The 576,716-nt window shown below is 45.2% G+C and overlaps 4 protein-coding genes across 5 annotated transcripts in view; 3 read left to right on the forward strand and 1 right to left on the reverse strand.

Moving 5' to 3' along the window:
- Window positions 1-61,154, forward strand: part of DIS3L2 (DIS3 like 3'-5' exoribonuclease 2) — a 714,887-nt gene extending 653,733 nt beyond the window's left edge. For both annotated transcript variants that reach the window (XM_069212876.1, XM_069212877.1), the window contains 5 exons: window positions 45,441-45,588; window positions 47,733-47,863; window positions 50,083-50,187; window positions 54,443-54,544; window positions 59,564-61,154. In XM_069212876.1, the coding sequence (XP_069068977.1) occupies window positions 45,441-45,588; window positions 47,733-47,863; window positions 50,083-50,187; window positions 54,443-54,544; window positions 59,564-59,671 (594 nt within the window). In that variant the 3' untranslated portion in view covers window positions 59,672-61,154. The remainder of the gene's footprint in view (window positions 1-45,440; window positions 45,589-47,732; window positions 47,864-50,082; window positions 50,188-54,442; window positions 54,545-59,563) is intronic.
- Window positions 61,155-84,199: 23,045 nt separating this feature from the next.
- LOC138265277 (alkaline phosphatase-like) lies at window positions 84,200-140,446 on the forward strand. Its single transcript, XM_069212878.1, has 11 exons — window positions 84,200-84,403; window positions 109,249-109,365; window positions 113,571-113,686; window positions 114,641-114,815; window positions 116,173-116,345; window positions 125,598-125,732; window positions 127,397-127,466; window positions 128,211-128,345; window positions 132,382-132,573; window positions 134,099-134,215; window positions 139,464-140,446. Exons 1-11 carry the CDS (start codon window positions 84,331-84,333, stop codon window positions 139,730-139,732), a joined length of 1,572 nt encoding a protein of 523 aa, XP_069068979.1. The 5' UTR covers window positions 84,200-84,330; the 3' UTR covers window positions 139,733-140,446.
- A 25,312-nt stretch (window positions 140,447-165,758) lies between these two features.
- On the forward strand, window positions 165,759-226,078 carry LOC138266543 (intestinal-type alkaline phosphatase-like). Its single transcript, XM_069215399.1, has 11 exons — window positions 165,759-165,981; window positions 173,030-173,146; window positions 189,473-189,588; window positions 194,884-195,058; window positions 196,110-196,282; window positions 203,071-203,205; window positions 211,353-211,422; window positions 212,878-213,012; window positions 218,429-218,620; window positions 222,089-222,205; window positions 225,501-226,078. The coding sequence occupies exons 1-11, from the start codon at window positions 165,762-165,764 to the stop codon at window positions 225,758-225,760; spliced, it is 1,710 nt and encodes a 569-aa protein (XP_069071500.1). The 5' UTR covers window positions 165,759-165,761; the 3' UTR covers window positions 225,761-226,078.
- Window positions 226,079-234,857: 8,779 nt separating this feature from the next.
- ECEL1 (endothelin converting enzyme like 1) lies at window positions 234,858-486,660 on the reverse strand. Its single transcript, XM_069212879.1, has 18 exons — window positions 485,151-486,660; window positions 436,575-437,585; window positions 367,864-367,932; window positions 362,263-362,373; window positions 352,507-352,599; window positions 330,637-330,761; window positions 302,365-302,587; window positions 285,898-285,996; window positions 281,002-281,076; window positions 280,801-280,904; window positions 278,213-278,271; window positions 274,741-274,792; window positions 273,912-273,979; window positions 268,268-268,392; window positions 259,669-259,734; window positions 252,834-252,929; window positions 249,777-249,853; window positions 234,858-237,772 (listed from the first exon to the last, which is right to left on the reverse strand). The coding sequence occupies exons 2-18, from the start codon at window positions 437,367-437,369 to the stop codon at window positions 237,673-237,675; spliced, it is 2,337 nt and encodes a 778-aa protein (XP_069068980.1). The 5' UTR covers window positions 437,370-437,585; window positions 485,151-486,660; the 3' UTR covers window positions 234,858-237,672.
- Window positions 486,661-576,716: the final 90,056 nt, after the last annotated feature.

Raw genomic sequence — 576,716 nt, forward strand, 5'->3', positions numbered from 1 at the left:
AGTGCAGGTTTCTCAGGTGGTCTGTGATGTGGCAGTGGCGGGGGATGTCCAGGATGAGGCGTGCGGAGGTGTTCTGGATGCGTTGCAGCCTCTTCTGGAGTTTGGCCGTGGTTCCTGCGTAGAGGGCATTGCCGTAGTCAAGTTTGCTGCTCACGAGGGCTTGGGTGACTGTTCTTCTGGTTTCGGTGGTTTTCCATTTGTAGATCTTTCGGAGCATGGGGAGGGTGTTGAAGCAGAAGGAGGAGATGGCGTTGACTTGCTGGGTCAGGGATAATGAGGAGTCCAAGATGAATCCTAGGCTGCGTGCGTGGTCGGTGGGAGTCGGAGCGGCTCCGAGAGTGGCAGGCACCAGGAGTCATCCCATGCGGAGGGGGTGGAGCCGAAGATGAGGACTTCCGTCTTGCGTGTGACTGCGTAGTCATTGTTCATACTTGATAAACTCAGCCAGTTCTCCGCTGTAATACTCTCCTTGGATTGGTTGCTGCTAATGAACGGAGAAGCAGCACAAGTTTAAGAATTTTGGGAACAACAGAGAGGGATGGAGAAATAGTTGATTCAAGCTTGATCACCAGTAGGTACTTTCCGTTGCTTTTTTTGCTAAGGTGCTTCAGACGGGGAGTAACCGTATTCAGTCAGTCTTTACTCTGCCCGAGAAGAGACAGAATACCTGCCAATGCTTGTTTCTTTTGAGGGAACTGGCAGCTCTAGATAGTTGGACATTTGTGGACCTCATGATTGCGATACAGCTCAGTCGTGAGGCTCAGTTAGCTCCAGGACCTGCGTCTGGTCCTATCCGAGACTTAGGATGATGTGTTCAGAAAAACCAAAAGCGATGGACGCTGTGCTGAATTACTCCTCCAGTGCAGTGTGTTTTTGGTTCACCGTGCCACTTCTGATGGACCAGTCATATGCAAATGAGCCTTTGTACTTTTCATGGAAATAGATGACATTCCTCAGAAACAAACTTCCCCTCCTGGGCTTTGAGATCATCCTCAACTCTCCAATGATGGTCCTTTGTCAGATGTGTACTGCGGCCGGGGGGGGAAGGGGGGTTAGAGGGGTAGGCACTTTCACCCCGGCAGCACAAACACAGAGTTTGCTTCACGCTGACACGCGCAATGAAACAAAATGCATGAATGTGAGTCTCTCTGGTGTTGCACTACTAGCCTCGCTCAGGGGAAGGCAGGTTGGAAAGCCCCTCCCTCCCTTGTCCCTTTCTACAGAGCACATTTTACCAGGGACACGTTGTGACAGACCATCAGTCACACGCTCAGCCGAAGCCCCAAGCTGTCAACAAGGCCACAACAGCTTTGTGTAGTTCCAGGCAATTACCCCGCTTCCTTCTCGCTGCGTCGCCTGGAAAGTGAAGCTTCTGGTTGAAAGTCACTTTAGACTCTAACCACTTCTCTCCGGGCTCGTGTCTTCACTTTGTGGGTCAGTGTGGAGTTCCCGGTGAATCACGATTAGAGCGCTTTTTGGTACAGCTCAGTCGTATAATAACTGCAGATTCCTTTGCGCACTCTGCAATGGCACCCTGAGCTATCAGGGCTCTCTGCTGCTATTGAAAGCGTCAGGGACAAAGCCATTTGTTGAACATGGCATTGCCAAGGGGAAATTGGCATCACGTGCAAGAGTTCTGGATCCATGCAGTACCTTGGAGAGCTGATGTAGATAGAATTTGGTTAGCCCATGCAAATGCCACCTAGAAACCTCTATGCCAGGTGCCTGAAGGTGAAAAAATCCCCTTGCTGTAGGCAGAGCAGGGATGTTAGAAGTTGTCGCTTATGGCTCTGCTCAGACCAACTCTTTTCAAACCTGCATGGTCTTGTAGGTATGGGAAGTCCCAGGTCCCCTGATGGCGACTGTCAGTAGCAGTAAGGAGGTTTTCAAGGATGAGTCATCCTCCTCGGAGCCCAAAGAAGACCACAAGGAGAGGGCTTGGGCAGCCCGGCCATTGAAATAATCAACTAGGGCTGTAGCTCTTGTTATCACCTCCCATTCCTCAGTACCAATGGAATCTTCCTGGGATGTTTGGTTCTGGATATCAGGTACAAGCAGATTCATATCCCAGAAAAGGGCACAGGATTCTACTCCCTTTCTCTCTTGGCTCCCAAGAGAGTTGGATATTTGAAGCACATCTTTAAACTCAGCATCTTATACTTGTTTATTCTGCAAGAAAAGTTCAAGATGATGTCCTTCAGTCAAGTACAGCTTGATCCTCAGTGTGGTGTCATTATCATGCGGACTTACAAACCACTCCCTCATTCTGGATCCCCTTGTGTGCTGGTCTTGGTTTCATGGGGAGGTGATTTGGTCAAGTGGCGAAGATGCAGACGTTGGCACTTAGGGTTGGGATGTTGGCACTTAGGGTTGGGATGTTGGCACTTAGGGTTGTGATGTTGGCACTTGACTCAAAACTGTGTGATTGTGGGTCACTTACTTCAACTCCCTCGGCCTAAAATATACATTTGAAATAATGGACTATATAGAATCTAATTTTGTAGTCCAAATATGTAAATATTCACTTGAAGTAATTACTCTTCTATCCTCTCCACCATTGCCATAGTGTACAAGGCACAATTGGTCTCCAGTTAGGTTCATTCTGCCCAAAGTCTAAGAGGTATATGTACATGAATGATCACCTGTCTACAAATGACGCTGAATTGCAGGAGCTACTAGCCAGTGGCAGAGTATTACCAGTGGCCAACTTGCACTGAATGCGTTTTGGGGTGCAGTTGTGATGTGCAGTTTATTCCGTAAAACTATTACAATAAAAGAGTTTAAAAAAGAAAATGACGAGCTAATTTTTGCGTATCACAAATGTTATTACTAAAAATAAAAATCAGGTATTTTGGGACAAAATACAGTTTTGCCACGAAAATGTCAATCGAATCTTTGCGGAGACTAAAGCTTATTCATCCAAAATGACAAATATGTTACACGATGTTGCGGTGTCTAAGAGTGACATGACGATGTTTTATCCAAAATGGTTGCATTTATAAAATGTATTTCTACCTGGTACTTGAGGGGTCTGTTTTAGGGCCACTTCTGAACGGTTGTTGCTAAATTTTGTTGTGATTACTTGGTGTCAGAGGTCACAACCTGCTAGCCACGCACCCTCTAAAGAAAGTTGGGCTCACATTATCCATTTTTCTGTCCTATTCGGTGGAGGTATTTATAACTTATCACTTTCAGAGCTCATCAGCTACCTTTTCTCTGGATCCCCTCTCAGTGAAAGTGTGTTTGCGGACCTCCCTTCCTTATTGTTTGAAGCCCCTACACCCACCCTAACTGGTCGGTTGACTTGTTCTCCTGCTGCTGTGCCGGGCTATATTGAGATAATCCATTCGGGGGCTCTAGGCGTGAACCTTTTCACATGCACACTTATGTGTAAAGTGTTGTGGCTCTTACTAGTGCTTGGTACTACTTGTCCATGACATTACAGAGCCCATAACGGGTACCAAAGGGCCTCAGACATGGGGGCCGATTGAGATGTGGAAGATGAGTTACTCCGACACAACTGTGACGGATATCCTGTCCGTCAAAATCTAAATCCCTTAGGGAGTAACGGGATTTAGATTCCAGCGGCTGGGATATCAGTCACCACTGTGATGGAGTAACCCGTCCCCCAATATCTAAATCAGACCGCCTATGGGTTCGTTAGTACGGTCAGTAGGTGGGGCCATGTCCGAGGAGGATCTCTGGGCGGTGTCTCGGAGACTGATAACCTTCTCCATCCCTAGAGTACTGATGCTGGCTTATAGCTTGTTTAGAGCTTACAGCCTTCTTATTTGTTTTTTAAAACATATTTCATTGGCATTTTACCTGAGAAATAATAGCTAATGGTACAGTCACGTATTTTACATCCTAACCACAGCAGAGGAACCAATTTAACAGTAATACTAACCAATAAAGTCTTTACACTCTGCGGTCAGGCAAGCTACGGAGCTGTACAATGTCCGTGTTCCAGTGTTCTCCCATTTCGCAGCTTTCTAAGTCATCCATCTAATCTGCAAGGGCTAGGTCTTAGCCTTCCTCTCTGACCCATTGGACCACCCCCCTTTTAAAAGAACATGCACTCCAACATGCGATCCATCTATTGACCTATAGTACGCATCGAAGTCGGGAGCCGCCAAACCACTGAACTGCACTGGATGCTGGAGCTTTACTAAGCCCACTCTGCACCCACCCCCACCCAAAGGAGAGCAGTAAGCAAGGTGTGCATCTCCCAAAATATACCCTGGCGTATTCTGATGGGGAGGGTGGTGAAATAATACAGTAACCTGGGTAAGGCTGTCATTTTGGCAATCTCCAACCGTTTACCCACTTAAAAGGGAAACCTTTCCAGAAACGTATCCTATTGCGGAGAACCGTAAGGGCTCTACCCAGATTACTCTCCAGCAGATCTCCATCCTATAAAACTGCCCCCCCCCCCCAAATATTGAAAAGTGGTCGTCTCCCATTTAACCACTGCATGGGGAGGTGGTCCCCCATGCCCCAGACCTAGAGGGAACACACTAGTCTTCTGCCAATTAATGTGTAGACCTGAAAGTGATCCAAAGTCCTCCAAGATGCAAGAGGCCCCGGGGACATTCACCCAATGGTCATGAAGGAAGAACAGCAAGTTGTCCGCATACCGTGCAATGTGGTGCACAACCCCTTGGAGCGTAATACCCCCATAATATGGGCTGTCCCGTGCTTTTCCTGCCAGGGCTCCACCGCATTAGCAAACAGTGGGGATAAAGGGCAGCCCTGCCTCGTGCCCCGTTCCACTCTGTAGGCCTACGATATTACCCCCGCCCTGTCTTAACTATTGCAGTAGGGTCTGCATTAGGTAGCCTGATCCAGGCAATAAATCCCTCCCCAGTGCCCATGCGGCTCATCACTGCATACAGATATTCAAAGTCTAAGCTGTCGAGGACCTTCTCAATATCACCCCTGCCTCCCTGTGTACAGCTGATGCAGCAAGCAGCAGCGCTGTCACCCGCCTCCTGTTCATCGCCGTGTTCCTCTCTGGTGTAAAGCCTGTCTGATCACTATGTATAAGCTGACATATATGGGGCAGCAACTGCATAGCCAACCCCCTTTTCAGTACCTTATGTTTGATGTTTAACATCATCAGTGGCCTGTAGAACGCTAACTCCTGGGGAAGGTGCTGGCCTGGCTTAAGTAGGGAGTTCATCAACGCCTCTGTGGTAGGAGATAGGACCCAGTCACCTGACGCCTCCCGATAGACCTCCACAAGGTGGGTGCCGGGCGAGTTATATAAGTGGCATAAGACTCCACCAGGAGCCCGTCTGACCCCCCGCACCTTATCCCTGGCCATGGCCTTGATCGCAGCAATATTCTCTGCCAATGAAACTTTTGTTCCCAGAGTCTCCGCAATGTCAATACAGCCTCCTTAGCTGACCCAGATGCCCGAGCAAATGTATCCAGCTTTTTGGGTAGGTCTGATGCAGTAAGCAACAACAACAAACCCAGTAACTGCTGTTGCCCTCTGCCTCATTAAACGTTTTCAGATTCCTTCCTTAAGCCACCATCTTAATGAGGTGGGGGGAGGGTACATTTTGCAAGTTTCTACACCTTCCAGCTAATCTGTAAGGGCTAGGTTTTAACCTTCCTCTCTCACCCTTTGTCCCACCCTCCTTTCCAAAGAATGTTCACTGCATCATGCACTTTTATTTTGAAGGCAGGTGTTTTTGCCCTGCTGAACAAAGAAGCCATAAAAGTGATGGCTTTAGAAGAAAGGGTCATACGATTCTACTCCCCTTCTCTATTGGTTCCCAAGAGAGGGGAAAGTTTGAGACTCATCCTTAAATTCAGCCCCTTAAACTTGTTCATTCTGCAAGAAAAGTGCTAGATGGTGTCCTTCACCCAAGTCCTGCTTAATATTCATCATAGACCCACAGGACGACTGTCTTCATCTGAGGATCATTGTGAGGTTCCTAGCACTATCAGTTGAATGGATACCATTTGGCCACATGACCATGCCCTGTGGTTTATCTTCTATGCAGGCAGTTGTGACGGGTTCTCTCTGGAGGCCGTGAGATCCAGTGTTTCTGTACTTGGATGACTGGTTAGTGAAAGCAGTGCCTCCAGCACTGGGCTTTATAGTCGATGCCCAGAAGACTCTTCTTCCGCAACACAGCAGTTGATCTCCATAGAGACGGTACTGAACATCATCTGCAAGAAGCCCTTTCCTCCTCGGAGAACTCTGGCTATTTGAGAGATTATTTCAATATTTCTCAGATACAGATCACTGTTCTGTAAACCCTAGACTTGCTGGATCCAATGGCTTCATCATTCCTGTTGATGCCTCATGCAGGATGGCAAAACAGACCCGGAGAAGACAGTAGTTCCAACATCAAGGGAGCATTTTAGGTCATGTGCAGGTCTTAAGGTCAGTCCATTGGTGGCACTTGAAGGTGTATCCCTCCAACGTGTTGGTGGGATTTTCCTTTATCCATCCACAGGTCCATGCTACTGTAGTCAAATGCCACTTTGATTTGCTGGGGCACACACCTGGATGGCACGATGATACAAGGCCCTTGGTCCACATCAAAGCAGCGTGTGTATATAAACATGCAGAAGCTGTGGTCAATCTGCGTTGCTATGAAGGCCTTCATCCCTTCAATCTCAAGAGCATCATGCAGATCTCGTCCAAAAGCATCACTCTGGCCACAATAACAGCATACTGGGCAGAGTGGAGCTGTGCACCCATTGTAGTCAGATGATTCGCCTGTGCCAGTGGACTCACCAAACAAGGAGTTTCCCAGTGGCTGCACAATTTGAAGGACTTGCAGTAGGAACTGTACCCTGAAGTGACATACGTGACCTTCTGCCAATTGGAATGACTGTACGTGGATCTTTTCGGCACGGGCCAAAACAGGAATTAGAACATTGGAATGTTGGGAGCTCCATTGCAGACAATGGAGTGCTCCGGGCTTTCACTCGCTGGTAAAAGCCTGGTGTGTCAACATTCCAATGTTCTCATTGTTCACAGCAATAGCTGTGAACAAAGCCTCACTGAGCCTGAGGGGATTTTAGTCCCCTCCAGCATCCTGAAGAATTTGTTTTATTTGATAGAACATTCTGCCCTTTAGTGGTAGAATGTTCTAATAGCCTTAGAACCTGCCATAGCGGGCTGTACCAGCCATCAAAGGGCCTCTCCCTTGCTAAAGGCCCTTGCCTTCGGATCGGGCCTTTAACGCGGGAGCGGGCCTTTAATGGCAGGTAGAGCCTGCTACGGCAGGTTCTAAGGCTATATTAGAACATTGAACTGTTGAGTGCTCCATTAGAAAAAATGGAATAGCTGTGGGCTCCAACATTCCAATATTCGTCTTTCATAGCAACAGCTGTCAACAAAGGCATCATGGAGCCCAAGGGGATTTCAACCCCCTAGGGCTCTGTGAGGCCTTTGATTTACTGATTAGAACATTCTGCCCTTTAGGCGCGGAATGTTCCGATAGCCTTATAAACCTCTGTAAAGGGCTATACTGCCCATCACAGGCCTGCTGCCTTGTTAAAGACCCTTGCCTTCGACTTGGGCCTTTAACGCTGGAGTGGGCCTTTAATGGCCGGTATAGCCCGCTACAGCAGGCTATAAGGCTATAGTGTCTGCAGTTTGTGCCTTACACTTCCCTCCAGGCAGGCCAATGCCTAATTTGTGCCTGTGGGTGGCACCAGCACTTATTTTTGAGGGCCAGCACTTAATTCTCCACATCAGCCATTTCCTGAAACCAACAGAGGGAAAAACAAACAAAGCCACAGGATGGAATAAAAGAAATACAGAAAATCTGTCACCACTGGAGAAAGCAGAACTCGTTAGAGTGAGATAACGGGGTAGGAAGGGCCGGGCAGTGAATTAAAGAGGCCTGAGGTGGATTGAGGACTGCGCACCCTTGGCATTCAGCACGCTGACATTTAATAGCGCCAGCTGCGGTTGTCTGAGCAGCACTTTAAGCATCGACACCTATTATTTTACAAATAAAGCACTGCTCCAGACGGGGGATGCCTTCAGGGCAGTGGGGCTCTGGATCTGCTATACACATTTCTGTTGAGTCTTTAGGGGGTTTCGAAAATGACAGAAGACAAGGAAAGAGATGCGTCCCTGAAGGCTATTTTTCAGTTACGAGAATATCCTGAGTCATGGATGACTCTCTGTACACCATGAACCTTCAAAGATTGAGTGATTGTTGTCAAGATATGCTGATGAGGAGCGTTGTATGTTGTGCCAGTGGCGGCCCGTCCTTTAGGGTGGAGGGGCCACGCCCCCCCACCTTTTGCCCCCCATGAAAAGTGTCTGTCAGGCTGAACAAAGGTCAGCCTGACAGACACTCTTCATGTTCAGGTCAGGCAGCCAGGAGTGAGCCATTTGCGATTTGCGCAGACTCCTGGCTGCCAGAGCTGAACTTTGCTGGGCTGAGGAGATCACAGCTCCTATGGGCGTGACCTCCTCGGCCCAGCAAAGGTGCCTCGAGGCCCTCCCCTGGGTGATGAGGAAAGCGTCACCCATTGACACTCTCCCTGGGCGCTTCAGTTTAAGCACTGTTGTGCACACTCTTTTGAAGATGATTCTTGCTGCCAGATGGAGACAATGAAGAGAAAGTTGTATGGTTGACAGGATCCATTTTTTCGCCTCCAAAAATGCATTTTGCAGCGGAGTGTCCAGTCACTTTTAAATAGTGAGAGAAATTGCCAGTAAAGGCGGTGAAGTTCAGAAATCGTCTTGTAGTATCCGTGACTTTATTTATAATGGGCCAGTTTCATAATATCTGCAACATGTGAGTTGAAGGCGAGGTATAGGCCCAGATGAAGCCTGGGCACTTTCCAAAGGTGAGACACCAAAAAGGGAAAGTGGTGATACTGGTGAAAGGACATCTCCATGTTTGCTAGAATTGATCCCGTGGCTCTCCGTGGATATTCAACTTTGAAGCGGTCAGAAAGGGACCTGGGGTACCCCACAGTTGGTGGAATGGACCAATGCGGATGACTCAATCTTAAACTGTGATTTACAGAAGAGAAGGGCCAATCCAGGCCGGAAACTCCAGGGATGGCTTGAAGAAAAAGAAACCCAGTTGGGTTCAGGAGAGCTAGACCACGGAAGGCTTTTACGATGTTAAAGAGTTAAGAATCGGATATGAGCAAAGATAGTCATTAACATTGTAACTGATGCAGGAAGGAAGTCGAGAAGGCAGCACCGAGCTGGACCACACTAACTTCAGGAAGGTGGGGCTTTCAAGGCCGCGTCAAAACTACGATGACAGGGCGAGATAGTGATGTAAACTGCACTATGGTTAGTGCCTACCCACAAGTCCCTAGTAGGGCTTTAAGTGGACCGGGTCCCTTAGGGTCTCAGAATCAATAGTAATTGAAAATGAACATTGAAACAGGTACCTGTCGGGCCCTGTGTTCATCTGCTTAACTTTTCATGCAAAACACTGATCGATTTTTGGACAAGGGGTGTAAAACCCATTAAACTGGTCCATGTTGTTTGTGGCTATATTTCACATTCTTTACTTAATCCTGCATTCTCTACAATGGTTTGCTTTCTTGAACGATGTTGTCTGCGTTTCTTTTTTTAGGCAGCATACATACTCTTGCCTAGTGCATAATTTGAATTGAGTCGCCTCCAGGTGTTTATAACAGGCCACAATTGATGTCGTGGCTGGAGCCGGTGCGAGTTTCTCACAGTGCCAGTCAGGGACAAAAGTGCGTTCAGCATTCGTGGTCATCCAATCCTTGGCCTCTCTGCAAAGCGCACAGAGCAGTGGTCACACGTGCCAGTTGCAGTTGTGATTCTATGCAAATGTGTGAGTAGAGTGGCATTCTATTATAGTCATATGTTTAAACCACGCCCTTAGTTATATAGACCCCACCCATTTCAGGGACACCCCACACAACTTTTTTCATCCCGCTAAAAGCCCTGGGCCCGGGCGTGTTAGAGAAATATCTGGGCCCAGAACTACAAATCAGGAAAAACGAGCGACCAGATCGATGGACAATGGATGTGTCTTCAAAATGGATCATGCGGTTTGTATGGATGAGAAGATAACAGTAATCCAGTCCTGAACTTTCATCTCACCAACTAGTGCATCCTGGGGGTTGTGTTCTTGGTTTAAGGGGTACAGTTCACGTGGTACATAGTGCCTATATACAAGGGAAATAAAAATCGAATATATTTTTTCAGTCATTTCTCTTTCACTGTTTACCTTTCTATGTCTTTCAGAGTAATTGCATTTGTAATTCCCTTTATATAGCGCTTACTACCCCTGGCGAGGCATTGAAGTGATTACATACACATCTTTAATGGTTCAACTTTTGTTTAAATAACATCTATTTACAACAAATGCACAATACTCCGAAGTAGCATTCAGGAACACAAAAAAGGACACAGGTAGATACATTTGCAGTGTAAAGGTTTTTTTAGGGTGGAGATTTCGGGACACGCTGGCCTGGCTGGGGTGTCTGACTACACTTTTCAGAGTTAATGATGCTTTTTCCTAAGCATTCCCTCACCTGCTCAGAAGGTGCACAGGGCTAATTGCCTGTTAATGTGCACCATACATCACTCTGGATGGAGTCTGCTTGAGGGCGGCAGCTTAATGTCCCCCATAATGTCACCTATAAAGATGCTGTGTGGAGGTATCACTAAGGACCAGTACAGGACTGTGTTTCAGGCAGTTTAAATACCTACACATAGTGTATTTTAGATACATCATTCACAAGAAGCTCTTTTGGGTGAGCTGTGGGTGTAGTAGGGCTTACCTACTCCACATGGTCTGCTCCTGGCTGGTGGGCGCAGGATCTGGAAGATGTTTTACTCTCTAAGTCAGTGGTTCCCAGTGTGGACCCCAATGTATCATCACTGGAACCCGGGGACCCGGACTGAATCATTTTTGGAACCGGTGATTCTCCACCCCTGACCCCCCTCCCCACCCCCAAGTCTTTACTAGAAGCCAGAAAACCAGGCCCAAACATTGTTGATGAACTGCAAAACAATACAAAAAAAAATACAGTAACAAGCATTCCATCAAACACATACACGTTATAACACATTTTATTTAATTTGCAAACAAAATAAAAATAAAAAAAATTAATAGGAAGGTTGGAGCTTTTCCAGTTCAATTGAATATCGTCCATAGTATATTCTGTCTGATGTACCTGCACAGCTCCCACGAATCAATCTGAGGATACTAATTAAATTTTTAATTGTTAATATTAGTTCATTTTCTAAGCAATCACGAACCTCCGGAGGAGGCCCCTGGGGTCCCCAGACCACAAGTTCATTCAGGATTGATTAAGAGATGTAAGCAACTTAAGTATGGGTGGTTTGACTCTGACATCCAAAACCAGAAATAGAACATAAGTAAACTTAATAGAACTATTGATAAAACTGAGGTGTGATTCGCATTATAGCAGATCACTAACAAAGCCTTGGTGTACTTGCATCTCGATCTGGTTGATGCACCTCACACAGTCACTCAGCAGACCTTTAGTCGATGGCCTTGCTAGACCTCACGGACCCCTCATAGTTCATATATGTCAAGAGCTTGGCCTCCTGTCCGAGGGATGCAAATGGCCTGTCAAATGTCCTGAAATGGAACTGATTGTGATGGGCTAGGATCTTAACCCAGAAGTTCTAAGGAATTCTATGTACTCATACCGCCCCCAACGGGTGAAGGATTTCCTTGTTAGTTCCAGTTTTCAAAAAGAAAAAACATTAGTACTCTGTAATATAGTATGCCTGCCTACTAAAACTTTTCTCCAAAATTGTTGTGAATAAACTTCTCCGCTGGCATGAGACCAAAGTTGCCCACCACTCAGCTTAAACTGGGTTTAAAAAATGGATGGCCATTATCTGCTCTATACAAACAAATCATAAGCTGCCTATACATTGCCAAAACTTTGCTGCTGCCGAGGACTTTATTATTCAGTTGACTTGGTGATATTTGTGAGGACTCCAGTAGTCTGATAGCTATCACCAGACACCAATGGTTCCTGGGTTTCAAGGAAACACCTTTAGATCAGCCTACTAAAACCCAATCCCTGACCTTTGGAGCTAAAAAAAATACATTGTCTCTCTAACCATCTCTCAGACCCCCTGACACAAACCCTGGAACAAAGTGAAAACAGCTCAAAGACCATATTTGCCAGTGGCAATAAATCCTGGTTACAAAAGACCGTGGGGCAGGATGGGCGGTGGATCTCTCTACCGCCCCATTTCACTTACCTGAGAGCGGCCCTCAGGAGAGTGTTTTTGCCCAACCAGCGTTGACCAACCCTATAATCGAAAGTCTGGCACACATAGCTCAAGGACTCAGTATTTAGTTCAACCTTGTACAAGGTACCAATTTTCATGACCATGTTAACAAGCATTTGCAATGCAATGGGTCTCGTGTTTGCTGGAGTTAGAGCTATTAGTGTTAATTCCTAACTGGACTTTTCTTGCCACTTAAATTGAAAATGAAAAGTAAAACAGTTGACATAAGAGAGCCAATTGAAAGCGCCATGAGCACGAGTGCACAGGGGAGACACAAAAGAAAAAAAAGTTTGCTCGCAGTCAAACGTATCGACAAACATGCAATTATCCATGTAATAGAGTTGATGGCCAAGGCGGTAACAAAACTGCCCCAAGAAGGAACAAATGTACAGCATTTACCAATGATGATAAAGGATTTTTGAAAGGCAAGCCCATAAACTAGTGATAGTGATGGATGTGCGGTGGGCGTGGTTAAAAGCGCAAAGTTAGATTACAACAGGCCAGAGCACTTGCGCACTCAACCTAAAAAGCAGAGAGACTTGATCAGCCGGAAAAAACAGTGGTCTCAGTCTCAGAAAGGAAGTGCATAGAGTTATCTGTGTCACAGAGACCCTTCAGATGTCTGCATAGGAGGCCGTAGCTGGAGGACCAGGTTACGAGTACAAAGCATGGAATGGTCTGATATGGTAAATAGGCTTTCAGATCTGAATAAAAGAATCGTAAAATAATCGGGAGACCTTGGACCAGAAGTCAAACCCTAAAAGAACCAACATGCTTAAACCCCAATGTCTGATTTTTGTGCCCCAGAGTTCATTAGACAATAAATACATTTCCCATAGGCAAAGCCTGAGCATAATCTAAAGACGCCTAAATTGATTCAGTTTCAGCCCTTAATGCCTTTCAGGACAGAAAAGTGTCCTGGAGAAATCAAGAGAAACGGTTGAGAGGCACCTCTCGGGTAGATCTCCTGAGGATGACTTGTGGTGTAACTAAACTTAAAGGGAAGACCTTGCAAGATCCAGTCTACAAGAGAACTGTTCTTATGATGAATAGAACAAAATTATGGGTGAAAGAAATCTCAATAGCTTTAGGAACATCTGGATTATGCAGAAACGTGGACCACTGGTGGTCAAGACCCGATAAATACATTTTCTCATGAGCCTTTTCTCTCCAGGAGTGGTCAGCCTTGAAAAACTACTCGATCGTGGGCACTGGAAAAAGAAATCTTTCCAAACCTTGTAATGTTTTCGGGAGTTAGGGGTAAATATATCATCAGTGAAGACAGTGGTCAGCGCCTTGACCACAGTGAAGTTTGTGAAGTGCTGCAATGACTGCTGGATGCCGAAGCTTGCCAGAAAGACACAGGGGAAGCAAGAGCCTGGATGAAAATGTTTGGTGGCTCCAATTGGTTGCAAAGATATCTGATGCAAACCACATGGAAAAGAGTTCCATCGGCGGAGCCTCATTGGTGCTGAGATCGGCCCCTATAATAGGATTCTCCACCGAGAGGCTGAGGAGCTACTGGCACCCTTGGAGTAGCTCTCGGAGGTGAAGCCAAGCGCAGTACCTCATTCAGAGAGTCTGGGCCTATTAAAGAAGGCAGCACTGCTCAACTCAAGGCCCTTAGAGTGACATCCAGCCAAAGCAATGTCTGGGCTTCAGAACACTCAAACACATGCTTTGGTGGTCTGTGGGTTTGCCACTTAACCATCTGTCTGTGCACTCATTCTAGATAAGTCACACAGAGCTTGGCTATGTTGTATGCCCCGCTCTGTCATTCACACCATGTGTGCGAACAATGGTCCTTTTCCAAGTTAAACGTGCATCGCGGCAAACAAGTGAGAGTAGGAACCCCTTCAGTGGCTTCGGTAACATTTCCGCGATTGGAAACGCCGTGGCGCGACCATAGCGCGTCCGGCTTCCAGCACGCGTCGTTCCCTCTGCGTCAGTGGCTAGCCGCGGAGCATGATGGGAGCTCATACGCGGCCTGCGTTCTTTTGAAGCAGTGACTCTTTATGGTTGTGTGAACAATGGGCCAAGAAATTAGATGCCTGCAGTAGCTTTAGGAGAATCCAGTGCTGACCTCCTGAAGTGTGGTACTGCAGAAGCCAGAGTGAAAATGTGTAAGGCGGGTGCATGATCAGCGCCTTGAGGACAGCAGGGTATTGATCCAAAGCAAAAACTAGAATTTCATGTGTGACATTCTGGTCATACCTGGATTACCTTCTAAACTATCTACCCTTTAGGGCAATCTGCAGCAGCCGTGTGCGGAAGCCTCATGTACCAGGCAAAAAGCTTTAAATTCAGTTTATTGTTTGATTGGCAGCAAGTGATGCAATCAGAAACTTTCAAACTAAGGATGAGTCAAAGTAAAGTTTTGTGTGCTGTGTTGTTTACGCCAACGATAGACTGGCGTAGACCCCATTGTAGTGATAGAGTTTTGAAAAGGCCAGTGCAGAATAAAGGTGAGACTAGGATTAGGTCTACTTGCTAGCCCACCAAACCACCAGCAGTCACATCTCATCTCACGGATGAAGCAAGTGGACTTAAGAGGGTTAATCTTCCTGGATACCGTCCTCTCCTTGCGAGACATTCTTGGAACTTAGAAACTGCCATGGCACATACAACTTTCCAAAGCTCACTCGTCAGCCTAACTCTTTTTTTTTAAGTTTGTCCTTTCCCTGAACTGCTTTCTCATTTCGCGTTCTCTCTTTCTCATGTTCACTGTTGGTGTGTGATTCCATCCCTGGTGATGTGCCTGCTGCAGTTTGTTTTATTTTCATTCTGGGCGCCAGTGCTTGAAGGCCGAGATGTGTTCATAAGTGTGACCTTGCCTCATCCAGGTGTTCTGAGACACTGGTCCTGCCTGGCTGTGAGTGTGATGTTTGTGTGAGTCCAGCTGGGCCGAGGACGGATGAGGGTTGTGTTCAAGGGCTTTTGTGGTCTGGGAGTGAGCCTGTAGCTTTGATAGTGCTATAGCCCCCAAGTAGACCACCAGTGGGTCTGTGGAGAGGACCCCAGGGTGCCACCCCTGACAGGAACATCCTCCAGCGAGAGTGAAGCTACATGGTGTGGTAACCAGACCCACATTTGCACAGGTTTTTCTAAAGAAGAAGATATGACCTTGATTAACAGAGCTCCTTGCCCTCAGTGGCTGACATGCGCATGGAGAAGTCGTAACTGGCATGCAGAGATGTGATTTTACTAATGCGAGTGCTGTGCATTGATCTGAGCTCGTGACACCTAGAGACGTACATGTACGTGACACCTCGATGCGTACAAGTGCATGTTCCTATTGTGGTTTAAAGCAGTGGTTTCCCAACCTGTGGTCCGGGGACCCCTTGGGGTGCGCAAAGCCTCTGCGACTGCTTAGAAAATTAAATGATATTAACATATTAGGTCCCCAGCTTTCAGTAATGACTCAGTGGGGGGAGTCCCTGGATTCCAATAATGATTCAGTTGGGGTCCCCGGGTTCCAGTAATGATAAAATGGGGGTCCACAAAAGTCAAAAGGTTGGGAACTACTGGTTTAACGGACTTGTTAGAGAAAAGTACGGCCGATCAAGATAAAGCAGAAACTGCAGTAACTTTAGGGGGGTAGTACTAAAGATTCACAGACCCTCTGCACTTCCAAGCTTTTTCTTGAATGATCCAGAGTGTGTAAGTTGTACAGAAATTAGGAAATGCATGAATTTTCCATTTTTTCAAAGTGTGGTGGAAACAAAGGCATATCATGGCAAATAAAAGGAAAGGTATTCAAAATGTATATATACTTTTTTATTTTTATAAAGTCATACAGCTACTCTTACAGAAGTTCCGCAGAGCAAGAGCTCTCCGCATGCAGGGTAAGGTAAACGATGTCTTGAAGTATGATGCGAGTGCTGTATGCTTCAGTGCGTAAGTGACTGAACACGTTGGTAACTTGTGTGCACTCCTGGGATTTTTGTGAATAAAGGAAACTCTTAGAAGACCCTGCAGCACAAAGGCGTATCGGGCCTAGAAAATCTGAAAAATGTTACCATACCTGCAGGTCTAGTGACTTGAATATTGTACTCAACCTTAAAGTAATGCGCTTGACCCACAAGCGTGTCTCAAATACTGTGATCCTAGGCAAATATTTTAATTCACAGTTGGCTTTTTCTTTGTCACATACAAGAGCACTACTTTAAATGTGAGTTCAGCATGTCCGCTGTTAAAAAAAAAAAAATATATATATATATCTTTTGATCTAATAGACTAAACTTTTACTCATGTATAATAAAATATCTAGCCCACATATAGGATACACGTGATCCCAAACCTGCGTTTTAGTTCAAAAATAGCAGTATCATTAGGGCAGGTACAGGAATGTTTATCAGTTCATATTTAAAAACACTCACTGTTAATAAATAAATTACTAAAGCTTGATGTGGTAGCACACTGTTGTGTACAGACAGACATTTTCAATTCAGTGGGCACAAACCTTCCCACTTTAATGCAGTTTTACTAATAAAACTATACAGCTTAGAAACGATAATATTTACAAATCGGGTTTCAGCAAATATTTATCATTTGATTATCACCAAGAAAAGTTTCATTTGTTGTGATTATACTCAAAATCTTTGTTTCCATCTCACTTCAAAATTACAAAAAATGCTTTCCAAAGCATATATATTTCCAAATATAGTTTTGAATGTTTGTACAGTTAATTTACAAGTTAATTAAATTTTGTGTGCCCAGCAAGATTGTCAGACAGTTCAGTTTAAAAACAAAATCCTTTAACTTTGCAGCCAGAAAAAGAAAAGTAAACACCAGTCTACAGAGTAAAAAAGCAGCATTTCTTGTAGAACACACAAGCTGGCATTTGACCTCTGTCTTTGAATGCACAACAATTGTGACAAAATAAAAACAAGATTAAAACTCGTTTTTCGTGCCCATTCACTTCCGAACACCTTTTCTTTGCTAGATCGAACTCTCTCGCCAGACCGGGCCAGTTGGCCCTAGAAATAGCTCGCCTTCATACAAACTCCCTTGCCTTAGGGAGCGGACGGGTAGATTTCCTGTGGCCTGCATATACCTACCATCAGTGGGCTTGAAATTTTCTTTCTGAATTAAGTCCTGAGTAAAAGGGATCCGGGAATTTGGTTAACTGTGCATGTTAATTAAGATATTTATTACCTGATGAAGCATGTTTACAGACACATTATTCACTTTCACAATACATGTTTCACTATAGGAACCGCAGGTGTAATTGAATTTGTGATTTAGTGAGGGGGCAGCAAGTTTTACCTTAACTCTTGGCAGTGGCTAGCACTGCTGCTTAGTAGTCTGTGCGCTGACTTTTTAGGGTCTCTGAAGGTCATGCAGGGGTCACTGTGCCTCACTTGCATTAATTGAGGTTGTTATTGATAGTGCACAAGGGTCTCAAATGGAAAACTGAGCAAAACTCATCAGGACATGGGTGATATGGGTTAGAAAGACAGAACTTAGTATTGCACATAATAACGCTCAATAAATGAATGTCCAGTTTGCAATTAATGTTTTTACTTTTAAAATAGAAAAGTACTTTAATGTACACAAAGCTGAATATTGTGCATAAAATTGCAAATACATATATCTGATATATATATATATATATTTTCAAGCTTTTGCATATTTTGTGTATGGTTGGAATTTTATGCACACAGGTAGCACACACCTGTGTGAATAAAAGGAAGCAGGGAACCCTCGGTAGTTTCCAAGTGTAGGCGGAGAGCCATTCTTTCACATGGCACACTTTACAAGAGCACCGACACTCTGAATCTGCTCACTTCAAATGTCTGCTTATCTAGCAGAGATTTAAAGCGTAGAATTAGCATAGTGCCATTCATGCCAAGCTAAAAAAAAAAAAGGACAGTCATTTGCCATTTTAGCAGTAAAGTCTTTAAGCATAGGATTAGCATACTGCCATCCACGCCGAGCAGAAAAATGGCAAAAACTTTTTGGAAATGCTCTTTCAAATGTACCAAGTGCAAAATACAATTTGGTAACTTGTTACAGAATCACATTTTGCATTTGGTATTTGAAAGGGGCATGTTTGGGGTGTCCTTTTCAAATAATGAATTAGTATACTAAGTATTACTATTTTTTAACCGTATTCCACTTGGAAATCAGTAATACCATACCACCAGTTTAAAACAGACCACTGCTTACTCTTAAATTATTTTTTTTTTAAATCATTTTTTCTTTTTGAAGGCATCCCATTTTCCTTTAACCCCTCAGGTGCCTGGGACTAGGTGGTTACATCCTCGGCCCTGGCACTCAGGCGCCACGGACGTAACCACCTTGTCCTGAACCCAGCCCATGGGGGGAGCGCTGAGGTCCTCACACCTCCCTCCCATGGGCAGGGATGGAAGGGGAATCACTTCCCCTTCCACCCCCTGCCCCCCACCCCCCTACCCACCCAGTGACATCTGATGACGTCAGTGTGCGATCATCAGAGGTCGTCCCCATCGTGCTTGAAGCTCAGCTTTTTTTCAGCACAAAAAATAGTAAAAATGGGGTATGTCCTAGCAAAATGCCAAAATTGTGTTGAAAAATTGGGTTTTCTGATTCAAGTCTGCCGGTTCCTGAAAGCTGGGAAGATGGTGATTTTAGCACCGCAAACCCTTTGTTGATGTCATTTTCAGGGGGAAAAAACACAAGCCTTCTTCTGCAGCCCTTTTCCCCATTTTTTTTTTTTTTTTTTTTTAACTACATTTTTGCTGTATTTTGGTTAATTTATTGTTCTCCTCCAGGGGAACCCACAAACTCTGGGTATCTCTAGAATCCCTGGGATGTTGGGAAAAACAGGATGCACATTTGGCTAGCTTATGTGGACAAAAAGTTATGAAGATGTAAGCGCGGACTGCCCCAAATAGCCAAAAAAAGGCCTGGCACAGGAAGGGGAAAAGGCCTGGCAACGAAGGGGTTAAAGAAAACAGAATGCATTAAAAAAAAAAAAAAAATGAAATTGCTTTATTAAAAAGCAATCACAGACATGGAGGACTACAGACCCCAGCAGGCCACCATCCCTGTGATGGCTGCGATTCCTAATGCGTTACAAATCATGACCTCCCTCATTAATGTGCATGATGTAGGTCTATGCGACCCACTAGTTCATGCTAATGAAACTCGAGAGTTTTGCACATTAGGAATTCTGATTTCCTAAGTTAGTACATATGGCCCAAGGTCTCCTGCACAGCTCTTTGTCAGCAGGCAGTTAGACTCATGCATCCACAAGGCAGGCTTTTCCTGTGTGAGATGCAGGCCACAGAGCCCCTTTCTTCAGGTCCTCTTTTTCACCCTGCAGTCTTCAACTCTTCTAGCACACGTCTTGCCCAAGATGGCCATACCTGAAAGGAAGCCAGAAATCATAAGTCCTGGCACCGGGGCTTGATTGATTCCAAACTACTGTCCTCTGTGGATCCTGCAACTGGTCACCGAGAATATGAACACCTGAGCTTCTACTAAGTATTTTTCAGAATTTTGCAGACAAGAGAGTGATTCCCCCAGATCACCACTGGGCCCAGTTCCGGCCAGCCATAGTCTTTGCCACCTAGTAACAATAGGAAGGAGGGGTGAGGCTAGCCGGCCTTTGCCGGCCTTTGCTTTGGGTCTTCGTGGCAGGGAGAGGATTCCTCACTCAGCTGCCTCTCAACCTGCTGGCACCAAAACCCCTGGAGGGACAATGAAGCAGAAGCAGGAAAGGGGCGAGGAACTGTCCCTGTACTCCAGAGGGACTCCGTCTCTCCTGCCGCAACCTAGAGTTTGGTCCACTTCAAAAGGTCTCAAGAGTGTATTGATGAGCTCTGCAGTTTACATTACTGTTCGGTGGACTCTCCCAACTCCAAAGTCTGTGCTCCTCAAACAAAGGGTATCTAAATGGACTCCTAACCTGAACACGCCACATGTACAGTGCCATGCACTCTCCATACGTGCCCCCTACATCCTACCCGAGCCCCTTACCTTAGCTGTCCACAGGGATTCCAGCTTACAATGTAACGGTAAGCACTACAGAGTGCATTTTTCAAGCTCCCGCCCGCTCGGGGTGGACTTCGTGCTAGCTATTGCTCCGGCTAAACGAGAGCAAGCACAGGTTTCCCTGCCCATCCCTTGTAGACACTCTGGTACAAAGCATATGACTTGGCCCTGGGGGATGGAGTCCCCAGAGCTGTTAATGGCTCAGGGAGGATGGCCCTGTGGACCCCCTCCCCTTTGCAAATATGGCCATGTCCTGGGGGACATGGTTCCTGAGGCTGAAAACGTCCCAAGAGAGGGTCTGCACGACACCCTCTATCCCTTTCCACATTCGGCCGGGCCCTGGGGGGAATGGAGTCCCCATGGCTGAAATTGATTCAGAGAGAGGGACTGTGTGACCCGTTCCCCCTCTATTACATGGAGATGATATCTCCCAGGAGATGAGGTCCGCAGGACTAAAAACAGTCGGGGAGAAGGGCCGTGTGCCACCCTTCCCTTTTAACTACACGGCTCAGCCCGAGGAATGTGGTCCCTGGAGCCGAAATTGGCCTGGGGAGGGTGCCACGCACACCCCGTCCCCCAAACTATGAATCTTAGTCCTACGATGGTTGCCCCCACGTCCTGGTTGAAGTGATGGTGGCCAGTCATATCTCAGCTTGACATCTGTTGGTGTCCATGGAGCCTCCGCGTCCCCAGTTATACAAAGTTGTTTTAGCATTAATAGTTCAAAACTACTCAATGGTTTTACACAAGGCACAAAAAGCCCTCTATCTGGGCCTAAATCTAGCTTCCTTCCTAGTTTGGTGTAAACCTGTTCAGTAGTTCAGGCTGTAGCTGTTTCTAAAGTTTCTGTCGGGACACTCTGGTACATAGCATATGACTTGGCCCTGGGGGATGGAGTCCCCAGAGCCGTTAATGGCTCAGGGAGGATGGCCCCCCCCCCCCACCTTTTTTCTTGGACCCCGTTTGACAGATCACCCTGAAACTTTCCCTGCACAAACTAGGCAAAAAGGGGCACTTTTGGGAACGTGTTTGTGGAGATTCCTAACATGGTGCCAAAGTTATTAGCAACCCAAAAAATGCATTTCCTACGGAAACACAATCCTAACTATAACTACCCAGTGGCGATGGCGACTGGGCACATATTTGTGTGTATAGTCACTGAAAAAAAACAAAGGTTACAGGAATGTTATAGTTAGGTTTACAAGTTTAAGCACACAAAACCATAGAGATTCAGCAGTTATAGGTATAGTTACAGTTATACTTATGTTAAGAAACTATAAAGCGTTACCCTAAGTTAGTTATTGGCACGAGTCGTAGTTTCTTCCGATAAGTATGACTATAACTGCTGAATTTCCATGGTTTTGTGTGGGTAAAACATCAACCTAACTGGAACGCCCCTGTAACCTTTGGTTGTCTCAGTGAATTTCTGTTATTTTTTTAACGTAAAGTAATGTATAAATGCAGTATGTTAATAAAACCGCCGCAGTGCAAAGCCTTTGGCCGTGCGTGGCAGGGGTTAGCTTAACCCCTCTGCATGCACCCAACCCACATTAGTCACTGCCTTTGTCCATGTGTGGCAATGGTTTTGTATATGAATGGGTGTATTTTTTTTTTTTTTTTTTAAGACTGCTTTTAATTTACAGATCCATTGCAGACTTACACTGGGGGTCGCGCTGAGAACCGTAGTTCAGCCCAAAAAAGGCAATTTTATGCCCCTGACAGGTTCCTGAGGGGTCTGATCCCTTATCTCCTGACCCTTTATCAGTTTTTTCAATTTTTTCCCCCGTCTGGCCAAAGCAAGAGAACAAATGGCGGCTGCAACTTTCCTATCCGGTTGCAGTCAGCCAATCAGAGCCTTACTTTTCCCCGGGATCTGCGGATTCCCCCCACGGGTGGATCCGCATCTCTAGATATACAAATTTATTTTACCTTTTTTTTTTTTTAACTCCAAATCTACAGAACAGATTTACACCAAATTATAAAAAACACTCTTTTTGCCAAATTTGTTGTAATTCCATCCAGCAGTTCGGGCTGTTGTCATGTCTAAGATCCGTATGGGAAATTTCATGGGGAAAACATGTTTTGGGACCCTCCACTCCTTAATTTTCTCAGTGCCGCTTAACGAATCACTTCAAAACTTTCAGAACAGCAGCAAAAGTGGATGGCAAACTAGTTTTGAAAACTTTGTGAAGATTCGTCAAACTGTGCCAAAGTTATAGGAAAACAAAAAGTACTTTTCCTATGGAAACTAGACCGTAAGTATGACTACCTACTTGCTATCACTAGTAGGTAAATATAATGTGTGCAGTGTATTAAACTATTACCACTGTTGTGTGGGTAGGTACCATGACTTGTGAGAGGTCAGGTTTCAATTGGGTAATAATGAACTTCCCTCAACACTGGTAATAGCATGTTATACTCTGCCCGTTTGCTTGTGAGGTGCTTTCTCCGGCATTTTTCATGTACATTTGTCTGAACCAAACATATATAACCAAACCAGCATGTGTAGAAAGTTAAAATTGCATTGAAGAGGCCTCTTGATTATTGAGAGAATCTTTTTACTGGTCTGTGTGACTTAATTGATATATGTAATGTCTGAGGCAGCAACCTGTATGCCTTTTCGTGTCAGTGTTGCTGTACTGTGGTAATAACTGGATTTGACCTTTGCACGTCGGTAATGAGTTATTTATTGGTACTTTTGCTCTAAGCAAACATTTTCACTGCCTGGACTCATAGATTTATTTATTTTTAAACCTGGTGGCACTCGGGTGGCCTGCACAACTTACTTACAATGTGACTGTACCTAGGCATTGTTAACTCATTAGGTTGTAGTCATGTTATCAATCTTGGGAGGATGATAGGCGTTCTCGGCCCTACCAAGCCTCAAAACTAACTTGCAGGCCGCTCCTTGACTCATCCCCTAGATATGTTGCATGTTGACTCATAGTAATTGATCCGAACATTGTAGCTCCCCTGGTGTCAGGCACCACCCTCCACAGTACATCCCTGGTCAGCACGTCCCGCGTGGGCGCCTCCTACTCACAGCAGGCACAGTCTGTCCTGCAAACGGGGAAGTTGTGGTTGGAAACGCTGCTGTTCGCGTTGACCGTGGACTCGAAGATCCCATTTTTCACGATTGTTTTGACACCTTTAAGGTAGCTCGTTTCAGGCCATCCGACCCAGTGCATGCTTTGGGTGAGATGTTTTTTTGGGCTCACACTGCCCCCTAGTGGCACCCTGTGGTCACTGCACCGCAGACAAACATTAGAGCTTTGAGGGGAACAGGCAGATATTCTGCCTTACGGTTCATGTGCTGTCAGCACCATCACCTCGGTCTTTGTTAAGCCAGGCCCCTGCTGTGCACAGCTGCGGATCACAGGGCAGGACTGTGCTTCTGGGTTCCCAGCTCCTCACATGGATGTTGGCGCTTTCGACGGGTGGGCCTCGAACCCTTGATGCTGATGTGCCCAAAAGGAGTGAGCTTGTACGTGGCTTAGTTTAGGAAAGAGCTGATTGCAATAACTCTAGACTAATATCCAGTGCATACATGCGAACCCTTCCGATTCAGGCGGGAGACAACCGATTTCAAGGCTAGCCTCACGCCTCCAGATTCCTGCATTCGAAACCCGAGTCAGACTTTTGTAAAACTGAGAAAAATGAAAAGTTGATGCTTACGCACCCCCAGTCTCCTCCTCCAAGAATTACCACCGACATCCAAGGTTAACGGGTTGTCCTTAATTCTTGGAGGGGGAGATAGGAGCACGTGGCAGGCTTCAACACATTATTTTTGGCGGTTTTACGTAGCACATACAAAAAGAGTTTCCAACTCCGCTTTTGTTTGCACTGTTATTAAACTGCCAAAAAACATGAAAGGTCGATTGTCTGTCACCGTACAGACCAACAGACCCGATTCAGGCAGGTTGCCTCGGCTTCAATATAAGCCCATGGGGAAAATACATTCTCCTATTATTTTTTTTTACATTTCCCACTTGCCTGCTCTAAAATGTTGTCATGTATGTGAATGTGCCTGTAGATTCACAACTTCAGTGTGAGGTGCTTATTTTCAGAAATTGTTAATATGTTACTTGGCACCCTGGCTGACACTCCCAGTGACTGCGTAGTTTCAGACAGTTTAAAATTTTACTTTTTTCATATAGTCAGTGAGTACCCCTGCGGAGGCTGTCACGCTCGCAGGATGCCTCCGCGTGACACACGGTTTCTGCAGCGTCACGCTTTCACCCGGTGAAGAGGAGCCGTCACACGGTCTGACAAGGGAGACGTGTTTGACTCTCGCATTGAGGAGATTACCTGCTCGTGGTAACCCCCCCACCCCCCAGACTTGCTGAGCGGCCCCAGGTGGGGCTTTGCTTTTGCTTTGGGTAGCGAGGTTGTGGCAGCTCAGGGGGAGGCAGGCCCTCACCTCCCAACTCTCCCCTGCCCACCTTTAGGGCCCTTTTATCTCCTTCCCTTTGTTATCACAAACTGTACATTGTTCCACCAGTGCCAAGTCGGGCTCGGGCTCTTTGAGACAAGAAGTCCAAATGGCTATGGTTACCTGAGCTGGTGGTCTAGTCACATGTGACAGCTTTGATGTTTTCCAATTCTTTAATATATTGTGACAGCAGCAGAAAGTGTGTTTGTCCACAACTCACCTGTATTTTTATTGTAGGACTAACCCTAGGTATGTTAGTAATTCGGTCGGCTGTAATATTATCCTGGGACAGAAGCTGCATGTCTGCAGGCCGGCTGTAATATACTGGAATAGAAGCTGCATGTCTGCAGGCCGGCTGTAATATTATCCTGGGATAAAAGCTGCATGTCTGCAGGCCGGCTGTAATATTATCCTGGGACGGAAGCTGCATGTCTGCAGGCCGGCTGTGATATTATACTGGGATAGAAGCTGCATGTCTGCAGGTCGGCTGTGATATTATCCTGGGACAGAAGCTGCATGTCTACAGGCCGGCTGTGATATTATACTGGGATAGAAGCTGCATGTCTGCAGGCCGGCTGTAATTTTATACTGGGATAGAAGTTACATGTCTGCAGGCCGGCTGTAATATTATACTGGGATAGAAGCTGCATGTCTGCAGGCCGGCTGTGAAATTATACTGGGATAGAAGCTGCATGTCTGCAGGCCGGCTGTGATATTATACTGGAATAGAAGCTGCATGTCTGCAGGTCGGCTGTGATATTATACTGGGATAGAAGCTGCATGCCTGCAGGTTGGCTGTGATATTATACTGGGATAGAAGCTGCATGTCTGCAGGCCGGCTGTAATATTATACTGGGATAGAAGCTGCATGTCTGCAGGTCGGCTGTAATATACTGGGATAGAAGCTGCATGTCTGCAGGCCGGCTGTAATATTGTATGGGACAGAAGCTGCATGTCTGCAGGTCGGCTGTAATATACTGGGATAGAAGCTGCATGACTGCAGGCCGGCTGTAATATTATCCTGGAATAGAAGCTGCATGTCTGCAGGCCAGCTGTAATTTTATACTGGGATAGACGCTGCATGTCTACAGGCCGGCTGTAATATTATCCTGGGATAGACGCTGAATGTCTACAGGCCGGCTGTAATATTATCCTGGGATAGAAGCTGCCTGTCTGCAGGCCGGCTGTAATATTATATGGGATAGAAGCTGCATGTCTGCAGGCCAGCTGTCATATTATCCTGGGATAGAAGCTGTCTGTCTGCAGGCCGGCTGTAATATTATCCTGGGATAGAAGCTGCATGTCTGCAGGCCGGCTGCAATATTATCCTGGGATAGACGCTGCATGTCTACAGGCTGGCTGTAATATTATAGTGGGATAGAAGCTGCGTGTCTGCAGGTCGGCTGTAATATACTGGGATAGAAGCTGCATGTCTGCAGGCCGGCTGTAATATTATCCTGGGATAAAAGCTGCATGTCTGCAGGCCGGCTGTAATATTATCCTGGGATAGAAGCTGCATGTCTGCAGGTCGGCTGTAATATTATACTGGGATTGAAGCTGCATGTCTGCAGGCCGGCTGTGATATTATACTGGAATAGAAGCTGCATGTCTGCAGGGCGGCTTTAATATTATACTGGGATAGAAGCTGCATGTCTGCAGGCCGGCTGTAACATTATACTGGGATAGAGCTGCCTGTCTGCAGGCCGGCTGTAACATTATACTGGGATAGAGCTGCCTGTCTGCAGGCCGGCTGTAACATTATACTGGATAGAAGCTGCATGTCTGCAGGTTGGCTGTAATATTATATTGGGATAGAAGCTGCATGTCTGCAGGTCAGCTGTAATATTATACTGGGATAGAAGCTGCAAATGTCTGCTGATCAGTTGCAGTTTTATGCTGGGCCAGAAGATGCATATTTCCGAAGTTTGCAATAGTTTTATAACTGGATAGAAGCTGCATATATCTGAAGGTTATAATAGTTTTATATTGGGGCAGAAGTTCCATACGTCCGCAGTTGAGCTGTAGTTTGGTACTAGGATAGAAGCTGCATACATCCGCAGTTCAGCTATAGTTTTGTATATAACAGATATTGCATATGTCTGTGGTTCAGCTGTAGTTTACACTATGACAGAAATAATATATGTCTGGAGTTGAGCTGTAGTTTTGCACTAGGACAGGAGCTGCGCACGTCCAGAGTTGAGCTGTAGTTTTGTACTAGGACAGGAGCTGCATAAATCCATAGTTCTGCTGTAGTTTTGCACTAGGACAAGAGCTGCATACATCCATAGTTTAACTGTAGTTGTGCACTAGGACAGAAGCTGCATATCTCCAAGGCTCAGCTGTAGTTTTGCACTAGGACAGGAGCTGCGTACATCCATAGTTGAGATGCAGTTTTGGGCTAGGACAGAAGCTGCATACGTCCATAGTTCAGCTGTAGTTTTGCCCTAGGATAGAAGCTGCATACGTCCATATTTGAGCTGTAGTTTTGCGCTAGGACAGAAGCTGCGTACATTCATAGTTGAGCTGTAGTTTTGCACTAGGACAGGAGCTGCATCCATCCATGGTTGAGCTGTAGTTTTGTACTAGGCAGGAGCTGCATACGTCTTCAGTTCAGCTGTAGTTTTGCCCTAGAACAGAAGCTGCATACGTCCATATTTGAGCTGTAGTTTTGCACTAGGACAGAAGCTGCGTACGTCCATCGTTGAGCTGTAGTTTTGCACTAGGACAGAAGCTGCATTCGTCCATCGTTGAGCTGTAGTTTTGCACTAGGACAGAAGCTGCATTCGTCCATCGTTGAGCTGTAGTTTTGTACTAGGACAGAAGCTGCATACATCCATAATTGAGCTGTAGTTTTGCACTAGGACAGAAGCTGCGTACATCCATAGTTCTGCTGTAGTTTTGCACTAGGACAGGAGCTGCATATCTCCAAGGTTGAGCTGTAGTTTTGGCTAGGACAGAAGCTGCGTACGTCCATCTTTGAGCTGTAGTTTTGCACTAGGACAGGAGCTGCGTACATCCATAGTTGAGCTGTAGTTTTGCACTAGGACAGAAGCTGCATATCTCCAAGGTTGAGCTGTAGTTTTGTACTAGGACAGGAGCTGCATATCTCAAAGGTTCTGATGTAGTTTTCACTAGGACAGGAGCTGCATATCTCCAAGGTTGAGCTGTAGTTTTGCACTAGGACAGAAGCTGCGTACGTCCATCATTGAGCTGTAGTTTTGCACTAGGACATGAGCTGCGTACATCCATAGTTAAGCTGTAGTTTTGCACCAGGACAGAAGCTGCATATCTCCAAGCTCGAGCTGTAGTTTTGTACTAGAATAGGAGCTGCATATCTCAAAGGCTCTGCTGTATTTTTCACTAGGACAGGAGCTGCGTACGTCCATATGTGAGCTGTAGTTTTGCACTAGGACAGGAGCTGCGTACATCCATAGTTCTGCTGTAGTTTTGCACTAGGACAGGAGCTGCATATCTCCAAGGTCGAGCTGTAGTTTTATACTAGGACAGAAGCTGCGTACATCCATAGTTGAGTTGTAGTTTTGTACTAGAACAGAGCTTCATATCTCCAAGGCTCAGCTGTAGTTTTGTACTGGGACAGGAGCTGCATATCTCCAAGGTCGAGCTGTAGTTTTGTACTAGCACAGGAGCTGCATATCTCAAAGGGTCTGCTGTAGTTTTGCTCTAGGACAGGAGCTGCATATCTCCAAGGCTCTGCTGTAGTTTTGCACTAGGACCGGAGCTGCGTACATCCATAGTTGATCTGTAGTTTTGTACTAGGACAGGAGCTGCATATCTCCAAGGTTCTGCTGTAGTTTTGCACTAGGACAGGAGCCGCATACTTCCAAGGTGCTGCTGTAGTTTTGCACTAGGACAGGAGCTGCGTACGTCGATATTTGAGCTGTAGTTTTGCACTAGGACAGAAGCTGCATTTCTCGAAGGTCAAGCTGTAGCTTTGCACTAGGACAGGAGCTGTGTACGTCCATAGTTGAGCTGTAGTTTTGCACTAGGACAGGAGCTGCATAGCTCCAAGGCTCAGCTGTAGTTTTGCACTAGGACAGGAGCTGCATATCTCCAAGGTTCTGCTGTAGTTTTGTACTAGGACAGGAGCTGCGTACATCCATAGTTGAGCTGTAGTTTTGCGCTAGGACAGAAGCTGTGTACATCCATAGTTGAGCTGTAGTTTTGCGCTAGGACAGGAGCTGCGTACATCCATAGTTGAGCTGTAGTTTTGCGCTAGGACAGAAGCTGTGTACATCCATAGTTGAGCTGTAGTTTTGCGCTAGGACAGGAGCTGCGTACATCCATAGTTGAGCTGTAGTTTTGCACTAGGACAGGAGCTTCATACATCCATAGTTGAGCTGTCGTTTTGCGCTAGGACAGAAGCTGCATACGTCTATAGTTGAGCTGTAGTTTTGTGCTAGGACAGGAGCTGCGTACATCCATAGTTGAGCTGTAGTTTTGCACTTAGACCGAAGCTGCATACGTCCGCAGTTGAGCTGTAGTTTTGTACTAGGAAAGGAGCTGCGTACGTCCATAGTTGAGCTGTAGTTTTGCACTAGGACAGGAGCTGCATATCTCCACGGCTCAACTGTAGTTTTGCACTAGGACAGAAGCTGCATACGTCCATAGTTGAGCTGTAGTTTTGCACTAGGACAGAAGCTGCATACGTCCGCAGTTGAGCTGTAGTTTTGTACTAGGACAGGAGCTGCATACGTTCATAGTTGAGCTGTAGTTTTGCACTAGGACAGGAGCTGCATATCTCCACGGCTCAACTGTAGTTTTGCACTAGGACAGGAGCTGCATACGTTCATAGTTGAGCTGTAGTTTTGCACTAGGACAGGAGCTGCATACGTTCATAGTTGAGCTGTAGTTTTGCCCTAGGACAGGAGCTGCATATCTCCACGGCTCAACTGTAGTTTTGCACTAGGACAGAAGCTGCATACGTCCGCAGTTGAGCTGTAGTTTTGTACTAGGACAGGAGCTGCATACGTTCATAGTTGAGCAGTAGTTTTGCACTAGGACAGGAGCTGCATATCTCCACGGCTCAACTGTAGTTTTGCACTAGGACAGAAGCTGCATACGTCCGCAGTTGAGCTGTAGTTTTGTACTAGGACAGGAGCTGCATATCTCCACGGCTCAGCTGTAGTTTTGCACTAGGACAGAAGCTGCATACGTCCATAGTTGAGCTGTAGTTTTGTACTCCAGCAGGACACACCGTTGTGACAGATCCCTGCACACCGGCTTCTTGTGCACTTCAACATGGATTCAACGCTACACTAGCATCGTCCTCCTCGTGTTCACCAGATTTGCAGATCAGTGTACAGAGGGCTGATAAAGGAATCTTGTAGAAGTCCTTCCATTTCTCCAGTTCTCCGGATGTCCTTTCAAGCAGCTCCCGGTCTAGTTCTGGGCACTCTTGGACTCTGGTCTGGCAGCTGAGCTGTTCTCTCTGGAGTATGGGAACGGCAATGGATTTAATCCTGTTTACGCCATCATGCACGCGACATCTGTGGGCGCCTCGTTCATCACATTGTCGTGTGGTATTCTAGGGATTTATATAGGCAGGGCCACTAGAATTATCTGATTATTCGGCCGTGTCGATTTCGCATAATTATAAATTTGCCACATTTGTCACATAATCCATCATTTGCAGCATAATCTGCAGATTTTAACAAAAAAATTTTGTTTCTAGCTCAAATGGTTCAAAAGCTACTGATTACGCTGCAGCACGTGTTGCCGCGCAGTGAAGGCCCTTTACAAAGATGGAGTGATCACCTTTATTTTGCTTATTGCTACACATGGGTATTGAACTGGTACCAATGGAGGTACAACCTGTGCCCAGACAGTGCTAGTAGGTTCAAATAGGACACACTAACGAAGTAAGAATATCGCAAAATGTGCCACGTTACGCTACATAATTTGTTTTTTCTTGCCTCATTATTTGGTCAACCCTGCCGCATAATTTGGCCCTCCCCTGCCGCATAATTTGGCCCTCCCCTGCCGCATAATTCCAGTGGCCTTCTATAGAGGACACAGTTGGCCACATACATATGGAGCTGGACAAGACCTGCCTCTCTTCCCGTCCTGGAATAAATCGGTTTGTTCGACAAGCACATGAAGGTAGTCTGGACTTAAGTCCTGAGATCTCCAGTTTGCTATTGTAGAAAGGTAACCTTTGCAGCGTAACGTACCCAGTGACCCTGGTCGCCATTCTCTTCAACCCACATAGTCCTCTCTGGTCCACTTTGAGTGATAGTCGAGTGAGGCACATGGACTCACACCTTAAATGAGCCTGGTCCCATTTCTGAACTTCGGCATACTCAGTTTGAAGAAGTTGGCTTACTTTTTAGGGTCGAGTCTGCGTTGCATGCGCTCGCGCATGCGTATCGCAGCGAGACGCTTTAGGATTTAGAAAAGGGCTCGGAGCCCTGTCGACGTCACGTCAGTGTTTTTCATTGGCTCGTGGGCTTTCCTAATAAAATCTGCTTGCTTTCATTAGTCGAAGTCATGCATACGTCATGCCTTTTCGAGTGGCTAGGCCTACTCGAGCGCATCAACCAAGTACAGAAAACATGCGAGGCTCGCTGTTTTCTGTCCGGCTTGTGGACTAATTTTTCTCAATTTACTAGCGCAATTTCGCTTGGCAGAAGTCGAGCGCTTTACATAGTTAATTGCACTTTTTCGGGTTACATACATAAATGCACTTTTGCCGACAGGTGAAAAGTCGGGTTAGGAGTTTACAACGCTATCAGCTCTAACATGAGCAAACGCGAGACCCCTTGCATTGCAAATGCTTGTTAGATCTTATGGCCAAGTTGACGCAGACCACACGTGGCTCCACTTTGCATTTAAGTTGTGACTTTGGAGAAGGGGTGCAGAAGGGGTGAGGCAAGTGGCATGAGATGTGGTACTGAGTCCAGGTTAGACAACCTAGGTTGTAGCCTGAGTTCTCCCCACAGGCTTCATCCACTGGATGGTGTTACCATGGATACAGGTTGAACAGAAGTGGACCAGGAGATAGGAGATGTGAGATGGGCAGGCCCCAGAGTGGGAACATTTCCCTCAGCTTAAAAAGACTCTTTAAAGGAGTTGCGGGTCGTGGTACACGGAGTGTGGAGAGTGGTGGGGGTCAGGCACTTCGCAGTGGTCTTTCCTCCATTTACTTAACTTAGTCTTAATAGCGCCTAGATTTTGTGAAGCCCAACGCATGAGCTAGGCCCTAGGACTGTCTGTCAGGCCTCACGATTGGCATCCGGACTGTATACTCAATATCTGCATTTCATTCTTTTGAAAAGCGCTTCAAAATGTCCGAAGACGCACGTTGGCGCTTTATGAAACGTATAAATAAGTATGATTAGAGTATGGAGGCTCCCACCCTATCACCTCTCCGAGAGTAGTCCATGTGGCATTAAGTCATTGGTTCTGTCACCAAGCCACTGTGGTCAAAGGAGGAACCCTGGGGCGCAGCGCCTTGAAGCCTTTACTGGCAGCAGACTTCTACAACCCGATCTTCTGGCCGAGGTGGACTTGTAACTCTGGGAGACAGGCGGCCGTCCAGAGCCTTCCCGGGACAAGAATAGAAAACATGATTTCCAGCACCTCCTGATCACTCCATGCTGCAGCCGAAATAATACTAATTCAGTATTAATTTGTGGGGATTGGCAGGCGCTGCGCCCAGCCCGCGGAGCTCAGGCCGCCCCTGATGGGGAACTGACCGATTATATCCGTCTTGTTGACTTGCCCGGCGCAGCGCACCGCGTCTCAGCAAGCGCTAGGAAGCCAGAGGCAGGGGAGGTGGGCGCGCCAGACACGGCGGGGACCCAAGTGCCCTTTTCAACTCGTCATCGCGCCCCCTCCCGCTGTAAGAAGAGGAAACATGTGGGCAGCTGCCTGGGACCTTCATCACACCCTGCCCGTAAGCAGTGTTTTCACAGCCCTGGGGGGCTGGTTTTCCACAGAAGTCAGCAGACGCATCTCATCACGTGGAGTAACAGCAGCAGGGGCGCCTTGAGGGCCCGCCCCATCCGTGCTTTGTGCCTTGAGCGCGTAGTGTGTGCAGGGCTGGACTTTAACATGGACGAGCTGGGACCAGGCACAGGGCACCAATATTCTGAGGGGCACATGGAGCTGTGTGAACAGAGCTGGCCTTTAGCATGTGCGAGCTGGATCCAGGCCTGGGGCGCCAGTAATCTGAGGGGGGACATGGAGCTGTGTGCACAGGGCTGGCCTTTAGCATGGGTGAGCTGGACCCAGGGCGCCAATATTCTGAGGGGCACATGGAGCTGTGTGAACAGGGCTGGCCTTTAGCATGTGCTGGCTGGACCCAGGCCGCCAATATTCTGAGGGGCACATGGAGCTGTGTGAACAGGGCTGGCCTTTAGCATGGGCGAGCTGGACCCAGGCCGCCAATATTCTGAGGGGCACATGGAGCTGTGTGAACAGGGCTGGCCTTTAGCATGTGCTGGCTGGACCCAGGCCGCCAATATTCTGAGGGGCACATGGAGCTGTGTGAACAGGGCTGGCCTTTAGCATGGGCGAGCTGGACCCAGGCAGCCAATATTCTGAGGGGCACATGGAGCTGTGTGAACAGGGCTGGCCTTTAGCATGGGCGAGCTGGACCCAGGCCCAGGGCGTCAATATTCCAAGGGGCGTGTGGAGCTGTGTGCAGAGGGCTGGCCTTTAGCATGTGCGAGCTGGGCCCAGGCCACCAGTATTCTGAGGGGCACATGCAGCTGTGTGCACAGGGCTGGCCTTTAGCATGTGTGAGCTGGGCCCAGGCCCAGGGCGCCAGTATTCTGGGGGGCACATGCAACTGTGTGCACAGGGCTGGCCTTTAGCATGTGTGAGCTGGGCCCAGGCCCAGGGAGCCAGTATTCTGAGGGGCTGCCTCATTTAATTCACTACCATCAGCAAGGGCGCCAGATTTCTCTTCGTCCACACCCAGGACGCGATCTTAGCAAAGGCCGGCTCTGAGTGTGTGGTCTCCTCACAGGATGAGTAGGGTGGTAGGGATACTGGTTTGTAACCTAGCCTGTTTGAACCACGGGTGGGCTTGTCGACTCAATGAGTACCCAAATGCTCAAAAGGTGATGGGACGCATGCTTTTGCAATAAGTCTAACCACTGGCACTCATTCCAACCCATCTTCTGTTTGTTCACCATGCCACCAAATGTTAGACGCACCATATGCGATTTAGATTTGACCCTGCTCCAATAGGAACAGTCCGGCCCAAACTGCCAAGCCAGGTCCTTTCTGAACTAAAATGGAAGCATCCCAAGATTGGTTTCGACAGTGGGATGGAATGCTACCATGAGCGATTGCCTGTGGTTAGACTTATTTAAGCATCGGCCCATTACCCTTTGTGTTTTGATGTAACACCCTAAGTGGCCCAGGGTTCGCCCAGACACAGGTCCCTTGCTTTGTGCCAGAAGATCCAGGCTGTACCTCACGCATGAGGCCTGACAAGGCTGAAACCTCTCTGGGGTTGTTTGTGTTCACGTCTGGAGGGGAGTTAGGGATGGACTCTTCCATGAAGCAGGGTCACTACTGATTTGCATAAGGCGGACCATTGTCTGGAGCGGCACAGTGGGCGAAAAAACATCGGTTGGAATACTTGCCTGGAGTATTTGCAAGCGGTCGTCCCATTCCCCTTGTGTGTCATGCATGTAATGCGCCAGGTGACCGAGGGTGTGCCCAGACATAGATCCTTCGCTCTCCAGGGGATACTGCAGACATAAGGCCTAACAAGGTCGGAACCGTTCTCTGGTTGCTTTTATTCCCTTCTGGGGTGGGACTCGCCTGGCAGATCAGGGTGACACTTTCCCATGAGGAGCAGGGTCAGTACTGATTTGCATACGGCGTGTCTCTGTCTAGAGTGGCACAGTAGGTGATAATCGATGGGTGGGAATCACTCACTGAGCGATTGCCAGTGTTCGGACTATTTGCAGGCATTCCCCCATCACCTTTTGTCTCATTGCCCCGAAGAATACTGACACATGCTCAGGTTTTTAGGACAGTAAAAATGTGACATAAATGTCTATTTAATTGATTCTGTTGCATTGAATGTTCATTCATATTGGTAATTCCGTCAGCTACAATGGATTTTTGCTATTTGATAGGTGCACAAGTCTAGACTATATCGAACGGGAATGGTGGAAAGATATAGCTGACGGTTGCCAAATGGATGAAAAAATGATGGGGAATGATTTAGAGACAGCCTAGTAGAGGGGTGAAACTTGTGCTAGTAAATGTCTGATGCAGGCATCTGCAACACCAAGGAGTTAAATCGCCGAAATCCTCCTGAGTTGTGAAAGACAACGAAACGGGGAGAGATGCTGGAGCCCGGAAGACTTCAGAACAGCAAAACGAGGCATTTTCAGTGTTGAAGGCCAGGTTTATATATATCTCGTTTTCATGTTATCCACATAAAATACATTTGCATGCAATTAATTTCAATAGAGCTCATCGAATAGCAAGTGATTATGTGGAAAGCCTGGCAGGAGCCAGCCGTCCCAGACCTGCGCAGAACAGCCCTGTTAAACTGGAGAGCGAAACCACTGGGTGACAAGAGTTCACGATGCTCGGAATATATGTAATTGCCCGATGCGCAGGACGAAAAAAAAACCCTGCCTATTGGTGCGGCTTGTCTCTTGTATTGAGATCACAGGGGTCCAGCTTTGGAAGTTTGTTTTCTCTGTACTAAAAGTTTGCAAATGGGTGCTTTAGGCATGAATTTTTCCACGTTTTCCCAATTAAATACCTGAAGTAAAAAAAAATCTGCATTTGAATCCGCTGCGTATAGATTACAACCTTAGAATTCCTACCATCAAAGCATCTCCAAAAACCAGGAGGATCGCGTGATCAAGTGTCTCCCCTTCAGTCGTGTTTAATCCTCGCCGCTATCCCTTCATGGAGGACATCTCGAGCACTGGATAGCGCTTAGAGTCCAGTGCTTGGCACTTTGGCCGCTCGTTGGGTCTCATCTGAGTCCTGTGTGTGCCTGGTAGTCCTGCAGTTTCTGACTGAGTTTTCCAGTCAAAGCAAAGTATAACATTTCCTCACTCAGTTTGAATAAACTGTTGGCAGACTTCAGCCTGCACACTTGCAGTGCGGTGTAAGTATACATATATTTTTGTAACTATATTCCAGTTACTGTCAGAATTACTGTTGCGCCACCTCACTACCCCTGTGAACTTGCGCCAGAACACCCCCCCCCCCCGTTAGGGTACCTTAGTAACGGAATTGTGCCGATCTCCGGGAGTAAAGAGACATTGAAAATTGACAGCATTGTTTAAAGTCTCCCTCATTCCCCAAGGGCTTAGAGTAGAAGTTGCTCCTTTCCTGTTGGTAGCGCGCCACCTCGTGGCAGTTTGGCATATATCACCTTGCTCTTGCTTCGTCGAAAGAGTGTGGCATTATCTTTTTAGGGGGTGCATTACCTACCGTTTCTCCTCATGTTATTTCCCTACATTTCAACGTTAAAGGTAACTCACACACACACACTCGCTCTCTCGTTTTATTTATATATATATAAACACACACACACATTTTTTTTCTCACTGCAAAAACCAAAGGTTACAGGGACGTTCTAGTTAGGGAATAGAATTAAAAAAAAACAAAACAAAAAAAAACTTAGAAATTCACAAAAAAAAAACACAGGTTATAAGGGCGTTATAATTAGGTTCATGTTTTAAGTGCACAAAACCATTGAAGGTCAACACTTATGTTTATACTTATCTCAAGAGACTCTAACTTGTGCTCAAGAGTTAGTCTTTTGAGATAAAGGTAACTATAACTGGCCTCTCTGGGTTGATTTTAGCCCCAGGGACCCTATCCCCTAGCACCTGTCAGTTTATGAAATGGGAGGGGTGCCCCTTTCTGGCCAATTTTGGCCCCCGGTATACCATTGCCCAGGACCCAGCCAATTATTATAAGGAGAGGGGGCCACAAGACCCCCTTCCATCGGGCAAATTTTGCTCCAAGGGCCTGGACAATTTCATAAAGAAAGAGAAGGGGCCACATGGCCCCCCCTTCTCGGGCTGATTTGGGCCTCCGGTACCCATCACCCAGGGCACAGCCAATTATTGGTAGGGGAGCTGCATGCCCTCCCACCATGGGCCTATATTGACCCTGGGGACCCGATCCCCCAGGGCCCAGCTACTACATCCCGAGTGCCCTGGCCCCAACTAGGGCACTCAGTGTGCACTTTTGTGAACTGCAAGTGGAGCCTCAGTACCCCTGCAGTCCCATTGCTTCTGCACGGAGGGAGCAGCAAGAAATACTCCCTGCGTGCGGGAGCAATCGTTTCATCAGTTTTCCGAAAAGTCCGCTTCCATGAGTGGAAGCAGTCTTCCTGCTTCTGCCCGCTGGGAGTGAACTTACTGTTTTCCCTTGCTTGGCGGGAGCTGTGCTAACTCCCACCAGGCGACAGCAAACTATGTCCGAGGGTGGGCACCTCAGGACATAGGCAGCCGTCCCTCGGGGTTGGTGGTCCCCAGGTCCATTAATGCCTCCAGTAGCGGGGGCTGCATAGGCCCCCTCCTTTATTTTTTATTTTTTTAGGGTCTTGGTAGCCAATCAGATCTCAGCATGAGATCTGTCGGATCTGCAGAGGCTCTGCGTTCCTAGATATACAATTGTTTTTTCTTTAATTCTTTTAATTACTCTATTGTACAGATTTACACCAAATAACAAAAAGGGCTCTTTCTTGACCAAGAGCTAACTTTCTGCCAAATTTGGTGTAATTGTGTCCAGTGGTTCGGGCTGTAGTCGTCTAAAATCCCTATGAGAAATTGCATGGGGAAAACACGTTTAAGGACCGCCTCCTTTTTTTTTTTCCATGCCTCCGCTTGATGAATCACTCTGAAACTTTCAAGACAGGAGCTGGAGTGGCATACAAGTTTTGAAAATGTTGTGAGGATTTGTCAAACGGCGCCAAAGTTATTGGCCAAACAAAAAAACTTTTTTCCTTTGGAAACTTGGTCCTAACTGTAACTACCTAGTGGCAAGTGCCAGGAGGGGAGATATACATATATAATTTCTATGGTTTTGAGTGGTTAAAACGTCAACCTAACTATAACATCCCTGTAACCTTTGTTTTTTCATTGAACACACCAGCCTTCGAAAAACCATACAAATGTTACTAGACCTTCAGGTCTAGTGACTTAATCTACTCAGTCTAATTATAATGCCCTTGACCCATTCACTGGTTTCAAATGATGTGATCCTGGGCAAATATTTTAATTCACTGAGCCGACATTTTCATCTTTATCACATATGAGAGCACCTTCAAATATGCAAGTTCAGCATGTCTGTTGTACAAAAATCACTTTTGTTTGATTTAATAGACTAAATATTTTCTCCATATACAATAAAAATCCAGCCACATATAGGTTACACATGACCGCTGACTTGCCTCTTAATTCATTAACCTCATTGTCATAAGGGCGGAGACAGGAATGTTTCTCAAATCATGTTTAGAATCTTTCTCTTTTAATAAATACATACCTGATGCATGAATTCGTAGCAGACTTATTTGAAATCAGCGGATTTTCCATTGAAATGACCACAACATTTCCCACTGACATGGTTTTACTGATAACTGTATAGTGTACAATGTCTGGAAATCGAGTTTCTGCAAATATTTGCATAACACCATTTAAAGTGGTCTGATTTGTTTTGCTCCTATTTAAGTCTTTGTTTGCATCACAATGAATTACAAAAATGTTCTTTCGTAATTCCTAATATGTTTTGAAATGTTTTTACTATTAATTTACAAGCTGTTTAAATCTTTTGTATTAGAAAAAACCTGACATCTTACAGCCTTTTGTTTCACAATGGTTGTCAGACTGCTCATTTGACAAAACCCTCTAACTGTAATAAGAGAAAAAAACTAAACACAATTTTTCAGAATAAGATAAGAAACAATCAGTAAAAAGACAAACTGACATTTGACCTCTGTCCCTGAACAGTCAGCAAATGTGTCAAGTTAAAAACAAGATTTAAAGGTCTTTGTTGCTCATTCCCTTTCTGAATGAAGGGCACGCCTGCGCCTTTCCAGCTTAAGTTCACTCTCCAGAAAGGAGGGGTAGGGCTTTCATGAATTCCCAAAAGCACAGACCCTTGCTTTGCTATACCCATGTTTAACATCACCAATGCGGCCCTACATGTCCGCTTGTGTCCCCATTCAGGTGAGCGTGGCTTTGCAGTTTAGGCTTGACTATTCCTGTTAGTTCCCTTATGCAAAGGCACAGACAAGGTAAAACAATGGAATGGAATATGATCAGAGTAATTATTGATGGTGTGGTTACATTTAAGCATTTCCATCCTTCACTTTTTTTCCTTGATTCTTTTTTTGGCCTTAAGAGTTAAGGTGGCTTTTGTAACGATCTCCAGTCTAACACCCCCAACCACCAGCTGAAGCAGGCCCACATTCATGAGACACATTATCCGTAGTGTGCTGAGGAAAGGAGCTTTTTCTCTTTTTTGGCAAGTGTCCTGTGATGTCAGCCTGACATATGCTTCTCCTTTCTGGAGAAGAGCAGCCTGAACCCCACTGTTTTATCCCACCTCATTAGGGTGGACAAGGACAGTGTCTGCAGCACAAAATGTGCGGTTCCACCTGCGATCACACAACTGCATCCATAAAAGATCAGTCTTTTCTTCGCCTGTGTTTCCTGGTACATTTGCCTTGTCTAGCGTAAGCGATCTTCTTGCACAAGGATGCCTCAGCGAGGTCACTGTATATTTCTAAAAATTAACTTTTCTAATTCCAGCCTAGCAAATGGCATACATTGGGGTGACCAGTTTACTGTTCTTACTCCAGTTGTGTGTGTATGTGTGTATATATATATATATATATATATATAATTATATATCACCCATTGGCACTCGCCACTGGGTAGTTATAGTTAGATTCATGTTTCCATTGGCAAATAATTTTTTGGTTTGCTTATAACTGTGATGCCGTTTTATGAAACTTCACAAGCCTTTTTAAAAAAAAAAAAGGCTCATCCACCTCAGCTCCATCCTGGAAAGTTTTGGGGTGATGTCTTAAGCAAGGGGTTGGATTAAGGGAGGATCCAAAAAAACACAGTTTCCTCATTCATTTTTCAGTAGGAAAATTGAGTTGTGATACCGCAAATACTGCTGAATGGAATGGAATGGAATGGCAGAAAGCTAGATCTTGGTTCTTGGTTGTGATTTAGTGTGGATTTCCTTCAGTAGTTTTTGAGAAATTAAGGGTAAAAAGCGTTCTATATTTCACGTCTTGGAGGATTAGCAGAACCAGCAGATTTTCAGATAAGATGTGATTGGCTGCCACCACATCAACAATGATGTGGCGGCGCCCATTTCAGGAGTCAAAGACTCAGTCCCCTGTCCTAGAACAAAGTTAAAAAAAGAAACATATAGTGTGGCAGGTTAGAGATACCCTAATCCTCTAGGCTTGCGTTAGAGGTGGTCCTAAAGGAACCCAAAAGCATAATTACTTTTTTCTAGGCACTGTGGATCCACAGAGGATCCGTGGCAATGAGAGTAAACACTAGCTGCTGCCCATTTTCATAATTTGCCCGGGGGGAGGGGGGGGGGTCAGGCGGGTGTGGGCTCCACTCCCAGAGTTTTTTCAGGCCCCAGAAAACCTATCCCCCCATGGCCATATTTATTAAAAGGTGGGGAGGGTGCCCAGCTCCCCCCGCAGTAGGCCTTATGGGGGCCTTGAGTATCCCATCCTTCAAGGCTGATCCTAAATATTAGAGGATGGGAGCTTGCTGTCCCCCCTCCCCTAGCCTCATTGTTGCTCTGGAGACCCCATCCTCCGGGGCCAAGGCTTACATTGGGCATTTACTTGCCCCAGGGATCCCCCACTGCCCAGTAGAGCATCATTGTCCTGGGAATGCCATCTCCAGGGACCTTGTAGTTCCCTGCCGGTGGGAGTGCAAGCATACCCAGCCCACACTCCCCCAGGCAGGGAACACACAACTTTACCACCACCTGGGCAGTAGCAGTGAAAAATGCTGCTCCTGCTTGGGCGTGAGCCAAGTGATGGAGATGGCTCAATCCAGCACCCATTGGTGCTGGCCAGGGAGCAGACTGGGGCCGCTGTGGCCTTAGGGCTCTCACTGTATCCCCCAATGTTTTAACAACACATGGCATCCACTAACAATTTTTTTAAAAAGTGTCTGTCTTCTACCAGAGGAGGCAGAAACCCTGAGGCTCCCTTTGCGGCCCCCAAAGCTTTCACATAGGGGTGCCCCAGGTGGGCACAGTGGCACCCGCCAACATTGGCCAGTTCCACTTGGACATCACAGGGTCCCAGGCTACACCCCGGACTTCCAACAAAATTTTACAGAAGTGGGTATCCACAGTGTGCATTGCAGCAACCGAAAAATTTAGTGGAGTGGGAGGAGGAATCGCCATCATCCACAAAGCCTCCATCAAAATCTCAACGAACACAGATGACACCCTCACCACCGCCGAGCACATGCACTTCCAGATCCACACCGACCCCAACACCACCCTCAGAGGAACTCTCATCTACAGACCTCCCGGACCCCGCCCACAGTTCAGTGACACCATCGCCGACCTCATCAGCACCCACGCCCTCGCTTCCACGGACTACATCCTCCTCGGGGACCTGAACTTCCACCTCGAGAACAACAACGACGCCAACTCCACCGCCCTGATCGACAACCTTGCCAACCTCGGACTCAAACAGCTCGTAACGACACCCACTCACGCCGCTGGACACACGCTCGACCCCATCTTCTCTGCAAGCCCCCACGACTCCTTCAACCACACCACCGAACCACACTGGACCGACCACAGATGCGTCCACTTCACCTTCAGAAAACCCACCACACACCACCGCACCCAACAGCTACCACGCCGCTGCTGGGGCAAGGTCACCGAGGACCAACTGACTACCGCCCTCGCCCTGAGACCACCCACCGACCCAGACACCGCCGCGACCAACCTCACACAGTGGATCAACGACTGCGCCAACACCCTCGCCCCTCTCAAGACCTTTACAACCAACCACACCAACAAGAAAGCCGCCTGGTTCACCGAGGACCTCCGGATCTCCAAGCACACCTGTCGGAAGCTGGAGAAGAAATGGCTCCACGACCGAACACCAGACAACCACACAGCCCTCAAGAGCGCCATCCGCAGACATCACCAACTCATCAGGACCGCCAAGAAGACCGCCTTCAAGGACCGCCTAGACAACAACGCACACAACACCAAAGAGCTCTTCAGCATCGTGAAAGAACTCTCCAACCCCAGCTCCATCACCAACGACATCCCGCCATCTCAAGACCTGTGCGACTCCCTGGCCACCTTCTTCCACCGCAAGATCACCGACATCCATGACCGCTTCAACCCCGACCCCCCCCGCACCCACCACCGAGTCCACCACCCCTGCGACTACCACTCTCACCAGTCGCCTGACCGTCTGGTCCAGCGTCAGCGATGAAGACACCACCAAAACCATGAACTCCATCCACTCCGGATCCCCATCGGACTCCTGCCCTCACCACGTCTTCAACAAAGCCAGTGCAGCCATCGCGCCCCACCTCCGGAAAACAATCAACTGTTCCTTCGAGACAGCAACCTTCCCAGAAAGCTGGAAGCATGCCGAGATCAACGCCCTTCTGAAGAAGCCTAAGGCGGACCCCAAGGACCTCAAGAACTTCCGGCCCATCTCCCTGCTCCCTTTCCCGGCAAAAGTGACAGAGAAGATTGTCAACAAACAGCTGACCCGCTACCTTGAAGTCAACAACATCCTGGACCCTTCCCAATCTGGTTTTCGCAGGAACCACAGCACCGAGACCGCCCTCATCGCCGCCACTGACGACATCCGGACCCTGATGGACAAAGGAGAAACAGCCGCCCTCATCCTCCTGGACCTATCAGCAGCCTTTGACACGGTCTGCCACTGCACCCTATCAGCACGCCTCCATGACGCCGGTATCCAAGAGAAGGCCCTGGCCTGGACCACATCCTTCCTCTCCAGCAGAACCCAGAGCGTCCGCCTCCCACCCTTCCGCTCTAAAACCACCGAGATCATCTGCGGCGTCCCACAGGGATCCTCCCTCAGCCCGACACTGTTCAATATCTACATGGCCCCCCTCGCCCACTTCGCACGACAACACAACCTCAACATCATCTCCTACGCCGACGACACCCAGCTGATCATATCCCTCACCGAAGATCCCCACACTGCCAAAGCTAACCTCCACCGAGGAATGAAGGCCGTAGCGGACTGGATGAAGGACAGCAGACTGAAACTGAACTCAGACAAGACGGAGGTCCTCATTCTCGGACCCACCCCATCAGCCTGGGACGACTCTTGGTGGCCCACGTCACTAGGCACAGCCCCGGAACCCACGGACCACGCACGCAACCTGGAGGTCATCCTCGACTCCACTCTCTCCATGACCAGGCAAGTCAACGCCGTCTTAGCGTCCTGCTTCAACACCCTTCGTATGCTCCGCAGGATCTTCAAATGGATCCCCCTCGACACAAGAGAAACCGTTACCCAGGCCCTCATCACCAACAGACTCGACTATGGGAACGACCTCTACTCAGGAAGTACAAACAAGCTCCTGAGACGACTCCAACGCATCCAGATCGCCTCGGCCCGACTCAGCCTCGATGTCCCCCGCCGCAGCCACATCACACTCCAGCTGAGAGGCCTGCACTGGCTCCCCGTCAACAAAAGGTTCACCTTCAAGCTCCTGATCCACGCACACAAAGCACTGCACAACACCGGACCCACCTACCTCAACAACTGACTCAGCTTCCACACCCCCACCCCAAGCCTCCGCTCAGCCAACCTCGCCCTCGCCACAGTCCCCCGCATCCGAAAAACCACCGCCGGCGGCAGATCCTTCTCCTACCTTGCCACCAAGACCTGGAACACTCTCCCCACCATCCTACGACAGACCCAGGACCTGCTGGCCTTCAGAAGACTCCTCAAGACCTGGCTCTTCGACCAGTAGCACCCCCCCTCCCCAGCGCCTTGAGACCCTCGCGGGTATGTAGCGCGCTTTACAAATGCAGTGATTGATTGATTGATTAAATGAGCGCAGAAGCGGTTCATTTATTATTTACTTCTCAAGTATGGAGATGCCCTTTGAGGGCTTTAAACATTTTTTATTTGCCTGGTGATGTCTCTAGGAGGAAAAGAGCACCACTAAGCATTTTATTTAATGCTACTCTGGGCACCAGGGAGCCCCCCCCCCCTACAAAGATTAAGAAAAACACAGTAGGTGTCCTGAGTCATTAAATCCATGACCACAGGAGATGTGATCTTATTCTTTAAAACATTCTAAGCTGGAGCTGTATGTTCTTGAGCAGGAGTGCAGGCCCCCTTGTGGTTATTTTTATGGCTGCATTGTGTGCCCTGAAAAGTGGTAAAGGAAAGACCTGGGCATCCTGATGTTTCGTTTTTATAGGACTTCTTTTTTATTTATTACAGATGTGTAAATTAATGAAATAGACATCTCATTATAATAATTGGTGATTTTTTTTACAGGGCCTCTCAAGAAAGAGCATTAAGAAATTTGAATATGTCAAAAGGGACTTTAAATGATAGTAAATAGAAAGGCTACACTTTGCTCAAATAAGATCTCATGCAATGTACCCTGCAAATAACCTAGATCCCAAGAGGACTACCACCATTTAACCTGGTATTGTGCCTGAGCCTAAATCTGGATGCCTGACCTCAGTCGGGTCTACATCTCACAGAAGATTCGAACAGGAGGTAGAAAAGCAACGCTAAGGCTCTTTAACTTATGGCTGGGGAGGGGACAGTGTCTACTTGTACACATCTCCACTAGGGGTGGAAATGGCTGTGAGCAGCCACCCTATGCAAAATATGTAAATTGTCTGAATAATACTCCATTACTGGTAAAACTGAAACTAATGTCTCCTGAAACCTGTAGCAGATTGCAGGAGACAATTGAGGGAATTGGGTGTCGGGGTGTTTGTGGGGGTAGGGATGATGCAGATTTCGGTAAAAGAAGCGCTTAGGGCCATTAAAGGCGTTTTAGGCAGTCTGACCCCGTAGTGATCCACAGTGGTGGTTTTGAGACTCTGGTACCCAACAGTGAGCCTGACGCACAACGATTGCACACTGCAGCTCACCGTGGCAGGTAAGAAGGTCATGGGTGTGATGGGGAAGAAACTGGGAACATCAACAATGCACAGGTAGGACACAGACCTTCTCTATAGAACAGGGTACTCACAGACCGCTGTTTACAAGCACCTTACAGCTATACGCTTACCTTTTGTGGCATGTGGCCACAGGGATGTGCTGGTTGAATATGCTACACCAGGGTAAACAAAAGTTAAACCTGTTTGCGTAACCCTATGCCGGAGATCTGGTCGTAATCGTGGGGTGATCTGAGACTGACCCTTTGAAGGAAGGTCATAGTCTGTACAAGAGTGTTGACTCTCTGGATTCCTCAGAGAAGGAAGAAGGGATGGAGATCAGCGGAGTTATGTTCTGTTTGATGCGGAAAGATATGAAAGTAGTTCTTCCCCCTTACTTTGTACACCTGTCCGTGATACATTTAACTAGTTCTTTCTGACCATGTGCACCCATAAACCAAACAATTGTTGATGATGTTTCTTACAGTCTAGATCATAACCCACTGCGTGTTCTAGAAGGCGGCTGAGTTCTCCTGCTCCCTTTGCCGCGTAGTCTGCGTGTTTAACATGTGATCTAATGTGATAACAAATTCCGTTCTGCCCCTTTTTCAGATGGCCATTTACTTCTGCACTGGAGCCTTGAAAGATGAAGCCCTGTACCGGCATTACGCCCTGAACGTGCCTTTGTACACGCACTTCACCTCTCCCATCCGGAGATTTGCTGATGTCATTGTCCATCGGCTGCTCGCCGCATCACTCGGTAGGTTCCTAAGGACTGACATGGAGGCTGTCATTTCAACGCTACAAGACTTTGTGCAAAGTTCTTTTGTAGCCTCATCTAAGGTCAAAGGGCCATGTGTTGTCCTCAAGCAGATGTCAGCCATGGACAGTGTACTTTTACTCACATTCTTACAGTACAATGATACCTGATATTCACAGCACCTACAAGCAGCAAAACTGATATTAAGCACTATACAAAATAGGTAGTTATGCTCACAGATGAGCTGCAGTTTTCCATGGGCCCATCTTCATTGCCAATCATTGGAGAAGTGTGGCACAATGGTTAGAGCGGCAGACCCTGAAGCAGAGATCTGGCTCAAGACCAGGGTTCAAGTCCTGCTTCGGCAGGTCTTGGGCTCAATTTCCTTGGACCAGATAATTCTCGCCTCGGTGCCTAATCTAATTAATGGGTCCCACTCTGCAACTCTGGGCACTAGCTTGCTTAATCTCCACAACGGCCCCACCAGTGCTTGGATGCCTGGCTTCACCCTGGGGGTGCCCAGGAGTGGGCACCTCACAGGTAAAAGGCAGGAGGGGTTCCATAGCGGTATGAGTACAGCGCCTTGAGACCCTAACGGGTGAGTAGTGCGCTATACAAGTGCAAAGTTTACAGTTTAAAGTTTTTTAATGAGCATGGTTTGGCCATGGGTTTGGTTGTAGTTTTGATGTTTTCTTCTCTGTCGTCTCAGACTTTAGAAATATCTTGGGGACTGAAAAGGTCTATTAATTGTTCTTATCAATAAGTGTCCCAAATCAGTTAATTAACATCTAAAAGTAGCCAATGCAGATGGATACAGTAGTTAACTGACTGCTGGGATTTACACATGTGAATGACCGACGAGTGGTAGGAGCAGACACATCTCCATGTCAAAGGTAGACACTATTTACACAATGCTACTATGCTATGGGGGGGAGAAGGGAAAGAGAAGGGAAGGCTGCTTGTAGGAAAATTCTTATAATGCAAACAGTGTTGACAGCTAAGGTAGTTTTCTCTCAGATTGGTGAGAACTTGTAGACCGCCTCATAAATGCTTTTGTGATGAAGTTGTAATGAACCCTGTTTTAACACTTTATAAAACCTGCAAAAGTGCTGCAAGCTTCCGCCCTCGGTGATGTCTCTGTGGTTCACTGTCAACCAAAGCCACTTACTTGATTGTTTCTGCAAAGAAAAGCTTTACAGCGGTGAATCCAACTTTCAATCAGCAGTGAAAGTTGTAGTCCTCTCGCCTGGACAACAGCCTTCCGTGACCTCCTCAGAGCCATCCTGATGCATCAACTCGCCTCGTCACATGGACTAAAGAAATCTGACCACATCACTCTAGTTCCGAGGATCCTTTAGTTGTTTTCCATGGATCCCAGGTTTGAGGTTACAACGCTTCACCCTTAAGGCGCTGCACTTGGGCCTTCTTAGGTACATCAATAACTAACAACCCATGTGGGTGTGAGAAACACCAACCTCCTTCAGGAAGTCTCAATAACCTAGAAGAAAGACCAGAAATTAAGAATCTGGAACCAACTTCCTGAATCTCTGAGGCTAAACCCCCAATTTGTTAACTTTTTGCAAAAACCTATGAACCCAGTTTTTCTGAATCCACTTCCCGGTTAGAAATGCCACTTTGTAGTTTGGCTACCCTCCCACTTCATGCTTTCTTGCTTCTTATGTACATGTGTTCTCTGTACTTTCCATTCTCTTTAGACTAGTCTCTTTGTTGAGATTTGTTATGTTCTCATGTTCCTTAAAAAGTGCTCTGTCGCACCTGCAGCTGGTCCTCTGCTATGAATGAGTAAATAAATAAAATACAATATATTGCTCTCAACAGTTTTTTACAAAGGATATCTAGTGGTTTGGGCATTGCTAGAAAAACTGAAGAGGACATTGGCTTCTCATTTCTTTCTTCATGGGGTTCTTGTGCATTTCTCAAGAGTGGCTTTGGTTTTAACAAGATTAAGTGGCCTCCTGCCAATTAAGATGGAACTTCCTAATTTTGTTTTCTGCTCCACTCAAATGCTTATGAGATACAGGAGCTTATTAAATCAGTTTTGGTTCACCTTCATGTTACTATAATCATGTTCACAGGGATGTTGTATTCTTCTTTTAATGTATGTCATTGTATTTTTCTTTAAGGCTGTGGAAACCCATTGAGTCTTCCGACGGAGGGTGTCCAGAAGCAGGCGGAACATTGCAACGACCGCAAGACGGCGTCCAAGAGAGTCCAGGAGCAGAGTGCGGACCTCTTCTTCTCCGTGTTCGTCAAGGTGAGGCCGCAGCTTTGGCATGGACCATGCAGTTTCTTTCACAGGAGAAGACCCTGGGCCAGTCTTACACCAGTGAGCTCCTAAGAGTATTCCTCACCATGACTGACGGCAGCCTTCCCCGCAGTCCTTGGTACCTGGGCGAGGAATCTTCGGACCCAGGAGGTATCTTCCTCTGAATAGAGAGAATAACCGTGAGGGTAACCTACTTACTGACATTGATGTGACTTCCAAGATCTTTTTAAGGTCACTTGTAAGTCTGTGGTTTTTTTAAAGGGTGGCTTGGCGTATGAATTCACCTTTTGGGAAGAAGAACATTATCCTGTTAATAATTGGGATGCAGAGATGCTCACAATTTGAATTCACCCTCAACTGAGATCTCCAGGCCTTCTGACAATTCTTGGAGAGAGGTTTTTTTTACTCTATCAGTTAAGGCAAACCTGGATACCTGCATTAGACAGTCTGTGCATTCAGCCAACTTCCTTTGACATTGAGAATTGCCTTCCAGGTGGGCTACCTGGCAGCTGGTGAAGGAGGTGGAGCTCTGTGTCTGGCCTGGACACTTTTGTACCAGGAAAGGCGGTGTACTTTGAGGACGGGCAATGAGGGGGGGGGGGCGGGGGGGGGGTGGTCTGGACTGGAGGAGTTCTCCTTTAAAAGTTTCACTCCAAGGAGGCACCAATGAATGTAAGCGGCTCACAGCAGTGGGGATGCAGCACGGGCTGGGCGCTAAGTGTGGATTGCATAGGACACGGTGAGGCACTGTGATGTGAGGCATAGTCTGAGACCTCACTAGTCGGCCAGGGCAGAAGTAGGGGCTGAACATACCCACTCTAGCAAGTCCAAGTTAGAATTGAGGCAGGTGCATCTTTTTAGCACTGGTATCGATTTGATTCACAATCTTTATTCGGCACAATTGTGGTGGTCACACAAGTGCATAAACACTATGTACAATAAATAATAAAACATAAAATGATTGTACACTATACAAAGTTATGGCACTGGTATCCTTACAGGACTCAAATATACAAGGGCTTTTAGAAGATCAGGAAAGGTGCACAGGAGGTGTCAGACTCCTGATGGATGCATGGGGCGCTACCTACAAAAATGCACCAGAGTGGGAACGAACAGACAGGCTTCGAACAAGATCAGTGAAACAGAAGGTTAATCAGTGGGAACAACCCCGCCACCTTCCCCCTCTTTAGAAACTACCCCAGGGTGGTGGGCCGAGCTCCTGCAGGGCTCACCGCTAGTTTCAGTTCCTTATTCCATCTTATGCAGTAGGTACATGGCAGGCATACTAATGTGGTCCACTGGAACTAGCTTAGATTCAAGATCCAGTAAAGAATATATACTTCGTGCCAACTTGCGCCAACAGCTGACGACCCCCTCTTCGCAGCACATAGAAAGCAATTTAAATGAAGCATCTGAACATAGTACAAAGAAGCTGTTCATAGAAGCCAGTTCATGTGTCTGTCCACTGGATCGAGTGAGGGCAACTTTACCACCACTGGCTTTTGTGGTTGTTCCACCTGATTAATTGTGATCGTTGCTAATGTTGGAAGCCTCTATAATATAGACAGTTTCACTCTTTTATCACTACAAGGCAAGGGTCTCGCTCCAGTTCATTGGCACAGTACAACACAAGTGAAATGAGAAACACTTTCGATTGCTACAGTTACTGAACAGGTCATCAGGACCGCTTTAACGTCATTTAAACTTTCCACACAAATGTAACTCCTTGCATGCTGGTTTTAGCGAAATAATTTTTTTATATAAAGATACACTCGTGAAAAAATGCCATAATGTAAACCATATGTACAGTGCGTAACGTCCTATGTTTTACAGTTGTGAGAGCAGAATAGTGCGTATGGTCCACTCATGGCTTTGCATCTCGCGAGTCGCGTGCCATACTCCCATCTCAAGAATGGTAATGGATAGATACGAATATGCAAAGATTCATATGCTATCCACCACCCCCTAACGTAAGCCCGTCAGTTCCCTTTGTCATATGATTTTTTTGTACCATTTCCACAGGTAAACATTCCTTGCCTTGTGGTCACTTTGCTTCTTATGATTCCTTGATGTCCCCTTTCTGTTGTGTGAGGTTTCATGTAGCCCATTCCATTGTGGTGCTTGCACTGTGAGATTTCCTCTACCCGGGCACTAGCAAGTGATGCTCAATGCAATAAAAGCCCTGAATCTTCTCTTCTTGTCAATAGGAGTCTGGTCCTCTAGAGTCGGAAGCCATGGTGATGGGAGTGCTGAGTGAAGCCTTCGACGTCTTGGTGCTGAGATACGGAGTCCAGAAACGTGTCTACTGCAACGTAAGTGCCACCATGAGACGCAGTCGTCTCCTAGTGAATTTATATATCTCGTTTGTTTCTTCCCAGTCGGTAGTGGTGGTTTTCAAGGAAGTCTTTTGGATGTAAAATACACACGAATCTTTAGCTGAGCCAACCCCATGATGAGTTAGTAAAGCCGCTGGGTAGATGAGAGTCCGTGGGAGGCCAACATTGATCTGCACAGGTTTGGAGGTTGCATAATAAACTTCTATCTTACTTTTCTAAGACACCGTACCATGCGACCGCATAGGACAGTGATCTATGCACTGATGGACTGTTGCTAACTGTGCGTACATTCAGCATCCGCGGATTTTGCCCTACCTCTTTGCTATAAGGTGAGTAGGGTTGTTTAAGAAAATCAGCCTTCACTCTCTTCTTTTCATAGTATTCTTGAAGGACCACTTCACACCTGAGCCTTCTGCCCTCTAAGGGAATGACGCCATCCCAAACCATCTCGGCTCTGGGACGTAAACGTCAGTGCAGTCTAACATGTACACGTCAGTGGGTAACATTTTCCTTAGCTATACAGATGTTTTATCCTGGTGGCATTCTTTGTCATGGACTCAATCTTACATTGCCTCTAGTACCTGCCAGCTGCTATTAAGCTGTACCCTATCATGTGAAACAATTTTTCCGATCACCCAGGGGCGGCTCCCACATAAGGGCGGAGGAGCGTCACCCCCCCATCCCCTCCCCCCAGCCGTGGCAGCTCCAGACCTTTCAAAGAAAAGGATATTAAACTATGTTTATTATTATAATTTTCTATGAAAGGGGCTGGGCCACCGGGGTGACGTGCACTGAGGGGACGTGCACAGCACTCCCCCTCACTGCACATGTATGTTTGGCCGGCCGGCTTGGGCTGGCCAAATACACATGCGCACAGCGCTCTCTCCAGCCCAGCAACACAGTCGCCGGGCTGGAGAGAGCCTGGCTGGGCGCTCCCAACCAATCCTGATGCTGCTATGAGCAGTGTCAGGATTGGCCGCAGGGCAGGCTGGGAGCCTCTGCCTGCATACAGCGATAACGCAGTAGAGAGGAGCGGCACGCAGGGAGGAGGTAATTTTTTTTTACATTTAATTTTACTAAATCTGAATGTATTAATCCCCCCTCCCTCCTGCCCCCCAACCTGTGCGCTGTCCTGCCCCCAGGAATCCCTCCGAGCCACAACTGTGACCACCCCTACTGCAAATGGTAAATCTTATATGGATGGCACTCTGCTTACAACAAAATAAAGCCGCCCTATCTCTACAGGATGGTTTTCTGGCTCCAGCTTGCATGACAGAGGAAGGCAGACTGTTTTTGTCAGATGGGGTGATGATGACGATACACGCCTGCACCACGAAGTGACAATGGGGAGCCTTGTGAAACTCAGCAGAGTGGAGGAATTTCCTTGGCTAGAAAAGACACACAGCTGCTTTCTAGGATTGCTGTGACCAAATAGATGTAAACTTGTAAATGGAGCGTTTCCCAGTGGGTCCTTCTGGTAATAGTCTCTCCAGAAAGATAACATGGTCCACAAAATCAGAAGCTGGTGAGAGATCGAGCATAAATAAAAGCAGCCTGCACCCTTATTGGTAAAACAGTGTCACCAGGTCCTGACCAGAGCTGGCAACTTTACAACTGCGGAACCAGGTCCTGACCAGAGCTGCCAACTTTACACCTGCGGAACCAGGTTTGAGCACCAGTGTCAGCTCAGCATCCTATGATGGGTGGTAAATCATTTAAATGAAACATCTGGCCAAAAAAAAAGAATCTGACCTTGAAACTGGTACTTACGTAAAGCACTGCAGTGCCCTTGGCCGAGTTCAGGCTATATAAAACTGCAGGGAGAAAGAAATGTATATATCTATATATGTTTATCAAGGCATTGACTGAACTCTGCAAAGGCAGACTCCTCAACACATTACCCAAACTGGTGGTTATGTAAAGCACTCCAATGCCCTTGAGCCCAGTTGACGCTATATAAAACTGCTAAATTATATATATATATATATATATATATATATATATATATATATATATATATATATATATATATATATATATATATATATATATATATATATGTTTATTAAGGCACTTACTGAACTGTGCAATCCCAATCTTCTCTCAGCACCTTCCCGCGGGTGTGATTATGCATCCCCAGTCTCTCTTAGGACCACTGTCACCTGGATAAAGGGTGTGACATATTGAGAAGCGCAGAGAGGAAGTGGGTGGCCTGCATGGAAATGCATCTGAACGCTTCCCATGCTGTCCATCCACTTCCCCTCCAAGAGTCTCCTCACACCCCCACTGTTCGCTTTGCCTTGCATCACCCAGGCACCTAAGCAGAAGTGGGTGCTCTGTTAATGAAAGCAGGCTTGTCCGCCAGCATGTGTGCCACGCTTACTAGATAACACTCGGGATAGTTTCTAAGTAGGGGGGAGTTCTTAGTGCCTCCATAGTCAACTCTGTCTTCTTTCAGCTCTCCCTGAACCCCCAGTTAGGGTAGCAGTTCAGAGGGACCCGGCTCCTCTGTCTGACTCATTCTCAGCAGATGTTTCTGCTCTTGTTCAAATGAATTATCCATTTATAATAGAAGTAGTGACTCTTTGAAGAGCCTCTGGAGGTGCTACTCGTTTCATTTCTGAACCAGAACTTCAGTGTTGGAGTTAATATTTCTAACCCCAGAACATTTTGTTTTCTTTTCTTCCCCTCTGACTTTCTTCTAAGGAACCTTCCCTAGGAGTGATTTCTATTCACTACTTTGCCTTCTTGCAAAAACTCCATCAGCAGAGGTTCTCCCTGCCTGAAGCTTGTCAAGTGTGGATTGGAAACCTCTTCTCTGCTCCACCATTCTCCTTCTAAGGGTGATCATATTGAAGAAACTCTCTTCCTAATCCATTGTGTCCTTGTCTTCCTTAGGGTGTATAATCTCAGGGCACATCCGTATATACTCTTATCCCCACAGTAAAGGGAGTCCCACTCACTCATTGTGCAATAGATCAGTCGGCAAGCTTGAAAAAGGATGGTTGTCTGAAGAATGGCCTCTTTGTGTGCCCTCCTGCCACTTGGCCATCCTCCCTGGTACCTTTGCCACTGCACTGCCTGTGGCATCGGATGCAGGTCCCTCGCTGCCCTTACTTGCAGCTTGGTTTCTCAGATGGTGGCACCAGCTACCGTACGAGTTAGTGAAAAAGATCTGGTGTATCCATCCGCAGGTCCTCAGAAGACATCTTCATCACACATCCTTCATCTAAGACCGACTCGTCGAAGAATCAAAAACTAAACACTGTGACTCCTCGTGGAACACAGACTGTGTCCATGATCAAACCTCTCGCACAAAGTGCTGCTGGAAAGCTTGTTCCAAAAAGGTACCCAAGCTGCTGGTGTTGGAACGTGAATGGTCACATTCGGAGATCTGCCTGCGCACTTGAAGCTTTAGGTAGGTGGCGTTACAATAATGTAATGAGGGGATCCAAGTCTGGTTTACCTTAGCTTTATAGCCTGCCATAACAGGCAATAATGGCCGCTAAAGGCCCACTGCATCGTTGAAGGCCCAAGCCGAAGGCAATAGCCTTAAGGAAGGGAGTGAGCCTTTAATGGCCAGTACAGCCTAGATACGGTGGTCTATAAAGCTACTAGAATATTCCGCTCCACCTGGGCAGAATGTTCTGATTAGAAAATAGCCTGAAAAACAAAAATTGGAATGTTGGAGTTCCGGACTCTTACCAGCCATTAGAAGCCCAGAGGTACTCCGTTCTCTCCAGTGGAGTGCTCAACGTTCCAATGTTCTAATAACCAATATACACATCTATCTAAAGGAACAGCTGCTTCTCCTGTAGGGTATGTATCCTCTGTATCCCTGCAGGGTGACTTAACTTGGACTCTACCCTCCCAATGTTTGGGTGTCTAGGATCTTCTGGTAAAGGGTTATCTGAGCTCTGGGGTCATACACATCATCAAGCCAGTGCTGAATGACCATCATCTCTGCTTGTAGCATGATGCTGTCTTAGGTTAAGTGAGCTGTCGATGTCAGCCTCACCCATTAGGTCACATTCAACCAGCACCTAAAACAAACACAGCTAGTGGGGGTCTTATGGGATGAGCTTTGGCACAGTGTGGCAGAGAGGTCAGAGCCTTATGCATGGCATTTATCACACCTTGGCATCCCTATGTGTGCACAAACGTACTGACTTACAAAGTGTTTTGCCTCTTTTGTAACTTTCATGTCCTCCTTTTGATATCTCTTCTACAGGCTCTACCTCTACAAGGTGTCCGCTTCCAGCAGGTGGGAAAGAAGCCCGAATTAACACTTCTCTGGGAGCCAGAGACTCCAGGACAGCCAGCTGTCCTCCAGGTGATGGCAGACTCCTGTAGTACTTTGTTCATCATGTTTGGTGGCTGAATTATCTGCAAGAGCTTTCTTGAGAAATGTCATTGGTTTACGCTGTTTGCGACTTCCTGAAGTAAGAAGCGGATGTTCAGTGGGTGTCGTTAGTATGTTTCTGCATGTGTGGGGATGTGTCGCATCACAGATAGTGAGAGGAGACTGAAGAACAACACCATAGGCCTTTATCAAACTTTTCAGTTATTGTACATCTTTGGTCCTTTTCTGCACATTGTATCAAGCTTTGATAATAAAAATGTCTTCTGGACATGTTAGTGCAGTTTGTCCCTTGTTGGTGCTGTGAGTCCTCTGCTGGGGCACTGCCTGATTTTGACATTTGTCTCTCACCAGCAGAGTATACTGGAGGTCTTGGACTACCACTCCCATGTTCTGGCACCAACATGACTGATGATGTACATCAGCTGTTTAATAATCTAGGGTTACAGGTCCTTTTACCTCTACCACAGGTATGAGGTGGGTTGCTTGCTGCACATTCCTTGGAGATCAGTGTGGTCTGGTAACTCTCCACCCTCCTGGTGCCCCTACGTGTGTTTGTGTTTATGCCAAAGTTGTGAGTTACCATAAATAGAACTGTAGAAGTACAGGTAGTGGTCTGCCCAAGTGCTGCTCCGTCCTGGTGCCCCCCCCTGCCCAGGCTAGTGTGTCTGGTTCAGATCAAGAAACTCTCAGTGCAGCAGGGAGCATCTTTGAAGGGTCAGTTCTGCAGTCATTCTTCACGCAGCCTTGCCGAAGGAGGCTGCAGGCAAAGGCTACCTGTACCAGGAGACTGCCCTCCGTACCCGTCTGTGCAGCAGAGACCATCCTTAGTCCCATGGCTGTCTGAAGATACCTTGGCCTCCTACCCAAAGCACACTTTTTCCACCACGTTTCACTTCACTTTTGCACTTTACGCAGTAGTCTCACTTAAGTTTTTATTAAACCTCATGTTGCACAGGCAAGCTGCTAATGATGAGCAAATGGATGCATGAATTAATGGAGGTGTTTAAAAATGGCAGTATGGTTCATTGTTTTAAGTGCGTAATACTGCATGTGGTTTCCAGGTCATGAGCTTGAATCTTCACGTTGCCAACAAAACATTTTGAGAATAATATAAGGGATAACGTACCCCCTGCCATACATTATAAGGATATTACAAGTTACTGAGGAGTTCGATAACCATATAGAGGATCAAGGCTGAAGGAAGAGTTTCTTTATAAGGTTGTGGAACTTCGAGATGACTTGCAATATCTTTATGTGCGTTAAGGGGTACTTTATCCCGTATAATACATGGTCATACCATCACCTTACCCACAAACCACTAAAAACTTTAGTGCACAGCTCTTTCATATGAAAAAGCTAGCATGTTTGCAAACATGAAGAATAAAAATAAAACCTTTAGTGCAAAATTAAACACATCAGAACCCTTAGTTACATGTTGCAAACAGATATTAGAATCAGTTCAATAGAAGTGCAGAAATGGGAAGCAGCCTGAACCATGACTCCCGAACAACAAAGTCGTGGACAGCGAAAGCGGAACAGCGCTTTCGTTAACCACGTCTATCTTGTTCGGTGCCTTAACCACGCATGTGCTGAACCGCGCACATGCATGGTTAAGGCACAGAAGGGAGTTGGGTGAGGAGGAGGACGTGATCAGGTAAGTGGGGCTGGGACTGGGGCTGTTTAAGGGGCGGGGGTGTTGCTATTTTTAGTTTTATGGGCGGGGCATCAGTTTTTTTTTTTTTGTTTTAGGGGGTGTGGGGTCTGGGTGGTTTAGGTTTGGGGGAGGTGGGGTTGGGGCATTTTTAGTTTTAGGGGCTACCGAGGGGGTTGGGGTATTTTAGTTTTTGGGGGTTTGGGGTGGATTAGGGACAGGGGAGAGGGGGTCGGGGCATTTTTAGTTTTAGGGGCAGGGTTGGGGGTGTCGGGGTATTTTTGGTTTTAGGGGTGGGGGTCTTGGGTATTTTTTCTTTTTGGGGGTGGGGGTTGAGGTGGTTTTAGATTTTATGGGTGGGGATCGTGGTCATTTTAGGGGTGGGAGTTGGGGTGGTTTTAGGGGAGGGGTTTCGCAGAAATTTTAGGGGTGGGGGTTGGGGTGGTTTTAGGGGTAGGGCCGGGGTAATTTTATGGGGTGGGTTGGGGTGGTCGTAGGTTTTAGGGGTGGGGTGGGGGTTTGGGGTGGTTTTAGGGATGGGGTGGGGGTTGAGGTGGTTTTAGGTTTCAAGGACGGGGTGGGGGTAGTTTAGGTTTTAGGGGCGGGTTGGGGGTGTTGGGGTGGTTTTAGGGGCAGGGGTGAGGAGTTGCGGTATGTAGGGGCGGGGTTGTTTGTGGGGTGGCAGTTGCGGTAATTTTAGGGGTGGGGTGGGGGGTTGGGGTGGTTTTATGTTTTAGGGGCGGGGTGGGGGTTGCAGTAATTTTAGGGGTGGGGTTGGGGTAGTTTTAGGGGCGGGGTGGGGGGGGTTGGGGTGGTTGTAGGGGTAGGGGGGTCGCTGTAATTTTTAGGGGCGGGGTGGAGGTCCAGCGGGGTCGCATGCTGGATCCATGCATGCCGTTTACTAATGCCTTCACCACGAATGCCTTTACAACAAAACATGGTTGTTAAGGCATTTGTGGTAAAGGCATTAGTGGTAACAGTGCGGTCGTTGTTCCGACCGCGTTCAGGCATGCGTGGTTCCAGCATGCTTTATTCCGACATACATTCTGTAGAAATTGCAGAAACATTCTCGCTTTTCTCTGATTATCTGAGGAGTGCAAAATAGAAACGTTTTTTTCTCCTTATCAATGTAAGCTAAAAAATAGAGCAGAAGAAAGAAAAGCAATATTCTGTTTTTGTTGCTTTAAACTGCTGCTTGAGTTATGCTCCTTGACCTGAACGGCCCTTCACCTGGAGAGTTGTCTGGCAGTAGGCAGTGTGACGTCAGAGCTGGACTGCAATAACTTATATTAGAACATTGGAGTGTTGCGAACTCCATTGGTGACAATAGATTGGTCTGGGCTTCTTGTGGCAGGTAAAAGCCCGGAGCGTCAACATTCCAATGTTTTTTGTTCACAGCGAAGGCTGTGAACAAAGGCCTCACTGAGCCGGAGGGGATTTCAGTCCCCTCGGGCTCCATGAGGACTTTGTTTTATTTATTAGAACATTCTGCTCACTAGTGGCAGAATGTTCTAATAGCCTTTCTAGCCCTTCGTAGCTGGGCTGTACCAGCAATTAAAGTCCTGCTCCCTTGTTAAAGGCCCTCACCTTTGGCTGGGGCCTTTAACGCTGGAGCGGGCCTTTCATGGCCCGTATAGCCCTGCTACGGTGGGCTCTAAGGCTATAATAGTTGAGTTCTGATGTCATTTCTTTATAATCAGTGACTGAGAGCGTCACAAGTTGTCGAGTAGACTGGTGTTTATACTGGGATCACAGAATCCCATTTCCTATTAAACTGAGTAATGTTCAAATGATTATTAACAACACCTAGAAGACTTATAAATGGCAAAAACGTATTATTACTTAGAAGTGGCAAAATTGTAGTATTAAGTGTAAGAAATAAGGTGTTATGTCATATGGTGGCACAAAAAATTCAGTGGCTTTAGGTGTTCACTCCCTAATGAATCTTTGGATCACACATTTTAAGCATATTAGAGTAGTGACATGCGTCAAGACTTAGTAGGATTGAAGGTCACTTTATCTTGGGGATGAATATGACCCTCACCCCGTCACTAAATTTGTAGTGAATTTAGTGCAAATAGTGTATTTTGGGTACATTAGACTAGAACAACTGTCAAAACTTTGTAGGGTTTGAAGACCACTTTACTGGATAAAATTAGTATAAAACTGACTTGCTGTAGATTTAAACGCCAATGTACCTAGACCTGTAGTGTGTTGTTTTTACCTCAAAGGCAAGGGTTCATCACAGATGGCCCAGACTTTGACATCACAAAGATCGCAGGCAACCCTTCACCTCCCTCCCTGCCCAGCAAAGTGTGGTTGGCCAAAAAGCTAGGTCTGGTTGAATGTGTCATATGTGGCAAAAGGTCACTTAGCAAGTGGAATAGTTTTTTTTTTATTTATTAAAAAAAAGCTAGTATGCAGCTGAAGTACGACGATAACTATACAAATTAGCAAGTACTGTAATTATCTTTCCGGCTATATGGGCAGTGTGAGAAGTGTTCAGCTGACATCAAACGAGACAGTTCAGTAAGTGCTACAAGTGAACATTTTCTCAGTAGTTCAGAAGGTAAAACGTTAACATTGCGGCCCCTAGGAAGCGGTTCCATACACCGCTTATGTTATCTCTACCTGGACTTTCCACAGCATAGATTCTGGCTTTATTTTGGCTGTCCATTGTCTCTAAAATGTCCCATGTCATGGCTACACCTCACTGATGAGGCCTGAGTAGGCCGGAATGGTTCTGGGTGTGCTTGTGGTCCAGTTGAGAGTGGACCAGGCCAGGCAATTCAGCTGGAATGTTCTTTTCCATGGGTGAACAAGGCTGATTTGCATATGGCTAGGCTATGTCTGAAATGATATAGTGGTTGGAAAATGATGGACTGAACTTGAGCAGTTGCCCTTGTCTGAGATGATGGAAAGCATTCCACCCATCATTATTGTTTTTTCCATGGGTATGCTTTGCTTGGTTTTTTTTCCACTCAGTGATGCTAAGAATGCTAGAACATATGGGGCATGGGGTATGACCTTGGCGGATGGGATACTCTGTCACTATGGAACTTGTAAAACAAGTGGGCAGGATATCCGTCACGTTCGTGATGGAGTCCCATCCGCCTAGGTCGTAATCAGGCCTGTAGTCTCTGTTTCTCCATTCTGCGTGTGAGGTACAAGTGCCAGCATGCTTCGTACTGTTTGCTGAAAACGATTAAATGTTCTAAAGTTACTATTTTGAGATTTTGGGGGGGGTGGTGGATTTGCACCTATGCAGTTCTAGCCTCTTGATCCTTTTTGTTTTGTGTTGGTTCCAATGATTGGTTCTCTGTCCTCTCTCGATGTAGACGATCAGTGTGTTCACCCTTGTGGAGGTGGTCCTGAAGGCAGACTCCGCTCCCTTGAAGTACAGCGCCATCATAAAGCGGCCCGGGGAAACCCACAACGACATCTGAAGTCGGATCAGGTCCATCCTCGCCCGACAAAGAAACTGCCATTTTTATTTTCATTCATCTTGGCCAAAGGGATTTTTAACGGATGCCTTATGCTGCTCTAACTTATTGCACGTCATTTTTAATCAGTTTTTATGTAATATTTGTTTTCTCCTGTTTTGGAGTTTTAGAGTGACCAAATGAAACAGAAACTCTGCGGACTGATTCCTCTTTTTTTAAATTATTTTTGTTTTAGATTAATTTTTTAAGGTAATGAAATAGGGATAACAGGGTGCCAGAGCTGAGTGAGGAGGAGGACTCCATTTAAGGGCCACACACTTTTACAGCAATGTATGCGACACAGGGTAGGCGTAGTGGAAATATAGCAAGGCAAGTTAATGTATTGGTGGTTTAAGGAGGCTTTCGAAGGACATTATAGAACACCTAGGAAACGTGCAGACGAATAGAGCAGAATTGTGTCAGTCTGTGAGAACGGACCAGTGGGTACCGTATATCCTGGCGAAAATGAGTAAGCTTGAGATGGGTTTTGCAATTATTGTGCTGGGTGGTGTCAGTGTAGGGCTTGCAGGATGATAGTTTAGAGTAGGATCTTGTAAAATGTATGGTCGGCAGGTCTTGAAAGATTTAGAGCATGGTAGTGATATCCTTATCCAGAGCTGTCAACCGGGTCCATGTGATGAGGATTTCATTAGCCAGTTTGTGGTTTTGACCAACAGCATTAAGCATGCTGGCACCTGGAGATTTATTTTCCACTTTTAATGTGGGTGTTTCATTACTCACACCTTTAGCGGTCCTTGATATCTCCCTCAAAACCTGCATCCAGTCGACCAGTCCAGTGGGTAAGAGTAGAGCATGCTAGAGGGAGAATTGTGGAAGTTTGGCGGGAACGTACAGTGTGAGGTGGTAAAGATTGCCGCAGGGTTGTGGGACTTCTAGGACCTTGTAACTGAATTATTGTGAGTAGCTGAATTGGGCTTGAGTGAAAGGCAGGGTGTTTTGGGAGGATAGGTCAGTTTCATGTTTGTGTAATGTGCAGGTACATGTGGGTTTTGTAAATTACTTCTGAAAGGGAAGGGTGATAAAGGTTTGGGAGTGGGAGTCAATGTTTGCTAGTGGGATCATTGAGGAAGAGTTGTGTATGTATATGGTGCTTGGTGTGTGCCTGTTGGTGTAGACCATGTGTGAGGGTGGGAGGAGGCCAGCTAGCTTTTTCAAGCATGTTTGAGACATAGATTGTGAGACCTTAGAGGTTAGGATGCACAGCAACTTAGGGATAATTGTTCGGATCACCTTGAATTTGCGTTGTGGGATGGGCAGCAGATGACTATTATAACATGCAATATGCCTTTTGTGAACTTTTTACATTTTCAAACCATTAACCCCAGCGTAACAGCCTGGGAGTCAAAGAATACTGTGAAACGCACAATATAAGATCTCTGTGGCTCCCTCACTGCACTACTTGAAATAAAACTCAATTTGGTCAGTCTGTGTTTGGAGTCTTTATTTTAGGTTTAGGGGTTGCATGAGCATTTTGACATTAAAGTTTCGCACACTGCAGAGATTCCGGTGTCTGATCTGGAACTAACTTTGGCTAGTTTTCACTGAGAGGGTAATAAAGGTGCAGCTTGTAACTGTGAATGATTTCCCTAATGTTTCCTTACCCCAACACCAGTACTCTAGGAGCTTGGAAACCTTTTTGGTTGTGACTCTGCCACAATCCATGGACTCAAACAGGTTCCCCACAATGACGATGAATAGGGGAGACAATTTGCTGCTCCCTTCCCCATTGTATTGGTGCTGGCCTCTAGCCCGACCCCTAGAATGCTGGTAGGCTAGCCACCTTACCCGAGGCTGAGTTGAATTTTGCAGCCTGTGCCATCACTGCGGAGCCTTTGCTGCCTTTCAGCGAGAACCTTATGGCCACCTGGTCTAAACTATTCTCAGTGTTGCCTATGAGCTTGCCAGTTGCTTGATGCCACAGACCTCCTCCTAGGGATCCGACCTTTCTAATGCAACACCTGATTGCAGTGAGTCTTGCATTTAAGCTTCAGGAAGCAAGATGAACACTAATGCATCCCCAATGCTCCTCCATATGGAGATCCTCAGAAGAGTGATGTTGTAGGCAAAAGAGACAGTTTTGGCCCTATGTTTATTCAATTCTGTTTGCTACTTGATCCTTCACATGAACACCTTGCCCACAGTACTTCATAACTTAAGGGTTTCCTTTATGCAACCTTTAGTTGATGCCCATGATTCCTCAAAGTACATCCTGAGGGCCGGCCTCAATACTGTGGACTGTGTTGGTTGTGCCATGATCACCAGCGTCATTGTTAGACTACATACTTGGATGTGGGCTACTGGGTTTTCAGGAGACATCCAGGTGTCATTGATGGATATGCCCATTGATAGGGCTCAGACTTAAGAGAGATGGTGGATTTGGCTCTAGAGTGCTTTGAGAAAAGCTGAAGTAGTGTCTACTCACTGGGATTGCCTTGTCTACTGCCTGGGCAGCCGTCTCACCTCTTCAGCAGCCTTTTCAGGATTCCAAGGGGAGAGGTCTTTGCAGAACCTGGGCCACCAGCAAATGCAACAGTTCTCTTCGTCTTGGCCACTTAAAGCAGTTTACCACCAAGCCACTTTACTTCCCGCTCAACAAGTCATTTACGGGCAGTGCGGGAAAGGAACAGATTTTGCCTGCCCGGCGTGAAATTACTATAAACTATCGGGTCCTTCAGATTGTTCAATTTGGGTATGCACCCTTTTTATCCATCTCTCCACATGTTCCCCCAGTTTGTGCTCAGACATCGGTGGGGCATTACTCCATCCTGGCCACTGAAATTCAATTGCTACTTGACAGGGTTATGATTGATTTGGTGCTCAATGCGGAGAGGGGCTCAGGGTGTTATTCCTGGTACCTCTAGGTTTCCAAGACGGATGGGGGTTTGAATTTGACATTAGACCTCAGTAACAAGAATTTCAAAATGCTGACATTACCTCGGGTCTGGTAGCCTTGAATCCTGGGGACTGGATGGTGTCCTTGGACTTCCAGGGCACCAACTTTAACGTACTGATCCTTCAGTCGCACAGCCAAAAACCCATCTTCAACCCATGCTGAGGTTCTAAATATAAGGGGCCATCCTGGTCACAGTGGCCTTAACGGCCCTTCCACCTCCACACCCAGTTCAGGACTATCAGATTACCTTCTTGATATTTCAGGTTGTGCTTTGGTTCCATCCTAGATGGTTTTGAGGCATCATGGTCTCCTGGCCCCGTGAATAAAGAGTGTTTCTCATAACTGCTGACATGTTGGCTCTGCTGTGAATCTTCACCTTCAATGGACCCAACACTGGGGATGGATCTCACAGCATCCACATATTGGAGGTTTTGGCCCAAGAATTCAGTTATGGATGACTAAGGCCAACTTGACATGGCAGAGCTTCCTCAGTCCCAGAGTTTAATGTAGTAATGAGAACCTCTTCTCATGGTTGGGTAGGTCAGTTGGACAATGTGGAGGCTTTTTTTGCAAGAAACTGAAATGCTGCGATCCGAGCCTTAATGACCTAGGCTCAGTTGTCCAGAGGAAAGGCCTGAAAGTGCACCATAACCAGGGTGGCTCCGATGAAAGAAGGCCTCTTTGAAGGAGTCGGGTATGATTTCAGCAGGTTGATTGAGAATCCCAATGATGTCAAGAGTTTCGCTGTCATCTGGAGGTGGTCCGCGACAGACTGTGGCAAGCCACACTTGAACAGCGAGTCATTGAGGTAAGGGAAGACTGCTATCCAGACCTCCAAAGATAGGTATTGACCACCAACATCACCTTAGTAAACACAGAAGGGGCACTTTTGAGCCCGAAAGTAGCACAGCAATTTTAAAGTGCTGTGGCCCACCTTAGACTGCAGGTAGCACCTCTGGGTCTGCTGAACAGGGATGTGAAAATAGGTGTCCTGAAGGTCTAAAGCCGCCATCCAGTCTCTGGGATCCAGGGCAAAAAGCACCAAGGCCAGCCTGAGCACCCTGAACTTCTCCTTGTGCAGGAAGGTTGAGATGCTGAAGATCTTAAATAGGATTAAGGCCTCTGTTCTTCAGCAGGAATAAGCAGCGGAAATAATGTCCAATCCCTACTTCCAAGACCCTCTCTGTGGCTCCTTAGGACAAAACATCCTACATTTCCTGGTGCAGAATGGACAGATAGGCTTCTGAGAGCTGCTTCGATGTAGGTGGCTGGTGTGATGGGCTGAAAAGGAATGGCAGCACGTAGCTACATTGAACTTTGGTGGACCTACCTGTCAGATGTATGCTCTGCCACCACAGAAGAAAGTGTCTTCCCCTGCCTCCTACAGGCTGGGAGGCATGTTGTGTAAGCGATGAAGCCTGAATCTCTTAATAGGCCAAGCACCTGGCATATCCCTGAAAAGGGTGAATCTGTTGGGTGGATTGCCAGACAGGTACTGAATGGCCTGAGAAGCATGCCATGACTGCTCTCTTTAAAAATCTGCAGGACAGAGTCCACCTTCTAGCCAGACAGGCAGATACTTTCAAAGGGCATGTCCATTAAGGAAATCTGGATGTTCCCAGAGAAGCCTTTTGTTCTCATCTATGCATAGCATTAGAGCACCACGCCAGTCCCAAAAAACTCTTTATAGACAATCCTTAGTGTCCAGAATAGTTTGGGCCAAGGAATCCCTTTAAATGCTCTGGATTTCTGATAAGATCTCATTAACCATATCCCAAAATGCAGGGGTGAGGTGTCCTGACCTCAAGGCAAGACTGGCTGAGGAGAACATTCTGTTGCCTAACTTTTACAGACATTTGAACTCAGTCAGGAGGAGTCTTCTGAATGGTGTTACAGTTGAACGTTTTGGGAGACACCTGCACCACCAAATTCTCAGAGTTTGGATACTCAGGTAAAAAAGTGAGATCTGCCGGTCTATTGTGACAGACAATCTGGTTGTTGACCAGATGGACAGAACACGATTTTGCCCAAGTGCCCAATAGCATGTCCGTAAGAGCCTCGTTGAAGGCCAGGAGAGGTTCGGTCAGTGCCTGACCAGGTGGAAAGACTTCAGTGAGGCCATTTGTTTTTCACCTCCATAGTGGAAAGGTGGAGATCAAGGACTTGAGCATCCTTCCGCATCACAGCTGCAAAAGATGCAGCGTCTTCTGCACCTGGTCCGGAGAGGACACTCATCCAGCATCTGGTGAGGTATCCAACCAACCGGCCTCCTGTACATCAGTGTACCACTATCTTCATCATAAGGGGCAGACTCTTCCCCAGCCGATGCGTTCTCATCTTCATATAGCTGGCTCTGGTCCGACTACAACCCAAAAAGTTGGTGTATTTTCTGTGCATGACTGTGCGCTAGAGAAACAGTGTTTTAGTCCGAACGCCTGAGTATTGACAGCACCACGTTGGGATCTGGGCACGGCCGCGTTCAAGATGAATTTGACTGAGTCAGAAACCACTATGGCTTGCGGCGACTCTTCAGGTGCTGTAGTTGACATCCACAGGACAGACAAAGGGTACGGCTGAACCCGAAGGTGGGATCAAGGAGCACAGACCGCAGTAACCCTACTGGAGCCCCCTGTGGATCTGAGAGTCCTGAAGGCACGCCAGAGGAAGGTGAAGAGCACCAAAGATAAGGAGCTTGGCCTCTCGAAGACCTGCTGCAGCATTGCTGAAGGACTCGGAAACTCAGGGAGCATGGAAACCAAAGATGGAATTGGCTCCTCAATGGACGACCTTGCACCTTCTCTGGAGAACGAGTGTCAAGAAAGGGCAGCGTTCCGCTTCTTCAACTTACTGGAAGACTTTGACCTTGAAGATATGTTGCGGGAATGACTTAAGGAGTGAATCCACATTCTCTGGCGGAATCAGCCTGGAGGTTTGCAGTGTTTCACTGCATAAAGCTTTGTTTCACATTCATAAATGGCCTTCGGATTCATACACACTATTTACAGGCCTTGTTGGTGTCTTACACCAAATCCAGATACCAGAGAGACATCTTGTGTCAGACATCTGTTTGCAACAGTCACTACAATACTTAAATCTTGTAGTCTTGGGGGTGACATGCCACCTTGCACACTGGAATTGTTTTGAAAGAAAAAAGATCATTGCACAGAGTGACGAAAAAGAGAAGTGCTTGTGCATCTGAAGGTGCAGAAAGGAGGAACTGACATCTGCGCTGGAAAGGGGCACTTTTATGTAGGTCCGTTTGTCCCTTATGGAATGGACCAACGTCAGCATGGAGCTAACCAGCGCCACCTACCTGGCCGAAAGAGCATTGCTTTTTGACTCTCCAGATCTAGTCTGGCACGTAGAGATAATCACAAGGTCGAGGAATCTGTGTTTAGTTGGAATGTCCTCCACAAAGAGTATTACCAAAGGTAAGTAACTAGTTCATGTAGCTCGGTAGCCTTCAAAAGTGTGTTAACTGTTGACTGGATAAAATTAATGGTTTTTGAAACAGATTTTTTCCTGTGTGATTATCTGACATGAGAAAATGATATCATTACTTGCTGCAGGTTTCTTTTCAATAACTTCGAAGAGAAAATAATCTGGGTCTGCAATAAGATATGGACAGGATGAGATGGTTTTATATACGTTGTCAATTATCATCCTGGATATTTACATTTATTGAGATAGTCTTACATGCTTCTTCAAGCAGTCTCTCTTAACCCTCCCTACACTTCATTTTTCCCAGACAAGCTGGTTGCAAGAATGAGGGCATCCATTTTTACCAAAGGTGCTAACACCTTTTCACATCTGGCAACAGATCACCCTGCCTACCTTTTTCTCCCTCCTCATCTTTCTAAAGAGAAGGAGACCCCTCCCCCATCGCCTGGACCCAAAAGGAATGTTAGTTCTATATTGATCGTACCTAAGAGTTCCGGGAGGACGATCAACTCTTTGTTGGATTTACAGGGGTAAAGGAAGGAAAGGTAATTCAAAAGAGAACCATCTCTCGATGCATCATCATCTGTATTAGAATCTGCTACGCAATGGTCAAGAAACAGCCGCCTGAGGGCATAGGAGCTCACTCCACCGGAGCTACAGCTGCAACCACTGTGTTAGATAGAAGAGTCCCAGTCTTGGACATCCGCCAGGCAGCTACACGGGCATCACTGCACATGTTTCTCTAACGCTTGCCTCGACAGGTGCGGAGAGATGGGCACTTTCCCCATTCAGTCCTCCAGGATATTATAGTCCAGAAACAATCCACAGACCCACCTCGGAGGAGAGATCCTGCATTGGTATCTCTTCTAAGGTAAGGAATCTATGGCTTGAAATCTCGATCTGATCACAATCTAAGCTTTTTAAGAGTTGCAGCATTTTTACCAAAATATATCAGCCTATGGGCAGGCTTCAGAGTTTCCTGCTGGAGACGGCACCAGTCTGCCTGTAGCATTCAATAAATCAAGTTACAAAGGAGGGGAATACACAACATAAAGCACTGCCCTGTTATGACCACACTAGGCCCTCTCTGGATGTTTTCCCCCATTGACCTCCCAAACATCCTCTTCTGTCCAGAAATAAACCTAGTTCCCACTCACAGCATGAATCCTCACTCATAGAATACAGCCCTGGGCACCAGTCTCTGCAAGTATTCATTGAAAGATGCTATTCAAAGCAGAATCCTTGCCAGTCGGGGCTGCATGGAACAAGAGAGACAGCACCCCTTTTGCCCAGAGGACCTACTTCATCCCTGCCTACCAAGGAACCCTAACTGTTGACCCAATTTCAAATTCCACTTTTGTCTCTATGTCTGCCCAGAGATTTTTAGGTCTTGTCTGCTGACAACGCATGCGCTGACCGCTGGGAGGGGTATTGTTTACCAAAAAGGGCTTGGGCCCCTCCCTCATTGTTTACCATTCATTGGACTCATTGTCACTCTTCTTTGCTGCCTCCTATTTGGCCAGCTCGGGCCAGGCATCACTTCCTGTTTCTTCTGTAGAACACGAACGAAGCACAGACTGCGTCGTCCTGATTTCTGTCCGTCCACTGATCGCACTGTGACTGAGGTACTATTTCTTCTTCCCCCTCCCTCTTGCCGGTGGTGCTTCTTTCCCCTCCACCTGCCCCCCCTCCCCTTTCCTGTGTTTTCACATTCACTTTACAGAACTCAGCTACTGTTCTTAAACTGCCCTGGTAAACCCGCCCTGCTTGCCTCGTCACATACTTGCTGTTATGCTCTGCTTATCCTGAAACTAGCATGGCGCGTCAGCTCATTGTGCATTTCATTGATATAATTTAATCTGTGTGCAAACATCCTAAGTCTTTGATGGCGTGCGCTGTTAAACATTTTTTTTTTTAAAATGCAAGCTCCTTGCATTTTAATTCTAATGCTACACACATATTCTGAACCTTTTTTCAACTATACCGCACATCTTCTAGCAAAGTAAAAAAAAAAAAATGCATTGAAAAAGTCAATGGACCTGCCTACCTGGAGCATTAGGACAAGCTTCATACAGCCATCTGTGCAGCTCTGGTGAAATGTGACAGCGGTTGTACCATTTACACGTGTGAGGGAGAGGGCAAGAGAGATTAGTGTCCATGCCACACAATTCACCATCATTCTACCCCACATGGCATTTGCCCACTCCATGCAAGGCAATTCCACTCCACTTCACACAGTTCCACTCCACACAGTTCAACACAGTCTCACTTCACGCCACACTATGCCACATAATTTAACTCCACGCCACACAGTTCCACTCTACTCTACATAATGCCACACAATAGTACTCCACTCAATCCCACACCACTCCACTCAATGACACACAATTCCACTCCACACAGTGCCACTTCACACAATACTGCACAATTCCACTCCACACAATGTCACAAAATTCCATGCCACACAGTCACACAGTTCCACTCAATGCCACAATTTCACTGAACAGCACACAAAAAAGAGCTCTCTCTGGAGTTATTTCATGATCCTGACCCCAACAGTTAAAAAATATTGATCCACTCCAAGAGTAGTTTCATTACCCCAAGTGCACAATAGATCTCTGATTATAAAGTTTAACATACCTTCTTCAGGCCCCAAAACACTATCTACCAGACCCAACCAGAAAAAGTAGAAAGCAGGAACTGAAAAGCTATTGTCATAGAAAGATGGTCAATTGCCTCCTAATTGCAGAGCTTGACTCTTGTACGTGCAGTTGTGTGCTGAGACCGGTTGGATCACAGTGGCTGTGGCTCGCCTTTTCTTCCCGCTAAGCTTGTGTCCCGTTGAAGTGTTGGATACAAAGCATTTAGATGGTGATAACTGGTGATGGGCAGAACTAGCACCAACCTGAGCACACCCAAGGCTCCATCTCTTCTTACATCCTTTGTGGCATCATGAAGTGCCAAGTGTACTGATGTTCCAAAGGCTACCACCACAGACAGCATAAATTAACCAGCAGGCCACCTGCGTTGGCTCAAGTTTGCCCATCATCAGAGGTGAGATGAGTACCTCAATAAAAGAAGACCCACTACCCTGCCCTGAGGACACAGTAATTCCATATGGCTCTGGTGCTGAAAGTAGCTGCAGACAACCCCTGAATGTTCACTCGACTGCGACATTAGGTGTAAGAGTGTCCGCGTCGAACCATTGGGCTTCATAGCTCTGGATTGGATATAAAACTCTTAACCTGCATTGTGTTTTAATGTGTTAGTAAACATAATTTGTTGATGTTCATCAAATAGACAGGTAAAAATTCAAGTGTTGCCACTCTGAAAGAGACTCACAACCACAGCGTGGTGTAAGGGGACTGTATGGCCAAGAAAGGTACAAGAGTTTTTGTCATTATGGGCAAAAACATTTAGCATTTGTGGTCCTCGTTACCTAAGAAAAGTAATGTTTTCATACTATTTTTTGGGTGATTTTGTGTCAGCTGTTGGTTGGTTGAGCCAAAATGTGTTATCTGGCCTTTTGAAGGGGCCAGTTCTGCTCAAGCAGCAGCAGAATAAGGAGGTTACCTCAGGCCTTAATACAAGCAACACAGATAGGCCTGGCCGCCCTACGAGGGTATGGGTGTGTGCATCAAGCCTTACTCAAGAGCAATGGAGTGAAGAACAAGGGACACACTCCCCGGCAAGATAGTTATTTACAGAAGATCCAAAATAGTCTGTCAGGCCAGGGCAGTGCCCCTTCAAGAGGTGGGTCTTCTACTTTTTTCCTAATTTTAGGAAAGATGATGCTGATCTGATGTCATTAGATCTGCTGTTTCTTAGATCTTGGGCGCATCAACCGTAAAAGCCTGCCTTGTCGTTTTTTCCTTCTTGCAACATTTTGCCCACAGTCTGGCGATAGCCATGCTCCTTGCCCAGTGTTGTCATCCAGGCATGGTTTCTTTAGCAGGGGAAGGATGTGATGTGTCTAAATAGCATCACAGAATTTCCCTTAGCTTAAAGCAGAATTTACAGTGTGGAGAAGAGGTGTGAGGGACTCTCCTGACAGCAGTTAGATAATGAAATATAGAATGGTGTCTTCTTCATCAGAAGTTACCTTGATAGAGCTCAGGATATTGGAAAGAACCATGTATGAGACTGGTTTGAAAGAGGTCCATTTAGTGGTGATATAATGTGGGCTGGAGGTGAGGTGGACGTAGTTGTGATAAAGAAGTTGGATCAGATTCTGTTGATCTATGTGAAGAAGAGGTGGATGATCTTGCATTTGTTGACCAAAGCAGGGTCTGTGGGTTCAAAAAGAGATCTGGTGCAGTGTTTGACAGCCTTGAGGAGAGCTTTGTTTCTGTTTGTTGCCTCCTTGATGAGGGGTTTTTAGTGAGAGGTTTTAGCTGTGATGATGAGAAAACAGTAATGGGGGGGGGGGGGGGGGAGTATTTTGAGTGGAGTAAAGTCATCCATGAGTTTTAATTTTCTCAATGTATATTCCTGTTAGGCATAGTATGTTTATTTTCATCAGGTTCTTGATTGTACCAGGCTGCTAAGGACTTTGGCCTGGTGGATGGTTGTTTTTTTAGCGGAGCATGCGACATGAATTCTGATAGTGCTGTCGTAGATGTTAAGGTGAATATTATTGACACCTGTGTCAGGCAGGTAATTTAGTGTGTTGTGTATTTTTTTTCCCCAGAAGGATGTCCTTAGTAGAGCAGCAGGTTATTTTCCACTTTTTGGTAGTGTCAACATCAGGACAGTGCACGCTCTACGGGCGACTAAAATGCAAAAACCCAGTCTTTATGCAAAAGCATAATTCATGCATTGTGTTTATATGCAGTTTGTTAACCTTTTGCATTGCAGAGTTTTACTTTGAAACCACTATTAATGATGTTTGCAAATAATGTTCATTTGCAAGGTATTGCTGCAGGCTTACAGAGTATATCAGGGTGTGGTCCCTTTCTAGGACCTTCTAGAAGCTTTCCCTGCAGCATGGTTGGGTGTGGCTCGTGGGCGGGGCTTGACTCTATATAAGGTAGCCAGCCCAGCTCCACGTGCTCACTATTCAGAGGTCCCGGTGCAGAGCAGCAGCAACTTCCTGAGCTCCTGTCCCGGAGGCCTATTTTGGCATTCCAGGCCTGCCCTCATTATTCTGGTGATCCTTGAGCAGGGCGGTAAGGCGGAGGTCGGGCTGGCCCCCTGACCCCGTTTTCAAAGTCATTCGAGTTTTGGGCCTAGGTTGTGAAAACTCTTTGTGTGCGTGAGTGCGCAATCGTTTTTCATGGCATTTGCATATTCTTGTTTGAATTGGCAGTGTGTGCGATTCATTTCTGGCATTTAAACTTTGACGTTCAGATCGGCAACAGTGTGCGCAATCGTTTCATGGCATTTGCATATTCTTGTTTGATTCAGCAACTGTGTGCGCGATTCATTCCAGGCAGTAAACTCTTGAATTCCAGATTGGCTGTACGCTCAATCTTTTCATGGCATTGAAAACTTTGGTGTACTGTTTTTAAGGTGCACACATTTATCCTGAGGTTTTGGGTTTTTCTTTGAAAAGCTTAATTCAAAGTGTGACATTCTCTGTGCATATTAAGTTCCTAGTACAGTTCCTGATGTTTTCAGGGTATGTTCAGATAGCTTTTGTCCTCATGTAAAAATGAAATGTTTATTCTGAAAACATTATTGAAGAAGGTTCTTGTATTCTAGACAGTATATGATATTTCCTGAAAGGCTCATATGAAACATTATATTAACCCATTCTTGATTTTTTTTTTTTTTTTTTTTCCAGGTACCTAGATTTTTTTAGGCCTAGTTAGAATCTAGTTCTAGGCTGTTCATGTTTCTTCAGTCTAATTGTTATTTAATGTTCCGAGTATCATTGAAACCTAGATTCAACAGAGTGTTATTTCATGTTCAGAGTATCATCGAAATCTAGATTCAACAGTAATTTCATGTTCAGAGTATCATCGAAACCTAGATTCAACAGAGTGCTATTTCATGTTCAGAGTATCTTTGAACCCTAGATTCAACAGAGTGTTATTTCATGTTCAGAGTACCATCGAAACCTAGATTCAACAGTGTTATTTCATGTTCAGAGTATCATCGAAACCTAGATTCAACAGAGTGTTATTTCATGTTCAGAGTATCATCGAAACCTAGATTCAACAGTGTTATTTCATGTTCAGTGTATCTTTGAACCCTAGATCAAACAGAGTGTTATTCAATGTTCAGAGTATAAGATTATTAAGAATATAGATAGTTCCAAACAAAGTTTATGAAAATCCGTGTGAATAATCTTGTTATTGTGTTCTTAACTCTTGCTTCCACAGGTCTCCTTCCCGGCAGTCCCCAACCCAAACCCTATCCCCCACTTGGCCATTCCTAAACTCTATGCTATGACAGCCAGTGGAGTTTGGAGCTGCCTAGAGGTGGACCTATTGACAACAGGCGCAAACCCCGAGGATCCGGCCACCCTGACAGGTAGTCCTTGATACTGAGGTGTAGGGTGCAAAGTCGTTGTTCCAGTTCAGGGCTATAGAGATGTCTGGCAGGGGATATTGGGGGATGTTGACTGGATGAGGTCCAGTATGTGTTGCTTTAAGAGGTGGTTGAGTTAATTATGAAGTTTTTTTTCATTGTGTTAAAAAGTGTATAGAAGAAAGCACATTTTCACTCATTTGCTCGAAAAAAAGAAATTCAATCAAAATAGATAACCAATTTGGCAAGGCCTCCTATAATTTAAAAAAATTGTTTACAATATGATCTTTTGCATCTTTCCTTTCCTATTCTGACCATTCCAATTATATTTTCTGTAAGAAAATAGAACTTAGATTGCGCTTGAAAGGGGCAGGTGGGAATGAAATCAAGCAGTTCTCACCATCTCAGGTGTAGACAGCAGAGTTGTGTACCGGGTTCAGTAGATACTTGCAGGCTCAGATCGCAGAGCTACTTTCAAGGTTCTAGAGACCTAATAACTTACAGGTGAATCAGTGGTGCTGAAACAATTTTCAGAATGGGGTGTTCTTCCATCAGTGTTTCATCACTGTCGTCATAGTGATCGTGAAAAATCCAAGCATCACACAAAAACAAGTATAGCAAATTAGCCACCCCCATTCAGCAGGAGAGTGCTAGGGGGTGTGGTATATAGCGGGTGGTGCATTTGTGAGCACGCTGTTTGCTAAAATATTACTAAAACACGGTGTGGTGATGCTCTGTCATTTACGCACAGCACCATTCTCCATTGATATGTCAATAAATTTCACAATGACCTACAGTTTTTCTCATAAAACTAAACAGTGCATAAGCAATGTGTGGAAATTTAGTTTTAACAAGTATCATTTGCACATCAAGTAAAGTGCATTTATTTGTTTTGATCCTATCAAAATGTTTGTGTCCATCATGCTTCTAAATTACAAAGAAGTGCCTCTTTTCGGTTTATTTGTTTTTAGATATTTGTGTAGTTCTTTTAGAGGTATTTAAGTGTTGTGTGTTAGAAAAAACTGACATCCTGGAGTCTTTCTTTTCATGCTCCCTGTACACAGGAAAGGTTGTCTGTCAGTTCATGTTACAAAAACTCCCTAACGATCAGTCAGAGAAAGAAAAGTAAACACCAGTCTACATGCTCAAATAGTAAGATGCAACTTGTCAGAGGACTTAGGGGCTCATTATGACATTGGCGGTTCAGACCACCACCAGCATGGCGGTCTGAACGGCCATTCACAAACACAAGGAGGGCCGCCTGTGGCGGCCCTCTGCCACCGCCAGGCTACCGCCGCCAGGCAGCCTGACGATGGCAGATATTATTATCCGACAGGGCAGCGCTGCAAGCAGCTCCACCCTCCGGATAATGATCCCTGTGTCCCCCAGCCTTTCCCCAGCGGGTTCCTCCACCAGGAAAAGGCTGGCAGAAGGGGTGCTCTAGGGCCCCTCTAGAGGCCCCTGCACTGCCCATGCACTTGGCATGGGCAGTGCAGGGGCCCCATGCAGTGCCCCCTCGCGCAGGTCACTGTCGGTTTTACGAGCAGTGATCTGCGCGATGGGTGCTGCTGCACCTGCCGCACTGAGGCATTGACAACGGCTCCATGTGGAGCCGTCGGCAATGTCCCGGCTCTGCATTCTGCTGGGCTGGCGGGCGGCCAGCAGAATGTTAATAATGCAGCCGGCGGGGTCTCATGGGAGATGGCGGTCTATGGGCGGACCCCCAGCATGAACACGGCAGTTCATAATGACCCCCTTAGTCTGACATTTGTCCTGTCTTTGACCACTGAGCAAATATTTACAAGATATAAATAAAATGTAAAGGTAACGCTATTGCTCCTTCACCTTCTGAACTCCAGCCTGTTTATTTTGGGGGTGTTGTAGCACCCCAGCACCCTTACTTCCAGCATCTATGATCCTTTAGATTACTCTAGCCTAACAGGTTTCCATTTCAGACACCAGTAGTGGAGATCTTGTCCTAGAGCTGTAGAAATACTTCCAAATGGGACACTTAATAACCACAGCAGCAAGTACCCTCTGGCACCCAACAAACCACATAAACAGAGTGTCCATTTCTGCTCATGAACTGACTCCAGGATCCGCATTAAATTTATTTTGGACTCCTCTGACCTTGTCCTGAAAAAAGCAAACGATTTTTGTGTAGCTCTGGTCCCTTCTTGTTCCATAAGATGCACTTCTACTGACCGTGACCTTTTATAAATAATTTAAAAATAATACTATGTTGTCAGAAATGCAATAACTGTTTGTCCCTTCAGTATCTGGTCCAGGTCTACCCATTAATGGGTCAGACTCCGCGTTTACCCTGGCTCAGGGCAGCTGCTAGAAGCCAGTAACACGCTTTACTTTTACAACTGGCAGCGAAGTATTAGAAACTGGATTTGCTTTTTCACATTTCAAGCACAGACACTGACGTGCCACTCCTATGAATGTACCATTGACATTTGTGGCATCCTTTCTCGACCGCCCCAGGGCATTACCATCTTGATGGACTGTAGCGGCTTGAAGCGACAGACTGCAGGTGATCCAATTAGCCTTAAAAATCTGAGCCTCACCAGTAATGGGAAAGTGGCAGCCTTCATGGAGGGCACAAGAGCTCAAGGACCAGTGAAAAGCAATTAACGTCCATCCATCATTCCGTCAATGAGTCGCGCAGTAATGCCTGGACTCGAGGGAGTAGCCCGAAAATTAAAATATCCCCCACTTTGTCAAAGCTCTTATGGCGCCAAGCATCTATCCATTCATCTTTTTATCCTTCCATTCACCCGCTGATATCCACCGTTTCACCTTTACATTCAGTCATCTATTCAGCCTTTCACCCAACATTGTCTGTCACCCTTCCGTGCATCCGTCTGCCCATCCATACCCAAACTTATGCATCTGTCTTCAAACCTACTCATCAAACATATCCCACCTTTCACTTATATATCCTCCCATTCATTCACCCAGCCTTTCAGTCATCCATCCACCGCCCTTTCACTCACCCACCCATCCATTCACCGCCCTTTCACTTAGCCATTGTTCCTTTCACTGCATACAGCTATCCTCGCTTTCACTCATACATTCACCCACCCTTTCACTCAGCTACTCATCCTTTTATTCGTCCTTCCACCCATTCATTCATCTGTCCATCCATTAACCTTGCACTTATCCATCTGTCCTTTCACTCAGTCACACATCCATCCATCCTTTCCCTGATTCGTCCATTCATTCACATTTTCACTCATCCACCTGTCCACTCTTTTATCCAGCCATCCATCTACCCTCCCTTTCACTCATCCATCTTTCATCCATCCATCCTTGCATCAATTCTTTCACTCATCCATCCATCCTTTTACTCAACCATCCACCCTTTCAATCAGTCCATCCAACATCCATCCATTCATCCATCTGTCCACTCAGCGATCCATCCGTTTACCCTTTCACTCATCGATCTATCCTTTTACTCACTCATCCAGCCATGATTTCTCTCATCATAACATCCCTCCTTTCACCCATTTATCCATGCATCCATCCATCCATCTTTACTCACCCACCCATCCACCATTTCACTCACACATCCATCCATCCACTCACCTTCCCACCCTTTTGGTTTTATGAGACTTTGGTGAGTTGAACACAGAAGAGGCCCTTCAAACCCCCCCCCCCCCCACACACTGTAGCTGCTAAAGCGGGGGTTGATCACACCCCCGCCTGGACTCCACCTCCACAGAGACCTTAAACACTCCTTGCCCCCCCTTCCACAGTCAGATGCCTGCTGCCCGGCAGGTTGGGGTAGGTTTGTGTGCCTGCTGCTGCTATGAGACTGCTCGTGGCTCGCACGTGATCACACCCTCGCGCACCTCGCTAAGTCGTGACCATGACAGGCAAAGTGCAGGACAGCACAAGTCTGAGACCGGTGGTTGAAGTGGGCGGATCAGGGGGGTCACGACGTGCCCCTGCTTTTCTGAGTTTTTAAAAGAAATGTATTGCGTACTGCCTGGGTATTACTAAAATCCAGTTTTTTGAAGCACCACTTTATCTTAAATCTTTCTGTGAATTTTGTAGCAGTCTATCATATATTGTGTGTAAGGCAAGTTTAAAAGGATGACTTACATATGAACATAGGCTCTGCCCTCGTAGCACTAAAAATACACAAGTCTCATTTCTGCACTGCACCAACCAAGATTTAATTCTGTGGCGCTCCGATTACACACAGACCGCTGCGGTGCATTAACCAATAGAAGTTACATAATGTACTTTAGTGCATTTCCCACTGAGTAGCAACTTTTTAAAAATATATTTTTCATTTAAGCTGCATGGTATTCTATATGTAGCTTCCTGATGGTGAAAGACCACAAACAAAACCTTACTGAATAATTTGTTTTTTTAGCCACATGTTTAACCCCGCCCCATTATGGCGCATCACATTTCCCATATGTTTTTTTAATGCACTTCGACCACTGGCTGAGACTTCTGAGAAGTGTACGACCCCCCCCCCTCCCACCACCACATACACACACCACCCGCACCACGAAAGATGTTTCAATTGCTCATGCACTGCAGCTGCTGTATTCCATTATCATTTGGGAAGCGCCTTGACCACTTGACGCACTTCTCAGTGGATGCGTAGTATGGCGCTTCGTGTTGGATGGATGAGTGTGAGATTATAGTGTGCTCTGTAGAGGTGGGAGAGCCGAGCCAAAAGTCTGACTAGCCATTTATAGACCATGCATGAGCTGAGCCCTGAAAATGTTTCTGGGTAAACCATACAACACACCAGGGGAAATATGATAGACTCTTCGGTTTCAGAAAAGTGTATTTCTTTTACATCTGGAAGCTTAGACAGTACTTATAGCACTACACTGAGACGTACTTATAAAAGTGACAGTGCTTTTTAACTTGAACCATCAGTGAACTTTGAGGTAAGACAGTTATCAGGTAAACACTGTATGTGGCCCTGATTGTTATAGAAGAACGATATAGTGTATTAAATAAAACATAATGGGGGTTTGTACAACTGGTAGTCCCAACTCACATATTTGAAACTACTTTCATACTCGATAATAAAGTAAAAGGACTTTTGGTGAAATCAATTATTTGCCTAAAATCACACAATTTAAGAGTGGAAGCCGCAATTTATCCTGGTTTTCTGGTTTCACTTTGTACAAATCAGTAACTAAACAGGTATCTGTTTGTCTTTCCTTTTGTTAAGGCTTTCGTATCACCTTTGTGCATTTTTTGCAGTTTTCACATAGCGCACTCTACCTGAAGTTATTGGAGCACTTGACACGAGCATACATTTTTAGGGTGGGGGTAACACCCCAAACACCTCCCCTGCTCCTAGAGCAATGCCCCTGCTAGTTGGGCATTGAGCCTTGAGCACTGTTGTTACACCAGTAGCATAGTTTAGTATGAAAATAAGTAATGTAAGCAACTTTGGAATCTGTGCAGAGAGTATTTGCTAAAAGATCTGAAAGTTCTTCGCTGGAACACAACACCTTTGACTCCTCCTACACTTGAGATTAAAGGGAATGTTAGACATTAGAAAACTCTGGTTTTTTACACATTCTAATTCTGCATGCACCTCTCATGCCACTATGGTCTGAGTTTTAGTTCGATCAATTTTAAGGTAGTTACCTCCCAACCACTAACGTATAGCCACACTGCTGTTCTGCATGGCTGAAAATCACTGCCAATCCAATAACTTTCAGGTAGACTGGTTAGCTTCCCCAGTGTTTTTTTATTTTATTTTTTATATTTAAATAATCTCACTTCCTGAGGTTGTCACTAGTTTTAATCTTACAAATTACAACTACATAGATGATACCCAGATTCTTCTAAAACAGGATAGTGCTTCGGGCCTAGTGGCCTCTGGACTCCTCTGGTCTCTGCGGGCAGTGATTAATTGAATGCTTCAAAAGCATTTCAAACTTAAACTCTCAAAATGGGGGGCCTTCACTACTATTACGTTCCCCACAGTCTGACCTAAGGAGATTGTAACTCCTTAAATTACCTGCATGGGAATAAAGAATTTGGGTCTGATTATGGACTGCAAACCTTAAATGCAAGTCAACAATGTAACCAAAGCATCTTCTTTGGCAACCTGGGTTCCCATAGGTTCCAGATCTCTTCATCGCTATTACTGTAATGTCATTATTACGTCAACAGGCTACATTAGGCTTACGCAACTCCTTCTCAACAAACTTCAGAGAATCCAAAATGTCGCTGCCGGAGAAGTCCTAAGTCTGAAACTACACAACCATATCCGTCCCGCCCTTAAGGTCGTGCACCGGGTACCAATCCCAAGAAAACGCTTCCCAAGTGCTCTGCATACACAGTTCTGGAATCGTTTTCCATGGTGCAAACTACAACCCCCACCAAGAGGGAGAACATTTGCTCATGAATGGTCTTTCCTCCCCTTCCAAGGTGGGGTGGAGCCCTATCTGTGTACAAACGTGTAGGCGTGCATATCATTCAGGGGTCTCCAGAGGTGGACCTGCCCGCCCAGGGTGGAATCCACATAGTAGATATCCTGGTGGTTTAGTAGGGTCTCCTCTAGGTTTGGGCGCTGTTGTGCTGAGATGGACACTGCACGGAGCTCCTTCGGTGGTCCTAAAAGTGCCTCGAATGGGTTAAGGCTTCTGTCTTTACCAAATAGAATTCACCTGGTGGTTGCTTGTAGTTCACTACAAGGGGGCACCCATAATGTATATACTTCACCAGTGCTCACTAGCAGCAGTATCTAACCCTAAAAATGGTAAGTATCTGCATGTGTAAGTCTGCCTGCACTCACACTCTGTGCAACACCACACGCCTGTGCACAATGTCTGACACAACAGTGAGATTCAGACTTCATGAGTTTCACCCAACAGTTCCTATGCAGGCCTGCCTACGCCCAGGTGCCCTTTAAACCTTTCATGCGAAGAGCATCTAGCAAAGGGAGCACATCAGAGCGCTTCCTAACCTCTTCAGAGGCATGAAGCACTATATAATTGAAACCAATGTGGTAGATACTTCCCAGGAGGCGCTCTGGGCCTCACAAGGAGTAGGAAAGTGCTATACAAATACCAGACGAGTACAGTGGTATACAATGTAACAGCCCAAGTCTGCTGTGGTAGAGACTAGCCATGTTACAGCTTGGCATCCCTTGCTGAGCGGTGGCATTCACAGTTGCCCGCGTGACAGCCTGGCGGCCCATGTTAGCCCTGGCGTCCTAGGATACTGACATTCTAGTGCTCCCCCTAATGAGTACATGAGCAAATGTATATGAATGGAAAACATATAGCACACTATGCACATAATGTATATCCATGTTAGAGCCTGGCATCCCAATCCATATATCCATGTTAGAGCCTGCCATCCCACGCCATGTATTTCCATGTTAGAGCCTGGCATCCCAATCCATATATCCATGTTAGAGCCTGGCATCCCACGCCATGTATATCCATGTTAGAGCCTACCATCCCACGCCATGTATATCCATGTTAGAGCCTGCCATCCCACGCCATGTATATCCATGTTAGAGCCAGCCATCCCACGCCATGTATATCCATGTTAGAGCCTGCCATCCCACGCCATGTATATCCATGTTAGAGCCTGGCATCCCACGCCATGTATATCCATGTTAGAGCCTGGCATCCCACGCCATGTATATCCATGTTAGAGCCTGCCATCCCACGCCATGTATATCCATGTTAGAGCCTGGCATCCCACGCCATGAATATCCATGTTCGAGCCTGGCATCCCAATCCATATATCCATGTTAGAGCCTGCCATCCCACGCCATGTATATCCATGTTAGAGCCTACCATCCCACGCCATGTATATCCATGTTAGAGCCTGCCATCCCACGCCATAGATCCATGTTAGAGCCTGGCATCCCGCGCCATGTATATCCATGTTAAAGCCTGCCATCCCACGCCATGTATATCCATGTGTGAGCCTGGCATCCCACGCCATGTATATCCATGTTAGAGCCTGGCATCCCACGCCATGTATATCCATGTTAGAGCCTGCCATCCCACGCCATATATCCATGTTAAAGCCTGGCATTCAATGTCATGTATAACCATGCTAAAGCCTGCCATCCCTTGCATATCCATGTTAAAGCCTGGCATCCCCTGTATACCCATGTTAAAGCCTAGCATCCCATGCCATGTATAGCCATGTTCAAGCCTAGCATCCAATGCTTTGTATATCCATGTTAAAGCCTGCCATCCCCCCGCCATAGATTCATGTTGGATTCTGCCATCCCAGGCCATGTATATCCATGTTAAAGCCTGGCATTCAATGCCATGTATATCCATGTTAAAGCCTGGCATCCTATGCCATGTAGACCCATGTTAAAGCCTGGTATCCCCCGTATATTCATGTTAAAGCCTGGCATCCAGTGCCAAGAGCTGTGGTGGTCACAGAAGTTCACGACACGGTCTGAGAGCGCATGCCAAGAGATGGTTGGCACATGCGTTCATGTAACAATCTTTATCCTCATGCTGGTTACGTCACTACTAGGCACCTTATACTGAGCTTAGGTGGTCATAAACTGGGTGTAACAGGCTAGCCAATAATGCTGGGCAGGAGGGGTATGGCAGTGACTAATAATGGCCAAGCCGCAGTCTAGGATATAATGCTGAGATATGATGGGAAACGTATACCCATGTCAGCCTGACACAAAATAGTGCACACGAATGTGCGTGTATAAATAACACATCAGGCAGAGTGCCAGTGTTCATGGATGCCCATGTTGCAGCCTGGTACTTCATTCAGAGCTGCGTGCTCAGGGATGCTCGTGTTAAAGGATGGCACTTCAAGCACTTCAAGAAGAGCTGTGGGGCCCATGGATGTCCTTGTTGTAGCCTGACAGTTCATGCTGGGTTGTGTTGTTTACACATGCCCATGTCGCAGCCTGGCACTTCAAACAGACCCGTTCACAGATACCCATGTAGCCGTCCGGCATATCCTGCAGAATAGTGAGGCTCATGGAAATCCATGTTGCAGCCTGGCACTTCATGCAGAGCTGTGGTGATCAGAGATGCCAATGATGCAACCTGGCACTTCAAGCAGAGCTGTGGTGATCAGAGATGCCAATGATGCAACCTGGCACTTCATGCAGAGCTGTGCTGATCAGAGATGTCAATGATGCAACCTGGCACGTCATGCAGAGCTGTGGTGATCAGAGATGCCAATGATGCAACCTGGGACTACAAGCAGAGATGCCAATGGTGCAACCTGGCACTTCAGGCAGAGCTGTGGTGATCAGAGATGCCAATGATGCAACCTGGCACTTCATGTAGAGTTGTGATGATCACAGATGCCCATGTTGCAGCCTAGCACTTCATCCATAATTGTAGTGTTCACAGATGCCCATGTTGCAGCCTGGCACTTCAAGCAGAGTTGTGATGATCACAGATGCCCATGTTGCAGCCTAGCACTTCATCCATATTTGTAGTGTTTACAGATGCCCATGTTGCAGCCTGGCAGTTTAAGCAGAGGCGTGGGACCCACGGTTGTCCTTTTTGTAGTACAACACTTCACGCAGACGTGATGTTCGTAGATGCACAAGTTGCAGCCTGGCACTTCAGGGAGATTTGTAGTGTTAACAGATGCCCATGTGGCAGCCTGCCACTTCAAGCAAAGCTCTTGTGTTCAGAGGTGCCAATGTTGAGCCTGGCACGTCATGCTGAGCTGTGAGGCTCACAGATGCCCCTGGTGTGGCCTGGCACCTCATGCAGAGCTGTGGTGCTCACAAATGCCCTGTTGCTGCCTGGCACTGTATGCAGAGCTGTGGTGCTCACAAATGCCCTGTTGCTGCCTGGCACTTTATACAGAGCTGTGGTGCTCACAGATGCCCTGTTACTGCCTGGCACTTCATGCAGAGCTGTGGTGCTCACAGATGCCCTGTTACTGCCTGGCACTTCATGTAGAGCTGTGGGGCTCACAGATGCCCATGGTGTGGTCTGGCATTTCATGCAGAGCTGTGGGGCTCACAGATGCCCTGTTGCTGCTTGGCACTACATGCAGCGCTCTGGTGTTAACAGATGCCCATTTTGCTGCTTGGCACTACATGAGTGCTCTGGTGTTCACAGATGCCCTGTTGCTGCCTGGCACTTAGTGCAGCGCTGTAGTGTTCATAGATGTCTTGTTGCTGCCTGGCACCACATGAGCGCTCTGGTGCTCACAGATGCCCTGTCGCTGCCTGGCACTTCATGCAGAGCTGTGGTGCTCACAGATGCCCTGTTACTGCCTGGCACTTCATGCAGAGCAGCGGGGCTCACAGATGCCCATGGTGTTGTCTGGCACTTCATGCAGAGCTGTGGGGCTTACAGATGCCATGTTGCTGCCTGGCACTACATGCAGCGCTCTGGTGCTCACAGATGCCCCTGTTGTGGTCTGGCACTACATGCAGCGCTCTGGTGCTCACAGATGCCCTGTTGCTGCCTGGCACTACATGCAGTGCTGTGGTGTTCACAGATGCCCATGTTGCTGCTTGGCACTACATGAGCGCTCTGGTGTTCACAGATGCCCATGTTGCTGCCTGGCACTACATGAGCGCTCTGGTGCTCACAGATGCCCCTGTTGGTGCCTGGCACTACATGAGCGCTCTGGTGTTCACAGATGTCCTGTTGCTGCCTGGCACTACATGAGCGCTCTGGTGTTCACAGAGGCCCTGTTGCTGCCTGGCACTACATGAGCGCTCTGGTGTTCACAGATGCCCTGCTGCTGCCTGGCACTACGTGAGCGCTCTGGTGTTCACAGATGCCTTGTTGCAGCCTGGCACTTCATGCAGAGCTGTGGGGCTCACAGATACCCTGTTGCTGCTTGGCACTACATGCAGCGCTCTGGTGTTAACAGATGCCCATGTTGCTGCTTGGCACTACATGAGCGCTCTGGTGCTCACAGATGCCCTGTTGCTGCTTGGCACTACATACAGCGCTCTGGTGCTCACAGATGCCCATGTTACTGCCTGGCACTCCATGCAGCGCTGTGGGGCTCACAGATGCCCATGTTGCTGCCTGGCACTGCATGAGCGCTCTGGTGTTCACAGATGCCCTGTTGCTGCTTGGCACTACATGCAGCGCTCTGGTGTTCATAGAGGCCCGTGTTGCTGCTTGGCACTACATGCAGAGCTGTGGTGTTCACAGATGCCCTGTTGCTGCCTGGCACTACATGCAGCGCTCTGGTGTTCACAGATGCCCATGTTGCTGCTTGGCACTACATGCAGCGCTCTGGTGCTCACAGATGCCCTGTTGCTACCAGGCACTACATGCAGAGCTGTGGTGTTCACAGATGCCCCTGTTGTGGCCTGGCACTACATGGAGCGCTCTGGTGTTCACAGATGCCCATGTTGCTGCCTGGCACTACATGAGCGCTCTGGTGTTAACAGATGCCCTGTTGCTGCCTGGCACTTCATGCAGCACTGTGGTCAGAGATGCCCATGTTGCTGCTTGGCACTACATGAGCGCTCTGGTGTTCACAGATGCCCTATTGCTGCCTGGCACTTCATGCAGCGCCGTGGGGCTCACGGATACCCACTCCATCACCCCAGAGCTGCTGGGCCCCCGTGGGCCGTGGACAGGCAGAGACTTGCCTGCCACACACGGCGCAGCGCAGAGAGCGAAGACAGGCGCCCATTTACCTGTCCTACCTCACCCGTGACCCCTCCCACAAACAGGGCATCTGTCACCACCCCACCTTCACGGGGAAGGAGGAATGTAAGAGCCGCTAGCATCGGGGCCGTTCCTGCATCCGAGGGAGAGAAGGCGCAGAGACCTCACCGTGCCAGGCCAGCGCCAACATGACGCTCCTTCCGCTTCTCGCCGCTGCAGCTTGCCTCTCCCTCTGTGCTCGGCCCTCCTCGGCATGGTTCGGTAAGGGCAAGGACGAATTATTAAACTGTTACTCTCAACTTCCCGCGCCTGGCCCCGCAGGAACAGGCAAACTGTACCCCAAACTCTCAGCTGCGACCGGACCCTTGGCAGTCTCAGTCCGGCACTAGTGCTTAATGCACAATGGTCATCGGGCATATTATTTTTCTTGATGCAGAAAATTGCAAACTATATTTGCGCTCTGCATGCATTTCTAAAGTTGTTGAATCTCCCAGACTTCTGTGTGAGGGAGGTGGCCGACTTCTGCGTAATTCTGCGGAGAGACAGACCCTTCCTACCTGCAGAGTTCTTTCTTTTAGTTAGTGCCGAGCTCCAGGGATGGAAAGCGCCTCCCGCTCGCAGATTCCAAAGCTAGGCGCATGTTGGTTCTTGCCAGGAAGCTCATAAAACCCGTGGGAAGAGCTGTGCCCCAGGCGTTGCCCCAGGGGGTGCTGGGTAGTGTGGGCGATGGAGCTGTGCGCAAGGGAACACTCGTTGTGTATCCAGGGGTTGTGTATCCAGGGGCTTTGCGTCATGCACCTTTATCGGGGCGCAGGGTGACCCTAAGCACATGGGGACTCGGTAATGTCCAAAAGGGCCAGGGTGTGGGTGTTGGATGGTGACAGGCTCGAAAGTTCATCCCGTACTGTTTTCTCTGTGCATTCTGGGACATGTAGTATTTACCATTACAAATTCCGAACACTGAAGCCAGGATAGGCTGAGAAAGCAATCGAGACACCCAAGTCGGATGTGGGAGAACTGGGGACCACTAAAGGCATTTTCCTAAAGTATTTGAGTGATTTGGTTATTTTTAGCTAGGCACTAAGATATTTGCAGGTAGAGCCCATATTTTAAAATGACCTGTTTAGCAGCAACGCCGAAGTTTGCACACCAGCAGACCACTAAACATACATGTGCCAGTGAATCCTGACCAGCACACGTACACACATACTTTTACAGGCTCATACATTTCTACACATGGCACTTAAAATGTACATAACAAAAACACACACAGGTACCAATGTTTATATACTGACAACATTCAGAAACTCATGCAAGTAAACCGAATGATGTGTAAGTACCCACGCAGCTGTGGGACCCACATACACAAACGATGCACATACAGGCACCCATGCACCGAGGCAGATGAGAACTGAGACAGGCAACACACATATGAACAGACTGCGCGCGCCCTAAGTGCACACGGGCTGTAGAAAGGACAGGGGGTGGATGGATCGACCGAAGGACGGGTGGGTGTTTGGTTAACAACTGCTGTGGAACGTTTCACTTCATGCCCACCTACAAATTGGCCCCAATTCAGAGGAAATCTTATTCAAGATCATGGTGTGTACATCGTTTTGTGCTATTGCCCATTCTATCTTTGGCCTCTTGGAGAAATTACTTCTGTTGACTGATGGAATAATTCAGCCTCTACACTTCCAGTTCTTGTTGTCATTGGACTAATTGTCTTGGGTAACAATGCAGCGCTCTCTGCATGGCTAATCAATCAATCAATAATTTGTTAAGTGTGCTACTCACCCGGTAGGGTCTCAAGGCGCTGGGGGGGGGGCTACTTCTCGAACAGCCATGTTTCATGTTTTGAGGCGCTTTCTGAAGGCTAGGAGGTCCTGGGTCTTGCGTAGGTTGGTGGGGAGGGAGTTCATTCTGTCATTTTCAGCATTGCACCTCAGTACGTGCATCTGTTTACTATTGATAATTACCACAGATACCTGTCCACGGTCATGTAAAGTCCACGTCATTTATGCAGTTGGACCGAGCCCAGGCCACATCCTCCGTGCTCCCCAGTGCGCTGTTCAGGTCGATGTACAACCGTTAGTGGTACTTATTGACTAAGGAGTCAATCATCCATCCAGTCCCCTGCCTACTTTTGTCTTTTTATAACTTTTGTCCTACATTTCCTATGAAAAAAATCAAAACTAAGGTGGTCATTATAAACATTGGCGGTCCGGACTGCCATGCCGGCGGTGGAAGAAATTACCGCCACCGTCATGGGAGTCCGGACCACCATATAATGTTCATGGCGTGACCGCCACAGGCGGAACTCTTCTACCGCCGCCAGGCAGCCTGACGATGGCGGAGCTCCTTATCCGACAGGGCAGCACTGCCCACTGGATTAAGAACTTGTGTCCACGAGCCTTTCCCCGGCGGTGTCCCCTGCCAGGAAAAGGCTGACTTAATGGGGGCCCCTGCACTGCCCATGCACTTGGCATGGGCAGTGCGGGGGGCCCCCTTGCCAGCCCCGTCGTGCATGTCAGATATGTGCGACGGGTGCTGCTGCACCCGCCACACTGCGACATTGACCCGTCAGCAATATCCAGGCCCAGCATTCCGCTGGGCCGGTGGGCGGAAACACTATTTCCGCCCGCCGGCCCAGGAGAATGTTCTTTATTGGGCCGGCGGGGTCTTCAGCGGGTTGGCGGTCTGTGTGTAGACCGCCAGCATGAACACAGTGGTAAATCCCGCCGTGTTCATAATGAGGGCCTAAGTACCAGAATGTAAAGAATGCAACTATACTGGGGAAACTGCTCACACATGACACTAAACTGTTTCGCAAGGTGTCTGAATTGAATAGTGAACACGCAGAAGCAAGTTGACAACTAATTCATTTAATAATTTCTCATGTTAAGTTGTGCACTCGGGGATTAAGTCATTTGGGGCCTGATGTACAAAGACCTATTTGCAACCAGTGGTGCAGTTTTGTACAGGGGCTGTTTTGGGACCGGGTATGCCATTTGACCTAAGTGTTATAGGTTCCATAACAAACTGCTATCTGGAATAGGTCACAAAACAACCTGCTCAGTAAGTATATAAAAGGTCACAAGTTATGACCCTTTGTGAATGGCTGCAGTTGGAGTGTCAGTGAGCTGCAAGGGGCAGCAGCCCACCATCCCTGCATTTCCTTTCCTAAACAGGAAACTTTATTCATTTTTTTAAAAGCAGGTCAGGCCCATTAAAGGGACGGGTGCTGAGTTTAACAAAACGTTTCTAGTTTTGGAGCATCTCTCTGCTGGATTCTGCAAAATCTGCCCAAGTTGCTTTCCCTTTATAAATCCAATACCACCCCCTTTGAGATGTTGGTATGTGATCAATGGTTTCTGACTGCAGTTGCTGTTGCAAAGCATTGAAATATTAATTTGTGACATCCAAGTATTAAGGGGACACCCTTTTAACATCATTCAGAGCCTCCCCTGGTAGAAGCAGTTGGAGACTGCTGGTTGAATACTGGAATTAAATGAGAAAATAAGGAGATTAGAATGTTACATTTCCATTGTAATTCCTCATTTCTAAGGGGACCCTCGGGTTCTGTTTTTAAATCAGCCTATAGTGCGCGCATCCCGGATGTATCAGAAATGTGACCAGAGTACATGGACTAGGCTCCAACCTTTTTGACCAATGGACCTTTCCTTGGTTGTTTGAGACCCTGGCTCATGTTTACTAAAGTTTGTGCAACACAATTTAAGACTTGAAGGTAAATTGATGCATCTTTTGTATCCAATGACAGCCACCTCAAAACTTTAGTAACCAAGTGACTTTTGAATCCACAAAAGTGCATCACTTTGAGCAGGTGATGTCGGTTCTTTAAAAAGCAGTACCTCGCCACAAAAGTTGATGATCGACACAGAACTTGACATAAATTTGCACCTCTTCTGTTATTTCACTTCAGTACAGTGCTTAGTCTTTTGAAGCACTTTTACAATTTTTAATCAACCTGGTTTGGCATTTAAAGGATCTGAGGCACGAGGAGTTAGCCTGGTACCCAGGATCACAACATTTGTCCATGGTCCCTGATGCTCTAGTCTCTCGGTTACTGTGTTTGAAAATTCACTCACTGGACCACATTTTCTAAAAATACTATACTACAAAAATGAAATGCTTTTGTTAAAATAAAAAAGGGAATAGAACGATGCACCCGTAGTGCAATAAAGATGAGGGAGTCAGTGGAAAAATCAGGAAATTATTCCACTTTATGGGAGAATTAGTTTGATGTGCTTTTGGTGGTATCTTACCAGAGGATTGTAGAAGGGATGGCTGCTTTGGGGAGGGCCCAGTGGTGTAGCTATGATGCACTGGTTCCCTATTCAAGAAAGGGGCTTCCTTGCTTCCAGTTGGGTAGTAAAAGGCAGCAATAATTGGGGGTGCTTAGGCCCCTAGCCAGTCTCGGCCCCCCTACACCAATGATACCTTCGCCCATGGAAACAGTAGTTGTGTAAGTGACGGAGGTCATGTTATGGGCAGAGGATGGTGGAAGAGACTGAGATCATAGGAGCAGCGTTGTTGGATGGTGGGAGCTGTAGACAAGTGCTAGGTTTTGGGAGGGATTTGTCAGGGATGGAGATTGTATAAGTGATGGAGGTCGTAAGGAGTGTGGAAAGATGGGGTCTGGAGAAAGGTAGGGTTTTTTGCAAGGGACAGGTGTGTGTGTGTCTAAGGGCTGTGGGATGTGGAAGAGGGAGAAAGTTATGGCTTCACCAGGGTTTGTGAAGGAGTAGGGATGTGGAAGATGTGAGAGGTCTGGACGGAGGTTTTATTTAAATATAAGGCTTGTGGAAGACAAGGTAGAAAATAGTTTATCAGTAAGTATGTGCTATTTGCATATTATGAACCTAGCCAAAAGAAGCTTAACACTGTCCAAGGTCAAAGGCAAGGACACAGTCAAGTGATTGGAGAAGTAGTTGGTTTGTGGACACAATCATGATGTATTCTTTAAATTTAAAGGTGTCTCCAACTCTTGACTATGAACAGGGTCGGTGAGGGAGGCGGGCGGGGCCTCTAATGGTTACAGGGATTTTGTTCCAGATCCTGGGTGCATAGGTGGAAAAGGCCTGTTGCATTTTGTTTACCCTTCTTTCCTTCCAGTCTGACAGTGTCTTAGCTTCCAGTGTACTGAGAGCCACCAGATAGTGAGCTTGTCTGCCAGGTGCAGGTGGTGATGGCTTTGTAAGCAATGCATCGTTTTTGAAGATGGTTAAGGCCAGTAAAGGGGGACAGTGATGCTCCTTCAGAATGTTGGTGATGTGACATTTTAATATTTTACTCTGACAAAACTGCTCTTCTCTGTATGAAATAATAGCACTTTATTGGATACGCTTCTGCCAGTGCCCCGAATAAATAAAAAAATCTTTGTCAAACTATTTGACTGATATTGGTAGTGCATAAGACCTGCCTCTGCAACATAATGCAAAGGAAGCATCCCCTGTGTACTATGGGTTGTGATGGTGCCACATATGACCATTGAGACTTCAATGAGACGTTCCTTCATTTGCATGGGGGTGACCCCCCCCATACAAATACGGAACATTGCCATCTGTGCCGGCAGCGTATGATAGATGCAGGTGCAGAGGCAAAGAAGCTGTCAGGGATGCACTGAATGTTCGATGAGATGGTGCACCTGCCCCTGAAGATGCCACCTGGAAGTGGCGAAAGGAATACTGTGCTCTCTCAAACTTCCCACATTAACTCGCTGCAGCGGCCTCCAGTGGGATCCCTGCTCTCGTTCCCCCTTGAAGTGTAGGCTGGGTTACCACCTGCACAAAGCAAGGCAGGTTCAAAAAGCTGGTCTGCCTTCCACGATATCTCCAATTCCAAGGCAGGTGCCATTTCGGGTTTACGCGGGGGATAGCACATTCATTGTGATAGGGTGCCCTGACCCAATCAGCGACAGGCGTGCCCTTGTGAAGGTGCTCCGCGGCGCAGGGCTGGGTGCCTTGTCTGTGCTATGGGTCCAGGTGTGCGCTTGTTGCCCAGGTAGGCAGATCTTGGCTTATAAACGCCTTCTTTTTACTGTTGGAAACGTTTGGTCGAATGTCATGATTAGGGCCAGACTTTTTTAGTCGCCCTAATTGTGAATTAATCAATCTTAGCCCACAATTCTCTCTGTAGCAAATTTCTATAATTTTGTCGAAAATAGTAAAAACATCCATAAATGGAAAAAAGAACAGTTAAACATAATAGGCCGAAACCAAATTTCCCTCACAAATATGTGCCGTACTCAAAAATCAGTTAATAAATGTTCCTTGTTTCCTTTCTGGTGCATTAGCACATTTTCGCAAGACTTTTTTTTTCTTCCCTCTGGAGCACCTGCACAAACAAGCATTGGCAAAGCCAATAGGTCTCGTCTATGCAAAAGCTGTTGGCTTTGGCAATGTCAGAATGGCTAAACCTTGCATGGGGTAGATTGGAGTGGGGTGGATTGGAGTAGAGTGGAATGGGGTAGATTGGAGTTGTGTGGAGTGAGGTAGATTGGGGTAGTATGAAGTGGGGTAGATTGGTTTAAAGTAGTGGGGTAGTGTGGAGTGGGGAAGAGTGGGGTAGATTGTAGTGGGGTGGATGGGGTAGATTGGGGTGGATTGTAGTGGGGTAGAGTGAGACAAGTGTAGATTGTAGTGGGTAAATTGGGGTGAGGTAGATTGGGCTCGGGCAGATTGGAGTGGGGTAGATTGTAGTGTAGTGAGGTGGGATAGATTGGTGTGGGGTGGGGTAGGTTGGAGTGGAGTGGTCTAGATTTGGTGGATTGGGTATATAGGGGTAGATTTGGGTGGAATGTGGTAGATAGGAGTTGGGTAGGTTGGGGTAGAGTGAAGTGAGGTATATTGGGGTAGGTTGGGGAAGGATGGATTGGGTTGGATTGCAGGAGAGTGGAGTGAGGTGGGACGGAGTGGGCCAGATTGGACTGGAGAGGGGTACTTGGAGTAGGGGAGGTTGGGTGGATTTGAGTACGGTAGCTTGGAATGGAGTGGGATATGTTGGAGTGGAATGATGTAGATTGGACTGGAGTGGGGTACTTGTAGTGCGGTAGATTGGGTGGATTAGAGTAGGGTGTATAGGAATGGAGTGGGATAGAGTGGAGTGGAGGTAGACTGGGGTAGAGTGGCGTGGGGTAGACTAGGGTAGATTGTAGTGGTGTAGATTGGACTGGAGTGGGGTACTTGTAGTGGGGCAGATTGGGTGGATTAGAGTAGGGTGTACAGGAATGGAGTGGGTTAGAGTGGGGGTAGACTGGTGTAGAGTGGCGTGGGGGTACACTTGGGTAGATTTTAGTGGGGTAGTGTGGAGTAAGGTAGAGTGAAGAGCATTAGTTTGAGGTAGATTGGAGGGGAGAGGGTTAGATTGACGTAGAGTGTGGTAGACTGGAGTGGGATAGATTGGAGTGAAGTGGGGTACAATGGAGTGTGGTAGATTGGGTTGATTGGAGTAGGGTAGAGTGAAATGGGGTAGATTTCGACAGACTGAGTGGATTGAAGTAGTGTAGATTGGAGTGTGGGAGATTGGGTTAGAGTGGAATAGAGTGGAGTGGGGGAAATTGGGGTAGAGTGGAGTAGGGTGGATTAGAGTACAGTGGGGTAGAATGGAGTGAGTAGAGTGGAGGTAGATTTGGGTGGAGTGGGGTACATTGGAGTGGAGTAGATTGGGTGGCTTAGACTATTGTAAATTGGAATGGTAGAGTGGCGTATATTGGAGTGGAGTCGGGTAGATTGGGTTGGGGCAGATTGGAGTCAAGTGTGGTAGAATTGAGGGGGGTAGAATGGGGTTTAGTGTGGAGTGGCGAGCCATGTCATAGTGTCTAGTAGAGTGGCATGGCCTTGTGTGGCATGGCATAGAGTGGAGTGGAGCAGAGTGTTGTAGAGAGGAGTTGTGGAAAGTGAGGTGGTGTAGTGTGGAGTATGCATGGTGCGGTAGTGCACTGCCATAACAGAAAACACATTTCCATTTGAAAATGGCCATTACATTTGCACAGACACACAGTTTTACTGCGCACCAGTGATGTGTGGAAATGTCATCACCAAGTTTATTGGTTTGCTTTGATCGTATTAAAATATTTGTTTCCACCACACTTCAGAATTACAAAAAATGTTTAATTTCTACTGTTCTCATTGTGATGTATTCTGACATATCAGCATTGTTCAGTTTTGTAGTGTGCTTTAAGAGATAACATCCTTCAGCCTGTCCTATTGCATATGTACTCACTAAGCAGGATGGATTGTCACTTAAATTCTTTCACTTTGAAGTCCACGAAAGAAAAGTAAACACCAAGTTCCCTCGGAATACAAAGCCTGACATTTGACCTGTCTTTGAATGCACAGCAAATGAGACAAGATCAGATCAAGATTTAAAGGCCAGTTTAGAGATAATGAGTACTTACCGGAGAGACAAAGTCAAGCTGGACAGCCTAAAACAACAAGCAAATGACAGACCCAGCTAGGAAAGATGCACTCTGTAGAATGGATCAACAAAAAGAAAAAAAATAGGTCCCAAAAGTGCTAGCAGAGTAGGGACACGGGTATTTGGGCCATGCTCTAGGGTAGGGTCACATGCAAGGAGAGAGAAGTGGTGACTGCAGAACTGACCAGCAGGAAGCAAGCAACTGAGAGTGACTTTGAAGCCCACCAATGGTAAGTAATGGGAGGGCTCCAAGCCCACTAACAGTAAACAAGATGTCTCGAAGAGGAGGCGCATGGCTGTTTACGCAAGACCTAAAAAGAAGAAGAGATTCCAACTTCCAGCATCTGGCGGAGTTGTGCTCAGTTGAACCCCCATTCTCTGAAGATCCAGCCAATCAGTGCACAGAGATCTGTTTTCTCACAAAACAGCCTTCGCAGACATTTAGATGCCCCGTGCTCCTCTCTCTCCAGAAGTGACTTGGTTAAGGTCGTGCCACCTCCCACTGTACTCAACAACCAGCTAATCTGGGCAAGGAGAGTTTTCTCCCCTCAAAAGTCCCCACATGAAAAGGTAAGGCGCGCCCTTTCCTTCAGCCTCCAGGAAGCACCGGAACCGCCAGCATCTGTGTGGGTGAGGTCATTTGACCTCTTACCGCAAAGGGCCGCTGAGGTCAAGCAGCTTCCTGTTTGCTTCTGCTAGGACTTGGAAACGGATAGGGACCAGAGCACCTGCTTCTCTGATACCAGTTAAGGTACCTACACATGTCTGCTTCCTCCCTTCCCCATGTAGTCATCATACGTGCACGCGAACTGCATAGTCACACACACATCTCTACAACAAACATCAGCACCTCGTTCACACCCCAAAGCCTCCTCATCTGCACTCGCACCTAAGGCGCTCAGAAAGCGTTACACCCCATGCGAGTTAACGTACACACCATAGTTCAACAGGCCAGACATCGCAGACGGTTTTGCCACACGTCAGCTAGATGCACTGCTCATCACTGAAACATGGCTCACACATTCTAGATGTCCTCGCCACCACTGTTGATGATGCCCAAGTGTCGGCTGCACATACCAATGCGAAGGTGGCATCGCCATCATCCACAAGTCTTCCTGTCCATGTACACTCCAGAAGCCACCAGCCTTATTTTATATCCCACTGACGACTTTCTCACCCGCTCGCTTACTTCCTTACAGGCTAAAACTTTCACTCCCCCCCAATGGTTTTACCTTTACCTTTTAGAACCAAGCATAACCTGGCACATTTACCAGCCTCTTTGTTACAAACATATTTATTCATGAAAGGTCAAGAACATGTTGATATCCTAGATAATATGGATTTCCAGATCGTAATCTTATATTTTACCACATGTAAATTATTTCTTATTAATATGTTAAAATCAATATATAGATATATATATATTTTTAAAACAGTTTGCAAAGCAAGCCTATAAATCACCTCACTGAAAGTTGTGGAAGTGCTGATTACCAGGGACATTTGGATTTTTTCATTTTTATTTTAGCTCCGATCAACTCTCTAATGTCCTTATTGGAGTAGTCTGAAAAATCAAGCTGAAAGGTTTGCAAATCCACATTTTCCCTTCTCAAAGGCTAACGTAATTTCTTGTAACCAATTCTTGCACTCTTGAAGTGCTTGATATATAGGATAAAATACCTCGGCTATACAGTATCATGAGTTTAGTAGTCATAGCCATATGGGGGAATGAGACTGAAATCCTAGTTCTGTTTAAAAGCATCGGGACTCTGAGGTGACTTGCAATATCATTTTTATGGTCAGTGGGTGATTTTTATTCCTTATAATACTTAACCACACCATAATTCTTCCCACAAACTGCGTAAATTCTTCATCTTCCATTTGAAAGATATAGCATGGTTGCACACCTGAAGAATAAAAGCATAATATATAGTGCAAAATTAAACACACTAAAAAGCAGTCAATTGTCTTTTGCAAAAAGATATACCACTTCTTTTATTGTAAAATAAATTGAAAAATGTTGCAGCTCAGAATATGTTGAAACATGCTTAGTTTTTCTTGCAATAACCCATATTGCGGAAAAATTAAACATGGTGCTTTAAATATCTTTTTTTAGTTAATTACTCTTCATTTAAATGTAAATACAGACCAGAAGAACAAAAAGCCAGTTCATGTTGTTGTTTTTAAACTGCAGCTGCATTGATGCTGTGTGAGCTGCCTTTCACCTGGGCTGCTGGCTGCGGCAGCGGTCGTTATGATGCCAGAACTCAGCTGTAATAGCTTGTTACAGTTGAGCAGCTACATCGTTTCGTTTTTGCAGGTGAATGAAGATGTTACAATTCAACTGAAATATTTAAGATAAAGTACATCCTGTCCGATATTCAAGGCCACTGAAATTATATGGCAGGGGAGCACCACGTTAATCTATGGGGTTGACTAAATTATGAAGGAAGAAAAGGCAAATTATATGGCATAGCGATACCCACGATTGAGACTGTGCTTTTTGGCACTATTTAGAACTCCAACTTTAACAATTCATATCTATTGTTCCCTTTACAGTAGTTTTCTCTTTTTGGTGGCATTTTATTTATTAAAATATCCTGTATTGTTCTAAATGTGTTTGGGATTTTTCTTGGATTGTGTTTTCACTTTATTACTGTTTGAGTACTGCATAAATACTTTACACAATGCCTCCAAGCTAAGCCTTCCTGCTGGGTGCCATAGCTACCAGGGTGTTGAGCACAGATTTATGTAGTGACTTTGGTGAGTCAAGCTGGCATGGATTGTGATTATTTGAATTGGGTTCTCACCTCCCCAGGCAATACTCCATTGTTTGCAGTCGAGCACAGAGTTGTTTCTCTAGTCAATGATCAGTTTAGATGCTATTGCTGACACTAAGAATGTTAGGGAGGTGGGTCAGCCATCCTGCATTGTGCACAAAAACACCGCTGCTACAAATTATACTCTAAAGCTGGGGGTGATGGTGTTCAAGTTCAGAACCCCCTTGCTCCGTTGATGTCTCCATGTCATCTATGGTAAGAGTAGAGTATCTATCACATTTATTATCCTCACTGGACAGACGCATGTCAACACAAATTCTTGCCTTACCCTGTGTTTGGCCAGCTGCAATTGTCTACAATTGGGGAGAGCCAGTGTATTGGTCCCTTCACTTTTTGAAGATTCCCATCTCTTCTAATTTTTGAAGCAGTATGTGCGATGTCTTTGGTCCACTGGTCCTACCTGTCGATATAACAGGTTCACCTTTTGTGCTTTCTTTTGTAATTCCTAGAATAACGAGTGGCACTGAGTTGGGTTGTCTTTTACTGCTCACATGCTGATTGTGAATTTAATCAATTTTAGCTATTTCAGGTTATTACCATGTTGGAGGGATCTGGTGCTATCCTGTATGATGATCGTCTTAACAACTGTCTGTCCTGGGTCATGTGCAACTTGTTTGATGAAATAAAAATTCAGCTGACATGGCTGCTGGTCTCCATGGACATGCAAGTGCATCTTTATGGGTAATCGATTAGGACAGTGTTTAAGAGCTTTGAATTGAAAGTTCTACTGTCAATAAACTGATTATAGTCACCTACCATTAAACTGATTGTACTCTTCTACCATCAAACTGATTATGGTCAAAATGTTAATGAGTGAGACTACTTCAGCATCTGTGGGATAGAGGGAGGAGTATTTTTCAGCAACTTTGACACTCCTGACCATTTCCTGCCATTTGATCCCTCTTTTTTGACTGTGTTGGGCTGCTTTCACAAATAGTTTACTGTCTTGTAACTCCATGGCTAACCTGGGGTGTGTGTGAGGAGCAAACGCTGAAAGTGTTTTCCTGACAATAGAGCCAGTGGTGGCTACAAAACCTGCGCTCTCAAGACTGCTAATCGAGATATATTTTTTGTGGATGTCCCTTTACCATCCTCCTCTAAATGCCTTCATTAGCCTTGCCTGCCAAGCATTCCAGTCCTGAGCATTTGTTGATGATGAAATGTGGGAGTGGACATGTAGAAACTGGAAGTGGATTGTAAGAGCTGGGAGCCCTGTTCTTGGGTCTAACAGCCGCAGCACAGACCTTCTGTGAGTGATGCAGTCAGATTTGCTTGCATTCAGTACAACTTCATCGCAAGTTGTTGGATGTGGAGTCTGGATTGTGTAGAAGACCTATGGTTGGTTAGCTAGGTGACATGATTGCTTTAACCCCGTGAGCCGGAACAATCTAGCCCAAACTGCCAGGCCAGGTTCTCCCTGGATTGGAAACAAGCACCCTGGGACTGGTTTCAGTGTATCACTCTTCAGCAGCAAGGCTAGCTTGAATCTAGTGGCACAGTGAGCAGGGGACCCACCGCTGGGCATATCCATCCCACTTAGGATGAGTTTAGCAATGCAAAAGGATGATGGACAGAGTGCTGAAACTTTTCAAACACTCACCCCCAGTCACAGATCTGTGCTAAACCCATTGTTCTTTTTCTCACTACGCCACCCCAGTTTGGACCCAGGCATATGCAAATCAATCTTGACCCTTTCCCCCATGGGAACAGTTCAGTCCGAACTGCCAGGCCAGGTCCTCCCTGGACCAGAAACAAGCATCCTGGGACCGGTTTCGGGTATCACCCTTCATCAGCCAGGCTAGCTTGAATCCAGTGGCACAGTGAGCAAGGGACCCACCTCAGGGCACACCCTGGCCACTTCCGGATGGACTGTTCCCATGGGGAGCAGGGTCAAGACTGATTTGCATATGACTTGTTGTGTTGCAGCTTTCAGAGCCGGCCACTTAGATCCCGTAACAAGCTCACGAGATGAGGAGACTGCCAGCTTTGAAAGTTCACCTCTCTGACTCGATATGTTTACACAATTTGGAGTTACGAGCCCTGAACAAACGAGACAGAGTATTTCACAGCATGTCTTAACCCCATTTCCAGGTCTAATAGGCAGCCATAAAGGAAAAAGTATTTCAAGATTATGAAACGTGTCCGCATCATTCCACCGCGGATAATTGTGCGGGACTGGCACGGCAGCCATTACTAAAGGGCACTTGATGCCCCGGTGCCCAGGACAGCCCTGCCAGCGGCCTGCCAGCTTAATAACTCACAAGTTATAATGGAATGAGGGGCGGGGGGAAACGCATTCTCTATCTGCACAAATGGGGGCAGGCTGCGCTTTTTACAAAATCAGCGTCCCGTCTTTACAGATGTCATGGGCAGTCATGTCTGTATTTCCATTGTCAGAGCCATGGAGTTTGTCATCTACGCCGCTTATAACAGTTGGTTACAACAGCACCCATCTATTTGTGGAATTCACCCACAGAAAACTAAAACCAGGGCCACTGGAATTATGTGGCACGGAACACTAACTTATGTGGCAAGGGAACTGAAAATTCTTATTACATCTAAGCTCAAACGGCACCGCATGTTCTGTGGAATCTGAAACGAGGCCATTGGGATTATGCATCAATTGGGGGCCATTTTATGTAGGAAGAAAAACATGTTTATGCGACGTTATGCGGTACATTCCGTTATACTTCCTGTCAGCTGTTTGACGTTTCATCACAAGTGATTAACTCGAGCTAAAGTGTGATCCCTTTTAATGCCTGATTATAGAATTGACCGGTGGAAGATTGTCCTGATATTTTTTCCAAGGGGTTTTGCGTGACACCGCATCTTGCGTGCACCGTCTTTCATAACTTTCGATCCACTTGAGCTGGGATTGTTTCTGTTAAAATCTGCAAACTGTGCAGATGTTGTTCAGTTATGCGGTGAGTCTGGCAATTTCATCCTCACACAGAAAACGCGTGTCACACAGTTGCATTTTTTAGAAGCCTTGATTACAGGCTACACCATGGGTACTCGCAAACATTTTCCCAGAGGCCAAAAAGTTTGGTCTGTGATGTGACCGAGGGCCGCATCAATGCCAGCGGAATGGCTGTCGGGCGAGGGGGTTGGGAGGACTGGCGGTTAAGAATTGGTAGGTGAAGCGAAGCGTATACATTTAGTGGCTGAATTGAACAATATGAAACTAGAAAACCTGGGATTAATGTTAGATTCCCCACTTTTCCAAATTGTGTGATCCTAGGCAATTGCTTAATTTTAGGTTCAGGGTCTGCACCGTACAAAGCTGCTTCTGTGTTTGATCTAATAAACTATAATGTTGTTCATCTATAATATGAACCCAGACCACTCAAAAACTGCACATAACATCTGGCTTGCTTGTTTAATTTACTATTGGCGTATTTGTCAGCGTAGAAGTGAAAATGAATGTTTCTAAATTCTTGTTTGAAAACTATCACATTTAAATTAATACTTCTCATTGCACTGATACAATAGATTCTACTTAGGTGAAATGGACTGCGTGTTAACTTAATACACTTTTTTTTGAAGTGACTGTTATATTTGTACACTTTTGCTGCAATATGTCTTTAAAAATGAACTTGCTTCTAAAGTGCAGCTCACGACTCCCTGGTTACTTTCTTTCCTTATCACTAGTTAACCTTGAAATAAACAATTGCATCTTTATTTATGATCGAGTGAAGAGCAACCCTATACTTCTGTTGTTCAGGGGGCCGCATGTAAAGGTCAACTGGGCCGCATGCGGACCCTGGGCCGTACTTGGAGTATCCATGGGCTACACCCTTTGATATCAGAACAGACATTAATTCAAAAGGGATTTCAACAGAAAATAAATCTATTTCCTGGAAACTGTAAGTATGCATGTAAACATGAGTAGAATAGGGAAAAAAAGTAGCCCTGGTAAAAATGTTAAAGCCAAACCTGCTTTTCTTTCTCTCTCTCTCTCTCTCTCTCTCTGTCTCTCTTTTTCCTCTGTTTCCCCCCCTCCTCTCTAGCCCACCCCCCTTCTCCTAAAGGCTCTGTCCCACCGGGAAAATGCCCAGTGGAAAAAGTGGGCAGTTCATACCTGCAAATCCAGTTCAAAGTCGTATTTACCAAGAACTAATGATTTTGTCTTCCAAGAAAGTACATGAACACCATTTTATGGTCACCATCTTGTCTGCTTCTCCAACTAAATATTTGATGTAACACCTATAAGTGTTGCACTCGGCAGGCAACAACCTTGTGCGTGAGCTCTTCCTGTCATTAAAGCTGTGCCTCTCTTATTCTGCACCCAGTTCTCACTGGCGTAACAAAACTTGACCGGGTCCCCATGCCAATTGAATGGAGCTCTCAGGTCAGGGTACTATGCTGAGGGGACCCCCTGGTGCGCGCTGCTTCTTGAGTTGATTTTGCAGCCACTCGAGTAGATTTTGTGCTCGAACGGCAGCTTTCTAACCGTGAACGATCATAACCTCCTGCAACAGACCGTGAAGGAGCGATCTCTCCAGGTGCCGTCCTAGTGACCATAAATTGCACTAGGCGACACCACATCTCGCTCGCCAATTTAGTTTCCGAGCTGAGCGCGAGAAAAAGCTATGCCACACAGCAGTTGGTTTAATTTGGCCAGAACTCCGCATTACAAGTGTAACCTAGAGTGGCCAAGAATTCTACAAAATATTTTAGGGAGGCTTTTTTTTAAATTATTTTACATTCCTACTTAATAGGCAATGCAACCTTGCATCTGACAAGCTTAATACTAATTTGTGAGATGATCCATAGACTTACAACAGCAATGCCCCAATGAATGAAGACTTTTTTTCTCCAAATTATACCACATTTATTGGCATATTCATAAACAATTGTGACATCATTCTATATAAAATCAATGGAAAATTTTAGAAAATATATAAAATTCCAATTAATCCTCTCACTCTACAAATCACTCTACAAGATTTGAATATCACTCATTCAGACTAAAATGAAACTACGAAATAAACAAATCAATATCTAAATAAATAATCCACGTTTTCTGTTCTGAAGCAAATTAAACTAAATGTATGCATCAGCGATCACCCAGAGAGAGTTTCCAAATTATTTATTCTTTATGGAAGTGTCCTGCGTTCTTAAAACATCAACGATAATAACTGTCAATATTCTTGGCAACAAAAATAAATGTTTCGGCAGTCCTCTTCGTTTTCAGGACTGTGTGCCTTCACCAGGACTGTTTCACAATGGGTCCATTACATTTTATAAGGAGTTGATATGTTATTTTCGCACAAGAAACATCAAGTATTTTATCACTGAGTACATCTACGTGCTCTCTTAAGAGGCACCTCTCTCTTATAATAGGATGTGAACACAGATTGTTAATCACTCCTTTCTCAAGAATCTGTAGTTTTTCCCAAATCTTGGCTTCTCAATCGATGAGGGAGTACAGAGCTATTTTGATGATGCTTTTAGTTGAGTGCCACAGAAGTGTGGGAGTGAGCTGTAGTTGTTTGTAATGGGAAATTCTCCCTAATATCAGCTCTTGCCAAATATCCGAACCAAACATCAGCACCAAGGTCTAACTTAGCACAAGACGTCATAAACTGCTTAATTGTTTTTTTAATTCAAATTTGTGATTTTATTAGATTAATAAAGCATACTAATTTAATAATAATCGAACAAGAATCAAGGTCCCTATTATTCGTTAAGTCCAGAAGTAGTCAATTGAAGAAACAACAGGATTTGGCTGCCCCTTTGAAGATCCCCGGGCAGTCTCTTTGCATGCCAGCTTTAGTGTACTATCGCGCGCAACAAATGCATCAAGATTCACAGACACACCTGCTACATAAAGGGACTGAAAGGTAGATCCCTATTATTTAAAGGGACTGAAATGCACGAAACTAAAATGCTGGGCACAGAATGCGAAGTGGAAAAGAAATTTGCCAAGTCTGAGAAAATTAGTTCCCAAAAGGTTTTGTATGTGTGTCCTACAGAAATCAAGGCAACCAAAAAGTGGCTGGAAACACAAGCTATGTTAAGCAGAAATAATATCTAGGAAGGTGTTTGAGAGAGTATAGTATTTTCTGATACGATCCACGTTTTTTAGAACACCAATTAAAGTGAACATTTACAATGGCTTGAAGGTAGCATCTGTCACAGCCAATGTCTGAGCTTTGTCTCACCTCCATCCGCATAATTTTCTTGATGCCTTTTGTCACTAAGTTGCAAAAGTCTTTATAACATAATAATTGGAAACATTTTGGAAAGTTTCAGGCAGAAGATTGCCTCACATTTGTTCATTTTCCATTTAATTAAGGATTCTGAAGCAAAGTCCATTCTGTAATCTCTCTTTGGGCTTCAAACCACGCCCGTGTCACGTCAGTCACTTTCATTGTTCGTGGACTTGCCTTTTAAAATCCGCTTGCTTTCATTTGTGAAAGGCATGCATACTTCATGCCTTTTCCGGTGTTTAGCCCACCTACACAGCACCGGTAAACTACTAAAAACATGCGAGGCTCGATGTTTTCAGCCTGGGGTCTGGACTACTTTATCTGTTTATTTTCAATGCAGCGCAATCGCGCTGCATTTTACATAGCACGATCGCGCTGCGTTTTGTTTTTCTTTACAAAGCTAATAGCTCTAACTCGAGCAAATGCGAGACCCGTTGCATTGAAAATGCCTGTTTTCATTGGGGACAGAGTGGAGAGGACATGTTCCGTGTGGCTCTCTCATTCCTCTGACCCTGTCTAGCAGTTCAAAGCAGAGGCAGGTGACTTTAGAGACCTACATAACATAAAATTATACATGGGTAAAAAGTGATTCACAGAGATGTTTTTCACCCTGGGGTTCTGAGTTGCATCATAGAGAACCTTTAGCATCACTCAGAACCAGTAAATACTGTTGTTTTTTCTTTGCTCTGATTCTGCACCATATTAAGTGTTAGTTTTCTGGTACAGGAAGCAATCTTGTAGACTTTCACCTCTTCCCACATTAAACCAAAAGAGTGGCATGTTCAAGTAACTTAAAAAAAAAAAAGCCAAACTGAGCCCTGCTGAGACCGTCACTTATTGACGAATTGCAGGTTCTCTAGAAGGCTGCAACCTGAAAATTACAAGCCACCTACATAAAAGCCAATTCTTGGACCCATTTGGTATTAAGCTGGAATATTGTGGCCTAAACATCGTCTGACAAAAATCTAGGTCCCAAGTATTTTTTTTCCACAAAAATATCGTTTTATGGAAGTTATTAATACAACCAATAGAGAGGCAGCACTACATTCTGATATGCAACCTGCCTAACTGATGAAGGTTTGACCAGAGCATTGTTCAGGGTGGTTCATATGATTTTGAGAGGCATCAGTTCAATCCCCCTTGCATGATGCCACAGAATTGGTCAGTGCTCACCACTGCAGATCCCTGGACGTTTACGCTCCGTTTCAGATTATGTGGTCCACGCCATATCCCATTGGGGATCTTGGGGAGCAGGAGGGGTGTAACACCCTAGAATTGTGTGACTCTCTCAGCCAAGATTAGATGAAACTGACCCGGTTTTAGTTTGAAGCATCTAAAATGACATTCTTCGGAAGATCAGGTAAGCGGATAAAACGGGCTCCGTTCACTACACTGCCCGAACTGTTTGAGAAACAAAATCACATTGGCGAAAAGTAAAAAATCTAGGTTTTGTGTTCAAGGCCTTGACCTCTTCCTCCAAGTCAATTAGCCTGTGGCAAACATCTTTAATCAGCTTTCAGGACTTAAACGTATTGGAGCTAAATCACAAAAGTGTTAATGAGTATGGGAAGTAGTATTAAAGGAGCACTCTTTTATTTAGTAGGGTGTTTCCAACCTTTTTTTGTAGCGAGAGCGGTTTCTGATCAGTGAAAGTCATCATAAGCTATCAAAAGCTAAACAACTCGTTCATTTTTACCGGACACCCCCACGCCCAGCTTCCTTTATGTCAAGCCTAATGTCCTTAGAGATAGATACTATGGTCTGAACAAAATACTTTGAGTAGGGGCACTATGGCCAGGCTGCGATACGTGTTAGTGAGAGCGTGGTCTTTAGTGATGTATGAACATGTGTACATATGAATGGGATATATGTGCATGATTAACTGAGAGCCTGTCATATGTACTTGTCGAACAGGACATACCGTTCGCCGTACGTAGAACTGTTACGTGTATATAACAAACATGCAACCATTTTTTTAAATGGGAGAAATTTAAAGTGCAAAAATGTTCATCATGTGGAACATTTTTCTGCATTTTAAATTTCTCTCATTTAAAAAAAAAAAAGACTATATTTCTCAGTTATAAATAAGGCACAGTGATCTACTGGCCACTGGGAGCAAGAGGCCTGTTGTTTGTAAACACAACATTTTTATAACAAATTAGAGAAAATTAAAATTAAAAGTTGACTTTATAACAGGGTAACTTTTTGTTTTAATTTTCTCTTGATTTAAAAGCATTTGGAAACATCATTTTGTTCTTAATTCCAATACTGAGTTGATAAGGACTTTTATTTAAGAGTTAAATACCTTAGCACTTCAGTTCTTCACCTCTGTGCCTCAACAGGGGTCATAAATCTGACTTCAGCACTGGTCATTATCGGGCCCTGCTATTTTCAGCCTGATGATAATAATGTAAAGGACAGACTTCCCTTAACTTTAGAAGGAGAAAATGTGACCCTGTGCTTATTTAAAAATGAGTTCCATTATGTGATCTACTCTGAATGGGTCTGGGAGCTACTGGTAGCTCGCGATCGACTGGTTGGAGACACGCTTTTGTGAATCACCCCAGAAATGTCCAAATCCCTATTAGTAAAAAAACGGATGTGACATAGTTTTTTTTTCTATTAGTAGTTAATGTATGTGAACAGTCCCTAAATATTCTCACATTATTCTCATTTAGATGTTTCAGCTCAATTCACAAAGGTATGTAGGAGTCCCTAAAACAGGAGTCCTACTTTATGCAATCAAAACATGCCTTTATTAAGCCCCATTATTTATTTGTCTATTTTTCACTTGTATATACCATGGGCCAGGCTGAAACAGATGTTGTACCACTGCACAAGCTAAACACGTACAACACAGGGGTGTAATAAATGTGTGCAATTTGCTTTTCTTCAGTGAAATTATACGTTATTACACCAACTCTATCATTTAGGCTATAAAATAGTGAAAATCAGTCCTTGCATCATTTTTTGACGCAAAAATTGATTTCACTCCAGAAAAAGTGCAAAAAAAGCATCAAGAACGACAGTTGCTCAAGTTCTGTGGTTCCTTTTTCCGCAAATGGTGAGTAATTATGTAAAGTTGCATAATGGCATAATTTCTGGAGTAGCATGAAATTCATGAAATCACACAAATTATGCCTGCATCATTTAAATTTCGCAAAGGCCTATCACAACATTTGTGTAGGGTAACTTGAGCATAATGTAATGAAGGGAAGGAGGCACAGACTGCACAACTTAAATATGAAATATGAGGATCTAATTGGCAGGGAGAGTAAAACAAATGGAAATTCAAGTGTAATTGTGCGCCAGAATAGAGTTCGGTGGTGTAATATAGTAGAGGGTGTAGGCAAGGGGAGTGCACCTTTATGAAAGACACCCTGGCTCTAGTGCGCCAGCAGTGAGCCTGTGAGTGTTACTGAGAAATGTTTGGAACAAGTCACAGAGGTACATCCGGGGTGGCCACCTCTCTCCAGGCCATTGTGGACACTGCCTCCAGATCTGACCTTTTCACCCAAATCATAATTTAAGGAGGGTTAGTTTAGTAAGTTCAGTGGGAGCAAAAGATGACCCAGAAGGCATTAGATCATCCCACAATTCCTGACCTGGAAACAGTGTTTGTTATGACCCGGAAGGCGCTTGTAACTTCAGGGACATCTGATTCCAGTATGTGCCCCTGGAACACCAGCGGAAATGCCCTCGGCTTTGAAGTAAATTGAGATAGTTGTGGGAGGAACAAAGGCCCAACTGGATAATTTTATGAAATCACATAGACAGGTATGTAGATGGGGGTTGTAGGGAGACTGCACCCGTGCAAGGCTTTTTGGGCAGTAAACATTCAATATATGGAACTATTATGTTAAACGTTTGTACATCCGTTATTTGACTTGGGGGGTGTGCATAACATCCCAAGAATCGGGGGTGAATACTATTCAATCTTCTAGTGCAGGTATAATTTATACCTTTTCAGTTATAATTTGCTGCAAGCAAAGTGTTCTTTTCTTTGTTTGTGGCCCAGTCCAAAATTTACAAAGCACCTAATGTCTTCGTATAACAATTTACATGGCACACACACAAACTGAGTTGTGTTATGATGCTTTAACTAATGGGTGTAATGGCTAATTGTTACAACCCCATGGTAGGCCTTTCAGCCTTAGAAGGATGAAAGGTTGTGCCATACCTCTGCCTCTACAAGAGACTTCCTCCTCTTTGTTACATGTACAAAATTAACCATCAGTCTCCTTCTGCAGTCATCCATTCGTCTGAAGACCCGCATGTTTCCTGGCGTCCAATAGTCTGGACAGAAGTCTAGTGTTCAGTCTTTTGGCGCCATCTAGTGGCATAAGTAGTTTACAGCATAGTAGGCTTTTTCTTGGCAGTTCTGCTTTTTATTACCCTGCAGTAGTCGAGAGTCAGTGAATCCATGGCATTATGTTTATTTATGTATTCCGTTTGTGCCATATTTGAAGCGATGTTCACATTTCAGGAAACAGCAAAACAGTGCACCGAGAGCTCCAAAAATGCGACAAACTGTTGTCTAAAATAACGACCCTAATGTGTGTGTTGTACTTACGTGCTTTTTTCTACAGGTCTATATATAATGAACTTGGCTCAATGGCATTCAAGTGCTTCACGTGAGCACCAGATCACTAGGCATTGGAAGGCTGAGGACAAGGACTGTCAGGGCTGTTTTCATTATTAAAAGTAGGGAAACGGGGGGAGGGTGTGAAGAGGGGGTCGTCTATTCGTGCTCAAAGAACCCCAGGACTTGATTGTGTCGCCACTTATTTTTAGGGTTGAGCCTGCATTGCATGCGTATCGCAGCGAGACGCTTTAGTGTTTAGAAAAGGGCTCGGAGCCCTGTCGACGTCACGTCAGTATTTTTCATTGGTTCGTGGGCTTGCCTAATAAAATCTGCTTGCTTTCATTAGTCGAAGTCATGCATACGTCATGCCTTTTCCGGTGGCTAGCCCCCCTCGAGCGCATCGACCAAGTACAGAAAACATGCGAGGCTCGCTGTTTTCTGTCCGGCTCGTGGACTACTTTTTTCTCTAATTTACTAGCGCGATTTCGCTTGGCAGAAGTCGAGCGCTTTACATAGTAAATTGCACTTTTTCGGGTTACATACATAAATGCACTTTTGCCGATAGGTGAAAAGTCGGGTTAGGAGTTTACAATGCTATCAGCTCTAACATCAGCATACGCGAGACCCATTGCATTGCAAATGCCTGTTTAATGTTTGTTGTGGGCCTACTGCACAGCTTTTGAACTTCATGGGATGGGAGTTTGGGGAAAAGTTCTGAAAACTCACATTTTTTGGCTCAACTTTCGAGGGTGTGTTAGTCATGTAAACCCAGCCCAATATCACGCCGTGAGCGCCATGGGGTAATTAGAAATTGTCGTCCAGCCCTAAAACTCTATTGTTTTGTTTAATTTCACCCCTCAGTACATCTGCAAAAGCTAAACTTCATCTTATCAGACAAACTAAAGAATATTTTTATTACACATTGAAATTTCCTGATCTGTTATTGTTATTTCACAAACAGCGATGGCATCAAATCCTATTTTTCGCAGGTGATGCCACAGCCATGCATTATTTTCCATAACACACAGGAATTATCGTGTTCCACGGAGACACATTTCTTTCAATAGTGTGAATTGATCGTTGTCACCAGTTTCTAAGAATAAAAATGATTTAAGTAAAAAAAAAGTGTATCAAAGAAAACATGAAAGGTTGATCAGTGACCGTTTATTTAATTTTCTTCTACCCACGAAAAATAAAAACCTAAATTGCGTGAATGAAATGATGACTCATTGTTAACTGAACACCGCAGAGAGCAGCTGTAAATAATCTTAACTTTCACAGTCATAAGGCCTCATTACGAGGCTGGTGTTCTCGCGGTGGCGGTCCGATCGCCAAATGACCGCTGTCTCCACCAGGAACAATGTTCCCGACCGGCTGACGGAGGTCCAGTTTGGAATCAGCCAGGGAGGCGCTGAACTCAGCTATACCATGCTGCTTATGGACCATAATACACCAGAGCCCATCATGTTTTCTAATATGTCTAAGTTGGAGACAAACCTTTTATGATCCCATCCAGTCTTGCTGCAAACTTGCCTGGTCCACCCAGAAAGAGATTCTTTCTTGTATCAGGCTGTGATGGGTACATATTTAAAACAACTAACCGGAAGTCATCTGGCACACGTGGAAATAACCAGAGGTTTAACCATGCAGGTACTGTACATCTCAGTCACATGTCATGTATGATCAATGTTTCAGAAGAATCTACAAGCAGCAAAGTCAATCTACTTCTTCAAAGACAAGTGTTTCTATGTTGCAACCTAATTTTGCCTCAATTTTCTAGTGATTCTTAATTTAGGCTCTATTCAGGGCCATCTTATGTCAGATACTGGGGGCTCCATTCACAAACTTGCACCATTAAGAGGTAATTTTCCCCATTCACATAACTCAGCAGTAGTTCTCCTGGAAATCTGAAAGAACAGCAGCATTACAGATGCACCACAGAGTCATTTTTATTTTATTTTGCTATTTCTCAAATTCAGAAGTTTACTCTTGTTACAATTACTCACTGGGGTGTGGCTCCTGAACATAGACTCTGTGATACTGTGGAACACTAATATTGATGACAAAATATCAAGGAAGGAAATTAGGAAAAGTAAGTGCAGAGGGGAAAATATGGATTTATTGTCCCTAACTCCACAGCTCTGTACCTTGAAGGTACTTATTTACATCTTTGCTGGAGTAAATCTTCCACCCTTTCAATGGTGAAAAAGATTTGAGAGTAGTTTGTGAGTTTGTAGGTGATCACAAACTCTTAAAGCATACCATGCCGTGACCTTAGACTTCATCACCCCGCCTCAAGTGGGTGGGGTTTACATCTGCAGAATGTATCCCTCTGTTGTATACCATGATACACCAGGAGATGTATTCATTCCTGAAAGGTAGCCTTCTGTGGATACCCGTCTTGCATAAATTGGGACATCCTCAGCCATGGAAGTATGCTTATGGCTGAAAATAGTTTTGTGAACTGGGCCTTCAGCCCTATCTGCAATCATGATTCTAGGGTGGAGTTGGTCCACAATTGTCGAGATGAGCGGTAGTTCAGTAATTGTTTCCCCGAAGATAAGTGTGTTGTTACCTGCTCTCTGATTGGTAAATCATTTTTTTCTGAATATATAACATAACATGCTGCTTCATTTAATTGACAATGGTCTTGATTTATATTTGGGGGAGGAGTCACTCCGCGTTGTGATGGATATCCTGTCCTCCAAAATATAAATCCCATGGGATATAATCAAATGTATATTTTGGTGGGATATCCCTTACCGTTGGGATGGAGTAACCCCACCGCCAAAACTCTAAATCAGGCCCAATTTCCCCAATTTTTCCACAGTCTTTAAAATGCAGAGGACCACTGGTCATGTTGTTTAATTTTGTGGAACAACTTCTTTTCAGATGATGTACTCATGAATGATCCAACAGTCTGTGTCTCACTAAAGTGTTGCCAGACTCTGCATGCCTTTTAAACCTACGCCTCCTGTTTGACGTCATGTCAGCTGATCATATGTTGACGGAGGTTCTAATTTGTTGCAGATTATGAGAAGGAGCCCGAGTACTGGAACCGGAAGGCCAAGGAGACCTTGACCTCTGCCCTCAATCTCATGCCCCAGATGCACAAGGCAAAGAATGCTATTCTCTTCCTGGGAGACGGTAAGTAGGGGTGTGTGGAGGGGGTACGTACTAATTGGTGACAGCCCGAAAAGGTAATTGTTTACTTGAAAATGTGTTGCAGGTAAAATTTGACATTTTAAATAAAAGTGCTATTTAAACAATGCAACTTAATTGTGAATGCAATGGCCCAATTTTTAAAGCTGTCTTTTGATTTAATTTACTCCCAGAAATTCAGAGGTAAGACTTATCTAAGTCGGCAGTAGGTAACTCCTATGCATCAAATACACTTAGCGAATCAGGGGTTAGGGTAGAAGCAACTTCTTCAAACGAGGTGTACGGATTTTGGGGCTCTTCGTTTTATTTTATGTATAATAAAAATAATTGTAGCTCTCAGAACAATCATTTTTATCGTACGATTTTATATTGTGCAGATTTTCACCCCCATCTGCAGTTTTAAATAATAACTTACTGTTGGCAAACTCAATGTTATGACCCCGAGGATGTTTCCAGTCCTACTCGACAGATGTGCAGGGATGTGTGGTCTATGTCCGTGTGCTCATGGATGTTCTGTTATTGCATGCATACACCGTATATTAGTACACCGTGTGAAGGTCATGCCTATTGGCATTATCAGTGCTTACTTTAAGAGAGGCCAAGGGCTGATCTCTCTGTGCAATCATAGAGGCGTTGAAAGTGTTTAAAGTTGAAAATAAAACATTTTAAAGAGTTTTGCTGCCAGCATTGGTCTCTATAGATGCACAGTCCTTTCCTCGTCGCCAGACTGTATTTGTGTTTTTTTGGCATTTCAGAAAAATAATATAAAGATTATAAAAAACACAGCACTTGCCCTCTCTTTTTTGGGAGCAAAATATGCAAAATAAAAGAGCTCGTATCAGACAGTAAGGTCACGTAGGAAATGACCATAGCGGGGAGAAAAGCACAAGTAAAAAAATCCTACAACTTCCTAGGTCCGACTAGGTCTGTTTTTAAACTTGAGGTTGGGATGACAATCTTCACACTCGCTAGAAAACAGCAGTTGTTTACCTACAATAGTATTCATAATCTCTATATTTACGCAACAGGCGCACCCTAGAACCAGCGAATTGCCCGTTTGTCTAGTATTACACCGAATATGACTACATAGTAGTTGTAGTGTAAAGTCCTTAACCCACACCCGAGTAGGTCTGTTATCAGCTTACCCGGGTTCCTGGAGGGCGCACAATCTCGGTGTTGCACAGTTTTCTTAGAAGGCCTGGGTTGGTGGTGAGCACCATATCTCACTGCCCTGTCAGCGCCGGTTGTCACTGTTTCTCCAACAATAATACGTTTTAGTCCCTGCTTTTCTTTACCAGGGTGGAAGCTGGAAACACTTACTAACAGCACAATCTTAATGGCCAAACTGTGCCACAATTAACTTGGACTTCACCATCTGCCTCTTGCTAAAGTATTTAAGGCCGGTTCCTCGCCCATTGCCCTGTTTTGGGGGGGGGGGGGGGGGCAATGGGCCTGTTAGCTACGTCAGTGTGGATTATGCGGGGGTTTCACTGTTGTTCATCGTGGCTGAGCTTGTATTTTTCTCTGTCCTGCTTACAGGACAGACAGACATTACAATAGTCCATTTCAGATGACTCTCTGAAAATGTAGAATTCAAAAACATGGTTTTTAGAAACACAGATCCGCAAACATATTATACTTTGCATAAGGACTTCTCTAGTAATATTTCCATCAGCCAAATCACTCTCGGGTGTTTCCACCGAATATGCTCAGGCTTGAGTTACAATAGTAAATTAACTCACTTTTAATACTTATAGAAAGTTCGTTCAGCTGGATTTAGGAATTAAATACATGTCGATAATTCTGTAGGACGATATTAATGCAGGGTTGAGCTTTTCTCCGTGTATAGTTTAAAGGCTGTTTTTTTCAAAACATGTTTTTGTATTTGATTTCATAAGAAACTTTCCTGTTCGCCTAAAATGGATAAATATCACCCTGCGTTATATAAATTAGTTTGGAGAGAAATGCCTTTTGATTTACGTTTTACTAATTATCAATTGAAGGCGACTTACAGTCTCAATGCAGTGAGCATAGATTTACTTTCACAAAGAAACAACCGCCTCATAAAAACCTACGGCCACATGACAAGGCTGATGGTTCTAAGACCGCCAGCCCCGCGGTGGCAGTGGGACCGCTGCAGCCGTGGCGGTTCCGACCCCCACATTACATGATAGGTGGGCGGACCCGCCTAAAGACCGCCGTCCCCGCCAGGAGCATGGTTCCTGATGTGATGACGGCAGCAGCCCTGAACTCCGCGCCGCTTGGCTCAATACAGCCCCACTTTCCACCAGCCTGTTTAAGGCAGGGGGCCCCACCATGGAAAGGCTGGCAGAAAGCCAGTCCTGCGGGCTACAGGTTAGCTCCTGCACTGCCCATGGCATGGGCAGTGCAGATCACCCCTGCCCAGCCCCATTGGAATGTGCACAGTCTGTTTTGCAGACAGTGGGCATTCCCAGGCTGCTGAGTGCTAGGGTATTGCCCTCGGCTCCCTTAAAGGAGCCGAGGCCAATATCCTGGCACTGTTCCGGCTGGCCAGCCCGGTGGGAAGGCGTATTACAATGTTCCCGCCGGTCAGCCTAGCGGGAACATTGCAATACGCTTCGGGGTTGGGTGGGGCGTCACTGCCATGGCAGTGGCATCCTCCCCGTGAGTTTGGCGGTTCTGCGGTGGGACCGCCCAACTCATAATGAGGCCCTTACTTAAAATTAGGGCTTCCTGTTTTTCATTTTTACGGATAAATACAGACAGCAAACATTGGCTTTCAAGTTTATTGTCACACAGCCTCAAAAGTATGACCCACAGGCGAGTGAATTTGCTCCCTGCATGCCATCATTGTTCGAGTCGTCACCTACTACGGACTGACACCACACGACTTGACATGTAGGTCAGGGACAGGGTTTTTTTAACTTGTTTTTTCATCCTGATGAAAGACCAGGACCATGGTATGGCCATAAGAAAGGGCTGAAAATGTCAGCAGTATGAAGAGGGTCGTAGGACCGGAACTCCTTAGATTAAGACCCTGATAACCTTTTGCATTTAATCATACCCACTATCACAATAAATAAAGGGACACCTTGTGTTTAATGAGGTATTTTTCTCTTTAGACCTATGACAGGCTATCTAAAGTGCTCCCTAAATTCAGTTGTAGCCCACCTTGGCTTGTAGGCGCCAACGTAGACCAGATGATGAAGCATGCCACAACTAGAGTGGGTGAGGGTCGAATAAAGAAAAGCTATTTTTTTCTTTATTAAATAAGAATATACAGATTAGGAGCTCAATAGGTGTATTTAAATAAGGGGTTAGGAATACTTTGTTGTTGTGAATAAGTGTTCCTAACTACAAGTGGCATCTAACTTTGTTTTTTTTCGGGAATGCATGCACACCTTCGGCCATGTGTGTTTTATTGGGGCCAATCTCCTGGGGCCATCATGGTGTCGCTCACCTATCTCTGAGGTATGATCTGAGTTTTCCTGTTTGCACATGTTTACGGCCCCACCTGTGACCTGTCATTAACCACAGGCCTAGGTCTCCGAGCCGGCCTCACCACGTACCTAAGTGCTGGGGTTGACAGAGTTCACAATGGGGGAATCTAATAAGGGTGATGCGATTTTGTTCGTATATATGAATGTGTCGCTGTGTTCATTAACATTGATTACTAAAATATTAACAGAATTGTAAGCCAGTGTGTGCGTCTTTGCCTATCTACACAGGCTTTACAGATGTGGTGAACATTGAGCCTACACATTAAAAAGGGTCAGTGGAGGAGATCACCCCAAATGAATAATAAATAAATTAATACTTTAAACTCAATTTTCATGAGTTAATGATCTGGTCAAGCACTTCAACAAACAATGTAGTGAACATTTACTCCTCCCCAACTAATCCAGTCTTCCAGAGTTAATAGGGCGTCACAACAGTGTGTACTTGGCCTCTCCTTGGTATACAGGAAGCATTGTTAGTCCTATTGTGAGGGACCTATGGAAAGAGGTTTCTTCAGCTACCAACGTTTCCGCATTCAGAGTGCGAAACCCTCAGTGGTCTGACTCTGAGCAGCATAGTCTTCTGTCTTACGGATCACATTGACTTTGTCTTGGTGATGTTTCTTTACACGTTATCACTGTTTTACTTCCACAAAGGCATCAACATGTCCTTCTGTGATGGTGATACACATCTGTCTAATCTCTTTTCAGGTATGGGCATCTCCACCATCTCCGCAGCTCGTATTTATAAAGGACAGCTCGAGGGTGGCCCTGGTGAAGATAGTCAGATGACGATGGACAAATTCCCTTATGTGGCTCTCTCCAAGGTAAGCAGTGCAAGATACCGCTCAGAAGGGTGGAGGTCACATGGCAACCAATGGATGAGCATCTGTAGCCGTCATTACCATTGCAGATCTCCATTGATGGCCAACTGGACAATTCATCTTATCGGCGACAGAAGTCAACACTAGTGGCTGCTTATGGATGATCCTTTGTATGTATGTATGTATGTATGTGTGGATTGTTATTAATATAGTGCAAATCTAGGTGTAGAGCAAAAGCGCACTGTAAACAAATGGGGGAAGTTAGAAGATGGCACAAGATTATTGATATCACTTAGGATGTATATAATCACATTAACTTTCACCTTTACAGTCCTCCTTGGAAAAGCAAGGCTGTCTCCACAGACAGAATAATAAGAGCCGGAGGGTTTGGAAGAGCAGAAGGAACGTCTTAAACCAGCAGCTCTCCCGCGGGCCAAACCCATGGTTTGCCTGATCTGTTTGGTGTTGAGGAACCACTCTCTTCCTGTCCTCTGAGCATGGGTGGTTAGTCTACTTAATTTTCTCCATATAGTTTCCAAAACCTTTTAATTCTGCATTTATGGAGTGGAGGGCTAATGCAACAGACACTTGTAAATCTGGATTCTGGAAGTGAGAGAGGGAAATCCAAAGACAAAAGTTAATTTGGTGACAGTTGTCCAGTGTTGGACATAGCTAAAATATTGGGCAAGCGTGTGAGTGTAGTGCACCTAGGTGCGTTCCGTGGTGTCCATGGCTCCCGGACCTTGCATATCGTTAAAGGCTCCTGGGTTAATCCCACAAGCTTGTGATCCTGAAACCATGACTTAGGCGCATGCTATGGTGGCAGACCCCAGACCTGGGCCAACTCGATGGTTAGCAGTGAGCAGGAGAGGACAGTAAATCGCTGTGGTACAGCTATCCCTAATATGTGGTAATCTGTTTTGTTGCCTTTAAATGCAAACCCTCCTTCTTTTCCAGACATACAACATAGACCGGCAGGTTCCTGACAGTGCTGGCACCGCAACGGCCTACCTGTGTGGAGTAAAGACCAAATCTGGTGTCCTCGGACTGAGTGGAGCAGCTGTCTACGATCAGTGTAATACCACCTTCGGCAATGAGGTGGAATCAATTCTTCATCGGGCGAAGAAAGCGGGTATGGAAGGCTTAGTCTCCTCTGCCTCAAAAGGGCCTAGCTTTGCACTTTCTAGTGGATTTGAAAGTAGCTAGCCCACTTGTAGGCACTAAGAGAGCTCAGTTTAGCCTACCATCCAATGACACTGTACCCATGTATGCCACAACCAAACACATGATACCTTCACAAGGGGCGGCTCCCCCAACCAACGATTCAGAAGCGTCCGAGAGGACGGATTTCCAAGGTAGCTAGGCAAAATCCCAAATATTCAATTAGTTTTCCTGTTTTATATTGATTATCAATGACTTTTTTATTAACTGTTGTTGCACTTGGATCCCTTCAATGGGCTTGGAGCCTCCTTTATTTACTGATGGTAAGACATGATATGCAATGCAGACAAAGGTGCCAAAGGAGACAAGAGCATCCTGGCCATGGAAGCAGCAAAATCTGTATATTTGCCTCCGGCTGTACCCAAATCATTCTGCCCCTACTCATCTTTCATCCATCCTTTTCCTGCTTCACACCTAGGGTGCCATAGTCTTCGTCGGAGTCCTTCCACTTGTGTGGACTGATCTCTCCCCTGTTTTTTTAAATGTCTACCATGCCCATGACTGCCTCTCTTTTCATTATCACAGCCTGATATTGGCATCATACAGTCCCCCGTAAACAAAACTCAGGATCTGCCGACCCTTTTCCTGATTGGGCCACATCTCACCTTTGTTGATCAGCATGTACACTATGCACAGGAAACACTAATCCCCACATTGTAATCTAAATTTGGTACCCTTGATATTTGTTTAGTCTGAGGCAAAGGGTGATTTCCACTGAAGTTATCTGACATGTCGTGTCAACTGGTAAACTCTGTAGGTACACAGCATGACTCAAACATAATCTGATGGCAATTGGCGTTATGTGATGCCCCTTCATGGTGCACAAACCATGTAAAAGTCAATGTGTAAAGTTGCTATGACTTCTCTCATTCGCGAAAGAGCCAGCCATTGCCACATCACAACCACAAGAAGGTGGATTTTATATTTTAATCCAATCGTCAATTTGTTATTCCTTCCAGATGTCCACGTGTGACTGGGTCTTTGGTTGATTACCAGCCCCATTTAATTATGTGGTGACGGTACATTGACCAAACATGATCTTATAAGGTCATCAATATAGGTCTTCACCTACATTCGTCGGGATATCTTGCATTATTTATAATCCATTGCATCCCTTCTCAAGAGATCATTTTATAGAAAACACTGATGATCAAGCATGACTTTATAAATCATTAACACATTATATTATCAAGAAATGATGATCACCGCCAAAAGGAGATCAATGCACCTCTTGAAGATTCACCTTTTTGCAAATGTTTATCTTCCAGGAAAGTCCGTCGGCATTGTGACAACCACCAGAGTCCAGCATGCTTCTCCAGCCGCAACCTACTCCCATGTGGTCAGCCGGGACTGGTACTCTGATGCGTATATGCCTAAAGATGCCATCAACCAGAGCTGCACCGACATCGCCTACCAGCTCGTGCACAATATTGACATTGATGTACGTAAGGACAATCCACACTTTATGAGGAGGGATGATGATCAATAATTATTTGGATTTAAAAGGGCCTAACCAAATCCCTATAGCATTATAATTTTTGATCATTTGTAATTTGGATGGTGGTTGCTTGAATGCTATATCATAATTACAGCTCCTCCTTTGATGATAATCGATGCATTTTTTATTTGTTTCTTTACATTTCAGTATATATATTTTAAATCCTCAATATACTGTATTTATCCATATTTCCCCTCTGTGAATAAACGAAGCTGCAGCTAGTGTACTTTAACAGTAACTGGTAAGCATACACTGACTATATGGTGTCTATACACGTTAGTGCTCTAAATAGTTACATATAATAAAATATCCATTTACTTGAAAATACATGGTCCGATCTGTAGCCATTTAAATTCATTATACCCTTTTTCAACTTCCTAAGCTATTACTGTGCACAGCTTATGGCCTGCTATCATTGACCGAGGCATGGATGAGACAATCTTTTGCAACATGAATGTCCCCTGCAGTGCTTACTTTGTGCTTGTTGTTTCCGGTGCTGAGCATCGGCACTTAATGTTGAGGGCCGGCGCTTATTCTTCTGCCTCAAGCAATTAATGCAAGCTAAAGACACATATGGGAAAGTCGAAGGAAGAGAAAAACGAAAAAGCGTCACAAAAGGAGCAGGCAGAAAGCTGCTAGAGTGCGCTGAAGGGGCAAGGAGTGGCTATAAATGGATTGAAGAGGCCCGAGGTAGTTTAAGGATTACGCTGCCTCAGTATTCTATGCTCCCACATTTAATTGCAGCAGCTGTGTGTTTAAGAGGAGGGCTTTGGGCACCAGCACGTTTTTACTTACAAATTAAGCACTGTTCCCCTGCATTGTGTAGATTCATGTTCCCCACCCTGAATGCCCAGCTGCATATATCTTGTATTCTGGTTTTTGAATTTGGGCCCTGGCAACATGCTAACTTATCCTAATCTCAGAGGCCTATGCCTGTCCCTTGACATAAGTGAGGTCTTGAACCTGCCCTGTGTCCCGGAGGGGTGCACCAAAGCATCCTCATGGACAGACAGGGAACTACTGTTCCTTCCATGAGTTTAGCCTATAAAGCAGTGGTCGAGGCGTACTGTGTGTTGTGATTCCATACTTGTGGCCGGACCTTTTTATCTGTCAGTGGAATTGAGGCCTACTGGTGCACTGGTCATCAATCAATCAATCCATTTATAAAGCGCACTACATACCCGTGAGGGTCTCAAGCCGCTGGGGAAAGAAAAAAGGGGGGGGGGCTGCTACTGCTCGAAGAGCCAGGTCTTGCGGTGTCTTCTGAAGGTGAGAATGTCCTGGATCTGTCTTAGGTCGGTCGGGAGGGTATTCCAGGTCTTGGCGGAGAGGTAGGAGAAAGATCTGCAGCTGGAGGATTTGCGTCTGATGCAGGGGATGGAGGCGAGGTTGGAAGAGCGGAGTTGTCGGGTGGGGGTGTAGATGCTGAGTCTGTTTTTAAGGTAGGCTGGTCCGGTGTTGTGGAGTTGTGGAGTGCTTGGTGTGCGTGGGTGAGGAGTTTGAAGGTGACCTCTTGTCGATGGGGAGCCAGTGCAGGTCTCTCAGGTGGGGGGTGATGTGGCTGCGGCGGTGAATGTTGAGGATGAGTCGGGCAGAGGTGTTTTGGATGCGTTGGAGGCGTTGCAGGAGTTTGTACTGGATGCCGGCGTAGAGTACGTTGCCATAGTCGAGCCTGCTCCCAGAAACTCTGCGACGACCTCTCCACCTTCTTCCACCAGAAAATCACAACCATCCACGACAGCTTCAACACCACTCTGCCGCCAGACCCCACCCCTGACATCTCCACAGACGCCTCCTGCCTCACCGCCTGGACCCACGTGGACGACACCGAAACAATGACAACCATGAACACCATCCACTCAGGCTCCCCCACGGACCCATGCCCACATCACGTGTTCAACAAAGCCAACGCCATCATCGCCCCCAAACTCCGCAAGATCATCAACCTCTCCTTCGACTCCGCCACCTTCCCAGACAGCTGGAAACACGCAGAAATCCAACCCCTTCTCAAGAAACACAAGGCTGACCCCAACGACCTCAAAAACTTCCGACCGATCTCTCTCCTCCCTTTTCCAGCAAAAGTCATCGAGAAGATCGTCAACACCCAGCTCGCCCTCTTCCTCGAAGACAACTCCATCCTAGACCCCCTCTCAATCCGGTTTCAGACGAAACCACAGCACCGAGACTGCACTCCTCGCCGCCACAGATGACATCAGAACTCAAATGGACAACGGCGAAACCTCGGCCCTCATCCTCCTCGACCTATCTGCCGCTTTTGACACAGTCTGCCACCGCACCCTACTGACCCGCCTCCATGAATGCGGCATCCAAGATAAAGCCCTCAACTGGATCTCATCCTTCCTCTCCGACAGAACCCAGAGAGTACGACTCTCCCCTTTCCGCTCCAAAGCCACCAACCTCATCTGCGGCGTCCCCCAAGGCTCCTCCCTCAGCCCTACGTTGTTCAACGTCTACATGGCCCCCCTCGCTAAACTGGCCCGCCAACATCACCTCAGCATCATCTCCTACGCCGACGACACCCAGCTCGTCCTCTCCCTGACCAAAGACCCACTCACCGCCAAAACCAACCTCCACGAGGGACTAAAAGCCATCGCCGAGTGGATGAACGACAGCCGCCTGAAGCTCAACTCCGACAAGACGGAAGTCCTCATCCTCGGGCGCACCCCTTCGGCCTGGAACGACTCCTGGTGGCCCACCGACTTCGGTCCCCCACCCACCCCAGCCAGCCATGCAAGAAACCTTGGCTTCATCCTGGACTCCGCCCTCACCATGTCCAAACAGGTCAGCGCCGTCTCCTCTTCCTGCTTCAACACCCTTCGAATACTCCGCAGAATTTTCAAGTGGATCCCAACAGGAACCAGAAAGACGGTGACCCAAGCCCTCGTCAGTAGCAGACTTGACTACGGCAACGCACTCTACACAGGCATCCCAACAAAAGACATCAAACGACTCCAGCGTATCCAAAATGCATCCGCCCGCCTGATCCTCGACATACCCCGCAGATGTCACATCTCCCCTCACCTGAAGGACCTCCACTGGCTCCCCGTGGACAAGAGGATCACCTTTAAACTCCTCACCCACGCTCACAAGGCTCTACACAACACCGGACCTACCTACCTCAACTCCAGACTCAACTTTTACGCCCCCACTCGTCAACTCCGCTCTGCCAATCTCGCCCTCGCATCGTCCCCAGGATCCAGCGCAAGACCTCCGGCGGCAGATCCTTCTCCTTCCTCGCCGCCAAGACCTGGAACTCTCTCCCCACCTCACTACGACAGACCCAGGACCTCCTCACCTTCAGGAGACTCCTCAAGACCTGGCTTTTCGACCGCTAACAGCTCACCCCCCCCCCCCCCCACCCCCCCCCAGCGCCTCGAAACCCTGACGGGTACATAGTGCGCTTTATAAATGTAATGATTGATTGATTGATTGACGAGGGCCTGTGTTACTGTTTTTCTAGTTTCGGTTGGGATCCATTTGTAGATGCTGCGAAGCATGCGGAGGGTGTTGTAGCAGGAGGAGGAGATGGCGTTGACCTGCTTTGACATGGAGAGGGATGAGTCGAGGATGAAGCCAAGGTTGCGTTTGTGGTCAGTTGGTGGGGGACCCAGCGTGGTCGGCCACCACAAGTCGTCCCAGGAGGAGGGGGTGGGCCCAAGGATGAGGACCTCCGTTTTGTCCGAGTTCAGTTTCATCCGGCTGCCTCTCATCCAGCCGGCGACGGCCTTCATTCAGCAAAATATTTGCTTCTATGCACTTAGCTCCTAATGCTAGCATCCTAAGTAGTGCTTAATTTGAAACCAGTGCCTGCAAGCTAAGCCCATTGGCATTCTTTTTCGAGAACCAGCCCTCATTTGTAATCATCACTGTTACCCAGAACAAGAGAGAAAAAAAGCAGGAAAGGGGAAAAAAAAGAAGGAAAATGCAAAAAAGTGTGACAAAGGGAGAAAGCAGGAACGAAAGGAACCTACAACAGTTTGATAGAGGGGCATGGTAGAGTATCTTGATGGATGAAAAAGGTGAAATTATAAATAGAGACAGCCTTGGTATTCCGCAACCCCGTCAGCTTCTTAAAAACATTTGGGCCCCAGCACCCACTATTTTACAAATTAAGCACTGATCGCACGTGTATGTTAAGCATGTTTGTGTGTGCAGGCTTTGTGGTACATGTGTGGTTTGTGAGTGAACCAGAGTAATAGAGGCATGGGGGATACATTTTGGATATCATTGGCCTTGTTTTTGCACAAAATGAAAGTGAAGTTGTTTTCCCAGAAAATGGAAGTGTATTGCTGACATTGCTGAAGCCTGGAGGGAGGAGACCTCGACAGTGAAGTGTGGGAACAGGAGACAAGACTTCTTCATAATTTATTTTAGGTCTTTTTGTGATTCGTCTCCTTTAAGCACTGCCGTTTGGTAGATGGTTGGATCAGGGGTTGTGAATGCATCCTGGTTGTGCAGGGTGAAAGGGACTCCTGAGATGAGGCCTTTTGTCCTTACCTGATTCCTCAGTTTGACTGACGACGGCCAGTTGCAGGAAGGTCACACCACTTTATGCCTCTGTTGCAAGTGCTTCAGGCTGGAGACAACCCTGCTGTGAGAAACATCACTCTACACAAAGCTGTGTCAGGAGCGCAGCCAGGACCAACACACATGAATGAGAACCACGGCAAACTGATTCTGCAGACAACATATAAACCTCTCCTCTCTGCTGTTACATTAAAAGTGGGACTCCCACTGGCCCACTTGTTTGTCCAGTTCTAGATTGTCCATGACAAAGGGAGGGAGTGTTCAGTACAGTACTCACAGGAGCCCCTGTACAACTAGAGCTGGTGTCTACCTAACAGCCGGCTTCCCAGAGGTGAGAGGACATCATCTGAGTCTATCCCTTAATGGAAGATCTGTATACCCGATCTGAAGTACATGCCTGCTGAAAGTGGGAAGACGTCTGGTGGAGCAAGGTGCAGTATGGCCCTTGTGCTAGTGGGACTTCCAGAACTGGAGGAATGAGGAGAGCAAAATGTGTACTCCAGTGCTTGTGGGCTACATTCTCTATATCACTGGTCCATGGTAGGAACTGACACGTCTTGACGTGAAGATCACCGAAACCCACACAGGCTGTGAACTGTGTCCAGCTCTGCCTGCACTAAGCCATAGTTCCCTGTAGAAGTGTAGCTTGAACTAAGTTGCACCACCCAAAAGAAGTCAAGCCTGTGTGGTGCAGCCTTGTTGCCCAGGGGTAATCAGCCAGTCTGTGGCCAGCTCGTGATCGGCTTGTGTGTGACTGCATCTCCAGTAGGAGGTCAGTCTGTATGTGGCCACACCGCCAGGAGGAAATCAGCCTTTGTGGGGCTGCACCAATCTCTGAGCACCTGCCCACCTGTTCTGTGTGTGATATATTCTCCTGTGTGGACTGCTGTCCCTGCTTGCAAGACCACCTCCAACAGCCATTGGAGACCGGGCCGGTGCCTGCATTCAATGAGGAGACTCCAAAGAAACTGCTGGTTCATGTGCTTCCTGTCCCAGATGTGGGAAGGGGTGGCTGCATGGAAACTAAACTGGGTAGCTGTCAGACTGGACTGATCCTCCTAAGGAGGTAAGAATTGAACAACAGAACTAAGTAATAACTGAGAAATCAAACTTTAAATACTGAGTGCAACATGCAATAGGGGGGCTGATGTGCATCTGAATCAGAACCACACAACTCCCTTAATCCCAAGGGAGAACTGTCTGGATCAGAAAAAAGGGGACCTGGGGAGAGACAGTGTTTAGAGATTCAACCTGAAATCATACGTAGACACACCAAAACCACAGGAAAAAACATTTTAAAAAAACAATTGCCTGCTGAGCTGCTATCCCAGCTCCCATTGCTTCTCCGGGCTACTGCCCCCCCCCCCCCCCCCCCCCCCCCCAAGACCCAGCCTGCTATTACTCCTGATAGGGACATCTAGGAAGCTGTGGGGAGGAGGGAAGTACCTTTGGTGCCCATCAAGAAAAGGCAAACAAGGAGTGCTAGGGGGAAGAAGAGGAGCCAAGAGAGAGTACCTGGGATAAAGGGAGGAAGCAAGCTCCTGGGCCTTAAGGGAGCAAAGGCAAGTGTTGGGGAGTAGGTGGGAGGGTCAGGCAAGCGGCAGTGAATGGGTAAGTGGGCAATGAGGACACATAACAGCCAGGGGGAAGGCTTCAAGCAGAAGTGCTGAAGGTGGGTGCCGACAAGAGGTGCTCATTTGATGGGGAATGGGTCCATTGGGTCTTCTTGGGCAGTCCTGTTGAGGGACCCTCAGCCAGTCATCAGAAATGTGGGGATGAATCTGTCTCGACTGCATGGATTGTTTTTTCTTTTCTTTTGGTCCTCTTGTTAGAAAGTCTACCAGTTGGAACCCTTTTTAAGGTTTTGCTATGCAGGTGTAAAGAAGAAATGTAGGTGCTGATTTATATATTGTTGCTATGGATACTCTGTTGGATTGATGACAGAGTATCCAAAACGTTAAGACTCCGGTCCGCCTGCCTGTTTTGAGAGCGGGTGGACCTTTGGTTTAATCACGGCAGAGGCTACTCTGTCTCAACCTTGAATAAACCCCTCTGATTGTCCGATGGAGTAAGGGCAGTCCAAGAATGACTTCTGATTCCACCCATCTAATTTAGAAAGGTGGAATTAGAGGTCAGTTTTCACTGCTCATCACAACAGGAAAACCCTGGCGGCATGGGGCAGTGAAGAGTACAGAATGCACCCCGTACCATGCAAGAGGATTTCTAAGGTGAGGAGAGCATTGTCTTTTTTATTTAAAAAAATAAATAAAATCTCTCTTCACCATTTTGTTTTTGAAAATAAAGAAGAAAGCTGTTTGCCGTATAGGTCTGTCATGGTTGACGGAGGCATGCACCAAACTGCAAAAAGCATTGACAGGAACTGCTGTGACTTTCGTTCTTGGCACTGGTTTAAGAAATGACTGCCGACTTAGCGGTCATTTCATAATTTGGCAGGTGGAGGTGCAGTTGAGTTGACGGAGTAACTTATTCTGTCACCCGAAGTGCCAAACCTCGGTTCTCCAAATTATATATTGCCCCATAATTTACACTTACAATGTGAGATAAGTCCTTTTGGGTAAACACTCATTGTGCTGCTGGCTTCTGCCATTGAGATGAAACCAAAAAAGGGTGGCGGGCCATTGGTTCAGTGACGTAACATAAGCCCCCACAGCCCCTGAGCTCCAGGGGGTTCCTTCGGCAAACGTGGTAGGTGGTGGGTCAGGGAGGGACACTCCATGTACTTTGCAGGGGGGCCCTCAAGTTTTGTTACGCCACTGCATTGTTTCCATAGTGGGGAATAAATGTATAGAGTAAATAGAAGTTATATAGCCCCTTCATAGTAACACCATTACCCTTGCAGTGAGGAGTATTCCCCTTTTCTGCAAATTCCTTCCACCTGGGGCCCATGGAGGAGTGTCAGGGGGGCCCTCAACCAAGACCCCAGAAACAATCTTTCCATCAGGACAGTTCACCCAAATACTGCTCTTGATTCCACTGTATGTTTAAAGTTAAATACAGATTATCCAGGGTCATGGAGGAAGCGTGTTCATACATTAACAGTCTGTGCTTCCCACAGATTTAATTAAGACACCATGTTGCAGTCAGCCAGGCGTTGACACAGGTCAGTAATAAGTTTTGGCACCTTGGCCACCTATGGCCTGAAGGAGTCCAAAGATTATAGGTGCATGAGCTCTAAAGAGGTGAACATGTAGGTTTCGCTAGAGCTCCACCCAGAGCAATAAGGATTTTACTCTTGAAGTCAAGGTTTCCCTATATAACTCATTCTCAGTGGAGTTAATGGTCATTCTAATCAAACAGACAGACCAAACTTCAGAATCAGTTGTTTTGTGCCCTGGACAAAGGGTCGTAATTTGAGAGTCCCACAGCTTTGCCTCAGTTGATGCTGTGGCCAACGATCTTACCTGATACATTGTCAATACCGAGGAAACTAAGGTCCCTCTTAAACAATTATATTGTCTTTTGCACCTCAGATCTAGAATTTAAGCCATCATCTTCCATGACCACCTGTCAGTACACAATAAGCTGTGTCAGAAAATGTAGTTGATCCGGAGTGTAATGGGAAGGCAGAGTGATTCAACATAAACCCCGCCCTTCCAACAGAATCTGACCCCCTGAAATACAGGACCCCAAATGCGGACCCTAAGGGGTTGCGTTAAGTAAACACAGGTAGGAAGCGAAGAAGCCATGTGATACTAAGTTTTGACTCTCACTGGATCTTCTCACTATCTCTTCTGGTGATCGGGGAGCTCTGGGACAGAGGAAACAAATTCAGTATTATAGAATAAAAGCAGTCTCTGATACCTTCATTCGGTCACAGTTCACTTACCGTCATGTACTTAGATGGAGATATGACAAACCCCAAGGAGCAGAGGGTGGACACATCAAGGAATCTGGGTACAGCTGTGGAACATCTAGGAGACAGGAGGCAAACCTGGCCCAAATACAGCCAACAAACTACTGGAGCATGGCGGAAAATAAGAGCCAAGTGCAGGCATACCCCAGGGGAACCGAAAGGGAGAAAACAGTAGAGGTGATGGAGCAGGTAAGCAAGGGAACAAACTAAAGTATGGTGGTGGGAGCCACAGCAACCCAAACACAATGTTTCCAGGCACTGAGGAAAAGAGTCCCACTGTCTTTATGCTACCTCTGCCCCGCGTGACCAGTGGCCGCATCTGCAGAGCCGCCACATCCTGAGCCCCAGTTTCTTCATGTGCATAATCTTACTATGTGGAACCCTTCAAGTTGGTAAGCAATTTTTCTGTAGAAATTTCCTCCTGTGAGTCTGTTGCACATGACTGCATTTGTTTTCTGTGCCTTCTTGTGACCTGTTTCATGGCACACAGATTCCTGACATTTAATAATGGAGACCAATACAATTTATGCTTGAATTCATGGAAATGGCTATTTATAGGAAATATAACTGGATTATATTAAGCTAAACACATATATTTAAAGTTATTTTAGGACAGCTGGATAATGTAGTAATGGTTGTACAATAAATACACACCTTTTCTATGTACATCCTGGCTTTCTCTGTGTTATAATATTGGATCAGATTTGTAATGTTTTGACTGACCTAGTAAAAATTTTAATATTTAAAATTAAAGACCGCTTTGTTTCTTACAGGTTGTCCTAGGTGGAGGACGGAAATATATGACCCCCAAAGGCACCCCAGATCCCGAATATCCAATGGAGGCAAAGCAGAATGGAACAAGAAAGGATGGGAGTAACCTGATAGATGCGTGGTTGAAGGGCAGGCAGGTAGAGCGACCATTACAAGTCAGGATCAGCATCAGACGAGATATTTTCATTTTTACACGCCTTCTCCTGTTGGCTGCTGCACTTGTTCTTTTTGCTTCTGATTGTCTCTCTTACTCATGTGTTTGGATCAGTACTGCTGACTTGCAGTGTCAATAGCGCAGCCATCTTTAACTAGTGCATTCACCTGCTTCTGTGCATGCACTTACTCACTCTACTATCACTTATTCACTCAGTCACCAGCTCCAAATGTATCTTGAGGGCAGTCTGAATGATAAGAAGCAGAGCACAAGTGAAGAAACTCTACTGGAGGAAATAGTAAAAGATTCACAGTCTAAATGTTCCTGTGGGTTATTGAAACCTGGCCATGGTCTATATCTGAGAAAATGTTTAGTTGTCAGTACTGTCCTAAAGGCTATACCAAACATCATAGTCTAACTTCCAGGTTAGCGCCTTATTAGCTCACAATGTATTCGTCCAGGGCTGGAGATGGAGGCAAAAATATATATTATGCTCCAAACGTGAGCGAGACACATTTCAAATAGCGATATTGAATGACTCCACCTGAAAACCTGGCATGGAGTCTGCTGGAACTGGATTTACAACTGTTCCATTACTACTACATTACTACTAGTAACTTTTTTCACCTAGGTGGAGGTATCCGCCACCAGAGTGGAGCTCTCCCTATGTCAAAGTAGAGGGAAAAATATGTTTAAAAATTATTAAAGAAAATTATTTATTGAGTTAAAATAATTTTAAATATAACTTTTACTACAAATTATATAAATATTACAAATATATATATATATATATATATATATATATATTTATATATATATATTTAAGATTCACATTACTTTATTTATTTAACATTATTTCTTATGGGGTGCTATTTTAACTCCTTCCTCTTTTTATGGAGGAGTACTGCAATACCTGTGAGTAGCTATGCGTGGTGCCGGACTTACACAAAGGCTAGTCTGGAGTAGAACCGTTTTGGGTCCTTTTTTGGATGCAGTAACTTGAGGCATGCAGTTTGTGAATAGCAAAGTACTTACCCTTTTGTGGGTGTTTGTATTTGCAAGCCCCACCCTGAACCCCTCTATGATCCTTTCTGTGTCCCTTCCTTACTCCCTGCACCACTCTAACTTTTAGTACTAAGTATTCCCCATTTTCCAGCCATTCCCCCAGGTCCCTCCCACATTTATTTACTTCTAAAGATAGAGATACCTTCATATGCGGAGACCTCCGCAACCAAGGCAGAGACCTCCGCATAGGAAAGATAGAACTAGGCGGAGACAGATGGCTCTGCATGTGTTTGTGAATGGTGTTTTATGGTACGTGGGTACACTAATATATGTTATGGTGTTTGCTTTGTTTCTCATTTTTTTCAGCTCAGTGTGTTTAATTAAAGCTTGAAAGTTAGAAACACAAATTATCAAAAAGAAAACATGTTTCTGAATTCTAAACAAAATATTTTTTTATCCACATCAATATTTAGCAAGCACTAGCTACCCCAGTTTGATTCCACAATTACTGACCCCTAATTCTCTGGACACTTAACACTCCATAGGAATTTCCCACCAGCTATTTGTAGATATGTTTTTCAAATAAAGTTCAGTGTGACATAAATACACACTCATTGTTTACCCTCTTGTTTTTATTTGTAGGATGCCCAGTATGTGTGGAACAAAGCAGACTTTGACGCAGTTGATGCAAACTCTATTAACTATCTAATGGGTAAAGTATTTCTTTTGAAATCTGCATCCAGAACCAAGCACTTTAGGACTAATTCACAAAGAATCGAAATTGTAATCTAGTGAGTTTTGGAAGACAATTATGACTTTCATGGAATTCACAGTAATTCCAGCAGTACCCCTGGAGGGTTGTATCAGTTGCCACTTCCCCGGAGTACGCATGCGCATCAGCATTTACTCACAGGGTAATGTGACATGCATAGATGTAATTCATGGATGCATTCAGGCTGTTTAACTTCTGTTTCTCTAGAAGGAAATGTTTTTCCCCATAGAGAACGTCTTTTCAAAATTTTAGGGCTTTTTCCACTCCTTTCCTACTGATCTACTCTTGTCGTAAATTTCAGCTTGTTTCATGGTGGCAAACTACCTGCAAATGTTTTGTGAATCTGCTTTACTACGCCTATGCATTACATGTAACATTCTACCACAGTGGTGGAAATTAAAGTGTGAGTAGATCTGTTTAAGAGGGAAAATTTCCACCCACAAAATTGAGATCCAGTCTTGTAAATGGTGCAGCATGTGCACGTATGTTACATTCAGGTGCACACAACGCTTTATGAATTGGTGTCCAACAGTGGATTTGCTCTTTCTAGTTAGAGGAGGAGCTTCGACGGCTGGTGGTAAGACTGTGGTGTGGATAATCGCACGTAGTCAATGAAGGTACCACCTTGTGTCCGCTGCTAACTATGCTCTTACGGCTCCATCGTCTTCTTCTCCGATTCCCTAGGTCTCTTTGAGCCCAAGGACATGCCGTATGAATTAAATCGCAATGCATCCATGGATCCTTCCATTGTTGATATGACAGACAAGGCGATTCGGATACTCAGCAAGAATCCCAAAGGATTTTTCCTCTTTGTTGAAGATAAGTATTGGCCGGTGACAACTCTACACCCTTAGTGCATTGGTCTCTTATGGTTTTTGTAGCCCGTCTTTGTAAATTACAACAGCATATCCACCATAATCCCATCATTCTACTGTGTGTGTCTCGTTCGACTTATTGATTGCCTTGAGCCTAATCGCGAGTCATTTCACTCGGGTGATAAATGCTGGAGGTGTTATTTTTAATTGGTTTAGCATTCATTTCAGATATAAAAAAAATGTCTCTCAGGTTTCTCATTTTTACATATGAGGCTGAACAACCTCTGTGTCCACTCATCCTTTTTTTTTTTTTTTTTTTTTACTATGAAAGAAAAACACAACACTCAGGATAGTGCATCAATGTTTAACATGCGTTTAATGCAAAAGTATCCAGTAAGCATTCAAAATAAACAAGGAAATTGCTGTTTCAATAGACCAGAGCTTCACCCTTGATCAGTTGGAATATTCAGTGCTAAAATCCATACACTTTGGAGTTACATTTAAGCACAGTTCTTTCAATGCAAGTGGATGGAGTTAATTATACTGGTAGTAATGAAACTTGGAGATAGGCACTAACTAGCAGGTGCCAGGATCTTCTATTGGGAAAAATGTGAAAATACCTTGAGGAACTCACATAGCTCACAGAAGCGGACTCTATTGTATAATAATCTTTGCTTGACTGTGCCAGCTTCAGACCGAGGCTAAACTTTTCTAGGATGATTCAGAAGAAATGTCGTATATACAGCAGGGAGTAACTAAAAGAGAATGAATTTGAAATGCATGTAAGTGTGCCACGACCCGAAAGCTTTAGTGGTCTTCAAACTGGTAAAAAAAAAACCTAATTGAGTAAAAAAACATAACAGCGCACGTTAAGGACCACATGAGAATTTGCATCTTCATTATAAACATTTAGCATTAATGCACATATGCGGGTAATTTCTCTATCTCATAACCTACAGGGGAGACTCCCTCGTACACCGTCCTTTAACTGCAACCGTTATCTATATGTATAACCCTTTAGTAATGCTTACCACCCATTCTACACCATATATATCACCCATTCCCAGTTTCTGTTATTCACCCTGTCCATTATGCAAATCCTAACTCCTAATCTTAACATTTAACCAGATTAGTTTACTCTGGCTTTTTTCATCCAGAGGTTTTTCAACCACATAACCATATACCACCTTCAATGCATTCTTCCAGGGTTCCCCTCGTCTTTCATCTGCCACATCCTTCTCACCCCTCACTTTCTGCCTGTATCACTGCTTTTTTCTATTCTCCCTCCGCCTGCTTTTACTTTTTCTTCATCACCCCGTTTTTTCACTCCTTTCTTTGGTTGTGTTGCTCGTGAGTGGATTTACCTTCAAGAACTAAAAGTCGAGGCATTTAGCAAAACAGAAACAGTTGGTTTAATTTAATGCAGTGGCCGAGAGAGCAGTACAGAGTTGGGGAGCTGATGACCTTCTCAAGTACATGTGTGCGGAGCGTCATTCTATAGAGTTCTTGAAGCATTGTAAAACAATTCCACACATTCTTTGGAGAAAGACATCTGGGCTTAGTCACAGAGTCATAAATCTGACTATCTGATAAAGTCCGCAGGTGGTCCATAGTTCGGGCCAGTGGGTAACACGTCCAGATGTCTGGCATTAGGAGCACGTGATCACTGCGTGTTGTATGTTGTGTTCTCTTTAGCTGAGTGTTCCTAAGTTCATGTGGCATCTAAGTTTATGGTATTGTGGGAATTTGCACCCCTCTTGCCAAATGTGTTTGAATGGGGGCCAATTTCCTGGGACCATTGTGGTATTGCTCTATCTGGTAGATCGATCTGGGATTTTCCTGCTCACACATTCGTCTACGGGCTACATGCCACCCCACCAGCGATCTGTCAATCAGTTGCTTCAGGCCTAGGTCTCAGGGCTTGCCTGACCACATATTTCTGACTTGGGTTGATGAGAAAGTCACATCAAGAGGATTCAACAACAGTGATGCAAGTTCATTGCTATGCGCACACACGTCACGACGTAGATTTGCATCATTTTAATCAGTATTAACAGTTGCCTGACGTTTAGCATCATGAATTGTCAAGTTAGAGCCTCATTCATTTCCTAAAGGTCTGCTCGACTGATGCCCCACAATCAGTCTCTCTCAGTCATGGTCCCTAATTAGCATCTCTTTAGAAGTTAATAGCATTGATTTATTTGCCATCATCAGCCCATGTGTTGTGCAAATATAAACATGAAGCTATCCTCTCCAGCTGCCACTCATTGCCTTACCACTGCATCCAATGTCTCACTGTGACCTCATTAACAAAACCATCACCTGTTCATTAACAAACCCATCCCCTGTTCATTCATTGCCTCATCCGCTGGTTATTTGTACCATCCCAGCCTACTGATTGACACCTGGAATCTCATAAACTACCCATCATTGCGTCATTAATTCAGTTGCCCCATCACCTCACTAACTAGCGCCAGGCTTTGTTATTAGCACTTGTATAACATATTCTCCCTTGCTGTGGCCTCGCAGCACTATATTAGGATCAGGTCTCTATGCAGTCTGGAGCCTGGTGCAGTGTGTGACTCAGATGCCCGCATTGTTCATAGGTCTGTGAAGCCTGCCCCCCGCACCCACCTCTTCTCGCCCTTCTAGACGGTCCCCTCTCTTAGGATGACCTCTTGGACATCAATCTGTATCTACAGTCCATAGCTCGGTTGTTGATTGCCCAGTTACCTAGACAACTAACGAGCCGTTCTAAAGTTCACATTTAGTCACTGCAATCTCAGAAACTGCCCTATCACGAATTAAAACATATTAGGTAATCAGTAATATTAATTGACGTGCCACTGGCGTAGTGCGTGCCCTTATTGCCAGTGCCAAGTGGGTGAACCGATGTGGTGCTGAGCACTGCTTTATTGGTTGATTTTTCGGGGTGCGTTGACCTGCAGCATCGACCCTTCTCCCATCCTTCTACCACTTATGTCAGTACCACTAGTAATGGGGGCCCTCAAGAGCATCCCTTAAGGACCCTTGTGAAATAGACAGTCACTTGCTGGAATCAAAGTTTCAGCCCAGATTGCCACCTGCGAACCTGGAATTGAAGCATTTTTCAGAGTAAAGCCTTCAGGTATGACCTGGAAGTCGTGTCTCCAGTAGAAAATGTGGCATCTCTGCACTGTAACCCAGACGCGGCTCGCGACACTGGGAAGGGGTGAGCTGTCGCGCATGTGGGGGGGATTGTAAATAAAAATTAAACGAAAAAGAAAAAGACTTACCTTCTCCGCCGGTGACCGCTCTTCTGTCCCTCGTCGCTGCTGCAGGCACAGGCTCCCAGCCAGCCCTGCGGACAATCATGACTCTGTACAAAGCAGTGTCATGATTGGCTGGGAGTGCCCAGTCCGGGGCCTACTGCTCATGTGTGTCTGGCCAATCCGAGACGTCCGGCTAAACATACACGCGCAGTGGTCCCGCCCCTTTAAAAGAAAAGGATAATAAACACAATTTATTATCCTTTTCTTTTGAAGGTTTTGCCGCTGCTGCTGGCGGGGTGGTGGGGGGGGGGGGGATGACGCTTCTCTGCCCTAATGGAGGAGCTGCCCATGCGGTAACCACGCACCTCCTCTAGACCCCTTTGTGCCAGTTTTTGACCAAAGTGGGATGACCGGTCACTCATAACTGATTGTGAAACTATAGTAAGATAAGTTTAGCAAATAGCATGCAAAGAAGTCTATCAGAGAACAACATAGATTGGATGAAATTAAAGCAAAAAATAGAACCAATGGGAAAGATCACTTTTGATGTGAAAAGAAACAAACCTTATTTTTTGCTTTATGGCTTATAATACCGTTGATGCATTTTTAATAATTTATCATGAGCATTGTTGGGAAGGTGACTGATTTTGAATTAGTTAGAGCTCATTGTGACTTTTAGACTCAATTAATTATGTTAAGAAGATTGTCCAATACGCCGTTAATGCACAGCGCTTCTAAAAACAAATACAATGTATCTTGTTTAATGAGCCCCTATTTTCTTCTAACCAAGAGGCAGAATTGATCATGGACACCATGGCAGTAGAGCCAAGATGGCACTGATGGAGACCATCATGTTGGACAAAGCCATCCAGAGAGCCAACGAGCTGACCAGCGAGTCTGAGACGCTGACCGTGGTGACTGCCGACCACTCACATGTCTTTAGCTTTGGCGGGAACCCCCGCCGTGGTAACAGCATCTTAGGTAAGGGTAGTGGTTCCGGTGTATGGAATGAGGCTGCCTTCTATACTCTGATCATGATGGTTAAGCAAGGAAGTGGCAGCAATGAGGACAGGGGTCGTTGAGGTATGTGTCAGTTGTTTTAAAGGGCCTGATTTAGGGGTTACTCTACCACAATTGTGATGGTTATTCCGTCCGCCCTATTACAGTAAGATATAGAGGAATCGTAAAATGTCAGATGGGATATCCGTCATGGTTGTGACAGAGTAACCTTCTGTGCCGCAATCTAAATTGGGCTCAAAGTCTTTTTGTCAAATTGAATAATATATGCTTAAAAGAAAACTTGCAGGTGCTAAAGTGAAAGTTATGCTGGACTTTTGAAAAGTAAGATGTCATAAACTATATGTTGGGCTATGCCTCAGTAAGATCTTCAGACTTTGGAAGCATCAATATTGGCATGTTATTCCCCCAAAAAGTTGTAAACCCTGTTATTTCTCCAAACCACCAGGAATTACCCGGATCCCCCGTAATGATAGTTGCTGGGTGGTGAAACAGGATTAATCCATGGCACTCCCATATGAGGCCACTCGGGTTTCTTCAGTAGTGATTGTTCCAGTGCTAGCAAGAACTGTTTAAATGCGCGTGCCAGGTAACACAAAACCTCCATGTTTGAGAATGTTCCACAGTGGCTATCTTCCTTAAGACAGGCAAAGATGCTTCAAGATCATATTGATCTATCCCTCTTGCCAATTTAGAATTTAAAGCCTATGGGAAAGCCTTTCCAAAATGCCTCAATACAATACTGCCATGATCTATGACCTCACCTGGATATGGTGGGCAAGCGAGAAGATGCATTCATCTTAATTTTCTGGGCGCGTGGGTCTTTCAAAGGACAAGAGGTCAGTGGTAGCAACAGAGGGTATGAGCACCCTGATGGAAAATAATCCCCAGCTTGCAGATACTTGTTCTGATTTTTTCGACTCACGCATGATATTAAGAATTGATGAACTTGTTTTTCAAGTCAAACATACTTTAGTCTTAATGTTCACTAAGATTGATGTTGATCCCAAATTTGAGGAGTTCACGACAAAGACCACATACACATTTTTCCTCACTTGGCTCCACCCCCCCCCCCCCACAAACTGACAGCGGTCACTTCCACAGAAAGAAAACCCGCCTGCCTCTCACCATGAAGCGGATGAACTAGCTTCCTGTTCAGGTAGGTACCAGATGTACCCTGGATTGGCCAGCACCATTCTTTGATGAAGTAGGCGGTCAGTGAGAGGAGAAGTCCATTGCCATAAAAAGAATATTCACCCGTAAAGAGACTAACAGGAGATTAGAAGACACCTCTGGACTTCTTCTGTTTAGTACATTTTTCCAGATGAGCACTAAATACATCACCTTCACATAAACCTTTAGACCACCCCTGGTAGGTGTTTTCAAGAAGGCAAGGCTTCTAAGAAATGTAAGCTTTAAGTGTTGGTGTCTGAGCTCAGACCACAGTGATTTATCTCCATCTTCTCTGTTGTCTTCATCTCCTCTGCAGGATTGGCTCCCGGCAAAGCAAAGGACAAGATGCCATATACCAGCTTACTGTACGGCAACGGGCCAGGCTTCGCTGTGTACAAGGGGAGTCGTGCGAACATAACCACCACGGACACTGGTATGAGGGCTTCTCTCTGTTGTGTTTCTATTTGTGTGTGCATATGTGCATTTCAATTTATATAGCATGAACCTAACTACAAATATTGGCGTGGTTTACTAAAGCAAATTGGCACACATTCCAGGGAAGAGGAGGATTTGGGGAAACTAGCCTAGGTGAGATTTTCACTATGAACTGGGCAGTGAGTGATTAGAGAAGGGGCACATCACTATCTGAACACGGGGAGTCTCTTCTAGCAGAGACGACTATTGAGTCTGGCTTTCAGCTTCTTCAGCAACTGGAGTCTCTAATCCTACAAAACTAGCAGGAGATGCCTTAAATCTTTTTCTCCATTTCTGAGTTTACAGCTGAACTTTGCAATGCTGGTGCTGAAGGAGAAACAAGGTCTTAATATTGTGTGCCTAGGGGCATATTCATAGATGATTCGCCACTCTTCTTCCGTTCTCCTACTGGCACCATGGTGGTGCCTCATTTATGATACGGAACACTATGGCAGTCGTTAGGCTAATAGCAAGGAGGCCCATAGGTTTTTATGGGTGCATCATTTAAACACCTGCTTTGAGCAAGCATTAACAATGATGCTAAAAATGGCACAGTGAAATCTTGTAAATTTCACTGTGCCATTTTTTGCCGGCCTCCTAGCGCTGGAACTCTCCCCTTGCATACATTATGCCTGGTGCAAGGGGTTGCAAAGTGGCCCAATGCGTGCATTGCACCTGTTTGTAAATATGGCGCTGCAAAAATGGCTCCATAATGCCACTTTAGTGATGCTAATGTGGTGCAAGGAGGCGCTGGGGGCCTGTAAATATGCCCCTAAGCCTGGTGTTTAAGTTGACCGACTCTTAGACAGTGTAGCAGGTTTGGATTGCAATGTATGAAGGTGCAGGCAGTTTTCAGACTTCTCAGGGTAATGGTGTGATTCTGTTGTGTTTCCAAAGTCCTTCAATCGAGTGGGTTACCGCATGAGAGCGCCAGTCAACAAGGCATTCAAGATGGGACATGGCCAGTGCTTGAACAGCGGATCTGATGACCGGTGGTTTTGTGCTATTATATGTGTCCTGAAATTGACATGGCCAGCGCTGCCGACGTTTGCACTAGGGAGTCAGGTGTGACCATGGGTTCGACTCAGCATTGGGTACTTCTGGGAAATCACTTCTATTCCCAGTAGCTGAAAAAATATGTGACTTAACTGAAACTCTCTATTGCCCTCGGGCCAAGTCTGTGCTAAACAATCCCCCAAAAAACCTAGACCCTCATTGACCGACACCTTTCTAAATGGTGCTATGACCTACTTTTACTGTGTATAATTGACATGCAACACCATCCCTTTCCCTCCTCTTTCTTGTGCTTCTTTCTGCAAGTTATTCATGACATTGGCATGACCCTTGCTGAAGTTGCAACAGCATCAATGTATCTTCTTTCCAAGATCTTACACAGAAATATGTACTGCATACATTTCATGGGGCCAGCAAAATGCTGTGTGCTGTTACAACCAAAACACAACTTCACATCCACTTTACAGATCACAGCCTTGTGACTGTAATCCCCTTTTTTTGTATTCCAATTTTGCATAGTCTTGAACAACATATATTCTCATATCTTTATCTGTTCCACAAAAACATGGGGATGTGAAAGTGGTAGTTCCATTGAGCCAGGCATCTCCCCTTGCTACCCAAGAATATAGCTGCTGCTGAGGGCTATAATGGTTCTTAAAGGCCCTGATCCCGATTTATATGTGGCGAGGGCCTATAACAAGGGTGAGGCCTTTAAAAATGGGTGTAACCCAAGGCAGAAGGGCTATAAGGCTATTAGAACATTCCACCTACTGACGGTAGAATGTTCTGAATTAAAAAGAAAGAAACATGACGAGGAACATTGGAATGTTGGAGCAGACGGCTTATGCCAGCCATTATAAGCCTGTTGCTACTGCATGGATTTGGGCAGGTTGACCTGCTGTAATCTATCAGAGGAAAACTGTAATGATCTGATAATTATCACATGTATGGTAATTCAGAGCCCTCTGCAAACATTTGTGTGGACAAGGTTATCATTTAGCCCTTGTCTTGTAGTGTAGGCTTGTCTGTTTGCGCCACTCACATATAATATCCCAGACATGCCCAGCAGAACACAGATGCTGTATATAGCTGTGTGACACTGTATTCAAAACAGTATGCACCTCAAAATTCATATGCTGAACGTCCAACAGCACACATTAGATATACCACTGCACTACCATTTAGACAGATCTCATCGTGGTCACAATTGAATGAACCCCTAACTTACTGATTAGGTGTCACGCAGAACTCCCACCTGTGGAGAGTAGCTAGAATGCTACGGACACACCACGCACTACTTGGTTCATGACCCTGGTCACCATCATACAACAGAACATATTAAGACAGAACTCTGAATAAACACCCATGACCATCCAAATATACAGTGAACTATATTCTGAGACTCCAACAAGATTCAGGGCAATGGGGCATCTGTACCTACAAGAAAAACAATAAGCCGTTTGGTACAACCCTCAACTCAACTCATATTTATAAAGCGCGACTAATCACCCAAGATGGTTTCCAGGCGCTGTGTTCATGTTGGACTCGGTCGAAAAGCCTTGTCTTGTGTTCTTTTCTGAATTCCTGCAGGGAGGGTGCTGCTCGGAGGTGGAGGGGAGGTTGTTCCAGGACTTGGTGGGGAGTTATGAGAAGGATTGTCCCCCACTGTAGCTGCGGCAGATGCGGTGTGTGCGTGAGGGAAGCGGAGCACAGGTGTCTGGAGAGTTGGTGGAAGTTCAGGCGATGGTTGATGACTTCTCACCCGTCACAAATCTTTAAAGCTAACACATCCACCTAACAGAGATGCCCTCTGCCTCTCTTTATTCACTGCACATCTACGCAAACCGAAATCAGGTCTATTTGAAACATTGGAAACCACTGGCCACTATAGAAATTGATGTTGTTATTGTATGATTGAATTGATCTCTGAGTTACCTGGAATAAGTTTGAAGTCACTGTGATAAATGTGATTAATGTGGTGTCATCATGCATGGTATATTTAAAGTGTTTATACTAGACCACATATTGTACTTTTGTCTGCAGGCCCACATTCCATCTTGCCTTTTAAAAGTATTTTTTCTTTAGCAAAATTAGATTTTTCTCTCTTTTCTTCACAACATGTCCTGCATTGTGCTACTGTTAAATGCACAATGATGGGATACGACCTGAGTTCTCAGGTAAAGTCTCATTTGGAGTTTCTTTGATATGCTTGTGGTTGTCATCTGAGACCCTTGGTTTGTAGAAATGCTTGCTTCTTCCTAGGGATAGGATGTCCAGGGCAGGTGTGGGTCCTCCTCATCATTGTTTGTGGTGCTGCTCCGAATTTGAACTATTTAACTTCCTTTACGTCAGTCTGTGGCATCACAACCCGAGTTTGAACCACTTGTCCCTAAGTGAATATCAGAGAACTTAACGATTGTTATTGGGGATAGCACCTCCGTGTCCCCTGCATTTGATTCCAGACGTTGCTTTTCTACTTTCAAGCTGTTGTAGTTTGGGAATTTAGTCCACGTGACTCAATCGAAGTGAATCAAGCCTAGAGCTCCCAGAATGCAATCGTGCCCTAAAGGGGAAAGGTACATTTAATAAATAAAATAAAGTATGATGTCGCCAACTACTAATGTTTTCATTTTTTGGGATTTCTGAGTTAACACTCATTCTATCTATCTAATTTTAAATCTGTTTTATGTAACCAATTTTTCTTAGTCGGGTATTGCTCTAAACTAGCACTAATATGTAAACAATTAAACAGTAGCATTGTTTCAAAGTAAAGTGTAACATTTTCTTATTGACAATTTAAAGAAAATGCAACATTTTGTTTTGTCACATTTTTCTCTTTTCCACTAGGATAGACCTGGTCTCTTCCACTGTCACTTCCTATTTACAGGTTTAAAAACGAGGGCAGCATTAAATGCTTATAATTAATAAAAAAAGAATGATGAGAGACTAAAGGAGGGATATAAGGCCATATGTACGAGCACATTTTCCCATAGACACAGAATGGGTAAAACCCTTTGATGCATCTGGCCCATAGAGATTGATACACTGAAGATTGATGGCGATGATACAACTGCTAGAGATGGACAGACCTCCCTCCAGCCCATCCGGCTTACCGCGGTTGTCCCAGCAGTGCAGTCATAAGGAGAAGCCTTTTGCCGACCCAAAGCTGGTGAGAACGCCATTGAAGAGACCGCCCTGTTGGTGCTAACCCCATGCCACGCCTGCTGGTCTTATTCCTGTCCCATCTTGCCACATAAACCATAGCTTGTTCCGGCCAGGAATGGTCGAATAATGTCCCTTGTGCACTGGACAAAAGTATCCATCATGTAGAGTGCGTTAGTAAAGTTTTTTTTTTTTTTTTAAAGAGACCCCTGCTTTGGTGATGGGTTTGACATCTTTAGCTAAAACAATGAATGTCTACAGGTCCACCAAGGAGGACTTGCCTGGTGGATCTGCTTCACTAGGGCCCCCCTCCCAAAGGACCCCCCCCCATGGAAATATGCCCAGCTGTGACAAACCTCTAAATGCTGTCATTTCGACGGTACAGTCAGTCACACTTTTAACTCATTGACAGGAACCTCCATGAAAGTGCCTCCTGCTATTGTTAAGAGATGCCCGAAGGCAGTGCTTAATTTGTAAATAAAGACGTGCTGGTGCCCAAAGCCCTCCTCTTAAACACGCGGCTGCTGCAATTAAATGTGCGAACACAGACTACTGAGGTAGCGTAATTCTGAAGCCATCTCAGGCCTCTTCGATCCATTTAAAGGCACTCCCTGCCCCTTCAGCTCACTCTTGCAGCTTTCTGCTTTCTCTCATTGTGACACTTTTTTGTTTTTCTCTTCCTCCATCTTTCCCAAATGTGTCTTTTGAACGCAGCAAATGCTTGAGGCAGGACACTAAGCGCCGGGCCTAAAAAATAAGTGCCGGTGCTCAGCACCGGAAACAACCAGCACAAATTAAGCACTGCCCGAAGGGCTGGCGGACTTCTCTAAATATGTGGGACGGGGACTCTACCATCTCGATGGACTTCCGGCGGAGTGAAGCCCGTCGCCCTTATGGAGTAAAGTCTGTCTTCCGCACTCTAAACCAGGCCCTCAGTCTGAAATGTGACTGTACGCACTTTTCTTCAGGGGCTTGTATGGGAGATATTGCAGGTACCTGGTCTTACCTTTTTGTTTTCTTTCTATGACCAGAGAGCAACGACTACATGCAGCAGTCGGCGGTGAGCCTGAGCACGGAGACCCATGGCGGGGAGGATGTGGCGATCATGGCCAAAGGACCAATGGCTCAGCTCTTCCACGGCGTCCGTGAGCAGAACTACGTTGCCCATGTCATTGCGTACGCCATGTGCATCGAGCCGTACACGGACTGTCCGCATGAACTGAACATGGCGGCACCATTCCATCCTCCGCGTATAGTGCCCTACTGCCTCGCAACACTTCTTCTGCTGCTGTCCCGGTGACACCTAAGGATGCTTTGTTGGTGAACTCCCCATCCTACCCTCTACCTCATCTTTATTCTTTATTTCTCCCATCTCTTCTCTTCCCCTCATTCTCTTCTTCTTACTGTGCTCAGTCTTCTCTTCTCCTCTAACCTTCTTTTCTGTCTTCTTCCCTTTCTTCTTTTACCCTGAACCCTTCCCACATTGCTCCTCATCTAATTATTTCTTCGCCCGTCCACTCCTTTTCCTTCCACCCTTCCGATTTTATCCTCTCATCTCCCTCCAACTCCTCCTTCGCATGTCCCCCTGCACATCCTCAGCTTTGCCTCGCGGAGCCTCCTACATTCCCTAACCTGTTCTTCTTCTCATGTCTTCGTCCTTTCCCATCTGCCACGACACATCTTAACCTACCATCCCACCTTAACTCATACCCTAACCCGCTCTGGCGTTTCCAACCATACCACGCCCTATCCATCCCTACCATGTTATGTACTACCTTTCCTCTCACACCCTACCGTACCCGACCTTAATATCCACTTCTCGGATCTCTTTGTTCTACACAAGCTGGACTTAGAAATGAAATCCAAACCCAGTGACTCCAACTGAGGCATTCGTGAACACGAACATCTCCAGGTGCTGGTCGAACTTTTATATTTTTGTATCAACGGACCCTCATTTGGTGGTGGAAACCTAATTTTGATCACTTTTTAAAATAAAAGTGTAAATTTTTCCTTATGTGTCCTTGCTAACATTCAATTTGTGTACTGGATTGCCAAGGAAATATAAATACGCTTAGGAATTTAATTATGAGTCACATTGGAAGCCGTTAAGGCGCACGGTTCCACCCACCTGCACTGAGTGCAGGTCTACAGCAGAACGTAAGCTGCAGGTTGCTGATCTGCAGCTGGTCCATATAAGTGGCTCTTCATTGCATGGGCTACCTTCTCTTGAGTTGGCTTATCATCTCTTGTATCTATAAATCCCTTCTCAACCAGACAGCAATATAGGGAACTACTATGACCCTCTCCTGGACATGTTGTGACAGGCCACGTGAACCCCAGCATCTTCTCCTCCTCGGATACAACTTCCGGTCTCTGCACCACCTGTTCCAAGGTGCACCGTCAGCAGTTTGCGCAGTGCAGACCCTTCACTTTCCATCCATCTTAGAGTGTTTGCAACACTTAAAACTTCACAATAAATCTCTGAAAACTCTTGTCAGCGCCTGAACCAGTCCCTGTTGCCTAGCAGCTGATAGCCCTCTTCCCCATTTGATATTAGACTAGATGGCTATTTTCCATAGTTTATTTGCCTTCCAATGATGTACTTGCCAGCCCCCTAGTGTACCTGCCTCTGCTTGGTTGCCCGTCCTTCCTTTAGTTAGCCTGCCTTTCCCTGACCCATTGCGTTTCCTTGGTTGTCCCTCCACCCTGTCCCTGAAGAACGCGCCTTCTCAATAGCTTGACCGCCTTTTCCTAGTTTTTACTATCTTCCGCTGGTTGATTGACCATCCTGTTAACGTTTCTGCCCTTCCAGTATTTGGTCTTCCTTCACCTGTGTTTTCTGCCTTTGCTGATTGATCCACTTGCCTTTAGGCTGGTTTTATTGCCAACCTCTAGATGGACAGTCACCTCCATGGTTTTTCTGTCTTCCTGTGACCTTCCTGATTTTGTCTTGATTTTCTAGTGTTGATCTTACTTTCCACTTAACTTTACTGCCTTCCTCCAAGTTTTCATGCATTTCTTTGGGTTAACAGCCATCTTGTTAACCTATCCAATAAAGTGTTGTCTCCCTTCCTGTGGTTCATTGCCATCGCCAACTACCCAGCTGTCCAATCCAGGGGGATATGTGAAGACTGGTTTGTTTCATGGAAAGAATTCAATAGAATCTGCCTTAGAAACCCTGTAAGGACTGGTCTGCGGCAGTTGGGGTGCCAGGTTTACTAATTGGTGCAGGTCAAAGGGAGGGACTTCCTGGTCATGATGGGCAGAGGGGCTTTACAAATAGTCCATTTCCATTTGGGACAGGGCCTGGCAACTTCTTATGTTGTATTGCTCCTTTGCTATTGCTCTGGTTCATTCACAATATTTCTGTTCCTCACCTTTTTGTTTTTGTTTTTTTCGGTTCTCTGACCCTTTTACCTGAACTCTTTCCTGCCTTCTGAATATGATTTGGTTTTTGCCTGAACTCTGACCTGCCTTTGGATTAGAATTGAGATTTGGTTGCTATGTTACCTAAATTCCCGGTTCGCTATCTGGAGGTTCACCGTTGATGTCACAGGGTTCCTTTGACTTCGGTTTATGTTCACGGCAGTCAGCCTTTTTGAAGCAGATAAGCATCATCACTGAAACCTTTTCTCCTAAAGACAATTTTCCTGTTTAGGAATCATAATGACACTGTGTTTCTATCTCACACCTTTAGGGTACTTTTGCACTCATTTTTGAAAACGCTATTGTGAATTCCTGAAATTGGTGAGATGTGTGATTGGTGAGATCACAACATTCCAGCTGTCTCTTCTCTCTCTCTCACTCCCGTCCCCCTTCCCTCCATGGTTTAGTTCTGCAGTTAATCCTCACTCACACGCGGGTGGAGCTACGTTCGGGGGAGTGGGGTGGATTTCCTTCAGACTCTGTCATTCAAGACCTTGGAAACCCAACACCATCTTCCAGATGCTGGGCTTATCAATTTTATCAGTTTTTGTGAGTTTAAGGTTTCATGGGATTTTTAGAATAATAGTTTCAGGGTATTTCCCAGACTCTACTATAAAAAAAAGAGCTGTGCAGAGGAAATAGGTCACTTAAGCCTTTAATACAGCCATATAAATCATATTGTGTGTGTGTGTGTGTGTGTGTGTGTGTGTGTGTGTGTGTGGGTGTGCAATCAACAAGAGACAAGCCTAAAGGTGACACAAATAATTAATTAAAAAAGCATCAAAAATGTTTTCAAGGCATTGTATTCCCCAGCCAATGGGTTTAAGTGTATTTGGTCAACATTCTGCCACCCTTATCAGATCAACCTTTGCGAGCATTTGCATTTGGGTTCATATTGGAACTGATTTGGAGGGCCTACATCAGGACAAAACTGGTAAGTGATACTCTCCTACAAGATGGAGTAACCATCTACCACTCAAAGACTTGTAATTCCAGGAAGACGCAAAGAGCAGAACTGACTGGCTACGAAAATTGCAGGGGAAAATAATCTGCTTTATTTGGTCACATAAAAATCCAAGGCTTGCTTGGAAGAAACTGAGGAAAAAGAAGCTGATGGAGGAATTGCACTTCCAGACTTTCAGCTATATTATTGGGCTTTTCAATTGAAAAACATCAGACTGCTGTTGTCCAAGGAATATACATTGTCCCGATTGCGGGCTTTAACAGAAGGTTTCTGGGAGTAGGGTTCATACTTTCTCTATTAATTTGGTCATTCAAGGTACTACAAAAAAGTAAGATTAAAAGTTCTTAACATGGCCTGTAGGATATGGTTTTTAGTGAGAAATAAGATAGGAATCCTGTACTACAGCGAGTTGGCTCCAAACTGGGACTCGCCCGGCACACCAAAATGTTTACAGGATACATTAGCTATCCTATTAATAGAGGCGGGAATCTCACGATGGGGACAAGTAGTCATGGGGGGGGGGGTTCTGCAATTTCATGACAAATGCCAGGCTATATAGGTTTAAATATCTAAAAATCAAAAGTTGTTTACAAGGAGAACCCGAGGTAGGGCTTGTCATGGTCTTGAAAAACGCAATAATAGATACTCGAGAATTAAAGAAGTTTCAAAATGGTACTGGTCATTAATGCAAGCAGAAGACTCTACCAGAAGATGTTTGGAAATCTGACCTGCCGGCCCTTGATCTCTCATCATTGGCGGGTATGAATGAGTACACTTTGATCTGTGGTGAAACCTGCACCGCTAAGGAGAAATCACTTGTTTACTGTTTACAGGGCCTACTAGGCTCTCAGAAAGTTAGCTAATATTGGACTCTATAGGAAGAGTAACTGCCCGAAGTGCGACCTGGAAGATGTGAATGACATACTTTTTTGGTGGCAGTGCCCAGAAATTCAAACTTTCTGGAAAAAAGTGGGTAAGACGATTTCAACCATTACGAACAGAAGAATAGAGGTAATCCTACCAATGATTGTATTCGGACTACAAGAGGGGTTTGGGAGGAGCTCACATGACAAACTGGAGAAACTTCAGGCTCATCTTATCTTTTACCTGGTGTTAATAGCTCGTCAGGAAATATGTCTTAAGTGGATATCTGGGTCTTCCCCTACTCATACAGACTGGCTATTGTCGGTGAAGAGAATCTCTGACCTAGATTGCAGTAAGGGTTTAGACAAATGCCGGGAAATGTTTGAACCCTTTCTAGTCTTCTACATAAACAATTCTCCTATCCAAGAGTCCCATGACTAAACCATAAGAGACAACCGAGAGGAGGTGAGAGTATGGGACTGTTTCTCTTCTCCCCCCCCCCCCCCACGCCTCCTTTCCATAGGTTGATGGAGGTTACCTCTCTGGTGTCAGCTTTCTGGTTAGGGGTCTGACCAGAGTTGTGGCACAATTTGGGCTCCTCCCGTCTCTTGTAATAAAATGATCACTATAAAAATAATAATAAAAAAAAGAACAGAGCTACCAATGAAAACAAAGCCACATTTATAGGCATGTACTCACAATCTTTGCCGGTGTTTTCCTAAGAAATTGATAAAATAATGCAGCAGTAAAGACTTTGACAAGAGACTACATCAAGTTCATATCTTTCATTTCTGATAGCAACAGCAAATGCACCTGAGAAATGAGCTTTGATTGAAAAGAGTCACGGTATCAAAGAAGGAGCCAAACAATTACATACATTGATCTGAGTGTTGTAGAAGCAGCACTTAATTCACTACTCAATTGATTAGAAGGTAATCAATACCCAGTAGCTCAAAGAGTACTTTATAGAACAACTGTATTGGATTCTGTACTCCCATTTGTGAATGTAAGACACACTTGATTACTAAATAATCAGTGTAAGAGCTTGTATACAGTCAAGTAAATCAAATTTATTTCTCACAAGGCACATCAGTCATTAGACACTTATTCTAATGCATGAATACGAACGTTACAAAGTGACATAAATCAGCCTTTACCATTTAATGCATTCTATTATTGAAAGTTTAATACGCAATAAGTGAAAGGGGAAAAAGGACAAACACAGGCATACCTTGTATTCTCTGCTTAAGGATGTGGTACTGTTAATCCCCAGGATCCAACAGGTAAAACAAGCATTAGCTAATCGGTCAGGCCTTTCGTACAGCTGCAGTACCTCACATTATTCCCAGGTGTCCCACTTGAGTCAGAAGAAACTGCTTGAAAATGTTTCACAAGGCTGCAGTACTACAAGTTCTTACTAGATGTGTATCTCAGTAACAAGCAACTGTTTGAAAAGACTTTAACAAGGATGCAATGCCGCAAGATGTTACTAGACATCTGTCCTTCTTGAGTGAGTTCCAACTCCTTGAAGTCTTCACACAAGTGCTGTACCTCAAGACGCTCCGCTCATGTCAGATGCAACTACTTCAAAAGGTCTCAACAAAATATCAGTACGTCAATCAGTTACTAGATGTAATGCTCAATTTAGCTTCTACAGACTTAGGCTCATATTTATACTTTTTTAACGCCGCATTTGCGCTGCTTTTTTACGCAAAAACAGCACAAACTTACAAAATAAAATTGTATTTTGCAAGTTTGCGCCTCTTTTGCATCAAAAAAGTGACATAAATGCAGCACTAAAAAAGTATAAATATAGGCCTCAAGTCGTACACAAAGTTGCAGTGCTTTAAGAGGATACCAGTTGTCCCTCTAGAGTTGGGAGCAACTGCTTCAAATGTCCTTCACAAAACTGAGGGGTGTAGCTTCAAAATAAAAATTTGCATATCCTAATTTATTGATTTGTGCTTCTTTCTATAGGATAAAGAAATATGCCAAATCTGGTTTATACAGGTGAGTCAATATTGTAACTTTCAATAAATCTATTGATTAATAAGAAACACTGTGACGACATCCTAATGTATACATGTGCTGGCTGTCCCTGGTTGAATTAAAGCGCCTCCAACTTTACTTAGCAGAGTACTTTGTAGCAGGAGGTAGAGATGTGTGTCAGTAAATTTCAATACACAATGAGAGATGACTGAACTGTGCTAATCCATTGCCCTTTGCTGTGGTAGTAGAAAGCAAAATGTTAACGGCTGCATTTTAACTATGAATTGCTCAGAAAACATGAGGTTTGGAAGACATTCATAAACCTGTAGTACCATAGGCAGTTACCTTCTTGAGTCATATACAACAGCTTGAAAAATCTTTCAATTTGTCATTGTTTTTTTTTTATAAGATAAATTATTATGTCTCAGCTGGTATATGATGATGCCTCAATATAAATATAAATAATAATAAATATCTTGTTTGTTATGGAAGTAGGTGATTATACCTAGCATTGTATCTAGTACCAGAAATCACTGGTAAATACAAGCGCCTTCACGTTTCTAATGTTGGAGGTCTATTTCTTGTTGATAGGAGGATTTGTATTTATACGTAAAAGGAAAAAGCAATTGCGTAAAGTGAAACAGGCAGTGGGGGGAGTGGACTGTGGTGGGTTGAAGCATACTTTGAGTGTCCTTTGTCTCCATATGGATTAATTTCTATTATGATGTTTTTGGAAACTATGAGGCTGTCAAACCAGATAAAGCTATCTTTAGGTCATAGCCACTGAGTGGAGCAAGGCCAGCCCGGTGAGTAGGCAGCCATAACTTCAGTATCAGAATTAAACAAATATCTGTCAGTGCATAAAAGAAACACTTAGAAGAGACCTTACAAGGAGCCAAATTCAAAATGTCTGCCTTTAAAGAATGGAAAGACCATGTGAGGGACACTTCCAGAACAGGTAGCGAGAAAGCAAAGGTTTACGAGCCTCTGAACCTAAAAAGGAAAGTGTGAGGATGTGATCTGCATGTCAATGTCTAGACAAGGTAAATCTGGAAGAGCCAAGGTGGCCTCCAACTCTCTAAAAAGATAAACATTAAAATTACCAAACTTTCTATACTACAGAGTGACTGAAAACTATTGGCAGATAAAAATAAACAATTGCCTGATGCCCATGCCGATTCTGAATAAATCTCAGTGACTCAAAGAACGAAAGACATAGATGGGCCAAAGGTTCACGGCCTGTGGTTGCTGGAGGAAAACAACTGGCAATTGGACAGTTAAGAGTAAAAACAGTAACAAGCATTATACATGCCATAAGGATTCTAAACAAGAAGAGGAAGAACTTACTGTGAACAAATCGTGTCGTGTCTTCAGCGACTGGAAATGTACAAAGAAGAACACGAAGAACCGAAGAGCTTTTTATCGGCAGAATTCCCACATTACGCTAGTCTGAGTATTCAATACATGCTAAAAGTTGTAAGACACACCATTTAGGCACCATCATTCTTAGAAAAAACTTCAAGTAAGCTGGTCCTGTCTTAGAGCTGTGCTCATGCAGGAAAGATAGCCATGGCCATTCTGCTTTTTAGAAGGAATCCAGCCTCTATGAAACATCCCTTCTTGTTGGTACAGTCCCTGGATCTAGAAAAAGGACATACTATACTAATCTTATCAATTGTGGTGTGATCTAAGGTGATTTTACCCTGTGTAAAATTCTGCTCCTCTCCTGAGATTTGATGAATCACGTTTGAGAGAATACTGGTTTCTCTCCTGATTTTCTCTTACAGGTTATGGAAGGTGCCCCAGAAGCTAAAATCCAGAATATATTCTGTAAATTCACACTATCTACCTCGGACATGTGAGAATTAAGTCTGACATTGTGAGTAAAACTTGCTTCCAAAAGTAACAGTCTCTCAGTTAATTTTCCAGTGTAGTCTAATGAACAATTTGAGCACTAACTTCCATATTTATGACAGTAGCGTGGCAGAACTGAAGTCATGTCAATTGAAACAAAACTGTAAAGCTTAAAACATTTCATTTAGAAATTAACAAATTGGGGGAGATTGTTCCGTCATATGAATTATAGTTTGAGCTACTGAATACTATAGTAAGGATGCATGTTCTTTAAATTCAAATATATTCCTCATGCATGTCACTGAAACATATCAACATGCAAACAGAAGCTTCTACTTACAACACCTGAAGCAGTCTGTTAGTTAAATCCCTAGAGATTAACTTCAGCTTCACCACGGAGTTTGAAAGAACAACTAGAGTGCTAACATTTTGTATTCAAGAAAACAGTAAAATGCTCCTGAATTACATTATGTTGTTATAGGAGCTTTTGAATTTAAAGCCTTTCTTCTGGAGTAGGATGAAGTACATGACCACTGACATGTTAATGTAGTTATGAAACTAGCAGGTTAAACATGCGAGAGGATATGGGTTTTTAGTCATTTGAGGCATAATGTATTTTTTAAGTAGCTAAAGTAGTTAAAGAAGGAGACCGCTATATCAGTACAGAATCCCCTTTTCACATCTGTTTTCTAACCCTGCCCATCTTCTCAGTCACTTTACAGGTCCCTAATTTTAAAAGAGAAAAGACAAACTTTGTGTTCAGTGGTGGTTGGTATGACTTCATATACCTTATGGCATGCTAGATTACATCATTTATGACATCACTTCGAGATATAAAGAACAATATTGTTCAACTTACTAATGCATACCATGGGCTCCATGGTAATATGCTAGGTCATAGTCAATGCATGATGGCGATGCGAGTTTAGTTAATTGGCAAAACTATAGCTGGTGTATTTTATTTTATTTTTTTCATTAGTTCTTGTCTTATTTAAACCCCTAACTATAATGTAACTTTAACCTTTGATTTTCAGTGAATATATATATATATATATATATACTGTATATACACACACACACACATCTGTCTGTCTATATGTCTATTACGTAGTGGCAGCTGCCACTGGGTAGTTAGTTAGGACAATGTTTCCATAGGAAAATAATTTATTGTTTTCCTAATAACTTTGGCGCCGTTTGACAAATCTTCACAAAACTTTCCAAAAGGAAGTGTTCTTCCACCTCCGCTCCTAACTGGAAAAGTTCGGGAGGGATTCATCAAGTGGGGGCGAGAATGAGGGGGAACCCTGAAATGCATTTTCTCCATTCATTTTTCACAGGAACTTTAGACACGTACTTCCCAAACCACTGAACGGATTTACAGCAAATTTGGCATAAAACTAGATCTTGGTACAGAAAAAGTGCTTTTTGTAATTTAGTGTAAATCAGTTTAGTAGTTTTTGAAAAAAAACTAATGGCCAAAACATTTGTATATTTCACATCCAGATGCTTCACGATGGATTTGTGAATCCATGGTGCAAAGCTTGTGTTGTGATTGGCTGAATGCAACTTGAACAGAAAGTTGCGGCTGCCGTCTTAGGACTCAGGGACTCACTCCCCGCATCCTCAAAAAAATGTATGAATAAGGTGAAAGGGAGCAGGGTAGAAGCACTTTGGCCCCCTGAATCAGTTTAAGGTGTTGGGAAGAGACGCCCCTCTGTAATTAAAACTATTAAAGTAATTAGTTTTTTGTTCAGATGTGGATTTGCACCCCTCTCAGATGTTGAGAATCCATACAGGTGTTTAAAAAAAAAAACACACACATACACGTATATATATATATATATATATATATATATATATATATATATATATATATACACACACACACACACACACACACACACACACACACACACACACACACACACACAGACGGAAAGACGTGCAAAAGATCTCACACACATTCTCACCCACAAAACTCCACACACATCCCCACAGTGACACACAATCCCACACACACTTATCCATAACATCCCCATAAACACACAATCATTCCGCACACACACAGGCACAACAACCCTCACAATTCTATACACAGTCATGCTTACACCCTGACAACCTCATACACTAACATACTCACTGTAACATGTACACAACCCCACACACATACTTTCTCACACAGACTTCCATATGGCTGTTTTTTTAAAAAGATGAACAGACACACATTCACACACAGAAAAGACACACACACAAATACTCACACATCCCCACACAATCCAAAACGTATATAGTCACACAGTTATACAATCCCATGCACTCAAATAACCCTCAGAACTATACTTAGCCACATATCCACACAACCCCCAGACACAGACCTACACCATGTGACACACAGATAGCTACACAACACCCCCAGACACAGAGAGAACCACACAGAACACCCACCCAATCAGACACACATATTCACACTCAAAGAACACCCCATATAATCACACACAACTCCATCCCCATACACACACAACACCCCACACACACCCTCAGAATCCTATATACACTGTCATACACACATCCATAGAACTCCATTAAGAGGCTTTTTTTTAAATAAAAATGTATCCTATTATTTATTTTCTCATTTTTCACCTACATAAATATAATAATAAAAACTATGTAAAAAAGAGAGAATCACAGATGTTTTAATAAAACTTTATTAGATATGGTTTTAAGTAATTACTATTAATAAACCTAGAATTGTGTGTTATTGAAATATACAATTAAAATTTCAATCACTAATAATTAAGGTTATTAGTGATTTTTTGGAGGAAGATGATAAATCTGCTTTATGTATACGGGTTTTGTTGGTTGTATGGGTTTTTCTGTTTGGGGGTGGGGCCTGACTTTGGGGGGAATGGGGTTTGGAGGTGGATAAAGGGGGTGTTTGGCCGCAGGCCAGGCCCTGCGGCCATACCTCTGGTACGCAGCACAAAAGTCTGTGCGGAGCATGGGTGACTGTCTGGGGGGGGGTGGTGTTTGAATGCAGGTCCTGGCCACAGGCCATGCGGCATATACCTCCCCCCCTGAGCATGGACAAAGGCTTTATGTATGGTAGTAAAATATTACTTTACGGTTACTTTACGTTAAAAAAAAAAAAAACTGGAAGTTCACTGAAAAAAAACAAAGGTTAAAGTGATGTTATATTTGGGTATGATAATAATATCTTAGTTTACATTAAAAAAAAAAGAAATTCACTGAAAAAATCAAATGTTAAAGGGACATTCTAGTTAGGTGAAAATGTCAGTTAAAACATACCATTTTAACAAAACCACAGAAATTTAACAATTATAGTTATCTCAAGAAATTATAACTCTTGTTCTAAGGTAACTATAATTTGCGCCCCCAACATGCGCTGCTATTTACCCCATATAGGTCATCACTCATGACATCTTCTATGACATCATTGATAATATCACTGCAACATCTGAAATTACATCATTGATGACAACCCTGTGCATTGTGGGCGGGCATAAGTTTAGTTACATTAGAGCATAAGCTATAGTTACTTGAGATAACTGTACCTAGTAAATTTCAGTGGTTTTGTTTGTTTAAAAAGTATGCTTTAACTGCTATTTTCAGTTAACTACACCATCCCTTAACCTTTGTTTTTTTCAGTAGGTGCTGAGTTAAGAATAGTGATTCTGTACTCCGTGTCATGCATTCTGGGAGCAATGCGTCACGCTTTCTGGGAGCAATGCGTACAAACACTGTGTGCATCATGATATGGTTTTAGAGGGCAATACTGGTATGTCCCGAGGGTACATTCATAAGGAATTAATTTCCTCAGCTCTCCCTTATGGAGGGACCAACCAAAGTGAGCAGTGGGTACGTTAAGCTACAACTTATTTAGAACATTCTTGCAAACTATGGCCCATATTTCTACTTTTTTAGCACTGCATTTGCGTCATTTTTTGACGCAAAAGCAGCGCAAACTTACAAAATACAATTGTATTTTGTAAGTTTGTGCTGCTTTTGTGTCAAAAAGCGGCTCAAATGCAGTGCTAAAAAAGTTTAAATATGGGCCTATGAGTTGCTTTGTCAGACAACCATTAATGGGGCAACAATCACAAAACAGTGTGTCGGGCTATAAGCAACAGTGGCAAAGAATGGGTGTGTAGGAGTGTGTTTTGTGGAGGTGGCACTTGCAAGTAAATTTTAGTTTAGTCACTTAAGTGCTACATTTTCTGGAGTCAGGCTCTTGCAGCTAGTAGGATAATCAGTCAACCAGGTGCAATATAATCTGCATCCCATTTTAAGGGGTCAGAGCAGGGTGTTCCACCGGCTGGATGCCTGACCAGAAAATGCACCGTTGCCGTTTACTTTATGGATCTCCTGGACTAAAGAGGAGTGCAGTAGCTCAGAACTGAGCTCAGATCTGGGGATGTGTGGGTTGCTGCATTCTGAAACTGGGGTAGATGAGAAATCTGGCCCCTCTGTTGATGCATCCTATGTGGATGATGGATTCTAGCCCAGGACAGCGCAAATTCTTTAGCTAAACTCCAGTGAGATGAACAGTTTTCTTTCAGTAATCAAACACTGAAAACCAGTGCTTAATTTGTGAATGAATAAGTATCAGGACTCAGAGTTCTTCTCAGTGTAGCAGCTGGTGCTATTGGAGTGAGGTGCTGAACACCAAGACTGCTTAGAGACCTGATTCCATTTTGTGTGGTTCATCCACCATCAGGCACCGCCTGCCTCTTTAGCCCATCTAAGATGCAGAGAACTCTTCAGCATCGTCAAAGAGTTCTCCAACCCCAGCGCCAGCGCCAACGCCGTCACGCCCTCACAGGATTTGTGCGAATCCCTCGCCACTTTCTTCCATCGCAAGATCAGCGACCTCCACGACAGCTTCGGACACCAGACCCAACCATACACCACTGAACCCGCTTCCCCGGACATCACCCTCAACAACTGGACCCACATCAACACGGAAGAAACCAAATCCATCATGAACTCTATCCACTCCGGCGCCCCTTCGGACCCCTGCCCGCACTTCATCTTTAACAAAGCCGACGACATCATCGCCCCGCACCTCCAGACCGTCATCAACTCTTCTTTTTCTTCTGCTACCTTCCCCGAATGCTGGAAGCACGCTGAAGTCAACGCCCTACTAAAGAAACCTACGGCTGACCCAAGCGACCTGAAAAACTTCCGCCCCATCTCTCTTCTACCTTTCCCAGCCAAGGTAATAGAAAAGACCGTCAACAAACAGCTGACCACCTTCCTGGAAGACAACAACCTGCTCGACCCTTCACAAACCGGATTCCGAACCAACCACAGCACGGAAACCGCCCTCATCTCAGTCACAGACGACATCAGAACCCTGATGGACAACGGTGAAACAGTCGCCCTCATTCTCCTCGACCTCTCGGCTGCCTTTGACACCGTCTGTCACCGCACCCTAATCACCCGCCTACGCTCCACCGGGATCCAAGGCCAGGCCCTGGACTGGATCGCCTCCTTCCTCGCTAACCGCTCCCAAAGAGTTTGCCTCCCTCCGTTTCGCTCAGAACCCACCAAGATCATCTGCGGCGTACCTCAAGGCTCATCGCTCAGCCCGACACTCTTCAATGTCTACATGAGCCCCCTCGCCGACATCGTACGCAAGCACGACATCATCATCACCTCCTACGCCGACGACACCCAACTTGTACTCTCCCTCACCAAGGACCCCGCCAGCGCCAAGACCAACCTACAAGAGGGTATGAAGGACGTCGCAGATTGGATGAGGCTCAGCCGCCTAAAGCTGAACTCTGAAAAAACGGAAGTCCTCATCCTCGGCAACACCCCGTCCGCCTGGGACGACTCCTGGTGGCCCACGGCCCTCGGCACCGCACCGACCCCCGCAGACCACGCCCGCAACCTCGGCTTCATCTTGGACCCTCTTCTCACCATGACCAAGCAAGTCAACGCCGTGTCCTCCGCCTGCTTCCTCACTCTCCGCATGCTCCGCAAGATCTTCCGCTGGATCCCCGCCGACACCAGAAAAACCGTGACCCACGCCCTTGTCACGAGTCGTCTGGACTACGGCAACACCCTCTACGCCGGGACCACCGCCAAACTCCAAAACCGCCTGCAACGCATCCAAAACGCCTCGGCCCGCCTCATCCTCGACGTACCCCGCAACAGCCACATCTCCGCACACCTGAGACACCTGCATTGGCTCCCAGTCAGCAAAAGGATCACCTTCCGTCTTCTCACCCACGCACACAAAGCCCTCCACAACAAGGGACCGGAATACCTCAACAGACGCCTCAGCTTCTACGTCCCCACCCGCCCCCTCCGCTCCGCTGGCCTCGCACTTGCTGCCGTCCCTCGCACCCGCCGCTCCACGGCGGGTGGGAGATCTTTCTCCTTCCTGGCGGCCAAGACCTGGAACTCCCTCCCCACCAGCCTCAGGACCACCCAGGACCACTCCGCTTTCCGGAGACTCCTAAAGACTTGGCTGTTCGAGCAGCGATAACCCCCCCTTTCCCCCCTAGCGCCTTGAGACCCGCACGGGTGAGTAGCGCGCTTTACAAATGCTAATGATTTGATTTGATTTGATTTGATCTTGCCGTCTCTTTTCCATACGCGCTTTCTTTCTGCATTCATTTGCACTTTTGTTGTGAGTGAACGCTCTTGGGTGCAGCCTCCATGTCAGTGCTTTCACTTACAGTGAGCATTTAAAATGCAGTACCATGACCCCCCCTCCCTAAGTCCCTGAGGTGTGAGCAGGCCAATGCCAAACCAGGGAATCCTAGCTTGCATTAGGGCCCATGGCATCCCTGCTACACCGTTGGACAGAAGTCCTTTGACGGAAGGTTACTAAGGGCATTTTGTGGTCTCCTGAGGCAGAATCAGACTTTACCCCCCTCAAGGGGTCCCCCCGTCCCTTCAAAATGTAGGCTGAGGCTGCATTTGCACATACGCTAATGGTAGGGGGACATCCTGCCCTTGCAGTGCTTCATTTGTAAAACTATAAGTGGCGGGGCTCTTGTCAGGAGGTCACTGCATCTCGCACTACCCACTGCGAGCGCTGCCAATGGCATACTTACAGAACTACTAACCATCACACTGGCACAAGTGTGATAATTCAGAGAGTTCAGGGATGCCAAAGCTGCAGGAATGGCTTGGGAAGCAGATATTAGTTGTTTTTATGTATACTGAATTAATAAATTACTGGTGTTCTGCTCTTCTCTAAATTATACAAACAGTGCCACCATGTGGCAGCTGTTATAAGTGCCTGTACTCCCAATTAGGTGCCGGTGCCGAGCACCGGGAACCACTGGCTCAAATTAAGCACTGTGCCCTTGAAGAGGGCCCTAAAGAAGAGTGCAATTTGGGGCTCGACTGTTCAGTGCATGTCTGCTGTGCAGTGATCTGTGCCAGGGTAGGACTGGCCTAAAGAGAAATCAGGCTGTGCCCAACGGGCTGGTCTGGCAGATCAGAGTGTGGGTCATTTTTTGGCTGTATGTCGGCCTGTTTTATGGCTGCTGGGGATCAATTTTTACTGTTTATTTCCCTGATGGTGACACAAACATTGTCTGCAGAAAGCTCAAATCCATGAAATCTTCCTTACTTGGCAAAATACATATACAGCGTGTGTTTACAAGTTCAAAACTGCCTCAATTTGCAAACATGGCCCACTTTGTTTTAGCTAGCTACATCAGTAGTGGGGAGCATTTTTATTTTCTGTCCCAGGCTGATCTGTGCATGCATTAACTTTAAAAGTCATGAGCATTGAGGACTGTTTTTTGTTTTTAATCGATGCACTTCTTACGTCTCTGTGATACGTACCCAATTTGGGACTGCTCATGCGCAAACAACTGGTTGTTTACAGTGCAAATGTGGCCCAAGATTAGTTTTCAGAAGTGTAAAACCCTGGAAGATGAGCCCAAATAGCTCCACACAAATCCATTGAGATGATAGGTTGAATGCATGCCCTTTTTTGTTGGCCATGGGCACTAATGTAGTACTCCTATCACAAAGTGTAAGTGCTCTTATGACACAATCACACAAGCCTAGAGAGAAAATCCATATCCTTCCCAGGATTGAGCACCTTCTTGTGGGCTTTTGAGATCAAAGGTTGAACCAATGTCTGGCAGAGCTCTGGTTAGCTGAGACCGAGACCTTTTGTTGTCCTTGTGCGGTGCACAGTAGGACCTTATCATACCACGCCTTATGGATTCTGAAATATTTTAGATACGTTAATGGTGTGACTTAGGTAATGTTTACATTCGAATGGGAATTTAAAAGCCTGCGGCTGTATAATCTTTTTTGCTTTGTCATGAAAATGATGATTTGTAAGTTAGTTCCAAAGGTCTTGAGACGGTGAAAGGGTTGGTAGGAGGCTCCCCAGATGGGCACAAGTATTGGGCCAAAGTGTATTCTACCCATAATGGAGAGGGCTGTGGGCATCTCACTAGGCTATGAGATATGATTGGTTGGTGGGATTTTATCTCTAATAAAGAGGCACAGGCCTCCTGCTTATACCTCTACCACCATCACTTCTCCAGTGTGTGCTGTGCGGCTGCATTGGACGTGCTACGCATGGAGAGTAAAGGGTTTAATGTCATTCCAGATAGACTCTGTCCTTGGACCAGCCCCTGGTGCCTGCAGTTTGGAGACCCCATGTTTTTTTTGGCATTGTCTTCTTTTCTGGGCTGCCATCCTCAAACAAAGGAGAGATCCGCCCTGCCTCAACACCTGCCAGAAACCAGCTTAACTCTCTGGGAAAGCTAGATGGTCACTCAAAGTTGACTGATCTGCCAAACAATAGCAGACTAACTTTCTCCTAAATTTAGGGGTGGAGGAAGCACAGGGCTCCAGAGGATACAGCTCCAGCTGTCATCACCTTTGGAAAGCTCTGACCTGGTGGTCCCTCTGCCACAGGCCCTTCAGGTCACAGTGACTGTCATCTCATCATGTTTAGGATGGGGAGGCAATCACTAGATTTCCCTGCTCCTGGTGCAATGTGATGCATGGCACTTCTGGGCAAATCTGTTAACGCCCCCAATACACAAGGGACACGTCGCGGCAGTGTCTGCAACGAAGGACTATGAAATCCGTGCCAGCAAAGTGCATCTCTCTAAACAGAGCAAGCGGTGTTCCTCCAGGTAAGCGCAGTCCTGGCCTCTGCTCACCTGCCTGACATGCACATCATCTTGAATGACACCTTTACTCTTCTGGTGTGCCCAAAACACAGCCCTCCTCCCTTGGACTTCTAGGTCTGTGCTTTCCCATCAGCATCTTCTTGAGGGTAAGTCACACACCTGGTCTGTAGTGCAGGATGCTTAGGTAAGTGGTCCGGATGATGATCCCTGCAGTGCTAGGCTGAGGACTTTGAAAGTAACTAACCTGCTAATTTTTCCTGCCTCCTCGCCTGTGTCTGTAGCTTTATGTATATGCTGGTCTGAGCCTTATGTCCAACATCTTCTCCAAGCTGAAGTTCTGTAGCAAGTAAGAGGAGGCCAATGGAAGAGGCGGCCAATGGAAGAGGCGGCCAATGGAAGAGGCGACAATGGAAGAGGGGACAATGGAAGAGGCGACCAATGCACTAGCAGGAGGAGTTGGCATGTTGTCCCCCCTGAGGGTTCTGAGAAAAAGTGTAGAACCTGCATGTGTCCTATCTGTATATTCTATGTAATGCAGTGTTAATAACTGCATATGCATCGTCCAGTTAATCCAATATGGACGCTGTTTTATTTGAACATGAAGCCTCCGGTAACAGTGAATATGTTTTCAGATTTCCATGCCTCTAGTGGGTCCGGAGACACAGGGCTCAGGGTTGTGGCGGGCACATTTTCCAACAGTGTAACCTCGCTTTCAAATCTGGCATGTGTGAGTGGAAAGGCACTAAGGCTGGCCTTGTGTATATGAATGACATCTTCTCAAGGCCGTTCCCTGCTTTCTCAGGGGTATAGATCTTTTTATAGATAAGTTATCACTGAGAGTGACAATTTTCTCTCACATAAATATTCTTAATTGACTCATATTAAGAGCAAATATCTATATTCTCTCTCTCCCCCTCTTTCTTCCTCTCTCTCTTCCTCCTCCCTCTCTATCTACAGTACTTCTCTCTCTCCCTCTCTCTTTCTCTGTCTGTGGCTCCCTCTATATCTCCAGTACTTCTCTCCCTCTCTCTCTGTCTCCAGTACCTACACACTACATTTCTCTCCCCTCCCCTTCCCTCCTCTCCCTTCCCCTCCTCTCCTCTCCTCTCTTCTCTTCTCTTCTCTCCCCTTCTCCCCCCCCTTTTTATGTTTTTAGCTTTTTGCCTCTAATTGCTTGATTCCTAGTGAGAGCCCTGGTCAGTTGAAATGACAATTGTCTTTGGTCTTTAACTGAGCTGTTTTTGACTTTGCATTACGCGCTAGGTGGCCTTCAGGCTTCCTAAGGTGCTGCGTTTCTCTCTTGTCAGGCAGGAGGAAGTCTACTACCATGGATGCTTCCTGCTGTAATTCCTGCTAGTAGATGTGGAGCTGAACTGCCTGGAGCATGGAAGGTCTGATCTTGAAGATGAGTGCAAGATGCACTTGATTCAAAACCTACCTGGGCGAGGAGATTGAAGGGAGATTCTACCCAAGGAGCCACAAGGCTCTGTGGCATATGTGACCTGGACGAAACTGAGATTCAAATAAGTATTTACTATTTGCTGATAGAACTTCAAAGAACAAAAATATGCAAAATATCTCTCAATTTTTAAAATGCATGAAAGCATTATGGAGTCAATAATATTTATGCCATTTTTCACTCTAGTATGGCTTTGTGGTCAGTGAGGCTGCTGCGGGTACCATTATATAACACAGCAGTGTGAGTGCAATAACATTAACACAAATAATGAAGGTTCAAGCAAACTTTGGTAGTAAAACAAAAGAAATATTTAATAACGAGAATTTGCAATGCAATGAGTCTCGCGTTTGCGCGAGTTAGAGCTATTAGCGTTGTAAATTCCTAACTGCCACATAAATTGAAAATGAAAAGTAAGACAGTTGACGTAAGCGAGCCGATTCAAAGCACCACGGTCGCCATGAGCGCGAAGGAGAGACACAAATGAAAAAAGACGTTTGCTTGCAGTCAAACTTATCCACAAACGTGCAATTATCCATGTAACAGGGTCAATGGCCAAGGCGGCAACAAAATTGCCCCAAGGAGGGACAAACGTAAACATTTACCAATGATAAGAAAGGATTTTTGAAAGGCAAGTCCATGAACGAGTGATAGTGGTGGGCGTGTGGTGGGTGTTAAAAGCCCACAGATAGATTACAACACATCAGAGCGCTTGCACGCTCGACCTAAAAATCATTTAAATACTATGGGCATAACCTAGAGTTTGGCAGATGGAGCAGTGTTCTTCGGGGTGTCGGAAGGCATTACTTCTGCCATCCTGAGGGTGCTCCACCCATCCAATGTAGAGAGTACCACCGGCCCTGCGGTCATCTCTGTACATTGAAAGGAAATGCTTAAACAAGGTGAACAGTATAATGTTCTTCCTTCGCAACCCAAACGACATTGGGTCATCGAAGGAAATATCCCATTATTGGAGCCAATAGGGGCTCTGTCGAGGGACCACATACGGCCCACCCATCTCTAAATCAGGCAGCGGCCTGAGGAGTTCGTAAACAGGGTATTCATTGTGTTTGTGACAGAGTGCCCTGTACGCCACACTGTAAATCAGGGCCTCTAATTTTACTAAAGTAACATAAACATCCTCTGAAAAACGATTTTTTACTATGTACACTAAACTACAGCTCAAAAGTATATAAAATATATCAAAATTAACAATTCACATTTCTATAAATACTTTAAAGTTCATTTTCAGTGCTCAGGTCCTATTATGTAGATAAAAATGCATTTCCTTGGTGCACTCTCTGTCAGGCTCATCTTGTTTACTAGAGTATACATTGAAGCTGTAAACTATTGGAACGTCATCTGACTTGCAGTAGACATAAATAGCTTCATCATTTAGGTAATAAAAAACACTTGTAAAATATTCCGTCCTGCATTTACCTTTTAAATGTTATGTTCTAGATTCTGTTACATAGAAAACTAATGTCCCCCCAGAAACTTCCTGAATTTGCTTAAATAAAACCACATTTTGTGTTGTCTTGGCTGTGCAGACCAATAAAAAAAATCTAGTGTGGCAGTTTAATGGATGTCATAATTTTACTTTATTGCACATTCCTGATACAACATCAAAGCCGCCTGCTGATGGACCACATAAAATGTATTTTCCAACCATATAAAACTGAAATAATCTGAATATTTAGTACACACTTTTTGCAATCTAATAGTGTAGAATAGGCTTTAAAACAGCTACATCCCCCCTGAAGTTGTGTATGCAATGTCTGAAACCTACTCCCTTTTCCATCTGATCATCATGGACACAGTACTAAAGGGACAGGCAGGAGTGAGTGTCCCAACAGCCGGGGCATGCACACACCAGGGAGCTCTGTGTGAGATGGTGAATTGCTAGAAGGAACATTTGAACTTGAGTTATTTATAAAGGGCTTAAAACCCATATGCATCAAAGCACTTAGCTGAAAGGAGACAATCGTGTGGAGAGTACCCCCGTAAACAAAAGCTGCTATTCTGGAGCTAATTTCAGAATAGCCAGTTATTCACCTGCCTCCTGAACACTAAGGGGGGTCAGTATGACTTTGGGGGACAGTTTACACTGTCCGCCGAAGTCCCGATGGTCAAGTTGCCGCCACTGCGGCCGCCTTCCCGCGGGCCCGATTACGAGTTTCCTGCTGGGTCAGCAGGCAGAAATTGTGTTTCCGCCTGCTGGCTCAGTGGGAAACAGCCTACAACAATGATGCCGGGTCATATTCAACCCGGTGGCAACGCTGAAGTGCATAGGGTGCACCAGCACCCGTTACAAAGTTCACTGTCTGCAAAGCAAACAGTGAACTTTGCAACTGGGCTGGCCAGGGGGCCACTGCACTGTCCATACCAAGTGCATGGCAGTGCAGCATCCCCCCGGGGCACCCTGCACCCCGTCTCTGCTAGCCTTTACATGGCAGTGCTACCGCCATGTAAACGCTGGCGAAAAGGGGGGTCATAATCCCCACGGATTAGGACCGCCAGACCCTACTGTGGACAACTGGAGGTCCGACTGCGGCACGACTGCCGCGGTCATAATGTGGCGGTCAGACACACACCTTTGGCGGCGGTCAGACAGCCACCATGACCTTGGTGGTCAGTAGACCACCAGGGTCGTAATGAGGCCCTAGTACGAATTTGTGCTCCAAATGTTTTCCGGGAGAGAGTTCCAGAGCCTGGCCACTGAGAAGGCCCAATCTCCCCACCTATCTTAATTTGAAGATGATATGCTCTTACCGAACAGTTGCATTCCAGAATATCAACCTAAAAACTATTGACTGCATAATATCAAGTACTTCTAAGTTGCCAAGGTAAGTATATTCACGTAAGTATAGATTTACCATTCTTAACTCCCTATCTACATATCATGGCAATATCTACATATGTACAACGTCAACTACCACTATAATATAGATAAAAATCGTTTTACTACTCATAAGTCCACAACTACTTAACTGGGCAACATTGTTCACCAGGTTATTTGGTTGTGAAGTTATGAATAGTAAATCCAATTTCTTCCTTTTGAGACGAGAGCTCAATGTAAAACTGCCTGCACCACAAGCAAGGCACTGCACCCCTCTTTGCCTGTGTTCCTACCTGGAAAAAATTAAAGTTTTGGGTGGAAAATGGGGATCAAGAAATGCTTAATCCCTTCTCCTAGAGCCCCACCTTCAAACAAGAGTGATACATTAACCATTCGTTGGAAGGGCCATGTGAAATTAGGATTCCCTCCATATACCCACCTCATTCTAACTCCAAAAAATATTTCAGGGCTTTTCTCTTTCAAACACACCTGAGTTACATCATTTTACTTCCTCTCACTCTTGAATATCTTTTTCTTAAAAAAAAAAGCATTTTCTAAGTTGTATCTCAAATTAACTTGTGTGTGGATTACTTGGGAACTGTACTCGTGTACAGTTTATTTCCCACTTTCTTTCAACTATCTGCTCCTAATTCTACCTAGGTTGTATCTCTAATGTACTCCTGCTGTCATTGTTTTCTAACTGCACTCTGATGCCTCTGGGCCATGTCCGCACTGTCAAAATCAAAAATTAAAATAAATCATATTGCCCATACCTTTATGATATGTTGGTAGTCAATATAATGGAGTCAATGTTTTTGTAGGTGGATGTTTCAAAAATGTATATATTAGACTCCACTAACCCAACACTAGATCCCTAGCTTGAGTGAGAACAATCTTGCAAGAGGATGGGCTGAACAGAGACAAGACTTGGCCTCTGTCCTCAAGAAACTGAAAGGAAATGCACAGATGCATGAAATGCAGAGCTCTGCGCATTAATACATAGCCTGCTAGGACAGCCAACAAGATGGAAAATTCATCGCAATGTTAGTTCATCCTGTTGGTCCTGCACAAAGGCTGAAGCCTTTAGTAACTTAAATAGATTGTTGAGGAGGAAGCAGCGGGTTGGATTGGCCGTAGGGCTAGCAGTCAGTGCCAGAAGGGCTGCTTTGACAGCTCAAGGTGTGGGTTGTTTCCGGCTTTGTAGGGGACAGTTTTACAGTCAGGTGGCCCGGTGTTTACTGTTGATTTTGTTGATATTACCACAGACATGGTCTACAGCATGCACATATGTATGTAGTCTCCCACACATTGCAAGACACTTACACAGCAAGTTCAAAAATGCCTCAAGTTGCATGCCAGACAGCCCTTTTTTTTTTTTTTTTTTTAGCTATTTCACTAATGGGTGCACCTATATTTTGGTGCCCGGGCCTATTCCTTTCCCAAAGGTACCCTATGAGACAGCAACCGAACTTGTTGCAAAACTGCTGGATCAGATGCTCCAAAAAAAGAAAAAAGATGGATTAAACCCAGATCTGTGACTGGGGGTGAATGTTTGACAATGTTCAGCATTCCCTCCATCAACTATTTATGTTTCCGCAGAATTCTGCCACACTCCAGGTCAGGCTCACCGGTGGTGTTGAGACTGACTCGCAAGGACTTGTTGTTATGTTTTTGGGGAAAGCCTGACTAGAATAGATGTGGCAGAAACATTACTGCTGGTATGTGACTCACTCATGCCATCATTAGTGACTGCATTGTGGTTAAGTTCTTAAAAGACACACAGTAAAGGCAGCAGGAAGGTCCTGTGATGGTGGGCGGGTCCACACTGAACAGCACCACGTTTAGCCAGTAGCCGCCAGCACAACCTTCTCGACAAGAACAACATCATCCAGTGAGGAGTGCCCAATCCACTCTGGATTGGCTGCTGAGAACCAACCCTCGAGTGCCATTGATATCTGCAAGTTGAGGGGGAACTGAGCCAGGAAAAAGCAGAGAGAGGTAACAACAAACAGTCACCTTATAATTGTCAAGCTGGTCGTGTGCCAGTCTTACGCCGATGCCCAAATAACCTTTGGCCAAACCTGAGATGTGTCAGATTTGATGTGGGTGAATTTAAGTCTTAAGTCCATCCCTGGAGCCTGCGCCCTTCAGAAAGTGATACTGAGTCAACATTTCAAATGTGTGTAATTCCTCATATAACAAATTTCCTCATGGCTAGCTTGATTTCAGACTTTTTAAAAATATACATATTATCACATTATACATTTCTAGCGTTTGATTCCTGTTTCGAAGCATTATCAGCAATTCCTGAACTAACCCAGTAACACACACTTTCTACACTAAGATATCAGTGCAGTTGTACATAATAATTTCGTTCTAAAATAATGCTGTGGCTTCATAGGTGCTACAGGTTGAGATTATGAAACTCTAAGCATCCTCTACAGAACTTTAATGTTTAGAGAATATTGGAGAAATCAATGAATGCTTGGCTAATCAATCAGAGCAGTCAAACTGAACATGACTTAAATTTTCAAGGCCGGTTGAGCATACCAATCGCGTCCCACCAGGGCTTCTTTTTGTCTGACCCCTTCCACGACTAGAACCAAGAAAATTCCTACTGTAAATCTGAAATGGAAAGTATAAACCGCCTTGTTTGCTACACTAGCCATGTAAAAGAAAGGTTTCTGAAGTTTTTTTTGCAGATTACATTTCAAAACTTTACTTTCTCACACTTCAACATAAGCAAATTGGCTAGTCATTTTTACAACTTCTATAAACAAAAAAAAGTATTTATGGGCAATTGAGAAATACAAATATATCATATATCATGATAGAGTCAAAGTTGTGAAAGAAATACTGAAAGACTGTGTCTGCCAGTGACCACTCGCTGCCCTTCCGGACCACCCATCGTCCAGTATGAGCACTTAGAATGTTTCTAGATTAAGCTTTTGACCTTTCACCAAAAACACCATTTGAGAGTCAGGAGTGAACAAGAAGTTCTTGGTTGTCTAGTTTTGAGAACAGTTGTATCCAAGACTCTTGGACACCAAGGATGCTACTCAAAAACCAATGGAAAGGCATTTTGTCATTAGCTCAAACATAAACAGAAACCATTTAAATTTACTCCATCACTCAGGGTGAGTATATTGTGGTTTCTGTCAAAGTGGGTAGTGATACGATCCATGTGAGGCTATACAGAGGAACTACATCAAAAACCTCCTGAAGTCCCAAATCAGACATCCACTTCCTTCCGTGTCGCATTGGCATCCCCACCAATCCCACAGGAGCTTTTAGACAAGCAAGTTCAGCGTATTGGTAATGCAGAGTCTGAGATTGTGATAATATGGACGCACAATGCCAATGGTGTTGGCACACATATCCTAATGGAGTTCTAACACCCATTACCTCAACAATTGACACTCAAATGAAAGCAGGTATTGGTCAACAGCATCGTCTCTGGGTACTTACCACCCACTGTGTAAGTTGATACTTTTGTTTTATTCATGAAAGAAGAATACATTCCACTTGATACAGTCTGATTGGCTAATTGCTACAACAACAAAAAATGTTTGCTATGTGCTCAAACTGGTATTTAAAGATGAAACTGCTTTTGTCAGAGGATGGCACTTGAAATGCCATGATAAAAGGCTTCCCCGTATTATAGTGTTCCGCTCTGACCCAAAATATTTAACACTGACGTTCTACCATGAGACAGTGGTCTGGATGGGTCTATAACCCTTACTTACAGTTGCTTGTTTCCTCAGGAAAGTCTAAGTCAAGAGGGGAATCCACCGATGGGATTACCTCCAGTGTAGACTTAATTTTTAGGAGTAGCTCTAACCCTAAGTGTTCCTCCGGATTTAGTAGTTCTTCCAGAAACATAAGTCATTTCAGTTCCTTACCATGGTAGATGTAGAACCCAAGTAGATGGCAGTGGTTGCTATGGACACAGTCTGCTGCATCTTAACTGTTGACACACGTACATCAGTGTAACTACCCTACATCACAGCATCTGCATGATGGGAGCTGCATTGAAGACAATGGTGTAGCTGGGGACCAGTAAAGATTGACACAGACCTTCAGCTGTTTCAAGCAATGTTTCTTCCTGTGTGCCCCAGCATTCTTTACAATATTGTACCCTCAGTGGCTGCAATTGTCTGATAACTTTATAGTGCTTCTGTCTCTGACCATACCAGTTGTTCAAGGCCCTCTCCTCTGTTGTAGGCCTTCACTTCACTTCAAATGCTGTGTTCCTTCTGGACCGTGCGCTGATTAACAGTTAGTTACCTCTTACTTTCAGCATAATGCTAGAGACCATTCCTTATGCACTATAGAGTACACTTTGTGGTTTTTAAGTAACTGTTCTTCAGTGGGACAGGCCTGGGGTATGTATATCACATATTTCAAAGGTGCACCACCAACTGTCCTCTTCCATTGGCCAACTCTGACCCGCAGACTGTCCACTGGGCATACATTGAAGCAAAGGAGGGTTGCACAGTTTGCTCCTTTGAGGGCAAATGCTGAATTTCCTCTTTGTGATCCAGCATAAGACAGAGACCTAAATATGCCCTAAAATAGGATCTCCCTTCACAAATGCATCTTCATGCCAGGCTCTTGCTGTGAGCTTACGATCACAGCACTAGGCTGTGCATAATTTCATATTGTGTGTGTGTGTGTGTGTGTGTGTGTGTGGAGACCTGCTTTGACCTACGTTGACAAAGTCCTCCACGCCTGGTGATAACACGCTTGTGTGTTTGCGAGGACTTTTGAGGAGAGGTCAGCCTTCTACGCATGCAAAAGGCTTTCGGTTCATTGCTTTATGGAGGTTCAAAGGTGATGCAGAAACACATCCAGCGGGATCTATTTATCAGTGTGAAGTACCTGAGAGGTCTCCAGTCCCACGCCTTCCTTCGTCTCTGCCGCTTGGGGTGCACCATGAAGCTGCTGGCTCTAGCTGGACTGGTCCTCTGGGCCGGCGCGCCGGGCTCCTGCCTCCTGGTTCCAATCCCAGGTAAAGTTCTGTTGCACCTTAACCTCCCGCTTTCGTTTCACGTTCTTCTGGATTTATTGGTTACCCAAACTTGTGTAGGGTTTGGCGGTTGGCATGTACATGCCCGGGATACCCTCAGCCGATGGCTATCGATCAATGGCTCTCAGCCAATGGCCCTCGACCAATGGTACAACATTGTCAGCCAGAGGGATCCCAAATCTGACTTTGACCTTCACCGAAGTCCATTGTCTATTATTGAAATCAGGGACGCACTTCAGGGAAACATCCGTTTGTTAGTAGTGGGCTTTCACTTTGCAATCGTTCTGTCCCATCTGCCATTTTTTTCACACTTTGAAAGATTAAATGTGCATTTAAAAAAAAAAAATATTCCTGCTAAGTTCAATTTCCCTATTTTTTTTTTTCTTTTTTTACACAGAATGGCTTGTACGCGTATTTTGGCTCTTCTCACAGACATTGAGATCACAAGAGAGTCCAACCCTGGGATCTCTCCTCGGGTTAGATTTGGTTACCATACACTAACTTCTCGCCATATTCCTTACGTAGGGCTCATTCGAGCTCGTCATGCAGAGACACTGCACTTCTCAGGTGACATATTACAGAAACACTGCACTGGTGGAAAAACATACGGGGCACCTCCTTGTGTTATAGAGAATGGGACGAATAAAATTTGCCCCTGAAAAACCATGTTGCAAAACGATTTCACCTTTTTTTCACTGAGGTTACTCAACATAAGGTGGAGTAAATATAATTTGTTCACTTTTCAAATAAAAATAATGTGGCAAAATCTGCGAATTTCATTTTTTTCCATTAGTTACATTTTTATTTATTTTTTAAGGATTTTTCATGGCTTTCGATTTTGTTTCCATTTTTCTTTTACGTAATTAAATGAATTGAACAGCAATGTGCGTTACATGTTTCCACTTTCCAGCATCCACTACCCCTATTTTGCCTTGGCATAACGTGTTTTCTGTGGTTTTCACTGGAGTAAAATTCTTTTGGTCCAATCTGTATTATGTGAGGAGCAAAAGTGGCACAATAGATATTTCTGTTTTTTGCATCAGTGCAAAGTTTCTGTAACATGGACCCCCGGTTCTCCTCAGCACAGATAATACCCTAGCCCAGTGGTTCCCAACATTTTGGTTTCTGTGGACCCCCATTTTATCAGTACTGGAACCCCGGACCCCCGGACCCTCCAGTGAGTTATTACTAAAAGCTGGGGACCTAATCTGTTAATATTATTGAATTTTCTAAGCAGTCACAGTCCAACTGAGGAGGCTTCGTGGACTCCTACGGGTCCCCGGACCACAGGTTGGGAGCCACTGCCCTAGCCAACATGCCATCATCGCTGCTAGCGTAAGGACAAATGCTCCAAATTTGCAAATTTTTATATCTTTGTAGATTGATTTAGTATTGCATGCACACCCATTAAAAAAATATGTTAAAAACGGCACTTTGTGAAGTGTGGAAATCACTGATTAATGGTTGCTGTTGGCAAATTTTGCCACTCTCTAGGCTGTTTTACTTATCATCGACGACTTGATGATCAAAATGATATGTTAAAAAAAAAAAAACACAGCAGGATCAAAATCCTGCAAAAAGTAAGTTTGATGGTAAAACACAAGACGCAGGAAATTTTCACTTCCGCAAAACGCTGCCAGAGAATTATAATTCCTAGGGCCGGCTTTAGTGCTGTGGCACCTGGTGCACAATCTTTTTTTGGCACCCCCCTCCTCCAACCTCCTCAGATCCTTTCACTTCCACCTGGCAAAAGCACCACCCATCTCTCCATAGCTCTTCTCTTATATATTTCTTTTGTTTTAAAGCGCTGGTAAAGTCTGGCTTTACTAATCTACTCGGTTATTCGCATAAAATAGAGATCTGTTCTTTGCAGCAGGCGTGTTAACCCTCTGTGCTACTTTATGCAATAGACAAAACGCTTCTCGACTCTCGCTCTCTCTAGCAGGAACATTAATCACAAGAGTTATTTTGACATTTTTATTGCTGCCTGAAAGCTGGATGCACAAGGAACTGTGCAGTAGGCGTTTTTTAAATCTTTAGTGCTCAACGCAGTGTCCCCACCCCCAGGTCAATGCGCCCCCGCACTTGTTGCAGCGCCCTAAAGCCAGCCCTGACAGTTTCACCTTCCTCTACAAAAACAATTCTAAGAGGCATATTCCTCTTTCCATGTGTGCCGGAGAATGAAGCCCACGCGGAAAGAGATGGAGAAATGTTGCTGGGTTGGTGCTTCATTTTGGCACAAACAGAGGGTTACCAGTCTTTATAAATCTGAGTGTGCTCCAAAATCCATGAGTGGATGCATGGGAACCCCCATCCTGCACCCATGTAGTGCCTCCCAGACGCAAAACAACACAAGACAGCGCAGTGCTCCGCCTTCATTACTTTGTATTTACTAAACCACCGAGAGACACACAAAGTGGCTTTGCTTGACTTAGTAAATGCCAAAAAGGGCAGAGCCACAAAAATAACACAACCCCATTCAAAATCATAGTAAATGTGGACCTTTAAATGAAAGGGTTAAATTATGGAGATATCCGGACTGTTAATTTGCAATCCTCTGCAGCTTCACCAATCCACAAGCATTAATGAATCCAATTAAAAACCTTCCGGCATACAATTGGACTAGGGAGTTTCATCTCCCTTCGTCCATTGTGGATAAATGAATTGCACTGCAGATTTGCACATTTGCGCTGCTCTGATTGGCTGGCTGTCACAAGAAATATTTATTGCTTCCAACATGAATCATTCGGCACCTTGTTGGGGAAAAATAAAAACAAGAAGGGCAATAAGGGGCAGTGTGAGCCTGCCTTGAACCACAGCCTATGTGGGAGGAGTGGGGGGGCAAATGCACCCTCTGCATTAAATTATAATTAAAAATAGTGTTTTAATCGCAGGATTCTCAAATCCTGTGCCAGATCGGGGTCTCAGAATTTCTAAATACTTCAAAAATATTTACAAAAAGTACTTGGTGCACTTTAGCTCCACTTGCCCACCACACCCAGGGCATGGCATTTTGTGCACTGTCGAAGACCGTGCACAGTTGTGGGGGTGGCCGCCCACATGAGGTTGGTCACAGGGAGCAGTGGGATGTGGTATGTAATAAAATGTAAAAAAAACACTGAAAAATCCAATGGTTAAACTAAACTTTGGGTTGGCTTTGGTAAGGAAACCTCCAAGTAACTCACTTATAAACGGATAGTGAAAGTACAGTTATGTTTATGAATTAAAACTGAAGAAACACTGTAATTGGCAAGTCATGGTAAGGACAACTATCCCTAATACACACCACATGTAATGTTTATGATCTCACAACATCTATACAATAAATAGCAGATAAAAGCAAAATGTAAATAAATAGCAACAAATCGCCAACAACTTAATACCACAGTGATAGGCATTTCTTGCATAGTAAGAATTGTAATGAGATTTGCAATCTCATCTATGAGATTATATAGATCTGTAATTGTATCCGTCACATTGAAGTCATGACCACCGTAAAGTTGCTGAAGTAGTAAATTTTGAGAACCTGCGAGCACAAACATTAGAGACCTTGCAAAGGGAGGACAATACCTTCATTTGCTTCTGGTGCCAACTTTCTGAGTTCCTCCATCCGATAGTAAGGAAGGGCTCTAGCAGTTTCACCCTAGACCCTTGCAATGACTTAGAAGAAAAATTGATGCTCATTTTAAGATCCATCACTGCCAGAGACCTGAAAACCCTCAGGATGTGCGGCCAGTTACCCTGGTGCACATGATGGACCACAATGGTCTTATTTGCCAGCATAAGCCATAAAATAGTCTGTGCAGCTACCACTGCTAGCAGCGCCAGGAAATGAACGATGCTGACAAGTGGCTCCTTCCACCACTGGTGACCTCAACCACGTTCTGCACAACATTGGTCCAACGTCAAAGCTGCCCGCTGCATCTGTGTACAGCTGCAAGGCATGCATGTACTTACCTGACCTTTACAGTAGTGCATGCAAGGTATGCATGTCATTTCCCAACCTCTGCAATGATGCATGCAAGGCATGCAGGTCCTTTCCCGACCTCTGCAATGATGCATGCATGGCCTTTCCCGACCTCTGCAATGATGCATACAAGGCATGCATATCTTTTCCTGACCTCTGCAATGATGCATGTAAGGCATGCATGTCCTTTCCTGACCTTTACAGTAATGCATGCAAGGTATGGATGTCCTTTCCCGATCTCTGCAATGATGCATGCAAGGCATGCATGTCTTTTCCTGACCTCTGCAATGATGAATGTATGGCCTTTCCCGACCTCTGCAATGATGCATACAAGGCATGCATATCTTTTCCTGACCTCTGCAATGATGCATGCCTTGCATGCATGTCCTTTTCCGACCTATGCAATAATGCATGCAAGGAATGCATGTCCTTTCCTGAGCTTTACTGTAATGCCTTTCCTGACCTTTAGTATAATGCATGGAATGCATTCATGTCCTTTCCTGACCTCTGCAATGGTGTGTGCAAGGCATGCATGTCCTTTGCTGTCTGACCTCTGCAATAATGCATGCAAGGCATGCATCTCCTGCCTGACCTTTAAAGTAATGCATGCAAGGCATGTGTGTCCTTTCCTGAACTTTGCAATGGTGCGTGTAAGGCATGCATGTCCTTTCCTGACCCCTGCAATAATGCATGCAAGGCCTGCATGTCCTTTCCTGACCTTAACAGAAATGAATGCAAGGCATGCATGTCCTTTCCTGACCTCTGAAATGATGCATGCAAGACATGCATGTCCTTTCCTGACCTCTGGAATGATGCATGCAAGGCATGCATGTCCTCTCCTGACCCTAAGAGAAATGAATGCAAGGCATGCATGTCCTTTCCTGACCTCTGAAATGATGCATGCAAGGCATGCATGTCCTTTCCTGACCTCTGCAATAATGCATGCAAGGCATGCATGTCCTTTCCTGACCTTAACAGAAATTAATGCAAGGCATGCATGTCCTTTCCTGACCTTAACAGAAATGAATGCAAGGCCTGCATGTCTTTTCCTGACCTCTGAAATGATGCATGCAAAGCATGCATGTCATTTCCTGACCTCTGCATAATGCATGCAATGCATGCATGTCATTTCCTGACCTTAACAGAAATGCATGCAAGGTATGCATGTCCTTTCCTGATCTCTGTATTAATGCCCCCTGGAAATCTCATATAAACCTTATCTACACTTGTAGATCATAGTTTTAGATTTCGAGCAAGTGAGACGAGTGAGTGGCCAGTGTGATTCAGCTCCACACTGCGTGTAGCCAGATGCCTTATAAAGGGTATTTGCCATGCAATTACCCTGGTGACTCAGATGCCTGGGTGCTGCATTCCATTCCATTTTATTTTATTTTCTGGGGAGTTTACAATTTGGACTGGACTTCTTGTTTCAAGTCACTGCGGAAAAGGAGAGACCTGCTGACAGCCCACCAAGGGCTAGACACTTCTGCTGTTGTTGTTAAAGAAACAGAAATTGGCAAGCTGTGATAAATTCGCGCATGCGCTGTTAACTAAATATGTGAAACTATTTAATTATCAGACTGAAAACTACAAAATATGATTCTAGTAGAATCTTTCAAAATTATTACCGGATACTTCGAGGCGCCACTTGAAATGTATATGTGGACATATTTCAGTATTTGCAGATTCACTTTTCAGAGTGGTGTGTCCATTCTCAACAAGCGAATCTGCATGTTTTTGAGTTTGGAGGTGTGTCACTTAAAGGAATTATTTTTTTAAAGAAAATAATAATTTGCAAGATTAAATAGTGTAAAACAAGCCCATGAGGGGAAATCAAAACTACATTTCCCAAAATGCAAAGAGCTCTTGGCAAAAAAAGTCAGGACGGTTTGCTTACACACATGGCACGATCAAGGAAAGCAAACTGATTTTCTTTACATAGACTGGTGAGAGACGTTTTAAAGCAGGTTTCATGACACAAAGCATAAAGACATTTACGTGGCAGCTCATCTCTGTGTTGTTTCTTTGCTACATATTGATGTCACTTTCAAGGGGGTTTGTTGACTAATAATAGCCACTTGAGTGTAATTTGAGAAGACGGTATCCTGGGAGATAGCTCAGTGGGTTGATCCCCTGCTGTGGAGAATGGTCCATAAAATGGAGATCTCAGGATTGAATGTTGGTAGGGCCTAACCTGCATTTTATCCATCGAAGGTCAAATAAGTATTATTACTTCATTTCGAATTTCTTTTCTGAGAGATAGATTACAGTTTTTGAACAATTATATTGCCGAAACATTTCATTTCTGGAAGTTAGCCTACATAGAGATGATCACGAGTGGTCCAAGCATTTAAGTGACGCTCAATGTATCACACATGGGCATCCTGGAAAAAAACAAAAGCAAATGTCACACTTGGGTAAAGTGAACTCTTGGCAGCTATGCTCGATACTTTAAAATACTGGACTGGCCTCTGCTCGAAAGACTTCACAATTTTGCCCTAAACTCTCTCCTACCCCAGTCTTGTAACCCACATTTTAAGCTGTTCTCTGGCCCGCGTCATGATTTGTGCCATGTAAGATCCTGCAAGGCCTTTAAAAGGGACCCAGAAACCAGTGCAGGTGCTCTCTGCTTCCCCTCTATGAAAAACGTGCTGTGAAGCGGCATTTGGCGCTTTACAACACTCAAAAATGATTTAAAAAATCAATTTGCTTGTGGCCTATTATCAAATCACATGATTCAGAGTTGTCAAACAGTTGCAAGCTTTAAATGTCCTTCAGTGCCCTCTGTCTGTGCAATGAGATCGACCATGAAGCATTTGCACATTCAAGTGCATGTGTTAATAATATGTTCACCTTAAGTTTAGCTGAAGTCAGTATCTCTTGAACGCAGTCTCTTTAGAGCTAAGGTGCCTAGAGACCTCCATGTAACTGGTCTGGAGAAGGGGCAGGGGAAGTCGATTAGCCACGTTTCTGAACATAAGGCCTAACTTACATATGAAATGTTATTCCCTGTTCCACAGTTTTGTAACCAATCTCCCTCCTTTACTTTGCGGTCTCTGTTAGCCGAGGAAGCCACAGCAGCCTACTGGAACAAGAAAGCAGACAATGCCATCCAGGCAGCACTAAAGGTGCAGCCAATCACAAGCCGGGCGAAGAACCTCATCCTTTTCCTGGGAGATGGTGAGTGGTGATTGGAGGAGTGGGAGGTGGGGGGGGGGGGGGGGGGGAGTCCTCCACACTGACTGAGACAACCAGCCTACTGTGCAAATAAAATAAAATCTGATCACAATATGTTAATTTAAACCGGAGTCCTGCTCAAATAGAAAAAAAAAACCTGAGTGAATGGTATATTTATTGGAACCAATTGTAGAGAAATGTTAATTGTATATTGAAATGCAGTGCATTCAGTAGTTGCTAGTGTCATTGGAGCACATCACTTGTTTCTGTACCAAAGAAGATAGTTTCAGAACTGCAAGAGGCTTCTTTTCTCTCATAAAATGTCTCCTAAGATCAGCTAAGACACAAACAGCAGTCTGTGATGGGCACAGACAAGTCTGTGATGGGCACAGACTGTAGCCTCAATGATAAGTGGAATGATATTATTGATATGTTGAAATATACAAGTTGAATTGATATCCTGTGAATGAGCTCCCAGTAGGCACACTTCCTCTAATCCTGAGTGACTACACGTGCTGACACCTTTGCAAGCATGCCACTCATCACTTTCATGTCTTCCTCAAGTATCACTTCCACTGAGGCATACTTTGGAAATATTTTGGATAGACAGTAAACATTTTATGAACCATCTTAAATATACAAATCAATCCTGCAGAACATAACATTTATTGAAGTGGATGTGAAGTTGGAAATAGAAAGTAGATATATCAGTTTAATGCAGTGATCCATGCTTAACACTGGGCAAAGCAATGCCAGTATGCTGACTGTACGCTTGAATATTGAGCATAACAATATTGTGACACACGAACATCGTGGACAAAATATTGAGGGACAACATTTCAAAAGGCAAGTGCATTCGATGAGGTATAGGCAGGGCCGCTGAAATTATGCTATTGTGAGGTCGCAGCAATTTTCACATAAATATAGATTGGTCACATTTGCCACATAATCCATCGTCTGCCGCATAATCTGTAGATTGGTCACATTTCCCACGTATTCCATCATCTATAGCAAAAAATGCAGCTTCTAACAAAAAAATTGTTATTCGCTTAAACAGTTCAAAACTTACTAAAAATGCAGCAAACGTATTGCCCGGTGGAATGGCGTTTTACAAATCTGGGCTGGTAATCATTCTGTTGCTTATCGCTTTATATGTGAGTTAAACCAGTGCTAATGAGATGCAACCAAGGCCCATACAGGAGCTCCAAGTTTAAAAATGACGAAATATTAAAGCAATACTATTGCATAATTTACTCAACCCTGCTGCATAATTTGGCCTTCTCCTGCTGCTTAATTGCAGTGGCTCTGAGTATAGGGCAGAATAAATTTACAATTCTTAACTCAACATCTATGTATCTTAAAGATATATATCATCAAGTTACATGGATGTGGAGTTAGGTGTAGAAAATCTTTACATACTTAACTATCTATATTTTGGATATTCTGGACTTCGTATTCAGAAGACACACCCAATATGCCAATAACAGATCCATTCAATAGACTCAATATGGCCTCATAAGTTTAATTGTAAACCTATAAGTTTGATTTTGACCATGGAAGAGAGTAATGAATTTGAAAAGTTAAGAGGGGGTTTATTGACAATGGACAAAATATACTGGTTGTAAAAGGAAAAAGAGCACATTGTCTTCACAGACAAGAGTTCTAATGTCATGGTAACTATTAAACCAGTTCAGGAAAGAACAGCCCTTCCAAGAAATAAGATAGAAATGTGTTATGACCACATAGACTTCCCAATTTACTTTGAGGGGAGGACACGGCCTACTGATGGGTAGTGTGAAGTAATCCTATTTATTCTTTGTAGGAGTAGATATTGAACAAAAACAAAGGGTGTTGATTTTTCTCTGCGGAGAGTTACTGCTAGAGGACAGAGTGAGGGTAGAAGGCAGTTCTACCCTCCTGTTGAATGTGATGTACCTGCCCCACTCACTGGGATGGTTTAAGATGTCCACTTGTCTTCTGTTTCTTGAGAAGTGGACGCTGAGCATCAGGAGCTCTCACTTTGTGTGGATACTGCTGGTTGCTCGACTCTCTCTTTTTTGGGCAGGTATTTCAAGGCCTATATGTGACACGTTTTTGCCCAGTTCAGAACAGCTTGCAGATGTGATTTTGTAGCTTTCTGTTTACCGGGCTAGTTGAGGCAAGAAACAAACAGGCCCACCATTAGTAGGCCATTCATGTTATGACTGGCAACCAAACTCTCTGTGCAAACAGAGGACACTGTATTCTGTATAGTGTTACCACTGCAATTTACTCTCTCATTGGAGAGACCATGGGCAATGAGCAGCGTTCTACAAATCCACCTTACATTACATTCAAGCAATGTGGCAATGAGGATAGTGGTGTCAGCAATTAGGTATTTTATACCTTACTCTAATTATAATGTTATTTGTTAAGTGGATGGACAAAAAATGCTAGAGACAGCTCTGCACAAGGCTGGTTTGGTTTGATGTTTCAGAAGTTAATGTCTACACTCAGAATTAGGGCAGCTTTTCGAGAACAACAGAGACCACCATTTGAGGTACGTGTTTTGACATCACCAATTGGTGCATTCTTCTGTGGCCCAATACTTTTTACTGCCCTTATACATGCGGTGCATGGGAAGTAAATTCTAGAGCCCTACTGCAAATTTAAGAAGCCAGAGGATGCGTTTTCCATCGTTGTTACTGAAAGATTATGTAGGTGAAAAAAATAAAAATAAATGTTGAATTTTGGTGATACCTGAATTGTTTTAAACGTTCTTTGCAAAGATTTCAAAATACTAACCAAGTGGCAACCTTAGGTAAGATTCCTTATCGTGCAGCTGTCAAACCCCTGTAGACCTTTTGCCTCTTGCATTTCATCATGGGATGTTAGGTGAATGCGTGGTCCACTAGTGCCCCCAGACTGCATTGATGTGTCTTCATGTTTCATGAGAACCTTTGACCAACCCTATGACCTGCTCTTCTACAGTGTCTTAGTTTGGATACTTAATATTGAGCAGACCCCACTCCAGTATTCCTCGAAATACCAAGTTCTACATACTGTCCTCCCATAACATTCTGTCAAGAATAGCGAATAATGTGACAATAAGCGTATATAGGTACATTCAGATTCACTATTATCAACTCCTCGTCTGTGTTTCATTAAGATGTGTTTAGATTCACTATTATTAACCCGTCTGTGTTTCATTAAGATGTGTTTAGATTCACTATTATTAACCCGTCTGTGTTTCATTAAGATGTGTTTAGATTCACTATTATTAACCCGTCTGTGTTTCATTAAGATGTGTTTAGATTCACTATTATTAACTCCTCCTCTGTGTTTCATTAAGATATATTTCGATTCACTATTATTAGCTCCTCGTCTTTGGACATTAAGATATGTTTAGATACAGTGTTATTAACTCCTTATCTGAGTTTCATTAAGATGTTTAGATTCACTATTATTAACTCCTCGTCTGTGTATCATTCTGATATGTTTAGATACAATATTATTAATTCCTCGTCTGTATTTCATTAAGATAACTTTAGATTCACTATTATTAGTTTCTCGTCTGTGTTTCATTAAGATAACTTTAGATTCACTATTATTAGCTCCTCGTCTGTGGATCATTAAGATATGTTTAGATACAATATTATTAATTCCTCGTCTGTGTTTCATTAAGATAACTTTAGATTCACTATTATTAGTTTCTCGTCTGTGGATCATTAAGATATGTTTAGATACAATATTATTAATTCCTCGTCTGTGTTTCATTAAGATAACTTTAGATTCACTATTATTAGCTCCTCGTCTGTGGATCATTAAGATATGTGTTTAGATTCACTATTATTAATTCCTCATCTGTATATCATTAATATATGTCCTCCAGAGTAAGGGGTAACCTCTTTACATCACCCGTGAAGTGAGGTACTGATGTAGATTACGGAGAGTTCTCTTTATAGCCTCTTGCAGCTTATCTTAACCGAAGCATCATGCACCCTTATTTCTCTACAAAGACAGCTGTTTGGCCACATGACATTGAACACACACCTATACGTGCCACATTGAAAACTGCTTAGTGGGAAAGTTTAAAGAAAATGGGTAAATCTATTTTCCGCAATAAAGTTTATATAAACATAGGCAATTGTAAAGCCAAATAAAGCCATTTTTAGGTTAACAAGTCAAGAATACCCCGTCTGAATGAGGTATGTTGACATTTATGGCACACCATCATTGTTCAAGTCCATACATTTTCTTTGTGGGTCTGTCATCCAAATAATCCGGGGTGTCAATTGTAAACATCTCAGGCAGGACTGAGGAGGAAGGATGAGGCTGGAGGCTCCTAGCAGCCCAGGTCTTCAGGAGTCATTTTTATCTCCATTCCCAATTATTTTATCTTTTTTTCCTTATTGCACCGGGGTGACCTTTAAAAACACCACAAACAGCTAAGGCACTGCTGGGAAAAGGCCTGTGCCTCAGTGCTTAGAGGAAAGGGGACCTTAAAGGTCACTTATCTCTCTGAACAGCTCTAGGCTTGTTTGAAAAAAAGTTGAGTTACTGTACCGCGCAACACAGCCTATGTTTTAGACACGTAATCATGTTCTCTTTTTGTGGGCATTATGTCTCATCCAGCCAGGAGGATTGGTTGCTTAACTCCTCAGAAGTATAAACTATGGAAAGAGAAATTCGATTCCCAACAACTAGACTGCTATTTATGGAGGTGGCCATGTTGGAAGAAAAAATGGCCACTTTGGATAGCTTTCCTGTGAAAGCAACAAAGTTTATTGTCAAGGAACCAGCATGGAACTACAAATTTGGGGGTCACAATGCCACCAAATCCTTTCAGGAATTGCTCCATTCTCGACTTTGGAGAAGGAGATAAACCTGAAAAGACAGGCAGCAGCTTCCGGGTTAAGGGCAGTTCCCGCTCAGTGAAATAGCCGACTAGGTGTCTGAATTTTCCATCTATAGTTTTTGACTGGCTCATTGGCCAACGATTATATGAACAGAATTTTTTTAATTGTCTATAACGTCTTACACTAAAAGCTCTTTTGACCTCAGTATAGTGTAATGTACTGAATGTCAGTGCATGTGTGTGGTTCCTGTTCTCAGGTAAATCTTTGTGCCCTATTTGTGCTGCATAAAACTGCAAATAATCCAATTCCACATCCTCAGTTTCAAACATATCATTTTTAATTCATGTAAAATCCATTTACTCTTTTGGATACAAGGGAAAAAAGGTACAATAAACCCCTAACGTAAAGGATAGAAAGGGGTACTAACATTTATTATTCAACGCATTTCTGTTTTTTCAAAGTCAACGGAATAATGCTTCCTAAAACTTGGTGCAGTACTTTGGCGGGCCCTGCTGCCTCATGATCTTCTGTTCAGATGCTTCTTCCAGCAGAGGGCATACATCTCATAGGGCAGGGATCTGCAAAGTCGGTCCTGGAGAGCCGGGTCCATGCCAGGTTTTTAGCATATCCACATTTAGAAAAAAGATGTTTCAGAAATCTATATTTTTCTAAATGTGGATATGCTAAAAATCTGGCATGGACCCGGCTCTCCAGGACCGACTTTGCAGAACCCTGTCATAGGGCATAAGGTGGGTAATGTAATACACCTTAATTTAGAGCACCTTAACTGCCATGCTTTATGGCACGCACTTAGATTTTTCACAGCTGGGCAGTGGGAGGGCTAAAGTTTCTCTGCAGTTACAAGCCACATATATTTGCCATTCACTCTGCAGGAAACCACATCTGTACATCTATGATCCCTAGGAGCCATCACAAGAGACATCTATACTTCACAATACCTTTGTACCGTCACAGAGCACATCTGTACATCTTGCTACCACCAGAGCCATAACGGAACACATCTGTACATTGTGCTTCCTTTGGGGGCCATAACGGAGAACATCTGTGTATCCCACTTCTGAAGGAGCCATCACACAGCACATCTGTATATCCCACTTCTGAAGGCGCCATCATACAGCACATCTGTATATCCCACTTCTGAAGGAGCCATCATACAGCACATCTGTATATCCCACTTCTGAAGGAGCCATCATACAGCACATCTGTCTATCCCACTTCTGAAGGAGCCATCTCACAGCACATCTGTCTATCCCACTTCTGAAGGAGCCATCACACAGCACATCTGTACATCTCATTTCTGAAGGAGCCATCACACAGCACATCTGTATATCCCACTTCTGAAGGAGCTATCATCCAGCACATTTGTATATCATGCTTTCCTTGGAGCCATCACAGAGCACATCTGTATATCGCACTTCCGAAGGGGCCATCACAGAGCATGTTCGTACATCTCCCCTCCAGTCGAGACATTGGGTGTTTGTCTGTAGATGTTGTTTATTCTGTACTCATTTTGGGGCATATCCCTAACTTTCACTTACCTTGTCTCACTGGATACATCTGAAAATCTCACTTCCCCAGGGGACATCATAAAGCACATCTGTGCATCCCTCTTTCTCTAGAGTCATCTGGGGGCACATCTGTACATCTTTCTTCCAATGGACAATTCCCTGGGTCCCTTTGTACATCTCATTTCACCCTGAGCCATCCCACGCACATCTATAAATCTCACTTCCAGTGGAGATCTCGGGTCCATCTCTCTTCACCAAAATCCAGTCTGCGCACCTCTGCACATCTCACTTCCCTTGGAGCCATCGCAGGGCACATCTGTCCATCTTTTAGGCCGTGTCTGTCTCCACAGCTTCCCTTGCACTCCCAAAACTACACAATGTCATATCTGCAGAGAGCTGAGCCACTCAATACACATTTAAAAGTTGTCAGAATTAAGTGCCAATTTTACATGTGCAAAAATTCCATAAAACTGGAACAATCCTATGGGGGAAATTCAAAGATGGTGACTTACTTGTTTCTTAGGTGTGTTGTGTTCTATGTTATGTTGACACTGCCACGTGTTCCTATTTTATAGACTCAATTGTTGACCTTTAGAGAAACATTGTTTTTTTGTAATTTTCCATAAAACACTTAGCATTCTGAAGAAAACCAATGCAACAGTTACAATATTTTTTATAACATGTCACGTGAATGATGAATAATAATTCATTGGGGATCCCCGAGTTCCAGTAATGATAAGTTGTCCTGGTCCAACTCATCCCCAAACAAGTGTGTAACTAGGTGCTTGCCTCTGTACCTGTTCTTACACTGTCATTTCTCTCCCTTTGTGCAACACTGAACCCACATTCTGAAACCCAAGGAACATTAAGGGGGTCATTCCGACCCGGCAGGCGCCGCCCGCCGGGCGGAAACCGCCCAAACACCGCACCGCGGTCAAATGAAAGCCCCTGCAAAGAGGATGCCGGCTCCGAATGGAGCCGGCGGATTTGCAGGGGTGCGACGGGTGCAGTTGCACCCGTCGCGATTTTCAGTGTCTGCAAAGCAGACACTGAAAATCATTATGGGGCCCTGTTAGGGGGCCCCTGCAGTGCCCATGCCAGTGGCATGGGCAGTGCAGGGGCCCCCAGGGGCCCCACGACACCCGTTTCCGCCAGCCCGCCAGGAACAGGCTGGCGGGAAGGGGGTCGGAATCCCCATGGCGGCGCTGCAAGCAGCGCCGCCATGGAGGATTCCCTGGGCCAGGGGTAAACCGGCGGGAAACCGCCGGTTGCCCTTTTCTGACCGCGGCTTTACCGCCGCGGTCAGAATTGCCCATGAAGCACCGCCAGCCTGTTGGCGGTGCTTCCGCGGCCCTCTGCCCTGGCGGTTTCAAACCGCCAGGGTCAGAATGAGGGCCTAAATCTCTTACGTACTCTCCAACTCTATTTCTACGGAGCTGAGGCACCTATAAGGATACGTGGAGTCTAGTCAGACCTTGCTATGAGGCCTGGAGTTAAAACTTACTGAGGGGGCCCCTTAGACACCGCTTCCTTTTTTGTGGGTACCACAAGCATCTTTTCCCAAGTATTAAAAAGTATGGACTCCAGGGGAAGAAATGCATGGGCTCCACTTTCAGTCAATGGTTTAACCACATAATCTGCTCTATCAATGATAAAGGCAGAAGGCTTGCTTTCAGTTAAAAATGTCTAAATACATTTTGCAGAATGAGGTGGTGGTCCTGGAAAGTATAGGCCTGGGGCATAATGCCCTGTCTCACCTCCCACCTCCATGTGGCAGGCCCGGTAAATAATTGCATAGACAGATAGATACGGTTGCCATCCCCTTTCAGGGTGGAAGGTGGTTTTCTGATCGTGCTGGTGAGGCCCACCTCTTGTGGAGGCAAGCCAATGGTTGCAGTGATGGGGAGACAGGCTGTAAATCTTAGTTTGGGGTACAGTACTGGCACTGTGAAGGAATCGAAATATCTGCACTCCAGCAGTTCGAGACCTTACCTTCACGTGTGCATGCGGATGAGAGGACTGACGTTCCCTCAGCATCACCAATGCTCAGCATCGTATGGCAAAGCAAATGACATGGGGCTCACAGGAGGGCGACGGATGGGCGCTGTTACCACCTTCTCTGACATCTCTCTGGGGGCGCCCAGCCCCCGTGCTAAGGGGCCATGTGGCCTCTGACACACTACCAAGCATCCACAACCTTTGCCAAGAGAAATATCAATTGATGCTGCACCTGGTACATAATACCGTAGATTTCTCACCATTTGCAGATTGGGGGACACACTCCAGTAGGGTTGCAGAGGCCTGAGGGCCCTGGTGGGGAAGTTTCTCATATAGCCTTAGAACCTGCCGTAGCGGGCTCTACCGGCTATTAAAGGCCCGCTACCCGCGTTAAATGCCCGAGCCGAAGGCGAGGGCATTTAACAAGGGAGAGGGATTTTAATAGCCGGTAGAGCCCGCTACGGCGGGTTCTAAGGCTATTAGAACATTCTGCCACTCAGGGCAGAATGTTCTATTAAAAAAAAAAATGTTCACGGAGCCCGAGGGGATTAAAATCCCCTCGGGCTCCGTGAGGCTTTGTTCACAGCTGCTGCTGTGAACAAAGCGAACATTGGAATGTTGGCGCTGCGGGCTTTTGCCGGCCAGTAAAAGCCCGCAGCACTCCATTGTTTTCAATGGAGCCCCCAGCTTTCCAATGTTCTAATTTTTATTCTTGTACGATGATGGGTTTTGTAACAAGTGCGAAGTGGGGGGGGGCTGACGTGGCTTATTCCAGTTTTTGTGGGTAGATATATCACAAAGCAAATATCTATGATGTACAAAAGGTTTAAAAAAAAAAGGGAAGTGTCTCCAATACATGACATCTGCTCTCCTGATTTCACATATGACGTAATTTACGGCCACTGAAAGCATATGTCAACGGAGTACCACATTATGAGCAGGGTTGCATAAAGTATGATGATCCAAAAAAGCAAATTATGCACTATAAGTCGGTAAATTTTGCATCAGCATTATTTAGCTATTTATTCCTTTTAATATTCATTAATATCGCCTGGTCAAAGGTTTAAATTCATTAGAACCAGTTTTACACCTAATCACAACAGTCAGCATCAGAATGGTAACCAGTTAAACTTTGCATTGAGTGTGTCACCGAGCAGCACCTTCTATGTTGCTTTTTTTCATAACTCTTGATCCGATGAGCTAGAAACTATTCTTTGTTGAACTCTGCAAATTCTGTAGACTTTGATCTCTTATGTGGCAAGTGTGGTAATTCCATAATTATCTGGAAAGCACTGAAGTAACAGAATTGAATAGTTCGAGTAATAGTTGAAGATTTGCCAGATTTTTGTAGGTTTCATTCTTCTTGGTGCTAACATGGGAGTACGGCTGTAACCACCTATGGGATTATTCAGAGTTTGGCGGTAAACCGCCACAATTTGACAGCGCTCCCATCTACCAAACCTGCCGTTAGAGTTGAGGGAACTGCCGGGCTTCCAAGGGCGGAGCCTCACTTGGAAGCGCTCCTGTGTGACCCTGACCCGACAGCTTGTGCACCGCTGGGACGTTAGGTCACAGCGGTGCAGCGGAGGCTCGCTCTATTTAGGATGGATCAACCTCCACTGATTTTTACCTGCCCGGCTTTGCGATACAAATTTTGCCCCTGCTGGAGGACCGTACCATAGTAAATAAATAGTGGCTCTAAAACACAAAAAGAAAAGACCTTGAGTGCCAAGATCACTATTTTTTTGGGTGGAACAAAAATGAATTTAGACAAGTCTAGAGAAGTGCACATACTCAGCCTCCATCTGTGCTTTCCTTGTAGGGTGACCACCTGATTTGGAGACAAACTCTGTACAGGAGTGTAAAAAATTTAAGACAAAGGGTCAAAATTCAGGACAAAATGTCAGTTTTATGGACACATCCGAGGATAGGCCAAATCCCACTACTTTAGCAGTGCATTTATTTTCTATATAGCACTATTTATTCACTATGCTGCACATGTGATTGCCTCCAGGTTTTCTACACTCAGTTGACACAATATGTTCTTATTCAGTGGTAAATTGATGTCCTTGACCACAGTGCCAGTGGTATCACCCCTATCCAAATTTTCCCAATATTTCTTGGAGAGAAAACAACAGCAACATTTTTATTATGTTTCTAAAAATTGTAGAACGCATGGCAAAGAGTCTGGGAAACATTAAGATAAGTGCCTTTTGTACCCTCTGGTAGTTTAGACAGGTTGAACAAAATAATCTGGATCACCTTATCCTCCAATGGATGTTAAACTTGAAACAATCATTGAGAGCAGAGGGTGTGGACGACCGTCTCATACCCAATGTCAAGATGTGAAGTATCCACAACTTGTCTGTAGTCTCAGAAAACTAGAGTGTGGGTCTGGGACTCTACATTTATCTCAGAACTGGGAGCCTGGACTAAGAGAATTAACGAGCAGGATGAAATTGAGATCAGACGGGAAATCCACAGCAACTGATACAAAGTGTTGTTGCTATGAACCCAACAAATAAGGAAGAGAAGAACAAGGTGGGGCAATTCCTAAAATAAGACAAGATGGATCCGCCATGAGTACTGGAAAGTATTGCATACTGGGAGAGACGTCTCAGCAAAGGGGCCAGAAAGAGAAAAGGCACTGTTAAGTGTTGACCACCTTGGCAAACTCTGCTGGTGGTGTGGTCTGTTGGTCTTGCTCATGTATGGTGAGAAGGGGCCAGGCACCTTGGAAGGTGGTACCCTGGGCAATTGCCCACTCTGTCCATGTCTTAGAATAGCTCTACAGTCGAGCCAAGGCCTGACTAGTGATATGGCTCATCCCTAAGTGCCAAAGAAAATGCAGAATCTTGAAAATATTGGGGGTGTACATTACACAACAAACAAAATGTAAGACCATGGGAAATGCACTATTTTATGTTTCAAACCCTCTGTTAGTTAATGTAATCACTGCAGATGTCTTTGTGTGCAACCAGAGGCCCATGGAACTGAATCCTGTTTGGTGCAGCAGGGAAAAGAGACATGTATTTTAGGGCTGGGTGGTCCCTGCATTTCACAGAAAGCATTGTGAATGTGTAAGTCATTATTTTAAACTCGCATTACACACAGTACAATATAGACTGCCACAAAATATGCAAATCAGTTTAGGTTAAAGGTAAGAAAAGATTTTTCCCAAATATAGATGTTAGAAGTAGGTAAATTATACCTAGTGGAAAAAAGGTTATAACTGTCCTTAAAAAGCACACACTCCCCAGCTCAGCTTGGAACACCCTCACAAGAATTCTAAAAAAAAAAATATTTTTCCTCAGTAAGCTCTAAGTGACTCCATCAATTATCACCTATATCGCTTCCAAGCTGCTTTTACATTAGCAGATGAACCAAAGGTACAAACATGCATTGCTTTCAGGTAGCAGGTCTCCCGGCAAGTTAGCTGGTTTCTAAATTAGCTCTCTGCCCCTCCCTAGGGATCGCAGCACAGGAGACCCTTCCCTTCCACTTCGGCTGGGGAACCCCAACCATAGGTGCTAACCTTTGTCGTTTAGCTAAAAGGCTCAAATTATGGACAAAAATGTCATTTGTTAAAACATCAGCTGCGGACAATGGACATTAGGGCTAAATTTCGACAGTCCGTGTAAATTACCGACGGGTGGTCACCCCATTTTAGTACATCCTCCCACACGGTGGATATTTTCAAGGTGCAGTCCCAGGTGGTGGGGGGTGCCAGTGACCTAATGAAACTTGAGGGGGCCACCTTGCAAAAAACATGCTCTGGATCCAGTCAGGAGCTCTCAGGCCAGGAACCCGCCACCATGCAGCGTGCCGGTGGGCCCCTGCAGCTCAGGGCTCCCCCGCCGCAGGGGCCATTGTTACACCACAGCGCGGTGCTCCTCCCGAGAAGTGCAGCTCATGGACTCACCAAACTTAAAAGGAGGCCCTTAGCCACTAATATCTGCTTCATTAATAAATAAAAATACTAGTATTGTTATTATTAATGAGTTTCAGGGGAGTAAGAAAACAGTTAGTAGGAAAGAGGTGTTCACTTTTGCCTGTTGCCTAACACTATTGGTCCATAGTCCATTCTTTTTGCAATTCACATTTATTTCAAAATATTTTCATGGCTGGCTTAAAACCCGCTTTGTCATTACTTGGCACAAGCAGCTGATAGAAGTAATTGTTTTATAGCCCTGTTCAGAGTTTTGTTTTACAGGGTGACGTGATGCTGACGTGACAGGCCAACAACTCACATGCTTTGTAGGAAGTAAACATACTTTTTTTTAATGGATTACTTACCAGTAGGCTTCATTGGTCCAATTTACTCATTGTTGGTTTTCATGTTAAATAAGGATTACAAGAGTCACCTACCATGGGTGGGCACACATAGGGAGATTTTAGCAACACAAATGGATGATGGACGGAGTGCTGAAACTTTTCACACATTCAACCCCAGTCACAGATATGGGTTTAATCCATCGTTATTTTGCTCACCAGGCCACCACAGTTTGTACCATGCATTTGCAAATCAGTCTGGACTCTGGTCCCCATGGGGGCAGTCCAGCCCTAACTGCCAGGTGAGGTCCTTCCTGGACCGGAAACAAGCATCTTGGGAACCTAAAAACACACAATGGCCACTTCAGATAACACAAAATAACACAAGCAAGACTTACTTTGGTTATAATTTGAATATCAAGATTCTTTGTATGTTAATATATTCAATAAGTGTGACCACAGAGACACATTTCTAATAAGCACTCTACATGTAATTGTTGGAAATACTGGATCTAATTCTCAACAAAATACTGTTAGCACTTTCTGTGGCCCCACATTGCTCAAGATCTGTCTTATATTACATCTGCAACAGCAACCAATTCTAGTTCCATGATCGGTGGGAAACTTTTCTTTTGCAATGGTGGGATCTGTCAAAATGATTATTCAATTTCCACTTCGGTACCCTTCTACCTGCCCTCACCCCAGCCCACTCCGACAGGAAGCCACTTTTCCTATGTACCACCTGCACAAATCAGGTGACAAATGTGAACATTAAACTCCTTGGAATAGGAATATCTGTGTAAAATTCCACCCATTAATTCAGTGTCTGCACACTTATTTCCCATCCTCAGGGGTCTAATTCTAAGTAAGCGGAACGCTGTGCACAACTACTGTCCGGAAACGGTAATTACGGCCACCGGAAGTCTTCGCAAGGAATTCTACCTAACTCATAATCAGGCCTTTAACTTATATCACTGTAGTTGGGTTGTGTTGTTTGTATTGCTACCCCTTGTATCACTAGTTGGATGGGAGTAGGCCTTTCAGTGGCATTTAAATCTTTCAGTTTCCAGAACACTCATTTTGGGGAGATACCAAGTGAGATTGGGAGGTAAGATGAGGAGGTCAGGCTTTACCTTCACTATTAGCCTGACTTTACTTGCAGGATCTGATGCAGTGAGACATAGAAAGGTAAAGGAGAAGAAGGAGGGCCCAGGTTGATGGAGGGTCTGAGAAGCAACACATTCCTTTCTCAGCATTTCTTGGAAGAAACCAAATCTGTCATTCACAAGAGAAAGAACTGCTTTACTGTAGTGCTCAGGTACATAGTCCGGCTATGCCAGGAGCATCCACAATGGGGGGCTACTGGAGAAAAAGAGGTTGAGGGACCGACTATTAAAAAAAAAAAAAAAAACAGTGCTTTCCCCACCAAAGGTGTGAGTTAGGACAGTTCTGATTTGTGGTTGTATTGACCCGCCTGGTCTTTCCACCATGCTCACTTGCTGACTATTGGGAGGTCAAAAAATAATAAGGAGCAACCCGGTATTCCTAGGAAGCTGGGTAAAGAATTGGAAAAAAAGAACAGCAGTTCCCTTGGAAGAGATGCATAAATGCTTTAATTCATGATATTTTAGACACAAGGGCACTGGGACAAAAGACTTTAAGGACAAGTAGACACAAAAGCATGAAGGGAACGCCAAACTTGCGTTCACAGAATCTAGGCTACAATGCGAAAACATCCCCAAACAGGCATCAGCCACCTACAGATTACAGCAGCTCTGAGAGCCAACCGTGTATGATAGTTGGAAGTAGGGGTGGGCGGAATATTCCGTTCGGCCCGTGGAATTTGGCAACTCCTCCAAAATGGCAGCGCTCTCATGCTCAACGCATGGTGCAGTTCACGCTGATTTTCAGTACTGCTCGCGCCACCGGCGCTAAATTGTAGCGGCACGAGTTGCATATTTTCCGTCGGATGGCAGGATTCTGTAGAATCTTGTGGGGTTTTTCTGTAACTCTGCTCAATTCGTCCAGGTGAAACCCTGAGACTTCCCTCCAACCCTAGTTGAAAAGTCGCAAGACCCATCACCTGTTTAATATGAGTCTTATAGGAACTATGAAAACAGACAACATGGGGGTTTGATGGTAACTCCATCCCCTCCCCCCACAGATAACTTACAGCACAGAAAACCACAACATATTTCAGTCTTACACAAGGAGGTGCAAGAATGCATGATGGATTCATTGAGGTCATTCAGGGGTCACCAGGGGTCACAGCTGCGACCCCAAGCTTGTCCCTTGCGACCCCTGGTACTGCCAATGCAACCACTGGCCTCAGAGGTGGTAAAATCAGTGCCGGAAACACAAGGCCCGCTCCTCCTTGTGGACATGGGTTTAGCTCCACTTCCTTGTTTTCAGTCAGTTGTTTTTTATTACACTATTATTGTAATAAAAATGGAGTACAATTAGCTAGAATATATTCCTCCTTGGGAGCTGAGGTAAGTAAAAACACTTTTAAATGTATGTTGTGTGCATGCTCGAGGGTGAGAGTGTGTTTATGTATGTAAGAGAGAGTGTCTGCATGAGTGAATGTGTAAGCATGTGTGTGAGTGAAAGATCAGATGAAATGGCGTGTGATGTCACTTCCGCTATTCTTGGAATTTTGGGGAATTGACCCCCACGAAGGGAATTCCTGTAGAGACATCCACCATAGGCAAAACTCTCACTGTACAGACAATTTCACCCACACCCACTCACGAGCTGGAGAGCGTGAATACCTCATATCCCCCACAGAACGAAAACACCCCCAAATCTCAGATCTGAGCTCTGTTCTCCAAAAACCAAAAGTGCCAAGAGGAGGAGCCACTGAGAAATACTTATTTACAAGACACACCAAAGAAAACAGCTGATCCATGCCCCTGTTTAAAGTGTCTGCCACCTCACATTCTACGTTGACTTTTGAATTAATTTTCTCTTCACTCACTCCTTCCCAGGCTTGTTTTCTGGTCGCTAGACGGTCGAGTATCCTGAAAATCACAGATAGACATGTTTGGTTCAGTCCTTAATGTGTAAATAAAAACGTCCCGGTGCCCAAAGTCCTCCTCTGAAACACGCGGTTGTTGCAACTAAATGTAGGAGCACTGAATACAGAAACATTGTAATCCTGAAGCCATCTCGGGCCTCTTCAATCCATTTACAGCCACTCCCTGCCCCTTCACCTCACTCTTGCAGCTTTGTGGTTTCTTCCATTTTGACGCTTTTTCGTTTTTCTCCTCATCCATCTTTCCCATATGTGTCTTTTGATCGCAGTAAATGCTTGAGGCACGAAAAAAAGTGCAGGCTCTCAACAATAAGTGCCGGTGCCCCCGCACCGGAAACCACCAGCAAAAATTAAGCACTGGTTTGGTTTTAATTTCGGTTCATTTTCTTCAGCTTGTTTTACCTGCTCGACACTCATCCAGCTTCTGAGGTGGTACAGACTTGGAAACAGTACACTGTGTAAAATTGTTGATCACATTTTCAGTTATTGCAGGGATGAGTATGTAATTCCAGCTTTGCCTATTTCATAATATGCACAAACACAAAAAAGCGTGCTATGAATGTAAGCCTATCAGAGCCGGTTAAAGAACAAACCTGTCTTGCTGTCGGTGAACATTGTGTTCTATAACTTTTGGGACTGATTCAGTGTTTTGTTGCAGGGATGGGAGTCCCCTCTGTAACTGCCATTCGGATTCTTAATGGACAACTCGAAGGAAAGCTGGGCGAGGAGACTGACCTTACAATGGACACCTTTCCCTTCCTGGCCCTCTCCAAGGTCAGTTCCACTTCCCGCGTGTGTGTAATGTTTGGATCTGTGCTGCAGCAACAACTAATGCAACACAACTCACAGGGACATCCAGCGACCAGAGGAAACCATAGGAGAGCATTGTAAACATCTCCACAGGCTTAGGACCTCCACTCCTTACAGAGTGTGTATATATATATATATATATATATATATGTGTATATATATACGTACAGAGAGATAGGCACGCTCTAACTCTCTTGCGAGCGCACACACACACACACACACACACACACACACTAGCACTATCTTCATCTCTCTCAAACACAATCTTCTACACTCTCTCACACACACACACACACATGCACACACTGTCACTATCTCTCTCACACACTTTCGCACACACTCACATTCTCACACACACACATTCACACTCACTTTATCTCCCTCAAACACACACACTCACATTCTCTCGCACTCAATCTCTCACTCTCAGGGACTCATTACGAGTTTGGCAGGCGGAAAACTCGTAAGGTCGGAAGACCACCACGCCTGTCTTCCGCCTGTTGGCCCTATTATAAGTTTCCTGCTGGGCCAGCGGGCGGAAACAGCATTTCTGCCCGCTGGCCCAGCGGGAAACTACCAACAACATTGATGCCTGCTCGTAATAGAGCCGGCGGCAATGTTGCGGTGTGTCGGGTGTAACAGCACCCGTTGCGCTTTTCACTGCCTGTAATTCAGGCAGTGAAAAGTGTGACGGGCTGTCCATGGGGGCCCCTGCACTGCCCATGCCAGGTGCATGGGCAGTGCAGGGCCCCATGGGGCCCCCGGCATCCCGTCTCCGCCAGCCTTTGCATGGCGGTGGAACTTCCATGCAAAAGCTGGTGGACATTGGAGTCGTAATCCCCAGGACAGCGCTGCTTGCTGCTCTGCCCTGGCGGATTAAGACTGCTGTCACTGCCAAACCATCAGCCGGTAAAAATGTGGCAGTACCGGCAGTTGGACCGTGGCACTTTCGCCACGGTCATAATGTGGTTGTCAGACTACCGCCTTGGCGGCGGTCCGACTGCCACCGGGAGTTTGACGGTCCTAGGAGCCCCAAACTCGTAATCAGAGCCTCAATCTCTCCATCTCTCACACTCACACTGTCTCTCACTGACAGACACTCACACACTCTCTCTTGCGCTCACTCTCTCGTTTAAATATACACTCCCGCACACCACAGCCCAATGCTTGTACTCACCTGCTGTTATACACACACTCTGCCTCACACACAAACACTCTTTTACACAGTGCTTGATTTGAGCCAGTGGTTTCCAGTGCTTAGCACGGGCACTTAAATGTCAACACTGTCACTTGTTACAGTCCCCCACAAGGTGGCGCTGTTTGTCTAATTTAGAAATGAGCTCAATGACAGCTGTTTAATAATTTAATATACATTAGAAATAAGTAATACCTGCCAGCCAAGCCAATCTTCTGGCTTTGGGTGGGCTGGAATAGTCTGAATTGTCAGACTTGTAGGTGTGTGATGGTTAGTAGATGTGTAGGTCACGTGATTGGCAGCGCTGGCAGGAGCAATGGCTGGTACAACCGCAGTGGCGTCCTGGCAAAGGCCTGGGAACTTTTTTTTTTTTTACAAATTAAGTACTGTTGTTACTCTATTTCTCTCTCTCTATCCCTCACAAACACACACACACACTCACTTGCACATAGAATACACACAGAGACAGAAATTGTACTCATAAACAATGGGTAGATATTATGAACTAACTTTCCATATATATATACGACTTGCAACAGAGTAGAGCATCTATCTTAAGACAGGAGTGTTCCAGCATGTGTTGTAGTGAAGGCACCGCACCTAGGGGGTGAACAGTGTAATGCAAAGGGGAAAGGTGCTACAAAATGATTCAACTGGTGCCAAACCCTCTTAGAGATCCCAACAACACACCATATCCGAAGCGTCACACATTAAAACTGAAATCATCTGCCACTTGGTGGAAGAAATGTATGCACAGCAAGAACAACAAGGACAAGACTGAGGAAACCCAACACTAAATCACCAACACTCCACTCACAATTCAAAATCATCCTACAGACCCTCACGTGAACTTCATTCAGCATCATCTCCACTGAAGAATGAGTTATCATACTTCGCTGCTGAAGGCCGCCTCCCATAAAGATGATGTACGCTTTTTGTCATTCATGAAGTTTATAACAGGAGTCGCCTTCATAACAGGATCTCATCAATGCATTGGTTCTACAAGGTACCATTCCAGGACAGGTTCTGCCATATCTGATAAAAGTCCACCCTGGACCCCACAGACTCACCAACTAGATCCCATGCACACATCTACAATTCCAGTCATCAAGGAAGCTCTTGCCCGCCAGCTTCACAACACCACGTTTAATACCCATGTACATCCTTACAAGTAGAGTCTCAGGCCACCATGAAGAACCGATACCGTCTACCTGGCTCCTTCAGGATAAAAGCCAACTACTTCTCCCTGGCTGCAATGTCCCCAGACGTCCCTCGTCTGCTGTGTGAGGCTGATTGCCTCATTTGTCCTCCACGCCCGGCTCTTCCTTGTCCCGTGAAGGTGATTGCAGTGACTCTGCTTTGCCTTCTCCTCCCTGCCTTCTTCGTACCTTTGAGTTCTTCTGAGTCTGGCACGCCGCTCCCTTCACTCTGGCCCTCCAATGACCTGTAGGCTTCATTGTCTCTGATTTGAAAATGCAGGAGGCGTGGCATCCTCCCAGGCTCCTCCCCTTTAAAGATTGGTTCGCTGAAATCCTTTGTGTACTGTCCTACCTAGTCAGCCATGCCATTGTTCGAGGTGACCCCGTGAACCTCCTCACATACCCTATCATTATCCTTTGTTCAATGAAACTTTGGGAACCTCACCTGCATGTTTTCACATTGAAACAAGGAGTTGTGAGTCTAACTCCTGCAAATATCTGCCTGTCTAACTGTCCCCCAAAACGCCCAACCTAATAGCTGCCAAAGACCTGGCAATCTTCCAGCTGCCAAGAGGGGCGTAGCTCCATGGGGCTGTTCGGGGTGTTACACCACCCTAACAAAAGTATTTTGTGATAAATAGTTGGGTACATGTGCTTTTAGTTGGATATGATTGAGGAGTCTGTCCGATTTTATCAGGAATTTTTACACACACATACAAAAATGCACCCACACACACACACACACACACTCCCTCTCTCTGTTTGGAAAGACTTCAAAACTTTTGGTTATTTAAAAAAATAATGTGCTGTCTCTCACTTAGTACCCCTACCTCTATGCATTCTGTGCCCCTTAAGCCCGTCGTGTGAGCCCTGCTTGTTGTATAATGTATTTTAACATTATGTGCCAGCATGGTAGTTAGGAAATCAGAACCCCTCCCCCCACCAATTGTACTGACCAAGCTACACCCCCGGCTGCCAAAGATCTGTTCCACCTTGCTGAGTAAGCAATAAATGGGAAGGCAAAGCAAACACTCTCCAATAAGTGCAAGGTGGCACCAAACTGTTTAAACCATTCTCTGTAATTCAGAACCTCGCAAGGTCCAACTCATGAGTGAGTTTAGGGCTACATGGTTCAACCGTGATGCCTAAACCCAATGGGAAAGGTTTCACCTTTGTGAGTGGTACCAGGACCCTCAACCTGGTTATCTAAAAATGAGACAAGATATACCCAATTAAAGGCTAGTTCCTTTGTACAAATCATACAAAATCTTCAGTTTCAAAGATATCAACAACAAAAAAAAACTTGTAGTAATCTATCTGTGTGGCAGCAGTTTGCAGTGTTGAGGTTACTTGAAATGGCGACCAACTATTGGACCAGAATATTATGTTTTTATTCTTAAAATGACCTTCCTATATCATCACTGCCACGAGAATTGGAAACTGCTTTGAAAAGGTTATATGACTGGCCAAACCATTCGCCAGACACAATTTGGGTAATCTCCAAATGCATCATAATTTGCCCAAGATTGTCCAGAAGGCCGGACTACTAGTAACATCTGTTGGTCAGGATTGCGTCCTGCCTCCTTGCTTCATCATCTGTCTCCTTCATCAGCCTTGTGAAGGTCACTTTACCCTAGCTCCAGTGTTGGTTTGGCCAGCCTTGTGTGGTTCTGGTGCGAATACCTTCAAGCAAAGCTTAGTTGGTCTGTCAGAGACAGCAGATATATGATGGTCACTTTCCTTCATGACAGAGAGCATCTCCTCTTCTTCATGAGGGTCTACCTAGTCCAAAGGTTATGTTGACTTCTTTCTAATTGTGTCACGCTCAGTGTCACAAAGGATAATTGTGGACCAAGGCCTTCGCAGTTTTCTGGTGACAGCAGCACTGCTCTGATGTCTCACTTCTGGTGAACTAGCTCTTTGTATTCATCGATGCCCATGAGCACAAAAAGCATCAGGATACTGTGCTTTCTAACCCAGTCCACTCCCCATTCAAGAGTTTGCTGAATTACTCCTGGCTTTTCTCATCCCCAGTTTAAGGTGGTGGCATCGTCAGGACTGTGTGACGTACACAAAGCCAATAGGACTGGCCCCTGAGGAACCTAAAGTGTCACTAAACATAAAGCCATAATGCCAATACATGAGGATAAGAATAGCTTGAAAGGTCTGCAATATCGCCTAAGTTAGCCAAAGTGGTCACGAGTAATCCAAACAGCGTTTTGCCCCAATTAATTAAGGACATTTTGGAGCACACTGTCTCTAATTTCTGACTAAAGCATGATGTGGTAGGTTACTGCTATTTACAAAGAACACATTTTCTATTGCAATGGCAACTAAATTTACACCGGACATGCAGTTTTACTGCTAAGCCAATATGGTGCAGAAACAATATCTTGTGAACATCTCATCTCAGTGCATATTTCTCATTTGCACATTCCCAAGTGGAAAGTTTGTTTTGATCTTCTTAACATAGTTTTGTCCATCACGCTTCAGAATCACAAAACAAGCCACATTGCATTTTCTCTACCGCTGAGTTGTATAGTTCACTTACAACTATTTACATGTTATTGTGTCTTAAGAAGCATTTGAGCTCCTACAGCCTTTTCTTCTATACTTCTTCTCATTTGGTTCACATTACAAATTCCTCTCACCATGCACTTGCAGAAATGGAAGCACCAGTTCCCATGTTAAAACAATAGGCATTCATTTGTCAGGAGAGTGGATCTCTGTCTTTGAACATGCACAGTCACATGATAAAAACAAACATTAAATGTCTCTTCAATGCTCATTCTTCTCCTGATTTCCTGCATGGTTATTTTGGGGGTGCTGCAGCATTGTAAAACAAAGTTCTTTCTCTACCCGCAGACCTATAATGTAGACCGTCGCGTCCCGGACAGTGCTGGCACAGCTACGGCCTACCAGTGTGGGGTGAAAGCGAACTATGGGACCCTTGGACTGACCGCTGCGGCCAAGCGTGATATGTGCAACACCACCAATGGCAATGAAGTCATATCTGTTCTCCAGAGGGCGAAGAAAGCAGGTATGTTTGTCTGCAAATTTTCTTTCATGACTTTTCACTTTGAGGAATGTTGCTAGGGACCTATAAACACATCTTTAAATTTGAGAAAAGGTCAAAAGAAAATCTTAAAAAACTCTGTTCATGGCCCATACACCATACAAACTAATCCAACCCTAGAACCAAAATGCTAAATATAAAAAAAGAAATATTACAGGGTCATTGTTCCCCAAGGATGTATCAAAAGCAAGTTTTTTCAGATCCCGTCTCACCATCAAAGGAAATAAATGAGCTTCTCTGTCCTCATCTCTCCTGAAACTTTGTATTTCAACCTACTCAAAAGAACAACCCACTTCCCTCACATATCTTGGCTCTTCTCTGTATGCGAGCCAGCTACGTCACAGTTCAGTGTACACAAACCCACACCCCAACCTTCCTCCTAGCCAATGTTACAAAGAACAAATGTTAGGGCCACTTTTCTTTTCATTGTGGAACAGATTGACAGCGAGTGCCCTTATGCCATTCATACTCTAATCTCCCTAACCCCATGAGTGGTTCAAAACTTCGTGTCCTAGTACTCATCGTGCTTCCTTCCCCTTTTTTAACAATTTGTAGCAAATTCTGTTTCTGTTTCTGCTGAGGAGGCTCCTATCACAAATCCAAAAAGCTGTTTCTATGTTACCATATTTCAATGTTCCTGACTCCATTGGAGATGAGTTTGCCACATACCTTTTCCATCAGCTTTGGGACCCTAAGGCATGTCTCACGCCCTGATAATGCCACTGCTTGACTGAGGGTTGGAAGCCCTTGTTTTCATGCTCTGTCTAGCAATTTTCTTGCTCTGTCTATAACAACAGTAAGGAATTGACCATCTTTGTACAGCGCTCTGATGCCCATGTGACCTTGTCTGCTATTGTATAAATTAAGAAATACAATTAAAAACGTGACTCAATGGTACTGCAATCCACAGAGGTGCATCAGTAATACCCGTGTCACATAGGGTGATTGTCACTGTTGAGGACACTCCATTATGTTCACATTGTGTTGAGTTCCTCTTTGTGATCTCCTTGTACAGGTAAGTCAGTTGGAATCGTGACCACTACCCGTGTGCAACACGCTTCTCCCGCGGGGTCCTACGCCCACATCGCGGAGAGGGATTGGTATGCAGATTCTGAGATGCCTTCAGCGGCGCGAAACGAAGGGTGCACTGATATCGCTTACCAGCTTGTGACCAACGTGGAAATCGATGTAAGTGCAGAGCACAACAAAACGAGAGATGTGACTTACTCATTTACGCATACACTTGTTTACTTATGTTCCCACCCGCTCACACTTTCTTTACTCATTGAATCATCCACTTACATGTTCATCCAGACTCTGTCTCTCCGACTCACTCACGGTACATGGTATACACTCACTTATTCCATTCTAATTTGCACGTTCAATTACCTATTCACTCACTAAAATGCACTCACCCATGCACCCACTTACAAAATCACTTCATATTTTAGTACTCTCTCCTGCTCCTTCAGCAAATACTTTCTCTCTGTCGCCGTTCCTTTCATTCCTTTCACTTGCTTTCCTTTCATAAAACCCTTTCTTTTTTGGTCTCACCTGCATTAGTGCATGTGCTGCACGCGCTTTTGCTTGCGAGAGATATTGCATACAACCAAGGGGCGTTGAGCACGCCCATTGCTTAAAATTTTTTGGCTTCATTGTCACTCCTATTTAGTGCCTTCTAATTGGTCATCGCTTGTCGGCTTCTCTTCATCTATTTGTGGTTGGAGCATGGACCAAGTACTGACTGCTTCAACTTGATTGCTGTCCTTCCACTGATTGTGCCGTGATTCAGGAACTACTTTTATTTTGTCTTCTTCTCTGTTGTCCTTGTTGAAGCTCTTGCCATTTGTAGCGATGCTTTACTGGGCCAGACGCACTTCACAGAAGTCCTTTCTACTTTGAAATGGATGTTTGCTGTGACAACAGATATCATCTACTTTTATTGTGACGAAAGATGCTTTTTTCTTCCAAATGTATTTTCACCAAAACATGGGCGAAATCGCTTTTTTTATGTGATAGGATTGTTTGCCAAATGTCATTTTTCTTCTTTTTCACAAATGGATGAGATGAACTGATTTGCTCAGAATCACTGGGGTGTGGTGTTGAGACCTAACAGGCATTGGCAAAGCCAATGAGACTATTGGCTCTGACGTCGCATTTTGTTCATGCTATGCAGCATAGGCACTGCTGACCTTGGCAATGATATGTAGCCATACTGTATAGCAGCATGACTGCCGTGCAGCATGGCCAAAAGTAATAATAAAAAAGGATGCATCTACCTCTAATGTGCTTCAAAAAAGGGCATTAGCCCTAACTGTGCTACAGCACTAACTTAAATTCATCTGAGCCACTCTGCAAAGCATCCATGCTGGTGTACAGCATGGCTACAAAACATTGCCTCTCAGAGGCGAGACCTCTATTTGCTTTCCTATTCCTTGTTTCTTTCAGTCTCTTCCTTTCTGTCCCTCTCTGGTTCTTAAGTGTGCTGGCTTTTGTTTCACTTTCCCTCTGTTTCTCTATTCCTCACTGCTCAAGTGCAAATTTCTGTCCTCCTACATCTATATCTCCCTCCTCTTTTTATGTCCTCTCTTCTTAGTTGTCTAAAACGCTCCCTCTTTTTTGTAATGTCTGTATCTACCAATGTATAGGTGTGTGTTGGTATGCTTTGTCTTTGCTTGTGTGGTAGTGGAGTGTGTGTGTGTGTGTGCATGCTGTAATTAGTGTGTGTGTGTTGTTATATCTCATCCTCTCTCTGCCATCAGACTCCTCTGCATTGACAGACTAGAGCCACCATATTTTGAGATCTCCACCTGCCTGTCAGAGAGCTCTCTGTCCTCAGAGCAGATGCTCTACATGGGCTTGTCCAAAGACACTCATGCTTTGATGTGTGATCACATGTTCAGCGCACCCTCGCAGCAAAGTTTTTTGTTCTTCAAAAACAAACTGCCAAAGCGGGAGTTCATTTTTTAAAAACAACAAAGTAAATGTTCTTGACGTGCTGGGAGGATTCTTCCAGCTTCTTTGGGCCATTTATTTGTTTTCCTGTTCATGCCTGCCAAGCTTCCCCTGGGTCATCTGCCCCAAGTTGGGTGAAAGGTCTAAGGTATTTGAAGTTCCAATGGCGTCTGTGCCATTGGTCCAAGGTCTCCTTCAGGAAGTCAGCTCTGCTTTTGGAAACATGGTGGTTCACCCAACTCTAAATAGTTCCAGAGAACTTGAAGGTTGCCAGACAGGCTAAGCAGAGAGTTTACAAGTGAAGAGGGCAAAACGAGTTAAAAACATTCTTTGAAGCCAAATACAGATGCAAAGGTGCTGCCTAATGCTGTGTGTTTGAGGTGAGGGATGGAAGATGGGAAGGCGAGGACATGTGAGGAAGTGCTGGAAACTAAACTGGATGAGACTGGAGTCCACAATAGGGATATTCTCAGGAGGTATGTGGTGGTGAGCACTGAAAAACACACAGTAGAAATTCTCACTACCTTTCTAGAAGATTTAAAGATAAGGTGTGTGTTTGTATCTTGAATAATGAGTTCCAATTAACTGTGTATTTATTCTCTTCTTTCAGAGAATCACACCCAAGGTTCAGAATCTTTGTTTCTTATGTAATGTTTCTATTGCTCTGTACTTTATCCTCCTCTTGTTGTGTTCCATCAATTGTCACTACTATTAGTCTACTGCTTTATCAGGAAAAACCTCATTGTGGAAGTTACTTCTGGGGATGTTCTATGGCAGTGACATTGTCTTGTGGTGTCTGGAATTGGTGAAAATATTTTCCAGAGTTCAGCAGGACCTCTCTGCTAGAAGCTATTACTTCTAGGTGCTGCATTGCTTTTGCCCCAGCCCACTTTAGGTACGCATAGATCTCGTGACACATCTAAACCTGCGAAAGGGCAGGGTGCACCTACTCCTGTGAATGTGCAGAGCCGCTCTCTTACTCATAAGCACAGACGGTTTCCTGGCCCCCGCTAATCACCTTAGACTAGCGGCATTAGCCTGTTCCACGACACACTTACCCCTGCCCCTCTAGCCAGGATCTGACTTCAGAATCTTGATGCCCATTATCTCCACTTCAATTCACCAATCTTTGAATTAATAGCCCCATTCTCATGCACTTTTCTTCTAATCACTTCCTTAACACTGGCCTTCAACACCCTCTAGGAAGCAAGGACACATGTGAATCTGAAAAGCATCTGTTTCAGTAGCGACATATACTCAAGTCTCCTTTTGAATTCTGAGTAGCGATACCACCCCGCTTATCAGAGACCCATTTAGCTATGTCTACCGGTGTCAATTATCGTTGCCTATACCAGAGACCCCACTGGCAATTTATTTCCTCCTGCACTTACCACTGGCTGTGACCTAGCATGGCCATTAAGAGGCCCATCTTACGAAAGCTGGCTTAGAATATTCGGACAAATGCAGAAGGATCCCCAAGGATCCTAGTCAAACCCTTGTATGTCTTGAATGAACCTCATATTTACTGAATGTCTGTGACCAATTTTCTCTCCAATCAGCCTTCTCAGAATCAACAACTTCAAACAATATCAGGTTGAACAACTCACTGAAGTGACCAGCTAAGTAGACTACGACCATGGGAAATACCAAAAATGGACCTAAAGAGGAGCTCAAGGCTGCTAGTCTACTGAAAACAATAAACCGCGCGTCTCTCTCACAACTCTTCATCCACCACAATGCTAGATGCTTCGTCCCATAACATAACTGTACTGTGGTGGTCATCACGCAAAAGATGGAAACACTTCACGCATGAGATTGTAAAACTCAGAGAACATCCTTCCAGTCACACAACCTACACGCTGTAGATTGCTGCCCATGCAGCCAAGCGTTTCAGTGCCCCACAATGGCGCAGTAAGTGCTATATAGACGCTTCAATACAACACCTTACAATACAATACATAAAGGATTTCAAGGCCATGTTATCTGTACGGGAAGCCAAAACTCTAAAGTCCTTGTGTGAACACGGTCAAGTTGACGTCTGTGTTGACCATCAGCTGCCTGAAAACATTTATCTGAAAATGAGATATAGGTCCTCATTATGAGTCTGGTGGTCCATAGACCGCCAGACTCATGGTGGCGGGCGGACCGCCGCGGTAGTGGCGGTCCGCCCGCCATATTATGACTGTGGCGGAGCCGCCATGGTCGGAACGCTGCCACTGCCAGGCTGCCACCACCAGGCAGCATGGCGATCTGGGCATTTCAAATCCATCAGGGGATTATGAGCCCCATATGCCAGCCTTTCCATGGCGGTTGACACCGCCATGGAAAGGCTGGCGGAATGGGGGACTCGGGCCCCCTGGGATCCCCTGCACTGCCTATGCACAGCCCCGACGAGCATTTCACTGCCCGAATTACGGGCAGTGAAATGCGCGACGGGTGCTGCTGCACCCGCCGCACCGCCCCATTGGCACTGGCTCCATTAGGAGCTGTCGTCAATGTAAAGGCCCTGTTTCCTGCTGGGGCGGTGGGTGGAAACACTTTTTCCTGCCCACCCAGCGGGAAACTCAAAAGAGGGCCAGCGGGGACTTGACCACACTGGCGGTCGAATGACGGCAATGAGTTCAGCAGGCGGCACTCATAATGACCCCCAAAGTACCAGAGCAACCCTATTTTGCAGCTTTGCACAGTTTGTGCAATGAAATAGTTAACAATTTCAGACAACTGACCATCGGAGTCCCTAGCAACCCCAAGATATGTGGATATTTAGCCAGGTGTTCCTTCCTTCCTCTACCATGGATTATCCATTTGACAAGAAAGCAATGTTTGGCTTGCCAACTTCCATCCTGCACTGTTGCCCCCACAGCTATGGCAGCCAGTTTCAGGAAATCCATCCTGGTTACAAGAAAGCTGTCCTCCTACAATGTTGGCCACTGCTTTGCACATCACTTTTTCCCCAGTAGTGCCTGAAACAAGTGTTTGTACTATGATTCTGTACAACTGCATGTCTTTACCTCTCCATATGGCCAAGCCAATCAACTTAACTAGAAAATCATCCTCTAAATGTTGTTCAGTTTAATTCCATTTGCAAGTTGTGTGAGACGTGATGAAGCCCTCAGGGGTGTTTTGAGAAAGACCTTCCCATTGAGATCACCTTAGTGTCCACGTACAATTGTTCTGAGTGACTGCAGCTGCCTCAGGGTCCCTTTCGTGGCTCGTAAAACTCACTACCTCACAGGATATCCTCATCAGTCAACTGCAACCTAGCTTGGGGATCAATGAGTTGCAGACAGATGCGTCGGCTGCTACACCTGGAATGACCTTTGGTACACATGGCGCTGCTGTTGCTGCCCTTTGTCTCGGGTGTCATGCAGGCAGCAGTAGACCAGAAAGAAGACATGCCTCCAAGAGCTGTGTTTGTTTTCTGCAGTTTATACTCCTTCCCCTGGGTTTCAGACACGTCAGCGATTCTCCCCAAGCCTAGCAACAGGTGGTGATAAGCAGCATCGAGGTGTGTTCTTGCCTTAATTGACAGAGTTTGGGAGTTGCACTGAAATGAATCACACACAGGCCTGTTGGTAGAAGTTGTTATTATGCAGAACAGTTGCTCCAAACCATGAAGACTGCACTACTCTTAAAGCCTCCAGTGACTTTGCAAAACTTGTGTATCGAGCCTCACCACCTATAAAAGATTGTTCTTTATGGAGGTGGCTGTGGGTCAGCCGGTCAGTCACAATGTTCTATGATTAATAAAGAGCTTGATAAAGGACTGGGCACAGGCCTGCTGTAAGTTTGTGATGCTCCAAGGACCTCATATGGGCCTCAAGGGCAGTAAGCATAATGGCCATGGTAGGTAAGCTGGTGCCAGAGCCCTGAGAAATGAGACCTCTGCTATTGCTGATGGAACCTAGGCACTAAGGCTGTGTTGTGCCTTATCAGATGTCTTTCCCAGCAGCTATAAATGGAAATATTGACACAGGCCAACCCACTTGAGTTAGAAAAGGCACTTGATAGGATAGATTGGGCCGCTGTATTTGAAATGTTGGCGCAGAGGTGTGTTAACCTGCAGATCAGAAGGAGCACTAAAATATTATATGAGTTATTGACTTCCAACAGTTTTGATCACTGAGATCAAAGCACAGAACTAGCCTACGGTACTAGCGTGTGGTAACCAAGATGACAGACCCACTGACAACTCTGCTGTAGCGAAACTGTATGTGGAAATGCCCACGTAACACTACCTGGGTGACTCTCCTGTTCCATCTCCCCTCCGGCTAACTGGTTTTAGATATGGTGCATTACCCTCAGGACTGAGCCGTGTCTGGAATATGTTACATGTCCATGTGATCATCCAGGCGTTACATCATCATTTATGAAAATATTTGCACTATAAATTGGTATTAAAATGGTTGTTTTTTGTAACTAAGAAATAATGCAACCTAGTAATTTTAGAATAGCCATTGAGAGGTCTTTTCATGTGGACAGGTTTATAATCCTGGAGTATTTTTTTTTATTTGAAAAGTGGTTAGGTTCTCTTTCAAGAATTGGTAAGTTGCAGTTGTACATGGAAGACTACAGTTCCCATGTCCCTTTGAAGAACACCCCTCTATACATGCCCATGCCCAAGAGGAATGCAATTAATGGTGAGCAAGAGGTTCCACCTTTTTCTACAAGCCCGTTACTCCAGAAGCCCACAGAACCGCCAACAACCATCATCAACGAACCAACTCTTTCACACCCTTGTCCATTCTCCACCAGCATGTCAATACGCACCCCCAAATCTCACACAACTTTTCAGAATCAGACCAATCATTTAATTAAAAGCAATTGGTGGGAAGACACCATTATTTTCTTTCATCAGAGCTATTGTGCGTTGTGAGTGTTTTTACAAGGACAGCGGGTAATTGACATTGAGTCATATTTTCTACCTGGAACTTCAAATGCCATTGCCAACACTGTTGATCTGTAGCAATGAAATCTTGTGCAAGTGTAATCGGGATGACAAACTTTGCCTACATTTGTAGGTCATCCTGGGAGGAGGTAGAAAGTACATGACTCCCAACGGCACACCAGATCCTGAATACCCTCTGGACACAAAACAGAATGGGCTTCGTTTAGACGGAAGAAATCTCATCAATGAGTGGCTTAGCAACCGAACGGTAAGTGTGGAAGAAATTTAAGTGATTGTTTCAGTCCATGTTAAGAAGTAAGCTATACATTTGTTTGACTCAAATATATAAATTTTGAAGTAATAGATATTTTAGACTTGTAATTAATCTCTTGCCAACTTTTTTACCTTTATAGATTGTGGGATCCTTAGATGCTAAATTCTAATGTAGTGCTTGGTGTCACCTACATGCAACATCCTTGTTTGAGATGCTCAATAAAAAAAAAGTATGAATATGTTGTTAAAGGAAACTGTCAATCATGCATTTCCATCTGGAATGATATCTGTATTACACGCCTCACAATCGCTGATCTGTTTGTTTACAGTAGCTGTCACTGCACATACAAACGTCAGCAAGAATTGGGTTTTGGAAATATTGGGCAATTTATATTCATTCTTTTAAATATTTAAAGCATTTATGTAGTCTTTTAAACATATGTGGTAGGGTTAAACAGGCATCCTTTTCAGCAGTAGCGCCTACAGAAAGCTGAATTTAAATTGTTATTTCTTGTGGCACGTCTGCCACAACTTCTACACATTTTCACCTCAGTGATTTGCACAAACTTACTGAATGTGAATGGTCCACATGTATAAACTGCGTTAGTCTCTTCCCCAAAAATGTCTCATAATACACAATTGACAAAGATTTTCTTTGGAGCTATTTGGGAGATTGTCAAAGGCACTTAACATTTTTAATGTTTTTTGATTTACTGTAAACATTAAATGATTATAAGTTGCTATACTTCTGTTTTAAACAATTAATACCTCATAAACCCAAATGTATTCTATATTACTTACATATGTAATAACACACTGAAATATAATACTTTAGTTTTGCCCTAACATTCAATAGCATTATTAATACATTTATTATAGTGATGACAGAAAGTTAATTCAGAATGGTTTGGCATCCTATGTTGCACTCTTGGAAAGAAACTAGCAACATCAAGCACTGTTTCCTCTCTGAATAGGAATTGAATGTATTTTCTTCGGGCATCTGGCTTTTTGGCCATAATGTATACCATAATGTATATCTTTTTTAATACAGATTTATGCATAAAAAGTACTTTTTCCCTTCAAGGCTAAACATAATTTGAGAATTAGTTCAACTTTACTAAAATATTCTTTAATTCATGTTTATTTATTTCAGGGGTCATAAAAATCTTATGAGGGATAGCTCAACAAACCATTCCTCAATCTACTCATGCATATTAACTGATACCTGTTTAGAATTAGCCATTGATACATCTAAGAAGTTCTACTGAAGAGCCATGAACTACCCATATGGTATCAAATTGCCAAAAAATTCAAACACTCAAAACCAATCCTCAAGATTTTGAAGATGTTCCAACCTACCTATCTCATGTAATTTTTCCTTATCTTAGCCTTAAAACATTTCTCTACAATAAAGCTTTATTAAGATGTAGTTCATACTTAGCACCAGGATACCAAGTGTCACCACCGGAAACTTTTAGTGGCTCTTCCAAAGGTATGACATGTTTATTTAAGAAAGAGTCACAGTTGACAAACCTCCTTATGATCTGGTCAACTTCTCCGACACATTCTTTATGATAGCAGCTACGTTTTCCCAGCCTTTAATGGTCTCCAGGTTCTTTTTTTTTAATTTAGTAGGACCGTTAGTCACAGATATTATTTGACGGGTTGTAAGTTTTATATACTCAGGCACTACCATGAGTTGTTAAAAACATGTTATTTCTAAGGATGATAATGTGAGCTTTGGAATATTTACCTGGCAGAAAATGACCTGTGGAATATTTGTGGAGCATGTTAACCCCTGTTGCTGGTCAACCTTGGTATTATTCATATTGACAATATTGCCATATCAGCCCTTATTTCTAATGCGCCACATTGTCAAGTGCAATGGAGATTAAAAAATGAAGTGTGCGACGGACGGTGATCCTAGACCTGGGTCTTCAAGCTAAAGTGACAAGTAGACTTGCATTGAGCATTTTGGGACTTCCTGGCATGAAAACTAAATAGTATTTTGAGTAGCATATTGTAAGCATTACCCACCCTAACCCTTTTCATACTCATTATATAATCAGATTCACGCCAGAACAATACATATTACAATTTAGTCTCTAACGAAGCCCACTACTTTGGATATGTCACGGTATCGTCATTAGGTCACCGATCTGGTCCACCAGAGCAGGACTTCTAAGATGTTGATTTTAAGATGGATAATTCAAGTCCTTTCTGTGACAGGAATCTCTATTTTGAATCTAAATCTGCTAAGTTCCAGAAACTCTGACCTAGCAATTGTATCAAAAACAAAACAAACCCAGTCTTTCTTTTCTGCTAGTGTTTTCTTCTACTTAATGAAATTATTTTCTTTTTAAGGTGGAGACTGGTACTGTGACAAATGTCTCACTCATTTTAAGGCACACTGTAGTAGTAAAATTGACTTGATATGACTTTAAGACAATTCTTGCTGGACATTGAGCACTGCACTGGCTTTAGGTTGGTGCGACCAGAGCTTTCTAACCCAATGCCAAGCTCTGGGTGGTGCCATTTACCAGAACCCACAGTTCCCTCCTAAATTGTCAGTGAGGAGAGGGTGGGGATTCAAGGATTGACTCACTGTGTCTGTGCAGCAGATCCCAGTGACCTGTGACCCTTTGAGCTCAACCAGTTTACTCACTTGGGAACAGTGGGCAAAGTGCATGAATTAAAGTATGGGAACTGTGATCCTGAGAAGAATGAGGGTGGGGTTAGTGACTGATGGGTCTATATCTGAAGAGAACAAAATATTTTGCAGCTATTGTGTTGACCTTTCATTTACAGGAAAATGCATAAGATTTAATGCATAGTCCTTAAATGAAAAACAAATGCAAGTTAAACTTATCTGTGGGAAGTACAGTAATCTGCTATGAAAGTTCACTTGATTAATGCAATCATTTCAGATGTTTAAGTGTGTAGCCAGAGGGTGACTGATTTGAATCCTGGTTGGTGCACTGGGGAATAGCGAGGTGTATTTATTGTGCTGTAATACATGGGAGCCTGCAGTCCCAGTATAAAAGCCCCTTTCTAATTTCCTTATTACAGGCAACTTGCTGAACAACATCTCAACTTCAGCAGTTTCAGTAATGTCTTAAACAAAAACTATAACCCAGATTGATAACCCCTCTCTCAGCAATGTCAGCAATTTTACCTAAAAACCTGGTTCATTCTCAGGTAAGGATAAAAGTGGTGCTCTCATTAAATGTGTAATGGCCAATGGCTGGTGACCTGAGAAAGTAGTGAGGCGTAATCCTAGGTTTGAATTCAGTGAGCAAGCCAGACTTCTTCTTGGAGGGTTTGAGAGAGGGCTTGCACTCAGTCCTCCTCTCTCACTCATTCTCATTAACATTTGCACTGACATTTACTAACTTTAACTCAGTCTCACTGCCTTATGCACTCTCACTCATTGTCCCTCTGATCCACTCAGCCCCTGTGACCCACTCATTCTCATTGACTTATACAGACTCACTCACTCTGCTCCACCCTGACCCACCCTGAACAACTCAGTCTGACTGACTAACGCAGTGTCTCGTGTTCCAACAAAGCCCCACTGTGACCCACTTAGTCTCTCTGTGACCTACTCAGTCCCACTCTGACCTACTCAGTCCCACTCTGACCTACTCAGTCCCACTCTGACCTACTCAGTCCCACTCTGACCAATTAATTTGACTTTAACCCACTCATTCTCACTGCCTTAAGAAGTCTAATTCATTCCCATTCTGACCCACTATTACCCACTCAGTCTCCCTGACTTATGCAGTTTCACTCATTCCCACTCGGACCCACTGTGACGTCTCACTGTGACGTCTCACTGACGTATGCAATCTGTTTCATTCCTACTCTGACCCACTGTGACCCACTCACTCTCACCGACTTACCCAGTCTCACTTTGTCCCACTCTGGCCATCTCTGTCTTACTGACATGCAGCGTCACTCATTCCAATTAAGTCCCACTGTGACCCACTCAGTCCCACTCTGACCTATTCAGTACAACTTTAATCCACTCAGTCTCAGTGATTTACACAATCTCACTCATTCCCATGCTGACCCACTGTGACCCACTCAGTCTCACTGACTCACATAGGCCCACTCATTCCCACTTTGACCCTCTCAGTCTCACTGACTCACATAGGCCCACTCATTCCCACTTTGACCCTCTCCATCTCACCGTGACCATGCAACCTCACTGGCTTATGCAGGTCTCACTCAGTTTCACTGTGACCCACTCAGTTTCACTCGTGTATGTAGTCTCATTCATTTCCAGTGTAACCCACTCTGTCCCACTGACTTACGTAGTCTCGCCCATTTATTCTCTGCCCCACTCAGTCCCACTGATATATGCAGTCCACTCCGACCCATTTAGTCCCAGTGACTTACTCTGTCCCACTCAGTATGACTCAATCAATCTCACTGAGTTTCACTCTCCCTGACACATTCTCTGATGCTCTCAGTCTCACACAGTAACACTCAATTCCACTGTCACCCCACTCACTCGCTACCATTCATTCTCACTCATTCTGACTCATTCTTTCACTGACTCTCACTTTCACTCTCACAAACAGACGCCCACATACACACGCTGTCTCTCACAGACACACATTTTCACCCACACACATTTAGATGTTTTTTCCCTTACCTTGTCACTGTGCAGGTCCAGCATGGACCGTGGATGCTTTCTGCTTCTAGCATGAAACAGTCACCAGGTTTCAGTCTCCACTCGCTCACTCCACCCTTTCTAAACTCGGTGGTGGTGGGTTGGGGACGGGAGGGTGACAGCCGGATAGGTGTTTAGGGCTTAAGCCCGCGGAGCTCGTGACTACCTTTAGCTGTCCAGTGCTTAATTTGTAAATAAAAACGTGCCGGGGGCCCAAAGCCCTCCTCTTGAACACGCGGCTGCTGCAATTAAATGTGCGAGCACGAAATACTGGGGCAGCAATCCTGAAGCCATGTCGGGCCTCTTCAATCCATTTACAGCCACTCCCTGCCCCTTCAGCTCACTCTGGCAGCTTTCTGCTTTCTGTTTTCTGCTTTCTACCTTAGTGGCGTTTTTTCCCTTTTTCTCTTCCTCCGTCATTCCCAAATCTGTCTTTTGCTCGCAGCAAATGCTTGAGGTAGAAGAATAAGCCCCGGACCTCAAAAATAAGTGGTGGTGCTCAGCACCGGAAACAACAAGGACAAATTAAGCACTGGCTGTGCCCCTTTGGCACGTCACATCCGGGGAGGGAGTGAGGTGTTCCAGCGCCCCGAGTCTGAGGCCGAGGGTTTCACTAACCCTGGACAATCTCTCTGACGGCTGGTGCATGCACCTTGTTGAACCTGTGCAAACCATCACACAGTGTCATAGCTGCATCAGGCCCTAGCTGGTCTGATTTAATTATTTATTTTGCACGAAAGTTCTTAATAAATAATTCTTTATTCTCACTATAGCGGAAACTGACCAGAAAAGAAGGCGGTCGTAGCCCTGGGGCCTTCAAGGGAGATCCCCTGTCCATGGTCCAACAGATAACATTCGCAGATCAGTGCATTTTCTCCTCTGTGGACACAACCTTTAGAACCATTTACAAAAGAGATAAGAACATCATATCTCACTCCTTAGGCCGCTGGGGCCTTCTCCAACTGAGGTCATCAAAGTCCCATTTAATTGTCAGTTGCTGAAGATTATGCTTCATGACTGTTGTCGGAGTGTAAAGCCTGCGATGAGGAAGATAAGAACTCAAAGTAACGAAGATTACCGGCATGTAACAAAAAGAGTTTCCAACAAGCCCCGGTAGGGCACTAATCCGGCCAGTTACTGTGTTTTAGAAACGGTGACACCCTCGCTGTTGCCATGGTAATTTGCATCGTCCCACAGTTTCACACACGTTCCCAAACTGCCCCAGTGCTACCGGGTGGGATATTCCCATTCGTCCACAATGCTGTTGTATCACGGATTTGGCCGATTTCCACGATACGCCGTAAAGTACATTTGGTCAATTTCTGCAGTGCCGCAGTAGTGCATGCTTACCCGTTTTCAACAATGTCATCAGAACAGCCTCTGGTTCTCTTTCTCCATTCCTTACCATTAGTTCCCGATTCCTAGAATGAGTCCTCCGGTCAGTGCTTAATATGAACCGGTGGTTTCCAGTGCGGGGCACCGGCACTTATTTTTGAGAGCCAGCAAATATTTTTCTGCCTCAACCATTTACTGCGAGCAAAAGACACATGTGGGAAAGACGGAGGAAGAGAAAAACGTAAAAGCGGCAAAAAGGGAGAAAGCAGGAAGCTGCAGGAGGGGCAAGGAGTGGCAGTAAATGGATTAAAGAGGCCGGGGATGGCTTCAGGATTGCCCTGCCTCAGTATTCTGTGCTCGCACATTTATTTGCAGCAGCCATGAGTTTAAGAGGTGAGCTTTGGGCACTGGCACGTTTTTATTTACAAATTAAGCACTGCCCCAGTCCAGTAAAGCAGCCCTGAGGTCACTTCACCTCACCCGGTCCTCCTCCCCATATACCAAGACTGTCACCTCCCCAGAACACCACTCCCCATGGCTGCTTCCGATAGTAAAAGGCCTTCTAGTTCTGCCAAAGCAATTTTCCTTACAAGTTCCTTCTTATAACCAACATTACTACTCCTCTACAACACTTTTGATGGAGTGCATTTCGGGAATTAGATCAACTACTGGTGGGATCTTCTCCATCGTTTTAATCTTGTCTCCAGTCTTGGCATAGACCTCACTGAAGCTTTCCCCAGGACAGTCCCACCTAGCTCACTCTTTCCCACCCACTCTTCCCCATTTATTCCCCACCTACCAAAAGATATCCCCTCAAAAGACGGGTCCCCAGCGCTGAACCTCATCTGAAGACTGGTACCCATATGATCCCCTCCAGGGACCTACCCCGGTCCTCACACCCGTGGACAGCCTCCCCAAGACAGCATCCTGCCCACATGATGATCTGCTCTTAAAGAATCGTCCTTCCTAAGATAGTGTCAGCGCCCACACTCCGGTCCCCGGTCCCACACTAGTTGGTCCCTACGCAAGCTACTGAGAGGTACTGGGCAATCGCAGGCTGAATGGAAACCAGAGATGCTGTTAAATACAGTAACCTGGGCATCAGGGTGGTACGTTTCCTCTCTTCTCTCTGCTCCTCCTGATGGTACAGCATGATGTGGGGGACTGACATAGGTGGTCATACACAGTACCACTCATTCACTGTGGGATTCACTGAACACCGTTGTGAATGGTCAACTGGTGTAGACCTTCTTCCAAAGTCTGCAGGACGAGGTGCACCGGAGGAAAGCAGATGTGTGAAACTGAAGCCTGTGAAACTTCTGGGCTTTATGGTCCATTAGTACATGTTAAATACTTATCTATGATGGAATACGAAGTAGGAAATTGTGGACGAAGGGATTGCAGTCCACGAGGAATAACACGCGAAGAAAGACTACGATATTGAAACGGTTGTCCCACCTGACCTCCATCTTTTACCAGGTTCAATGCACAGCATTTCCAAAAACAGTAGGATGAATCTGTAGGGTGACATTTTGCTGAAAAACTGTAGCTACCTCCAAAATTAGTGTGGTTGATCAGTACCAATGGGGGCTCGTTTGAATCGCTGTGATCCATATATGAATTACCCATTTCGCTAGACTCACAGACAAATATTTCCATTCCAGGAGTAGACAAAGGCCAAGCTTCATACCAATGGAAAGCCCTCCTGGCTGGTGCCTTTCGTAAGTTTAGTTTAGCCTCAGCTCAACTTTCTCCCATCGAGGTGCTACTGTCTGGCCAGAGCTTCCATATTTTCATCGGATGCGTATGACCGGCTCTTCCAGCAGTCTCTCCTTTCCACCTCCTTTTTTTCAGGCTTCCACATCCTCCCTTCTGTTAAATCAACTCCACCGTCCCACCTCTTTACGGCCTAATTAGACCACCAAAGAAGTCTCACCATGGCCCTGCAGATGTTGGGCCTGCAGATGTTCTGTTCTCACAGGCTTCGGTTTCCCAGAGTAAGAGGGAACATTGGATCTAGGTAGACATGTCCTGTTTTCTGGTTGTGAGAGGAGTTCAGGGGATGCTATTTTATCTCAGGTCAATGCAAGACGCGGAGCACCTAATTGTTGTGTTTACTCTTCTTCTAGGGAGCACAGTATGTGTGGAATAAAGAGCAGTTGGACAAAATAGATCAAAAAACTGCGACCTATGTCATGGGTAAGAAACACACCTCTTTCTTGGTGGAATTTCCTTAAGTGTGTCTTATTGTGTCCTTTAGATTGTTCTTCTGGTCTGTGTATGGCATTACTGCTTCTTGATACTGGAATTTCCATTTTCCTGGGGTTAGCATTGTGGGGCATCTTTGGTCTAACTGGAGTCTGCGTTATGACACAGGCCAGGAACTGAGACAGATCATAGTCTAATATTTTGAAAGTTTATGTATAGTGGCTTTATTTTGCTCTATGGTTGGTGGTGTATGCTTTGTGTACACAGTTTTTGTTTGAGTGAGTTTTGTGTGCTGTGTACTCTCAGAAGCCCTATTTGTTTGACATAGAAGTTCTTGGATTACATATTGGTGTTTGTCGTGAATATCGAGTAGGAAATATCATTATGCTTCAATTCCATAGCCAATTTGTGGAGAGCAAAAATATCAAAAGGTAAGTATCTATACATTTTCTATACGTAAGTATCTTGATGATATAAATATCTTCAAGGTACGTAGATGTGCGGTTTAGGATAGTAAATTTATACTTCCCCATAGGGCACTTATCTTTCAATAGTTTTGTCTTCAATATTTTGGCTATGAGGCTGAGGTTTAAATATGCTCCCTGCTTGATGTTCTAGACTACAGCCTGCCATATCAGTTTACATAGCACACACAAAACATGCTGCAAAGAGGAATGGAAGGAATACATTGAAATATTATATTATGTACCCTGAGAATGTTACCCCTGCTGCGGAGATCCTGAGTTTGGGTCTGAACCCCTGACACTCCGTACCCAAACACCAAGGTTTGCCAGGCAGTTTAGACATGGCTGATGTCAGCTCTGTCTCAAGAGTGTTTTAGTGCCTGATGAGGGCTTGGGATGGGGAGCTGGAGATGAAAAGGGATCTTTCGAAGTTCCTCCGGAGTGTCATTGCGTGGCCCGGGATGTGTTACTGCTGAGACTGTGGTGGGCCAAGGCTAGGGCATGCATGGGCTCCAGATTAAGGAAGAGAAGGGGATCTTCAGAAAATTCTGATTTACCCCATCAGTTCCTGCTTTGAGAGTAATAGCACAGATTGGCCCATCAAATTTAGAAGAACAGGAGCTACAAACCATTGACGCGGACGTCTGATGTTCACCAACATTGATTATGTAGCAGCTAATGCAAGGGTGGAAATCAGAATGAAAGTTCAGATGGATATTGAGGTTGAGAGCAGTGGAGTGTTGGGTACATAAGCGAAAAGAAGGATGTTCAGGGATTAGAGATTGGACAAAAATTCGATACTGAGATGTCACCGGAGATCATAGGTTACCTGATGGGACTTCCATTAGCCCCGGCATTTTGGCAAATTCGTACCTGAGGGTTTGAGACACCTGTAGCCTGGCCTGTTGGCTGGTTCCATGTCTGTGTCAAAGTGACCAATAGTTGAGCGGCCATTTTTGTGAAGCTGTTTTTATTCTTGCAGGATTGTTTGAACCCGGAGATATGAAGTATGAGCTGAACCGGAACAAAACCTCGGACCCCTCCATTGTTGAGCTGACGGAAAAAGCCATTAAGATCCTCAGCAAGAATGAGAAAGGCTTTTATCTCTTTGTTGAAGATAAGTTGATTCTTGTATATATTTTACCTGCTGTATAAAATCAACTCTTTAACTATTCAAACTCTTCTCTCTTTCTGTCTTGATGCTACAGAAAAGAGGATTTTTAATTCAAACCACAATATATATATTTGTGCTCTGGGGCCTCATGCACTGAAACAAAGATAAACACAATCAGTAGTTTTGGCCCTTTGTTAGGAGAAGTGATTGGAAATAGTTGGACCCCTTTGTATGTGTGGCTTCAGCTGTTTAACAATAAAATCTGAGAATGAGGGATCATCCTGAGTTATAATATGGAAGCTTGGTGAAGGGCCAGATTGATGAACAAACTGAATTTGCAGAGTTAAATTGTACCTTCAGTGAGGAGTGTTGTGAAATGTAGTCTGGAGCTGAAGATATGGTAGAGGAGTTTCAGTGTCAGAATATTGTCACACAAGAAAATAAATAGTGTCCTATGTATCATTTGCAACACTAGTGCCCCATTGGGTTCCATAATAGAAAATCTACACTGAATGGGACTATATGTTTGTAAACAATATGTAGTACACAGTATTTGTGTATGACATTAGGTCTGATGGTAGTATTCTGACATAGACCGAAGATGAAGTGTGGTTTACCAGTGGTGAACTCAAAAGACAAACAGCTAAATATTGCATAAGAGACACTTTTGAGATTATGCCAGTATTTTCGTTTAATTTTTATGAAAGCCTATGCATGGATGTATTTCCTCCATAAACAAAAAAATTGTAAATCCCACAACATGTTATCATGACAGCAAAGTAAAATAAATGCACATGCCAGGGTGAATAGCACAGTGCCTTTATGTCATGGTAGGGCATCCGCACGGTACACAATTCCTAAACAAAAAAACATAAATCAGCAATCAAAAGGCCACTGTGTCAGCAAAGTAAATACATCAAAGAATACACAATAATTATACATTATGTGGTGCATCGTAAGTCTAATAAATTCCCCTTTGACGAAAACCAAATGGGAACACAAGTGGTTGATGATCTTGCAAAGGGACAATTTACCAATCCTCAGGATGGCAAGGCCTTGACGGAGAGACGCAACTAGCCATGGCAGACCATGAAAATTAAAGATAACCATAAGATAAAGGGAGTTGACCCAAAAGCTGCTGCCTTACATCACATTATAGACATGCTGGTCCTGGAACGGTCACTCTGGACCATCCTCCCCTCCATCCTTAGCACCATTGTAGCCAATACCGCCTGCCCAGTTGAGAAGGTACTTGGACTTCTGCCCTTAAGTGGTGCTGCCCAGTGCCATTGCCATGGCACCCTCAGTACACTTGCTGCTTTGACTGCAGGGCACGCATCAGTAGATCCCTTCACCGACACAGCACACACACAAGCCAAATGGTTGCAGCGTCACTGCTCTACTCACCCAGGTTTGGAAGATGTCTTTTGAACTTATCTTGTGACATTTCATTTCTATACATATGTTGTGTTAGATTATGTTATGTTAAGAGTGGTTACACAGAAAAAAATCTAAGGATCCTGTATGCACAGGCTCCACTGGTAATGGTACTTCAGTCTTTGATGGAGCAGACAGGTAACCCATCTGTGTTATTGCACCTCTGGAGCATTTGTCAATCAGTCAGCCTCTGCCTTTGCAGAGCTCATCTTTATCTGTAATTCAAATGTAAGCATTAGGCGAAACCACCTTCAGAACGAAATAAGAAAGAGGATAATATTAATACTACTACTACTACTACTAATAATAAAATAATTATAATTATAATAAATAATTAGTAATAATACTAATGATAATAAAAAATGATAGAAATAATAACAGTAATAATACTAATAATACTCATGCTATTACTAATCATAAATAATGATAATATTAATACTATTAGTATTACTACTGCTACTACTAATGATGATAATGAAGTAATACATAATTAGAAATAATAATACAAGTGAAAAAAAATGGTAAATATCAATAATTACAGTAATAGTACTAATAATACTCATACTACTAATAATAAAATAGGGATGATTAGAAATAATAAATAATGATAAACAATAAAAAAAAATGATAATTGGGAATAATAAAAGTAATAATAATACGACTAATAATTCTACTAATATTAAATAACTACAAATAGAAATAATAACTATAATAATAAATCATAGTAATAATAATACTCTTCGGCATTAATGCTTCTAAAGCCTGTCTCACCTGCGGCTGCTCCTCTAGTCACTGGAGCCAGAATATCTAACCACATCACCCCCCCACTGTAAAACCCTTTCACTGACCCCCCCAGGAAGCAAGAATTGATTTCACAATGGCTTGTTTAGCTCATAAAGCATTACTTACCAACCCCCCTATCTCAAGGACAAACATCAACTCACCGGAGGCCACAGAAAGACCCGGAACAGAGGCCAACTCATCCTGGTAAACCCAGCATTTAAAGGAGCAAAAACATCCAGGTAGGTTCACTCCTACCTGGACCCTGGGCTATATGAACTCCACCCGTGATCATGTTGGATTAAGACCAAATCTCTTACTCCTCCGCGAGGATAAAAAAAACCATCTCTTCAAAATGTATCTGCCCAGCTAATAGTTTCCCTATAGCCTCTCCTCCATCCATGTCTTCAATGTATGGTACATCTACCATTTTCCATCTGTGTTTAAAGTTCTCCAATGCCCTTGGACTATGTTTGCGTTATATAAATAATACAAAGCAATACGTAGATAAATAAATAAACAGAACATATTTAGAAAAATAGGGCCCAAGCCTGTATGCCCTATCTTAGATTTATAAATAAAAGATGGGGCTATACCAGTGGTTCCCAGCCTCTGGTCCGGAAACCCCTGGGGGTCCGCGAAGCCTCCTCAGGGTGTCAGCGGCTGCTTAGAAAACTAAATAATAATAACTGGTTGGGTCCCAGCAGTCAGTGTGGTGGGGGCATCCCTGGATTCCAACAATGATTCAGTGGGAGTCCCCGGGTTCCTGTGATAAAGTGGGGGTCCACAGAAGTCAAAAGGTTGGGAAACACTGGACTATACTATTCCGACAGAAAAGGGAAAAACATGAGTGGTGGTGCACAAAGTGTTTTAAGTTATGACCTGTGGATAACTCGCAGGAAACAGGAGCAGTTGCATAACTATCTGAGCTATCTTGACCGGTTCCTTTCATCCCTACATATTTTGACACACCGGCCAATATGCTCTTCCTCTTTTCAGCATTCCTCAGCTCCAATATTTTGGGCAGAATTACTGAGTTAAGTTCCTCAGTTTTCTTACTGGGACAGGGCCTGATAATGCTGAACCATAGCCACTCAAAGAAACAGACCTTGAATAATGATGTTATGGAGTTCTTTATGTTTGCCCTTAACTTCTTGATGAAAAAACTGTCACATGCTGGCGCTGTCATGGAAGGTCACCGAAGGGACAAAGCCATATGATGGACACTGTTGGTGTCCTAGGATCCAAGGTACCACTCTATCCTTCTACCTGAATAACCAAGTTAAGACCTTTGTACCATTGACTCTCCAAAGGTAGTCAAGGCGCTGCTTACTTTCAAATTGACTTAATCGTGGACCAGGAAATATTTGCTTGTGGGACAGGATATTTTTGGTTTATAAACTGTTTAATAATTATCTAGTTGGTTGCTGATTGCAGTTATTCTTGGCCAATAAGACTCTATTTATAATTTTGTCAAGCACAGGATTGTCTTTCACATGTATTAGGTCTCACCTTTAGTTCTATTGGTCAGGACCATTTAACTAATGCTTATGCATCCATGGAAATTTCTTAGATACACTTCTTATGTCACTTCCTGTTTACATACTCCTGAGTTTTTCATTCCACATAAAGCAAAGGGGTAAATATTTTCTTCATCTCTGAACAATTCTGGGGACCCAAGCTTTACCATCACAATGTTCTATATCAGCGTGAACTGTCTATGACGAGTTTCCACTTTTACGCAATCTGAGGTGCTCTTCACCTTGCTCCTATTAAGTGAGATTCTGGATCCGCAACATCACTGTGAATTCTTCCACCACATATTCAATTTTTCTGCACAGTCCAATTCCTCAAAACAGGGGTTTTGTAGATCTCCTGCCTGGTATCTTCTCACAAGACCCTGCGGTCTTAGCTGCCCAAACTCAATAACAGCCAACCAACCATCTGTAGAGTTTCGCAGCAATCACCGCTGGCATGGACGACAATGCATATAGCAGAGGCACGGCATCATTGCATCATTACTGGGTAGTGTCTGCAATACAGGCCAGCACAGACCTTAATTTTATCTGTCGCATTACATGGTGATGCCTTCCTCCCCTGGCGGCAATAATACAAAATACTGCTTCATGGTGGACTCAGATAGCAACTGTTTCCTAAGACGCAGGATAATCCGTATAACCAATAGCGCATTAAATGCTACATATATACAGCTCTAAGTTTCAGGAGACAATGTAAAGGTGAAACCTTTATGACACAAAATCAGTGCACACTGTCAAAATAGATACCAATTCATTGATAACGTGTTCAGATGGTGATCACACAGTGATCAAGTGGCGAGGTGAGAAATGTGTATAAACAGAAGAGAACATCGAATTCAGGACCCTGTGTACCAGATGGGGAATCATCAGGGATTGGAAATGCCCACTAAGGATCATATGTGGGAACCCAGAATCTGGTTGTGTTAAAATCAGTGGAGTTTTGACCTTGTCCTTGATTAAAATTTCACCATCAGGAGATGGATAATTGTAGAGAAAAAAAAATGTAGGGTGTAGAGAGTTCACTCAAATTGGTGGTAATGCTGAGTCCACTGCCACACAATGGTTGCCAATTAACTATATGGTGCCCCTTCTCTCAGTTAGGGCAAGATGAATGGATGAAAAAGTGAGTGGGTGAACAGCTTCAGGTCCATTCCTATCCTGCCCACATAGGAAGAGCAAGCCTTAATCCCAACAGACGTTTAGCCACGAAGGGAAGCCCATTTCCTCTGTCCTGTGGCAACCTAGAAAAACTGGGCTTTGCTTTTTTAAGTTAAAAAAAGAACTCCTAATCTTAATAAATAACTTACACAGATGTTAGTTGACTTGAAGTCCTAAATTATTGAGGCTCCATGAGTAAAGATGCTCTAACATCAAATTATTATTCACCTGCAGAGTCAATGCCCTAGGGAGGCCATGCTGAAAGAGTTTGGAATCAGGTAATAATGAGCAACTATGTTTCAAAGATGAAAAAATGACTGCATTCCTTCTGACCTTCAATAAAATTAGACTTGTGTTCTTATGAAACTAATATGATGATTGTAAATATTTGCCCATGTTTTTGCTCAATAGAAATATTTTAGATGACAGCCAGGTACCTTTTAAATGTCATGTCATTTCCCTGAGATAAGTATTGTGTTTATGTCTCTTTTCTTCTCCTCCTGTACGAGGGCGAATTGACCACGGCCACCATGACACCCGCGCTAAGCAGGCCCTGACAGAGGGGGTCATGTTTGACAAAGCCATCAAGAGGGCTGGTGAGCTGACCACGGAGAAGGAGACCCTGACCGTGGTGACCGCAGACCACTCACATGTCTTCACTTTTGGTGGATACACCCTCCGTGGAACTTCAATCTTTGGTAAGATAGCTTTTGAAGAATCAGAGCTAAAGGTGTACTTGTGAATTGTTTGGAAAAATGTGTATCTTTGAAAGTTTGCAGCACTGAGCAAAACGGAGTCTGATACCAATTTATGGAAGAGTGCCACTAAACCCCTTTATGAGCAACAGCGATAGCAGAAAACCCAAAACAGTCCACCTCAACCCACTCTTAAGATAAATAATTATTGTAAATAGGAAAAGAACCACCCTGACTCTAGTAACCTTTATACACATAAATATCAAAGTTTCCAATACGACTATGTCCTATTGTGTCAGGGTGGCTGTGGTGTGGCTTTTTGTTCATGTGGTAAACACTGAAATTAAAAAACACTCATAAAGTAAATGGTCCTGCACTGAGATCATAGTCCCGGGTCCTTAGTGAATCAGTGCAGAGTGTGGTGCTGTTAGGCATGGGAGGTAGACAGGCCATACTCCTTAGAGGAGCAGAGCCCAAGCAGAAGTACCCACACAGTTAAACTAGTCTCCCCTAAGCATAATTGTAGCTCTCCTTTGGTATAATGGCATGACCAGCAATCCAGGTTAATGAAATAACTTGCCCAGTTAATGAAATAATGAAGGTAATGGTCCAAACCGAGTTCAGTTATAAAGGAATAGAAATGTTGCAAAATGTTGAAAAACTGGTTAAAAGGGATGAAAAGTTGAACTCACGGGAAAATGTGCTCAACATTAGTCGAAAAAGAAAAGCACAGTCATTTAATGAAGCTTTACCTGGGTAGAAGAACTTAGGGCCTCATTACGACTTCGGTGGACAAAAAAGCCCATCCACCAAAGCAGTGCGGTCAGAAAACCCTCAGTTTGGTGACCTGACCGCGAGGGCTATTATGAGTTTCCCGCTGGGTCGGCGGGTGGAAACAGAGTGGCTCTCACAGTGTACTTTAGACATTTCAGGGTTTGGGAAAATGATTTGAATCAGTGAGCTGGGCCACAATAGCTTTGTACACATATATTTATTTAATATGTTTCTAGCTATTAATATTTGAAACTGCAAAGTGTAAATTTAGTAACCTGTCCAACTCTTAGACGAACCTCATGTTACCGAAGGGCTGGACTGAAAGTCAAAAGCAAATCTATTTTAGACAAGCTCTGTGGCCAAGGCCTGGAAAGTAGGTCTCAGGCCACAGCAGAGGCCAAAAAGGGGTAAAAAAAAAATGGCGTTGCAAACTAGGGAGGTGGAATTTTTCGTGGCTGGGTTCATTAGTAGTCTGAATAATTCTGCAACCAAGTTTCCATTGTTTTCTAAAGGGTGAGGAAGTCAACCTCTCTTGTCATTCACTAACAGTGAGTTATAAAAATATCAGTCCTAACAATAATGGTGACCCATGACGTGCCAAAAAATCAGATTTAAATCTTGTGTGGCTTGGAAACTCATATATTAAACAGGTCGGTACTTGTCAGTGTCCCAAAGTGACCTGCAAATCGCCCTGAACTTAAAAGTAATTGTGCATAAGGGATAAGGGCTGCAAGTAAGGAGAGAAGGCGCGTCTTTGGGGGGAGGGAGATATCAGCGGCGAATTTAGCTAAAGAAAGGGCAATAAAACACTCATAGGCCAAATAAGGCAACAGTGCACCATACACGCTACCACACACCAGCTTAGTTTGTTGCAGAGATGTCTGTGGAAATCTGTAGGTGACAGGGCTTAGTTCTTGTAAAACAGCCCAAAAGGGTGGTACCAGAGGTTGTGTGTAACCAGAGCCCTTGCCAGACACCTGCTGTTCGGTGCATTCTGCTCTCTTAACCCACAGACCTGTTAAATTCTGAGTCAATTATAAACCATGGACCAGCAATACCAGCATGGATCAATACAGGACTTGGTGAGCAACTTTTGTGTCACAGTAGGCAACGTCAGAGCCCTGTGTTTAACTTGCTGGTGACAGAACGTATGTGTGGGTTTGTAATTTAGTTGATAACACACCTGCACAGTTTGTTTTATAGAGTACCTATCTTTTATGTCAATTTCCCAACATGCCCAGGTTAAAACAAGTGAAACCAGATCTTTGTTTTGTTCCCACAATGATGTCATAGAAAGTGACATCACTAGTCAAGAATGAATTGATTCAATATGTGGTTTCCTGGTGGTTACATTCGAAAGGAGTTTCAGGTTTGATTTGTGACTGATGTAATCTTACCTTTCACAAATTTTACCCCAGTATTTAACGCATCTAGAGTTACCTTTAAAGGATACAAAGCCTTATGAACAACAGAGGGAAATATTGCTTAAGCCGCAAGAAACCAAAGGTTGTCTGAAAGATGTCAGGTTTTCAAGGAGGTACACATGAGGACCAGCTAACCTCTGGTGGCTCTGGCCCACCCACAGTATCTTATACTTCCGTTTGGCTTGCATCACTGTCCACATTTTGAGATCATCTTATCCTTTTTTTATAGTTTGAGACAATTTGTTAAATGTAATCCCTGGTTCTGACATATTTAATTTTTATGTCTTCAGCATAATATATTTTTGTGATTTGAAAAAACACTTCCCTGTCCAAGCATCATGTTAATCTTTAACATTCAGGATGACCCTTGCTGACTGAAGGCATCTCCCCGGCCTGCTACCAAGGATTAGACTCCTGGTTACATGAAGAAGTGCTTACCGCGTCAGAACTCTCTGGCTCTCCATGCCTTCTTTTGGAGGGAGTTCAAACCCAAGACCCTTCTCCTCGCCTAAGCCTCCTTCTGAGGGAAAGTTCAGATAAGCCTTCATATCTTTCTGTGTGGATGACTCGCGTGGTACCTACTTTTATTTGGTAACGTTCATCTTTGAATCTGCAAGGATAATGGTTGATGGGTTTTTTCGGAGACGTGAAGATTTCTTCCCTCCCATGATATGCGTTATTTTGTGACAATTACAAGAAATTAAGCATTTCATGTGAAATGCACTTGTTTGGTACCTCGTGCGAAAAGTGAGTAAAAAACCATGTGCCTGGTTTAGAGTTTGGCAGACGCGTTACTCCATCACAAATGTGATGGATATCCAGTCCGCTGTATTATGATTCCCATAGCTATATAATGGGATCGTAATAGGGCAGACGGGATATTCTTCACAATTTTATTTTGTAAGTTTGCTCCGTTTTTGCGTCAAAAAATGCTGCAAATGCGGCGCTAAAAAAGCATAAATATGGGCCTAAATCAGGACCCATGTCTTGCAGACAAATGTCATGTGTTCCACCACTGGGGGACTTTTTGGAACAGAACATGCCACACGGCCATGGCAGCATCAGTTTCACACTTCTCCGAAGACAGTTTCTACTGTCACCGGTCTCCTGTTGGAGAAAAATAATATGTAAAAGGGTAACTGCCAATAAGAAAAAATTATGTGAAATATGCAAACTATGGTCATGTAATAAAATTTTAGACCGGTATTTTATCAAGAGCTTCTTCACAATTTCCTGCAGTACTAACATACCTCTTCTGCTTCCATTGCAACAGGTCTCGCCCCCAAACTAGCGTCTGACAGTAAACCGTACACCTCCATTCTCTACGGCAATGGCCCGGGATACCGGAATACCTCAGCAGGCCGACCCGCCCCTAACGAAACAGAACTGGGTAAGAGTATTCCATTCACTGAAAGACTCACTCCTCCATCTCCCAAACTATGGTTGCTATTCTGTGCTTAGTAGGACAAGGATTAAGGCCCATATTTATCAAGGTTTTGCTTCGCCCTTGCACCACGCAAAGGAGTGTAGGGGTGAGATTTATCATAATACGCACAACCACCTTGCTTGGCCCTGCATGGCTTGATAAACTTAGAGTAATGCATGGCAGCACAAATCACTCTGCAGCAGGGAGGGGTTCAATGGGCAGATTGTGGGTGCTTCCATGAATCCACCCAATAATTTTTGCGCATTCCCAGATTTTGCATTAGCGGCAGACCTGGGAATGTCTCAAAATGCTACGCCTCCCCAAGGCATAGCAAGGAGAAATATCTTGTTTTCTCCTCGTTTTTTCCTCTTTCTATGTGTGCTGCATTCGTCAGCACACATAGAAGACGAAAATGCATCTGGATTGTATTTGTGCAGTTATGCTACCCTTCCTACACAAAAAAATCCTACCTACAATGCAGGCACCATTGCCCCATGGCGCCAGGGTGCCATGCACCAGCACTAGGAAAGGACAGGAATGTATTGTATAATTTTAAATAGGGTACATTCCTGCCCTTTCCCTTTCACGCAGTGTAGCGCATCACGGTGACACGCTGTGTTGCGCTGTGAGAGGCTGATATATCCGCCCAGTTCCAGTCCATGAAGCGCATCACTCGCAGGCAGCAAGCTACGTTGATTGGGTGGTGTGAGGTGGCAGCTTTTCGACCGTTCTATGCATACATTGAGGTTGATTAAGGACTAGCTTCACAACGTGTCTGTATGTATTGATAAAGGTGATGAAACTTTATTAGCGTTTTATTGAAGAGCGTTATCCCAAACTGCAGCTCCAAATAAGATCATTTTAGTTGACTTTTAAGAGCATGAGGTTATTTGTGGTTGGGTCCATTACATGAAGCATAAGGAGAGAAGCTGTGCAACTTAAGAAATTACTGTGATCAAAGTAATTCTCACTTTTGAGATGTGGTGGGCCACACCCAGCCAATGAACTGTGCTGAGGGACCTGCTCCTACCAATCCGTGGTCTGATAGGCTTGAGCCTTCCAGTGACTAGCAGGTGCAACTTTCTAATTAGGGGGATGATGGGCCTGAAACTTCCTGATGAGGACCTGGTAGGTCTGTCCACTTCAGTGTGGGCATCAGACAAGCATCCACACTGCGCGTGATGGCACATGGCAATCTCACATCAGAGGACATGTCAGCATTCAGGGACCTAGCTACTACTGGTGCGACAGGTGCAGTGCACCGGGCCCATAGCCCTGAGGGCTGATAATTGCTCTATGTTACTACCCCAACAAGAGTGAAACTGGCCATTTTCTTTGCTTGCACCGGAGCCCGTGGCGCCACTGCTACGGTAGCATAGCACCCTCCAATAGGAAGACTGGATTGACCTGCCCCCTATTTTATCAGGCGAGTGGTGACCGTGTCCACTCGCACACCTAAAGCGGCACTCATGACCTCACCCTTGATGGGACAGATGGGACTACAAATGACTTACAAAATGCTACATGTGAAAATACATATCACATTGCCATTAACATTATTATGACCATATTATTATGTGTTATTTATTTTGTGAGGTCAATTGCCTTGCATTTTGTTGTGCAAGTTTGGTTTGCACAGTTGTTGTGTGAGTTATGGTTAAATTATAGTTAGTGAAATTTAGGCCCATATTGATGGAAAATGGCGCACAACTGCGCTAACGCAGTTGTGCGTTATTTTATTTAGCGTGACCTAACACCATTCTGTAGTGCCAGTCATGCGCCATATTTAAGTAATTGCACACAATGGCGCTAAGGAATAGCTAGCTTAAAAAAAAAGGACAGTAGCTGGGGAGGGATGGCGTTAGGGGGAATGGCGCTAGTGGGTGAGAAATAACATTAGGCTGGTTTGCGGCAAACATTCTCCCGCTATTCATCTAGCGTCATTTTCTGATGCACAAGCAACCAAAAAAATACTCCTGTCTAACTTTAGACAGGAGTCATGCCCACCACCCCAATGGCCACTACAGGGGACCAGTGTCCCCTGGGCAACCCCTACATACCCAGTGCCAGGCAGGGGGACACATGTAAGGGCCCCCCTATGGCACAATACACACATACACAAACACCTACCTGCAACTTACCTGGGATGGGCTCCCTCCTCCTGTAGTGTCCCTTTGGTGTGGATGGTGGTGTTGCTGGGGCTTGGGGTGGGCATCTTTGTGCCCATTCCATGGTGTTTAGCCATGGAAATGGGCCTACCTGCACCCTAACGCCTGGTCTGACCAAGGCGTTAAATAATGGTGCTAAGGCCCGCATCCGCTTGCGCATCGATTCTGTGCCTAGAGGTAAATATGGCGCTAGGGGGTTAGCATCGTGTTTAGGACGGGAACGCGTACCTTGCATCTCATTGACGCAAGGAGGTTTGGTTCATCCTACACATGGCGCTAACTCCATTATTTTGATGCTAGATGGGTCTAGCGTCAAAATATAAATATGGAGGTAGGTTAGCGCCAAAATAAATGGAGCTAAAGCGACGCCAACCATTCATTAATACGGGCCTTAGTGTTTCTTTGGTTTTAAGTTTACGTTTTCTAAACACAGCTTTATTCTAGCTATAGTTTTGAGGTGATTTTCAGAGTTTTTTAAAATAAATTTATGCTAAGTTCCTATAGACATTCTAACCATAGCTTTACTGTGTTTTTCAGTGAACTTTAGTTTTTTTGTTTTAAGGTGTACTGCATCCAGCTTTCCACCTGTACCCAACTCCTGAGGGCAACCAGCCCACACTGCACATGGCCTTTGGCTGGGGGCAGCAGGGGTTGACTGCTAAGCTTCGTGTTCTATGAGAGCCAGTTCCAACATGGATTAAAATCCTTTGTTGTGCACGATTGAGCAGAGGTAGATGGTGATTGATGGCCCAAATGCACCACTCTCACACACCTTCCTCCCAGTGGTCTGCAGACTGAAAGAGCTGCTGGCCTAGCATCAATCTACTTCCTCTCTAGGGTCCCCAGAACCTCTGAAGAAGTGCGAGATCAGTGTCTTGCAGAGCCCTGGCTCACAATCTGTGTTTTTCAATGCTCTTAAAAACAAAACAAAAGTTTGTTCATCAGTGCTCACGAGGCAGTGTAACATATAGCCACTTCCAAAAGAAGCTATATGCAGGATAATAATAACTATGGATATATTCCATAGGGGGTGATGATGGGTATATTTTTGTTGTGATGTCTCTCACATATATCTCACTTTGCTCTTGCAGAACTGAACAATTATGAGCAGCAGGCAGCGGTACCCCTGTCCTCTGAAACCCACGGTGGTGAGGATGTTGTGATATTCGCCAAGGGTCCAATGGCACATCTCTTCCACGGTGTCCAGGAACAGACGTTTGTTGCGCATGCCATGGCGTATGCTGCCTGCATCGAGCCCTACACGGACTGTCCCCATGATAGTGGCGTGGTGCCGAAGGCGGGCCTTGTCCTTGTCCTGCTGATGTCCATCCTCTTGCTGACGTCATGGTAAGATATTGACGAACTATCTGATGAAAGCCACCATTTTTTCTGACACTCGTCCAATGTGTGCAGGAAGGACTTACCCAGGTACAAGACCAACCAGCATGAAGACCAAAAATACATCTTAAGGTTCAGTTGCCATCCTCAAGAAACATTCTCCCCAAATGGCATTGAACTAGCAAGTATCAAGAACTGCAAAAAGTGTATTAAATTCTTCGATTTGATTCTTTATTCGTAAAACCTGTTTATGCACCATATTGTGCATAATTAAAACTTTTGTCTCATTTGTGGAACAAAATCTTTCAATAAAGGGTGCAACTGAACAGTGTGATGAAGGCATTGAGAATTATTCCTTTTGGCTGAACACTAGAGTTGACAAATTGGATTTTCGAACAAATTGAGTCAAATTGTATATTGGTATTACTGGAGAGGTGAATGCCATTTGTGTTCAAGTTTATTGTGCTTTTCTACCATTTGTTTTGTGTTGTGACACTTACTCTCGCTAGGTGCCCTTTACCAGTTCTGGAATTTCTCCTTGACTGGAGTCATGGTGGTCTGGAGTCATTCTGTTTCTTACTGAGAAGAGTGGACATTGATGACCATATTTACAAGAAAGTGGCACATCACTAGTGATGCACCACTTTTCCTGCGGGCCCCTAATGCCACCATGATAGCATTCTATTTACAATAAGTTAATAACCATAATGGTACTAGCAATAGTGTAATTTTTTGATGCTATTGTAACTCTGTCCTGGATTAGAGTAAAAAAAAAAAGACGCTAATCCAGTATAGTTTTAAGAAGCTCATTGAAATCAAAGGGAGCCTCAATTTAAAGCCTTTTTTAAGCAGGCATTAAAAATGACGCTAGTAGTGGCGCGGTGGAATCTTGTAGATTCCACTGCGCCATTTTTTAGCGACCCTCCAACGAGGAAACGCCCCCTTTGGATACATCATGCATATTTCATGCATGATGTGGCACAAAGGGTTTACAAGGTGGCGCAAACCTAGTTTGCCGTTAGCATCAAATTTGCGGCAAAAATGTTGCCACAAATGTGGCGCTGGGGGCGCAAGGGCCTTGTAAATCTGGCCCTCAATGTACTCGTTTAGTGGTGATGCGCTGAGTGCAAGAGTCCATGTGCTATATGACTTGGTTCTTTGATTTGCTCCATGATGTTGAATTGTTGTCTGTTGATTGTAAAGTTGAACATTATTTACTACCTATCTAGGTACAGACAACAAACTTCTATTGCCTCACTACCAGTGGCTGGTTTATTAAGAATAAAGGTGCTCTTCCTTATACGCCTCAGCATCCGGCCTTCACGTGCAAAGATAACCTATGAGGTTTTAATTATTTGCATATAATACATAGAAACATGGAATCCCTGCTTAAAAGCCTATCTATAGGTGGCAAGAGCGAGCAGTCAATGAGGTATGAAGGAGCAAAGAGCATAAATGCAGCTGTACTTTAAATAATGAAAATGAGACATGCTTTTTTCGATTTTGTGATCACATGTTGCATTTATTGAGGACATTGCCCAGTGTTCTCAGACATTGAAACTCTTCATAGGATCATGAACAACCCCCTCCCCTGCATCACAAGGATAGCAGACTTTATAATGCCTGCTCAACCCACCCAAGCTACAACCGCTTGCAGATTTTATAAATTCTCTATGAAATATAATACATGGGACCCTGCAATACCTTTATAAAAGCCCACATCTGATTTTCATATTCCAGGTAGGTTGTGACATTTCTATTTGCCTTATAAAGAAATGAGGTGGCTGGTCTACTATAAAAACTTGACACAGATGAGTTCTGGCTTCACAATGTCTGCTGCAAGAGCCAGCAGTCAGGATGAGAGGCAGCAGTCAGGATGAGAGGCAGCAGTCAGGATGAGAGGCAGGTCAGGTACCATCATTGCAGCTGCAGTTTAAACGCTGACAATTGGAACTCGCTTTTCCTATGTTTTTTTAAAACTGAGAAAGTGATTAGCAGAAAGGAGATATTTCTGACAAACTGACCACCTATTTATTTTTTCATGCTGTAGGTTTCTTACTGGAAAGGTAGGCTTCTCTGCCTGTTTCTACGTAATATGAGCCAGAGTATTTTTACATCTGATTTACATTAAACTGAATCATTTCTTTTTGTGCAAACTTTGCTAACTGCTTTTTGGTGTTTTTACACTTGCCTGCAATGATTTATGTGGTTTGTGGAAAGGGTGATGCTGTGACTATGTATTAGAAGGAATAAAATACTATCTTCTGTATATTAAAAGTATACTGCAAGTCACCTCAGAGTTCCATGACCTTATAAGAAAACTCTGCCTTTGGCCTAAGTTCTCCAAATGGGCCAGTGGCAGCCGGCAGTTTTAGGAGGGAGGGCGGCGGGCGGCAAGCACACACACACTCATTCTTTCACTCACACACACACGCACGCACATCCATTAACAACACTCATCAACATTCAAACATGCACGCACCAAACATTCATGTAAAAAGATCTCTCTCTCGCTCTGGCAAAAATGAGCATAATGCTCAAGAGAGAAGGCAGCAGTCCCAACCTCGTCACAGAGTGGGATGGGGTCAGTGAGACTGCTGACCCCACCCCACTCTGTGACGAAGTGTCACTGATTGACACTTGCCCTGGGCACTTCAGGGCTTAAACCTGAAGCGCCCAGGGTGAATGTCAATGGGTGACGCTTTCCTCATCACCCGGGGGAGGGCCTCGAGGCACCTTTGCTGAGCCGAAGAGGTCACGCCCACAGGAGCTGTGACCTCTTCAGCCAAGCAAAGTTCAGCTCAGACAACCAGGAGTCTGCGCAAATCGCGCATGTCTGCTCCTGGCTGCCTGACCTGAACATGAAGAGTGTCTGTCAGGCTGACCTTTCTTCAGCCTGACCAGCACTCTTCATAAGGGGCAAAGTGGGGAGGCGTGGCCCCTCCGCCCTAAAGGACGGGCCGTTCCTGATATGGGCATGGAACTGTTTGTGACTTACAATGTCCTTATAATGTTCGGCAGGGATTACTTCAGCCCATTTATAATGCAGGAGTTCTATCAACAATATACTACCCAATAGCTATCCACCATACCTGTACAATATGTAGCTTCAGTTGAGTATTTAACACTTATCTTTTGGGTCACGCTTTCCAAGTCATCTAACCCCAAAAATATTAATTAAAACATATCGTGCAGCCCTAGCCAGTACTGTGATGTGGTACTGACTGATGCAACAGGACAGAAATCATGCCTAGATGGACTGGCCCTCATCAGATCTGAAAGGAGGACCAGTGTAGTCAGGATTGCTGGTGATGTGGGTTGAAGAAACCCTAAAGGCAGAAGCAAGAAAACAGTGATGGAGGCCGACAAGTGTGAACGCCAGCAAAGGCAGGTCTGGCACAAAAAGGGAAAAAAGGGTTGTCTATCTGGCAAGCAATTAAAGTGGCCACACAACACAAGCACACATCTGCTGAGGGAGGTACTAGGCAGACTTGGATAACGCTCAACAAATTCCATCAGCTGCAACAGTCTGAGTTTGGGATACTTTACTATTTTGCTGTGGAGAGGTGTGAGGACTGCAGCAGTGATTGGCTGTAACCTCTTCACAAGGTATGCAAGCATGGCAAGAAATGGTCATTAGATTTTCTGAGTAAATAACAGAAAATGTCTCATATGAGGAACACAGTAGAGTTCCTCAATTCTGGAAGTCTATTGGAAACACCCATCACCATCATCATTCATTCTCAACACCTCTTGGCAGAGGCACATCAGGCAACACCCTGTGCGGATGTTTGTACACAATATTACTGCTCCTGCATTGTCAATGTGAAGACCATCTGTCCACCGGTCCAGCACGGAGGCTATCCCACACTTGAAAGTGGATATACAGTTTCATATGGAGTTAGAGAGAGGATGTTTGGTGCACAGGCAGGCACATAGCATGCCCATGCAGCGCTCCATGGCACATGTTTTCACAGATGCCTCAGAAATTTGTGCATTGCTGGAGTAGGCTTTTGAAACTGATCCAACTCCAGCAATGCGAGGGGTCTCCCATAAGAAAAGACTCTGCATCAATTTTACGTCTGCTCTGAGCATGTGGTAATATTTTGATGCTGTGAAATGTCATAAGGTTCACTGTGTCAGTTCTGCGTGCATTTCCTGTGGGAATGCCTACTCTGCATACATTACACCTGGTGCTAATATAATGTGACGCAGGGCTTTCCAGGCTAACGCATTGGGCATCATGCGTCAGTTTGTGAATATGGAGCAGTGTAGTGCTCTGCTAGCATTACCCGCTGCGTCAAAAAATATGATGCAGCTGTGGCGCAAAGGGCTTGTAAATGAGGCCCTGTGTATGTTATACCTTCAGAGGTGGGTAGTTGCAGAGTTGTGTGCTTGTGAATATAAATGGTAAGCTTGCAACATGGTCTACAGTCTAATGTCTCTGCAGTGTGATGACATATGCATGTAGAACTTAGGGCCAGATGTAGCAAAGGGTTTTACCCATTCTATGTCCATGGGAAAATATGTTCGTACATATGGCCCTTAATTCCTAAACCTCATTGACTAATATTGAATGCGGTTTATGATATGTTGAGAAAACCAAATGCAGTATGTGATTCAAAGTCTACTTAAAAAATGGGTTATTATCACTCTACACAAAAAAAACATAACTTGAGTAGAATCATTCATGAAACAATGCTACAGTGGAAGAAATGTCCAAGCCTATGCAAACACAGGTGGTGGCCCTTCAGCGACAGATCCAGCTGATATCACCAAAAGGACACTCCATAGATAATAGGATCACAATTCAGACTTCAAACCATGTGAGGGACGAGGAGTCACAATACAGCCATTGGAAAGCAGGTCCGCCAGCGTAACACCTTCAGGTACTGGAGCTCAAAGATGGACATTGCCTTCTGTATGATGTCAGCTCTCGCTTGGAACATGCTCTCACCTGGATGGCAGCTTGGTTTCAGAAAGATAAGGCAAACACTCACCAATTTGCAGTTTCCATCTACAATAGAATGTTACTTAAATCTGCATATGATATTAATTATGAGAAATCAGTATAAAATATATAAATGTAATGAATGATTAAATGTAAGAAACCAAACGTTTCCTCGTGCCCTTGTGCTTCTAGCTTGACTGGTCCCCACAGTGAAACCTCCCCTACCCTGACCACAAGTAATGCATTCTGTGTTGATGTTCCTGAGTCGGTTTGTTCTTTGTCGACCCAGGGTGGCCTTTAATGCACATGCATAGTTTTTCCAGGCCCACAAACACTGGATACATTATTTGCGGACGCGGTAGGGCCCATGGAGTTTACAGGTGCCTGTCCTGGTCCAGTAACTCTGATCAGTGGCGTAACAAGGGCCCCCGCAGCCCCTGGGTGGGGCGGGACCCCTGAGATCACAGTACACTGTGCACGGGCGGCAGGACTGGGTCCAGGTGGGAGGGGGCCCCTCCAGGTACTTTGAAAGGGGCCCTCCCAAGTTTTTTGACGCCACTGACTCTGATACAGTGATACCCAGAAAAAAGTTTGTAATTCTGGACATTACACCAGGAAATTACGGTCTGTATCGGATTTTCTGGTGAGCGGATTTAACATTCTCATTTACCAGATAACTCGCAATGAGTATCATTGTGTTTCTCTGTAGTTCACAAGAAAAATATAGTTGTAACCAGTTCAGCCTTATCTCAGTGTGGAAACCAGCACAGAGTGATGTGACACAACCCACCTGCTAGGGATAATGCTTGAGTCATTTCAGTAAAGAAAACTGTTATAATTTGCAACAGTAAAGGAAAACTTATAATTTCCAATAATATTGTACTTATGTGGACTATTTTCCATTCAGGAAATAATAGTGTACCATCCTGGGGTTAGCTAGGGGTATTTTTTCCTTTACGCCGAATGCTTCTAGAAAATGTTTTTTTTTTTTTGCAGCACAGTAGCTTGAGTAAAATTACATGTAAATTAGTATCTTTAGGGCTTGGCTCCTTCTCCAGGTCGTAACTGCCTTTTCAAGAGCGTCACACATCAAAGTCATTTGATGGTCTAATAATTTTAATGAGTCTTTCCAGTGGTACATGAAATTCGGGGGGCGATCCAATATATTTTTCCGAGTGGCTTCCTTTTTTCAGACTAATCTGTGTACATCCTGCTCTGACTTTCATTCAATCACAAGGTCGAAGAGATTGGGATTTTCTCTGTCACGACTAATACACCCGCAGTGCTTGCCGGGATAGGGCTTCTTCCGGAAACTGACCTGCATCATCACTCGGGGTCTTGTAAAAAGTGTTCCATTTTCATCAATTCATTTTCACACCGTGCTGTTAAATAAACTATCTTTCATTCTTCTGGGAACCAATACATTTCACAAGAAGGAAACATAACTCCTGATTTTTTTTTAATATTAGGGAGAATTCACAAAGTAATTTATGTGTATGTGAACTATTTCTTTGTCGTTCCAATGCATAGCGACACAATTGTGAATTGGCAGTGTAGTTTCTGAAAACGGGTTTCACATGTGCCAAAGGAGTGATCATTAAAAAAGAAAGTCACCAAAACTCGAATTTGGGTATAGTTCAGTGACTAAGGAGCTACTTCTGGTAGGCACTGATAAGTACTTGATGCATTACTTGTATAGTAATACTTCGCATACTGATAAACGTGGTTATGAACTAGCTCCTTTATCTTTAATGCATCTCAGTACTTCAAGCATTTCAACTGTAATATTTCAGAAAAATTGTTGCGTAGTATTTTCGCAATATGTGCACTCGCGGAGGCCAGATTTATCGCAACGAAGCAAGGCAACTAGCTGAGCTGCATGCAACGTAGAGGGGAAAAAAATGCACCAAATTTACTAATATATGGGGCATTCCTGCTCCCTCACTGCACTGGTGCACTATGAACTGCCTAGTGCCAATGCATTAGTGCTAGCATCATTGTGCAAGGCTGCCTGCGTTTTAGACAGGTTTGTTTCTGTGCTGGTAGGGACACCCTCCTGCAAAAAAAAATAAAAAAAATCTTCGGGGCACTTTCCTCTTTCTAAGTGGTGCTGAGGAATGCAAAACACTTAGAAAAAAGGAATAAACCTTCAGAAATAAAGATATTTCTACTTGTTGCTCCTCTTTAGGGAAGGCGTACAATTTTGAATCATAGCCAGGTTTACTTGTCTTGGCAAATGTAGGAATGTGCCAAAATACATGGGTGGGAAAGCCACACTCCACCTATGTAAAGCTTTCCTGGTGCAGAGTAATGTTGCCTTCCATTACTCCAGATTTACTCAGCCACGCAGAGGCGTGCAAGGTGGCCTTGTGTGGCTTGGTAAATCTGAGCTAAATATTGTGCTGCCCTTGTTCTCGGCACAGTCCTTTGATAACTTGGGGCCCACATGTGTAGTGCAATGTATTCCAGATATCACTGGGGACTTTAGCACCACAAAAGGCAGATTAATACAAGTGAATCATACACATCAGATATGTTCATCCTCCTAAACACATACCGGGCCCTGCCCTAGTTTGCGTTGTCTCGCATTAAATATGACTCTATCCCTTTGCACTGTGAACGTTGGGCAATCACAGCTCAATCAGAAATTGAACCATTGGCATACACCATTTAATAAAAATGAAGATTTATTTTTCCATATATTTTTGGCTAGAGACTATTTTGTTACATTTTTTTCTTTATTTTCCAAGACATTTTAGAATTTGCCTGGGTAAACTGGAGATATGTGCTAAAAGGGAGGAAGCATTTTATCTTTAAAAAAAATACAATTTTCTGAAACACTGATATCATTATTAATGCAATTTTTAAAACAATACAAAGGAATGAACACACCTGTGTGTCATCCACTTTAAACAAGCTGACATCCAGATCCAACTATGCATATTGGTGAAGAACAGCTGGGCAATATTTTCTGAATGTAGACATGCAAGCCCGCATCACGAATATTCACAATTTTTGCACCACATGAAATAAAACACACCTCACTCAGTGTCCCAGGGAGCAAAAAAAAAAAAAAAAAGATCCTTGTTTTTCCAACTGGTCCGAGGAGCCCAAACATGCCAACATTTGGGAACACATAGGAGGGAGATTTTGCTATAGAAACTGGGGGGGGGGGTTAATTTTCCCTTTAACTTGCATTGGAGTGGCGGACGTTTTAAGATTACATTTTGTGAGTCTAAATCGGGAATCCTGGTTTGTTTGAGAATAGGTTTGGATAACATGGTCAATTCTGAATTATGTTGCCCACCATTTTGGACAAGTCTGCAACTTTCAAGTGACCCAACCTCTAGTTCTGAAGCGTTGGTGACTTCCTTAAAAAGAAGGAAGATCCCCTACTCTGTTTCCTGCGGGGTTGTTTCAAGAACTATTGCAAACAATCGTGTTACTCAAACTGACACTCTTGTTTCAATACAAATGAAAGCAACAGTACTTCATCAACAAGTTAGTTATTATATCTACCTATTAGAGGAACTATTGAGATGCTCTTTTTCAATAATTCTACTGCATTCCAGAATATACATGAGAATCAACATTTTTCAGAAGATGATTTTGTAATCGCAGTGATATGGCTTAGTTATTCTTCATGGACCACTTCCAGAAACAAGAACCTCTGACGTGCACCGGCCTCATTTTCATGACTGCTCGGCAAAGTAAGAATTCTCAATCAAGCAACCTCAGCATCTGAGATCGGGTTTGCTGTATCTTTTCTCAAGGTTGTTTTGCATTATTCTAATGAGAAAGCCATGCACCTGCTAGTACCATTATCTAAAGTTTGTTTCCTCCTTTGACTGCATATGTGAAGAAAATGTTGTGGAAATTTAGGAAGAAGCTAGGAGTAGATGCTCAACGGTTTGAGGGGAAGACCTGTCTCTCTGTGCTGCAATAGAACTATGTTTGCTTGTTTTGTGTAATAAACATGTTCTAGACTTTAGGCTCATAGCCAATTTTTGTCCACCCAGTCACAGAGAATAAGCTATGAAAGTATTAGATCTTCCACCAACAGCTTATTTTCCAGATTTGCAGTTGACTATTTTCCTGGGGCATTTCTAAAGATGAATTTTAAGGGCCCACATTAAGCCACATATAAATGTGCATGGGCTATCTATCTATCTATCTATCTATCTATCTATCTATCTATCTATCTATCTATATATCTATCTATCTATCTGCTGACATTGTTTAAATCTGACTTTGTAAGTATGTATGTATATATCTGTGGGTCTAATTTAGTTTTTAGGAGATGAGGTCAGCTCCACCAAGCAACGGGGTGTATTACTCTGTTGCCCTGGCAAAGTCTCTCCCAGCTATACTTGGAAGTGGCCGCCAAGCCGGAAGTCATTTATCAAGCATTGGCAGGAAACAGTGGTCATGGTGGTACCTGAGAAAGCTTTTTTAATCTTGACGGAGGCTCCGTCAGCATGATGGAGCTGTCAGTCAAACGTATTCTTTTTAATTTCTAAAAGAAAATCCTGAAGCGAAGAGTTATATCTCTTCGCAAGGGAGGGTGGGGGGATATTAGAATGTTTTCACTGTCCCTTGCCAGAGGCAGTGAAAATTGACCTGCATGTCTTCGCATCTAAATTAGATAGGCAGACATAGATCTCAACCTCCGAAAGCTCTTATTTTGTCTGGCTTTCGGAGAGGTGTACCCACAGCGGGGACAGGGCAGCCTCCGCTGTGGTTACACCAATGGTCGGCTCACATTTGAATTGGTTGGGCAAGCCGTTATCTTGGTGGTAAGGGCACTCTGTCGGAGTAACCTTACTTCCAAAGTATAAATCAGGCCTAATATCTTCATATGTCTATATAGGTGTTTAGACACATATATACAAAGTCAGATGGAAGAATTTAAAGCAAACAACACGGCTTTACAGTGAAAGGTATTTGGACAAATTAATGTGGGCAGAAAGCTGCAATGTCCTTGTTCGCCCACCCCCATTCTAGAGATGCCAGTGCTGCCCTCCCCGCCACCCTCCCCACATGTGGCTACTCACACAACAGAGCGAAAACATGCTGAAAAAAATCACTCTTCCCAGGAGGAGAATAGTAAACACGATAGTCTTTCCTCTGTCGCCTTGTCAGGCTTAACCGGTTGGTCTGACTTGTGACACTCTGGGGTATGCACCATGCACTTTGGCCAGGAGTTTGCATAGCAATTAAGTTGGAGTTCTGGAGCATTCTAAGTGCTCTATTAGGAATCATTAGTAGGAAATCTCCCATTCGCTATTCTGTTCATTTCACTGTTGTTTCCACCCCTGAAATGCACATCAAGAGGTGGGATCAACTCAAAAATGCAGATGGGTGGGGCTTTAAATACTTGTTTTTTCCACTGGTGTGTTCAAAGACTGAGTTAAAGTGCAATCCTGACCCCTTATAACACTAGCATGAGTTTCTATAAAAGTCCTCATCTGACATGACCCTTTTAGGGAGGCCGCCTGTGGGAGTGTGTGGCTCCTACGTGTTAAAGGACACTACTACTGCTGATTTAAATATCCAGTGAAATGTGAAACCTTGCACACCTTTGTTTCCTGGTTATTAGTTTTCAAAGAAACCCATGAGCCTATATTTTGTTTACACCCTTCCAAGAACATCTTTAGCATTAGGAATGCAGTAGGATTCTAGATATAGAGCTCTACACCAATATTTTGCTTCAGCCACACCAGGTGCAGTATACAGGGTATAAGCTATCGGGGACCTCCTGTCTGAAGGCACAAATCTCCTCTTGATGACTAGTGTGAGGGCGCCATATGGTACAAGCCAAGCCAGCTTGAGTAAGCATTACAGCAGGTGCCCAATGGTACAATAAAACAACTTCAACTACTTTCCACTTAATGCAATCAAGTGCCTGTTTTCAGGGGTTGGCCGCTCTTAAAAGGCAGATCAATACCTCTGATTGGCCTGTTGCATCTTGTTCTAATCTTCAGTAGACCCCGGACACATTTTTAGGTTCTCCTAGACTCTAAGTTCCTTTGACCATCCCATGCCTGAAAAATGAGTTGTGTGCCTCATATCCACCACCCACGTTCTCCAGGTTATTGCTCAAGATGGTGTGCCTGGCATTGAGCTTGAGACGTCAGGGAGATCATGAGACCTTCTCTTACTTTGGCAAATGGATCTTTCTTTAGGAGCAGATTGGCAGAACTTCTCTCAGTCCTCCAAGGTTTCCAGGATGAAGGTCCTCAGTCCCACTTTTCACAAGACATCACGCTCAAAAATGTGGCGTTAGCTTCATTTCCAGAGTCACATGATCATCTGACTTCACTCGCCGAAGACAGCAAAAGCGCCAGGGTGTGTTTAGTAAGCACTTAGTAAATAACCGTTCAGAGCTCAGAAGGCATCTTTTTCCCGTCTTCAGTGCTATGTACATGTTTCGGCCAGGTTCTGTACATTCTCTTGGTCGGCTTCAGGGAATGCTTTCACTAAGAAGGGGCAGACAATATGCCAAGTAATGTCCTTTCATGGCATTTTATGGAAACTGAATATAAAAAGAACATAATTTTTTCTCATACTTGGGCAGCAGTGGGATAACTCTTGGCTCATATTGATGCTATTTTATGGTCATTAATAAAGATACCATCTTAGGTCCCAGCTTTGGCTGATGAATTGTGTCAGTCTCATGATGAACACCTCTCTTTAGGTAGGCGAGGGTATCTTTGCCGTGCTTTTTAATGTAAAGTATTGATTGGAACCTACTTTGTATTCACATGAAAGCTCATCAACGGCACAATCTGTCCAAGAGCACAGGACAGGATACAGCAAGGCTAGCAGCGGTGGACTCCGGTCCTTTCACTTCCCAGTGCTTGAGGAGTCATGTTGGAGTGCTGCCATGTTCAGGAGCAGGTCCACACAGAGAAGGCCAACGGTGCACAGGTGAAGACCCCATGGCTTGGATGAGGCTTCTGGGAGGCACATGGTCACCACACAGAGCACTTGTGGACAGGGTTCATTGGAGACTGCTTCGGGCAATGGAAGACCCTTCCAAACTCCTCGAACTGTGAGACGCTGCCGATGACCCTGTGTGATGGAGAGATGAAGAAGGTTATTGAGGGGTCAATGTGTTCTTGATCAAGCAACCAAATACACAGGCCCATAAACATTAGAATTGGCAAACCCATAGGTAAGCGGCACAAGCCCAATGCCGTCTTAAAGCTCAGACCGCCAGAGGAATCACTTTTTCTCATGTCATTCTCCACGAGCCATCTATTATTACCAGGGGTGTGTGAAATTTCCATAATCTTGAGCAAAATTTCTTCAAAATTTTACAAAATTCCATGTAAGAAAAGGAAATGGAAATTCATAATTTAGTGCTATTTTTTTTTTTTTTTTTTTAGCCCAAAATGGGTCCTTCCATAATTTTTTTGACCTGGGAATATATTTTTCACAAAAAAGTGCAAAAACAAAAAGCACCACTCACATGCTCTTTTTCCAGTGCATTCATGATAAATCTTTACCGCAAATGGCGCATTCACTAAAAACATTTAGGGACATAATTATCAGACCCCTGCCCCACCACTGCACCACTTTTTCTGATGCTACGGCGGCGCAAACCTTCCACTCACATCTATGAGGCCACGCAAAGACACTTTCAATGGCTTTGAATGGCCCCATAGATATGGAGTAAGGCAAAGCAATGCAAATTGCTGCATTGCTTACTCCGCGTTAGGGAGGCGTTCCATGGGCATTTTTACATTGTTTCTTAGGGATTAGTGGCACACAGTCCTTGCCATGGAGCACCCTGGCATACTTGCTATCTGCTCTGATCCTGCAAAATGTATGGTTTCTTAGGAGTGCATTGAACTGAAATACAGCACCTGCAAAGTCGTGGGATTTTCCATGTGTGTGAAGATAGCTTGAAAGGTGCCTTCAAAGCTTTAGTATGGTGGAGGGTCTGAAGGGCTTCCTTAATGTGCATATAGTGATTTTTGTTATAATTCTCCAAGGAGTGCAGTCCTTTATTTGTATTACAATAATCTATTGAAACATGTTGGTGAAGGATTGAACTGTTGTATTTTTAGGTCTGGGTACAGACCCTTTTAGCTGTATGTCAGAGCTATTTTTATTACTTTTCTAAAAAGGTGGCTTCTCTCACCACATGCTTCTGGCTATAAGGTGTAACACTCGACCTAAAATTCTTCCATTACAATGCATGAGATATAGGCGGGACTGTATGGGACCTCCCAACTACGGTGAATCATCACACTTTTGTCATACTAGTTACTCCATAAACTTGATATCAGAGGAATACCAATCTCATCATGGCACATGAGCCAGGCATTACACTAGCTCTCAGTGTCAGCCCACTCTGACCCTGTGCTCCTAGCCAGGATCACCATGCTGTTGGGACAGAAAAGTACTCTGCATGGTGATAGACTTACACCCCTGTCTCACCTGTACTGCTGGCTGGACCCCTAACAAAGGCCTATGTCGTGGTGCACACACATGATCTGTCTTACAGATTGTGGTCTTGTTGGACCGGGAGGAGCGCCCAAAGCACTACCCTCATAGAGGTAAAAGGCTAATGCCTTTACCAGAAGTTAAGCAGCATGAGCGATGTTGTGCCAGCATACCGTGCACTGATCAGTAGGAGTGAGTAGGTCTTTTTTTAACCTGTCTCACTGCAGTGAGGACTACAGGCTCACCCATTTAAAGTTATTCCTCATTGGCCTACATTGGTTTGGTGTAGTGCTTCAGTGCGCATGTTCAAATTCATGGTAGACTCTAGACTCCATTTTGGGAGACCCAGGGCTGAATGGAGAAACAGGAGGTAGAGGAACGGCCCCAAACAGATTTGTTTATTGTTGCATTCCTGTATCCGGGGTGGGACGCATTGGAAGAACGGGAGCAAGGCTCTCCAGCACACTTGAAAGGGTCATCTTTGATTCAGAAAGCTGTCAAAAGAAAGGGACCTCGGACCATCTCAGGAAGGAGATTGGGCTGATAACAGAATCCTAATGAGCTTGGCTGAGACCCTGGTCTAACCTTTTGCTACACATATCACTGTGGCTCACATCCTGGTGCAAATCTCTAGTCACTCTCATTGGCTTGTTTTGTGGGGCTATTGGATTTGGAGATCCTCCTGCTATGAAAGCCTGCTTTCAGAGGTAGAGAGGGCCGAGGAGTGGACACCTCAAAAGGAAGCAGACCCCCAACATAAACCTCAAAGACTCAGTCTCTAACTTCAATTTCGAACTTATGTCGCCCATAGTGAATGGGGAACAACCACTACAGCTACAGCGGGGATGGAGTGAGACTTTGGAACTGTCTAAGAAATACTAGAGAACTGACCTCAGGGGACTGTGTATATTGTTTGTGAATCTCATATATTCATATATTTACATTGTGTTTGTATGTAAATACTCCTTTAAAAAAAACAAGTGTTTGTGAGGGCACTCATTTATTGCTGCTACTGTGTGTTTTTTTAGTTGTGAGCCCGTATTCACCCGCCTGTATCTACCTCTCCCCTCCCCTAAGAAGCCTTAGATTGCTCGACCCACGCTGGTAGTGAGAGTCAAGTGCTCAAGGGGTGCTTAGCTCAGTTGCTCAGGACCCAAAGTAGGTTGGGCCATGGGACATCAGGAGTAAAAGGCCTCAACAACCATGGATGGGCCCAGTAACCCCTGCTTGCTCTGTGGTCATCTGAATGGGGTTCTGACATCTACTATCACCTCAATATTACTGCACAACTATCTTAACAGCTGCTGTCACCCACACTGCCACGTAGGCACCACTGTACTACCGTCTTCCATTCCTACAAAAATACCTCTCAGAAGCACACTTCTGTCCGTTACTAAGACATTGCAATAGATTACTACTGTACTATCCTCTGCACAATTGAGGCAATTCTTGAGAGGATGTGGCCGTCCATGGCGTTTTTGTGCAGACCAAGAGGCCTAGTACCATTTATCGGATAAGCAGTGGATTCTACATGTCCTTATGAAGACCTTTTCATGGTTAATTATTTTATGGATCGAAACGCCGACCGGTGAGAGTTTTGCCCTGACTTAAATTGCCCTTTCTAATATAGGCTTGAAGAGTTATTTGACCCTTGCCTGAAAGTATGTGTAAGTAGACCAGTCATTACTCTTCACCTTCTTTTTAGTTATTTATTTTTTTGATTGTCACCTCAATCATATCTCACATGCAAATTGCCAGTTTTCATTTGGTGCAATATTTTTCATTATTTCAATGTTTTTGTCATGATTCAATTGCTTGTTTTCAAATACTATAACTGTGTGGTTTGTTCTTTTGATTAATTTTATTGGGATAAGCATTTGTGAATCACTTACAACTGAATAATACTGATATGTAGTTATAATACATTACTTTGGTATGCAGGGTTTCCCTCTCTCTTAGTGCATAAGATTGCTGTAAGTAGCCTCCAACCATGGATCCACACACTAACCCATGCATTTATACAGCTACTGTTTCTTGTAGTCACTTACAGAACTATTCACCAATGCACTCACCCATTCAGCAAGTTATGTGAACATTCATTCAATTATCAATTAATTAAATCACTCATCCACCGATGAATACAGGAACACTGTACCTGGAATACTATACTATAAGTTAACTGCTCCTAGTACAATCTTTGGACATTCTCTGGTACTGTGCAGAGCTGGACTACTATATTTATATAGGTGTGCTAAATCATTATCCAGGTACTGGAATACTATTCTTGTAGTACTGTATTGAGGCTTTCTGAGGGACCCACAAGGGCTGAAATACCGTACTGCTAAAAATGTATTGAGGCTTTCTCAAAGACTGCCCAGGGCTGTAATACTGTCCCTATAGTACTCACAGGAACTGTTTAAGGCTGGAATACTGTACCTATAGTACCGTATGTACTGTATTGTGGATTTCTCTGGGACTGTCTAGGACCAGAATATTGTTCCTGTAGTACTGTATTGAGGGTTCTCTGGGACTGCCAAAGGATGGAATACTGTACCTGTAGCACTATATTAGGGAGTTCTCTGGCACCGTCCAGGGCTGGCATACGGTTCCTGTAGTACTGTATTGAGGCTTTCTCGGACCCCGTGACTGTAATACTGTTTGTATACTACCGTACTGAGGATTTTCCTGTAACTGCTGAGGGCTCAAATACTGTGCTTGTAATACTGTCTTGAGGTTTTATACAGGAGGGATTGAATACTATACCATTAATAATGACATACACTGACCAAATCTTGCAAATTCTACAAGTAGTACTGTACTGAGGCTTTCTTCAGGACTATCCAGAGGCTGGAATACTGTTCCTGTAGCACTGTATTGAGGCTCTCTCTAGTACTGCCCAGGGCTGGAATGCTGTACTTGTAGTACTCTATTGTGGATTTCTCCTGGACTGTCCAGGGCTGGAATACTGTTCCTGTAGTACTGTATTGAGGCCCTCTCTAGTACTGCCTAGGGCTGGCATTCTCTACCGGTAGCACTGTATTGAGGATTTCTCCTGGCCTGTCCAGGGCTGGAATACTGTTCCTGTAGTACTGTATTGAGGCTCTCTCTAGTACTGCCCAGGGCTGGAATACTGTTCCTGTAGTACTGTATTGAGGCCCTCTCTAGTACTGCCTAGGGCTGGCATTCTCTACCGGTAGCACTGTATTGAGGATTTCTCCTGGCCTGTCCAGGGCTGGAATACTGTTCCTGTAGTGCTGTATTGAGGCTCTCTCTAGTACTGCCCAGGGCTGGAATACTGTTCCTGTAGTACTATATTGAGGCTCTCTCTAGTACTGCCCAGGGCTGGCATACTGTACCGGTAGTACTGTACTGAGGATTTCTCCTGGACTGTCCAGGGCTGGCATACTATACCAGTAGCACTGTATTCAGGATTTCTCTTGGACTCTCCAGGGATGGAATACGGTTCCTGTAGTACTGTATTGAGGCTTTCTCGGACCCCGTGACTGTAATACTGTTTGTATACTACCGTACTGAGGATTTTCCTGTAACTGCTGAGGGCTCAAATACTGTGCTTGTAATACTGTCTTGAGGTTTTATACAGGAGGGATTGAATACTATACCATTAATAATGACATACACTGACCAAATCTTGCAAATTCTACAAGTAGTACTGTACTGAGGCTTTCTTCAGGACTATCCAGAGGCTGGAATACTGTTCCTGTAGCACTGTATTGAGGCTCTCTAGTACTGCCCAGGGCTGGAATGCTGTACTTGTAGTACTCTATTGTGGATTTCTCCTGGACTGTCCAGGGCTGGAATACTGTTCCTGTAGTACTGTATTGAGGCCCTCTCTAGTACTGCCTAGGGCTGGCATTCTCTACCGGTAGCACTGTATTGAGGATTTCTCCTGGCCTGTCCAGGGCTGGAATACTGTTCCTGTAGTGCTGTATTGAGGCTCTCTCTAGTACTGCCCAGGGCTGGAATACTATTCCTGTAGTACTATTTTGAGGCTCTCTCTAGTACTGCCCAGGGCTGGCATATTGTACCGGTAGTACTGTACTGAGGATTTCTCCTGGACTGTCCAGGGCTGGCATACTATACCAGTAGCACTGTATTCAGGATTTCTCTTGGACTCTCCAGGGATGGAATACGGTTCCTGTAGTACTGTATTAAAGCTTTCTCCAGTACTGCACAGACCTGGAATCCCGTACCTGTAGTAGTGGATTCCCTTGGACTGTTGAGTGCTGGAATACTGTAATCGTAGTACTGTACTGAAGGTTTCTGAGGAGCTGCCCGAGGCTGGAGCACCACATTGCATTTTTCTCTGGGAATGTCCAGGGCAGGGATACCCTACCTGAGTTACTGAACTGAGGATCTCTCTGGGTTCAGCAATGGCTGGCATACTGTACCACAGTACTGTATTGAATCTTTTTGGGACTGTCCAGGGATAAAATACTTTACCTGGAGTACTCTCCTGAGGCTCTCCCCAGAATTGCGAGGGCGGGAATACTGTACCTGCAGTCCTCTACGGATGTCGTGTCTGCTATGGGCTGGAATAATACACATGTTGTCCTGTATTGAGGCTTCTTTGGGAATGCCATAGGCTAGAATACTGTACCCCTGGCAGTGTTTAGAGGCTGTTTCTGGGAATGTCCCATGATGGAATACCATACCTGTAGTCCTCTACTGGGACATTTTTGTGACTAACCAGGGAAGGAATACTGTACATGAATTACTATATTTGGGAATTCTTTGAAACTGTGCGTGGTTGCACAGGGTAGGAATGCACTAATGTGTGTAGGGATTTTTGGTGAGTTTACAGACGGCTTTGAGTTCTCTCCCTGGAGTACCACATTTAGGGTTTGTTGGGTGTTAATCTATTGTGTCCATAGTACTCCACATGAGGATTTTGCAATACTTGTACAGAGGAAGATGCTGTTTTAAAGAATGCCCAGGATTTAGACACTGAACCTGACGCTCTCATGGATTTTGCAGGTGTGGATAAGGTTGGGAGATGGCACGTGCTATGCTCAGTGGTGCACCAGGATTGTGCAGGACTGGGAAGTATCTTTTTCATAAATTGTCCAGGACTGCATACAGGAAGATGGCGCCTAAAATGTCCTGGATTTACCAGGATTGATCAGGGCTGTAATACTGCGCCTGTGTTCCCATGGATTCCCCTACAGAGGACTGTACTGAAATGCAGCACTTATACTGTTCATGGATCTCTAATAAAGGGTGAGCACTGGGTAATATTGATCTAATCCTGGAGTTTCCTCAATAAGAGACATGTGGTGTGATATGATTCACTCGGTGTTGTGTTGCAAGTATGGGAAAATGCATATATAATGCCCCGATATTGTCCAGGCTCTATCTAATATCAGGGAATTATCCAGGGGTGGGTATTTTGGAACACTATAGGGGCTCATTACCAATACTGGGATGTTAATTCTACACTTTCTGAGTTAAAGGTAATGGGGGTCTCGGTAACTCTGGGATTCAGCATTAACTGGGATTTCTAATGGAACTAAGTTCTGATTTTCCAGGAACTTTTAGCCCCTGTATTTCACCTGAAGATTTGTGCAACTTCCAGTAGCTGAAATCTCTGGTGTTCCCAGTAATTTTATTGTTCCAGTATAACCAGTAAATATTATTACTGGCTGCATCGGAATTCAAAATGGCCCCATTATAAGGCCCTCAGAGGGACCTGGCAGTTTACAGAACCTACAACTGAGCCACCACGCTTGCATTGCAGGGTCAGTGCAATCCCAAAAGAGCACCATTTTCATTTTGGCAGGTGTATTTGTTTTACGCAAACAAATTCCCAAAGACGAAATGTGCTCAAAATCCAACAAACATTGAGTCTTCTAAGCCAGGGAGAGTTGTTCATGCTCTTGGTGACCAATGACTGATTCTCCTGGCCCTAATAAGCTGGCGACCGCTATTACAACCTGGTGCTCAGATACTGGATGGGCTTCGGGGTTAAGGATTTTCCCTGGCTCCTAGAGAGAAAATCAGGGGCCATTTTATACATTGTGCCCCTGGGGCGCAGTGGGTGTGAGGGCCCGCTTTGGGCACTCCCAGGGCACAATGGTTCGCTATCATTATTACATAAGGGGCAGCACAAGGGCCTTGCGGCCCCTTTTTTTGGAACCATTGTGCCCTGGGAGTGCCCAAAGCGGGCCCAATGGTTCCAAAAAAAGGGGCCGCAAGGCCCTTGTGCTGCCCCTTATGTAATAATGATAGCGACGGTGCTCAAACATGCAAATGAGAAAATCTCTTTGCCTCTGCACCCAACCCGTATTATACATGTGGACGCAGACCCAAACTGGCCATTAGGAGGCGCACTCCTACTGAAGGCAGCCATCTGGAGGGGGGAAAGGAGTCCCATTGACAACTCTCTTCAGGCGGGTGCAGCACTCGTAGACTCACCTGCAGAGGGATCTCTGTCCCCTCCTCGAAGCGCAGGCGGATTGCCGCCTGCACAGAGAAACAAGGCGCGGCTTAGGGGAAACAGCTGCTTATTTCACTGAAAACTGCCCCCAGGGCAGGGCGAGTTTGCAGCTCCCTTAGCGCAGCACATTTATTGCAATAGGGTGCACATTTTTCCTGTGCCCTATTTGTATATGGGCTCTGACGCTTTCTCTGCCTCTAAATTAGGCTAGCGAACTGCGAGGTCCTCAGTTACGGTGGGCCTACTGTTGTGCCAACCTCCAAGTGACTCCCTGTGTGTGATCATACCACAACATTTAAGGAGATTCCAGGGGCAAAATACTTGTAATGCTCAGGAACACTCGAGGGTAGGCAGGGGGTGGACCCAGGATTTGGGAATCCTGCAGGTATATGCAACACCTATGGAATATTGTGGGTGGGTATGATCAGGTACTCGGCTACTAAAGGTAGGAGCATGATAGAGTTTACCAGGGTGGGATACTGTTCATGGCTCCCATCCTTTCACCAGGAGTGGGTAGTCTTGGAAAACTACCTGCAGTGGTGACTAATGCATTCTAGGATGTAGCACCGGGTAACTGTGTTCAATATGCCATGGGTTTTCAGAAGTGGGCTGCCTACTGAAGGTATTCTTGATTCACTAGGGAGGATAACACTCCTAAAATGTACCTGCAACACTCATGGGTTTTTCCAAGGTGATTGGGGCTGGTGCCCTATCAGTAATGATCAGGGATTCTACATGACCAGACAGGGATGGCATACTCTCACTGTACTGCACAGGGCATGCCCTGGGGATGAAAAGAGCTCCCATGGCATACTCAAGAAGGCGAAAGATTGTCTGGAGGTTGGGAATGCTGCTGGTGCAATTACTTTACTATACAGAAGTTGAAAGGGTTGACATTTGTTATTTCAGCTTTTAAACATTCTGTGATTGCACAAAGCGGGGAAACCTACCTCATAATGCCACGGATTCTCCTAAAGTGAGGATGTAACAGACAATTTAACGGAGTGCATTGGCATTCTCCAGGAGTGACCAGGCTGGTACTATTCATCTCCAAGGAATTTGTCCAGGATCATGGAATGCTGTACTGACCCTGATAGCTGTCCGGTGGTTCACTGTAGAGCACAGAAAGAGGTGCAAACACTACATAGAATACAGATGAACTTACCAGTGATGGGGGCCTAACTAGCTGAAACAGCAGCAGCAGAGACAGAGTACAAGAGTACACCTGCACCTCCACTCCTCCAGGAGCATCCCAAAGAGATTGCAAAGAAAAGTGCATGAACTAAGAACACTAAGCACCAGATTTACAAGGCCCTAGCACCTCTTAGCGCCACACTATCGCCATTTTTGTTTTTACGCTTATTGGCATTAAGGAGGCCATTCTCCTTCTCCATATTTACAAAGTGGTGCAATGCTTGCATTGTACCACTTTGCAACCCCTTGCGCCACATTATGCCTGCTCCAGGCATAATGTATGCAAGGTGGTGTTCCGGCGGTGGGAGTCCCGTAAAAATAGTGCAGTGCAATTTACAACAATTCGCTGTGCCATTCTTAGCATCATTTTTAACGTGTGCTCAGATCAGGTGTTAAAATGACACACCCATTACTTTCAATGGGCCTCCCTTTACTTTGCAGGATTAGCGTCATTATTTATGGCGCTAATCCTGCAAAGTACTACAATAGCGCCATTAATTAGGATTCTATTGTCCTACCATGCGCCACAGTGCGCCGTATTGTAAATACGCTGCTACCATGGTGCTAAGTGCTGGTAGCTGGGAGCAAGAAAAGTGGCGCATCACAGCTGATGTGCGACTTTCTTGTAAAACTGACCCTACAAGTGATGGCTGTCAACTGGGGAACAACATGGACAACATTTCTGAAAGTCATAAGCAGGGCCAATGTATTTATGCGGCAGGAGAGGGTCAAATTATGTTTGAGTAAATTATGCAGCAAGAAAAGACAAATTATGCAACTTTATGCTGCACATTTTATAATAGTATTACTTCATTATTTCGTCATTTTTAAACTTGGTTACACTTTCTGGGCAAAGGTTGCACCTCATTAGTACCAGTTTAACACCCAAATATAGGAGTAATCAAAAGAAAGGTGACACATTCAGATTTGAATAGGGCCTTCCGCTGCATGACATGTAGTGATGTTGCATTTTTAGTAACTTTTGAACCGTTTAAGCAAGAAATAAAAAACTTTTTGTTAAAATCTGCAGATTATGCCAGAGATGATGGATTATGTGGCAATTGCGACAAATCTATAAATATGTACATATCGCTGTGGCCGCACAATCGCATAATCCCAGTGGCACTGGTCATAAGAGAGCAATCAGTGGTCCAGAGAATACCATACTTAAGAGGCCAGAGGTTGTTTGGGTGCTGTAGGACTGGCATACAGTAGTTGAATGCTGTGCTGCATTACTGCCCTCGGGCGCTCAGAGATACTCCAAGAATGGAAGCACTGAGATCCTGTTTTATAGTGTTGAAAGCATCTCTAAGAGTGACAGGTCAGCAAGTTTGTTTCTCACAAACCGCAGGTCTAGGGCAAGGACAAAAAGTGGTGGGTGGAATGACTGTACTCATCTTAGCCTTTGGTAACTAGCGCCAAATTCCAGTCCACTTCCTTTTGTCCACTGTCTGTTCTTCTGGAAATCAGAAGCCAAGACAAACATGTGCAAATCAAACTTAGTTCTGTTACAACAGGAACAGTGTAGCCCAACCTGCCAGGACTGAAAAATAACAAACCCTAGGCTGGTTCTTGCCTTTTGGCCTCGTCAGTGAGATGTAGCTTGAGCTCAATGGCACAGTGAGCATGGGACCCATGTCTGGACAAACCCATCACTTGTAGGATTTCTCATTTAAAAAATAAAAAACAAATGCTAGCTCTAGTCTTAATGATGGATAATTACTCAGGCATGATAGAGTACGGGCCTGAATTAGATTTCAGCTGGCGGGTTGCTCCGGCACAACAGGGACGGAGAGCCCATCTGCCGAAATCTAAATAACATAGGATACAATGGGATTTATATTTTGGCGGATGGGCTATCCATCACCGTTGTGGCTGAGTAACCCGGCCGCCGAAATGGAAATCAGGACCGAAAATGCAGGTCTGTGTAATCCTGGAATCCAGGAATATGCATCGTGTATGGATATCTTGGTCTGCATTGGACAAAAGCCAAGGACAACTGTTACACATGTTTATATTAGACTGTGGCAAACTGGCCTCTGGCGGCTTCCGAGCCAAGACCACTTGGCTTGAAAAGATTAAAGGGTGGGACTTCTGAGCTTCTCTTGGCAGTGGTACTACTTAAGAGGTTAGCTTTCCTTAGGAAAGTGTCTGACAACTTTCCGCATTGCATTGGCATTAGCACTAGATGTAGCAGTTTGACTACCAAAGTTCCCTCCCTCTCCACTATCATGTTCTTCCATGATCAGTTCCCTCAGTTTCCCGGCCTACTGTCAGTCTTTTACATGATTACAGATTACGCTTTGGTTTCCTCATTTCACTTGTACTTAATTTCCATTACGCCTTGGTACCAGGACTGCTTTTGACCTGAATTTTGTGAACTGCTGCAGTAGCTTCCACTGGTCCGAGTTTAGTTTCTCAGCGGCACGCCATTTTGAAGCTTTGTAAGCAGTGCCCCTTGTAGTGTCAAATCATACTCAATTTACTGACGTTCATTAATGAAACTAAATATGAATGTGTCCTACTTATACCTTGTGCATTCTTGCTAGCCTGAGAATTCTCACCGGAGAAAAAAAAAAACAATACGAATGCTTTGAAGTCCAAGAGACTTTCTTCAGGTGAGACCATGAAGTACTGACTATCTCTACTCTTTCTCTCCCATCCCCCTTCCCCTCTAGTATTTAGTTCTGCTCTTAGTTTTTCACTGTGTACTAGCCTTCAAATCCAAAGTTATCCTTCAAGACTTCCTTCCATCATTTTCTTACTTCTTGACACATTAAGGTAAAGTACAGTCAGTAAGGTGCTAGACATTCTGTAAGTGTTGCCTGGGGCCATTTGGAATGATGCACTTGTAGTGCGCTTGACTGTTTTGTTCTTTGAGGCGTTCATGAAAATAGATGGTGTGAGATAATGGACTTCTGAATGGTTCTGAATGACTGCCAAAGCACTGATTTAATATTATGGGAGGTTTTCTACCTGTAGTGCTCGGGCGCATGCTTGTCTGTCAGGACTTGCAAGTAGATGGATTGCGACCTTCTCTTGATGCACCAGTTCTAGACAGAAAGAAGAACAACTTTAGGTGAAAGGGATACTTGAAACACACGTCATTCAATTTATCGATTAATCAGGAACCAGATGAGGCAATCTAAAAATATTTTAGGTGGGCAGTTATATATATATAAGATTAATCCGGTATATCACCTTAGATTGAGACCGAGCATAACCTCAGATTGAATCTTTAGATCCTTTTATCATATTTAATTCCCAACCTTCACACAGTCTAGACACCACATACACATCAAATGTATTCCCTAAGAATCTGCATTCCAACCAATATCCATATCTCAGTCTCGTATTCATCCAGTCACAAAAAAATCCAACAAATAATTATTTCTCTTGTTCTCCTTCCCTTTCCACTCACGCCTCTCATTTCCTTTTCCTCCCTCGTGCTCTCAAGTGCTCTAGTTCTTTGTTCCTCGGTCTTACGATTTTCACTGGTCGCCCCTCCTCCTTCTAATTTTCTGCCATCCCATCTCTCTTTTTCTCCCTCACACTCTCAAGTGTTTCCTCTTTCTCTCTATTTCGGCCTTTAATTTCCCGTCTGGTAGACCTGGCATCCTTGGCGTGGTGTTTCCCCCAAATGTTTAGCCTTCAACCCTCCTGTTTTGCTGACATCGTTTTTGCTAGCTGCGGGACTCTGCACACTTTACCACTGCTAACCAGTGCTATAATAATTGTGCTTTCTCTTTAAATCCTGGTAGAACTGAGTTATACCCAATTAGCATGTTTAATTTAACTGTAAGTACCTAGTAGAGTGGCACTACCTGTGCCCAGGGCCTATCAATTAAATTCTACCAATGGGCCTGCAGCACTGATTGTGCCCCCCACTTATGTAGCCCTCAAACATATGTCAGACCTGCCTTTGCAGTCTTTGTGTTTAGTTATAAACTGCCATGTCGAGCTGGCAAAATAAACTTTCCTTTTTAATACACATACCTCACCCCTTGGGTAGGCTATGGACAGGTGAAAGGGCAGGGTGCAGTGTATTTAAAAAGTTGGACCTGTACTTTCAAGTTTTACACGTCCTGGTGGTGAAACCCTTTAAATTCACCTTCAACACTGCAAGCCCTACCGCTTCCATAGAATAAAATTGGAGTTACCTTATGACATTTAATAAGCTGTAACTTCCAACTGGGAACAAAAACAGTTCATGTTCGGTGTATTGGGAATTGTAATGAAAAATCCTCTACGTCGGGTTTTTGGTCACCATTTTGAAAACGCCACTTTTAGAAAATTGGCGTTTTCCTGCCTTAGCCATTTAGCGCCTATAGCTTGCAGTTGGGCTTTATGTATTCCTCCTAGAATATGACACACAATAGAGAGCTTAGGTGTGCCTGGATGGGCCACCACTGGCAGGATGGGAGGGTGGAGCTGGGCACAGGCCTGCTTACACTTGAACAGGCTGTGTCCTGCTTCCAGAAAGGGCTGCATATCCCTGTGTAGTTAGTTCGGGCCAGAGCCGGGGAAGAGGGAGCTGTGTGCTTTTCAAAGGGATACCTCTAGAAGCTTCTCAAACTTCGAAGGAGGCACCTGGTATAAATATTGGTCCTCCGACATTAACTCTTCAGTACACTTCTGGACCTGTGGAGACAATGCCAGGAAGGAGAACTGCTGTGCCGCTGAAAGAACAGCCACTCTGCTGGACGGCTGCTGTGCTGGATTAATGTCTTGCTGGACTGATGCCTGACTGTGCACAAGGGCAACAGGATCTTCATGCTACAGTGATCACCGGCTGCAACGACTGGCCTGCTCTTCTCGCTACAATGATGACGATCCGCGCTGCTTTTCTGCTCCTCCCAGTACATTCTACCGTGAACGGGACTCTTTGCATTGGACTGATAAGGTACATTTTCAGCGTGACTAACCCGGACTCTGTATCTGTCCCCTGCTTCATCGCGGTTGGCTTGAATTTGTGACTGTCTCCGGTCTTGCACGACCAGATAAACGTAAGTGGTGCTTTATGCTTTTGGGTGCTCTTTTCACTTAAATCTTTAAAATTACATCTCTCAGATTCTACTGATTGGATTTTTGTCACTTTGGTCTTGATTTATTTATAAAATTTTGCTCCATGGTATTTTTCTTGTATTGTGGTTTCACTATATGACTGTGTGAAGTGTTGCACAAATAATGTACACATTGCCTCCGAGTTAAGCCTGACTGCTCTGTGCCGAGCTCCCAGAGGGGTGAGCACAGGTTAATTTGGGGTTTGCTTTTGCCCCATCCTGAAAAGGATTGCGTTTGCTGCTTAAGTAGGGTTTCACCCTTCCTCAACTAATAACCCATTTTCTCACACATCTCCTGACACGGAGGGCTAAACTGGTATAGAAGGCTCAACCAGGCCTGATGAAATAGTGTGTGACATCTGCTGACAGGAAGAACATGCCTGGCATGGAAGATTCAACCAGACCTTTGCCCACGAGGTAAGGGGCATGACCTAAAATGTGTTTTTAACTCAAGGTCATGCCCTAGGGACATTCCTGAAACCAGGTCTACCAGCCACAGACGCTGAAGTTGTGCATGAATGACCCATGTAGTGGAATTAGTTGGCATGGACCTGTCCCACTGAATATTAGAGTAGGCTGGCATGGGCAGGGTCAGCTGACCATCTCACTTCCCAGGCATTGTCCTGGTGGGTTGCAGGCTATAGGGCTGCTTATAGAGCTGAGTGGGCTGTCATTTTTCAAATAAAGTCCTCCAGCTCCAGTCAAGTCTAGTCTATGGCGATGTAGGTGGTGCCCCGGGGTGTATGGGTGATAACCTAATCTGCATAATGTATTCACTACTTAGTGCGTCGGTGTAGTGCGCTGGTAGGACATCTCACAGAATGGGAAGGTCCGCTTTCTTTCACTCATCAGCACAATAAAAGGCACCAAACTTCGACCTGCTTCATCCACTGAAAGGAAATGGTCGGCCAATCAAAAGATGCGTACTAGAGACGGGGTGCGAGACACATCATAAAAAGGTTGGGGTTACCTGGGCGAAGGCGATGAAAAAGAGCTGCTCGTGAGTATATTTCAGCCGCGGCAGGGGGCGCTCGGGACCATGCTCCGTCACCCACTTCTGGTAGGCCTGGCAAAGTAATAATAGGCATGTTAAATGCGCGTAGCGCTTACAAAGAATTTCAGCCTCGAAGCACTGTAAATTACATCTAATACTATTTTTTTACACAATGGTACGCCTTTTTACAATTTAATTTAGAAGAGTGAAAGAGCGTGCCTGTGCCCTCCAGAATTAGGACTTGTAAATTACTCCAAGACCTCAGCAGTAGATGGTTTACCCACTGAGCTATCTGTCTAACATTAAAGATGACATGGCGCAGGTGCAACAAGTGACCAACTAGGACTTTTAAAAAATGTGGTCCCTGGCAGCAGAAAGTGAATGTAGGTGTTTCCTAGTTCCTATATGGGGCAGTCTTCCTTTGTTTGCATTTCAGGTTTCTGTTGGAATAAAAGTCTGCAATTCACCTACAGCGTAGTGGCGAGCATTATCTTTAAAACTGAAACAGAAAATTCACTCAAGAGACCACTTTTCCACAAATCTAGGGAAAGAGGTGATGCAAAACTACAAATTACCCATCAAACATACACTATCCAGAATATTCACTTCTGACCATCACCCATTGACTCTTTAAACTCAAATGACTTCCCTGCTTTTGCTATTCCTGCTCGCGCAATGTCATATATCTCTAGGCCAGGAAAGGGCCCTCAGGCGTGCTGCTTTCTGTGGCTAAAATATATCAAACAAAACTACACTAGGCACATACCACAATAGAAGCGAGAGCCCTCACACATCCAGTGGATGTCATGCTTCATCATAGGACCTGCTCCTCGTCAGACTGGCGTGGCAATATCTGACGGGCCCCTCTAGGGGGCTTTTTGCCGGAGATCTTAAACAGTGACGCTTGACATGATAATCTAGGCGTGGGAAATAATCTAAACCTACGTCCTGAGAGGAGCTAAAGAATAAAATTTACTCCAGACTCTCAAACAGCCTAAACTTTATTGGGTAGATGGGGTCAAGGTTCAAAGGTTAAAAAAGAAAAATAGGAGTGAAGTGGAAATAATGTTCCAGCACTCAACCAAAGAAGAAAAGAGGTGGGTGACCAGGGAATTACCCTCAATCAAAACCCTAGGTCAACATGTTTCACGCCTAACCAGTCCCTAAGGATCTAATGGCGTTTCGTTAGGACCAACGAAACAGAAGTCTCCTACTCTTTCACGTTGTTACAAAACGTAATGTCAAAGTGTAAGGAAAAATATCTACTTACTAAGGAGCAAGGCACCTAACAAACTAGATGGGTGGGTGCCATTCTTCAATGGGGATGATGCTCCATGGGATTATGCATTCCGTGGACCGTCATTGTATATTTGGCAAGAAGAGATCCCAGGCCATGAACCGACCCTCTGTTCGCATATCCCCAATAATTTAGTAAGTAGATATTCTCCCTATCCCCGTTTTTGGTTATATAAAATATATAAAACCCTAATCCTGGGTTCAAGCAGTTATAAGAAGGCCTGGCATGACACTACTGAAAGCCAGTAAAAAATGCAATAAATGCTATATATAATTGAAAGTGTGGGTTAAAGCCAGGGCCCCTGGAATTCTGTGAATATGTAGGCGTAACGTTTTCCGCATAATGATGGATATGCTGCATTTGCCACATAATCCATCCTCTGCTGCATAATCTGCAGATTTAAAAAAATATATGTTTCTAGTTTACACCGATCAAAAGTTACAAAAAATGTGGCAATATGTGTTGCTGTGCAGCGGAAGGCCCTTTGCAAAGGTTGACTGGCCATCTTTCTGTTGCTTATTCCTAACACGTGTAAAAGTGACAGAATAACGAGGTAATATTGTCGCAAAACCTGCTGCATAATTTGCCTCTTCTTGCCACATAATTAAGTAAACTGCACATAATTTGGGCCAGCTCTGCCGCATAATTCCAGTGGCCCAAGCCTTTCTCCATGCAATGAACAGAATCTAGACTTCAACCAGGCACTGTACCTGATGGGCTTGAACCATGTTTCCTTGAGAACTTGCATCATCGGACCAGTCATTCGCACAGAAGACATTTTCTAAACTGGCCTGAGACAATAAAGGCTTAGATGCCACAGCCCCGTCAGGGGACTGTGCACTGCATCTGCAGGTATCCACACATGCCTCATGCCTCATCATTTACCCAAGGCACCGGTGCCCCAGTGTGTTGCATCTTGAAAGAAATCAGGACACAACAAGTCATGTTTCCTTGACTTCTATTCTGAGAGCCTCAAAGTCTTTCTGCCACCTTCCTACAAAAAATGTGTGTGTGGCTCGGAAAAGTTGGATAAAAAAATAAAACATTCTTATTCTGTGTTGTTTAGGAGCAAGGGTGGGGTGCTGCTAATGCCCTGTACACGTTGAGTAGGGTGACCAGACATCCTGGATTTGCCCGGACAGTTCTGTTTTTTTCAAGAACTACCCCAAGGTCCCGACGAGAACAAAAAAATGTCCTTGTTTTTTAAAGGGTCGGGTGAGCCACACATTATGGCAGTGTGGGTAGTAGGCCCAGGTTTCCTCCCAGAGGAGGATCTTGGGCTGTTTAAGAAGCCACCTGGTGTGCTGCCTCACCTTTCTCAGAGAGCACAGCAGGATTTAATTGGGGGAGAGGACATCTATCTATCCATCCATCCATCCATGTATCTATCTATCTATTTATCTGTGTGACCTTACATATTTTTAGTGTAGTCCTATTATGACGGTGATCCAGGCCTAACCAAAACAGTCCTTTTTCTATGTCTACAGCCGTCCTGTTTTTAGGTCGAGCATAGCAAGGACGCAAGTGCTGCTTTTCCGTCGTATTGTTATCTATTTGGGCCTTTAACCACGCCCATCGCATGCCCATAACTATTGCTCGTTCATGGGCTTGCCCTTCAAAAATCCTTTGTTATCATTGGTACGTTTGCCTCTCCGTGGGGCGGTTCGGTTACCGCCTTGGACATCGATGCTGTTACATGGCTAATTGCACTTTTGTCGATAAGTTTGACTGTGAGCAAACTTCTTTTTCCTTTTGTGTGCCTCCTTCACGCTCACGGAGTGGTGCTTTGTGAAACTGTTTCACTTTTAATTTGCAATTTATGTGCCAAGAAAAGTCGGGTTAGGAGTTTACAACGCTAATAGCTTTAAGTCCAGCAAATGCGAGACCCATTGCATTGCAAATGCTTGTTTTTATTCTGAATATCTAGCCACCCTAACGTTGAGGGTCTTGCAGTCAAGGGAAGATCAGCAGTCATTGCTGAGAGCTGGTGCTGTGTGGACTAAAGTGTTGCACATGGAGGACGCGGTGCACAGCAGTGGACTAGATGTGAACGATGATTCTCAGCAGGCCGAACTCTTGCATGTATCACAGAACGATGACGGCCATCTGAGACCGCCGGGTATAAATTGCCTCATGGTTGACAGCGTTCTTGCTAGGCAATCGTGATACATTGTTGCTGCAGCCGTGACTTTCTATTTGATCCTGGACCACTTTTACCAGCGTCCAATTGCCTGCTGATGATTGTTTATGTGATGGCATTGAACTCTGTACTTCAAATAATTTTGAACTATGGAAACTGGTTTTGACTCACTATTCACATTTTTTTTTAGGAAAACCAATTTGGAAATGAGCAAATTGTGAACTGTTAGAATTGGGGTTAATAGCCCTGCCAAGTTTCCTATCTCCATGAGTGATGTGAGGCTTCAGTCCTGGTTTTTTTTCTTTGAATTCTGGGACTTGTAGTCTTCTTCAGTCCAATATAAAACAGGACTGGACCAGCACATCACACATGGACCTGGGTAACTTGGAAGCTATGGGCTAATCTACAGATAATAATAGAGTCTGTTGTAAAATTGGGGGGTCCTGAAAAGCTTTATCTTTGAGAGCTCAAGGAGGGGGATTTTAAGCAGAAAGTAAATGCAAAGCAGGATCCCTGAAGAAGGGTCTAATGGCCTCATTCATGCATATCACTGGCAAATCAGAGAGGCTGCATCAGTTCTGTAGGGAATAATGGGTCAAATTCTTAAGCTGGAAACTTGTTAGGGGTGGATTTACAAAACAAATAGATGGAATGTATTTCCCCATTAACTTGAATTGAAGTGGAGGAGTTTCAGGCCCACAAAGGTAAAAACAAGTATTTACCAGTTTGAAAAAGCAGGCATAAATCCTGTGAGTTGGCCTGAATACTGCCACTTAACATGGTCTTTCGAAGTACTTGAATCATACGCTAAAATGATTTAAATTGGTAGCAACTAGTGATGTCATTTTTCATTTTCAGTCTGGCAAAATTGCCTTCTACTAGAACAGATTTCGTTCAGCAAACAGAAGCACATATTGGTTTGCACCTGAGCTTAACTCTTTGGTACAGGCCATTACACATATGCTTTAATCTCCAACAAGGTACAAAATGCAATCAGCGCACACCCCAGCATCCTCCATTCACAAATGATGCATTAAAACCTCCTTGGTCGTTGCATTACACACAGGCAGGGGCGGCTCCTTTGCAATGGTGAAGGAGCGTCGCCCCACTGGCTGAGCCAGCAGCTGAAAAATAGATTTTATTTTTCAGCTGCTGGCTTGGCCAGCAGGTGCAGGGTAGGGCGAGGCTGAGCCATGGGACGGGGCAGAGGGGCAGTGGGGTGCACCTAAGCGTGCATGTTAGTGTGGTCGGCTGTCTTAGGCCGGGCAAACTGACATGCGCACTTAGGTTTCTCCAATCCGACTGTTTTGCACAGCCAGGTTAAAGAAACTGCACAGACTCCCATTTACTGTCTGAGCAGCAGACCAAGCAGTTCAGGCCAATACTGATACTGCTCTCATGCTAGGTATAGCATGAGAGGAGCACCAGGATTGCTTCGGGAGTCTGTGCTGGTGTCCCAGGGTCTGCTGGGACACAAACACCATTGAGGGAAGAGGAGAGAGGCGGCAGCAGCAGCAAAGGTACGTTTAAAAAAAAATATATATATTATTTATTTCTCCCGCCTCCCACCTTGCCTCCACCCACCCCTCCACTTGAGATCTGCGGCGGCTGCCACTGCACACAGAGTGCACACTCTCTCCCTGCGCCCCGTGCATCCTCAACTTGGAGCACTGGTGCAGGCCAGGACAATGGGCCTGTTCTCAGCAAATCAATTGTTAAAAGTGCAGGTGGGAATCGTGCCTACACTGGGAACGCGCACTAGTGAAAGCCAGAGCGGCTGTTTGAAGGCTCCTGCAGGGCTTAATTTGTAAATGAAATAGTGGCGATGCCTAAAGCTCTACTGTGACACGCGGCCGGTGCAACTGAGTGTGCACGCATGGAATTCCAGGACTGAGCATTCCTAAATCCACCTCATTCATCTTTAATTTGCTAACAGGCTTCACTCGCTTTTATTTCACTTCTGTGGGTTCCTGCTTTGTCCCCTTGTGACGGTTTTCATGTCTTTCTCTTCCTCTGTCTGCCCACTTTTTTTTAACCAAGTTCCATCTCTTGCTCTCTGTAAATGCCTAATGCAGCTAAATAAGTCCTGGTGCCCCCTAAAGGCAAACACCGGCTCAATTTAAACACTGGCCTCCTGTCGGGTTTTCAGTGCTTTTGGTGAGCAGGCTTCACTTTTAAAGGGGGGGGGGGGGGGCTGTAGGGATCCCCCTGTAGGTGAGTGCAGTCAGCGACTACATCCACCTGAAGGGTGATTCCTTGGTGGGCTCTAGCACCCACCACAGACCCTTCCAAGAGGTATCCTTGAGTGGGGTGTGTACTTAGTAGACCTGGCTTCTCTGGGGCGCACAGTTAGTGCACCTGCAGACAGCCTGTTGTCCAAAGTCTACATTAAGGTGCGAGTGAAAAGGCAAAGCCTTCCCTCATTTCCACGCGGCCATTTCATTACGCAATTGATGGTACAGCGCCTTGAAATCCTCTGGCACACAAGTAGCGCTACACGGTCCTTATTAAAGATATGGTCGTACACACTTCTAAAGTCACTTCTGCAATAATAAAGTGCTCTGAGCTGCAAAAAAAATGGGTGCAGTCTCTTGTTGCATCCCGGAGTGCAATTTGCATCATACAGTGCCTGAATGGAGCCATTTGCCTAGCATTAAATGTACCAATTCAAAATTCTTATTATTTAGCTTACAGTGATTTACAAAACAATCAAATTAATTATCCACAATAAAAATGAGTCTTATGAACATTTCTATTACAATGCTCATAAATCATACAGTACTTAAAAATAAGCTCTAATACAACCTGAGTTAGTAAAATTAAATATTTATCAAAAACCTTAAAACAATCCTTTCGATAAATTACTCAAGCACTACAACCTGGTATCCCACAATGGACCAGGGTATTATGTATCTAACTCTGAGATCTGCAGTTAAAGTTACGGTTACTCTGCCCCACGCTCAGAAAATGCATCCAATATTATGCCTCATTTTATGTTTGAGTTGTTGTGCAGAAGGTATTTATAATTTACTCCTACCAGTCATGAACCCAGGTTGTCTCGTGATGTTTGCTTGCAGCTGGCAAGGGTTTAGCCTTTGTAGTATTTCTTCTGTTTCTATATTTATAGCAGTGGATGGGAGGCACCATCCTATTTTATCAGACCATTATTTTTTTTATTATTAAATTGATTTTAGTGACCATAGTGTATCTCAGCTATATCATAATTATCAATTTATTGCCCATGGAAAAGCACTTCAGTGTAAATACAGGCAAACTTGCATTGCAGTCAAAACCATTAACAGACAAGTAAACAATTATAACTCAGTTATGAGACCACAATGACTGATGGAAGGTGTGAGTAGAGTGATACGTACAAAATAAGCCAGTTTGAGGCCTCCCATGTCCGCTATATTCTCCCCCAGAGTGAGTCTTCCGTTCACCTGAAGAAGTAGAGGAAACAAAATGACAGAACTTTTAACAGTTCTTCTCACACAAATGAAAGTGAAAAAAAGACTGAGGTAAAGAATTCAGTAGACACATTTCTAACTATGGTGGGGGTGATAGAGCCTGCAAGCAACATGAGAACCAGGTAGCTTTCACTATAGTTTGTGAGGCATGGGGCTCCGTAATAGGAGGAAGAAATGATTGAAGTATACAGCACAAACAAACTTTCCTTAAATGCAAGAGGCCAGTGAATATATCATGAACATGGATTCAGTTAGAGTGTATTGAAGTATACACAATTAAGGATATGGTACCAAACTTAGGAAAACCACAAAATAAAATGATGGACGGAGTGTTGAAACTCTCACTCCCAGTCACAGATCTAGGTTTAATCCATCGTCATTTTGCTTGCTACACCACCCCAGTTTGGACCCAGCCATATGGAAATCAGTCTTGACCCTCCAGGGACCGTGGGACCCTCATGGGACCGTTCCCATGCTCCTCAAGGACCGGAAACAAGCATCCTGGGACTGGTTTCGGGGTATCACCCCTCACCAGCCAGGCTAGCTTGAATCCAGTGGCGAGCAAGTACCCACTTGGGCCACAATTATCAAAACTTTGAGCTGGCACAAAGTCCTCAAAAGTGACACAAACACAACCTGGTGCAAAGTGTTGATTTGTCATTTAAAGTTGACCAAATTAACACTAAGTAGCGCTTTGTGTCCTTTTGTTCTAGTATGCCTCACAGACTCATCTCATGGGTGGTACATGGGAATTCCCATACTACAACCCATGTTTTTTCATGCAAAGCGCTATCTACTAATATTACTAGTCTTGGCTTTGCAGCGGAAAAAAAAAAATTCTCCTTGAGGCAGGCACAAGTGGGGGAATGTATTTTTATTTCCAAACTGTAACCACTTTGCATGTATGCTGCACTGTACAGCAGATATACGAATCGAGAAGTTTTAAAGTTTGTCCAAGCATAGCATTTTGTGCTGGAAAGGTAGGGATCAGTATGGGGCAAAGGTGGATGCGTGGAACAAGGCCACCACCTTGTGCAGGAGTACTTGGGAACAGAGCATCGTCGCCAAAACCTAATAGATATGATGCTGTCCTCCACACCCTCCCACCCAATGCAGCACAGCAACTTTGATACTGAGCTGTGATGCCTGACGCATTAGTAAATCTGCCCCATAGGCTTCATTGAGATGGGCGACGTGGCACTGCAAGTGTTTCTGCGTAAGTGTGCAAGCCTTGAAATGTAGTCCCAAGAGAGCTTCCGTTGAGTGGAGGAGGCTGGGTAATGTAGTTTGGAGTGAGCTTTCATTCACGTGTACGGAACCATGGAAGTGGTATTAAGGACGATTCCTCCTGCGACGTGCTTGAGGAAGGCTCCATTAAAATATTAGTGGTTGATGGGGCAAGAAGAGCGTGTATAGAAGTATATGAGGCTGGTGATATGTGTACAAGAGGACATGCATTGAATTAGTGTGTTAATGAGGCTCTTGGAGAGTTCCATTGGAGTGTATGAGGGAGAGGTTAGAAGAAAGCTGGACTTGAAGTGTATGAGGGTGGTCATGTGCTTACAAGAGGACATGCATTGAATTGAATTAGTGTGTTAATGAGGCTCTTGGAGAGTTCCATTGGAGTGTATGAGGGTGAGGTTAGAAAAGAGCTGGACTTGAAGTGTACGAGGGTGGTCATGTGCTTACAAGAGGACATGCATTGAATTGAATTTGTGTGGTAATGTATTTCTAAAAGAGTTTTCATGGAAGTGTATGAGGGTGGCGATGTGGTTACAAGAGAACTTGCTTTGAAGTGTATGAGTGTGGGGATGTGCTTAGAAGAGAACGTTCATTGAACTGCGTTAGGGTGGTAACCTGGTTCTGAGAGAGACTCCACTGAAGTGTATGAGGGTGGGGATGTGGTTACAAGACAGCTTGCTTTGAGGTGTATGAGGGTATAATGTCCTTATAAAAGAGCTTCCACTGAAAGTCCTGAGGCTAGTGAAGTGGTAAAGAGAAACCTTCTATTGAAAACGGTGCTGATCTCGGAAAAAGAAAAGTATTAAATCTGTGATGTGGTCAAGCCAGTGTTTCCACCGTAGGGTATGCGGGTGATGCTGTGTGATCGAGAGTTTGTTTTGAACAGAAGATTGATGATGTGGCAACAAGAGAGCCTCCAAGAGTGAAGCCAGCAATAGGAAGAACAACAGAATTTGTTGACGTATGTGCGGCATGTGATGGTAATAATCCGCTTCCTCTAACCTATGTGACACTCGTTGCATGATAAAGTTAGACTGACCACTGCAGAGTTTGAAACCAGTGACTTACGGCCTGATTTAGATATTGGCGGATGGGTTACTCTGTCACAACAGTGATGGATATCCCGTCCACCAAAATCTTTTTTTTTTCAAACTTCTTTTTTATTGTACCAAAGGGGTACAGATTCATGACAGCACCTTACACTGCATTTCTTACAATGTCACCCTTTAATAACATTAAACAGAGATAAATCATCTTTCCCAATCAGCAACTGTGGCACTTGTACGGCCACACAGTGTTCCTGACGCACCCTGTCCCCCGCCCAACTCATCTTAATCCCCTCCTCGTGTGTCAGTTAGATCTGAACCTCTGTGTACCATCCATGCCCCCATACCTCCTCCCACTTTTTGTGCATCCCCTACCCTTATAAATCACTTTCTCCACTCCTTGGCACCAGTCTAGATCCCTTTTTCAGTCTATCACTCTAGGCGCCGTCTGCTGGCCCCAAGTTTTAGCTATATGTCGCTATGCAATGTCAATGGCTAGTTTCAGCCAGATTCCCCTATATTTTGGCCACTGGTCCTCCCCCTGTACTCACAACAGTAACACCCTTGCCTCCATTGGGATCTCCAAGTCCACCACCCAGGACATCACCCGGGTTAGCTGGGACCAATACTCCTGTACCCGAGGGGGCATTCCCATAATATGTGGAAGAAAGTGCCCTCCCCAGCACATCCCCTCAGACATAGTGGCGAGCCTGCCCTCCCACTTTTGGGCAACAGAGCACGTGAATAGTATGATCTATGTAGTATTCTAGGTTGCACCAATCTGAAGCGGGCTCTTATGGCAATCTCCTGGTGTTCCCTTAGTGCCCCCCCCATTCCTCATCGTCCAGGGCACCCAAGTCTGCTACCCACCTCTCTTTCAACCCCTTGAAGAGGTCCTACGAGTTATTGAGCAATTTCTTATAGGTTACCGAAACCCCTTTTTCAAGTATGGGCTCTAAACACCTGGCCTTCCAGCAGTGAGGAATCGGGCAGGAGTTCTCCTTCCGTGATGTGTCTCCTAAGTGCATGGCCCAGCTGGAAGTGCCAAAATCTCTTGGTCTCTCGCATCGCAAACTCCCTACGGAGCTTTTCGAAACTATGAATGCCTGCCCCCGCCATACATTCCCCAAGTGCTCAATACCTATCAATTCCCACTTTTTGAATGCCTGTAATGCCCTTACCTCCAGCAACATATCACTATACCAAAGCAGGGTATGTTCACTTAGGGGGTCATTCCAAGCTTGGCGGGCGGCGGGAGCCGCCCGCCAAGCGGGAACCGCCAGAAGACCGTACCGCGGTCAAAAGACCGCGGCGGTCATTCTGGGTTTCCCGCTGGGCTGGCGGGCGACCGCCAAAAGGCCGCCCGCCAGCCCAGCGGGAAACACCCTTCCACGAGGAAGCCGGCTCCGAATGGAGCCGGCGGAGTGGAAGGGGTGCGACGGGTGCAGTAGCACCCGTCGCGAATTTCAGTGTCTGCTAAGCAGACACTGAAATTCAAAGTGGGGCTCTCTTACGGGGGCCCATGCAGTGCCCATGCCATTGGCATGGGCACTGCAGGGGCCCCCAGGGGCCCCACGACACCCCATACCGCCATCCTGTTCCTGGCGGCCGAAACCGCCAGGAACAGGATGGCGGTATGGGGGTCAGAATCCCCATGGCGGCGCAGCAAGCTGCGCCGCCATGGAGGATTCCCCTGGGCAGCGGAAAGTCAGCGGTACACCGCCGACTTTCCGTTTCTGGCCGCGGCTGTACCGCCTGTTGGCGGTGCTCCCGCGGACCCCGGCCCTGGCGGTTTTTACCGCCAGGGTCGGAATCACCCCCTTAATCTCCCCCTCCACCCAAGAAGCGCATTTGCCTCCTTCCATACCCTTATGACCTGGGTGTGATGTGGAATTGCTCCCTCCTGATGTGCATCGCCGTCCACTGAAATCTAAATCCCATTTTGTCCAATGGGATTTTAGATTTCGGCAGGCGGGATATCCGTCACCAATATCTAAATCAGGCCCTTAGTAACAAGTCAACTTCCATTGGAGTCAGAGAGGCCCGCTATTATAAAGTGAGAACTTCTTCTAAAGTATCTGAGACCAGTGAGGTAATAACAACTGAGCTTCCATTGAAGTGTGTGAGGCTCGTCGTATTACAAAGTGAGGGCTTCCACTGAGTCGGGTGAGACCAGTCACTTGCCAACAATTGAGTGTCCACTGAAGTCTTTGAGGCCTGCTGAATTCTAAGTTGAGAACTTCCACAGTGACTCAATAAGGAGTGAGCTTCCACTGACGTCTGTGAGATTCCACTAAAGTGTGCGAGACCAGTGACTTGGTAACGAGTGAGCTTCCACTGAAGTGTGCGAGACCAGGGACTTGGTAACAAGTGAGCCTCCAATGAAGCACATAAGCACCAATGATGCCTCTAGAGGGACATGCGAGACGACTGTGGGTCCTCTTGCCTGTGTCCATCCACCGCACAGAAGCCTCTGGGTAACCGTCTTCACTGCAAAGCCTCTTGGGATGATACCCGGCTAGTCCCTGAAGTTTCTGAACATTGGATAACCTTACATTTTGTGCTAATCTTTGACATTCCAGTAATGCCCTTGTCCTAATTCCCCTTTACCAACAATTGAGGGAGTCTCAGAGATGACTCCGTGGTGACCACCTTCCTAGTGGCATTTGGGGTTTTAAACTCCAAAACCAGCATCCACGACCCTGGAAGAAAGTCTTCTGGTGGGAACTCACAGAGATGCCATGGCACTAACTCTCTTTTCAAGTCATAGTTGGCTAAAAACAAACCTGAAGGGAGTTCTTTTTACACCCCCTGAAGTGCCCCAGATGGCTTACGATCAAAGTCTGCATGGGCCTTGGGACCAAGAGTAGTCAATAACATTTGGGGGCGCGTTCCGGCCTTAAATCTAGTTTGCATTGTTGATCATTATTATTTTTGCTTTTCTGTCAATCTATATTTATATAAATAAATATTTAATTTGAAACAAATACCTGTATATTTTCAAAACTGTACAGTGACTGGAAAAAGAAAGTACACTGTCTTAAAGTTCTATAGATTCACATATTATCGTATGTCTGAGGCACATCTAGACTCGTATTAATGAAGATTTTGCGTTGCCCTAGCGACATACAAGGCGGTGCAAGGACAACACAAAGGCTTCAGTGGTATTTACAAGGGCATGCAAGCTTGATTTGTGCAGCCTTACGTGACTTTCTGCAGAAATGTAACGCAACGCAGCTGCTTGTGCTGCGTTATCTTTCAACTGGGAAGGCATTCCAAGGGTGGAACATGGGCGTTCCGGTGCATCCACCCACGGATGTTGGCACATTCCCAGATTTACTAAAGCTAGCAAACTTAGGAATAGTTCAAAATGCTATGCCTTCCCAAGCAAGGCGAAACAAGGAAAAATATCTTTATTTTACCTCGTTATTCCTTTTTTCACGTGTGCTGCACTCTGCAGGACACATAGAAAGAGGAAAATGCCTTTAAGCATAGTTTTTGCGTAGGAAGATGTACCTTCCTGCACATACACAATCGTGCCCATAATGCAGACCCCCATGCACTATGATGCAAGGGTGGCTGCATTGGTGCTAGGCTGCTACACAGTGTGTGCCTGTGCACGTAAAGCGGTGAAATGTGCCATATCTTTGTAAATGGTGTGCATTTCTGCTCAATCCCTTTCACGCAACGCAGCAACTCTACGTGCTGCCCTGTGTTGCATAAACATTTGTTGAATGTTCCTCCTATTCATCAGCAAGCCCTAACAATAGTTATGATGAAGTTAATTTGAAAAAAACACACAAATGTAATTTGTGCACCTTCACTAGCCTAACGTCAGGCGATGATCTCTGATAGTCAGGCCACCAGGTTCTGATATCTCTGTGGCATTATTCTTGTCTATGAATAATCTCCCTTGTTCTTGGAAGCGCACAGAGATATCCCAACCCCACAAGACCTTTTTACAGCCAGTGCTCCATGAGGCCAGTGGCTTTTATCTGGCTTCCAGCCTGCTTAGCATGACAAATATATTCCAGGACTGAAATAGGAACTGAATATATGAATATGAAATCTGCTGCCCGCCCTTAATAACAATAAAAGTAGCAGGAGGAAGCCTAATAAAAAAAGAATAGGCCCATAAAACAGACTTTATCAAGGAGAGCCACTGCAAGAATGTGGGCGCCTGTGTTATGATAACTTTTATATCCTCTATTTATGGGGCCAGACTGAAAGAGTCAAATTTATTTGCATCAAATGCGATACAGGAAGAGCTTTAGCAAGGCCTGCCCCTCTGCTCCCTGCCCCCCCCCCCCACACACAGTTCATTCTCTCCTCTCTCCTTATTCTCTAAGGCATCTCCCTCTTGTTCCCCCTCCATGTGTGCATGTTCGTAGCTTTCTCCACTCTCCCAGGCCTCTCTTTTTGCTCTCCATTCTACTGCTCCTGTCCCTCCAACCAAGTGATGTGCACCCCAAACACCCACAATCTGTAGTATTCAAATGCCATTGTTTAATAATTTAATAATATTCACTGTTCCCTCCCTTCCTGCTCAATCTGTCAATGAAAACACATCATAACAGTACCACCAAAACATTCTGACATTCAAGCAATTGCACAAGTGTGAGTGAAATGCCGTCAATAGGTGAGATTGTCCATAATATTGGTCCCGCTCTGCTCTTCTGCTGATGTCCACAGCTGACAACAGGACATCTTGGTTTTGGGGTACGATGCACTGGACCTCCAACCTACAACATCTCAAGGTCCTGTATCATCTGGCAGGGGGACCACCCACAGACCACAGATGTCTAAAGCGAAAGGATGCACCTTCGAAGGTCCTCTTGGGATCCAGAATGGGGACTCTGCTTCCTAGGGAGATTTAAAAGTGATGCCTCGAAGTTTTTATGTTTTTTTTTTTTCTTAAGGAACCAGCTTCATCCTTCTTTAATCAGGAGTTGTGTTTCAGCTGTTAGAATTGATGATCGCTCCTCAACAGGCCACCAGTTAGCTCCAATACAAATCAGTTCCTGAATGTCAAGCTGAGGGTAGAAACAGTGGACATGTTTGCTCTCATAACTCTTTAACAGTTGTTAGGAACTTCCGGATTTAACTATAACTATCGGATTAACCAACACGGTTTTATTTATTAATACAAGATAAAGAAAAACTTTCTACAAAACACTTTCCTTTTACTGGTCCTAACTACTGGGCTATGCTCTATCTGGGTCCCATGACATTCAGCACCTCCTGGAGTGGGCAATGATGGATCGACCACTGCAGTGTCAGAGGGACAAAGGGAATCCTGGCTGTCCATTGGAAACAAGACTGGGCACTGAGGAGAATCCCCACTGCCTGACCTCTGGGCCTAAGGCGGCCCAGACACGCAGAAAATCCCTGAAAGAAGGTCACGTGCTCACCTGCACGTTCACCTGTGTGTACGAGAGCACACATCTCTGTGTTTGTGTGCATACGAGAGCTGGTGTCTGTCTGTGGCACACGCATCCAAAAAACATATAATCGTGCAAACAAATTCACCAAAACAATCTAAACATGCTGCAGTGAAGCTCTGTCGAGATTACCACAATATCTCGGGATAAATCTACTGCTCTCTATCTCTTTCCTTAAAATCCACAAAATAAATTGCATTCATTTTGGTAGTGTGCTATGGCTACCACTATTAAATTTTGTCATGTTGGGTTACAGAACTCTGGCCATCAGAGTCCGTATTACAAATAGGGCGCGCTTTCCATGTTTGTGCCGTGGCGCACCTTAAAGCAGGTCCGCCTGGTGCAAACATAGAAAGTGCGCCCTATCAGGAAGAAAGCGCTGGCACCATGGCAGCGGATTTACAAGGAATACGGGGCCGCTGTTTAAAAGCTGCTCCGTGGTTCTCTGTGCATGCGACAACACGGCCGGCCTTTTAGAAGGGACTAGAGATCCCCTTGCAGGTGTGTGCAGTGAGTGAATGCACCCGCCAGCATCCCTCTAGAGGGCTATATTTAGAAGGTGCATTGTAAGTAAACCACATAAAGGTGGCGCACTTTCAATGCATCTTCTAGAGGCATGCGTGCCTCCGCGCCCATGCCAGCATGGCAGAGGCAAAGTCATTCCCTCATTTGCATTGGGTGACGCCATGCAAATGAGGGCACTCCCACTCTCCTGTGTGTCTTATGCCTTTGAATTTGGTCTGTGACTGGAATGGGTAAAATGTGGACCATCCTTACCCGCTGTGTGTAGACGGTGAAGTTATCGTAAAGGTTCACGATGCATTCTGCTTTCTTCAGGAACTTGCTGTATGAGTCTTCCGTCCACCAGTGCATCAGGTTTCCATGGCGATCATACTGGCCACCTGCAGCAAGAGAAAGGCCATGATGTATCTGGTGCTAATGCCTTGATGTGCTGGAAGGTCGGCCTTTCAATCTATCTGGTGTCTCCAGAGATGAATCTAGGTTGACTACAATAAGTATAAAAATCAAAGTGGTTTGGTTGATTTCAGGGCTACCAAGAATAGGGTGCATATGCCCAGTGCTCAAGTCTTTTACTAGCCATGTATCAGTAGCAGAGTTTGCTTTGAGCCCAGTCAGTGCTTAATCTGTAGAAAAAAATACTAACATCGCACCCCAACAAGTCTGACAATTTAGACTATTCCAGAGCACTCAAAGGTATAACTATGGGAGACATTATTCATTTTTAATATATATTGAAAACTGTTCTTGAACTTATTAAATTAGACAAACAGCGCCACCATTTGGTGGACTGCCATTAATGCTGGTGTTCTGTATTAAGTATCGTTACAAAGCATCAGAAACCACTGGTTCAAATTAAGCAGTGAATTGGTGGCTTCAGGTGAGGAAGAGAATGACAAAAAAACAGTGACAAAGCGAGAAATCAGGTTAAAAAATAAAATGTGAGAGTGAGGTAAAGGGTCCGTTGGTGTTTGATGGTGGACGAAAGAGTCATGAGGTGGATATTCAAGACTACGCAGACTTGGGATTGGGCACCCCTGATCCTCATAGTACAGACTGCTGGCTTCTGAGCAAACTGTTGCCCCCTGCACTAGTTCTTCTACAAATTAAGCACAGTTTGAGGCCTTACCAGTTTTACACAATGCGTTACATGAATAGCCTCAAGTAACGGACAGATGAATTCAAGTGGCACAATGGCCAACCATGTACTAAGATCACTGAACCCAAGCTTTGTGGCAGTGCCTTTTGGTGACAGAGCTTTTTTTTCCCTGTCGCACCTCAAGAACTGTGCAACTCCAAGCCCTCAAAGCTTCCAGCAATTTATCAAAAAAACAATAAACAATCTATAAAACCCAACTTTAATCCTCGATTTAACCAATGGTTATTTTTAAAACTTGCACTATGAAGCTCTGTAAAGAAATTCTGTAGAAATTAACAAAATGGAACACAAATAACAGATCACACTACACCAATGCCAATTATTCATACCCATCCTGATGCTACATCTAGGAAATGTTAGGCTGCCTGTCTGGGTGCCACCAATTAGCAAGTGCCAGGCTGTTCCTAGAGGCATTAAGATTACCACCTTAGTCAAATGACAGGGCGGCAAGGATCCTGGCCCTCTCCATCAGTACCACATCTCTCTATTCCAATAAAACAATATTTTCTCATTGGATAGGGGATAGAAAACAGGTGCTGTTGTGAAGAGAAAGGAGAAGCCCACTGGGACACTGGTGTCTCTTTCCACTCAGGAAACCCTGTGTTAGCCAATATTCCGAGCTATAGTTAAACAACCAGTTTGCTCCCCAAAGGTCACTGGTTCAGACTGGGCAACCTGACATCCCCTTGCAGCAGAGATGAGCTTAAGCAGAAGTGGATGATGACAACAAATGTTGTCCTTGATAGGGAATAGAGTGAGTTGTGTCATCGATGCTGTATCCCTTGTGCCCCTTGGCATGACTTTCAAACCACACACTCACACAAAACTACACAATCACCCACACACCATCCTACACACAAAAACTATTATACACACTCATCCACTACTATGCATAGATACATACTATTCTACACACTACTCCCCCCACACACATACTCCCCCCACACACATACTACCCCCACCCCCCACACACACACACACACACACTCCTCTCTCTCTCTTCTCTCTCTTCTCTCTCTCTCTCCCCCTCCCCAACACCCATGAAGGTACTGAGATGCACGAAGTGTAAAAGATGTTTGGAGTGTAGTTAGTGCTGCATATTTCTAGGATATAATGAAATAAGGTCACTGAGTTGGCATCGGTAAGGGTAACGCTCTTCGAATCAATACCGCCTGCGCTTGAAAATGGAGGCATCAATTGGAAACTGACTTGCAGCACCTGCCCTCCACGGACACAATGGACCTAGGGCCTGAGTCACTGAACCCCGCTATAGGGAATAGTCTGTGCTATAACTGGCATAACAAATAATCCTTTTATGAGAAAAAAGTATAAAATCATGTACACGTTCACTGCCTCACCCATCACTATAGACCTCTGAGGTCCTACATTACTCTCCTGCCGTCATCTTCATCAGTATTAGTTGCCCGTGCAGGCTGGAGAGCGGGATCTGGACCAGCGGGCGGCCAGAGAGCTCTTTAAATGCCAAGCCGGCGTGATGAACATCACTGAGGGCCTGGGGCACCACAAGGCTATAACATCAGAGCACAGATGGCCAACAGCACTTGCTTCAATCCATAGCCTACTCCTCTCCACCAGAACATTGAGACTGGGGTACGGAAGCAGCACGGCCCACGTGACCAGCCCTGCCTCTGATGGCTGCTTAGAGCATTGGGTGTGCAAGCCACGCTGCCCACATGGTCACCTCTGTCTCTGATGGGATCACTGACAGAATATCGGAATCGCAAATATTGTGTGCACAGAATATTGTATCAAAAATATCGAGGAACAAAATATTTGGAAGGCAATAGCAAATAGGTAAGTAAAGATTTACTGTTCTTAACTCCAAATCTACATACCTTGAAGGCATATATATCATCAAGGTACATATATGTGGCGTTATATGTAGTAAAACTTTACTTACCTATAGAAACTTACCTTCATGATATTTTTGTTCTCGATATTTCTGACACAATCTTCTGTCCCACAATATTTGTGTTTCTGATTTTCTATCTAAATACCCTCTGATGACTGCTCAGAGCATTGGGTGTGCAATCCACGCTGCCCACGTGGCCACCTCTGCAGTGCTTAGTTTGAAGAGAAAAAGAAATGTGTCAGGACTCTCGTCAGGAGGCCAGTGCACCTTGCACCACACATTGCCCCTGACATGCTGCCACTGATAGTAACAACACAGCTACTAACCATCACTCCTACAAGTGTGTCTATTCAGACTATTCCAGGCCCCAGCAGCTATAAGAATGGGCTCGGTAGCAGGTACTAGTCATTTTTAATGTATATTGAATTTATAACTGACTGTTACTGTGATCATCTCTAAATTAGCCAGACAGCACCATCTTGTGGCAGACTGTTACAAGTGCCAGTGTTGACAATTAAGTGCAGATGCCGAGAACCAGAGCCCACCGGCTTAAATTAAGCACTGCACCTCCGTCTCTGATGGCTGCTCCTAGCAGTGTGCAGTTTTGCAGATTGCCATTTTCAGTCACTTTTTGATGCCAAAAACACAACAAATCAGTGAGATAACTCAAACCATCCATGCACAAAACAAGACTGGCCGGCATCAAGAGGACCACCATTATGTAGACATTGCATAAAAAATAGTGTACAAGTCGTGAGAGCAACCACAGAGGAGCTGCTCCTTCATATCGGCAAATTGTGTACTGATAAGTGTAATTTCCTACCACCATCCCGCAGCCTCTTCAATGGAATCAATAAAGAAGCAGAATGATGGACAACAATGATATGAAGAACAGGAAGGCATTCGGAAGGTGTTTGATGAACAGAGAAGCCAGATAACTCTGTCTGGGCAAAGTCAGAACACATGCAAAGTATAGTAATGTTCTGAGAACAGAGAAGTCGGACAACTGTGACTAGGCAAAGTCAGGACACATGTGAAGTATGGTGGTGTTCTGAGAACAGAGAAGAGGGACAACTGTGTCTGGGCAAAGTCAGAACACATGCAAAGTATGGTGGTGTTCTGAGAACAGAGAAGGAGACCCCACTGTTAACAGTGCCACACACTTGAAACACTTCTGTCACACGTGAAACACAACTGCCCTCACTGGGCGCGGCACAGATAACCATGTAAATTGTATTTTTTTCTAATTCCATTTTTTTAAAAGTTGTGTCTATACTTTACATGTTTCTCGTACACTCACCTTACCAGCACGCCAACGCTGAAGCCAAAACATCAAAGGAAACTGGAGATTGTCTAAGTGAACTGATCTTTTAATTCAGTAAAAGTAGATTAAGACCCTCTCAACAAGCATCTGTGTTGGTATCTTGGCAGCCCTAAGCTCATCTAAGCTCAAACCAGGTGGCACAGAATACTAGAATTGCTTGGTTGACCCTGGTAAAGAATAAAAGACTGATTCATCAATATTAAACTGTGGAACACACACATTGTGTAAGGTCAATATTGTATTGGAGAAGGCTCTGGGCTATGTATATCAGTCAGGCTTATCTGAGGTGCAACGTATATCCGGAGCAGGCAACATACCCTGTTTTAGGCACATAACAACAAATCTTACTAGGATTGGTCTAGAGGGGATGTGGGATATACCTGAGGAGGCCAGCTTGACCCCTAAAGAGGTAATGAAGAGAGCCTATTGGCAGCATAAGCAGAGCATAGGGCAAAGCCGGTCTAGTTGAGGATCCTTGACATCTAACTTTTTAATGATGAAAGATGGTTTTGAAGTGGAGATGTTCCTGGATGGTATACAACCTGTAACTGCCAGGAAGCTCTATCTACAATTCAGGTATGGAACTCTCCACTCCTTTCCTTCACGGTGAGTTGTGGGCGCAAACCTGGGCAAAGTGTCAGAGAGTGCCTGTATTGTATCAATTCGAAAGAGCCATTAGAACATGTTATATTCTTCTGCCCAACTTACCAGAGAATTAGGAAAAGATGGATCTTAGCACTCTGTTGGAACATACTGGCCAGAGATTACAGAGAGGCTTTACCAATTGTAAAAAGCAGTACAAGTCAGTGTGTAGTCTTTGTGGTCACTCGATTCTTGCTGGCTATGTGGAGGATTACGAGGAGCGATGTGTCCTGACGTGTGTCGTAACATAATAAGGATTCTTTAAGCACATAATAACCTGAGCTCATTTTAAAACCTTTTAATCTCTTAAATGTAGGATTTCAGGACAAAACTTAAGATTGTCGCAAAGGCAATTGTTATGGTTTTAAATGCTTCTGTATATTCTTATTTATTGTAATTCGTATGTTGGGTTTAACAACTGCACAGTGATGTTTTTAAGCACTTTGATGGCCATTTCACGAATAAAGTACTTGAAATCGGAGTACACGCAGTGATGTGCTTTAATCAAGTGAACCAGTGTGTTATTTCAAAACAAGGGGAAGGAATGAATGTTGGATGTCAAATGGAATCTTATACCAGGAACACCAGGTCACTGTGTTTGTCATCTTTCACACTGGCTGCTAGGTTTCCTATCTTCACACTCCATTGTATACTCATTTCAGACCATGCTGGCTCTGCCCACCAGATGCCCCAGTGCCAGCATTTCCCCATTCCAAACTGAGGAAATGGAGCTGAAGTTTCAATTCAACTTTCAGAAAACAATTGTTACCAAACATGTTTCCGGCCACAAATCACTTATTAAAGTTGGTGCCAGCCTGTGGAGTTCACGTATAGTTTCAACAATTGAGTATTGGGCACATGTGGCATGGAAGAGGGTACCTGTGGGTTACAGTCTCCAGCTTACCCCAGTCGTCATAGCCATGGGTCAGTTCGTGCCCGATGATGGTTCCGATGCCCCCATAGTTCAGAGACCTGTTGGGAGAAGAGTAAAATGGCTTGAAATATTGAACATATCCCTCCACCCTTCCCACAACATGGCACCTTCTACCCATGAGGAGGGAAACTGATGCTTCGCTTCACAGTAAACAGTGTGGACTTTTCTGCAAATTCCATGGATGAAGACCGGCTATTGTTACCCCTTGGGCCCAAGCACATCATGCCGACGCATCACCCCTCTTGACCGGTGCTCCAGGGAAAGGGATCGGAGGAAGCCACAACACTTCCAACTGGCTCAAACTATTATCTTTTTGGCTTTCACTATTTTTTGCTTTTTTAAGAACATTATGGCTGCTTCCTTCATTTTTCAATTTTAGAGGGCTTTGTAAAATCATACAATCAAGTTTTAACCCCATCAATTTTTTACAAAGTGATTGCGAAGCCGGCGTTCAACGTGCAATGAACTCCCACCTCCCATCAACATGTTTTTGTCTTCTTTTATGTGTCTTGTCAATCACTACTTTAGATTTTTGGTAGTTCCTCTTTACTCTCTGTTTTTTATTTTTCAATCTTGTTTTTGACATTCCCCTGCGAATGTGTCTCTTTTTTGTATTTCCAGACTGTGTTATTTTACCAATTATTTCTCTTCCAATGAAAATCTGTCCACATTTCAATTCAATTCCCCTTTTTAATCTCAGTGTCCTACGACAATGAGGCCATGCGGATCGTATGACAGATCGCGCATTATCACGATAGCTGACGTATTAGAGTTGAGAAAAGATGAATTAAGAACTTACTGTGGAAACTCGGGGTCATAGAGGGTCGGCTGAAGGATCCCGGCTGGGAACACTAGAAAGGAAAGCATAAGTGACTAACTAGAGTACACAAGAAAAAACAATTACATCTACTTCCAAGCAACAAAACTGCATTGAGTGCAAACATCAATCAACCCATCTGCCGGTACAACTCATAGACACATCCTTTCGGTGGGTGAGTTTCAGAATTGTTCCTGTATAACTTACAGTGTCCATGGGACCAGTAACTGGACAGAATGTAACTTAGTGGTAACCCATAAGGCCACTCATAATGGCAGAATAAGTCATGGAGGAAAGCACAACCATTTTTTCACAAGAGGTCAACATTGTGCTACCTTAACCCAGAGACATAGGCATTAAAGCATTTATTATGCAATAGGCTTATATAGAACTCTCCCCATCATGGGAGAAAATGAAGACCTTTTAATATGAGATGTTGGAAAGGAGTCATTTAGACTTTGTCAGCTTCTAAAAATTTCAGATATTCTGTCTGCCAAACTTGAGGTTCCCCCTCCTGTTTTACAGATGGGAGAGCTGCGTGGCTATGCCTTTGGAATCTCTTGGTACGACCTGTCTGCTCGTCTGTCAGGCCACAGTGTTAGGGCATGGCAATCCTGGTCAATGGAATCAATTACAGTCCCAAATGCGTAGGGTGAAAACTTTGTGCATGTCAGGACCACTGATATATTTTTTTATAACAAACTCCCAACATGGTGCCCACTCTGCAAAGCTCTCGGCCTTCAGTGCAAACACTGCGTGTGAGCTGCACTTGAGAAATAAGAGCTGCTCATCAAGCAAGTGGGGAACTCTAAATCCGGTGGGGGTCCCCTTGAAATCACCCCATAAGTCATTCAGGAACTCAATGCATTTTAGACAAGCAAACCAGCCTGACACTAGGTGATGGGGGAATTCTGGACCAATTACACAAGAGGTCTGTAGGCACGTGCCACAGTTGTAGTGGATGTAAACAACTTTTCACATAAAAGGTTTGCTGAGAGACTATGAAATGGGTGAAGTCAAGACTTTACATTGAACATGTCCATACACAACACCCTGATTGATGGTGGTATTCAGTTCATCTTCCGGACAAAATGGTGGGAGGGGAAACATTTAATAACAAAGGCAATCAAAACCTTTTCACACAAGAGATCGGTATGAGACATAGTAGTTAATTACATGTAATAAGATTTATTTATACATAATTAGATTATTTTTACATTAAAATGTAATAGTAAACTTAATAAAAAAATAAATTAAACTGTCATTTAAAAAATTAAAACAAGTTAAACTAGTTCAACATAACATTTGACAAAATTTACTAAATAGAAATAAAAATGTTAGAAGTGGTGGGAGTTAGTTTCTTTATAAACTGAATGAGTTTATTTAAATCTATAGATTATTTAATGCATGTTTAATTTGAAGAGTTTGTGCTGTAATATTTTAAATTTACTTCTATGTTAATAATGAATATTTTAAATTGTTTTGTTTATATTGTACATTAAAATATGCTTTACATTTTTTAAAGAATAATAAACCTCCAGAATTTTCTCTACACTTTCCCATAAGGAAATCTCTGGTAGGGTGATGGAGATCAGATATGTATGCAAAATTACTAATAGCAACTGTACATTGATAAATCCTGTTGTAGGAGGCTCCACTCTGATTTGAGGAGGTGGAGGCATGGAAGTCCACACCTCGAGGTAAACCTACACTGAGAAATAGTAAATGGCAAATACAAGTACATATTTACACCTAAGTGTAGTAGTAGAAATACATGAGTAAATACACACATGTATACTTACCTTTGTGAAGTGGTCCCAAGTCAAGTCGGATGTGGTTACTGTGTCACAAATGTGATGGATATACGGTCTGCCGTATTACGAGCCCATTATATCCTAAGGGAAATGTAAGACGCTGGATGGGATATCTGTCACGTTTGTGATGGAGTAACTGGTTCGCCAGACTCTACATCAGGCCGCTAGTCTTACAAGTAACCAAGGACCAGGTGTACGTAGAAGTGGTTGCAAAATACTGGTTGTAATTTGGAATCAGTATTTTTATGACTACTAGATTATTTTGGGAACCGACCTCTGTATCAATCAGTCAGTTTACAAAATAAAGACTCACAGTTGGTTGCAATCCCACCGACCTCAGTGCCGTTAATGAAGTAGGCAACACATTGCAACTTGCTCTGATTGGTGGCCATCAGAGGGATGGTGGCCTGCTTGGGTCTACAGACCACTATGTATGTGATTGCTTTTACATCTTTTTTAAAAAAATCTTCTTAATGTCCTTGCACCAGAAAGTTACGGGGTCCAATTAAGTCATTGAAGTAATCAGGTAGTTTCCTTGCCAAAATCAAAGTAAACATTTTTATGAAAATAATTCTGCTATGAAGGCAACTAGAATCTTTTTAACAAAAGAAAACAATGTAGGGAACCATTAGGACAGAATGAAGACACATGATCATTCAAGTTCACCTTTCAGTTACTTGTAAGAATTTGGGGAGTGCACTGCAGGTGGTAAAGAAAACACATAACACAGAGGAACTTTCCCCAAATGTCTTCTAAACATGGAACGTGCCCACTCACCCAATATCATGGTTTGTGGTTTGACGCTTAATGAGATTCCTCAAAGAAATTAAGTATCCACAATGCCATTTGAAGAATGTGACTAATAACACTCCACTCAATATAGGACATTTGTTTGCCCTCAGAACACTATGTTTACCAAAGTACGATTGACCCTCCGGCACTTGGATATTATTCAGTTTGCCCAGTGATCAGTTAGTGATGACGTCGGTGTCCCCGAGATCAGAGGATCTTGTCCATTTAGCTGCACAGTCACTTTAGATCTATGGGTTTATTTGCTAAAGTTTAGTTTGAATGTGTGTTGTATGAAGCTTTGTGTTGTATTACTTAAAACTGTAAAAAGCCTGAGGCATAGTGTAAAACTACACAGTACTAAATGATCACCTGTGCAACCTGATTGCATCACTGATTCTAATTCAATGTAGTTGTTAAATCAACAGAGTTAGGAAGTTTATCTAGGTATTAACTCCATACTGAATATAGATCCCTCATCCAACCAAGGTCCACGAATGAACAGTAAGCTGCACCACAGGCACAGGTTAATTTCTTTACAAGACCCAGTGCGGAAGTTCCCTAGATGCTACAAGAGTCATGATACTATTTGGCAATATTAAAGGGATGGACATTTTGGCAAGTCAGTGCTTCAGTTCTGCAGTCAACACGTTCAATAAGCTCTCCATAGTGCATCGCTCTGGTACCCAGTTTTGACTGCAACATCCAAGCATCCATGCCACTGTGGCAGCGCACCAGTGGGTTTCCACATCTCGGCAAGCTAAGATAGACCGGGTTGTCAAGGTGAGCGCGTCCATATAGCTAGGCAAGCTGCCTCATCGACTAAAGGAAGCGTCACAAGATCGACTTACCCATCTGGTTCTTGTTGGGCAGGTAGTACGCATTCAGGGCCTGTGGCGGGAGGAGCCACCTGCAGGATAACACCAATTAGAAAGAAATAGCATTAGCGATCCAGGGACAAGAGTCCACCATGGCTTACACATTTTAGATCGAACTCCTAAACGGGCAGGCTTACTATACCCCCACCCGAACCACCAATGAAAATGTAGGAAATCAACCTTTCTACATACGCATAATGATGAGTTTCTCTGCAGGTCATTCCTTTGAACAATCCCTTCCCCTACCAGAGGCAAGTGTGGTTAACCAGCCTATTCTTCAGATGCATAGCAATGAAGACACAAGCAAGGCAGCCCTTTGAGGTAATTGCAACCATGTTACTGATGTACCCATCTGTAATGGAACAACATTCTGCACCATGTCTGCCATGTTCCAGTCCTTAAAACAAACCAACATCATGTGATGGCAAACAAAGTAGCTGACAGCACTAGCATGCAAGTCAGGAAGGTATCAGTGGGTAACACGTGATGTAGGTATGAAGGACATTCTCACTACTGTTCTACTTCGCTGACTAGAATTATAAGGACCTGAAACATGTTCCTCTTGCAATGATAGGGCCCCTACAGCATCATTCCTAACTGGTCAAAGACTGGCCCTCTGCCTGCCAATAGAATCTTGAATTGGGACTAAACTTGATGAGTTTTAAACTTATGCCCCAACGCATACATGTGTGGTTTTGCAGTGCCGTCATAGCTGTGTTGTGTGTAATTTGAGGCTGATTAGGTTTATGAGGGTATACAGGCACAAAGATTATTGAGAAATTCACCGTATTATAATGGCATTTGGTTATGAGTTCATACATGAGAAACTTAAATGGCTGTAAGTGATTAACAAATCCCTGACTCTTTTTCAGGAAAATATCCAGGCAGAAGAGATCCCTGTATATTCCCGATGTACTTGTTTTTGTCTTCCTATATCACAGCCCTTGAACAAATGACAAATAGGCTACTAGAAATAGGGAAGAATTTATGGGTCAGCATAGGTCCTGAAGAATGCCTACTGACAACAGGATATATAGGAATGGACAGAAACATGTTGACTAACCAATCAGTTAAATTGAGGTTTTCTAATTAGAAATCTGTACCCCTTCATACATTTTTAACTTTGAGGGGGGTAAGAAGAAAATAAAACACATTTGCAACTTAATACAATTTTAAATTCATTCAAATCCAATAGACAGTGTTCCAGAACATACAAATAATCATTATACGCATATCCAGCTCATAAAAAGAGTTTTTGGTGAGGCCACCGTTCAACATTCAATCACTGCAGGTGGGTAGCGACCCACATGGTGAAGCATGCCATCTAGGGGGTTATTAGAACTTTGGAGGAGGTGTTAATCCGTCCCAAAAGTGACAGTAAAGTGACGGATATACCACCAGTCGTATTACAAGTCCATTATATCCTATGGAACTCGTAATACGGCTGGTGGTATATCCGTCACTTTACCGTCACTTTTGGGACGGATTAACACCTCCTCAAAAGTTGTAATAACCCCCCTAGTGTAGGGAAGGATCTTGGTTCTTTTTATTTTCGAACACTATTCTGGAGTTTTCCATCAGAAATTATGGTTGATCTAAGCACCTGAATAATGTTGGGCGTGCAGCACGTTTCACAATAGCTTTGTATGGTTATATTAATGTTTGGGAGGACAGTATTGTAATGTGCCTTGAATATCATTTACAAAAACATCACCCCATTGGAGATAATAATGGAAGATCCACACCCACTGGAATGACATTTTAGTAATCAATATTTAGGGCACAATTTTCTGTCAGACAATATTTGTGCTAAGTATATTTTCAAATACAGCCCCAGAAAGGCATAACACAATGTGGCACCCAACTCCACAATTCCTTTCCCCACCACCTGGAGTGAAGGAGTGTGAGTGGTGACTACGTGTGGTGGGGGAAGCGGATATTCAATATTCAGTTAAGTGAATGCATGGGTTCTAACGGGAGAGGGACCGTATGTGCCATGTGTCATGCACCATGTGTCTGTCCAAGGCTGCCTGCTTGTGTCGTGTGTGTCACTTTGTCAGTGAGTGTATGTGTGCTGGAGTAAGTGAATGTGAGCTCAAGTGCTTGTGTGATTAGTTTGTAAGTGAATGAATGCCACAAAGTTGCATTATAATGCTGCATCCACACATATTAAGATAGTCCTCGATAGATTTCTGTGGGACACACCATACCTTTGCTTCTAAGGATACAATCATAGGTTTTCAAATCTTCCATAAACCCAGTGAATCAGATCACAATGAGAAATGTACTATGCCCAGCACAGCAGCACCGTGCACTCCCATCCGTGGACAGAGCTTCATCAGATCATCTCAGGGGCCTTTTGCCTTGACAGCAAGCATGTCTGTGTGCAGTGTGCCCATCTAGTCAGAAGCCTAGCCCATCAGGCTGAGACAAGAAGCCCAACTCAGGATTACCAGCATGACTGTATCTAACCAGTCTCCCCAGCCATGTGGACTGGCCACGTGACTCGCTTTCTAGCCATGCTGTCCTGTACCCCGGAAACTCAGAACATCGGTACTCACGTAGACTTGTCCACCTCCTGCCGAATCTTCTTCACCGCAAGCTTGATGTTGAACCTGATGCTATTGAGGATGTTTTTGAAGTATTCTTTCTCATGGACTTCAAACTGCAGGAAACAGAACCATAATGCATGGTCAATAGACTCTGCTATTCCCTCCCCACTTTCCTCTTTCTTCAGCTTCATGCTCCACCATCCCACTTACTTCATATTCCTTATCAATGGCTTCAGCTTTCAGCAAGAAGTCTGGATACCCAATCATCACCATCATGTACTGCAGCTGGAAGAGAGAGGGGCAGAGTCAGTACCAATACTACAAGACCCACAGACCACCCATGACACACACCGCCCACCAAACACACAGCAATGTCCATCCGTCATCATACTTAAGCAAATCAACTCATAGCTTTCAGTTCTATTGGATTGACCTCTCCTACAAAAAAGAGAGGTAACAGGACTTTGTTCTTCTGCTTTTTGTCTGCCATCTCCATTTCTTTTAAATAGCATCTTATTTCAGCACATATTCAACCATAAGGGTTCTAGATGGAAGTACCCCTGAGATAGCATCTACTGGTGTGGTGCACCCCACAAAGATGCACCCCACATTGAGTCCTCTCCTCCCATTTCTGTCTCTTCTTTGTTTTTTGGAATACTTTGCAGCAGGCTGTGGTGTCTTCTCACTCCATTTACTGGAAAAACAACCATGTAGATGCCTGCTGAAACACTATCAGGCTGTCCACATGTTTGTAATGCACCTAAGGGCAGTTTTAAGAGGCCCTAGCGCCTCATTACCGTCATTTTGTTTACGCTAATGTGGCCCAACGAGGCCAAAATCGATGTGCCAAATTTACAGTGTGACGCAATGCATGCATTACACCACTTTGTAACCCTTTGCGCTACATTATGCCTGCGCCAGGCATAATTTTTGCAAAGGGGGGGGCGTTCCACAGTTATGGACCGCAGAAAAAATGGCACAAAGAAAACTAAGATATTTCTTTGTATCTTTTTTTATGCACATTTAACACTTGCTTAGAGCAGGCGTTAAAAGGAGGCAAACATTGTTTACAATTGGCCTCAAAGGGCTTTGCAGGATTAGCATCAACATTTTCTAGTCTAATCCTGCAAAGCTCCAAACTAGCGTCAAACATTTTGACGCTAGTTCCCTAACTACCTCCATGGTGCACTGTATCTTAAATATGGTGCACACGTGGTGGCGTTAGGAGGGCGCTAGGGGGTGCAAGAAAAGTGGCGCTGCACTGAGTTTCTTAAATCAGGCCCTAAGAGTCCAGAGGGATAGGGTGTGGAGGACAGCATTGAACCAGAGTCACAAAGTTGTCATTTTTCACACAAGCATGGGCAGACTTACATGTTGAGGAGAGGGAGCCCTGACTGTTTCCCTATTTCCAGGACTCCTAATAATGTATCATAACTTTTCACATTTCTGAAAGTATGCACATAAACGTGTGGTGTGCATATGGACGTTACCTACAGGTCGCTCTGTGCAAATTGAAGACCAGAGGCTTGGGCCGAAAGGAGCACCATCATCATAAGTTGTTTTTTTGGTGAATGTAATGTTCCCAAAGCTTATGCTCAGTCATCGACGCATAAAACTTTGTGAGTGAGTTATAGCTAAAAGGTTTGCAAATTTTAGTGGTGGGCGTCAAAGGGGGTTACAGACAACTGTTTGAAACTTTTACGCTTGTCTCAGAATAGAGTTTGTAAGATGGAGGATGAGTGCTGTCCACAGTGGGCTAACCCACTCCCACTTCTCCCCACCCCTTATTTGCTGTGTGAACGGTTTTGGTAAGGAAGTTGTCCCAGAGATCTCCTTCAGGAGGGAAACGTGGCTGACTATTCAAAACTGAGAAATTACATGGATGTGACTGGCAGCGGGCTTCCGCCCAACTAGCTGGATTTGGGAATATAAATTGGAGCTGGAGCTGTAATTTGGGCCTTGACCGGCACAGTCCCTGTGGTGCAACAGAAAGTGTGGGGTGGCACTCTGCCCACTTCCTGGCGGCCCAGAATAAGTATGAACACCCTGCTGCTACTGCCTTGAATGAGTGAAAGCATCCAACCACCCCAAGGAGGCTGTAATATTAAACAAGCATTTGCAATGCAATGGGTCTCGCATTTGCTCGAGTTAGAGCTATTAGCGTTGTAATCTCCTAACCTGACTTTTCTTGCCACTTAAACTGCAAATGAAAAGTAAAACAGTTTCACATAAGAGAGCCGATTGCTGCCTTGAGTGTGAAGGAGACACACAAAAGGAAACAGAAGTTTGCTCGCAGTCAAACGTATCTGCAAAAGTGCAATTATCCATGTAACCGGCAAAAGTGCAATCATCCATGTAACAGGGTCGATATCATGCAAAGCGCTCAACTGCTTCCCAGCAAGATCACACTGCATAAGAAATAAAAGGAAAGACTAGTCCAGAAACCATATGGAAAACATGGAGCCTTGTATGTTTTCAGTAGTTTACCAGTGCTCTAGAGGAGGGCTAAACACCGGAAAAGGCATGCGGTATGCATGCCTTTCACTAATGAAATCAAGTGAATTTTAAAAGGCAAGCCCACGAACCAACCAAACTGATGCGCGCTCGACCCTAAAAAGAACCTTGAAGCCCACAAACCCTCATAGTCAAACTGAGGCAACGTCAGAAGAATCACCTTTCATGACAACTGATGTGTGTGAACATACACAGATCCCCTCAGCCCACACAAGGTGGCGGTGGCTGCCTGATAGATTGACAGCCACATGTTCAGGAGAGGTGGGTAGTGATTCTGGTTAGTAAGCACACCTTTTCCTGCCTTCATTATTCTAGCCTCCTCTTTCTCGCACCTTTGACCTACTGAGTGCTGCAGCCCTTGGCTTAGTTGGAGGGCTAGCTAGCTAGTTTCATCCTGAGACCCCTCATGATGTATCTTAATGCCCGTGTACTCTTGGGCCTGTTACCCCCTTGTCCATCCTGACTCCCTGAAGTTAGGGTAACTCTGGTGTCTGTAAAGTCCACACACACAAATTGTGTTCTCACACTCTTGCAAGCTCCACCCTCTGTCACTCTCCCTCCTTTCTGCCCTCCCACTGACCCACCTTTCCCTTGCTAGTGCCGTCACAATCTAGCAGCCATTATCCTTGCATCATGTTTTCTAGCTTAAATGTTGTTTAGATGTTGAAAAATCTTTGGGGTTGGGAACCCTATTCAATATGTAAGAGACACAAGTAATCTGTGTTGGTTTGAAGAATGAGACCCATCGTTTAGTTGCAGGGTTCAGTTTAATGCTTCCTAAAGATTAGATGTCTGTGAACCTTGTGTTTCTGTATCTGTAATGCCTTCCATTGGCTCTGCATCCTTCTGGTACAAGCCTGTCCTAGTTTTTGTGAACATTAGAGTCTGCAAACATTAAAACTTCTAAGAAATTATTCATAAGGCTTCAAGTTTTCAATTTTTGCTGATTTTTACAGATAAATACAGACCAAAAACAATCTATTTCCTGTATGTGTTTATTTTAAAAAGTGGAAAAATACAGAAAATTATGTTTCTTGTGAGTAACTCTCTTTGTTGTCCTTCATGAATTTCAGACCAGCTGCTAAGCAGATAGACACCATGGGGATTTAAAAACAGGATGAGATTCCCTTAAGTGCATGCATATGTTAACATATACTAGTACATAAAGCACTTATTTACATGTTGATGTAGTGTTGTGTTTTATTTGGCTGCTTAATTTGCTAAAACGTAACAGGCATTAAAGTATGAGTGCATGTTTATGAGTTAAATAAATGTGGAAATATACCGTTTTGTGGATCAATTTATTCTCAAAACTTAAAATAAGTATGGATAAATACCAATAAATAAATGTAAAAAAATGGTTAAATACAGATGGAAATGTTAAAAAAATAAATACCATAAAACCGGGAGCCCTAATTATAAAGACGTACAGTCAGGGGCTTATTGCAGTGTTGTGTATTTCAATCTGATCAATCGAGTTACCAGTTACTACACGAGACTACAGCTAACCTTGCATGGTCACTGGTTCATACAAGCCCGCAATTGTTAAATCGGGGAATTGGATTTTGCATAGTTTCTGTTTCTCATTATAGTTTGCACTGTCAATATTTTAACATATATTAGAGGATATTAAAGTACTGTGTAAAACACAATCCTGGCTCGATATTCCTACCTTGTTGCCAATGTGATCACCCGGTTACCCGGACTCTCCTACTAATGCTTAATTTGAAAACAAATACCAGCCGGAGCTCAAAATATATTTATCGGGTGGTCACTGCAACTTGCACTCCCCACTATCCCTGCTAGTGCTGTCGAACGGCAGTGCCAACAACACCCACAACCATCACACTACATAATATGTTACAATTATGACTATTCCAGGTTACCTAAAGCTGTTAGAATACCCTGCACGTTCTGGTGTTGATATATTTTTTTAAGTATAATTATGGCTTCAACTTTTAAGGTATTTGTTTGTTTTTACATTTCTGTCTGTATTTATCCATATTTATTTTTTGCCAATTTTATTTGTATTTATCCATATTTATTTCGGGTTTTGTGAATAAATGAAACTGAAACTAGTGTATTTCCACATTTAACCAATAAATATGCACTCATGCTTGAATGCCTACCAGGTTTCAATGATATGAACACCAGCAGAAGATAAATCAATGCAATTAAATGAAACTGTCCACTTTTATCCATAGTTAAAAATAAATACAGACAAGAAAATAAATGGTTTTCTGTATTTGTAATATTCAGTGAAAATGGCAAAACAGGTAGCCCTAAGTATATTTAATTGTTCAACACTCCTTATGTGCTCCTTTTAAGATAGACAGACAGCGCCTCCATGTGATCGACTATGATAAATATGTGCTAGTATTAAGAAGCAAGTGACATACCAGGCACCAGAAAACACCAGCACAAATAAAGCACTGCTCACTGGTTGCCTTCACCGAAGTTAAGTATATAGACCTACTATATGTTCTATTCTAAGGTCAGTAAATGTTGCAGTGACCACACAGAGGACATCCTGGCCCACAACCTGCAGGGGCTTTGGTACTTCGGGTGAGCGCACGGTCTCAGGCAGGTTACCTTGGCTCTTGCGGCAGATTTCGTTTCTTTGTCCATCCAGTCCAGCTCGTCCAGCCTCTGGTCCAGGATGTGTTTGATGTCCTCCACCAGCTGCTGAACCTGTGTGAGAAGACGAGAACCAGAAGAGAAGCATCATCAGAACGGTCCACTCGGCACAGATGCCTGGGAAGGTTTCTTCTGGCCATGTAGCAAAGGGGAACATCTCATGAGTGACACCTGAACATCGACCCTTCCATTTCTCCAGTTAGCTGCTATTTATTATTCGGAAGTTATTGCCCTCTGTTGGAAGTATTAACTGCTGTTAACGGCCCAAGCTGCATTAATAGGCTCCACTCAGAAGTGAAGATCCATAACAAGCTGAAAGGACAATCAAAAGTGGGGGCCACAACAATGTTTAGGCAACAGCAATATTAGCAAATGTGCCCCGAAGGTCATCTCTTCTGGTAGACAGACAAGAGACAAGAAAGGCGTCTCCAGTTTATGGCTGCACATGTGCCAGACTTTCATGATTGGAAAGCAGAAAAATAACAATATTTAAAATCAGCATCCTAAACCTTTCAATTGGCTGAGCAAACGCAGAATTTCACTATCTTTACATGTACTTATTACGTGAGTTATTTACATATTGTAACACTGTGAACTGGTTTACTTTTGGTCACTTGTTATGTGCTGTTTGGCACAGAATATTGCAATATCTATAGGGGGTGCTGCTTCTTTTCTGCTGCTCGAATAGATTTTCTACTCGAGCAGCAGCTTCCTCAATGCGAACTGAAGGTTTCTCAAAGCACCCAGTAGTGACCACCCGGGACCATCCGCGTTGAGAAATCTCTCCGGGAGGTGGTCTATAGTAAGATTTTCCTCGCTCGTGGTTGCCAACTTAACATTGGTGAGCGCGAATGAGGAAATCATTCAGCTAAGTGGGGTTCTTTGCAACTCTAAGCGGAGCGTGGAGTAGGAAAAACTCGACAAGCGGAGCGGAGTCCACCGCCCACCCGTAGTTTTCCCATGCAACACCCATGGATGTTGATGCATCCCCAACTTTACAAAGCCTTGTAAACCTGGGAATGCGCCAAAACCTTACACGTCCCCAGGGGTGCTGCAATGAGGACATATATATTAATTTGTCTTTTTTTTCATCTTTCTATAGAGGGAAAGCCTCCTGGGATTGTTTTTGTGCAGGAAGGTGCCCACTCCTACCCCAAAACAATCCTGCCTACAACGCACGCAGACACCCTTGCACCACAGCGCAAGGGTGCCTGTGTTGATGTGAGGCTGCCGAAACAGCAGCATAGGGGTAAAGAACAGGAATGAGCCCTATGCCATAGGTATGACACACTCCTGCCCTTTCACTGTGAAGCAGGGCCCCGCAGCGAGGCGACTTGCTCTGCTGCCCTGAGCCGAACCCCATAAATATTGGCCAGAGAGTCTAGGGTGTCTGTTTATATTTGGAATGGAGGCCTGTTGTAGTGCCTCGTTCTGGTGACAAAGGCAACAGAGACCGCTGACACGGCGACTTAGGGAAGCCAGCAGGATCCGCAGCAGTCACCATTATCTTCTATGACCGCCCACCTCAGGCCACCTTCTGAGGTGAGAGCTTGAGTCAACCTAGGATGGGCCAGTTTAGAGGAGAGTGGATGACCCTCGAAGCACCCCGGCATACTGCAGTGCCACATTTCCCATGTTCATGTGTGACCAGCTACTCCAGTCCATATTTTTTTTTAATTCTGAGTCTTGGAGTTATTTATTCAATTGTTAAACCAGCACTGCGAGTTCCAAAATTTAAAGGAAAAGCATGGCCTGGAGCAGCTCATCGCATGAAGCTTGGAAACTTGGCAGCTATGGGTGTGACAAGTGCCATGGTGTATAAGCAAATGATGCTCATGGAAAGAGGAAGGCAATAGTCTTCCAGTGGAGGGAAAGCTATGTTGACTCCACGTGGTCCTCCAAAGACGTGACACCACAATTTGCTGTCCAGAGAAGAGTGGAACTGACTGGCCCCAGATTTAATCCCGGATAATCCACCAGGGTCCTGAATCGGAGGCAGAAGACAGTTGTGGACACTCTGGTGCTGAGGTAAGGCGATTTCGACTCAGTTAGGATCTCGCTGCCTATGTGATGCGGCTGGAGCGATCGCCAGTGGCTGAGATCAATTCATGCATTCATCCATCACCTTGTTGTTTTTGCATGAACGCACCATGACACACAGGAGGAGGATCTCAAACAGTTCTGCCAAGTTTCCCAGGTGCTTCTGTAGTTGAGGTTTTTTCTTTGACGCCTGGGAATTGTAGTCTTGTGTATTACATTATAAAACAGGACTACAAGTCCCACAATTCAAACTAAAAAAGATTTGAAGTGGAGCAGCGCATCACGCATGGGCCTGGGGCACTTAGAAGCTATGCTCAAACCAGCCTGATTATTTGGAGCCAACATGGGTGTGAGGACCCTCTGAAGCTCCATAATTGAGACGAGGAAAGAAGCTGCTGTGAAAAGAGCTTCGCTGAATGTGTAGTGAAGCTGTGGAGGTTTTGTTGGAGAAGCAATCATATGAAATTGTAAATGTGGAAAGAGTGCAGGAATAAAGATGGGGGTAGACCTCGGTCTCTGGTGACTGGTGAAGGAGCGAAAGATCTGCTCAATTTCAAAGCTGACATTAGTGAGAGCATCACCAGTAACTGCAACATTGGAACTACTGAACAATCTAAGGAAGGACCTCACCCAAGTAGTCTGGTGCTCCAGCACAACTCATTTCTTGTAGATGAATTCAGTACAGTTATTTTTTTTTATTTGTTGGCCTTCTATGACTGTCGAGAACAGTTTCCATTGCACCAGCATAATCTTGCGTAATTTTGTGGCAGGCTTGTTGTGCAAGATTACCAAAATTATGCAATTGTGCCACATCACATCACACACTGTTCATGTAGCAGGCACACACAGGAACAACAGGAATGACCAGAACACGTGTCTGCTTTTTGCGGCACACGTGTGTTTTTTGGGTCAAATGCTGGTTTTGAAATTGGCCTAATTATGAGCAGGGGGGGTGGCCTAATGGCCAGAGCTGCCCACTTTGGAATTGTGTAGCCAGGTATTAGTCATGACGTAGGCTCAACAAACTGTGATTCTGGGCAAATCACTTGATGTCACTCTGCCTAAACAAACATACTGACCTTTTAAAAAGTAATCTTGTGCTCATGTAGAGCACTCCAAGGGCCAAGTTTGCACTATATAAAAGTGCAAAAATAAATGTGCAATTTGTTTCTGAAATGACATGTAAATATAGAAGTCCAAGTTCTGCATATTTAGCGCTCCCTGACTTAGATGCACAGATGATCAGAAATTTGATCAGTGTTGCATTTTGGTGTCTAGCGAGCCCTGCAATGGGATACTGAGAATGGTGGAACTGGTGAGGGCAGTGCTTAGTTTGTGAAAGAAAGAGTGCCCAAAGCTGTGCTCAGAAACTGCGATTGGTGCAATTAAACATTGGCCCCGGTAGTCTTTAATCCCCTCCCCTCTTTTTCTTGCACTCGCAAGTTCCTGCTTTCGCTTACCGACAGTTTTGTCGTCTTTTCTTCCTCCGTCTTTACGCTTTTGCGTGGAGGAATGAACATGCAATCCTCCAGGTGTTTAGTTCTCTTCTGAATTGCTAGAGTGACGCTGCAGTCCTGAGGTGCAGGGGGAGGTTGATCCATGCCTTGGCTGCCAGGTGCAAGAATGCACTGATCTCTGTGCATTTTCCTCTCTTGCATTCAGTAAATATCTGAAGCAGGAAATATAAGTGCCGGTGCTCCATCCCGACAACCACCAGCTCAAATTAAGCACTGGGTGAGTAGACAGTGATGATGCAAAATGCCTGACTCTTGCTCTCCCAGGATTTAAGTTCTGGTCTTTGGTGGGAAGGAAAGCTCTTCTAGAAGTGAGGGGATGTCTGGTGGCAAAACTCCTATAGTGTCCACGTGGCTTCCTGTATGGCCCATATTGCTGTGCAGTGGTAAAAGTATGTTTTCATCCAGTGGATTCAGCTAATGCTTATTGGGTGTTTTGCCCAATTTCAAAGGATGGTGATTGTTCTAAGAGATTCACTAAGGCATTTTGAGAGCCTTCTGGGGTGGGCAGGGATTAAGTGGTTCACAAGGAGGGCACGGTTCCTCCTCTGGGAGGTGGCAATTGTGTAAGAGGGTGTTATCCAGCTATACATTTTCTTTGTCTATTCTCACTCTGTTCTCCTCTTCCCTCCACCCATCCCACACATGGTCAGGGTTTTATAGGGGGCAGGGTGGGCACAGGCAATCATTCAAGGTAGTTTTTCTTTGAATGGAGAAAGTACTACAGTGTGCACCTGCCACGTGCCCTGCCCCTCTCTAACATTTGCACATGGGCAGGATAGATGTGTGTTAGCCGGTCTGTGCACAGGTATCTCATTTAAATATGCACAAATTACTTTTGCAAACTTGCACATGTGCAAAATGCTCCTTCTTTCCAGTCGGTGCTTTAAATAGATCATTTCAGGAGAATCTGTTATGGGTGAGACGATCTTTGTATACATGCGTAAAAACCTTGTTTACGCACGGGACGGTTTTACAAGTTTGGTTTTATTTAATGCATTCAATGTTTAGCAGACGTGTTAAGTGATGTAACATTTGTTTAATTTAGCAGGGGAAACTGGCCATGTTTAAAAGAAAAAAACATAGTATTTAAGTTATCATATAGATTTTTGTGCTTTAAAACCAAAAATCCTCATTAAATTACCCATACACACATAAAAGGTGTAATTTATCACAGCCGCTAAACAACATACCCCTATGGTATTGGGATTTATCAAGGCAATAAATAATGCTTCACTTTGTAATCCAGCCCTTAGACTCTCATTTCGGGCTTGGCGGGGCTGCCAGCCCCCCATGTCAGTGGAAGCTATTGCCTCTGCTCTATTCATGGCGGATCCCCCTCCCTATTGTGTGATCCTCACTTGCCTGGTGAGAATCTCACTAATTTCAGAGTAACTCCTAGTGCAGTGGCTACTCTTGAAGGAGGCAGAGCTTCTAGCATGAACCATGTTCTATTGGTCTTGCTCAGCAATCATTTTGTTAGTCAACAACAAGGTCCAAAACAGGGTTTTGGTTTTAAAAAACATGCCAGAGAAAAAGGAAGGGTCTTGATGGACTTTTCTCCTAGGAATTTAGGATCGATCAATCAATCAATCATTTATAGAGTGCAGCAAATCACCCATAAGGGTCTCGAGGCGCTGGGGCAGTATGCTTTTGCGTGGAGGTATGAACATGCAATGCTCCAGGTCTTTAGTTCTCTTCTGAATTGCTAGAGTGACGCTGCGGTCCTGAGGTGCAGGGGGAGGTTGTTCCATGCCTTGGCTGCCAGGTGCAAGAATGAGCATCCCCACTGTTGGCTCGACATATCAGTGGGGTGTTTGTGAGAGAAGCTGGTCAGAGGTGTCTGGTGGGTTGGTGGAAGGTCAGGCATTTTCTGATGTAGCCTGGTCCTTTGTTGTGTAGTGCCTTGTAGGCATGGGGCAGCATCTTGAACTGGCATCTCTTCTGAATCAGGAGCCAGTGTAGTTTATTGCGATGGGGTGTGATGTGGGTCCTTCTGGGGGGGTCGAGCATGAGTCTTGCAACTGAGTTCTGCATTGTCTGGAGTCTCTGGGATCATTGTCTGCTTACCCTGCTGGGCAACATCGCGCATTGCATGCCAGTGTCAGGAAAGGAGCACTTTAGAGCATCCCTCCTTGAAGTGTAGATGGATGCAGGAGGAGGCACAGGGGTGCAATCAACTCAAACTGCAACAGAGTGAGTGAAATACAGATTATATAATTTCTAAACAAAGTTCCTATAAAAGGGGAAGATATATTAGCCATTATTAACTTCTAGAAATGAAGAAAAGAAATAAAGGACAGCTGGTGAAATGGAGCCAGTTTGGTTGAAATTCGTTTAATTTATAACAAAAGTGTCCAAAAATAGTAAAATTGTTTTCTCAAGAATATAAAAAGTGTGACTTTTTAAGCACTTAAAAAAAGTGTACAACAAATTAGATTCAAAAATACTATTTTAACCACATGATCCAGTAGGGGGCAGTAAAGACATTCCCTATGAATCCTAATCATGCACAGACTCTTGGCACAGACTCTGGACACCAGTTGCACAAAGTCCTTGTATGCAAACACTAATAGGCCTGACCTGCCTCACGTCTGTGTGATCTGCACAGGAAGGGAGGGCTGACAGCTTCTACAGAAGCACTTTGAGACTGAGGAACATGTACGGGTCTCAAACCTCAGTAACAACTAATATTGAGGCACAGAAAGAAAAAAAATTGGGAAGTTACAGAAAGGCACATGGAACTCCCCAAAAAGGACAACTGGAAATGTTCATGTTCTTCACCACGACTGAGTATAATATTAGGGAAGTGTGGGGGAGACCTACATTATTGGTGCTGTAAATGTGTCTATATTTAAACCGAATAAGTATTATTAACAATATTATTTTTGCATGTTATTTTTATGTATTTTGTTATAATATTGATATTAAAAAATGCATGTCCTACCATATCACATTATTCACTATACTATATATTTTATCCTACGTAATACTTACAATTTATGCATTTATTAGGAAGGAATAACTTAATGTATATGTTTACTAATTTAATTTATATCACATTACATGAGTTTACTTTGCAGAAATTTGATTTATAAGTGCCCGGAATTTCAGAAATGTAAGTGCATTTACCTCGCTCACTTTCCATCAAAAAACAGATTCCATAATGTTACCCTACAAGTTTTTATGTTATGTGGTAAAAGGTGGATGTTTGTTTGCGTCCTGTATGTGGATTCCATTATAGATGCTAATGACAATTTAAATGAAAAATGCATGTTTAAATATGTGACTGAAGGATATGGAATTTCAGTGGTTACCAAGTAGGAGTCTCATTGTTCAGTGTGAAAATAAATAACCTAGAAATGATGGGTGGGTCACCACCTTTTTGAGTTAATAGTTGGAATTACTAGGTGGTTTTGCTTTTTCAAAACCTGTGATTCGCCAAACCAGAGGCCTTGCAACAGCGAAGGCACAAGGTGCACTATACCGAAGGCACATTGGCGAGACAGAAATAGTCTTTGTGACTCACTACAATTTGAAAAGGGGTGCAGGATAAACGAAGGGGTGGCCGTAACTCGCTTACTTTGTTGCAGCATATTTACGAGAAATTACAGCACAATTTTACAAGATTACGTAGAATCACGCGAGGAGCTTAACACAGTTAGCATTATTTTCTTAGCGCAAAATGCACCCGCGCATCGCTAAACCCAAGGGTGCATTTAGTGTTACGAAATTTTTGCTAATTATAACAGAACATAAACAACAGTAGCCGCTCACTCTGTTTGCTGTTCCTTTGTTCCTGAGTTAGTATTTTTGCGACAGATTACTCGTAACTATGTGAATGGGCTAATAGCATAATTTTCTGCATCTTTGAGTCAAAAGAGTAACTCAAAATTACTCCAATTACTCCAGTGTAATTAAACTTTCACCCAGATAAAAAAAAACTGTGTTCCGAAGCACAAAGAAATGATCCATGGTTTTCTAAGACAATTGCGGGGGGAAACATTTGTGAATGAATGTCACCCATTTTCAGGTATTGATATCCAACCAAAGTGGACGTGGGTCTCTCAGTGCTTGTTCACAAAGTGGGAGCTGTCCCAGAGGCAGAGTCCCTGCGTGGGCTGTCAACACTGGTGCAGGGAGCCGATGGTGGGCCATGGAAGGGCAACATCTTTCCCAACAAGCGAAAGTGTGTAATGTCGATATCATTAGGGTGGAGCCTGCGAGTGCATGCGCAGTACAGGGCTGGGAGCTCGTCTGTCACTCACCATTTGTTGGTTTGCGTGGCACTCTTCTTTACAGCCTCGTAATTTGTCAAGGCACACCCAGCATCACTTCCGTTTCTCTGTGTGGAGCAGGGATCAAGCACTAATTGATGCAACTTAATTAGTGCCCATCTGCTGCTCCCGACGTGATAGGGAAACAGAAGGCGTGTGACTGGCAGAAACGTGCCAGCAGGCACAAAATTGCTAAGTTTTATTTTTTAAGGCTAAATTTCTTTTATTTTGCCAAGTCATCTTTTTTCAGTTTCTTCTCGTGTTTTCTTTAGTTTTTGCTCGTGGATGCTGTTGTCAAAAGGTGACAATTAACTTGTTCAAAATATGCAAGACCTATTGCATTGCAAATGCTTGTCTTTTGACTGCAGCTCTTATCCTATCAAGGGACAGGGACTGCAATCAAACACCCAAAACCACGATTGCTATGTCTGCCTAATAGTGATAACTACTTTCCTGTTTTTGAAAGTTCAAGGGTCAACTTGTGGGACCCCCTTTGAGTACCTACCATATTTACAAACATTAGGTGCCTTTAGTAGAAAGGTATAATGGAATTTGCCCCCTACAGTCAGTTGTGGACATATTCCCTTTTTAACACATTATGAAACTTTTTTACATTTACAAAAATGTTGCTTGACTACAAAAGTACACTTAGAGGAATTTGATAGTATGATTTCTGTGTCCAAGCACGGAAAATATGAGACTTTGGGGTTTAGACTCAGATTTGCTATGACTTTGCACATGGATTGCATCACTTTTGAGGTGCAGCCCCAATTAAAAATGGACATTGAAACAGGTCCCTGTCGGGGACTATAATTATATTCTTAACTGTGCTGGCAAATAACCCATCGATTTCTGAACAATGAAACACATTAGGCTAATCCGCGTCACCAGTTTAATTTCTGTTAATATTCCTCATGTTTTACCAAATCTTGCATTCCCATAGAGTGTTTGCAAATTCCAGGAGAGCGTGTAGTGTATTTTGGTATGTGGCATATTTCTCTTGTATAGTGTTCACTTTGAATTGAGATCCGCCCAGTGCTTAATTGGAGTCAGTGGTTTCCTATGAGGGGCACCAGCACTTATTTTTGAGGGTTGGCACTTATTTTTTTGCATCAGGCGCTTACTGTGAGCAAAAAAACATATGGGAAAGACAGAGGAAGAGAAAAACGAGAAAAAGTCATAAAGAGAGAAAGCAGAAAGCTGCAAGAGTGAGTTCAAGGGGCAGGGAGCGGCTGTAAATGGATTAAAGAGGCCCAAGGTGGTGTTACAATTATGCTGCCTCGGTATTCTGTGCTCGCACATTTATTCAAAGGTGAGCTTTGGGCACCGGCACATTTTTATTTACAAATTAAGTACTGGATCTGTCAAGTGTTTATAAGGGGCCAGGATTTAAAGCCCTGGAGCTGAGGGTGAAGGCCCGTTTCTCACATTGCCTTTAATTGGATGAAAAAGGTGTTCACAATACATGGCCATGCAATCCTTGGCCTCTCTGCAGCGGGCACAGAGCAGTGGGCATGCGTTCCAGTTGTGATTCTGTGCAGATGATTGTAAAGCACGTTCACAGTTGTCAAAATGTTGGCAAGATCAAATTAAAAGAAAATGAAAAACTTATAGGTGAGTGGGTGTGGTGTGTGTTTGGAGGTAGTAAAGTGAAGGGGATGCGAGGAAGTGCATTCAGGAGACAGTGAAAAGAGGGCGTTGAAGAAGAAAGAGGCGAAGTTTAAGATATGCAAATTGAGGAGGAAAAAAGGCTTACATGCCTAACATATGGGGAATATAACAGCAGTAATTGACACTGCGAAGAGCATTACCCCTTCCACAGGCCTCGGTAATGTTTGATTTCCAGTTTTATAATTTCAGAATGAAAACATTTTTAGTATTAATTATTTACAACAACATTACTGATGTTACTAATTTCTCTTAAACAACTACCAACCACTGACTAAGCCAACAGTCCTGGCTGGTGTTAGGTGAATGTCAGTTGTTGCATTATATACCTGGATGACAGAAAACTCAGAGAGGCACCGTAACGCTAGTCGTATGGCACACTATGGAAATCACAAAAATTGAGTTTACATGTTAAAGCCACAACCTTAATTACACTGGTTGTAATAAAAACCAGTGGTGTAAAATTGTAAATAAAAACGTGGTGGTGCCCAAAGCTCTCCTCTGAAACATGCGTCTGCTGCAATTAAATTTGCGTGAGCAAGGAATACTGAGGCAGAGTAATCCTGAAGCCACCTCGGGACCCTTAAATCCGTTTACAGCCACTCTCTGCCCCTTCAGCTCACTCTTGCAGCTTTCTGCTTTCTCCCTTGGTGACGTGTTTTGATCTTTCTCTTCCTCATCTTTCCCATATGTGTCTTTTGCTCTCAGTAAATGCTTGAGGTAGAAAAATATGTGCCGGTTGCCATAAATAAGTGCTGGTGCCCCCCACTGGAAACCACAGGCTCAAATTAGGCACTGATTGGACACATCCCTTTTAGAAACCACCACACATTTTTATCCTTAATACTGCCCAGTACAAAATCATGTTTGGTATTTATTAAGCCAGACAAAGAAAATGTGTGAAACACAACACATGCACAGAGCTTCCTTGTGTTACTTTGCGTCAGGTAGGCATTACATGGGTGAAACATGGTAATTCCCAGGCATCAACACATGTATTTTGAAGCCAACCAAGATTTACAAAGACTTGTAAACCTGTGTTTACGCTAAATGGTTTGTGCTAAACTGAGCGCCTACCCGGCACATGTGTAACAAGGGGAAATATCTTATTTTCTTCTATTTACTTCCTCTTTCCATGTGTGCTGCATTCTGCAGCTTACACAAAGAAATATGCGTATAAGGATTCTCACTGTGCAGGAAGGAATTCCTTTCTGCACAAACCAATCCTGTCCATAACACAGGCACCTGCACAATGGTGCAAGACTACTTGCATTAGTGTTAGGCAGCCTCAAGTGCACAAGGAGAGAAGAAAGAGAGATGAAAAGCACAATATCTTAATAGATTCAGCACTTTTTCAGCTCTTTCCCGTTCACGCAACTCAGCAACTTTTCTTGCTGCCCTGCATTGTGTGTGCTTATAATATGTGTAGGCCGTTGTATACCTTAACAGGGTTCTGCAAAGTCGGTTCTGGAGAGCCGGGTCCAGGCCAGGTTTTTGGCATATCCACATTTAGAAACAAGATGTTTCAGAAATCTACATTTTTTAAAATGTGGATATGCTAAAATTCTGGCATGGACCCGGCTCTCCAGGACCGACTTGGCAGAACCCTGCCTTACAAACAACTCCTAAACCCCATCTTTAATTGAAATGTACAAGAAAGTAGTTTATCTTGGTTATAAGTGTAGGATTCAAAAATAAGACCCGGATATTTGTCTCCAAGAAAAAATAGTATTATCCTGCATAAACAACTATGGCAGTTAAAGTTATTTTCCTAGTAAAAAAAATAATCGCAAGGCCCAGGTTTACCACAAATGTACACAAATGTATTGAGGCTATTGATCAATGGACAAAGAATTAAAATGTCAAGGGTCTGTTTCTGAGAGATATGTCAGAGCAATCCTAAAATTACTTGTGTGACTTTCTTGAAAATTGTTGGTAAAACCAAAGATCTTTGAAATCTGCTCCTGTTGAGCTCAACATTTCAGGGACTAGGGGATGCAGGTGGCAAGTTTGCCTAACTCGCTCCCGAGTTTGCACAATTCATTGAGAAAATAATCTCAACTTTTGAAGATTTGAAAATGTTAGTTATTGCTTCTTAAGCAATCACAATTATTTGAAACTTTAAATAAAGACATATAATGGTCACAAAAGCATTATGATATACTTCCTTACTGTACTATGTGTTGGCAGCTCAGTGAGTGAGGTCATAAGATATGCATTCATGGGCAGTATGACTGAATAAGTAGCTACAAATGGGGCATTTTGTTGGTGTTGGATTTTGGTTACATTCATAATGTCCCTTCAATGGAATCTTTTTAATAATATTTTCCTATTTTTAATGACGTTGGTTAGTTACTGTTAATAGAACATTAAGACAACATCACATAACAAAATTGTTTTGTAAATATTTTAAGTTTTAGAACTACCTGGAATTTGCCACAATATATTTCTCAGTGCTATTTGGGCTAGGAGTGGGCGATAAAGGCCACTCCGCCGGCAGAGTTTGTGGAATTTTGGGCACTCAGAGTTGCGCTTGTAATGCAAAGTTCCGTTCAAATTCATCTAACCGCCGCCTGGGTGCGTATTTTCTTGCATGCAGCTCGCCAATGGTAAGCTGTCAAGTGCGAATGAGAACTGGCATCCCCAAGCTCCATTTTTGGGTGCTGGGGTGCCCCTGGCGAGAATTCCTCACTGCCAATATTCACCCACAGTTGTGACCGTTCAGGGTGAGAAAACTGCTGTTCTAATAGAAAATCTACTCAAGTAGCTGCAAAACCAACTCAAGCAGCAGTGCCCTTTGGCACGCCAGGTGGTGTCGTTTGTTCTGATTTTTCAGCATGAAATGAGCTCCCAGCACTAAAAAGCAGCGCAAGCAGTGTGACATGCAGATTTCTGCCCGGTCGTGGAACTTGGGATGTTTTCATGTAACTCCACAGAATTCTGAGGAGTGAAACTCCATACTTTCCGCCCACCCCCAATTTGGCCTTGACCTATGGCCTGCCCAGCCCTGATGGCACTGGTTACAAGGCCTGGTCTTTGAATATGCACTGTTTCCAATACCCCCGTACCCAGTATCTACTGGACATTCCCAGGGCTCACTGTCCACATAGTGCTGCCTTCGGGTATGTCGTGTGCCCTGCGCCCTTGCAGAATGCTTGCGGACACTGGCCCGTGACTTTGTCCATTGCGTTCTAGACTACAGATGGGGGCTTTTGAATATTTCAAGTTCCCAATACCCTAGACCCTGTTCCAAAATCCCACTGGGCTGGATCTGAAAAATTGGTGCATTTTATCAACACTTTAGTTTGCCAACCAAACTCAAAACTGGGATGAATCTGTAAGTTAGACTGCTTTTATCTTGACAGGCATTTTATTGATTATTGTAACGTTATTGATGTAAAGAGATATGTTTACACAATCATATTCAACAGATATGTTGGAATGGCGAGATCATGCCCGAAGGTAACTATAACTTGCACCCTGTTCATTACCCCACAAATTACAGCTCTCATGACATCTTTGATAACATGATTGATACCGCCACTGTAACATCTGCAGTAAAATGATGGATCAGATAACTGTGCATGGGAGGTTGCGAGTTATAGTTACCTTAGGGCACAAGTTATATTTATTTGAGATAACACTAACTATAACTGGTGAATTTCTATGGTTTGGTAGGTTTAAAATGTAAGTCTAACTATAGAGTCCCTGTAGCCTTAGGACTTTTAAGTGAAGAAAAAAACATACAAATTATATATATACTTAGCTTATACACATGGTAAAGGCATGCATGGTAAAGGCATGTGTGTTGTAAAAATGTCATGGTAAAAACGCGTAGTTAAAAACGTCGCCTCCCTCAAGGGTCGCTGCTCAGTTCTCTGGGAGAGGAAGTCAGAGGTCATTAAATTAAATTAAGTACCACGCTGATTCTGGTAATGCCAACTCTTAGCAGTATACCGTGTGCATTTTGAAGAGCTTTGAGGAACTTTCTCAAAACACATTATTATTTTTATTATAATACTTGTAAAGTACATCTTAAATTTCATCATAGAATATAAGCTGTGAGTAATTAGCCCTGCTCATTTATGTACATAATATTTGGCTAACAGAAAAACATGTTTTAAGGGTTAAGGCTTTTTGTGCTTGCACGACACCGGCCGGCAGAGGGCGCTGCGCCCACACTATAAATCACACAGGAGGCTCAACCGAACAGAAGTTTACGCTCAATATTGTAAAGCAGTTTTGTGGGCACTTTTAAAGGCCGAGGGGACATGTCCACAGGGGCGTAGCTTAGTCATTAAGATTGGGGGAATGGGCTTCAGATTGCCAAACAATCACACAGACATGTAATGTACAAAATACATTATACAACAATCAGGGCGCTCGGGAGGGACCTAAGGTGCCTTGAAGAGGAATCTGGAATGGTAGGAGCATTAAAAGAGAAAACACAATATTTTGTAAAATGAGCAACATTTTTGAGGACTTTCCTACAGGGAGGGCGAACGTGTGTGTGTGTTTTTGCCTGTGTGCGTGTAAATAATCCTGGTGAAATCCAACAGACATCTCCCAAACCCAACTGAAAGCACCTGCACCAAACTATGTACCAGAAAATACATTTACTAGGGGGTGTAACCCACAGACGTGTAATGTTGGATCAGGGTTTTCACTGGTGGTAACTACGAGCACAAAACGCTCTAAGTAGACTGAAAATGTACCTTCCTCCAAAACCTTTTTCCAGCAGCAGTCATTTTAAGGGAGCATAATTCCGTCAACACAGGCCTCTTAGGATGCAACCTAGCCTCGCTCTAGAAGCATCTGTATCAATAAGTAGATGGCTATAGGTGGCATAGCTTTTTAAATAGTAAATATCTCCTCCCTTGTGACAAGTGAGCCTAGAAAAACAAGCATTGGAAAAACAAAGCCAAGATACAACAGACATTGTCTGGCTGAATTGTATCGATTTCACTGGGGCTCAATAGGAATGAATCTATACCTGTAACAAACAAACAATTCTTCCATGCAGCAGAAATTGTGAGGTTAAAAAAATAACTGTAGTCATTACATTGATCACAACATCCCCAGCAACATAAAGTTAAGTCAGTAGCACAGTGTAACCATCAGTGACATTACATGGCCTTGTGTTGATTTCATTGGCGCTCCCAACAAAGAGTCAACATTGACACTAAACAAAACGTTTTACACCGGGGGAAGTGGCCACAATCAGTCAAAATAATTAATTCGGATGGATTCCACCTCCTTTGAGATACAGGAGCTAATTTGAAGCTATTAAAGTTGTATTTTTCATTCTACGCATGCCGAAACATTGTGGCCAGATTTATCAAAGAGTTTGCGTCGCTCTTGTGGCACACAAAGTGATGAAGGGCGACACAACACCTAAAATGAGATTCATCAAAAAACGCAGGGCCAACTTTTGTGGCCCTGTGTGGCTTGGTAAATCTGGAGTAACGCAAGCCAGAGCAAGTCACTGCGTTACTCTGTGTTAAGAAGGAGTTCTGTGGGTGGGCGTGGGTATTCTCAAGCACCCATCCGTGGATGTTAGCACACTCACAGGTTTGCAAGAGTGGTAGACCTAGAATACTTCAAAATGCTATTCTTTCCCAGGGGAGTTGTAAGGGCGAGAAATATACATATTTTGCCTCTTTGCTTCTCTTTCTATGTGCGCTAGCTTCAGAGGATTATTTTTGTGTATGAGGGTGTCCCTTTCTGCACAAAAACAATCCTGCCAGCAACACAGGCACCATTGCACCATGATGCAAGGGTGCCTGTGTTGGATCTAATCAGCACATAGTGCAGCAGTGCATGGAGAGGTCAGAAATGCACCACATAGTGTTAAATTTGGCACAATGCTGCCCTCTCCCTGTCACAGAGCGTAGCAAGTTGTTTTACTGCATTGCGTTGCATGACATTTTTATAAATATGCCCCTCCATGTATAATAAAATGCATAGAAATTAGCATTCCACCATAGACCCGACATGTCATGTCACTTTCGGTAGAAGGCGCCTATGTTGCTACATTTGTAGATGGTTTGCGTTTTTTATCTCCACCCTCTTTGCAGAGCTCCAGATAGGCTCTCTTTAAAGTTCCTCACTTCAGCCTTAGAGATGTACCGGCCACCCTGAGTGCTGTCTGGTCTCCTCCTTTGGAATGGCCTTCCTCTAGAAGTAAGGCATGTTCCGTCCTTGACGATATTCAGCTAGAAGTTCAGGACCATCCTGTTTGGCTAAGTTTGCAGTTAATACCAAGACACCCTCATTGGGTATTGGCACTATGGGCCAGATTTACAAGGCCCTTGCGCCTCCTTGTGCCACACTAGCGTAATTTTTTTAAATGCTAATGTGGAGTTAAGGAGGCCATTTTCCAGCGCCATATTTACAAAGTGGTGCAATGCTTGCATTGCGCCACTTTGTAACCCCTTGCACCACATTATGCCTGCGCCAGGCATATTGTATGCAAGGGGGGGGAGGCGTTCCCCCGTTAGGAGACTCAGAAAAAGGGCGCAGTGAAATCTACAAGATTTCACTACGTCATTTTTTCCACGCCTGCACAGGGCAGGCGTTAAAGTGACAGACCCATAGTAGCCTATGGTCCTCCCTAGTGCTTTGCTCCACTAGTGTCAAAATAGCGTAATAAATGATGACGTTATTGCAGAAACGACCACGATGGTGCACCATATTGTAAGTATGGCGCAACCATGTTGTCTTTAGGTGGGGGCTGGGGCGACGCAAGAAAAGTGGCGCATCGGGACCGATGTGCCACTTTCTTGTAAATCTAGGTCTATGAGTGGTTTTAATCAGTCACCAGATGTACCATCCCATGTTATTCCTCATGCACCCAACACCAAACCTGCCAACCCACGCCCGTGGTTTCCAGAAATTGAGATAAACAAAGAGTCCCCACGCACCTTGGCCTTGCTGGAAGACGAGAAGTGCTCCTCGACGAAGAGGGCCCCTAGCGCCATCCCGAAGTGCTTGTTGGTTTGGCTGAGGCACATCTTCCCCAGCTCCACCTGCTTCTCCGTCCCCTCCATGTCCTTGGACAGCTCGTGGATGGCGTCGCGGAACGGCGTGGAGAGGTGCTCGCTGAGGACCACCACGATGCGCCAGATCATGTAGTTGTGGAGGATCCTGCGTGTTAACGGGGAGAAGAAGTGGAGAGAGGTTGGGGTTGGTGTGAGCTCTCAAGTGGGGTTCTCATGCAGCCAAGGGCTGGGATTGTTGTCCATGCAGAGCTGGTGAGCCCAAGACATTGACACAGGAGTGGGTTTCAACAAGTGGTTGTGGTCCCAGCCTGTTCCTACCAGGCAGGAAGCTGGGCCAGGCTTCTTGCAAGACAGTAGGCGATATTTACCACCACCCCAGGGCCAAGGCTTATGAGGTACTTCAATGCCACCGCCTGTCTTTAATAGGACTTCTAAGCACTTTAAACACTCACTACTATTGGCTTCTGAGTGGGACACAAGTATTAGTAAATGCTTGTCTAAGACTGCAGATCTATCTCCAAAGCACGAGAGCGCAAGAGAGAGAGAGAGAGTAAGAAGAGAAAGGAATGGAAAGAAGAGAGAGAAGTGATCACAGAAGAGGGAGATGTGGGGAAAGAGAGAGAGAAGGGAGACAGAGAGAATAGAGAGAGAGGAGAGAGGTGGAGAAAGAGATAGAGGAGAGAAGAAGAGAAGGGGTGAGAGAAGAAAGAGAAGAGCGAGCAAAGAAAGAGGAAAGAGGTGGGAGAGAGAAAAGGGAGAGAAGAGAGAGAGCAAGAAGAGAGGGAGAGAGAGGAGAGAAAGAAATAGACTGAGGGGACAATCGCGCTGTCATAGAGGATGAGGGCCCTAAGCACCTCCCAGAGAGAACCACACTGTCATAGAAGGTGGCGGCCATCAACATGACCACTGGCTTAAGCAGCGTGTCTTGTGCTTTAGTACTTGGGAGTGACCCCCCAGGCTGCTGAGGGAACTGTGACATACAGCAATAGTCATGCTTCATTGGCTCCCTCAGGACTCTGGGTCCCAGTGCCACTGCACATGCTGCACTCATGGAAGGTACCGGGCCCCTCAGGCCTCTGGAGCCCAGTGCTGCTGCACCTGCTGCACTCATGGAAGCTACTGGGCCCCTCAGGCCTCTGGAGCCCAGTGCTGCTGCACCTGCTGCACTCATGGAAGCTACCGGGCCCCTCAGGCCTCTGGACCACAGTGCCGCTGCACCTGCTGCACTCATGGAAGCTACCGGGCCCCTCAGGCCTCTGGACCCCAGTGCCGCTGCACCTGCTGCACTCATGGAAGCTACCGGGCCCCTCAGGCATCTGGACCCCAGTGCCGCTGCACCTGCTGCACTCATGGAAGCTACCGGGCCCCTCAGGCCTCTGGAGCCCAGTGCCACTGCACCTGCTGCACTCATGGAAGCTATTGGGCCTCTAAGGCCTCTGGACACTGATGCCACTGCACAAACTGCACTGGCGGAAGCTTCTGGGTCCCAGTGCCACTGCACCAGCTGCACTGATGGAAGTTACTGGGCCTCTCAGGACTCTTGGTCCCAGTGCCACTGCACCTGCTGCACGCATGGAAGCTACTGGACCCCTTGGGCCTCTGGGCCCCAGTACCACTGAACCTGCTGCACTGATGGAAGCTACTTGGTCCCTCAGCCTCTGGACCCCAGTGCCACTGCACCTGCTGCACGCATGGAAGCTACTGGACCCCTTGGGCCTCTGGACCCCAGTGCCACTGCACCTGCGGCACCGATGGAAGCCACTGGGTCCCTCAGGCCTAGGGGCGCCAGTGCTACTGCACCTGCTGCACTGATGGAAGCTACCCCGCTGAACACGATCGCCAAGACACGACAGTGCTGCCATTAAAACTGAGGACCCCAGACACTATCAGTCATTAAAAGTGAGATTCACACGACACTACCAGAACAGACTCGTACTGACATTAAAACGGGATGAGGGGGCACAGACAGGGCCACTAGGGCTGAACCGCAGTGCCATTTAATCCGAGGACCCCGGCACTGCCGCTATGATGGGACTGCACGACCATTAAAAATGAGAGTGTCATTAGGACAGGACCGTACTGCGCTTAAAATCAAGGGCACCTGACAGTACTACCACAGGGCATCACCACACTGCCATGGACAAGCAAACTCACACCTAGGAGAGCCTAGCCAGCCCTCACCTGCGTCGAGCACGCAAACCCACCTTTGAGACAGCAGAGCTATCCTTTAAATACACAGAGCATGAAACTCATACCTGAGACAGCAGAGCTAACCCTTACTTACACCTGAGACAGCAGAGCTATCCCTCACCTGCACCGACCACGCAAACTCACACCTGAGACAGCGGAGCTATCCTTTAAATACACAGAGCAGGCAGACTCATAACTGAGACAGCAGAGCTATCCCTCACCTGGACAGACCACGCAAACTCACACCTGCGACAGCAGAGCTTTCCCCCACCTGCACAGACCACGCAGACTCACACCTGCGACAGCAGAGCTACCCCTAACCCCCCACATCCACAGACCACGTAAACTCACACCTGAGACAGCAGAGCTATCCCTTACATACACAGACCACGCTAACACACCCCTGAGACAGCAGAGCTATCCCTTACATACACAGACCACGCTAACACACCCCTGAGACAGCAGAGCTATCCCTTACGTACACAGAGCATGCAAATTCACCCCTCAGACAGCAGAGCTATCCCTTACTTACACAGACCACGCAAACTCACCCGAGACAACAGAGCTAGCCCTTACATACATAGACCACGCAAACCCACACCTAAGACAGCAGAACTATCCGTTACATTTACAAACCACGCAAACTCACACCCGAGACAGCAGAGCTATCACTTACATACACAGACCACTCAAACTCACCCCTGAGACAGCAGAGCTAGCCCTTACTTCAACAGACCACGCAAAGTCACCGAGACAATAGAGCTATCCCTTACATACACAGACCACGCAAACCCACGCCTAAGACAGCAGAGCTCACCTTTACTTACACAGACCACGCAAACACACACCTAAGTCAGCAGAGCTATCCCTTACATAGACAGAGCATACAAACTCACCCATGAGACAGCAGAGCTAGCCCTTACTTCAACAGACCACGCAAAGTCACCGAGACAATAGAGCTATCCCTTACATACACAGACCACGCAAACCCACGCCTAAGACAGCAGAGTTCACCTTCACTTACACAGACCACGCAAACACACACCTAAGTCAGCAGAGCTAACCTTTAATTACCCAGACCACGTAATATCACACCTGAGACAGCAGAGCTACCCCTCACCTGCACAGACCACGCAAACACACACCTAAGTCAGCAGAGCTATCATTTACCTTCATCGATTTCTGAAGCTCAGTTGTTAGAATGTAGTGCTCGCTCAGGTACACAGATCAAGCAAGCTCAGACCTGAGACAGCAGATCTATCCCTCGCTCACACAGAACCTGCAGACTTGGACCAAAGACATAAGCGCTATCCCTTAGCTATACAGACCTTGGGGAGGCCCGAGCTGTGGGTGGTTGAGAATGCACTTACTGGCCAGACTGATAAAACACTGCATGCGCCTAAACCCCCCGTTTGTGGGTTCTGGGGTAGCTGTTAACTCGGCGCAGAGGCCTCTGGGTGATGCACGGTAGGGATGGGATGGCCAGCCTAGCGCCCTCAGAGGGTGGAGCCTGAAGTGAGGCGCTATAAATATACCCTACTCAGACATGAAATGTAATAGAACCAGCAGACTCCCAGGCAGCCAAGTCTGGTTACACTATCGGTGAGTGAAGTGATGTCACGAATTATGGAATCACCAGGGACTGCCTGATGGGGTCAGGCAATCTGTAAGGGAGGCGGGATGAGGTCACGCTCACATCACTCTCTCCCTCTCATCCAGACAGCACAGCAGTGAAGGGTCTGAGATAAGAGGCATATGCTTGTGGCAGACGAGCAAATAGATGTAATCACAGGCTGGGCTGGCCTGTGAGATTAAGGCAGCCCTGAAAAAACTTTAATTCCAGCCTCGAATTACACTCAGCGAGCAACTCTAAAAAAGTTCTGGGGTCATTTCTTCCCATATATATATATTTTTTTTATTATAAAATAGGGTCAACCAATTTATTTTTAATGAAGGGCACAGAAATGATGGATGGAACGCTTGAATTAATCTCAGCCACTGATAATTACTCGTGACCTCATTCCACGTCATTATTTTGCACACCAATCCTCCTCAGTTTGGATTCTGCCATATGCAAATCAGTCTTGACCCTGCTCTAATGGGAACAGTCCAGTCCGAACTGGCAGCCCAAGTCCTGCCTGAACTGGAACACAAGCAACCCAGGGCCGGTTTCTTTCTGACTGGGGTTTACCAGCCAGGTATAGTTTGATTCCAGTGACACAGTGTGCACGAGACCACCAACTGGGCCCACCCACTTGTGGAGAGACAATGAAGTATAAAAAATGTGATGGATGGAATGCTTGAATTAATTAAACCACTGATAATTACTCAGGGATGCATACCAGACCATAATTATTTCGCAAATCACACCACTTCAGTTCAGACCCGGCCACATGTAGCTCAGTCTTGACTTTGCTTCAATGGGAACAGTCCACTGTTTAATTTGAGTCAGTGCATCGGGTGCTCAGCGTTGGCACTTAATTGCCAACACCAGCCCTTATGACAGTCTGCCACATGGTGGCACTGTTTGTCTTCTTTTAAGATGAACACAACAATATCTGTTTATTCATTCAATATACATTAAGAGTGACTAATACTAGCATCCCAAGCCATTCTTGTGAGCTCTGGGGTCCTGGAATAGTCTGAATTGTCACACTCGTAGGATTGTGATGGTCAGTAGCTGTGTTGGTATTGCCATTTGCAGTGTGAGCAGGGAAATGGGTTTGCAAGATGCGTGGCCCCCTGGTGAGGCCCCAGGCACTTACTTCACTATAAATTAAGCACTGGAACAGTCAGATATGTCATCTAAACATATCACACCCTTACGCGCTTATATCATAGCAACTTACCTAGTTAATGATGCCCTGTTCACACTAATCCGGAGACGCTGGACAATGGACCAACCAGCCAGTTCGACAAAATCTCACAAAGTCTTGCACATTCATCAACACACAACAAAGATCTTTAGCAGGATAAAACACATTTTACTTTCACATTCATCAACACAACCCTAAACTAGATGCTTTTACGGATCTCTGCTAACTGTACACAACCAACCATATGCAAGGATTTTTGGGAAATCTCAAAAGTGGACAGAAAAGTTACATATTAATAAAGTGCTGTGGTGTCTTCCTAATGCAGATAGCACTACTGAAATGCTCAAAACCAGGGCCACTGGAATTCTGTGATTTTGCAGCTGCTGTGTTTTCCTCAAATATAGATTTTTACTTTTGCCCCATAATCAATTATCTAACGCCTAATCTTCTGATTTTATCCCCCAAAATGTTGTTTTTAGCTCAAACGGATCAAAAGTTAATAAAAATGCAATTGTTGCATGAGTTGTCACGTAGTGGAAGGCCCCTCACAATGGTTCACTGGCCACCTTTCTTTTGTTTATTGGTGTTTTTAGGTGTTAAATTATGTCTAATAAGGTGAAACCTATACGCAGGTAGTGTTAACATATTTTAAAAGGTCAGAAACTGAGATACAGCTATCATGAAATGTGCTGCATTAAGTTGCATAATTTGCCTTTTCTTGCCACATAATTTAGTCAACCTGCTCTATGATTTGACCCTCCACTGAAGCATAAATCCAGTGATCCAAAACATACTGTGTCTAAAAACATACAGAAGCTGTCATGAGACCCAGTGGCTTAACAAAAAATGATGCCCCTGTGCAGAATGTGGAGAACGCCCCCTGCGTCTCCCATATCTCACAGTTATTCTTTGGCTTTGGGATGATTGGGCGGAGGGGCTAAAGGGTTGGGGACCTACTGGAGTGTTGGGCCTTCCCATATGCCGCAAGGCCCTTGTTAGAAACCAGGTCTCTAGTTGGCAGAATTTTGCACCCTATCCAAGTAGGGACCACAGTTCTAGTCAGGGCCAATCAATGACACATCAAAAATTAGCCTGTGCTCACCCTCTGGTAGCTTGACGTAGAGCAGGCAGGCCCAACTTAGGAGGCAATGTGTAAAGTACTTGTGATATACACACACACACACAATAATCATACGTGGTACACCACAGAAAGAGACTTCACACGGGTAGATAGAAAAAAAAAAAGCTTGTTCATCTAGATATTGTCAGGTTCAATACAATACAGGAATATTTAGCTGTGAAGAATAAAGGCAGTACCATAAATGTATAAGAAAAGACTAATGGGTTGAAAAGATGGTGCCAGGGACTCCTTGGCATGAATGTACAGCGTCCGTGGTCGGACTCCTACCAGGAGCAAGATGCAGCTATGCAAGTTGATGAGGTGTGAGAAGCGGGGCAGTGCAGGGGCCACCTGAGTGAAGCTGAAGAGAGGACTGTGGCGAAGCAGGGTAGAGCCGCTCGGGTGAAGTTGCTGCAAAGAGAGTGGCGAAGCCAGGCAGAGGCCACTCTGGCAAAGCTGGTGCGACGAGAGTGGCTGAGCACGGCAGAGGCACGGAATAGAACCTGTCTTTTCAGACTCTCTGAGCTTTCTCATGGAGTCTGGGGAGACAGGTTCTTTTCCGTGGAGCTCTGACTGCAAGATTCATTTTTTCCAAGCCCACCCCCACCCCACCACATATGCAAATAAATAATGTCCAGGCCTAGTGCCCCTGCCCCGTGCCCATGGACGAGAAACCACGATGAAGGTCCTGTCTATGGATACAGGGGTTGCATGTGTGTAGGCCGGGCATGCAGTATTCTGCCACGCGCAGAACTCTATGGATTTTCACTGAGTTTTCAGCTAACTCCGTGGAATTCTGCGGTGTAGAACTCCATGAGCCCCGCCCACCCTTCAGTTATATCATAAAGTGCGTTTGTATTGTGGGGTGACTATAAAGAGTTCTTGTGAAGTCCACAGGTCCCCTTTTCAGGTCAGCCTCGGCTCCAGACTATCAGTAGGAGGTAATCAGCCCCTTTGTGTGGACTCCAGGCACTACCCATCTGCGGTGTAAGTGTGAGCCCTTCCCAACTTCCTCCCCAGGAAGACCCATCAGTATGCAGATGCATTCTGTGTTGTGGGTGTCTGAAAGGAATGCGCAAGTGTAGCTGTCACCTGACCCCCAGCCAGAGGTGTATTGGAGACAGGCTGTGGGCTCAGTGTGCAGAGAGTGCAGAGAAATGCCTACTTTCTAAAAGTGGCATTTCTAAAATAGTAATAATAAATCAGACCTTAAAAGGAGAGAGGATATATTATTACCATTTCAATGGTACTAAACATGATGTAGCTACTCCTCTCAGATCAGGAATTACAGTTTACAGATAATATAAGGAATTCCCAATGCTGGCCTGTGAGAGGGGCAGACCTCACAGTATTGAAAAACAACTTTTTTATTACCAGGACATGAGAAATGAAAAGTATATGTCCTGCCTTTTGCTTACATGACACTCTGCCCTAGGGGCTAACTAGGGCCTAACTGAGGGGTGACTTAAATGAAAGAAAAGGAGAGATTAAGGCTTGGCAGAGGTCTTGAATGCCAAGTTGGGGTGGCAGTTAAACTGCGCACACAGGCTCTGCAGTGGCAGGCCTGAGTCTGGTTTACAGAGCTACTTAAGTAGGAGGCACTAACAGTGCTGCAGGCCCACCAGTAGCATTTAATTTACACACTCTGGGTATAGGGTATGCCACTCCACAAGGGACTTACAGGTAAATTAAATATGCCAGTTGTGGATATGTCGTCAACATTACCATGCTTTTAGGGGAGAAGCACATGCACTTTAGCACTGATTGGCAGTGGTAAAGTGCTATGAGTCCTCAGGCCAACAAAAAGATACAGCAACAAAACAGGAGGTAAAGGCAAAAAGTCAGGCGGTCACCATGTGGAAGGGCCATTTCCAACAGTCATGCTTCATGCACCTGAAACAGCAACTATACCTGGGTGGAATTTTAATGGCGCCAGAGTAATCAGAGTAATTTCTGTAATAATGCATTTCTCTCCTAATATGAAATTACTGAAAATCGTGCGATTACTCCAGCCTGAATAATTAGAAGTAATTTAAGGCAAAAATCCTACGGCAGGATTACAGAAAATAGAACTAAGAGAGAGTGAACGGCTGCTGGCTACTGCTGTAAGTGTCCTGCAGCACTTAGTGCTATTTTCTTAGCGTAAAATGTATCTCAGGTCCATTTGGGACACAAGGGTGAATTTTGCACGAAGAAACTAGCACTAAATGCTGGATTCAACTTCTCATGTTATTCTACATAATTTTGAGTAATTTTGCAGTGATTATAAATAGTCATGCTGGAGAGAATGACGCATGTTACGCCTATTCCCATCAGCAACCCACCTACCCATAGTGGCATATTAAAGAGCCCCTAACGTGACCTTAGCGCCACCATAGAGACATTTTTTTAATGCTAAGGTCGCGCTAATGTGGCTTTTTCCATGCCCTACATTTACAAAGTGCCTAAATGCATACATTGCGCCAGCTTGTAAACCCTTGCGCCACATTATGCCTGCGCTAGGGATAATGTATGAAAGGGGGCCGTTCCGGCGCTAGGAGGCCTAAAAAATGGTGCAGTGAAATATAACTGGTTTCACTGCGCCATCTTCAACGTCATTTTTAACGCCTGCTCAGAGCAGGCGTTAAAATGACGCTCCCCATGGTAACCTATGGGTCTCCCTGCAATTTGCTGCACTAGCGTCAACATTTTTGACGCTAGTGTAGCATAGCGCCACAATAATGTTCACATTTTTGATGCTATTGCGCTAACGACCGCCGTGGTGCGCCGTATTATAAATATGGCGCAACCATGGTGTTGTTAGGTGCCGGTAGGTGGGTGCAGATAAAGTGGCACATCAGAGCTGATGCACCACGTTTTCTTACATGTGGGCCATACATAGTGCTTATGTGTCCTCAAGACACCTTGTGTCTTTCCACTCACTAAGGCCCATATTTATACTTTTTTAGCGTCGCATTTGCATCATTTTTGATGCAAAAGCAGCACAAACTTACAAAATACACTTATATTTTGTAAGTTTGCGCCGCTTTTGAGTCAAAAAATTACGCAAATGCGGCACAAAAAAGTATAAATATGGGCCTAAGTTCAGCCGCCTGTGATCAGGAGGACACACGGGGACACAGGTGACACCCTCGAGATCTGAGCAGCTCCACAGACCCCTCAGCAGCTGCCGGCGCCTCGTATTACATGACATTGAATGAATGAGGCGGCGGGGGCGCCCCCGAGGTCTCCTCCGCTCTTGGCACCTGTCGCTTCCCCCTGTCTCTGCTCTATCGCAGGCGCCGCTCACAGACAGCGCTTACCCGGGAAGCGCGTCCCCGAGTGCCTTGAAAGCATTTCACCTAAGTGGCTGTACAAGCGCTCCCCCGGGAACACTCCAGCTCGAGTGTCTGAGACTGGAGGTAGAGGGGGAGCCACGGGGAGAGAGAGAGAGGGAGAGAGGGGGAGCCACGGGGAGAGAGAGAGAGAGGGAGAGGGAGAGAGGGGGAGCCACGGGGAGAGAGAGAGAGAGAAGGGTGGGGAGCCACAGGGAGAGCGAGAGAGAGAGAGAGAGGGGGGAAGCCACAGAGAGAGGGACAGAGAGAGAGACAGAGAGAGGGAGCCACAGAGAGAGGGAGACAGAGAGAGAGACACAACACAGCGAGAGAGGGGGAGCCACAGAGAGAGGGAGAGAGAGAGAGAGAGACACACACAGCGAGAGAGGGGGAGCCACAGAGAGAGGGAGAGAGAGAGAGAGACACGGAGAGAGGGAGCCACAGAGAGAGGGAGAGACACAGAGAGAGGCGGAGCCACAGAGAGAGGGAGAGAGAGAGAGGGAGCCACAGAGAGAGGGAGAGACACAGAGAGAGGCGGAGCCACAGAGAGAGGGAGAGAGAGAGACAGAGAGAGAGAGAGAGAGAGAGAGAGAGAGAGAGAGAGAGAGAGAGAGAGCCACAGAGAGAGGGAGAGAGAGAGACACACACACAGCGAGAGAGGGGGAGCCACAGAGAGAGGGAGAGAGAGGGAGAGAGAAAGGGAGCCACAGAGAGAGGGGGAAAGAGAGAGAGACACACAGAGAGAGGAAGAGAGAGACGAGAGAGAGGAGGAGCCACAGGGAGAGAGAGAGGAGGATCCACAGGGAGAGAGAGAGAGACACACACAGAGAGGGTGGGCAAAAAAGGGGGAGCGCCAGAGTGAGACAGAGAGAGAGACGTACTGGAGATAGAGGGGGAGCCACAGAGAGAGGGAGAGAGAGAGAGAGAGCGAGAGACACGGAGAGAGGGAGCCACAGAGAGAGGGAGAGAGAGAGAGAGATACACACAGCGAGAGAGGGGGAGCCACAGAGAGAGGGAGAGAGAGAGACCGAGAGAGGGGGAGCCACAGAGAGAGGAAGAGAGAGAGAGAGACACACAGAGAGAGGGGGAGCCACAAAGAGGGAGCGCCAGAGTGAGAGAGAGACACAGAGAGAGAGAGACACAGAGAGAGGGTGGAGCCACAGAGAGAGAGACACACAGAGAGAGGGGGAGCCACAGAGAAAGAGAGGGAGCCACAGAGAGAGAGAGCAAGAGAGAAGTACTGTAGATAGGGGGAAGGGAGAGCGAGAAAGAGGGAGCGAAAGACAGTGAGAGAAGGAGAGAGAGAGAGGGAGACGTACTGGAGACAGAGAAGGAGGAGGTAGCGGGAGCAAGAGAGATAGAGAGGGAGAAGGTTGAGCGAGAACAGGAGAAAGAGAGAGACAGAGCGAGAGAGGGAAGGGGAGAGAGGGAGAGAGAGAGAGAGAGAGAGAGAGAGATGTACTGGAGATAGAGAGGGAGGAGGTAGAGGGAGCCACAGAGAGAGAGAGAGGGAGAAAGAGAGACAGAGAGACTGAGCGACCGAGAGAGAGAAGTACTGTAGATAGAGAGGGTGTAGGGAGAGGGAGGGAGGGAGGGAGGGAGAGAGAGAGAGAGAGAGACTGCAGATAGAGAGGGAGGAGGTAGAGGGAGCCACAGAGAGAGAGACAAAGAGAGACAGAGCGATCGAGAGAGAGAGGGTGGTGGGAGAGGGAGCCACAGAGAGGGAGAGAGCGAGAGAGGGAGGGAAGGAGAGAGAGAGAGAGAGGGAGGGAAGGAGAGAGAGAGAGAGAGGGAAGGAAAGAGAGAGAGAGAGAGAGAGAGAGAGAGAGAGAGAGAGAGAGAGAGAGAGACGTACTGGAGATAGAGAGGGAGGAGGTAGAGGGAGCCACAGAGAGAGAGAGAGGGAGAGAGAGAGAGAAAGAGAGACAGAGAGACTGAGCGACAGAGAGAAAGAAAAGTACTGGAGATTGAGAGGGAGGAGGTAGAGGAAGCAACAGACAGAGGAACAGAGAGGGAGAAAGAGAAGTGCTGTAGATAGAGAGGGAGGAGAGAGAGAGACAGAGAGAAGGAGGGAGCAGGAGAGACATACTGGAGGAAGAGAGGGAGGAGGTAGGGAGAGCCACAGAGAGAGAGAGAAAGAGAGAGGGGGAGAGAGAGAGAAGGGGAGGGGGAGAGAGAAGTACTGTAGATAGAGAGGGAGAGAAGCCACAGCGAGAGAAAGAGCGAGAGAGAGAGACATACTGGAGATAGAGAGGGAGGAGGGAGCCATAGAGAAAGAGGGAGAGAGAGAGGGGGGAGAGAGGGAGAGATAGAGAGGGTGAGAGAGAGGGGGAGCCACAGAGAGAGAAAGTGTTAGCGAGAGAGAGAGGGGTACTGGAGATAGAGAGGGAGAGGTAGATCAACCCAGAGAGATAGAGAGAGGGAAGGAAAGGAAAGGAGGGCCTGAGATATAGGAGAAAAAGAGTGTGATGAAAAAAGAGGGAGAACCGAGAGAGAAAGTGAAAGGAGAGAAGGAGAAACAGAGAGAGAGGTAATTAGGAGGTGAGAGAGAGGTACGTAGGTGGCGAGCGAGAGAGAGTGGACAAAGAGAAATGTTAACATCGATAAAGATGGGAGTGAGATAGAAAGTGAGCAAGACAGAAGGAGGGAGAAAGAGGTTGGGGAATCAGAAGTCTGAAAGACTGCATGGAAGGGAATGGGTAGAGTGAAAAAGTGACAAAAAGTGAGGGAAATGTAGATAGATAGATAGATAGATAGATGGATAAAAACAAAAAGGACAGAGTAATGGCGAGGCAGAAACAAACATAGAGAGAGGGGCACAAAGGGGAAGACAACGCAGGAGAGAGGACCTGAGATTGGGAGAAAATGACAGAAGAGATGGACTATGTAAAACAGCGGAAGAGAGAAAGAGCCAGAACGAGAGAGCGTAGAGACTGAGAAGAAAGAGAAAAGAACATGTGGGAGACAGAGATGAAGTCATTATACCGCTTTTTCTATCCCAGATGTTCTACGTGCAGCCAGCAATATCATGGTGAGACCGCAAGTGTTCCCAGAAACACAAGATGTTGTCCTCGATCTGAGACTGAAAGTAAGGGTGGGTGGAACTCGTTGAATTTGACTCAGTGGAATTCCACGGAGTTACAAAACAACTTCATGAGATTCTGCGTAGTTCTGCCAATGGGCAGAAATAGTCATGTTGCACTGTGATTTAAGCTCTGGGAGCAAATTTGGTGCTGAAAAATCAGCCGGAAAGTCAGCAGGCGGTGCACTAGAGGGCTCAGCTACTCAAGCTGGTTTTGCTGCTGCTCGAGTAGATTTTCTACTAGAGCGGCAGCCTTCTGACTGCGAATGGTTGCGATCGCCCATGACTGCCTGCGTTGGTAAAATCTTGCTGGATGTCCTTCTAGCAACAGAAAATTGTGCTTGGGATTCCGCATTTCGCTCGTTCTCACCAAATCACTGTTCTGGTACGCACACAAGAAAAATCTTCTGTTATGCTGAGATTGCTGGAATTTGACCGGAACACTGCATTACAAGAGTAACACAGAGTCACCAAAATTCCACCAGTTCCACGCCGGAATGACATATTTTGCCCACCTCTAGACTGAAGGTTGGGCCTTTAATCCCTTATTGGCAGCTTCGCCTTGCACAATTGATCTGAACTTATGATTTAATACATCTTTTCTACGCATTTTGTCCAGCATGGCAAAGGACAAGGTTAGATGCGAAGCGGAAATAATGCTGGATTCATTTCCATCCTGAACTGATGTAGTAACAGAGACGGTTTCCTGGAGACCTCGGCTCAGTTTGGATTTTGCTGGCTCAGACACAGGTCACTTCTGCTGACAGGAACCAGGATCCCATGATTCAGTGGATCTGGGTTGACAGATTAGATGTCCTCAAGATTCTAAGTGCCTAGTCCTTGGTTTGTGTAACCTCAAACTAAGACAATTATATCCCTTTAACTATTGGTCGTGGTTACAACATCCCTGTGCTGCTGCCTTCTGGAAGGTCTGACCTGGTTATTCTTGTGAGGTCAGAATCCCATGAACTCTAGGTGATGACTTTATGTTTCCAAAAGCCATTTGATCCTCCAGAGGCGATCTAGATGCAAATGAGATTTAGTGTGCTCCACAACTGCTGGGTAGAGGCTGTAATCCACATATGGAAGGGTTAACATCAAAGGAAACTCAAACTCTAGGTCTGTGGGTGGTTTGGCATTCAGAAGCTGCTAGTTCCTCGCACTGCCCAGCAAAGCTGATGGTGGAACTAGTGGTGGCTGTTTCTCGCCAAATTCAGTGCCGCATAATCACACGGACTTACCTAAGAATTCTGTGAGATTGCGCATATTTATGCCTGAAGGGTAATTATGTGATTAGCTCTCATTCTCAGGGCAAAAATGCCCCTTGCGTCTAGAAATAGCTCTAAATGCAACAGAACATTAATATCGTGCACACACTGGAGCCCGTGCTCCCTAAATTTGCTCTTGTAGAAAAATTTTCCTCCAATTTACTCTCAGTGATTAGTGCTATTTTCTTAGTGTAAAATACAGCTTTTCATCCAATATGGATGCAAGGATGCATTTGGCTGCAAGAAATAGCTCTAAATGCAGCAGAACACAAAACGCGAGCCCGGGAAGCCAGTCGGCAAGTGTGCACTTTTACAGTTTTTACTTGCGGATGGATTTTTGCGCCCAAATGACTCTTAATTATGCAAGCAGGAGTGATTGTATTATTATTGGTAATTCTGCGCCAAAGAGTTGCGATTACTGTGGCATAATTGGAATTACCCCTGGGCCTAGTAGGAACCCCCAATCCCGTTCCAAGGGTGCTCCACCTGCCTTTGGACAGGTGTGAGTGAAGAGCGGAGATGAGAGTGGGGCCTTGGGAAGATCATTCTACATGTAAAACTGTTGTAGGACATGAGAGTGGTTGTGATGCGGAGTGAATCCTGTGGGAATCGAACACCTACTCTTTAGATGTTGGTCCTTGGTTATCTGCTACTTGTTGGTGCTGTCACTGGAGTTCCAGAATGATTGCTAGGGGGTCCTTTGGTGGTCTCTTCTTTCCTTATTCCAGGCTGGAGAAGAGAGGCTAAGATGGCATCCAGGAAGTGCTAGCAGAAGTCCACATGCATCCTTGTTCAAGACAAAGAAGGCTTGAAGGCACTGGCTTGAAGTGGCTTACACACATTCAAGGGCATATTTATGAGCCTCTTGTGCCACCGAGCATCACTTTTTGTGACGTTCCAGCGGCCCATACTGCAAAATCATATCTACGAGGCCACGCAAAGCCACTTCACGTGGCTTTGAATGGCCTCAAAGATATCAAGTAAGGCGGGGCAGCGCAACTCTCCGTGTTGCCTTCCTCTCCGATCAGGAGGCGGTCCATGGACATTGCAATGGGTGTTCCCACGCAACACCCATGGATTTTGATGCTTCCCCAGATTTACAAAACCATGTAAACCAGGAAATGCGCCAAAACCTTAGGCCTCCCGAGATGAAGTGCAATGAGAAGTTGTATTTTTATTCCTCCTTGCTTTTGACCCTTTCCATTTGTGCTGCACCTAGAAAGAGGAAAAACACCTCTCAGGATTGTTTGTGTGTGGGCAGGTGCCCCTTCCTGTACAAAACAATCCTGTCGACAAAACAGGCACCCTTGCACCATGGTAAATGGGTGCTTGCGTTGGCGTGCCGTATTGCATAAATACAGTGCATTCCTGTCCTTCCACTTTGGCGTAGGGCAGCACAAAAAAGTGACTTGCTGCGGTGCCCTACTCCAAATCCCCATAAATGAGGGTCCTGGTTTCCAGGGGAGTAGGAAGGGTCCAGCGCCAATCAGCACTCAAAGTTTTAAAGGTTGTCTATCAACCAATTGCAAGGGCAGCCAATCAGATGTCTTTCCTCCCAGAGTGACAATCTGGAAGTGACTTGCAAGGGAGCAGGATATGGATTCAGTCTTCAGGCCAGACATGAACAAAAACGACCCAATACATGACATTTCTTCCAGGGGAAGTTTTTCAGTCTCCTTCCTGCACTTCTTGTGGTGAGCTGGCTAGGATTCAAGTTCGGTGTCTTGTTTAAAGAGCACACCCTTCTTCTAGACATAGAAGAGGCTGCTGGGACAGGGAATAGGGAACCACGTGCAGTGTTTATCTCCACCCAGTCACACAACTTTTCTCAAAGAGGACATTCGTTCAGCAGGTTTTCTAGTCCACCTTCAAAGTGATGGGAAATTAGAGTCCATGTTACATGCCTTGTAGGCACATTGCTACTATCAGCCAGTAAGGCTCCAACTTGGTACCCTAAAGCGTACAACTACACCCACCCTCGTAAGGACATCAACGAAGGCAGTGCTTAATTTGTAAAAGCATAGGTGCCGGGGCTGAGAGTGTTCACAGAAGCCCGCTGTGGGTGCTACTGTGTAAATTCCGGGTTGCTGAATACCAAGGTGGTCTGGTCTTCATTCAACCTCATGACTCTTTAATCAACTAACATACTCTCCCTGACTTTATCTCACTCTTGCAGTTTGTTTCTCATCCCTCTAATCTCCACTGTTTAACCGTGCTTGCCTTCTTCCTTCATCCCCCCTTTGCAGCTTTTCTCTCTTGTAGTGAGTTCATGTCTGATTATCACAAATAAGTCCTGGTCCTCCCCCCAAAAAAGAGGTGCTGATGGGCCCCACGGCAACCACCGCCTCAAAGCCATGGGGAGGATACCTCGACGTGAAAGTTAGTGTGACAGTTTGGGGCCTCCCTTCTCCCAGCAGAGGCTCTATTGTGGTTAGTGATGGTGGGGAGTTCTTGGGGGGGGGGGGGGGGGGGGGAGTTTGGCACGAGGGGGGAGGTGTCTTGGGACCTAAAGGGGTTACGTACACAGAGGGGCAGCTACAAGGACACACATGAATGCTCGGCTCCCGAAAGAGAGTGTGTTGGGGTTGTATGTCCATATATCTAGGAGGAATTATTAACCTAAAAAATCTTATGTATACAGTAGGTCATTTACCCCTACATCATCATGTCATGTATCACATCATATCATATAATTTGTAAAGCGAACTACTCACCCGTGAGGGTCTCAAGGCGCTGAGGTGGGAGGGGGGGGCTAGGTAAGCATAGATTTACAATTCTTACCGCCACACCCACTTACTCTGCATATTTATAGGGACTCCATATAGTCAGTGCATATTTTTATAGGATTTTTGCCATATTTTTGCCAGGATAGAGTGGGAACACCCTTGGGGGAGACCCAGACAGAGAGCGAGAGAGACACACAAACGGAGAGAAATAGAGACCTATAGATAGATGGAAAGGAGAGAGAGAACAAGAGTGGGGGAGGGAGAATGAATGACAGAGAGAGACTGGGCAGAAGTGAAAATTAGGAGGAGGAAGAGAAGACCAACAGAAGGGTGGGAGGAAGACGGAGCACCCAAAAAGTGGATGGGAGATGAGGGGGGTGGGGTAAAAGGGGAAGGAGAGAGAGAGAGAGAGATTAGGAAAATAAAAGTTAGGGAAGGGGCAGATGGAGAAGCTGAGGGGTAGAAAAGAAAGAAAGAAAAGAGAAGACAGACTAAGGACGGAGGCGACAGAGGGCTGGACAGGAAGATGGACCGAACGAGACAGAGTGGCCGTGTGAAAGACCAACAGAGGAGACGCGAACGCGAGTGAGCTGGACAGAGGATGAAACACATCAAATGAGACAGAGGAACAGAATGACAACCAGGAGATGGAATAACAGAGGGGAACTTGAGAAAGTGGAGCGCGAGCGTCAGAAAAGAACAGTAAAAAAAAAACGGATGAGAGACAGGGTGAAGTGTGGAAGGAGGGAGGGAGGGCATTGAGGGAGACGGGAAGAAGAGGGCACGAGAGGCTGCCAACAGGCCTCTGGGGACGGAGCGCGGAGCCTCGGCCTCCCCTGAAATCAGACACAGATGGTCACATTGGCATTCAGTGCACATGGCCACAGATCAATGTCGTTAGCTAATGTGCCCCCCTCCCCCCCAAGCATAGAGCCAGTCTGAGCTCCAAGCAACATTCTGCTGCGGGCTCAGGAGCTGTGCAAGGGAAGAGAGGAGCTGTGCAAGGGAAGAGAGGAGCTGTGCAAGAGAGGAGCTGTGAAAGAGAAGGGATGTGCAAGGGAAGAGAGGAGCTGTGCAAGGGAAGAGATGAGCTGTGCAAGGGAGGGGCTGTGCAAAGGAAGAAAAGGGCTGTGCAAGAGAGGAGCTGTGAAAGAGAAGGGATGTGTAAGGGAAGAGAGGAGCTGTGCAAGAGAGGGGCTGTGCAAGGGAAGAAAGGAGCTGTGCAAGAGAGGGGCTGTGCAAGGGAAGAGAGGAGCTGTGAAAGAGAAGGGATGTGTAAGGGAACAGAAAAGCCGTGCAAGGGAAGGGCTATGAGGAGCTGTGCAAGAGAGGAGCTGTGTGTGGGAAGAGAGGAGCTGTGCAAGACAGCAGATGTGTAAACAAAGAGGTTGAACTGGGCAACCGGCTCTGAAACCAGACACAGACGGTCACATTGGCATTCAGGCACAGGGTCAAAGATCAATGTCATTAGCTAATGTGCCCCTCCCCCCCAAGCATGTGAGGGCCCGGCTGAACAGCAAGCTCCTAGAAACACTCTGCTGCGAGCTCAGGAACTGTGCAAGGAGGGGGTGAGGGGAGCCGTGCAAAAGAGGAGATGTGTGAAGAAAAAGCGGAACTGTGCAGCCAGCTCTGAAACAAGACACAGATGGCCACATTGGCATTCAGTGCACATGGCCACAGATCAATGCCATTAGCTAATGTGTCCCCGCAAGCATGTGAAGGCCCAGTCTGAGCTTCAAGCTTCTAGAAACACTCTGCTACGAGCTCAGGAGCTGTGCAAGTGAAGAGAGAGGCTGTGTAAAGAAAGAGCCGAGCTGTGCAAGAGAGTAGATGTGTAAGGGAAGAGGGGAGCTGTGCAACTGAGAAGCGGTGAAAGGGAAAAGAGGAGCTGTGCAAGAGAAGGGCTGTGTACAGAAAGAGCGGAGCTGTGCAACCACATCTGAAACCATGCCCAGATGGCCACAGATCAATGCCATTAGCTAATGTGTCCCCCCCAAGCATGTGAGGGGCCAGTCTGAGCTGTAAGCTTCTAGAAATACTCTGCTGCGGGCTCAGGAGCTGTGCAAGAGAGGGGCTGTGTAAAGAAAGAGCGGAGCTGTGCAACCAGCTCTGAAACCAGACACAGATGGTCACATTGACATTCAGTGCACATGCCACAGATCAATGTCATTAGCTAATATGCCCTCCCCCCAAGCATGCGAGGGCCAGTCTGAACAGCAAGCTTTGGGTTGAGGAGAGCTGTGCAAGAGGGGCTGTGGGAGGGAAGAGGGGAGCTGTGCAAGGAAGGAGATGTATAAAGAAATTGGGGAGCTGTGCAAGAACAACATGAAGTATGCAAGGAAAGGGGAGTCTGTGTAAGGAAAGGAATGAGAGGAGCTGTGCAAGAGAGGCGACGGGTAAGGGAAGGGAGGAGCTGTGGAAGAGGAGGGATGTGTAAGGGAAGAAATGAGCTGTGCAAGGGAAAAGGCAGGGAGGAGCTTTGCAAAAGAGGAGCAGTGTAAGGGCAGGACGAACTGTGCAAGTAAAGGGGTGGGGTCTGTGCAGGAGAAAGGGCTGAGAGGAGCTTTTCAAGAGAGAAGCTGTGTAAGGGAAGAGAGGAGCTGTGCAAGACCATGACGAACTGTGCAAGGGAAGGGGTCTGTGCAAGCAAAAAGACTGAGAGAAGGTGTGCAAGACAGGAGATGTGTAAAGAAAGAGGTGAGCAGTGAAAAACAGGAGATGTGTAAAGAAAGAGGGGAGCTGTGCAAGACAGGAGATGTGTAAAGAAAGAGGGGAGCTGTGAAGACAGGAGATATGTAAAGAAAGAGGGGAGCTGTGCAAGACAGGAGATGTGTAAAGAAAGAGGGGAGCTGTGCAAGACAGGAGATGTGTAAAGAAACGGGAGCTGTGCAAGGCAGGAGATGTGTAAAGAAAGAAGGGAGCTGTGCAAGAGAGGAGATGTGTAAAGAAACGGGAGCTGTGCAAGGCAGGAGATGTGTAAAGAAAGAGGGGAGCTGTGCAAGGCAGGAGATGTGTAAAGAAAGAGGGGAGCTGTGCAAGATAGGAGATGTGTAAAGAAAGAGGGGAGCTGTGCAAGATAGGAGATGTGTAAAGAAAGAGGGGAGCTGTGCAAGACAGGATAAGTGTAAAGAAACGGGAGCTGTGCAAGGCAGGAGATGTGTAAAGAAAGAGGGGAGCTGTGCAAGAGAGAAGATGTGTAAGGGCTGAGATGAGATGTGCAAGAGAGGTGTAAAAAAAGAGGGGAGCAATGCAAGAGAGGAGATGTGTAAAGAAAGAAGGGAGCTGTGCAAGAGAGGAGATTTATAAAGAAAGAGGGGGCTGTGTAAGAACAATACAAACTGTTCAAGGAAAGGGGGGTCTGTGGAAGAGAAAGGGCTGAGAGGAGCAGTGCAATGAAAGAGGGCTAAGGGGAACTGTGCAATGAAGGCGGGCGGGGGAGCTGTGCAATGAAAGAGGGCTGAGGTGAGCTGTGCAATGAAAGAGGGCTGAGGTGAGCTGTGCAATAAAAGAGGGATGAGCTGAGCTGTGCGATGAAGGATGGCTGAGGGGAACTGTGCAATGAAGGAGGGGCGAGGGGAGGTGTGCAATGAAAGAGGGCCGAGGGGAACTGTGCAATGAAGGAGGGCCGAGGGGAACTGAGCAATGAAGGAAGGCCGAGGGGAACTGTGCAATGAAGGAGGGCTGAGGGGAACTGTGCAGTGAAAGGTGGGATGAGGGGAACTGTGCAGTGAAAGGTGGGATGAGGGAAACTGTGCAATGAAGGAGGGCTGAGGGGAACTGTGCAATGAAGGAGGGCTGAGGGGAACTGTGCAATGAAGGAGGGCTGAGGGGAACTGTGCAATGAAGGAGGGCTGAGGGGAACTGTATAATGAAGGAGGGCTGAGGGGAACTGTGCAATGAAGGAGGGCTGAGGGGAACTGTGCAATGAAGGAGGGCTAAGGGGAACTGTGCAATGAAGGAGGGCTAAGGGGAACTGTGCAATGAAGGAGGGCTGAGGTGAACTGTATGATGAAGGAGGGCTGAGGGGAAATGTGCAACGAATGAGGGCTGAAGGGAGCTGTGCAAAGAAAGGGAACTGAGAGGACCTGGATGGAAGAGGTCTGGGAGGAGCTGTGTAATGAGAAAAGGCTGACAGAAGCTGTGCAAGAAAAGAGAGGAGCTTTGCAAAAAAAAAAAAAGGTCTGAAAGGAGCTGTGCCAGACAAGATGGCTGACAGGAGCAGTGCGAGGAAAGGGGTCTGAGAGGAGCTGTGCAAAAACAGAGGGCGGAGTGACCAGGGGGCATCGCTGATGGAACGTTAGGGAAACAGAGCGACGCATCAGGGGGACCACCCTGTGATGCAGCTCGACTGGTCTTAAAGAGGCAGCGACCTGGTGAAGCCCCCCAGTCTCACACTGCGGTCAGCCCGCTTTTAGATCAATAGAAGGATCGATTTGTAGGAGTCCAGAGAGCGACCTCCTCACACCAGTCCCTCAGACCAAGGCCACTTGACCCAGGGGGCATGCCCTCTGACCCCACATGCTATATTTATAAATAAATCCCCCATGATATTTCACCCAGGTATCAAAGCAAGAAACACTGTGCATTGGGTGAGATATGAGTGGCATTGCCCGCGGGTCTTAAGAACTCAGTGATTGGAAGCTGGGGACTTCAGTGTCTCTGCCCTCAGTCTCTTCTCAGCCCAGCATGGTGCCAACATGGGATGAGGGTGATCAGCCCCCGTTGAAAATAACAGTGCATTCAATTATCATGGTAATCATTGTTTTTTTATAATGAGCTTCATTTCACACACCTGATATTTCTGAGAGTTGTACTAGGAGAGGCCACTGTTGCTAAGTTATGGGAGTCACTTTACTGATCTCGGAAATATGAAGGTCGACTCAGCCCTGCCGGGATTCGTGCCCCGCATGTTAAAGCATTTTTCAGCAGCGGAGACTTTATGGTGTGAAGGCTGCTTTCGCATGACACCTATAAAAATAAATGTTGCTCCGGGCTCCACTGCATTCTGAAAGTACCCAAATGCATAGAGCATACATCAGCCCCCTTCTCTAGACTGAACACTCACCTGGGCTTCCAAATGCTTTTCCAGGGAATGACTTCTGTTACCCTCCTTCCCTATCTCAGACCTACCAGCCCTCCTAGGGATTGCAGTACCACCTGGTCCTAGCTGCCAATCACCATCTACCAGCCTTCGCAAGCCTTCTAGCTCCTCACTGTCCGGTCTCCCGTCCCTGTCCTTTCAGTCCTCCGACGCCTTCCTGCCCCTCCCCTTCCCATCTCAGCATCCTGGACCTCCCAGCCCTCTCAAGCCTTCCTGCCCCTCCCCTTCCCATCTTACCATCTGGGATGCACTGGTCATTGAAGGTTTCCTGTGCCACCTGCCTGCCATTGACCTAATACTCCCGTGAAGCTCGCCTGTCCCATCTCCCTGGCCCTACTGGCCCCTGACGTTTTCCTATTCTTTCTGTTGTATCTCCCTGTTGACCTACTGGTCCTCTGTTCTATCCCTCTATCATCAACCTCCCAGTCACTGTAGCTTTCTTGTTCTATCTCACGATCATAAACCTACTCGACCTTCAAAGCTTTCGTGTTCTATCTCACTATCGTTGACCTCCCGGCCTTCTGAAGCTTTCTCGATCTATCCCCCATCATTAACTTTGCAGTCGTCTTTAGCTTTCTTGTTCTATCTCACGATCATAAACCTACTCGACCTTCAAAGCTTTCGTGTTCTATCTCACTATCGTTGACCTCCCGGCCTTCTGAAGCTTTCTCGATCTATCCCCCATCATTAACTTTGCAGTCGTCTTTAGCTTTCTTGTTCTATCTCACGATCATCAACCTACTCGTCCTCTGAAGCTTACCTGTTCTATCCCCCTATCGTTGACCTCCCAGTCTTCTGAAGCTTTCTCGATCTATCCCCCTATTATCAACTTTGCAGTCATCTGTAGCTTTCTTGTTCTATCTCACGATCATCAACCTACTCGTCTTCTGAAGCTTACCTGTGATATCTCCCTATCGTTGACCTCCTAGTCTTCTGAAGCCTTCGTGTTCTATCCCTCTATCATCAACCTCCCAGTCGTCTGTAGCTTTCTTGATCTATCTCACGATTATCAACCAACTCGTCCTCTGAAGCTTACCTGTTCTATCTCCCTATCGTTGACCTCCCTGTCTTCTGAAGCTTTCTCGATCTATCCCCCTATTATCAACTTTGCAGTCATCTGTAGCTTTCTTGTTCTATCTCACGATCATCAACCTACTCGTCTTCTGAAGCTTACCTGTGATATCTCCCTATCGTTGACCACCTAGTCTTCTGAAGCCTTCGTGTTCTATCCCTCTATCATCAACCTCCCAGTCGTCTGTAGCTTTCTTGATATATCTCACTATCATCAACCAACTCGTCCTCTGAACCTTACCTGTTCTATCTCACTATCGTTGACCTCCCGGCCTTCTGAAGCTTTCTCGATCTATCCCCCATCATTAACTTTGCAGTCGTCTTTAGCTTTCTTGTTCTATCTCACGATCATCAACCTACTCGACCTTCAAAGCTTTCGTGTTCTATCTCACTATCGTTGACCTCCCGGCTTTCTGAAGCTTTCTCGATCTATCCCCCATCATTAACTTTGCAGTCGTCTTTAGCTTTCTTGTTCTATCTCACGATCATCAACCTACTCGTCCTCTGAAGCTTACCTGTTCTATCTCCCTATCGTTGACCTCCCCATCTTTTGAAGCTTTCTCGATCTATCCCCCTATAATCAACCTCCCAGTCATCTGTAGCTTTCTTGTTCTATCTCACGATCATCAACCTACTCATCCTCTGAAGCTTACCTGTTCTATCTCCCTATCGTTGACCTCCTGGTCTTATGAAGCTTTCTCGATCTATCCCCCTATCATCAACCTCCCAGTCACTGTAGCTTTCCTGTTCTGTCTCCCTACGATCTACCTCCCGGTCCTCAGAAACTCTACTGTTCTATTTCCCTATCGTCAACCTATTCGTCCTCTGAAGCTTTCCTGTCCTTTGTTCCATTCATCCACCTACTGGTCCATTGTAGCGTTGCTCTCTCCCCATCAGCGATCTCCAGGAGCTTCAGAGATTTCCTGTCTAATAGTGTTCTATCTCCCTGGCATCAAACTACCAGTCCTCTGAAGCTTTCCAGTTCTTTCTATTTCTACCTCACCATCTATGACCAACCGGTCCTTCTGAGACTTCCTACATTTCCCTTTTCCTTCTCCCCGTGCTGGAATCACCAGAGCTCCTAAGCCTACTTAAGTTCCTCCCTCTCATTTTCCTACACTGGAACTGTCCACCTCCTGGACCTATCCACCAGACTTCTATCCCCCAGAACCTGGGTCCTCCTCTTCTCAGTTGCTAAGACCTTCCATATAAGGACCTACCGGTGCTCATATCACTATGAACCTACTGGTCTTTACTGACTAACCGGGTCTACTAGTCCTCGTAGCCTATTCTGGCCCTCCAGTGCACACAGCTTAGCCGGCTTGCCGTTAAGGCCAACTATCTATGCAACCATTAACCAAAAACCAGCTCAGTCGATTCATCACACTTTGTAAACCATTCCTGCCCCATCTCACATGATCTCTCAGCTGCCATTGCACCACTCAAACTCTCTCCTGTCTTGAAGAACAATTCAATGCAAGAAATCCTACCCTAATAATATAACTTTTCAAACCAGTAAACTAGCACACAGGACCACTGTGTCCACGGCAGACATCTATGTGTAACCTGGAGTTCACATATTTTAATCCAAGTGGGTCCACACAGACTATCATCTTTTCAGGCCATGAAAAGGCGTAACATTAGGATGGGTAGTAAGAAAATGTGTTAGTAGTGAAAGTGAGACCATTCCAATTGTGCAGTGTGCTTTAAAAGTGATTCATTTTTCCTTATTGCTTAGTTTCTCCATCCACCAGTCTGCTAATTCACTCACTCCTACTGGCGAACCACCCCCTGTTCTCATCTGCAGTTTTATGTGCGAAGCCATCACCTCGAGCTTCAAGGACCTCCCTCAAACATTTCCTTATGGTCATGCAAGTCATGAGATACCGCAGTGTGTAATGTGCTTGCTGTGCACACCAGTGTCGGTATCACACTAAGTGCCCCGGTGTGGGGGTTGCAGTTTCAAGTGGGGTTTGCACCGCCAGGTTATGTTGGCATTATAAGCGGGTGCCCAGATGCTTGTATGACCCGCCAAAGCCACCCTCTACTGCACATGACCCAAAGGAGAACATGGTAACGTTTGACGAATACATAGGATGTTCTTTTTCCTTCATACCCAATTTGACAAAGACCTGTCTGGTGATGCAGTGACCTTACTCCTAAATCCTCCAAAAATCCAGCACCATCATCCCTCAACGAGCCTTCGAACCCAGCTCACGTGGAGTCCTCTTGCTCTGCTGAGAACAGGTCAATGGATGCATGGGGACATCAGGACATGCCTTCCCTAAACATTGTAACTTTTCCTACAACCTAGAACACAGCTTCACAGTAGACTTATATTTTTCTTCTGCTTTTCTACCCACCTTCTCACCAAGGCCACCACACAGACTAACCCCATTAAAACTCAGTGAGTTCGAAGTTGGGAAGGGTTTTCTTGGCCAATTTTGTTGAGTGTCTTCAAAACTTTGCACGCTTTGGGAATTTCATAAGGGGTTGGAAGATTTAGAAAATATGTGCTGGAAGAGTTCTTGCAAAAGTATTTTTTTGTGAAGAACGCAAGTGCTCTGCGCAAAATCTCATGTGCCAACACATTCTCGCAGAAAGAATCTTCAGAATTTCTGTTAATTTTCATATAACGTAGTTTGTCAACTTTGTCAAACTTCAGAGCCATAACTCGACTACATCTCACTTCCATATCCAACACCACCTTGTCCATACTGGCCCTACCTATCATCGGAAGAACACGGCGCCTGCATTACTAATGTAGTTGTGACTGGTGCTTATTCTCCATGGGGGTTTCTTTCCCTCTGCTCTTTTCTGAATCACTCCAGACACAAGATTGTTAACACAGTCTAAGGCCAAACCTCAAAAGGAGGACCCATAACTCTTTATTTGCTATTTTGTTACCCCTGTCACACTTACGGTGCGTGGCATCTCTCTAGACGAACTTAAATTCCCTTTCTTTCGTCTTTCCCTGGTCTTTGTTTAAAATCAAACATATCAGATGATACACACACATGTGTGAAAGACTTCTCTGCTTCAGACACCCAACGCCTCAAAAACTGCATGCATGTGATCCACACCTCGATATCCAGCGCCTACCTGAAGCTCAATCCAGCCAGACAGAGTTCTTGCTATTTGACAAAAACAACAACAAAAACTTAGAATCTGTACAAACCTAGCTCAATGGTGTGAACCTTGGGGGCTGCGAACGTCAAATTACAGCAAATGCCAGGTCTCTTGGATTCACCCTATACACCAAACTCACCCTGATAGAACACAATGCAAAAAAATAAAGACAGCCTGGCACCAGCACACCTTTCAAAACAAAGTGAAATTGTTTCTTCCAGAAAGTGACTTCAGAATTGATGTTCAAGACCTTGTACTCTTGTATCGGGATGGTGGTAATGCCCCGGTTCATGGCCTCCAGGGGCTCCACAAAGGCACCCATTAAGGGACTCCTACGGGCCACAACATGTCTCATCCAGGGTCTCCAAAAATATGATTACATCAATCCATACGTTGGCATTCCATTAGCTCTCCTTGCTGGCTGGGACCATCTTCAAAACTAGCTACGTTAATTTATAAAGCCATCACATACAGAAATCCTGCTTGTATTACAGACAAACTCACCATCTCTGGAGTATCTTGGCACACCCACAGCCAAGATACCATCAGGCTGCATACTAAGAAGTGTAAAAAAGGAAAAAAAGGCTGCAGGCCTTCTATATCTAAGCACCCTGGATCAGAAACTATATCCCATATCCATCAGGACTGCACCAATGCTGCTCCCATTTAGAAAATAGTTGAAGACAAACATATTTTCAGGACATTATAACAAAGTGCATTAACCTTTTACAACTAGGCTACATTTCCGATCACTCTCTAGCTTTATGCTTGTACTTGACCCTGTACAGCACTCCACAACCTTTTTGGCTTTATTTGCACAATAGAATACTATATATATATATATATATATATATATATATATATATATATATATATATATATATATATATAGTCCTAAAGTCACAGGCCGCACTGTCTCCTGTACCTTATACATTGAAACTGACCACTAACAAATAAATATCAATCTCAGACTTTTTCAGCGGGCATAAAGACAATATCCTGTCCTCCACCATCGTAAAGTCCTTCTTCAGAGAATGTAATGTGCTCCACTTCACTCCTTGTCATATAATGCATGTATGTCATCACTGAATTACATCAGAGCAAAAAGGTGTTGTTCAGTTCACCAGAGAGTGATTCCTGCCTTAAACTCAGAACCCTATTAGCTTAAGAGAGTGTTACTTTAACATTACAACAACGTTTTTGTTGTAGGGGGTTTTACACAATAGCAACTTGGCAACAACAGATAGGGGAAATATGCTATATGGGTCTCAGTATTTCAGTAGTAGACACAGGGCACCTCTCCTTGCATTTTCCAGGGATCTTTACCTCACCCCAAGTGCATGCTAGACTAAACCTCTGACCTTTGTCCATCAGTCATACAGTGCAACGTATCCCAAATACCAATGCCTCTCTGTGCCCTCTGGCCTTGTCCTATGTCCAGTACTCAAATACCTGTGCCCAGTAACCACATCCCCATGTCTCTTCCATGCCCTCTAGACTTCTCCTACCCCCACAACCCCATCAAATGTGCGCAGTAAGCACAGGGCATTTGGCCACGGTGTGGCCCAACCCTAGCTTCCAGCTGGACATAAAGCATGTTTTCTGGCAACTCCCTATGACAAATATATGAATGGTCAGAGCATGAAACCTGACCAAGTTGGTGCCTGGTGCCAGTTGTCCTGCATTTTCTGTTATTTCACTCATTAATTTGAGCCAGTGGTTGTTGGCGGAGTCCACCCGGCCTAACTGTTGAGGACCAGCATTGATTTTCCCTCAACAGATTGTGATCCAGAGAAGAAAACCCAAAAGGAGTCAAGGAAGAGGAAGAGAAAATGTAAAAATCAGTGTCAAAAGGAGAAAGCAGGAATACAAAAAACCTACAAGAGTGAGATAAAGAGGCAGGGAGTGTCTGGTGGTGGAATAAAGAGCCATGAGGTGGAATCAAGACTATGCACACTTTATAGTCGCCACCTCAACTTTTGATAACATCAGCCGAAGGCTTCTGAGGAAAACCTTGGACCCCAACGCTTAATCCTTTACAATTTAAACGCTATGCTACTCTCTCCTGCCCTTTTGTTGCATACCTTTGAATTTTTATGAAATTATCATATCTGCCACATTGTGGACTGCCCGCAGGCATAACCTGGCTTAGTACACAGGAGGCCCCTGGCTAGTTGTCCTCCCTTGACACACTACATCAGAGATGCTTTAGTGAGCCCCTCTCATCACTGAGGTCCCTTCCCATCAGACATGTAACTTGTGAACCACCACTCTGTGTCTGAGAACTAGAAAGGTGGCTATGTACAAAGTGGTACACCTGGGAGACCTTCGCCTGTGCGTCTCCGGGCCTCCTAGTCGCCCTCCTAGGGGTCCTCACCTGGTCGGGGTGGTTCTGATCAGCTCCGACACCTTCTGCATGTACTCTGTGGCCAGCACCACCACCTCCTCCTCTTCTGATAAGTTTTCATTAAATATTCGGTCCAGGAGGCGCTTCCATTTTAACTGTTCCGGGGGAGAAGGAAAGGAGAGAGTCAGGGTGACAAGTGATGGAGAAAATGGGTGTTTTGAATTTATTTGTTTTTCCCACATATGTAGGTTTGTTACTGGAAAGTGTCTGTGAAATACTGAGATATGTGCAGAAACATTGGTAAGATGCAAGTCTGCAGCATTTTCAGCATCATTGTGGGTTTGCTGCACTTCACGTGTAATATATCATCTGCCGTGTAATTTGCATGTTTTTAGCAGAAAAATATTTTTAGCTCAAATTGACGAAAAGTCACCCAAAACTCTGCCATATGTGCTGCTACACAGGGGCAGAGTCATTGCAATGGTTAATTGGTCACCCTTCATTTGCTTATTTTTGTAATGATGTGAAAACCTTTGCCAGACAATGTTAACATGTGTAAAATGACAAAATACCAAAACAGTACTGCCACAAAATGTGCTCATAACGCTGCATAATTTGTCTTTTCTTGTCACATAATTTAGTTAACAATGCCACATAAATTGGTGCTCTCTTCCAGTAGAATTCCACTCAACCCGGACATATAAGCAATGCACTGCTCGCTTTGCGGGAATTGAAGTAAATTAAAAGAAGTTCGTATCATTTGAGGTATACAGTTATACCAGAGATCCCCCCAAAATTGGCAGATAATACAACTACCCATCTTTCAGTTACCTGTCCTTATTTCGGAGAGAAGGAGCATATTTGCCGTATTGTGGCGCAGGTCAGCTAGTCACTTTGCAGAGCTATCCTCCATCACAGGGAAAGGGCAGGAATGCGCCATATCTATGCTGCATTCCTGTCCGTTCCCCCTGCACTGGTGTTGTTTCAACAGCCTAGAGCCAACGCAGGCATCCTTGCACCATGGTGCAAGAGTGCGTGTGTTGCATATAGGGTTGTTTGTGTACAGGAAGGGAGAGCTTCCTGCAAAAAAATAATCTCCTAGGGCATTTTCCTCTTTCTATGGATGCAGCACACATAGAAAGATGTAAAAACGAGGAGAAATACAAATATTTCTTCTCGTTGCACCTCCCCTGGGGAGGCGTAAGGTTTTGGTGCATCCCTAGGTTTACAAATCTGGGGATGCGTCAAACTTCATGGGAGTTGCATGGGAACACCCATGGAATGCCTACCCAGGGCAGAGTAGCGCAATGCACCAACATGCATTGTGCTACTCCAGACTGAGCCGGCATTAGGACGGTGCATGCGATGCAGCTGCACCGGGTGCTGACATGGATTGAGGGGCGCTGTGTTTAACACTAGGTTACAAATTTGCAATTTAATTTAAAAGCACCTGCTGAAAAGTTCCTTTTGGTCCAGCCTTCAGGAAGCATCTAAAATGTCAAGATACCTCTTGTGATTAATGTTCCTGCTAGGGAGAGGGATGGGAGTTTTGTCTGGCAGCTTAAAGTAACATAGAGGGTTAATGTGCCTGCTGCAAAGAACAGAGCTATAAATTATGTGGAAAGCTGAGTGGATTAGTGAAGCCAGCCTTTACCAGCTATTTAAAACAAATGAATGTATGTGAAAGGGGGGGCTAAGGATGGATGAGGGGCACATTTTCCGGCTGGTACCACCAGCACTAAAGCCGGCCCTGACTCCAGAATTATGAGGCCACCAAAGCCACTTTTTGGACTGATAGCCTTGCGACACGCATGTTCCACTTCACATGGCGCAAACGTGAAGCAAGGCTCTCATAAATACGGGGCATCGTTTTTGTTACTGCCAGCCTCGCCTCTGGCTCGGGCATCAGAAAAACCAACGAGTGGACCTGATGCCAGCAGGGATAATGTAGGAGGGCAGCTCCCCCATGCCAGGTCTCTCACAAATGTCCCTCTCCCACCGGAAACCACATCATCCGGGGGGGCCGTGAATTATATCACTTCCGAGAATGCCCCCTGCTTTGAGGGACTGTTTTAAGGATTGACGTAAGTGCTAGTAGGTGTGCTGTGCACCCACCGCATGTCTTACTTGTAATGTCTGATTTTTTTTCCAGAAAACCTTGGTTGTAAGCAAGGCATGGGCCTTCATTAGAAACAAATCTTGTTATGTCACTCAGCAGAATTCAGAATTTTGTGCAAAAAACACTCTCCAGCAGTCTTCCCAGGTAATGTTTGGCAAATCAAACCTGCCGCACTTGGGAACAATACCAGGATTTGTGGAGGATGGTGCGGAAAGGACTAAAATCCACATGCAGTTCGCGATGTTTTGGGCAAAAGAGAAAATACTATTATCGCACTTTTTACTATTCACTTCCAACCCCGGGGTCCTTATTAATAAGGACCTTGGGGGAGAAACAGACTGCGGACCCCGAGGCCAAATTGAGAGTCAATTCATGAATGAGCTCCAATAACTTTAGATTGTGCTTCGGCACTGGTTATTTATTTGCTGGTTTGCTGTAATTCGTCAGTCTGTGTGGCTTAGTGTTTTAGTTTTTCACCCATTGGGACTATACATTTTGTTCTAATGTTAAAAGTGGTCTTATGTCCTGTGCATTCAAGCCATAAAAAACCCTGACACAAATCCGATCCACAAAGTGATAGTATATCCTGCTCGAGGCACAAACGAATGCACACGTCAAGCTCAAACACACAAAAGCACAAGCACACCAAGCCGAATGGTCGTCCCACCTTTCCTCACACACATTGAACAGGGCAACAACCATGATTTTAGGCCGACCTGCAGTTCACGGGGATTCCCCCTTTTCCTACATGTTCCTCCTTGTGTAGTTTTTCCAAGTACACTGGCATAATTTCCTTTTGGTGTTAGGTGGCGCTTGAAAGGGACGTTCAATTTTCCCACAAGCTGATTTTAAAACTGTTTTCTTTGTGGCTTTGAAACTAGGTGGATAGTTTTGTGTTTTTTAAAATAACTTAAAAGGAGCACTAAAGGTTTAGTTTTTACCCCTATTTCTTTCATCGAAACGCGTGATCGACCCGAGCTGCTCTCCGCCCTCTCATAGGCCCACTTGTGGTATTCCCATCTAACATGCACTCTCCTAAAGTGCATGTTTCTCAAATGGACAAACATTTTGTTACAAATTATGTAAATGTTTTTTTTGCACATTCTTGCACTTGCAGACGTTTCTTGGCGCTAGGATCAGATATGTGACTGTAGCTGGTTTAATGTGCTCAAGAAAAAGAACGGATTTAGAGCTCTCCTGAAAGTACATAGAGGGGGCTAAATGCAGGTTCATTAGAAGCAAATTCCACAGAGAAGGGGGGGATCCTGCACAAAGAGGCTGCGTCCACCCCTGACCATGTAGAATGGACTAACATGTCAAAGACATAAGCTGTTTGCCCAGGGAATAAGCATAGCTGAGTTTCTGAATGAAAGCAGGAGGGTACTGATGGATAGAGAGATGGATGTTATAAAGAGCCGTAAAGGCACTGCCCTAATTGGTTGGGAACCGCTTCAAGACCGAGAGGGTGCCAGAACCCGTGAGCATCTACTACCAGTTAGGGATGGCTTTAGCCCTAGTGGCGCCCAGTGTGACAGTCATTTTTTTCCCATCGACCCGTGACTGCCTTCTCCACGAACTTCCTCACTACCACTTCCCAACAGTGCTCCTCTCTCTCTATAGCTCATATCGGACATAAATTTCATTTTTTTTAATAGTGCTACTCATAGTTCACTAACACTCAGTTCTGTGATCTGCACGGTACACATTCTTTGCAGCAGGCACATTAACCCTCTGTGCGACTTTATGATGATCCAAAACTGCCACTAGACAAAACTTAGATCTCTCACCAGTAGGAGCATGAATCACCAGTGTACCTTTGACATTTTTTTTGTCGTCTGAAACTGCTGGATGTACAAGGAAACTAATGTGCTTTTAAACCAACAGTTACTTTTAAACACAACCCCCCCGACCAAAGTCAGCACCTGGTACAGCTGCACCAGTTGCACCACCCTAAAGCCAGCCCTGCCACCAGGTGCGCTGCTTGTTTCTGTAACACCACCAAACACTGAAGCTGCTCACAAAGGCAGCTCTGGCTAAGTGTTGCAGAAGAAAACAAGAAAATTCCAACTCCACGGGAGGAAGGAGCCGTTAGAGGTCACAGCTATGATCTGAGGGGTCAAGGGCGGAGCTGAGCGAAATGTCACTCCAAGGTTATGCACTGGTCTGGAAGGAGGCAGGCAGGGACCAAGGCACACGAGGCTGACAATGGCCCTACCTCCAACCACCATCACCAAGGTTACGCACTGGTCTGGAAGGAGGCAGGCAGGGAGCAAGGCACACCAGGCTGACACTGGCCCTACCTCCAACCACCATCACCAAGGTTATGCACTGGTCTGGAAGCAGGCAGGCAGGGACCAAGGCACACCAGGCTGACATCAGCCCTACCACCAACCACCATCACCAAGGTTACATACTGGTCTGGAAGGAGGCAGGCAGGGACCAAGGCACACCAGGCTGACACTGGCCCTACCACCAACCACCATCACCAAGGTTACGCACTGGTCTGGAAGGAGGCAGGCAGGGACCAAGACAAACCAGGCTGACACTGGCCCTACCACCAACCACCATCACCAAGCTTGCGCACTGGTCTAGAAGGAGGCAGGCAGGGACCAAGGCACACCAGGCTGACACTGGCCCTACCTCCAACCACCATTACCAAGGTTTCCCACTGGTCTCGAAGGAGGCAGGCAGGCAGGGACTAAGTCACTCCAGGCTGACATTAGCACTACCAACAACCACCATCACCAAGGTTACGCACTGGTCTGGAAGGAGGCAAGCAGGGACCAAGGCACACCAGGCTGACACTGGCCCTACCTCCTACCACCATCACCAAGGTTACGCACTGGTCTGGAAGCAGGCAGGCAGGGACCAAGGCGCACCAGGCTGACATCAGCCCTACCACCAACCACCATCACCAAGGTTACATACTGGTCTAGAAGCAGGCAGGCAGGGACCAAGGCACATAAGACTGACATCAGCCCTACCAACAACCACCATCACCAAGGTTACGCACTGGTCTGGAAGGAGGCAGGCAGGGACCAAGGCACATCAGGCTGACACTGGCCCTACCTCCAACCACCATCACCAAGGTTATGCACTGGTCTTGAAGCAGGCAGGCAGGGACCAAGGCACACAAGGCTGACATCAGCCCTACCTCCAACCACCATCACCAAGGTTACGCCCTGGTCTGGAAGGAGGCAGGCAGGGACCATGGCGCAACAGGCTGACATCAGCCCTACCACCAACCACCATCACCAAGGTTACGCACTGGTCTGGAAGGAGGCAGGCAGGGACCAAGGCACACGAGGCTGATAATGGCCCTACCTCCAACCACCATCACCAAGGTTACACACTGGTCTGGAAGGAGGCAGGAAGGGACCAAGGCACACCAGGCTGACACTGGCCCTACCTCCAACCACCATCACCAAGGTTATGCACTGGTCTGGAAGCAGGCAGGCAGGGACCAAGGCGCACCAGGCTGACATCAGCCTTACCACCAACCACCATCACCAAGGTTACATACTGGTCTGGAAGGAGGCAGGCAGGGACCAAGGCACACCAGGCTGACACTAGCCCTACCTCCAACCACCATCACCAAGGTTACGCACTGGTCTGGAAGGAGGCAGGCAGGGACCAAGACAAACCAGGCTGACACTGGCCCTACCACCAACCACCATCACCAAGCTTGCACACTGGTCTAGAAGGAGGCAGGCAGGGACCAAGGCACACCAGGCTGACACTGGCCCTACCTCCAACCACCATCACCAAGGTTATGCACTGGTCTTGAAGCAGGCAGGCAGGGACCAAGGCACACAAGGCTGACATCAACCCTACCACCAACCACCATCACCAAGGTTATGCACTGGTCTGGAAGGAGGCAGGCAGGGACCATGGCGCACCAGCTGACATCAGCCCTACCACCAACCACCATCACCAAGGTTACGCACTGGTCTGGAAGGAGGCAGGCAGGGACCAAGGCGCACCAGGCTGACATTAGCCCTACCACCAACCACCATCACAAAGGTTACGCACTGGTGTGGAAGGAGGCAGGCAGGGACCAAGGCACACCAGGCTGACACTGCCCTACCTCCAACCACCATCACCAAGGTTACGCACTGGTCTGGAAGGAGGCAGGCAGGGACCAAGGCAAACCAGGCTGACACTGCCCTACCTCCAACCACCATTACCAAGGTTTCGCACTGGTCTGGAAGGAGGCAGGCAGGGACTAAGTCACTCCAGGCTGACATTAGCACTACCAACAACCACCATCACCTCTGTATTGTCTGAGGTTAACTTGAGCTGGAGCTTCCATCCACTCCCAAGAGTGCTTCAAACACCGTGGGAAGATATTCTCCCAGCGTAATACATGGGGGTCAATTCACCAAAATTCCTTGGGTAGCAGAAGTGACATCACATTCCATTTGACTTTTACTTTCACTCCCACACACATACTTACACATACAGACACGCGTTCACACATACACACGCTGCCTCTGGCATAGACACACTATCACCCACAAGCGCACACACAACATACATTTAAAGCCTTTTTTGCTTATCTCAGCTGATAGCGAGAGTCATATTCCAGCTAATTGTCCTCCATGTTTTAATTACACTAATAGTGAAGAATAAAACATCATTCACTATTAGTGTAAAAAAAAAATACAGAAAACAACAAAAGTGGAACCTCAACCCACGTCCATAAGGAAGAGCTGCCTCTGTGTTCCTGGCATTGATTTTGCCACCTCTGAGGTCAGGGGTCGCATAGGCAGTGCCAGGGGTCGCAAGGAACTCGTCAGAAGTCGCAGCTGCGACCCCAGACAGTAATATCCAGGCCCTCAAAACACACATGCTAGTGTGGTAATTATATGGGCTCATGGGGAAGGACACACACACACACACATTCTGACATCGCAGAGAAGTGACATCATTTCGTGCACAGCACATATTAAAAACTGCCATCGCAGATCTGTTGTCCAACCGGAGATACACTTAGCTAAAATAAAAGGTTAAAGATCACACAAGTAGATCAAGCGAGGCAGCTGGGAGTCAAAGCCAAATGTGGCGTTTCTGAAGTCGGTCAGACCACACCACCCAGGTGATCCCATCAAGGTGTCCCTTGTGCCAGCTCAAAGGCAGACTTAAACATCTACAGCAATAATTAGGGACCTTTTCTAAACTCTGAGAATGATAGCCAGAGTTAGTGAAACTGCTGACGTCATTGGTAAGTGACTTCCTGTTGATACTGCGTACATTCTGTAAACGATGGTGTAATTACAGGATGGTGAGTTTTCGACGTTCCTGCGGAGATGTCTCGAGATTTCTAATAATAATGTGTTTCATGTAGCGCTTGACACTTCAGCGTTTGCCATTATGTAGCGCTGTGGTTTGTTTGTGCCTCAAATGAGCGCCAATTGGTTATTTCTATTTCACATGGTTACTAAGTGCTCCTTGTTAGGAGAACATTGAATGTATTCCCTTTAGACAGACCGCCTGGGGTACGTCGCTTGTCCTGATTATACAAAGTTCTCCTTTGTCTGTCGGATATTGTCTCATTTCTAAACTTGTTTACGCTGTCATTCTATGCAGATATCTCCTGCATTACAAAGCGTCAGCCTTCTTCAGAACACTGCGATTCAGAAGTGAAATATGAAAAACTACTTAATTAAATTGCTGCTTGAATCAATCAAACTGAAGGCCAAGTGTTCTGTTATTTATTTACGGGAGGAAACTATTTCCCTTCCTAACCACGCACTATTGACCCCCGCAATGGTCACTTCGCCCTTGGGAACGACCTCTGCTGGTTTGCTGGCATATGTGCATGTTCGTGGTATTTTTATGCCGCGAACCTAGCCACGGGGAGTGGAGCTACGTGCAAGGCCAAAGTCATGCGCAAACCAACACAGGCACTTGCACACATATTCACCCTGTACATGCACACATGTGCACGCAGCACCCTAATCCACAGGCATACACGTGCTCACATGGGGATTACACACCGAGGCATGCTTGCACCTCAATAACCCCCCCAGAACACACATACACCCATACAGTCAGACACACACACACACACACACAGGCACATGCACATATATTCACCCTGTACATGCACACATACGCACTCAGCACCCTAATCCACAGGCATACACGTGCTCATATAGAGGCATACACACAGAGGCATGCTTGCACCTCAATAACCCCCCCGGCCCACACACAAACACCCACACAGTCAGACACACACAGGTACATGCACACATATTCACCCTGTACATGCACACATATGCACGTAGCACCGTAATCCACAGGCCTACACATGCTTACATGGGGCATACACATAGAGGCATGCTTGCACCTCAATAACCCCCCAAAACACACAAACATACAGTTAGACACACAGACACATGCACACATATTCACCCTGTACATGCACACATATGCACGCAGCACCCTAATCCACAGGCATAAACATGCTTCCATGGGGCATACACACAGAGACAAGCTTACACCTCAATAATCCCCCCCCCCACACACCCATAGAGTCAGACACACACACACAGGCACATGCACACATATTCACCCTGTACATGCACATATATACATGTATTCACCCATGTACATGCACGACTATTGTGAGCCTCAAACAGTTATCACAACTAGCAACACTCCTGCTTCAAGCTCACATTATACTACTTACCCTTCTCCTAAACAAAACAACACTACCACTAACACACCTTTTCTAAACTGCCACCTCATAAATGCTCGATCACTCTAAAAAAACAAGCACCACATCTACGACCTGCTCACAGACACACAACCTGACTTACTATTCATAACTGAATCCTGGTTGGGAGATGACATGGCACCAGTGTTGCACGAAGCCGTTCCTCCGGGCTATCAAACCATCACTCAAAACCGTACAGGCAAGAGAGGAGGTGGACTAGCTATTATATTCAAACAGGCAATGAACCTCAGTAAAACAGACAACATCTCCAGACAAGGTTGTGAAGCCCTCCTTACCAGATGCCACCCTACTCCAACTTCCTCCTGTAACTTTCTCCTCCTTTACAGATCTCCACCTAACAACTCCACATTCCCAGATGCTTTTCTAGACACAGTCTCAAACCTTATTACACTATACTCCAATCTATGCATTCTTGGGGATCTAAACATTTGGTTTGACAAACCCAATATGCCCCATCCAAAAGCTATCACCACTGGCCTAGTCGCATTGAACCTACATCAGATTGTACACAATCCCACACACATCGCTGGTCACATCCTAGATGTCATTTCTGCTAAGCCTGAACTAGTTACTATTCATAGCATCACGCCAACCACCTGGTCAGACCACCATATGATAACTTTCCGACATACAACTCCACAAATCAACACATCCCACAACTACTTACATACATACACCTATCGACCATGGAGCAAATTCAATTTGGATCACTTAGAAACACAACTAACAGCAAACACAGATCTAGATACAATGAATTCTGTGCCAAAACTTTATGAGTGGCTACAGGAAGCTTTTGATATCCTAATACCACTCAGAAAACTAAACACGACAAAAGAAAACCAACACCTTGGAGAAACACAGAACTTAAAAAGATAAAGCAACAAATCAGAAAGTTGCAGCGGACCTGGCTCAAAACAAACAACAGTCAAGACCAACTGCAGCTACACAAACTTAATAGGATATACAAATCCTCAATCAAAAAAGCTAAAAAAAGATACTACTCAGACAGAATTCAAAATGCTCAATCTACAACCAAGGTATTTTATAAAATTCTCAATGAATTTCGAAAACCTACATGCATGGAAGGAAGTCATCCCACTACTCAAGATTTCACAAACAAATTGGCAACTCACTACACAACCAAGGCAGACACATTGGACTCCTATTTAAAACAGAAGAAAACCATCAGCACCAACCCCTTTCCTAAAATACCCTTTAAGAATAAACCAACCCAACCTCTACAGTCCTTCAAACAAATGCCCCAGTATGAATTTATGGATTTGGTCAAAGCAAGCAGACCTTCCGGTTGTTGCCCTTCTGACCCTTGCCCGCCACAAATCTTCAAGAACATTCTTCTATCTACTTCTGCTGCCACACCTGTAAGAAGAATCATCAACAACTCTTTAACTTCTGGAACTTTTCCTGTAGACCTGAAAAAGGCATACATATGACCTTTATTAAAGAAAACAAACCTAGACCCGCAAGACCCCAACAAATACAGACCAATCACAAATGGACCTTTCCTGGGCAAATTGATAGAAAGAGCAGCATTCGGCCGGATGTCACAATTCATTGAAGACAATTCTATACTTTCAGACTTTCAAACTGGATTCCGCCCAGGAAGAGGCACTGAATCGGCACTCATAGCAATCTGGGATGATCTTAAAAACACAGTCGAACGCAATGGAGTTGCTGCACTACTTCTCTTGGACCTCTCGGCTGCCTTTGATATGGTTAACCATGACACCCTAATTCAAAGACTCCGCAAAGCCGGCATACAAGGGATTGCTCTCGACTGGATTACTTCCTATCTTCAAAAAAGATCTAATATCATCCACTCGCCCCCCTTCTCGTCCGAACCCTACCTCACAAAAGCAGGGGTCCCCCAAGGGTCAATCATCTCACCTTTGCTTTTCAACATCTACATGATATCTTTACCAGAACTGATCAATGATTTCCATCTCACATTCTACAACTATGCAGATGACACACAAATTCTACTTAAATTAGAATGCCCCAAAAACATTGAAAACTCACAAATCTTCAGTTGCCTCGGAGCCGTTGATCAGTGGATGACCTGGAGCCATCTCAAACTAAATACCTCCAAAACAGAAATACTCATATGTGGTGACTGGAAAAGTTATGACCCTCTGTGCGTCTGGCCTGACGATCTCGGACCACCTCCTCAATTATCCAAGGAAGTTAAAAACCTAGGAATCACCATGGATTCCAAGTTAACTATGAATGCCCAAGTGGACAAATTAGCACGAACAAGCTTCATCACCTTGAAGACTTTACGACGCATCTTCCCCCACCTCGGATTTCCACACAAGGTGCAAGCTACTATCTCGCTTGTACTATCTAAACTGGATTATGCCAATGGCCCCTACCATGGATCATCTCTATCGGTTATGAAAAAACTACAACGTATCCAGAATTCCGCAGCCAGGCTACTATTACATGTAAAGCTGCAAGCCCACATCTCCCCTGCCTTGAGAGCACTACACTGGTTACCCGTTGCCAGAAGATGCACTTTCAAACTGCTTTGTATCACCCACAAAGCTATACATAGAACAGGACCGCTTTTTATCAGAAAGAAAATTACCAAATACATCCAACAAAGAAACCTACGCTCAAGATTGGCACCCCGCCTTGGAACACCACCATACAAGAAAAAGACTATAGGTGGTACATCCTTCTCCATCCAAGCAGCCAAACTATGGAATTCATTACCCCCAACTATAAGAGCCACAGATAACTTTCTTGTCTTCAGAAAACTACTCAAGAGTTGGCTCTTTCCTTCATAACCACCATATTCAAACAACTATGAACTGCAAATGCCTATGTTGATAAACATTTTTTCAGATTATGTGTATATTTCTATTTATTTATAGTTTCTTTAGAAAATATGTATCGCTACTATTTCATAACAATAAAATACACACACAATCTTTAAACCTGTTTGACTAAGTATTTTTTACCCATGGTTCTAATTATGTATTGTATGTGCATATGTGTGTGTATTCATGTGTGTGTGTGTGTTTATATATATATATGTTGTTTCTGTGCTTGGCATGTTTGTGGGTCATTGCATGGCTCCTGGGTGGGTTGTTATACTAGATATCTATGAATTCCTGCTCTCATCTTATCACACTTATCTACTCATCATCATATGTCATGTCTCTATCAAACTATCCTCCATTCTCACTCTGACTCATCCCAAATCCTTTCTACTACTTTCATCTCCTAAATAACTCTGCCTAAGCTCTTCCCTTCGCTTCCACATCTAACTCACCAAACCTCACTCTACTACTGTGACCTCCCACACAACCCTACTAAATTCTCCCACATTTATCTCACCCTGCTACTATGCTCTCCCTAACCCTTCCATATACTCTTTCCTCCTCCACCCCCTTTTACTCATACATAGCCTCTGGGTTGAGTAAATTAACACTTCTGGATTTCTTTCCTCCTCCACCCCTCCATTACTCCAGTCAATCTAACTAACAAACTCTCATACCCGTGACTCAAATTAACTCATAATAACACTAAAACTGTACTCATTATTTCCCGATACTAATCCATCCCTAATTCTTGTTGGGTTCCAGAGTAGCGTGCTACTCATCGAAATGCGCTTCAACACCTCGTCAGGGGTAGTAAGCGCTATATAAATACGATTACAAAACAATACAATACAATATAATATATGTACGCAGCACCCTAATTCACAGGCACACACGTGCTCACATAGAGGCATACACACAGAGGCATGCTGGCACCTCAATACCCCACTCCACACACAGACACCCATACAGTCAGACACACACACACAGGCACATGCATGCAGTTGCATGCTGCACACGGTTGCAGGCACAAGTGCACCAGTTCACACACACGCTTACACAGGCATGGGCATTCATGAAACCTTACAAACATACATACATACACACTCACAAACAAGCACCTGAGCACACCTGCAGTGAGTAAATGCACACCCTTTCACGCACACCATGAAGGCATAAGATGCACCACACAAGCACACACTCACATGCTTGTACACAGGGCACAAGTCGGGGGTGCACATGGGTAGATGACATCTACTCACAGGATGGGCGCAGTCCACTCTGCCAAGAAGTTGGGCCCCTTTAAAATATCCTTAACTCCTCCCGACACCGCAACAGTGACCTAACAAAGGCCCCTGCAACCCCCTGCGGGGAAGCTCGACCTCCAGGTGCCCCCCCCCCCAGCACAGTGCCCTACCCTGAGAGCTCCTGAGTGAGTTCAGAGGGGGGGGTCCTCCATGTACTTTGCAACGGGGGGAAGGGGGCTGCAGCGGAACACATTCAGCAGGGCCTGCACATAGTCTGATTTGCAATATGCAGGCAGAGAGATGGGCTTTGTTATTTTAAATTCCATCCAGGCAAAAACAAAGGCAACTTAAGGGGCCATCAGGCCTCGTTTTGTTTCATTATCCTGGCTGGGAGCTGTCTGGAGCCTCACACCTAGATGGAAGGGAAGGAGAAGGAAAGCACACAGCTTGTTGTCACTTCACAAGTGCTTTAGAGAGGCATGGTGCTGACTTTGTTCAGTCCCTGTATATAACAGCTCGGCACGCACTCTAAGAATGTCAGATGTGTTAGCCTTTCTCGGTATTTACACAAATCACAATTTAAAAACCCACAGTTTTGTATTTTGTATTTTTATTTTTAGCGCTACTGATCCCAATGCAGGGTGTCAAAGCGCTTTACATCACACATTATACATTGACAATAAATCAGTTGCGTCGTGTAAATCAATTTCCAGGATGTGTTACATAACATGGTGAGGGTTACAAGGCGATGCTAAATCTCATCCGATGCGCTCAAGTGTACTCATGATAGACCTTCTAAGCCGATGTGTGAGGTGTTGAGATCCGGTGTCTCTTCTTGTGATGTTACTTCCTGTGAGGTCATGGGTTGTGATGCCTCTTCCTGTGATGTCACATGCTGTGACGTCATGTGCTGTGATATTGTGCACTGTATTGTCACTTGCATACTGCATAACTTGGTCAGTCCCCCACTTCTTTTTTTTAGGACTTATGCCCTACTTGCACATGTACACAAATGCCTACACATATGCGCACGCACACACACACCTGCGCGCACATGCACACGCACCTGCACGTACATGCACACACACCTGCACGCACACACCTACATGCACACACCTGCACGCACATGCACACGTCTCGCCATGACTCTATCTGGAGTCTCTTCTTTGCTTTAGTACCTGCAGCCCTACCTGAGAAGGGAGAGAGAAGCCAGACAGGGACACGGAGAGAGGCAGCCAGAGAAAAGAGAAAGAGGCTCCTGGCTGAGGGATGCTGTGAGATGATGTGTCTGCTGGTTTAGCTGTGACATGCGCGCCTTATGGAGATGAATGACTTCAGTGCCACGCAGCGTCTCCTCCAAGTAAAGATAAATATCGCAGGCCCAGTCTATCATTTATTAATATAGAGTGCATGGTGCACCTCTCCCCCTCCTGGCAGAATACCAGGATCCCCCCCCAGCATCATCTGATCATCCGGAACCTACAGGCAGACGGGGAGCTCCTCCGACAGCTGGAGGCAAAGTCTAGCACAGGGGTAAGGGCAGAGAACGGAGGGTGCTGGGTACCGGAGCTCCCGTTACCAAGCAAGCTGAAGTGTGAGGTCCAAGCACCGGAGGACCAGGCGTGTGCCTCCATTTTCTGCATCCTTGGGATACTTTGGTATTACAGAAGAGACCACAGATGCCTGTGTGGTCCCTAAAGTCTATTTTAAATTGCATGCCTGCCTCTCTTCAACTCCTTAATAGTATGTCTGAACATTGCCCACACCTCATTTTACAGATCACAACCTGCTCATTTTTGAATCCATATCCCTGCAAACTAAACAGACAATATTCGCCGGGTTTTCAATTCATTGCATCCACTATTTGTAAGAACTCATATAGCCTCCCTAACGATCACACCTAAGTCCTATTAATTTAATCTACCATAAAGAAACTGGAGTAAATGCAAGGAATGATGTTTGTGGAACTACAAAACTAATCCTAACAATTATAAACCACAGGATTAATCACTAATCTTGGGGTGTGGACTAGCTTGCTACTCACTGTAAAGTGCTTCAACGCCTCATCAGGATCGGTAAACGCTATATAAATCAAATTACTATACAATACAGATAGGCCCAGCATATAACTAGCACCAGCATTACCATAAGGGGATGTTCACTCACTTGAATGATGGGGTGTGGCCTGATGCAAATGAGGGAAACACTTTGCCTCTGTGCCTGTTCTGTATTAAGGATGTGGGTGCGAAGACAAAGTGGACACCTGGAGGGCCACTGACTGTGTGCCAAAACATGGTGGCATACAATCAGTGCAGAGGGTAACACCTGCAAGTGGGGAACGGAGGTCCCATGGACATCCTGGACATTCCCATGCAGGCTGGTGCAGTCACTCACCTCACTCACCTGCAGGGTGCTCCTTGCCTCCCTTTGAAGTGCAGGCCGAGTGCTGCAAGCACTGTGAAAGAGGGAGAGGCTGCTTCAAAGAGCCACCCTGGCTTTCACTAATGCATTGCTCCCAGGGAAGAATGAATATGTGGCTGCCCTGGTGTCAACAGAAAACACTGTACAGTTTGTGCCTGGCGCATCATTGAATGTGCACTGTGGAACAACAGGGACAGTGTATCCTTGCCATAATGTGGCCCCTGGACCAAATATTTTTCTTGCACCCTTCCCCTCTGCAAGATCATGGATTACAATAAGGAATAGCAGCCTCTACCCCATGACTGACCACTGACTTCTGGTGTGCCCTTTGGAACCTCTGGCACTGCCCTTGCTACCCCGGGGCCCATTAAGGTATCTCATGAACATAAATTAAAGAGAGTTGTACAAGCCGGGCTTGTGTTCTGTCATTTCTGTACATTGTGCTTTCTGTTACCCCCCATCCCCAAATAGGAGGCTCTTTAAGGGTCAAACATGTATCAGGGGATGAACCCACCCTTGACTTTTTACTGTCATAGTGGGTTAAAGGCACACTATGGGGGTCATTCCAACCCTGGCGGTCATCGACCACGAGGGTAGATGACCACGGAAGCACCACCAACAGGCTGGCGGTGCTTCCCTGCCCATTCTGACCGCGGCAGTAAAGCCGCGGTCAGAAAAGGGGATCCGGCGGTTTCCCGCCGGATTTCCCCTGTCTGGGCTGAATCTCCATGGCGGCTCTGCAAGCAGCGCCGTCATGGAGATTCCGACCCTCTTCCCGCCACCCTGTTTCTGGCGGTTTTTACCGCCAGCAACAGGATGGCGGGAACGGGTGTCGTGGGGCCCCTGGGGGCCCCTGCACTGCCCATGCCACTGGCATGGGCAGTGCAGGGGCCCCCTAACAGGGCCCCAGCATGATTTTCACTGTCTGCTTAGCAACTGCACCCGTCGCACCCCTGCAACACCGCCGGCTCCATTCGGAGCCGGCTTCTGGGTTGCAGAGCCTTTCCCGCTGGGCCGGCGGGCGCTCCCCGGGCGCCAGCCAAGGGAGCGCCCGCCGGCCCAGCGGGAAAGCCAGAATGGCCTCCGCGGTCTTTTGACCGCGGAGCGGCCAAATGGCGGTGACCGCATGGCGGGCAGCTACCGCCGCCTGCCGCGGTCAGAATGACCGCCTATGTCTCTTATGCTAACACTGGCTTTTTGGTGAATCAATTTATCAATATAATTCAAGGAGTCCCCCAAAGTGTACATGGAAAATTGAGACAATGCTGGAGAGCTCATGACTATACCTGCATTTTGGGATAGCCAAAGAACACAAGATTATGTTTAAATTGTTTGACTAGTGTCATTAGACTGGACTATATAGCAGCAACACAACACACAATTCCAATATGTGTCTATAGGCCTAAGTTGAACATATGCAGTCCAAAAGTGCGGACAGCAGTTTTCAAGGATTGTGAGCAGAGAAGAGGGATTATAAGTCCTGGAAGTTGTCTGTCCTAGTTTAATGGACAATCGATTGGATCCCGATGTTCAAATGGGAAACCCCTAACCCACTGAAGCAAGAAACACGGTTTAGGGGAAGGACAGGGCTGGGTAACTAGATCATCTTGCTTTGCATGGTGATCCAGTTATCCAGCTCTGTTCTTACCACAATCCAAGCAGTTTTCAAGGTAATTATGTAAATGGTCAAAATGTGTAATTCATATAACTACAGACCCAAACCCGAAGTAATTTGATCTCCACTCAATTTCAATGAATGTATTCTCAACTAGATGCACTTGAAAGAGGGACTACAAACACCTAAGAAAGGGGCTATAGACCCCTTGAGAGCAGGGTCCCGGTACCTGAGAGAGGGACTGCAAACACCTGAGGGAGAGCTATGGGCACCTGAGAGAGGAGCTGGGTGCACCTGAAGGAGGAGCTACATGCACCTCAGAGGGGTTATGGGCTGCTAAGAGAGGGGGCTATGGGCTGCTAAGAGAGGGGGTTATGGGCTGGTAAGAGAGGGGGTTATGGGATGCTAAAAGAGGGGGTTATGGGATGCTAAGAGAGGTGGGGGCTCCTAGGAGAGGATCTATGTGCACCTGAAAGAGGGACTACACACACCTGAGAGAGGGATATGGGCTGCTAAGAGAGGGGGTTATGGGCTGCTAAGAGAGGGGGGGGTATGGGCTGCTAAGAGAGGGGGCTATGGGCTTCTAAGAGAGGGGGTATGGGCTGCTAAGAGAGGGGGGTACGGACTGCTAAGAGAGGGGGGTATGGGCTTCTAAGAGAGGGGGGTATGGGCTGCTAAGAGAGGGGGCTATGGGCTCCTGAGAGAAGGTAGCTATGGGCACCTCCGAAAAAAGGGCTATATTCCTCTGAGAGGGGCTAAGTGTACTTCAAAGAGGAACGATGGATGCATGAAGGCGGGAGCAATGGCCACCTGTTAGATGCCACTTCTCTCACTTAAGGTATCTCCTCAGAAGCTCTCAAGCCATGTTTTCCCACTCCTAAGAATCCTACACTTGAGCCTAATCTGACTTTAGATCTTGCTGCAGCCCGGAGGTAACTACCGTACACATTGTAGATGACACCTTCTTGACCACAGGGGAAGGTGACCAATTGCTCCGGACATTGCTGTGCTTCTCACCTACCTTTGACACAGTCGACCATCCCACCCTCAGGTGCACCTTATGTGAATAGGATTCACCTGCAATGTCCTCCACTGGTTCCCCCCTACCTTTTCAACTGATACCAGTTTGTTCACATGGGCACATCTAGGTCACAAAAAGATGCGTATCATTTTCAGTGCCCCCAAGGTTTCATCTGCGTCTCATGTCATTTTCAACCTCTACATGATGCCACCTGGTGCTCTACTCAAAGATGACAGCATCAAGATTCACCAATATGGTAAAGATGCACAACGCTACTTAGAAGTCTCCTCTGGTTCAGACATCAAATTAATCTAACACTGCTTGCATTTTGTAACTGTTTCATGACGTTTTGTGCTCGTATTTCATCGAGACCTGGCTGTTCAGCACCTAACAGGAGCTCAAGCCAACTAAGAAAGAATTCCTGTTATTTGTCTTGAACAACACACATGAAACAGTACAAACCTGACTTAATGAAATGAACCTCAATGGCTTCAAACCCTGACTTTCACTGAATGCCAGGTCACTTAGATTCCCCCTGGAAACTAAACTTCCTCTCAAGGAACACACTGACAAAAAAAAAGATGCCGGCTCTCTTCTACATACATCACACAGTTTTGTCCAGAAAGTGACTTCAGAACTGCTGTTCAAGCCCTTGTGCCCTCGTATCTGGATGGTGGTAACAGCCTGTACCGTGGTCTCCCAGAGTCCACACGGGCATCCGTGAAGGGCATCCTACACTCCGCAGCACGTCTTATTTGGGGCCTGAAGAAATTTGATCACATCACCCTCTCCTGATGGAACTCCATTGGCTCCACTTGCCGACCTGCACCATCTTCAAAACTAGCTGCGTCACTTACAAAGCCATCACAACCAGCACCCGGCTTATCTTGCAGACACGCTCAGCATCTCTGGTGGTTTCCCTGCACACCTGCAGCCAGCATTCCATCAGACTGCAGACTAAGAAGTGTAAAAAATATAACAAGACAGCAGATCTTTTCCATCTATGCATCCAGGGCCTGGAATAACATCCTTGGATCCAACAGGACCGCCCCAACGCTGCTCCAGTCTAGGAAAGAGTTGAAGACAGACCTCTTTAAAGAACAGTACATCACGATGCAGTAGCAGTCCACAAGCCCAGCTTCAATCCTCTTACTCGTTGGCTCTATGCTGGTTTTTGACCGTATACAGTGCTGTTCTGCATTTTGGCTAGGTTAATTCTATAGAAATACCACATACATACATATATGAAAAAGCAGAGTTTGGGCACACAGCACAGGGGCTATGGATCTATGAAAGAGGAGCTACTGTCACCTGATAAAGGAGCTGTACGTATGTGAGAAAGGAGCTATGGACACATGAAAGACAGGCTAGCGACGCCCAGGCTAGACCTGATTAGCATGCTACCGACATCCCATGTAGTGTCTATAGGCATATTTATAGCCCCTGTGTCATGGGAACCGGATACTGGGGCTATAGATACATGAAAGAGACAATGGACATATAAAAGACAGGCTAAGCTCACTGGAGACAAATTATAGGCACTGGAATAGCATTGGGGATTTAGAAATAAGAAAAGGGGCACCTGATGTATGGCTAATACAATATGAAATAGGAGCTATAAGTACCTGAGACGGGGGCAATGGGCACCAGTCACAGGTGTCAAGGGCACCAGACCGAGAATCTCAGATATCTTACAAAAGATATAGGACACTCACCTTAGCAGCTAGAGAGACCTAACAAAGAAGCTCTGGGCCCCAGACTGGCTGATGAGAGGGCCAGGAGCATCTTATGGAAAGGTGGAGTAAACTGATACAGGAACCGACAAAGCCTGGAGAGGCCATGCGTGAACTGGCATCCTCTCATCACTGGCACTGCTCGTCAATAAGAACTTAGCTGCACCTATCTCAGTTGCCTTATGTTGTTTTAAGATAATGTGACATCCAGGTTAGATAACCTCCTGCAGGTATATGTCTAAACTTCATATGTATAACCATCCAATAGCCTGGTAGCCTATGGTGGCACCAACTGTTAGCTTGTGCAGAATAGCATAATGCATAAAAATGGGGCCCTACTACAGAAAGTGAAGTGGTCCCCGAGTCTCCCCTATCTCACAGATATTCATTGACCTTGGGCTGAATTGAGAGCCCCCCCTGAAGGGATGGGCCCCTGTGAAGGGTTGGGGGTGTGAAGCTCATTTTAGTGTATCACTCAGAAGGTTTGGAGCTCAGTGTTGCTGCCGCAAGCATCGTAGAGAAGGCGGGACTACAAATTTCTCAATGGTGAAGTGGCAGCCAATCATACGTGCTTATTCATCTTGTTGCGTATCCGCGTTACCGCTCACACTGTGCGTACGGCTTGCGGTATACGCAAGAAGTAGATCCACCGTGCACTTTGGGAGTCTGAGTAGAATTGTGTCGCCTAAATGAAAATGATACGCTGATCGCAGAGGTGTAACAAATCCCCCTGCTGCCCCCGCGGTGCTGAGAGGCCCCCTAGCTCCAGGGGGCCCCCTCAGCACAGCGCCTGGCTTGAGTGAGTCCGAAGGGGGGCCTTCCATGTTAGGTGCGGGGGGGGGGCATTCTTGTTTCGTTAGTCACTGGCTGATCGCCTTAACTAGTGCCCTAATTGTTGCAACTTTAATAATATTTGCTTTGGAAGATTTGTATTGGTCAAAATGAGCTCTCGTTACAGAAGAGGTTGGAAACCCCGAGGCACGATGGTCACAATGATGTGTATTTATTTGAAAAATAAAAAAAATCATTATGAGCTGATTGTCATTCTTAAGTTTTTTACGTTATGAAAGAACATCAAATTCGTTTTGTTTTATTCACCCTTTTAATAGAAAATGCTGTAAAAATCGTGCAAAATACATTGGTCTAATTAGAAGCATCGCCAGATATGTCGCTACATCGCAAACTCTCTCTGGTCACTTTTAGTAGTTACAAATAACACTAACATCAGAGAAACTTTACTTTTAAAAATAGGTCTATTTCAAAGAGGTGATAAATTGTACAATAGTGTGACAGGCAGCCCTCAAAGATTGTGCAGAAAGGCCAAAGACAATGTTTTACAGAAAAAGCAGGTTTTTGCTACTGGTCACATGACCCACAGTCGGCAAATGCAAGGCGCGTTGTGTACAACTGAGTGTCAAGCAGCGCCAGCTGGTTCCCTTTGAAAGTGGTGGGGCGAGTGAAGTGTCCAACAACTTCCCAAAAAAACACCACCTCCCTCCAAAAGCCCAAACCATAATACTAAGTACAAACCAACACTACACTTACATGTATTACACACACATGCACTACACATTTAAAATACAAAATACACTTACTGTGCGTCCTACTCGGTGCTCTTCTCCTTCATCGATGCCGGAAGAGCTGCCCTAACCAATCCAGACCCTCATCTCATGCTGTTGAACAGCATGAGAGAAGCGCCTGGATTGGATGGAGAGGCCTGGCTGGATACTCCATCAGGCCCTGGGAGCATGTGCTGGGTCTCCACCCAGCTGTCTTAGGACAGCTGAGAAGAGAGCTTCAACGTGTGCATGTCACTTTGGCCGGCTCAAAACATCCAGCCGAAGTCACATGCGCACTTTGGAGCATCCTGTCAGCCCTGCTCCTGTCCTCTGGGAGGACATGCCCAGCCTGTCTCTAGGCTGGTGAGTGCTGCATAGGTAAAAATAAAATGCCAGTGAAAGCTTGGGTCCAGGGGGTGGGGGAAGGGAACGACACTCCCCCACCCTCAAGAAGAAACCGCCGCTGGTGTCAAGGCTGTGATAGAAAGTATAATGGCAGGGCATTCATGGCACAGGTGTCACACCTAGCTACTGTGTGTGTGAGTGGGGGGGGACGGTGATGCCCACATGATCACAGAAGGACATGGTAGGGGTACTCACATTTGGAGCGATCTGCTGCAGCTGGGACAGGGTCACTTTGTTATACATTGAACTGATGTCGCGACGTAGGTCATCGTACTCCGATATAGTGATCTGTGCCAACAGAAAACAAAAATCCATGTTAACCAATCACAAGTGTTATTCAGACACCCCACTTGCAATAGGAGCCATCATTCAGCAAAAAAGCAGGAGTGAGTGAAGCCCAGCACCATCCATTGCAACCACTAGATCAACAGAAGGTAGGTAGCAAGGTCAAAGGTCGGAAGATAATGCCATTCCATCAAACTGTCTTTGTGTTTTTCTTTTATACCTTTAGCGGTTAAAGGCTGAGGCAGGACTCACACCACAACACATCCATGGTAGGAAGCTTCTTTTTGAAGAGTAACTATCTGCATTCAAAGTTCTCTCCACGATTTACCAATTTCCACTCCAAATCCCTCTAGAATCTCCATCTTCTGTGTACCTCACACCCCTCTTTTGTAATGGAGGTTTCTTTAAATCACCCCTCTGAGTACAGAGCTCCATTGCTTTGAAGTTGACTTTGTGCTCTATAAACCCCTTGCATACACCGTTTCCTGGACAGTTATGAGCCCATTTCCAAGTGCCTTGCTTTGACAATTCGACAAATGTATACCAAACACCTTAATGATGTCACTAGAAGAGCCTCTGGGTGCAGTTTAACCTAGATTAATTCACACAAAGTCGAGGTAAAACACAGCAGTGATCTATGACCACATGGGTGGCTGCATGTAGGGAGATCGCCACCCTCACGGGTATGCATCATGGTGTTGGCTGAATTGTGGTTCTTGGTTGTAGACCGTGCAGTATTCCCACCACAGCGGAACAATGCAGGAACACCTTCGCTGAGGCAGGAAGTGCAAAGGACATCATTTGTTTCAAGTTCTCCTTAACAAAGGTCAGCCATGAAGCATTTTTCTGCCCTTTGGTGAGGTTGGGCTCACCAGGTGTCTGTCTCACTACCAAGGGTCTTCTGTCAGTCATTGCACCTGGAGCGTAACTCCATTTAACTTTCAAACTCCATTTAAGGGGATAACCTCTGTTACCCACAATGCACTGCCATGCCATTCCACATGACAGACCTGTGTCATAGCCCGGAAGATGATAGAGGGCGCTGTTAGCTCTTGTTTGACGAATATGAGGATTCACTGGTCAGATGCTGTCTGGCCATGAGATCACCTCCTCCCAAGGCCAAACACTCAAATCCACAAACATGCAAAAAGAAGCTGCCATCGACCCCTGACCCCCGAAGCCAGGACTCCAGGGCCGTTATCGATTTCACTATGTCCATTGACCAACACATTACGAAGGTAGCTAGCAGCTGATTTATACAAATGAGTTCATTGAAACATCCCCTGGCTCTACTATGTCACAAACAGCACAAAAGTCATAGAGCTGCTTATACAGAGGCATCCAATGAGTGGTGCCACAATGTGTCTGAAAACCCAAGCAGACGTCATCGTAACGGGGCATTCTCTAACGCGTATTGTTAGTGAAGCAGGACTGGGTGAAGAGAACTGGATGGCCCCTTTAACGCGTGTCCAGACTACTGTGACGCACTGTATTGCGGATTACTGACCACCAAACTGAATCATTATAAGTCATTCGAATGAAGCCCTGAGGAAGCAGCATAACTTGCCGCAAAACATGTTTGTTGAATTGTGGAATCCGGGTGTTTTATTTTTATTTTTTTATTTTTGTCTATAGTTTCTTCCTTATTTGAATAATGTGGAATGTAGTTCTGTTATTGGTCGGATAGACCCTAATGCTTGTTAGAAATCCACAGTAATGTGTTATGAAAAGTTTTGGAATATTAACTTTTAGAAGAAGCTGAACAGAAATGTGTTAGGTGGAAATTTGCATCTTGATTTGAGAATAAACTGATATGCGAGAACATTTAACAGCTGTTTAGTGGTTGATATTAGTGTCTTCAGAGCTCCCTACTAATCTGTTTACAATTGGTTTTCATACCTGGCCATGCCTGGTCCAACCTCACAGTTGCATTGGCCCTTCTGCCACTGCGAGAGACCTGAGAAGTACGCACCACCAAGCCAACAAACCTCACTATAACACTAATTTTAAGGAGGGGGGGACAAGATCATATCCTGCCGAAGGAACCATTGTTTTGGAACCAGCTACCCTTCCCTATCAGGCATGATGGCTCATAGTCATCCCTGAGGGAGAACCTAAACCTGGCTTCTTTAGGCCCGGTGTCAAGGGACCCATCTGTGTCATGTGTGTGGTACAGATGTAATGCATCGGTCAGTCTCCTCTTGGTTAGGGGAAGAGCACAGGAGATTAAGCATGGTGCCCTGCAGGTTTAGGCATAGTGAAAAAGGTTTGTGCCATGTACTATTCCCAAGGTGTTGGCAACTACCAACATATTAACTATGCTGTATCCATCAATTTTCAGAGATAAAGTGACCTGGGATTGTCAGACAAACACAGTAAGATACTAAAAACGCAGTGACGTCACACAGCAGAGAGAGAAGACAAGTTAACACAGCAGTCAATACACCAGTGTGGGTATAGTCCAGGTTTTGAAGGCAAGAGGGTGTTTGTGAAGGAGGTGCCCCCTTGAAGTAAACCTGAGAATCTTCTGTAGCTCAAAATGAGGGGCGCCATTAAGGACCAGTGGGGAGAGGTTGGTCAGGTGGTGCCTTTTTAAAAATAAGAGCAGAAACATTGACATTACAGATCCCTGATCACAGCCAGACTGGGCATACCTAGAAAATGGTCACTGTCATATCTAATATCACAAAAGCCATTTTCACACTTCAAACCCTCTGTGTGTATGAAAATACTATTGCCATACTCCAACCTCTTGATTCACATCATGAGGACCATGATCATTTACCAGGCACCCGCATATTTATGTATCTACGCTTTTGTCTCTCTCTCGCGCTCTCTCTCTCTCTATACATATATATATATATATATATGTATATATATATATATGTATACATATATAGGACTAACAATCGTGAACAAGACCGTTGTGTCGAAATGCGTTGACTGTTTATGAATTAATAAACAGAAACTTTGCTATGGAGTGTTTCCCATTTCTTTGAGTTAAAAATATATATATATATATATATATATATATATATATGTTCATGTATGTAAAAGTGCCAATGATGTGCCACAGCTCCCTGAATTATATGATGGTGACAATTGTCACATTCCAGCAGCCCTCATGTATATAACAGTGTAATTGCCATAACTGATGCTCCTGGTTTATATCACAAAAGCCAAGGCCAGATTTCTGTTTCTGCATTGCATGAGAGCCCCAGTGCCATATTCAGACTCACCATTTCCATCAAGGTGTCCATTGCCAGGGTCTGGTCACAGGGGGGTATAAAAGCCTCATGACCAGGCTCCAGACTTCTCATTAATCACAGTTATCATTTACTTCTTTTGCATTTTGTAGAGTGCTGCCGTACCGGGCAAAAATGTGTCATCACACCCTACACTGAACACAAGTGTGATGCCTACACAGAGCTGAACCAGAAAAACAGTGACTCAATATAGAAAACAAAAACATGACAGTCCTGCCCGAGATTCAAACACTTGTTCTCTAAAGAATGGCACCCCATTTTTTTTTTTTAAAGGTGGAAGAAGGTTACATTAGAACATATAGGGGCTAAATTGCAGAATTATGACCAGGAGAGGGCTACTGGAATTATGTGGCAGGGGAGGGCCAATTTATGGGGCAAGGTTGGCTAAAATATGTGGCAAGAAAAGGCAAATTATGTGGCCTAATGCAGAATATTTTCGATACAATTAGGTCATTAATTTGAGATATGTACACTTCTTAAAACTAGATGGAAAAAGATGCACATCAGTAGCACCAGTTTAGCACCTAAACATAGCAATAAGCAACAGAAAGGTAGCCAGTCACCTTTGCCAAGGGCCTTCAACTGCTGAGCAACGTGTCACTGCGTTGTTTCTAACACTTGAACCATTTGAGCTAGAAAAAAAATGTTTTGTTTGTTAAAATCTGCAGATTATGATGGATTATGTGGAAAATGCAGCAGATTCCCAATTATGCGGAAAAATGGAGCAGCCGCATAATCGCAAAATTCCAGGGGCTCTGATTATGACCCAAGGGGGTTCATTTAGACTTTGGAAGATACAGGACAACTGTCAAAACATAGTGGATGCTTGGTTCATCTAACCAGTCAATCCACGCTCTATTTAGGTTTGGATCAAGCGCCCTGTTACGGGTGGAAGAACATCGGTTGGCTCCACCAGCCGAACCCTTTCAATGATGACCCCTCCGCCATTGGCTGATGCATATCTGGTTTAGGTTGACCTGAGAATTCTTTACCAAGGGTGTGAATTAAACTGCTTGGAGGAAACAAGACATGATACTTTTTTAATGAGAAACTTTTTAGTTGCCATCATACATTGATGAATAGATGGGGCAGCATGTGCCATGCCAGTGGGGCAAATAGGTGACTGGGTTTGACTACACTTCCTAAATGGTTGTCTTTTACAGCCCAACCAGAGCTTGAGTTGTTGCCCACTGCATCCCTGCTATGCCTCTGCCTCCTAGCTGGCACTGCCAAGCTCAGTTTCATCCAAACTGGCATTCTCAGACTCCATCTTTAGCATGCGCATCCGTGTGGCCAGATGAAGTTTTCCAGACTTTGTACCTTTATCAATATGTCTACAGTGAACCATTGGCTGTCGCCCGCTCCATCCTCAGCATCATTGTCTGTCCTCGCACTATTCTCCGACATTATCCCTCGTCTTTTGATGCAGTTACTCTTGTGCGGCTGCCCGCGGGGGCCTGTAATTGGAATCACTATTATTCACCCTTGGGAGACTTTCAATTCAATTACTGTCCCCCCTCTTGTCCCCTGGGCGACCAGATATCATTAGGGATTGCCAAGCTCCAGTTGCTAGCTTTCATCCATCAAGGAAGCCCCCCCCCAGGCGTTGGAGCCTGTATGGCTATCTCCTACAGAGACTTCTTATTGTAGCACAACAGCCAGATCAAGGCTTACAGTCACTAATCCCTCAAATATTGAACACTCGAATTTCATTCTGGAAATTTGCTCTTCAGCCTTATGTGATATCCGAAAATAATCTGATTCCACAGCGGCAATAACCAGGGCTGTGGGACCCACTTCTCAAGGCAGCCAACACCAAGTCCTGGGGGGGAGGTCATCACTGTCAAACAATAGCTTACTTTGACCACAGGCCTTAGAAACACAAGTAATACACAAGAGTATTAGGATACAATCAATCATGCATTCATATTTTAAAAGAAAGAGAAAAAATAAAATATGACACTATCATGCAATAAAAAGTCAATGCCACAGTTACAACTAAAATCCACCTGGGATGTGATCAAATCACATGTTTACAGTCAGGAACTGTCGACAAGAGTTCACCCCTTCCTCAGAAATAAATCAAACATTTGTTTAAGGTTTGCTGTTCTGACCTAGCAAAGAGCTGGTAGGTGGAATTTTAGCAAAACTCTAAGTATTTTTGTTCCAACATGGTAATTATTCCTCTGTTTGCTGTAATAAACCATTCGAAATAATTTACACAGCTTGCAAAATCTTTTTAAGTGATACTGTCATGCCTTTGCTGTTTTAGGTTTATATTTCATAAGAGAAAATTCATAATAACAGTTCCACAAACGCAGCTGTTTCTCTAATGGGAAATGTAAGACTGCAAGATGACAAGAAAACAAACCACAGTTTTAATATCACAGCCAATTACTGCACTGAGACGTTAATCAATGTCTTGCTGATGAAACGTAACATGCACTTCCGGAAACAAGGCCTTCCAGGTCAGAGGTCCGTTCTGGAAGATTACCTTCCTGCTCAGAGATCAGAGTGAAAACCCGCACAGATGCAAAGCGCCTATTAGTCGACGTAACTCAAGCACGTGTCGAGGAACTTGGCAGGGGGAATTCAGATCATCTCCCACACCTACTCACTTCACACAAAAGACAATAAATCGGGGAGGGGGGAACGCGAGCCCGGGAGCGGGGAGTGTCACTACAGCGGCGCTTCACCGTTAAAGAATAGCCCTTGTGACAATGGGGACAATTTAGGGTGACCAGATTTTCACAACCAAAAACCACAACGGGAAAAAACATAGAAATAGGACTAAATATTGACAGGTCATTCAGCGACACATCGCTGAATGACATGTAATTTAGTGATGATATATATATATATATATATATATATATATATATATATATGTATATTTTTTAAAAAAATCCCCCTTCCCCAGTGTTGTCAGAAGTTCCAGGGTTTGACTGTTGATGAGCCCGGTCCTGGCTTAGGGGAGACCTTATTCACCCCCGATTAAATCCAGCTGTGCTGCTTGAATGAGGGGAGGCAGCACAACAGGTGACTGCAAATGTTAAGTTGTGTCTCAGGTGTGATAAGAGGGCGATGAAACGTGAGCCTGCAAAACTCTGTGAATAATATACACAGACACAAAAAACTGGACATTTCTTGGTTTTGACAAAAGTGTCGGGACACTGGGACAGTCCATAAAAACCAGGACTGTCCGGGCAAAACCGGGACATCTGGTCACCCTAGGACAGTGGTTCCCAACCTGTGGGCCAGGGACCCCTGGGGGTCCGCAAAGCCTCCTCAGGGGGTCCGCGACTGCTTAAAAAATGTAATAATATTAGGTCCGAGCTATCAGTAATGACTCAGTGGGGGTCCCGGGGTTCCAATAATGATTCAGTGGGGGTCCCCGGGCTCCAGTATTAATAAAACGGGGGTCCACAGAAGTCAAAAGGTTGGGAACCACTGCCCTAGAACAACCGTCTTCCTATTATGAGGCCATTCTAAAGATCCCCTACATTCCCAGTTTATCTGTGGATGGATAAATTCAAGGAATCCTGATATACTGTTCCAGGGGTAAATTTGAAAAAATATCAGGATCTTTGTTAATAACTTTCAGTGAATATTTTATTCCAGTCAAGGGAAATTGTGTTTCCCTCACTCTGGGAGCTGTGAAACTGCCATCAAGTCTCACAAGGGTTGTACTATTCCCCATGGCATAAGGGTACCCAGTTGGCATACTTGGCTTTCATATAAGGCCATGACAGATTGGCGCAGGAAATAAGGCAGTGATGTTGAAGTGACACAAGCGGGTTCCAGGGTAGATTTCATCACCCATATTTTTGTCTGATCAGGGATGACTCCAGGTTCACAATTTAAAAGACTGTGGGTGGTAACACGTGTCAGAGAAAAGTGCGCGTTCATGTAGAAAAAGCTACTTTTTCCATTGACTAAGTCAGCCCATAGCATCTGGTGATTCAAAGAAAATGCAATTCTCACTTTGCAGCTAGCAATTTTAGGGAGAAAGTTTGTTGGGCACAAAAGTCTATTACTTTCAGGTTTGGCCAGGAAATTGGCAGAAACTTGGCTCCGAGTTCATTTAAATGATTAACAAAGGCTGGTTGTATGGTGAAGGTAGATACTTGAAACCTACAATAGAAGGGTATATTAAAAAAATTACACATTGTCCACCCTGGAAGCCTATCAGTAGTAAAGCAGTTCTGCTGCTTTTATTCTCTCCAGTGACAGTAATTAGCATATTGATTACCTATGAAAATGCGCTCTACGAACAAACAATACATCAACTTCGAAAGGTAGGGGGGCTGGAGGGTGCAATCACTGCACATTCAGGCCAGTTTTTGTGCCAACACTGAGAGTTTCAGTGGGAATTCGACAACAGCATATTTCATGTAAAGGACCCTGACAGGCGTCAGCATCCCGCCTCACTGGAAGAATCCGAGAACCAAAAAATAAAGTCCTTACATAAACTTTAGACTGTCGAGAGCTGGAATTATACCTGTTCCTCACCCATCATTAACGCCCTGAAATCACACCCACCTCATGGTCCTTTGTGAGCAAGGACTTTGATTGATGTTTTGCCAGAGCTTGGTGTATTTTGCCTTGCACATTCCAAAAAGGATATGTTTGGTTCCCATTTTTAATTCATTTTCCATAGTAATGATCCTATGTTCCTAAATTGCGCGGGAAATGTAGTTTCATTGTGTTCTTAATTTCAGTGTTGTTTGGTCCTGTTTGAACTTTTCATGTATTTTGTTGTGAAAAACACCTGCTGCTCGTGACGTCGACACCAGACGCTGAGCAGATTTTCTTTGTGAAGTGTGTTACAACCAAAAACCATTGTGTTTAATTAAGTAAGACGGGTCACCCCTCCCAAATTAATAGCTCACTTTCAGGGGTGGTATGAGGGTCACATATGGCAGGGAAGATCAATAATATTACCACCAGCTAGCCCATGCCTGGAGAGTCAATGTAAACACTCAGTGAGATCACATGTAGTGCATACTCTGGTCACAAGCATACACTAGGGTGACAATGGAACGACCTCAGTGGTATTTAACAACTCACCTGAGTTCAAGCTGAACTTGCATCCCCAGGAGCATGCATGGGCGCATAGGGTCCAACCTCTTGTCCTTAAAGAAGACACCCATACAAATAAGGGTATAACCCAGGGGCCGATCCTCAATGTTGGATTGCATAGAGAGCGTAACAACAATTTCAATTGGCCTTTGCGTTCCAAGCACAATTCTTGTAATAGGTGCTCGGAGTAGGTGAGTTTCATACACACAGACACACACACAAACATACAATTGAATCCACAAACCAGTAGCACAATGGCAATCACAGTAAGAAAACAGGTGCCCCCTGACGCAACACCCATGGCACAGTAGACCTGCACGCCCTTGAGTGAGTCCTTCAGACCACCGAACACTTAACAGTGAGTCCTGTATACAGGACATCCAGGCTTGCTTGGGGCCCTCCATCACCCATAGCAGATTACCAATGATTGTTCCGCACGTGTACACACGGGTTATCATTGGCTGTAGTTGGTGTGGTGGTAGGGAGTCCTCTATTAAGGGTGATTCAACGTGCACTTTTGTGATGGATACTTCAGTGCCCCAACTCATTCCATCTTAGAAAGAGTAATCTCAGTTACCTTATTGCAATCGTGAACGCCTAGCGCTTCGAAATTCTATATTGCAGGAACATTAAATTTGCTTAGTTTGGAACTCAGGTGATCTTCATCCACTGCTTTATAAAACTGGGGGCTCATTAACAAGGAACTGGTGCGTTGGCTCCGTTGCACCAGTGTCCTTGAATTGCCACCTTAACGACACCATGGTAGCTCTGTATTTATAATACAATGCACAGCGGCGCTCAATAACACAACTGCGTCAAAATTTTGGATGCAGTTGTGCCACTTTGCTAGACTAGCGTCAACATTTTTGACGGTATTCCAGCCAGGCTTGGGAAGGCCAATTGAAAAGAGCCTAGCGCCCTGGGCAGGCATTAATAAAGCATCCTAAAATGATGCAGTGAAATCTTGCAGATTTCACAGTGGTATTTTTTGGGGTCTCCCTGTGGGGGAACGTCTCTCCTGCATACATTATACCTGGCGCACGTATAATGTGGTGCAAGGGTTTACAAACTGGTGCAATGGTGAAATTGTGCCAGTTTGTAAATATGGAGTGATGTTGGAGTCTGTTTTGCACCCGCGTAGTGTCCCAAAAAAAAAAAAGACTATGGCAGCACAAGAGTGAATGAGCCCCTGAGTGTGTTAGAATTAGTTTTGTTTCATCATCTGCAGAACTTACAATGATGGACCTGGGACAGCCTTTGACTACATTCCCACCTATGCTTGGAAGAGTCGCCTGGCTTCCTTTCGGGGTACACTTACGTTGGCCAACCGCTGCTCGAGCTGCACGATCTCCTCGGCCTTCTGCTGCACATTGTCTGCTCCTAGAAGCCCCAGTAGTTTCTCCATGAAAATCCGGTAGGCGGCCAGAATCTGTTCCCAAAAGACAGACACATTCATCAATATGGCATTCTTCCCGTCCTTCAGTTTACATATTTCAATGTGACTCTTAGTATTATGCACTCAACACGAGGTGGGTGGATGGATGTGGTTATGGGTATCAGAAAGAGTGATTTTGCTTGCACAGTTGGCAGACTTTATCCAAAACCTTTTTTTGCAAACGAACCCTCCCCCATGAGTTTACTTTTTGTAGACCCCCCCCCCATAAACTGGGTTTTTGCTGGGGCTTATTTCACAAATAAATAAAAAAGCACTTTATTTGCGGAGGAAAAACCCTAATAACTTGGCCCAGCTGTAGAAAAAAGGTACATTCCAGGTGTCAACTGAGATTACTGGGTGCATATAGAGTACAGTGTACACCAGCAAGTGGTTTGATGATGCTGCAGATGGGTGGGTGGAGACATGGAGAAGGCCTGTTGGCTGGAGAGCCAGGGCTTAATAGGCTTACCTAAGATTATGTAATCTGAGATATTGCAGGTTTGAAGGTGAGATTGTTTCAGATTATGTGGAGACTCTGGAGCCTCGCCCATAGGTATGTTGAGAGGACAGAGAAGAACTGTTAGTGGCAACATATTTGCCCATCACACAGAGACACCTGTCCCTTGGGTGGTTTGGGGACTTGGATAGCACCCAAGCCTTAGCCCCAGATGTGCTGGTCTAGAAGTCATGCAGTTTGCAATGCTTTAGTGACACCTCACTAGGACTCAGTGATCTGAGAGGTTATCAACAGTGCACGGAGGGGGGAGTTATACATAGCCTAGTAAACTATAACAAACTGGTGATTTTTTGTGTTTTTTTTGTTTTAAATATTGGGCCATGGGGCGAGTCCCTGAGTCATGTAATGGAGGCCGCAACATTTTATTTCATGTTGGGACCACCTAATCAAATCACTCAGTTGTGCAGGACCAGTCCTGCTCTCGTGGGACCAAAATGACTAATGAGAAAAAAGAGCTCTCTTGGTCAGTCAGAAGACTATGTCTTCAAAATTACAGTACAACAACACTCCCTGAGGGGCCAACTGTACAGCTAACACAGTTATTTTAACTACTTCATGACCACCCGAGCACCTCTTTAAGCACAAATTTCTCATATATGTCTGAACAGATTTGCAGCAAATAACAAAAAGCACAATTTCTGAATAAAGTTCTAACTTGCTGCAAAATTTTGTATAATTCTGGTCAGCCAATTTGTTCCCTTTGGGAATTAACATGGGAAAACAAGGTTTTGTGAACCTCCCCTTTTCTCCTGCTTCACGGATCACCCCACAACTTTCCAGGAAGAAGCTGTGGTAGGAAATCTATTTATAAAGTTTCGTCAAATAGCACCAAAGTTAATAGCATAACAAAAAAACTTTCTTCCTATGGAAGCTCTGACTTACCTATAATGAGACAGTGATGACGGCCACTGTGTTCATATATATCTCCAAGTATACCGATGTGGAGATAAGACCAGCAAATCTATTTTACCGATTGATACTTACCTTTAGGATGTTTTCGTGGATGGCATTAGGTATTGTAGCTGTGATATGTTTGTAGTGTTATATTATTCTGATATAGAACCCTCCAGTAGACCACATTTCCTATGAAACCAAAGCATTTCACAGTAGACTATGTCTCTTCTATTAGATCAAATTTATTCCACCATACCAGATCTGTACACAAGACCAAATCTCATCCGCTGCTTTAATTAGCACTAAACCACACCTCCAATGCAAGAATACACTTCCTCCACTGGATACGCCGTATTTCACCCTTCCACTAAAGCACATTTGCTACACAATCTAACAATTCACCCACGTCTCCTCTACTAGCACAAATCTTCTCCAATAAAACACACATCCTCCTTGACTTGCCTTTTGTCCATGTCTCTTCCACTAGACTGTGGGTTATTCATTAGAATCCATTGCATCCTTAAATTACAGCCCCACACCAAACCTCTTTCAATAACCCACCACTTCCCCAAAATAACCCACCTTCCTCACTAGGTTATAAAGCCCACTATTTCCTGATCACCTAGATTACTATTCATCTATTAGACAAATATTTTATATCTCCTAAGCTAGACCACATGCCCGTCATTATACCTTAATATAATCAAACCACAGCTCCTCCACTAGGCCTCACCTTCACTTGACCATAGCCAGAATCCACTAGTTCCTTATCACATGGACCACTCCTCATCAACATGAGGACACTGTGTACAGGGTCTTACAGCTCCACTTGTAAACACCACTGCACCCCAGTCCACACCTTCACCCAAAACCACACCTCCCCTACTAAATCACACCTCCGCGCTAAACACCACCTCACCCCAGTCCATACCTCCACTAGAAACCATACCTCCCCTACTAGACCACACCTCCACGCTAAACACCACCTCACCCCAGTCCACACCTCCACGCGAAACCACACTTCCCCTATTAGACCACACCTCCACGCTAAACACCACCTCACCCCAGTCCACACCTCCCCTCCTAGACCACACCTACCCTACTAGACCACACTTCCACGCTAAACACCACCTCGCCCCAGTCCACACCTCCACGCGAAACCACACTTCCCCTATTAGACCACACCTCCACGCTAAACACCACCTCACCCCAGTCCACACCTCCCCTCCTAGACCACACCTTCCCTACTAGACCACACCTCCATGTTAAACACCACCTCACCCCAGTCCACACCTCCACTTGAAACCACAACTTCCCTACTAGACCACACCTCCACGCTAAACACCACCTCACCCCAGTCCACAACTCCACTTGAAACCACACCTACCCTACTAGACCACACCTCCACGCTAAACACCACCTCACCCAAGTCCACACCTCCACGCGAAACCACACCTCGTCCACCAGTCTACACTTCCACGCTAGATCACACCTCCCCTACTAGACCACACCTCCATCTTCCACACACCCATCTCTGGCTTATATCCTTTATTAAACCCGTATGATGGCTCAGTGATTGAGGGCTTGCTGATGAGACCTGTGAGTCATATGTTCGACTCTCTGGAAGGAGGACTCATACTGTTATCCTTCTGACATTGTTAATATTGGAGCCAATTTCTATTAAATTGAAATGTTCTCAGTGAGTGTGTCATGCTCTTTGTAAATGGTGTAGTTAAAATGGCTATTAAGTAAAAACAGTATTATCTAATCTGGGTCACTGAATCTCTTTAAATGTATAGCAAAGCTGAAAACTATTTATATGGGTTTGTGTTAAACATCCATTTCACACTAACAGCCAATTACTTCATGTTTAAATTTGCACAGATTCAATTACTCTAGTCCTCAGTACCAGGATTTTTTTTATAGATGATTTATTTAACATCTAACTTCTCTTTCTCGACCCTTGAGCTAGTGTCCTTAAAAAGGAAGATAGTACAGCGCTAGTCAGCCCATCTTACATGTACCGTAAGATTTCTTTGTATGTGGGCGTAGTTCTCCATCTTTGATAAAATCCCTCCCGAGGGTGCACATTAAAAGTGATTGTAATGTCGCTTGCATTAAAATCACTATTTTTTTATAACACTTTTAATTTTATCTTTCATAAAGCAACACATTAAATTCATCTGATCAGAGGATGATCCGCTAGTTCATCTGGGATCTCTAAACATAGCTACATATGTTGAAAGTAGATATTCTCTTACAGACATGGTCAATAACCTATCAATAGGTCATACCAGCCATAACATGCAAGGCTATAATGCTTGAACCGAAGTCTATTTAAGCCCACATTCATGATATTGGTCACTGGCCTCAGCATGCTGTCAGTCAATACAACTCAGGCCTAATCAAAGCTGTTTAATTGGTTTCTATCGGGTTTCACATAGAAGTAACAACAAGTAACAAAACAATGCAAATTACACAGTTCGCCAATGACCAATCGAACACTCAATGTCATCCAATCCCCAAAATGCACTTGGAACAGGCAATTTTTACAGAGATGATGGTCTGACAGAGTTGTGCATAACTGTATAGGCCATTAACAATGGCGATACAATCCCTGACAGTGGATAGCTTTTAAAAAATATATTTAATGTAATCACTTCCGGTTTTACATATGTAGTCCAGAATGTAGTTCTGATCAATGTCTGCTACTCAGCAGACTATTGTGTTCACATGTTCTAATGCAAACTGACAACGATAATGCATCCTCTCTGCTATTAACTTTGGGAAAATTTTGATTTATAATCTCATGGAGGGCACTTCCAGAGATCCTTAGGGACACATGCCAACATTTCAGAAGAAGAAAGTGGGAGAAATTAAAAAAAGATAATCGGGAGAATGTATTTCTCCCATTGACCTACTGAAGCCTGAATCGGGTCTATTGGCTTGTTTGGGACACGCAAGTGCGCTGCTGCAGGCTCGGATATCTAAAATGCAATTATACAATTTTTCCTTACCTATCAGCAGCATGGCGAAAACGCTTTGGCAGGTAGCTAGAGCGTTCCAAGCATGGTGTGCATTGGCCTGCAGGAGCAGGTCACTGGCAATGCATACTCCGAGTCACACAAGACCGGTCCCTGTTGGCTGAAGCCTGACGATCAGTTGGGTTTTTGGATACAGGAATCAGGAGGTGGGAGACTAGCCTTAACATTAATAGTGTCCCGGCTCACTTGGGAGGGTTGGCATGTATGCATGCACGTCCACTTCCAAGCACGGTCTGTCTCAAGAACTCCTGCAGGAACCGACAATCCTTAAATCTTAACATGTGGTCTGGTCCTGCAACTATGTATCTGTCGTTGGTGTGTTGGCACTAGAATGGCATTGATTCTCTTCCTCTCAAACAAGAACACCATTACCTTACATCTGAACTATTAGAGAACGCGACTTGGTGAGGCTCGCACCATCCCACGTAGTGACCAGATAATTTTTGTGTGTGAATAATTACCACATACCTTTCTGGGTGACTGATCAGTTTTAGCCACAAAGAACAGAGAACAAATGTTTTGTTTAGATCTGGTGCATGTTTCATCCACAGGATGCATTCCCCAGTATGGGCAGGTTTTAAACATTTCCAATTGATGCTTCCTATAACGTGAAGCATATTTTCTTATATCAGTGCTCAGATGTTGATTCTAGTACTCTGGTCATTTTCCACCAGATTACTTTCCTTGTTATAGGCCTCTTGGGCTGATATTACCTCTGGAGACCCTGTTGGGTTTTTGTCCCTAGATGGTATGTATCATGTCACCTCAGAAGGTGATTAATGGTAGAATTACTCCTGATGATGGAAGGGGAATAGAATGCAAAGCTGCAAACCCACCCTCTGTGAAGGAAAAAATGAGATCCTGCATGCACCCTGCTTACGACTCCTGTGTGACCCCTGCCTCTGGAGGATGGATGTGGGTGGAGGTCACAGGAGGCAAGGGTGAGAAGTGGCATGTTCACTTCCAGGTCGCCAATGACATCCAGGACCTCATCATTGGCTGTACTGGAAAGCATGGCCGTCTTCTTACCTTCTCGCTCTCTTCATCCTGTCCAAGGTACAGTGTTCGTTCAGGCAGCGTGAGACCATCTTGGTCAATCTGTAAAAGATTTAGGACATGTTTAGAACCTGATGCAGGATCTGTTACGAGACATGACTGCGGTTCAAACTTTCAACGCCGCACATTGAAACAGTGTCAGTAAGTGAACCACGTTGGAGATGAGTGCTTGGCTATCCATGCCACTGCTAACTGATGCAGTGAATTAAGGTTGACCTATGTTGCATGTCTTTGTTTATTGTTCTATACAGCAAGTACAACAGAACTAAGAGCCGGATTTAGAGTTTTCCCGGAGGGGGTTACTCTATCATAAATGTGACAGATATCCGTTCCGCCGAATTACAATTCCATTACAGCCTATGGAACTTGTAATACTGCCGATGGGATATCTGTCACTTTTGTAAAAGAGTAACCCCTCCACCAAACTCTAAATGAGCCTCTAAATCATTTCTAGGTGCTGCAGCAGGCTTCAACAAAGATGGCTGGCATGGTCTTGGTCAATTGCTGAGATGTAGAGTCGTGCAGGTCAGACTGGTAAGATGATGTAGTGGCAGGATATTCTGGTGTACCACAGTGTTCCAGGAGCATTTTAGATGGCGAGTTGTATGTTAGCACTACAAGCGAAGGAGAAGGGAGAATCTGGAGAGAGAGAAGGTTTTAGTATACATGTGATTTAAGAAAAACTCTGAATTGTTGCCTTCTGAATCGTCAATGAGAGCTTGGTCTAGAGCAGTTGTTCCCAACCATATGATTTTTGTGGACCCCCACTTTATCATTACTGGAACCCGAGGACCCCCACTGAATCATTACTGGAACCCGGGGACCCCCACTGAATCATTACTGGAATCCGGCGACCCACCACTGAGTCATTACTGAAAGCTGGGGACTTATTCTGTTAATATTATTACATTTTATAAGCAGTCGAAAGATCCCCCTAGGGAGCTTCGCGGACCCCCAGGGGTCCCCGGACCACAGGTTGGGAACCACTGGTCTAGAGTCTTGGGGCCATTGCTGGCTCGTGAGTAGCCAGGGGCAACGGAGAGCGGTACAACATCCAGTAGATGTAAATAGCATTTATGCTTGAATATTGCCACAGGGAAGACTCAGACCTACTACGCTGGGATCATTTCTGCTGTGGGAAGGTAGAAGAAGGGAAGTGGACCTTGACGGGCATAGGTGTAGGCAGGGGCATGGCTCTACCACCCTACCTTCCTGGCCACTGTTCAGCCATCCCCACCCCAGTTCAAAACACAAAGTCATCTGGAGCGGCCCAACAAGACCTGAGGAGTTGTTATAACCTTGAATGGTCTCCAGTGGTGCAGAGCCTCCACACAAATGCTGGAAACCCACTCAATTCAGAGGTCTCTATCTCATCTTACAGCTCGCCGTTGGACAGTTCTTCATCACTAAGTGAACCTGAAATGAATGCTGAAACTGTATGTCACATGGAGCCATCATGTGAGTTGGAGGGTCTGGAGACAACTCAGAGAGTCTACATAAGTTTCATGGTAGAGTACTCACTGGAGGTGCTCAGGAAACACCTCACATCAGCTACTCTTAAGGTTTCCTTTGGGGGCCGGAGGATACGTTTAATGGAGTCTCCAGCACAATCTGTATATAATGTATTTGGAACATATATTGCCTGAAAATATTTAACATTTTCCTGAATTCAAGGTGGAGTCAGGTAAGCCTGATTTTGTGGTGGACCTTGTGCCTCAGACTGAGGAATAGGTTGAGACGGTTAGATTTCTGGCCACATTACCTGAAAATGTAAATATAACGCCTGGCATGAGCTTGAACTCTGGTGTATTGGTTACCACCAGAGACTAAGAGCCTGATTACAACCTTAGCGTATGGGATACTCCATCACAAACGAGACAGATACTCTGTCCGCCATATTACAAGTCCCATTATATCCTATGGAACTTGTATAACGGCGGGCGGGATATCCGTCATGTTTGTGACGGAGTATCCCATCCGCCAAGGTCGTAATCAGGCCCAGAGACTTTTTCATCAAGGTATGAGACAGTTTTTCCAATCTCTGTGTCATATCTGATGCAGACAGACTCAAAGATTATGCAGGAATGCAGAAGGTGTCAAAGGCAAGGCATCGGAGCATTGTCGTTTGATAAGCTCCCCAGAAGCAGATGGTAGACATTTGAAAAGGGCTTTGGAAGAGCCTCATATTATAGTAAGAAGTACATTGCTGCCAGGCATTAGAGTGTTTAGATGCCTGCTTGAAATAATGTTTTGTGGAAGTAAGGTTTTATCCTACCAGGTAAGTGCATCTTTATAAAGAATGGGCAAGGTGCAACCCAGTCCTATTGGCTTTGCCAGTGCTTGTTTAAAACAAATGGCAAACTTTCCTGCGAGTGAGGAAGAACAGTAGAGATATCATACATTGAAAGAAAAAATAAAAATATGTAAGAGATTATTTCTCAAGACTGATGAAGAAGGGGGAGCACCAAGGCATGGAGTCAGCAATGAAATGGCAAGTAACTCAGTTAAGAGAACATTATCCACACTTATGTTTTCTATGGATTCTTGACACAATATTTAATATTGTGTAGAGAAGTGCATAGGGATTGAATATGTTGGTAAGGCACTAGCTTTCCACTTAGAAATGTAAACAGAGTGCATTGTCGATTTCCAAAAGCCAGACAAAGGACATTAAAATGCATACTGGGTGAGGGAGTCATATACTGTGGGTGAGGACTGGATAGGGAGGGTAGTAGGATTTATCATTAATGTCACTAAGCGATCCACTACATCTTATCACCTTCACCAGCCGCCTCTCCGAAGTCATCCAATGGAGATATCATGGCCGATGCTGTCCTCAAACATGACTAAGACAGGTGCAGGGGTGTGGAATTTAATAAAATATCTACTTGTCCGTGGGACAGGTTGCTTCATAAATCTACTTGACCTGTAAAAAAATCTAGCTGTCCTTTTTGTGCTATGTAGTGCGGTGACAAATAATGTCACCAATCTCTTTTTATGAGAGCTCTGATAATAGCCTCTCTTATTATGCCAGGGAGAATACTATAGTACAGCTTGACTAATACTAGCAATCTCCTTATTTTGCCAGCTTTCCGCAGATCTATATCCTGGAATTGGAGGTAGTGGAAAGCAGTAGTTCCAGGATTGGAATGACCATTTAATAACTGCATGTTTTGAGGGTTTTTACGATCTCTTCTGTAATCCTTTCCTATAAAGAGAACGGTTGGAAATTTACTCCTGACAAGGGCAGAGGTAAACATTCTTCCAGGGTTAGGGGAAAAAAGTGTTTGGAGGGACGTAAACTTCTAAACTCTCAACAGATTTTCGCATGAACAGTTTCTACTTTTTTAAATTCTTATGAAGCAATGAAATACATAAATCTGTACTAATGCAAAGACCTATTCCATGGGTCCTGTTTGGTGATAGCATTCTGCTCTTTCACGAGAAGCATATTGGCACACCACATAGTTTTGTTTAGTGCCAGGAACTATCGTGACAATGTGTGCTTTTTGAGACCAAGAACTATTTTTGCTTTTTGTCAATGTTTGTTACAATGGCAAGGGTCTGACAGCTCCCACAGGAATACAGTTTTACCAAAACCATGTCAAAACAAGACATACATTGAAAAAAAAAAACAACTGACCACCAATGTCAGATCTATTGGCTTTCTCCAATGTTCTTTTATTTTCATGTTTCCCACAATCTTGTTGAAAGTGATAACACTGATATTGAATGATGAATATTTTTGGGAAATACTAGCATACATCAACACATTTTACTAAATGATGCTTCAAATAAATGGTACCTCAATTTTCACATCTGTTTAGCAAAACATTTTTTTTCTAGTTGCATTTTTTGTGAACATTTCATTCTGAAAGTAAAGAATCATCAATTCTGCTTTCAAGCTTTTACAGATATTTGCATCTAATCAGAGAGCATTCTGTGAGCCTCAAATGTAGCCACATATAGTTAAAATTTGCAAATGTGTGTACACATTTTGTTTTTACTGTATACACTCTCAATAGTGCAGTCTGAGTCTACAACATTTATTTAGAGCGCTCACCCTAAAAGCTTTACATTAATGAACTATAAATACAAGTTCGAAAAGCATTAACATATGAACCCACACTTTACCTCAACTGCAGACAATTCCCTTCCCTGCTGCATTATGTGGTACTGTAAGCTGGATGTCAAAAGCTTTCTGCTGCAGGAGGGTGGGCATACTTGTTCCAAGGACAAAATAAACATTAAAACTTGTTGTCCTTGACCCCAAACAGTATGTCCTGGGTGTTGGGCTATAGGAATTCCACACCCCTGTAGGTGGTCCTTCAGTTGTCAGGGTGTTGGAGGTAATTTCCTCCATCATCCTGGCAGGACTACCACCTGCAATATTTTGAGATCTCAGCCAGACCAGGTGAGACCTCCATGTTTTCAGAGGAATCACCATCACAGCGGCTCCACTGAAGGAAAATAAAGTATATAGAGCGGCCATTATATTTTGGGTGGCTTCTCAGTAAACATTTTTGCTTTCCAAAAACCAACTCCAAAATTGTCAGCATTTTTGAAAAACAAAAAGCTAACATCCCTGAACCTTTTGGAGATTTCTCCCAGGGTGTGGGGTCCTTCTTGAATTTTTTCTTCATGGGACCACCATGCTTTCTCTGGTGGGCCTGAAAAGAAAAAAAAGGAGTATCTCAGACCACTTGCTTTAAATAAGATGGATGGGCTGATGTGTCTATACCAAAGGTCCCCTACTCAATGGGCCGTCAGTGTGGAATTACCGATGGCAAAGTAAGATGGGACACATCCATCAAAAACATGACAGTTTGCCCAGCTCTCATCACTTTGGCCAGCAAGATACACATTTGTGACAGAGTTCCCTATCTGCCAAACTCTAAATTAGACCCACTGCTTTAACTGAACCTGAAATTTGAAAAGAACCAGCTATAAGCCCTGCAGTTGGACCATAGCAGTATTCTTGAATATAGTCAATTTGAAATAGGTCTAAAGTTGGCTGTATCAAGAAGACAAGGTTGAGTGTCATCAAGACTGGGGTAGTGAACAACTGGAATGTCAATGTTATGGAAGGCTTGCTAGAATGCAAAAAATAATTTCTGTGCTTAGGGTTACATACATAAACAGAGGTTGCGAAACAGAAATCCCTTTCTGGGAGCACAAAGTCTTACCTTGATCCTAACAGTGCAGCCTTGTACAGATATTGACATACTTTCTGCCTTGGCACACGTTAGTGAAATGATCACTAAGTAGAGAAGGTATATGAAAATGTAATGCTATGTGACATATTGTAAACTATTTAATTTCTCATTGTGAATCAAGATGTTGCATGATCAGAATCTGCACTTCATAAGACATGCATATGATTTACCATGCAGAGTATTGGAAATGTAGTGAACAACTGTAAAATATTAGGAAAAGAGGGATTGCAGATGTAGCTTCTGTTTGTGGTCTGAAAACCTAGAGACATAGTTGAGCATCAAAGCATTCCTAGTTAACGCAGTCAAACAGCATCTGTCATGGTAGGGTGATTGTGGACCAGAGAGCATTGTGATATAAGTGGGATGTGTAAGCCAATAGGGCGTGATTTCAAAGCGAGCGTAACTCATCATATTGCTGTGTCGGCAGAAATGTAATGAAAGTCAGTTATGCTTGTAATACACGAATCAAATAGTACCATTTCCCTGGTCTTTTATGTATGTGAAACTACTTCTGCATGATAAATATCAGATTATATATAGAAAAAATATAAAAGATAAAAAAAAAAACAAGGGGTTTTCTGATGTCCAAAAGAGCGAGGTGAAGGCCAATCATAATGTACATCCAACATTATTATAGCCTTATAACTGCTGAGGGCTATAACATTGTCAAATGCCCTGAACCTGATTTATAGGCCTAAGCTGCAGATGAGGGCCTATAACAGGGGTAAGGGCCTTTAACTACAGGTATAGCCCGCAGCCAAAAGGCTATAAGGCTATTAGAACATTCCACTCTCTAAGGTTAGAGTGTTCTGAATTAAAAAGAGAGAAACAGTGGAATGTTGGTGCTTCGAGCTTCTACCGGCCATTGTAAGCCCTGAACCATTCCATTGTCTTCAATGAAGCTCTGAACATTTACATTCCAGTGTTCTATTATATTTTACCATTAACAGAGGTTTAGCACGTATAACATATCAATACCATCAAATACACCACATACACAGAGACACACACACACACTGAAACATGGAGATAGTTATTTAAAAAAGAACACAATAATATTGCATATTAAGGTTAACCTTTCACCCCCCCCAGAGGACATATATCATATTTATTCATTTAGGGATTCACAGATCATATACAAATATTGTATCATTGTTCATAGATTATAATTAACCACAGCATATATCTCACGACTTCACTAACCTTTCACTGCCTCAGAGAATCACTCATATGTGCTATTTAACTATGTGACAGAACATATAACAAATTATGCTGAATATTTCACCGCTCCCCAGGATATATCACAAACTATGCTTATTCTTCAACTAGCTCTCAGAACTTGCTAGGTATTGTACTTACCTTTCCGAGGCCACTAGAATATATCAAAATTATGTTTAACACACCAGTGCATCCCAGACAATATCCGTTGTTGTGCTCACCTTCCACTCCCTCCCAGAAGCGATTGCATATTATTTTAACCTTCTACTGCCGCCTCAACATTTATCCCATTAGATTTAACCTTACATTGGCTTACAGAATACAACATAAACCATATTTAACTTCCTAATATGTGGCGGAACCAATCAATTTATCATAGATTATGTTTGACCTTCCACAGTATGCTGTGCAGTGCATCCCAGAACCTATCACATAATATGGTGATCCGTTCAATACCTCCCAGGATATGTCACATATTATGTTTATCATTCCAATGCCTTCCAGAATATATCACACATTATGTCCAATCTTCCAGTGTCTCCCACAATATATCACACATTATGTTCAATCTCCCAGTGCCTCCCACAATATATCACATATTATGTTGATCCTTCCAATGCCTTCCAGAATATATCACACATTATGTCCAATCTTCCAGTGCCTCCCACAATATATCACATATAATATCGATCCTTCTGATGCCTTCCAGCATATATCACACATTATGTTCAATCTTCCAGTGCCTCCCACAATATATCACATATAATATAGAGCCTTCAAATGCATTCCAGAATATATCACGCATTATGTTCAATCTTCCAGTGCCTCTCACAATATATCACATATAATATCGATCCTTCCAATGCCTTCCACAATATATCATGCATTATGTTCAATCTTCAATTGCCTCTCACAATATATCACATATTATGTTGATCCTTCCAGTGTATTCCAGAATATATCACATACTATGTTGATCCTTCCAATGCATTCGTGAATGTATCACACATTACGTGCAATCTTCCAGTGCCTCGCACAAAATATCACATATAATATCAATCCTTCCAATGCATTGCAGAATATATCACACATTATGTTCAATCTTCCAGTGCCTCACTCAGATCATATATCATACCAATCCTTCCAATGCATTCGTGAATATATCACACATTATGTTCAATCTTCCGGTGCGTCCCACAATATATATCATACTATGTTGATCCTTCCAGAATATATCACATATTATTCTGATTCTTCTACTGCCTCCTACAATGCATCACATACAGCATTTAACCCTTCACTGCTTCCTAGACTATAACGTACAGTATATTTATCCTGCAGGTGTCTTCCAGGATAAACAATATATTGTGTTCAACCTACCACTGCCTCAGGACACATCACATTTTGACAGTCCCTGAATGGAAACATGCAGGGGCAGGTAACCACTATCCCAGAGTACCTCTCTGCTACGGAAAAATGGTGCTACTCTGCCATTAAATACATTGCACCTCAGCTGGGAAGTGCGGATACTCGCCCTTTCAAATTCAAGAAGGGCAGGTACTCAGTAAGGGTAGGCAAAAAAGCTCAGTTGTATCCCTTGCGTTAGGGCCTAATCTGTAGCTTGGTGGAAGGCACTCAATTCGTCAGGGTGGTGAAAGACATTACGTCCACTACCCGATGGACTACCGTCTGCCACATTTAGAGATTACAACTAGCCCAGCAATGATGCCTGTCCCATGACGTGAACCACTGTCATTGCATTTCTGGTCTAAGTAAAAAAAAAGGTTTGGTCGGTGGCTACTTTTGGTTTTGAGGGTTATCTGCTGGACTTTAAAACAATATTTTTTTGTTTTTGACAAACAAACTCTGAAAAGTGAGAGGTTGATACTAAAAAACAAAACAAATGTCACCAGCATCCAGGGAGTTTGTCCCGGGTATGGGGCCAGATTCATTGTCGGTCTTTTTCTGTTCCTCTCCGCCATGTTTTAGCTGGTGGTGAAGGACAGAAAAAAAGGACAACACACCATTCTCTTTAAATACGGTGGGTGGTGTGATGCCATTCCTCCGTAGGACCTTTGGACGTATCTCGCCGTCAATGGAGCCAATGGAGGCTCTGTCAATGAAAAGCTGGAAGTCCCACCTCCTCTAAATAGGGTAGGCTGACCGTCAGTTTGGCAGACAGGGTAATGCGGATTAATGTGTCTTAATCATGGCCTCATTTGTCATCAATAGCTGCCATGATGCTTCTGTTTTAGAGAGATGTTGGTGCTTGTGTTTCCACGTTAAATGGTGTCAGAACTGGAGACCTCTGCGGCTTGATCGCAAGCCCTTCTTTAAAGTGCTTTGTATGGTACACACAGCAGTACACAACAAAGTAGGTACACTTATCCAGAGAGTATTAATACAACACCTCCCGGCATGATGGTTGTGATCATCACGCTTGAAAGAATTAACAGTCCCTAGGAACAGTAAATCAAGAGATGGCGGCCGCTCCTTTGCCTTCATTGTTCCTAAGCGCTGGAATGCCCTCCCATTACAAAATAGGAAGACTAAATCTGAGCTTGTTTTTAACAAATTGTTAAAAACCTTCATATTTGAGTAAGGTAGCTAACCAGTCATACCGTGTTAGAAATGGGCTCTCTAGTTGGCAGTGGTTTGCATCCTGTCCAAGTAGATACCCTCACTCTTCTCAGGGTACAGGGTAAGAGAGTCACGCAGCTAAGATAACCCTGTTCACCCCATGGGTAGCTTGGCACAAGCAGTCAGGCTTATCTCAGAGGCAGTATGTAAAGTACTTGTGTACATACACACACACACACGCACACACAGTAACACAGTGAAAACACCACAAAAGTACTCCACACCAGTTTAAAACATAGTCAATATTTGAGTAAAACAAGACCAAAACAACAAAATCCAGCATACACAAGTAAAGATACACATTTTCAAAGATTAAATCTTAATATAGAGCTTAGAAACACAATCGCTCCAAATGGGGCTATCACAGCGTCTTGACAAAATGGTTTCCAACAGCCTGATGCAACTAGACAGGGAGTGCGGACCAGTCACGGAGTCGCACAGGCTCCAGGTACAGTGCCTTTGAAAACAATTAGGAAACAAAAAAGGTTGCATGGAGTTGTGGAGGTGAGGCGTTGCTGGAGCTGGTGGGGTGACGGTTCCTTATTGCTACCGGGGAGGTGAGGCGTTGGTTCCTTACTGCTAGGCAGAGGAGGTGAGTTGTCGGTGCCTTACGGTTGCAGGGAAGGTGATACGGTGTCGGTGGCGAGGTGTCGGTTCTTTATGACCAGGTGGGGTTGATAAATCCAGCAGGTCAAGATGTGAGGTGTTGACTTTGCGGTGTTGAGATCATACCATGGGGCACAGGTGCTGCGGCAGAGCTGGAGTTGGGTGCCACTGGCTTCAGTGACATGGCACTCGGGGCTCACGCTGTGGCAGGACTTTGGAGGCACTGTGGAAGCATCGGGCCTGTCACGCTAGTCATGGTCATTGCACTCAGCGGGGACCATGGCTTCGGTGCAGGCAGTGGCATGGAGTTGGACAACGGCACGGATTCCGATGTTACTTTGGAGTTGATGTACTTGGTTTCTTATTAGTTGCACTAGAACTCACACCCACAGGCCTAGGAACTGGATTTGGCACCACTTGGCAAGTCAGGACTCTCAGCAAGAGAACCAAGGTGCTGGGAGATGAAGTCTTTGATGTCCCTGAAACTACTTAACAGTTGGCAAGTTCATTTCAAGCCCTTGGAGAACCTTTGATAACAGGGTGGAGAAAGCCATGTCCAGTCCTTTCATTCCCAGGATAGAAGCAGCATGTAAAAGGCCCTGACTGAAAAACAACAGGCTGCCCCTCCTACAGCATCCAGCTCTTCTTCCTGGCAGAATGCCCTCAGTCCAGAAGGATTCTAACTACGCGAGGTCAGAGGTCCAGTACTTATACCCATTTCTGTATTTGTAGTAGGCAACCTTCAAAGAGAAGAGGTTTGTAGTGTACAAGACCCTGCCCTGGACCCAGACACACTCCAGGGGGTTGGAGACTGCTTTGTGTGAGGACAGGTACAGCCGTATTTAAGTGCAGGTGTCAGCTCCTCCCACCATTCTAGCTCAGGAAGACCGATCAGCCAGGTGATGAACCATCAGGATATGCACGGCACACCTTAGCTCCGTTTGTGTGACTGACTAGACTAAATACACAAACAGCCCAAATGTCCTCCTGACCCAGACGTGTATTCAGCAGACAGGCGGAGGCACTGAATAGTTAAGCAAGAAAATGCTCACTTTCTAAAAGGGGCATTTTCAAACTTACAATTCAAAAATCAACTTCACCAAAAGATGTATTTTTAGATTGTGAGTTCAGAGGCCCCAGACTCCGCATCTCTATCTGCTCCCAACAGGAAATTACACTTAAAATATATTTCAAGGCAATCCCCATGTTACCCTATGGGAGACATAGGCCTTGCAATAGTGAAAACCGACATTAGCAGTATTTCAGTATCAGCACATGTAAAACACACCAGTTCATGTCCTACCTTTTAAATACACTGCACCCTGCCCGCTGTGCCTACTTTAGGAGTAACATACATGCAGTAAAAGAGAAGGTTTGGGCCTGGCAAGTGGGGCCCTTGCCAGGTCGAAATGGCAGTTTAAGCCTGCACACACAGACAGTGCAGTGGCAGGTCTGAAATATGTTTACAGAGCTACATATGTGGGTGGCACAATTAGTGCTTTGGGCCCACTGGTAGCATTTGATTTACAGGCCCTTTGGCACTTATAGTCTACTTTTCTTTGGACTTACTAGTAAATCAAATATGCAATCATGAAGAAACCAATCACTAATACATTTTAGACAGAGAGCACTTGCACTTTAGCACTGGTCAGCAGTGGTAAAGTGCCCAGAGTCCTAAAGCCAACAAAAATAGGTCAGAAAAAATAGGATGAAGAAGGCAAAAAGCTTGGGGATAACCCTGCGAAAAGGGTCAGGTCCAGCATACTGAATCTGTGCCTAGCGCTGGGAAGCCCTGGTGGGTAGCTACGTGCTTTATAAATCCTGGAGAATAGATTAGACTAGACTTCTGCTATAGTCAATTAGCACTTCGTTCATGCTCAGTAATGTTTGTGCTGCTCTGTGGTTTACAGCCATGCCACCATCCGAAGGGGACCAGCTGTTTGTTGAGCCATTGCAGTCCCAAAGCTGAAATCAATCTCACAGGTGGAGAGCTGCATTACACGGACAGCCACATGTGCATCAATATATATAACTGCAGCCCGTGACTCCACATGTCACACTGAATGCAGTGGGCTGGTAGTAACAGGCTCTCAGCTCACCTCTAGCTGTTAATCACATCTCATAACACAGACTCGAGGGCATTATCATGCGATAGTTGCTCTTCTCCCAAGTGTGACACCGATAAGTAAATTATAGTATTCAGAACTCATCCGAACACATGTAAAACTTTTAAGCAGTCTAAGATTAAACATTGTTACAAGGGGTGTGCAAACTTGGGGTTCACTCATACAGTTTCGCATAACACCGTTTTCAATTTGATAAAACTGAAAAGTTCATCATTCTTGCAAAACTTTTACTGTGGGCACTTTCCCAGAAATGTTTCTCTAGATGATTGTACCTGCACAAATGTTCTTGAAAAATAGCCTTCCAAAACACAATGTTTGTTAATTTGTTTCTTCGAAAACCTGGTTCTAGTGGAACTTTTCATCTGCTATTTTTTGTGGCTTCACAAAGTTGGTATTAGCTAACTTCCTAAACATAACACAGTCTTAATCATTAACTCAAACTCCTTGTACTTTCGTTTATACACCCAGGAAGGATGAGGGAGCAACCTTGTCTAGATATCTTTGGCCATCTGCAGGGCAAAGGTAGCCATCCATGCTTCCGAGGTTGGCAACTAGAGTACCATGAGAGCGGGTGACAGTGACAGCTGCTATTTACAGAGGGGCAGAAGTGCGTTTTTAAAGCAAGGGAACGGACGAAGAGGGCGTGGAGACAACATGAAAACTGAAAGCAGGCTGGTTGCGCAGCACCATGGACAACGCACGTGCTGTGCGCCCCTTTCAGGACCATAGACAGCGCGCGTGGCTTTACGGCACCTGGTGTTCAGAACCGTGGACAGCGCACTGGCTGCGCCTGCAATTTTCAGCACCACGAACAACAAACGCACTTCGTATGCGCTGATCAGCAGTTTAGCGCGCATCATCAGTTATAATCAGGGACACTGGAATTATGCGGAAGCGGAGGGCCAAATTATGCGGCAGGGTCAAATGTATCATACAGCAAGAAAAGGCAAATTATGCAGCATTATGCTGCACATTTCAAAATAGTATTGTTCCACTATTGTGTCAGTTTTAAATGTGTTAACACTGTGTGGGCATTAGTTGCATTTCTTTAGCACTAGTTTAACAACCAAATACTGCAATAAGCTTCACAAAGGTGAATAGTCAGCCTTTGCAAAGGGCATTCCACTGTGCGGCAACACGTGGTGTTGCATTTTTGGTAACGTTTGAACCGTTCGATTCAAGCAATTTAAAAAAAAACTGCAGATGATGGATTATGTGGCAAATAATAATTATGCGAAATACAACTAGTCATGTCACTGTCCCAGTCTTCGGTCCTCCATAACGTTTCAAGTGATGATTTCATGGTCTGATAACACACATGCAAGGATGGGCCATCTCCCTCTAGACTCCTAGGTTCCGGGAATCTCCTCCCATGCTGGCAACAGTCACACAAACATTACATTTAGGAATTGTTTAAGACATTTCTATCATCAGAGTAACCCAACAGGGATGTCAACCAGCATGAGACAGTCATTTTAATTTGCCTCAGCAACAGCACAGTAGTAATATGACATGACCTAACACAGCAGAACAAAACGTAGGACTGGTTTATAGCCTTAAACTCCACTGTTGTGGGCTATACTGGATGTTAATACAGAGGATCGGACATTCACCATGTTTGTAATGGAGTTTCCCATCTGCCAAGCTCTAAATAAGGCCCACTGTTTCTTTGTACTAAATCAATAATACTCAAAGTACGGCCCGGGGGCCGCATGCAAGCCTTTTCACCTTTACATGCGGCCACAGGACAGCAGTAGCACTAGGCTTCTGTTTACTCAAGTCAGTGCGAATGTTAAAAATAAGTTATATTAATAGGCAATCCTTTATTTAAACATTCATTGAAGAGGGAACAAGGAAGTAATGAAGTTGTCCTGCACCGCTTAACCGCAGGAGCACTTACCTTCTTTAAGTAATCTTGCAGCAAATGTCTACAACTAGGATAAGGGTTCTTAAAAATTCAAAAAAGTGTATTTCATTAACACGCAGAACCATTTAATCTTAGTTCATCAGATTATATCAGTGCATGGAGAAGTATTTTTTTTAGAGCAAAAGATCCAAACATAAATTCAGAAACAGTCATTCTTCCCCCCACCTTGATAACAATGTCAATAGTGAACTAAGAGGCAAGTTGTTTTTTATCTACACTCTTTGATTGGCCTGATTTGCTATTATACATGAACAACTTCATAGTTTATTAAGTCAAACACAGGAGAAGGGTTTGCACAGCACACCTACTGAAGTCATGCATTGCAAGGTTCTCCTACATACAATAATGATGAAAAAGAAGGGATCGTGAAATAACACAATTGCCTAGGATCACACAATTTGGTAAAGTGTGGAAGCTGGGATTAATACCAGGTCCTCTGGTTTTACATTGTGCGATTCAGCCACTAGATCTATATGTTTTGCTGCCCCCTGTGCCCACCATAATGCCACAACCCCCTGGCCCACCCAAAGCCGCCTCCTCCCTTTCATCACCATACTGCTGGCATCAGTGCGGCCCTCGGTCACACAACAGACCAACCTTTGTGGCCCCTGGGACAATGTTTGCGAGTACCCATGTACTAAATGGATATAGATGTTTTATAAGACCAACAAGTTGGCCTGGCATTGACTCAATAAAGCATCACTTGAGTTGAAGATGACACCAAATTATCATTCTTCCTTAGGCAACCATCAGTGAGGACAGACAAAGAGTTGTCCTTTCAGGAAATACAATGAACTCTTTTAGAGTGATATAGTGGGCAGTGTGTGTGTGCACAATGTTCTGTTACATCAAGTAAACCATAACACAGCCACATGTTTCAATAAAAAAAGAATGAAATCTGGAGGTATTAGCACACCGTGATAAGCAGATTAGAGCCTTGACAACTATTGCTTAAAGTGAAGTGAATCCAAAGGGTCAGTAGGTCAAGGTACGAATGTGTCGGTTCAGCTCATCTTTCAGAACAGGCCTGGAAAAGATTGCCTTCTGATATTTGCTGAATTTGTGGTACCCACATGTACAGTGCATCAGAGACTGGAGCTGTCATTTTAAACCATGCCCTGTCCCTTGAAAAGAACGCCAGACTCCTCCATCGTGAATTCAAGTGCTTTCCACTGTTACTGGTGTGGCTGAATTGGCAAGTATTGATTCCACTCGCTGAGCAGCCACGGATTAATCTCTCCCCGTTGATGAAGTGACATTGAAGCAACAGGGGTTGACACACATTACAATGATGCACCTTAAGAACAGATGTCTGTCTCAGCTCAGTCACTCTTTGGTGAGTCACGGGTGATGGAGAAGGGAACGGTGTAGGTAGCCAAGTGGTTTAACTAGATCAGACTGTAGAGCTCCCAGGGATTAGACAGGTAAGTTTAGAAGCTGTCAGTTGAGGTTGAACTTGTTCCCTCTTGGTTTTAATGTTGGGTACTTGCTTTCAGAGGCAAAACCATGCCAAACCCTTAACTGATCAGACCATGCCCAGGTCATGGGAGTCACTTTGAGGGTTGAACCAAATACAGTATAGCAGTTCATTTATAGAATTCCCAAAAATGTCAACATCCCAACAGGGCTATTTACTTTAAAGAGGAGACATTAGTGCCCCACTGTCATAGAAATACAATGTTGGAAATAACAGTGAAGTCCCAAGTCTCTGGTACGAACTGTTCAAGATCTATTGAGGAAACATCTTTCTGGTTAGGCTATGCTTCGTGGGTCGCAGACCACTTTGTGGTTCGTTGTGTGATTTGTTTTTATTAAAACCCCTCTAATAAGATGTGAGGGCTTAATGTTATCGTGCTGTAATGTTACACTGATCTGAAACTGTCCAGACTGCTGAACTGAAATGTTTATTATTGGGATCTATGGAGGTGCTGTTCTGGCAATACTGGGGTTCACAAGGTTCAATGTCACTTGCATGGCTAATTTGTGGGATCTCAAGGTCGTGGGCACAATATGCACTTAATCAAGTAACCAAAGATTAAAAACTTGATAACAAAGGCTGAAAAGAAGCTTGGTTCCTACTGGTAGCAGTCATCACATTCTTCCGCTGGGTTCTCCTTTTGTCTGACGGCAGGGTCAACATAGCCTAGCATGAATGATATGTAATGACTTACCAGTCAACATGAAAAAAACTCCAGTGCCCAAGGAATCACAGACTAGCCTCTCTCTAAAGGTAAGTGACCCAGAACTTATAACTACCCAGATTTTTATAAAGACAAGTTACAAAATCCAACAGTGCTGGGCTGCAGAGACATGGCTGTCCCTAAACCTATGGACCATTGCATCTTTGGAGCTGAAGTTGATATCTCAACTTCTCTACTGTTCCTGTATCCCTTGGGATTTCTTCTTGCTGATGGAAGACATAGTTGTCTTTTCTAGCTTTGCCAAGCCAAAGTGCCACTAGTGAGACTCACAGCGCTGATATAGAGCTCAGAAGCCATCAACTTAGAGGCTAGCCGGTTACTGAATCTCGTCATAGCCAAGAAAGCTAGGTGACACTAGAAACAAAGAAAAAGAGTCCTCTGTAGGCCCCCAAAAACCAGAACAGGTGGGTGGGCCCCAAGACACAACCCAAAACAAAGGTGGGTACCAGGGTAAGAACTGGGATGCCACTAAGGCATGGTGCCACAACTGTAAACAGTCTGGGCACCACACCAAGGACACTTCTTGTCCCAAAAACAAACCCCAGAACAAGATTCCAGGGGTAACCAGTGTAGCCATGGGAGATGACTCCTCAGATGAGGAGGTCTTCATAGCCTTCAACTGGAAACAGGGCCCAACAGGTGAGTTGGAGATTCCAGAGGGAAGTAGACACTTCCACCACCTACTGGTGAATGGAATCCCAACCACTGCCCTGAGAGACACTTGTGCCAGTCACACTATTGTGCATGACAGGCTGGTGCTCTCAAACCAGTACATCCCAGGTGAGACTGCCAGGGTAAGAGTTAGCCTAGACAGGGTCACTAAGAGGCCTGTGGCTTTAGTGCCCATAGAAGTGGGTGGCACTCTTAGCTGGAGAAGGGTAGTGGTCAGTACAGACCTCCCCCTTGATTGTCTCCTTGGAAATGACTACCCAGAGGTTAGTCAGAGCCCAAGAGAGGAACTGGTCCAGTGCCAGTCCTCTCCCAAGGATTCTGGAAGTCCTGCCTCTGCAGTAAATGCAAGCAGACCCCAGAAGAAGAAGAAAAGAAAACAGAGTAGGAAGGGTGGACAACCTTTAGCCAAGGTTACAGCAAGCCAAGGAGATTCTGCTCCAGTAGGGGAGAACTCCAAAAATGGCCCTGATAAAGTCCAACCTGACCCACAAGAAGTCCTGGCTAGTCAGGCAACTGTTAAACCTGAGTGGGTGGCTCCTCAGCTAACAGAAGAAAGAGTGGAAGAAGGGTGTTTACTACAAGATGTGGTAACCCCCCACTCTAATACAGCAGACAGGCAACCTGAACCCAAAGAAGCCTGTAACTTAGCCCCTTCCCTTTTAGGTGAAGAGCTAAAGGTGTGGTTCTGGGCACTGACAGCTGTCAGTGGCCTCTGCTGGGTGTTAGCCTTTATGGCTGCACTATCCTTGGCATGGTGGTCTGACCCCATGCCAAATAACAAGTTAGGCCCCCTGACCCTGTTGGTCATGGTGGGGTTACTCCAGCTCTGGGTAACCTCTTTGGGTAAGCTAGGGGTGACCCTGGCTAAGATAAGATTAGCAGAGGTGGATACCTCTGACCTCAAAATAGAGAGAATGGGTGAAGACATAAAAAGCACAGACAAGAGGCAGTTCAGACTAGGTCCTATCACTGTGGAAGTGGGTCAGTTCCCCAGAGGGAATGACCTGAACAGGAGGATGTAAGGCAGAGTAGGCCCTGCAACAAACCAGCCATTTCCTCTACTCTTCCTCGCCTGACAGACTAGGAAGACTCTTCCAGCGTTGGCTGAGTCTCCTGGCCTGTGGGCTGGGGGGGGCTTGTGTAAAGAAATGGCTCCCTGTTGCAGTTACCCCCCCACTTTTTGCCTGATACTGATGCTGACTTGACTGAGAAGTGTGCTGGGACCCTGCTAACCAGGCCCCAGCACCAGTGTTCCTTCACCTAAAATGTACCATTGTATCCACAATTGGCACACCCTGGCATTCAGATAAGTCCCTTGTAACTGGTACTTCTAGTACCAAGGGCCCTGATGCCAAGGAAGGTCTCTAAGGGCTGCAGCAGGTCTTATGCCACCCTGGAGACCTCTCACTCAGCACAGACACCCTGCTTGCCAGCTTGTGTGTGCTAGTGAGGACAAAACGAGTAAGTCGACATGGCACTCCCCTCAGGGTGCCATGCCAGCCTCTCACTGCCTATGCAGTATAGGTAAGACACCCCTCTAGCAGGCCTTACAGCCCTAAGGCAGGGTGCACTATACCATAGGTGAGGGTACCAGTGCATGAGCATGGTACCCCTACAGTGTCTAAACAAAACCTTAGACATTGTAAGTGCAGGGTAGCCATAAGAGTATATGGTCTGGGAGTTTGTCAAGCACGAACTCCACAGCACCATAATGGCTACACTGAAAACTGGGAAGTTTGGTATCAAACTTCTCAGCACAATAAATGCACACTGATGCCAGTGTACATTTTATTGTAAAATACACCACAGAGGGCACCTTAGAGGTGCCCCCTGAAACTTAACCGACTATCTGTGTAGGCTGACTAGTTTTAGCAGCCTGCCACAAACCGAGACATGTTGCTGGCCCCATGGGGAGAGTGCCTTTGTCACTCTGAGGCCAGTAACAAAGCCTGCACTGGGTGGAGATGCTAACACCTCCCCCAGGCAGGAATTGTCACACCTGGCGGTGAGCCTCAAAGGCTCACCTCCTTTGTGCCAACCCAGCAGGACACTCCAGCTAGTGGAGTTGCCCGCCCCCTCCGGCCAGGCCCCACTTTTGGCGGCAAGGCCGGAGAAAATAATGAGAAAAACAAGGAGGAGTCACTGGCCAGTCAGGACAGCCCCTAAGGTGTCCTGAGCTGAAGTGACTCTAACTTTTAGAAATCCTCCATCTTGCAGATGGAGGATTCCCCAAATAGGGTTAGGATTGTGACCCCCTCCCCTTGGGAGGAGGCACAAAGAGGGTGTACCCACCCTCAGGACTAGTAGCCATTGGCTACTAACCCCCCAGACCTAAACACGCCCTTAAATTTAGTATTTAAGGGCTACCCTGAACCCTAGAAAAGTAGATTCCTGCAACTACAAGAAGAAGGACTGCCCAGCTGAAAACCCCTGCAGCGGAAGACCAGAAGACGACAACTGCCTTGGCTCCAGAAACTCACCGGCCTGTCTCCTGCCTTCCAAAGATCCTGCTCCAGCGACGCCTTCCAAAGGGACCAGCGACCTCGACATCCTCTGAGGACTGCCCCTGCTTCGAAAAGACAAGAAACTCCCGAGGACAGCGGACCTGCTCCAAGAAAAGCTGCAACTTTGTTTCCAGCAGCTTTAAAGAACCCTGCAAGCTCCCCGCAAGAAGCGTGAGACTTGCAACACTGCACCCGGCGACCCCGACTCGGCTGGTGGCGATCCAACACCTCAGGAGGGACCCCAGGACTACTCTGATACTGTGAGTACCAAAACCTGTCCCCCCTGAGCCCCCACAGCGCCGCCTGCAGAGGGAATCCCGAGGCTTCCCCTGACCGCGACTCTTTGAACCTAAAGTCCCGACGCCTGAGAGAGACCCTGCACCCGCAGCCCCCAGGACCTGAAGGACCGGACTTTCACTGGAGAAGTGACCCCCAGGAGTCCCTCTCCCTTGCCCAAGTGGAGGTTTCCCCGAGGAATCCCCCCCTTGCCTGCCTGCAGCGCTGAAGAGATCCCGAGATCTCTCATAGACTAACATTGCGAACCCGACGCCTGTTCCTACACTGCACCCGGCCGCCCCCGCGCTGCTGAGGGTGAAATTTCTGTGTGGGCTTGTGTCCCCCCCGGTGCCCTACAAAACCCCTCTGGTCTGCCCTCCGAAGACGCGGGTACTTACCTGCAAGCAGACCGGAATCGGGGCACCCCCCTCTCTCCATTCTAGCCTATGTGTTTTGGGCACCACTTTGAACTCTGCACCTGACCGGCCCTGAGCTGCTGGTGTGGTGACTTTGGGGTTGCTCTGAACCCCCAACGGTGGGCTACCTTGGACCAAGAACTAAGCCCTGTAAGTGTCTTACTTACCTGGTTAACCTAACAACTACTTACCTCCCCTAGGAACTGTGAAAATTGCACTAAGTGTCCACTTTTAAAACAGCTATTTGCGAATAACTTGAAAAGTATACATGCAATTTTGATGATTTGAAGTTCCAAAAGTACTTACCTGCAATACCTTTCGAATGAGATATTACATGTAGAATTTGAACCTGTGGTTCTTAAAATAAACTAAGAAAAGATATTTTTCTATATAAAAACCTATTGGCTGGATTTGTCTCTGAGTGTGTGTACCTCATTTATTGTCTATGTGTATGTACAACAAATGCTTAACACTACTCCTTGGATAAGCCTACTGCTCGACCACACTACCACAAAATAGAGCATTAGTATTATCTATTTTTACCACTATTTTACCTCTAAGGGGAACCCTTGGACTCTGTGCATGCTATTCCTTACTTTGAAATAGCACATACAGAGCCAACTTCCTACATTTAGTTATAGTTTCAGGCTTAAAAAGACATAAACTTGGGTGTCCAGGAAGCATCGATAATATGTTCCCAAATGTCCTACCTGAGGTTCAAAATGGTTTTGTATTTGCAGAATACTAGCTTAGCACTTACCCAACTTTCCTGGAAGCTGATCAGAGGTGAAGCTTCAATCTCAATTTGAGAAATATTTAAAATATTGAGTGCCACAATATAAGGTGAGTGAAACTATTCACTAACGTTTCTTTGTGGCTATTTTCAGAGTACTAAGTATTGATTTTTAAAACTGTTGTAGTTGGTATCAATCTGTTTCACCCTTTCACTTCTCTTTGGAACTGAAGCTTTATTCCAACACCTGGTCCCAGTTTAACAATTCTAGGATTGTGTACAGGCACCTCTTCACTTTCAGTTGTGGCTCGGGGCGTGCCAGCGACACTCACAGAAAACCCTTCTTGTTGACAACTATAGTCCACATGAGTGTGCACCCTTGTGGGTGGATCATGTCTACTCACCACCTCACACTTCCATAAAAAGCAGAGTCAAACTGAAAATAAATTAGATGGAGTTAATGTTCCGGGGGAGGAGTAGAGCATCCCATTAATTTTGGGGGTGGGTTGATTGTGATGGTAAAAGAGTCTCCTCACCTTGTCTTGCTTTTTAGGAGTAACTGGTGATGAGGTGCATGAGATCTCCAGAATAGGATTGGGATAAGCAACAAGAGGCCTGGAAGAACACAGTCAGGGACGCTGGACCAAACGGATAAAGGGTTTACGTGCTTCAGATAAAAGGAGGAAAGTTTACAACAATTTGTATAGGAATAACCACCCGTGTTACTAATCAAGGCCCACTCGTCAAGGCTAACCATAATGAAGAACCAAAGATGATGTGGTTAATGACAAATAAATGTTTGTACTAAACTAGCATGACAAATGAGCAGTGGTGTTTGCAACTCTTTTTGGAACATATATTATAAATTACATAAATCACTGTAAAAAATATGAAATGAATTATTGATTACTTCAATGTCAAGGATTTCAAGTATGAAAATCTATGAAGGCAGTAAATTGCATTTACTACAATATGTCATCTTTACAAGAGAAATACAATGGTTTTGACAATGTTTACTGTACAACTAAAATAAAAAATGATTTGGCAGTATATTCCATCCTTGGAGCCAGACAGGAGAACATCATCTCTTTATAAGAGGAGCACGGCATGCGGTTACTTTCCTTCCAACACTTTTGGAGACGTCTGCTTGGGTGGGCATCTAACCTTTCCCCTCTTAAACAAAGGCGAGAAGGCGAATGCCTCAAGGATGGGGTAGTCACATCAAAGTTGCACGCAGACATGCATCACTCATTTTATCATCGCAATGCTTGTTTACTTTGCTTCACTCAAAACACTGGTTCTCCCCAAACACTTGTGGGTGGGGGCAAAGGGGTGGCCAATGTATGGACTTTACAGGGTGTGGAGGCAGTTCAAGGATACATATCACTGCACCAACAAGCAGACACCTCTTAAAATGATTGAAGCAGGCATCCCATCGAGCACAAATAGGAAGATGCTTTGAAGTTTAGGGTTCAAAAGGTAGAACTATGGAGTCTGTGTACTGGATTAGAGGGTCACCAGACACACCAAACAAAGAAACTTTAAGGGGAAACATAAAAAAAATAAGGTGGAAAGATGGTTAGGGCACATGCGGACTGTTGCTCCTACCTCAGCCAAACCAAAGTTTAGAACCATCAATGTTCACAGACAGACCCAAGAGAGCCCCAAACCAATGAGTCAGTCTCAGAAAAGCCAATAACATATCTGCATTCAGCATAGAAGCAAGAGTGCATTCAATGATGAAGAATACACAGGATTAGATGCAGCAGTGTGCAATCCTGTATATCGCACAGGAGCAGAATATCCACTTGTTGCAAACTCCAGGACTCCTTGAGATGACCTTAGACGTGAAGCAATGTCCTCTGCTGGGCCAGGTACCTCCCGGCTTCCTTCCTTCTGATTATCATCATGTATGCATACATCATGTACGCACGTTCTTCCTTTATCTCTTCCTTTCTTCACCTACTCTTTCCTCCTCCACTTGTCTCTGTGCTTGCTTCCTCCACCCCTCCCATCTTTTTCTTCCACCATTGGCCCTGCCTCACTTCCTTCACCATCCTCAAGGAGTACGAATGGAATTCTCAACACCGCCAGGTGTGATCATTTATTTCTAGGTGCCACATTACTGCACCTACAATGGATTTCGCGTATGGGGTGGAGTGCTCTTGGTTGATTCCTTTACGACACAAGATAGGGAAATTTTAGATTTCATTGGGACTCTTAGCACTTTCATCCAGTAGTTTTTCATTTTTAAGGCTTACAATTTCTCAAATGTTAATAAATTTTGTGTTTTCCTTCCCCTTGTATATTTTCTGAGACAAGCAGCTGACACATGATTCGCTCCAGCCGTCCCTGAGATCATTATCCAATGCTATTCTTGTTTCAGAGCTTGGATGTTGCTCGGCTATGCTTGTCCTTTAGCAAAGATGCATATCTTTTTATCTCACATGGTACTGCCAAATGTTATTTGTTACGTCGGTCACCCGTGAATTATCATTTGTTCAGTCTATCATGTACATCTAGCTGCAGCCATAAGATATACACGGCTGTACGTGAAACTGGAAGTGCCTTGAGAAGGCCCTGAAGGAGGACAGCTGGAGCGAAACACGTGTCCGCTGCAAGTTTCAAAAAAGTCACCGCTGCGCAAGCCCAAACTTCATGCTCTCCCCGGGGCATTGCAAAGTCTCACCAGCAGCACACCAACTCTCACAGGCTCTGGCAGACCTGAGGATGAAACCTCATCCCATACAGCTAACAGAAAGCACGGATCGAGCACTTAGCGCATACTGTATGTTACATTGTCTCTGTGCCTTCAAAGAACTCCTATTATCCAACTTAACTGCACCAATTTTTCCCTTCAAAGTAGAAAGGCTGAGCTGACCCCTGCTTTGCAGATTACAGGGTGATCTCTGCAGCAGGCACTGTCCAAGAAATTGTCTTATCAGTTTCTTTTCTGTATAATTCAACGCAAAGTATGACAAAATTGCGGTAATTGTAACATGAAATAAATTGTACTCCTCTTGAGGACACAAAGGGAGGGTATTTACTGTAAAAGTGTGGGGAAGGATTCCACCCTCCTCTGAGTGCCCAGAGGCGACCCAGGCGGTGAGTAATAAAGACAGAAGTGAGAGACTCTAATGAATGTGAGAGCTTGGCTTGGATTCAGGAGCTGCTGGGTCCAGGAGGGAGGAAGAGGCTTGGACAGGCCCAGGATGGGAGGGGCTCCTGGCACTCAGCCTTCAAGGTCGCAGCGACCTCAAGCACTACTCCGTAGATTGCCTCTAAATATTGATGGACTGAAGCCTTGGCTGTAACACATTCACTTCCTGGCCAGAGGAGGGGGGATGAACCTAAAGGGAAGGAAGCCATGAGCCTAGTCAACAGGACTTTGTGGGATCACAAAACTGGGGTGTCGGGGTCCCTAAAAGGACCTGTTAAAACCTGTTACAGGGGCGTGATGAACACAATTAGGGATGTGGCCTAAATGATAGCTATCGAGGCATTTTGCATAGATTGGAAAAATGCATGACATTTGTGGCAACGTTAAAAATGAAAATAGGTGATTTTGTTTAACAGTTCCGTTTCCGTATCAGATCTGGAGCTGTGCAGCACTCCAAAACATAAACAAGTGGCTGATATTTGTCTCTGGGACAAATGGGATAATGTTGGTATAATAGGCTTGTTGCAGTCCATGTAACGTGGTCTAAGGGCCTGACAGAGTTTGGCGGATGGCGTTACTCTGTACCGTCCGCTGCATTATGATTCTATTATATCCTATGGAAATCGTGGTACAGCGGATGGGATATCCATCAAGTTTATGATGCAGTAACCCCACCGCCAACGTTTAAATCAGGCCCTAAGGCTTAGGAGGTAATATTGTTTGTTCTGTCAGTTCAGCGAGGGACACAAAAGACTGGTTGGTCTTATGCACAGAATAATTCCATCACCGGCAGTGACATTACTTACCACTTCATACAGCGCCACTAATCCCAGTGGCCTGGCTCACCTAGAGCTTGTGAAGTGTGAATTATACAGGACAAACATATCAAGAGCTTTACAAACCAGCAGCAGCCACGTGATACCCTGACAATGCTGCTATAGGGGTGCCCAATCGGCTGGATGCCTGCTGTAGCTGCTGCTGTGTGTAACTTTCTAGGTTCAACAACAACTCAGTCTTTCATCCTTCTGAGTCCGATAAATGAAGCAGGCTGAGATGGAAAAGGTCAGTGGGTTTTGCAATGTTGGGTGCATCTCATCGTGGGAACAGAAGGGTGAGTGTGAACCCAAAGTACAGCGGGATGACCCAGATTCTTTGTGACATGAGCTGGTATGCTACACTCCCAGGCCTGGGCTGCCTTCTCATAGAGGCCTTGTCGGTTCCCAAATAGAGAACATTGCAATAATCCAGTCTAGATAAAATTAGTGCCTGAATGACTGTCCTTTGGGCTGAGAATGGAAGAAGCCCCAGGAGTTTTCAGAGCCATTTCAAGACAGTAAAACAAGCAGAGGCCACGCACCCTGGGGCTTCCTGGATCCAGGATCCCATCCCAGGTTCGCATCGTGTTCTTCCGGCTAGCTCCAGAATCTCCCAGTAACCAGGACACTGGGGCTCGGTCTGGGATGGAAAGTGGGCCTCTCGGGGTGCCCTGACTCCCATCATCGATGTGGACAAGCCCTGAAGGGTTAGCTCAAAGAAGGCGGCACGTGTTTGAGACAGGCTACGGTACAACACAAATATCACAGCTGCAACAAAGATGTTACTATTGTGGCACGGCTGCGTGTTGTTGTAAAGACACAACACGTTATCTCCAACATAAACAAGTTGAAAGGTTAAAATTGTCAAAATATAACGATACAAGTAGTGCGGCTGGATTTAAATTCTGCACGGTGTGAATGATGACTACGGGGCGAAGGGCACTAGAAAACTCTGGAATAAAAAGTACACAGAAGCCAGAGAGTGCGGGAGGTCAGGCAGCTCGGCCGGGTGACGTGATGATCTCGAACATCCGCAGCCCCCCGGATCTCGCACGGCGCAGCGTGTGATCGGAGATCACGTCCCCCCCACCAAAGCCTTCTCACCGAGAACAGACTCCAACACAGGAGCACGGTGGGGATGGAAAACGTGAAACACAAGGGATACATTAGGAGTGAAAGAAGTGAACCAAAGGAAACACAGTCGGACTCAAAGAAGTGAAGAATAGGGAACAAAGTAGGAATCAAAGAAGTGAAACACAGGAAACACAGCAGAGATCAAAGAAGATGAGAATATTAACTCTTAGAATTGTGAAGTGTCTCAGACGTCTGGAAAGAGAGAAGAAGAACTCACAGAAGAGAAACCCATCTTCCTCCTTCCAATATACATTCACCAGGCCCTACACATGTGGGCACCTTGTGACTTGAGTGGGCCCTAAAGAGTCCAGCTCAGATGCTACACAAGTGAACGTACTCGAGTGATGAGGGGGGGCACCCTCCAGTGTGACCCACAATGATAGGGTGTGAGAGCCCAAGGGGGCATGCACTGGACCACCCTGGCCTTTCTCGATCCATCTAGTATGGAAGGTAATGCAGTGTTGGAGCGCTTCTCGAAAAGTAGAGCCAGGATAGCAACTAAACCCATAAAGGGTGGTGCAGAAAAGTAGAGGTTCACCAGTCAGAGTCAATACTCATCTCACCTATACATATTTGTGTACATTTCTTGAGGCACCCCTTTACTTGTCTCTTGTGAAGAGGAGATAACTTCCAGGCACTGCCTCTGCATCTCTGGACTACTTGGGCTGGCTCCAGACTTCCAGGCAGATAATTCGTCAGCAGCAGCAGTCCAGCTAACGAAGTCCTCAGGCTAGTCCATGACCAAAAGGAAATGGTCAGTGCACAGCTCCACATCCTGGAAGCACCTTAGCAACAGATCAGTGTCCAAAAGGGTCACAATCATCTGACAGGCAGTTCCAGCTTAATTTCCAAGTCCTAACAGTCGAGAAGTAGCGAACTACCAGTCAGAGTTAATGTTTCCTTAGCAGTTTCTAAATTGATCCAACCCGTTTTAAAGCAGCATTTCTCCTGAGAATGACACTCTTGCCTTCTTCTGGGAATTCAATGTTGTGAACAATGCTTATTTGTAGCTGGCAAGTTGCAATCTCCAGGGGCTTAGCTCTGAAGGCAAACATGAATCCTTCCCCTCAGACAGGTAAAGAAAAGGGCTGGAAACACAAAAGACAGGAGGAGAAAAAGAAGTAGGGATGGTTGATCAATATGAACTCTGTGCAAAGTGGCCTTCCATCTTGCAAATGTCACTTTTTCCAATTCTAAAGATGTTTGTAATCAGTTCAGGTTGTCCCTAACAGAGAGTTAGATCCTTTCACACTGCAAGCTTATGGCACAAATGAGGGGTCCACCTTCTCGGCGTACCACAGGGGCTTACCTGAGGAGCAGCTTACACAGATTCTGAGGGCGAAAAAATTGTTAGCAGAAAAAGAGAAATTGGGACAAATAGAAGTACAAAGGCAAACACGAATGATGGGGATGTTGCAGTTGCATTGATTGACATGAACTTTCATCTTTACATTCCTGTGTAATAACTCCAGCATCCTTTTCCCACAACAAACTTTATCCTCTTCCCAAAACACCACAGCTGTGACTCGAATTAGAAGTTCTTGGTGTACAGCCAAAGGAACACTTGTTCGTGCAAAACCCAGGCTCCAGGCCACCATGAAAGACTTGTATTATGAAACGGCCTCGGAGCTGCAGGGTCAGTCTTGAGAAGGTCATTAGACCATAGTCCATCGGGCAAGCAACACAAGGCCTTGTGAGCCAGGATGCCCACTGTGCCAGTCTGCTGAATATCACAGCCCAGACTGAACCCCCCATCAGTCTGGAGACAGGGCTCAGACTGCTTCTTGACAAACAGTTGTCCATTGACCAGGGCTGCAGTCGGAGGTAATACGGCTCACTCATGGATGGCCATGGATTTCACAGGCACGAACCACAGTCGAAGAAATAAACATTTTCCCTAATCATGTACCCACCTCACATCAACTCCTACTGGTCTTATTCCTGGGATTACATTCCGCATATGACTTACAGCAGAGGCCAGGTGGTATGTGATGTTTAAGGTTAAAAAAATCAATTATTATCTTCAGGTAGATGTTCCTTGACAATGTCAGGCCCCTCAAGGTGCCCTCCACCATTTACCTCTGAAGATCTCCAAGTCCCTACATGTCAAGAAGACCCTAGCGGTCCATTGAGTCTCTGCTGCTGGAGATGTTTGTGATGAAGATAGTTCATCTATGTCTTCTGACCTATTCTTCTCACTGATCAATGTCACCAATTGGAAAGGATCTCATTGGGCCAAGGGGAGTAGTGTAGATCTTACACTAGGTTGGATACTGAAGGGCCAGTCATTCAGTGCCCATTCTCTCTCTTTCTATTCTGTGAGCCTTCAAAAACTGTCAATCAATGCTCTCCCATGCTCCGGCCAACATGGTGAAGACCAGGCCACTCCTGTATTCACAGGAGTCCCCAGCCAATCAGAGCCCTGTTCCACCAAACACTAAACACATCATCCATATCATACTCACTATCACATACACAACACCAAGAGTACAAATTCCAGTCTTGTGTCATCAACACACACACACAGTAGCCATCCACATTTCACACTACAGTACAGATGGGCTCCTCATCACAGAGACATGTCTCACACCCTCTGCCATGCACATCCTAAAAGTCCTCACTGACATCCTACACAGAGAGCACATATGCAAGGCAGGAGAACTTGCTGTCATCCACACCTGTTTACCCAGCTCTATAATTAAACCACCTCAACTATTTATTTTAACGTCCTCAACTGGTACGTTTCAGTATGAACTTCCTATGAAGACCGTCCTTCAACTGGATGCACTGATCCTAGGGCCCCAATAACCACCCCAATGAAGAAATATTGGATCTCCATTCAGTACACTCATACTTCATTCATCAGATTCCTTCTCCTCCCTTGGGATTCAAGCAATAAGTCAAAGAAATAATCTCTATTTACACTCATCACAAAACATACCCACAACGCAGGCAACATGCTCCATCTCATCATTTCTGCCTGTCCTCAAATCCCATGCAAGGCTCGAAACCCCAGGACTGGACCGACCACTTTTCCATCTTCCATGCCACAGGAATGCACTGAAGTCAACTGAAAAGAGCAAAAACAACACCCTGATTCTGTGAGGCCTTCCATAAGGAATTCCACAGCCTCTTGAAACCCAGTAGCCCACATCAGATGTCAAAATACAGCTTCTTTTGAAAACATAATTTATCCTTTTTTCATTAACAACGTATTCACAACTGTAGGAGGCTGGCCTGGTTTGTAGTGAGTACCAAGGGGTACTTACACTCTGCACCAGGTCCAGGTATCCCTTATTAGTGTAGAAGAGGTGTCTAGCAGCTTTGGCTGATAGAAAAGGTAGCTTAGCAGAGCAGCTTAGGCTGAACTAGGAGACATGCAAAGCTCCTACTATACCACTGGTGTCATATGCACAATATCATAAGAAAACACAATACACAGATATACTAAAAATAAAGGTACTTTATTTTTATGACAATATGCCAAAAGTATCTCAGTGAGTACCCTCAGTATGAGGATAGTAAATATACACAAGATATATGTACACAATACCAAAAATATGCAGTAATATTAATAGAAAGCAATGCAAGCAATGTACAGTCACAATAGATTGCAATGAGAGCACATAGGTATAGGGGCAACACAAACCATATACTCCAAAAGTGGAATGCAAATCACGAACGGACCCCAAACCTATGTGAGCTTGTAGAGGGTCGCTGGGACTGTAAGAAAACAGTGAGGGTTAGAAAAATAGCCCACCCCAAGACTCTGAAAAGTAGGTGTAAAGTGCACCTAAGTTCCCCAGAGAGCACAGAAGTCGTGATAGGGGAATTCTGCAAGGAAGACCAACACCAGCAATGCAACAACAATGGATTTCCAGACGAGAGTACCTGTGGAACAAGGGGACCAAGTCCAAGAGTCACACTCAAGTCGTGAGTGGGCAGATGCCCAAGAAATGCCAGCTGAGGGTGCAAAGGAGCTGCCACCGGATGGTAGAAGCTGTAGATTCTGCAAGAACGAAGAGGACTAGGAACTTCCCCTATGGAGGATGGATGTCCCATGTTGTGAAGAGGCTTGCAGAGGTGTTCCCACACAGAAAGACCGCAAACAAGCCTTGCTAGATGCAAGGGTCACGGTTAGGGTTTTTGGATACTGCTGTGGCCCAGGAGGGACCAGGATGTCGCTACTTGGATGAGGAGACAGAGGGGGCGCCCAGCAAGTCAGGGAGCCCTCACAGAAGCAGGCAGCACCCGCAGAAGTACCGGAACAGGCACTTAGAAGAGGAGTGAACCGGAGCTCACCCGAAGACACAAAAGGGAGTCCCACGACGCCGGAGGACAACGCAGGAGGTTGTGCACTGCAGGTTAGAGTGTAGGGGACCCAGGCTTGACTGTGCACAAAGGAAATCCTGGAAGAGTGCACAGGAGCCGGAGCAGCTGCAAATCACGCGGTACCCAGCAATGAAGTCTAGCGTGGGGAGGCAAGGACTTACCTCCACCAAACTTGGACTGAAGAGTCACTGGACTGTGGGAGTCACTTGGACAGAGTTGCTGAGTTCCAGGGACCACGCTTGTCATGCTGAGAGGGGACCCAGAGGACCGGTGATGCAGTCTTTTGGTGCCTGCGGTTGCAGGGGGAAGATTCCGTCGACCCACTGGAGATTTCTTCGGAGCTTCTAGTGCAGAGAGGAGGCAGACTACCCCCACAGCATGCACCACCAGGAAAGCAGACGAGAAGGCGGCTGGATCAGCGATACAAGGTGGTAGTAGTCGTCTTTGCTACTTTGTTGAGGTTTTGCAGGCGTCCAGAGCAGTCATCGGTCGATTCCTTGGCAGAAGGTGAAGAGATAGATGCAGAGGAACTCTGATGAGCTCTTGCATTCGTTATCTAAAGAATTCCCCAAAGAGACCCTAAATAGCTAGAAAAGGAGGTTTGGTTACCTAGGAAGGAGGATAGGCTAGCAACACAGGTAAGAGCCTATCAGAAGGAGTCTCTGACGTCACCTGCTGGCCCTGGCCACTCAGAGCAGTCCAGTGTGCCAGCAGCACCTCTGTTACCAAGATAGCAGAGGTCTGGAGCACACTGGAGGAGCTCTGGGCACCTCCCAGGGGAGGTGCAGGTCAGGGGAGTGGTCACTCCCCTTTCCTTTGTCCAGTTTCACGCCAGAGCAGGGCTGGGGGATCCCTGAACCGGTGTAGACTGGCTTATGCAGAGATGGGCACCATCTGTGCCCATCAAAGCTTTTCCAGAGGCTGGGGGAGGCTACTCCTCCCCAGCCCTGACACCTTTTTCCAAAGGGAGAGGGTGTAACACCCTCTCTCTGAGGAAGTACTTTGTTCTTCCTTCCTGGGCCAAGCCTGGCTGGACCCCAGGAGGGCAGAAACCTGTCTGAGGGGTTGGCAGCAGCAGAAGCTGCAGTGAAACCCCGGGAAAGGCAGTTTGGCAGTACCCGGGTCTGAGGATCATGGAATTGTCTCCCCAATGCCAGAATGGCATTGGGGTGACAATTCCATAATCTTAGACATGTTACATGGCCATGTTCGGAGTTACCATTGTGACGCTGTACATAGGTAGTGACCTATGTACAGTGCACGCGTGTAATGGTGTCCCCGCACTCACAAAGTCTGGGGAATTTGCCCTGAACAATGTGGGGGCACCTTGGCTAGTGCCAGGGTGCCCACACACTAAGTAACTTTGCACCTAACCTTTACCAGGTAAAGGTTAGACATATAGGTGACTTATAAGTTACTTAAGTGCAGTGTAAAATGGCTGTGAAATAACGTGGACGTTATTTCACTCAGGCTGCAGTGGCAGGCCTGTGTAAGAATTGTCAGAGCTCCCTATGGGTGGCAAAAGAAATGCTGCAGCCCATAGGGATCTCCTGGAACCCCAATACCCTGGGTACCTCAGTACCATATACTAGGAATTATAAGGGTGTTCCAGTAAGCCAATGTGAATTGGTGAAATTGGTCACTAGCCTGTTAGTGACAATTTGGAAAGAAATGAGAAAGCATAACCACTGAGGTTCTGATTAGCAGAGCCTCAGTGAGACAGTTAGTCACTACACAGGTAACACATTCAGGCACACTTATGAGCACTGGGTCCTGGGTTACCAGGGTCCCAGTGACACATACAACTAAAACAACATATATACAGTGAAATATGGGGGTAACGTGCCAGGCAAGATGGTTCTTTCCTACAACAACACATTCATAAAGCTCAACTTAGCCTGTGTACCACAGATCCTTGTGTGCACATCCCTAAATCAGTGTGATCAAACGTTACTACATTTTCTATGGGTGATAAAAAATATTAATCAGAGTACATTTTCTTTTCTCTGTGGGAATCAGACAAGCATTTTCTTCTGCATCCTTCATCTCACCATTTGCAGGTCCTCAACTAAATGTCAAAATACGACTTGATTGATAGAACACGGTCTAAAAAACCTGAGAACCTCATCCAACTCTAAGCACTCAGCTTAATACATGGATCCCTTAGTCCCCTGGCCAAAGCCAGCATCTAAAAAAACACTACCATCAATAAAGCATCCAACAGAAGCAAAGCACTCCCTAAGAATTTCAAACTACATCTCAGACACCTCACAGAACATTCAGATAACACAAATATATCACTACTTCATTAAGTAGATATACAAAATCAGAACTGACAAACTCAAGACAGACATGCAACTCTGACTCCCACCCAACCCCACTCCTTCATTCAAAAGGCAACCTTCGGCCCTCACTGGTATGCTGAACTAATGAACATCTTCAACTCACCCAAGGCCACCTCCAACAAGCAACATTATGCTATCATCTTTGTGAAATCCTTCCTTGTAATTGCCCTCACTCATGTTACTCAACATAGTCAAACCCTTCATCAACTAAAGAATTTTCATAGATGATAAAATATACTCTGGACCCAATCCCATCATGCTACCTTTCATCATAACACTCATTGGGGAAGCAGTCGCCACTCAATTATTCATTATAAATCAACAAGCATACCCTATTGAAAGACTAGAAATCTGGCTTCAAACCAAGGTGCAGTTTGGAGACGGCGACCCTTCAAGTAATAAAGAAATGCACTCATCATCAACAACTCCTGTCTCCTAATTCTGTTCCACCTCTCCGCAGCCTTCTATGGTGGACCATCCATCAAAAATCCACACTAAGGATATGTTCATGGACCTCTCTGGCACAGTCGTACAACGATTCATTACTATTACATGAAAAGAGAATTCTGGGAGTGTATCAACCCCATACAATCTACCTTGTACATGAAACTATAACACAACATGTATGGGGAACACTTGGAGCGAGCCCCTCTGGCCCGTTTCACAGGTGATCAAATTGTAGGCATGGAAAGTGGTAGTGACGTTCGAGTGTTCAGAGACGGGTGGGGGGGTTCCCTTTATGGACTAGATGGTTTCACACACATTATAGTGTCATGCTTCATCATTTGACCACCTACCCCCACCCAGGTAAGATGATGCCACCTGGGTTGACTCAACCTCATTGTTAAAAGAACTCTGAGGGAGTGCTGAAATGTTATCTTTCTGGATAAAGCGGGGATCCAGTTAAAGTGGAATAAATGCTAACATTACCTCTCAAATCACCTGTATAGTTTAATATTTTAATGATGGTGTTTGTTGGTAAGATTAAAAACAATATGAGACAATCTTGAACATAATGGTTCAAGGTGTCATCCAAAATTATATGGCCAACCTCAAGCGGTCCAGTGAGGGGAAGGATTAGGCGCACAGCGAGCGCCTCCTTTGATGCTTGTGTGACTATAAGGGAACACTCCCCCTCCTGGAGTCCTGGGGCTAGTAGCCTTTAGGTATAGGGCCTCCACAAGGTAGTTCCTTGTTTCAGGTAGGCCCCATATCACTTTTTACACCATTCCACCCACACTCCCATTGAACGGAGCAGGTTTTCCTTGCATTGCATGACTTTGAGGGATTCCAGGTCCTGAAGAATGCCCCTAGACCTTCCTTGGCTCGTTGTAGAGGGCAGAAACATGTTGGCCATTTACTTTTAGATGGGTTACCCAGTGAGTCCTTACTCTCACAGAGGTGTCCCATCCCTGTTCTTAATCACACCAGCAGACACCACTATCAAAAGTGTACTTTCAAACAGGTGACTGCCTAGGTGTTTTATATTTACCCTAGTTCAGCTGGCTCCCACATTTTCCAGACAGTGAAACTTTATGCACTCCCTCCTGTTCTTTTAACGGTGAGGTGGAGTCCGCCCAGGTGGCACTGTCCTACCTAAGTGGGGCTAGGTGGTCAAACGATGAAGCATGACACTATATAGTATGTGAGACCACCTAGCTCGTAAAGGAAACACCCCCTGACCATCACTACACAACGCTCCACAGCACTCAACACAATCTACTCATCAAGTGAGTTTAAGGAGCACCAGGGAACCTTCCCCTGTGTGCAGCTCCTTATCATAAGCAAACCCCATACTCTTTTGTGTTTATGAATGGGTAAGGGGGTACACTGGAAGGTGTGGCATTAGCGGCTGGGCGGGTCAATGGACCTGGCTGGGGGTATGAAGAATCACAAGATCTGAGAAGAGAAATAGCATGAGTAAGCAAGTGGGATGACCGAGTGTCAAGAAATATTGAGATAGAACTGCCTTTTTTGGCCTTGTGAAAGGTCCTGCAAGACAAATACGCAGACTATAACACCAGCCAGTGGCTCTGCTACTTGGTCCACAATATTTCACCTTGAATGTAAATGCCCACTTAATTATCTACAGATGCATATCAAAGTTCAGGTTCAAGTGTTTTAAATATGGCATCTTTAGGAACAATATCACATGGAATTAAACTAACTTTCTCTTGATCCCACAGTGTGTAAAAGGAGTCGTCCAGAAGGAGTTCTGGTTAAAAATCCTACCCTTAAACCATTAGACCATGTGCCTTCTAAGGGATAACTTCAGATGAGTGTGAGAAGTTTAAACTTCATCTATTTTGGGTTTGAACTGTTACCTAGCAGTGGCTGTCTGTCTTGTGCTTACCTGCAATTGGGTATCTGTGGTAGCATGAGTGAAACTAGGGGTGCAAAACCATGCTCAAAAGTTTGGCCACTATTGGTCTGGCAGGAGTAGGTGAACTAGTTGCAACCCAAAGTACTTTCCTGTGGTTGAGACCGCTTAAAACAATTCACCCATCAACTTTCTGTTTCCCTCACTGGAATGTCGCAGGTGCGATGAGTATGCCCAGAGGTGGGTTGTGTGCCACAGGGCCGAAGCTGCAGCCTACTGTTGAGGCCTATATAGTCTCAAACTGAAGTGGGTTTGCTAGTGTTTTTGTTCACAGGGAACATAACTTGGCATTTCGGGATGGACTGCTCTTATTGGAACAGCACAAAAGCTAATTTGCATGTGGCTGGATCCTATTGGAGGTGGCATGGTGGGCAGAAACTATACACTGGCTTGCAACTCAGTGTAGTCACCAGTGGCTTTGATTAGTTGAAGCAATCTACCCATTCGTTTTTTTTTCATTTCTACACCCTAGGTGTGATGCCCAAGCAGGAGTACCATGCTCACTATTCAATAGGACTCAAAGTGAACACTATTTATAAAGCCAAGTAGGTCTAAATCGGTCTGAGGTTACTCGAGTTCCTGCTCGGACGGGACCCGACTGGACCTCTCATATTGGAGCAGCATGAATGCTGATTTGCATATTTCTGGTTTCTGTCAAAGGTGACATAGTGAGCAAAACAATGACAGACAAGATTGAGTCCCGGTGTGATTACTAGAATCTGAGACTCATTGAAACAATCTCCTCAACATCTGTTTGTTTTTCTCAGTGAGACACTCTATAGCAGGTATGCTCAGGCATGGGTCCCATGTTCACCATGCCTTTGGACTCAAGCTGCACCCTACTGACGAGGCACAAATGAGCCAAAACCGATCAGCGATTGTGTTACACCAAGAGTGGACCTGACCTGGCAGTTCAGGCTAGACTCTTCCTATTGGAGTAGGACAAAGACAGATTTGCATATGGATGGTCCCCATCTGCGGTGGCTTGGTGAGCAAAAGCAAGACTTGATGGGAGCCCAGAGAAAATACCAATGGCGGAGATTACATCAAGCAATCTACCCATCATGCAGTAATTTTCCCCTTATATCTAATGCTGCATCAAAACGGCCTGTATGTGGGGTTTCCCTTGGTTTGTGTATAGAGGGGCCGCACTCCTAAGAAAGGCATGACCCATGCATGTTTTTCAATCTTGATCAAATGGCAATGTCAAACGTATGGTTTGTTTTTTCTGGTTCTTATGTTTATGGTTTTTATTAACTAATGAACTACTTTTGATAACTACTCCTGCCTGTAGGCTTTCTTGGAAGTCCAAAGAGATACATTCTGGGAACTGATGTAAAATGAATTAATAGAGACCTCTGGAAATTGAATTGAACCTTTTAAGAGATCCCATCTGGAGAACATGTATGTCTGTGTGGTTTAGTTCTCCGCCAGTCATAGACTGCAAAGAAAATGTTTGAAACCTTTCTTCTTTGTTCGTGCCTCGTTCATCTGCTAGCCATGCTCTGCAATTAGAGCTTTTACCCGACCACTAGAAGTGACTGCTATGGGCCCTGAAGGGAAACACTTAGCCAGGAGGGAGCAGGTTCAGGACTTCAATTGACGCTTGGGAGGCTCTATACCTGCATGTGTTTTGCCCAAAGTTGCTCTCAACTTGGTAGGAAAATGTAAGGCAGCCTTCAGTAGGACAACTTGAAGCAAGTTCTACTGAAGGAGTGCCCAACATTGATCAATACAGGAGGGACAGATGCATGGGACATTTTCAGGATAGATAAGTAAAATACATTTACGTAAAATTACATTGCATTGAAGTAATTTATTAGGCCTTTCCTGCAGACAGATTTTAATTTACCTGTCCCTTTGAAAGTGACCCTTTGTATAGCCCTGACAAGTTTCCCAGTTCCATGTGTGATGTGCTGCCCCAGTCCAGGTTTTTTCTTTGAAATCTGGGACCTGTAGTTTTGTTTATTCCATTATAAATCAGGACTACAAGTCCCAGAAATCAGAGAAAAAATGGGGTGGAGATGCACATCATGCATGGACCTGGGAAACTCTGTAGCTATGATTGTATCAAGTATAGACTTGGAGTGGGCTTTGTGAATACCGCAATCACATGCACAATCCTCCATCTTGGAATGGTTTTTCACAAAGCCTAAAAAACATTAAATGATGGCCACCGTGCATGGGTGTGCAGAGTGGTGGCCTCCAATGTCAAGTCTTGTGCCTTAAAAGCTAAGATATGCCTCGCCGGCGTGGACATTACAGGCACTTGGTTGAAAGTAACTTATGGGAATTGATTGTAAATTTGCTGTCTAAAGGACAGAGAGGATGGACCAGGTCCCACAATGCCTTGCAGGCTTTATGTGTACCACATTTTTTTAAGAGCACAATACGGACGGTATGAAGGACTGTGCAGTCGCTCATATAAATGGAATTTGAGATTTGCAGTGTTTGAGAAGTATTTAAGGTTGCTAAGAAATGAACGAGCAAAAGCAATTTAATATAATTTAATTGTCTAATTACACTGCCACTGAAATTTATACCAGGGATTTGGTTTTTCTGTAGCAAACAATAAAAGCGATTAAATTGAGGCGGTATTAAAAAAATACATAATTAAAGTTTATATGGATCAATTTCGTTGTCTTAATAAGATTCTTTTAAAGGCACCCGAATACATTGCTTTCTTTTCAATTTTATGATGTGTTTCAGTTACAGAAGACAACATTATTACATGTAATTTATATTGAGTTGTTTTATCATTTCATATTATGGATATTGAAAATTAACCCTTTGAGTTTTTTAGGGGCTGTCCTACTGACCTCTGGTGTCATTTTTGTTAAATAGATTCATAGAAGAAAAGAATGAAGCTGTATTGAGCTGGGAAATATTGAGGAAAGGAGAATGGCAGAGGGGGGCAGAGAGAAAGAATATTACAAGGGGGTCGCCAGCTACTCCATCGCTTCATTTGTCCCACCCAGCGCTTGGTGTGGTCATTAAATTCGTAGAACCAGCCTACTGACTGAATTATTATTTCTTTACCACTGGGATGGCAAATCTGGACGGCAGAGAAATGCAGACAAGTCTGCCAGGTCTACAGGAGGGCACGGAACTCTGGGCAAGGGGTGCTGTCATGAGTGGCAATTAGATCCACCTGAGGATGCCCCACATGGAGAAGATGTACCGGACCACCACCAAATGGCATCATTCTTGTGGTCGAAAAGATGAGGCGGACTCAGGCTGTTGGCCCTGGAGTTCAGAGATCTGGCTGGATAGTTGGCGACGAGTCAAACCCACTATGGCTCGCTGAGGCTCAACAGGTGAGACCCTAGTTCACCCTGCTTGCTCACATACCACCTCATGGTAGCCTTGTCTGTCAGGATCAGGACAGACAGGCCACAAACGGAAGGGAGGAGGGCTCTGAGCACCAGACAAATCGCCCTCAATTCGAGAAGTCGCAGAACTTGCACCCCTGGAAAACCTTACCTCATGAGGGTTTTGAGAACTTGGGCTTTTTCCTTCAAAAGTTTCTGTGTGAGTGAAAAATTCCCATCACAAAAAACAGAGCACTTACAGAGTGAGAATGAAAAACAAGAGATAAGGAACAGATATTATAATAATTGTAGCTATAGTGTTACAGGTAATAGTAATTTTCGCCCTCCTGACAGGTATTGAGGAAGAGCGCAAAAGCAATACACAACCATTCTCCAAGGTTGTAACAGTTTTTTACTACTTTGCCAACTTTATGATGTTGGAAAAGGTTAAAAAGCGATTAATAAAATGCCACAAAATAGCTGAAGTTGTGAGGAAAAGAGTTATTATGAACTCTTATTCATAGGAATATTCTTGCATTGAAAAGTATCAGAAGAATTAGCTTCCTCAAAAGGTCTTCACTGACAAAAATGTAACCAAACCTTTTGCAAATGTGGGAAACTTCATCACTTTGTGGAGTTACAAAGTTTGTCGCTTTCACAAAACAGCTAGTGGGACAGCAATCTTGAGCAGCCCTAATCTATTGGGTAACCACTCATGTGGTGCTTTCTGAGGAACTCTTTCTTCCAGATGAAAATGTTCCAGCTTTAGCCACTATAGACAAGCAACCAGAGTGTTTCAGGGAGTGGCCTACAGGGACTGATGACCTAATACATTGGACACCTGCGTCTGGTAACTAGCCACAATATGTCTCCACAGGGGAGAATCTCCAAACAGAGAATTCTTGATCTCTGCTTGATTGCATGCCTGCACTGGCATCTCACTATAAGGCAAGCTTGTGATTTGATAACTCCCCAGTAGCCCCCACATGTACACAGCCTCCAGTCTTCCTGCAGACCCTAAAAGATGTAATCTCATAGGCCAAGACAAGTAGAGGCTGTGAGTACTTAGGCCTTCACTGAGGACATACGCTACACTGTGATCCATTGACAGCAAAATAATGCAACAAGCAAAATGCAGCCCCATCTTAAATATGAGCTTCTCAGATGAAAACAAACATCTCTGACATCGGGCAGTGGATCCCTGGACACTTACCCTACAATACCCCCCCCCCACATCATGCAGTTTGAAAGGAACATGTCCACAGTGAGGAATCTCAAGCCTTGGCTAATATCAAACAATTTCTGATTTTAGAATGATGTAATATTCTACAATAAGTGTAATTAACAATCAGAGGTGTGGCTTAGCTAGTGAGATTCATGGGGTGTGAATTTCAAATTTCCCAAATAAAAAAGCAGCGGGCCGCAGGGTGAATGGATGAGTTGACCAAGGATTGGAATGGACTATTCCCAGAAGAGGAAGGGTTAGTCCTGATTGGCACTAGGTGGCCTCTGGGACTGATTTACAGTTCAGTGGACAGATACTCTATTGCAACGTTGGCGTAGAACCATGCCTTCGAAACTCACTTTTGAGTTGGGCGGGCTGCAAGTTTTACGCAGATAGAGTAAAACGTATACAGTCAATCAATCAATCAATCAAAGCATTTGTAAAGCGCACTACTCACCCGTGTGCCTCTCAAGGTGCTGAGGGTGGGGGGGGCTGCTACTGCTCGAACAGCAATGTCTTGAGATGTCTCCTGAAGGTAAGTAGGTCCTGTGTCTGACGCAGGTGGGTGGGAAGAGTGATCCACGTGTTGGCCGTGAGGTGGGAGAACCATCTGCCACCTGCGGTCGTTCTGTGGATGCGTGGGACGGTGGCGAAGGCAAGGTCAGCGGAGCAAAGCTGTCAGGTCGGGTGTAGAAGGAGAGCCTTCTGTTGAGAGATTTCTGTCAGTGTAAAGCTTCCCCAGGGGACCCAATGGAGTACTGGCCATCAGAGGTAAGCTATCTGACCTGACCATCTGCCCAATTTAGAGTGGATGATCGGATGGCTTTTTTGATTTTTTTTTCCGACTGTCCATCACCCCAGGTATATTCTGCCAGCGAGAGACAGTAAAACACAGAAGAAATGACACCACACCAAATAAAAAAATTCCCATGGGGTAGCGGTCATTATTATTATTATTTTTTTCAGAAACAAACTTCCACTTTGCTAGTTTGTTTTTGAGAAGTAAAAAAACTTTGGAAAAGTATGACAGCTACTCGTAATGTTTGTAGCCATCAAACTTTTCCTACATTGACGGAAACCGCTGTGACAGTGGTGTGAAACCCCTTGTGCCAGATCTGTCTTTTTAGGTTTTAATGTTTTTTAATGGGCATTGTAAAGTGAAATCAATAAGTGATGATCACAACCAGACAAGAAAACAATGCATCTAGACCTATACAGAAAGTTAACGGTGTTGCGAACCCCAAAAAGTTATTCAATAAATATGGTTTCAAAAACACCATTGAAGGTGCAAGAATGGGCTTCAAATTTTCTGTGAATGAAGAAAAAAAATAAAAACTTCCTTCATCTCAGAAACAGCCAGGTGCTAAGTAAAAGCAAGACTACCAGCATAAACATCAAAATCACTCAGACAGACAATGGCCATTCTAGGTATAATGGGCGCAAGGATTAGTCACTCAACAGGCAACTTAACCGGGCTCCTAAGTATTCCTCTGATGCCTCCACTTAGAAGGATGTTGAAATGTCCCCTCTGCTTCTTTTCACAGGTGGGCCAGCTGCAGGATGCTTTCACTAGCCACAATCCACTGAAGGGTGTTCTCGACCCTGGTATTCATAGCTGCCAAGTTTCCCAGGCCCAGGTATGAAGAGTTGCTTTTTTCTTTAAATTCTGGGACTTGTAGTCCAGGATTTATAATGGAATAAGCAAGACTACAAGTTCCAAAACATTTTTTAAACACTAGAGTGGACCGGAGCAGCTCATCGTACAAGAACCCTGGAAATGTAGGAGGGGTGGGCATCCTTTCCCAGCCCTGCCAAGTTTCCATGTGTGACATGCTGATCCAGGTCACATTTTTCTTTGAACTCTGGGACTTGTAGTTGTTTTTATCCATTATAAACAGGACTTCAAATCCCAGAATTCAAAGGAAAAACTTGGACTTGAGCAGCACATCACGGATGAACCTGGGAAGCCTGCCAGCTATGTCCTCCCCCCCTACCCCCCCTTAAAAGTGGCTCGACAACACCCAGAATTAAAAGCCTTAAATGGTTATAACGGTCTTCATTTTTTTGTTGTTGCAAGTTTCAGTATGGCACCCCGTGGATATAGGGTGACCAGGCATTGTAGATTTGCTAGAACCTTTGTGTTATTCCATGGTCTATCTCAGAACATTTCCATACCTATACTAAATATGTCCCAGTTTTCAAAGAGGGTCGACTGAGCATAAAGAAAGAGGGTCTTCATGTGTACTGGGGCAGGTTTTGTTAGCAAAACTCTCCAGGACATAATTTAAGGATTTTTATTTTTTGTGTTTAATATTATATGTTTTCTCTCTCTTCTTTGTTGGTGGGAGTCCCAGCTAAGTCATTCTGGTCTCCTTGGTCCCTGCAGCATTGTAGTCCTACGTTTATGTCTTATTACATATCCCGGTTTGGGGGTTTTAAACCTTGGTCACCCTCTGCAGAGTTTCATTTTGTAAAATTGTCTCGTCAGTGCCAGAGTTCACCCCACGCTTACCTACTCGTGCAGGCAAAGGAAAGACCCTCATTGAAAAGACCAGCAGTCCTCTTTCTGTGTGATTTACTTCGGTAGTGACGAAACTTTCTGCTGGGTATTTTAAAAACATGGAGTCCTCCTTAGTCGGCGGTCAAATCAACGACAAGTTCATGGTCCTTTTGGGATTTACAGTTTTGCTGTTGTCAGTTTAGAATCCATCCCAACACTTCTTGTGTGAAGGGAGTTTCAAGGCACACCCTGTGCTTTCTCCCCCTCGGCGAAGCCGGGGTTTCCAATCCTCAAGCTCTTGAGTGACCCTGGGACAACCCCAGGTCGTGGAAGGCAAAATAAGCTCCAGAGCGCCTCGAGGCCCAGACAGGAGCCGCCATATTGGGGCTAGTTCTGGATTTTTAATCCACAACATGCATGCTGGAACTTTGGAGCCCAGATTTACAATGCTGAAAACAAAACTACTTGTCCCAGAATGCAATGTGCTGGTAGCTAAAAAGCCATAGTGGCACATAAGAAGAGAATCGGTGGCAGCTATGTTCAATGTGTACATTTTTACGGGGCGGGCATGTTTTCTACTCACTGTAGAGTTGATGGTTGTCCTCTTTTCATTATGGTCATATGATTGAGGCTGCCTACCATGTACTAATTGATATGTACAGGGTTTGCTGGCCACAGACACTGGTGTAGTTGCCACAGGAAGCAGGAGAAGCAGCCTGCCTCTGGCCACTTCCCTACACGGCCTCCAGCCAGTACAGTGTGGACTATTTGCAGGGCCACAGGAACTATGCGGCAGGAGCGGGCCAAACTATGCAGCAGGGTTGAGTAAATTATGTAACAAAAAAAGGCAAATTATGCGGCATAATGCAGCACATTTTATAACAGTTTTACTTCACTATTTCATCTTTTTTAAACTAGGTAACACAGTTTTGGCATTGGTTACACCTCATTAGTACCAGGTATACAATAGCATATAGCAATAAGCAATAGAAAGGTGACCAGTCCAGCTTTGAAAAGGGCCTTCCACGCCATGGCAACAGGTGCCGCTGTATTTTTAGTAACTTTTAAAAGTTTTGAGCTAGAAACATTTTTTGGGGTTAAAATCTGCTGATTATGCAGTTGATGGATTGTGTGGCGAATGTGGTAAATCTATAATTATGTGAAAATTGCCAAGTCCGCACAATCTCATAATTACAGTGGCCCTGAGTATAAGCAGTGGCGCCCACCGCAAAATTCAAGGGGAGGAGCAGACTGCTGGCCAAACTGACATGCGCACTTAGTGCACTGACTCACTCCCCCTTCTCCCTCCTCCCATGGACCAGCCCCTGGTATGTGTCCTCTACCCTCTCCATATGAGTGAGCTCTGTGCTGCCACTGGGAGAAGACATAATTAACCCTTGACACACAAAGACCCCAGGGGTCACTATGCAGCAAGAGGGAAGGTGGAACCTGGAATATTTAACATCCTGCCAGACTGTTTGAAACTAAAACCAGGGGTCCTTGGGGGGCTTCACTCAATGCTTTCCACCCTAATGCAACACTGGTTGAGTTGTTTAGGAAGGTATAGAGAACACAGGATCTGTTCCTGCAAAAAGAAAGGATGAAGGAGGAGAGAAAGAATGGAAGGAATAGGAATAAACAGAATGAGCAAAAGAGAGGGAACAGTGACAAGAAGAATGTAGAACAGGAGAAAGGGGGAAGAGGAAGCAGAACGGAGCAATTAGTGAAGGAAGAAAGGAGAAAGATGAAAATAAGAAGAATGGAGCGGAGGGAAGAAGATGGAGGAAAAAAGAATGGGAAAGAGGCAGGAGGAAACGGAAAAAAGGAAAGAAAGAGAAACAGGGAACAAGAATGCTGATGAAGGAGAGAAGGAAGCTGGACTTTGCATCAAAATGACATTTTTGTAAAATAAAAAAAAAATGGTGCAAAGGGCACCAATTGTTCTCTAAATTCAGAATCCACCTGTGTGTAATGCATGCTTTGTAGTGAAACAAGTTGGAATGAGTAACAAGATAGTAAACCGTCTGTGACAGGTGAGACAGAGCTCCCTTTGGAGAGAACGTACTTCTGCCCTACACTTTGCTGTTCCTAGCAGTGGTGTTCCTAGTCAAAGCGGACTGGTCAGTGGGTGACCGCCTGCCCCATTGTCATCAATCACAGAAGGACTTAGTCTCATGAGCCTGTGTCAGGGAAGACTTCGTCTCAGGAACTTGTGTCAGTGAAGACTTAGGGCCTGATTACAACTTTGGCGGAGGGGGTTAATCCGTCCCAAATATGACAGATATCCCGCCTGCCATATTACAAGTCCATTATATCCTATGGAACTCATAATACGGTGGGTGGGATATCCGTCACATTTGGGATGGATTAACCCCCTCCGCCAAAGTTGTAATCAGGACCCTAGTCTCATGAGCCTGTGTCAGGGAAGGCTTAGTCTCAGGAACCTGTGCCAGGGAAGACTTAGTCTCAGGAACCTGTGCCAGGGAAGACTTAGTCTCAGGAACCTGTGCCAGGGAAGACTTAGGGGGTTATTCCAACTTTGGAGGAAGTAGTAATCCGTCCCAAAAGTGACGGTAAAGTGACGGATATACCACCAGCCGTATTACGAGTCCATTATATCCTATGGAACTCGTAATACGGCTGGTGGTAAATCCGTCACATTTGGGACGGATTACCACCTCCTCCAAAGTTGGAATAACCCCCTTAGTGTCAGGAACCTGTGCCAGGGAAGACTTAGTGTCAGGAACCTGTGCCAGGGAAGACTTAGGGGGTCATTCTGACCCTGGTGGTAAAATCCGCCAGGGCCAACGACCGCGGGAGCACCGCCAACAGGCTGGCAGTGCTCCCATGGGCATTACCGCCGCGGTCAGAAACGGGAAACCGGCGGTGTACCACCGGTTTCCCGCTGCCCTGGGGAATCCTCCACGGCGGCGCTGCTAGCAGCGCCGCCATAGGGATTCCGACCCCCTTACCGCCATCCTGTTCCTGGCGGCTTTTGCCGCCAGGAATAGGATGGCGGTAACGGGTGTCGTGGGGCCCCTGGGGGCCCCTGCAGTACCCATGCCAATGGCAAGGGCACTGCAGGGGCCCCCGTAACAGGGCCCCACCAAGATTTTCAGTGTCTGCCAAGCAGACACTGAAAATCGCGACGGGTGCTACTGCACCCGTCGCACGCCTTCAACTCCGCCGGCTCCATTCGGAGCCGGCTTCCTCGTTGAAGGCGCTTTCCCGCTGGGCTGGCGGGCGGCCTTCTGGTGGTCGCCCGCCAGCCCAGTGGGAAAGCCAGAATACCCGCGGCGGTCTTTTGACCGCGCAGCGGTATTCTGGAGGTTCCAGCCAGGCCGGCGGCTTCTGCCGCCGGCCGGGGTCACAATGACCCCCTTAGTCTCAGGAGCCTGTGTCAGGGAGAACTTAGTCTTAGGAACCTGTGTCAGGGAAGACATAGGCCTGCATTACAACCTTGGCGGTCGGACGAGACCGACCGCCAAGGTGTTACCAGACGGCCGCCCATGCAGCCGGAAACCCGCCGGCTGCATTTGAACGTCCACGCTGGGCCGGCGGGGATGTCGGCTGTAACATTGCAGCCGGCTCCTAATGGAGCTGGCGGGAATGTGGCGGTTCGGTGGGTGCAGCAGCACCCGTCACGCTCTTCACTGTCTGCCAGGCAGACAGAGAAAATCGCGACAGGGCTGTGCCCTGTGGCCCCTGCACTGCCCATGCTAAATGCATGGGCAGTGCAGAGTCGCCAGGGGCCCCGTGACTCCCCTTCCCGCCAGCCTTTCCATGGCGGTCTCTACCGCCATGGTCAGGCTGGCGGGAAGGGGAGTCATAATCCCCAGGGCAGTGCTGCAAGCAGCGCTGCCCTGGCGGATTATAACCGCCGGTCCCGGCAGTGTGACCGCGGTGCTACCGCCGCGGTTAAAATATGGCAAATTGTACAGCGAACCTGTTGGTGGTATGATCGCCACTTCAACCCTGGCGGTCTTTGACCACCAGGGTTGTAATGAGTTCCTTAGTCTCAGGAGCCCATGTCAGGGAAGACTTTGTCTCAAGAGCCTGTGTCAGGGAAGACATAGGGCCCGATTTAGAGTTTGGCAGAGGTTTTTACTCCATCACAAATGTGACTGATATCCCGTCCGCCTTATTACAATTCCATTATAGCCTATGGAACTTGTAATATGGCAGACGGGATATACTTCACGCATGTGACGGAGTTTTCCCCGCCACCAAACTCTAGATCAGGCCCTAAGCCTCAGGAACCTGTGTCAGGGAAGTTATCTGCCGCAGATACTCACTCAGGTTCACAGTGCGACTGTGTGATTACCACTTTTTGGCTACCCACTGGCCGTGAAATCAATGCATGTCTCACCACTTTGGAAGACTTTATAGCGGTGGTCCTGAAGGATGTGATTAATCCTAGTTCTTGTGCATCATCAGAGCCAGAATAGGAGCTGATTTAGGTGGCCTTTCTGTGAAGGAGTTCAACAGGTGATTAAAAATAATATTCTTGAAGGGAGTGAACAGATTTGATTTGTATAGACCACTCTGTTCCAAAGGGAAACTCTCTGAAAAGATTGCACCCATCATCATCAAGGTGGAGTTCAGGGTATGAATCCGTCTCGAGGGTGCACATCTCCTACTCCAGTGTGACCTGTAGACCAGCAGTGTGTGGGGTTCAACATCTTGGTGGAATACTGGCAGCCACAGCCTGTCTTCAGAGGTGTGTATCCCATCTATATTAAGTCAATAATCAGAAAGGGACTGAGAATCCGAGTAAAGAAGACTGCTCATAAGTAATCCGAACAACCCAGACCAGTGTTCCAGCCTTAGCTCTAGATATACTCTAGATATACCTAACTTCATCAGCTATCACACCTATTTATCTGTAAAGTAAATCTGTGATGTGCCACATACTCTTGTTAAAGGTCTCTTTGTGCTATATAATCTGATTAAAATGGCAGTCCGTGCATTTGGCAAACAGACTAAGCAATGTACGGCCAGGACATAATTTTTCTTTCTAAATCTAGGATAGTTAGATTGGTCTCAAAGATGGGGAGTACTAAAATGTTGGCCTGTGAACTCTAAGAGACTCACAACTTCAATGGTTCATTGAAACCAGAATACAGTAGACAACAAAGTTTATAAAAACTCTGTTATCCTTTGTCAATGCCTCCCGCATTAAAGACATCTTCCCAGAAGCTCCCAAGACAGGCCTGATGCTCCCACGCAGAAAGACACATACACTAGACCTTGATGAGCAACACCGGCCCATCACTCATCTCCCATTCATTGGCAAGATCACTGAAAAAGCAATCTACGTTCCACTTTAATATCACATTAATGATAACCATCTCTTGCATGGCTACCAGTCTGGTTTCAGGTCATGAGGCAGCACTGAGGCTGAGACCCCACTACCTTACACATTGCAGACAACGCCCTCCTGACCACAGATAATCAATGCCTTCTGATAGTCCAGCCTCATATGCACCTAAGAGCAGAGGTCTTCAAACTGGAGGTATGCCCCCTCTAGGGGAGCCTCAAATGATCCCGGGTGTGCCAGCCTCTGGGCAAGAGAAGCAGTATGCTGATAACAGGGCTTTGTTTTAAGCTTTAAAAAAATGAGAAGCCGAAACCCGCTCTGTAATGGGCCATCACTAACATGTTTTGTTATTTATATCCAAGCTGGAAGTGTGTGTTAAAAGGAAAGGAACTCCAAATACTCTTCAAAACCTCATCCCACTCCCCCCACTTCTAATAATCACACTGTCGATACTTTTGCACATTAGTAAGGCCTGCCGGACCAGAATAGTAAGTTTGGCATCATGTATTTGATTGCATTTCTAAAACAGTTACAGTACTTAACTCCAATGTTTAAATAAATAAACATTGCTAATTTAATTGTAAAGAATTTGGAGGAAGGCCTGATGATTTTTTATTCCACAGGTTGTGGGGAGTGGGCGGCATTAAAAAGTTTGAAGACCGCTGCCTTAGAGTCTCAAATGGAATTCACTGGCAATATCCTTGCGCTAGGGCTCCTCTTACCTTTCCAAATGGCACCAATTTGTTCACACGGGCACATACAGGCCCCAAAAGCTTCCCATCACCTGCAGGGTTCCATACTGTCCACTGCTACCTCACACCTCTACATGGAGCCACATGGAGCTCCACCCGCAGATCATACCATCAAGATTCACCAATATGCCAATGATACACAACTCACCCTCGAAGTACACACTGCCCAAAACATAGACAGCCCGGTATCAGGCCTCTTGTCTAACAAAAGTGCAACCATTTCTTCTAGAAAGCATCTTCATAACTGCCATTCAAGCCCTTGCACTCTTGCATCTGGGTGGTGGTAGCACCCTGCTCTATGGCCTTCCAGCCTCACCCAGGTTTGGAGAAATATGGTTGCAATTCCACCAACCTGATAGAACTTCATTGGCTCTCTTTGCTGGCCCGCCTATATTCAGAGAAGCTGCATAATTTTCGAAGCATCATAGCCAGCACCCCCGCTTGACTTGCAGGCAAGCTCACTGTCTCTGGTGATTCTCGACACATCGGGAGCCGACCATCAGACCGCAGACCTAGATATGTAAAAACAAAATAAGCAAGGCAGCGGGTCTTTTCGATCTACGCACCTAGGATCTGGGCCAGCATACCTGTATTTAGGACAGCCTCAAGCATGCTCCAATTTAGGAAAGAGTTGGAGACACATTTCTTTAAAACACACTACATCACCATGAATTAACTGTCCAGAAACTATCTTCCTCTTCTTTTACTTATTGGTTTTATGCTGGTCTTTGACCCTGTACAGCACTCCGCTGCCTTTCGGCCAGGTTTGAACTATACAGATATCACACACATATAAATATTATTGGAGGTACTGTGGAAGGGCATGATTATAGAGTTTCCTGAAGAAAAGATATGGTGCATGAAGTAGAAATAAAGTAGATATGTGTTTGCGCTGGTAGCCAATACGGCATATAGAATGCTCTAGCCTGGAGATCGATTTGGTTGGAAACCTTAGCTAGGTACAGAGTTCCAGAAATCAGGATGTGAGTGTATAAAGGCAATCATGCAGAATTAATTTGTGCCGGTGTTTGCTGGTGCTCGGCACCAGCACCTTTTTCTAAACACCTATTCATATGTATCCACCAAATAGCAGAATTTCTCAGTGGTGGTGTAAGATACTTTTTAATAACTAGCATATAGGCTTCAGGTGCATTAGACTCACGAAAAAATACTTTGAGCTCTGGCACTTCTTTTTTTTTTTTTTCCTTCACAAACTAAACACTGCGTTTATGACACTGGCCTGTGCGGGAAATTCGAGAAAGAGAGGACAAGACCTTAGGACTCAAAGATGGAAAAAATATGCCATTGAACACCAAGTAACGTGAGAAGTCATTGAAAGAGTCAGAGATGTGTAACACTGCAAGAGAGAAGGGATAGGGGCCATCCAAGATGGCCACAAGATTGGCATTCCAATGGTTCATAGAATGTGATATCAGAAAGATCTAAGGCTTTGGCAAGATTCACTTTCAAAGAGTTCACATTCCTCTTTCAGTGCACCAATTGCATTGCCTGTGATCTCAGTAACAAGTGGTTAACCCATGTTGTTAAATTACCAATCTTTAGATGTCTTGTTCTGATGGGAAACGTGTTTTTTTAAACTAATGAAATGCACCTAGATACACTTTTCCGAAGTGCTCTGCAATTACTTCACAGCTGCCAGTTTGCACTCAATAACATTTTCTGTTGACGTTTTCCAGTGTACGACTTACGTATTGCCAAGCCTAAAAGAATATGCACAATTAAGGATTTACGTGAGAAAAACGCTGCTTGTTTACCTGAGCATCGTGATAAAAATTGCAAAGCAGTGTCGATCAAAAGGAGGCGCGCTCATCCCCTTCTCGCAAGAGTCATGTTAATTTCCGCATTTAATGTGTTTAATGCCCTTTTCTGTATTGGGCGGCTCTGCCTTTGCGATGCAAATCGAGGCTGTCAGCGGCGGCAGTGCCACCGTCGCCTCATCTCAGCTCCGAGGGCAATTAACTCGAAATCAGATTCCCGCCCGAATACACTTCTGAGTTTCTGAGAGGATTGTGCGTAGTAGGGGCGGGGGATGGGGGGCAACTCTTCTGAAAGCGACTGTCTCACGCCAGTGACTTTCTGAAGAGCAGCTCTCCTGGCGGGGTTCTTACCCAGGGCCGGATTGGGAACCCAAAGCAGCCCCGGCAAATGTTGTCAGACCAGCCCCCATGGGGTACATAGCGAGCTTGACCACTCCAGTGGGGCTTGGAGTTTCTCCTCCCTCCCAAAAATTGGGGAAATTGCTGAAACCGTGTATGCTATAACACACTCTTCATTATATTTTCAATTGTGTTAGATTTTAAAGCATAGTAAAGGATGACCTTCCAGTGCACCAGGTTATGGCAATCTTTATTGGGGGTCTTCAATGATTCCCTCTCCCTCACTCTCCCACAGAGCATTTCATCTCTCCATAGCCCCTCACTAGCGCCTCTCTTCCCAGCGTAAGGTGTTGGAGCACATTACGTCACACATAGAGTGAATTATACGTGTGAAAGTCAGTGTATAGAAAATGTTACAAAAGACTAAGGGGCCCACAAGATGTAGGACTCAAGTGCCATCAGTACTGGTAGGCATTTTTTAAGCGTGCCTGGCCTGGGGAAGCATAAACCCAGGATTCAGAATGTAACACAGGAGTTAGGGTTGACTTTACTAATAGAAATTTATTTCTAATAATTTTTTTTAACAAAATTAGGATACTCAAAGACAGTAAAAAAACATAACTTTAACCCGTACCATGCAGTTTGCATGCATCTGACTGATGGCAGTTCATAGTTCACTGTGTTAGCTAATGATTGAACTTATAAACTCCAAGTAACAAATGGATCTCTATGTCAAAAGCAGTATCCCACTATGTTCTCACACACTGACCATTTAGACCAGCCAGTTGGGCACTGCCTAATTGTCCTATAGGCCAACCAACCCTGTTCTGTGCCTACCTCTGAATCAGTGTCGGGAATGAGGCTTTGGGTACCATCGGCAAGAATTGAAGCAGGCTGATTGCACAGACATCAGTTCACCAAAATATATGGTCAGTGAAAGTGACATCATGCACCCCTTTCAATCCGGGTGACATCACATCATGAACATCTTGCCTTGTGGCGTGCCTCCTTGTCCGCTGAATGTGATGAGGGCCCCCGAGACTCCTGTATCTCCTATTTCCCAGGTAGCCATAGATTTTAGGCTGAATAGGGCACCATCCATCGCAGTAGCTGCTCTCACATAGCCCCTCAGAGACCTCCTCTTGAAGGGAAAGAAGTGGAAATTTAAGATAGCAACTATCTTTGGTAAATCCAAGTGGTTTGACATTTGTATAGCTTGCAGGTGGGACATGTGCTTGCTGTACAAATGTCAAACCAGTTGCACCAACTTGGAGACAAAGTTATCTGAAAACTCGTTTTTCAGCATAAAAAGATTGCTTTATTTTCTGTGGCATCCGTTTTCAAGTGCTTTTGTTGGTGTTTTCTGCCCAGTGCTACCAAGCTGCTGGTTGAATGATTTTATATGTCAAATAGTCCCCTGTGTAATCTATTGGGGTGGAAGGACACATCTTAGCAGCCCATAGAAAAATGACGAGGCTAAAATATTCTTGCGGATTGATCCTCTGATTGACAATTTCACAAACCAATGGTACAATGTTCTAGGGAAAAAGAATCCAGTGAATGAAAAAGGCTTCTCCAAAGCCCCTCAAAGTGAGTATGACATTCAGTATGTTCGCTTTCAATGACGCATGCACATCACACGCCAAAGCTAAAAATGTACTTGTAGAGCCATGCTTGCCTACTGGTTCTGTTGTTGCCTTCGTGGCCTGTAAGATCAAAGATAGCAAGGGTAGTGCCAGGTGTAGGTCATGTCAGGGACAACAGCTGCTACCCCGGTATATGATTATTTACTTTCATGCAGTGCTTAATTTGTGCTTGTTGTTTCCGGTGCTGAGCACCGGCACTTATTTTTGAGGGACGGGGCTCATTCTTCTGCCTCAAGCATTTGCTGCGAGCAAAAGACACATATGGGAAAGACGGAGGAAGGGAAAAATGAAAAAGCGTCACAATGGGAGAAAGCAGAAAGCTGCAAAAGCGAGCTGAAAGGGCAGGGAGTGGCTTTATATGGATAGAAGAGACCCGAGATGGCTTAAGGATTACGCCGCCTCAGTATTCCATGTTTACACATTTAATTGCAGCAGCTGCATGTTTAAGAGGAGGGCTTTGGGCACAGTCAACTTTTTATTTACAAATTAAGCACTGCTTTCATGGTTAGTCACTGTGTGCCCACTCTGCTACGTAGAATGCCCATACCATGCCTATCATGCTAGAGGGTCAAATCATCATTGAAAGGTTAACCAATAGTGCAGTCGACTTTACTTATATACTCAAACAAGTCACCACACTTTCTTTTCTAAAAAAACACCTTCTCCCAATCTTCCCTCTCCAATAACACCCCCCCCCCCCCCCCCCCCCCCCCAACGTCTGTAAGCTACTTGTGTTCAGCTGTTAAAACAGCCGTCTTCTTCCCTGCAGGCTATTTATCTTCTCTTCCCTTTTATTTTTGTTTTTCATTCTCCTGACTTCCGAAGGACTTCTCTTTGGTGCTGAACTCCTTATATTTAGTCTCACCATACTGGCCAATCTTCCCTTATACTTCTCTTCAATCTCTCTTCTGTATTCAATTTCAGTAATCGCTCGAATTTGTCCTCTGTGCTTTCTTCATAAGAAATTCATATTAAGACACCTTGGTTTTCTTCCAATGTTTCAAGTCGTTCCTACATTGTTTATTCGCCTGTGCAAACTCTCACCCCCTTTTCTTCTGTGTTCTCAATGGACAGTTTGATTCACCATCTGTCCTGTTTCTTCTGCTTCTGTGTCATTGGGTCCATCTGCCATTTTTATGTGCATAAGTCAGAGATGCCTGCTTCCTTCAGTTCTTAAAGACCATCAGTCAACCATACCCTTTCTACCTCCCTTCAGTTTGGGGCTGGATATCTTCTCTGATTGCCCCACCCTGTCAACCAATCAGAATAGAGCCATGTGGTACACCCCTTACTTTGGCTTGGCTTGCAGACCATAAGAGCAGACATGGTCAAACCTCACAAACTGCCCATGCACAGCTGGTCAACTCACAACAGCCCATACACCAGTGTATAACTAGCAGTTCACTTCCTTTTTAAGCCCCTTGTATGTGGAAGAGAATCCTTGACAAATTCACTCTGATGTTTGCTTCAGGTGGACTAAAGAAGCCTCCAGTATGGCCATATCCAGGTACTTTTTCAGTTTTTCTGTTGCGTCATCTACTGTGCAGCACTTTGGCGAAAGTGAGTTGAAAATTCAATGACATTGAGATGAGGAGAGGGTTATGACGGAGTGAACTGGAAAGGCGCTTTAGCCAGAGTTGGCTATCACAGGAGTAGATTTATACGTCTGTACTCCAGTGCCTCCCTGAATGAAACTCTAGCACAACCATGGACACCAAACAATCACTAACTGTTAGAGCTCAAGGAGTGGCTTCACTGTCGACCATATGGCATGTCCACATGACCCTACCAACCACTTGCTACCAAACGAATGCTTAATTTAAGAAAGAAGTGCCAGTTTCCAAACTTTTTCTCAGAACTTTTTCTCATTTGGGGAGCCTGCCTGCCGAAGGGTGGCATTGCCAAATACCAAGGCTGAAAGTCTTGACTGCAGCTGCCTGTTCCGTCCGCCACCAGATGGTTGTATCATGGATTAAAGCATGCCTGAACCACGCACGCCTTAAGAACGCAGTCAAAACAAAGACCGGGTCTTTACCAAGCATGCCTTTACCACACATGCCTTTACAACAAATTTCATTGTAAAAGCATGCTTGGTAAAGGAACATGCGTGGTAAATTGCCCCCTGCCCTGCCCCTTCCACCCCCTGCCCTCAGCCCTACACCTCCCCGAACCCTAAAACCTACCCGCCCTGTCTTAAAACTTAAAACTACCCTGACCACCCCATCCAGAACCCTAAAACCTACCCCGTCCTGTCGTAAAAACGACCCGACCCCGACTGGCCTGAACCCTAACACCTACTCTGCCCTTTTCTAACCACTACCCTGACCCCTCCGCCCTGAACCCTAAAATCTACTGCACTCTGTCCTAAAAACTACCCTGACCCCCCTTCCCTGAACCCTAAAACCTACTCCACCCTGTCCTAACCACTACCCTGACCCCTCCTGCCCTGAACCCTTAAACCTACTGCATCCTGTCCTAAAATCTACCCCGACATCCCGCCCCGCCCTAAACCCATTTCCTCCTTTTTCCCCACTTAGGGTTTTTCTCTCTTTATGGATCAAAGTCTGCTGAGGAAGAGTAAGTGCCAGTCCCCAAGAATGAGTTCCGACGGCCCAAGCATCAACCACCGGCTCAAATTAAGCACTGAACCAACCTCTCCAACCAGCAAGACCAAACAGGTAGAAGATCCTCCACCCAACCTTAATCGGCTCTTGAGACGCGAAAAGCACACCACTGCCTTGACGCACATTAAAACAACCTACCTCTCAATGTGCTCATTATTCAAACACAACCCTTCACTCATGCAACATCACAGCAGCAACCGCGCACATGATTTAACAACATTCTGCACAGGACATCTACATAGCCACAGACTCACTGCACATCCACCCCCAGACCTCACGCGACACGAGACCACTGACATCAGGCCTCTAGGCGCACTGGTGATCCATCGATCGCAATGGATCACATCACAGACAAATGGCTCATGTTGTGTTGCTCGGCCATTAGTATTGATTACATCTGAATGTGATGGCTTGCATGTTCACGCTCCATTTATTAACCTAAACTCGATAATTTCATGTCAGAATGAAACGAAGTGAGCAGTGGAGTTAACGTGAACACTAGCAGAGCAGACTTTGCATTGAGAGACCAGGTCTGAGGGCTGATGGGAACATGGCTTGGCCAGAACCAGGCTGCTTTTACAGCGGGACACGGGTTCAAGGTCCAGACAGGCCAGCTGGGGGTCTGTTGCCCCCAAAAACACAAGGATACCTATGGCTGTGTGCAGAGGGTGCTGGCCCTCAGCAAGGTGGTTAGGGCTGGTTGTGTATCAACTTCACACCGACCAGCACTGGCCAACTTTGCTTTGCGACTGAGCGCGTGCCTGAATGAGGGTGTCTGTGCACGATGGTTTTGTGCCCCTGTGTACTGTCTGTGCTTAACTACTGGTGGGTGACTATGTTGATGCATATTGGTTTCTACACGGGTGTAGCTGGTAGGATAGCTCAGTGAGTTGAATAATCATTACAACGATGCACAGTGGCTTACCATGAGGTCCCATGAAGCACTCAATCCAGGCACTGACACCAGGGTGGGCAACATAACGCTGGACCAGAAGCACTACATAGAACACTAGGGCTGGAGGGAGCATGGCTGACTGCAGGAACACTTAAAAGGAAACTCATACTTCTTCGTGCGTCCTTTTTAGTGTCACTAGCTGAATTTTGAACTTGAAAGTTTTTCGGTCTGCCATCTTGGAACGGTGACCTCCCGCAGGTTCTCATGGAGTGATCCACCATTTTGAAATGGGGACACGTACATATACTGTGTGCTTCGGGGAGTGGACTCGTCTCACTTATTGTCTGTCCAGGCAGATTAAACCAGGCTAGGTGTCACAACAACATATCAAGTTAAGGAGCTTCTCTTCCCCCCCCCCCCCCCACCTCCCTGAGAGCACACACACACGCTCTCTCCCTCTCTTTGCACACATAGCATCAAACCCAGCTTAAAGTACAAGCATGCATTATGTCAGTTAACAGGGCCATATCTACGAATGTGTAAGTGGTTGAAAATGTAGATAGAACAAAAAACTACAAAAACAACAGAGGTCTGCTCAGAGGTTGAGATTTTTTTTTTTCAGTGTTATAAAGCACAAAGTTGGCCCAAGGGCAATAGAGTGCTTTACATGAGAACCAGGTACTTTTACATGAGAACCTGACGGAACACATTTTGTGAGGCATGGGGTGGTTGCGTGATTTGTCCAGAATCAGGGGATGTTGAGCCGAGGATGGGATTCAAACCTGGATTCCCATTTCCAAGGTCGGGAGCTACGACCATTAGGACACATCTTCTCCCCTATTCTATAGAGGTAGGGACGGAGGGGAGTACAGGGAGGGGTCTAAGGATGGGTGCAGGAGAACAAGAGCTAGTACAAGCTGTGGTTTATTATCTACAGCTTCACTCGTGCACACGGTGATGCTTGGGTACCATTCCGAAGAGCAGGAGTAAGAAAGCTTGTCTGATGCAGGTGGAAGGATGCTCCACATCTGAGGACCAGAGCAAAAGAAAGCGTGGGGTGTTGTCTTCTCCGTAACATTCCTTGCACCTCAAGTCTGATGAAGTCACTGGTGTGGGATCAGGGGCTTAACGAAACCCCTGTGATTCAGGGGGTCCCCCAAACTCTCCAGTGAGGGCCCCAACAATTCAAGGTGCTCCTTGTTGAGTCCAAGGTCAATGAATATCTGAGCGATGTGGGAGACGTGGGGGCCTCATCACATTCTGCAGGATGGCCCCTCATTTTGGACTACGCCACTGAATGAGAGGTAGTTTGCTCACCAGAGTATCTGATTCTGATTGTAAGATATGGTGAGCTCTACAAGTCTGCAGTTTCGTAGGTGATGCATCTTGTTTCCAAGGTATCACCGGCTGGTATAAGCAGGCTGATATTCTCTTCCCGAGATCCTAGATCGGCATCTAGAAGGACTCTCTTAAAAAGGTCAAATGTGATTCTGGGATTCGAGATAGGAAATTGTTGCCTCCATCGAGCTGAAATAGCCTTGTAAGTCCGCTCCGAGGTCTGCTTCAGTGAGAAAATGCTTTCACTTTGTGGAAAATGAGTTGGTGAGAGATCTTGGGCCAGAAGTACCAAAGGATTTTACCCATTCTGTGTCTATAGGAAAAAGCTTTCATACACATGGACCCTTGTTCCTTCTTCGATAAGTTCATTTTTAGGTTCTGATTTCGAATTCTAAGGATTTGGAACACTTGACCAGTTGAGGAGTAAAACTTTAATCTTCATCATTTAGAGACATTCCTGCACATGTTCTGGTCCCTTCACAAGCTCTGAAACGTAACTGGCAGAGCTTCTGGGCGCTCTCATCCAGTGACAGGACATTGTCCAGGTCTTTTCTCCTGGATAAAATGAGTAGACAGAGCTGTGAACGTGGTCTATGAAGTGTATTTCTGGATCACTGCAGATACGTCTTGCTTGTTCTCTGGAACTTCTGGAACTCTTCTTCCGAACACTTATCCTTAGGTTCACAAACCCATGGGAAGGAACAACTCCTATTTCATTAGGTGGCAAAGCATCAGTTAAGTCAATTTAGTGGCCTGGCTAGGGCCACATAAGAAGAGCTTTGAGATGCGAGTCATGCAGAAGGTATTGCAGGCAAGGCTAAAGCCACATTGGTGGAAGCGTGAAGAACTTGACTGAACAATAGGAGGCGCTGCAATCCCTGGGTAGAGATCGCTCTACCCAGGTGCTGTGAGGATCTGGGGTCTGAACCCACAAAATGTTACTGGTGGAATGCTTGCAAAGGCCTCGGCCCTTGGAAATTTCTCGGGCTGCTACCTGTCCATATATTGCTCAATGAAGCGCACCAGATGGGGGCATCTTTATAGAAATCAGTCTTGGTCCTGCTCCAATAGGAAGAGTACAGTCCGCACAACCAGTCCACATCCTCTCTCCACTGAAACACCAGCATCTCCAGAGCAGTTTAAAAGCTTGATGAGCCTCCTCAGTGAGGTGTGGCTTGTGTGTTGTACCCATCGCCCTGATAGACTCACATTACACCACCAGCTGTGAGAAGCTGAAGTGTGACAGCAGGAGGTGTTGTAAACCCTGGTAGAGTCACATTGGAGGAGCTGTGGTGTGACACAGGAGGTGCTGTAAATCCTGGTAGAGTCACATTGGTGGAGCTGTGAGGAGCTGGGGTGTGACAGCAGGAGGTGCTGTAATAAACCCTGGTAGAGTCACATTGGAGGAGCTGTGAGCAGCTGGGGTGTGACAGCAGGAGGTGCTGTAAACCCTGGTAGAGTCACATTGGAGGAGCTGTGTGGAGCTGTGGTGTGACAGCAGGAGGTGCTATAATAAACCCTGGTAGAGTCACATTGGAGGAGCTGTGGTGTGACACAGGAGGTGCTGTAATAAACCCTGGTAGAGTCACATTGGAGGAGCTGTGAGGGGCTGGGGTTTGGTAGAGTCACATTAGAGGAGCTGTGAGGAGCTGGGTTGTGACAGCTGGAGGTGCTGTAAACCCAGCTAGAGTCACGTTGGAGGAGCTGTGTGGAGCTGTGGTGTGACAGCAGGAGGTGCTGTAAACCCTGGTAGAGTCACATTGGAGGAGCTGTGGTGTGACAGCAGGAGGTGCTGTAAACCCTGGTAGAGTCACATTGGAGGAGCTATGAGGAGCTGTGGTGTGACACAGGAGGTGCTGCAATAAACCCTGGTAGAGTCACATTGGAGGAGCTGTGAGGGGCTGGGGTGTGGTAGAGTCTCATTGGATGAGCTGCGAGGAGCTGTGGTGTGACAGCAGGAGCTGCTGTAATAAACCCTGGAAGAGTCACATTGGAGGAGCTGTGAGGAGCTGGGGTGTGACAGCTTGGGGTGATGTAAACCCTGGTAGAGTCACACTGGGGTAGCTGTGAAGAACTGCGGTGTGACAGCAGGAGGTGCTGTAAACCCTGGTAGAGTCACATTGGTGGAGCTGTGTAGAGCTGTGGTGTGACAGCAGGAAGTGCTATAGACCCTGGTAGAGTCACATTGGTGGAGCTGTGAGGAGCTGCGGTGTGACAGCAGGAGGTGCTGTAATAAACCCTGGTAGAGTCACATTGGACGAGGTGTGGTGTGACAGGAAGAGGAGCTGTACACCCGGGTAGAGTCACATTGGTGGAGCTGTGAGGAGCTGGGGTGTGACTGCAGGTGGTGCTGTAAATCCTGGTAGTCTCACATTGGTGGAGCTGTGAGGAGCTGGGGTGTTACAACAGGAGGTGCTGTAATAAACCCTGGTAGAGTCACATTGGAGGAGCTGTGCAGAGCTGTGGTGTGTCAGCAGGAGGTGCTGTAAATCCAGGTAGAGTCACACTGGGGGAGCTTTGAGGAGCTGGGGTGTGAGCAGGAGGTGCTATAAACCCTGGTAGAGTCACGTTGGTGGATCTGTGAGGAGCTGGGGTGTGACAGCAGGAGGTGCTGTAATAAACCCTGGAGGAGTCACCTTGGAGGAGCTGTGAGGAGCTGGGGTGTGACAGCGGGAGGTGCTGTAAACCCTGGTAGAGTCACATTAGAAAAGCTGTGTAGAGCTGTGGTGCGACAGCAGGAGGTGCTGTAATAACCCTGGAGGAGTCACCTTGGTGGAGCTGTGAGGAGCTGTGGTGTGACAGCAGGAGGTGCTGTAATAAACCCTGGTAGAGTCACTTTGGAGGAGCTGTGTAGAGCTGTGATGTGACAGCAGGAGGTACTGTAAACCCTGGTAGAGTCACATTGGAGGAGCTGTGAGGAGCTGGGTTGTGACAACAGGAGGTGTTGTAATAAACCCTGGAAGAGTCACCTTGGAGGAGCTGTGTAGAGCTGGGGTGTGACAGCAGGAGGTGCTGTAAACCCTGGTAGAGTCACATTGGTAGAGCTGTATAGAGCTGTGGTGTGACAGCAGGAGGTGCTGTAATAAACTCTGGTAGAGTCACATTGGAGGAGCTGTGTAGAGCTGTGGTGTGACAGCGGGAGGTGCTGTAAACCCTGGTAGAATCACATTAGTGGAGCGGTGAGGAGCTGGGGTGTGACAACAGGAGGTGTTGTTAACCCTGGTAGAGTCACATTAGTGGAGCGGTGAGGAGCTGGGTTGTGACAACAGGAGGTGTTGTAATAAACCCTGAAAGAGTCACCTTGGAGGAGCTGTGTAGAGCTGTGGTGTGGCAGCAGGAGGTGCTGTAAACCCTGGAAGAGTCACCTTGGAGGAGCTGTGGTATGGCAGCAGGAGGTGCTGTAAACCCTGGTAGAGTCACCTTGGAGGAGCTGTGTAGAGCTGTGGTGTGACAGCAGGAGGTGCTGTAAACCCTGGAAGAGTCACATTGGAGGAGCTGTGTAGAGCTGTGGTGTGACAGCGGGAGGCGCTACATTGGCAGAGCCGAGATGTAGTTTGAAACCTGTGAACCGAGTGAACATCTCCACGCTCGTAGCCCTGTGGGAGTCAAGCATGCCCCTCCCCACTCCCCCCCCACCCCCCCACCCCCCATCGCTTCTAATGCAGCAGATGTAGGTGTTTTAGGGATGGATTCATCCAGCCATAAATAAACAAACACATTAAACCCAATTGCACGAAAAAGCCCCCGAAGGCACCGATCGAGTCAATAAGGTTTCATATTTCTAATGAGACCTGCATCCCCAGCCGAGTCTTAATTAATAAGTTAGTCGCACACAGGCGGCCTCCGCCGGCAGTGAAGGGCTCCATTAACAGCTGTGCATGGAACCTGGGGTGCCAGAGAATTAAGGGGTTCTCCAGTCCCCTACAGACCCCCTTCCAAAGCAGCGGGGATGCTAAAGCATGGAGGGGGCGGGTTAAAGGAAGGGGCCAAGCGTTATGTTTTGTTATCTTATGTTACGTCATGTCTGCATAGCTCCCATTCTGCCATTAGTCTGGCATCGCAGCGCTGTCGGAGCTCTGGAACCCTCACGGAGTCTGATTGTTGGCTTGTGTTACTGAATTTCCTCCCCTCCCCGTAATTTTGCAGTTTCCCTTGCGAGGTTCCACTACATTGTGTTGCCCTAACACAGAAGTGTGTCCGACCATGATGATTTCACTAGCCCCAAAATGGGTAACAAAGGCGGTTTTGAAAACTTTTGGAGCCTGCAGACCAGGAGCCGTGTTATACATAGTGTCCCGTGGCACAGCGGGCATGTCCCTGGGGCTCTTTGGTATTTCAGAAAAGGCCGCAGACACTTGTGCGTCCCTTTCTGTAATAGTGATAGCGCCTGTGCACATATAGCGCCATCTCTATCACAGAGGGTGTTCCCTCGGAATCCCTTTGCCCCTGAGCCTTAGTCTATAATAAGGCACTTTGGCATAGGCAAAGAAGGTGGCGCACTGTCAGTGCACTCCCTGATAGTTGCCCTCTGGAGAGGGTATAGGGGGTCCTATGCACTCACTAGACATCCCCTTGCAGGCGGGTGCAATTACTCGCTGCTCCTGCCCGCAAGGGCATCTCGAATCTACCTTAAAAGTGCAGACGGGTTGCCGCCTGCACAGTGAAACACGGAGTGGCTGCTTCAAAGCCGGTCTGTTTTTTAGGGTCGAGCCTGTGCATGCGTTAGTGCATGCGTCTCGCTTGCGAGACGCTGTTGTGCTCAGTAAAGGGCTTGGAGCCCGCCTGTCGCGCACCATTTGTTGGTTTGCGCAGCATTCCTCTTTACAGCCTCATAATTCGTCAAGGCACGTCTGGCATCATTTCTGTTCCTCTGTGTGATGCAGGGATTAAGCACTAATTGATGCAACTTAATTAGTGCCCTTCCGCTGTGCTGCTCCCAACGTGATCGAGGTACTGTTTGTTGTTTTTAACTTCAAGTGTCCCGTAAACAGAAGGCTTGTTTGTGACTGTCAAAAACGTGCCCAGCAGGCACAAAATTGCAAAGTTAAATTTTTTAAAGCTACATTTATTTTACTTTGCCAAGTCCTCTTTTCTCTGTTTCTTCTCATGTTTTCTCTTGTTTTGTTTTTGCTCGTCAGCGCTGCTGTCAAAAGATGACAATTAAATTGTTTGAAATATGCGAGACCTATTGCATTCCAAATGCTTGTTACTTAAATGCGCTGACTCAGGGAAGCCCAAGTCCGCAGCTGCCCTGGGGACAAACCATTCAATGTGATAGGGCGCACTTTCTCCGTCTGCGCACATGTTTTAAGGTGTGGCCTGCAGCAAACAGGAGAACGTGCGCCCTACGTGTAACAGGGCCCCAGGTGTGCATGGCAGAGATCACCTGCCGTCAGGGCCTCATTTCTTCTGGTTGGCCCTGGTGGCGCCATGTTAAGGCTGTAACCAAAGTATTATAAACAAGCATTGGGAAAGCCAGTAGGTTTGAAATTGTCAAGCTAACACAATAATTCTATGTATTTTTTTCCCAAGCCATGTTACAGGAATAAAAATAAAGCAAAGAACACATGCCACAGCCTAAACATGGCCAACATATGTTTCACATGCACATTTTTAATGTAAAAAGCTTCACTGATGTGGAAAAGATCCTTTCATTTGTAAAGTTGGTTTATTATCAATATCGTGCTCTGAGAAGGAGACAAGATTGACTCCTGACCTAACCAAGCACTCATACTGCAGCAGCAACAGCCCTACAATGCCACTTAAACACTTTATAACACTAGCAATTCTAAAAAGAAGGGGGAAAAATGGCTGTTTAACTAGGCAGCTGGGGCCCTATTATGCATACAGCACTTTTTCCCTGTTTGCGCCGGGCGTGCGGTTCGACAGGCACGCCCGGTGCCAACAAGGAATATGTGCTGTACTACATTGAATGTGTGGCCCCCAGGGCAGCCGTGAACTAGCTCCACCATGGGGGCAGCACATTCAAGTGAAAGATGAGGCTTTGAAGCAGCTGCTCTGTGTTTCACTGCTCAGGTGGCAACCTGCCTGCACTTTAAAGAAGGGAGGGAGGTCCCCTAACAGGGGGGTGCAGTAAGTACTGCACCTGCCTGCAAGGCAGTGCTTAATTTGTGCTGGTGTCCGCTGGTGCTCATCACTGGTATCTATTTCTAAACAGCAGCACATTTATCCACCACATGGTGACGCTTTTTTTTAGCAGCATGCCTCAGTGGTGATGTAATATACTTTTTAGAAACTAGCACCTAGGTATGACTCACTAGCATTTGGCAGCAGTGGTTCGAGCTGAGATTGTCCCAGATGCATTGGATTCATGAAAAAACCTTGGTGCATCTTTTTTTTTATACACAAATTAAGCACTGCTGCAAGGGGGTGTCTGGGAGGTCCTTGGGACCCCTTTCACCCTGCCATTAATAACAGTGCACCACCTTTTTGTGGCCTCCTGATGGCTTATTTGCCTTTGCGCCAGCATCTTTAATGTGGGCACAGAGGCAAATGTGCATGTGGCCACGCCCCCTTGCAATGAGGGCATGCTCCCTGATGATAGCCCAAGTGCTATCTGTACTACAGAAGGAGCGCACCAGCACCTGCGGTCCCTTTTGTAATACTAAAGTGCCTGGGGGCATGCAAAGTGAGTGCAAGCGGCCGTTGCGTCCCCAGGGCACTTTGTATAATACGGCCTCTGGAGTGCAGACACAATTATCCGGTATTTAAAGTTAGTATAAAAAAGTAAAAATAATATAGAGAACGCTGGATGTGAACAATGTACACAGGCTTTGTGCAGTCACGTAAAGAGATCCGGTTGTTAGTGCACTGATGCTTAGCCACCCGCTGTACGCAGTGGTGGGCGGGAACAAAATGTGAATGACAATTTAACAGAGCAACGGACAAAGCCTACTGCCCAAAAGCCACTCAATGTATGCATACATTATATATACTTTTTGTGTCAAAACAGTAGTCTGGTGACAGCTGTCTGAAAGACCTTGCCTCAAAATTTGCATAATTGCTTTTTCTGAAATTAAACAGAATGCTCCTAAAATACTCAAATTACATGTTCTCATGCGAAATGCTATCCACTCATGTTGGGTTCGTTAAGCATTTGGATGGTATTTACAAGGCTTTACAACATGGACTGAGTTACTCTAACATTCCGGTGATCTATAGGGTAGTGTGCTGCCAACAAGGAATGAAGGTAGTATTACCATGAGACTACAGAGAGTGCTCAATCTGTAAAAACATTTGTAAGGCAAGTGGGCTGCTGAATGGTGGGGCTGCCGAATGGCAATTTCTGCGAGTTAGCCCAGCGTGAAAGTGGCAGTAGCATTGTCGCAGGCACATAAAAGAGCCAGTGGAATTGCAGTCGCCCGCAGGGTGCACCAACACCCTTGCAATTCAATGTCTGCACAGCAGACAGTGAGCGTTGCGAGGGTGCTGGGCAGGGGGACCCCTGCACTGTCTATGCCAAGTGCATGGGTAGTGCAGGGCCCCCCCTCTGTGGCCCCCTGCTCCTGTTCTCCTCTAGCCTTTTTTTCATGCCGATAAAACCACCATGAAAAGGCTGGTGGAGAACCGGGTTGTAATCCAGGGTCGGCTCCTCCATTAGGGCGGAGGAGCATCGCCCTCCCCCCGCCCCCCAGCTTCGGCAGCTGCAAACCTTTTACCAAAACACAATAATAAACTGTGTTTATCATCTTTTTTTGTAAAAAGGGGTGAGGCCACAGGCTGTAATGAGCACTGAGGGGGACAGCACTCTCCCTCAGTGTGCATGTATGTTTGGCCGGCCGTCTCGGGCCGGCCAAACATACATGTGCTGTAGGCTCGCTCTAGCCCAGCAACACAGTTGTCGGGCTAAAGAGAGCATGCACAGGCTCTCAGTCTGCCTGGGAGCACCCTGGCTGGGCGCTCCCAGCCAAGCCTGACGCTGCTCTGAGCAGTGTCTTTATAACATTTTATTTTTTATTTCATTTTTATTTTCATCCATCCCCCACCCGCCCCGCCCCTTCTGTGTCCCTTGAGCCGCAACTGTTGTAATCTGATTTGGACCTGGACCACCGTCAGCCTGTTGGGAACATCGTTCCCGGATATTTGGCGATCAGTCTGCCAAACTGGCTGTGGTCAAGACTGCCACCGTGAGGCTGGTGGTCTCAAGACCGCCAGCCGCGTAATGAGGCCCACTGTCCACTCAGTGGCTATCATTATGTGATTTCCCAAAGAGGTCTCAATTTGTGACTGGAATCAGAAATAGCTTTAGTTATTCTACTGGGCAGAAATGTAGTCTGCTAGCTATGTTGAACATCTTGGAACTGCATGACCTGGAACTGGGTTCCAGCTTCCTAACTTGGTCATTATGTGTGATCTTGGCCAATCACTTTATGGCCAGATGTGTAGTTCATTGTATAGTTTGCGATAAACTATAAAATGCATTTGGTTATATTCAGACAATGCAAGCTCCTAACTTGGATGATGTGTTGATCTATAGCACAATGGCCCCCATATTTCCCAAACAGCCACACTTACAGTGCGACCCTTCCATTGAATGCGCAAGCCTGTGCTTAAAGTATGCTTTGTGGAAAGGCACGCGCACACTTGAATTTAAGGAATGTATTCTAGTCTCTTAAAGGCACACCACACCCCCTGACAAATGTCAACTAACTCTACTCTAGGATTCTGCAGGTGGAGCCTCGAGGTAGCAGCTGTCCTCAGCCCCCCAGCAACATCAGACTGTCTGAAAGTAATGGGCATATGTAACCACAGAGGGGGATGTAAGAGAAGGCGAAGGAACGGAAGAGAAAGGAGAAAAAAACAGAAGATTAAACAAGAGAGTGGGAGTATGGACAGGAGAAGGGAGGAGGGGAAGATGGAGGGACATATTGGAAAGGGCTGGCTGAGTGAAAGCACGTGTGCATGCGTGGTCCGCGCACCAATAAAATGACCCGATTGCTGCACCATAGCCCCCTTACTTTGGCCATGCTGCGCGGCACGTGCTGTAAACATTTTCATAGCCAGTAGATCCCAAAGATTGACTTTGCCAATGCTTTTTTGGGATTGTGAGCACCGGTTCCGTTGGGAGCACCACATGAGGGCGTGCACCAGTGCACACCACGACTATACACCCATTCCTGTAATACAATAAAAAATGTTCAACTTATGAACAGATTTTGCTGAGAGGGACAGTAGTTAATTTGTGCCAGTGTGTGCCGATGGGTCACATTGGTATTTATTTTGGGGGGCTGGGACATAGAGTATTGCAGAAAATTAAAATCCCCCCACCTTGACCATACTTCTAAAGCACGGAACGTGTAAAGTGAGTGATTCTGAACATTTTTGCACGTTTTCAGGAGGGGGTGTTGTTGCTGTGGGGGTGTCGGTCCTCATAAACCTTTTTAAAGGACTAAAGAGTGCATCCTGCAGCCATCGGCCGCCATTGCTTTTTGCATAGTGTGCTTTTTCTCCTGGAGCGGGGCGTGGCATGTAAAATTTCAATATGTGATCCCGTGCACACCCCATGGCAGCTGCCCATCATCCACTGGCCCATCTGTGCCAAGGCTGGGCAACCCGGAAATCTCCTTGCTCAGCAGGCTCCCACGCACCTTGAGTGACTACCCCGTGACCAGGGGGGTTTGAACTCACAGCTGCAGCGGACATGGAGGCAGGCAGCATTAGATGAGACCCTGAATATTGAAACCCCAATATTGATGGGACACAATATTGAGAACAGATGATCGAACACATATTGACTGGAAAGTAAGAGCTTCTTTACGAGTTTGGAAGAGGGTTGTACTCCAACACAAACGTGACTGATATCCCGTCTGCTGTATTACAAGTTCCATTATATCCTATATAACTTGTACTTCGTCGGATGGGATATCTGTTACGTTTGTGACAGAGTAATCCCCTACGCCAAACTTGTAATGAGACCCTAAGTCTAGATTTTGTATACTACAGCTTCCAGGTGTGGCTGTGGAGTTAGGAAGGATACATCCATACTTTATTATATGCATTAACCTTTCAATATTTTGTCCATGGCTATTCTGTACTGGATATTCTTGTGCCATCATACTCTGTGTGATCATATTCAGTCGTACAATCCCAGGCTTGTAAAGCCAACTCTCTTCACCTGAGAGCCTTCGCCTCACTTGATAGTCAATCGGACGATGGTTAGTTGGAGTCAGCGCATTCCAATTTCACCCCTTCTTTTTCATTGTTAATAAAGGGAGAGGACAGGGTCAGGTTGGGACCAGAAAGAAGCCTGGGCTCCTAAAAAACACGTGTTCCACATTCCTTAATTATGACCTTTGAAAAAACATTGTTTGAGTAATGTCAGGTAGCTAATTTGGGCTATACATTTAACATATGCAGAGCCTGTACCAGTGGCCAAGAATAGAAACACCATTATTCAACTACAGATCATCTACAGGACGCCTGACACTCTGTCTTTAATCCACCGCTCATCCTCCGATCCCTCAGCCCATACTCATCCTCAAATCCCTGACCTACCTGCCTACCATCATGTCCTAAAGCACCTGCTCATCTTAGGGAACCCCCTTCCCACCAACCAAGTGATACCCAGAGGATAATGCTCACCCTCACGTCTGGAGGTTTCTATTAATCCTCTGGGACCATTGGGCTTTGCTCACTCTAAGGCCTTGAGTTTCTCGCTCTCCATCAGTTGCTTCATAAGCTACCCACTCAGCATCAGGGCCCCTAAGTTGATTTTTTCTTGCAGAACTTATGAGGATCCTGCTAAGACTCAGATCGCTGAGGCTCCTGCTAACACAGATCCCTCAGGATCCTGCTCAGACTCAGATCTCTGAGGCTCCTGCTAACACAGATCCCTCAGGATCCTGCTCAGACTCGGATCGCTGAGGCACCTGCTAACACTGATCCCTCAGGATCCTGCTCAGACTCAGATCTCCAAGGCTCCTGTTCACACTGACTTTCCAGAGATTCTTGCTCGCTCCAAGGAGCCGTTGGACTCCTGTTTACCCTCAGGTGCCCTGACATCCTTGTTCACTTCTAGGATCTGTAGCTCTTGCTCAATGTTTCCAGGAAGGTCCATCTCACACTCCCTAAGAATCATTTTTATTATCAGAATCCTCAAAGCTTCTGTTTACCCTCAGTTTCTGTGGAGCCTGCTCATTATAAGGCTCTGAGGCTCCCACACATCCTCAGACGTCCTAAACACCCACTCACTCCAAGGACCTGCAGTCTCTTAGTCACTGCCAACTTCTGAGCAAGGGCCCAGCTTTATTTAGGTCCCTCAGCTCCATGAGACCTCTGCTGATGCTCAGGTGCCTTTCTTTGTTTTTTCTTTGAAGGTGAGGGACTAAGGAGCAGCCACAATGGGCCCCTCCGGTCTTCCCGTGTCTTAGGTAGGCTATGGTAGGTACCCGCCAGAGTGCCACATTATCCTCTACCCGGGATCCTATCTTCCGATCTGTCCTAAGCTTCATTAAAGATTGATCTTCACGGTCACCTGCTCTGCACTATCCCATGGCACTTGTAATAAGGCAGACGGGATACCCATCACACTCTTAGACTTCCTTAGGCTTATAAAGGCTTGGTGTTCCTCTACAGGTGGCCCAGTCATCTCTGTAGCAGGAACCACTCTCCGGCAACACATCACTTGAGTGGAAGATAATTCTCTGCAGTACGATCTGGATTCTGGAAAGTTAATGCTCATCCTAATCTTTCAGCGATTTACAACATCTATTATCACAACTAATCATTCTAAAATATGATTTTATTTTTTCTAAGTAATGTTTTTATGTTTGACTAAAGCTAATTCCATTGAAGTTATTTCACTAGAGGCAGACATATCTGTTAAATCCTCAGCAGACCTTAACTTGGCCATTGTTCCTCGAGTTAGGAGAGCAAGACCAGGTGGTCCTTCCTTCTGAGCTTTGGCCACAACCTTATGGAACAAACTTCCTCTCTCGCTCAGGAACACCCAGAACCATCTGCTCATTAGGAAATCCCTCAAGCTCATGCTCTTCTCTAACTAGACCCCCCCACCCTTCCCTCTTCGGTGTATACAATTTCGGAACCTATGTCCTGGGTTTCAGCACTGAGGGTTGCTGGGGCAGCTCTGCACTACACAAGCAGCTAGAACATAACTTGGACCATCACCGTGATGTGACTTATTGACAGCTGGAGGTCCTTGGGGCAATTGACATGACAGTGACACAATATTTGAATTCACAATGCAATACGATGAAGCACCCCATAATCACTTACCCTGATGACGTATCTGGAGGAGTTCTTGTCGTCCAAGTTCACAGTCAATGAGAAGAAGACGGCGGTGCTGTACACTCCCTGGGTCTTGTAGAGCAGCTCATCAAAATCCCACTGTGCTTTCCTCAAGCTGTCGGGTAGGTCCCACCCTCCGCAGTTCTCGATGACCTGCACCATGGGCCGGGCTCCCAGGTGGTCGATCTCCTTCATGTTGAGGCAGGACTTGAAGAACTCCTTCACCTTCCGTTCCGCGGAGCTCCGGTAGTTTCTCTTGACGGGTCTCATCAGCAGCTGCCGCAATTTCTCTTCGTTCTGCTCCCCGATGGCGGCGATGGTGCCGTAGATGAGTTTGTCCTCCGGGATGCCGTATCGCCGCAGCCAGCCCCCGCAGGCGAAGGAGTAGAAGTCCTTGCAAGGGTCGATGGTGGCATCAATGTTGCTGTTGATGAACCTAGAGGCGCGGCTGAAGGCTTTCTTCTCCTGACAGTCCTCGAGGCAGTAGCTGTCCTGGTCCATGGCTATGTACTTCAGCACCAGCATGCACCCCAAAATGATACACAGGCCAGCTGCGAAAACAAGTCCCGACAGGAGGCAAATTTCCCTCCGGCTCCAGCGTGGTAGACCTTTCTTCTGCTTCTTGGGCGTCACCTGGAGGGTGAACCCATTCGAGAGGGTGGTGCCAGCATTGTACTTGCTCACATATTTCACCTCCTGGAACTCGTCATAGTGCGCGGTCAACGAATAGGTCTTCTCCATCTTCGGTTTCACAGACTTTGACTTCTTGAAGGACGAGGCCATGGACGCAGACTGTGCAAGGGCCCTAGACTGTGTGCTGTTGATCTTCACTTTCACAAGAGCGAAATAAGACTTAAAATATTTTCTTAACTGGGTGATGTGATCATGGTAAGGAGGTGAATTGTTCAAAAACCCAACAAGAAAAATTTGTTACAAGGAAATTCTCTTCTGTTTTCCTGTGTCATCAGAGTTCTGGCTGCTAGTTCAGTTCAGGAAAACCTGCAGAGTAGGAACAAAAATAAGATTTAGAAATTGACAACAGAAAAGGCTCTTTTTCTCTATACATTTGTCATGAACTAACATATTGGCACAGAGGGATCCACCATGATCTCCCCCCTCCTCTATCCTCCATCGCTGAGAAGGTGGCGTTTACTCACTCATCATAAAGAGAACAGGCAAGTGATCCTTGAATTTTAGGAGTATTCACACAAGCAGTTAGTTACACAAAATACTAAAAAACAACTGCTGAAGTATTGTACCAGAATATTGTGGACAAAAAACATTGCTCGACAAAAATATTACATCCTAAAATCAATTGTAAAACTATCATCGCGGTGGGGTTAATTATTGAACCTCTACAACCAATGGGTCAATAATTTAGTCAACAATATTCACTACATAATATTTATATCATTTGTATGTTGGTCAAAGATATTCTGACATACAAGGGCACGTGGCTGTTAACTTGTACCTTGTGGGTTGCCAAGAGTGTGGTTTGCCACACTGCACACAAGCCCTGTTTGACACGGTGGAAGTCAGCATGGCAAGCACTGATGGACCCACCAGCTAAGGTGGCACGGATGGGGCATCATTGCTGCAAAGGCAGGAGGTTTGGTCCTCCCACTGAAGCAGATGAGGATGGACAGCCCCTAATGTGGGCAGCTGGTACATAAACACACCATCAAATTCTCTGCCTAAGGAGTGATTGTACTGCTGAATATCGACACCAACTTATTGTGGCATACTAATATCGAGGACAGAATATCGAACGTAAGATCCTTGTAAGTCAGAGGAGCCCCAGGGGTACTGACACAGACCTTATTTACAAACACCTTTAACTATCCCTCCTGCAGACAGATGGCATTCTGCTCCTATTATAACCATCCCTTTAGGGCAACCACCACCCACATCCTGCACAACCAGTATATATGTTTTTTGCATTGAGTGTATGTCAAACTATTGTTGATAAAAACATACAGTGACATAACTATTGTGTCCTAAATGTTGCTTACCAAAATATCATTCAGTTGAGTGCAGATATTCAATTATTATCTCCAAAGGGCTGATATTTTTGAAAAACAAAATTAAGGAGACAAGGCCTGATTTAGAGCATGGGGAGGGGTTACTCCGTTACAAACGTGACGGATATCCCAGCCGCCTTATTACAAGCTCCATAGACTATAATAGTATTGTAATACAGCTGAGGGGATATCCGTCACGTTTATGATGGGTTAACCCCCTCCACCAAACTCTTAATGCGTCCCAATATTTTTGTCAGATAACATTTTGACCATGGGATTTGGGTACCATTCTGCACCAGAGTGGAAACACAAAGAGAAGCCACCTTCACTCAGCATCGAATACATCTAGCTTCCAAGACCACCTAACCTCACACACAGCCACCACCCAGCAGGGTCCATCCATGAGGTGGTTGAGAGGGGGTGTTGCGGCTTCTACAAGGCCACTTACTGCCACGAGTCTAGAGAAGGCAAAGAGCCTGCCGACAGTACATGCACGTGTGGGTCCTGCATCCCGACAATAGATGGGCTGCCAAAGCCCATGGATCTATCAATAGTTGAGTAGACCACCTATTAACACACCGGCAGATTTGCAGATTTGTGTGCATTATCAGCCTTGTACATGTGATGGTCAGAGCGTGCGTGGCAAATGAATGCAAATGTTTTGTTGTTGCTGGGTTTGCATGTGGAAGCCCCTTCATTCCAGGTCACTGTTTCCCCTCCTGGGCTTTTCAGCTGAAAGTCATTGCTAGCAGGTGTGTTAGCCCACTGGATTCAAGCCAAGACCACAACACCCAAAATGCTTTAGGTATCCACATTTAATCACTGGAAATAGTGTGTTGTACGACTTGGAGTGATCACACACACTTGTAGCCTGTGGTGCAAGGGTGTCTGCATTGGCGCTTGGCAGCAGAAAGTGCACCAGAACTACGCAGAGCGCAGAACTGCATAGCATCTTTCAAGATGTGGCACTATTCTGCTAAATCCCGGTCACACAATGCAGCTTAGCAACCTCACTTGCTGTGGTCCTTCACTTGTAAATCTGGACCTAAATGTGGATGGATCTATGATCAGGGCTGGAATCTATTTATTTTAACTTTAGTGCTATTTCCAGCACTTTAGCTTCGATTATATATCATGGGGTAGTGGAGTGTCCCAAGTTATCCAAGTCTCATTCCTACATCTCTCAGTTTGTGGGCCCCCCATATCTTTACTACTGGGACCTCTTGTCCCAAAGAGTTCCCATTGGGCCAGTCCTGCCATCTTTAGAGCTATGTTTCCCAGATTTATACCATCACTGGAACCTCACAGCCAGAACCTAAATGTGGCTCTGATATATGGAGAAAAGAGTTGGGTCCCTTTGCAGACCCTGACACTGGCTGGACCCAGATAGCCCTGAAGGGCCTAGTTTGTGATTTTCTGTGTGTGAGTTTTAGACACAATTCCCCTCTGTGGGAGATAATGTGTTCCGCTTCTCTTGATGCCTAAAGCTGTTCTCTCTGATTGTGGAGACACTAGCCCGGGAACTAGGACCCCTAGGCGTTGAGATGTCCACTTTTAAAGGAACCAACAGACTCCGCCCCTAACCCGGAAGCTAAGAATATTTCCTGTGTCTTGCACTCTTAACTGACAGCACAGAAAATTCTATTCCACTGTGTTAAATCATGTGTACCCCTCTCTGAAAAGTGCACCTTTCACATTCAAGTTGTTGTAGGTTTTGTGAGACTCTGGAAAGGATAGCAACTGAGAAGAGTGCTTAACGTATTACTACGTTTGGCCATGAGGCGCTTATCCTTGGTTTGTGTCACGGACTACACAGCATTCACTATCAGTAAGTGATTGTGAACAATACATATTTTGTGTAGCTTGGGTGCCCTATGCTGGCTTCTTATTCAATTTTTATTATTTTCTGTGTTTAGCCCTTTGAAGCTTCTCTGCTTATATTTGTAGATTTTCAATTATTAAACATGAACGTCAATTCACCAAAATGCCAGGGGTAGCAGAAGTGACATCACATGCCCTTTGACCTTCAGTTTCACTCACTCACACACATGCTTACACATAAACACATCAAAAATGCACACACACACACGGCATCTCTCTCTCATGTACACAGAATCACACCGAAGGAGGCATACAACAAACACGTAAAAAAAATGTTTTGCTCACCTCGGCTGTGAGGGAGTGTTGTATACCAGCTAATTGTACTCAATTTTTTAATTGCACTGATAGTGAAACATGAAACATTATTCACTATTAGTGTAATATTCTTCATGATTAGCGTAATAAAGAATGGACATCGGTTTGGGCTCCATTCTCTTTGTTTTCTCTCTTTTTTTAAATTCACTAATAGTGAATAATGTTTAGTTATTCACTATTATTGTAATAACAAATTGAGAGAAAACAAAGTGTGGTAGCCTAACCGATGGTCGAGCTGCCACTGTGTTCCTGGAACTGATTGGGCCACCTCTGAGGCCACGGGTCGCAAGGGGCAAGCCAGGGGTCGCAGCAGCGACCCCCAAATGACGTCCATGGTCACACCACCTACTTTGAGGTAGGCCTTGACTGATTGTCTATGTCTACTGAGGAAGGCAACAAGCCTCATACAGGCCTAATTTCCATCACAGACCGAGCACCCAGTGGCCCCATTAAAGAGGACCCCCGAGATCACACCCCTGATTCTGCTAACTTGTCCTCCAATGCCCAGGATGGGCCAAAACCATGACACCCCTATAACCACGCCAGCCTGTTCTTACGCCGCCAGTGTCACACTTCGCCATCATTTTAAATATTTTAAATGGCAAATTATGGGTTTATGCCCTTTGTGAATGTCAGAGACTCACATTTACCAGCACAGGTCTCTTAAGAGACTGCCGCTGTCCCCCTGACACGCGAGCTGTCAGAAAGAGAGTACCTGCCTGAGATCACAGCTTACTTAAGTAAAGGGCACCGGCAGCAGGTAACATTTATTCTCAGTATCTCTATATTTAGAGCAGGCGGCCTGATCTCCCCGCAGCGAATGCTTAATCGCCCTTGCTTGGGTAGTTTGGTTATTTTTAAATGATCATTTATGCAGAGATGGATTTTAAAATGTTTCTTCCGGACGGTTGAAGATGATCTGCGTTTCGGTAAAAGCGACACTACAATGGCAGGGAGGGCAGACAGTGGGATGAGCGCCCACTGCAGGGGGGCTATGATGTCGCAGAGGGGAGCTGTGACGTCACAGAAATGAACTGGGATGTAAAAGAGGCGAACTGTGATGTCACAGAAGCACACTGGGATGTCACTGAGGTGAACTGGGATGTCACAGAGGTGAGCTGTGATGTCACAGAGGTGAACTGGGATGTCACAGAGGTGAACTGGGATGTCACTGAGGTGAGCTGGGATGTCACAGAGGTGAGCTGTGATGTCACAGAGGTGAACTGGGATGTCACAGAGGTGAGCTGTGATGTCACAGAGGTGAACTGGGATGTCACAGAGACGAACTGGGATGTCACAGAGGTGAACTGGGATATCACAGAGACGAACTGGGATGTCACAGAGACGAACTGGGATGTCACAGAGACGAACTGGGATGTCACAGAGGTGAGCTGTGATGTCACAGAGGCGAGCTGTGATGTCACAGGGGTGAACTGGGATGTCACAGAGACGAACTGGGATGTCACAGAGACGAACTGGGATGTCACAGAGGTGAACTGGGATGTCACAGAGGTGAACTGTGATGTCACGGAGATGAACTGGGATGTCACGGAGATGAACTGAGATGCCACAGAGGCGAACTGGGATGTCACAGAGATGAATTGTGATGCCACAGAGGTAGACGTAAACTGAGATGCCACAGAGGTGAACAGAGATGTCACAGAGGTAAACTGTGATGTCACTGAGGTGAACTGTGATGTCACAGAGGCGAACTGAGATGTCACAGAGGCAGACAAGGATGTCACAAAGTCGAACTGGGATGCCACTGAGGCGAACTGTAGTGTCACAGGGGTGAACTGTGATGTCACAGGGGTGAACTGTGATGTCACAGAGGTGAACTGTGATGTCACAGAGGTGAACTGTGATGTCACTGAGGCGAACTGTAGTGTCACAGGGGTGAACTGAGATGTCACAGGGGTGAACTGAGATGTCACAGGGGTGAACTGAGATGTCACAGATGCGAAATGAGATGTCACTGAGGAGAGCTGTAATGTCACAGAGGCGAACTGAGAGGTCACTGAGGAGAGCTGTGATATCACAGGGGGTGAACTGTGATGTCACAGAGGAGAGCTGTGATGTCACTGAGGAGAGCTGTGATGTCACTGAGGAGAGCTGTGATGTCACAGGGGTGAACTGTGATGTCACAGAGGAGAGCTGTGATGTCACAGAGGCGAACTGTGATGTCACAGAGGAGAGCTGTGATGTCACAGGGGCGAACTGCGGTGTCACTGAGGAGAGCTGTGGTATCACAGGGGTGAACTGTGATGTCACAGAGGAGAGCTGTGACGTCACAGAGGCTAACTGAGAGGTCACTGAGGAGAGCTGTGATGTCACAGAGGTGAACTGTGATGTCACAGAGGAGAGCTGTGACGTCACAGAGGCAAACGGAGATGTCGTAGAAGTGAACTGAGGTGTCACTATAGGAAGAGAGAGGGTTGTGTTTATATGAGACAGAGGGCTGTGCTACAGGAGAGGGTCTTAGTGCTCACTACACAGAGGATAACTGATATCACTGAAGAGAAACTGTGACGTCACTACAGAAGAGAGTGAGGTAGAGTTAGGTGAAATATGTTTTTAATTGTTCTGCAACACGCAGACGTATATTATGACGACATTTTAAAAATGCACTTCTGCGTATCAGGGCAGAAAGGAAAGGCCCCGGTCTGAGAACTGACATCTTCGGGCAGATGAGAACTATAGGAAACAAAAAAACTGCCCGCTTCAGGGGCAGTACGGGCAGTATCTGTGGGGCTCCCTGCAATGCCGGATCTCATTTACCCCGAGACGTCCGAGCAAAGTGCGCGAACCAACATTCAACCTTCTTCTAATAAGTGAACCACGTTTGGGAAGTTAACTTTACCCCCATAGATGAATTTTAAGAAATGAGATTCTTTTCGCAAAATAAAACAGTTTCCCTCAACGGTAATTCTGAAATCCCCAGCAGAAGGTTCACCTCTGTGACATCACAGTTCATCTCTGTGACATCACATTCCAAGTGAAGAAGAAGAGCTGTTCTGCATCCACTTTATGGTTATTTCAAAGGGTGACCAGGGTTTGAAAACCAAACCCTGGGACATTCCACAAACATAGAGGGAGGACTACAACTTTGCGTGGAACGGGTGCCCAGAAGGACTTCACTTGACAGCATCATCAACATGGGGAACAAATGCAACAACTGGATACAATATCATCTCAGTACATTAAAATACTTCCTGGATATCCCTGCTAAGGAAGCAACTGGCACACAAAACAAGTGCCTCCCTCTGCAGTCTGCCTCTGAAAACGAGGGCATGTGGTAAATTCACCGAAATCTGCCAGGACTGAAAGTGAAAAAAACAGGATTGTCCTGGCAAAGACAGGAGCCTGGTACCTTGGTATTTAATCAATAGGTTGCAAATGAGATGTCGATACAGAGTGCTGCAGGCCACTGTGTGATAGTTGTGAAGAGAGGACAATTGTGTGATCATTTGTCATGCAAGTAGAGAGTGACAGTCATGTCATTAGACAGGGTTAGAATGTCAGAGAGTCACGGAGTTGTCATTAGAAGGGGTTAGAATGTTAACAGAAAGTGACGGTCATGTCATCAGACAGGGGTTGGTATGTCAAGAGAGCCATGGTGATGTCACTAGACATGTTTAGAATGTCAACAGAGATTGACGGTCATGGCATTAGACAGGACTTGGGATGTCAGTAGCGAGTGATGGGCAGGTCATTAGACAAGTTTAAAATGTCAATCGTGAATGAAATTGGCATTCCTGTTTTTCATGGTGAACTTTAGCCTTTAATTTTCAATAACTTATGTATCAACACATTTCCCCACAGACACAGAATTGGTAAAACCCTTTGATGCATTGGGCCTATTCCCTTAATTCTGATTTTTTAAATTATCTTTTTCATTTCCTCTTCTGAGTGAACTGATCACTCATGCTTTGATAACCGAGGAGTCCACCTCTGTGGGGGCAAGTTAGTATTCTTTCAATTCCCTGCAATTTTCTAATTATTTTAATTATGCAAACTTCACTTACTTTAGTCATTTTCTTTGACACTTGGAAAATTACTGTCTTGGTTTTACATTAACCCTAACCCGGCCAGTCATTTGGAGCGCGGCTGGGAAGCACTTTAGAATAGGGCCCTGTTGCTTGGAAATACATTATAAAATTATAAACTATTAAAACACGAGCTGCAAATGATGGCACCGATGCCTCGTTATTTTTGTACCACAAAAGGGCGTTAGCGGAATATGTTTGGGAAGTTTTTTAAAAAGTTAGTTTTATTAAGGAATGAGTTGAATTCGTTTTTCTCAAGAGCTCAGGTGTTTGGCCGATCTTTTGGCTTTGCCAATGTTTGTTTTGGGACAGCAGAACTTGACTGTTGTAAAGCAACCAGGGCCCCTCTTCAATATGAGAAAACTGACTAGAAGCAAAAAAAAGTGCTTTTGGTCTCTCAAAAAGCGGACATTACAGTAGCAGACGTGCACTGATAAACACTCTATTCTGCTCGGATGTGCTTCTTGTGAATGGGCAGGATGCCGTCACTCACAGTGCAGTCAGCCAATGGCTGAAGTGGGCTGCTGACCCACTGCCCTATGTTGTATGGTGAATAAAAATGTCAATCACATTACAACAGACCAATGGACGACGAGGGCTGGGTGAAAGCTTCTATACATATACTCTACATACAATTTTAGTAAAATAACAGGTGTTGGCTAATGCCAAACCTGACAATGGCCACTTCCCGGAGACATGGACCACTGGTGAGGCTAGTTTTAGAGATGCCATCTCTTGTCCATTTATTGGATGGGCATTTCTCCTTGGTGGCAATAAAGGGTTGTGCAGATTTGACTTGAAAAAGAAAACAGTGGTGACCTTTTTAGCCAAGGCCAGGCTCAGTTACAAGGTCATTGACTGATCTGAAAGGCCTTTTATTCTGCCAACCTCTAGTCCAGGTATGAGGGGGACAGAAATCATAACAGATGTTATCTTGGGGAAAAAAGGAAGTCTCATGAGAGCTGGGTGGTGGTAAATGAAATCTCTCCCGAGTGCACAAAGATGTTGAAGTTTTGTAAGAGGAGTGGGCGAGACACATATCATTGGTTACTTTACAGCTTGGAGTAGAGAGGCCTGCACATGAAATGCCCAGATGTGCCTCCCTCAGCTTGAAGCATCTTCAAGTTCTGACTCCCTGCCACAGCTGCTGTGCCAGCTTGCTGCCCAGAGGATTGTGCCATGGGTAAAGGAGAGACCTTTTACCTTTGGCCTCTGAGATATCTGGGGCACTTGTTCTATTCAACAGCCCATACTGCTGCCTTGAAGCCCTTTGTAGAAAACATTGCTAAGAATGAAGTCTTTTGAAAAGGAGGGACTAACCAGAGGAAGCATCAGTGTGCCTTGAAGCGACACATTAGGCTCAACACGGAAGGAGCTACAATGGCTCATTACAAAGGTGCAACAAGTTCTGTGCTATGGGTTTTGTCATTTAGAAAAGAATCTTGAAGATTTATGTGGTTAAAGGCTAATGATGCGATATATAGTGTGACAGTATTTTCTAGCAATTTTCCAATTTTAACAGGTTGGAACAGTTCTAAAATGGATTTTATTGCCCTAAAAAATACATAGTTTTCTTAAGGAAGAAAGTTAAATGCATTTAATAGATTTCTTTCAGCATGATATTCAATAGCAATCAATGTTGTCTTACATGGAACGCCCGTTTATTAACACAGTTCATTCTACCCCCAGAATAAAACAGATTAATATACAAAAATAAAAGTTCTTCATTCACCCGAAAACCTGACCACACAGTGTACATTTGAAATAAAAGATGTGCCGCATTTATTTGGCAGACCATCTCAGGACCGAAACTTATCAGCAGCAGAATGTTTCCCTTCTGTTCAGTTCCTTCTGATGAAATAGCTGCTGCGTTGGGGGCAATTTCCACGAAGTAACCATGGATTTGTGTGACCAGTGAAGCAACAACTTTTCATGACTAAGTATGGATGGTTACTTCCACCCTGTCTGAGTTACAGTTAAGTACTTAAGTTCTTGTTCCTGTTGTAGACAAAAGCCTTTCACCCAGTCTATCAAATGCGCCTGTTTAAACTATTTGGGCAAAATTGTCCCCTCAGACGCCTAATTGCAGCAAACAACAGCTGAAAGTTAGAATTAACTATGGTGCCCAGTCCTCCTGTCATTTGAAAGTCCAGTCCTGGTTTTTCACCATCTGTCCCGGGGAATTTCAGTACATTTAGCACATTTTCCGTTTTTAGAGTGGATCAGCTGAACAGTTATCCTTAGTGTCTCGTTGTCTGTGTTTCTTTGTTATTGGTAAGTGCTGTCGAGTGCTTTGGTGGACAGCAGTCAACACAAAACTGTACTCCTGCTTCTAGTTGTGTAGGTTTGTGGAATGCACAGTTTTTGGTTTTCGAATCTGGTTGCCTTTTGCCAGTCCTGCTTCTATGTATGTGGGATGCACAGTTTTTGGTTTCCGCCTTTTGCCAGTCCTACTATTATGTTTGTGGAATGCACAGTTTTTGGTTTCCGCCTTTTGCCAGGCCTACTTCTATGTTTGTGGAACACACAGTTTTTGGTTTCCGCCTTTTGCCTGGCCTACTTCTATGTTTGTGGAATGCACAGTTTTTGGTTTCCGCCTTTTGCCTGGCCTACTTCTAGGTTAGTGGAACGCAATGTTTTTGGTTTCCACCTTTTGCCAGGCCTACTTCTATGTTTGTGGAATGCACAGTTTTTGGTTTCCTCCTTTTGCCTGGCCTACTTCTAGGTTTGTGGAATGCACAGTTTTTTGGTTTGCGCCTTTCGCCAATCCTACTTCTATGTTTATGGAATGCACAGTCTTTGGTTTCCTCCTTTTGCCTGGCCTACTTCTAGGTTAGTGGAATGCACAGTTTTTGGTTTCCGCCTTTTGCCTGGCCTACTTCTAGGTTAGTGGAATGCACGGTTTTTGGTTTCCACCTTTCGCCAGGCCTACTTCTATGTTTGTGGAATGCACAGTTTTTGGTTTCCTCCTTTTGCCTGGCCTACTTCTAGGTTAGTGGAATGCACGGTTTTTGGTTTCCACCTTTTGTCTGGCCTACTTCTAGGTTAGTGGAATGCACGTTTTTTGGTTTCCACCTTTCGCCAGGCCTACTTCTACGTTTGTGGAATGCACAGTTTTTGGTTTCCGCCTTTTGCCTAGCCTACTTCTATGTTTGTGGGATGCAGAGTTTTTAGTTTCCGCCTTTTGCCTGTCCTACTTCTAGGTTAGTGGAATGCACGGTTTTTGGTTTCCACCTTTTGCCAGGCCTACTTCTATGTTTGTGGAATGCACAGTTTTTAGTTTCCGCCTTTTGCCTGGCCTACTTCTAGGTTAGTGGAATGCACAATTTTTGGTTTCCGCCGCTTGCCAGTCCTACTTCTATGTTTGTGGAATGCACCGTTTTTGGTTTTCGAATCTGGTTGCTTTTTGCCAGTCCTACTTCTATGTTTGTGGAACGCACCATTTTTGGTTTTCGAATCTGGTTGCCTTTTTGTGAAGTGTCCAGGTCTAGCATGTTATTGCATCCGCTGTAGAGCAATTTTAAAAACTTCCATCCGAGCTACCAAAAAATCTTTCGTTAACATTTTCAAGTTATGCAGTAATGGGGGGCCAAGTGGCAACCCATATTTATTCTGAAACTTGTGGCTACAGAGTTGTGTTTTTCCACCGGCCGTGGCTGTTTGAACTAGTGAGCTCTCTGTTATGAGAGTGGATGAGAAACAGCCGCCTGAAATGAAACTCCGACAAGACGGAAGTCCTCATCCTCGGACGCACCCCCTCGGCCTGGGATGCCTCCTGGTGGCCCACCGTGCTGGGACCCCCCCCCTACTCCAGCCAACCACGCACGGAACCTCGGCTTCATCCTCAACTCCTCCCTCACCATGTCCAAACAGGTCAACGCAGTCTCCTCCTCCTGCTTCAACACCCTTCGCATGCTCCGTAGAATCTACAAGTGGATCCCAACGGAAACCAGAAAAACGGTGACCCAGGCCCTCGTCAGCAGCAGGCTAGACTACGGCAACGCACTCTACACAGGCATCCCAGCAAAAGACATCCAACGACTCCAACGCATCCAGAACGCATCCGCCCGCCTGATCCTCGACATACCCCACCGATGCCACATCTCCCACCACCTGAAGGACCTCCACTGGCTCCCCGTGGACAAGAGGATCACCTTTAAACTCCTCACCCACGCGCACAAAGCACTACACAACGCCGGACCCGCCTACCTGAACAACAGACAACTTCTACGTCCCCTCCGCCAACTCCGCTCTGCCAACCTCGCCCTTGCCATCGTTCCCCGATTCCAACGTAAGACCTCCGGCGGCAGATCCTTCTCCTACCTCGCCGCCAAGACCTGGAACTCCCTCCCGACCCCCCTGCGCCAGACCCAGGACCTCCTCACCTTCAGGAGACTCCTCAAGACCTGGCTCTTCCACCAATAGCAGCTGCCCCCCCCCCCCCCAGCGCCTTGAAACCCTAACGGGTACATAGCGCGCTTTATAAATTTAATGATTGATTGATTGATGTTAGCAGCATTTGCATAGCCATGTGCGTGCCCTTTCCGGATAGTTCTGGGCGCCCCACCTATTGGTTGTGTGCAGTTGTGTTGGGATAGTTCAGATGTGTTTGGCCAGCATTTAGTTTAGTAATAATTATTCTTGGCTAGAGTGAGAGTGAAGTGAGTTCCATCAAGAGAGAACTCCCTTTTGGGTGATACGTGCATAGACAAGCATGCCCGCGTCTTTCTCTGCACTTGTAAATTGCATTTATATAGCGCTTCCTACCCGGACTGACTTAGCGGTGTTACCCTCATATTCACCCTACCTAATCAGCCTTCTCACTCACTGTTCTATGTACAGGTCCACTTGAAATACGACCTGCTCCAGCCACGGCGTTTTCCGCATAATTATGAGTTTGCCACACTATCAGTCACCTGCTGCATCGTTATTAAATACGAATTTTTAGTTATGATATAAACTTGAGTGGTTATCTTTGAATTGATTGTTGCTGTTTGCCTATTAAACTAGCACTGATTGTGTTAAACCCTTTCCCATACGTGTTAACGTGTGAAAATGGCAAAATAATGAAGTAATACTAAAAGAAAATGTGCCCCATTACACGGCACAGTTCGTCGTTCTTGCCGCATAATTTTGTCTACCTTGTCACCTAGGTTGTTCCTCCCTAGCCACATTATTCCGGTGGCCCTGATCACTCAGTTTACCTTTTCCAGCATTTTGCGGTTCCCTTTTAAACACGTGTAAGCCTTTTGCGGCTCTTTCATAGCGCCATAGTGTTCCGGCGGCGTCTGGGCGCCCGGTGTAGATACAGATATTAATACCCAATTACAATTCACCGCGATGACAGCAGCTCATTAATCTGTGGTGGGAGGAGGTGGGGGTACAGCCTCGTGCAGGGCTTCGGCCCACTCTCAAGGAGACTAAACAGAAGAAGTGAAAATCGATGCTAAAACCTTTTCTCCATCGGACGGAGGCGGGAGATGAAAGGGGGCCAGCGCCGCCGCAGAAGGTTAACTCGCCCTAAATATTAGATTGGCTGCGCTCCCCCCCCCCCCTCCCCCACCCCCCACCACCCACCACCACCCACACACTAACGGGGCTATTAGTGTGGGGTATTTAAAAAATCCGATCCCGTGACGATCGATGGCGCCCCCTGTGGGGCCAGGAGGGGCTTGACGGAGCCCGGCGCACCCCACAAATCAGAAAGGGGCGAATGATCTAAGAGTAGGTGAAACTGATAGGGTCGCGCAGCTGAGTGGGCTACTGTGCCTGTTGCTGTCATTCTTGAGGTCATAGGTCAACCCCAGCAGAAGCGTGTCCATCACTTCTCGATGTTGTTTGGGAGTCGCCCAGAGGGGGTGTCCCCAGCCTTCCGGAGGCTTTTGACTTCCTGTCCTCACCGGAAGGCTGACTGAGTGTTTAACCACATGTTGGTAATCTTTTTCTTTTGGCCTCCAACTCACTCCTAACGCTGAAAGTGCAAAGATGTTTCAACAACACCAGATATGGAGTGAGCCCTTTCTCACCCTAAGCCAGCAGCTCCCAGAACTCCCTCTCACCCAGACAAGGAAACTAGAAAAACTAAACTACCCGTCTCTTTGGCAGTGTCATATGAAGCATTTTGGGGTCCCCTGCAAGAAATATTTTGGGACCCAGCTTAGAGCAGTTTTTAACTTTATTATACCTATATTCTGCTAATTCAAGCCCTAAATTACCAAACAAAGTTCAATTGTACATTAAAGGCTGAGATAAGAAGGATGCTTTCTTGAGCTCGAGAGAATGTTCACTTTCCTTGGGGGCCTGGATGGTAGGGGCCCTGGGCACCAGCCCTCTTTGCCGATGCTTTAAAAGGTATCTGCTTTTTGGGAGGCCATAAAACCTTCACTCTTTCCATTTCATGTCCGAAATTATTACCAAGCACCTTCCACAAAACACCCATCAATCCAGAAACTCACAACTTTCATGTGAACTACAAAAAGCTGCAAGAAGCTTAATCCATCACTCTCACATACCCTGAAGGCAAGAGCGCGCTTTCAAGCAATGCTTGTTTGCTGCAAGGTGTCAGGGCATCACGCACCTCCCCCAGATCTTCCATAAACCTCATAGGTGGGTCACACACACCTGCAAACACACAGATCTGCCTGAAACCGCCGGACAATTGGAGTGCCACGATGCCTCACCAGTAGTGAGCTATACGCGAGACAGGAATCTCACTAACTTTAAATGTAATACAGACTCTGAACTTAACCCTTCACTCTGTCTATCTATCTATCCTTCTATCCTTCTATCTATCTATCTATCTATCTATCTATCTATCTATCTATCTATCTATCTATGTATGTATGTATCTATGTATGTATCTATCTATGTATCTATCTATCTATGTATCTATCTATCTATCTATCTATCTATCTATCTATCTATCTATCTATCTATCTATCTATCTATCCTTCTATCTATCTATCAATCTATAGGTCTGTCTACCTGTCTACCTATCTATCTACCTATCTATCTATCTATCTATCTATCTATCTATCTATCTATCTATCTATCTATCTATCTATCTATCCTTCTATCTATCCTTCTATCTATCAATCTATAGGTCTGTCTACCTGTCTACCTATCTATCTATCTATCTATCTATCTATCTATCTATCTATCTAGTTAGCTATAGGTCTATCTATCTGTCCATCCAAACCCCAACTACTACCTCATCTATCTATCCATCCATCCATTCATCCACCAAAACCCCACCTAATAGCCTATCTATCTATCTATGCATAGGTCTATCTATGCATAGGTCGGTCTATCTATCTATCTATCTATCTATCTATCTATCTATCTCTCTATCTATCTATCTATCTATCTAAAATCCAACTACTAGCTCATCTACCTATTCAACCAAAAACCAACTACTTGCTTATCTATCTATCTGTGCATAGGCATGCCTATCTGCCTATCTATCTATCTATCTATCTATCTATCTATCTATCTATCTATCTATCTATCTATCAATCTATCTATGCATAGGTCTATCTATCTATCTATCTAGCTATAGGTCTATCCATCTAGCTAGCTATAGGTCTATCTATATGTCCATCCAAACCCCAACTACTCGATTAACCATCTATCTATCTATCTATCCATCCATCCATCCAAACCCCAACTACTAGCTTATCTATCTATCCATCCATCCATCCACCCACCCATGCATAGGTCTATCTAACTATCCATCCATCCATCCATCCAAAATCCAACTACTAGCTCATCTATCTATTCATCCAAAATCCAACTACTAGCCTATCTATCTATCTATCTATCTATCTATCTATCTATCTATCTATCTATCTATCCAAAACCCAACTACTAGGTTATCTATCTATCTATCTATCTATCTATCTATCTATCTATCTATCTATCTATCTATCTATCTATCTATCTATCTATCTATCTATCCCAAACTGAAGGGGCTTGAAAGAATAGTTGACCAGCTGGTGAACTAAGAGTCTCTGGAAACAGTTAATGAATTATGAGCCAAGTACAGAAGTTTTGCGGACTCACTACTCAGAGACTCAGAAAAGTGCAACAACCAGAGAGTGACTCACTAGAATCTGAAAACGTGATTTAATGAATCAGGAAACTTATCTCGACCATTTTCATACTTTTGTCTCATTAGAACTGATCGACGTAACTATGTATTGAGAAGGAGTCCTCAGTCCCCTTTTTACCTTTTTAGGAGAATTTAATTTCCATGTGTTGTAGTACTAAATAATCATGGGTGTTTATTTAATGCTGATGAGATTATAAGTGTACTGTAATTTAAATACTACACAAGAGATTGCACTGCCGCGCCTCCAGTTCCGTTGCTTTTTCAGTCCCCGGTTACTCGACTCTACAAACCAACTAGAGAGACATCAATAAACTCAATGCCTCAGACACACAGTGAGTATACAATCACCAGGTGTTGTGGTGATGCCCAACAAGAGCCGATGCTCTCCTTGCAGGATTAGTGTATGTAGAGCAAAATAATCCTTCTGGAGGTTCATTTGAAATCACTAATACGAGGTGCCCACAATGGCCAGGCCGGGTCTCTATAAAGGGATTAGTGGCATCAGCGTTTCTCATACACTGACTTGTGACACAGCAACATTGGTGATTTCAAGGGACACATTTGGGAATGGTGGAGGCCCCAGACATCTATTCCATGCAGCTGGAGAAGGCCTGGGGCTCAGAGGCAAGTATGAAGGGTTAGGTTTATTAACCAGGGGTGGGTTTGGGGTAAGATATGGTTGTGACACAAGGGGGTTGGAGGTCAGGTTCAGAGGTTTAGAGATCAGAGCATCAAGGGGTTACAGTTTAGCATCAGAGGGTTGTGTTAGACATTAATACACATGGTTGGGGGGTCAGAGGCTAGATTTAGGGCTCTTCAGTTTGTTGCCTAGGTTTGGTCTAGGCTTTGAGACGGGTCGCTTTCGGGTTTAGTGGGAGTGGCAGCTGTGGTTGGTCACAGGTCTGGGCCGCTGTTAGGTTAAGAGTGGTCTGAGAGGTGATTCTCTTTTGCGGGTGGATGGTATGGTTAATGTTTATGGTAGGGGTACAATTGAGCTGGGTTTGAAAACTGGTCAAGGACTATGGTTAGACGTGGTTTAGCTTTTAGAGTATGGCCTGGGTTAGGGTTTAGTCCGGTTTAAGGTAGGGGTGTGGGTTAGGTCAGTAGGGGTTGTTGCTCATGCTGTGGTCTGGCCTTGATTTCTAGGTAAGAATGGACCTGTGTTCAGGGTTAGCTTCTAAAGGAGTTTGTTTTTTATTATACTGAGCTTCCCTTCAGGTCACGGTTAGGTTTGAGGGTGGGCTGGGGTTAAAGGTTAGAGTCTGAGGTAGGTATTCAGGTACGGAGTGATGGGTTACAGAGTACGGGCGGTATAACTGTTTGGCACTGATGCTCATTTGCAGCCAGAGAGCTCTGGCAATGTTGAATCCAAAGGTTGGCCAAGCCAAACTTCCTTGATTCTCTAGAAATTGCTGTGGGGTGCAGAAGGCACAACTTACTGCAGGAGTTAGTTAGGAGTTTGTATTCAGAGAGGCCTGTGCTCAGACTGACCCATAATCCCACCACCACCAACTGGGCCATGTGCCACACCCCACCAGTAAAGTGACATCCTAGTACAGGGATGAGGAGCATCCTATTGTGCTATCATCAAAAAGAGTCTAACAGGTGGCACATGAAAGATGTCACTCTGGGCATCTCAGGACCCGGGTACCACAGGGTGAAAACACTGTAAAACAAAGAAGTATATGGGGGAAGGGACAAAACCTCTCAAGATGTATGTTAGTGCTGCAAATGGGAGCTCTGGACTTCCCTGCTTACATCTGCTAATATGGCGCTGGGTATAAGCAGAATTTATCAGGCCTGAGCAAAATTTTAATTACGCCTGCTTAATTGGCATACTTTGGTAATTTTGCATAACAAAATGTATATGAAGTTACAGAGTTTACTTCTAATTTCAGGGAGAAATTGTGACGTTAGATGTACTGTTTGGGTAATTTTTTAACATGGGCAGCATTTCAGGTCGATTGTTTTTTATCAGAGGTGACCGTTCAGGTAATTTTTTAGTACAAAACTTCAAATCTGAAAATAAGTGGGATTGTTTTGATTGCAAGCAGAAGTTCCTTTAATCTGCGTGGTCAACAAAGATTTCAGGTAGATTTTGAACCTTAACGGATCATGCAGGTGATGTTTGAGCGCAAAATTATAAATCTGAACATAGACGGCCTTGTTTTGACCTGGAGCAACAGGAAATTAACTCTAAATTACATTTTGAGTTTAATTCCACCTGAACAGACTTCCTGGGTTACATTTTTGAGTGTGTGAGATGCACATGACATAATTACGTGTGATTTAGTGTAAAGTTCTGGTAATTTCATAATTACACTACATCAAATTACACAAGTTTAAAGCACCCTTACAATTTAGCAGCCAGTGGAAATTCGACATTATCAGGCAAACAAAGCAGGCAGATGGAATAAAAGTTTATAATTTAAATGTTCTATTCAGCAAACCACAAAATGCTGCATTTGCCAAAGAACACATCCTAGCTCTATTCATAAAAATAGCAAACATGCATAATTCAACTTTTGACTCACAGAAATTAATTAGCTCATTGAAATTCAAAAGAATGAAATCAGCTGCAAAGTGAGGGACATTCTACTGTTTTGACCATTACTCAAAATACAAACAAATTAACATTTTATAATTAGTGAAAACTCCAATTTTTTGCTTTTTCGCGACTGTTATTTGGACCGCCAGTGTCATTAAATCATCCTAACGGAGCCTCACGCCATGTAGACTCCGCCCTTAAAATAATGTCAGCTGCCGGAGACTGTAAGGGGCTCTGGATAGGCTGAAAGGGACGTTATGGATGCACGGAGTGTGTCGATGTGCTTTCTTGTACGGAGACAGGACTCCATTTTGGATCTCCTTTCTGTGGATGGTACCCAAGATAGATGACCTTGAGATCTTGCCAGAGAGGAGTGAAGACTGCAAGAATATCCTTGAAGTATTTTTATGTAAACAAGGCTCCTGTGCAAGGAGTGAGACAGGTGTCAGTATGACGTTTAGGGGCTGTTCCCAACCCCTTCCTGCCTCATCATTTCCCAGAGATGTTACTGCAGTCTTGTGTAGTGTTTGAGTTGGTATGCCTCTCTCTCTAAAAGGCTTCATCTCAGATTCACCTATAAGGGAACAATAAATACCACCGCCGTCTACATGCCAAGTCCAATTGAAAAAGACCTGTTCAAACTTTTTAATGACGCCCTCCCCCAAATGGGGAGAAAAAAAAATAAAAAAATCATCGGGCCCCCCTCAGAATCTTGCACAATTATTCTATTAAGTTGGCATTGTTGAAATATGTCTAGACTTATTTAAACAATGCAGTCAACTTACGTTACATTTTTAAAAATGCAAGAATTGTTTTTGTGCTTAAAAAAAAGCAGTGTCATCTGCATAATGTCCCTTTTGGCCAGAGCCTGGCGCCCCCACCAGGATCACTTGAGCCCCCCCCCCCCAGGTTGGCCCTCCCCCTAGTTTGAAGACCCCTGATTTAGCCTGAACACTCTGAGACCAAAAAACTGATGTCATTTATTGCCTGAAACCAGGTTGAGGGGCGGACTCAGGAAACTGCATCCGTGACTGCAGAAGTAGAATGTAGGTTAGAAACCAAGGTCAGTGTGCCAGTCTTCTCCGTGGCCAATGGGAGGACCCATACTGAAGAATGGGTGGGGTTTACTTGAGCTGTAGAGCCAGGGTATTTGATTGGTCGCTTTCTTCAAGGAGGGGACAACCTCAGCATGGAGAGCTGTAGGCTGCCTGGTGAAAGGAGGAACTGGCTGCCAATAGAAGGGGATTGAGGGTCTGCATCGCTCAGAGGAGACCCTTGTCTTGTGGAGCTGTTATCCTGGTTGCACGGTGATTATGGAGCAGTGTCTAGGGGTTGGATTCTAACCCTGCTGGAATAGCTGCATCTGAGTTGATAGAAGAGGCCAACTCACTTTGGAAAGGGTCCTGGCAATGTTGGATTAAAGGATGCTATCTGGAAAAGGTGATCCGTTCTGTGCAGAATGAGAGCGAACTACGATCAATCATGTCTGAGGCCAGGAGTCCCTTGGAAGTCGGTATTGTTGGCTGTAACCTAACACCAGAAGAGAACACAGGTGACCATGAACAGGTGGCCATCTGTTCCTAGCCATCTTCCAGGGCCTAACTTTTCTGAGGGTGTGGGAGCTGATCCCGACAGAGGTTATGGTATCTTCAGAATTGCCTCACCTCCTATAGTCAAAAATTGAGCCTCAGGTAAGAGCTCATTGTTTAAGGTAACTTGCATTTTGGCACATCCGATCACATTTATTGTGCATATTTTCTGGCAGAGACGTCATGTAAATGTTTTTACATTATATTACATCTGCCTGAATCTCTGCGAGGTCTCTCTAGGCAATCACCTGATGCTAATTCCAAAGCCCATAGGTTTGGTTTAAAAACGGCAAATGAGTTTTCAAAGGCAGTAGACCTTTCTTACTGACTGTGATTACATTGTCAAAGCCTGTCGGCTGACTGTGTTGATTTTTATTACAATGGACCCGTTAGGGATATTGCTAGATACATAGGGCAGGGCCTGATGGCACACAAATGATCACATTGCATCTGGCAGGTAACAGAAAAAAAGCAATATAAAATGAGTTTCCCTTTGTGAGGAATCCTTTGGGTCGGTGATTGGCACCTGGCTATCGATGAGACCCCTCTCTAGGAAGGGTTTTAAATTTACATTCCCACCAAGAACTTGTTCATTATTTGTTATATGGTTTTGCTAACTGTATATTTTGTATATATTTGTAAATTTACACATAGTATTTAGCCATGTGTACATTAAAGTACTTTTCCTTTTAAAAGTAAAAACACTGACTGGATAACGATGCATAGTTATCATGTGTTGCTGATTCCTGAGTTTCCAGCCCACAACACGTTCCCAGGGAAGCTCGGTCTGCTCTGCTATCAGTACCTTGAGAGTAAAGTGCCGTATTTCAGTGGTGTTGTGACCATCAGGCGCGGCTGCCTCCTCCGCTAGGGCAGAGGAGCGTCACCCCCCACCAGCAGAGGGGCTGCAAAATAAAAAATAAAAACAATAATAAACAGTCTTTATTATTGTTTTTATTTTTCAGGGGGCGGGGCCACGGGCGATGGCAGGGAGAAGGGAGTGCACTCTCCTCAGGTCACATGTATGTTTGGACATGCGCACTGGGCTCTGTCCAACCCGGCACTGTGGCGAGAGCAGGCAGTGGCTCCCACTCTGCCTCGGAGCAGCAAGCCAGGGCGCTCTGGCCAATCCCAACGCTGCTCTCATGTGAGAGCAGCGTTAGGATTGGTCGCAGGGCAGGCTGTGAGCCTGTGCCTGCAGTGAGTAGAGCAGAAGCCAGAAGAGCAGAAAGGGAGAGCTGGCAAGTTCCTTTTTTTAATTATTTCTTTATGTTGCTGTGCCCCCGTCCACCGCTTTGCCCTTACAGGAGCCGCCCCCGGTGACCGTAGCATGGAGACCCCAGGCAACGGTGGTAAATTATCACAATGGAGACCCAGCAACCCCAGGATACCTTCGGCCCACTGGGTTGAGGTGAGGATGCTGAACAGGGGATGAGGAGATGAGGGGTGAGGTTGAGGTGGGGAGGAAGGGAGAGGATGAGACCGAGGCAAGACTTAGGAGAGTTGATGTGTTGGGAGGTTCAGGTCGGATTGGGAATTGGGGTGAGGAGGTGGTGATGTTTGGGTGAGGCTGGATCGGGAACCAAGCTGAGGCGGTGGGGGATGTCTGTGTGAGGCTGGGTTGGGGAGTGAGGCAAGGATGTTTGGGTGAGGCTGAGAATAAAGTGAGTTTGAAATATGATAACCAGTTGACTTTAAGATGAGTTTGAGGAGGTTGCAGCTGAAGTGAGGTACAAGTGGAGATTCAGTGAAGCAGAGGTGAGAGGCGGGATGCGAATGGGACAGTGAGGAAAAGTGGGGCGGCAGAGAGGCTCAGGACATCAGGGGGAGCTTCAAGGTGGCAACAGCGTTTGCCCGGTGCGAGCTACCAGCAGGGCTAAAGGGGGGCTGGTGACATATGGTGATGGTGAGGTTGAGAGGAAAGTGAAGCAAGCTTAAGGGAGGGATAAGGTTAGGGTGAGAGTGGCAATGACCTCAAGTGAGGATGAGGGTAGATTTATGGAGGCTGAAAAGAAGCTGAGGATGAGATTCAGATAAGAGGACAATGCATGGCTGAGGAAGTTTCGATCAAGGACAGGTTTGTCTCGCCTGCAGGCAGTGTGCGTGCCCTGTTGCTTGCCGATGATATATATATATTAAAAAAGGGGCTTTTTAACCACCCATTGCTTCCTATTCAGCAGCATCATTATCACTCTTTTTTGCTGCCTTCTAATTCGGTCTTTTCTTTGTGTGGAGCATGGACCAAGTACAGATGGATTTGGCTTAATTAGTGTCCGTCCGCTGCTCGTGCTGTGATGGAGGTTCTAGTTCTTTTTTGCCTATTTTTTTATAGAGCAAACTCCACCCAACCCAAAGGTATTGGAACTATTTACATGAGCACCAGGTACATTACGTAAGTTCACATAATTTTTTAGGAGGGGAGTTTAAGTCATTTTCTGAGAATCAGAGATTGTTGAGCTGATGCTAAGACTCAGACTGGTTCCCTGGTTACAAAGGCAGCAGCTCTGGCCAAAGCTTCACATCTTTATTCCACTTCCAACCGCGACTTCTCCATTTGGCTCTTAAGACTGCTGGAATGAGGTTAGGAAACAAGCATTGGCAAAGTCAATACATCTCAACTACGCGGGATCTAGTGGCTCTGTGAACGTTTTTATCTATATTGTACAGCAGCCCACCTGCTGTGCAGCATGGCTAAAAATGTAAAGCAAGCATTGCCAAATCCAATAGGTCTCGCCTATGCAAGAGCTGTTGGCTTTGCCAGAGTGTTTTAGCCATGATGTTCAACGGCGTGGCTGCTGTTCAGAATGACTAAAAGATAGAGGTATAGAAGAGAGTGGTGTGTAGTGTCGTAGAGTGGAACAGAGAGTAGAGTGTTGTAGAGTGCTGTGGCAGAGAGTGTTGTGTACTCGAGTGGCATAGTGTGGAGTCACGTAGAGTGGCATACACTGGAATGGCAGAGTAGAGTGAACTGGTGTAGAGTGCATTGGACTAGAGTGCTGTATAGCGGCATTCAATTCAGTGGCGTAAATGTAGCTTCATAGAATGCAGTGGTGTAGATTACAGTGGTGCAAATTATAGAGTGGAATGATGCAGATTAGAGTGGTGTAGAGTAAAGTGATGCAGAGTGCAGTGGCACAGAGTAGAGTTGAATAGCATAGAGTGCAGTGGCACAGAGTGGAGTAGTGCAGAGTAGAGTGACAGAGTTCAGCGGCCGAGGATGCCTTGTTGCAGACTAGAGTGGCAGAGTGCAGTGGCATAGAGTGGAGTACAGTGGCGCAGGGAGCAGTGGCATAGAGTACAGTGATGCAGAATAGCGTGCAGTGGCACAGAGTGCAGTGACAGAGTGTAGCTGTGTAGAGTGCACTGCCTCAGAGTGGAGTAGAGTCGCCTCGAGTGCAGTGGCATAAAGTGATGCAGAGTAGAGTATAGTGCCATAGAGTGCAGTGGCGTAGCGTTGGGTAGTACAGAGTAGAGCGACAGAGTTCAGTGGCCGAGGATGCAGTGTTGCAGACTAGAGTGGCAGAGTGCAGTGGCGTAGAGTGGAGTACAGTGGCTCAGGGAGCAGTGGCATAGAATACAGTGATGATGCAGAGTAGCGTGCAGTGGCATAGAGTGCAGTGACAGAGAGTAGCTGTGTAGAGTGCACTGACTCAGAGTGGAGTTGAGTGGCCTAGAGTGCAGTGGCATAAAGTGATGCAGAGTAGAGTATAGTGCCATAGAGTGCAGTGGCAGAGTGGAGTTGTGCAGAGTAGATTAGCGTGGCCTAGACTGGAGTGGTGTATAGTGCAGAGTGGAGTTGAGTGGCATAGAGTGCAGTGGCATAAAGTGATGCAGAGTAGAGTATAGTGCCATAGAGTGCAGTGGCGTAGCATTGGGTAGTACAGAGTAGAGCGACAGAGTTCAGTGGCCGAGGATGCAGTGTTGCAGAGTAGAGTGGCAGAGTGCAGTGGCATAGAGTACAGTGATGCAGAATAGCGTGCAGTGGCACAGAGTGCAGTGAAAGAGTGTAGCTGTGTAGAGTGCACTGCCTCAGAGTGGAGTAGAGTGGCCTCGAGTGCAGTGGCATAAAGTGATGCAGAGTAGAGTATAGTGCCATAGAGTGCAGTGGCGTAGCATTGGGTAGTACAGAGTAGAGTGACAGAGTTCAGTGGCCGAGGATGCAGTGTTGCAGAGTAGAGTGGCAGAGTGCAGTGGCGTAGAGTGGAGTAGTGGCATAGAGTAAAGTGATGATGCAGAATAGCGTGCAGTGGCATAGAGTACAGTGAGAGAGTGTAGCTGTGTAGAGTGCACTGACTCAGAGTGGAGTACAGTGGCCTAGAGTAGGTTGTTCCAGAGTAAAGTGAAGCAGCATAGAGTGAACGGTGCAGGTTAGAGTACAGTTGCACAGAGTGGCACAGAGTGTAATGGTGTAGAGTAAAGTTGTGTAGAGTGCTGTTGCAGAGTGCAGTGGTGCAGGGTAGATTAGAGTGACATACAGGGGATTAGGTTAGAGTGCAGGGACGTAGAGTAGAGTAGTACAGAGTAAAGAGCATTGGCGTAAAGTGTATTGGCATAGAGTGCAGTGGCATAAAGTGCAGTCTGGCAGAGTGACAAAGTGGAGTTGTGCAGAGTAGGTTGGTGTGACCTAGACTGGAGTGGTGTAGAGTGCAGTGGCAAAAAGTGCAGTGGTGAAGAGTAGAGTGGCGAGGGTGCATTGGCATGGAGTAGAATGGTACAGGGTAGAGTAGAGGAGCGTAGCGTGAAGTGGCATAGGGTGCAGTGGCGTGGAGTGGTACAGAGTGCTGTGAAGTGAAGTGGTGGACTGGTGCAGAGTGGAGTGGCGTGGAGAAGAACAGCACAGAGTGGATAATTCGTGGTGTGGTAGCACACTGCCATTATAGACAACACATTTTCACTTGTAATGACCATTACATGTGCATATAGATACCGTTTTACTAATAAAACTTACAGTCCACAGACGAAAATGTGTGGAAATTGCATCACTTCATTTAAGGTTCGTTTTGTTCATATTAAAGCATTTGTTTCCAACACACTTCAAGAATTACACAAAATGTGCTTCATTTGTGCGTTCATGATTCTGAGATATCCTGAAATACTTACCCCTTCATTTAAACATTGTTGTGTGTTAGAAAAAATACTCTTTCCTACCTCCAGTGTACAGCAAAATTGTCACATAAACCCTCCTACTTTGAAGTCAGAGAAAGAAAAGCACCCTTAGAAAACAGAGCCTGACATTTGACCTCGGTCTTTGAATACACAGCATATGTGACCGAGATACGAACAAGATTTAAGGGCCTCTTCACAGAAAGTGAGTTCATGGAAGGATACAGAAAGAATGGTTTAGGAAACAGGAGGGACAAACTGAACCTGGAGAGCTTAATGTAAATAATGCCAGCAAATGGAAAGCCAGAAAGAGTGAGTTACAAACCACAAAGCCAATGGCAGTCAACAAGCTGAATGCATTTCTATCTCAACTGTCTGAAAGTCCCCAAGATGTCTTTAGAAAACCAGACAGCTGCACTGTCTGGTAGGCTGTGACATGAAAAAAAGAGCTATGACCTAGAAAGCACCAGCAGCGTCATAACTTAAAAAAAAAAAGTTTTACCTTCAACCATGATGCACAGCATCCACACAGCTGTACTGCATGGATTAAAGAATATCGAAAAGCTAAATAATGGAGCTATTTGGCTTTGTCGAGGTTTTGTTTGCCATGTTGTACATCTGTGTGGCTTCTGTACAGCACGGTTGAAAGTAAAAAGAACAAAAATACACATTATAAGGTGGCCATTACTGAAAGCTTCATTGCACTTAAAAAAAAAAAAAAAAAACTTTTAGCCATGCTGGCAGAAGCTGTGCATTTGTGCAACATGGCTAAAAAAAAAAAGCATTGGCAAAGCCAATAGATCGTGCATAGGCTTGACCTGGTGCCTTTGCCAATGCTTGTTTTTTGACTTCCGAAAAAATACATTTATAGCCATTTTTGTATGATATGACACACCCATTAGGTGGGCCCCCCTAAGGCAGCTGACTGATCTCGCTTCATGAATCAAATATTCTATAATTTTGTTTTTTATCGAGGTAGACTCACTGGTCTTAGTGTGCTGCAAGCGCTCAGGTTTAATATCCACTTTTGATATCACATACACGGGCAGCCTTTTGATCCAGTTATTTAAATTTTTACTACCTTTCGTCTAGGGAAACAGAATTCAAAATCCCTTCTTGGATTTCTTCTTAGAAAATTCAACATGATCAGAAATGCGTAAAATTAAATAATGCGACCATTGTGAATGGAACTAGTCGCTGCATGCCAGAAGTGATTAGTTTCGCCATTTCACATTTTATTCTTGTAATTAATTCCTGGACTTCAAGTTTTGCATTTTCAATTAAAGATGCAGGACCACGAGTTAGAGGTTTTAAAGGAGAACTGGGCTGGAAGAGAGTCCCAAGAAGTCGATTCTGGCATCTAACAGTCGATTAACCTGATGGGAGTTTCGTCTCTACCTAAGAGCTATGAACTCACTGTGAAAACTAAATCCATTACTTCTTATTTCAGACAAATTTTTAAAACTGGTGAAATTTGTCCTGATTTGTGGTTTTCAGGGAAGGCGTTGCACACAGCGCTCAATGAGTTTCAATGATCAGGAACAAACATTTGTTTTCAACGCATCCACTGAGTGTTTCTATTTGATGCAAATCCAGTGCTTAATTTGATCAGGTGTTTTTCTGGTGTGGGGCACCGGCACTTATTTTTGAGGGCTGGCACTTATGTTTCTGCCTCTGGCATTTTCTGCGAGCAAAGGACACATATGATAAGGACAGAGGAAGAGAAAAACGAAACAGCGCACAAAGGGAGAAAGCTGAAAGCTGTAAGAGTGAGCTGAAGGGGCAGGGAGTGGCTGTAAATGGATTAAAGAGGCCAGAGATGGCTTCAGGATTACGCAATAGCAGTACTCCCTGCTTGCAGATGCCCAGTGTTTCAAATGAGAGCTTTGGGCACCGGCACGTTTTTATTTACAAATTAAGGACTGTGTAAAACCTTCTGTGTCCCCAGATGTTGGGTTGTTAATTGCACACAGGGTTGAGTGGGATAGAAAATAGACCCAGGCACAAAAATAAAAGTTGCCACCATTAGTGAATTAAAAAGCTAAAACATGGCCGATGTTTGCAAACTGGGGCAACTTTGAACTTGTAAACACATGCTGCATAAGTGCTTTGCCAGATATGGAAGACTGCATGCACTTAGATTGCTGGATGCAATGTTTGTATTTATATCATGGAAATAAACATGGCAATCTGGCTGAGGAGGCCATAAAACAGGCACAAAGTCAGTCAGTAACTGGTGTAAGACCAGCCAGTCAGGCACTGCAGGATTGCCCTACATCAGTGGTTCCCGACTTGTGGTCCAGGAACCACTAGGGGTCCGCAAAGCCTCCTCAGGGGGTCCCCGACTGCGTAGAAAATTGAATAATATTGACAGATTATGTTCCCAGCTTTCAGTAATGGCTTAGTTGGGGTCCCTGGATTCCAATAATGATGGAGTGGGGGTCCCTGGGTTCCAGTAATGATAAAGTCGGGGTCCACAGAAGTCAAAAGGTTGGGAACCACTGCACTATATGCCATGCTGACCCGGGTTCCAAATCCCCGGAGTTAAGGATATCAGGGGTTCCTTTACCTCCGAGAATGTGGAATGACTGGTGAACTCAGGTTGAGACTTGAGAAACCCCAGAGAACTTGTGGGGGTAATCAATAATTTATGTCCAGTCCTCCACTCATTCCTCTTTCTGCTCTCCTGGTTTTATCCTGCAGATTTCTAATCTATTCTCTTAGAATTCTAAAGCACATGGCTACCCAGAAGGGCCTCCCAACCCCGGGACATTCCTTCCAGGACATGGCCTTGTGCTCACATGTTCACTGAGGGAGTGGCCTTCCAAAGGTCATCTCTCAGGTGTGCTCACACTCACCAATGCTTCCTTGGGAGCATGCAAGAGCCATTTCACCTGTCTCAGAATGCCTTACATGTGTATTGGATGAAGTAGCCCCCTATTCAATGTATCATCTTGTGTGCCTGCTGCACTCATTCACTTTGGGTCAACAAAGAATTTAGAGATTTGAGCACTTCTATAATGCATCTGACGGTAAGTGGCACAAAGCCAATTATTCAAATTAGATGGGTCACTAGGTTATGCCAGACACTACTAACAAATTGGGCTTTGTAGAAAAATCAGTGCTTAATTTGAACTGATGTTTGACAGCGCTCGGTGTCGGCACTTGAATTCTCAGCACCGGCACTTCTGACCATCCACCAGATGGTGGTGCTGTTTTTTCTAGTTTTGAGATGAACACAACACCAGAGTGTTAAATAATTCAAAACACATTTAAAATGTATAATTTGTCTGCCCAGGCCGTTCCCACCTTGGGTGGTCCAGATTTGTCTGAAATGTCACACCTGTTAGTATGTGATGCTTAGCAGTCGTGCTGGTTCTTGCACTCGCAGCACCAGTAGGGGCAATAGGTGATACAAGCTGCAGTGGCCTCCTGAGAAGGACTCTGGCACTTAGTTTTTTACAAATTAGACACGGAGCAAAATGTTGAATGTAAAATATCAAACATCATGGTACCCACTTGCAGGAGGTGTGGTATTACACTACTAAGTCTCATGTTCCTACTTACGCCTGCCTCCACAAGTCAGGAGCCGATATTTAGCAGTTTATCTTGTTGCAGGTCAAATTTTTTTGTGGTCGATATTTTGACATCCAACCACAAGTTGGGGTCCAGGAAGCATGCATGGGCATCCAAAGATTTTTTTTCAGGGAGGGGGCACCCGCTGTGACCCATCCGAAAACAGTTCGCAGCATCCCAGATTATTTTTGGCAGGGGCCACGGCTGTACTAGTGCAGGCAGCGTAATACTACAGCAGCCTTAGTGTTACTCTGTACTGTGAGCCTGCACACCAGGCTGTACCTAAATCCAGGGGGGCAAGCGCCTTCCCCTGCGGACGCCCACTGAAGCGTGCACGAGACGTTTTCAGGAGCGTTTCTCTAATGCTGCTACTACAACTGAAGCAGGATCCAGCTAGCCTGAGAGGTGGCCAGCCCTTCCGGCTGCAACGCTGCAATCACTACTTCTGAATCCTTTCAGACAAAGGTGATTTAATTTCCCCCCTTTCTCAGATTCCCTCTCACTTGTTTTTGAATCCCCCCACCCCTATGCTACTTGAAGCCAAACACTTCCTGCTTCACTCCCAGTAGAGTTTACCTGTATGTATCTACTCTCTCATTATCAGGATGTCACCATCAAAGTAGTTTCTAACTCACATGGAAGTCACGGGACAACTGACTCACCATTTCACGAAGCTGCTATCGATAAAATGGACAGGCCACCGGTTACACTCCAATTATATAGATTCATGCCAGGAATAGTCTCAACCGTTGTCAGTTACTACAGGTTTCCTTCTAATCAGTGCTTAATTTGAGCCGGTGGTTTATGGGACAGGGCACCTGTAGTTATTTTTGAGGACTGGCACTTATTTTACTGCATTTAATGTGAGCAAAAGACTCATATGGGAAAGACAGAGAAAGAGAAAAACGAGAAAGCGTCACAAAGGGAGAAAGCAGAAAGTTGCAAGGGTGAGCTGAAGAGGCAGGGAGTGGCTGTAAATGGATTAAAGAGGCCTGAGAAGGCTTCTGGATTATGCTGCCTGAGTATTCGTGCTCTTACATTTAATTGCAGCTGCATATTTCAAAGGAGAGCTTTGGGCACCGGCACGTTTTTATTTACAAATTAAGCAGTGCTTCCACTCCATGATTTTTTTTGCTCCCTCTGTCACTCTAGACAGGAAAGAACTATATGCAAACCAGGAACAGTCCCACGACCAGGGATGCTGGGTGTCTAATCACTGAGATGCGACTTGAGTCATGGCTCAGCGAGCCAAGGATCTCAGGGATGGCTTTTCATATCTCCCTGGGACAATCAATACAGTGATGGGTGAAGGTCGCGAATTGATCTCAGTCACTAGTAATACTTCTGGGTTTCAGTACAGATCATCTTTGTTTGCTCACTGTGGTCCTAGGCAGAAACCACAGGTAAAACTTTGGTAAAACTTTGATAGAAGGACTCAAACCCACTGCTGCCTCTGAGCAGTAGCACAAGCAAGGCAAATACCCTTTTCTGTCTTTTAAGGATCATAAGTGAGGTGCAGTCTGTGTCCCATGGGAAAGTGAGCTACAGGACAGTCAAGGTCAAACCCGCACCAGGGCTTAATTTGAGCCAGTGGTGGTGGACGGTAGAGGTCACCAACACTCAATTTTGGAGGTGTGGACTTATTTTTCCATCATCAGACTTTCATCAAGAGAGGGAAACACACAAAAGATGACAAAGACGAATGGAGAAATCAGGGGTAAAAAAAACAATCTATAAGAGGGAGGTCAAGGGTTAGGGGGTGGCTGGTGGTGGGTGGAAGAAGCATGTCGCCCTCCTAACCCTTACATGCGGGCCCCTGGACAACAGTAGCCTAGGCTGCTGTTTACTTCATTCAGCAGTAACCTTATTAAAAAGATGTTGCACAAACGAACTACCATTTATTTAAAGGTTAACTAAAAGTGAGAGAATGGAAGTAACTGGAGTGCCCTGCACCCAGTGCTTAATTTGAGACGGTGGTTTCCGGTGCAGGGCACCAGCACTTATTTTTGAGAGCCGGCACTTAGTTTTCTGCATCATGACTTAAAGCAAGCAAAAGACACATCTAGGAAAAGTGGAGGAAGAGAAAAATGAAAAATCATCACAAAGGGAGAAGCAGAAAGCTGCAAGAGTGAGCTGAAGGGGTAGGGAGCGCCTGTGAATTGAATAAATGGGTCCGAGATGGCTTCAGGATAACCCTCAGTATTCAGTGCTCGCACATTTAAATGCAGCGGCCTCGTGTTTCAAAGGAGAGCTTTGGGCATGTTTTTTATTTACAAATTGAGCTCTGCCTGCATCACTTTAAGAACACCTTCATTTTTTAAAACATCTTGCAGCAAAGCTGTAAAAATTTGCTGAAGTCTTTTGAAAATACCAAAAGTGCATTTCATTAACATGCAGAAGTGTATCACTTTAACACTGGTGCATTGAAATATTTTTTTTAAAGTGATGCTTTTCGCCCCCACACGGAAAAAATTGCCAATAGTTAAGTAAGAAGCATAATCACTTACTATGTGCACCCTTTGGGTGGCCTGAGTTGCTCTTATATGTGAGCAGTATTATAATTTATTAAATCAAGAGAAGGTTTTGTACAGCGCAGGTCACCAACGTAGAGATCCTCTTATATATGATAATGAAGAAAAGGGAGGGAAAGTGAATTAAATCAATGCCAGTTTGGTCAGGTGGGGAAGCTGGGATTCATCCCGGGTTTTCTGCTTTCACATTGTGCAACAATGTACATGCTTCGCTTCCCCTCACACCCTACCCCTCCTCCTTTCGCCGCCCCCCACCTTCCCCCACACCACCTAACCCTGCTGGAATCACTGTGGCCCTCTCTAACACCACAGACCAACTTTTTGGCCCCTGGGACAACTTTTGTGAGTACCCATGCTCTAAGAGAAACAGAAATGCTGTGGAGGTAATGCCCGTGTTAGTTTCAGCCAGTGGCAATTATTTTGGGCCATATTTCAGTCCATCTTTTTTTGATCTCTGCATTAAGCCGAAAAGAAAGCCCTGGAAATAAAAAGTGCCCTTGTTTGGCAAGAATGGCCACATAGCAGAGGTTTAGACAATGGAGTAGGTTGTCTTGTTTTATATAATGATGTAACTTATCAACAGGTTCTTTTGAAGCGCTTTGAAGCCCCTTGCCTGCCCTATAAAATGAGAGACACTTTATGAGATGTGCCTTTCTAATAGAGTTCTTGTTTGTGCAATAAATGTACGTGTACGGTTTCTGAAGCCAGGGAAAGCTTCAAACATTAATGCATTACCATTAATTAGTCTGTAGTTTGGAAAGATTCCCCCTGGTGAACTCGATAGGACACCAGCAACCACTGTGGCAGAGGGGGCCATGTTATGTCTGACGCCATCAGGCAGGCCTGGCTTCCCAGTCAAACGTCATTGGTGAGAGAGAGTGTGTTAAAAGCGGTACTACAAATACCAGAATGCTACATGCTGGCGGGTAAATATGCCCACGCTGTCTGAAAATGTTGCACGCGACAAGGAGCCACTTGTAAGCAATGAGCACCCACCTCTGCGGCTTTAACCCCAGAACCAAGGCACAAGAGAATCTGAGAGCTCTGCACCTCTCACAGGGGAAGACCCATGTATTTAACTTCAGGATTTCCAAGCAGAACACTGAAACTGTACACATTGTAGGTTGTAGTACTTTAAAGTCAACTTTTATCAAAGAGAGACTTCTCTCAGAGGTGTTTAACAATCACAGACATCTGTTACACTGAGTGAAGCTCAACACATATATGGTATGTAGGCCTGGGTGGAGTTCGAGGAGTTGTTCTACACGGAGCTCCGCGAAGTGCCCAAAAAACTCTGCTGCACTACGAGTAGTTCCGCAAGAAGCGGAGTGCGTTAGGTTGCGTGGTTTGGGCTGATTTTTAGCCCCAGGTGTTTGTCCCTTGCTGAAAAATTAGCGCGAACAGCTCCCTGTGCAGCGTAACTGCCACTCGAGTTGATTTTCTACTCAAGCGGCAGCTACCTCAACGCGAACGGAAGGTTTCTTAACGCGAGCGGTCGCAACCATACTGTGACTACTTGCATTGAGAAATCTCGCCGGGAAGTGGTCTCGAGTAAGATTTTCCTTGCTCGAGATCGCCAACTCACCGTTGCGTGAGGGAAAAACTCTGCTCCACACCACTACGCCGAGTTTTTCAAAACTCCGTGCTCTACTTGGAGTGCAGAGTGAGAAATACTCTGCAAAGTCCGCAAGCAGAGCGAAGTTCACTGCCCACCCCTAATTGTGTGGGAGGGGTTTTTCAAACTACGAGCCCTCCGTACTCAACAACACAGCACAATGCCTCCTGTCCTCCGTTGGCGCCAGACGCAAGGCTGTCCGTGTCCACTCCATTGTACCTCTCCACACCGCTGACCTATAGGCAGACTAGACGCTGGCCACTGGCAACTTGCTGGCAAAACACACCGAAACACATAAAGCTCCGTTAGCTGAGGATCCCGTGCTCAAGGCGCTTCCCTCCGGAGCTGCACTCTCTGTCCCTCTAAACCAACCCTCTCCAAAACGTGGCTCCCCAGCTACCTGTGAGTAGCTCTCCAGTGTGCAGCCCTGCCTACTCTTAGTTAAATTATTGTATGTATACTAAAATTGTATAATCAATTTTAGTATACATAAAAGAATTTCCAAACTATATTTAAAGGTGATTTCTGAGTGATAAATCATGTGGGGAGATTTGTTACTAATATTACTTTCTTCCAAGGGACAATGCAGCTGTGGCTGTTTTGTATGGACAGAGCACTGCCCCCCCCCCCCCCCAAATAAGAGGAAGGCACGGTGTTTAGGTTTCTGGGAACACCGTGGCCCGGGCCCTAGCGGCATTCATGTGACGCAGTGGCCATGCTGGACTTCTGCAGCCTAACGAGACAGACTAGGGGATGGAAGGAAGTGGTAAGTTGCACTAAAAGTGCATCACTTCTGCCCGCCGCGATGCCCAGGGGTATTTATGAACCCTTTCTGCTGGCCTCTGCCTTTTAGACAGAGCTTCACTGCAACAGCTGGCGGACTTGAACCAGTTCTCTAACCCTCCCATCCCTATGTTTGGATGGGATCTTGAACCCTAAATCTGCCCCTAGGCAGTGGAGGGGAACTCCACAGCAGGTTCCCCTGGACAGCACCAAGGGTAGGGTCCAGCAGTCCTAAACCAACCAGCAGATGTCCACCCAGATCACTGGGTGGGCACGAGGCTCCAGCTTAGCGTTGGGGGGGTGGGGTTCCTGGCATGAGGACAAGAGACAGTGAGGTGTGGACCACCCCCTTGGATACAGGTGGTTTCACCTGCGTGGTCCAATGGGGTTTAGGAGTGCAGGAGGTTTCTGATGCTGTGGGGTGGTATCGAACCACATATTGCACTGTCTGATTTCATTACATTATTTATGCTATCTTACTAAGGTTTGACTCAATAATGTTTGCACATGACAATTTTTTCTTTGCATGTTTAATTTTTTTGCCAACGTTTGAAGTGCTTTGCTCGTTTTGTAATAAATTGTTCCACCAAAATTTCAGAGTCCAGTACCTTTAGTCACTGTCTTGTTTGGGTTGTGCGGGGGTGGGACCAAACTGGGGGTATTCGGGTCCTATTACCCATGTAGAGGCATTCAAATTGACAAAGCATATTTAGGGTCGAGCCTGCGTTGCATGCGCTCGCGCATGCGTATTGCAGCGAGACGCTTTAGTTATTAGAAAAGGGCTTGGAGCCCTGTCGACATCACGTCAGTGTTTTTCATTGGTTTGTGGGCTTGCCTATTAAAATCTGCTTGCTTTCATTAGTCAAAGGCATGCACACGTCATGCCTTTTCCGGTGGCTAGCCATCCTCGAGCGCATCGACCAAGTACAGAAAACATGCGAGGCTCGCTGTTTTCTGTCCAGCTCGTGGACTACTTTTTCTCTATTTTACTAGCGCGATTTTGCTTGGCAGAAGTTGAGCGCTTTACACAGTTAATTGCACTTTTTTCGGTTACGTACATAAATACACTTTTGCCGATAGGTGAAAAGTCGGGTTAGGAGTTTACAACGCTATCAGCTCTAACATGAGCAAACGCGACACCTGTTGCATTGCAAATGATTGTTTACATTATTCCTGGCCACCCTGTTGATGCACTGAGGTGATCAGCGCAAATGATTTTACATATTGTGGCCACTAATGTAAGCTCATCTGATGTGGTCTCTTTTAAAAAACGAATTATATTGGTAGCTCAAATAATTTTCATTGGACACAAGTAGCTCTTAATACACAAAAGGTTGGAGACCACCGCTCTAAACTGAAGGCAAATGTCTGAAATCCATGAATGTCTGAAAGATCTGCTCTTATGAGGGCTCTGAAGACCCCTTATATTGGACGAGTTTTTCATCACAACAGATAACCCACCCTCTCCCTTCCTTTGTAAAGCCACCACTCCAAAGCACACGGGCAGGGGGTGCCTTTCCCTGATCTCGCATGCTACAAAAGCAACGCCTGAACAAGGGCACGCGGCCAAAAAAAAATTATATTGTTTAAAAGACAGAAGGCTTTAGTCCTACTTTTATGTCTGGCCTGTCCCAGTTTTTACTTCCCAAAATATGATCACCCTATCCATCCATTACATCAACCTACCTCTACAGTGAAAGTGCAGGTAGAAGTAAGGTCTGTGATGGAAGATAACTAGCAGGTCCTGCCTCCCCACCTGTCTGACCTTTCACCTCACCTCCACCCGGCCATCCACCTCCCTCCCAAACACACCATACATCTTTCACTTCACACCTGGGCTTCCACCTCCTGATACCAACCACACCATCCACCTCCTGACACCCACTCACCATCCATCACCTGGCATCAACCACACCATCCTCCTCCTAACCCCCACCACAACATACACCTCCTAACACAGACTTCTCTCTCCACTTCCTGACATCCACCTCACCATCCACCTCCTGACACCCACCTCGCCATCCACCTCCCAAACTCACCATCCATCTCTTGACACCGATCTCACTAACCACCACTTGAGAGCAACCTCACTATCCACCTCCTGACACCAACCTCACCATCTACCTCCTAACCCCCACCTCACCATCCACCTCCCAACTCACCACCCACCACTTGACACCCACCTCACCATCCACCACCTAACACCAACCACACCATTCACCTCCTGACACCCACCTCACCATTCATCTCTTGACACCCACCTTACCACCTCACAATCCAACTCCTGACACCAACCTCAACATCCACCTCCTGACACCCACCTCACCATCCACCTCCTGACACCCACCTCAAAATACACATCCCGACACCCACCTCAAAATACACATCCCGACACCCACCTCAAAATACACATCCCGACACCAACCTCACCATCCTTCTCTCACCTCATTATTCACCTCCTGAGACCAACCACACCATCCACTTCCTGACACCCAAGTCACCATCCACCTCCCAACCACATCATCCACTTCCTGACACCCACCTCAACATCCTCCCCTCCAATTCACTATCCACCTCTTGACACCCCATCACCAACTTCCTTCTGACACCCACCTCATCATCCACCTCCTGCCTCACCACCTACCTCCTAACACCCAACTCACTATCCTCCTCCCAACTCACCATCCACCACTTGCCACCCACCTCATCATCCACCACCTAACACCAACCACACCATTCACCTCCTGACACCCACCTCACCATTCATCCCTTGACACCCACCTCAACATCCACCTCCTGACACCAACCTCACGATCCTCATCTCAACTCATCATCCACTGCCTGACTCCCACCTCACCATCCACCTCCCAATTCGCCATCCACCTCCTGACACTCAGTGAAAGCTCAAATTAAGGAGTGATGTGCCTTAGGACTGCCCTAGGACAGTTATGAGGCTGTTAGCTCACAGCTTTTAATTCCAGAACTGTGCTTTCCACATGACCTTACCAAATCATCTACGAAACAACAGGTTACCGGTGCTGGAATAGAGAAGGAACCAGATCGAGCCTGGCTGATGCAAGTATACTTACGGCAGGACCAGGTTCGCCCTTGGCGAGGGACCTGGCGCACACACTTCCAGGGCTCGATTCACAAACAGGCACCGTAGGCGTGGCAGAATCTCCATACTGCAGTACTCTTTGTGGAGATTCTGCCAAGAGCGTGGAGACATCCACCATGAATGCAGAGATTCTGCATGAGTGCTGAGACTCCACCATGAATGCGGAGATTCTGCCACGAGTGCGGAGACTCCACCATAAATGCTGAGATTCTGCCACGAGTGCAGAGACTCTACCATGAATGCGGAGATTCTGCCATGCGTACAGAGACTCTACCATGAATGCAGAGATTCTGCCACGAGTGCGGAGACTCCACCATGAATGCAGAGATTCTGCCACTAGTGCGAAGACACCACCATGAACGCGGAGATTCTGCCACAAGTGCAGAGACTCTACCATGAATGCGGAGATTCTGCCACGAGTGCGGAGACTCCACCATGAACGCGGAGATTCTGCCACGAGTGCGGAGACTCCACCATGAACGCGGAGATTCTGCCACGAGTGCAGAGACTCTACCATGAACGCGGAGATTCTGCCACGAGTGCGGAGACTCCACCATGAACGCGGAGATTCTGCCACGAGTGCAGAGACTCTACCATGAATGCGGAGATTCTGCCACGAGTGCGGAGACTCCACCATGAACGCGGAGATTCTGCCACGAGTGCAGAGACTCTACCATGAATGCGGAGATTCTGCCACGAGTGCGGAGACTCCACCATGAACGCGGAGATTCTGCCACGAGTGCAGAGACTCTACCATGAATGCGGAGATTCTGCCACGAGTGCAGAGACTCCACCATGAACGCGGAGATTCTGCCACGAGTGCGGAGACTCTACCATGAATGCGGAGATTCTGCCACGAGTGCGGAGACTCCACCATGAACGCGGAGATTCTGCCACGAGTGCGGAGACTCCATCATGAACGCGGAGATTCTGCCACGAGTGCAGAGACTCTACCATGAATGCGGAGATTCTGCCACGAGTGCAGAGACTCCACCATGAACGCGGAGATTCTGCCACTAGTGCAGAGACTCTACCATGAATGCGGAGATTCTGCCACGAGTGCAGAGACTCCACCATGAACGCGGAGATTCTGCCACGAGTGCAGAGACTCTACCATGAATGCGGAGATTCTGCCACGATTGCAGAGACTCCACCATGAATGCAGAGATTCTGCCACGAGTGCAGAGACTCCACCATGAATGCAGAGACTCTGCCATGAGTGCGGAACCTCCGGCACGACTGCAGACACTCTTTGTGAATTGGGATCTCACTGTGTGTGTCTCGTAAGACCTTCAGCCTACTGGGAGACATGAAGAGGCATTACAGACTTATTTTCCCCCTTTACACCGGAACATAGGGATCAAAAATGCTCATGTCTGAGAGACGTTTGCAAAAGTTGTGCCCTGGATGTGAGTGAGTACCTCATGTCAAAGGCAGTACAGCAAGACGCAGCCACACCTTTCATCCAAACTTAGCAGCCATAATAGAAACCAGAGACACCCTCTGCATCTCAGTGCACAGGATAAGAGCCATGTTGATTCAACTCTCTACTTTACCGAACGCTATGGCTTACAGTCCGGGTTCATACCAGGCAATGGCAGAGAGTCAGCCATCATATCCATCTGAGATGATTTAAAACTCACAGGGGACAAAGATTAAGTAGCTGCCTTGTTACCTTTGGATTTATCATCTGCATTTGGCACTGCCCACCGCCTCACTTCAAGGACTTTACAATATTGAAATCTGTGAAAATGCCTTAAAATGGATTGCTTTTCATCTCTAAGACGGGCAAAATGTGTCTATCTAATCCCTTTTCGCATCACCTCCTGACACATGACACAGTCCTGTTCCTCAGGGGTCCATCATATCTCCTCTATTATTCAACATCTACCCAACCCCAGTGACCAAACCTGATTAAATCATACAACAACATGACTTGGATGGCCCCAAATCATTTTACAAAAGGATGGCCCCGAAGATCCCTACAATTTAAAACTTGATGACTGCCTTTTGGGCCACAAACGCATAGATGATAAATTACCATCTAAAGCTGAATATCGCAAGGACAGAGATTAGGACCTGCGGACAATGTCAAAACTACCAGCCTATTGCCTTACGGCCTAAGAAACATTAGGTCCCTCCAATGATATCAAGAGAAGTCAGAAACCCAGGAGTAACCATGGATTCAGACCTATCCTTGATACTGCATGTTAACAATGTCCCAAAGAGTGCCTTCTGCATAATGAAAACACCACGCTGCATCTCCCCATACCTTGCATACCAATACAAACTGCACGCCAGCCTCACCTTTGTAATCCTCAGCCATGACTATGCCAATAGCCTATGCCATGGTGCACCCACATTCAGTATACTCAAAACACAACTCATCCAAAATGATGCCATGAGGTTTCTTCTCCGTCTTCACTCAAGAGAACACATGATTCCAAACCTGTAATCGCTCCACAGGCTCCCTATAGCAAGAAGGGCAATATTCAAGCCACTCTGCACTGTCCACAGAGCCTTCCAAGGAAAAGGACCACTATACCTACAAATTAAATTCAAGCAATACAAACAAATCAGGACACTGCGCACCAGGCTTGCACCACTTGTCATCATACTACTGTGACATACAAAATCTGCAGGAGGCACTGCCTTCTCAGTTCAAGCATTCCAGCCCTGCAACTGCTACCAGCCAGCATTAGACGCACCCAGGAGAAAATACACTCCTGAAGGCAGTTCAAAATGTGGCTATTTCCTAGATAACTGCACCACCTCCATCCAAGCAACAGAGCCCAGAAAACAATCACACCCTCAAGTGTAATCCTCAGATTACAATCCACAAATAGCATGCGACTGAACAGCCGACTGCTTTCATTATGCAGGTGAGCAAAAAAGGGCTGGCCTATGATTTGCCACCACATTATATTGTTATTTAATACCATATATAAGATTATGGACGACAAAAATACTAGAAAGATAATATGTTGTGGGTAGATTTTAATTTATACCTCTTAAATACACATAATTGGGCGGTCTCAGGATTGAATGTTGATAGGGCCTACTCTGAGTTTTATCCATCGGATATTAAATGAGTATTATTACTATATTTTTTATTCCTTCTATGAGAAAGGAATTGTAGTTTCTGATCAATTATAATTCAGAAAGGGGCCATTTCAGTAAATTAGCTTACATAGAGAGATATTTTTGGACTACTCGTGTTTGTCACTCAATGTGTCACACATAGGCATCCTGAAAACATGTAAATGTCACACTCAGGCAAACTGAAATCTTGGCAGCTATGCATGACACTTTAAAATGCTGGACTGATCTCTGCTTGTGAGCCCCCACAATTCTGCACAAAACTTTCTCCATCTCTCCGTTGTTTGCCAGCATGGCATCACACATGGTAGATGGTGGCACTATATAGGTATGCACTTCATATATAACAGTTATGGCACACAATAATACTAAAACCATAATACGCAGCAGTCAGCAACAATAATCAACTTGCAGCTGTTAAATTCACGTAAGACATATTTGCCATGAGTGTTGTCCATCACCAACACTGCACAGCCAAACATGCCCAGCTGACCAGGAATGGAAAAAACAAAGAAGTCTGTCCCACATTACTGGACAATTTTGGAGGACTTTAACATAGTCCATTCACTGCAGGCCCCAAATATCTATACAATCTGCATGTGCGGCTCCTCCGTTAGGGCGAAGGCGCGTCGGCTTCCCACCAGCAGTAGCAGCAGCAAACCTTTTGATACAAAACGATAATGAACTATGTTTATTATTGTTTTGTATTAAAAGGGGCGGGGCATATGGGATGATGAGCACTGAGGGGAGTGCACAGATCACTCTCCTCAACCCGTATATATGTTTGGCCGGCCGTCGCGGGCCAGCCAAACACACATGCGCAGTAGGCTCTCTCCAGCACGGCACGGTGTTGCCGGGCTGGGGAGAGACTGCACAGCTCCCTGGCTGGGCGCTCCCAGCCAACCCTGACGCTGCTCTGAGCAGCGTCAGGATTGGCCTCAGGGCAGGCTGGGTGCCTGTGCCTGAAGCAACGGCGAATGAGCAAAGGAGCACACGGCGCGGAATTAAGGTACTTTTTTTTTTTATTATTATTTTATTTTATTCCACCCCCGCGCCACTACGCCCCTTTTTCCTCCCACAAGCCGCCACTAACAATCTGACTGCTTCTTTAAATCTCACAAACACATTCAGATGTGGAAAGATGATTCAAATGTCCATCCCAACAGATCTCTCCACTTCTTTTTCATTTCAACCATGCCAGCTCAAATCCACAATTCTACACAAAATCTCAGATTAGACAACCCAGTGAAGTAACTCTCTAAGCTGACTATATCATAAGAAACACCATAAAGCGACCTGCAGAGCTGTACCAAGCTACTCGCACACTGAAAGCCCTAAAACTGTGCATCTGTCTATTACACTGTATCACCCAACACACTGAGAGCCAGGGCGCCCATAACACGATAAGTACAACTCAGTGGTCATCACGCACAACAAAGAAACACTTCCCACATGGGATTAAAACAAAAAAAAAATTCCTTCCAACCACACACCCTACACCAGGGGTCTTCAAACTGGGGAGTGGGACCCCTAGGGGGGGGCCTCAAGTGATCCCAAGGGGGGCGCCAGGCTCTGGCCAAAAGAAGCATTATGCTGTTAACAGGGCTTTGTTTTAAGCTGACAAAAATCCAGCATCAGTGAACTGTTCAGTAATAGGCCGTCAATAACATTTTTTGTCATTTATATTCCAGCTGGGAGTATGTGTCAAAAGGGAAGGGACTCAAAATACTCTTCAAAACCCCACTCTCACTTCTAAAAATCACACTTTGGATACTTTTATAGGTTAGTAAGGCCTGCTGGATCAGAATAGTATGTTTGACATCATTTATTTGATTGATTTTTAAAACAGTATCAGAACTTAAATGCAATATTTACATTAGTCCAGACATATTTCAACATTGACAATGTAATAGAATAATTATGAAATATTCGGAGGGGCCCCCCCAGTCCTATTCTTTTCACTTAGGGGGGCACGAAATGAAAAAGTTTGAAGACCACTGCCCTACACTGTGCAGCGCGCTACTGATGCAGGCAAGGCTTGGAACCTGCTGAGGTACTTTTGCAGTCTTAGACTTTGCAATCTGCAGGGTAAGGCTTTTAGCAACAAGCACATTAACCCACGGAGCTATCTATATATACTTGTGGCCCACATACTTGTGACCTGCAGGTTACAGACAATGCTGTGCACCAGATACATCATCGCTCTTGGATATTTTATGACACGTCACATCTGTGAGCAGCAAACTACAGCGTGAGCTTTCTAATCAGATTTTTTTCCTAAGGCGTTTGCGGGATGCACAGAAATTCCACAGCAAGTGCCTTCACCCACAGGGCTATCTTAGAAAGTGATCTGTTTGAAGCCAATAAAGTTAAGTTTTTAACAGTTTATAAAACTAATGCATATGTACTGCAAGCTGTAAGTTCCTCTGCCCTTAATCCCCCTCTAGTACCCCTCCCACTAGGGGTGCGTGATAAATTGTGAATGGCTGAGTTTTTTTTATTGTGTATGGCTCACCAACGGTAAGATGGCAAGCGTGACCAACAATTGGAATACCCTAGCATGATTTTCAGGCGCTAAGAGAGCACCCCATGAGATTTTCCCATCGCGACCTTTCTTTTTGAGAAAGCTGCTACTCGAGTAGAAAATCTGCTCGAGCTGCAGGAAAACCGACTCGAGCAGCAGCGCCCCCTGCATCGCGTGGTGCCGTAGGCGCTTATTTTCAGCTCAGAACAAGCTACCGCTGATAAAACAAAAGAGCGTGGGCAGCCCAACATGCTCATTTCTGTCTGGTCATGGAACTCCGCAGAATCTTGCGGAGTTTTCATGTAACTGTGGAATTAAATTCCGCAAGTTTTGATGGCGAAGGTCACGGAGCTGCTTGCAGCTGTGAGCACTCTAGCTTAACTCCAGCAGCTCTCTAGGAGACACCGCTCAGGGGAGCGCACTCCAGCTAACACCCGCACACAGGCGTCGCTGAAAGACCCACAACTGTATGGAAAGAACCCCTAGGTGATGGAAGCGCCTCGGAGCCTCACCGAACGTAGAAGGCGCTACTACAGATGTTGATTTGTGGTCCTAAGACATGGCTTTCTTCTACTTTGAAGATAAATCTGTTTATCCCGGTCCGGTCCTCTCAAATGGGGGAAGGGAGATATACACGGGTGGTCTTTAGACGGGGTGGGCTTATTTTAAACACTAATCAGGTTGTTTCTCTCCAGCACCTTTTCTATCTGCCGTGGTGCGCCTTGAAACCCGTTGGTTTTAAGCGCCTTCTACGTGGTTTTGACTTAGATTGGATGCTGGGGGGGCATGCATGCGGGCAGTATTTGTCAGTTCTGTACTGTAAATTATGTGTTTTTACCTATTTACCCAGAACACAAGTAACTTTTAAACGGCCAATGGATTATTTGCGTCACTGAATGTTGTAATCATTTTCATAATCTTCACTAACAAGCTGCGGGTCTGGGCTTTGCGTTGAAAGTGTCTCAGGTGGGCAGGCTCGGGAATGGGTTTGTCATAAACTACATCCTTTCTGTTCAGTGGTTATATTTGCTTTCATCTACATTTACTTCTAAAATGTAAGTTTTTTTCAAACCACAATTAACTTATTAAGGGTAACACTGATTTCGACATCCAGAGACTGCAGACCTAGTGTTTGAGAGTTAAGGAGTGCAGCTGTCAGGACACCCCTTCTCTGGACTGGGGGTGCGCCTGCCCCCTGAGATAGCTTGAAGGTACAGGACGTGTGAGTAGCAGGTTTGCAGCCGGCGCCTCAACCCACTGGCATTTCATGCAGGCGCTAGATCACCGGACCTAGTTACATCCAAGGACTGACGGCAGGTGCCTCAACCCACTGGCATTTCATGCAGGCGCTAGAACACCGGACCTAGTTACATCCAAGGATTGAAAGCGGGTGGATCAACTCACTGGCATTTCATGCAGGCGCTAGATCACCGGACCTAGTTACATCCAAGGACTGACGGCAGGTGCCTCAACCCACTGGCATTTCATGCAGGCGCTAGAACACCGGACCTAGTTACATCCAAGGATTGAAAGCGGGTGGATCAACTCACTGGCATTTCATGCAGGCGCTAGATCACCGGACCTAGTTCCATCCAAGGATTGACGGCAGGTGCACGAACCCACTGGCATTTCATGCAGGCGCTAGAACACCGGACCTAGTTCCATCCAAGGACTGACAGCAGGCGCCTCAACCCACTGGCATTTCACACAGGCAGGAGAACACCGGGCTCAGCTGCACACAACTCTTTGCACCGGTGCACGAACCCCAAGATATGAATCAGGACTGGAGTATATGAACTGCTGGTCACACACAGGCCACTGCAGGTCAGGGCGTCACTGCAGATCCCATTAGGTCACCGAAGGTCTTTGAACCCAATAAGACGTCTCGCAGACACTGCACAGGTCTCCGCTGCAGGCGCAGCGACTCTTGGAGCTATCTTGATACTTGGCTGCGGAGATCGTGGGACAGAACTTTGAACCGTCGGTGGGGGCTCGGCCCTGGGCCAAGTTTTACAACACGGCGCCCGGTGTGAGATTAGGTTTAGAAAGCCGGGTGTGGGGAGACGAGAGATGGACGGCCCACGGGTGGGCGGTGCGTGGAGGAGTCTAGTCCGTGTAAAACAAAAATATAAAACTTGTTTACTCTCCGTGGACTTACAATCCCCAAAAATGGGATGTGCGATGCCTTCGGGTGCTGGGAGAAGCCGGAGGGGAGGGGTGGGTCGCTCGAGCCCCCCAGTGCGTCTCTGGATCTACAGACCACCTCCACCACCCACGAGGGCAGCCGAGGTCCAAGATAGCTCAATGGGTTGGCGACAGCAGCGGATATGCGCAACCTGCAAGTCACAGGGGCGAGTCCTCGGTGGGGCCAACTTTGACTGTTATCCTTCCGAAGGCGACAAAAGGTACACCATTGAGTTTGGACGAAAAACATGCACGTTACCGTATAGCGCCTTTTATTTAAGCACGAAGAGGCAACGCAGTCTGCGACTATGTGCACATATATGTGCAATGCGATAATATAAATGTCATAATTAGCCCAGATAGAAGTCGTCACATTTTGACTTGTTGGACTTACAGTGCGCCCTGGCGCCCCAGAGGTAGAATGAGTGGGTCCTAATACATAGGCTGTTCTATGTAGATATATGTAAATGCATTTATATAGCGCTTACTGCCCCTTACGAGGCTTTGAATGTACACATTTACCAACAGAGCTGGCCCAGATGATACCGAGACAAAGTGTCCGGGGCTAACCCAACAAGTAACAGGTCATGCTTTTCAGCTAGGGCGCTTAATACCAGCAGCAACTTCTAAGCGCTCGCAATTTTGTCGCTTTAGGGAACTGAGACAGGGTGTATGAAATAGTTTGCCCAGGATCACAGGGTGTAAGGACATGAAGATGCCAGGTTTAGACGCCAAGTCGCCACTGTTTTCATAGTTAGCAATTTAATAGCGCGACCTTCTTAATAGTAGCGCTTGGTGCAGCCGTTTGAAATGTTATTGGCGCTATACACGAAAGATGTTAATATATAAGCGCTCATTACGAGGTTCAAAAGCACTCATTTTAACAACCTGGGAAGGGCGAGAGACTGAGTTATACACCCGGCGGTCAGAGGTAACCTGTGGCAGAAAAGGAGACCATACCTGGGTCAGAGAGGGAGCCCACACATGGGGCAGAAAAGGAGCCCACACCTGGGGCAGACAGGGAGCCCACACCTGGGGCAGACAGGGAGCCCTCACCGGGGGCAGACACGGAGCCCTCACCGGGGGCATACACGGAGCCCACACCGGGGGCAGGCAGGGAGCCCACACCTGGGGCAGGCAGGGAGCCCACACCTGGGGCAGGCAGGGAGCCCACACCTGGGGCAGGCAGGGAGCCCACACCTGTGGTACACACGGAGCCCACACCTGGGGCAGGCAGGGAGCCCACACCTGTGGTACACACGGAGCCCACACCACAGCTACGGGACACACAGAGCCAACATATAGGGCGGACACGGAGCCCACACCTGGGGCAGACACGGAGCCCACACCTGGGGCAGACACGGAGCACACACACGTGGGGACACGCGGATCCCACACCTGGGGCAGACACGGAGCACACACACGTGGGACACACGGAGCCCACACCTTGGGCAGTTACGAAGCCACTCCTGGGGCAGACACGGAGCCCACACCTGGAGCAGACACGGAGCCACACCTGGAGCAGACACGGAGCCACACCTGGAGCAGACACGGATCACACACCGGGGGCAGACACTGAGCCCACACCTGAGGCAGACACGGAGCACACAGACACGGAGCCCACACCTGAGGCAGACACGGATCACACACCGGGGGCAGACACGGAGCCCACACCTGAGGCAGACACGGAGCACACAGACACGGAGCCCACACCCGAGGCAGACACGGATCACACACCGGGGGCAGACACGGAGCCCACACCTGAGGCAGACACGGAGCCCACACCTAGGGCAGACACGGAGCCCACACCTGAGGCAGACACGGAGCACACAGCCGGGGAAGACAGGAGCCCATACCTGGGGCAGACACGGAGCCGCCACCTGGGAACACACAGACGGGGCAGACACGGAGCACACACCTGCCACACACAAACATGGCTGTCATCCCGTACAGACAGACAGCTCTCAACCGGGGCAGACAGAGCTCACCTGCGGTAAACACGGGGCAGGTACACAGCGCTGACGTATGGCACAAACACAGAGCTGACATGTGCCTCAGACACAGAGTCATGTCTGGTGCAGACACACAGACGCTGACAAGACCCTCGTCTGCACAGACACGGCACTCTCACATGCTTTAGCCGCAACGCTCACTTTTTGCGAAGGCGCAGTGTTCATGCCTGGCACAGACTCTGAGCGCTCGCTCAGCACTGAGCCCTCACATGGCACAGACACAGAGCCCTCACATGGCACGGGAACTTCACCCTCAACGAGCACATACAAACACCCCTCACTTGGCACATGCACAGCCCCCTCAACTGGAATAGCCTTGTAACCCTCACTTGGCACAGACACACAACCCTCACCTATCACAGACCCCTCACCTGTCACAGACACATAGCCGTCACCTGTCACAGACACATAGCCCTCACCTGTCACAGGCACATAGCCCTCACCTGGTACAGGCACATAGCCCTCACCTGGTACAGGCACATAGCCCTCACCTGGTACAGGCACATAGCCCTCACCTGGTACAGGCACATAGCCCTCACCTGGTACAGGCACATAGCCCTCACCTGACACAGGCGCAGAGCCCCCACCTGACACAGGCGCAGAGCCCCCACCTGACACAGGCGCAGAGCCCCCACCTGACACAGGCGCAGAGCCCCCACCTGACACAGGCGCAGAGCCCCCACCTGACACAGGCGCAGAGCCCTCAGCTGGCACCGAGTCTTCACCTGACAGAGGCACAGATACCTCACCTGACACAGGCACGGAGCCCTCACCTGACACAGGCAGGGAGCCCTCACCTTTCGGAGACACAGAGCCCTCACCCGGAACAGGTACATAGCCCTCACCAGGCACAGAGCCCTCACCTAGCACAGGCACAGAGCCCTCAGCTGGCACAGAACTCTCACCTTACACAAGCTCGGAGCCCTCACCTGGTACAAGCACGGAGCCCTCATCAGCACAGGCACAGAGCCCTCAACTGGCACTGGGACTTCACCTGACAGAGGCACAGATACCTCACCTGACACAGGCGCAGAGCCCTCACCTGTCACAGGCAGGGAGCCCTCACCTTTACGGAGACACAGAGCACTCACCAGACACAGGCACAGAGCCCTCAGCTAGAACCGGCACGGGGCCCTCAGCTGGAACAGGCACGGGGCCCTCACCTAGCACAGACACAGAGCCCTCAGCTGGCACCGGACTCTAACCTTACACAGGCTCGGAGCCCTCAGCTGGCACAGAGTCCTCACCAGGCACTGTGCCCTCACCTGGCACAGGCAAAGAGCCCTGACCTGGCACAGATACCTCACCTGACACAGGCGCAGAGCCCTCACCGGACACAGGCAGGGAGCCCTGACCTGGCACAGGCAAAGAGCCCTGACCTGGCACAGAGACCTTACCTGGCACGGGTTTGAAGCCTTCACATGTCGGAGACACAGAGCCCTCTCCTGGGACACACGCATACCTCACCTCCTGGCAGTCACAGACCGCTCCATCCAGTAAAGCACGCACCTGCCTGCGTTGTCTTCACCCCGAGGGTGCCTCCGAGGGTGGGCGGCGGGCGCCCTCCACCAGGCTCTTGCGCGGGCTTCCCCCTGGCTCCAGGCGCACCCACGAGCGGTCCGAAGTCCAGGGTGTCCAGCCTCTATCGAACCCTTCTCTGCGATCCCGCAGACCCGCACTCTTGGGGGGTCCTTGGCACACACATCCGGGGCTCGGCGGTACCAGGGATCGGGTGGAAACTGGCACAGGCGAGGGGGGGACAGCTGCCACTCTCAAGAAACTGGGCAGGACATCTGTGGCCGGGCGCCAGAACACGTGGGAAAAGGTAAAGTTTAGCGTCTAAGCATGGAACAGTCAATTCCAAAATCCCAAAGAAGGGGTGAGAGGTGTGGGTGCCCGGGGTGTGAGGGGTGACAGGCAACAAAGAGGTGAGGGAGGGGAGGTGTTGAGGAGCCTCGGATAGCGGGATGAGCAGCTTCGGACAACGGGATGAGGAGCCTCGGTCTGCGGGTTGAGGAGCCTCGGACAGTGGGATGAGGAGCCTCGGACAGTGGGATGAGGAGCCTCGGTCTGCGGGTTGAGGAGCCTCGGTCTGCGGGTTGAGGAGCCTCGGTCTGCGGGTTGAGGAGCCTCGGACAACGGATGAGGAGCCTCGGACAACGGATGAGGAGCCTCGGACAGTGGGATGAGGAGCCTCGGTCTGCGGGATGAGGAGCCTCGGACAACGGGATGAGGAGCCTCGGACAACGGATGAGGAGCCTCGGACAGTGGGATGAGGAGCCTCGGTCTGCGGGATGAGGAGCCTCGGACAGTGGGATGAGGAGCCTCGGACAGTGGGATGAGGAGCCTCGGACAGTGGGATGAGGAGCCTCGGACAACGGGAGAGGAGCCTTGGACAGCGGGATGAGGAGCCTCGGACAGCGGGATGAGGAGCCTCGGACAGCGGGATGAGGAGCCTCGGACAGCGGGATGAGGAGCCTCGGACAGCGGGATGAGGAGCCTCGGACAGCGGGATGAGGAGCCTCGGACAGCGGGATGAGGAGCCTCGGACAGCGGGATGAGGAGCCTCGGACAGCGGGATGAGGAGCCTCGGACAGTGGGATGAGGAGCCTCGGACAACGGGATGAGGAGCCTCGGACAACGGGATGAGGAGCCTCGGACAGTGGGATGAGGAGCCTTGGACAGCGGGATGAGGAGCCTCGGTCTGCGGGTTGAAGAGCCTCAAACAGCGGGTTGACGAGCCTTGGGTACGGAGTTGAGGAGCTTCTAATAGCGCATATGGGTTTTGAGCCTCTGATAGGAGACGGAGTTTCGGGAAGTAGGCGAGGCGCTTTGGATGTGGAGGTCAGGACATGAGCAAACTCTGGGAGGGGGCGTGGGCCTCGGGTGGAGGGCAGGAGTCCAGTGAGAGGAGCCTCGGACACCGGGACGCGGTAGCCGCTGAGGCGCTGGTGTCGGCCGAGGTAGAGCGCGCAGCGCTATCCGCTCCTGGTGCTGAAGCTGCAGACGCACTGAAGAGGCTGGCACGCGCTCTGGACTCACCGAAGAGGAGCCCCCCACAACTCCCAACCCCGCCCAGCCTGCCCCACCCTCCTCCACCTGTCAGAGCTGAGGGCAGAGGGAGTGTCTCAGGGGAGGGACCTTGGATGTGACCATAGAACAGGGACTGGGCGGTACATCCAGGGAGGCGCCCTGGGAGCACCGGGCGGGGGGCCCACCTGTCATAGGGGTGCCCACCTGTCAGAGCTCAGGGCGGAGGGATTGTCCCAAAGGAGGGATGCGAGATAAAACCAGGGGGTTCGAGGGTTGAATAAGGCAGTCACTCCACGCGCACTGGGCAAACCAAGGAGGGTCCCTCCCCGCCCGGCCCCACCCTTATCCACCTGTAAGAGCGGAGAGTGGACGGAGTGCACGCCTCCCTGGGGATGGATTGTGAAATTTGTCTGGTGGGGGCGGGGGTCTCCGTGGTAAACCTTAGGGGAAAACTCCAGGACGCTCTGAACATACCAACGGGTGCTCCCCCAGCCTGCCCCACTCACGCCCTTTACATGCCAAAACTGAGGGCGGGGTGGCGTGAAGTATGAGCTATGTATGACCAGGGAAGTGTGTTTGGAGTTGCACCCGGGCGAGGGAGGGGGGTGGCGGGCTCCAGTCTGCTCTGTCTGGCAGATCAGGGCGGTGGACTTTCTTAGGGGTACTGGGAGGAGCGGTGGGGGCTGTGGCCAGGGAAGAGGGATCTCGGCGCTACAGAGAGACACAGTCTACGCGTACTTAACACAGCAAAGAGACCCTCTACGAGGCCGCCCCACCACCCACCTGTCAGAGTGAGGGTACAAGGACCCTCTTTGGGTGGGGGTGTTGCTATGATTAGGAAGGCGGTGGCTCCCCTCAATGGAGGCAGTCCATGCGTACTGCCCACACCGACGCGGGGCTCTCCCAGCCTGCCCCGCCCTCATGTACCTGCCGAGCCGGAGGGGTCGGGGGTCATACATGGGAGACGTGGGTGGGGGGTCCAAGCTGTCACCCAGGGAAGGGAGCGCTGCGTGCACCCTCACCACACCAGGGTAGGACCCCCGCAGCCTTCCTCACCCTTCTGTACCTGTATGAGCTCGGGAGAGATGGGTCCCGGTGGCACAAGAAGCCTTCCCAGCTCGTCCCACCCTTTCACGCCTCTCAGCGCCGTGGGCCGGGTGGGAACGCGCCTTGAAGCTTCGGCTCCCAGTTCGGAGAGCATTCCCGTCACGAACCCTGGATTCATTGCCTATCACCGATTCATTTTTTTATCTAGTGTGGCAGTGCAGGGGTTAAACTCGAGGCGCCCTTCTGATTTGATGCTTTATATATAATAAAACAGCATTTGACCTTTAATCCCTATGAGCGAAAGTCAACCAATGGGGAGTGAGTAAGGATCAGTGCCATCGATCCGTTTGCTGTAAATGGACATAGGTGGGATTGGAATAAGAACCCCCCCCACCACCCTCACTGCTAAAAGTATTTGTATCTCGAGTGCCCTTAAGAAGCGCTTTTCCGGGCTCCGTTTCTTTTTAATGTACTGGTGGCCTGGGAATATGCCGCGGCGGCCTCTGGACAGTCTGGAAGTAGTGGAGATGGCTGATTTTAGTTTTTTTTGTTTTATATAGTGTGAAGTCGACCCCAAGGCATTAGAGCGCTTTACATGAGCACCAGTTACATTACACAAGGACACATTCAGTTTTGTAGCCACTGGGGAGGGAAAGTGATTTGCCCAGGATCACAGGATGTTGAGCCGATGCTAAGACTCAAACCTGGACCCTCCCTTCCAAAGTCGGCAGCTCTGACCCTCACACCACATCATAGTCTGGAACACCCCCAAAATAACTAGCCTGGAATTATTAAGTTGATTGAGCAATGAAGACAACCTTGAGTTTTGTCTCTATCTTGCCACACTTGTGATGCGCTCAAAGAAAGGGGTCAAATGTCAGGTTGCGTCTTCTGACAAATTGCTGCTTATTTGCAAACTGGTGTTTTCTTTTATTTACCCGACTGCAAAGTGAGAGTGTATTAGGTGATCATCTTGCTGTGGTGCAGGGAGTGAAAGAAAAGACTGTAGGATGTCCGTTTTTTCCCTAATATACATTTACATACCTATAAATTAACTATATACATCCTTAAAAATGTATCAGAAAGCTAGCAAAGAAATAATGAAGCACATTTTTTTCTAATTCTGAGGTGTGATGGAAACAAAGATTTTAATAGGATGAAAACAGTCATGACACTTTACTTGGTTATGGAAAATAATAAATATTGGCTGAAACATGATTTCCAAACATTATCATTTGTTTCCTATACAGTTTTAACCAGTAAAACTGCATATTTATGCACATTTTGTAGCCTTTTTAATAGAAAGTGTGCCGCCTGTATATGACATTGTGCTACCGCACGAGTGCTCCAAGATACACCACGGGCTGCTTACCACACCGTTACCACTCCCCTGCTGAGTGAGCGTGGCTTATTTGCTACTCTTGTTCTTTGTGCGACACTTGGGTTTTTCACAATCTCCTTGACTGCGCTGATATAACATTAATGGCAGCATCCTCAGTCTGGAAACTGTTCCAGGACACCTGCTCCATGCCATTTCCCTGTGTGCAGGGGTATTTGTTTGATTATAACCTCAGTAAATAGGAAGTTCAGGTGTTCACTGAGGGCTTTCCTGTTTACACAGACTGAAACCTCCCAGCAGGGCTCTGACGCGTGAGAGGCGTCCAATGGGTGCCCCTATAGACTACTGGTGTGTGCCACCCAGTGCAGAGATTCAAGCTGCCCTCATGCACAGGAGCCTCAAAGGAGGCCACAAAAGGCAATATCAACCGAGCTAATAGCTTCATTCCTGGAATATGGCTTCCCTGAGGAGGGGTAGGCAGACAACATCATGACACCCGGGGTCATAGGTCAATGTTGGAGGTGGACACTCAGTTACGATGAAGCAATGGTCCTGACAAGAGGGAGCGGCTGCCAGGGACACCACCACTGAGCTCCTTAGGTAGCACTGCTTTGGGGCAGAAGGATTCTGCCAGAGGCATTTGTGGAGGACCGTCTCCCCCACCCCATAGAGCTGGGATGGGGGTCACCCTAGGAGCCCAGAGTTGACAGAGCAACTAGAAAGCAGCCGGTGGGGCCCAGAGCAAGCACCAGGATGAAGGACCCCGACAATGTAGAATAGCCGGGCACAGGGGCTAGCCAAAGGAGTAACCAAGAACACGCGGAGGCAGCGTCCACAAGAGTTCATCCACCCAAGAAAGTGCTGAAGAACACACAGAGCCAGGGTCCACAGGAGTTCATCTACCCAAGAAAGTGGGCACAGTTGTATGTGCAGAGACCCCTGGATAATGTGGCACTGATGAGTCTGTGGACAAAGTGGCGACAGAGCCCCTGGTGTGGTCTACAGTAGTGGCGGTGGACTGGAGAAGTTGGGATAGATAAAGAAGTACACCAGGACATAGTCAAAGTTCTTCAGAAGTAAACAAGGTTGATGCAAGGAGGAAAAGGGGTCTCAGTGGCTTTCAGAAGCACCTTTTGAGTCCTGGGAAAAGTACTTGTTAGACAAAAATAAGAGAGTGAAAGGACAGATGGACACGGTAGGCTGAGCAGGAGGTGGAGGTTGATGTATATAACATCAGCAAAAGGATGGGATCCACAATCTATGGAAGGTTTTGGAACTTAAATGCCACTGCAGCCATCAAGAGCCACAGGAGTAGGGTTAGAGCATGCAGGAAAGGGGTACAAGAAAGGACAGTCATGCTAAAGATGTGCACAACATGGGCAAGTGGACGCAGATGTACCTAACCAGGGAAGCCGCGGACTACTTAAGGGCAGGATTTACAGACAGAATTAGAATACCATATTCAGCCCCAGGGATGGGGAGGAGGGTTGAGCATTTGAGATCATCTAAAGGGAGAGAACAAGTTGCACACAACAAGTTGACCACAGAAGTATCAGGAGGGAGTAAGGCATTGTCGCATATAAATGACTGCTGATATCACAGACCAATATTATGCCATAAAAGGCTGAGGGTGAATTCTGGCTGATACATCACCTCTTGTGGCTGGAATACAGTGACCAGGCGTCTCCGATTTGCCAGGACATTCCAGTTTTTTTCACCAGCTGTCCCTTTCTGGAAATTTAGCTCATGTCGTGGTTTTTAGAGAGGGTTGACTGAAAACAGTGGGAGGGATCTTTTAATCTTTTCCAAATCAGGGATAGTTAGCAGCTGTTATAAGAAAGGAATTTAATTAACGGGCAAGATGCAGGCATTTAATAGTGCATTTTATTGATGTTCTTTCTGTCTCTTCTGTAATTCTACTCTGATGGACGCCTTCATTCTGTGCACGCGGTTGAAGTAAAATTGTAGTCCTTCTTCTGTTTTTGTAACATGTCCCAGTTTTTTACTTTAAAATTCTGGTCATCCTAGGCTAGAAAGGTCCTCAGTAAATAAGTACTGGGCCCAAAACGGGTGCTTGCTGCCACACACCTGCTTAGATGAGGCAATTCATATGGGTAGATGGTGCAAGCGAAGAGTCGAGATGGGGAAATTAGACATAAAGTATCCTTCAGACTGGTGCTGGTGCACCAAAATGACTTGTGTTTGCTGGACATACAATTTGAAGGGCACACATGCATTGATCGGCCATGCTCACGGGCTGTGCATTGGTAGGCGTGGCTTTCGAGAGGTTCAGCACATCCGTGGAGTGGACAGTGGGGAAAATAGTGGGGTGAAAGCAGTGGCGTAACAAAACTTGAGGGGGCCCCCTACAAAATACATGGAGGGGACACTCAAGGCCCTGGACCTAGTTAGGAGCTCCTAGGCCTGGGCCCCGCCGCCCATGCACAGCGCCAGAGGGGGGCCTCCCGGGAGCTCCGGATCCCCCCAGCTCTGCGGGGGCTGCGGGGGCTACTGTTATGCCACAGAGTCAGAGCATGTGTTGCACTACCTTGATGATTTTGTGATGGTTGGGAAGACCAGGGAAAGGAGTGAACATGCATAGCTGACAACCATTTTTCGGGCGGTGACAGAATTTCAGGATTCCTCTCACAAATGAAAAGTCCAAGGGGCCTACTACTTGCTGAACATTTTGGGGGTTAGACATGGACTCAGTGGCAATGGAGTCTTGCTAGCCAGTGAACAAATTGTGGGACGTACAGGACATGGCCTTTAGCAGAAGAAAACGTAGGCCGATTATGTTCTAACGGGTCAGCCATTTTGTGGTTTTGTAGGCACAGACCTGAAGATGGTCTTGTGGACTGATACGCAACAAGACCGAAACATCGACCACGATTCCAATCAGCTCCGAAGATCGCTGCACAGGAATTTTTTTCCTAAACTATGAAACATGTTACTTTTTGGGTGAGTGGTTTTTACATTGAGTGAGGCTAACTATTCATTGTTGGACTGATAAAATATTATGTGGCCTTAGTCACTGTGTTTTTATGCCATGACCCTCTACACTGATACAATATTATGATTCATTTTTTTTAAAAACGGGAATTCAAATAAAATTGCTTTATGTTTTCCCACCTGACACCGATCACGCTTGAATGAATCATGTGCATGTTCCCATTAATATTTTATCATACATATACTGACTGATTAATATCTTTCAGGTTGGATTCATTTGGCACCAACCATAAAACTGCTTATTTTAATTAAGTTACTCCTTCAGAAGTTCTTTGTGTGTAGTTGTATGGTGTAGTGACAGGCAGGCCTGGTCTGGATGAAAGAAAGGGCTGAGACAGGCAGATGGGGCTACAGGCGGAACCGAATATGGCAAAACTGGAATTTACCAATAGTAAACCATATGTGAAAAGTGAGGTAGGTTTTTGGGGTGGGGATTGTTTACGGGATTTAGGATGGGATATTTAAGCCGTGTTAGCTCTTTGCGAGGGCATGATTAGTGTGTACAGCAAAGCTGAAAGTTTGTGATATTGGTGTGCCAACTTAGTCCTAATTGAAGCGGCCCTTTGGGCACCTTACAGGGAGTCTGACCATATTTCTTCTCCTAGACCCTCCTTGATGGACCGCCTTTCTGGAAAAGAGCTCCTGAAACGTTGTCCTACTCAATCTGCCTCCTTCTTGTTGGGTATCTCTGGAGGTTAATATGGGGTTGGGGAAATTTGAAAGTGCATTATTGATTGCTTTGTAAAATGTTATTTAGATTAGGTGTTTTATATGATTTTAATTGAATGCTGCATTTTCTGTGCTTCAAGGGTACCAAGTTTGTGGTGCTTGCAGTGGTTAGAATCTCCATCTTCCACCAGAGGACTCTTCTCACAACCAACATCATGTCCAAAATTGTGCAATATTTTAACCCTGATTTTTTAGATGATGTTTGAGATGGGGTGTTGTGGCGTTGGGTTGCGGGGAGAGGGGTTAGTCTACGCAAAAGCATTGGTACCGATGGCCCAGGCCATCGGTCTTCTAGGGTCATCCCGGCTCACATTTCAGCTTCCAAGATGACTCCTCAATGGGTGCAGAAGGGTCAGTGGGTCAAAAGAGGGTCTCAGAGATACCGCGAGCCCTCATCAACAATGCACACTTTGAGTAGGAATTCCATTCTGGACTGTGAAGGTGACCCTTCGAAAAATCAACTGCTTGCCAAATGTTGGGAGTCCTGGCAGCACACTTCTCAACATGCAGGCCCTGCTTTAGATCTTGCCGGAGGGGAATACTTTGTCACAAATGTAAAGGATATCCGAGCGCCGTATTATGATCCCATCATATCCTATGGAAATCATAATATGGGAGACGGGATATTCGTCAAGTTTGTGATGTTTTGTTCCATCCGCCAAAATCTAAACCAGGCCCTTAGTTACTTGAGCTTTATTTGGCACAGAGGCATCCTAACTCTCAGAAAGGAGCATTGTTCTACGCTGATGAATGTCCCAAAAGCATGAAATGCACAGTGAAGATCCCAGCATCTGGATGCAGAAAGTAATTGAAAACTACAGAAGGATTTCACTGTGCTCTGGGGCACCGGCCCCTCTTCATTAACAGTATTTCCCTGAGAGCATACACGTGCTAGAATACTCTGGGAGCCCAGCCGCTCTGCCAGATAAATAACAATATGTTGTGGAATGGGCTTCCAGAAATAAGGCCACCAGCCAAGTCTGTAAACTCAAAGAAAGACAAGTGCGAGAACAAGAGTAAACTACAAGCACTTTCTGCAGAAACAGGAGTGTGCAGAGTTTCACTAAGGTTTGATTGAAATAACTTTGAAAACAGAAGTCTTTCCATACCCAGCTCAAGCTGATAAGGTGATGAAAATAATTCTGGTCAGTTGTCTATTTCTGTAATTCTGGATATTGCCTCAAAACTACTAAGCTGGTGAAGTCTACCTAATTACTCTCCATTGGCCTACTGCACCATTCGTTTGGCAAGAATACAATGGAAATTACCGGAGTGCAGAGATTCAGCAGACATTAGTGAGGAGATGTGAACCAACAACAGTGTATTGATTAGACTCAACAAGAGGGATCTTGTTGTCAAGGGAAGGTCTTCTTGGCTGTGGTGCTGGAGAAAAGGACTGATACACCCTTTATCATCTCTGGCTGTAGATTGAACACTAGAACAGCAGTGAACGAAAAAAGCAAACTGGAGAAAGTTTCAGCTTCTTAGAAACAAAATGGTATTTAGTAAATAAATCACAGAAAGAGACTGGCGGCGGGAGCAAAAAACCAGTGTAGCAAACGTAAAATAGGCAGAAATGCTATTGAAGTGGGCAGTAGGTTGGTGTGACTCAATGACCAGCTCTCAATGGGTCCTCCAGAGGGAAGTGAATGTAGGATGGTGATAGTCAATGACCAGCTCTCAACAGGTCCCCCAGAGGGAAGTGGACATATCTAAAGTGGAGGCCACCAGAGACATCAGACTAAGCTATTGATCCTTCTAGCATGGGATGGTGGGTATCCATGGAGTGATGTGGCCTCAGATGGGACCGCGGAGGGCGATGGGGGGAGATGAGCTGTGGATGACCCACTCATCCTCCAGAAACAGGGGTGACAGCACCAGGGAGCTCAGGAAGGCATCAGCAGTAGGTCTCTGAGTTTCACAACATGACAGGGAAAAGGACAAGATGCCCCGTTATTGGACATGATGGGAGTTTGAAGAATCCGCAGGACAGTTTGGAATCAAGACGGGCTGGACAGCAAGTACAGAATTACTGCTGCCCTCAGAGATGCTGCCGATCCTAATTTCACAAACCAGCCCATTAGAAGTATTGGCCTAGTGAACAGCATGGGAGAAATTTGCTGATCAACAAAACCAATACGCTCAGCTGACTGAGAAATATGAGATGTAGAATTGTCACACTCTGGTGGCAAGTTTCAAGGCGCTGTTCATCTTCAACGAAAGGGATAGGAACTATGAATGCTTCTCCTTTGGAGTCAGCGGGGAAGTGGGCACAAACCCAGTATGAAGAAAGGCTGGGGATCTGCTTTTATTGCTCAAGAAATTGGAGAAAAATGTTGCCACAACAGAGTGAACTTTAGTATCTGAAGTGAGCAGCAGGCTCAGTGCTGTTGGTTTCTTCACACTCGCCACCTACTCCTTCTAACCACAACCAAAAACAATCATTTGCAATGCAACAGGTCTCACGTTTGCTCCAGTTAGAGCTATTAGCGTTGTAAACTGGACTTTTCTTGCCACATAAATTGAAATTAAAAGTAAAACAGTTTCACATAAGTGAGCCGATTCACAGCGCCACGGCCGCCATGAGCATCAGCGTGAAGAGACACCCAAAAGGAAAAAGAAGTTCGCTCAAGGTCAAACTTATCGGCAAAGTGCAATTAGCCATGTAACAGGGGCGATGGCCAAGGCGGTAACAAAACCGCCCCAAGGAGGGACAAACGTAAGCCTTTTACTAAAGTCACCGAAGGATTTTTGAAGGGCAAGCCCACGAACGAGTGGTAGTGATGGGTGTAAGGTGGGCGTTGTTAAACACCCAGATACATCCCAACATGTCGGAAAAGCAGCGCTTGCACACTGCTATGCTCGACCTAAACAGAGTCAACCAATGAGGCTGGCAGTAAAGAGAACCAGCCGTACCCAATGAGAACCAGCCATACCGAACAAGAAACACGTTAGCTGATGGTTTTCCCATTATTGGAGTTGTAGATGACAGACATTGGAAAGAGAAGAGGCTGCCTTACACCAACATGATACACATTAGAGTTTGGCTAAGGTGTGTAACTGAGATAAACACAATGTTTAGTTAGGTGCCTTGTGGTAAGAACACAGTCATGGGGTTTTCAATCAGAAGTGGGGATGAGCAAGGAAGACTAACACAGAGCAACATACAATTATAATATGAGATGCAGACAATAAGAGTATTTCATATCCTGACAACTTTGACATGGAGTGATGCTGATTTTTAGGTGTCAATAAGTTGTCTCTATGGTGTGCGGTACAGCTACATTGAGTAGAGACCTTAATACGTGAGGTCTCAGCTAATTGGGCTCCCGGGGCCACCAAGCAGAGCAGCATCCTAGGTGCGACAGCATCACAGGCAAAGGAGGAATAGAAATTGTTTTTTATCACCATGATCCTGTACAGAACACTTAAAGGGAAACCCTCTTTTCTCTGTCAATAAATTGTGAAAGGTTTTCAGTTACCCTAATGCAGGCTCAGAAGACAATGCTGGTGTCAAAGATACAAATGATGAATCTGCTACCTTTGACTAAGGCACAGGTTCAGAGGTGTCTTTTCACAGGTGATCATGCAAGGTTTTGAGAATATTAAGATAATCCGAAACCTTCTGTCTGTAGTGCCCCACTATCCCAAAAGAGTGCATGCCTCAGAAATAGTAAAGGGTTTTCGTGGCTTACGGATAGCCTTGATTTTGTCTGAAAACAGGTCCCTGCTGAGATATTGTGATCTAAATATTGAACCCATTGTAAGCAAAATTGTAGTTTGTATTGAGAAGCTTGGAAGCATTTACAAAATAACTTAGTTACCATAAGGCAGGAGACCCAGCCTAGCATTTGGTCAATGAGCCAAAAGCAACAAATAGATCACATTTATTTCACAAGTGTGGATCTTTCTATGAAGACAAGGGTATCCATATCTTTCTTGACAGCTTGTGAAATGATAGAAGACATTTGAGTATCCATCTAAGGCAGTCAAGATCACGTGACTTGGCCCCCAGAGAATTTAAAGGTAAATAGATGTTGTCTTTCTGGGTTTATCATGATGGAGACGAAAGCAGAACACAAATTCACAAGTGTTAATCACGTGTCAGTTGTGGTACCCATGACAGAACAGTAGCTGAAAAGGGTACGGTAGGATTCAGCAGAACAGCATATATAGCTCATAAATCGTGCATAAAATGATGTGTTTCTTTACAAGGCTTTCTTCTGAACAAATAGTGGATCCAAGCCTCTACTTTAGGACATAAAGTGTATTGTGATATATAGTTATTAATTATTTTCATGGCATTCTCTTGCATCTTTGCTTTGATTGTGAGAAGGCAATCTACTTCATTAGCATGTCCAGACCATAAGGCGGGAAAAATTTGACTACAAGCAACAGACATTGCTTGACCTGAAGATTTAACATCATCAGTCAACATCATAATTCATTATTTTCACACAGGACAGCCAAAATAGCCTTGTCATTTCCGCTCGACTTGTTAAAATTGACACCATCACTGATGCAATATTCTGTACATTTTGCTTTGTACAAGAGATCACTTTCCAGAAGGTTCACCGGTGAGGCAGGTCTTGGAAGGAAGCATGTTGATGACTGAGAGGACCTAGCGAAACAGGCACAGGGTTTGTGATGACAAGATGCCAGCAGCACCAATGGTTTTGCCTAAGAGAGGCAGTGAGGAGACGTCATAGGATTTCAGTGACGATCAACCAGCATCGATGTGAGGTGGGCTCCCTGTTAATGATACATCATAAGTACGGCTCCTGCTGGTCTGCGAGGGTTAAAGTACTCACAGGACAGCCATCTCTTCTCGGGCTGTCCTAAGCTTTACAATCGTTTTCTGGAGCTGTATAAATTCAGGTTGATTAGATGGTAAGTATGCATGCTTAAGAAGAACCAGCTCTGATCGACTTCCTTTCTACATCCTTGGTTCTCTCTCGCGTACCATGGTCATTTGCCTTCTCATTCCTCCCCGTCCCACGCCTCCAAACATTTGCTACGAGGATTGCATTTGGCATTAGGTGGAGTGTTTCTTCCTAGCCTGCACCACATTACAATGATTTCCAGAAGAAACCATTTCTGGAAGACTTTTAGTGTGCCATCCAACATGAATGGTTTGCAGATGTTCATGGGGGTGAGTGTTTGAAAAGTTTCAACACTCCGTCCATCATTTTGTTTTGTTTTGTGATGTTGCGTTGGTTCATGCAATAACCCCTGAAAAAATGCAACACCAATAACTTTCTGAGCTTTATCTGTAGCTTTAGCAATACCAGAATAACAATCAAATACATTTTTCAAATGATCGAGATAATCAGATGGAGTTTCTCCTTTCTTTTGCTTCTAATGGTTACGCTTGTTCCAATCTACTATGACTGGACCTTCCTCAATAACAGCGTCTGACAATGCATCTCTTTCAGCATGAAAAGCATCTCCATCAAGTGGTGCTTGTCATGGTCTATTTACATTGTCAATCGATCCTTCACTTCACTTGGCATCATGACGCGTTACAGCAAATTGACATCGCCCGGATTACATTTATAGCATGCAGTTCTTCCCAAAACCTTCTAGGATGATCTCGTATTGGGATGGGCATGTCCCCTATGGTAAACAGAGATGACTCCCTGCACAGAGTGTTCGGCTGCATGTGAAACTCGTAGCCTGACGTTTAGTTTGGCTCTGGTGTCATGCTCACCTAGTGTGTGTGATGCAGTCTCGGCCGATCTCTTGTAATGCAAGGTCCAGAACTTGTTTTTTGACCTGGAGGGGGGAACCAAGAGTGCCATCAAAGAGGGCAGTGGCCTACTGACCCAGCTCTGGGTGCATTACACAAAGCGGTGTTAGAAGTATACTGTGGTTTGTGAGCCTCTAGGGTGAGCTTTTTCTTTGTTCCAGAGAGAGTGCAGCCTTCTGATCCCTCTTGTGTAAAGGCCAGATGTTATATGAACCCCCAGAAGAGGGAGGGAGAGAGGGAGGGTTTGAGGGGAGAGATGGAGAGAGCGTGAGAGTTAGAGGGTTTGAGGGGAGAGATAGAGAGGGAGAGAGAGGGAGAGCGAGAGAGACTGAATAGACAGTTTGAGTACTGAGGCTAGCAGGATTCCCTTTGGATGTCCCTGGCCTATCATGGCACAGCATGGAGGCTGAGAACAGCTTCCCCAGACAGTGGAAGTTTATTGCCTGCATTCCCGTAGCTGGAAGGTGGCTAACCAGACTCCGAAGTGAGGGATGATGGAGACCAGGCTTCCATTAGAAAGGATACTGTTAGCAAAAGGCTGGTTATTAATTCCTCCTGAACACTGATGTTTGTTAGATAATAGGGTCGAGGGACTGGGATTCAGTTTCTTTTGTTTAAAAGGAGGAAGTTTCAAGGCAGGGTTGTCCCCGGTTATTGCTTCAGGAAGGCTGATAACAGCCGGCTGCAGAGATGCCACACTTCACTGTGCCTGGTCTTGTGATGCCTCTGCTTGGAGAAGCTCCATTGCTAGCTCCTATGAGAGCCATCACCTTGCACAAAGGTTGTGTCCGAGGAACATCACAAAAGGGTACTGTCATGTTAGTTTCTCACCTTGGCCATGTGCCAGTCCTACTGTCGCTTGCTGCAGTCACCTCACTCGCTTGTCCTGGATTTGATGATGCTCTACATGTGATCCCATTGGCTGATACACCTGCATGACCCCAGCACCTCCTTCTGGTGTGTGGAAATTCAAAACATCTAGACAATCCTCCTCCCTTTCTTCTGTTGCTTTTGCATTCTCCATAGCAATTAGGGGAAACACAGAGAAAGGAGGTGGCAGAGAGGGGGCACAAGTCCCAACGTGGTCTATCAAGTGACTAATTTAGTATCTCAGTTTCTCATGGGTATCGTTCAATCCACACACCTCCGATTACTGTCTACATTTCAGGGCTTCTTCCTACCAGTTTTAGAAAGCTTCCCCCTGTTCTGGGCATGGTCTATATCTAAGAACCTTCAATCTTTTCTTAGGGTTATTTAAGAGTGTAGTATCAATGCTACCTTCTTGGAATACTTTTTGTTTTCACCATCAGTGCACATATCCCAATCTATAATATATATGCACATGCGTCTTCCACACAGGTGGTACATCAATGGATGGAAGACTCTTTTCCCGTGGCTTTTCTTACCTTAGATTTTCTTGTCCACATTTCTTTTCTTTTTTTCTACAAACTCATTCACAACCAGGTACACAGTTAGGTGTGCGCTGGCCACGTGCCGCAGCTCATCCCATGGAGACGGGTGAGATAGAGGGTAAAAAGGCTAAGGCTGGGGCTTAGAGAGCATCTCTTCCTTGCTCATGGAAGGAGATAGAAAACTTCTTTCAAGCCTGTACATTGATCCCACTGATCTGTTCAATGATCCGATTGGATTGGAAATCCATGGCTGCAACCGCGTCAGGCTTGCAGGAGCTCCAGCACAGGTAGAGCATTGTGCCTCTCTCTTCCACACATTAATGTGGTGCAGTCAGTTCTGATGGCTGGGTCATTCCTTGCCCTCCCTCTTTCCAGCTTTCCTGGATCCTCCAGTTTTGTATTGTGGATTACACTCACACTTCCATCTCCTGGCACCATGGGACTATCCTGCACCGATCCGAAACAGGTTCATCCCGCTCTCACCTACCCGTGTGGCAATTTCAATATTTACAATTCTGTGCAGTTAAACACAATTGTAGTCCTATTTCACAAACCTTGAATCTGGCTAGTGCTGTCTGACCTGCTCAGTGACATCCTTCCTTCCTACCTTGTACGTCAGGGATTTTCAGGCGGAGTTTGGTCACATCGTGCCCTCCGCCTCCGTTCAAACGAAGGCCCTTCACAGCCACAGGGCACCAGGTCTGTCAAAGAAATTCTGTGCTCAGGCCAAATGAACTCTTAAAACACATGTATTCGAAATATAAAACCATATCTGTCAGTCATAGAACTGACCAACACACAGGTCCACTTGTGTAAAAATAAGCGGTGGTGAGCAGAGACAAAACTCAAATATGTAGGACTTTAGAAGCAGGCTTCCTTCCAGCTCTGGGGAAACACTCCTGACCTGATTATTTGGTTAAAAACCTTTTCTAAAAAGGTAGATATTATATCTGGTGCCAGCTGGAATTGTATTTTTTTGGGGGGGCAGGGCTCCTCTGGGGAACCAGATGACAACTCCATCATTAGTTTCCTAATCTCGGACTGAGACATCAGGGGCAAGGTGGACAGAGTTCTAGAAGATTCCCCACCTGTGCAATCCTCCATCTCCTCTGCATAATCCATCTCGTCCTCCTTTACGTTGAAACCAGTGTAGATTTGTAAGATTTTCTCCTTAAAACATTCAGCTACCTTATTGCAAAAGTACTGGGAATTTTCAAGTGATTGCTGTGCTGGGGATGTGACAATTGTTTAACCATCTTGAATAGCTCATTGGGCCTATTGTGTGCCGAGTGTATTTTATTCGTATAGTAGGTTGATATAGCCCCTATGATCTCTTGTTTTTATGTGACAATTGAGCCTTTATGCTCATGTTTGTCCCCAGCTCTGAGGGTCACCCTTCAATTCTGTTCTTGCCTACGACATACCCCTCTAAGAGCTTTTAACTCCTCAGAAAACCAAGGTTCCGATGCCCTGGACGTACTCCTCTTCTTCGACCTTAAGTTGGCTAAGTTTTCAACTTTCTCCAGGACCCAGGTGTTAGCTATCAGGAACATATGCCTTTCCTGGGTCATGGGACCTGTACAACAGTGCTACTGGTGTAGAGGTAGGTCTGGATACCCCCCAACAAGATGCTGCAAGAACCAGGTCAGAGAAGCCAGTGCTGGCCAGAGTCAAGCTAGAACTCATAAAGCAGCGGATTCAGGGCTGAGGTCAGTGTTCACAATATAGACACAGCCCATAGTCCACAACCTCCATGACACTGCATGACTGTTGTCTCCTGCAGCCTTCACCTTTATTCTTTTTATTAGTGAAAAAAATGACTGTGCTTGGAGTTTTACCTTTAGACACCCACTGGTTGATTCTCTGCATTGATTATTGGGGAGAGATGCAATGCAATGGATCTCAGACATTGGGGCAGGGGGTCTGGGTAGGCAGCAGCAGTAGGAATGCCTATCCCTTCACATCTGGACATACATCTCCTACATAAAAACTGTCTCATGACTTTCAAGAGAGCTCTTTTGGGGCATCCCACCCTAAAGCATGCAAGTGTGCGCCCCTATGATCTTTCTCCAAGGTCATTTGTCATGTACTGAAGTGACTCCCTGGGAATGTCACTGCATCCTTCCAGCCCTGGAGTGCAAGGAGAGGAGGGAGCATGGAGAACCTCACTGTGCCTGAAGCTGCCTCTTGGTGGCATTTTCTCAAACACAGAAGCTGTTTGGGAAAGGTTACAGGCTCCCCTGGCAGTGGTTGAAGAGGATGAAAGGGTGGACACAGGATTTGGAGAGAAAAGGGGGGGGGGGAGAAGATGGAAGACGTGATGGAGGGCGAGAGACACAGAAAAAAAGGCAATCTTGCATTTTGTAACAAACAGAGGGAGGAAAAGGCAAGCAATGGCAAAACCCTGAGGTGTCTGCCCTAAAATGGTGAGCTATTGGCTTTGCCGATGTGTTTGCACTTACGGCCCTGCACAGACAGAAAGACTCATACGGACGCTTGCAACGAACACGCTGTCAGTCTATTTTTCACCTGATTGTAACATCACTTTTACCTTCATTTTTTTCAGTGAATATATATATATATATATATATATATATATATATATATATATATATATATTTATATGTATATAAATATATATATATTCACTGAAAAAACAAAGGTTACAGGGACGTTATAGCTAGAAAATAGAATTTAAAAAAACATAGAAATTCTGTGAAAAAAACAAAGGTGACAGGGACGTTATAGTTAGGCTCACATTTTAAACATACAAAACGTTAGAAATTTACCAGTTATTGTCATCTCAACTAACTATAACTTGTGCCTCCATGCACAGTTTTTCCTTGTCAAAAACTTTACTGCAAATATCACATTGATATTATCAATGATGTTATCAAACATGTCATGACTGCCATAATTGGCAGTGCATGGCGAGGCCCACCCAGTGGGTGAATGTGAACTGATATCAAAATACAAGCAAGGCTCTGAAAAAAAATATTGTTTTGTCTATTCACTGTCTATTGGCAAGTCACAATCCTAGTGCTTCTCAGCTTCTTGACAATGTGAAATGATTCAAGCATGATAATCTATAGAGGATTCACTGCTGGAGAGCTTCACAATCCCACAGGCAAACTGTGTGAGTAAATGTCCCTGAACCACCTCCCTCACCTTGGTAGTTTGGGTCTTTACTGGCAGTTCAGATACAAGGTCGGGTGTTTGGTGGAGGCTTTCTAGCTAAACGGCAAGTATTTGTCATGCGTCAAAAAGCGGCCCTGCAGTCAGCTAGGAGTCGCCAGGTTCATTGGCGACTAGGATGGATTTGGATCCCTCTTCTCCTCCTACTCTTAAAAATAGAGTGGGAGATAAAAGACAGTGAGAATCAGGTAGAAATTACTTACGTTTTTATTTATTTATTTAATTTATTGATAATTTGCCTCAGCGCACCGCAAGTGAAGAGCGTAACAGGGGGCAAGAGAGAAAATGGAAAAGAGAAGATAATGAGGGAAAAAAAGACTAAAGGTTTGGTCCTTCCACAGCTTGCTGTGGTCACTTTAAAGTCCATTTCTCACAAGACAATCCTTGTCACAGGCAAGTTTCTCTATCTATGATCACCATGAGTTTGCTCTTTTGCATCCAAACCCAACTGGTTGAGTGCATAAGGTTTCAGGATTGTAAATGGTCTAGGAGGACACCAAAGGCATCAACTCATGGCTACTAAAGGTAGATCCTGCTTTGGGTACAGATAGTGGGTGATGCACCCAAAAGCGACCAGCTAGAACTCTTTCAGGCCCAAATCCTACCCAGAAGACAGCCAGTGGTAGAGTCATTGTAGGTGATCCGAGCTGCCAGGCTAGGCTGGTTGAGTGGTAAATCTTGTCCTAGAGGGCTTGTGTCTGGGATGCCAGGCTAGATTGATTGACTTTTGGAGAAGCTACAAAAGGTGTCAGGATAGGTTGCTGGAGTAGTAAATCACATCCTTTAGGTCCTTTACTAGAGATGTGAGGCTAGGTTATGGGAATGATAAGTCCTGACCTGTCGAGCAAAATACATAGGTGACAGGTTAGGTTATGTGAGTGGTGAATCATGTCCTTTAGGGATGGCACTAGAGATGCTGGTCTTGGTTAAGTGAGTGGTAAATCCTGCCCAGTAGGTCTGGGGACACAAATGCCAGGTTAGGCTCTAGGAGTGGTAAATCATGTTCTTTAGGGACAATCTAGGCTAGGTGAGAGGTAATTCCTGCTCGTTAGGTCCAGAGCCAGACATGCCCAGATAGGTTGGTTGGGTGGTAAATCCTGTCCTATGGATGAATGGAAAAAACAAACAAGTAATAAATTGAATACTTGGAATTAATATCGGGCAGTGGTAATTACTTGGAGGTGCATCCCAGTTTATCGTTTTCCAGTGCTCACTGTGCCACTGAAACCAAACTGCACCCAACTGAAGAGGTCCAACTAGGCTGAAACTGCTTTTGGGTTGTTTGTGTTCTGTTCAGCTCGGGCTGGACTGTCCCTGCTGGAGCAGGGTCAGGACTGATTTGTGTATGACTGGGTCTCATCTGAGGTGTCATGGAGGCAGCAGCGTAGCTTGGCCAGTAAGACTGGGGGGTGTTGAGCTTCAGATGTTTCAACAATCAGGCTGGCGTACAATGTCAATATACATTACAGGACAAACAGGGCACACGAGAGGAATTAAAGGTGCAGTGGAAAGGGAAAGGAATGCAGAACGGTAGGGTACTAAGTGAGAAAAAACACAAAGGGCATGATTTACATCGAGGAGGACTGGTCACACTGTCACAACGGTGAAGGATCTCCCGTCCACCGAAATCTAAATCCTATAGGATTTAAATTAATTTAGGTTTCAGCGGACAGGATGACTGTCACCATTGTGACGGAGTGACCCATCCACCAATTTCTGAATCAGGCTCAATATTTTGTAATACAACCAATGTTTTTGAAGACTTCAACTACGGAGAGGGAGAGTGCGTGTGCATTTTTGTTTATGTTTATGTAAACATTCCTGGTGAAATCCGTCAGACACCTCACCATACCCGACTGAAAGCCCCTGTACCCAACTGTTTTCCAGAAAATACATTTATTAGTGGGTTGTAACACCCCAAACACCCCCCTTGAGCTAGGCCTTTGCATGCAGGGCACAAAATGATGGATTGGGATTCGGCCCGTGTAAATACCAGTGGCTGTGATTAATTCAAACATTCATCCATCACATTTTTTATACTCTTCACTATGGATGAATGGGGCGCAGATGAAAAGCAGAGAGGACATTCAGTGGAATGTGGAGGCTGTGAGGCAGGGGTATGGATGACTGTAGGATGGGAAGGTATTTGCTGCCAATGAGATGGCAACTGGAACAGCAATCAACATGCTGCACACACAGGTAGGGCCCAGCACTGAAAAAAGGCTCAGCCAATGAAGTACATCCTGTGTGCGATGTTAAACATCAGAAATAAAGTATGCTTTATTAATAAATCAATATTTCATAAACGGAATAAGGACTAGTAGAATTTCAACAACATGCATAAATAAAGTTTCTTAAGGGTTTAACGCATTTCTCTTTTTCTTCTTTCCACAAATAGATGTTTTCCTTGTGGCTTTAAGTGCTGCCAAGAGATTTGTGGAAACTTCCTCTTCTGGGAGATGTAACCAGGGGAATGGCCCTCTCGGTATCTGCATCTCAATACGGGGATGCGTTCATGTGCCATTAAAGAAGGCCCGTGGAATATTAAACTGCATTGCAGATAAACGCTCACATCAATAGAGTGCCGTGATCGTGTCATCGCTCGGGTGTACAATGCAAGATTTATAGCCCATCACTTACAATGGCTTTTCGCTCCACTTTACAAATCAGCTTTTCTTGAATATATTAGAAGGAAAGTGGGTGTCGGTCGGCAGATCTAATGCTTATCTTTCACACGTCTTCAAGGCACAAGACTGATGCACAGTCTCACTTTCGCCCACCAGTGGCAATCTTCCTCCAGAGGGCCGCGGCCCGTCCTTAGGGTGAAGGGGCCACTCCCCCCACCTTTTGCCACTCGTGAAGAGTGCCCGTCAGGCTCAGCAAAGGTAAGACTGACAGACACTCTTCATCTTCAGGTCAGGCAGCCATGAGTGAGACATGCGGATTTGGATTTAAGGAGACTCTTGGCTGCCTGAGCTGAACTTTGCTGGGCTGAAGAGGTCACAGCTCCTGTGGGCGTGACCTCCTCAGCTCAGCAAAGGTGCCTCGAGGCCCTCCCCCGGGTGAGGAGGGAAGCGCCACCCATCGATTCCGACCTGGGCACTTCAGGTTTAAGCCCTGAAGCACCTAGAGCAAGTGTCAATCAGTGACAACTCGTCACAGAGTGGGGTGGGGTCAGAAGTCTCACTGACTCAATCCCTCTCTGTGACGAAGTTGGGACTGCTGCCTTTCCTCGCTGGCTGACCTAAGGTCAGCCAGCGAGGAAAGGCAGCAGTCCCAGCCCTCCTAGTACCTCCGAGCTGAAAGTAAGTGTGTGTTTTAAATGAATGTTTGGTGCGTGCGTGTATGTTTGAATGTTGATGACTGTTGTGAATGGATGTACGTGCGTGCATGTGTGAATGAGTGTGAGTGTGCTGCCCGCCCCACACCCTCCTAGAATTACCGGCCGTCACTGGTCTGAGATATGCCGCCCTCTCACTGTGCAACCGTTTGCAGATTTAGGCCTGACTGTCATAAAAATGCCCCGTCACCTGATGTTTTTCCCTACGCTGGGTGTGGAGAATTCCAAGGCTGCCTAGTCTTGATTCCAGCTGGCGACTCCTTCCACCACCCTGCTCTCTTCTCACTCTATCTCACTGCTACCTCTTCTTTTCCATCCTTCATTTCTCTTTGCTGTGAAGCCTTCTTACTATTGGTCACACATTATAGATTTAATTTGACCCACCGGCTGCACTTACTTTGAGCCAGTGGTTAAAGGTGGGCCCAGCGGCTCATTTTCAGGGACCAGCACTTATTTTCCCTCATCAGACCCTGATCCAAAACAAAAAAGTGCAAAACATGCAAGGAGGAGATAAGGAGGGAGGAAAAGACGGGAACCACGTGACAAAGGGACAAAGTAAGAAGCTAAAATAGTGAGATAAAGGGGCAGGGAGTGTCTAGTGGTGGATTAAAGAGGCCTTGAAAGACTACACAACCTTGGTATTCGGCACGCCGACATTTAATAGCTCTGGCTGCAGGATATTGAGCAAAACGTTGGGTGCTGGCACTTAAGGCCTTATGTACGAAAGGGTATTGCCCATGCTGTGTATATGGGAAAAGGTGTAGCAACTGAGGTACCGACTTCGGAGCTGTGGGAACCAGGTTCAAGTCTTGGCGTCGGCACAACATCCTGTGATTCTGGGTAAAACCCTGTGCTGACAAGTCAGCTCCTTGAGACCCTCCCAGGTGATTTGCGGCGCTTAGAAATCCTGGATTTATTTCTGCGAAAATGTGTCATTACATATGGACTCTATACTTTCACAAATGAAGCACTGGATGTGGACCTAGCCTTAGCATCTGTGAAGAAAAGGAAAACAGTCAAGTGCTTCGCATTCCATCCTTTGGGCTATACCCGTAGGAGCGAGGGGGTGTTTCGAATCTGAAAGGCTGTCACGGAAGCCCGTGAAGCGTATAGACAATGAGCAATTCCCCCGTGCCCTTCTCTCTCGCAAATCGGCACACACATTAAGGCCTTGGTATTTTATAATAGTGTTTAATATGTACTGATACTTTCTGCATCATATGTGTTAGGGTTATCACCATAATAGTGAAATCAGCAATCATGAGTACTAGTGCCACATAACGCAAACCTTGTGGAACACACACAAATCAAGAAAATTAAGAATCTATCTACTGGCCTCGCGACATTGTTATATTGCTACGTAGTTGCCGAGTCATGTAATACTCCTCGCTTACCTTCTGCAGACCTTATGAGCTTCAATTTAACGTCCTGGTGTCCCGAGTATCTGGTCTCTCTCTTGTCCATTCACAAGTTAAAGGAGAATTAATATTTCATTTTTTTCTGTACCATCTAAATGCGGCTGGGGTGGAGGGGGGACCTGCCAATTGGAACTATGTTGAGTGAATTTCCACAGTTTGCTGATCGCAATGGGCCTGTTTCTCAAATGTAACCTGCACTTTTGAGTAATTTACACTTTGGAGTGAGTTTACTAGTTTTTGGTATTCACAAACTCGGAGTGTAAATTTACTACAGAAGTGTAAGTTACATGTCTCCACCCCACGTTAGGCAATTGGCTTCCTCTATTGAGGGTCAGCGATGTCCCTCCTTAAACACCTCCCCGGCTCTCCAACACAACTCATCCTCCCTAATCCCACCCCCTTTTCTAGTTCGTCTGCCCCTTTTTCCACGCACCACCTCCAGTCCCTTACCAAAGCATTCAGAGAGGATAAGCGTTATACTTATGTCATGGAGACTCTGCAGCCAGGAAGGAGAATTCCAAACACATAAGAGTATGTGCAAGCGCAGAGTTCAACAATAGGCATGGGAAGTTTGCACTCACAAAAATGAAGAATATGTTTTTCAAATTTTGCACAAGCAAAGCAAACACCAGTGCTAAATACACCTGCTCGTTTTAAGGCCTCACTATATGGCCTAACAGTAACAATACTACGGGGCCTATTTACAAGTTTTTGGTACAGGGCAGCACAGCAAGTCACCTTGCTGCGTTGCCCTGCATCAAAAACAAAGGGCAGGAGTGCGCTGTATCTATCCAGTACGGTATATCCCTGTTCTTTCTTCTAGCGCTCGTGCACTTTTGGCAACTGGGCGCCAATGCAGCAACCCTTGCATCATGGTGCAAGGGTGCCTGCATTGCACACAGGATTGGCTTTGTGCAGGAAGGGGCACCTTCCTGCACGAACACAATCCTGGGAGGCTTTTAAATCTTTCTATGTGCGCTGCAGAATGTCTCTGCCAGAACGGCACCATAGGAAAGTGTGGCTGTTGGCGGGACTCCAACCACGCTTACTGCCGGGCAGATTTGGATGTGCCAATCCACCAAGCAAAAAGTGGCGATCCGACTTCCACTTCTGACTTGGCAGACTGGAAGGAAAGGGGGTGAAAACTCACTTTTTTTCCTGATTCTACTTCCGTGTATGGCTGGCTATGACTGGACAGGACCCTCTGTTGGTGCTGCCACAAGAACACAGAGAAAACATGACCCTCACCCGTCGCTGGAAACGAAGGCAGGCAACCTGCATTGACTGTGTACATTGGGGGAGTCACTGCAAATGGGCACGTGACCACTGCAGACATATACATATCACAGTCATTTTATTACATTACTGTGCATGTGTTGGGGGCACTGGTGGGTCAGACACGGGTGGGGACACACTGGTACACAACACATATCGAACACATAAATAACTGTCATTATGGCATCAGTATTCATTGCGAAATAAATGCTGGCACCACAATGAAGGGACATTCACACTTGTCAACTAAGCCAATGTGTGCACATTGCAAGGAGACCTGTACCTGTCATGTTGAGTTGTGTGTGTGTGAGAGTCAGTAAGGGTATATATGGTTGTGATGCAATTGGCAGTATGAGAGGGAAGGAAGTGTAGTGAGTGATGTGGTTGTGTCAGTATGTGTGCCACTCGCATATGGCATGGATGTTGTTCTGTATGTTGCGTTGTGCATGCAGGATTCAGGTGCATGTTGTTGTGTGGCAGTTGCTGTTGTGTGGCAGTTGCTGTTGTGATGTGTGTAGATGTGCATGTGTGTGCATGTGTTTGTGTAGATTAATATGTAGTTGTGTTGGTTGTTTCGTGTGTGGGTGCAGTGTCACTAGTGTTTGTGTGTTGTATCATGGATGTATGTGTATTTGTGTTTGCAGCATGTATGTGTTGGAATGCCAATGGATATTGGTGTGAATGTGGTGTGTTGTGTATGAAGAAGGGGGACATATATGGCAAGGGGTGAGTGTGTGTGACTTACCTCTAATCCACAGCCACTGACACTGTCTGATTTTCATTGGGTTTGGAATTTCCTCCCTCAGTCAGAAAACGGCTGCCAGTACACCACCTGCAGGACTGTAACATCTGAATACAAGCGGCAGGAACCTGCCTACCTAGCGCCTGGAAGCACCGTCCATTGTGGCAGTCGGTGGCTCAGCCGCAATACATCTGAATATGGCTGGTGGCGGACCACTGCCTTGATGGTCTTTTCGGTTCCGCCGCCAACGCGGATTGGTGGTAAAACAACCAACACCTAAATCAGGTCCTAAAATTTAAAGATACCACATATACTCATATTCCAAGTAAAACATCAATTTCACATAATTATACTGCACTGAAATGCTAACACTCAAAGCCCATGCTACATTCACACCAGAAAAAAATAACCTACTTAACACTCAAAACATAACTAGAAAAAACCTCACATTACTCACCATTAAAAATCTAAATACATTAAAAAAATGACTTAAAATTAATCCTAAGAGATGCAGTTCCCCCCCATTTAAAACTTAGCCTTCGGCCTCGTTCCTCTATATGGTTATGGAACTCCTCTGGGACTTGCAATAGCCTTATAATAGGGTACTTTAGCCCACATATATTGTTTAAGGTACATATGTGTGAAGTTAAGCACAGTAAATCAATGTTTACCACTATTCTTACCTGTACGATTCTTTTTCAGTCAACAGCCTTCCTACTAGGTTTTCAAGTTGATATATTCTGGGATGATAACTTGCACAAGAGTAACCCCACGACTCTTATCTTTGGAGGGAGGCCGGGTGGTCCCTTTGAAAGCATCCTTATGCCTCTTAAATGTACTGTAACAGAAAAGAACTTCCTTCACTTCCATGGGTGCTATCAATATGCAAATGAGGAGTGCTCCTTTTGGAATGCTCGGGGTTACATTTGAAGCTACACATCCATGAGTAATGAAACACACAGCTGCACCCTCCTGGACAGCTGAACAACTGGATCATCAGTTGCATTTGCTTGGCCAAATGTGATATATCTATTTTCAGCCAATGGGGGGGGGTAGCTTTGTGACCTTTGTCTGACCTCCAAGAAGAACACAGGAGGGTAACACAACATACACCGCCCCTATGTACCAGAATAGAATACCCTCTGCGGAATTTTTCACTTAGGTAACCAGCAGGATTTGGTTATTTGTGAACTTGTGACCTCACTATTGGGTTAACTAAAGTATTTTACTCAAATCAATATGAGTTTTTATACGGCATACACTGGTTGCCATTGTTTACTATAAATCATAACATTCTATTAGCTAAAGTGCTTCAGTTGTGTGTTTTTTTTTTTAGAAGTACCATCTAATATCTCTTCTGATAATAGGATTATATTAATAATATATTTTCTTTGCATTCACTCATTTTTTCAATTTTGTAAAACGAAATGTCTGCAGCTATTTCCTATTTTTTTGTTAAAACCGAGGTCTTCAAATATTTTATTTTTGGCCAGCAGTTTTTTGCAATGTTCATCAGTTCAACTTCACCCGAAAAAGATACTCCGTGAGCCGATTTTCACTAGACGGCGAGATAATTTTCACTCTCATAAATCTAAAATGGAAAATGTGTGTAGAATATTTTTCCGGACGTTTACCTTTTGCAGACATCTTTTGTGCACAATAGAAAATGTTAGTTCTTTTTTCTCAGTGAGTTTCGGTTTTGTAGAGTTTTTCTAAGAACAATGGATTGCACAAGAAAACATCACAAACTGTTTTGCACAAGTTGTAACTCACAGAGCAGCCATTGTGTTTGTGGTCTGTAGGGGATATGTGCAACGTAAAGTGTCACAAAATCATCGATTTTCCCTCACGTGTGGGGACACAAAAAACTTTGTGAACCTTTGAGATGTTACACTTTTTCAATGACCTTCACAAAGTTTGAAAGAAAAAGCATTGCACGCCCCTAGTGTAAACACCTAACGCAATATCTTTACTATGTAGCACCCTCATTTCTAGAGTTAGTCACTGAATAAATATAATATTGCAAATGTGCATTAGAGGAGATTCTGGTGGCACCTTTAGAGAGCAGCTCATCTAGGGAGCAGCAAAGCTTTCCATATACGGCCGCATTTACTAGAAAATGACGGAGTGCACACTGCACTGCGCACCGCTATATTTTGCAGCTCCGTGCTCCGTCATTTCCAAAATGCAGCGATGCGCCGTATTTAGAAGAATACACTGCATCCCTGTGTTTTCTCCTGGTGCTAAATTAACTGCCTAGCGCCCATGCAGCCACCCTCGCACCATGGTTCAAGGATGGCTGCGTTGTGCGGGAGATTGTTTTTGTGCAGGAAGGGACACCTTCTTGCACAAAAATAATCTTAAATGTCGCTCTGCTCTTTCTATGTGTGCTGCAGAAGGCAGCACACATAGAAAGAGCACAAAAAACTAGAAGAAATAAGAGTATTTCTCCTTGATTCGCCATGCTAACGCCACCCCAGGGTGGTGTTAATTTTGGGCGCTGCCTCAGGCTTAAGAATTCTTCAAAATCTGGGGCACCCTCAAAAGCAATGGGGGTTGCAGTGGAACACCCACAGTAACACCCTCTGCTGCGGAAAACTGCAAAGGGGCCCATATTTACAAGGAGGCATTAAGCCACAAAAAGTGGCTTAGCGCGGCCTTGTAAATATTGAAAAAGGCACCGCGCCACCAGAGACTTGCAGAAAGTGATGCCCCTGTGGCTCTAGGGGCTCATAAATGAACCCATAGATGTGCCAGGAATGATTAAATTGTGCAGAAATGGGGCCGTGGGGAGGAGGACGAACAAATTCTTAATTTTTAGACCCCAAGGATGGAGATGAAGGAACATCTTTATTGGTGGCTGAGGAGCTGTCCGTCACTACATCTTTTCTTCATTTCAACTAGTGCTCATAGGCCACTGTACAAACCTGTCAATGTTTGCACTTCTTGATAATAGGGGCCTCATTTAGAGTTTGGCGGATGGGTTACTCTGTCACAAACGTGACTGATATCCCGTCCGTCGTATTACAATCTCCATAGGCTATTATGGGATCGTAACACAACGGAAAAGGATATCCATCACATTTGTGATAGAGTAACCCCCTCTGCCAAACTCGAAATATGGCCTTAAGTCTGGTTATATTATGGCATCTTGTTATAGAGCGGTGAAGGTCTCTACCCAGGGGTGAGGTATCGGTTGTTATAGCCTTGTGGTGATGCAGTGGGTCTTGAAAGTGATGCAATGCGTCTTGAAAGTGATGCAGTGCGTCTTGAAAGTGATGCAGTGCGTCTTGAAAGTGATGCAGTGCGTCTTGAAAGTGATGCAGTGCGTCTTGAAAGTGATGCAGTGCGTCTTGAAAGTGATGCATTGGGTCATGAAAGTGATGCATTGGGTCATGAAAGTGATGCAGTGCGTCTTGAAAGTGATGCAGTACGTCTTGAAAGTGATGCAGTGCGTCTTGAAAGTGATGCATTGGGTCATGAAAGTGATGCAGTGCGTCTTGAAAGTGATGCAGTGCGTCTTGAAAGTGATGCAGTGCGTCTTGAAAGTGATGCAGTGCGTCTTGAAAGTGGTGCAGTGCGTCTTGAAAGTGGTGCAGTGCGTCTTGAAAGTGATGCAGTGCGTCTTGAAAGTGGTGCAGCGGGTTTTGGGGCAATCGGTGCAAGGCCAGGATGGACGAGAGGATATGGTTGTATTTTTAAGCCACTGTTAAGAGAAGCTACTGTGTGCTGGGCACTCTTTAGAAATGCCAGATTGGGCTCTGGGAGACGGATGATCACGTTGTTTCCACAATTCAGTTATTATTGAATTAAAGCTTTTACTATGTTCTATCCGCTATTTGACGAGTGGATTATAGCCTAAAAAAGCTGTAATATGGCAGATGCGATATCCATCACATTTTGACAGAGCATTCTATCAAATCAAACTCCAAATAAAGCCCTTCATGATAGTGGAGAGATGAGATGAAAAAGCATCCGGCTTTATCACGAGAATTCTAAGTGGTGCTTTTGGCCACGACAGTAAATTCAGTTTATTTTTATGTTGACGTGGGGAAAGCACTTGACTTTCAGGTCTGTTTGAAAGAGGGGAGATGGTCTTTGAACGATGAATGTTCTTTAATTGTTTAGAGTTTCAGATAGACTCGTGCGTCATCAGTGTATTCTGAACCCTGAATCCAAGGCTAGCGAGGAGGTGCACAATTTTAGACGAGAGTCTGGGCCATGAATGTATTCCACAGGTCATCAACAGCCACTGAGATCTCAAAGCCTCCCTTAGAGTTGTTGTTTACAGTCGAGGGCAGTGATGCAAAGTTGCATTGAATCCCATGAGTCAGTGAACACAGAGGGTAAGAGCACTGACATCCATGGATATATTCTGTCACAATATACCAGAATGTGCCACTAGATAAAGCCTCTCTGAGAGGGCATAAGCAGTGCATGGCTAGGGCACAAGTTATAGTTAGCTTTCTAACTATAACTGGTGAATTTCCGTCACTGACCTATTCACCTAACTAATGTTACTTTTAGTTTTTTTCAGAGGATTTTTTTTAAAAACAAAAACAGATCTTTTTATCTCACGTAACTATAATGTTACTTTCACCTCTTAAGCCAATGGCAGATGCCTGCACTACTTCCCAAGTGTGCGTGTCGGCCCTTTGCCAACACTGGGGATGTATTTAAAGGCTCTTCTGGTGTGCTGCAGAGGGAGGTGCCCCTAATCACTAGGGAATTTAAAAAATATATATAGGGGTGGTGGCTGCCCATCATGGGCATGACTGGCCACCACCAAAACAAGAAGCCAGTTTCTGTGCCTCCCTTAGGGAGTAGTAGGGGTAATTACCCCCGATCTGTCCCCTTGAGGGAGGGGTATCAGAGAGCCCACTTGGCACCACAGACTAATATACAAATAAATATAGGGGTGGGGGCTGCCCACTAGGGGACCAGGTTATGCTCCACCCCCCCCCCACAATATTTGATGGATTTTCTTACCCACAATGCCCTGCAAACCTCAAACTAAGCCTGAAATCACACATTTTCCCTACATTTCTGTGATGGAAAGTTCTATAAGCTGCAGGAATTCACAAAAATCCTACCACCCAGTATTATATATATAGATAATCTGCCCTTGGGACCACTTGGGACCCCTACCTCCCCTGGGCACTAATCAAATATGATACAGGGGTGCAGACCCCCCCAGATTCCCGGGGACCACCACCTTCCCGAGCTTAAGAGTAATTTCATTCAGAAGGCCCATGCGCCCCCCGCTTCACAAAGGATCACCACATCCCTGCAGTTATAATAAAAATGTGAAGGGTGTCCCTTTTGGACCCGCACCCCCGGCCTTGGGACCACCTCCTCCCCTCTCGAGGAGCCACTGATGGCTCTGAGGACCACCACCCCCAGGGCCGGTTCCTGCCATATCCCAGGGTGCCCACCCCGGGACATAGCTGTTGGCTTTTGCTTGGTGGGAACTGATAGCTCCCACCAAGCAAAAGCAAACAAAGTTTGCTTTCTGACAGCAAGAGCGGTCAAACAATTCCTGCTGTCAGAAAGCAGAGTTTTCATCTTTCTCTTATGCACATAAATATGCGTGCAGGGAAGACAGATGAAAACACTGCTCCTACAGCAGAGAGCTGTTAATAAAAACAACTCCCTGCTTATGGGAGAAATTCCAGCTCCCATAGGATGTGGGAAGCTGGCTGGTACCGCAGGACCCTTGAGGCTCCCCTCACGGTCTTGTCACTCTCTCTCTCTCTCTTTCATCCCAGAATGGGATGGAAGAGCGAGAGAGAGACATTGCAATGGTCTCTCCATGTAATTATTTCTCCTAATGATAAACAATAGAAAATTAGCTTTGGCATAATGGTTAAGTTCACAGACCCTCATACTGAAAGTTGAGAGTTCTATTCCAGGTGTGTCTTTAGTCATTTCCCTACTTTAATTTACTTTCTATCTCAAAAATGCATGTTCATAATAAATGGTGATCTCACTTGTTAATTGACAAATACATTTTTCTTTTCAATATGTCCAGAAATATCTCATTCTAAGTATATCATTCACCAAAGCCTAAACAGCTATCTCTCTCTCTCTCACACTCGCTTATTCTCTTTCAATTTCTCTTTTTCAATCTCTTTCTCCCACTCACACACCCACTCAGACCCTTACACACCCACTCACAGACCCACTCACACACCAACTCACAGACCCACTCAAACCCTCGTACACCCACTCTCACCCTCACATATCCACTCACAGACCCACTTTGACATCACGCACCTACTCACAGACCCGCACACACCGTCGCAGACCCACTGAAACCCTAACGCACTCACTCGCAGGCCCACACAGACACTGACGCACCCACTAAGACATGAATGCACCCACTCTTAAAACCCTACAAATTCACTGAAAAAAATGAAGGTTACAGGGATGTTATAGTTAGGAAATAGAATTTTAAAAAACATAGAAATTCACTTAAAAACAAAAGGTTACAGGGACGTTATAGTTAGTCTCACATGTAATCGTACACAAACATAGAAATTCACCTGTTACAGTATCTCAAGTAACTATAACTGGTGCCCTAAGGTCACTATAACTCTCGCCCTCGCCATGCACCTCTGATTACGCCAGAAATTATGGCACTCATATCTTTGATAACATCACTGATAATCTCAATGTAATATGTGCAGTAAAAGTTTTGATGAAAAAACGGTGCACGGCGGGGCGCGTGTTTTTGACATAACTCCAACTATAGCTGGTGAATTTTGATGGTTTTGTACTTTTAAAACGTGAGCCTAACTAGAACATCCCTGTAACCTTTGTTTTTTTCAATTGTATGTATGTGTGTGTATAATATATATATATATATATATATATATATATATATATATATATATATAGATCTCCAAACAAAGATATGCTCCTCCTGGAGTCTGTGCCCATTTATTGCTTACATGATGCGTTTCGCCCAACAAGTGGGCTTGTTCACATACAGCCACCATCTTAACATCCTCTTTTAAATAAACCATTGTGAAAAACAAAATAAAACATAAAGAAAGGACTAACATGTTACATTTGGTGTGGCAGACATCTTTGAATAGGTTTTTTGACCTGCTATGCATCTATCGAACTCATCCCTACTAGTAAATAAGGTGTTGATTAGTGATGGTCATAATGTAATGAATGCTGTAAAGTACTTATTATATAATTATTCAACAGAAGCTATGATTCTTTCTAGTTAGTAAAGGGTTTAGCATTCTGTCTCCACCTAATATATATATAAATATATATATATATATATATATATATATATATATACGTAATTTCACAGTGGGGTGTGCAGGTGTGCACCAGAATGCCAGATGTGCACTGCAATGGCTCAGGATCTTGGAGGCATCCTAGACACAAACCTCATTCTCAATGAACACATTGCCAGAAAACAAAGACGGCCTGGTACCAGCTCTCTCTTCCAACTCAAACTGTTTATTCCAGAAAAAGACTTGAGATGGTGTACTCAAGTCCTCATCCTCTCGCATCTGGATGGTGGTAAAGGCTTACTCCATGACCTCACACACTCCATACTGGCACTCCTAAGGGGTATCTTACACGCCGTAGCACGTCTCATCTGGGTTTCAATGAAATATGATTACATTACTCCCATCTGGATGAAACGATATTGGCTCTCCTTGCCGGGCTGCACCATATTCAAAACCAGCCGATCGTTTGCAGTCATCACAACCCACAACATTGCTTACCTTGCAGACAAGCTCACAATCTCTGGGAGTTCGCAGCACACCACAGCCAGGGAACCACGAGACTACAGACTAAAACGCGCAAAAAAATAGAAAAAACATGACAGACATTTCCATCTATGAACCCAGGATCTGGAACAACATATCCACCAGGACCGCCCCAATGCAGTGCCAATTTAGGAAAGAGCTGAAGACACACCTTTTAAAAGAACACTACGTCACAATGCATATACTCTCCACAGCCCAGCTTCCTCTCTTATTACTCTTTGACCTTATGCGTGTCTTTTACCATGTACAGCGAGCACTGCCTTTTGGCTATGTCGGCGCTATAGAAATACTATATTACCTAGTGGTGGTCACCATTGGGTGGTTATAGTCAGATCAGTGTTTCCATTTCTGTTTTGCTAATAACTTTGGCACCTTCACACGAATCAATGACGCAACCTTCCAAAAAAGTGCTCTCTTTTGCCTAGTTTGGGCATTCAAAGTTTCAGGGTGATACATCAAGTGGGGGGAGGCGGAGCCAAGAAAATAATCTCCAGACATTTTCCATTGACTTTTTCAAGAAGCAGTACCGCAAAAGCTGCTGAATGGAATTACACCAAATTTAGCAGGAAGCTAGATTTTGGTCAGCACATTGTGCTTTGGTGTATATCTGTTCACTATTTTTTTTTAGAAATGAAGGTTTAAAAAATATTTGTATATCTGGACGGTTGTGACCTCAAGAGGCTCGCAAGAGTCTTGTGGGAGCACCAATTTAAAAACAGAGCATTTTTACTGGCCCAGAGTGCTCTTTTTCCCTTAGGCGATCTCTTCCCTATGGGAGTCGGACTCCTGTGGGAGCGAGTGCTCTGATTGGCTGCCAGCAACATGAGAAAAATGTTGCGGGCAGCCATTATAGGGACTCTGTCCTGAACTTTAAAAAAAAAATATAAGGGGCAGGGTATGGATACCTTGCCCCCCTAAGCTCCAGAACGGGGGCCCCAGAGGGCAAAGTTAAAGAAATGGCAAATTTTGCCATGATCCCATGGAACTCCACTGGGATTTCAGCAAAGCAAAATTAATAAAATGGCAGCTGCCATTTTATAATCTATGAATGATTAAGTTAAGTCATCAGTAGAGTTCCCCCCAGCCCAGTTAGGGCCTCCAAGGCCCCATCCACAGGGGCTGGATATTTCTAAGGGGCGGGCATGGAGTTCCACACTTCAAGCAGTTTAAGGGGACGGGCGCAAGGCCCTCCCATCCTGAGCCATTTTCAGGTCCCGGGGAGCGCAATCCCTTTAAAAAATGCACAAACCCAGATGATCGGCCTAATTGGGCTTGGGGAGGGGCCGCTTCCTCTCTTCTTTTTTATTATATTTATCCCCAGAGGACTGGGTCCCCGACGCCTAATAAGGCTCGGGTTGGGGAGCCATTTGGCCCCTTTCCTTTTCAGTGGCCCTGAGGGATGGGGTTCCCATGTCCTATAAAGGCTTGGGGAGGGAGGCCATTTGGTGCCCCTCCCTTTTCCATTACATTTCAGACCCTGGGTCCCCTCTCCCAAATTAGGCTCAGGGAGGGGATCCCAGAGGATGAGGTCTCCAGAGCCTAATAAGGCTCAGTGAGGGGGCTGCATGAACCCTCCCATTTTTTATTACATTTTGCCCTGGAAGATGGGGCTCCCTGGGCCCAAAAAGCCTTGGGGAGGGGTGCCACGATGCCTCCCCCTCTTTTTAATTGGCTTTAGCTTCTGCAAATGGGGTCCCTGGGGCCTGATAAGACTCAGGGAGGGGCTGATGCAGCCCTCCTCCACTTTTACCAAAAATGGCCCCAAGGGAGGGTGTTCAGGGGCTTTTAAAGGCTTAGAAAGGGGGGACTCCACGGCCCCTCCCCTTTTTAACTGGCTTTGCCCTGGGTCATGGGATCCCAGGGTGTAAAAAGGCTCGGGGAAGGAGGCTGCAGTACCTCCCACCCCTTTTTAAAATTGTATTTGACCCCTGAATATGTGGTCCCTGGAGCGTCTTAATACTCTGGGTGGGGGATGCACGCCCTCCTCCCCTGTTTAATTGTATTTGGCCTCAGGGGATAGGGTCCTTGGAGCCTTTTAAGGCTTGGGGAGACAGGCCACAAGGCTCCCCTCCCTTTTTTATTGGAACTGGCCCTCGGGGATGGGGTCTCTGGGCTCAATTAAGGGTCGAGAAAGGGACAGCACGGTCCCCTCCCCTTGATATACTGTATATGTTTTTACCCAAGGGAACTGTTTAATCAGTGATGTCATATCATAGAACATGTCATGAGTGATGTAATATGTGAGGCCATAAGCAGTACAAGGAGCATGCAAGTTATAGTTAATTTTCCTAACCACAATTGGTGAATTTCTCTTTTTTTAGTTCAAATTATTAATGTCGTCACTGACAAGTTCATCTAACTATAGTGCTACTTTAACATTTGTTTTTATCCAGTGAAAACATACACATACATGTGAAGGGACCACTGTTTAAGTCCATAGATGACCTTTGGCCCAACCCATTGCTTCAAATATTTGACATATACAGAGCTGGCTTTAGGTCAGCCCCTTGCTCTTGATTGGATGAATATGTGTCTATTTCAATTTCCTGCTCCCATTTCAGTTGCTTTACTCCTTTTCTTTTGTACCTCCCTCCCAGGAGCATTTTAGTCTCAATATTCTGAAGATCCACTTCATACCCGAGGGGATTATTTTTTCTTTCTATTGAGCACTCCATGCAAGTGTAGGCATTTCTTTTCCCTGGCTTCGTGTTCTTCATCCCAAACTGAACTCCTCCCCAGTACTTCCCATCTGCTTTCTATACCATTCCTGTGTTTTTTGTAATATTTTTTCCCAAGACCAGCAACTGCAAAATGGTGAGAAGCCACTTGCTTCAAGCATTATTTCTTTGCTTTTTAATTATTTTTTTTTAAAGTTTAATTTACTGGTCTAACATGACCCTCTGCCATGTTAGAACAAAATATCAAAATGATCTCTATACAACCTGGTGACTGTAAATGTCAGTGCAACAATTTACGCCTACTAATGCGATTGAAGCACATCGAAAAACCCAATATTTCAGAGGAGAGGCCTATTGGCTTGAAAGTTACCACAGTTTGTTCTAGTTAGAGCTTTTGCATCAAAACAAAATAAATATCACTTAGGCACTATAACTCTTGAGTAGTAAATCAGAGTTTATAAAGATTGCTACCCTTTCCTGACCTCACACAATTCACTGTGAGGCTTGGAGAGAACTTCCATCCCACATCCTCTGGAAGATGTTCAGCCTTAGGATGTCCCAGAGGTGGGACTTTGTGGAGTAGGAGACCACTGGAGCCTGCAGTTCTTCCATATTCACATATTTAACATGCTGAGGGGGTGACAAGTAGGGGATGTGTGGGGTATAGTAAAAAGTAGGCGTGGCTTTGCCTTGGGATGAAAACCAGATTTGCTGGGATTAAAAACTCACTTTGAAACTGGGTCTCTCTAATGCTCTACATTCAGTTCCTCAACTTTATTGCTAAATCATCACGTTATTGCTCAACACAAATCTTCAATGTGAGGTATGCAATCTCTGTTTATATTTCACAGGTTTTACTCTGTCTGAGCTCAGGTGTTGGGTGGGTGTTTATGATAACACACAATTGAGACCTCTGAAGTTGAGGCTGAAGGCAGTACAAGGTTCTCACTGTGCCTATCACAAGGGGTGGCTCCTTCGCAATGGCAAAGGAGCATTGCCCCCCCTTGGCTAAGCCGGGAGATGAAAGATAAAATTATATTTCATTATCTTTTTATCTTTCATCTGCTGGCTCAGCCAGCAGCGTGTTCATGGTGGGACGGGACGGGCCATGGCAGATAGGATTGGGGAGGAGTGGAGTGCACCAAGTCTCAGGCCGGCCAAACACATATGCACACCTAGGTTTCTCCAGCCCGGCTGTCTACACAGCCAGGCTGTAGAAACTGCACAGATCCCCAGGGTTGTGTCTGAGCGGCAGTCCAAGCCTCTCAGACCAATCCTGGCACTGCTTTCATGCTAGATTTAGCATGAAAGCAGGGACAGGATTGCTGGGGAGCCTGTGCTGGTGTCCCACAAGAAGATCCAAGGAGAAACGCGGCAGGAGGCAGCAGCAGCAAAGGGAAAAGGTACGTTTTATTTTTATTGTTATATTTTTTTATTTGTCCCCATGTCCCTGTTAACCCCCCCCCACCATCCCTTACTTGAGATTTGCAGCATCCGCTGCTGCCTATCACTGGTTGGAAAAGCTGTGAAGACCAGTGTGGCCGAGACTGGAGTGTTGTAGAGTGCAGTGGTGTGGAGTGGTGAAGCACATCCAATTCTAGGCCTCTCTGAGGAATGAAAAGGGGGGCATTTAGTGGTGGAAACTGTGGGGCGGAATGGTTCAGCAATTCTTCAAAGTGCTCCACATATCTTTGTTGTTGGCCTTTGTAACCCATGATGGTCTTTCCTGCTTTTTCTTTAACAGTTCTTTCTGGCCACAGTCTCCACCAGACATACAGTCAGCTTACAAGGACTTGCAAACTGCAGCAACCCAACCAAGGAAAATATTAGGCAAGCCATCAAACATCTGAAAAATGGTAAGGCAGCAAGACCTGACAACATTCCTGCAGAGGCACTGAAAGCAATCACTGAAACATCGGAAATATGCTCTACCTCATGTTTGGAACTATCTAGAAAAAAGGTACCATTAGACCGGATGGGAGAGATATCTCATCAAGATCCCAGAGAAAGGTGCCCTGAGTAACTGCACAAACTACAGAGGAATCACACTTCTACCAAACCCAGGCAAAGTGTTCAACATAGTCACGCTGAACAGATTGAAGAAACAAGTTGATGCTCAGTTGCTAGACCAGCAAGCCAGCTTCTGCAAAGCTAGATCCTGCACAGACATGACTGCATCACTGTGCATCATCTTTGAGCAGTTGATGGACTGGAACTCCTCCATCCAGGTCACCTTCAGGGACTATAAGAAGACATTCAACAGCATGGAAGGAGACACTCTTTGGAAACTCCTCCTCCACTACAGAGTGCCAGAAAACTTGTAAGAATCGTCTGGAACTCTTACGAGGGAATGACCTGCAAGATAGTCCATGGAGGACAACTCAGGGAAGCATACAGTGGATTGGCATAGAGTGCTGGGGCATAGAGTTGAGGGTTACAGAAAGTGCACTGACAGAGTGTATTGGCATAAAGTGCAGTGGCATAGAGGGCAGTGTTGCAGAGTGGTGTGGAGAGGAGTTGTGCAGAGTGGATTGGTGTGGCTGAGACTGAAGTGTTGTAGAGTGCAGTGATGGATAGTGCAGTGGTGCAGAGTGCTGCATAGTGCATTGGCGTAGAGTGGTACTGTGTAGAGTATAGGCATAGCATGAAGTGGCGTAGAGTGCAGTGGGGTATAGTGGAGTGGTATAGAGTGCAGTGGCATGGATGGAGTGGAGTAGTGCAGAGTAGCGTGGAGTGGTGCTGAGTAGAGTGGAGTGGGTTAGAGTATTCATGGTGTGGTAGCACACTGCCAACACAGACAACACATTTTCAATTGAAATGACCATTACATGTGCACAAACAAACAGTCTAACTAAACTATACAGCGCACAAGTGAAAATGTGTGGAAATTGCATCACCTGGTTTAATTATTTGCTTTGGGCATATGAAAGTATTTGATTCCAACACACCAGAGATAACAAAAAATGTGCTTCATGTGTGCATCCATAATTCTGGTATATTCTGAAATACTTACAAAGTTTGTTTAAACACTGTGTGCTAAAAAAAAACCTCTTTCCTACCCCCAGTATCCAGCAGGATTATCGCTTAAATCCTCTCACTTTGAAGTCAGAGAAATAAAAGAAACAAGTGCCCTTGGAACACAGCGCCTGACATTTGACCTCGGTCTTTGACTGCACAGCAGATGTGAAGAGATAAGAACAAGATTTAAAGGACGGTTAACAGAAAGCGGGAAGGATACAGAAAACCCAGTTTAGACAATGGGAAGAACAACCTGAGCTTGGAGAGCCTAAAGCAAATAAAGCCAGAAAGTGTGAGCTAAAAACCACGAAGACAATGGTAATTAACGAGCATTCCTAGGTCAACTTTATGAAAATTCCCACAATGTCTTTAGCAAACCAGACAGTAGGCTGTGACCTAAAAATGAGCATGCAAAAGCCACTTAAAGATTTTCTATTAATTGGTTTCTATGAAATAGTAAATGTCATTTATCCTGCACACTTCCAGGAGACAATTTAGCTGAAATGGTTTCACAGTAATGGTACTCCATGCAACCATTTTTGTTTGAAATCACATACAATCATTTAAGGTATATGTGTTGGTTGTTGGGTGACAACCTGGATGCAGTGATTGAAAACTTGGAGAGGCACCAAAATACTGGTCTAGCTTGTGAAGCACAGCATTATAGATTCCGTATTTTAAGCTACGCTTGTAATTACATAGGCTACAGCACTTGGAAAGCATATCTAGTTACGCTTCCTTGGCCAAGCCCATTTTAGACCCCCCCACCCCACCTCTTTTCATCCATATAAGGCACTAGGCATGGAGGTTGGATATCTTCAGATGCATGGATTTTGGCTCACCTCTCTCGGCCGGAAGAGGACACCCTCATCTTGTGTTCTGTAGGAAGGGTAGAGAGGTGGGGGTGTGAAGGGGTGGTGAAAGTACGGTGACCAGGTGTCCAGGATTTGCCCGAACAGTCCCAGATTTTCACCAGCTGTCCCAGCAGATCTTGGAAAATGTAGCTCATGTCCCGGTTTTTAGAGAGGGGAGTCTGAACACTGTGGGAGGTGAATTTTTTTTGTTGTCCAAAGAAGAGATTGTTAGCAGCTGTTATCAGAAAGCAATTTAATTAAAAAGGCATTATACTTGCTTTAAAAATTGCATTTTATGTGCATAGTGCCTCTTCTGTAATTCTGTGCTGATTGGCGCTGTCATTCTGTACAAGTAAAATTGTAGTCCATCTTCTATTTTTTGTGAAATGTCCCGGTTTTTGGACTTAAACTTCTGGTCACCCTAGGTCAGTGATACTCATAGTACGGCCCTCCTGACCTTTACATGCGGCCCAGCGGCACTGGGCTGCTCTTAACTAGACTCAACACTAACATTAAAAATGTAAATGAACAGGCAAGCATTTATTTAAGGTGAGTTGAAGGTAAAGAAAATAGATAACAGAGGGGCTCTGTACACTGTAACATCAGAAACACCTTCATTTTTAAAGACATATTTGAAGCAAACATGTAAAAGCACGATCGAGTCTGCTCCAAATTCAAAAAGTGTATTTCATTAACATGCAGAAACGTCACCTTAGTACACCAGATTATATCAGTGCATTGAAGAAATATATTTTTTCAAAGTGATAATTTTCTAACCTGAATTTAGAAACATTCACTCCCCGATCCCCCACCCCGACAACAATTCCTTTGGTGAGCTAAGAGGCAAGTCAGCTATGTGCACTCTTTGGGTGGCCTAGGTTTCAATAATACAAAAACTTTATAGTTTATTAAATCAAATACAAAAAGGTTTTGTGCAGCACACATCCTGAAGTCATGTGAGGTCCTCATATGTGATAATGAACAAAAAGCAGGGAAAATGAAATAAAACGTGCTTAGGATCACACAGTTTGGTTAAGTGGAGAAGCTCTGATTATTCCCAAGTTTATGGTTTCATGTTGTGCTATTCAGACACTAGACGTATATCTTACACCCACTTTACTGCCAACCCCTGACTGCCACCCTGGTGCCATCAGTGTGGCCCACAGTCACATCAAAGACCAAACTCTGCGGCCCCCGTGAAAATGTTTGCAAGTACCCATGCCCTAGGTGAAAGGGTTCTTGAGGAAGGCTGTCAAGGGGCATTGGTCTTCCATCTGCTATGCAAAGCCCAGGGCAGAGGCTCTGGGATTCCCCAGCGGCCGCACGTGATTGGCTGTGTAAAAACCCAATCAAATTGAGCCTCTGGGCCGCCATTAATCACCTGGAAGAAATCAAAGGCCACACCGGAAATAAACAAATACAACGGGTGTTCTAAGTAGGATCAATGCCCTGCGCGAGCTGACGCTGTGTGCCTCAGCAGCAGCCAAGAATAACTTGTGAAATGGCTCGATGTGCTTTTACTGCCGCCTAAAGTACTTTCAAAGTGACCGTAAATTGCAGATAAACACTCTTGGGCCCTAGGCAGGCTTTCAGCGAGGCAACTAGGAATATACATTTTAGATGAACAGAAAAGATGCAAAGTGCCCCTTCAGATGAAAAAATGTCAGTGGTGACTACAAAGGAAGAGAGGCTTTCAGTTCACTGCGTAGACTTCAATGGCAGTTTTTTGTAAACCTCTGGATACCTGGGTGTACCTAGTATTGAGGACACTCACAAAATGTTTTGCAGAACTTCAGCGCATATGTAATCTTAAAACGCTACATACACATATACTTTTCACTTAGAAATATCTCATGGACACTTGTTCGTCTTTCTCCTTCATGGTGGCAGGAACAATTTTTGGGGGGCAAGTGTTGGGCACCCCGTCACAGGTCCCATTGTGGATTTGGCTTTTTTTCTTTCTTTCTATTTTTTATGGGGGGACCTATGGGTATGTGTCCAAGTTTGAAGGGGAGGGTGTTTTTCTAGGTTGGTTTTTAGGCCTCGCGTTAGCCAACACCTTTTGATTTTACTAAAATTCTATACATATTATACACCTATATATAGGGGCTTTCAGGAGACATCTTCATCCATTGGTCATCATTTCACCACACAATTTCCACATTTCACTATTTTGTTTCTATCTTAAATGGATGAAACTCTTACTGCCAGCGAAGGTGCTGCATGTTTTGCTTTTTTGACGCATAATTTAGATAACCTTGTCACATAATTTATTCCTCCATGCCACATAATTCTAATAGCCCTGACAATCATGAAGCTCTGCAGAGTGGTTTGGGGGCTATGACGATGAAATCTTTATTTCACAAGAAACTTGAAAGATTTTTCACAGTTCACATTTTCGCCCAGTGGCATAGGGTTCTTATACCACTTCATCCACTTCAGGCTCACCGTGTTATGCTTCATGCATGCAGGTGAGACGGGGGACAAATAGAACACTTGTTCCCCAGAAGTGATATTTCCCGATTTAACACCCATAGGATTCTTTGCATCTCAATAGTGAACTTACACCAGATATAGGATGACAGTAGAACTTTACTCAAGGAAGTGCCTTTGCTTAGTTTGGTGTAACTCTGTTCAGTAGTTTTTGAGAAATTAGCGTATAAACAATGCTTTGGTGTGGCCATATAAAGGTTTTATTTTAGAGGTACCTGGATCCTAAATCCATGAGACCCCGATAATTTGAATTTTTTTTGTGGATTCACAAATTAATTTTCAATACAAAAAATGACCTTACCATAACTATCTGTGCTTGGGTCATATGTAGTATCCCCATATACTGTATATGTGTCAGCAATTACATGCATGTGTGTGTCTGTATATATATATATATATATATATATATATATATATATATATATATATATATATATATATAAACTAACATGATATACCTTTGTAGGTTCATGCATATCAGTGCTTAATTTGAGACGGTTGTTGCTGTTGGGAGGCACTGGCACTTATTTTTTGGGGCCGGCACTTTTTTTCTCTGCATCAGGCATTTACTGAGTGCAAAAGACACATATGGGAAAGACGGAGGAAAATATGGAAAAGTGTCACAAAGGGAGAAAGCAGAAAGCTCCAAGTGTGAGCTGAAGGGGCAGGGAGTGGCTGTACATAGATTAAAGAGGCCAGACATGGCTTTATGCTGCCATGCTATTCTGTGCTCGCACATTTAAATACAGCAGTTGCGTGTTTCAGGGGAGAGCTTTGAGCACCGGCATGTTTTTATTTACAAATTAAGCACTTGTGCATATCTTGCACATATAGAAGTCACCAAGAATATTTAACTATAGTACTGATAATAGGATGATTCCAAGGACATGTTCTTTGGAAACATGGATTTAAACTTTACTGGCCAGACCTCACTGCCAGTATGTCTGCGACCCTTTAGGGTTTCTAAATCTGCATCTCCACTTCATGACTTGCTTGGTCTGGCTTTCACGGTGCGGTTCATCTCCCATTGTTATGAGTCGTGACATGGAAAATGACAAGGCGCTCCCTGATGGGCCCATCTGCTCCTTCCACTCATTCACGCACTCAGGCAGCACGGAGATAAGGCCAGTGCCTGACTGGGAACAACAAGCAACTCTAGCCTGGCAAAGAAATGTTCACATCAGCCCAGGGTGACCAGACATCCCGGATTTCCCTGACAGTCCGGTTTTTCAGAGATCTGTTCCAGTGTCCCGAGCCTTTGAACAATTTTAAACATTTTAGACGATTGAGTGAGTATCTGAATTAATTCATATTCTCTGACGACCCCACGTGTCTCAGTCGTATTGAACCCAGTTTATTAATCTTGACGCTATGTGCGTCAGCCTCATTCAAGCTGCACAGCAGGAGCTCAGCCGGACCCCCAATTCATTGTCACGCCAGAGGGGCAATGGGGGCAGGGACAAGGTCCCGCCACAGCTAAACGAGTTTAAGAAAATCAGTGTCACCCTCTGTCTGTTTACATATTCAATATACATTAAATATGTCACACAGTGAGTGGCGCTGATTTTGTAAACACTTTTACTACGGCAGGACCGCCTCTCTGCTCCCAAAACCCTCCTGTTTTAGGTTTGTGTATCAATTGATATATGTACTAAAACTAGAACTGAATGCAGAGATAGGGTGACCAACTGGCATTGAGGCAAATTCTGGACAGGACTGTAAAAAATTCAGGACAAAGGGTCAATATTCAGGACAAAATTCAGGACAAAGGGTCAAAATTCAGGACAAAAATTCAAGTCAGTTTTACAGACACACGCAAGAGAGGCCATGCCTCACTATGTTGTCAGTGCATTTATGTACTCTTTTTTAACATAGCACTATTTATTCACTGTGGACCTTTTGTGATTGCCTCCTGGTGTGCTACATTCAGGTGTCACATTACGTCCTTGTTCAGTAGTAAATTAATTCCCTTTCACGGCAAGGCCATCACCCCTACCCAAATCTACCCGATCTTTCCTGAAGAGAAAGTAACAGCAACATTTTGATTATGTTTCTGAACATTTCAAAACCCCTGGCAAACAATTTGGGAAACATTAAGGTAATTAACCTTATGCTAGTTTAAACAAATTGAACAAAAACATCTGGCTTACCCCAACCGCCCATGGACTTTCAACCTAATTTTTTTTAAAGAGGCAGGGCAGATGGTGTGGGTGACAGTCTCACACCTAATGACAGGATGTGATGTACCCATAACTTGTCTGTAGTCTCACTGCACTAGAGTGTATGTTTGGGACTCTACATTTATCTCAGAAATGGGAGCCCGGACTACCAAGCAAAGATAATAAAAGAGTAGGATGAAATCGAGATCAAATGGGAGATCTACGTCAAGTAATTCAAAGGGTTGTTGCTAACAACTGGATAAATAAAGAAGAGAAGAACAAGGTGGCACAATTCCTAAAATCAGACAAGATGGGTCCACCAAGACTATTTGAAGGTATTGGGTACCTGGGGGGTTGTCTGCACACAGGAGCGAAACAGAAGGGGCACTGTCAAGTGGTTGAACAATCAACACCCATCCACCTTGGCAAACTCTTCTGGTGCAATGGTCCGCTGTTAGTGCTTGTGAAGGGTGAGCAGGGGCCAGACGCCTTGCAAGGTTGTGCAAGACCATTGCCCGCTTTGTCTATGTCTTTATATGGTTTTGAAATTGAGCAAAAGCCAAACTAGAGATCTGGGTTATCTCTAAGTGTCAAGTACACATAGAATCTTCAAAATATTTGGGATGTAAATTGCACAAACAAAATTTACAAATTTTAAAATTTAATTATTGTTTCTTTAACATATGGCACTGTTTTCGCCTTCATACACAATTAGATCTCATATTGAACTGGGAACCAGTTACCTTTTGATACCTAGTGATTAATATCTACCATTCTTACATTGATTTCCAGGATGAAAATCTCGGCAGAGCGAACGGTCCCTCCAAGCCCAGTTTGCTTTTTGGTCTTCTCTTCTGCTTTCTGTAGAGGCCATGTGGCACTAGTGAAGATGGGGTGCTACCCCAATGATTGTATTATTTTGCAAACCTTCCCCTGCTCGTCCTTCATTCCTTCTTCAGACAGGCCACACATCTGATTTGCTCGCTGCAGCGCCATCAGGAGCTCTTTCCACTCTAAAGCTAACTGTGGCTGCGGGTGGATTAGATCTTCTGGACTTAGAATGCTTTTATTCAGCTGCAGATGTCCAATGGGTGGCTCATTGGCTTTCTGCCCACCTCCCTGCATGAGATGGGGTTTACCAGTAAAGACTTTTAAGGAAGGCTTAATGCACTGCTCATCGTTTCCTACTGACCATTCTATGGATCACCATCCGGGGTTATCATGCATGGCTTTCTCTTGCCTTGCCAGAACCTGTAAACTCACTGACACGAAGAAACCCTATGCTCCTGCACTACCTTTGCTAAGCCTTCCCACTCGCACAGGATGGCTGTGCTCAGAGCAACTCCATCAGTGGCCTGTTGCAGGTGTCTTAAAATTGGGGAATTTGTTTCTGAACGGTGAGCTACTAAATTTCCAAACCCTTTTGGCAGACTACCATCTTCACCCCGGTCAACTCCTTACTTACAACCACCTTAAATAATCATTAAATGCCCTATTTCATGTCTGCCACCTAGCACTAACCCTACAAGAGGTGTGCCAGGAGCTCTGTGCCATAGGAAATGGTGGCAAACTGATAGAATGGGTGCACAGACCTATCCTGCAACATGGAAACCACTCTATGCCACTGCACCCTAGGCACTATACTCTACTCTACACCACTCTACAATACTCCACTCTGCACCACTCTACACCACTACACTCTATGCCACATGAGTCTACTCTGCACTCTGACACTGCACCACTCTGCATTACTGCACTCTCTGCTACTCTATTGTATGCCACTCTACTCCACTGCACTCTATGTAACTCTACCCCATGCCACTCTATGCCACTGCACTCTGCTCCAATGCGCTCTAAACAACTGCACTGTACGCCACTGCCCTCTACTCTGTACCACTGTACTCTACGCCACTGCCCTGTACCACTCTACTCCACTCTACATCACTGCACTGACACTCTACTCTGCAGTGTTGCACTCTCCACCACCGTAATGTACACCAATGTACTACTGCATTCTATGCCACTGCACTCTATGCCACTCTACTCTGCATCACTCCACTCTACAGCACTTTGCCCTACTCTGCACCACTCTACACTACACCACTGCACTCCCTGCAATGTGAGTCTACTCTGCAATCTATGCCACTGCACCACTCTACACTACTGCTCTCTCTGCTACTCTATTGTATGCCACTCTACTCCACTGCACTCTATGCCACTCTACTCTGTCCCATGCCACTCCATGCCACTGCACTCTAAACCACTGCACTCTACGCTAACGCACTCTAAACAACTGCACTGTACCCCACTACACTGTACTTTGCACCACTGGGCTCTACGCCACTGCTCCTATGCTACTCTACTCCACTCCACACCACTATGCCACTCGCTTTAAGCCATGCTGAACAGCAGCTACTCTGGTGTATAACATGGCAAATGGCTAAAACACATTAGCAAAGCCAATAACTCATTCGTAGACGAGACCTATTGGCTTTGCCAATGTTTGTTAGTACTATGAGGTACCTGAAAGAACTGTGAAAAATAAAATTACATCATAATAAAGGCTGCTACAAAATGCGCAAATACATTTCGGTTAAATAAAAAAAAAGTGCTTCTCAAACACAGATTTGAATAATATACGGTTTATACCTAGTGATAAAAAAAAATTATAACACTCCATTAAAAGCACACACTCCACATCTCACCTTGGAACACCATTACAATACCTCTCTAAAAGAAATATCTTTGCCACCAGAAAACTTCAAGTGACTCCTTTTAGTAAAGTCAATGCAGGTTTTCAAGCCCCTTTGTATTTGCAGATTTACCAGTTGCCCACATTTGCATGTCTTTAGGGAAGGAGACCCCCTGGCAAGAAGGCCTTTTCTTATCTGTCTGCCCCTCCCTCCCCCAGAGCACAGGAGACCCCCTGCCTTCCAGCCCAGCTGGGGAAACTCCTCTGCCAGTAATTTCGCCCTGCCTCCGTTGCCCTTTAGGTGAAAGGCTAAAATTACGGACGTCCGTTGAAGCTTTCATCACGGACAATGGACAGCAGGGCGAAATTACGGACAGTCCGTGAAATTTACGGACGGGTGGTCACCCTATGCAGAGAGAGAGAACGTGTGTGTGAGAGAGTGTGTGTGTGTGTGTGTGAGAGAGAGAGTGTGTGTGTGAGAGAGAAACTGTGTGTGAGAGAAAGTGTGTGTGTGTGTGTGTGTGTGAAAGTGTGTGTGTATGAGAGAGAGGATAGTGTGTGTGTGAGAGAAAGTGTGTGAGAGTGAGTGTGCGTGTGAGAGAGACAGTGTCTGTGAGAGTGTGTGAGAATGTGTGCGTGTGTATGTATGTGAGAGTGTGTGTGTGAGAGCGTGTGTGTGTGTGTGTGTGTGTGTGTTGGAGTGTAAAAGAAAGAGAGAGAGAGAAAGAGAGAGAGAGAGAGAGAGGTTTTTTTTTTTTTTACCTGTTCCGGGTTTTGCCTTTGAAAATCAGGTCACCCTACACCACTCTACCCCCCTCCCCCTTTTTACTTTCTCTCTTTCCATTCATCAACTTTCACTCTCCCCTAATTTTTACCCTCTCTCTAATCTCCCTCTCTTCTGTCTCTTTCTCCCTCCTCGTCCGTATGTCCCCGGTGTAATAACTCCCAATTCATCTTCCGGTTTTTATTTGCTGGTGCATTGCAATTCCCCGTCTGTGAAGCACCTTGACGCGAGGAAGCGCTACAGGAAACTAATAAACTAATGAATACATATGATATGACGTGGCCAGTCCACCCGTGAACGAGGCAGGGTCAGCTCTCTCTTGTGCAGCTCATGGCCCAGTCTTGTCCCCCCTCTCGCGCACACCCACACGTGGCGCGAGGACGAGGCCAAGTGCCGAGTGAAGGGTCTCGCGCCAAAGATAGTCCCTTATTTCAGCGCGCACGTGCACCCACGTGCTGCACGTCTGCGCCCCCTTGGCACCGTGCCAGTCCCGTTCCGCACACAGGGAAACAAAGGCCGCAGAGATAATATATTTCCTTTAATGTAAGTTACAGTGATGCAGGAACCAGGTCCACAACATTCCACTGCCACAGCAAACGACACAACTGTGACTGACAGTTACTTGGAAGGGAGAACACACACACCTGTCACACAGAATGCAGAACCATACTTCCTAAGTAAACACACAACACATCAAACAATAGAAAAAACGAATGCTTTGAATACATAACTCTCACACAGGACCATGAATTTCTGCAGTGTAACCCGCAACAAAATCCTTCAACCATCCAGATGGTGTTATTTTCCTCTTCTCACCGTTCACCACAAACTCCTCGACAACATTTTTTTTCCACACTTTCCTTAAACCTTCCACCATTTTTGCTAATGCTCCTCTCCTGAGTTGCAGCATCCTACATGCCGGGTGTCATCACTCATTCGCTGCTGACATATTATGTCCACTCACAGGTTTCAGTATGTCTTCTATCCAACTGGGGTTTCCATTTTCTCCCAATATTTCTCCCTCGTGTCCCTCATGTCATCTCTCCTCCTGCCCAGTGACACACAAGGCATCACCTTGAGGTTCCACACTTTGCCATTTTTTAGTCTTACAGTATTTTTGTAAAATGTCTATTACTTGTTCTAGCTTAAAAAATGGACTCCTACCTTTATTACCTTATACGTTTTTTTCACGCAAACCCAATCTCCCACTTCTATGCGGATAGGTTTAGCACCATTTGTCTTATCGTAATATTAATTGTTTTTTTCTTGTCTCACTTTCAAAGTTTCCTCACCAAGCCAAGGGACCAATGTTCTACTTCAGAATTAAAACAGCCATGCGGGACTGAATTTACACTCCGGTTTCCGTCCTCTCGTTATTATAAAAGGACTCAAACCTGTGGCATCATTCTCCGTTACCCTGTATGCCCGTGCCAACTTCCGTACAGCGGTCTGCCAGTCGCCCCACTTTCGCCCGACAATCCAGCCGTATTATATCTGGGTTGTATTCGGCAGCTCGTCGTCAAATTGTGGTATCAGTCCTATTCCACACACGGGGAAACAAAGGCCGCAGAAGTAATAGGTTTCCTTTAACGTAAGTTACAGCGATACAGGAAACAGGTTCACCGCCTTCCACTGCCACAGGAAACGGCCCAACCGTAACTGACAGTCACGCGCTGCTACGTCATTACTTGGAACACAGAAAACACACTTGTCACACAGGAAATATGGTTCCGCATTCTAAGTAAACACACAACACTAATGTCGACTGACCCCTCGCTCTGTGCACGCTGAAGCCTGCGGTTAGGCCGGGGTGACGACACTTCCGGTCTCATGGCCCGCCAGGCTTCATTCCTCTCGACAGCATGGGTCCCGCTGGGCCTTTCTACCGCCCTGAAAGGGACCGCTGCCTTTCAGAATTCACACCGCTAGCCAGCGGCATCAGTCGCCTGACAGTTTGCCATTTAAGAAATGAACCTCATGCCGGCTGACTAATTAATGACTATTAGCTGTTACGCCGCCGGTTATTTTGTACGCTTTGTACAGGCGGGAGTGATTCAAAGAACTGAGAGCGCTGTATCTGAGCAGAAGGCATTCAAAGCGCTACCTGAAAAAGCTCACACTGTGCATACATGCCAATAGACCCGATTCAGGAGGGAGGCCCCCGATTTTTGAAACCAAAAATGAATTAATTTTTGATGTCTCCCACCTGAATTTGCCTCTACTCCAATAGAAGTCAATGAGGGAAATACATTCTCCAGATTTTTTATTGCTCGTTTCCCCACTTACTTCTAAAATGTTAGCATGCATGCAACCACTCAGCGTGGGCCGAGGTCTAGTGAAGGACAGGCCGCATTGCTTTCTCATTCTGTACAGAAGGTGTCAACTGCGCAGAGGGAGCGCTAACGGGTGTAATCAGAGAACATATTGCTAACCCGCTCATGTACCCTCTCTTTTTTTGTCCTCGGTGCCTATTTGCATTCAGTACCACAATAAAGAATTATTAAACTCACTGCAAAATCTGCTAAAGGGCCCCTAAGATTCCGCCCCCCCTCCACCCTCGTCATAACTGTACTCATGGACATGTGCAGGCCTACCAAATGCTGCCCTGGGATCCTTGATGGCTGAGCAACTTGGAATGGAGCTTCTACACCTACTGAAGTAACAGATCAGATTGGTAAATTCCTAGCTGAGTTAAGAGAAGCTGAGTTTGTAACTCATTCCCAAATTGGGTTTGTCAAGTCACAACGTCTTGCTGACCCTCAAGTGGTAGGGATGATGGCCGGATCTTCTGCCGGTGACCGAGTGCTTACTTTGTAAAAGGGTAAGTACCATGGCCCCAAGGTTTTCTCAGACTCCTCTCGCCGGTAGTGCCGGATATCGGGATTGCCGAATACCAAGGATGCCTAGCCTTGATTCGATGTCATGCATCTTTCATCCACTATCTTCCAGCATCCTTACCTCATTCGTGAAGGTTGTTTTTCATTCCGGCTTTCTCAGTTTATCACTTTTTCTGTCTTCCTCTCCCCTTCTTTTTACCCCTTTCTGCCTTTCTCTCGGTCAAAGTCTGATGATGAAAATAAGTTCCAGTGCCCACAAATGAGTGCCGGTGGGCCCTACCTGCAACTCTGGCTCAAATTAAGCACTTTTGGGACCTTCATAGATTCTGGGCTCAAACTTTTCCTGTTGCTTCTACCTGAGGCGAGCTGCAGTCTGTCAGGGGAACCTGTTGTGGAGGTTGTCCCATTCAGCACTGTTGTTACCGTCTTCAGGAGATCTGGATCTCCTAACTGGGTTATTCTTAAGGCTCCCAGTTTTCCTCTTCTTACCGATTTTTTTCAGATAAATACAGACAGAAAGCAATGTATTTCCGGTCTGTATTTATTATTAAAAGTGGAAAAATACTGAAAATTGTGCTTTCTTGAGAGACTCTCCATGCTGTCTTTCATGAATACCAGGCAAAAGCCGAGCAGATACACAGCTTGGGGACCTAAAAAACAGGACGAGATTTCCCTATATACAGCCATTTGTTAACATGAGTTTGTACTATAACGCTAATATGCACCTGTGGATGTAGTGTTTTATTTTATGTGGCTCCTTAATTTGCTAAAGCACGACGGACAGCCACGTACAAGTGCATGTCTAAGAGTTAAATAAATGTGGAAATATATCATTTTACGACTTTGTTTATTCTCAAAATACAGAATAATTGTGGACAAATACCAATAAGAGGGCCAAAATATAAATATGGATAAATACAGATGGAAATGTTAAAGTAAATATCATAAATCCAGGAGCCCTAGTTATTATACAAACAGTGCATCCCGAGTTCAGACCTTCTGTAGTCCTTCCCCTCCCTCTCGTGTGAGACCTGGTATATCTTGAATATGTTTCATCATAAGCTGTAGTGTTCCCCAAGTCAGCAGTGATTAGGACCCCTTTTCTTGCAGTGACCATGTGAAGGTGGGTATCGAGCAGACAGTCATCCACCTCAGTTTCAATTTCTAAAGATCTATCCCCTCTTCGCCGGCTTGTTTGGTGATAAGTACACTGCCTCGTAGCTTCTGCAGCTACTGGTGACGGGGTTATTGACACAACGGATGGTGAAGAAGAGATATGTTTCTGAAGATTTAGTCCTTGAAGGACATGGCTGGTGCCACCACATAGCTGTGGCTCAGTACTATACAAGGGTCCGGTGCTCTGCCAACCTGAGGTGATGTTGGAGATCTGGAACACTTTCAAAATCTTTCACCAGTGACTTCTGGCCAATGGGGTGTAAGCATGTTTGTCAGATGCTTTTTCCCACCAGGTATTTGTGGAAATCATGCTCTTGGGATGATGGGTTGTTGTAAGTGATCAATTCAGTAGACAACCATGTGTTCTCAAGACTTTTTTCATTTTGCATGACACTGCTTATGTCTCCAGGGTTATGACAAAATCAACTTTGGGGGTAACAGGTGTCTTCATATATGACTCCAGGGTTTGTCCAGGGATAAGCAGAAGTATATCCTCATTAAGTGTCAGGATGCCAAGTTCAGTGCTTCTATGAGGGATGAGGGTCTTTGCCCTGGTAACAAATTTCTCTCCTTTAGACCAGCCAACATCTCTTCTGGTTGACGAGTATAGACCCTTTCACCTTAAGCATGCCAAATATGGCACACCGAGCAGGGAAAATAAACAAAGGTCCCTACTTGCAGGAAGACATCCCCCTATGCACTGGGCAATGGCTTTTTCATAAACAAAGCAGTGCTTGAAGGGTTGTCTCAGCATTCATCTTTTCTGAACTTGCATCTACTACATAGGCAGATACACTTTCAGAAAAGAGATTGCTTTCAAATGGTAGTCAGGGGGCTGCCAGGCGCAGACATGAGAGTCTTTACCAACCCAGAAGGTTGGCGGTCCAGTCCCTAGTGCCCATGTTACCCAATAAGTATGGTGTGCTGTGTTATAGCATGTAAGAAAATGCTCAGACTAAGGGCCTCATTCCAAGTTTGGCGGAGGGGATTATTCCGTTACAAACGTGGCGGATATCCCGTCCGCCATACTACAAGTTTCTGTATATCCAATAGAACTTGCAATATGGCAGACGGGATATCTGTCACGTTTGTGATGTGCCAAACTTGTAATGAGGCCCTGTATCTGAAGCTCCATCAAATGCACAGCATTCATGTGTTATTGCATATATGCCACTACTTCAGAATCACTTCTACTGGGAATACAGAGCGGTCACATATTACATTCACTATCACATGGATGCCACTACTCCAGAACCACCACTGTTGGGAATGCACAGCACTCATGCACTATTGCATAGATGACAGTACCCAAGAATCACCACTACTGGGAATATAAAGCATTACATTCACTATTGCATAGATGCCACTACTCCAGAATCACCACTAGTGGGAATGCACAGCATTCATGCACTATTACATAGATTACAGTACCCCAGAATCACCACTACTGGTAATATAAAGCATTTACATTCACTATTACATATATGCCACTACTCCAGAATCACCACTACTGGGAATATAAAGTATTCATGCATTACATTCACTATTACATAGATGCCACTGCTCCAGAATCACCACTAGTGGGAATATAAAGTATTCCTGCATTACATTCACAATTACATGGCTGCCATTGCTCCAGAATCACCACTGTTGGGAATGCACCACATTCATGCACTATTACATAGATTAAAGTACCCTAGAATCAGCACTACTGGGAATATAAAGCATTACATTCACTATTACATGGATGCCACTACTCCAGAATCACTACTACTGGGAATATAAAGTATTCGTGCATTACATTCACTATTACATGGATGCCACTGCTCCAGAATCACCACTAGGGGGAATCCACAGCATTCATGCATTACATTCACTATTATATGGATGCCACTGATCCAGAATCTTCACTGTTGGGAATGCACAGCATTCGTGCACTATTACATAGATGAAAGTACCCTAGAATCACCACTAGTGGGAATATAAAGCATTACATTCACTATTACATAGATGCCACTACTCCAGAATCACAACTAGTGGGAATGCACAGCATTCATGCACTATTGCATAGATGAAAGTACCACTAGTGGGAATATAAAGCATTACATTCACTATTACATAGATGACAGTACCCCAGAATCACCACTAAAGGAAATATAAAGTATTCATGCATTACATTCACTATTACATGGATGCCACTGCTCCAGAATCACCACTAAGGGGAATCCACTGCATTCATGCATTTGATTCATTATTACATGGATGCCACTACCCCAGAATCACCACTGTTGGGAATGCACAGCATTCATGCACTATTACATAGATGACAGTACCCCAGAACTACCACTACTGGGAATATAAAGCATTATATTCACTATTACATAGATGCCACTACTCCAGAATCTCCACTAGTGGGAATGCACAGCATTCATGCACTATTACATAGATGACAGTACCCCAGAATCACCACTAATGGGAACATAAAGCATTCATACATTACATTCCCTATTACATGGATGCCACTTCTTCAGAATCACCACTGTTGGGAATGCACAGCATTCATGCACTATTACATAGATGGCAGTACCCCAGAATCACCACTAGTGGGAATATAAAGCATTACATGCACTATTACATAGATGCCACTACTCCAGAATCACCACTACTGGGAATATAAAGTATTCATGCATTACATTCACTATTGCATGGATGCCACTACTCCAGAATCGCCACTGTTGGGAATGCACAGCATTCATGCACTATTACATAGATGACAGTACCCCAGAATCACCACTAAAGGGAATATAAAACATTCATGCATTACATTCACTATTACATGGATGCCACTGCTCCAGAATCACCACTACTGGGAATATAAAGCATTACATTCACTATTACATGGATGCCACTACTCCAGAATCACCACTACTGGGAATATAAAGTATTCATGCATTACATTCACTATTGCATAGATGCTACTACTCCAGAATCACCACTAGTGGGAATGCACAGCATTCATGCACTATTACATAGATGGCAGTACCCCAGAATCACCACTAATGGGAATATAAAGCATTCATGCATTACATTCACTATTACATGGATGCCACTGCTCCAGAATCACCACTAGGGCGAATCCACAACATTCATGCATTACATTCACTATTACACGGATGCCACTACTCCAGAATCACCACTGTTGGGAATGCACAGCATTCATGCACTATTACATAGATGGCAGTACTCCAGAATCACCACTACTGGGAATATAAAGCATTACATTCACTATTACGTAGATGCCACTACTCCAGAATCATCACTACTGGGAATATAAAGCATTACATTCACTATTACATAGATGCCACTACTCCAGAATCACCACTACTGGGAATATAAAGAATTCATGCATTACATTCACTATTACATGGATGCCACTACTCCAGTATCACCACTAGGGGGAATCCACAGCATTCATGCATTACTTTCACTATTACATGGATGCCACTGCTCTAGAATCACCGCTAGTGGGAATCCACAGCATTCATGCATTACATTCACTATTACATGGATGCCATTGCTCCAGAACCACCACTAGTGTGAATGCACAGCATTCATGCACTATTGCATACATGACAGTACCCCAGAATCACCACTACTGGGAATATAAAGCATTACATTCCCTATTACATAGATGCCTAGATGCCACTACTCCAGAATCACCACTACTGGGAATATAAAGCATTACATTCACTATTACATAGATGCCACTACCCCAGAATCACCACTACTGGGAATGTAAAGTATTCATACATTACATTCACTATTACATGGATGCCACTGATCCAGAATCACCACTAGGGGGAATCCACAGCATTCATGCATTACATTCAGTATTACATGGATGCCAGTACTCCAGAACCATCACTGTTGGGAATGCACAACATTCATGCACTATTACATAGATGAAAGTACCCTAGAATCACCACTAGTGGGAATATAAAGCATTACATTCACTATTGCATATAGGCCACTACTCCAGAATCACCACAAGTGGGAATGCACAGCATTCATGCATTATTACATAGATGACAGTACCCCATAACCACCACTAATGGAATATAAAGCATTCATGCATTACATTCACTATTATATGGATGCCACTACTCCAGAATCACCACTGTTGGGAATGCACAGCATTCATGCACTATTACATAGATGACAGTACCCCATAACCACCACTAATGGGAATATATAGCATTCATGCACTATTACATGGATGCCACTACTCCAGAATCACCACTACTGGGAATATAAAGTATTCCTGCATTACATTCACTATTACATGGATGCCACTACTTCAGAATTACCACTGTTGGGAATGCACAGCATTCATGCACTATTACATACATGACAGTACTCCAGAATCACCACTACTGGGAATATAAAGCATTCATGCATTACATTCACTATTACATGGATGCCACTGCTCTAGAATCACCGCTAGTAGAAATGCACAGCATTCATGCATTACATTCACTATTACATGGATCTCACTACTCCAGAATCACCACTCTTGGGAATGCACAGCATTCATGCACTATTACATAGATGACAGTACCCCAGAATCACCACTAATGGGAATATATAGCATCCATGCACTATTACATGGATGCCACTACTCCAGAATCACCACTACTGGGAATATAAAGTATTCCTGCATTACATTCACTATTACATGGATGCCACTACTCCAGAATTACCACTGTTGGGAATGCACAGCATTCATGCACTATTACATAGATGACAGTACCCTAGAATCACCACTACTGGGAATATAAAGCATTCATGCATTACATTCACTATTACATGGATGCCACTGCTCTAGAATCACCACTGTTGGGAATGCACAACATTCATGCACTATTACATAGATGAAAGTACCCTAGAATCACCACTAGTGGGAATATAAAGCATTACATTCACTATTGCATATAGGCCACTACTCCAGAATCACCACAAGTGGGAATGCACAGCATTCATGCATTATTACATAGATGACAGTAACCCAGAATCACCACTAATGGAATATAAAGCATTCATGCATTACATTCACTATTATATGGATGCCACTACTCCAGAATCACCACTGTTGGGAATGCACAGCATTCATGCACTATTACATAGATGACAGTACCCCATAACCACCACTAATGGGAATATATAGCATTCATGCACTATTACATGGATGCCACTACTCCAGAATCACCACTACTGGGAATATAAAGTATTCCTGCATTACATTCACTATTACATGGATGCCACTACTCCAGAATTACCACTGTTGGGAATGCACAGCATTCATGCACTATTACATACATGACAGTACTCCAGAATCACCACTACTGGGAATATAAAGCATTCATGCATTACATTCACTATTACATGGATGCCACTACATTCATGCATTATATTCACTATTACATAGATGCCACTACTCCAGAATCACCACTAATGGGAATCCACAACATTCATGCACTACATTCACTGTTTTCATGGATGCCACTACTCCAAAGTCACCACTTGTGGGAATCCACAGCATTCATGCATTACATTAATTATTACATGGATGCCACTACTCCAGAATTACCACTGTTGGGAATGCACATCATTCATGCACTTTAACATACTTGCCACTACATCATAATCTGAACTCCTTTGAATACACACAACATTCATTCACTATTATATTGATGTACTACATCAGAATCACCACTGCTGGGAATACATAACATACATGCACTATTAATTAGATGCTATTACTGGGAATAAATAGCAATCACATACTGCTATACAGGTGCAACTACATCATATTCACTACTACTGAGAAAAGTACTTCATGTAGGGATGTCGGTACCAGGGCAAGTGCAAGGCCAGTTGTAGGTGTAGCAATAGGAGTAGGCAAAGAGTAGTGTTGGATTTATGAAAAATGGTTAGATGAGGGTTGTGTTTAGGCAGGGGCGGCCCTTCCGCTATGGCAGAGGAGCGTCGCCCCACTGCTGAATGCAGAAAAATAAAGTTATAATAGACGTACTTTATAATCATCTTATTTTTCCACTTAATGAGGGAGGGGCGGGGCCAGCCACCCCCATGTCACCAGGGAGGAGGAGTGGTATGTGCGCTTCTGAGTGCGCATGTCAGTTTGGCTGTCTGGCTGTCTGGCTGTCTGAGGCCGGCCAAACTGACATGCGCACCTAGAACTCTCCACCCGGCTGTGTTGCACAGCCGGGTGGAGATCAAGTGCAGGCTCCCACTCCCTCCGCGGCATTTCTGCCCACTCATGCCAATCCCGTCGCTTCTCTCATGCTGGTAACAGCATGAGAGAAGCACCAGGATTGGGTGGGGAGGGGAGGACGAAAGCAAGAAGAATCAAAGCAGCGGGAGTGGCAGAACACCGAGAAGGCAGCTAAGTGTATTTTTTTTAATTATTGCCTCCCCCTCCCCCAACCACTTCCTGGCAGCAGCCGTCACTGTGTCTAGAGTGGTTGATGATGTTCACTTTGGATGCTGGACCACGCTTTGGTTTAGATTTGCTGTTAGGGTGGGGTGAGCGAAGATATTTAGTTTTGGGCCCGGGTTAAGGTTTGGACTGGTCATAGACTATTGGATGGGATTAACCAAAGGTTTAGGGTTATCCTTAGTGTTCAGGTGAAATGTAAGGTTACAGTTAGTATTAGATTTAGGGTTAGATCAAGGTTTAGGATTAGCCTTGGAGTTATATTTAGGGTTAAGTTTTAGTACTTACAGTTGGACTCAAGGATAGCACATTTACCTTGAAGTCAAGTTTTTCAGTGTAGTGGCATTCTCATCTGCATGGTGTAATGACTTAAAGCACATCTTAAAACTAATTTTAAATAACCCTTCGCTGTAAATACAGCAGTCTAAGACCAACAGAAGAAGACGCATAAATTGCAAAAAAAAGGTACCGGGTAAAGTAGTAGTACGAGATAAACAACCCCCCCCCCCCCCCTTTTTCTTATTAAGGGCATCAAGACATAAAGAAAAACATCTATATTTAGCTCTAAATAGAGAGAGAAAAGAAAGAGAGAATCAAGATGGATGGCAATAGAACATTATTTTTCACGAGAACAGATACATAATACGTGAAAAAAATACCTGTACATTTAATCTACCAGTGAACTCCCAACAGAAGCTAGCAAGGAGATGAGCAGGAAAATCAAATGAAAAACCAGATTCATCACGAGCACAAAGCCTTATGTTTTCAGCCTGAAAACTTTGAAAAGTTTCGGATTACCGCCCCCAGGAACTCTTCCTCTTTGTCCTGCAGCTACTTTCCAGAGGAGAGCATAAAAAAGCATTGGCAAAGCCAATGGGTTCTGTTTATAATTGAAAGTGAACCCTGCATTCGAGCAGCCACTCAGCCATCTAAGTGGCCAGTCTCGTGGTGCCCTGTTTTTGGGGGGCGCACGAACATAGGTGGGCACCGCGTATGTGCATCAAAGTGCACTGTCATAGCTGGACTAGCCTTTTATGCCCCGGTCGTATTAATATTCACATTAACAAAATGTGACATGTATTCCAGAAAAATCAAATATTTCAAAGCAGATTATCTGTGAAGGTCTGGTGTAACAAATAGCCTAAATGCCAGAGATAACATAATTATGCGTAAAATTAATATTAGAGAGCAAGTAAAAACTGGATAAATGATATTCCCTCAGGTGCTAGATTTAATCAGAATGTCATATTAGATTGAAACAGAAAGCCTTTGTGTTTTGAGCAAATGCCTACAAAAACAGGGTTAGTGTTAGATAAAAACATGATTTAAGTTCGAGATTGCCTTACAAAACACCTAATTAAATAAATATGTATGTTTGCCGAATTGCAACACAAAAAGAGCATTATCACAGATGTTTTATCCTCCCTCGAGGTTGCTGCTGGGATTTAAATTAGACTACATGCAACACCTGTTATTTATATCACTTCCAAAACACAGATGTGTGATGTGAAAAGCCCCATAAAAATAAGTTATTACTTTTAGTACAACCTGCTCAGATGGATTGAAGAGCATGCCTGAGTGATGCTGGAAAGACAGTGAATTACTGGGTTGCATGTTAACCCCATCACTGCCGGCGTACTTGTGCAGCTCCATGCCAAAACTGTTCGTAAAAAATTTATAAAATTTTTTTAAGTTCCTGTTTCAACCGAGATGCATCCGAGGTCTCTTGGATCACTGATCCAAGCTATGGGCCCGATTTAAAGTTTTGTGGATGGGGTTACTCTGTCACAAAAGTGATGGATATCTCGACCCCCGCACTACAATTCTATTACAGCCTATGGAACTTGTAATACGATGGATGGGGTATCCATCACTACAGTGGGACAAATCACATATATGTGGGTTTTCCTAGGCAATGTAGTCTGCACAATTATTTACAGAATTATTGTGGCAGAATCACTGTTTATTTTGCACTGCTCTTTGGTCGACAGCTATCAAACACAATCCAATGTAGAACAAGCAATTACAATGCAATTGGTCTCACATTTGCCTGAGTTAGAGCTACTGGCGTTGTAAATGGATAACTGGACTTTTCTTGCCATATAATTCCGGTGGTCCCGCATATAACTAAAGGGCTAGCAGGCGTGTAAATGGAGTAACGATGTACATTCCACTACTTAGGCACCGAGGGTGGGGGGCAGCTACTGTGTAATGGAGTGATGTCGTACATTCCACTACTTAGGCACCGAGAGGGGGCAGCCCTGCGCAATCGAGTAACGATGGACATTCCACTGCATGAGCAATTGGAGTGGGAGCAGCTGGTGTGTACTGGAGCAATGATGTACATTCCACTGCATGGGACCCGAGGGTGGGGGGCAGCTGCTGTGCAATGGAGTGACAATGTACATTCCACTGCTTGATCACCGAGGGTGGGGGCAGATGCTGTGCAATGGAGTGATGAAGTACATTCCACTGCTTGATCACCGAGGGTGGGGGCAGCTGCTGTGTAATGGAGTGATGTACATTTAGGATGACCAGACGTCCCAGATTTCCCCTGACAGTCCCGGTTTTTAGAGGCCTGTCCCGGTGTCCCGGCGCTTCACTTAATTTTAAATAAATGTCCCCGTTTTTTGGACAAAGGTCAGATCATTAAATAAATGTCCTGGTTTTGGGGACAAAGGTCAGATCATCTAGGGAAACATAAGTTAAAGGTCTACTGTCCTTTAAAAGACACCTACAAAGTATGAAATATTTAAAGTAATTTAGCTGTTACTGTCAGGCAGCACAGTCCCCTGTCTGCTCGCAGCAGAGAGATGGAGTGGGGAGCAGAGGGAGGTGGGGGGGGGGGGGGCGGGTTGGGGGTGCCGGGTGAGTCAAGCCATAGCTAATTTTATATATTAAGTCTTGTAAATTTGTATATATATATATATATATATATATATATATATATATATATATATATATATATATATACACATACAACACACATACACACATATATAGGCACACATTCACAAAGCTACACCCCCTAAAACAAAATGGGACAGGCTTGATATTAAAGTGAGAGAAAAGCCTTTAGTCCTTCTTTCATGTCCTGGTTTTTGCTCCTCAAAATCTGGTCACCCTATCTACATTCCACTGCGTGATCACCGTGGGTGGGGCAGCTGCTGTGCAGTGGAGCAATGATGCACATTCCACTGCTTGATCACCGAGCATGGGGCAGCTGCTGTGCAGTGGGGTAATGATGTACATTCCACTAATGGGTACTGAGGGTGGGTGCGGGGGGGGCTGCTGTGAAATGGAACGATGATGTGCACCCCAATGCATGCGCACTGAGGGTGAGAAGGGGGAAGCACGTCTGTGCTGTACACTGGAGATGTGAACTCAACCGAATGAACACTGAAGTGGGGGGGGGGGAGCTCAGTCTGATGCCCTCATGCACCCAACTGCTGTGCAACGAGGCCATGGAATTAAGTCCATCGAATGAGCAAGGGGGCATGTTGTGCGTTGGGGCCATTGTGTGAGGAGAATTGAATGAGCACCGGAGGGTGGCAGGGTGAGGGGTACAGCTCAGTGTGGCGCTCTGCCACACAGTGTTGTGCAAGCAGGCCAAAGTCTGGACTCCGGAAACCACAGGTACCATCTCTCACAGCACACGGAGCTGGGAGGGATCACTTGTGTGGAGAGGAGGAAAGTATGTTGGAGAGTCACCTTATGGTAGGACAGCAATCCTCTTATGACTTGGTGCCTCAGGCGGGGGTTATTCCTAAAACCATTAAGGCGGGAACCGTGGGCTCCATTAATGGGTAATTCCCCTAGATGAAGCCTCCTACAGGACGACAATGACTTGGGGATGTTTTTTACCTTACACGAGTATGAGGAGGCGAGAGTCGTTCGTGCTGGCTGTGGCACGGACAGTGTGTGGATGTATACATTTGTTTGTGTGTACGTGAGAGAGAGAAGGTAACCGCGAGGACCTGTATGAAGAACATTGGGGTGTGTGGGTGAGTTTCCTGAGTGCAGGGATTATTCAATATATAAAGATGTTATGCAGCAGAGAGGAAAAGTCTATGCTACAAATAACCATTGAGAAAACATTCAACAGCATGGCGACTAGCCTCAAGAGGAAAGGATCCTGGTACTAAAGGCAAAACCAAAACCAGGCGAGTGGAATGGCCATCACACGCTGTAACAGGAGGAAGCCTGAGTGTATTCTGATGGCCAACAAAAATGTTCTCTAAATTAAATCGCCAGGGAGGGAATTAAGCACAAAAGGGAGGGACATTAAAAAAAATGGACTAATAAGAAAGCATTTAAGACATGCACAACAAAACAACAAATGGCAAGAGTGGGCGTGGTTAAAAGCCCATATTGAATACAACACATTGTGCAGACATCCCCTGCGCGCTGCTATGCTCGACTTAAAATCTATACATTTTAGAATTCCGTACAACCTAAGCAAGCCAAGGGTGCATCCCAGACCTCGTGCCTGTGTGGCTGGTAGAACAAACCGGACAAGTGGTTTATCAGATTTTCAGAAGATGGTAGATCCCTCCAGTCTACCTCATGCAGGAATATGTGCCTGTCAAAGCTTAGGGGTAGCAAGTCTATATGCGTCTATGGGCTTGGTATGTCCACCGGTGCTAATATATGTGCAGTACATTAGAAAAATTTAGAAAACAAACCCAAGGGACATGCCATTTTAGGGTACCTGTCTTCTGGTTGCAAATACAACCCCGGCAGCATTGAAGCAAACCACAAACATACATTGGTAATGTCTGCACATCTGAGGTTGCTATTACTGAGTACCAGAACACCCTCATCCTGATTGGCTAGCTGGGATATTGTGCTCAACATGGTGTTTGTTAGATTGTTTGTATTTTGTCAGGAACATTGTAATTCCATGAAGTCTCTATTGAGCAGAATCATATCCCTGCCAAAGAGTGCCCCCAGCTTTTTCCTGTTGCTTTCCTGAGCATGGGAGGATCAAACGTGTGGGTTTTCTCCAGTTTGAAGGTGCTCACAGTAGTGTCATCTTAAAGATTCTGGAGGCCTCAGGAAAGGCATGCTTTTAGGGCTACTCTTTGGAAAACACCTTTGAATTTTATGGCCTATTTCTATTGATTTAAGCCCACCTTATACCAATAATACTAGATTAAGTGCTAAACTTTATCGAAATATGTCTTGCCCGACATCCCAAAAATCTTTAAGATGAAAACTGGGCAGAGAGAGAGACAGAATCAAAAGTAAAGGAGGGATAATGTTTAGATTAAAAAATGGAATATACAGATACCAAATGGAAGGGCCCTTTAGAAGGTAGGGGCCATGGGCAGCTGCCCACTTTACCCATGGATAAAAACATCTGATTCGTAGGCAATAAACTGGGTGTAGTGCATTTGAGGAATTTGGAAACCAATTGAAAGCAAAATATTAGTTTGGGGTCCTAGCTTAGTGTCACAGGTATTGCCCTGGAGCGTTATGAAAACAAACCTCAACCACAATTATTTGTCATCTGTACATCCTGAGGTTTCTACTGTAAGATGCTGGACCTCCCTTTCCATGATTTGGTTGCCGAGACAACACTTATGACATGGCATTTGCCATATTCTCAGCAATATTCTCCATAATGTGATAATTCCTTTGGTCTTACTCAAATAAGAAGCTAGGCTTGATCAACATCAGTGTCCCCCTGGCTTCCTGAGTCTGAGGATATCAGGCATGCACACGTATTCAATGGGTTCAAGCAGAGACTGATAGACTAGATACTAGGGAATGTTTTTGATGGGGGGGGGGGCTTCCAAAAAAGGATGTTTGCAGTATTTGGGCCCAGATCAGCAACACCTGAAGGAAACCTGCCAACCCCATATATTTCTGATAAGCAAAGTCCAGGGGATGCCAGAGTGATGTGGTATGTTTGGATCCATTCAGACTTCACTATCTAGCATATTCTGCAAATTTCAAACTATGAGCTTCTCAGAAGTACCTGTATTATGAGTAATCCTGAATTTAGAGTGATTCAAATGACACTAAACACAGATTCATGGGAACATTTAAAAAATACAAAGTTATTATTTATCCACAACTTGTATTCTTTTTTATAGTTTCCATTGTGAAATGATCCCTGGGCAATACATGGTAAAAAAGCTTTGTAACCCATAGCTTCAGTGTTGGTTCTGGGTATCTCCGGCTTTTGTACAGACTACAACCACTATGCTTGTCTTTGACCAGAGCAGTCTAGAAGACTTACTGTGGTAATATTGTTGTGCTTTGGCTTTCTTGCAAAAAGTTATAGCTGAAAACCTTGTTATTCATTTTGTTTTCCAGTTGTGGCTAGTTTTTTTTGAAAAATCCTCGAAAAATCTACAAGTCATTCCTTGGTGTCTCACAAATTATACATACTTTTCATCAGTCTGTAGGTTTTCTTCACCCCCATGGGTGTCATACCTACTTCACATATGTATTAGAATATATTTAGAAAAAAAATAAATCCAAAAAGTATCTGGCCTCTTTTCTGGCACAACACCTTCTTGCCAGGATGGTTCTCAAGGATAGAGAGGCATTCTCAGAGGAAGGAGATGTATGAAATGATCCAGGAAATGGAAACTAGAAGAGAAAAGACCAAGAATAATCCTAGTCTCTCTGCTTCCAATTGCCACCTCCTGGTTCATTTCTTCCGTTCAAGGGCTGGAGGGAGAGGGCAGCAGAAGAGAGGATCTTCACTATATTAGGGAGGAGCTAGGAGATGTATTAGCTGACCTACCCACCAGATTGAACCTTAGAAGGATGTAAGAGGGGATAGGGAATACCACCCAGGTCCATTGTATATGTGCGTAATACAACACCTTACTCATGATATGCATATTAAAAAAGCAGCCCAGAAATGAGAACCAGGCCTCCTCTTACAGAAGTTGCTGGTACTTCTACAGAGAGTGGGACACTATGATGTAGCGACATACATATGTGTCATAAGAACGTTCTGGAGACACCTTTTCATGCTCATGACATATTATAACTCATATATATATATATATATATATATATATATATATATATACACACACACACACACATAGCCATACACATATAGCCAGTTGAAGGCTACGGCCGAAAAGTGTCACCATGTTTAGTGATTAAGAACCACTTGTGCACTACTATGTTGTTACAATATTAGTACATATTCTGACCTGAACTGTGCCACCTTCATCTACGACTTACGTGTGGTGCCTGAGGAGAAATTTGGGCTCCATGGGAAGCCAGAAAGGTGAAACAAGATTTTTTTTAAATATATATATATATATATATTTTTTTTTACTAATTACAGTGAATTTCCAACTAGAAAAGAAAAGGGACAATAGCCATATTTTTTCAATGACTGTTATTTTATAATCTGCTCTTTAATATTGAAACCAAGACAATATAAAATTCCTCATAATTAAGGCAGATGAGGATTAGGAGGATTTAAGTGGGAGTAGATATACCTATTTACTCAAAATCGATTTTTTTTTTAAATTGTGGAAACAAAGATGACAGGTGAGGTTTGACAGTTTGAATGAGAGGTGTGCAAGATTAGAGTCTTTTGCTTTCTTATAATTATTGAAAGTTTTGTAAAAATGAAGTGTATTTATGAGAAACTCAACTCAGTTATTTTTCATTATATTTTAGCCCGCTATGCACCTTGCATCAAATTTTGATGGGAGGACACATTTTGCACTGAAAAAAGTGCAAAAAAAACATAAAAATACCACAAACAAGTGTGACTTGCAATCCATTGTTCTCGTGCAGTCGCAGTAAATTTGTACAGCAAATGACCGTAATTGCACAAAATGGCATGATGGTGTAATTATGGAAATTTCCTACAACAAGCGTAAAATGAAAGTCATGTAATTATGCAAATTACGCCTGCATAATTTAAATTTTGCCCATGCTTATTTGACATCTGACCTCCTAGCCACTAAACCCTACCTCCAAACCTGCAGGGTACTTGCAGTTCCCCGTGATACCGCTGAACAAGCAGTAATTTGTGCCCTTCCTCTTGATCCAGTGTAAATTCCCCCTCCAACCTCTGCCACTAAATTACGCTCCACCACTGTGTCCAAAAGAAGCAGCGGCAGCATTTTGGGATCCAAAATAGCCACAATGGATATTGACATCAAAGGGTTGGTGCTAGGATTGAAATTGTGATTCTCCTCTCTACTGCCAATGGAATGTACATTGTATCGCCTTCTGGAGAGAATATACCAACCCCCTGCTGGTAAGGTACTATGGCGAGGGTGCAAGATATAGTTACCTTAGGGCAAGAGTTATAGTTACTTAAAATAACTAACTATAACTGCTACATTTCTATGTTTTTGTGTGGGTATATTCAGAACCTAACAATAATGTCCCTATAACCTTTGTTTTTTTAGGTGAAGTTCTATGCTTTTTTAAATTGTGTTTCCCAACTATAAAGTCCCTGTAACCTTTGTATTTTTCAGTGAATTTCTACATTTTTTTAACATAAAATAATTTCATTACTAAACGTTAATCCATCCACCACCGTGCACGGCCTTCAGTTGTGCGCTGTGGTGGTTGGCTGTGGCCAGGCCCTGAAGCCAACCCCTATACCCACCCAATCTTGCACTGCACTGTGCACGGCTTTTGGCCATGCGCATGTGAGGGTTGGCCTGGGGACAGTCCCTGTGGCCAACCCCTATAACAACCCAACCCTGCACGGCCTCCAGCTCCCCAGGACAATCTCGGCTCTGGAGACCCCATCCCCTGGGGCCCAGCCTAAATATTAAAAAAAAAAAAAAATTGGGTGGGGGTTCTGCAGTCCCTCCCCCTCCTGGCAGACTCGGCACCGGGGACCCCACCCCCCACGGCCCAGCCTAAATATTTAATTTTTGTTGGGGGGAGTGGGCCGCATGTCCCCCCTCCCCAGGCAGTTCTTGGCCCCGGCGACCCCATCCCCTGGGGGCGCAGCCTAATTTTATTTTTTGGGGGTAGGGGAGGGGGACTACAATGTACCCCTCTTCAGGCCAGTCCCGGCCCCGGGGCACAGCCAAATCACCTGGGTGCCAGCTGGATCCGCACCTCGTCTGAGAGCCAGCATTGTTGCCACACTGGGGGAGCTTCTAAAGCAGCCCTCTCTCTGTGAGAGCAATTATTTCCTCTGTCTCCCTGCCTGAATCTCTGCAGGCAGGGAGACAGAGGAAACCTCTGCTCGCAGTGAGGGAGAGTTGTTTGACAGCTCTCCCTTGCTGCGAGCAGACTGTTTGCTGTGGCTTGGAGTCAGGTGAAGAGCTGCAGCCAAGCCACAGCAAACAGCTATGTCCTATGGGGTGGGCACCCCAGGACATAGCAGGAGCCTGCCCTGGGGAGTGGCGGTCCCCAGGGACATCTGAGGCTCCTCCAGTGGGGCTGCACAGCACCCCCCAAGGAAAAGAGCACCAGAGAGGTGGTGGTCCGTGGGGCTGCAGGGCTCGAAACGGATGCCCTTCTATTTTGGGGGAATATTTGCTCCAGTGAGGTGGTGGTCCCTGGGGCTGCAGTTGGGCCACATGCCCCACCCCAACACCAAATTTAGTGAATGTCCCAGGGAGGTGGTGGTGGTCTCTGGGGCTGAAGGCCCTCTGCATCACATTAAAATAAAGCACCCCACGTGGCCCCTGCATTTACTCTAACAATAGCACCGGGGAGGTGGTGGTCCCAAGGGCTGAGGGGGGGCCAGGAGGCCCTCCCCATTAAAAGAAAACAGTGCCCCCGGGACCTGGCCCGCACTTGTGTTTTTTAAAATTTTCCACCAAATTTGCAATGACGTTGCAATTTTGTGACAAATATAAAAAAAATGCTTTTTTGTTCCGGTGGGGTCCCTCTTTTTTCATGGGACTTGGCTCAAGCCGAGTCCCAAGATGGCTACCAGCACTTCCTGGTTTGAAGTGCTGGCAGACAATCAGAGCTGTGCATTTCCATGCATGAGCTCATCTTTTTTCGTGAATTATCTTGTATTTCCCTTTAATTTCTCAGAAACTACTGAATTAATTTACACTAAATTAACAGAAGCACAATCTGTGTACTGAAAGGTAGCTTTCTGCCAAATTTAATGTAATTACTTCCAGTTGTTAGGGTTGTAGTTTTGTCTAAAGGTCCTATGGGAATTAACATAAGAAACAACTTTTTTGACCCCTCCCCTTTTTCTTGGTCCCCGCTTGACAGATCACCCTGAAACTTTCCATGCGCAACAAGAATCACCGGCTCACTTTTTTGGGAAAATTTCATCAAGATTTGTCAAATGGTGCCAAAGATATAGGCACGTAAAAAAACACTTTTTCTATGGAAACATGGGCCTAACTATAACTATCTAGTGGTGACTGCCACCGGGTAATATATTTTTTTACTGGAAAAAAATCAAATGTTACTGGGACGTTATAGTTATGAAATACAATTAAAAAACCCTTAGAAATTCACAAAAAAAAATGAGTTTCAGGGACATTATAATTAGGTTCAGATTTCACACACAAAAAAACATAGAAATTCAGCAGGTATAGTTATACTTACCTCAAGAAACTATAACTTGTGCCCTAAGGTACTATAACTCGTGTCCTGCGACCAATCACCCGCATCAGGCTTACTCCACACTGCGCATGGCATTTTGCCGTGCACGGCAAGGAGTTGTCCACAGGGTCTGGCCACATACCAGGCCCTGTGGCCAACCCCCCACATGCAGCCACCCCAAACTGTGGGCCTGTGAGTGGGTGTGTGAGTGGCTGTATGGGTGTGTGACAGGGTGTGTGTTTGTGTGGGTGTTTCAGTGGGTGTGTGAGTGTGTAAGTGGTTGTATGGGTATGTGAGTGGGTGTTTAGGTGGGTGTGTGAGTGGCTGTGCGGGTGTGTGATTGGTTAGTTGCAGATCCATCTTGAAGGTACATGAGGTTCGCACTGAGCACCGCAGACAATCGGCGGATCCTCACACATCCCAATTAAAGAACATTTTGGGGCAATTTCTTGCCCATGTGAGGTCCCTCATAGACCCCTCCATCAGACCCATAGGGTCAAGATACCAGTATCCTGACCCCTTATTTCCTATTTAATTTTTATTTTCTTCTCCCCGATATACAAAATGGTGGCTGCAACTTTCCTTTCAGGTTGCGGTCAGCCAATCACAGCATTGCTGGCGGCACGTGGATCCTCCTGAATGATTTACATCAAATTACAAAAAAGCAGTCTTTCTGAAAGAAGATCTAGCTTTCTACCAAATATGGTGTATTCAGTTCAGCAGTTTGGCCTCTACTGGTGTTCAAAATCCCTCTGAGAAATTGCAAGGGGAAATGCACTTAGGGACCTCTCCCCCCTTTTTCTCAGGCCCGGCATGACAAATCACCCCAAAAGTTCCCAAACAGCAGAGACAGCAGCTGAACTGACTGGCAAACTAGTTTTGAAAATTTCGTGAATATTCATCAAAGAGCGCCAAAGTTATTAGCAAAACAAAAAAATGCTTTTACAATGGAAACTATAACTACCTACTTCAAGTTTATCTATCTATCCATCCATCTATCTATCCATCCATCCATCCATCTATCTTTCTATAAGTTTTTTCACATCCCGGGCTCAGATTATGCTTACTGCTGTTGGCTAAACATCCAGGACTGGCTGAAGGTGACCCTCATGACTTGGCCCCAGTTGCCAGCTATGGCTGGCGATGAGGAAGATCATTAGGAAATGAACGGTCCATCCTGATGAAGAGACAAGGCCTGCAACAATGACTCAAGTCTTCCACGAAATGACATCAGCTGCATTAAATAGCCGCTGCCTTCATTTCGTATGCCGACGGGTACCTCCCGATATCGAACTGCCGGGAGTTTTTGCTCTAATGTTTTCCTTCCACTGTATGAAGGATCCAGAGGGCGTTGCTGTGAGTTTGTACGAGGCACACATACTGAAATGCAAGAATTGTTGCATTTGGAACATGCAATGTGATACATAGTACCTGCTATATGCTACATATTCCATACCATTGTTGTAGGTGTGATACATTTATAACTATTGGTTAGTGAAGGTAAACTTTTTGGTTTTCCATTTTAAGGTCTGGCTAGAGACAGCTTTATATATCTCAGATACAATATAATGACCAAAATGGGCTTTAAAAGTAGTATTGGGAGAGGGGCTTTGGCTCCATCTCAGAGATGGATCACTTCTCTGCAGGCATTTCATTGGGAAACAGTTGTGTTATTCCACCTATGAAGCAGTTCCACAGAGACAGACCATGTGTTAAATACAGTAGGAAGTGGCTTTGCATAATGTATCCCTAGGACAAATGCTAGGAAGGGGTGTTACATCATGAACCCTGACAAGTGCAGTAGGAAAGGTTATTACATGGCGAAATCTTCAACACATATAATAGAAAGAATGTCTGTGTGGTGAGCTCTCTTAATAATGCATTTGGAAGGGGGTTTAAATTCTGACTGTTATGACAAACACCATGGAAAGGAAAGTATATTTTTTGACCCCAAGAGTCATCCTTATACAGATTTCTACTCTTGGGGTCTCGTTTTCACTGTGTGTTTTTTTGTTTAGTATAATGTTGGGTGTAATAATATTACTTTTTCTTACTAAAAGTAAAAATACTGTTGAAACACTAATTTATTATTTGTTCTTATGTGTCTTGTAGAGTTCTGAATTTTTAGCCCACAGCACCTTCCTAATTAGGCCTTGAACCAGGGGCAGCTCCTTCGTAATGGCGAAGAAGCGTCACCACACTGGCTGAGCCAGCAGCTGAAAAATAAAACAATATTTTACTTTTGCTTTACTTTTTCAGCTGCTGGCTCAGCCAGCACGTGCATGGAGGGGCTGGGAGGGGGAGGAGGAGTGGAGTGCACTAAGCGCACGTCAGTTTGGCTGGCCATCTTAGGCCGGCCAAACTGACACACACCCTTAGGTTTCTCCAACCCAGCTGTGTTGCACAGGCGGGTTGGAGAAACTGCACAGACCAAGCCACTCAGACCAATCCTGATGCTGCTCTCATGCTAGGCATAGCATGAGAGCAGTGCCAGGATTGCCTGGGGGGAGCCTGTGCTGGTGTCTCAGGGACTTCTGGGACACCAAGAGGGCAGAGGTGCGAGGCAGTGGCAGAACAATAATTTTTTTTATGTATTTACTATTTTATTCTTTCCCACCTCCGCCCCTCCTCTTGAGATTTGCGCGGCCGCCACTGCCTTGAACTGCTCTGCTTCACTCTATTGAATGTTAAGTGCTGAAAGGGTCTACTCGGTACGTGGTACTCAGTTAGGGTTCAGTAGTAAGGGAACCCTTGGCTTTTTCTGCGCCTCCATGGTGGTCCTTGATATTGACATTTGGTGAGCAGCAGTTCTGTTGGCCAGCCAGTGCAGAGGTAACATTGCACATAACCAGGGATATGGGATTCATGGAACAATCTCCGCTCCTCCTCATAGAACAATACCGGACACAGTTTACTAATTTATGGGACACGAAAAGTGACATTAGGTGGCACGTTCTGTGTCACTGTTGTTTCACTAGTCACATGGACACTGTCTGAGGCACCTATTATGGCAATCAGCATCTTTTTTGTCCTATCGTTGCATGAGTGTGCATCATAATTTGTTTTGTGATTAAATCGGAAAATTGTGGACTATCTAGCAAGTGTGGTAAATCCATAATTATAGATAAAACACTGCAGCTATTCCATTGCGTAAGTGTAGTGTCTATGTTTGTAATTGTTGGCAACATTGTCAACAAAGCCCCATGTCACATACAGTATGGAGTGTCTTTTCATGTTACAACCCCGTGACAAATGCAGTAGGAATGACTTTTCCATTCTGAACTCTCTGACACGTGCAACAGGAAGGAGTTTTCCATTGGAAACTCTATGACAAATAACATAGTTAAGGGACTTACATTGTGAATACTGCCACCCACATGAAGGGGCTTAACATCATTTAGGACTAAGACACCATTTTACATAGATCCGGTGCTTAATTTGTAAATAAAAACCTGCCGGTGCTCAAGCCCTCCTCTTAAACACGCGGCTGCTGTCATTAAATGTGCGAACACAGAATACTGAGGCAGCATAATCCTGAAGCCATCTCGGGCCTCTTTAATCCATTTACAGCCACTCCCTGTCCCTTCAGCTCACTCCTGCAGCTTTCTGCTTTCTACCTTTGTGACGCGTTTTCGTTTTTCTCTTCCTCCGTCTTTCCCATCCGTGTCTTTTGCTCGCAGTAAATGCTTGAGGCCTAGCTCCTCACCGGAAACAACAAGCGCAAATTAAGCACTGCATAGATCTCTAGTTCAGGAAGTGACAGGGAGGTCTGGATTTCCTCAGATAGTAAGATAATTTTATCATTAACATTCAGCTATCTATGAATCAACCGGGACCGCTGTACATTGACAACACAGGGAGTCAGACTCAGTGTGTTGACATTTCCTAGAATGCTTAAAATAGTTTCAGATGGGCTGGTTACAACAATGCTAATGTTTCAGGCAAGAATTGTTTTTTTGCATGGTCTACTGTGCTCACTGTAGCCCTAGCAGCATCTATGTTTGAGGGTTAAATAAATGTCGAAATTTATAGTTGCACCATCAATTTTTCACAGAATACCTAAATATGGATAAATACAAATACGATTAGGAAAAAAATAAAGTGATAACTAGAGGCAGAAAGGTCAATAAAATGAATGCAATAAAAACGAATGTCCTAGCAATTATGCCTTGTTCTACCTCAGCAATGATGGTAAATACCATTTTGCTCTTGGTAGATCTGCATGAGTGGTTTATTCCAGGCTCTTATTTCTCCAGATAAACAGGGACTGGATAAAAGTGTCAGTAATTGCATCAGTGGGCATGCCAGGAAATGGCCCCTTGGTCATCCCATAGCAGGGATGAGGGCTGCAGGTAAAGCATTCAACCGCTAGGGGGTGAAACAGATGTTCAAAGGCTGGAATGGGGCTTCTACCAAACCGGAGATGAGCTGGAAATGTGAAAGTGACGACGCTGGTTCTCCTTTAAAGTTGAAGGGCTGTCAATAACTGCCCTCCGTGCCCCGAGCAGGACCAAGCGCTGACTCCCTTCCCTTAATTCCTGTGGAACACCCGATTGACTTTATGAGAAAGTTGGTCTTGATATCCCTCCCCCTATTGGTAGATCTTGGTATCAAGGATGTCAATAATTGGTGCAGACGGGCACACGATGGGAGGACTCTATGGCTGCCCAGTGGTGGTCCAGCGGAACCTTGGACCTCACATTGGAGATGGGGAGGACCAAATTCTGAGCTGAGATCAGGGTGTCCGGGATGAGATTTGGGTGAAATACCACAATTAGAGAGTGTAACGGATACGGGTGGGAGTAGCGGGGATTCCAATGGACCTCAAGAGAAGCGGGAAGCTGTACGTGAAGTGCTCTTGAATAGACTGATGAGGGTTATGAGTTGGTGTCCTTGGACCTGTTTATAGCATACTTCGCCGGATGTGAATTTCTATTTACCTTGTATGGCCGACTACGGCCAGTGAACTTGCATTGACCTGGAAAAACAGGCATCCACCCTAGATGGATCACAATCATTAATGAGGAATCGATTAGGATCACTTGGGTTTCATAACCTGTTCATCCTTAACACACTGGAGCATTTAAGGCACATTAGTCATGCCGGTTATCATAGAAGACACCAAATCGTGCCTGGTGCGGGCTTTATGGCCATTGGAAAGGAGAGTCTTCAATCAGTCTGTAGGCTCAGGGTGACGATGCAGGCATTTGTAAAGCAAGCACACAGGATTGGGGTGATATCCGAAGAAGCCATGCTGTCAAATGACCTCATCCAACAGCCGCTGCCAAGATTGTTCAAGCGTTTTGTGTGCACAAGCATAAAACCATGCCATATGAACTTCCAGCGTCAGGGGTTCAAAGTGAAGACTCAATTTCAGGATAGTCATCAACCCAGGGGACCAGTGATATGAAGTTGTAATTGACACTAGCAGGGCAGGGGAGCACCGGCGGCAGCCGGCACTCCTGACAGAATAGACCCCCTACAGGGCACTATTCCTTTAAACACTTGGGCCATATTTATGACCTGGTTTGCGTAACGTTTGCACCGCCAATGTGGTGCAAAAGTGACGCACCCCATAAGTCATATTTTTTAAGCGACACTAAGTCACTTTGCATGGCTTAAAAAAATAGAGTAACGCAGCACGAATCGCTACATTGCAACACTCTGCCCTGGGTAGGCATTCCATGGGCGTTGCAAGGGAGTTTACAAGACCTTGAAAACCTGGGAATGTGCCAAAAAGATATGACTTCCCCAGAGGAGGCGTACCGAGGCAAAATGTGTTTATTTTATCTAGTTTTTTTCCTCTTTTTATGTGTGCTGCAGAATGCAGCACACATAGATAGTGGAATAAGCCTCTCTAGATTGTTTTTGTGCAGGAGGGTGCCCCTCCCTGTACAAAAACAGTCCTATCTACAGCACAGTCACCCTTACACCATGGTGCAAGGGTGTCTGCATTGGCTCTAGGCTGCCAAAACGGCACCAGTGCAAGGAGAAAGGACAGGAACGCACCGAATTCCATTAACACAACGCATCCCTGCCCTCTCCCTGTGACGCAGGGAATGTGACATTGGAACAAAGGGAAACATTTATTTTTACTTTCAACAAGTCCTAACGTTCCTGCCCCTACCTTCTGTTCCTCCGTTTTCTTAAGTCTGGCTACAGGTGAGCATAGCTGTGACAGAGCTCAATGTCATGAACACCAGAAACTTACACAGAAAGAAACATTTGGTTAGATTCCATCAGCAATTAATTTGTATGAGCCAACTCAATTCGACCATCACTTGAAAAAAAGTGTGATTCAGATTTTGGTTCTAGCCATGTGACTATTTCATACCTACCTCAAGCAATTTGCTCTTAGGTGCATTAGTCCACCCACATAACAAATGCTTCCCATTGTAGTTCATAGATGGTGAAATTAAATGTTCGTGCAGTGCAAAGGGGCACGTTTGCACACCTAAGAGCCTTTCCACCATCCTATTGAGCCAACACTAACGACTATTTTGCATCACAATGTGTTTTACTGTGTGAGTTGTGTCCATAAAGAGAACTGATGTTGCACCAAGGGCAATTTTGCACCTGACTGCCACTTATTTTGCACATACATGCATTTCTGCTTTTATATTCAATACCATAATACTGTTTACTTTGCACCATGGGTAATTTGGCACCTAAAATTAATTTTAGAATTAAAGGTATTTCTGCTCTTAAATGTTTCCCACGCTCATGCTGCTGTGGCACAAAGGGTGGTTTTGCATTTTTATGTGTTTTCAACCAAATGCAATATTATACTGATGCAAACTCTTTAGACTTAATGTGACATCTTATACCAAAGTGCCTCTCTGTGCAGGGAGATGCTGCCCTATAACCAAAATGTAATACCACACTGCGGCACGTTGTCTGCCAAGAGTGATTTTGCACTTTAATTTCTCTCACACATTAAGATCTCTCCACATTTGTGTTGCTGTATCAAGGGATTGTTACTCACATAAATGTGATTTTGTATTTAAATTTGTTTTTGCACCAAAAGAGTTTTTAAAAGTGGTTCCCCACTCTTGCTGATATTTTGCCAATTATGACTTTGCACATAAATGTAATTTTGCAAATCCTTTTGATTTCTGACCTAAATTGGTTTTGTGACTAAAACTGATTTTGCACTGAAATGTTATATTTTTTTCTTGTAAGTGATTTCATATTCGTATTGATGTTATATCCAGTGCTTAATTTGTGCTTGTTGTTTCCGGTGCTGAGCACCAGCACTTATTTGTGAGGGCCGGGGCTTATTCTTCTGCCTCAAGCATTTGCTGCGAGAAAAAGACACATATGGGAAAGACGGAAGAAGGAAAAACTAAAAAGCTTCATAAAGGGAGAAAGTAGAAAGTTGCAGGATGAGTTGAAGGGGCAGGGGTGGCCGTAAATGGATTGAAGAGGCCCGAGATGGCTTCAGGATTACGCTGCCTCAGTATTCAGTGCTGGCAGATTTAATTACAGCAGCCTCCTGTTTAAGAGAAGGGCTTTGAGCATCGGCACCTCTTAATTTACAAATTAAGCACTGGTTATATCAAGGATGATTTTGCAACTAAAAGTGATTTGGCGCCTAAAAAAGCAATCTATAAAGAGATTTGACACTCTTGCTAATGTTGCAGCAAATGTGTTTTCTTGCACCTTAATGCGCTGTCAACCAAATGTGATGCCATTTCCATGCACACCTTTTTCACTTTGTGACATCTTACTTTGACATTTTCTCTTTGCACTTAACTGAGATTTGTGTTCTAAGATGCGTTTTGCACCTGAGAGAATCTTAATGCTCCTGCTCCTGTTGAACCTAAATGTGTGTTTCAACGTAAGAATTTTCATACCCCGGATGTTGGAACTTTATGTGATTTTGCACCACTATGTCATCTTGCCTCCTACAAGGTTTATTGTACCAAAATGTGAATTTTGACCCACAGTTTTTTCATTCTTCGCTTATGTCGAACCAAGTGTGATGGGGCACCAAATGCAACTTCGAACATAAAATCATTTCACTTGTGGGTAATTTTCTCATATAATTTACTCTTACATTTTTTAGTAACTTTACTAATTTGGACTTGTTAGAAATTGGGTTTCAGGTTGTGAGAGTAGGCACCCTGTACAAGCAGGAACCACAATCCTAGTCAAGGTAAGTCTGTTATACACTAAAAGATAGTTTGACATAGAGCAGTCAGGCTTATCTAAAGAGGCAATGTGTAAAGGGTTGTGCAAAACACACACACACACTGAAAAAGACTACATTTAGATTTAGGAAAACAGAGAATATTTATCTGAGTAAAACAAGACCAAGATGACAAAAATCCAGAACATAGAGTTTGAGATATGAATTTTTAAAGAATAAACTAAAAATAGCACTTAGAATGAAAAGTGCCAACCTCAGCTGTCTGGCTGAGCTGGACCGTATCAAATCCACAAAGTCAAGCCGATGGTTCCACAGTGAATGGGCCTGTTCGTATTCGAGAAGAGCCTAAAAGCTTGATTTGAAGGGCACAAAGAGCAGGAAGACCACTTCCAGAGGCCCAGAACTGGAGAGGTGCCTTCTGGGGGCCAGGTGCTGATTGAAGACAGATCCAGGAGCTGCAGCAGGTGAGTTGGAAGAAGTCTTTTGTGTTCAGAGACTTCAGAAAACAGGAGATAAGCCAGCAAGCCCTTGGAGTCACTATGGATTCATGTGGGATGGGTCCAGTCCTTATCCTCAGCATGGCAAAGATTAGCAGGGGCAACTCAACAAAGCAGTGAAGCAGTTTCACAGAACAGTCAGTTAAGCATTGGCAATCCTTGTATCACAGCAGTCATTACTCCAGCAGAGTTCTTCCCAGGTCCAGTAGTGTACTGATTTGCTGGGGTTAGAGCCCTATAACTTATACCTAACTGTGCCTTTGAAGTTGGGGTGACTCCGAAGCAGCTCCTTGAAGTGCACAAGTCCGTCTTTTCATCCCAGCCCTTGCTCTAGACTTTCAGTACAGGGTAATGAGCCCTTTGTGTGGGGACAGGCAGTTCCCTATTCATGTGCAAGTGTCAGCTCCCCTCCACCCTTCCTGCGCAAGAAGGCCCATCAGAATGCAGATGAATGCCGATGAGTGCTCACACACACCTAACTTTCCTGTCTTAGTGGCCGTCTAGAGGGAGTGCACAAAGTGTAGCTGTCACATACGCCATATGTGTACTGTGTAAGAGCAGAGAAATTCCCACTGTCTAAAAGTGGCATTTCTAAAATACAAATGTTAAATCCATCTTTACCAGTAAAGAAGATTTATATTACCATTCCAAAGATATGAAACATGATGTGGCAGCTATCATTTCTGATCAGGAGTTACAGCTTAAAAGTGTAATAAGGTATTCCCAATGCTGGCCTATGAGAAGAGTAGGCCTCAACGTAGTGAAAAACAACTTTTGGAGTTTACCACTACTGGGTTATGCAAAACATAAAAGTACATGTCCTATCTTTTACTTACATAGCACCGTGCCATATGGGCTATCTAGGGCCTACCTTAGGGGTGACTGTGTAATAAAAGAGGAGTTTAAGGCTTGGCATGGATTTTGAAAGCTAAGTTGAAGTGGCAGTGAAACTGCACACACAGGCTCTACAATGGCCTGAGACTTGTTAAAGGACAATTGACATGGGTGGCACAATCAGTGCTGCAGGCCCACTAGTAGCATTTAACTTACAGGCCTGCGTGTATGGTATACCACTTTAAAGGGACTTACAAGTAAACTAAATACACCAAACTGGTGTAAACAAATTTTACCTTGTTTAGAGACAAGCGCACAAGAGCTTTGCGCACTTTGCTACTGCCGACCAGTGCTAGAGTCCTAAAGTCAACAAAGACATTGTAACAAAAAGAGGAGGAGGAAGGCAAAAAGTTTGGAGTACCCCTGCCAGAAGGGCCATTTCGAACAGGACAATTCACGAGTTACTCAAAAGTGTAGATATGCACATCTTCCCATAAGGGGATGAACCCAAATTTAGAGAGTCAGGAAGTCAGGGTGCCTGCCTGGTCAACGGGACCATATCGACCAGCAGCAGCATGGCCCCTGGAGGCGGTCCCTGCTGACTCTGCATCTGGGCAGACAGAGGTGCTACAAAGCGCATCACTGAGTCGTGCTGCATGGGATGCACGCAGGACACTCCCGGGCATTGCCGGGCCAAGAGCGGACCCATCCTGCACCCATCAGTGCCCGGAAGAGGCAGTGCTGGGCCACCCCTTGTGGTTTTGCTAGCAGACGTAGATAGGTGAGTATCCTTTTTTTTAAAGGCCACTGTGTATTTGGAAATAGCTATGACTAAGCGGAAGCTTCAAGATGCAAAGGGCAATGAGAAGGACACTGCCCATAAACCGCCCGGGGGAACACACTGTATTCTTATTTGGCTCGGGTGATGGGGGCTATTACAAAAGAAATAGGTCTCGTAGATCGACGGCTGTCTTTGGATGAGGGAGAAGGCCCCCACCCTATAGATCTTATTCAGGCAAATGATATACAGAGAAGTGACACTCAGGGCTTAGCCAATACACTTAACCCCCAAATTGCATTCACAGAGGGTTTGCTCAGGAAAACCTGTTATAGAAGCCCTAGTTGGAACAGACAGTGCTCCTGCTGCAAAAAGGAAATGTAAAAACAAGTAAACAAAAAGTAGAACATCTGGTACACGTAATGCGAGGAAGCAAGAGCAAACCGGGGCTGCCGAAGGGCCTGACACCATGGTCTCAATAAATTGGGTGGATATTATGGAAATATTTAAACTTACAGTAGTCCAGTGTGTTGCACCTTTGATAGATAAGTTGCACAGCCTTGAATCAGTGGTCACAACCATGAAGAAAGAAATGGAGAAAGCCAATTAATTTTTGGGACTAAATAATGCACAACAGACAGTGATGAACTTTAACAATTTGACTGGGGGGCACAACTCTTGTTCAGATGTAGAACGTAAATAAATTTGCCATGCCTCATGGACTAATGATGGAAAGGGGATCATTTCACACAAGGAAGAGGGGAAGAGCAAAAGGAGATGGGGGAAGGGTGGGCTGTAGAAGGGAATAAGGGAGGTAAGGAGAATAATTGGAGAACCGCCCACAATGGCAAGCGCTTGGCTAATTGTTACCACCGGCATGCAGTCCATGTGTAGATATAATGACTGGGGTTCCAGAACTTAATAATGAACTCAAGGAGACCACTATTGTATAATAAAGTCAGCAACTGGTTTGGGAAAAATACCAACTTTAACATAAAGGAATACAGAGATATCCTATTGATTAGGAAGGTTGAATTTACCCAGTAAATATCAGAAGGGGGCTGTGTGGTGATTAATTGCAAGAACTCTGTAATGGTAAGGTGACCACTCCAAAGTTTTAATGCCCAATGATCTTTGGAAGGAGCCAATGCTGTTGTGCCATTAGAATTTTGTTATAGGCACTTGCAAATACCTCCTAGGAAACGTTGTATCTCCCCTAGGAGACTATCTGAGAGGCAAGTGATTTGCACAGATAACAGGTTCCTCCTATTGACTAGCATGGATAATAATGACTGACTTTCTAATCCTCTTGACTCCATCTCTGTTTGTGTGAGGGAGGAACAGTCTCTGTTTGTGCAGCCAAGGAGACAAGGAGAATTTAAACCAGGGTTCTGCTCTAAAAATCAAGAGTTGGAATATAGCTGGCATTAGATCCAAAATAGTGGACCCGGAATGGCTTAACTTAATCACCCAGTATGATGTGAATATGTTACAGGAAACTTGGGTGCAGGAAACAACTTTTGTGAATGGGTTTGAGAGTTTTTGTGTGCCCACTAAGGTTGTTACAGGGCAGGGAGCATAGGGAGTTTTAGTCACTATGATTCTTGTATCCTAATTGCTAAAAGTTATTATGGTAGCCGTGAAACATAGGGGGATCCAGGTTTTGTGGATAGTGGTATCAAATGACTTTAGCTTTTGTCAGTTAACTTTTATAATCCAGTGAATGAACATGGCTGCAAAATAGATTCTTTATCTGAGGTGTTGTCTGTTATTGAGGACAGAGCCCTCGCTAAAGTGCAATATTTTATTTTATTGTTTTAGGGGGATTTTAAAGCCAGGGTGAGTTGGAACCTTAATGATTCTGATCTCTTTGAAAAGAGAGGTACTTATTTCTGTCTCATAGGGGCTGATGAGAGGGGTAGTAGATTAAATCAAGTCCTATCCCAGGCTAACCTCCTCAGTGTGGGGACTATTGGAGGGCAGCGATTTGACCAAAAAACAATCTTTGTTGGGTGGGGTGGGGGTCAGTCATTGATTATGTCTTCGTTTCAAGGTCCTTAGAATATGTTTTTTTTTTTATCAGGGAGGTTATGGATACATGGTATAGTGATCACATTCTCATAGTCCTTGACATGTTAATACCTAGTACCAAGAGACACTTGAGAACCCCCTTTTTATCTGGCTTGATTACCAAGGACAAGGGGCATCGATTCAAATGGCGCAGTATCCCACTTCCTTTCCTGTTTAGTTCACTTATTAGGTCCAATAATGATTTGTTAATGAAGCCACTGCTTCTAGTAGACCCTCCTCCAGAGGGGGCTTTGGAGGCTTTTCATTCTTTAAATCACTCCACTAGGCAAATTATGACAAAAACATTCCAGCCATTCTCGGCCTATAAAACCTGGATGGTTTGATTCTAAGTGTAATACTGCAAATCAGTGATTGAGGGCGGCACTCAACGCGCAGCCAAGGATTCAAGAGAATATCTCCTGTGCCAGAGCAGTATATACGTTGGCTGATAAGGAGAGAAAGCTTTGAAGGAGGTGGTTGGTCTAGGTTGTTGTTTACTTGTAATACAGGAGATTCCAAAGGGTTCTAGGAGATAGTTAAGGGCAGACACGTGTCCTCAGGTTCCCCAGATGACGCATGTACCAACTTAACACCAGAGCATTGGGTGTCTCATTTTATAGGGATCAGTAGGAACTTTGAACGCATTGGATATGGTAGAGGGTAACCATCAAGGGGAAGGCCATTACAACGACTAGGGCTTTCTCCTATTTGGCTATTGCTTTAGGCCAACAAAATAATTGGATTCCCTGTTTGGCAGATAGGAGTCAACGGTTTAACCCAGCTTGCGGTGCACTATTTAGGTTCTCAGAGACTATAGGGAGCAAACCAATTGCCTTAAACGTGTAAAATTAGTCAAACTTGTATCAGCCTAGAGCCATATCTTTCCCTGGTTAGAAGTTCATGGGAGAGATCTTTTCTCTATATATTTAGGTTGGGTACAATACATTATATGCTTTGCCACCCATCTGGTCAGTTTGATACTAATTCTATATCGAAATGTCCTTGTGATGACAGTATGTGACAGACCTTGGAACAAATTACGAGTCTGGCGGTCACAAGACCGACAGACTTGAGGTGGCGGTCCGATACCATATTACAATTTTGGTGGGCGGATGACCGAGTGCCTTCTCCACCAAGATCCAAGATCCCAACGAGGCTTGGCTGTAATCAGCCAGAGTGGCACTGAACTCAGGTGGCACTGAACTCAGGTGGCACTGAACTCAGGTGGCACTGAACTCAGTGCATCCCTACAGATTACAACCATGCTCTCCTCCAGCCTCTTCATGGCGGTTTCCCCACCTAGAAAAGGCCGGCTGAGAACAAGTGCAGGGGGCCTTGGTGTGGCCCCTACACTGGCCATGCCCATTGCATGGGGAGTGCATGGGCCCTCCTGCCCAGCACCGTCAGAATCCGCTGAGGGTGCCGGTCGGCCCCCTCTATGCTACAAGATCGGCTCCTTTAAGGGAGCTGAGTGCTATCTAGTAGCACGCATGCTCTATTTCAAGGTTTCCGCCTGTCAGCCTGGTCAGACCGATGGAAAATTTGTAAGAGAACGGCACTGCAAGTTTGGCGGTCCTGCGGTTCTGCGTTGGGACCACCAAACTCATAATTAGGCCCTTAATTTCATTCAGCAAAATGCATGAATTTCCTTGAAGATATCTGGTGCTATTTTAAGATCAATGGGCTATTATCAATATAAACCAGCTTTTTACTATCTCTGGATGCCTGATGACCCTGCTGCTATAACCGCTGTAGGGGCTTTTTTTAAATGAGCTATTTAACTGAACTTTCCACTGAATACGTTATGTTTGTTTTAGTACTGTTTTTAACTAGATTTTATTGTGTTTTTACATCGGAAATGTATATATGCTATTTGTTTAGCTATTTGTTTGTTTTTTCTTTAGAGATTTTCTTGTATTTTTATGATTATAAATCAATAGTCAGTTATTTTTTATTTGATTTGAGCCAAATTGAGGAGTGTAAGTTAAAGTTATTACTGTCAGTAGCAATTCAAGCACAAGACACTGCCAATCAATAATGTTGCAACATCCTCTCGTAGAAAACAATGAAGGTATAGACTTGAAATAAAACCCTTTTGGAAATGATGTTTAATTAAGTTATTTTAAATAGTTAAAATATAAATACATTTAATTGAATTCTAAAAAAAAAAAAAAAAAAAAAAAATAACAGCAAATGATACATATTTATCATTTAATTATAAAATATTTCAACAACCTTTTTTAAATTTAAAAAGCAACATTACATTTTATTAAACGTAACATTACATTTAAGTGAAAAAAAAGTTTGGAATTTATTTTTTTAAGTTAAATGTCAGTAAGATACTTTTAATTCAATTTAGAATGTTTAAATTAAAGATATAATTCATAAGTAAGTTGTTAAAACTGCAGCACGTTTTTTGGTTCTGTTTAAAATGCACACATAAAAGTAATGTGCAAAAATATTTAACATAAATATATTTTACTAACTTTTTTTTTCAAGTGTAATAAACTTTTACATTCTTCCCACTACTTTACCATATGAAGCTCTAGTTCAGCGGGATGGCGATTTCCCTATGGTAAAGTATAGGGGAGTTTTCTCCAGCCTGCCAGGAGCTGTTGCTTTGGATTTACCATGAAGAAAGGAGCTGACTGCTAAATTACCACAAAATTATGCGTAATTAAGCAAAATGGTTCTTGCACTCCAAAAATTACCCGACTGGATTGTTACATTTTCAAATAAAAATTTTACTGGAACTTAAAGTTGATTTGCAGTCACCCACATTCCCACACTGTCGCTCACATTTAGATTTGTGGTTTTGTACTAAATAATTACCCAGTCTGCTCAAGTTAAAAATCTACCTGAAATGATTCTTGACTGCCCATGTTAAAGGAACTGCTCCTTGCATTCAAGGCACTGCTACTTGCTTTGAATTTTGTAGTTTTGCCCTCATAAATTACTCAAACTGTCCGCTCAGGTAAAAAAAAAAATCTTCCTGAAATGGCCCTCGTGTTCAAAAATTACCAGAAGGGTGCATATCACATTAAAATTTCTCTCCAAAAGAAATGCATCATAATGGCATAATCATGATAACTTCTAAATTTCGTTTTCTAAATTACCAAAATTCAAATTACACCACACAATTATGCCAAGTTGGTTAAAATTTTACCCAGGCCAACTTAGAAGGGGTGATGAAAGCATCTATGCACGATGAAGATACATCCTAGAAGGCTGGGACTCCAAGGAGCGTAGAGAGAATGAACAGAAACTACCCATTGTGGCTCAACCGACATCTACAGGCTGAAGGTCCAAGCCATGGAACCAAAATATACTCACAGCGCGCTCAAGTGGAAAAGCTACTTTCATGTAAGATGCCATCAAAACCCCAAATATATCTCAAAGGGTTCAAGGCAAAACCTTGATGTCTCCATGTTGTGTTCTGAGGCCTTTCCTGTTGCAGCACACACAGGCTAAGTGTGTCAATAAAACAGTGAGGACAGTGCAGGGGTGGAGATACCCAGAGGCGAAATCGTCGATTTGGGACTGACCTAACCACAATCGCTTAAAAGGGGTTGACAGGACTCACAGCAGCCACATTTGAACATTATCCACTATTTGCTTCAGGAGGGAAATTTTCATGATTGCATTTTCCAACCTCTCTAAAACTGTCCTAGAAGAGCAGTTTAGGTGATCTAGTATACAGTGGTTGCTACTCTAAAAAATGTGTACAAACTGAAGTCTCCCCTGTGTCAAAATGAACGGTCTTGGTCTTCTCTAAGCAAATGTCTTGGCTGGACCCTGATTTGTCAATATTGTTTTTGCCATGGAGTTCTGAGTTTTTACCTCGCTCTAACTCTCGGAGAAAGTCCTCGACTGTTCAATCTTGCGCTCATGAGTCAACTACTGAAGAGGTGTTCCTAGTTTTGTGCTCAGTGGTAGGGTAAAAACCCAGGACACCAGTGGTAAAAGGCTCTGATTCTTACAATTGAGTTTTGTAACTCTTGTCAGCTCTGGTATTACCAACAAAGTCCTCACAAATATTGATCCAATGCCTGTGATCTTTACTGACTACCAGCCGACAAGCTTGTCCTTCTTCTCTCACCTCCCTACTCACCCACACACCCATTAGAGGATGAAACCAGACCTGGCAGCATAAATCAAGGTAGTCCAGACCTCAACGTGTTCTACACATTGAACAGATGTAAATACAGTCCTGGACCACACCCACATCCCTCCCAGTAGCCATCACCTCCCCTCGATACAGCCTGCATCTGTCAACCAGCCCTTCAGTCCAGTCCAGCGACACCAAAACAGCATGCAGGTTCACTTTCCACAGAAGCACATGACAATATACAGGATTTACATGGGAGTTGTGATTACTTTCCTCATATTTAATTGTAACCAAATATTACTGTCCAAAGCACAACTCTGTTATCCTCTCCTCAAAATGGACTACTAGACATCATAATGAAGCTGGATCACCTACATGAGGTGACATGAATCTGTAAAATACACTGTACATCTTTTTCCAAAGGTGCTCTTTTCCCAAGGACTGCACCCCTAATCCTCTGACCCCCACCATCAAATCTTACTCAACATTCCTACTCCTGGCGAGCTCCGCATGTACTCCAACCCTATGGCTTTCTCTATACGCAGTACCACGACAGCACCTCACACACCTGAAGACTGCTATCACAGATCCGACAACTTATTCTACAATCACAGTACTGAGAACTAGACATCTTAACAACAGTCAAAGTTCAGTCTGATCCAGCAACGTAAGAATAGTCCCCTCTTCTCAACCAGTTTTGGACTAGCTTGTTGGGTATTCTCTCACTCTGGCACTGGCAGATGAGCCACCATCAATGTCCAGGTGCGTTGGCTGTTGTTTTTTGGTCCCGTCATGGTCCATGGCACCAAAATAATCACCCCACAAACTGGCCCTTCCAAGCTGGTCCATCCAGCAGTGCAAGAGAGTCTTGGTGCTCGAAAGGCCTGCCCAACTCTTTTCTCAACCCAGTGCCCTATCTCCAACACTTTGTACTAAAGCTGCTTTCCTTCACTCTAGCTGGGGTCTGTATCAGCCCTCACCCAAGCCTGAGACCTCTACGCAGTAGCACTCGCCAGGCACTGCTCAGCCTCGTGCTACACTAGGATACAACAGCAGCAGGAGAGAAGGTTGGGATGTTGCTTCTATCCAACAGGAATGTAAATAGGTTATGAAGGAAACCTATGTCTTTTTAAAATATGCCCAAGATAACAAGTCAGGGAACAATGGCTATTTGTACAGCTCTGAATTTGGGGTTACCCATACTATAATATAATTCAGAAGGCATGTTGCAAAATATGTTCTTTCTTCTGTACTGGCTTACATGTAGAAGATAAAATGTTGCAATATTCAATAGATAATAACATTGCTTTGTTATTCTATATTCATACACATCTGATAACAATTGTACACCACATAGGTGGCTGGGCGTATGCCCATAACAAGAAAGGCCACATAACGCAGCGTGAAGACATTCAAATGTTTGCTTTTTAATTTAACCAAGTCTGGCAATGTGAGTAGCTGAAGTATTAGGGCCTGGGCTCACCTTCTGCTCAAGGATACCTACCAAACCCAACACAAATGGATGATGGATGGGTGCTGAAACTTTTCCAACACTCACCCCCAGTCACAGATCTGGGTTTAATCCATCGTTCTTTTGCTCACCATGCCACTCCAGTCTGGACCCAGCCATATGCAAATGAGTCTTAACCCTGCTCCTCATGGGAACAGTCCAGCCTGAACTGCCAGGCTGGCCCTGCCTGGACCGGAAACAAGCATCCTGTGACCTGTTTCAGGGTGTCACCCTTCATCAGACAGGCTAGCTTTAATCCAGTGGTGCAGTGAGGACGAGACCCACGTCTGAGCATACCCTTCCCACTTGGGCGACAAAAGCAAAAAGAATAATTGATGGAAGGAATGATGAACACTGCAAACATTCACCCCAGTCACAGAGATCTGGGTTTTATCCATCGTTTTTTTGCCCGCCACAACACCCCTGTTTGGACCCAGCCATGTGCAGATCAGTCTTGACCCCATTTCCCCATGGATGCTCCAATTCTCCTACGCAGATCTAACAGCTCCATGCTTGGTGGTTGGCCTGTCCCCCCCGAGACCCATTAGAATGTCCATACCACACTCGAAACCTTCCCTTTGTCTCTTGGCCCCATGGTACCCTCTCACAGCTGTTCAAATAAACCTTTGGATTCAGAAATCCACATCATCATTTGCAGAATTAATGACATTTCAAAAGGCAAAACCCAGCTACAACAGCAAAAAGTCACCCAATATATTAGAGTATATAAATTTTTGCAATCTAGCATGACTATGGGGTGGACATGTAAAATTCAGTTTTACAACTTCATAAATCCAGAACTGCCAAAATTTGTAAAAATGAGCCACTTCATTAGCTGTTACCTATTTTCTGTCCCAGTCTAACTTGATGGATTGAAAAAAATGTTAGGTCGGCAAATACAGGTTTACGCTCAATTTATCCATACAGATATGCACCTAAGGTCAAATGCACAAAATTAAATTTTGGGATGTAAGAGTATTCCTACAAATCTAAAGTGTCGTGGAGGAGAATTCCCAAAAATCCGGAAATCTTCAGCAAACGTAGCAACAAATCAATTGACGATCATTTACGGTTTGTTAACAGGGTCAAGCCGAAATAAGTTAATTTCAAGGTTGTGTGAAAGTTGCAAATGTGTTTCGTGTGTGCGTAGGTCTGTGCATAGGTAAAACTCAGGAAAAGCACAACTGTGTGACCTCGCACATGATTTGACCTTTATTCGACTTTCAGTCTTGTCCAGCGTGAAGCCCCTCAGATTTTATAAAATTACAGGTCGTTTATCCTGAAGATAAACCACATTCTATTTATCAAGATCTGAAGTGCACCCCCCCCTTCTGATCAGGGATGCATCTATGCGCATAAACGATGCGACCCTTGCTGTGTAGTGCGGAACTCAAGGACTTAGCAGAGAAAATCCCTAGATAGAGTCTGAAATTGTGAACCAGTAAAAGGCGTAGAAATCCCGGGTCGGTTCTTCCCATCCCAGGAGGTGAGCTCAGCCGATGATCCTTCGGAGATCCGCGGGAAATGGCCGGCTGCTGCTGTGCAACGAAATGGGATGGAATGAGAGCGGAGCCCATCTTGACATTGTACCAAAGGCAGCAGGTGGGGTATGGAAATGTGGATTTACCCTCAGCTTCCGGGGGCGCTCGGCGAGGGTCTGCCGCCCTCCTCCAAATAGCAAACTCCTGCACGTGCCTGGTGGTCTCAGAAAAAAACCCTTCACGCTTCGTTTAAAGATGCAATCCCTCCTAATCCGCCCTTGGAGAGGAGGGGAGGGTGTAAGAGACAGAGATGGAGGAGAAGGTGTAAGAGACAGAGATGGGGGGGGGGGGGGGGGAGGGAGAAGCGAGCAAAGGGAACAGGTATCGAAAAGAGGACTGGTAAAGCACAGGTGAGAGAGAAGAAACATCCTGCTCATTACTCGACCTCCTGGTAGCACCTGGAGAAAGGAGGTACTGCCTCAAGGCGCTACGCGAATTTTAAAAGCAGGTGCAAGAGATGTTTGAACCCGCTTTCAAAGAGGCCACCCACAGCTGGCTCTCTAACCCAGTCATCAAAAAACAGGAAAAGATAAGGGTCCTAGAATGTTCCTTGGTTTGATGACGTCTGGTTGTGTTGTAAAACGCACTGGGACAACATTCAATAAATGCACATTTAAGACCTAATCAAGGCCATTGGAATTATGCGATTCTGCGACCGTGGAGATTATCACATAATTTTTGATTTGCCGCATAATCCATCACAAACGTTACGCAGATCAGTCAAGCAGGACCAAGAAAAGAGGGGTCCCCAAAACACCATTTCCCATAGGATTCTTTGCTATTCAAGACAGAAAAAACCGATGATTATATTTACACCAACATTATTATGAAGGTAGAGCTTTACTAAAGAATTGGGGTGAACCCATGTAGTATTCTTAGAAAAATTAGCATTTAAATTTGTGTTGAGGTTAGAGAAGAAAAGGTTAAATTCTAGAGATACCTGAACTGTTAATTCACGGATCGTCTGCTGATTCGCTTAGTTATGTAGGATTCACAAACTTAACTAAGAAAGTCTGAAGGCACACTCCTGGACAAAGAATCTTTTTTCTCCTCTCATTCATTGCAGATTTGAAAGCTGGCACTGGGTGAGTAGATTTGCCACATTCTGTTGGCAGGCCATCACAGAAAAATGCAAATTTGCCACCGTTTCCCAACATGGTGCAGGGGCACAGGGTTGGAAAGAAAAATCACAGTAAAGGGACATAAGAGGGTAGGGTAAGTACACCCTGAACTACAGGCATATGTGAGTGGGGCCCTTAAAGGGTACATTCGGTAATAAAATACAAATTAAGAAATTACTTCTATTACAGGATTCACAAATCCGATGCCAGGTTTCTGGATCCTGGGCCATCCTGAGCATAGAGCATAGAGTTGAAATATCAAACCAATATTGGAAACATACAGTATTCACAGCAGCAATGCTGTGCTTTCCCAATAGCCCCATATTGGTTGCAAGCAGCAGGGTGAGGGCAGAGTCTGCCTGCAGTTCAAGCCCTACAGCTAACCCTCCGGTGCGAAGGGCAGAGACTGGCACTGAAGGAGTTGGCTGCCCGCGAAGGGATGGGTGCATGAACCAACCAAAGAAAAGGCCATGCATTTAACCTGGCTGCAGAAGGCTGAAGGCTGTGTGCACTTGGGGTTGGCTGCCTGCAGCGAGTTGCGTGTATGGCCTGGTTGTAGGCCAGGACCTGCAGCCAAACCCCACTGTACACAACCAAAATCAATAAAAAAAATACTAAGATGCACATGCAGAATTCAGTTAAAGCGCAGATAAGGTTAGGAATAAAAAATGAAAAAGAAAAAAAAACACCACAGAAATTTGCAACGTATTGTTTTCACAACAGCGATCCAAACCATTGCTCACTCACCAAATGTAATGCTTAGGACCTCACAATAGTTACACCGATAAATAACACCAAAAAATGAAACGTAATTAAACATCAACTCATAATCAACTCAATTAACGATACTACATTTATAAATCATCTCTGTCAAAATAGTAAGAGTAATGTGATACATAAGCACAGCCATAAGATGATTTAGCACATTTGTAATTACATTGTTTTAATTAAGGATGGGGTATTTAGAATAAACTCAAAACTAATGCTTGCACATTATCTATAGCAGCCAGAAATGGCAAGTGCTAACCTTTTCATTGTATCACTTTAAAGGATAATACAATATGAATAAAGCTGGCGTTAGGAGAATCTGTGACCTGTACCTTTCAGTTGCTAATTAATGTATAAAATAAACAATGTCATGTTTTTATATAACAATACACTGTGGACATTTTTATGCAATGCACTGAGCATGTTATTGTTTGCAATTATGTCTTTGTGCATTTAGTTTAGAAAAGTAATTTGTGGCTTAAGTGGCGTATTGCCCTGTTTAGGAAAAGTGGAGACACCAGCCAAATGTATGTTAAAGGTGTTACATTTAAAAGAAAAATATCCCAGGTTTGCACTACCTTGAGGTTTACACACGGATTTATAGCAAGATAAAGTGTTATTTGTGTTCAGGTCATCTAGCTTCAACCACACCGCTGAGTACTGGCCATCCTTGTGGGGCAGCAATTGCAGCATCTGCTGCACATGTTCAAGACAAGGTAGACTAACAGTAGTGCTTTTGGTCATCAAATTATATTTAACATAAAAATATTTTTACAAACTTTGTCCAGGTTGAAAAACCATATTTTATTTTTCCCCTATACTTTACCATGCACAAATTTCCACCACCAGGATGGAGATCTCCATATGGTAAAGTATATGAAACTTTTCTCTATATGTTACTTTGCAGTGATCTCAGTCCTAACTGTGGTTATCTCCCAATGGTGAAGTTCAGGTAAGTTTTCCTAACCTTCACCCAGCTGGGATCTCCCTATCTCCTCCATGCAGAGTTTCCCTGTGGTAAAGCATAGGAAAACGTGAAAAAGTTTATCCATTCTGGAAAATGTTTGTTAAAATATTTTTTATTATTTTACATTTATTTTTAAGTTAAATATAATACTTTAAATATGTTATGTTAAATATGCTGTTTTAAATATGTTAGATTAAATATGTTAGTCTAAGTTAAAAATGTTAGGCTAAATATGTTAGTCTAAGTTAAATATGTTTTGTTAAAGTATTTTATAATAAATATGTTAAATCTGTTATGTTAAGTAAGTTAAATATCTTAGATTAGAAATGTTAAATATGTTATTTTAAATATCTTAAATATTATAGTAAATATGTTAAAATGCTAAATATATTATGTAGGTTATGTTAAATATGTTATGTCAAATATGTTATGCTATGTTGATTTGTAAAGTGCACTTTCACCGAGAGGGTATCCCGACACTGAGCATGAGTAGAACTAGCCAATTCTAGAGCCTAATGTGATTACTAGAAGAGTCAAGTCTCCAGCTTCTTGCAAAATTCTAGAAGTGAGGGGGAGGCTGGGATGTGGATCAGCAGGGCATGTCACACATTAGGCGCGATGTAGTAGAAGACATGACTGACAGATCTGGTTTTCCAATTGAATGGGATGCGTACAAGTAAGAGTCCGGCAGAGCAGAGGTGTCTGGGAGGGTTTGTGAAAGCAGATGCGATTGGTGAGGTACAATAGGCGAGAGTTATGTAATGCCTTGGAAGTGTGGCTAAGGAGTTTGAATTGTGTTAGTTTGTATAACGGCAGCCAGTGTCGCTCCTTGAGGTGAAGTGAGATGTGCGGGCAGCATGGCAGATTGAGAGTCATTCTTGGCGCCGAGCTCGGACTGGTC

The sequence above is a fragment of the Pleurodeles waltl genome, chromosome 11 (assembly GCF_031143425.1).
Source record: "Pleurodeles waltl isolate 20211129_DDA chromosome 11, aPleWal1.hap1.20221129, whole genome shotgun sequence".
NCBI classification, from domain to species: domain Eukaryota; kingdom Metazoa; phylum Chordata; class Amphibia; order Caudata; family Salamandridae; genus Pleurodeles; species Pleurodeles waltl.

Excerpts from the sequence above, each read along its gene's own strand:
- LOC138265277 (XM_069212878.1), top strand. The coding sequence starts at position 84,331 with ATGACGCTCCTTCCGCTTCTCGCCGCTGCAGCTTGCCTCTCCCTCTGT. Across the intron at positions 109,366-113,570 it reads TATTCTCTTCCTGGGAGACG|GTATGGGCATCTCCACCATC; the intron begins GTAAGTAGGGGT and ends ATCTCTTTTCAG. Across the intron at positions 127,467-128,210 it reads CTCTATTAACTATCTAATGG|GTCTCTTTGAGCCCAAGGAC; the intron begins GTAAAGTATTTC and ends CCGATTCCCTAG.
- ECEL1 (XM_069212879.1), bottom strand. The coding sequence starts at position 437,369 with ATGGCCTCGTCCTTCAAGAAGTCAAAGTCTGTGAAACCGAAGATGGAG. Across the intron at positions 367,933-436,574 it reads CCTCCAGATACGTCATCAGG|ATTGACCAAGATGGTCTCAC; the intron begins GTAAGTGATTAT and ends AATCTTTTACAG. Across the intron at positions 362,374-367,863 it reads AGGATGAAGAGAGCGAGAAG|ATTCTGGCCGCCTACCGGAT; the intron begins GTAAGAAGACGG and ends TTTTGGGAACAG.
- LOC138266543 (XM_069215399.1), top strand. The coding sequence starts at position 165,762 with ATGCAAAAGGCTTTCGGTTCATTGCTTTATGGAGGTTCAAAGGTGATG. Across the intron at positions 195,059-196,109 it reads CCAGAGGGCGAAGAAAGCAG|GTAAGTCAGTTGGAATCGTG; the intron begins GTATGTTTGTCT and ends CTCCTTGTACAG. Across the intron at positions 213,013-218,428 it reads CTTTTATCTCTTTGTTGAAG|GAGGGCGAATTGACCACGGC; the intron begins ATAAGTTGATTC and ends CTCCTCCTGTAC.